Source organism: Bradysia coprophila, unplaced genomic scaffold (assembly GCF_014529535.1).
Source record: "Bradysia coprophila strain Holo2 unplaced genomic scaffold, BU_Bcop_v1 contig_232, whole genome shotgun sequence".
In the NCBI taxonomy this organism is placed as follows: Eukaryota; Metazoa; Arthropoda; class Insecta; order Diptera; family Sciaridae; genus Bradysia; species Bradysia coprophila.
In genome coordinates, this window is record NW_023503493.1 from 3,447,053 (window position 1) to 4,023,768 (window position 576,716).

At 36.8% G+C, this 576,716-nt stretch overlaps 21 protein-coding genes and 5 long non-coding RNA genes across 37 annotated transcripts; 14 read left to right on the forward strand and 12 right to left on the reverse strand.

Annotated features, from left to right (window-relative positions):
- Positions 1-5,270: 5,270 nt before the first annotated feature.
- Positions 5,271-6,081, forward strand: LOC119075972 (general odorant-binding protein 83a-like). The gene is made up of 3 exons (XM_037182558.1): positions 5,271-5,489; positions 5,556-5,821; positions 5,903-6,081. Exons 1-3 carry the CDS (start codon positions 5,339-5,341, stop codon positions 5,918-5,920), a joined length of 435 nt encoding a protein of 144 aa, XP_037038453.1. The 5' UTR covers positions 5,271-5,338; the 3' UTR covers positions 5,921-6,081.
- Positions 6,082-15,379: 9,298 nt separating this feature from the next.
- Positions 15,380-16,558, forward strand: LOC119077183 (serine beta-lactamase-like protein LACTB, mitochondrial). The gene has a single exon (XM_037184365.1). It carries the CDS (start codon positions 15,380-15,382, stop codon positions 16,556-16,558), a length of 1,179 nt encoding a protein of 392 aa, XP_037040260.1.
- Positions 16,559-17,575: 1,017 nt separating this feature from the next.
- LOC119077185 lies at positions 17,576-18,184 on the reverse strand. Its single transcript, XM_037184366.1, has one exon. The coding sequence runs from the start codon at positions 18,182-18,184 to the stop codon at positions 17,576-17,578; it is 609 nt and encodes a 202-aa protein (XP_037040261.1).
- Positions 18,185-31,263: 13,079 nt separating this feature from the next.
- Positions 31,264-62,351, reverse strand: LOC119075960 (acyl-CoA:lysophosphatidylglycerol acyltransferase 1-like). 4 transcript variants are annotated; one of them, XM_037182541.1, is made up of 6 exons: positions 61,777-62,351; positions 36,934-37,315; positions 36,666-36,874; positions 34,153-34,373; positions 33,768-34,086; positions 31,264-31,948 (listed from the first exon to the last, which is right to left on the reverse strand). In XM_037182541.1, exons 2-6 carry the CDS (start codon positions 36,951-36,953, stop codon positions 31,524-31,526), a joined length of 1,194 nt encoding a protein of 397 aa, XP_037038436.1. In that variant the 5' UTR covers positions 36,954-37,315; positions 61,777-62,351; the 3' UTR covers positions 31,264-31,523. The 4 variants fall into 4 exon arrangements, with proteins under 4 accessions (XP_037038436.1, XP_037038434.1, XP_037038435.1 ...); XM_037182539.1 differs by having other exon boundaries at positions 31,264-31,951; XM_037182540.1 differs by lacking the exon at positions 61,777-62,351 and having other exon boundaries at positions 36,934-37,352.
- Positions 62,352-65,367: 3,016 nt separating this feature from the next.
- LOC119075963 (LETM1 domain-containing protein 1) lies at positions 65,368-66,850 on the forward strand. The gene is made up of 3 exons (XM_037182545.1): positions 65,368-65,559; positions 65,652-66,324; positions 66,392-66,850. Exons 1-3 carry the CDS (start codon positions 65,474-65,476, stop codon positions 66,719-66,721), a joined length of 1,089 nt encoding a protein of 362 aa, XP_037038440.1. The 5' UTR covers positions 65,368-65,473; the 3' UTR covers positions 66,722-66,850.
- Positions 66,851-70,262: 3,412 nt separating this feature from the next.
- LOC119075986 lies at positions 70,263-78,206 on the forward strand. Its single transcript, XR_005087524.1, has 3 exons — positions 70,263-70,275; positions 70,631-70,638; positions 77,736-78,206. It is a non-coding gene; the product is annotated as an uncharacterized LOC119075986 (long non-coding RNA).
- Positions 70,661-76,556, forward strand: LOC119075957 (Golgi resident protein GCP60). Of its 2 annotated transcripts, XM_037182534.1 has the most exons (5): positions 70,661-70,880; positions 70,963-71,872; positions 71,934-71,971; positions 72,029-72,140; positions 76,060-76,447. In XM_037182534.1, the coding sequence occupies exons 1-5, from the start codon at positions 70,754-70,756 to the stop codon at positions 76,190-76,192; spliced, it is 1,320 nt and encodes a 439-aa protein (XP_037038429.1). In that variant the 5' UTR covers positions 70,661-70,753; the 3' UTR covers positions 76,193-76,447. The 2 variants fall into 2 exon arrangements, with proteins under 2 accessions (XP_037038429.1, XP_037038428.1); XM_037182533.1 differs by having other exon boundaries at positions 71,934-72,140; positions 76,060-76,556.
- Positions 78,207-81,639: 3,433 nt separating the features above from the next.
- Positions 81,640-83,812, reverse strand: LOC119075969 (upstream stimulatory factor 1). Of its 3 annotated transcripts, XR_005087515.1 has the most exons (6): positions 83,638-83,812; positions 83,311-83,357; positions 82,872-83,240; positions 82,678-82,786; positions 82,249-82,612; positions 81,640-82,218 (listed from the first exon to the last, which is right to left on the reverse strand). XR_005087515.1 is itself a non-coding variant. In XM_037182555.1 (5 exons), the coding sequence occupies exons 1-5, from the start codon at positions 83,643-83,645 to the stop codon at positions 82,480-82,482; spliced, it is 666 nt and encodes a 221-aa protein (XP_037038450.1). In that variant the 5' UTR covers positions 83,646-83,812; the 3' UTR covers positions 81,640-82,479. The 3 variants fall into 3 exon arrangements, 2 of the variants coding, with proteins under 2 accessions (XP_037038450.1, XP_037038451.1); XM_037182555.1 differs by having other exon boundaries at positions 81,640-82,612; XM_037182556.1 differs by lacking the exon at positions 83,638-83,812 and adding an exon at positions 83,410-83,554 and having other exon boundaries at positions 81,640-82,612.
- Positions 83,813-86,905: 3,093 nt separating this feature from the next.
- Positions 86,906-90,951, forward strand: LOC119075947 (hormone-sensitive lipase-like). Its single transcript, XM_037182512.1, has 5 exons — positions 86,906-88,198; positions 88,280-88,489; positions 88,581-89,818; positions 90,644-90,769; positions 90,858-90,951. The coding sequence occupies exons 1-5, from the start codon at positions 87,220-87,222 to the stop codon at positions 90,930-90,932; spliced, it is 2,628 nt and encodes an 875-aa protein (XP_037038407.1). The 5' UTR covers positions 86,906-87,219; the 3' UTR covers positions 90,933-90,951.
- Positions 90,952-100,371: 9,420 nt separating this feature from the next.
- On the reverse strand, positions 100,372-101,342 carry LOC119075971 (phospholipase A and acyltransferase 5-like). The gene is made up of 3 exons (XM_037182557.1): positions 101,302-101,342; positions 100,626-101,236; positions 100,372-100,555 (listed from the first exon to the last, which is right to left on the reverse strand). The coding sequence occupies exons 2-3, from the start codon at positions 101,145-101,147 to the stop codon at positions 100,418-100,420; spliced, it is 660 nt and encodes a 219-aa protein (XP_037038452.1). The 5' UTR covers positions 101,148-101,236; positions 101,302-101,342; the 3' UTR covers positions 100,372-100,417.
- Positions 101,343-105,560: 4,218 nt separating this feature from the next.
- LOC119075951 (solute carrier family 22 member 3-like) lies at positions 105,561-108,719 on the reverse strand. The gene is made up of 7 exons (XM_037182517.1): positions 108,227-108,719; positions 107,471-107,654; positions 107,142-107,400; positions 106,878-107,070; positions 106,218-106,654; positions 105,793-106,141; positions 105,561-105,722 (listed from the first exon to the last, which is right to left on the reverse strand). The coding sequence occupies exons 1-7, from the start codon at positions 108,541-108,543 to the stop codon at positions 105,569-105,571; spliced, it is 1,893 nt and encodes a 630-aa protein (XP_037038412.1). The 5' UTR covers positions 108,544-108,719; the 3' UTR covers positions 105,561-105,568.
- A 4,867-nt stretch (positions 108,720-113,586) lies between these two features.
- On the forward strand, positions 113,587-122,805 carry LOC119075958 (splicing factor U2AF 50 kDa subunit). Its single transcript, XM_037182535.1, has 7 exons — positions 113,587-113,784; positions 113,949-114,251; positions 114,317-114,503; positions 114,571-114,689; positions 114,757-114,860; positions 121,877-121,999; positions 122,080-122,805. The coding sequence occupies exons 1-7, from the start codon at positions 113,772-113,774 to the stop codon at positions 122,536-122,538; spliced, it is 1,308 nt and encodes a 435-aa protein (XP_037038430.1). The 5' UTR covers positions 113,587-113,771; the 3' UTR covers positions 122,539-122,805.
- Positions 122,806-128,920: 6,115 nt separating this feature from the next.
- LOC119075982 lies at positions 128,921-152,221 on the reverse strand. The gene is made up of 6 exons (XR_005087520.1): positions 152,210-152,221; positions 151,430-151,434; positions 145,983-145,991; positions 138,050-138,053; positions 130,347-130,358; positions 128,921-129,065 (listed from the first exon to the last, which is right to left on the reverse strand). It is a non-coding gene; the product is annotated as an uncharacterized LOC119075982 (long non-coding RNA).
- On the forward strand, positions 136,705-172,022 carry LOC119075968 (protein obstructor-E-like). Of its 3 annotated transcripts, none has more exons than XM_037182554.1 (6): positions 136,705-136,797; positions 137,434-137,670; positions 170,087-170,308; positions 170,387-170,575; positions 171,554-171,777; positions 171,845-172,022. In XM_037182554.1, exons 2-6 carry the CDS (start codon positions 137,631-137,633, stop codon positions 171,905-171,907), a joined length of 738 nt encoding a protein of 245 aa, XP_037038449.1. In that variant the 5' UTR covers positions 136,705-136,797; positions 137,434-137,630; the 3' UTR covers positions 171,908-172,022. The 3 variants fall into 3 exon arrangements, with proteins under 3 accessions (XP_037038449.1, XP_037038447.1, XP_037038448.1); XM_037182552.1 differs by having other exon boundaries at positions 136,722-137,286; XM_037182553.1 differs by having other exon boundaries at positions 136,722-137,277.
- Positions 172,023-190,692: 18,670 nt separating this feature from the next.
- Positions 190,693-233,510, forward strand: LOC119075961 (galactokinase-like). Of its 2 annotated transcripts, XM_037182542.1 has the most exons (8): positions 190,693-191,160; positions 202,976-203,165; positions 204,533-204,672; positions 221,890-222,072; positions 223,363-223,488; positions 229,452-229,633; positions 230,487-230,596; positions 232,694-233,510. In XM_037182542.1, the coding sequence occupies exons 2-8, from the start codon at positions 203,004-203,006 to the stop codon at positions 232,976-232,978; spliced, it is 1,188 nt and encodes a 395-aa protein (XP_037038437.1). In that variant the 5' UTR covers positions 190,693-191,160; positions 202,976-203,003; the 3' UTR covers positions 232,979-233,510. The 2 variants fall into 2 exon arrangements, with proteins under 2 accessions (XP_037038437.1, XP_037038438.1); XM_037182543.1 differs by lacking the exon at positions 223,363-223,488.
- LOC119077186 lies at positions 191,514-196,793 on the reverse strand. Its single transcript, XM_037184367.1, has 2 exons — positions 195,663-196,793; positions 191,514-195,572 (listed from the first exon to the last, which is right to left on the reverse strand). The coding sequence occupies exons 1-2, from the start codon at positions 196,791-196,793 to the stop codon at positions 191,514-191,516; spliced, it is 5,190 nt and encodes a 1,729-aa protein (XP_037040262.1).
- On the reverse strand, positions 226,076-228,171 carry LOC119075959 (odorant receptor 22c-like). The gene is made up of 5 exons (XM_037182536.1): positions 227,781-228,171; positions 227,526-227,709; positions 226,795-226,982; positions 226,282-226,730; positions 226,076-226,214 (listed from the first exon to the last, which is right to left on the reverse strand). The coding sequence occupies exons 1-5, from the start codon at positions 228,118-228,120 to the stop codon at positions 226,164-226,166; spliced, it is 1,212 nt and encodes a 403-aa protein (XP_037038431.1). The 5' UTR covers positions 228,121-228,171; the 3' UTR covers positions 226,076-226,163.
- Positions 233,511-244,088: 10,578 nt separating the features above from the next.
- On the reverse strand, positions 244,089-440,991 carry LOC119075946 (furin-like protease 2). 2 transcript variants are annotated; one of them, XM_037182510.1, is made up of 17 exons: positions 440,263-440,991; positions 379,137-379,241; positions 371,778-371,966; positions 357,064-357,133; positions 355,273-355,337; positions 340,001-340,160; positions 326,650-326,953; positions 325,786-326,427; positions 325,223-325,732; positions 323,076-323,263; positions 300,412-300,568; positions 268,753-269,027; positions 262,651-262,927; positions 260,324-260,523; positions 246,938-247,216; positions 244,963-245,174; positions 244,089-244,661 (listed from the first exon to the last, which is right to left on the reverse strand). In XM_037182510.1, exons 1-17 carry the CDS (start codon positions 440,695-440,697, stop codon positions 244,443-244,445), a joined length of 4,287 nt encoding a protein of 1,428 aa, XP_037038405.1. In that variant the 5' UTR covers positions 440,698-440,991; the 3' UTR covers positions 244,089-244,442. The 2 variants fall into 2 exon arrangements, with proteins under 2 accessions (XP_037038405.1, XP_037038404.1); XM_037182509.1 differs by having other exon boundaries at positions 371,769-371,966.
- Positions 255,230-278,375, forward strand: LOC119075984. Its single transcript, XR_005087522.1, has 4 exons — positions 255,230-255,240; positions 261,647-261,652; positions 267,520-267,526; positions 278,248-278,375. It is a non-coding gene; the product is annotated as an uncharacterized LOC119075984 (long non-coding RNA).
- On the forward strand, positions 296,799-311,934 carry LOC119075985. The gene is made up of 3 exons (XR_005087523.1): positions 296,799-296,810; positions 300,258-300,271; positions 311,884-311,934. It is a non-coding gene; the product is annotated as an uncharacterized LOC119075985 (long non-coding RNA).
- On the forward strand, positions 302,267-304,676 carry LOC119075953 (BTB/POZ domain-containing protein 9-like). The gene is made up of 5 exons (XM_037182520.1): positions 302,267-302,374; positions 302,470-303,255; positions 303,373-303,486; positions 303,746-304,231; positions 304,300-304,676. The coding sequence occupies exons 1-5, from the start codon at positions 302,341-302,343 to the stop codon at positions 304,593-304,595; spliced, it is 1,716 nt and encodes a 571-aa protein (XP_037038415.1). The 5' UTR covers positions 302,267-302,340; the 3' UTR covers positions 304,596-304,676.
- On the forward strand, positions 365,330-367,087 carry LOC119075954. Its single transcript, XM_037182521.1, has 2 exons — positions 365,330-365,364; positions 365,401-367,087. The coding sequence occupies exon 2, from the start codon at positions 365,401-365,403 to the stop codon at positions 367,045-367,047; it is 1,647 nt and encodes a 548-aa protein (XP_037038416.1). The 5' UTR covers positions 365,330-365,364; the 3' UTR covers positions 367,048-367,087.
- Positions 391,513-395,229, forward strand: LOC119075955 (methanethiol oxidase). Its single transcript, XM_037182522.1, has 8 exons — positions 391,513-391,674; positions 391,753-391,910; positions 392,044-392,137; positions 393,439-393,548; positions 393,612-393,880; positions 393,944-394,427; positions 394,626-394,751; positions 394,822-395,229. Exons 1-8 carry the CDS (start codon positions 391,662-391,664, stop codon positions 395,008-395,010), a joined length of 1,443 nt encoding a protein of 480 aa, XP_037038417.1. The 5' UTR covers positions 391,513-391,661; the 3' UTR covers positions 395,011-395,229.
- Positions 416,397-417,784, reverse strand: LOC119075962 (odorant receptor 43a-like). The gene is made up of 4 exons (XM_037182544.1): positions 417,039-417,784; positions 416,875-416,974; positions 416,553-416,816; positions 416,397-416,490 (listed from the first exon to the last, which is right to left on the reverse strand). Exons 1-4 carry the CDS (start codon positions 417,782-417,784, stop codon positions 416,440-416,442), a joined length of 1,161 nt encoding a protein of 386 aa, XP_037038439.1. The 3' UTR covers positions 416,397-416,439.
- Positions 440,992-447,131: 6,140 nt separating the features above from the next.
- On the reverse strand, positions 447,132-456,337 carry LOC119075983. Its single transcript, XR_005087521.1, has 3 exons — positions 456,328-456,337; positions 455,218-455,219; positions 447,132-447,165 (listed from the first exon to the last, which is right to left on the reverse strand). It is a non-coding gene; the product is annotated as an uncharacterized LOC119075983 (long non-coding RNA).
- Positions 456,338-569,947: 113,610 nt separating this feature from the next.
- On the reverse strand, positions 569,948-571,184 carry LOC119075966 (trypsin-3-like). Of its 2 annotated transcripts, none has more exons than XM_037182549.1 (4): positions 571,038-571,184; positions 570,871-570,977; positions 570,350-570,803; positions 569,948-570,268 (listed from the first exon to the last, which is right to left on the reverse strand). In XM_037182549.1, exons 1-4 carry the CDS (start codon positions 571,117-571,119, stop codon positions 570,099-570,101), a joined length of 813 nt encoding a protein of 270 aa, XP_037038444.1. In that variant the 5' UTR covers positions 571,120-571,184; the 3' UTR covers positions 569,948-570,098. The 2 variants fall into 2 exon arrangements, with proteins under 2 accessions (XP_037038444.1, XP_037038445.1); XM_037182550.1 differs by having other exon boundaries at positions 571,041-571,156.
- Between the last annotated feature and the right edge of the window lie 5,532 nt (positions 571,185-576,716).

Here is a 576,716-nt window from a genome sequence, read left to right on the forward strand (position 1 = left end):
TAACTTGAGCTTCAATCAAAAAATAAAAAAAACTGAAGATAACAAAAAATAAAAATAAAAATAAAAGACAATAAAGAAGAGTCATAGCGGACTGTACGCATCAACAACATAATCAAAAACCAATGACAACATATAAGTTCATAACGATAAATTTATACCAACAATGCCTGTGTGCTATTACTGAAACGGTAAAGGTCGTGAGGTATGGTATGGTATGGTATGGTATGGTATGGTATGGTACCAGTGGACGGTGTGAAACATTTGTTCCAATTACTCAAATAATCCGTTGTCGATTGATGAAATGTTCCAGACAACGCCTTTTGAAAGATGGTAGGGATCCTGTTTGTTTAACGACATTTGGTAACCTGTTGTATTCCGATACAGCATCAACAAAGAATGAATGATTGTATTGACTAGTAGTGTGACGAGGAATGATTAGTAAGCTGGAGCGCCTCGATAGTTGTAGATTATCAAAAAGATAACTCGGTGACTTGTCGATGAGTAGTTTGAAGACGAGGATTATTGACCGGTGCTTAAGAAATTCCATAATTGGGCAGCCCAAAATACGATTTACATATTCCCTCGTACTACCACGTCTCCGAATTCCAAACACAAACCGTACGCACGCAGCAAAAGCTCTCTCAACCACTTGTATAGATTTCGCATTCAGATTTGACGAGTAAACTGATCCGCAGTATAAGGGCAGAATGAGTGACTTGACCAACATGAGTCTGGTATGCCATGAAAGAACGTGGTGATTCGGCCATAAACTTCTCAGCCTCGAAAACACTTTGGCACTGAGATCAGTCGCGTGAGCACTAAACATAAGATTTGCATCCACGGTGATTCCAAGATTACGAACATTATCAGAATAGTTAACCGTGACCCCATCAATAACAATGTTAGGTATAATGGTCCTCAGTACACCACTAGTAAAGATGATGGCCTGGGTCTTTCTGGCATTAAGCAGCAATCCATTTTCATTAGCCCATAAACAAATAGCAGCAATGTCGTCATTAATCTTCGAAAATGCATCAGCGACATCAGCTTCAGCACACGAATAATGTAGTTGGACATCATCAGCAAACATATGGTGTAACATGTACTTTAGTGAGCTCGGAAGATTATTGATGTAAAGCGAGAATACGAGAGGCCCGAGTACAGAACCTTGCGGAATGCCTTGACGGATTGAAATCGGAGGTGAAGTGTGATCATCGATGGTGACGCATTGCATCCGATCCGTTAAATAGTTGGCCACAAATGATGTAGCGGACGAAGATAGCCTGAATTCCAGACGCAGCTTACGTAGCAGTTTGTCATGTCGGATAGTGTCGAATGCTTTGGTAAAGTCCAGAAGCAACAAAATCGTAATCTGTTTTTTTTTTCAAAAGCTCGTCTGATGTGATCCGTTAAGTGCAACAAAACAGTTTCCGTACTGTGCTTCTTCCTATAACTTGATTGGTAACGATCAATAAAATCATTTCGCTGCAAGTATTCGACCAATTGTTCCTTTGCCAAAATTTCAAGCACTTTCGAAAGACAGGGCAATATACTGAGTGGACGAAAATCACCTAATTCACGTGTTCTTGTTTTCTTATGATTAGGAATGATGTTAGCCAGTTTCCAGCATTTGGGTACGTTCGATGATGTGAAGCAATGATTTACGATGTGTGTCAGAACGGGAAGAATGAATGGAAGCGTAGACTTAACAAAAACGATCGAAATGTTATCTAGCCCAATTGCTTTGGACTTGATCGACTGAACCGCCTTTATTACTTCACCAGACGTGGCATTCCTGAACGAAAAATCTCCATCAGCATGATTTGAGGTCAATGGCTTATTATTCGAAACTATCCGCGCAAAGTTTTAAACTTCGAAATACATAGATGGAACTGGGAGCCACAAAACAAATGTTCGAATTTTTATTGTCATTAAGGATAACCCATAATATTATTAAGAATAATCACAAGCGTTTCATTCGAATGAAACGAGATGGCCACATAGTATTTGGTTTGTATCAAAACTGAAGACTCGGAACCTCTTAAAAAGTTACACCTAGAGTTAAAAAGCAGGAACCGATGTCATTTTAACATTTCTTCACATTTACAACTGAAACAAATGAAGAAAAAAAAGTCTCACAGTTGACTATTCGCACTCGTGTGTGAATAGCAACAGCCTTAAAAAAATCACGCTTTTTGATCACCAACTGTTAATAATAGTTTTTTTTTCGCAACATGTCGATACTAAGACCTGTTTTATTTAAATGATTTTTTATCATTTCCCCGTTTATCCATCAGAATGACTTTGATGAAGCAATTAAATATTGGGACGCAATGAGAAATTAGGTAGAAAATTTAACAATGTTATGGTAGTTAAACCATTAATATGTACCGACCACACATAAGTAGGAACATCCCTAAAAAAAACTTACCATTCACCCGAGCTTAAATGGTTATGCCCGACTGCTGCAATGAAACAGTGGTTACCATTCTAACCACTAGAATTTTAAACTAATTTATTATGTTGCCAGACGCGATGTATAAAACCAGGCAAAATATAGCTTACACGCCCATTCCGTCATAGCATTAAATAATTTAATGGTCGCTGCAATCGTTGCAATATGAGTTAATTTTACAAAATTGATTGGTTTAGCTTTTGAATTTTGCAACCTCTACGATTCACGAATAATGGTAAATACATACGATAAAACTTGGTGCGTCGAACATTTTTGGTTCGAAAAATTATGTGGGGGTTAGTTGACAAAGAAATTTTCCGAAACAGTTATCATCAATCCCAACAAAAATCTCTTCGAGAAAAGTGTGACGCAGTCTTTGAAGTACAATTTCTAAAATGAATGATATCGCTAGAGTTGACGCTTTCAGCTTCGTTACGCAAAAACTAAATTTTACACCCAATTTTTTTGCATATTTTTTTGGTAAAATTTTGGTTGTTTCCAGTCAATTTTTTTTTAGACCCATACGAAGTACTGGGGTCTTATAGGTTTACGCATACGTTTGTAACACGTCGAATTGGACTCCCTGAGTAAGGGGAAACCTATTGTGGTTGTCTAGAGATGCCAAATCCGCGAGAAAAAAAAATGTCCGTCTGTCTGTCCGTCTGCACGATAACTTGAGTAAAACGCATCCGATTTTGAAAATTCATTTTTTTCCCGTTTGGTAATGTCAAAAGACAGGCTAAGTTCGAAGATGAGTGATTTTGGATCGACCCCTCCCGAGCTGTGGCCCAATAAGTGCTTTACGGTTTTTCGAAGATATCTCCGGACATTTAAACCAAATTTTGAGCTACTCGAGCGTAGGATGAAAGGACTAATATTTTTTTGGGTTATGAGAGATAGAGAATTACTTTCTTCGGCAAAGTCTCAGAGTTTTACGAGTAGAACAGAGGGGATGTGAAAAATGTCGAAAGTTGGAAATGGGTGGGTCAATTATGTTTTTAGAGGTATTTCTTGAATGGTGGCAGATAGAGTTACTTTCTTCGGCAAAGTCTCAGAGTTTTACGAGTAGAACAGAAGGGCATTTGCGAAAAATGTCGAAAGTTGGAAATGGGTGGGTCAATTGGGGTTTTGGAGATATTTCGAACGAAAATCGAAAAGTTGACGAAATTTGAAAATTTGACGAAATTTGAAAATTTGACGAAATTTGACGAAATTCGAAAATTTGACGAAATTCGAAAATTTGACGAAATTCAAAAATTTGACGAAATTTGACGAAATTCGAAAATTTGACGAAATTTGACGAAATTCGAAAATTTGACAAAATTCGAAAATTTGACGAAATTTGACGAAATTCGAAAATTTGACGAAATTTGAAAATTTGACGAAAATCGAAAATTTGACGAAATTCCAAAATCTGACGAAATTCAGAAAATTTGACGAAAATCGAAAATTTGACGAAAGTAATTCTCTATCTGCCACCATTCAAGAAATATCTCCAAAACCCCAATTGACCCACCCATTTCCAACTTTCGACATTTTTCACAAATGCCCTTCTTTTCTACTCGTAAAACTCTGAGACTTTGGCGAAGAAAGTAGCTCTCTATCTGCCACCATTCAAGAAATACCTCTACATAATTGACCCACCCATTTCCAACTTTCGACATTTTTCACATATGCCCCTCTGTTCTACTCGTAAAACTCTGAGACTTTGCCGAAGAAAGTAATTCTCTATCTCTCATAACCCAAAAAAAATATTAGTCCTTTCATCCTACGCTCGAGTAGCTCAAAATTTGGTCACTCTAATCACTCTAGCTCAAACGAATCTGCCCCGATTTTTTTAATTTTTTTTTTGTTCGAATCGTGTTACGAATACCTTTCATTTGATGGGTCGCACGCCTCTGTAGGTTTCAATACAGCTAAGCTACAGCCGAAAACGCGTTCCCGACCCTCGAAAACCACACTCAGAAACCACTTCGAGGCCAATAAAACAAAATTCTGGTTTTTCCTGGGGTAATGGCGTATCACATTTTCATTTTTATGCCCACCCTGAGGTTCCTGCAAAATTTCATGGAGATTGGCTGACTAGTTTCAGAGATCGACCGTCGATATATAGACAGATAGACAGAAACATACAGAGTAAGTTGAAAGATTTTGATTGTTTGGAAAACGTTAATTTGGTGTATTTTCTATCAAAATGACCAACTTGAAAACGATGTATCTCCGGCAATTTTAAAGCTACATAGTCGAGTGATAGCTCGTTTTGCTCGTATTTGAAGCGCGAATAAGATAGAATAGGATTTGTGGTGATACAGGCCAAAGGAAAGAAACTTAAATTCTCGCCTATATATAGTTGCCGCGTCTCAAAAAATTTTCTTCGTTCTTTTTTTGGAAGTTAGACTGCGTCAAGTCCTCCGCTATCGCTCCGGACATGATCTTCCAAAAGAACGACCAAATCGTACATAAAATGATAATATTGTCCAGTAAATACTTTCATCCAGGATAATATCGTCTAGAAAAACGGGTACTATCGTCACATAACGACAAAAAAAGAAGATAAAATCGGAATTGAAATGACGTAATACCGCTGCATGAAAAGATCGGTTAAACGAAATGCTGCTACGTAGTGCAGCTGAACAACACAGAAGATTTATGGGAGTAACCAACCAGTAACCAAGCAGTTTGGGTATACTTAATGCATGATAAGCATTATTAAGCGATTACTGTCATATTATTATTAAATGTAATGAATGTGAAACTGGTAGCAATCTTTTTCATATAAATGGGTGAAAATCGATATTTCCGTTTAGTTTGAAATAACTAAACCGATTGGACAGAGGCCCGACTGAAAAATTTGAGAAATATCGGCGAAATAAAACAATCAAAATGAAGTTTTTATTTGCAATAAGTCTGGCGCTAGTCAGCACTTGTTTCGCTGCTGACCTTCGTCGAGATGAGAAATGGCCACCGAAGGCACTGCTCGAATTTCTAGAACCGATTCGATTATCCTGTATGGGAAAAACTGGCGTCACAGCTGGTAACACAGTCAACGAAAACGCTGATCCGCTTGTCTCATACAGTTTCTTGTTCCTTAAATTTTCAGAGGCAATCAAGGAATTTAGTGACGGTGAACTCCATGACGATCCGAAACTGAAGTGTTACATGAATTGTGTCTTCAATGAAGCGAAAGTTGTTGATGATAAAGGTGACGTTCATTTCGAGAAAATCGATACACACATTGCACAGCTCGACGACGAAATTCGTCACATTGCTGAGAACTTCCTGGCAAATTGTAGAAGTATCAAGGGGGACGATCCATGTGAAAGAGCTTTCTCGGTGCATAAATGCTGGAAGCTACATGATCCAAAAGTGAGTGTCGATGTCGATTGTCATTTCATTTCAGTAACGAACAGAAATATTCTAATTCTAAACTCCGTTTCCAAATTACAGCATTATTTCTTACCCTGAATTAGCTGTTGATTTGCTAAATAAATGCAGAAATCTATTAGACCACTATATTTGCGAACAACAGTCGAACGATTCCAGGTGCAGGTCTTACCATTTTATCGTACAATTTATTGTATTATCAAAATTTGCTTACTACAATTAAATAAAATCCGTTGAATCCATTGCAACGCGTTGGGACAAAGTAAATTGAATCCAAGTTGAATCCAAGCCTTTTTTACGTTACGGTTATTGCAACGGGCTGAAAACACATACATAAAGCTCGGGACGAGGACAACTACTAACTGTAATGCCTATCAAAAATTCCAAAAGCGAAAAAAAAAAATTATAAAAAATTTTCAACGAACAGAGCTTGGCTCTTCCCTTTCCCAGGGTGTGCGTAAAGCATATCTTAGACGAATATCTCTGTTTCGACCTCCGAAACCAGTGGCGGTCAGAGGTTAGCGTGGTCTAACCATCTTCAGTCGTTTCCGCTGGTCCGTTACACGAGACAGCAGTACACTTTCAGTTGAACGAGTTTCGAAAGTTTACAAGAGCAAGTTCATCTTCTGATGGAAAATCGGGAGATAAAATGGAAAACTGCTGTGAAAACACCCAAGCGCAGCAAAAAAAGAAAAAAATCATTCAAACAGATTCAACAAACAAACAAACAAACGCAACAAACGAAACTAATTAAACTAGACTCACTCCAAATTTCGGATCGCTCTTTCCACGCATTGAGACCAAGTCACATTTCATCCAATTTCCCAAACTTTCTAATTCTTTTCAGCATCTTTTCAGAAATCAGCATCGTTTGCCCTTGTATTCGTCTATTCTTAATGTAAACGGTACCATGTTTCATTTTTTACGTTGAATTAAAAAATGTTTCAACATTGGTCGGAACGAAGCAATACAACAGAAATCTAATTGGCAAGTACAGTTTGTTCAAAAATGAAATGCACAGTTTTTAAGTATAGTTTCCACTTAAAAAGAGCACTCCGTTTAGCCTCCGTCTACATGACAGTTGTAAAATAGAACAAAAGAACTGTCACGCAAACGGAGTGGAAATTGAATTTATTTCAATTTTTTACTCCGTTTACGTGACAGTTCCTTTGTTCTATCTTACAACTGTCATATAAACGGAGGCTAAACGGAGTGCTCTTTTTAAGTGGAAACTATACTTTAGTATTTCGAGACATTTCAAAATTGCAATCTGTCAGATAGTAAAGGATGCGTTTCATTACCCGGCGCATTAAAAGATTTGAAATTTGAATGATTTTTTCCACAGCTACATATTTTTGCATGTTAAGTTTCTTACATTTTTTGCAGATAGCATTTTAATAGTAGGAAACTTAGATTTCGTAGGAAGAATTCGCGGACGGAAAAATGTAAATTTATTTTTAGTCTGAGTATTGTTCTACATCTATAATTTCTTTTAGATCGTGTTTCTATGGTGTCGGGGAATCTCGCACACGCGATCATAGTATGCGTCCTTTTACGACATGTAACGAAAAGTCATGACTGTGCGAGATTCACCAGTTAGAGGTGAATCTCGCACACCATGAATTTGTGTGGTGTGCGAGATTACCCTACCCCGTTTCTATTCAAACAAATCGATGGTCTTTGAATACTCAAATCTGTAGAAAGACCGTCTGCTTCATACATTTAGCAAATTTTTTACAAGAAGTTTTATCGGCACTTGAAGTGACGATATTGGAAACACGACTTAGCATCAGGGAAAAAAAATTTGTCAACAATTATTTTCCACAAATATATAAATATTCGGCACAAATATGTAAATATTTGTAACAAATAAATTCACAATTTATTTGTGACAAATATATAAAAGTGTCGAGGAAGTTGGCGGACCCCGGGGAAAATAAACCTTTATGGCCTCCTGATAAAAATTGTTTATGGGGCCGATGCGATCCGAGTTGGTTTATGGGTAGCTCAAGGACGAAATGTGTGAAAAAACACCGAAATTTTCCACACATTTTTTCCATTACTTTGTATGAGAATTTTTTTTTTACGACAATATCAAACTTTTTTGGACCCGACAACTTAGATTAGTTGCAAAAGCAACAAAAATGCGTTGTTTTCATTTTTTGGAATTTTTATACCGTCTGGGCACACTTAACAATATTGATATAGACAAAAATCGACAGATAATTTCCAAGTAATACAAAGTCAGGCGAAGTCACTCTTTAAATTAAGTGTTAGGTGTCGTTGCAAAGGATCGCATCGGCCCCATATACATTTTTTATCAGTGAGTCAAATAGGTTCGTTTTCCCCGGGGTCCGCCAACTTTCTCGAAACTTTTATTTTCCCATACGATTCTGGACCCCCCTAATATAAAATATAAAATAATTTTAAATTATTTGTTATTAATATTTGTGACAAATAAATTCCAAATTTATTGTGACAAATATTTAAATTATTTGTGACACATATTTTATAAATTTGCAACAAATATTTAAATTATTTATTAGAAATAAATTCAAAATTATTTGTCATAAATATTTAAAAAAAATTGTGACAAATAATTTAAAATATTTGTCACAAATAATTTTGATTTTTTTCCCATAAATATTTGAAATATTTGTGACAAAAATTTAAATATTCGTACCAAATTTTCAACATTAAATTTGCTTCGAATAATTGAATTTTTTTCCTGTACAACACCATCGATTTCTTTGAATAAAGACACGATCTAAGAGAAATTATAGATGTAGAACAATACTCAGACTAAAAATAAATTTACATTTTTCCGTTCGCAAATTCTTCTGACGAAATCTAAGTTTCCTACTATTAAAATGCTATTTGCAAAAAATGTAAGAAACCTAACATGCAAAAATCTGTAGCTGTGGAAAAAACCATTCAAATTTCAAATCTGTTAATGCGCCGGTTAATTAAACGCATCCTTTACTATCTGACAGATTGAAATTTTGAAATGTCTCGAAATACTAAAAACTGTGCATTTCATTTTTGAACAAACTGTATTACTCTGTAGTGAAAAACTGATAATCTCGATATATCTGTTCTCGGCAGATGAACTAGCCTTTGCACCTCTGTCGAAAACTAGGCCCCACCTTTTGGGCGGGTCAGGTCCCTTGACTGACAATTTTATGATTATATTTTAAATAAATTTCATTTTATTTTTCGTTGTTAAATTTCCGAAGCATCACAAAAACCTTCACCTGAGTCCGAATTCTATGGAAAAGTACTTTTTGTATTCTCAATTTCAATCAACCATAAATCATAAATTAAATACAACGACTCGTGTGAATTCTGTTTCATCGTCTTATTGTAAACGTTAAACAGAAGTAAGTGATGCGAATGTAGGACGACTCTTTCACTTTGGTACAAAAAAAGGACGATAGCTACATATATGATGTTCTTCTCTTACACTTATGTCCCCCGATACTTACTACATTCACAAAACCTCCAATCATGAATAAAATATCACGACTCGTGCGAGTCTTAAAGTTTTCTGTTTGATTGTTCTTTAATGTCTTTCCGGATCGGATCGGAATTTTTTAAATTTTCAAATTTTTCACATTTTTAATTTTTTAAATTTTTTAAGGTAAAACCAAAATAAATTGATCATTTTATTATGCTTTCATTTTAAATTTTTTTAATTTTTAAAAATTTTAAAATTTTTTAAATTTTTTACATTTTTAAAATTTTCAAAATTTATCAATTTTTTTATGAAAACATTATAAGGGAAAATGAGATTTTTATGGATTAATTTTTTTAGGTATTCATGAGTACTTTTGTAATTAATAAAGTGTGCAACGGTTATTGCTTTTTGGGAAAAAGTGTGTTCGCGAAATTTCGCGGTTTTCGCGTTTTCGGATGATATAGAGGATATAAATTGCGACCAAATAACATAACAGAAAATCAAACCAAACTTCCAAAACAACTGATATCGCTGTAGGTGACGCACTCTGCACTTGTACGCAAAAATTGTCAAAGCCAAAATTAGGCCAAAAAAATTCTAGAAGAAAAATTTTACCAAAAAAAATTTGCGTCACAAGTGGCAGATGTTGAGGAAAGTACTATTAAGAAAATGTAGAGGTACTTTATCGTTGGCCAGTTCGTACAATTTGACGGAACAGTCTAAATGTAAGGCGTATTCACTGTCAAAGAGTAGAACTGACTTTCTAAATGAAACAATCCTCCACTTTACAATTCGATTATTTATTCGTGATCATGGCACTGGCTAAGTGTAAGGCGAGTGCACTGTGATACAAAACAGAATGAGAGTGAATAGGCAGCTTCTTATATAGGCAGAATTCCAATGTGGCCGATCTTCGTTGTTGTCATTAAGTTCCAGATGTTTCTGCCAAATGTCATGTGTAAGTTGCTCCATCTCTGTGTTGTGTTGTGAACTGTTCTTGTGTCGCGGATTATTTAAATGATGTCGTGCTACAAAAATTGTTAAAATAGGGAATAATACGTCCTGAAAGAATGTACAAATGAAAAGTAGCCGAATCACAGATGTGAAACAAATGTGAATCACATTTTTTCACATTTCCACATTTGATTGGTAATTTTGTTGTGGCAGTCAAAAATAGTATTTCTATATGTGACATGTGAAATGTGACAAATATGCCATATCTAGGCCGGTGACAGTCAAAAGTGGTCAAAAAATGACTGAAAAGTGTTTTTTTCTGTTTTTTATGCTAATTGAGCTGTAATTGTATTTCTTATTGTCTTCTTGCGATGGAATCAGCAACTAATTTATAGTTACTGGGTAAATAGTGTCCTAAGTGTTTTTTGCACATAAATCGAATAAATCTCATCCAATTTTGCTAGTTTTTGTTTCATTTGAGAGACAATTGTATGCCGAATAGAATTATGGCAAAAAAAAGTTTCAGATTTGGGCCCTTGGACTAAGGCCGCTACTCGGCCCTAAGTGCTTTTTGCACATAAATCGAGTAAATCTCAACCGATTTTGCTAATTTTTGTTTCATTTGAGAGGTAATTGAACACCCAATGGAAAATTGGCAAAAAATTTTTGGTTTCTAAAATAATGTCGTAAATTGTTGGTTTTATTTGAGAGGTACTTCGTACGGGCTTTCGTAATTGCGCTATGCGCAATTTTAAAAATGAACACTTTCAGTAAATTTGACCATGCCCAACTTGACTTGCATTTTGGTAACAGACGCATTGGAGGGTTGTGGACGTATTAGGGTTCCGGGCGAATTACGGCTACGGACGTATTATGGTTACGGACGAAATAGGATTACGGGTCGTACGGGGCTAAGTCGCAGCAAACGCTCCGACTGTTCTGATGCCTTGTTTTAAATGTAGGATTTAACCAATCGTAATGATGAGCGCCAGTACAAATAATTAACGATTCTCGCAGCTCCCAGATTTTTGTTTCCAATCGCAGAGTTCCCACGGCTTAGGAAGGCTCCTAAAATTAGGAATTTTAGGAAATTTTAAATGCAATTTTAGGAGTATTTTAGGAGATTTGGAAGGTAATTTTAGGAGAATTTTAGGAGGAATTTTTTAAAATGTGGGAAAGGTTGTATAAGTAATTTCCGGATGAATTTTTGCTCTGTTTCTCTGTTTCTCATACACTTCGTAAAATACTAAAAATGTTTAAGAAAATTGACAAAAAGTTATTTTTTTTGTCAAAACATATTTTTCCTTATGTTTTTCCTTTAATAATTGAAACTTTTTTAATTTCCTCTTTTCTGACGCCAGTCTCGACTAGCCAGCAACTGATCCTTTATCAGGTTTTTCTTGTCGACTGCGCCTTTCGAATTAACAAGATTCACCATAATTTTGTTTCCATCTTTATCAGCTCTTGTGCACTAAAAAGTTTTTTTCTACTGGATCCGGAGAGATTTCTCGATATCGGAAAGTTTTTCTGAACTCGATTTTTTTTTATGAAGATTATTACCGTTCCAGATGCTCTTCTGGCAGTTGGGCCCTCAGAAAGAAGGAAAAAATCTACATTTTGGCACCAACTTTTTTTTCAAGACTTCTGTAGGCTTGCAGCCCAAAAGTGCTGGGTTCATTTATATGTGCAACGATAGTGGGTGAGGCCAGCTACAACACCCCATACTCAGTTCCGTGGTACATCGAAGCTGCAGAGAAGGCGGACTCTCCGAACATTCACTATATTTCTAGTCATAACTCTAATGATAGTGGATCAACTACACCAAGCGGTGCGTATACTGTACCTGTAGGTCTTTTCAAAGGCCGACAATCGTACAACATTACAACCATTTAAAATAATTTTTTCTTGAGTTATTGCCGAAAAACTGTTTTCGGTACCCTCTGTTATGTCTTCACTTTTGAGCGCTTTTCACAGAAAACAAATTTTTTTAAGAAAAAGTGAAAGACACGTGTTTCCTAGAATTGAAAGACGAATCCAACGAGCTATCACTCATTAAAATCGGAGACCGCTTGTTTCCCAATCACCTGAAGATTTGGCGATATCGCTCTTAGACGTTCGAAGTGACACGATAGTCGCATCTTCTAACAAACTGCGATCCTCGATAATGTATTTATTTTCGCTAAATCCACGTTCAGGATCGCTATTTGCATGACTCAAAGAAAGGAGTGTTTTCGCAAGTTGAGTCAGGTTCATACAGAAGTTCAAATTCATTGCCGCATAATTTTGCTGTTTTTACCGTTTTTAGTTTTCCAGTATTATTAAAAAATTTCTTCGAGAGTGTGAGCTCATTTTAGGAATTTTAGGAGTTTTAGAAGATTTTAGTAGATTTTAGGAGGATTTGGTCCATTTTATGAATTTTAGGAGGAGTGGGAACTCTGCAATCGAATGGGACACAAGGAACTTGACTATTAACAGCAAATCCGCGAAATCCTCGACAAGTGAAAATTGAAGCCATCTACGATTTTAATGGTTGATGGCTTGACGGAATCCTAAGGCCAGCCTCAGAAATTTGTGGAACAACTTTTTCTTAGTGTGCTTTAATTCAGGCTGCAGGACTCTCGATGTATGTACATGACACCGCGGAGGCGTGCATTTGAAGAGAAGTTGTGTATAATTTCCAATACATTGTCAAAGGATTTCGCGAATTTACTCTTAAGTTTTTGCAGAAATGCGTTGGCATTGTTTTACATACACTAACTACGAAAAAATTAATAAACAGCTGAAATTGCGACAAAATCAATATTTTTTGATCAAATTTTTTTTGTGACCTGAATTTTTCGAGTTGCGGAACAAAACCTCAATCCACATTCATCGATACACCACCCATGCATGTTTGGTATCATTAGAAAGCTAAGACCAGTAGTAATTCGGGAAAACAGTTTTTTTATGTTTTTGTTGCATTTCGAATGCACAGTAACCGTCAGAAGTTCGCCGAAATAATCAAACTTTTAACCATCCTTTCAACTGCTCGTAACTCCTCAGGGTTGCATTTTACCCCCCATGATCGACTATTCGCCCCGAAAGTACATGCAATGTTTTTTTTTACAAAGAAATTATTCTAATTAGTTTTTAGATTTATAACAAATCAAATATGTTTGAAACGGTATTAGCATCGTCATTTTCAAAAGTTTTCAAAATTGAAGCACAATTTCCTCTCTGAATTTCTATTGAATATTGTTGTATCAAGAAATTTGTCGAGCGCTTTTCACCAGTTTTTCGTTCCAACAGTTTTCCGATTTTACTAATGAATTTCTTAGTGTCCTCTCCCATTGGCCCGAACGTTTCGAAAGCGATAGGAGTGAATATGTAGTCACGTTTTAATGCTATGTAGTGATTGTGTTTATGATTTTCAAATGTGTCAGCAGAACAAATGAAAAATTTGAATTAGAGGTGCTTTGAGAGATAAAAACAAAATTTTAACAAATCGAACATTTTCATTTGACCGGACCTCATCATTTAAAGTGATTCGTTTTTGTAAATCAACGCAAAGTATCGGGACTATTTGCATTCTACATCAGTTAGTTTTTAGCCCCGTACGAAGTACAAAGGGGCTTATAGGATTACGATGCCGTGTGTAATTGATGGAATTCGAAGCAGACGGTAAGGGCAAAGTGTTTGCCTATGTTCATAGATGACGAATCCTTAATAAAAATTTGGGCCGTCTGTCCGTCTGTCCGTCTGTCCGTCACGTCGATATCTTGAGTAAATCAAATCCGATTTCAAAAATTTTTTTTCCCCTGAAAGATAGTCAAAATAGTGAGGCTAAGTTCGAAGATGGGCATATTCGGGTCGGCCCTTCGTGAGTTAGGGCCACCTAAGTGATTTAAGGTCTTTTGGTGATATTTATGGCAAAATAAACGATGGAAATGTAAATGACACGGCAAATGATAGGTATTGTCAATACCAATCCAGGAAAAAAAAGTTTTTTAAAATCGGGTGAGTGGACCGTGAGTAAGGGCCTTAGAAGTGAAAAGCTACTAGGGCCCTATGTGTATTTTACATAGAACTCAAGTAAATTTAATCCGTTTTTCGTAATTTTTGTTTCATTTGGAAGGTAATCGAACGCCGAATAGAAAGTTGTTGAAAAAAAATTAAATTTGGGTCCTTGGACTAAGGCCACTACTAGGGCCCTATGTGTATTTTACATACAACTCGAGTAAATTTCATTCGTTTTTCGTAATTTTTGTGTCATTTGGAAGGTAATCAAAGGCCGAATAGAATGTTGTTGAAAAAAAAAAAAATTGGGTCCTCGGACTAAGGCCGCTACTAGGGCCCTATGTGTATTTTACATATAACTCGAGCAAATTTCATCCGTTTTTCGTAATTTTTGTTTCATTTGGAAGGTAATCAAAGGCCGAATAGAATGTTGTTGAAAAAAAAAAAAAAAAATTGGGTCCTCGGACTAAGGCCGCTACTAGGGCCCTATGTGTATTTTACATATAACTCGAGCAAATTTCATCCGTTTTTCGTAATTTTTGTTTGATTTGGAAGGTAATCAAAGGCCGAATAGAATGTTGTTGAAAAAAAAAAATTGGGTCCTTGGACTAAGCCGCTACTAGGGCCCTATGTGTATTTTACATACAACTCGAGCAAATTTCATTCGTTTTTCGTAATTTTTGTTTGATTTGGAAGGTAATCAAAGGCCGAATAGAATGTAGTTAAAAAAAATTAAATTTGGATCATCGGACTGAGGCCGATACTAGGCCCTATGTGTATTTATACTCAATAAATTAAAATTTTAGGGCTATTTGAAATTTTTGTTTTATTTGAAAGGAACGTCGTACGGGGCTTCGTAATTGCGCTATGCGCAATTTCTAAGATGTACACATTACATAATAATTTTACTTTAACTACTTTAACCGGCGCATAGGCTTACGGTCAAAGCAGGGTGACAGACGCACTAGGGTCACGTACGCAATAGATATACGGGTTTGTACGGGGCTCAGTCGCAGCAAACGCTCCGACTGTTCTGATGGCTCGTTTCGTACGCTTGTTGCTCATAGATTACCAAGCAAAAAATCAGAAAACATTTCTTTACGCGCCTTCGGTTAGAACAGAACGTTTTCGAAATGGTGTTAGCTTCCATCGTCGGTTTAACATTGTTATCAATATTCACACTGAGTGTATCTTGCGGTCGAACTAACAAAACTGTAATAGACAGTGATCCAACTGATAACGCCCGACGGCTGGTTTATAATTTTCTCAACGAAACGGAAAATAAAATTATTCCCGGTCTTGTGATCAGTGTATCCGTCAGAGGTGAACAGAAATGGTTGGAGGGTTTCGGCGTAGCTAATATCGAGCACAATATTCCTATGACGGGCGATGCAATGATGCAAATTGCTTCCATTACAAAATCATTTACCGTTGGCTTGGCGTCTCGTTTGATGCAGGAAGGAAAACTCGATTTCGACGTGCCTATCAAGGAGTATTTACCGTTTCATCAAGATGTTCCCGATAAGAAATGGAACCACAAAATTGCGAATGTCACTTTGCGGCAACTTCTCCAAATGACGGCTGGAATTCCGGAATCACCGGAAGACGATGAAATCGGAAAATGTCTTCGATGTGCAAACCAAACAGATCGCCTGATCCTGATGCGAGACAAACAGTTGGATTTCGAACCGGGAACGAATTTCACTTATTCTAATTATGGATATGAATTGGTTGGTGCGGTCATCGAATCCGTTCTTGACGCAAATAAGACTTTCGATGGAGCGATGACGGAGATGATTAGAAATATTTTTAATTTGAACAAAACGTCGATGATCTCTCCAGAAATGCTGATACCGAACATTGCATCGTACTATTATATCCAAAACGAGACCAACAGCATCGTCAACAGTGGAATGTGGGGAGAGCTATTCTTAAATGATTTGCATGCCGCTGGTGGAATCATGAGCACAATGACAGATGTGGTAACATATGGTCAGATCTGGTTGGATGCGTATTTTGGACGAAGTGAGCATTTCCTGCAACAGGCCTCAGTCAAGAGTGCTTGGACACCGACGACTGTCAGTTCTTTACCTTACGGTATGGGTTTTGTGATTCAAAATGCTACTGCAGACACACCGAACGATAAACACGTTATTTGGCATGATGGTGGAAGCTTCGGTTGTAGTTCAATGCTTGCCATCTATCCAGATACAGAAGTAATCGTTGCCGCTTCGGTAAATATGGGAGACCGTTCTGTGAGAAGCTTCATATTAGACAGCAATTTTGATGATCTATTTGCAAACATTGTTTAAATGAAATGTTGTTTTTGTCATAATCGCTCTTTTATTCATTGAAGAAATGCGAATAGACTCTTATGAGCACGAAAATTTAAACTGAAAAAAAAAAGAGAATATCGCCCAAAAACCACTTACAGTGGAAGTGTGACGCAAGTTCCTATATCCATTTAAGAACTGATGTCCAGTTAGCTTGATTAGCAAATCCAGCGGAAGTCAGAGCCCGGGATGTCCATTTACGGAGTTCAGCGACCAAAATTTTGATTTCACTGGTCCACCATTCAATTTGCGTATTGTTGTCGTTCTTGTTTTGTTGCTTCGATGGCTTTGTGCACTTGACTGATTTCTGTTGAATAGCCGAGAGAGTCATATTGAGACGAAACCACAGCACAAAGAAATCAGTCTGCAACAATTTCAGCAACTATCATGTGCACTCAATTGCGGCCGAGATAGTTATTTGCGTAACACGATGAAAAGTAGAGTTTTCGTGTGAGTTTTGTTGATCCGAGGCGAAGCCGATGGATTTTGCGTGTTGAGGGCGTGAAACATGAAAGGTACACGACTTGCAATGCGTGTAGTTATAACATTTCATTATCGGCTGCTCTCTCCGGCCGACATAGTTACTTTTTTGGCGGGAAATATACGTTTCTCTGGATAGTGTACCGAAAAATTGAATATTTCGATCGTAGCTGCAGGGGCTGGACTCGCTAAAAACGAATCTGAATGAGACACAAGAAATGGTTTTCCAAATTTTTATTCAAATGGCAAAATGACATAAATTAAATAAAAATTAATTAAATTGAATTGGCGGTGATTAACGCTCTGATTCAAAGTTAAGCTTTCCACCTTTCCGTATAAATAAGACACAACACCGTTCTGGCAAACTCACTTATCGCCCACTTTTACATTGAAAATCATCCTTTTTTACTTCACATTTTCCTTAATTTTACTCACTTTTCGTTCCTTTTTCTACTTCACACTTTCCATGAATGTCCACCTCACTTCAAAGTCCTCGTACATCGTTCACTAATTCGGTTAAAACTCAAATTCAGTGGCCGGCATCGCTTTCTTCTGCTTTTTCGCCTTCTTCCCTTTGTCCAGGTCCGGATTGATGGCATATTGAAATCGTTTCTGCTTGACTCGATCGCTGCCGGCTGTAACCTCACGTTGAACGAATTTTGCGCTTGAAGACAGCGCGTGACGGATGCTACTTTTCCATTTCTTGGACGCTGTTTTGTCCAAGTTCTTGCATGCCGGATTCATCTTGTAGTAGAAATCGTATATTTCTTCCACCTTCACCCATTGCTTTCCTGAGCTTCTTATTGCCTTCATGATGTTAGATGGGTACGTTGCCTGTTTGTGCACGGCTTGCTGACCCATTTCGACATTGCATTCACTCAGTTGGTTTTGTTCAACGGTTTGATGACTCGGTTGACTTTGTTCAACGGGTTCAACTGGTTGAATCGGCTGGATGACATCACTCGATTCTACAGATTGGACTGTATCAACTAACTCAGCCGGCTGCATAACATAGTCATGTTCGCTTATTTCAACCGGCTGCATGGCATAGTCATGTTCGCTTATAACAATCGGCTCCATGGCATGATCCGGTTCAATGGGCTCAATTGATTGTATCGGCTGCATGCTTGGATGACTGTCCCAGTCTGGCACCATTCGAACGTTGCATACGTGTGAAAATGGAACTGCTATGTATCTCGTGTTCAAGTACGCGTCGAAATCTCCGTAAAGTTCCTTTATTGACTTGCCATCGCTGTAATCAGGTTCTACGTAATTCTGAAAACGAAAAAAAAATCTTTGTTAAAGCACCGCTCTTTAAATCGCAAACTACGTGTGTCAAACTCTCTAAAATGCTTGCAATTCCGAATCTTATAAATTATCGAGAGAAAAATTTTGAAAATATGCGCTGGTTGGATCCCCGATCAGGATGCCCGAAACATCTTTTTCATGGTACTTCAAACTGCGTCATCTCACACTTGGATGCGTTGACACTCGACCGACTGTTTCCATCAAAAGTGGGATGAGTTTGAAATCACCTGGTGAAATTCAGAAAAAACTTCAGAAATTCTTCAGAAGCGTTGAATAGAATTACTAAACTCGGATCACGGTGTGGTTGAACAAAGTCTAATTAAAAGTGTAATGCAAAGTAATTTTTTTTTGCTTAATTACTATTGGTAATGATCTCCTGATCATTTAAGGCCTAAAGAAAGAAAAAAGTCGGCGGGCGGTTTTTGAGATAAATTGGAAGTGAAAGTTTATGCCATTTTAACAGATCTGGATCAAACATTCTTTTCTGTTTTTGTTTGTGTGTCGGGTAGCTGATGTCACTAGCTTTCCAACGATACCGCGCATGCCATGCTACTGACAATATAGGCATGTTTTTTTATCAACTTCACTTTACACATCATTAGGCCACAACAAGGAAAGGCGGTAAAGTATGTTTTAGTTGGACTGGCTCCCTGATTCTGAAATGCTATACCATTGGTCTTAAAGTTGTTGGAATCATAGATTATGAGTTATTTTTGTTTAATTGAAATTCATAGTAGTCGATTCAAGTAGTCCAAGCGATGTTAGTAAAAATTAATTTTCACTTCAAATAAACCGTTCAAACGAAACGGTCCATATTTCAATTATCCCGATAAGATCTTTATTCCGAGATACGCTGTTCCTCCAATAGGTTATGGGCCTTCCACACTACTCGTGAATATTGAATTTTATCGGATTCAGAATTTTAATCGAAAAAATGGAGAAATTACAATTCACGAAATTGAACGGAACGAATTACCAAATATGGAAATTCAAGATGCAAATGCTCCTCACCGACAAGGAAGTCTGGGAGACAATATCCGAGCCACGTCCAGCCGCACCAAACGCCGAATGGTTGAAAAAGGACGGAAAAGCTTTCGCGCGAATTGGTCTCATGGTCGATGATAATCAGTTATGCCACATTTGAAAAGAAGAAAGTGCTGCAGGAGCATGGAACGCATTAAAGAAGCATCACGAGAAGTCAACGTTAACGAACAAGATCTTTCTCCTGAAACGGCTGTGCAGGATGCAAATGTCGACAAATGGTAACGTGGAAGAACATATTTATTCTCTACTCGATTTGGTCAATCAGTTGGAGGCATTGGGAGAGAATTTAGGCGAACACTTGGTGGTCGCATTGATGCTATGCAGTTTACCGGACAACTACAATCCATTAATAACGGCACTTGAAAGCCGTGACGAAAAAGATCTGACACTCGAAATGGTGAAAGGAAAACTCATCAACGAATACAAACGAATCAATGGTTCAGAAGCAGAATCATTCTCGTCGAATGAAAGTGCATTGACGATTACGAATGGAAATGAATACAACAAATTCAATTGTCATTTCTGCAATAAACGAGGGCATTTTCAACGTGATTGTTACTTGTTCAAACAATCACTGGGATCTGAAGAGGATGAAATGGAACAGAAATCGAAATCGAAACAGAAATGGGAGACACATAAGGCAAAGAAAGTTGTCGAATGCTATTCCAGCGAATCTGAAAACGAAGAAATCCGAAAGTACAAATGTTTTATGGCGAAGACGGTACTACCGAAATCGCTGAAGGGAATGCGATGCACAAACGATTGGTACATCGACTCAGCAGTAACGATCCACATGATACACAATTTGAAATTCTTCAAGAAAATTAAAATGGGAACGAATCGTCCAGTCGAATTGGCCAATGGTAAAGTTATATTTGCTGCAGGTATCGGTGAAGGCTTTGTAAATTGTCCGAACGAAAAAGGCGAAATTCTACAAATCTTGATGAGAAATGTGCTGTATGTTCCAGGGCTAGATGCAAATTTGCTGTCAGTACGAAAGTTGACGGAACTCGGTTTCAAGGTCAATTTCGACGGCAACGAATGTTATATCCGTGAGGACGGTACAATTATTGCTGTGGGATCAGTCGATCAGAACAATCTTTATCGATTACATATCAAAGAAAAATTGTGGAAGAATAAACGCGGGAATTGTGGAACAATAAAGACAGCAATGCTAATGGAATGAAGAAGAAAGCGGTGATTAAAAAGTCAAGCGAATTGAAAGAAAATCATAAATTACAGACGTGCTTGGTAAATATGAAGTGTAAGAACCGAAACAGTAAAGAGATTGCAAACGGTCGTCAAGCTAAAACATCAGAACAACAAGCAACGAAAATTCAATTGGGAAATCACAATATCAAACTTCATGATTTCCAATACTTGAAACGGCCGATGAAAATAAAATTGAAAGGGAAGACGAATGTAACCAATTACAGTAATACTGGCCGAGCAAAATCTAACAATGGTCGTCCATTCACAAAATTTTTGGAATCACTAAAGTAACGTAAATTTACTCATCTTATTGGACTTGATGATTTTAGAGTGTCGTAATCTTTGAGGAGGGATGTTGGAATCATAGATTATGAGTTATTTTTGTTTAATTGAAATTCATAGTAGTCGATTCAAGTAGTCCAAGCGATGTTAGTAAAAATTAATTTTCACTTCAAACAAACCGTTCAAACGAAACGGTCCATATTTCAATTATCCCGATAAGATCTTTATTCCGAGATACGCTGTTCCTCCAATAAAAGTCACGTTCTGCGTCCAGAAGGAGGACTAAAAGTTAGATTTAGAGGAAAACTAAAGGTGTTGCAGTGGCGAATGTTGAGCATGCCGTGTCCAGATTTGAATGTAGGGCGGCAGAACAAGGATATAGATACCTAAAAATACTTGTTATGGCGCCCTACATTCGTACCTGGACATGCTACACAACCGACACTCCATAAAATTCAATTTATCTTAAAAACCGCTTGCCGACCTTTTTCTTTCTTTAGGCCGAAAATGATCAGGACATCATTACTAATAATAGTTCGGAGAAAAAATTACTTTGCATTACACTTTTAATTAGACTTTGTTCAACCACACCGTGGGATACGCCTCGAGTCTCTAAAATGTACAAAAAAAAACAGAACTTTAAGTCGATAGTCATGAAAATGAGTCGAATTGTTTAATCGAAACGGATTACTAATTATTTCGTTGTATTTCGACATAATGGAGGAACATTTATCGAAAATTTGAGCCATCTCCAGTTGTACTCATATTACAAGCTATGTAAACTGTGTCATGTTTAGATTTGCAAACCTAAAAAGACATATTCATGCAGATAGCAATTCCAAAAGCTAAGAGGAGACACACTTCTGTCGATGGCGAACATGACTGGGGATAAAAAGATGAAAAGCAGAGTTTTCGTGTGAATTTTGTTGATCCGAGGCGAAGCCGCGGTCAATAAACACACGAAAACGAGACTTTGCATCTTTTTATCCCGAGTTGGGTAATCGATTTTACATGCTGAGGGCGTCGAAAGACGTGCTTCCAACATGAAACGTAGGATTTTCGACGCATGAATCATGAAATGTCATTTTTGTACGGACTTTTTTTACAATTAATTTCCGTCCAGACTGCAAAATTTCATGGCCGTTCACCGACGTCTTCGAAAAATTAAAGGAAATAGACAGAAAAGAATTTCATTGTTGCGACGCCGTCATTTTGGAGGTTTCAGTATGGAAGTTGTTGATTTTGAAAATGGATTATCTCCGCTTCCTGTGCACCGATTTTGATGAGTCGCGTTTGTTTTAGATTTCAAGGGAGAAACTGGTGGAGATTTACAATCTGCGACGAAATTCATTCTGTGGAACTGTTGATGTATTGTCTTGGATCGAGCTCCGTTAGTAGAAATTTTTTTTTTTTTTTTTTTTGAAAAATTGGTTATTCCGCGCAAACCAAACGGAAATGTTTGACCACACAGTGTCGCGCCCCTTCTGTTTGTTTTTGTGGCCTTCATTTGCGCTCTGTCTTAAATTGAGTTTTCGATTTCGTTTTTTTCGAATCTTTCTCGAAAGAAAATGCATGGACGACAATCATGACTACAAAACAGCGGTGCGCAGCTCTTAAATAAGTCAGGTTGATATTGTCGAGAATCGGCTTGAATTTAATTAAAATTTTAAATCAACTTACCTCGTTGATGTACTCCATTTTGAGGACTGTCTTAACACTGGCTCGAAATAAATTACAGTTTAACTGGACACTGACACCTAGCAAAAAACGTCTGTACAGTTGGAAATCTGAACCAGAAATGAACTGCTAAGGATGAGCGTTTCAATAGACAAATTAACATCTGAACATAACGGGAAAGGGAAAAAGAAGAATGTAAAATAAATATGTGCCAAAAAGTGTCGAAAAAGAATGAATGGTTGCGATGCTAATGACTTTATAGGGGCGCAGCAGCAAGGAAAGAATTAAAAAAAAAGATTTAAAGGAAATTTAATGGACGAACCGAAAAATAGTTTCGTACAAGGTGCACTGTACATACACACACGGGGTTTCGAAAACCGCCACATTTTCTGTTTGTGTTTTACTTGAGTTTCTCATTGCTCCGCATAAAATTAACATAAAATTACACGCAAAATGCACGAAAAGACCACCAAACGACGAAATAGAAAATGGGTCGGTTTTCAAAATTCCGCGAGTGTACCTAACTATTGTCCACCGTACGAGGAAAATGATCGAAAATTTGTGCGACTTCTTCGCGTTGCAACGACAATATTACGGTTGCATTTCGGCTACACAGCCTCTATCACTTTCAAATTAACGAATGTAAAGAACGTAAACCGTTTGTCGGGGACCATAAAGTCATTAGAATGTGGAAAACCCCAAAATGAGTGATTTGTTTAGGGCGGATCCATTCTCACCGTAAACGTTTTAGTGTCAAAGCTTATTACCTAAGAAGAGAATAGAAATGTTTTTGTTCCATTTTTGGTATGAACGATGAATAAAGAAATGGAAATTTTGTTTAAATCAAGTCAAAATCAAGGGAAATATATTGGCGGAGGTAATGTCATGTGTTACCGAATCAGATATCTCAATGGCAAACCTTGGTCAAAGTAACACCAAATGCCAAATGTAACAGAAAGATTTGGCATTTGGTGTTGCTGTGGCGAATAATTTCGCATTCGTCGTTGTATGCAGGCACAGCTTTCGACATAATTTATGGTGAAGATGAGAGGTCGAATGTCGGCAAAGTATTTCTTGATTTTTCCCTTATTTTCCCAAAAATATTTGCAAAATTCGTGAAAATGTAGAAAAGTCTGGCAAAATGATTTCCGCAAAATGGTCTCTGATTGTAGCCGTGAGGGTCGTAATTGATGATAAACTTAGGCAGTCTAAACTTACGCTGCACTCGATTCACACCGGAACTTGGGTCCAGTGGATTTTTCTAGATTGGCATTACTTTCAGTGGTTTATCGACTTTGCATTGTCCCGTCTTCTCTTCTGCCTGTAATGTCTATAGACGGCTCATCCTCAACGAGAAAGAAAGGCAATTCCAACTGTTCCTTGTGAACTATGAAGTCTGAAGTTCTGAAAAGCCATCGTCGATACGGCAATGTCTCCAATCTTTGTTGCGCTTCCAGGAAAATAAAACAACTTTGTTGTGTGTGCAGCAAGGTTTTGTATTTCATAAAAACTATTGAATCAATCATCATCTTCATCATCATAAATAGAGGTACAATGCTAAAATGAAACCTTGCGACCAATAAATGAGTTTCGATTTAAAAATTAAAAAGTTGAATCGTTGAAATGTAACACTACAAAGCTTCATTGGTTCTGGGTTATACATTTGAAAGGTTTTAGATTTGCAATTGAAAAAGAATGAAATTGTTTTCCTTTTGTGTGAATTATAAAAATTTGCGGGGAAAAAGAATTCCTCGAAGTGGCGAACCAATTGTCTTTAATCCCCGTGAATTCATTAGTGGGACGAGGCCGTAAAGAGTCGTGCATCTAGGTCGGCTTCAGGGAATGTATGGTGAGTTTCATGATGAGATGCACAGTCCGTGCATGTATATAATTCTCGTAACATCTGATTGACAGTTTATGAATCTCATCACGAAATGTACAATACGTTGACATAAGCTGATGACGCTCGAATTGACGTCGATTGAATGTTCGGAGTCTCGGAGTTTGGCTTTCGTTTTTCCCGGCTGACCTACTCAACTTCGGCTAATTTTATCTCTCGACTCCTGGTGTATGTACGACTTATAGTAACGGAGAGGTGAAAAGCCATTCTGCCCCGGATCGATGAATTTGTAAATCCAATTCAGAATGTCCACCAATATTTGACAGAGATCATGTTGGAATGTTGATTCGATAACGATTACAGACAGTTTTGTCATTCACTGTTCATGTGGAAGTGTAGCTACAGACGAAGTCGAAACATTTTTTTAGAGCAACGTGAGACCAAAATGAAATTTTCTAAGGAAAACACGTAGTCTTTAATGGTCGAAATCTCAGATCCACCTCTCGCTTCGAGCATCCATAGTGCGAGTAACACAAGTAGCAACAGAATGGACAGGGTTATTCAGAGGATCCAGCTATATTTCGAACATCTGATGGAATCGACTCATTGTTTTGCGGCTGAGATAGCATCTACGAGCGACATCTCTCGTTCTCCTGTTGTACTAAGTGCTATATGTCTGATGCATCGTTTGTATTCCCGGTTAAGTGAAAAGCCCGTTGACGGTGTGCGTTGTCTTTTTCTTTTCCTTTTTACATTTGATGGCTGCTACGTAGTTCATTAAATCAGAAACAGCCTTATGCTACTCACAATACCACTCGTCTGTGATACTTCAAGACACTTCGGCCTTGTGATTTTGACTGTTGAAATATTTCCATACCGTCGTATGCCACATCAAACGGTGAGCACATGGCCTATTTTGAGGAAATAAACTTCTCAAAAATTCACTTTTGACAGATTATTTGGTAAGACTTAACAGAACTTCGGGTCTTTTTGAGAATTTTCGGGAATTTAGGGATTGTTTTGTTACGGCCATGAAACGAACATTTACAAAATGAATCTCATGGAATCAGCGGCCTACTTCTCATTAAACGTCATTTTTATCGCAACGTTATACTGACCTGGTTCGCCACTGTGCTGGAGGTGCGGGAAAAGAGAAAAAGTTGGAAAATATGTAGATTTGCTTGTTTACCAATAGCTGATCGACCATCTCGATTCTATAGAAATCTATCGCTAAAATAGCTCCTTTGAATTGTTATTTAGCATAATGGAGCCATGCGGTTTTTATGTTCAATTTGAAGTTTGGATTTTTTTGTTAAATAAAGAAGTGAAAAAAATTAAATATTTTATTTCGTCTCGTCAATGCATTTCATTTGATGCATCGCAAACGGTTTTTGAGCGAAAACATTCGCAGGTCTGCTTGAAAAACTAGTGAAAAACCGACAAAACCAAAAAAAACATAGCTAACGCCGACCCCTGACGAAACACCTATTCGTGTCAAAAGCCTTTAAAATCACTTACATTATCCACTCTTTGCCTTGTTATCATATACAAATAAATTGCCGGAGGCAATATAGACAGCCCCGTACGAAGACAAATTTCATAAATTCCTATTTAAACAGCTATATACCGCTATATTTAACTATATTTCACTGTAAATAAACATTTCACAGATGAATATGCTATTATATAGCTCTATATGCCTGTATATGGCTCAATATAGCTGTATATAGGTATATATAGATGTCCATATATGGAATCCCTGAAACCCCTCACACTTAACACATTATTTCCATGTTAACAGAAACTCTCTAAGCATCATTTTTCCCACTTTATATCACTTTTAATAAAATCCAATATGGCCGCCGGCAGCCATTTTGTTAGGAGACCGGAAATAGTACCGACGCTTTACATTCGTTAATACCTTTCAAACAAAAAAAATTCATGAAATTCTGTCAAAATTTACTCGAGATATTGTCAAAATACACCACGTTCACTGTACTTCCGAGTAGCCAGATAAGAGCTCACTCCAAGAGACCTAGCTCACGTTCCGGAGAACATAATTTCATGAACTTTTTTTTCCCTGATTGGTACGGTCAATACCTATCTAATAAAGCTAAAACAGACGAAATATGTTCAAATGTGGCCGACCTACAAGCAAAAACTGCTTGCCGCCCTGTGCCTGTTTCACACCAAGGGGTCTAACTCACGAGTCGGTCATCCGATTTCCATAATTTTTTTTTTGTCGATCGGTATTGTAAATACCTTTTATTTGACGTATCACTTACAAGTTTAACGTTTAAATGTCCGGAGATATCTTCGAAAAACCGTAAAGCACTTATTGGGCCACAGCTCGGGAGGGGTCGATCCAAAATCACTCATCTTCGAACTTAGCCTGTCTTTTGACATTACCAAACGGGAAAAAAAAAGAATTTTCAAAATCGGATGCGTTTTACTCAAGTTAGAGAACCCACAGACAGACGGACAGACGGACGGACTTTTTTTTTCGCGGATTTGGCATTTCTATACAACCACAATAGGTTTCCCCTTACTCAGGGAGTCCAATTCGACGTGTTACAAACGTATGCGTAAACCTATAAGACCCCAGTACTTCGTACGGGTCTAAAAACTGTTCCGGGAACTTGATCCCAAACTTCCGTCGTGACGGGAAACAGGCAACAGGCCATTTGTTTTGAGAGCAAAAACAATATTTTTTGCCTAGATGTAATGCTCTTGGTTTGATATACGCTGGGCAATGACAGAGCAAGTGTTCTGTTGTTTCAATATCGCCGCACATATCACAGTACGGGTCAGTCGATATACCTATCGTGTGAAGATGTTTTTTCAAAGTGTTGTGACCTGTTAGAACGCTGGTGAGTCTTTTTATATTTTTGTTGTTTATTTTGATTGAGTTTCTGGCTTGTCGCGCAGTGTTCCAAGAATTCCAATAGTTCTTGAATTTTTGAGCTTTCCAGTTCGACGTTATTCGGTGGAGAGTAGAAAGTGATACTGCGGTCGCTGGTTCGGTACCGGTGAAATGAGTGCTAGTAGCTAGTCTTGCTAGTTCATCTGCTTTTTCGTTACCGATAATTCTTGAGTGACCACAGACCCAAGTAAGCGAGACTTGAATGGATTCCGACAGTCTTTGAATGGTGTTGCGACATTCAAGTTCTATTGCAGACGAGAATTTATATCTTTTTATAGCTTTAATTTCCTTGACTATCTGTGCATATGATGATAGGTGGAGAGTTTGCGTCACAATGTTTTAACATGTATCTACAACACTCAAGTATTTCTGTTACGAAGACCGTAGCATTAATACCCAGAGGAATGGACAGTTCTATTCCTATATATTTGGGCAGAAAATTCCAGAGCTGGTCATGTTAGTGCAATGTGAACCGTCCGTGAACCTTATCACTTAAACTTAAGTCACATTTTGACCAGTAGTCACGCTCTGGGAGTTGGTGTAATTACATCACAGTGCATGCTGAATTCTGGAGATTGGATTATCACAGTTTTCCACAATCTTGAGTGAACGAAATTTGGCTCACTAATAAGAAGGGAGGATTGTTTGAGTCGTAGAAGGGACGCTCGGGCAACAGATTCTATGTGGATGTGTAATGGTTCAACGTTTAGTAACACTTCGAGAGCTGCTGGTGTAGTTGTTTCCATAGCAGAAGTAATACCTATGAGAGCTTTGCAGTTGGCTCAGTTGAGTTTGCAACGGCCGCATAGCAGAGTCTGGGTCTGACAATTGAAGTGTAGATCCAGTGAAGCACTTTAGGGCTGAGTCCCCAGTCATTACCGAAAAGTCTGCGACATTGCCAAAGCGAAGCAATGGCTCTTTGGATGACGTAATTCGTGTGGATAATCCAGTTGAGCTTTGAATCTAATAAGACTCTGAGGTATTCTGAGGAGGAGTAGAGCGGCTGTTCCTTTGAGTAAAGTGGATCGTTGCTATCATGAACCAATTGAGTTCAGCTTTATGATCCCTGGATGTGATGAAATGATGCCGGAGAAGGAGTCTGTCTTCTACGATTATTAAAACTCTGATTTCCTTGGTCTCAATGACTTTTTTACAAATGCTGACTGGTCACGAGTGTTTTCTGATGGATCGAATGTTAACGAGGCAGTTGATGCGTTTCAGTCGGTGCTACGTGAAGGCTGCGAGCGGTTTGTTCCGATTTTAGTCAAAAGGTCGACGAATGCTCCACCGTGGTACACGAATGCGATCGCCAATTTGAAGAACAGGATGAACAGAGCATTCAAGAAGCTTGCACGCTCGAGTGACCCGTCGGATAAGCTTTGGAAAGTTTTGGAAGTCTGTTGACTCGAAGAAGAAGACGAAAGGTCTGCCAGCTTCGATGTACTTAGGTGATGAAGTGGCCGATGATCCTGAAGGAATTTGTTCACTTTTCAGTAAGTTCTTCCAGTCGGTTTACGTTCCTGACGTTCACCCTCCGTCGGCCTTTCGTGTTGATAAGATGGCGGATGTTTTCAGTTACCGGCTGGATGAAGCCGAAGTGCTTAAAGCTCTGCAGAGCCTTGATGTTAATAAGGGTGATGGTCCAGATGACGTTTCGCCGCTTCTGATAGAAAGTTGTGCTGCCTCGCTGTTTTCGCCTCTGCATCGGATTTTCAACTTGTCTCTTAGTTCTCGTACGTTTCCTTCTCTGTGGAAATCTTCTTATTTGACGCCGGTTCATTAAAACGGTTCTAGGAGAGACGTTTCCAACTACAGAGGTATTGCGATACTGACTACTCTGGGAAAGCTGTTTGAGTCGTTGGTGTGTAGACGGATGGTTGATGACCTGAGTGATAAAATTTCTGTGAAACAACACGGCTTTCTGAAGGGGCGCTCCACTACCACCAATCTTTTAGAGTTTGTGACCAGTGCACTTCATGCCATTGAGTCTAAGTCCCAGGTTGATGTAGCTTACACTGATATTCAGAAGGCATTCGACCAGGTTCGTCACAGCTACCTTCTTCGGAAACTTAGTGAGTTGGGCGTACAGCCGTGTTTGTTGGACTGGATTGAGTCCTATCTCCGTCGCCGGGTCCAATTTGTCAAAGTCATGGGCCACTCATCTAAGTCGTTTGAAGTCACGTCAGGCCTTCCTCAGGGTAGCCATCTTGGGCCTCTTCTGTTCATTTTGTATTTTAATGATGTTACGAATGTTCTCGTAAGAGCTGACTGTGGACTGTTTGCCGACGATCTTAAGCTTTATCACGTCGTCAATGGTCTATCCGACGCTGTTGACCTTCAGAGTGACATTGATGCTTTTGCGAATTGGTGCCTTAGCAATCTTATGACTATTAATGTTTCCAAGTGTAAGGTTATGTCATTTTATCGGATTAAGAACCTTTGACTACTCAGTTGGTGATGTTGTTCTGACGAGGGTGTCCGAGATGACCGATCTTGGTGTGTTGCTGGATTCCCAGCTGACCTTTAAGCCTCACATTAGCGTGAAAGTTGCGAAGGCATATTCTATGCTGGGATTCTTAAAGAGAATATGTTCTGATTTCAAGGATGTGAAATGTTTGACGAGTCTATATAATGCGCATGTCAGGTCTCATCTTGAATACGCTTCCGTGGTCTGGTCTCCTTCTGGTGTTGAGCTCAGCGACACCATTGAGTCTGTACAGAAGAGGTTTGTTTTGTATGCTCTAAGGCACTCGGTAAGGAGAAATCGGAACTATGAGCTTCCCCCGTATGACGAGCGTCGGAGGGTTTTGTGTCTTGAGCGGCTGTCCACTAGGAGGAGGAACGCGCGTGTGTTTTTCTTGTATGATGTGCTGAAGGCCAGAGTGAACTCGCCGAAGTTGACTACGATATTTGATTCGTATCGTCATATGCCTGACCACCCATACGGTTTGCGTCACTTTAATGTTTTTCGTCCTCCACGCCAAAGAACGCTTTATGGCTATCATGAGCCGATTGCTGAGGCATGTAGAGAATTTGAAAGATTTATAGACGTTTTTAGAACCAGTGATTCTCGTGAGATTTTTCGTTCCAGGGTGAAGTCCTTCTCACGATGAAGGATCGTTACTGGCTATTCTCGTCGTTGCAGCAACTCATGACACACAATTCATTCGTACTACAAGCATATGGTGGATTGCAATTTTGACGGGTCGACTGGGTTGCTTCCACTTCCGGTTTGCTTCTTCGTGCTACATCACAGTTAATCGATGTTGGCACCGTAATGATTTTATCAGTCTGATTACTTGGTTTTGTAAATTCTGTAATCTTTTGATAAATAAAATGTTTTAAATCAAATCAAATCAAATCAAATGAAAGGTATTGACGAGACGAAACAAAATATTTAATTTTTAAGAGAATCGAGTAAGTCGATCAGTAGCTATTGGTAAGAAAGCAAAACTGCACATTTTCCTGTTTTTCCCGCACCTCCCTCTGTTAATTTTCAAATATTTTTCTGTTTGTTTCTTCGATTTACTTCGTCTTCATTTCCTGGTTCTGCTCGGTTTTGAAAGGTCAATTTATTAAATATACAAAAAGTCACTAACGTTAAAATGGTAACACCGAACAGTTTTTCTCTCTTATTAATTATTGTTTTCCATACTAAAATGCTAAAACGTTTTTTCGACCTTTTAGAAACGGCAAACGTGTGTGGCGCGATACAAACTCACTGTTCATCCATTCAAGGCTCAATGAAATCTATTACTTCGAGTGTTTCGTTATGCTCGCAAATCGACAGCAAATGACTAGCCGTTTCTAAAAGGTTCCCTAAATAGAAACGACTCTTACCACACTAGGAAAAATTGTTTTTTTCTTTTAAATGTTCTGTTGTCTCTACCATTTCTTAAATGGAAATTTGTTTCTTTCTTTCTTTTGTTTATTTTAATTCACATAAATTGAATGCAGTAGATACAATAATTCAAATCACACTCTGACGGGTTACATTTGTAAATTGTAAATTTATCTCACCCCCGCGAATTCTCTATTTTCAATTCTCGTAACAACAACAACAAAAATTCACCCGAAAAAATCGTGTCCGTGCGCTAATAGGTCAATTCCAGAAACAACCAACCAACCCACATTCCTCGCATTACACTGTCCAACACGTCCACATCCCGTTGTTCTTCTTACGCAAAACCGAGCACATAGAATCGATTACAATAATCGGCCAGCATGTAGAACATTTGCAGATGCACATACGTTGACGTGATGAAAAACAAATTGATAATCACCAACCGTAGCATATCCTGTTGCACGACAATCGGCGGCATGGCCACCGGTATGGAAAAGTTGCCGTTTTTGTAGAAATCGTCGAGGATTTTCTCCTTTTCGTGCCAGCGTTCGTACAGCCATTTGGTGAGGCCGTCTTCCGTTTTGGGCAGCTGTGATGTGTGATAGAGGCGATACAGGAAGTATGTGGGACACGGTAAACGAATGCCGTGGATGATGTTCAGGATGTCTAATGGTTTACCGTTTGGATAGGCGATGGTTATGTCCAAAATGTAGTCGAGATAGTGACGCGTTTCCGTGGCGGTGGGTGTTGCCGCGGGATCTGCTGGTGAAGATTTTTTTTTTTAATTTTTGTTAAATGGAGTAATTGAGAGAGGACCAATTTCACCAATACAAGAGGTGGGAACGCTTGTCTCTTCAGCTCAACGAAGCCGTAAACGTAAACTTCTTCGTCTGGGCTGCAGTGTCAGAAAAAGTCTTCTCGCTCGCTGGCGAGTTTTGACTGCAGTATATGACTAAGGGGTCAAAGTTTCCGAACTTAATTTTTCTTGGCCCTCACTAACCGGTTAACTCCGTAAAATCAAAAAATTTGATTCGTGATCTCAGCGGTTTCTGGAACTTTGATCCAATATTACCAAAAAAGTGTCCCAAAAAACCGCTAACTTTGACCTGGCCATTTCTTATTCAAGTGCTTTTTGGAAAGGCAATTACATAGCCTACCAACGGTAGCTGGCCGAGCTGGAGACATATCAAAGAATCGGGCGCCACAGCTCTAGGAAGCACCAGTTGTTTTCTCACAACTTTTTTTTTCCAGAAAATTGTGGAAATTAATAAGCGTTTCGAACGACTTGAACGATTTTCACTCAAGAAATTACAAGACTTATGATACCTTTGAATGATATGCAACCATTTGACTGGGTCTCAATCTTCCCAAATGCATCACCAAGCTAGAACTCTAGGAAAACTAGCATTTCCAGCAGTTTTTCTTTGGATTTTAGGAAAAATTGGCATGTTTGGATGTCAGTTCCTAGATTTCCATCACTTCGAAGAGTGACACTTCTTCCCAGTGCTAGAAATCTAGGATGGTGAGTACTTCCATCGGTTTTTTTTTGAAATTTCTTCTGGACTTGAGGCAAGTCTGAGATGTCTGGAGGCGTATCTCCTCCTACAAAGCTAGAACTCTAGGAAAAGTAGCATTTCCAGAAGTTTTTTGGTTGTCTTCTCTGGATTTGAGGAAAGATTGAGGTGTCTGGAGTTCAGTTCCTAGAATTCCATCACATCGAAGGGTCCATCTACTTCCCAATGCTAAAGCTCTAGAATGACCAGTACTTCAATCATTTTTTTAAAAACTTTTTTCTTGATTTAAGGAACGGTTGAGGTCTCTGGAGGTTAGTTCCCAGAATTCTATTGTTCTAGTCAGTGGACAGTGGACATTCGAAATATATGAGAACTAACCTCTAGAGACCTGAAGCCTTCCTCAAATCAAGAAAAAAGATTTTTTTTAAACTGATGGAAGTACTGGTCATTCTAGAGTTCTAGTATTGGGAAGTAGATGGACCCTTCGGTGTGATGGAACTACGAAAAATTACGGAAAAATTCGGATTTTTTTCCTGACTTTTCTTCCTAATTTTTGGAATTTTTAAGTCCTGGTCCTCGCCACTAGATCAACGAAGTCGACATGGTCGATGACATCCGGCAACTCAGTTTCTGGCTTAATACACAGCGATGAAACGGTTGTAAAGAACGAAATCACTTCAAGGTACTGTGACTCTGATACAAGGAAAAATATTCGATTCCGTTGGACACAGTTCCTGAAGCAAGTTGCCCGAAAACCAGACGAGTCAGTTTGCGAGTTTCACAAATGTATTCACGTGAAATGAACCGAAAATATTCGTCTTGTAATGGTCAACTTTCGCATGAGGCAAAATGCCTCGTAATGGTCGACTTTCCCGTGGGGTGGGCAATAAAACATCATTTTCTTGCCAGAGACTATAGGCGACTATAAAAATGACGGCAAGAATATTAGCAGAACAAGCTACAGTTCTACTACTTCTTTTGATGTATCAAATTTCGATATAGAGATTGAAGCGAAGCTTTTTCCCTTAATTTGATTCAACAACAACAATAACTGAGACAATTACCTTCACCATTATCCTGTGTAACTGTCCCGTTGTTTGTCGATTGCTTGCACGAATTGTTATTTCCCTGTTGCGACGTCGTCTGTGTTTCATGTGGCGGCAGAACCGAAAATATCGCCTTCAGTGCACCGACTCTGGGTAGCGATACATGATTCATCAGCGGCAGATTATTTTTCAGCGCATACTGCTGACTCACTTCCTTCCGTTTGCGCAGGAACCCACCTTCGGGAAACAGAACCATCCAATTTCGCATCCGCGGAATGAACGATTCCTCGATGTGTTCCATCAGCTTTTTTATGGACAGATCACGAACATTTTTCCCCTGAAACGATCAAAAAACGTTGAAATGGTTTGGCATTGAGCGAACGTTTTTGTTGCATTCACTAACCGAACTGATGAAAAAGTCTTGATGGATGAGACTGACGATTCCAAAGTTTGTGAACTTGAACAGCCGTTCCATAATCCACATTATATTCGGAAGAATATCTGGCTTTGTGGTAAAGCTGGCCATCATCAACGGTACGTCAGCTGTGGACTGATGATTGGCTATCACCATGGTGCGGACATCTTTTTTACGTGTCGGTGCTATGTCGTCTCCCAATTCAACAACTGAAATTATTGTAAGTTTTGCGTTAAGTTTTGCATTAACGCCAGGTGAAGTTGTTTACTATCGCAAAGTATGTGAACAACTTCACCTGGCCTTAAGTCTGGAAGCTATTCAACATAAAGATGGAAGTTTTTGATAAAGCTCCGAAGTACACTTTAGAGACTCACACAGTCAGTTGAGACCGAAGACTGACTGGTCCAGCAGATAATTTCTCTGTTATAATTTAGGTTCCCATTTTGTGTCTTATTCTGTTCTTTAGATCCTCGGCAATCAAACGTAAATTTCGCGGGTTTCATTTTGTTAAATTTTAACCTCTTGCAGACGTCAAAATCTAACGAAATTGGCGAGTCTGTTACTTCTTTAGATCTAAGTATTTTCAACAGCTTGAAGGTAAATCTTTTACTTCAACTGTTTCAACATAAATCTTTCTATTTAAGATCGCGCTAACCCAGTTTATCTATTTATGGCACCGCTGTTAATAACTCACGCTACCACATGCGAAAGTTGTCAATTATACGTCAGTTTTCATCCTGCGAAAACTATACATTACGTGCCAGGCAATAAACTATCTAAGTGTCAATAGTGGCATAAGTAAGTGTGTCGATCCAGAGCTAACTTTGAATAGGATTTCGTTATTTTTCATCGAGCTACAGTCGGCGCCTTTGAAATGAGTGACACATTTCGGTTCAGCTGTTTTACAGCCAGGTAATGGTAAAATCAGTTAAATACGTTAAAAGAATACTTGTTTGTATGAGTAGATCAGCTGAGAGACAGTTGAAACGAAATTTGGCACTCGTTTCAAAGTCGCCAACTGTATGTTTGTAGGTGTACCCTGTACGGCCTGTGTAACTGGAGAAACTTTTGTAAGAAAAGAGCAAGTTTTCGGTTCTTGATCACCTTTCACCCGACACACAAGCTTCGAAGAATGTTCAAAGTGGTTTCGGCTTTTTGAGTCGAACACCTTTCTAGGCGCATGTAAAAAAGTCCACTGGAAAATGCGTCCGATTTCGGTCGGATGTTTTTCAAAACGACTTTCGCTGATATTAAAAATGTAAGTCTGCAACTGCACATGCTCCAGAACAAATATTTTTGAATCACATTTTTGCCGTGTTCGCGGATCTTCGAGATTCGAAGTTCGAGTGAAGGAACCTATTCTCTTTGCACTTCAACGCATCATTCGTCGTGTCACTTCCCATGAATGTTTCATGTCGTTGGAAAGCAGAGGTTAGTCAGGGTTTTTGGTTTTTGTATTGCCTTTCGGTTACAGAAAAACCGCTACAAGTTAGCCGAAGTAGCCAAATTTTTCCACTATTTTGAACTGCTCATATCTCAGTGTATCTGTCCAAAAAAGAAAACTCACAATTACCTTTCCAACGACACCCCACACGACTGTGTAGCTTTCATGAATTTGAAAAGATCATCTCCCACTAGCCACAATCCCTGTCAGGGCTCTGAAAGTTCGCTGAAAAACGCGTCCGATTTCTGTAGGTTTTCAAAAGAATTTCTCATAGCCTTCAGATCCGATATACAAACGCTGGGCTTGTCTCTAAAGTCAGCTATCGGAACTTGTTGCTCAAAATGCACACTGGTGCGTTTCCATTTCTGACAAAATTGTTATCTGACCATATTTTCAGTTGAGAAAATTTCGTCTTTCTCACCCGTGGGCAGAAAATAGAAATTTCCTCACCTTTTTTAGATTTATCAGTTTGGAACGACCATTTAAGATCTCGAAACACAGATCTGTTGATCCTTTGTTTCCATTCCCGGTCATCATGTAAATCATGGTAGCCTTCCTGTTGCCGATAGGAACCTGTCTAAGATGTCAGGTCCTATTGCAGCAATTTCCGAAGGAACCACCTCGTATAGTCTCCGAGCATCCTGCGTCTTAGTTGAAGAAATTTGGGGCAGTCACATATCAAGTGTGCACCCGTTTCTTCTTCTAGATCGCAGGAACATCTCGGAGTGTCCGAAAGCCTCAACTTATTCATGTGCCGATTCAGCCCGCACTGTCCCGTAATCGCTCCTACTACTCTTCTAATGCGATTTCGGTCCATTTTGAGCAAATCTTTGGCCCATTTTTTGTTAGGCTTAGGGAAGAAGCATTTCGTGTGAAGAAACATTTCCCACCTTAATTGTCACTTCGTTTCTCTTATCTCGCTTCGCTCTGGTTGCAAACTTCTTGTCGGAATTTCTTATTCTCTCCCCTCGGTAAACAAGTAACTATTTCCGAATCTCTTTCATCTTAAGCTACACAAGCCCACATGGAAAGCGTAAACAAAGTAAAATCAACTCACTGTCATATCCAGCCGTCCACGACCACATGGCCACAACCGATAGCAGCCAGTGGAAAAATAGTCCCTCTATGCGATAGTACAGATCGGGCTTGTAACTTTTAACGGGCAGCAGTAGTGTCATCCATAGTACATATGTTGGTATACAGTAAATGTTGTTGATTATCACAATTGTGGTTCGAAATAGAGCTTTCGGGTATGTAATGAAATTGCTGTAACAAAAAGACCATATTAGGCTCTCGACCACAACTCCCAGGCGTGTCGCACTCACTTTCTGAACAAATCAGACATCTTTGGTTAGTGTTGCTTTTGCCTTAAATTAAACTCAGCGAAATTCGAATCGGTAGTATTGAGCTGCTTGATTGAGCCGGTATGAATAGTAATTTAGTGTCTTCTTAGTGTCGTTTAATCTTATCTAATTGTCTTCATTAAAATGTGTCATTTGCGGTTCCGTCTAAATAGTAAAATTACGTCTACGTTATGCGCTATGTTTCTCGTGTGCTATTGTTTCCCATGTACGTAATTATTGTGCTCCACATGAACATAAAACTTGATGTGTATGAAGTGGCCGGCGTTGTTTTGTTTTTGTTCCTACGTCATTTGATAATGAAGTAAATTTCAGTGACCTTGTGACCTGGTTGACCTGGTGGTATCTGAAATTCAAAAAGAGACGAAAAAAATTATTTCTCATTTTTCTCAGAGATATGGATGTCCAACGTTCAGGCTTAATGGAAGCAAGATTAATTACAACGACGAAAAAAGAAACAGAGTCACTGACTCGGTGACTTTACTTTCAAACGTTCACAACATTGGACGAAAACAAACGGGCAATATCTCGATCTTTAATAACTAAGACCACCCGCGAATCATCGTTTGATTGAATTAAACACTATCAGTAACCGTGCAATGTTTATATTTGAAGTCAAGGAAAATAACAGCGTTGAATTGCTCGAAAAAATGTCGAAAATTTGTTGCTGCATTTGCAGGAATTTTAATAATATTCCGCCTTTGCGAGGTTGGCTATGATTGCACACAAAATCGTCACTGCACTGTGCTGTGCTGTCCTTCAATTTCGCAAACCGAAGAGATCCATTTCGTCGATGTCAATGTAGAATATGCACGGTGGGGCTGAACGAACTTAAAATAAATATGTCGACTTCCATCTCGGTTCTTTTCATAGCTGAGTTAGGGGAGGCGTGTACTATCCAACGGCACATGTTGCAGGCGCAACCGCTGAGCCGTTTCTGAGAACTAGGAATATCGTCGCCTGGCTCCGCGGAAGTTGCTGGACCAGTGTTTGAAACTGGAATCGGTAGAGGGACAAATTCTAAGAACAACCATGTAAAAATTATTGCTCTCGGTCATTTGGTCGCAGAGCAATAGAAGCTGAAAGTCGAAAATTCCACCTCTTCAAGCGGTGATGCCTCCTCGACGAAGTTCTCGTCAGCAAAAAAGTGACTTTTCTGAAAATGTACCAAAAGAGACCACTTTCAAAAAAAAAATTATTGCCATTCGAAAGAGCACATTAACCTTGTCTAGAAACGCTATTAAAGTGCTGGATCGAGAACTTCGTCGAGGAGGCATCACCGCTTGAAGAGGTGAAATTTTCGACTTTCAGCTTCTATTGCTCTGCGACCAAATGACCGAGAGCAATAATTTTTACATGGTTGTTCTTAGAATTTGTCCCTCTACCGATTCCAGTTTCAAACACTGGTCCAGCAACTTCCGCGGAGCCAGGCGACGATATTCCTAGTTCTCAGAAACGGCTCAGCGGTTGCGCCTGCAACATGTGCCGTTGGATAGTACACGCCTCCCCTAACTCAGCTATGAAAAGAACCGAGATGGAAGTCGACATGTTTATTTAAAGTTCGTTCAGCCCCAACGTGTATATGATTAGCCAACACAATCACCGATCAATAAATTTAAGGATCAGAACACGGTAAATTCAAGTCATACTTTAAGTCGTGAAGGTTGTTTTCTATTGGATATTACAGGTCTGTAACATCTAAGAACCAGCCACTGACGATATTTTTCAAATAATCACATTCCACTGAACTACTGACAACTACCTCAATCAGTGGAATGTGTGTGGAATGTGATTATTTGAAAAAATCTCGTCATTGGCTGGTTTTTAGATGTTAAGGACTGTAACACAAGTAGCGGATAGTTGTCTCGTACCATAATTTATCAAGAGAAAATATATATTACACACGAAGAAGTCGAGGCTTGCCGAGACTGATAGTGACAAATGTGTACTCTATTTTATCACATAAACGAAAACAAGACAACAACATAGACCTGAAGTGTAAATTTTGAATTAAACTTCTTCAATTTCAATTTCATTTATTTCCAAGAAAAAACTTCTTACATTAAACACACAGCGTAGCTCCAGTATGCGTTACAATTCTAAGGAGCTACAACAGTTTAAGAGTCATATCGCCAAAACTTCAGGTGATTTTTTTAACTTTGGGAACAAGCTGTCTCCGATTTTAATGAGTGATAGCTCGTTGGATTCGTCTTTCAATTCTAGGAAACACGTATCTTCCACTTTTTCTAAAAAAAAAATTGTTTTCTGTGAAAAGTGTTTAAAAGTGATCACATGTCAGAGGGTACCGAAAACAGTTTTTCGACAATAACTCAAGAAAAAATTATTTTAAATTATTGTAATGTTGTACGAATGTCGGCCTTGGAAAGACCTACAGATAGAGTATACGCACTGCTTGGTGCGTGTTTATCCACGAGAGTTATGACTAAAAATATAGTGAATGTTCGGAGAGTACTCCTTCTCTGCAGCTTCGTTGTTCCGCGGAACTGAGTATGGGGTGTTGTAGTTGGCGTCACCCACTATCGTTCCACATATAAATGAGCCCAGTACTTTTGTGCTGCAAGCCCACAGAAGTGTTGGAAAAAAAGTTGGTGCCAAAATGCAGATTTTTTCCTTCTTTCCGGGGGCTCTAGAGCTGGAATAGCATCAGGAACGGCACTATGGCAGTCATTTTTTATCGTCTACTATGCTTTTACGTTATCAATACAAAAACGCGTCGCTAGTATCGTAGTATCGTAGTATCGTTCCAGATGCTGTTCCAGCTGTAGAGCACTCAGAAAGAAGGAAAAAATCTGCATTTTGGCACTAACTTTTTTTCCAACACTTCTGTAGGCTTGCAGCCCAAAGGTACTGGGTTCATTTATATGTGCAACGATAGTGGGTGAGGCCAACTACAACACCCCATACTCAGATCCGCGGAACAACGAAGCTGCAGAGAAGGAGTACTCTCCGAACATTCACTATATTTTTAGTCATAACTCTCGTGGATAAACACGCACCAAGCAGTGCGTATACTCTATCTGTAGGTCTTTCCAAGGCCGACATTCGTACAACATTACAATAATTTAAAATAATTTTTTCTTGAGTTATTGTCGAAAAACTGTTTTCGGTACCCTCTGGCATGTCTTCACTTTTGAGCGCTTTTCACAGAAAACAAATTTTTTTTAGAAAAAGTGAAAGATACGTGTTTCCTAGAATTGAAAGACGAATCCAACGAGCTATCACTCATTAAAATCGGAGACGGCTTGTTCCCCAATCACCTGAAGTCTTGGCGATATGACTCTTAACATAAAATCAAATTAATAAAGTTGATATAAATCTAGACAACAAGGACAGCTAGCAAGGCGAAAAGTACCATGAGGTGATGGTTGTATCTTAAATCTTCATATTAAATTCTTAAACAGATAGAAGTGATATTTGCTCTTTATTCGATCGTGATTTTCGTTTACAGCTGATTTAATTTAATTAGAATCGAGTCGCGTCAGTAAATACGCTTTCAATGAACGACAAAATTGATTGAGGGTAAGTGAATTTCTGATCGTTGACGGAAGGCCATTAAATAGCGTCGGACCAGAATCAAGCAGGCAACGTTTACCATAGTTCGACGAAATCTTAGGTTTCTTCAGCAAGTATGAATACCTTGTTTGGTAGCAATTAAGATTGTCCGAGAACTGCAGCGAGTGATGTTTCAGATCATTGATACAACAACAAATGAATTTGCAGACCGCGTATTCGTACATTCGCTGTACCGTTAATACATTCGGAAATTGCTCGCTAAAAAGACGCTCAGTTGGGTACCTCAATGGCAATCGGTGGGTGGCTTTTAGCGCTCTCTTGTGCAAACCGTGAAGCCTTTCAATCAATGACTTTTTGGCAGAACCCCACACGCCAACACAATACGTCAAATGGCAATGAACAGTAGAAAATTATATCAGGCGGAGGATCTTTTTAGGCAAGAAACGAAGACGCTTAAGTACTCCAATTCGCTTGGACACAATCGAACACAAATTGGAAATGTGATCGTCCCAACTCACAAACTGATCAAGAGTCAACCCGAGACATTTGACCGAGGAAAAAACATTAATCTCAACGCCGTTAAAGGTTAAAACTGGCTGACCGTCAACCTTCACATGAGGCTTGCGAAAGTGAACCAGCTTCGTCTTATTCAGGTTCAGAGTAAGCTTGTTCAAACGGAAATACTCAGCAACAACCCGCAAGTCTTCGGATAGATCGGAAACGTTTTGAGCGACGACTGCAGAAGAGACGAACATATTCGTATCGTCGGCAAATCCGAAGGGAGTGGAATGGATCGGCAGCTTGAAAAAATCGTTAATGAACACTACAAAAAGCAAAGGTGACAGGACGCCACCTTGCGGAACACCGATCGTCACATCAACCAACGGACTAGTGACTCCATTACACACCGTGCACCGCTTTCTATCGGTCAGATTGCTTCTGATCAAATCGTGTGCAACACCCCTCACCCCAGCACGCTCTAACTTGATGAGAAGCAGCTTGTGGACAACTGTGTCAAACGCTTTGGACAGGTCTATAAACAGTCCAGAGACCACCTTCTTATCATCAATGTCCTTATTAATCACATTGATCAGCTCAAACAAAGCAGTGTGCGTACCGCTCCCATCCCTAAATCCATACTGGCGTACATTGAAAAAGTTGCAACTCTTGAGGAAGCGAGTGAGAGCGCGTTGAATGACAATTTCTAAAATCTTATTAACCGCTGGTAGCAGCGAAATTGGTCGATAGTTTCCTACTTCATCTTCCAAACCCTTTTTATAAGCAGGCACGACCAAGGCAACCTTAAGCCCGTCAGGATACTTGCCATAGAATAAACAGAGATTGAATATATCGCACAAAAACGGAATTAAACTTCTAGTTAAGTAATTTTGACATCCGAACACCGCGAGTATGTGATAATAGTACATTACTGCTATAAGGCTGTATATAAGAGACGTGTACGTATACGAGCGCTTGCGCGAGTATTAGTACGAGTCTCTTATATAAAGCCTTATATCAGTTAGGTATTTTATCGCAGTAGGCAAACATCTCTTTTTCTAGTGATATAATTTTGCTTGCAGAACCTTTAGCTCTCTAGGGTAAATTTGTTTACTCTTATGTACGTCGTGTATATAGCGCACAATACACACACACCGTATGCGATAAAAGATTTAAAGATTTAATGACTAGAAATGCCAAGAAAAGATGTCTTTGCTTACTCGTTCTATCCTATCCTATCCGGCGAAGGCTCAATGCTGAAAAATAGAGTAATAGTCTATCAACTGTTTATAAGGGAGGAGTTTGGTGTGTTCCAAATAAGTAGCCTTTGTCGAAATGCGCCATATTTAGGCGCCCTTCTGAGACCTTGAGGAAATTCAATTTCCACAAAATGTCGGAAAGCGCCGAAAAATAAAATATTGATTATTTCTGCTTTGTCACAATTCAACGTAATTCACTGAAACTATTTTCTAACGAAATGAATTTTTTGTTTGAAAAACATGTTTTTTTGTTAGTTGAAACGAAGGAATAGTCAATGTATGAGCTATTTGCAGTCGAATGGTCTGTTAACAGTCAAGGGAATAAAAGTTGAGTTTCATTTTATTTTTGATTCGCTAGACTTTTACATGCAAAAAGGTATAACCTACTTCGTAGAGGTTGGTCATTTCTTTGCCACTGTCGGCCCGATGAGATGTGATATTTTTGAGCAGCACTATTAAATGCAAACCATCGACTCATATCATCACGCAGTGGTGCGAACCCTTCGCTATAGAAAATTTTCACTTTCTCGGATAGCTACACGTCTTAAATGAAATTTCTAACTTTTCTTCCCTATAAAAACAAACAACTATTACTCTATTTTTCAGCATTGAGCCTACTCCGGCGAAAGTTCAATGCTGAAAAATAGAGTAATAGTTGTTTGTTTTTATAGGGAAGAAAAGTTAGAAATTTCATTTAAGACGTGTAGCTATCCGAGAAAGTGAAAATTTTCTATAGCGAAGGGTTCGCACCACTGCGTGATGATATGAGTCGATGGTTTGCATTTAATAGTGCTGCTCAAAAATATCACATCTCATCGGGCCGACAGTGGCAAAGAAATGACCAACCTCTACGAAGTAGGTTATACCTTTTTGCATGTAAAAGTCTAGCGAATCAAAAATAAAATGAAACTCAACTTTTATATTATTTTCTCATCACCAGACTTACCATCCACGGTTGGCTGTGGTGCGGATGGCTGTTGTGAAGCAACCACAATAATGGTTTTACCCAAGCAAAAGAAACTAGTATCAGTGTTGTGCAAGAACAAAAGAAGAATAAAAACTTCAAATGCTCACACTGCTACATGTGAGGTGTCTGGTTCGAATATAGAAATACCGAGATATCTCTTCACCGAGGCGCTAAGCACCAAACCTTCCAACCACCGAATTTTCTACTCTTTTACTAAGGTCAACACAACGTTTTTCACGACAAAGCCTCCTCAAGTTTCAGCTGAGGTAAGAAAATGACTATTTTCGCAACAAGTGACGAAAAATAGCACTTTCCATTGCCTTTATTGCGAATAACGTTGTACGAAACTCGATGATAAATGCTTTTTTAGGCACATGATGTGTATTCTCACACTCGGTTTTCGAGTACGGTTTTCGAAGCATGTGAAAAGTGTTTAAACGTGCGATCTACCTGAGAAGTAAACAAATTGACGACCTTTTATCTGATTATTGTGACTGATGTTATGATGAACGCGTTTTAAGGGATCTCTTAACCGCTTTAACAGGTTCTGCATCAGCATGCCATTCACAATATTTACCTAACGTCTGCTCATTCATTTAGTCCATCACACAGTCGATAATTCATTGTCGAAAATGTAAGGTGGACTGTTTACTCTTAAGCTGAACCATACCTTAACTTTAACTGCTTAGCGAAAGAATTCGGAGAATTCGATTAGTATATTTTCGGACAGAGCTGTAGTAAAATGAGAAATTGTACACTGGTTGATCGTTCTCTGATGAACGTACTAGAATGCTGTAAACGTTTCGTAAGATCGTAATTCGTCGGAATGTAAATTTTGTTTTTTATTCTTCCAACTATCTAGCTGTATTTCTCATTCATTTTATTGTTTCTAAACATCAAAACAGTTATAAATAAAAAAGAACATTTCGTGAAGCATGTTACATCACAACAGAAGAAATAAAAATACAATTTTTGTCATTCCAATGTCACGTCTCTCTCGCATACACCGACTATTTAACGAAATAATTCTCCGGTGTGATATGATGATGTGTTGCCGTATAACAAACAATAATTAATTTCAGTAAAATTGTAAAAACTAGTACGGCAGACATTGAGACCGCGTTAGACACGGTGCGCTTGAGATGAATTTTATTACCAACAATGTCGGAACAGGTTTCGCTTTTTCAAATCAAACTTTCGTTTTGTTTGAACAGTTAGGAGGCATGCCGTGCGTGCTTTTCAAAATATTGATTTGATTTGTTCGTTTAGAGGCTCTACGTGATTTCCGAACCACGCCTACGAGTATGCAAATACTCTCTGAGGAAAGTTAGTCGCATCATTGATATCCCGCCTAAATGTAGTCTAGACGATGCACACAAATTAATAGTGTCTGGGCTAGGTCACACACTGCAACTACCCAAATTATGAAGCTTAAAGCTCAAGCAATGTTACCAATGCGATAAAATAGCTAGAAGAATTCCATGGAGTTTTGTCTGACACCGGAGTCGAACCCGGATCAATTTTGCATTGTATTTGTTTGGTACTACTAGATAGACGTTTTGGCATGGTGACACAGTTGTCAGATACGTGGTTATAGAAAAAAATGTCATCAAAGTTATTGTCATTCTCGTTGAAACCTTTGACGTCATTTTTTCCTTAAGCCAAAAGTTTAGTGGAAGGTGCGGGAAAACAGGAAAAGAAGAAATATATTTTTTCTCGCCAATAGTTACTGATCGACAAACCGAATTTCCCATAATTTTGATATTGGGATCCGTCAGAAAACGGCGGGAAACAGGCAAATACGCCGACTGTTTCGAGACTCAACAGAAAACACATTTACCCAACAAAATCTCTTCGAGAAAAGTGTGACGCAGTCTTTGTAGTACAATTTCTAAAATGAATGATACCGCTAGAGGTGACGCTTTCAGCTTCGTTACGCAAACATTAAATTGTAGACCCAATTAGTTCAAACAAACTGGCTTAGTTTTCCTCATCATCTGCCAAATAATTTTTACCAAAATAAAATTTGACTGGAAACAACCAAAATTTTACCAAAAAAATCTGCGTCGCAAAGTGGCAGATGTTCAGGAACAAGAAAATTTATCTGCCACATGCGACGCAGATTTTTTTGGTAAAATTTTTGTTGGTAAAAATTATTTGGCAGATGACGAGAAAAACTAAGCCAGCTTGTTTGAACTAATTGGGTGTAAATTTTAATTTTTGCGTAACGAAGCTGAAAGCGTCAACTCTAGCGATAGCATTCATTTTAGAAATTGCACTACAAAGACTGCGTCACACATTCCTCGTAGAGATTTTATTGGTATATCACTCGTTTTGGAAATTTTAGGTAAAAAATTTGACGAAAATTGAAAATTTGACGAAATTTCACAAAAATATGACGAATTTTTAGGAAATTTGAAAATTTGACGAAAATCGAAAATTTGACGAAAATTGAAAATTTGACGAAATTTCACAAAAACATGACGAATTTTTGGGAAATTTGAAAATTTGACGAAAATCGAAAATTTGACTAAGGTCGGAAATTTGACGAAAATTGAAAATTTGACGAAATTTCACAAAAACATGACGAATTTTTAGGAAATTTGAAAATTTGACGAAAATCGAAAATTTGACTAAAATCGGAAATTTGACGAAAATTGAAAATTTGACGAAATTTCACAAAAACATGACGAATTTTTGGGAAATTTGAAAATTTGACGAAAATCGAAAATTTGACTAAAATCGGAAATTTGGCGAAAATTGTTTGGAGAATGCCATTTTTCATGTGTTTGTACTGAAAATGACGACTTAGAAAACGGCTCCCGAGCAGTTTGGTTGGCGTGTGATAGCTCATTTTCTTAGTATTTCAAGTGAAAATAGTTTAAAAATAATTTGGTTACGATATTGGACGTTTTGGCTAAAGTAGAATTCTCGCCTGTACATAGTTGCCGCTTCACAAAAAATTTTCTTCGTTCTTTTTTCGGGGGTTAGACTGCGTCAAGTCCTCCACTATCGCTCCGGACATGATGAGTTTTACGTTGTTTACCTCTGTTTTTCGTGTCAACCGAACTTTCTAGCGTAAACATTTTGTCGCAACCCAACGGTGATCCAGAACAGCCACAGAAGTTTGAAGCCAAGTTCCCGGAAGAGTATTGTATATATATAATTGGTATATATAGTCTTAACGGGAGTGTTGTATTAAGTGAAACGCACTGCTTGACGATATAATATGGAATGATTCTTTATTCACTTAAGTAACATATTCATGGTTCTTATACTAAAGAGAGAGAACTTACTTCTCTCTTACTTAATATAGTAAGGGGCACTACACCATCCCTCTTCGGCTAGATTGGTGTATGCCAATCGTATTATTATTTATTTCGTACATTATTTATTTCCTTTTGAAAGTTAAACTTTTCTTAGTCTTAAAACTAACCATTGCTTATAATTTATTAATTTTTGGGATTTGATTTCACTTTGTGAGATTGCGACTCTCACCGTCCCTTTTTTTTTTTAAAGAAATTTATGATAACATAATTTCAAACTGAATTGCAGATTGAAATAAAAATTAAATTGTAAATTAACCCTTAATCTTTAACCTTAATTTAAAAATAAAACTTCACAATAAAATCATAAAAATATTAAAATCATTCTTTTATTTTTGTGACGATTCATTCATATTTTCGGACTCTATCTTTATGCACAGTTTTCAAAAACTTGTCGCCATCTGTGATCGTAACATTTGATCCTTGGATATCCTTAACTATGAATGGACCGTCGTAGCGTTCCGAATGTTTATCATATGGCTCCTTAAACAACTTTACTGTATTATTTAACTCTAATTCTATCGGTTTGGCAGAACGGTCATAATTCATTTTGTTCCTTAGTTTCATCTTGTCAATAAGATTTCTGGCGTCTACGTGTGCTCTTTGTAGTCTGCACTTCGCTTCCCTGCTAAAGTCATCGATATTATAGATTGGGTCAATTCGACCATCCATCCAATCGAATGGGAGCACTGGGCTCTTACAAAATATCAATTCATAGGGGGAGTATTTGAAATCATAAGACGCGTGATGGGAGATATTATAACAGAACGAGAAATATTTTGAATATTCTTCCCAGTTATCGAGCTGACCGGAAATGTAAGTTCTGACATACTCGTTAAACGTTCTGTGACTCCTCTCTGCTGTACCCACTGTCTGATGGTGATAAGCAGTGGATTTGCTGTGGGTCACATGGAAAAGGACCCATAGTCTTTCTAACACTGAATTCACATATTCCGTTCCCAGATCGGTGATGACCTGTTTCATCAGGCCGAAGATTAACACGAAATTATTGAAAATAGCTCTGGCTACCGTAAGAGCCTGTTTGTCCGGAATAGGAATGATTACCAAGTATTTGCTTAAATCGCAAATTAACGTAATCGCATAGCGATTTCCATTAAGGGAAGTAGGCAATGGGCCTATGGTATCTATCACTACTACATCAAAGGGGGCCTGGGGAGTATTTGTTAATACGAGGGCTTCTTTGTTCTTCACACTGACTTTCGTTAGTTTGCACTTCGTACAACTTTTGACAAAAGAGGCAACATCTCGCCTCATGCCTTTCCAGGCATAATAACTCCTTAAGTTTGCGTAGAGTTTCTTGTGACCTACATGTCCTCCAAAAATCGGATTGTCATGAAAGTACATTAAGAGTTCATTTTGTTTTGTCTTATCATTGATCAAAATCGGGCTTTTAATTAACACTATTCGTAGTTTATTCAATTTATTTTTGCAAATTTCTTTAAAAACGTTAATTGATACAAATTTGAACATAATATCGTTTAGCGACCACTGAATTTCGTTAAAATTTTTCTTTATCGCAATTTCTTGTAAACTATTAATTACTTTCTCGAGAATTGATAAATCATTGCGTATTTCTACCGGAACTTTCATACTGATCAGTTTCTTATAATTTTCGTATATATTGAGCTCTATTACCTCGTCTTTACTTCCTTCTGTACGCGTACACATTATTCGAGGTATCTTTTTATTTATATGCGCATTTAATTGTTCAATTACCGGTACGTAACTTATTTCTTGTGTTTTATTTAAATTTTCATTGGTCGTCATTTCAGTTTCCTTTTTCAAATTTCTTGTTTTGGATCTTGTCATAACATATACTGTCTTTGTTTTTCCATATAAATCTAGTAAATCTTTAATATTTAATCGCGATAGGGCGTCGGCCACTACATTCTTAGCTCCACTAATGTGTTCTATTGTGAAATCGTAGCCTTCGAGGTCCAGCCTAATACGAATAAGTTTAGGAGACAAAGTCTTGTGCGTAAATAGATAAATAAGTGATTTATGATCTGTACGGACTCGGAACGGTACTCCGTACACATAAGGTCTAAATTGGGTCAAGGCAAAGTGAATGGCCAAACATTCTTGAATTGGAGTCGACTTCACTGCGTCTGCTTTAGACCATGACTTTGATGCATAATAAATTGGTAGATCATTGTCGTCATGTAGCTGACTCAGTACAGCCCCACAACCTGTTATTGAGGCGTCGACTGTGACTATGAAAGTCTTAGAAAAGTCTGGGTAAGCTAAAACTGGTGGTTTTGTCAAAATTTCCTTTAATGTATCGAAACTTTCTTGGCATTGTTCAGTCCATTCAAAGGTCACGTCTTTTTTAGTCAAATTGTTCAATGGTTTTGCTATAGTCGCAAAATGTGGGATGAAACGTCGATAATAATTTGCGAATGATACAAATCTGTGTGCAGCGTTTTTGTCTGTGGGAACTGGATAATTTTTAACTTTCTCGTGTTTCCTAGGGTCTGGCAATATGCCATCAGGAGTACACAAATGTCCTAAAAAGGTTACTTCGGGCTCGAAAAACTTGCATTTATGAGGATGTATTTTCAAATTTCTGTCTCGCAACACTTGGAATACTGCTTTGAGATTTTGTAAATGATGCTTCTCGCTTTTCCCTATCACGACTACATCATCAATATAGAGAAATGCCTGTTCTGGGGGAATACCTGAAAAGGCAATTGTCATCATGCGAGTAAATGAATTCGGTGAAACGTTTAACCCGAAAGGCAAAACTTTCCATCTGTATGACCCAGTACTAGTACTAAAAGACGTTATGTCTCTGGAATTCTTTTCTAATGGCACCTGGTGGAATCCCTGGAACAAATCAATGACCGAAAAACATTTTGCGTTTCCCAAACTATCTAATATCTGATCCATTCTAGGCAGTGGAAACTTGTCTGCCACTAATTTTTTATTAACTTGGCGATAATCCAGACATAGTCTCCATCGTTCACGACCATTCAAAGGGGGTTTCGGGACTAAAATCAAAGGGCTATTATACTCGGATGCGCTTGGTTCTATTAAGTCATTTTTTAAAAATTCATTCACCTGAGCTTCTATTTCATTAATCTGGCTGTGCGGTGTACGGTAATTTTTTATATAAACCGGTGTGTCATCTTTTAACCTTAATTTTTGCTCATAAAAATTGTTTGTGGTCATCTTGTCAGTTTCTAATGCGAAAACGTCCGCATATTCTTCTATCAACGGGAAAAGCTGTTCTTTAGCGTAACTAGGAACTTTGTTTTCTAAAATTTTCAGTAAAGTTTCTGTCCTTTCTTTAGAAGAGATTTCCTTTTTCGTTGTGTAAACCTTATAATCTGACAACTTCTGAATTGGTAGACGGTCATTTTTCATTATTTGTACTTTATCCGTAGTATTGAGAATTCGGATCAACGGCTGAGCTGAGCTAATTATTGTGCGAGCTGTGAAGACTCCTGCACTAATTTCCCAAGAATCGACCCACTGGGGTTCTAACACTTCTTTTTTCAAATTGAATTGTCTAATTACCTCACTTCTCGCGGGTAAAACTATCGTATTTACTTCGGGACCTTCCCTTATTGGTACCGTAATCATTTGTTCGTTTAATGTAAATCTAAACGTCATATCTCCGTAATTTATATTGCATCTAAAATGTTTCATGAAGTCTTTACCTAGGATCCCATCTGACGGAATATTGAATTCATTTGGTACTACATGTACTGGAAAATTTACTCTAAAATCGTCATTACCCAACGTCGCATTCGTACAACCCAAAGTCGTTATGGGATCTTCCGTTATTCCTGTTATGTCAATCAAATTTTCTACATCTAATAGCGCTCTTGGGCGGACTGCGCAAATTTTTAAGAGAGTTATGTCCGCCTGCGTGTCAATTAGGAATGTGCATTGTTTATTTGAAATCGAACTACTCAAAACTATAAAATCTGAGTAGTTTGGGTTCATAGATAGAACCTTCCTTTGGACTATTGAGACTGATACGGCATCATTGCTGTTGTTTCCCCCAGCTGCTGGTATCGCTGAGGGGCTTCCTCGTTTCCCAAAGCCTCGACTATTCTAACTGAGTGATTCGGATAATTTTGATAATTCTGATAACTTCCGCGACCACGACCACGGCCACGATTCCAGGATCTTCCTCTACCATTATTACCTCGACCATTGCCGTTTTGATGGTAATTATTATTTCCACCATTCCATTTATTATAGTTTCCATAATTATTACCGTAATTACCGTAACCACCACGGCTTCTACCTTTTCCCCGTTTACCTCTAAACTGTGCCTTGTATGCTAACACTTGCTTTTCCTGCTTTTCGGTAGACGATTCTAAAATCAGTTTAGCAACTACTTCATCAGGATCATTGTATTGAGACGCTGATAATACGGCTTTAATCAGATCACTTCGAGCATTCGCCCGACACATGTCAATAGTTTCATCTACACACATTTCTCGTGCTTTGACCTTACCAACACCTTCCAACACTAAAGCTCTTTGGAGTGCTTCACTCAATTTCGTCGCTTCAAGGGCAAAGTCTTGAACCTTGAATCTGTCAAACTTCAAAGCCTGTAACCTACTCTTTACTACTTTAGACGTCTCAGGTTTAATGCCTACTTTAAGTCCATCAATTATTTCTTGAATAGTTTGTGGATCTTCAGGGACTGATTCCATAGCCTTATCTTCCAATTTAGTCATTAAATATGTTATCAAAAGGGTAACGTGCGTCGTACCTGCCATCTTCTCGAGAAGTTTGATAGAGTTTATGAAAGCTGTAAGGGCTAATGGGTCACCTGCATAATTCCTAGAGATAGTTTTTCCTGCCAAGGCAAGAAACTCTTCAGCTGATTGTACCATTTCTGAATCTGAGTCTGAATCACCTTTATCAAGTACTTTTGGGTCAATTTCTTTTACTCCGGGGGGTACTACAATGTGTACTTTCAAAGTTCCAAACAATTTGAGAAGACGATCTCTAATTTTTGTGTGAAATTCCGTACAATAAGTCAAATGGTCTTCTTGCAGATCGTGCGTTCTTATCAACTTTGTCGCAGCGTTATATACTTCAATAATGTCTTGTAAATGTTTATCGAAAGTTTCACGTTGAATTTTCCTTTTAATTGAAACACTCAGGCATTTATAAATTCTTTCAAATTCTATTCTGTGTTCGTCTAATTTAGTACTTAATTGTGTCCATGTAGTCATACTTTGCCAAATAAAAAATACTCATTCGTATCAACTTCACCAGATTTCCAACAATATAAACACATCAAATGAATCTATTCGTTCGGGCTTGACAATAAAACCAAATTAAAACCAATGACAAGACCATCAAGAAAAATAAAATTGAAAAATAAACAATTAAAAATTCCGTTAAATCAAATAAAGGCTTTGATTCAAACGTTTCCATTTCGTACCATTAAATACGCTTTGTTTGCTTTATCAATCACAATGTTGCAATTATTTTCAAAATTTATACATCCTGTCCCAAACTTAGTATCGTATTTCTTTCATAAAATAATACCAAATACCGATTGTAAGCGAAAAAAAAATAATTCCAAAACTGCGCGTGTAAAGAATTTCAAAACTGCGCGTGTTAAATTCGCTGACATCAGAAAAAAAAATATTTTTTTCTTTCTTTTTAATTAGAACAACATTTCGTCGTATTTAATATTTCAACATCCTGTCGCAAAATAAACAATCGTTCTCCTATAACATCGATTTTAAAACGTAAGCATAAAATATAATTTTCAATCGCGTGTCGTTACATATAAAAACTTCAAAATTTAAAACATTTTCTTATAAAAAAAAAATCAAATTTTAATTTCCATAACTCATACCTGTTGCTATGTGTATCTGTTTACCCAGGGCCAAATTTTGTACGACCTTACGCGCCTGTGCCATCTATGATTTTCTGTGCCTTCGCTGTTGACTTAGCAATGTTCTCCTGTTTTCCACGGACCCCACGGACCAAATTTGTACGAATTTTCGTGCCTGTGCTCTTGGATGTCCATCAATTCCAGTAATGTTATTTGTTCATTTATTTTTCAAATCCCGTCAAATATTGTTCGTGGTTTATTTTTCTGTTTTTATATTCAATATTCAAATTTGGCGTACTTGTCTCTCACGCTTTATGATACACTTTTTATGTAACGTGTAAAATTTATAGATAAAGTGAATTGCCAATAGTACCACTATTATTAATAAACAAATGCCAGTGCTGGTTTTGTGTTCGGAAAATTCTTGAATTATATTGACACTATTAACATCAGTATTACTGTTAGTACCATCCGTTGTGGCGGTTTGCGGCTTTGAGTCAGATGTGCCCATAATTTATTCATTTAATGATTCACTTTATTAATAATTATTTACTTTGCAGTACAACGGTTTCACTAACCCGACCACTTATCGTTTTTTTTTTTTTATATCACTGTCACTGTCGCCATGTATATATATAATTGGTATATATAGTCTTAACGGGAGTGTTGTATTAAGTGAAACGCACTGCTTGACGATATAATATGGAATGATTCTTTATTCACTTAAGTAACATATTCATGGTTCTTATACTAAAGAGAGAGAACTTACTTCTCTCTTACTTAATATAGTAAGGGGCACTACAGTATTTTTGTTTTGACTTGTTGTGCCTGCTTTGCCTGTTTTGCAAGCCTATCTCTGGATATGTTTTCGCTCAAAACTCGTTTGCGATATGAAAGGTATTGACGAGTCGAGCCCAAATTTCGAAATTCGATCGGTAGCTATTGGCGAGACAGTAAAAAAAACTGCATTTTTGCTACTTTTCCTGTTTTTCCGCACCGCCCAGCAAGTGTTTTCCTTCACAAACTTTTATTAGAGTCAAGCAAATCGTCATCTTCCGACCACATCCACAAAAAAACGTTATTTTCAAGATTTGGTGGCGCCATGTAAAAATGTATGAAAATTGCCTGAAAAACCGCCATCTTCTTCAATACTTCAAAAATGCCGTTGGCGCCTCCCTACAGTTCTACCAAAAAATTATTTCTTTTGATACAAAAGCCAAATCCGTTGTGAGATCCCACGTGTAAAGAATTTTCAATTAAATTCATTTCAAGCGCACCGTGAGCAGTTTGACAATGTCTCCGAAACGACCTAATTTAATTGAAACAATCAATTCTGTAGAAAAAAACGCATTCTATCTACAGAATCTACTTACTGTTGTACCTACTCAGTTAAACAGCTCATATATCGTAGCTCTCACATACACCAGCACCGCTGCCTTATCGTTATGTACAATTTCTTTCAATAATTCCACTTTATAATGTTGAATTAATGAGTTGAGTAATACACTTATGTGGATGAACGAACATTGTACGTTTATGCCGTTTACACATAAATGTTTGGCTAGCTGATAACTGAGCTATATGTACGAAAAAAAACACTCTCTGTATCTCTGCCAGTTATCAGTGGGACTGTTCAAAGGTAAATTTCTTATCAGCGCAATGCTGAAGCAATGAACAGAACTTTGCAATGTATTCAGATTTGCTTATCGTGGAAATATAGGTGATTAATAGCCATGGGCAAAAAATAAATAATTTAAATCGGTTTTACGCTCCTACCCATGTGATAAAAGTGGGGATGACGTCATTTTAACAGCAGAGTCGTGAATCGAACATTATACAGCATTGGTAGGTGAGGTAACGTGTATATAACTGAAAGCGAAGGGGGCAAAAATGAGTTGAATGACAGGGCAGGTAGCCAATTATGCAATTGGTTTGGTTCGGTAACAGTTTTATTTTCGGTTGTTCGACCAACGTAGCAGGTTGTTCCATTCCGTGCACAATATGCGGATGTTTTGGTGGTTTTCAATCGAACGCAAAATGTGTTTTCGTTTCAAGTGTGACTTGTTCTAAACTTTATCAACACCAATCTGTGTTTGAATGATAAGAGACGTAACGTTTTCGAGGAAAAATCCAATTCACAAATTGAATTGTCTACAGATACAGCACAGCATGTCGTCTAATCTCCGAAATAAATTAAAATTTGCCTCCGTTGTATGGTACGTGGAACATGTGTGTCTGTTAGTACCAGATGTTAAAAATTTACCTAAAATTTCAAACACGATTCGCCTAGTAGTATGATGAACAGACAATTTTACGACCACTTCAGGTCCAATTCAGTTATACAACCTGACAGGTCAACCCGGATTGGAGTTTGAACTTTGAATACATGCTGCGGGAACCTACTAACGCATATTGCACAGTAGCAAGTCATACTGATTTCAATCTATTGGCCTATGTCTCCTGACAAGCCTTACGTTAAATTTCCTTGGGTTATTATTCGTTCGGCTTGTGTATAATTCTAGGTTTGCATTTCGCTCTAGGGGTATCAATAATAGTCCTGAAAATTCGACGACACGAGTGTCGATGACTTTATGTATAAACGACGAGTTTCTGACAAAAAGACGAGTAGTCGACGCTTCTTCAGAAATTCACCGGTTCTTCAGAAACTCACTGCTTCTTCAGAAAATCATCGTTTTTCATCGCTGATTTCTTCATTTTTTGTAAAGGGAATATTCTTTTGCAAAATGGTAAGAAACGACAACTTCCTGAAGAAGCGATGAGTTCCTGAAGAAACTTCGACTACTCGCCTTATTGTCACGAACTCGGCGTTTCTGCAGAAAGTTATGGAATACCTTTAACCATGGTCTATCATTGACAAATTCATTTACCAAAGTTGACCAAATTAAAAAGAAATTTATTGAAAATTAACGGAATTTGATTTGTGTTAGATTCAGTAAATTTGACATTTCTACCGTATGATTATCATCCCTGACGAAAATATCGCCCAGTAGACGAAAATATGCAGTTTTGGGTAACAATATCGCTCAGAGATGATAGTAGTGATCGAAAAAGCGATAATTATCGTCCAGAACAGGATAATATTGCCCAGAAAGATATAATATCACCCTCTGGACGATGTTATTCCACAGAAATTATTACCCTGAACACTATGTATTCATACACAAATTTGTGGACGATATTATCATCCTCTTGACAAAATATCCATCCCAACAAAAATCTCTTCGAGAAAAGTGTGACGCAGTCTTTGAAATACAATTTCTAAAATGAATGATATCGCTAGGAGTTGACGCTTTCGTTACGCAAAAATTAAATTTTACACCCAATTAGTTCAAACAAGCTGGCTTAGTTTTTCTCATCATCTGCCAAACAATTTTTACCAAAATAAAATTTGACTGGAAACAACCAAAATTTTACCAAAAAAATCTGTGTCGCAAAGTGGCAGATGTTCAGGAACAGACCAGCAAGAAAATTTATCTGCCACATGCGACGCAGATTTTTTTGGTAAAATTTTGGTTGTTTCCAGTCTAATTTTTTTTGTAAAAATTATTTGGCAGATGATGAGAAAAACTAAGCCAGCTTGTTTGAACTAAAATTGGGTGTAAAATTTAATTTTTGCGTAACAAAGCTGAAAGCGTCAACTCTAGCGATATCATTCATTTTAGAAATTGTATTTCAAAGCCTGCGTCACACTTTTCTCAAAGAGATTTTTGTTGGGATATCAGTCGTTTTAGAAGTGTACTCAACACTGCTTTTTATAACAGTTTACAGTTTTAATTCAAAAATTTTACGAAAATCGAAAATTTGACGAAATTCGAAAATTTGACGAAATTCGAAAATTTGACGAAATTTGACGAAATTCGAAAATTTGACAAAATTTGACGAAAATCGAAAATTTGACGAAATTCCAAAATCTGACGAAATTCAGAAAATTTGATGAAATTCGAAAATTTTACGACATTTGACGAAGTTTGACGAAATTCGAAAATTTGACGAAATTCCAAAATCTGACGAAATTCAGAAAATTTGATGAAATTCGAAAATTTGATGAAATTCGAAAATTTGACGACATTTGACGAAATTTGACGAAATTCGAAAATTTGACGAAAATCGAAAATTTGACGAAATTCGAAAATTTGACGAAAATCGAAAATTTGACGAAAGTAATTCTCTATCTGCCACCATTCAAGAAATATCTCCACAACCCCAATTGACCCATCCATCTCTAACTTTCGACATTTTTCACATATGCCAGTCTGTTCTACTCGTAAAACTCTGAGACTTTGCCGAAGAAAGCAACTCTCTATCTGCCACCATTCAAGAAATATCTCCAAAACCCTAATTGACCCACCCATTTCCAACTTTCGACATTTTTCACATATGCCCCTCTGTTCTACTCGTAAAACTCTGAGACTTTGCCGAAGAAAGTAATTCTCTATCTCTCATAACCCAAAAAAATATTAGTCCTTTCATCCTACGCTCGAGTAGCTTAAAATTTGGTCACTCTAATCGCTCTAGCTCAAACGAATCTGCCCCGAATTATTTTTTTGTTCGAATCGTGTTACGAACACCTTTCATTTGATGGGTCGCACGCCTCTGTAGGTTTCAATACAGCTAAGCTACAGCCGAAAACGCGTCCCCGACCCTCGAAAACCACACTCAGAAACCACTTCGAGGCCAATAAAACAAAATTCTGGTTTTTCCTGGGGTAATGGCGTATCACATTTTTATTTTTATAGACATATAGACAGATATACAGATAGAAACATACAGAGTAAGTTGAAAGATTTTGATTGTTTGGAAAACGTTAATTTGGTGTATTTTCTATTTAAAGGAAAAATTAAATGTGAAAAGAAACTTCTTTTCAAAATCAATTTTGGTTCGATACATTCGCGCTCGAAGAAAAATAAATTTCTTCAACCGCTGCATCATCCACGGATTACTGCCCGAAACAGGCCTTCATCGTAAAATAAAACACAACATTCTCTAAAACAAATGAAAATTGAATTTAACTATTTCACTTCACTCTTTATCAGAACGTATTTCCATCACATAAACAAAAAAAAAAAAAAAAAAAAAAAAAAAAAAAAAAAAAAAAAACAAGCTGATTTCGTCGTTTACGACTCATCAGTGCACCTTTGTCATGACCATGTGCATATCAGCTCGTACACTTTTAGACTAAATCAAATCAAGTGTAAATGATTCCGAGTTGTGTGCTCTAAAACACGGAGGTATGGTTAGCCTTTCGATATGCAAAATAATTTCTAACGTAAATATCATCTTAGATGATCGTTTGAATGTATATTTGTTTGCGATTTTTCGGTCATAGTTCTGCTATGAAAATAACCAAAAACTCACAATTAGGTTCTCGAAGCATCGAGCGAATTGTATTTACAGTAACCCATTGTTCTATCAGTACGGTCAGCGTGTGATGTGTTTCGTACACTTGATTTGATTTAGTCTAAAAGTGTACGAGCTGATATGCACATGGTCATGACAAAGGTGCACTGATGAGTCGTAAACGACGAAATCAGCTTGTTTTTTGTTTATGTGATGGAAATACGTTCTGATAAAGAGTGAAGTGAAATAGTTAAATTCAATTTTCATTTGTTTTAGAGAATGTTGTGTTTTATTTTACGATGTATTTTCTATCGAAATGACCAACTTCAAAACGATGTATCTCCGGCAATTTTAAAGTTACATAGTCGAGTGATAGCTCGTTTTGCTCGTATTTGAAGCGATTAAGATAAAATAGGATTTGTGGTGATACAGGCCAAAGGAAAGAAACTTAAATGTTCGGCTATATATAGTTGCCGCGTCTCAAAAAAAATGCTTCGTTCTTTTTTTGGAAGTTAGACTGCGTCAAGTCCTCCGCTATCGCTCCGGACATGATCTTCTGGGCGATAACATTATCTTCCAGGTGCATTATTGTCATCTGGGTGATTGTGGTAGTATGGCCCTGGGCGATTGAAGTTATAAAATGCGTAATCTAGCGCTAGGTTATAAGATTGCCCTGGAAAATGTTATTGACCTGAATTTTTCGCTTTGTAATATCCAAATAGTAGGAAATCTTTACTTTTCATGTTTTGTAAGAGGAAAACTGTCTCTAGTTGGTGCGAAAGGTTTTTTTTTTATTATTTAATTGTTAGTCCATTGAATTGCAGCGTGTGCTATGGTTGATAAGAGAAGGTTGTTTGTGATCGATAATGGCATGTTACGAAGGTATAAAAGTCAAGAAGGATATATCGAATGAATGAAAAATCACTCTAAGCCATACATGAGAAAGAGGCGGTGCAGCAACATTGCCCAGAAGGTGATAATATCGTCCACAAGTTTGTGTATGATAATATCGCCCTGGGTGATATAATTTCTGGGTATTAATATCGCCCAGAGGATGATAAGTATTACATCTTTCCATAGCCTAATATTTGGGAATTATTTCTCTAAATTCCCAAAATTCCCAAAAATTCCCTAAAATTCCCAAAAATTCCCAAAAAACACAACAAATATTTCAGAACATATTGAACATAATATATTCAGTAAATTGAGCTTAAGCGACATATCGCCAAAACTGGAGGTGATGGTGATAGGGGAACAAGTGGTCTCCGATTTTAAGGAGTGATAGATTCGTCTTCAATTCTAGAGAATCGTATCTTTCATTTTTTTCGAACATTTTTTCAAATTTTCGGTTAAAGTGTTCAAAGGTGAAAGCATGTCAGAGGGTACCGAAAACCTTTTTGCGGCTATAACTCAAAAATAATTATTTTAAGAGCAGTCTACACTCCGACCTTCTAGGAAAAACATTTTCGATGATAACTTCTTATTAGAATATTTTTTGAAAAAAGTGGATGAAACGTTCTGGCACCAAACGATGAGGCCACTTTTTTCAAAAATATTTCGAACAAAAATTTATCATCAAAAATGTACTTCACAGGGGGTCGGAGTGTACATTGTTCTTAAATTATTGTAGTGTTGTACTAATGTCGGCTTTGGAGAGACCTACAAGTAGAGTATACGCCCTGGCTGGTGCGAGTACATCGACAAGAATTATATCATTCAGAGCATAATATTTGGGAACCAATTCCCAAAAGTTCACTAAAATTCCAAAAAAAATCCACATTTTTTTTGCTTGTTCATAATTTTTATCGGTCTTTGAACTTTTCCTGATCTTTTACGAGCATTTAATTATAAAATGCAAAGAAAAGAAATTTTTTGGGAATTTTCGGGAATTTTTGAGAATTAATTCCCAAAAATTCCCTAAATTCCCAAAAATTCCCAAAAATTCCCTAAAATTCCCTAAAATTCCCAAAAATTCCCTAAATTCCCAAAAATTCTCAAAAACGATTCCCAAATATTAGGCTCTGCATCTTTCTGATGAACATTATCCTGTTCTGGACTATCGACCAGGACGATAAGAACACGGTAGAAATGTCCCGTCACCGTAAATTTCGGTAACTACTTACTAATGGAACAAATGGCATTTCTTGTGTGAAATTCACCGATCAAGATGTAGCCGAGGTCGGTAAACACACAAGAAGTTCTATTTCCACCATTTGTTCGATTGTCAAGTAAGGTATTTTACTCAAAAACTTGAGGCAAAGTTTCGCCACATAACAGTGGAGTAAATTTAACTTTACCTCACGTGTTTGAGTAACATAAATAATTTGGGTGAATGCAATTGACAATAATAATTCTAAAAAATATGGAAAGTTCTTAGAATTAAAAATTCTTAAAAATTCCGATTAATAAGCAAATAGGCCTTTGACATTGATTGTCTGGTTTTATCTATCTCCTTCTAAACTCAACTCAATTGGTCATCTTCAAGATATGGTATGTTTTTTAACGTGGTTGGCATATTAATCGGCCATGAAGATGATCTATTAAAGATTGTAGTTTAAAGAGACTTTACAACAGAAAATCTGTCAAAAAGCACTTCCTACTCAATTCACATCCACCTTGAAGTTAGTCGAATATGGTTTAACGAAGAAAATCGGCGTGGGGTAATTTGGTACACGGTGCTAAAATAACGGACTTTTCAACAGTGATTTCGATGTGATTTAATTCGGATTTCGTGCCGAAACGTGCGTCTTGTGTTATTTTAACAGTTCACTAAGCGGTTGACCTAAAATATTCGTCAGAACAAATTTAAACTGGGCTCAACTCTCAATTTCTTTTTTCATTGATGAATATTTGACAGCTGACCCTGAGACCAATTAAATTTAACTGCGACTGCAGTGATAACGTGTTTTGGTCCTAGTTTTCATTGACAAATGCAGCAACCGCAATTTTCGATAGAGAAATTTCTAACTTTATTTGACAGTTGCGACAATCTCGTCATGAAAACAAGGACCAAAACACATTTTGAATGCCTCGTTTGTTTTCAGCCTTAGTTTTAATTGTTCCACATCGTTCCCCATGTTGACAACAAAAGAAGCGTAAAGAGCGTCGTTTCACTCACTAGTACGTGTGGAATGGAAGAAACGTAAAGCCAAACGCTACTTCTATGTGATGGAATACGTGTGGAACAAATAAAACGAAAGAAACAAACGAAACCCACCAAAATTACATTCTTATGATGAGATCAGTTTATGTCTGCGTACGTCTTTTACGGACAGCCCCCTAACAAGACATTATTTCCGTCAGTGTAACTATTTCTCAAAAGGATAATCCTGCACTGATAACGGAGTATACCGATCAAAAATACCAACTAAATACTGATTGGTAAACACGAACCATACTAGAGCATGTATTGTTTACACAGTCGAAAATTCAATAAAAACGTTTGCCAGATAAGTAATGTAGACATTACATTACCTTTCTACCTACGCAATGTATGTTTATTAGCGGACAAACAACGGAAAAATGTACAAGGAAAATAATCGATATCGAGAACACAATTGATGTATGTTACCGTTCAAATCCAAAATTCAGTCACAAAAACTGTGTGTGTGCACACAATAGAGACGAGAGAGAAAAAAAATATTGTCAAGGGCCCATCAAGACGACGTATCTCAATAATGCCGCAAGACACAATCATAATTCAATGTCACATCATTGATTGTGATGAAACATATAATTTTTCGGATGATTTCGGAACCTGAAAATGTTACCAAACAAACAAAAATTCTTTATTCATTCCACAACATCATCAGCATCATTGTGACGAACGACGATGATTTTTTTTTTGTTTGTTTCGGTACTAAGATATTGGCGGTGCAGACAGACGCACTTTTATTCGAAACTCAACCAAAAAACAGTGAGTCGTGAAATTCTAAAATAATTTCAAGGTAAATTGCGCGGAGAGTCGGAGAGATATGTCATGGGGTCATTCAATATATAATTTTTCGGATGACAAAAAAAAAGACTTACCGAAACTAACGAAGAACGAAATTGAAAAATAATTTATTTTCAGCAATTCATTTCAGTTCGAATCTGTTTGCCAATGATTTTTCCTTTTTCCGTCACACACACACAAACACTGATGATATCAATCAATATTCTCACTTCTGGTTTTAGTCCTTAAATTCTAGCGACACAAGGTAACTCGTAGTCGAATTGATAAATATTTTCTTCTGGTCGACCGGCTTCCGCGATTTTACAGCCAGTGTAAAATAAATGCTTTACACAGCAGATTGAACATCCGCGCACAAACAATAAAGGGAAAAATGAAGAAGAAAAAAAATATCACAAAATCACACTCGACGGTTAATAATCGTCATCATAAATCCACATTGCGTATAGACGATTTTGTCCTGTGATACAGCATTCAATTCAATTGGTCGCGAATTTCACACACCCGTTTTTTCAATCCACTTTTGTGCTTATTGCATCAAATATTCTCTTTTTAAAGTGAAAAAATTAAAAATTGAAAACAAACGAGTGGCTGGCTGTTTTATTATTAGCAAGAGTTTTGACAGACTACATCGAACCGAAATCATACACACCGCATACGTTCAAAAACTGACAGTGTTGACAGCTTTCCTTCAACGATACCTAATATTGTGGTGTGAGCAGCGTTCGCATTTTCTTCTTTTTTAAATTTGAATCCACTTTGGTTGAACCGTCGGTAGCTATTTTTTAGTCGTCACTTTTCAAAATACAGACTGGGTGACGATTCTCGTATTTTCGTAACGTGACAGTTGCGTGTATAAAATCCGATGAGAACTGTCAAGTTACGAATTCCTAAAGTTACGAACGGCTTGAGAATCTACACCGAACTCATTTTCTCTGGAATGGCACCATACACAATTAACAGCCGTTGTTAACCCAAGCGAGCTTTGGCAGACTCCACAACAGTATTTCGTCATTTCACCCAGACATGTTAAAAAGTGACAGCACTACCATGTCATCTCTCGAGGGCAACTCTATGGGTTTTTTGGTCGCCCTTTGAATCTTTGTACTGACAAATTCACGCCGTAAGTGCGGTCGAAATTCAAAATGAAAAGTGCGGAGGTCTTTCTAACGTAGCGTCATTTTCATACAATGAAGCGTTGAAATGTATTTTTCGGTTCACTTTTTCATCGAATCGTTCACTTAAAATTCAAATTTTAGGCACACTTACGGCGTGAATTGGCTCACGAAAACTTTATTTGTCACTCGGTCATCGTTCATGCGGATCATATGACCATTCCATCTTAAAGGCGATGCTCTGACAACGCTAACAAAGATTTCGGTACCGAAAATTTCCACTAGCGCTCTATTTGTCCTGATTCGTCACGTATCGGCGATACGCTATCGCCCACTTTGACTGGTCCACAGATTGGACGTTGAATTCATTTTCTGTTTTCTTGATTTACTGTTAAAGTCCTGACCACAGTTTTGTATAGCCCACATTTCATGGTGTACTGTTCAGAAGATTGGAGGTTACTTTAATAAAACAACTGCTTGTAAACGTTCGAGTTTTAAGTACTTCGTCCAGGTCGTCTTAGGCATGGAAAACGTTTCTGCCACTGTTTCGATCTGTGAGATAGTGTGATAAGCATCTTACGATGCTTTGCATTTAACAATGCTGTTCAAAAATAAACCACATCTCATCAGGCCATGGCGACAGTGGCAAAGAAATGACTAACCTCTATGAAGTAGATCATACCTTTTTGCATGTACAAGTCTAGTGAATCATAAATGAAATGAAAGTAAACTTTCATATCATTTCATCACCCGATCTGATAAAACATGCCCATGCGGGTCTTGTGGTGAAGCGACCACTACGCTGGTATATACCGACAAACACATTTCAGTGTTTTTTATGAACATTTGGAGTATATGAAGACTCAAATGTTCACACTGAATGTGCAAACGTCAGCCATCCGCCCAACCCACTTCACTTTACACAATTTCACATCCAGCCAATTATGGACAGACCTTCAGGTAGCACTATCAAGTTTACAGATTATGTATTGAATCAGGACCTGATGACTGGAATCCTTGAAAATCAAAGGAAGTCTTTTAGAAAATCATTTTGAACTCAAAATAGACTGTTATGATCAGAGCGAGCCAAAGACTAGTTAATTATAACTTGCCTTGGTGTTACTTACTTTGAGAGCGAGATGACCGAAGACCAGTATATTATAAGTTGTCTTGGGGTACTTATCAAAATATTTCTTTCTCTTTCATCATAACGCTCTATAGACACAATCCTCTTCCACTAAACATTAATGTCACCAACGCTTTTGTGAACATTTTGTTTGTTTGCTTATGTCTCTATGGATTATATTTTGACAGCAGAAATAACCTGTTTCGTTCAGGTTGCAGGACTGGTCTGTGAGTGGCCGCGCTTATAATTTCTATGGTTCCAAGGCCATACGAATTGTCAAATTACTGTCAAATTTCATCCATAACCTCATCAATATTGATACGAAAACCGATCTCTGTGGATGAAATCGTGTTCGTTCTGCCAGTTTCGGGCTTACAGTTTCTTGGAACAAACCTTAAATCAGGATATTAGGTTTGTGCCATTGTACGGTAAAAAGATTTTTGACAAGCCGAAAACGAAGGAGAGCATCCACAGAGCCATAACCTCAACGTTTTTGCAAAACATTTTTTCAACAATATTTTTTTTTTGGTTATGTCTCTCATAGAGCCTCTATGGATGACGTTTTGATAGCTAAAATAACCTTGGAACAGACCTGTAGAGTGTTAATAAGGAAATATAATTCAGACCAATTATTTTAACTTGCCTTGGGGGATCTGTCAAAATATTTATGTAAAAATTCAATGACAGGTACCCCAACACAAGTTATAATTATAGAGGTCTTCGGCTTTCTCACAGACCATTTAATTATAACTTGTCTTGGGGTACTTGTCAAAGTATTTCTTTCACTTTCAACATGTTATGATGTGAGTGAGGAGAAGACCGAAGACCAGTTTATTATACAGTGTTTAAGGAGAGCGATTTTTGACCACTTTGTTTAAACAGGTCTCGGGGTCACACGTCAAAATGAGAGAAATCATATAGACTGTTATGATCAGAGCGAGAAAACCGAAGACTAGTTATTATAACTTGCCTTGGGGTACTTGTCAACGTATTTGCTTCTCTTTCAACGTGGTACGTTGCGAGCGAGAGGACAGAAGACCAGTTTATTTTAACTTGCCTTGGGGTACTTGTCAAAATATCTTCTTCTCTTTCATCATAACACTCTATACAAATTTAAACTGGGCTCAACTCTCAATTTATTTTTTCATTGATGAATATTTGACAGCTGTCCCCGAGACCAATTAAATTTAACTGGTTTTCGCTATCCTTAAACACTGTATAACCAGCAGTATTTTGCAATAACCATGTTTAAAGACATTTTTTAAATGGTAGAAACTTGGTTATTACAAAATGGTGTCCCTTGCCTTGGGGTACTTGTCAAAATATTTCTTTAAATAAATAGAATTTTTTGCCTGGGTCTTAGACGTGTAGACGCTTTCCCAGCTGGGATAGAGAACGAAAAATATTTTGACATAATTGCAGTGCTGTCATATGTCATCCTCTCCAACCTCTCCAATCAAAAATGACAAATTTTTGTTGATCAAATTTTAAATTGAAATTTTTTTTCGATTTAATTAATGTAAGACGTGAACTATGGCACTGACAACAGCAATGGGTGTGATGAGACGAACATACCTCATCGAACACTCGTACATATCACGTAGATTATGTTCGTCCAAGTGAGTTATCCCAACTATCGTTTTAACGATTTAAACATAACCTCGGCCAGTCAGTGGCTCCAACATTCATAATTTCCATTTGTGTTGTTCAGGACTGATGATAAACGTTCGACAACGACCGGTCAGCAATCGTCACTGAGTCGCCAGAGTCAAAATATCAAACAGAATGTGCAGGGATACTTCCTCACCAAATACATCAACTACGTCGCGAATTATGAGAAAGTGCTGGAGAAGAGGTTCCCTGCCGCGATGAATGTTTACCGAACATTCGTCATCGGCATGCGGGATCTGTATCGTGATATGAAAGAGTTCGTCAAAGTCTACAAAATTGCCAACACGTCCGAACTTCACTTGCGCGCATTGACACGCAGAGAACTCGAAGTGTACCATCAGCTGCCTAAAGATATGAAAAAAGTCGCTCCGGTGTTTCTGATATCTGCACTACCGCTGGCAAATTATGTGATTTTCCCACTGGCGTACATGTATCCGCGCACGTTTCTCAGCACTCAGTTTTGGTCCATTCAGCAGAAGTCTCAATTCCAAACGGAGTTCTTGCGCGAACGACTACAACACAACATGCGAGTGCTGCGATTCATGCAAACGAAATTGGACGAGAGCAGAAGTGACACACAGTACAGGCAACTGAAATCGATACTGGGAATGCTGGGCAGCGGATTGCATCCCAGTGTGGAGCAATTGTTGGAAATAAACGACGTGTTCACGAGAAAGCCATTCAATTTGGAGTCATTGCCCTGTAGTCATTTGGTAATCCGTACCGCGATTGCTTTTTCCTTCGGCAGGAAACTAATTTTCCGATTTATTTTGTTGGTAGAAAAATCTGTGCGGCCTGCATGGCATTCATAAGGGATGGCGGAAACGTATGCGACTCGCCAAGCACGCGTTCGTAATACATCACATAGACTTGGCGATGCTGCGAGAGGGTGGCGTACACAATTTGCCGCAAGACGTTCTCATCCATGCTTGCCGAGCGCGTGGATTAAATCCGACAAATTTGAGCACAGACATGATGGTCGATTGGCTGAAGCAATGGGTTGATATATCGGTGAAAATTGACGGTACCAATATCAGCTTGCTGTTACATCTTCCCATTCTGATCGGATATAACTCGCCGAATAATTGGATTTTGTTGTACAATAAATGATAGATGTAGGAACGGCGTGACGACAACATTGGCCGGGGATATTGATTGAGTTTTCTATTTATATTTTTTCTGTTGTTATAACTTTGATCAAATCAAAGGCAAAATATAATTAAAATCTTATTTTTAAAATTGTCCGGCCTTTTTTTTGGTTCTTTTCGGATTGTGAGAATTTTGTAAGGGAGCTGCGGGAATGGGCTAAGTAAACCACCTTTCGACCATTATTTTTCGTAATTTCTTACAGTTACTTCAACTTCATCAAAAAGAATGTTTAGTATTCAGAGACTATTCTTGTGAGAGTGCGAGATATGCATGTCTTTTGTAGACTTTCAATTTATCAAGCAAGAACGAATTTTCAGATATTTTCGTAAAGTTTCACTTTGAGCTTTAACTTTGTAAAAAAAAAAAAAAAAAATTGCTTTTCGATCTAATCCATTTCCATATTTCTTGAGAAGATCTAGTCGGTTGGCCTGTAGAGGCGCCACATTTTTTATAGTACTTTATTCTTACTGGACTATTTTTTGTGAAACAACTTCACATTGATTCATTCCTATAAAATGTCACAGCAGTGAAGCTGGTTCACATGAAAATAAGCAGCGCAGTAACAGCAGTAATTCCCTTGACTGTAAGTCATGGGTTTTACGAAAACAAATACACCGTACATAACACGTTCACTATGATTAAAAATGTATGGAAATGTGATGAAAAAACGTTAAATGCAAAATGTTGTGCCCTTTGTTAACACGATAACTTGAGTAAATCTCAACCGATTTTCAAAAACTTTTTTTTAATCGACGAAGTATTGAAATCCTCAGGTCAAGTTCAAAAATGGGTGGTATTGGTTCAACCATCTGGTGGTAGTTCTTGAAAGAAGCCTTTTCTGCTCTTTGTTGACACGATAACTGGAGTAAAGTTCAACCGATTTTCAAAAACTTTTTTTTAATCGACGAAGTATTGAAATCCTCAGGTCAAGTTCGAAAATTGGTGGTATCAGTGCAACCATCTGGTGGTAGTTCTCGAAAGAAGCCCATTCTGCTCTTTGTTGACACGATAACTGGAGCAAAGTTCAACCGATTTTCAAAAACTTTTTTTTAATCGACGAAGTATTGAAATCCTCAGGTCAAGTTCAAAATTGGGTGGTATTGGTTCAACCATCTGGTGGTAGTTCTTGAAAGAAGCCTTTTCTGCTCTTTGTTGACACGATAACTGGAGCAAAGTTCAACCGATTTTCAAAAACTTTTTTTATTCGACGAAGTAGTGAAATCCTCAGGTCAAGTTCGAACATGGGTGGTATCGGTTCAACCATCTAATGGTAGTTCTTGAAATAAGCCTTTTCTGCTCTTTGTTAACACGACAACTGGAGTAATTCTCAACCGATTTAAAAACAAAATGTTTGGTGGAGAATGGAATCAATTCCTGAGGTTAGGTTCTAAGATAGATTATGTTGGTCTAACGAACAAGCTGATGTTGCTAACAGAATTTTTGTATCTATTTCAATAGTATTTTTCTTGTTATGTGACCTTGCCTTGTAAACAAAACCGAATAAATAGAACAAAAATTAACGAGTGTGAAGTTTGCGGCCAGAGCACGAGTTTAAATGTTATTGAAAACATACGTCATTTTTTACCGGGGCATTTTATATACATAGTTTCGAAGATTTTCAGTGAAACTAAACAGAATTAAATCATCAATGAGAGATTTATTAGACCGTTCTAGTAGTTCTTCTTCTAAATGCGTTTTTGTGGCAATCAACATACAAAATTACATTTCATTGAAATAAATCAATAAATCATTGTCAATAAAAATACTATTGAGAAGCTCAGACAAACAGTCAAGGGATCTGACCCACCCAACAGGTGGGACCTAGTTTTATGACAGAATGTAATAAAATATGGGAAAACTCTATTACATTTCTTCTTAGTTTCTAAACATCATTCTCCTGTAGCGAATCGCCCAAAACCACTTACAGTGGAAGTCTGACGCAAGTCCTGTTATCCACTTACAAAAGAACTAATATCGGCAGGGCCTATATTCGCGAAAATATTTTCCTGAATTTTCTCAAACTTTCATGAATTTTTGGGAAACGTTTTTCAAGAAAATTTGAGAAAATTCGGGAAAATATTTTCGCGAATATAGGCCCTGGAAATCGGTGTAGGTGACGCTTACAGATTCTATACACAAAAAGATATGCGTCACAGATGGCAGCTGATGAAGAAAGTACGCGAAAGTTTTATCAACAAAAATTTTACCCGAAAAATTTGAGGAAGGAAATTTTATCAAAAATAATTTGCGTCACAAATGGCAGATGTTGAGAAAGGAAAATTTTTAAAATTCTGAAATATATTGCTATAAAGAATGGAATTCAAACGGAAGAAAGCCGAATCATCTGGCACTTGGTTCCGCAAATTTTTTTTTTGAATTTTCTTCCTAAATTTTTTTGGGTAAGATTTTTGGTGAGAAAACTTTCGCGTACTTTCCTCATTAGCTGCCATTTGTGACGCATATCTTATCACCGATATCAGTTCTTTTGTAAGCCGATAACGGGACTTGCGTCACTCTTCCACTGTAAGTGGTTTTAGGCGATATCAGTTCATTTGTAAGTTGTGATTTTTCAGAATTTCGTCGCAGACAATAGACAATTATATTGTGCCGCTTGAATGAAATATTCTTCTTACAAAACTGTATAACTTTCTCTTTGATCTGAACCTTCATTTCATTTGAAGAAATTTGAAAATTTGTCGAAATACAAAAATTTGACGAAAATCGAAAATACGACGAAAATCGAAAACTTGTCGTAAATCGAAAATTTGACGAAAATCGAATATTTGACGAAAATCGAATATTTGACGAAAATCAAAAACTTGGCGAGAATCGAAAATTCGACGAAATTATATAAATTTCAGAGGAACTTTCTATCTATCAAATATCCCGAGATATGGGTCACACAGCTCAGCTCACACTGAAAACGCTCATAGCTCCCAAATAAACGACCTTTTAGGAGGACCATGAAACACGTGTCGACTAGAATGTGAAACTCTATAACTTTGTCTTCCTATCTGGCGCCAGATTCCTGCTTACCAAAGGATATCATCACATAGACAAATGATTCAATCTGTCACTTCATCCGCTTTACTATATCATAAAAGACAACAGCTATAGAGATCATCGTTGTTATTGACGTCGTTGTCAATAACAGATGATTTGCCGTTCGTTAAAGGTTAATCCAGTTATCGCATTGATAAACATTTTGATTGTTTCAACATAAACTTAATGGAACAACTTATAGATCATCTTCAAGATATGGTATTTTCACACTTAAGTTTCATTAAATGTTTCGTTCATTCATTTGTATGAGATTTTTTTTAACGTGGATGGCATTTCAAACGGCCTTGAAGATGATCTATAGACTTCACCGCAATATTCGTCGGAACATCCAAGACTATTAACTTTAGAGATATCCCGCAGATACGCGGAGGACACACCACAGTTGAAGGTTATATTGCGAATTTCATATAAAAATGCACCTCCCGTGATGGTTCTCGTCACCATGATGACGTGTTGAATTGTTTTGTGCGTATCTAATAAAATGGCGATCAGGTCCCAAAGTTTACAGCCTTGGAATCATTTACTATCAAAAAGTCTCATTTGAGAATCATTTTCCTTCGCCTTTCTATAGATCATCTTCAAGGCCGTTTGAAATGCCATCCACGTTCATTTTTGACATAAAAGTGTTGATCGGAGGTTATGGATTGATTGATTAACATTACGCCTCATACTTCTGTTGCCATACGAACTGTCAAATTACTGTTAAATTTCAACATAACCTCATCAGTATTTATATGAAAACCGATGGCTGTGGATGAAATCGTGTAAATTCGTCTTTACAGTTACTTTGAGCAAACCTAACGGCAGCACTTATTGTTATAGAAATTGACTGGCAACACTGCGTGATTTGTGCTTTGACGTTTGACATTCAGCTCATCTGGTATCCAAATCTACGTGTTTTTTTCGAAAATTTGTTGAAAAATATTCCAAATGGATAATCTGGACGACCGACTACAAAACATAGCGCTCAATGCGAATGAACCACAAAATAACGATGGAGACAAGTGGGGAATGCCGCTGAAGGAACTCTATCGGCTAGCAATGACTTTTTACAAAGGTAACGAAAAAAAAACAAATTTTTCCATCGTCCACGGCCCATTGCTCATCTGCGGAAATTTTTTAAATTTTACTTCCTGCAGACAAATCCGGCAAAGCAGTTCACTTCAGCTACGAAGACAATTTGAAATTGGTGGCCTTCACGCAACAGGCTTCGCATGGACCGTTAGACTTACAAAATGCATCACCACTGGGCGTACTCGATGTGATTGGTCGTGATCGACGAATGGCCTGGCAACAATTGGCAAAAATTAGCAAACCTCAGGCGATGGAAGGTTTCGTGGACCTGCTGGATCGGCTCTGTCCCCTATTCAAACCGTACGTCGAAGCGATAAAGAAAGATCGGGAGGAGAAACATCGGCTGGCCATCGAAAATGAACAAAAGGAACGAGAGCAGCAAAAAATCGAAGAACAGCGATCCGAAGAACAACGCAAAGCCGAAGAACAAAAGAATCGCGAAGAAGTGCAGAAGCGACAGTTGCAAGACGCCCTCAACCAGCAGACATTTCACCAGTTCAAAGCGTACGCCGAGAAGCAATTTCCCGGTAATCCCGAGCAGCAAGCGGTCCTCATTCGGCAATTGCAAACGGAACACTATCACCAGTACATGCAACAATTGCAACTGGTCGAAAGTGTGGACCGGCGAAGCATTGATGGTGAACCGTTGAGTCAGTCGATTGACGGTGCTAGTCAGACACAGATCGTTTCGGAGGAGCAACAGTGTGATAGTGATCAAGATGAATATCCGGTTGTATCGCCGGCCACGATGTGGACGCGACCGGATATTGAAGCATTCAAACAGGAAGTGTCGGCTGGCAAAGGTGATGGTGTCATTCGGGTTGGGCACGGTGACACCGTAACGGTTCGTGTTCCTACGCATGGCAATGGAAGTAGTTTATTCTGGGAATTCGCCACCGACAGCTACGATGTGGGATTCGGAGTGTTTTTCGAGTGGGGCAAACCCATGACCACCGAAGTTTCAGTTCATATTAGGTGATTGTTGGGTAGCTCGTTACAGTTTGCAGAAAATTTTAATTTTCCTTTTTTGATTTAGCGAAAGTGATGACGAAGATGGTCTGGACGATGAAGATGGTAGGCTTGCGTTTTTTGAGCTGAAAAATATTTTTAACTTTTCATTTTCTGTTAAAGAACTTCATTCATCCGATGATCTCGAATCGGGACCACATCAGCGAGACCATACGCCGCCATCAGTCGGTCGTAGTCGACCGTTAATCACCAGTATTATTCCGGTTTATCGAAGGTGAGATTGAACGACTAGATTTACCATGTCGATCGAAGACTTCCAATTCGATTGAGTATTTGAATGAATCAGATATTTGATTGATTGACTGTCCCATGAAGACGTCTGTAATGGGGGGATGTTATGTCATAGGTCGGATTAGCTGTTGTCGACTGTAATTACTGACGTAAATGTCCAGAGTAGACGAAACTTTGAGCGGAAGGATTTAATGACCTCCAAAGGAGGTGCGGGAAAACAGGAAAAGTGGGAAAATGTGCAGTTTTGCTGGCATTCTCGCCAAAAGATACTGATAGACCGACTCGATTTTCTTAAAAATTTAAAATTTTGTTCTGTCTCGTCAATACCCTCCATTTGACATATCGCACACCATTTTTGAGGGAAAACATCCCGAGAAAGGCTCGAGAAACTAGTGAAATACCGGAAAAACAAAAAAAACTGTTCCGGCAACTTGACTCCAAATTTCTGCCGCTGTTTTGGAGCTCTTCTCGTTGAGTCACGACAATGCCCATACGGTAGAAAGTTAGATGGTCACGCTAAACATAGCTAAACAACGTAAAACTCAAAAAAATATTTGTTTTGGGTATCAAAACAGTCGGCGAACTTCCCTCTTTCCCGCTGTTTTCCTACGGGAAACAGGCAAGTACGCCGACTATTTTGGGACCCAAAATTTCAAAAAATATTAATTTTTCGTTGTTTACATCGGTTTTGCGTGCCCACCTAACTTTCTAGCGTGAAAGCGTTGTCGCGACTCAACTGAAAGCGCTCCAAAGGAGCGACGAAAGTTTGGGGTCATGTTCTCGGAACAGTTTTTATTATAAGACACTTTATTACGCATCATTCTACATTAGAGGTGTCCAAAATTGTATGGAAAAATTAAAGTGCCAAAATGTTTGGGGCGTAGGGCAGAAAATCATTCTATATGGTCCCCTGATAAAAAGTGTCTATGGGACCGACTCGATCCGAATCGATTTAGGGGTCGCTCAGGGACGAAGTATATGAAAAACAGCCAAAATCGCTTGCAAACCAGGTTTTTAGAAAAATAATTATTTTGGACTGATGATGAAGAGTGATGTTAGGACATCTTAGTTTATATTAGTGTAAAATCATCACGAGAAAACACTTTTCAACTTTTCCCGTGTATCGACACCTACTGTGCCCAGGCAGTGCTGGTCAAAGATCAGATTCATAGCGTATATTCTGAGAGCGAGTCCTTATCTGTGACGACCAGAACCCAAAAAATTATTATGTGGAAATGTTCGGAGTAACAAGGGCTTCAAGATAATGCAAAAAAAAGTTTCGTTATTTCAGATTTGTTTGATACTTTTCAGATTAAACTTATTACTCGGCGTCCCCGGCGAACTTTGAAGAGTTGCACTGGACGTCCACGCAAAGGTTCCGATCTCTTTTTGTCATTTCTTGATAGCTTACCATGTAACCATTCAAAATAAACCAAATTTGTCAGAAGGTACAGACTAAGTCGACTTCGATGAGACCTAATGTGTGCCCATGTCGCATTTCTCGAAAATTTCAATATGAAAAAATTCGAAAGATGAAATTTATCATCTTACACACTTTTAAGGTGTATAATTTTGTTGTAATATTCTCATTTTGTGTCGTAAATAAGCTCTGCTCAGTCAAAGTTCTGAAAATCATGAAATTTGAAATTTTCGAATTTTTTCATATTGAAATTTTCGAGAAATGCGACATGGGCACACATTAGGTCTCATCGAAGTCGACTTAGTCTGTACCTTCTGACAAATTTGGTTTATTTTGAATGGTTACATGGTAAGCTATCAAGAAATGACAAAAAGAGATCGGAACCTTTGCGTGGACGTCCAGTGCAACTCTTCAAAGTTCGCCGGGGACGCCGAGTAATAAGTTTAATCTGAAAAGTATCAAACAAATCTGAAATAACGAAACTTTTTTTTGCATTATCTTGAAGCCCTTGTTACTCCGAACATTTCCACATAATAATTTTTTGGGTTCTGGTCGTCACAGATAAGGACTCGCTCTCAGAATATACGCTATGAATCTGATCTTTGACCAGCACTGCCTGGGCACAGTAGGTGTCGATACACGGGAAAAGTTGAAAAGTGTTTTCTCGTGATGATTTTACACTAATATAAACTAAGATGTCCTAACATCACTCTTCATCATCAGTCCAAAATAATTATTTTTCTAAAAACCTGGTTTGCAAGCGATTTTGGCTGTTTTTCATATACTTCGTCCCTGAGCGACCCCTAAATCGATTCGGATCGAGTCGGTCCCATAGACACTTTTTATCAGGGGACCATATAGAATGATTTTCTGCCCTACGCCTCAAACATTTTGGCACTTTAGTTTTTTGGACACCCCTATTCTACATAACCAATGAATCATACATGAGAAACGATAAAAAAAAGAAATTAAAAGGAAAAGCAACAACTACTGAAGTAAATGGAATTCGTCCAGCTTGGTAATCTTAGGGATGCTAGAAATGACACACATAGCATTACCGCTCTGAATGGACAAAGAAAATCTTTGAAACAGATAATGCCTAGTCCTAGGTTCTACCGTCTTTCGGATCAAGTTCGCATCAATTTTGTTCAGAAGATTCACAGCTTCTTCGGACCATGGGCCCAAGGACTCTACTGCCACCGCGACGAAGTGATAGCTGGTCTTTATTTTCGAGTATTTTGAATGTTTTCGAGCCGAAGCTTTTACCGACGCCATGCCCGAACGTTTTGTCCCAATCATGTTGGAAGGTGCCTGAGAATCTGCGCAGGTCACATCCCAAACAAGCGCTCTTCCTTTCTTTTTTTATTTGTTTTGTTTGGTTTTGTTTTGCCTGTTTTTCACCAGTAATTTAAGCAAATCTCTGAATGTTTTCGCTCAAAAATGGTTTGAGGGATTCTTTTGAAAAACAGCCGACCGAAGTCGGACGCATTTTCCAGTGGAATTTTTTCATGTTCCCAGAAAGCTAGTATAAGACCGTAGTATAAGGCCAAAGCCACTTTCAAAATACATGGTCGTTCGAGGTGTCATTAGACAGGTAATTTTATGTTGCTTCCGGGCAAACAGGGTCTTATGGGGGTTTGGATGCATCTACGATGAAATATGAGATGTTGAAGTGTTCAGGTACTCATATTTTAGAGTAGATACTACGAAACTTCCGTAAGACCCTATTTTCCCCGAAACAACACAAAATTACCTTTCTAATGACACCCCACACGACCCTGTACGGCTCGTGTAACTGGAGAAATTTCTGGAAGAAAAGTGTAAGTTTTCGGTCTTCTGATCACCTCCACTAGCCACACAAGCTTCGAAGATTTTTTTTGAAAGTGATTTTGGCTTCTAGGGTCGAATACCTAACCATTCCGGGCAGAATTATTAAAATTCCACTGGAAAATGTGTCCGATTTCAGAAGACGGAAGAACCCCTCTGTGCGATGTGTCAAATGATTGACGAAGCGAAACAAAATATTTAATTTTTAAGAAAATCAGATTTGTACAACAACAGCAGTTTTCCTGCACCTACTGTACCGTTTCCACTCAGATACAAAGTTGGTTCCAGAAATGAAACGAATTCTTCCGCTTTAGAGTTTGGTTCGATCAGCGAAATGATATCGTTTCTGCGAGCCGGAGTGTTTTCTGTCGTCATCATATCTCTGGATTCGACTAGAAAAAGTGAAACGTTAGGAGTTTCCAATCGGTCCGGAATTCGGAGTACAATTTCGTCATTCGGACAACTCTACAATGAGTCTCAGTCTCTGAGTCTTAACGACAAAATTTCCACCGAATTTCGTCGAATCAGTTCAGTTGCTGCTCAATGATTTGAAACGGTTGGGGTTCCGGATTTAACAGACGTCTTCAATCGACAGCTCGAGCCCAGTGAACTTCCATTCAATTCTCGTTGTTGTTTTTTCACCCTTGATAAATAGAAACTCAGAATCGGAGGTTTACGTTGGTTCCCACAATTATCCCGGCGAGGGCGTCTACCTTCTGAAATTCGACAATTCGTACAGTCTATGGCGATCTAAAACATTGTACTATCGCGTCTACTACACACGATAAACGCTGCGTCGCATTTGATATCGTCGAATCGAGTCATGAAGTGACTAAACGGATGGCGGATGCGTTGGTTTTTTTTCATATTTTTAATTTAAAATTTATTTTCTATGCACAAAATCACCCAATTCTATCATCAAGGAAAACAATTATTTATCAAAAATACAAAGAAACAAAATACAAAAAATGTTAGCAAAACTCTACCTGGCATCAAATCTATCTAGAAATTTACTGCAGACTATAAATGGTGAAAATCGATAATTGAGTGTTGTTGTCGTTTAGATTGTGCTGTACAATGGCGAAGTAAAAAAAAAAATGAAAATTGTGAGACCACAACTGGTGCAATAAATGACTGGAATTTTAATGTAAATTTGAGTTTTATCTTTCGTTTAATATGAAGAAAACTTAAGAATTGATGAATGAAAGTGGCGAAAATTCAATGTCATCGTACAATCGAAGCATGCTAATTCCCACGTTGAGCTTAGTTCCATGTGATATGCAAGAATTATGCAGTTCCAACACCTTCAACTCCACACACTTTTCACTTTGAATAATTTCGAAGAATCGATTGTCCGCAACAAAACCGACACCAAGTCTTATCCCAACAAAAATCTCTTCTAGAAAAGTGTGACGCAGTCTTTGAAGTACACTTTCTAAAATGAATGATATCGCTTGAGTTGACGCTTTCAGCTTCGTTACGCAAAAATTAAATTTTACATCCAATTTTAGTTCAAACAAGCTTAGTTTTTTTCATCATCTGCCAAATAATTTTTACCAAAAGAAATTTGACTGAAAATAGAAAATTTGACGAAAATAGAAAATTTGACGAAAATCGAAAATTTGACGAAAATCGAAAATTTGACGAAAATCGAAAATTTGACGAAAATCGAAAATTTGATGAAAATCGAAAATTTGACGAAAATCGAAAATCGAAAATTGTGACGAAAATCGAAAATTTGAAAAAATTCGGAAATTTGACAAAATTCAAAAATTTGACTAAATTCGAAAATTTGACAAAGTTCGAAAATTTGACAAAATTGGAAAATTTGATGAAGAAAGTAATTCTCTATCTGCCACCATTCAAGAAATATCCATTTCCAACTTTCGACATTTTTCACATATACCCCTCTGTTCTACTCGTAAAACTCTGAGACTTTGCCGAAGAAAGTAACTCTCTATCTCTCATAATCGCAAAAATATTAGTCCTTTTGAGCTCGAGTAGCTCAAAATTTGGTCACTCTAATCACTCTAGCTCAAACGAATCTGCCCCGATTTTTTAAATTATTTTTTTGTTCGAATCGTGTTACGAATACCTTTCATTTGATGGGTCGCACGCCTCTGTAGGTTTCAATACAGCTAAGCTACAGCCGAAAACGCGTTTCCGACCCTCGAAAACCACACTCAGAAACCACTTCGAGGCAAATAAAACAAAATTCTGGTTTTTCCTGGGGTAATGGCGTATCACATTTTCATTTTTATGCCCACCCTGAGGTTCCTGCAAAATTTCATGGAGATTGGCTGACTGGCTTCCGAGATCGACCGTCGATAGATACACGGAAAATTCGTGGATTTCGTTAAAGGCTGTGTAACTTATAATGTGGCTGCAGTTCTTATAATATAGCTGCAAGACTTATAAAAATATAGCTACTGAACGCATATCCTATTAATGTTGGTTATTTACCTGCAATGTGAGTTACACAACTATATTATAGATTACAGAGCTACATTATGCATCGACAACACATGTTATAGCTAGGATTTGCATATTGTGGCTGTGTACTCTATATCATAGCTGTGTAACGCATATTTGACGTATGAAAAATATAGCTGTGTGCTGCATATCAGAAAATGTATGGGACCATGCATTCAAGTTGTGATTCGTACTGACGCTTGGTCGGACTCAATGTTAACAGATAAAGAAAAATCGTAAAATAGCTTGGCTGATTTTAATAAAGCTTGATTGTCAGGTTATAGAAATACCTCTTCAATAGTCAAAATCCGTGGAAACACAGACGAATGAAAGTATATATCCGTATATATCAGAAATCTCATGCATTAGAAACGAATTAAGCCAAGTAACTGCTCCCAAATGTCAAACTAGGAATTTCACAGAAAACAATTGAATAGGCGATTCTTCACGCAGGCAGTCTCAATTCACTTTCTTTCAGAACCTGAAACAATGCTCCAATGACAACTCACTAAAGTAAAAATGCTAAATATGAATACTACAGACTTGAATTAGGCTGTGTGCCTTATAATATAGATGCAGAATTTATATTGCGGTAACAACGCTTCGAAATAATGACGTGTTAAAGCACAAGCAAAATTAGCACAACAGCATCATAGGTGACGGTCGGATTCTCAGGTTAAGCATCAATGGGCGCGGTTAGTACTTGGATGGGTGACCGCAAAATTCATGAAAGTTTAGGAAAAAATTTTATTTCTCGAGATAGATTTGAAACGCGTCTCACAGCTATAATATAAGTTACACAGCTATTTTAACTACAGTCTTCGCAATATGCATTACACAGCTATATGCCAAAAAATGGGGGTGCTAAGTCCACTTATAGATCTCACACGCATATTGGGATTTTCCGTGTAGATAGATAGAAACATACAGAGTAAGTTGAAAGATTTTGATTGTTTGGGAAAAGTCAATTTGGTGCATTTTGTATGAAAAGTGACCAATTTCAAAACGATGTATCTCCGGCAATTTTAAACCTACATAGTCGAGTGATAGCTCGTTTTGCTCGTATTTGAAGCGAGAATATGATAGAATATGTTTTGTGGTGATATAAACCAAAGGGTAGAAACTGAAATGTTCGGCTATATATAGTTGCCGCGTCTCAAAAAAAATTCTTCGTTCTTTTTTTGGAAGTTAGACTGCGTCAAGTCCTCCGCTATCGCTCCGGACATGATGCTCTGCAGGTCAACGTTGGTAGTAATTTGGTCGATGTCGTCGCTAGTGAGGAACGACTCATCGTCCATTGTCTCTACTGTCAATTTCGTCAACCGAAGATGAATCTTAGTGAACTCCTTCCAATTGATTTTGCCCACCATAAGATTTTGAATCCGTAGCGTTTTGAGATTGGGAAATTCGACAGTATTCAATGACTCAGTCATTGACACATTCATTGAGTCAATCGAAATGGAATCGATTTTGGTTAGATGTTGAGCCATTGGTGCCAGAACGTTCGCACCGAAGACCTGACACAAAATTACACGACGAATGTTTGGAAGTAGTTTCATAAAATTTACAATGAATTCTGTGTCCTCCGGCACGTAACCCATTAATCTCATCTCACAAACACTGCAATTCGCCTTCAATCGTTTGTAAATGTTGTTGTCGCGTGGTATTTGATCGACGTTCACACTCAATCTGTTCAAGTAACCACTTTCAAAAAAATTCTTCGAAGCTTGTGTGGCTGGTGAAAGGTGAGCAAAAAACGAAAAATTCCAATTTTCTTACAAAAATTTCTCCAGTTAAACGAGACGTACAGGGTCGTCTGGGGTGTCATTAGAAAGGTAATCACATGTACTATTGAGCCGAATAGGGACTTGATGGTTTTAAAATTCATCCACACTGAAATATGTGCAGTTGAAGTTTTCAGCCGAAGACTTCCACTCTTCTTACAGAAATTTCTCGAGGTACACAAAACGTACATGGTCGTGTGGGGTATCATTTGAAAGGTAATTCTATGTGTTCTTAGGCCAAATAGGGACTTATGGGGTTTAGATGCATATGCGATGAAATATAGGCACTTAAACATTTCAACTTCTATTTCATCGCATATGCATCCAAACCACATAAAACCCGATTTGGCCCAAAAGCACATACGTACAATTACCCTGTACGGCTCGTATAACTGGAGAAATTTTTGTAAGAAAATTGCAATTTTTCGGTCGGCTGTTTTCCAAAAGAATCCCTCTTCACAACACAGCTGATGCTATTCGACACCCAGCCACGCAACGTAGTGCATAGTGCATGCTATTTGACACCGGTGCCGAATAGCATCGGCCTTTTTATTATGACGAAAAGAATGAGAACACCAGTCTAGGTGTTGTCTAAGGTTGTCTAAACGAGGTTGTGGTAGTAGTTTACATCCTTGTTTTCATCCTTGCTAAACTGTTTTACTTGTTAAGTGTAAAGGTTGCAGCCGAGCCAATGGCATGCTAGGCAAAATATTACATTGTTCCAAACAGGGACATAGGTTATTTTACACCATAGAACCATCGATTTAATGAGTTTTTAACGCTCATGTCAGAGAAGTAATGACTCATTTTCCCAAGGCTTAGTGCTCAAAACCGGTTTTCCCAGAGAGATGCTAATATGACAACAGAGTCGTTTCGACGGATATTAGCATATATCTCGGTTTTTTGCATTTTCTGGTCAAACGACAACAAAGTACCGTACTGTCTTGCTGTGACATTTTTTGTTGAGGTGTGTGGGATGTATTCCACCCCATGGCAAAGTTGACTAAAGACTAATATTTTCGGTTCATTTTACATCTTGTGATAATCAACTTTCGCATGGCATTAGAACGGAATACATTCGATGCTGCTACGTAAATTTATTAATTCGGAAATAACCTCGTAAAGTCACTCGTGCTTTTCAGCAACTTGCTTCGGTAGCTGTATTTTCGACAAGCGATGTTGTACATCTCGCCTTCGTCTCTGATATACAAACTCTTAAAAAGACAGCTACTGAAGCGTATTGCTTGAAAAACAGTTTGCTTTTATCAACAAAATTCTTACCTCATGTAATGGATTACTTTCGCAGACTCCAATGTAATCTACCATTATATAATAAGGGGAAAAATGTGAAAAATAGTGACGTTTCGTGTGGATTTTGTTAATCCGAGGCGAAGCTCAAAGAACACATGAAAACGATACTTTTCATCTTCTTATCCCGAGTTAAGTGTTGGATTTTATCTGATTTAAACGATAATCTTGATGTTATCCCTCTAGGTCAAATTTGCTTATCTCGATATACCTGTTCTAGGCAGATAAAATAGCGTATGCACCGCTACCCTAAATGATTATTTTGACGATTTGAATTATGTGCCCCACCTTCCAAATCTTCAAAGTTAACATTTTAGACAGAGGTGCATAATTCATAATAATTTATTATTATTATTTCAAGCACAACTTTCGACGCCTTTAACATATAAAATCCATTACGTAACTCGGGATAAAAATGAAAAGTAACGTTTTCGTGTGTTTATCGACCTCTGCTACGACTTGGATTAACAAAATTCACATGAAACGCCTATTTTTCTATTTTTTTATCCCTTGTTATGTAAATGACTTGACTATTACATGCTTTTCCCTAAGTGTGTAATGGGCCACTTTCGACCCTAGGGAAATCAAAAGTCTTTGAGTCTTTGTATTTCCTTATGACACTTTCGGTTCCGGGATGAGGCGTCACATTCACAATTAACAAAAATCCGCTCATTAATAATCTTCAGCATTTATTCATGTCGTTCATGTACAATAACATCAAATGGGCTTTCCTTCCTTCCTAAAACATTTTTAAGATCCATTTCATATACATAAAAAACAAATTTATTTTCTATTCAACATTTCGCTTGTGTCACAAAATAATATTAATTTCAATTGTTTTTTTTTTGTCTGATTTGATTGAAGTGTTTTCTACAACAATAAGCAAGACCAAGAACACTTTCTGCCTCGGTCTGTTCCAATAGAACTTTTTTTAAACTAAAGGCGACAGAGATTTTACGTGGACAGTTTTGCTCAGGATGAGTCGATTAATTTTTTCATCAATAAAATGCCAGCATTCCATGGTTATTCGGATACCAGGAGCTCATTTGCACGAACATTATTACAGACGAATTTTAGGCCCACAGGAAAGTATGCAAATTCGAATCTTGGTGTGACGTAAAAACGTGTGGATGCTTGAAGATATGTTTCGCCACAAGGTGCCGCGTCACCACAAGGTGCCGAGTCATCACAAGGTGCCGAGTCATCACAAGGTGCCGAGTCACCACAAGATCCTGAGTCACCACAAGATCCTGAGTCGCCATAAAATCCTGAGTCAAAACACGATGCAGAGTCACCACAAGATCCCGAGTGACCACAAGAAATAGGCGTTTCAAAGAAAAAATATATTCAAAATTTCGATATCCATCCTACAGCGCGGTCTTTCCAAAAAATTATTAACAAACAGAAAATAATGATCAGAAGCTTTACGCACTTCATCATCCGTGGTACAACAACTTTTCCATATATTCCCTTTATGCTAAATCATCACATTTTAGTCTCTGACCTATAAATTAACTTAAAATCGTAATATCGCCGTCAACGTCATACGCAATGCCATGTTTATCGAGTAATTCCTTCAGGAATTGGTTTTCCGATTGCAGTTTATTGTTAACTTCTTCGCTGGCTTTAAGGCACTCGCTCACACTGACAGAATGGAAATGGAAATTTATTTTCCGCAAATGAACCGACAACGTTTCGTCCATACTTACTCTTCATAATTGCTTTTCATCGACGAAATATACTCGCAGGCCTTGCTAAGAATGACACCCTTCGATTCTACAGCTGAATTCACAACATTGACCCTATCACGTTCTCCGCCTAGTTCCGAGAGATGGAGAGAAAACAAGACTGTTACACTCTTCGAAAATGGAAAATGAAAATATTCGGAGTGAACAAACCGTACCTGGTAGACCGTCTGCCGGTATCAATGAACCCAATTTCAAGATCCAATGGTTTATTTTATCCCTACGCCGACGTTCCACTTCATTGTGTGTAGCTCGCCGTCGATCATCCCGCTTTTTTGCCGGTGGTGGGCCAATTTGAACTTGTTGTGTCTGATGTGCGTCTACGGTTTTCGGTGCAATCTTTCGCGGATTATTCACTCGATTATTGACGAATATAGCGTTTGCATCGTGAATCACGAAATATTGCTGATTCGGAGTGACCACGGTGGTTGGCACCTGCTTTTCTGTGGGCAAATGAACGACACGATATCCAACGACGTCCGAACTTTCCTGTTTGAATGTTAACGATGCATCACAAGTGGACGAAGCTGGAAAAAATAATTTGTTGGTGTGGTCATTGACACAGGTCGAGTTTTGTTGTTGTTGCTGGTGTACTACCTTCGGAATTTTCATCAATCATTCCCAAGAGGTCTCCGTCTTCGGAACTGAGTAAGTAAAGAAATTTGTATCGATTAATGAATCAGGTGGACTAGATACAAATCAGTTCAATTCATTCACAAAACACCGAACTCAACGCACGCACGAACAACTTTCCGAATTATCGTAGTTCGGTTACGATATCAAGGGAAATTCTGTCCATTCCGAAACATTCTATTTGATGTTTTGAAATGCACTTCTCTAATGTCAAATCGAAATTACATAACGTGCGTGTGTACGAAAGCAGGCGAGTTGTAAAAAGAAAAACACCTTCCGTGGTCTACTCACTCAGCCATTATTTATCCGCTATTTGTCTGTAATCAAGGTGAATCGGTCACAATGTTGTTTACGGAATTGTTGTTATTCGTTGTATTGTTCAATTTGTTTATTTGTTATTTTCGATCACGAGTGTGATCTTTTAGCAAAAACTTTCTTCGTGTAAAGTAAATAAACAAAGTGTCATGTGACTGAGCGGCCGTTTCAGCTTCCAGGGTTTCCAGTGCAATGTGGCAATTTTAATTTTGGTTTTCTTTTAGCGATACCTTGAAACCGTCAAATTTGTCTATTGTTTTACTGTCAAATTTGACAGTAGAACAATAGTAATTTACATGACTGTGGATAAAAAGATAAAAAGTTAAGTTTTCGTGTGAATTTTGTTGGCCGAGGCGCAACCGAGCTCAATAAACACAAGAAAACTAGACCATTCATCTTTTTACCCCGAGTTATGTAATGGATTTTATCACATACGCGCGGTGTTCGGATGTCAAAATTACTCTACTAGAAGAATAATTCAAAAACTACACTTATCGTGTATGTTGTTGTCTCGCTTTCGCTCATGTTGATAAAATAGAGTACACTCTTGTCACTATCAGTCTCGGCAAGCTTCGACTTCTTCGTGACAAGTGAGTAATATATATTACATGATGAGGACGTCGAAAGAAGTGTTTGAAACATGAAAACTACGGTTTTCCAATGAAAGTATACTCTTTAGGTATCATCTAATGTCAAAATTTTTATGGAGCGGAGGAAATAGCGATTTCATGTAAAGAAACCGACCTCTCAATGATTTTCATTAAAAGGTGAGTTTGTTTATATGAAATCGCTTTTTTCTCCGGCTTGTATGGACGGTTTTCGACGCATGTAGTATGTAAAAGAAAATTTAAATTAGGTCTCCTTGTTGGCGTCTCTCTGTATAGCTAGAGTGAGAAGCAAAAGTATTGCTTGTTGGCGTTTTTGTCAAGTTGCAGTCTTTAACATTTGAAATGTCACGCTGTCATTTCTTTTCAAAGAAAGCCTTTGTATTGTGAATTCGTAATGACACAAAAAAATCTCAGAACTTTGACAGTAAGACATTTTAACTGTAAGCTTCAGAGAAATGTTAAGTTGGTGCACATGCGGCGAGAGATAGAAGCAAGATTAAGTGTTCATTCCACTCAACAAAAAGTACTCCGTGAGAGAGCAAGCTGTCAAATAAACAAAGAAAAAATTTAAAAAATTCAACTTTGTCTCTCACACTGAGTACTTTTTTCGTAAGAGGAAACTAAGCATTAGAAGGAACATGTGAATGACAGCCAACACCTATGGAAGAGAATAGACCGATGCAAAGAGAGCTATTTTCATAAAGATGTATGCGTGTTTACCGACGTACGGTAAAAATAACATGTGTGTGTCTTATTCTTTGCCATTGTGTTAAATGGAAATTTAAACCCTCGACAATACCGTACAGCGACAAAAATGGAATATACAGCTGAATTGAGCGAATCCTCTCTTTGCATCGATCGTGAAATTCTCTCGCGTTCTCTCCCATACGTGCCAGCTGTCATTCACATGTTCCTTCTATCTCGCCGCATGTGTACCAACTTAACACATTGCAGAATACTGCGCACGCTGGAACTTTAGCCACCCTGGAAAGTAGTAAAGGAGTCGAGGGCAAGGTCGAGGGTTACCCCCAAATAAAATTTTAAAAATCTAAAATTTAATTTTTGATTTTTAGAAATTTATTTGGAGGTAACCCTCGACTCCTTTACTACTTTCCAGGGTGCCTAAAGTCGACCAGTCACAGTAACCGGCAAAGTATTTACATTTCTCTCGTAAGCTTTTTCAGCAAAGTTATTTTGGGGAATCGACATTTAAATGTTGTTTCTGTGTATTGGGTGCCAAAATAACCAAGGTTCTGAAAGAATTTTACACGCTTCGTAATACTAAAGATACAAAACAAAAATAAGTCAAAGAGGGAGATAGAGAGAGAGAGTTAATTGCGCATTCGCATCCATTCAACAGGAAAAGGTCGTACGCGAATAAATTTCCACAAGCACACCACTTACCATAACACTTACTCATATGATCCTCAGATGGTTCGTTGCCAAAGAGTAGCGTTAAAAATATCGATTGTCCAATATTTGGAATGTTCGTACAGTTACTATACTGCCCTACAAAACGCATTAAAAGACTTATAGTTAAAAGAGATGCAAGATTTTGAGAGAGTAAACGTATGTAATTCTCTCACAAAATCGTGCACCTCTTTTAACTAAGTCTGTTATAGTTATTTACGTATCGATTGAGGAGGCCGTTAGAGTTACGTATTAAGTTTTGTATGCTCGCTAAGAGGACCGAAAGTAAGCAAATTTCAATTTAAGGGGCGAAAGCGATAGCTTTCGCCCCGCGAATTGACAGCTTTACTTTCGGTGCTCTTAGCAAGCATACAAATGTGTTTTGTAGGGCAGTATGAGTATAGTATTTTTCCCTACAACAAAACAATAGTCTCGCATAACTTTCGGTGCTTGATTTCTTATCACAGGTGTAAATACATTTTTTATAGATCAAGGTCCAAGGTTATTCGAAATGTCAAAAATCATCCACATAAAATAGAAACAAATGTTTGAATGGTTTTCTTGTAAAATATTGAGCTTAAACATTTACGCTATACAAGAAACAACTATAATTTCACCTTTCATATATTGGAAATCTCTGACTTGATCTATTCTTAGACGTAAATCGAAAAAAAAACTTACCGCCAGCAGAGGTATTTTATGGCCGAAATGTACTAGAAATGTAATTCTTTTCATCAAAATCTAGTACTATTACGTTTAAGCTTAAGTTTTCCAACAACATTTCTCTATCGACTAATGAGTATCATGGCTATAGATCATTGTAAAATAGTGGCGAACGGTCCAATGAAAGTATAAACCAGGTATGGTCTATTCATACAAACCGGAGGACATATCGATTTCATATAAAGAAACTCATCTCTCATGAGGCTCCATACAAAGTTTGACATTCGACCATACCTTGTGTTGACGTTCATTGGAACGGTCATCGTTGCTATAGACTCTTATGACAGGAAAATCTTCTTTTGTTACAACTTGCGGGAAATGTCAAACGAAGGAAAAATTCTTTTGTGTAAACGTTTGACGTTTGTTCAAACACCATTTCCCCTCCAAAACACTCCCCCGTCATAACAGTCTATGACGTTATTTAAAAAATATTGCGCTTTTAATCTCTGGAAAATGTAAAGTCATTTGGCTCCCACTGCGATGCAAAACGTCACGAATGCCAACGAAAATGAAATATCAAAACATAAAGAATTCGTGAAGCACTCCTCAACACAGCACAATTAAAGAAAATCTGAAAAAAATCCTTTTTGATATTTTCTCATCCAGTTGAGATACGAAGTGAAAAGAATCTGGCACACAGTGGATCAATGTCACCGTGCACAAGACATTTATTCGAACGACTGTCCACATCACAAACTGGGTCAATGAGCAAAGGAATTTTGCGATAGAAAATACACCGAAAATTGACACGAGATGCAAATTGCAGCGCACTGAAGTGTTTTTTACAAAGAGAAAAATTCCAAATTGTCCTCGAAATATGTCAAATGGACAAAATATGCCACCGTCGGATAGTGTATCCGCCGAACAGCCCACAGACAACACAACCGACTCGATTAAATCGCCCAATTACTTTGCGTTGTACGAGGCATTCGAAGATTTATGCAAAAACAATGTCGACTACTTCAGCGCGGATGACACCGAAAACGGACTACGACTGCACGGTGCTTTCATTTCGTTAATTGATCATCTGGCAATGGCACGGAACTATGTCACCGAAATAAAGGACTTTGCACACGAGTACGATTTCGATGAAGCAACACCCGGCAATGGTTACCGTAGCTTCTTACTCGTTGTCCGGTCTTGCATTAAACATTCGCTGAAGCTGAGCTCGTACATTATGCAGAATCGGAGCTCGTTGCTGTTCCGAAAGTCGATGTACATGAAAGAAGTGGAGGCTTGCAGTCATCTCTTGGCTAGTCTGTGCACCGTGTTGCAACACTTGCTGACTCTGCGGCAATGGAGTGACGTTGGTTCCTTATTTCCGACCGGTGTGCATACGGCCGCTGAACTATTCGCAACCGCCGAGACAATCAATCAGTACTGCTTCTACGGCAGGTGCTTAGGCATCCAATACTGTGAATCAATGCAATCCGTCCTGAAGTTTCTGTCCATTTGCATGGCAGGCTTTTCCGAAGCATTCTACAACGAAGGTGGCTACTTCACCAAAACGACCAGTTCGGTGTGGACCAGCGGCCAGTACTACTTGAATCCGGAGCTGAGGGCTCGTCGTATCGTCAACATTTCCCAGTATGCGGACATTGACTTTTGCAAAAGTTTTTGGTCGCTGTCCGAAACGGAACTGATGCACTCGCTGCCCAATTTCATTGGAAATTCAATCAAAATCAACAAAGTGATTACGATACCGCCGGAACCGTTACAGTTGCCAAATGCATCCACTAACGCAATGATTGACATTCCAGTGCCGAACAGTCATTTGGGCCCTGGACCTGTGATTGGTAAGTTACATTCATATTGACTCTGTGCGCGGAGTTCGTCCTCCATCTGCGGAATTTCAATTCCATCTTCCAATTATCCAGTGCGATTGATCAGCGCTCAATGCAGAACGGGAATGATGGGTGAGAAAAACAACGGCCAATCTCAGCTTCCTCCAGCTACCAAACTTATATTCCATTGCCACGGCGGAGGATTTGTCGCCCAAAGTTCTAAGTCGCATGAACTCTACTTACGAGAATGGGCTGTAGCGTTAGACATTCCAATACTATCCGTTGACTACAGTCTAGCCCCAGGTGAGACTACCAATCCTAAGAATTTATTGCAATCACCGCTGACATCCCGACGAACAAAGTTAACTAAAATTATGATCGTCTCATCTTTCAGACGCTCCATTTCCGCGTGCTGTTGAAGAAGTATTTTACGCCTACTGCTGGGCCATCAAAAACTGTTCGTTGCTCGGAACTACTGCTGAAACGATCATCTTAGCCGGAGACTCGGCCGGCGCCAATTTGAATCTGTCGTGTGTAATGAAATGCATCGAACTGGATGTACGGCGACCGGATGGTGTTTTCTTGGCCTATTGTCCGGTTCAGATAAGTTTCGATCCGAGTCCAGCCCGATTGCTTTGCCTTATGGATCCCTTGTTGCCGTTCGGTTTTATGATGCGCTGCCTGAAGGCCTACTCATGTCCCAATTCGGAAATAATCGAGCAGAACCGACGCATTAGGGAGAGCAAAGACGCAATCAAATACGCCACATCACAGATGAACAACTCATCGCTGTCGGCTGCTTCAGTTATGGCGAATGGTCGATCGGAATCGGAATCAGATTTGCCCACGTTTGTCCACTTGAAACCGGAAGATCGAACCGAAAATTCCGTGTCGTTGGATGGTAGTTCCAAGTGGGAACACGTTAATGTGCCTGATTTTCAAGACGACCACAAAAGTCCGGGCAGCGATGGAACCAGTGACACCTTCGCCAGTGCATCACTTCAAAGTCAGACTGTTGGTAATACGGAAATGATGACACCGGACGAAAGCAATGGCATCTCATTCGAAGAAGACTCACAACCGATAACCATCCATCGTCCGATCAACGGAGAACCGGACTTTACCTATTCGGCAACAGAAGATGCACTCCATCAAATAACCAACGACGATGCTTATCGTTCACATTCAGCTGCCGAAGCTATCGAAATTGCCGACGATGCGGCACCACCACCAACAACCGAATCTCAAAACGAGTCATCCAAGTACATCAACGCTTTCTGTGAACGTTACGTGCTTGACACGCAAAACGATCGGCCGGTCTTAAGATCAGTACCGGGCACACGATCGGAAGAAAACATTTTGTTGGATGAGGGACGGAATGTGATTAGTGTGCAGAATATTCAGAATAAAATCTACGAAGTGGTCGACAACATGACCAGCAAACTGTCGGCAATGACCACATCGTCGCCGATTCGTGACCATAAAGAGTCGGCGGTTCGTTCGAAATTGGATTCGATCAGTGCACGGAGTCCAGCGGATGAATTTGTGTTCGAGATTCCAAAGGATCCGTTGCTGTCGCCGTTTTGGGCTACCGATGATATGCTGAAGAAGATGCCAAGGACTCATATTCTGGTGAGTGAAACTTTCGTGATTTTAAGGAGTTGAGCTTGGGATTTTGCTAGGGAGGTGCGGGAAAACGGAAAAAGTAGGAAAATATGCAGTTTTGATTGCTTTCTTGACAATAGCTACTGTTGTACAAACCCGGCTGTTTCTGTCTCGTCAGTCCTTTCATTTGACATATCGCACACCATTTTTCAGCGAAAACATCCAGAGATATTCTGGAAAAACTAGTGAAAAACAGGCAAAACGAATCAAAACCAAAAAATCTGTTCCGGGAACTTGACTCTACCTATACTTGTGTCGCCGTTGTGGAGCACTTCCTAATGAGTCACGACAACGTTTTTCCGGTAGAAAGTTTGGTGGGCACGCAAAACAGAGACAGACAACGTAAAAGTCATATATTTTGAAATTTTGGGTCTCAAAACTGCGGTCGACCTATTTGCTTGTTTCCCGTCGGAAAAATTTCTTTTGAGTTTTAGGTTGTTTAACTGTGCTTTGCGTCGCGACTCAACGGGAAGCGCTCCAAAACAGCGACGGAAGTTTGGGGTCAAGTTCCAGGAACAGTTTTTTGTTTTGTCGGTTTTCACAGTTTGGATGTTTTCGTTCAAAAATGGGGTGCGAAATGTCAAATCAAAGGTATTGACATGACGAATCAGAATATGAGAATCAATCCAGCCGGTACAATAGTAGCCTTTGGCGAGAAAACAAACAAAACTGCATATTTTCCCACTTTTCCTGTTTTCCCGCAGCTCCCGCTTTTTTATGCACTTTCCCTATCTCAGTCAACACCTCTGATTGATCTAAATTTTTATCACACTTCCTCCTCCAAAAATACAGAGTGTCGACATGGACCCATGCCTAGATGACTGTGTTATGTTTGCAAAACGCTTGAAAAGTTTAAACAACGAAATTGGTATGGACATTTTACAAGGACTGCCGCATGGATTCCTAAACTTTGTGAAGGTTAGCATTCAGCGGTTTCTTCTGTTGTCTGATGAAGAAACGGAAAATAAAATTTTTCTTTTCTTTCTCCCCCTTTTTTCAACTACAGCTTTCAAAGGAAGCGCACGAAGGCAACATGGTATGCATTAAGCGACTGAGGGAGTTGCTGAACGCATCCGAGTAGATTTCAATTAATTTTTAAAACAGAAAAGTGATACTTTTATGCCTAATATTATGACGACGCAATGTAATTTAAACAAACAGAACGTTCTATTTAATTTATGTGTCTATTTGAAGCTCATTTGAATGTAAACCAAAAAGGAAAAACCCCTAAGAGAAGCTCATAAGCAAACAAAAACAGAAAGAAATCAAATTTTGCAGCTTAAGTTTTTGGAATCGTTTTTTTAAAGAGAGAGAAAAATAATAAATTATTTAAAATTACCAGTCCATGTTGTTGATCAGACAAAAATCTCTTAGAATATGAAGGCTTACGCAAGTCTTTTACCTTGTGTGGGAATTTTTTATTGCCGAAAAACCGGATACCAGGAAATCTACTCAGCGGGAAGAAATAATGAAAGGAAGAAAAGAAGCGGGTAATGACTGGAAACGACCAGAAATTTGAAAATGGCAGGAATCGGGAAATGACTGGAAATGGAAAAATCACTCCAAACTGGGAAATGACCAGAATCAGATAACAGGTGCGTATACAAGAAGCGAATCGAGAACTTTTGTAGGAAAAGAGAAAAAACGACCCGTCAGAACAGTCGGAGCGTGTCGAAAATATTATTAGCAGTCAATGGCAAGTGTTTTCACTTTACTAAAATCACAAATCAAAGTGTCCTTTTCAATTGAATAAGATCAAGTAGACATCGAAAAGGCCTATAAATACGGCGAATTTATATGAAAAACATTCAGAATAAACACAACTACTGAACGGGCTGCATGCCCTAAGTAACGAGTTTCTCTCATAGTAGATGTACTGGCACATGCGTGTTGGGGAGAATATCCCTCCAGTACAAGTAGAACCATCGATGCAGCGGCCGACCGACGAATTAAGAAGAATTAAAATTCTTGACATGGCGCCCAACGTGTGTGGAAGGTTCGTTGCATTGGTGGTCCCGTTGCAGCAGCAAGAGTCAAGGCGTAACATTGGTCGTGGTGTTACACGCTGGTTGGTCGAGTCAATCGAATCAGATTGGTGGTCGTCGTAACGCCCAGCAACGAAGGTCAATTGGCAGGCGTCATTGACAACGAGACGGCAGTCGTAAGACGTAAGTCCAACAGTAACAAGCGTAACATTGGTCGTGGTGTTACATGCTGGTTGGTCGAGTCAATTTGGTGGAAGAATCGGATTGATGGTCGTCGTAATACCCAGCAAAGAACGTCAATTGGCAGCAGCACAAAGAAGAATTAGCAGTTTCGTAACATTGGTCGTGGTGTTACACGCTGGTTGGTCGAGTCATTCGGTGGTCAAAATCGAATTGAAGGTCGTCGTAACGCCCAGCAACGAGAAGAAGAAGAAAAAGGCTGGTTGGTCGAGTCAATTTGGTGGAAGAATCGAATTGATGGTCGTCGTAACGCCCAGCAAAAGAAGTCGTTAACAGCAGCAGCAAGTAGAGGATGGTCAGTACAAGAGGAAGGCTGGTTGATCGAGTCATTTGATGGTCAAAATCAAATTGATGGTCGTCGTAACGTCCAGCAAACTAGATAGAGTCATTGTCAGGCGTCATTAGCAGCAAGAAGAAGAAAGTTATAGAAGGGAGAAATGAGCAAGGCTGGTTGGTCGAATCAATTTGGAGATTGATGGTCGTCGTAACGCCCAGCAGAGCAGGTCAATTGGCACGCGTCATTGGCAGCGGAAAAAAGACCAGAGTCGGCAGAAGAATTAGCAAGGCTGGTTGGTCGAGTCAATTCGGAAATTGATGGTCGTCGTAACGCCCAGAGGAGAAGGTCAATTAGTAAGCGTCATCGGCAGCAGCAAAAAGAGTAAAGTCGGCAGGAGAATTGGAGCAAGCTGGTTGGTCGAACCAATTTGGTAGCGACACCGAATTGATGGGCGTCGTAACGTCCAGCAGAGATGGTCAATTGGCACGAAGAAAGATAGCACAGTCTGAAGAGAGAACTTCAATTTCAATTGGCAGAAATCTGTGGGCATAGCAGCACGAAGATAAATAGCAGCCTGGTTGGTCGAATCATTCGGTGGTCGAATGATGGTCGTAACAATCAAGAAACGTTAACAGCAAAGAAAGTGAAAAGCATGTTATGGTTTCCTCAACATTTCGGATACCATAGGTGGGAGAGTCAAAGCATTGGTAAAATTCGCATAACATCAGTCATTAGCAAGCATTGGTTCAAACGGAAGCATTGGTAAAATTCGCATTGGCAAAAGACAACAGTCGAATTAGCATATTTTCGTTTTGGAGTTTCCTCGAGACCTACGGAAACTGGTGGGAGTGTCGAAAATATTATTAGCAGTCAATGGCAAGTGTTTTCACTTTACTAAAATCACAAATCAAAGTGTCCTTTTCAATTGAATAAGATCAAGTAGACATCGAAAAGGTCTATAAATACGGCGAATTTATATGAAAACCATTCAGAATAAACACAACTACTGAACGGGCAACATGCCCTAAGTAACGAGTTTCTCTCATAGTAGATTTACTGGCACATGCGTGTTGGGGAGAATATCCCTCCAGTACAAGTAGAAACAGTGGAACCATCGATGCAGCGGCCGACCGACGAATTTAGAAGAATGTTAAAATTCTTAACAGAGCGTATTACGCCCGTAAATGTAGTTAAAGTAAAATTATTATGAAAAGTGTTCATCTTAGAAATTGCGCATAGCGCAATTACGAAACCCCGTACGACGTTCCCTTCAAATTTAACATAAATTTCAAATAGCCCAAAAATTTTAATTCATTGAGTATAGATACTACGCTTATCGGCTTCAGTCCGAGGACCTAGATTTAAAAAAAAAATTAACAACAATTCTATTCTGTGTTCGATTACCTTCCAAATGAAACAAAAATTACTAAAAACGGATGAAATTTACTCGAGTTATATGCAAAATACGCTTAGGGCTGAGTAACGGTCTCAGTCCAAGGGCCCAAATTTAAATTTTTTTCCAACAACATTCTATTCGGCCTTCGATTACCTTTCAAATGTAACAAAACTTACGAAAAACCGAAGAAATTTACTCGAGTTATTTGCAAAATACACTTAGGGCCCTAGTAGCGACCTTAGCCCAAGGACCCAAATTTTACACTTTTTTCAACAGCATTCTATTCGGTGTTCGATTACCTTCCAAATGAAACAAAAATTACTAAAAAAGGATGAAATTTGCTCGAGTTATATGTAAAATACACATAGGGCCGAGTAGCCTTTCACTTCTATGGCCCTAACCCATCGTTTATTTTGCCGTAGATATCCCCAAAAGACCTTAAAACACTTAGGCGGCCCTAACTCACGAATTTCGACTATTTTTCAGAGATTTTTTTTATCGAATTTGATTTACTCAAGATTTCGACGTGACGGACAGATGAACATATAAAATTTTTATTGCGGATTTGTCATCTATGAACATAGGCAAACACTTTGCCCTCACCGTCTGCTTCGAATTCCATCAATTACACACGGCATCGTAATCCTATTGAGCCCCTTTGTACTTCGTACGGGGCTAAAAAGTCTTGTCATTGAACTGTCATAGTGATCAAACGAATGTTTTCGATCGCTTCGGTCGCGATTTGAGGTTTTACAAAATCGTTCATCCATTTTCTTCACTTCGGAAACGTTGAAATAGTGTAGATTTACTGTACCTTTACTTACAGTCGGAGAAAAATAGATTTCGGGATTTTAAGAGACATCATCTTTTTCATCGTTTTTCTGTATTCTCTCATTTCGCATGTTATTTCAAATGACAATTGAGAGAATTAGAGAATTGATGATGTCTCTAAAAAACCCGAAATCTATATTTCTCCGACTGTAGTCATTTTTTTTCGCTCGTCCGTTCGAGCTATTTTTCAAAATAAGTACATTTTCATTCATCCTTAGGATGGCTCCATTGACAACATTTTTCGCTCGCTTCGCTCACTCCTTCGTATCTGATGGGATGAGAACGAAAGTCTTGAAAATCATCAAAAAATTATTTCTTTGATTTTCTCTATCTCTTACAAATCTCTGTGTTACAAATAGGCCTTGTTCTCTTGTACAAAATGTGAGATAAGGAGCTGAGGCTCTCTTTTACAAAATGAAACGCATAAAGAATGTGGCACAAGGAGCTTTCCTTTTACAAAGTGTGACGCAAGGAGCTTATGATAATATCCCTTTTACAAAATGTGACGAAGTAGCTCGTGCTCCCTTTTGCAATTATGTAACTTACGCAGAGAAGGATGCCTTTTAGAAATACAAAAATAATTAGAAATTGTAACGGAATAAGCTGAAAGTGTGAGTTTACAAAATATAAGAGGAACAGGAAAGAGACTTGGACTTTTAGAATAACAACAAATTTGATAATACTACGCTAAACTTGAACTTTAGAATCAAAATTTTCTCTAAGATGCTATTCTGGAACACGCGGCCGAATAGTCTATAAGATGCTATTTGTACGCGTGGCGAATAGTCTATAAGATGTTATTCGCACGCGAAGGCGATTAACAACGGCCATAATAGCAAAACTTTTCCTACTGCCTCACATTTTTTTGCGAATGCCACACCGTTCTACTCTCCATACTCTGAGACTTTGTCGAAGAAACCAATACTCTAGCTGCCGCAGTTCCAAGAATAACTTAAAACCATAAATACCTGTAATTATGTGGGACACGATTTTATTGAGTTGTTTACCCCTCAGCACTCTCTAATTAATGGTAAAGGTTATCGAATTAGTCCGAAAATATCTGAAGTGTCGATTATGAAAGACCAGTACATCTTCAGCTTTACACCAGTTATTCAAACTCAACCTTGCTCAAAGAGAAATGTATTTTTTGTGCAAAATTTTATGCTTGTTTTGCGTTGTGCTTTACGCAGCATTCTGTACTGTCGATGAATATTCTTACGATGAACAAAAAGCTTGTATGTTGAAACGTCTCACTCGTCCGAGCTGCCTAATATTGCAGTAAGATACAGCGACTGGTATGAATTACGACCCTCGCTTCGCTCGAGCCGCAAACGTCACTCGTCGGAGTTGTCTAATGTTAGATTTGATTGACTTTTTATACTTACTGTAGTGTATATGTAATTTTAGATATATGCTGCTTGTTAATTATCAAATATCAATTATCAAATCAATTATTTTGTTCATTTAATGCATTTGTATTTTCTGGCATAACTTTCGAATAGTTGATCACACATAGCTCATCTTGATCTTCCAAATGTCAAATGGATAATTTTGGGAACCTAAATTTTTCACGATTTTCTCCAGTCACGGGAAAAACACATTAAATTATCAATTATCAACAGAGTAAAATCCTGTTTTTCTGGAATAGTTTCCAGTACCTTATCCCGGCATGACCCATCTTCGAACTTAGCAAGCATGGAACCCAATTATCATGTCCGGAGCGATAGCGGAGGACTTGACGCAGTCTAACTTCCAAAAAAAGAACGAAGAAATTTTTTTGAGACGCGACAACTATATATGGGCGAGAATTTAAGTTTCTTTCCTTTGGCCTGTATCACCACAAATACTATTCTTTCTTATTTGCGCTTCAAATACGAGCAAAACGAGCTATCACTCGACTATGTAACTTTAAAATTGCCGGAGATACATCGTTTTGAAGTTGGTCATTTTGATAGAAAATGCACCAAATTAACGTTTTCCAAACAATCAACATCTTTCAACTTACTCTGTATGTTTCTGTATGTTTCTATCTGTCTATCTGTCTATCTGTCTATCTATCGACGGTCGATCTCGGAAACTAGTCAGCCAATCTCCATGAAATTTTGCAGGAACCTCAGGGTGGGAATAAAAATGAAAATGTGATGCGCCATTACCCCAGGAAAAACCAGAATTTTGTTTTATTGGCCTCGAAGTGGTTTCTGAGTGTGGTTTTCGAGGATCGGGAACGCGTTTTCGGCTGTGGCTTAGCTGTATTGAAACCTACAGCGGCGTGTGACCCATCAAATGAAAGGTATTCGTAACACGATTCAAACAAAAAAATAACTAAAAAAATCGGGTCAGATTCGTTTGAGCTAGAGTGATTAGAGTGACCAAATTTTGAGCTACTCGAGCGTAGGATGAAAGGACTAATATTTTTGCGATTATGAGAGATAGAGAGTTACTTTCTTCGGCAAAGTCTCAGAGTTTTACGAGTAGAACAGAGGGGCATATGTGAAAAATGTCGAAAGTTGGAAATGGGTGGGTCAATTATGTTTTTAGAGGTATTTCTTGAATGGTGGCAGATAGAGAGTTACTTTCTTCGGCAAAGTCTCAGAGTTTTACGAGTAGAAAAGAAGGGCATTTGCGAAAAATGTCGAAAGTTGGAAATGGGTGGGTCGATTTTCGATTTTCGTTAAATTTCGTCAAATTTTCGAATTTCGTCAAATTTTCGAATTTCGTCAAATTTTCGATTTTCGTCAAATTTTCGAATTTCGTCAAATTTTAGAATTTCGTCAAATTTTCGATTTTCGTCAAATTTTCGATTTTCGTCAAATTTTCGATTTTCGTCAAATTTTCGATTTTCGTCAAATTTTCGATTTTCGTCAAATTTTCGATTTTCGTCAAATTTTAGAATTTCGTCAAATTTTAGAATTTCGTCAAATTTTTGAATTTCGTCAAATTTTCGATTTTCGTCAAATTTTCAAATTTTGCCAAATTTCCGAATTTCTGTTATAAACTGTTATAAAAAGCTGTGTTCTAAAACTTCTAAAACGACTGATACCCCAACAAAAATCTCTTCGAGAAAAGTGTGACGCAGTCTTTGAAATACAATTTCTAAAATGAATGATATCGCTAGAGTTGACGCTTTCAGCTTCGTTACGCAAAAATTAAATTTTACACCCAATTAGTTCAAACAAGCTGGCTTAGGTTTTCTCATCATCTGCCAAATAATTTTTACAAAAAAAAATTTTGACTGGAAACAACCAAAATTTTACCAAAAAAATCTGCGTCGCAAAGTGGCAGATGTTCAGGAACAGACCAGCAAGAAAATTTATCTGCCACATGCGACGCAGATTTTTAGCCCCGTACGAAGTACGAAGGGGCTTATAGGATTACGATGCCGTGTGTAATTGATGGAATTCGAAGCAGACGGTAAGGGCAAAGTGTTTGCCTATGTTCATAGATGACGAATCCGCAATAAAAATTTGGGCCGTCTGTCCGTCTGTCCGTCTGTCCGTCTGTCCGTCACGTCGATATCTTGAGTAAATCAAATCCGATTTCAAAAAAAAAAATTTTCCCTGAAAGATAGTCAAAATAGTGAGGCTAAGTTCGAAGATGGGCATATTCGGGTCGGCCCTTCGTGAGTTAGGGCCGCCTAAGTGATTTAAGGTCTTTTGGTGATATTTATGGCAAAATAAACGATGGAAATGTAAATGACACGGCAAATGATAGGTATTGTCAATACCAATCCAGGAAAAAAAAGTTTTTTAAAATCGGGTGAGTGAACCGTGAGTTAGGGCCTTAGAAGTGAAAAGCTACTAGGGCCCTATGTGTATTTTACATACAACTCGAGTAAATTTCATCCGTTTTTCGTAATTTTTGTTTCATTTGAAAGATAATCGAACACCGAATAGAATGTTGTTGAAAAAAAAATTAAATTTGGGTCCTTGGACTAAGGCCGTTACTAGGGCCCTATGTGTATTTTACATATAACTCGAGCAAATTTCATCCGTTTTTCGTAATTTTTGTTTCATTTGGAAGGTAATCAAAGGCCGAATAGAATGTTGTTGAAAAAAAATTAAATTTGGGTCCTCGGACTAAGGCCGCTACTAGGGCCCTATGTGTATTTTACATACAACTCGAGTAAATTTCATCCGTTTTTCGTAATTTTTGTTTCATTTGAAAGATAATCGAACACCGAATAGAATGTTGTTGAAAAAAAAATTAAATTTGGGTCCTTGGACTAAGGCCGTTACTAGGGCCCTATGTGTATTTTACATATAACTCCAGCAAATTTCATCCGTTTTTCGTAATTTTTGTTTCATTTGGAAGGTAATCAAAGGCCGAATAGAATGTTGTTGAAAAAAAATTAAATTTGGGTCCTTGGACTAAGGCCGTTACTAGGGCCCTATGTGTATTTTACATATAACTCGAGCAAATTTCATACGTTTTTCGTATTTTTTGTTTCATTTGGAAGGTAATCAAAGGCCGAATAGAATTTAGTTGAAAAAAAAATAGATTTGGATCCTCGGACTGAGGCCGATACTAGGCCTATGTGTATTTATACTCAATAAATTAAAATTTTAGGGCTATTTGAAAGTTTTGTTTTATTTGAAAGGAACGTCGTACGGGGCTTCGTAATTGCGCTATGCGCAATTTCTAAGATGTACACATTACATAATAATTTTACTTTAACTACTTTAACCGGCGCATAGGCTTACGGTCAAAGTAGGGTGACAGACGCACTAGGGTCACGTACGCAATAGATATACGGGTTTGTACGGGGCTCAGTCGCAGCAAACGCTCCGACTGTTCTGATGGCTCGTTTTGGTAAAATTTTGGTTGTTTCCAGTCAAAAATTTTTTTTGTAAAAATTATTTGGCAGATGATGAGAAAACCTAAGCCAGCTTGTTTGAACTAATTGGGTGTAAAATTTAATTTTTGCGTAACGAAGCTGAAAGCGTCAACTCTAGCGATATCATTCATTTTAGAAATTGTATTTCAAAGACTGCGTCACACTTTTCTCGAAGACATTTTTGTTGGGATACCAATTTTAACAAGAAAGCTTTGAAACAAAATTTTCATTTATAGTTTTTTAGCAGTCGTTTGTCGAAAGCTTGGTTAATAAAAAAAACTTTAAACACTAAACCACTAATCCAATTATTCAAAAATCACAGAGTAAGTTGAAAGATTTTGATTGTTTGGAGAATGCCATTTTTCATGTTTTTGTACTGAAAATGACGACTTGGAAAACGCAATATCTCCGGTTCCCGAGCACTTTGGTAGGCGTGTGATAGCGTGTTCCTTGTATTTTAAGTGAAAACATTTTAAAAATAATTTGGTCAACGATATTGGACATTTCGGCGAAAGTAGAATTCTCGCCCATACATAAGTTGCCGCATCTCAAAAAAATGTTCTTCGTTCTTTTTTTTGGAAGTTAGACTGCGTCAAGTCATCCGCTATCGCTCCGGACATGATGAAAATGGAAAATTCCATAGAATTCGCGATTTTAGCCTTAATTTATTGTGTGAAAAGTGTTGGTCCATTGCTAAGCGGATGTCAGAAGTGGATTTCTCCTTTTTCAACCAATTAACTTTTCACGGACGGCAAACATACAATAACATCATTATCTAGTCAATCACTTCTTTTGATTGCAGTTTTTTCAACGAATTGTGGAAAAATCTTTTACTTCATTTGTTTCAACATACGATTTTCAAGATATGAACATATTGGCCTATGTTAACCGTTGTCTCATCGCTATCGATAACAGATGACACAACCATTCTGAAGAAATGATAAAACGTCCTGTTTTCCAATCTAAAATTTATTGTATTGGCAGCAGTGAGCAGATTTAAACATTAGCCAATGACTGATGACAATAATAGTTTGAGAGAACTCGACGTGGTGGCGGAATTCTGGCTCGCAGCAACTTCAAACATTTGTGCCACAGTTTCCTTCAAATCTTCTTTTTGTGTAATTTGCTTGACTGCTTCGATCTGTTAGCTCGAAATAACGATATGGACTTCAATTGGTCATTTTTTTCAAACCAATATTTTGCTAGCTCACCTGACTGCTGAACGGAACGCCAAATTTCATTTTTGTGGCAAAATGTTCGCAATTGTAGTTAACTAAATTGTAGAACGTGACGCGATGGTTAAGTTCCTCTTTCATTAGCTTCCTGGTGTCTGACTCCGATAGCACCAGCAGTTCTCTTCGTTTCGACTCACTGATCTTGTTATTGATACGACAGAAGTCATTTCCAGCCAGTCGCATCAAATTACGCAATTCCACATGCCCTGTGAAATTGTCGAACGCATTTTCGACCGTCAGCCTATCAAATTCCGGGTTGTTCAACTGAATCACTGTTTCACCGTGAACGAAAACGCACCAATGAAAGTAGCCGTGACGCTTTATCTCAATCATATCGGCAAACGTTGCTTGGCGTAGTAGATCTTCATTGCAAGGCTGAAAATCTGGTGCTGTTTCGTTGATTGAGTCGAGAATTAATCGCTGAACGTCATCGATTTCATCGGTCTTTGAGTGAACGCCGCTTGTAACACAAAGCACCAGCAAGATAAGATAGTTCATTTTCGATTTTAATCTTTTTGTTCCTTTTAAAGACTTTTGGAACAGTTTCACTTGTAGCTTGACGAAAAAAAATCAATCGAAACGAATATCTAATCGAATCCGATGCTGAATGTTGACTGCCAAATTGAATGCTTATTCTATCTGTAATGTTAACCTCTACTCAAAAACTGGTCAGACTGGTTGATTCATATTTTAATTAATTTCTTTTAATTAACATCAGAAATGATCTGATCTCCTGTTTGCAAATAACATTAATTTCATTTGATGTACGAGGAAATCGGTTGATGACCAAAGCTTTGAATAATGAATAGAGACAAAACGTGGGGAAAACCGCTCCAAAAAATGTGTACTACCATAACAACGGTAAGTTGTTTACTGCCTGCCCCATGCGAAAGTTGACCATTACGTAACAGTTTGCTCCTTCGAAAATGATCCATTAAACGAAGGAATAGTTTCGGTTTCTTAGTGATAATAGAGAACGTCAGATTTTTCGCCGGTAAGTGCAAAGACGATAACGTTAATGCTAAATGTATGAATGGTGTCACTGGTGGACTGTCATATATAAAAAAATCTTTAAATTTTGACTTACAGATTTTGACCAAACATAATGCCAGTGTGTAAGGCATTATCTCAGGACTACAGAAAAGTAGTTAGTTTTTCTATTGGATTTGTATCCTTCTGTCAGACTTTGAAAATTAATTTTTTTCTCATTGATTATGCCACGATTTTATAGTCTTATCGCTTATCGCTGAGCAGATATACATCCGATTGAAAAACAAACTACTACCGGAGGCCTGAGATCGTCCGCCACACACTGACATTATGTTTTGTCAGAATCCCGTCAAGTCTCTAATGGGGAAAGACGGTAGCACTATAGCTAAATGGAAGGTAGACTGTCACCTGAAAAATAATTACATTTTGACTTAATGTATGACCAAACATAACACGTTGAATACGTAATTGCTAAGTCTTATTCGATGCTCGGTTTTGTCATCAGAACTTGTAAGGAGTTTAAGAATGTCAAAACCTTGAAGAGTTTATATTTCGCACATGTGCGTTCGTATCTGGAATATGCTTCAGTCGTTTGGCACTCGTATCAAGAAACTTTCATTGATAGGATTGAATCGATTCAGAAGAAGTTTTTGATGTTTGCACTCAGACGATCAGGGAGACGTGACGAGAACTATAAACTTCCACCTTACATTGACAGATGTTGCTCCATCGACATTGAACCGCTTGCTAGACGCAGTGCATTTTTTACTTTTGACCTTTTAAGTGGTGGTCTTGATTCATTTGAAATAACGAGAAGAATTACTCTAAATCCTCGTCCCACTCGAGCTGACGATCTACTCATTGTCGATGAACACAGGACTAAGTATGGTTACCATGAACCAATAAATAACATGTGCTTGGAATTTAACCGTTTCTCACAGCTTTGGTTTCAGGGTATGCCGCGGAACTCATTCAAAACGACTGAATGTTGAATGTTAGAATGTTAGAATGTTGAAGATTCCAATCAAATTGAATGGTAAGATCAAAATGTCTTGACTGATTTCACTTGCAAATATGCTGGACCTATGGTTCTTTTTCTAATCGGTATCGATTAGGTTATTTAGGTCTCACGACTTTAAAAAGTGGTCTCACGACTTAACTCCGAGTCTTATCGACTTGTGCCGAATCGAGCCAGTCTAGTCGACTGGCTCCCGCTAACCACTAACCGTTCATTTCCAGGTGGCTCAGAAAACGACCCATTGACGACTTTCTGGTTATTGGTCAAACGAGACGTGACTCACTCCTATGTGACGTTAGTGAATGTTTTTATTTATGTTTTTGTTCTATTTTTTTCATTCAACTTGACATGTATAATCTTTTTCTGTTCTTTTATTGTAAAATTAAAAATGCAAGTAGTCAGGGGGCGAATGCCATTGACGAAATAAATAAATAAATAAATAAATAATGGGAGTATATACCTTATGATCTCAATAGTCCAGTAAAGTAATAGATTAGGGCTAGGGTAAGCCTTTTCAGTATATGTTACGTAGGCTTTCTCCGGTTTTCAGGTGGTATACTGTATCAATGCAGGCAGGTGTGATCATGACGTAATCAATGATTTTAAAAATGAATTTCAAAGACTATTGCACAGCAGAGATATAAGTCCGATCGAAAAACTAATTACTTTACCGGAGTCCTGAGATCATGCGCTACCCACTGTTATTATTTTGGTCGAAATCCATTAAGTCAAAATTTAATAATTTTTTAGATGACATTCCATCATCATTTACATTTAGCGTTAGTTACAATGAATTTCCCCTTATTGCTTGGCTCATGCGAAAAAGATTTGATTATCACAAGGGAATTCACTTAAAATGAACCGAAAATATTCCTCACGTAATGGATCATTGTCACAGGGGACAACATGTTATGTAATGGTCAACTTGGGCATGGGGTGGTCAATAAAAAAAGTTAATCTTATAAGGTACACTTGAGACTGATGATATACAGATAAGAGTTAAGACTTTCTCCAGAACTAACTTTGTCAAAACAACACTTCACGCACAAATTACTGTTATCTGAGCGAAACTTTACTCGATAATACTTTGTTGACGAATCGAAAGTTAATGTAAAATTAACTTCAATCACCGGTATCGCAAATCTAACTGAAACTAAATTTTATTTCGCGTTAATATATTAGGTACCTAAGTCTTTAGAATAAATGAAAAACATTTTACTTGCAGATACTTCAGCAAGCTTGCATTTTTTGTTCATATTTCGTACATAATACGCAACGCATGCAGTATTTTGATGTTATATTTAATACTAGTGTAATACCCGGCTTTGCTCAGGATTATTTTTATTCAAAGAAAATTTAAAGTAAAAAATATTTTCACCAAAAAATAATTTAACGCGTAAAAAAATGTTTCCACGTTTAAGAAACGCATCCACGACGTAAACATCCAAGAAAAACGTGAGTCAAACAACGCATGAAAGTGAAAACGCAGATTTTTATGGTAAAATTTTTGTTCTTTTCAAACAATTTTTTTGGTAAAAATTATTCGGCAGATGATGAGGAAAACTAAGCTAGCTTGTTTGAACTAATTGGGTCTACAATTTAATGTTTGCGTTACGAAGCTGAAAGCGTCAACTCTAGCGATATCATTCATTTTAGAAATTGTACTACAAAGACTGCGTCGCACTTTTATCGTAGAGATTTTGTTGGGATATCACTCGTTTCGGAAGTTTTAGGTCAACAATTTAACGAAATTCGAAAATTTGACGAAAATCGAAAATTTGACGAAAATCGAAAATTTGACGAAAATCGAAAATTTGACGAAAATCGAAAATTTGACGAAAATCGAAAATTTGACGAAAATCGAAAATTTGACGAAAATCGAAAATTTGACTAAAATCGAAAATTTGACGAAAATCGAAAATTTGACGAAAATCGAAAATTTGTCTAAATTTGAAAATTTGACGAAAATCCCACCGACACATACACCGAAAGTGACCAACTTTACTATTTAGTATGAAAAGTGACCAATTTCAAAGCGATGTATCTCCCGTAATTTTAGACGTACATAGTCGAGTGATAGCTCGTTTTGTTCGCATTTAAAGCGAGAATATGATGGAATAGGTTTTGTGGTGATAAATACCAAAGGGTAGGAACTGAAATGTTCGGCTATACATAGTTAACGCGTCTCAAAAAAATTTCTTCGTTCTTTTTTTGGGGATTAGACTGCGTCAAGTCCTCCGCTATCGCTCCGGACATGATTTGAAGCTCCGACCCTACTTTCTTGATCGAATAAAAATAACTGACAGTTTTTAAATTTAGCATCTCTCACAGGAATCAATAGAACGCAACCCGTACGTGATGCCTGTGATAAATCGTATAACACTGATAAAAAAATTTACGTCCAGTATGTATGAAATGGCTGGCAGACAGCTTCATTTCTACCTTACTTCGGATATTTATATTTCAACGTCTGACATGTATATCCAACGTCTGACATGTATATCGTACATGTCCGACGTATAGTCATACGTACTGCTCGTGACTATTTGTGTCACTCGTATGTTTGTACGTCGAACATGTACGATATACTTGCCAGACGTTGGAATATACATATTCGAAGTAAGGCAGAAATGAAGCTGTCTGCCAACCATTTCATACATACTGGATGTATGGTGACGAAATCTTTTTATCAGTGAAGGTTATCAGCAACACACTTCAAGCATTAGTGGTACTCTAAGTAGAGTAGTGAAACTGCTGGTCCAATTTTCAGACCTTTGTCAAAAAATGCACTATGCAATCGCTAAGAACCTCCACTAGTACTAGAAACAGAAGTCGTTGATAGGCCATCTTAGGAAGAAAGCGGAGAAAAAAACGGTTTTATCGATACATCCGATCTGATTTTATTGCAAATTCATTTCTGACCCTGTTTCTGCTTACTGGCAGCTAAACCATATATTTTACCACTCAATTCGGTTTTAATGTCCGTGGAATGTAATACAATGACATAATCGCTGAATCGCCGACTCGTGTAGTTCTTGTTCGTAATTTCTTTGTCGTATTGTGGACTGTAAATAATGCGTTTAAATGATAACAGCGGAACTCTTAACTTACGAACTCTTCCCGTTCTACACTTACATCGGGGTGCATGGATTATCCAAAAAATTATGATTCCGACCAAACGCTTCACCGTCTTCCAACGATTGCGGTAATTCCCTTCCCGTTGTTTCTGGTAGGAAAAGTATTGACGTACCTCCAATTACACCAACAACAACCAGTACCCAAAAAGGTAGCGATGGATCAATAACATGCAAATAGTTTACCAGCGGCGATAACATATTCGCCACGTAGCCCAAATTGTGGACTAATGTTACGCCTTGAGCTCGGATAACCGTTGGTAAAAATTCAGTGGCCACTTGTTGCCCAATATTGTAGGCAATGTTGATGAGAAATCGTCCGGCGATCATTAGAGTCACAGATAGCGCAACTGGAAACAAATCTCTTTTATGTTTGGACAATCTCACTCCTGGACGATCGAAACAAAAAGAAAAATTGATCCTAACCATTGCCCTTGATGCTATACGACAAGGCCAAGCTGCAAATGCTACAAGCGATCATTGTGCCAAACAGAAACCATCGTCTTCCCAATCGATCCAATAACAGTGTGATAACAGAAGACGCCGGGAACTCAGTGCCAGACGCCAAAGTGAATGCAATGAAAATGTCCAGTCCAATGGATGTGATGCTACGAATGTATCCGTCATAGATCAACGACACAGACATGTAGATGACGATCAGTAGGAGAATGGCTTTCCGAAGATTCGGTGTCCGGAACAGGTCGAGCAGATGATATTTCTGGTTTTTATTTGTTTCGTTCCTCCGGCGGCATGATTCGATAAAATTCTGGAACACCTTAGGATCGATGTGTCTTTTGTTGACACGTTCGATGTGTCGAATTATGCGCTTGGCTTTCGTCATACGATTTTGGGATATCAGCCATCTGAGGAAGGTGCGGGAAAATGCATGAAAATGGAAACCTTGTAAATGATTTTGGGAGGCAACACTTGCTCTCTTTGGGAGGCGATAGGATTCTTAATCAGTCCCTTAAAGTCCCTCAAATACACTTAAAATCAAAGTCATTGGCTAAGCTTAACACTCAGCTTAATCCACTAAACTGGACTTTACTCAACCCACTTCCCACAATTGTGGAAACCCTCCATTACCTAATCGATTCGGGTACAATCCATGGAGTAAATACTGCAACCATCAAAGGTGCTGATAGCACAATCGACAACGTTCTCCAGTTGCTAATCCACAAAGCAATCCAAGGCATTAACAATGCGCCCGCTGCGAAGTAAATCGCTGTGCACATATTTGCAACGAACGTACGCCATTTCGATCCGACATATTCGAGAGCTGTTACACGCGACATACAAGACAAAAATGATTGTACCTTAATGCAACGATCACATCGCATGTTATCATACCCAAGATGTACATAATCGTATAGCAGTTGTCGAAAGCGAATCCGGCAAAGTAACGGCACAACGCAAACGTCCAAAACGTATTAGTGTATGCCGTGAATATACCTGCAATACCACCAATCACATTGGTTCCAATCAGGGCCGGAACGCGTCCGAAATGATCAGCCATCCAGCCAAAAAGCAGGCCACCAGTTATTGCACCCATGAAAAATACAGATTGGGCAATCGTGGGCAGATAATCATTCTCACACACCCAGCCCAACTGTGGACGATGCAAAATTAATTGTGAATTAGACGAGGTCGATTGCACATTTTACGTTCAACGCTTGTACCTCAGTTGCGATGGTCGTGTACGGGATTTCGGAATGATCAAATTCGTAACCAAATTTGCAGGACTGTGTCGGCCAGGTTGGATCTGCTTCAGTAATGTTATTGTTTAACACTTCAGTGTAGTTTACCATGTACATCGTACATTTGCTCATTTGCCCGTCGATTAATGGTACAGCCAGTCTTAATCTACGTAATTAAAAGCAAGTTAGAACATAGCCCGTAATGTATAGGTTCCTAACCTCTCGGATTTCCATACACATTTACATGAGGAGGGAATTGTGGAAAGGGACGCTTTTCGTATGAGTTTTGTTGAACCGAGGTCAATAAACCAACTGAAACGTTGAATTTTAGCGTAAACTAGGTAAAGGACTTTATTGCATGCTTTATGCGAAAGTTGACCATTACATAACAGTTTCCCCCTGCGAAAATGATCCATTACACGACGAGTATTTTCGGTTAATTTCACGTGATGTGGATTCATTTGTGATTGATAATCAACTTTCGCATGAGGAAGACAATAATAATTCCATCTGCACCTGTCGCAAAGACAGTTACCGAAGGTTGTTGCTCAAAAAACCCGCTGGTGAGTTTGCGAATATCACTAATATGTCTTCTCATGTAATGAATCACTTTCGCATCCTCTAATGTAATCTACCATTGTATAGACAAGACAAAGTCAAAACAACAGGCGACTCTGAATGTTTGAGTCCAATGAACAAAAATCGACGTTCTGCAACACCAACGTAAATTCCACTTACCGATCACTAGGTTCCAAGTGACGCAGTTCCGGCACATTACACCAATAGTCGTTCGGGATCAATGTGATAAAAATTTGTGTGAAATAAACGAACACATAGAAAACGGTGAACGGTGCCATTAACAGGAAAATGTACACTTGATAGGTACCGAAATCACCGACGTACGACAACAGATCATCGAAATCCGTGTCGGTTTTCGATGGTTTTTCGGCAAGGGTCAATGACCTTTCACTATCACCATTAATTCTATCGTTCGATTTCAACGGCGCCTCGGCTTTATCGGTTACCGAACTTAAGTCGTTGTAGACGCTGACCATTTTTTACTTTCACAAAGTGAAATCGAAAACAAAAGAGGAAATTTTGTGTGCAAATTAATCGATTTTGAACTTCAAAAAATCAACAAGCGACGGTATGATCGAGCGTAATAGAATGTCGTTAATTTTCCTTAGTGTCGTGCTCATAGTAAGTGAAACTCAAGTGTACCAAGAAATACTGAATGAGCTACGATTTCATCGTCGACTTTTATACAGACAAAGTGACTCCTAATCTTAGCCATATCTGACATTAATTGACTAATTATATCCAATACTAACTATCTCATCCATTCAACCGATATCTTTACCGTAAATTCAACATCTTTATTTCACCTTGTTCTGATTGGGTTGATGATGAATTAGTTTCACGAACGATATCTTTGCTTTTCTTGATAAAATCTTTACATAATTTCAATGATTCAAACTGCTTTTGTCTGCTATAGTTACCAGACGCTACACACTTCAAAATAAATCGAACTGGATTTGCCGTTTTTTTTAAAATTAAATAATCGAGGCGTACTTAGGTTATCTCTCATACAATTACATGCAGAACATCTTCGCGTGGAGAGGTATAACGACAACGCCTTGCAAACCAAGGTTGGACACTGTTGAGAGGTTACGCAGATACAGATACGAGTTAACGGAAATGCATATACGCGTGTATGACACAGCAAACTTGACGATAAAATGAAGGAATTTTCCAAACAAATTCTTTGGTTTTAGTGAATTTGTGTGCAGCGTAAGTTCACTTCATTCACAGCGCTGACAATTTCAATAAAATTTTTGAAGTGGTGAAATTCACCACATTTCATCAATTCTATAGAAATCGTTAGCGCAACACCACACGACAACAAACTGTTGTTATGTATTGTTTTGAGATCGGCCATTTTCTTCTGCTCTATAATTGTGACGGCAGAGATGGGAAGGTTGCGTCTTTGAAAGCTCCAGCTCTGGCGTATTGTGTTATCGATGAGAGTGGTATCGCCGCCAAGACTTCAGGCGACTGAGGAACAAGCGCTCTCCGATTTTAATGAGTGATAGCTCGTTGGATTCGTCTTTCAATTCTAGAAAACACGTATCTTTCACTTTTTCTAAAAAAAGAAATTTTCTGTGAAAAGTGTTCAAAATTAAAGACATGTCAGAGGGTACTGAAATTAGTTTTTCGGCAATAACTCAAGAAAAAATTATTTTCAATTGTTGTAATGTTCTACGAATGTCGGCCTTGGACAGAACTACAGGTAGAGTATATGCACCGCTTGCTGGAACAGCGTCTGGAATGCTACTACGGCAATAATTTTTTTTTCGTTTCTATTCTTTTACCTTGTTCGTCCTTCGTGGGTGTCTTAACCTTTTCGTTCAGGACCTCAATAACTTCGTACTTATTGGTGATCAATGAAAGTATAAAATAGGTCTAATGTCGACTCGAAAGACATTAATTGGAAGAGCGTTAAGAGATGAATCGGCAAAAGCTGTTGTGTACTTTCATTGATCGACATAAACCACAGCACTATTCCTAGCATTGACACTGAATTAACTAAGGCTGAATATACACAACCTTGGAATGAACAGGCGTCTAATTTGGAGACTGTAGTGAAATGATGAATCGGAACCAATTACAGCGCCACCATGCCATGCCATCTCTCTAGCGTAAGACTCTATTGCTAAACAAATTGCAAAATATATTTATTTTGGCAAAACACATTTAACTGAAAAAAAGTGGATCGAAAATAGCCGCTAATTGACACTAATATCTAGGTCTGCGTTATCTCCATAAGGTGAATGAGATTGATGATCAGCAAAGTTCAGTCGATGTATTAAAATGTGATTTTCGATACGTATCTACGCAATGGAAACAATGTTATTGTTTTGACTGCAAACACAGGCCATATTTTGATTGTCTAATAATCAGTGAGAATTCTTCATCACACTCATTTCATGTGTATGAATGTAAGTTGAATTATCTTTCGGCCACCGTCGTTCATTGAACGGTATTTTTAACCATGTCATGTGCATTAAAATCACGCAATTATTTACTGAGATGTAACTATGAATACCGCAGAACAAAAGGAGTATTTAGGGTTATGTACTTCCTGACTTCTATCGGATTTTATTGATGGATTTGGGGTATTTTTGACATGCGCGAGGTGGTCCAAGATTGGTTTCCTGGTTTTGGGATTCAGAGTGATTTTTATAGAATTTTTGAAAGAAAATTTTACAAAAAGAAACTTGCGCCTCGAGTGGCAGATGTAGAGGAAACCAGTGTTAGGAAAATGGTTAGAGTAAATAAATTCAATGTATCCGGATTTTTGACGAGTATCGTACCCATCGAATCCTTGTTTCATTACGAGTTCAACTAGGTACATCTCGCCTCTGTATATGCTAATCAGTCAAAAAACCCTTTAAGGGTAAATGTGACGCAAGGCCTTTGTCTTACTTACAAAATAACTGATGTTGCTGAGGGTGACGCATTGTGCGTCGTACGAAAAAGTTTTATCACCAAAAAATTGATCTAAAAAATTTGTGAAAGAAAATTTTACAAGAAGAAATTTGCGTCACAAGTGGCAGATGATTCGGTTTTCTTCCGTTTAATTTCTCTCAGTTTTTCAACCATTTTCCAAACAATACGTTCCACAACATCTGCCACTTGCGAAGCAAATGTCTTTTTGTAAAATGTTCTTTCACAAATTTTTTGGGTAAATTTTTTGTAGATAAAACTTTTACGTACGATGCACAATGCGTCACCCTCAGCGATATCAGTTATTTTGTAAGTAAGATAAAGGACTTGCGTCACATTTACCATTTAAGGGTTTTTTGATATCACAACTTTATTTTTAAGTATGTCATGTCGACAACATCAAAAAACCCTATAAAAAATAAAAAAAAATTCTAGAGAAATCAGTCCCAAAATCCCAAAATCTAGAAACCAATCTTGGAACTCATGTCGAAAATAACCCAAATCCATCAAGAAAACCGATGGAAGTTGGGAAGTGCCAGAGGATTAATCTGTCACTCCAAAATTTAGGAACCAATCTTTAGAAAACTCACTCATGAATATAACTAAAATCCATCAAAAAATCCGATGGAAGTTAGGTGGTGCCACAGGAATCATCTGTCATCCCAAAATTTAGGAACCACCAACCTTGGAACTCCTCACTCATGTCGAAAATAACCCAAATCCATCAAGAAAACCGATGGAAGTTGGGAAGTGCCAGAGGATTAATCTGTCACTCCAAAATTTAGGAACCAATCTTTAGAAAACTCACTCATGAATATAACTAAAATCCATCAAAAAATCCGATGGAAGTTAGGTGGTGCCACAGGAATCATCTGTCATCCCAAAATTTAGGAACCACCAACCTTGGAACTCCTCACTCATGTCGAAAATAACCCAAATCCATCAAAAAAACCGATGGAAGTTAGGAAGTGCCAGAGGAATCGTCTGTCATCCCAAAATTTAGGAACCAACTTAGTAATATCTCACTCATGTCGAAAATTACCCAAATCCATCCAAAAATCCGATTAAAGTTAGGAAGTGCCAGAGGAATCAACTGTCATCCCAAAATTTAGGAACCAACCTTGAAACACCTCACTCATGTCGAAAATAACCCAAATCCATCAAAAAAACCGATGGAAGTTAGGAAGTGCCAGAGGAATCGTCTGTCATCCCAAAATTTAGGAACCAACTTAGTAATATCTCACTCATGTCGAAAATTACCCAAATCCATCCAAAAATCCGATTAAAGTTAGGAAGTGCCAGAGGAATCAACTGTCATCCCAAAATTTAGGAACCAACCTTGAAACACCTCACTCATGTCGAAAATAACCCAAATCCATCGAAAAGTCCGATGGAAGTTAGGAAGTGCAAGAGGAATCATCTGTCATCCCAAAATTTAGGAACCAACCTAGTGGAAGTTCCCACAATTTCCAACAAGAAACACATCCCAAAACAACACACACCTTTCACCGCATTATCATCCATATCATGCCACAAAATATACAACACACACACGCACACATACAAATTGGCTTTTATATGTCATTTGTATGGAAACTTTGGAGAGCTCCAGCCATTATTAGGCTGTAACAACGCACTTCAAGCAAAAGTGGTACTCAAAATAGGGTACTGAAACTTGACAGTGACAAAATTTTACACTGTAAAAAGAGTGGGGATAAAATTTCATACAAAAAGTACTCTATTTGACAGCTGTCATTAATAGCACTTTTGCTTGAAGTGCGTTGGCTCTAACCAAAGCTGGATCCAGTTTTCCATAGGAACTAACTAACTACCGCAGGCAATTTGCATTATCTGAAAATTCGAGATTTTGCTTATTTTCATACAAACATCAATATCTCGGCCATATTTTAAAGCTGCAGTAGCTCGTTGAACTCTTATGAATTCCTAGATTCCAGATATCCTAGTTTGGGGGTCGTTGAAGTTACGGAGGAGAAGTCAAAAAGTTGCTGTAAATATGCTCCGCCGTCCACAAAAAAATTTTAATTTTTTTTTAGTAACGTTCGGGCATGATTAAGGTCCATAATTTATAGATTTCCTGAATATATCTGTCGTTACACAAATAATTCGGAAAAACGGTTTCTGCACACAAAATTATACCGGAAAAATGAACTTTTGTTGCCTCTCACAGTCCTACTTCGGCAGTCCTTAATAAAACATATTTCTACCAGGTGGAAATGCTCCGTATTTTAATTTGAATAATTGAATTGAATTGAATTGAATATTTAAATTGTTTAAACAAAATTACAAATCACGTCACGACGAGAAAAACAACAACATGGAAAATTGACAACTATCAAAATAGTCAACCCCTACATGTATTGGTGTAAAGTCTTACGAAATATGAATATTATACAAACTGATGTAGGGGCCACTTTTCGCCGTACGTAATTTCTGTCTAGGTATGATTAGCTCTAAAGATCAAACAAACGCCTTCATTGCTGTCATAATATTTGAATAACGCGCTATAAATCAGAGGGGTTGGGCGACATCTATGTGCTAATCCTCTTATTTCAAAAAGTCCAACACACCATTGTAAACCCAGGATGGCATCTTCAGCCATTTTCCGTAAAATAAATTGACGTTTAGCTCTAACAGAGTAAAAGACACCGTGGTACGATTAAATTGGAGCAATTAAAAGTGCCCGAAAGGAATTAAAAGACGTCGAAAAGTTGACTAGAATTGTGTAGAGCAAATAGATCGGAAGCAAACATAATCCATGGGTGCCGAAGGTAAGTTGTGACTGGTGAATCGCGTGTATAAGAGCTTCCTTTTCGGTTGACTTTTTTTTTCGTTGGACGCCGTTAAAATGTCTCGATTGTAGACGTCATATGCCAAACACTAAAAACCACAGCGACCACACACAGAACGGTCTAAATCTAATCAATTATTACAGATCGTGAACCGCGTGGTGGAGTTGGTGAGCGCGGAAACACTAGACGCCACAGATCCAGAGATCGGTCTCGTACACCACGCCGTCGGAGTCGGTCTCGCGATCGTCGTCGTAGTCGGTCCCGATCACCGCGTGGCGGAAAGAATGGAAACCGTTCACGTAGACGTAAGCCTTCACTGTACTGGGATGTTCCGCCACCGGGCTTCGAGCACATCACACCACTGCAATACAAAGCGATGCAAGCAGCCGGTCAAATTCCAGCGAACATTGTTGCGGATACGCCACAAGCGGCCGTGCCAGTAGTGGGTATGTTTACAGAGATTTTGGGTGATTCTCGAACCATTTGTTTACGTTGATGTATAACTGTGTAGGAAGTACAATCACCAGACAGGCAAGGCGACTGTATGTCGGCAACATACCGTTCGGTGTAACCGAGGAAGAAATGATGGAATATTTCAATCAACAAATGCATTTGTCTGGCTTGGCACAGGCAGCCGGTAATCCGGTTCTGGCCTGCCAAATAAATTTAGACAAAAATTTTGCATTTTTGGAATTCAGGTAAGTCATGGCCGGTCGTTGTGTCGTTTTGGGCTCAATTCACGGTCTCTCTCTTCGTTATCCGCAGATCTATCGATGAAACGACCCAAGCAATGGCATTCGATGGCATCAATTTCAAGGGACAAAGTTTGAAAATACGTCGACCACACGATTATCAACCGATGCCAGGAATGACTGATGGTGGCGGTGAGTTCAAACTCCTCTTGTGGTGTTTCGTGTAACATTTTGAGTCTGACGAAACGATTTGTTTTAGGCGGAGCGGTAACTGTGCCCGGTGGAGTGATCAGTACGGTTGTGCCCGATTCACCACACAAGATTTTCATTGGCGGTTTGCCCAATTATTTGAACGAAGACCAGGTAAGTCGCCGCAAACAGAATTTTTTCCCCGTTCGCGTTTTGTTGAATAAATTTAGGGATTTTAGAGATCGTCGCCCGCCCCACATACAACTGTCTAATGGTTGGTGTTATTGCCAGAAGTTTTTTTCGTCTTTTTCTTTTTTGTTCTAGCCAACAAATTTGCATAAAATTTCAGCTGCGACGCTTTGTCGCGGAAAATTTTCGTTTCATTTTTCTAGCTCAATTTAGGTTTGACATATGGCCACAGTGAGAGTCTCTTTTTTGTCTTCAGCCTCGTCAACTTTCGAACCAATTTTTTGTTGGATTTAATTTTCAGCTTTCATTGTGATTGAGAAGGTAAAACTGACTTTCGGCAAACACGTTCGTTCAGTTTGACACAAATTTATTTCGAGTTCGAAAGAAAAAAATTGAAAAGATTTTGGACTTGGTGTGCGTACAGCAATTGTTTTTCGTTAAATGACAACTGTCACCGTCTCTCCACCTCTAACCATGTCTGGGATATGGGTAGCCTTGTCAAAACTGTCAAACATTCGCTAGTGAATGTTGACGAAAAACTACTGTACGTGCTCGAAGGTGTGTGTGGGACCAGTTAGTTATAGGCCAGTTATACAGCACTTACAGCACTTTCTCTCTTCACAATTTCGTTGACCCAAATTTCGGTTTACAATTTTATGAATTTGCTTTCGGATGTCCACACGGGTTTCACATACTTTCTGAAATTTTCCGGAAATTAAAGATTTAATTTAGGATTCTTTACTCTGAAGCTTCGTGCAGTCGTCACGCCCACCTTCTGGTGAATCAGAGTAAATATTTCCTTCCGTAGGCAAGACTAGAGGTGTGCACCGCCGATTTTACGCCGGCGCGCCGCCGATTTTTTGCTAAATTTTCGGCGCGCCGCCGCCGAAAAATTATAGCTCACGCCACCGCCGCCGCCGATTGTATTTTCGTCGCGCCGAAATTTTATACGTTTAGTGCTTTCAGCCATTTTAATGGGCGGCAATATAAACTTAAATTGAAAAATCTATACAAAAGTGTGCGCCTGAGTACAAGGTTTTAGCAAATGTTTATCTTTCTTAATTTATAAGTCAGGTTTCTATATGCTGCTATGTTTCTATATGCGTAGAAAGGAGTTTTTTGTTAAAACATACAACTGAGGATGGTCAGATCACGCTGGCCTGGGACCGCCATCGATACCCGAGGTCGAAACAACATTTGTCTTTTCTGTATCCTCACTTAACGTTAACCCTTGGGTACGTTACTCTATTTCCTGTGCAATGGAATGGAGCGCGGCAGACGGCAGACGACGTTTCTCTTATTGCCTGTTGATGCAGATAAGAGGAAGAAGAAAGAGAACAAAATTCAGTGCATCAGTCAAAACTGGGTGAATACTACTGTAATTGTAAAGTGGCAAACTCAAGACCTTATGTAGAATTTGGGTGGAAAATGGCGCAAATCACATGCTTCAGGAATTTATAAAGTGGAAAATCTTTCCGGTTTCAAGTTTTTTCGTCAAAAGACGAGACACGGATATCTTTATTTTCAATTTTTAGCTGCTTTATGTACAAAATTTGGGAAATAAAACCTTATTACCGTATGTTGATTCCACGGGGAAAAAAACTGTCGATTTTGTGTCTTGCTAATCGGGATGTAATCAGAGGAATTGAGTAAGCAATCGAGCGGTCATGATACGAAACGATTTATTGTAGTGATGTACTTGATGTAAAGCTACAAATTCTGAATTCCACGAAATTAGGTTATGTACACAGTACACAGCTAAACTATGAAAACTTACATATTGTGGTTGACTACACTTTGACAACTATGCGACACATAATCTACTTTACAGACGGAATTCTCCGGCTATGATTCGATACGAAAGAACTATTAAGTACGGCTCGCTGCGTGATCGACGATTTGTTCAATAGAAATTTCCGAATGAATCGCTTATGGGTCGTGAATTCAGCGTGACGTTGGTTTATATTTGACGTGTCATCTGTGATGAACAAGCTGGTGCCATCTGCACATTGTAGCTGGCAGTAACACCGTAGTCTATACACTTATTACTTATAAATTTAAGTTTATCTAATTCTCTTATTTGCGAAAACTTTCTACTACGATCTCACTCCTACATCGAAGATGGACTAAAGGCAACGGGAACGGTTATTGCATAAATCGAAAGTTAATAGTAGTGAGTTTGCGTAAATGACATAAATTATAAGTTAGAAATAAGAAACCTGCAAAACATCTAGTATGACGATGTGACTTAAAATTTCCAACTTATAAGTTGACTTATAGCTTATGTGTCATTTACGCAAACTCACTAATCATTCTTGGATTCATTAAATTAGATGTTTTTAAGATAATAGGTCAGTAATTGTACATTCAAAATATAAAAGGTGAGATACGTCTCAGTTGATTCCCCTTGTATAAGTAGTTGATACTTCAGATCGCAAGATAGTAAGAATTCAGTGTTCGGAAAAAGGATTGCGCACGCTTTTTCAAATGTTTTTGCATTATTTTCGAAAGTTTAGATTTTTTGTAAATTTATCGGCGCGCCGATCGGCGCACCGCCGCCGACTATAAATTTCTTTCGGTGCGCCGCCGCCGATCCCTTACCAGTCGGCGCACCGCCGCCGACTATTTTAAGATCGGCGCACACCTCTAGCAAGACCTATGATTTTGATAGAATTTCGTCGGTGATGCACTCTACTGCACTCTATTGAAACCGCGTAGATGTTACACGTCAATGTTTATAAGTTGTGGTTCACATTGCCATTTTACGCCATCTGATGTATGCTTGAGGAGTCCTCACTAGAATAAAATTACAATTTTGTTTTGAAAACTAAAAAAGGTTCCCCATTGCAAGGTTGTATATCATTACTACTCATTGATTAGGTTACGCTACTCGGCAAAAAATCCACTGAACTGTGCTGTAATTTTCATACAAAATTGTAGCGCAATTTCAGTTCAATGGCGCTCGTCGTAACCTACTCATATATGTACTACCTTGTCACATTGTTCATTACAAGTTTTCCTGAGGGTTAAGAGCAATGAACCCTTTGAGAATTTGTGGCCTACATTTGGGCGGAAAATGTTCGTTTTTCGATGATTTCTCTGAACCAAAATCTTTTTTTGATAAAGGAAAACCATTGGAGCACGCAGACATGTCTTACTTTCAATGGAAAAGGGGTCTCTAAGTGCGATACGTTGACAGTTTGGATCGTACGATCGTTACACAACTTTAATTTGACGTTTAAAACGTCACTTTGAAAGATGGAAAAGACAGAGTTTTGTTCCTAACTGTCACAGTTATCACCCAAAAACCAATTTTTCCTTTTCAAGTGACACATTTTGGAGTGTTTTAATGGTTTTACTTTAGGAAAAAAATTTTGGTTCAGAGAAATCGAAATCATCAAAAAAACAAATATTTTTCCGCCCAAATGTAGGCCACATATTTGCAAAGGGTCCATTGCTTATCGACGCGAAAGAGACCCAATCCAAATTTTTGGAAATTCACATTCAATCGTTTATATCTCCGTTGTTTTTGAAGGATAAGAGCCAGATTTTGCTTGGTTTGCATCTTTTATGGAGTTTTATCGATTGGCATACTCATTGTTAGAAACAAATTTTTACTCAACATTTCACACAAATGAGTATGCCAATCGTAAAAACTCAATAAACCTATTAAAATCTGGCCCTTATCCTTTAAAAACAACGGAGATATCAACATTTGAATGTCAATCCCCATACAAAAATTTGAAATGTCGGATTCGACTGCTTTTTTACAAAGCGCTTTCTACAATACCACTAAATGCGCGGATTCGAGTTTAGCGCAAACTCACTTCATTGCAGCACTTTTAATAGAATCTTTGTGTTGAAATACTTTTCGAACATTCGTGCTGTTATGTTCACCACATTCCATCGATTCTATAGAAATCGTTAGCGCTACACCGAACGAAATATAGCGCTGCACTTGAAGTCAAGGGAAACTTCGGCTCCGCATTTTTCTATGATCCGCTGAAGCCTTGCATCATCTTCAGTATTTTTATAAAACTTTGGCTGAACCGATATTCCTTTACCAAAATCTCGAAATAATTGAATTTCCTTGCGAAACAAAAAACTCGAAATAAATTCAATGCAAACGCCAGAACTATTTCAGACCACACGTTGCGATGTGATTCTTTTCAGCACAATTTTACAGAACAAAAAGCCGAAACTTTTCCTTTTATTGTTCCGTCGACAGTATACATGTGAAAACTGCGCGTTTTCAGGTTCAATTTTTACAGGCAATTTATTTGTTCAAAATGATTTTTCTTTCCTCTCAAACATAATATTTTTCTAGCAGCTGGGTTTTCTTTACAGCATATAACCGACAAACGTTGTTTTTAATCAAAAAAATTCTTATCCATTTCCAGCCAATTAAATTTTTTTTATTTTAATTTTTCAAAAAAATTCAAATTTTTTTATTAATTTCTTCACATGTTGTGTTATAGCTCAGGCTCAGATCGCGAGGGCTTTAGAAAAATTGAGAAAAATACTTAGAGCGACTGAGAGAGAGAGAGAGAGAACTCGAAAATTTAGATTTGTGGGTTTGAATTTGTCGGACCAAAAATTGGAAAAAGTTTTGAAGCAAAAAGGCAAGTTGATCCATAAACCACCAGGAAACAAAAACAGTAAAAATCTTCAAATTAGACCATTTTTTGAACGTAAAAAAACAATAATTCGCGGAAACGTTTTTCGTTTGATAATTATTTATTTATGAGGGAACCTATGTACGTACGCGTTGCATAACGTACACGATGGATTTGTTTTGTTTGTTTGTTTTTATGTTGATTTATTGGTCGATCGGTTGGTAAGTAGAACAACCGTTTAACAGTGTTTCAATGAATAATGAAATTGGTTGGTTGTACATATGAACTAGAGCCAAGCTCACAGAGAAAAATTGTAAATTTTCATCGTTCAAAATGTCTTCTCCCTACTCTGTTATCGAAAGCTCTCTAGAGTGTTATGATGATAGAGAAGAAGATATTTTGACAAGTACCCCAAGGCAAGTTAAAATAAACTGGTCTTCTGTCCTCTCGCTCTCAACGTACCACGTTGAAAGAGAAGCAAATACTTTGACAAGTACCCCAAGGCAAGTTATAATAACTAGTCTTCGGTTTTCTCGCTCTGATCATAACAGCCTCTTCAAGTCTTGTCTGTTATCGAAAGTTTTTTTCTGAAACGTCGAACTTCAATACCGTTTCGCAAAACACAACACACCTCAACATCTCAACCAGATATTGAATTTATCGACTTCGGTAAATTTTAGGTAAATAGAACCTGCGCAGGTCAGGATGACGACTCTCGTATTTTCGTACGCAACTTAACAATTTTACAACTTACCAACGGCATCAGAATCACCGCCCAGTGCCGCCAGTGTGATTACTTATTGTTAAGAGTGGTTCATACGACACGTAAGGTGACAACTGTCAAGTTACGAATTTTTAAATTCACAAGAATTGGGCGTTGATTCTGATGCTGTTCGTAAGTTCAAGTATACGTATCTTGACAGTTCTTATGGGCACGCAACTGTCAAGTTAGAAATATTCGGAGTTACGAACTCATGCGAATCGGGCTCAGGGCACCGATTCTCGTGAATTTAAGTTGTCGTAACTTGACAGTTGTTACTTTAATGCTAAGAGTACACCAGCCCATACAACTGTCAGGTTACGAATTTTTAAACTCGGGAGAATCGGCGCCCAGAGCCTGCAAATTAACGTATCTTCGTAATATTTTTCGGTGGAGTCATTGTCGTGAGGCATTATATCGGACTCGCCCGGAATGAAATGCGTTTTAGTGGCCAAAATTACTGCAAAATTTACCGATAATTAATCTCTTTATTTGAACCAATGCGAAAGGATATCTCACGACTTCACCGAAAGATATTACGAAGATGATGCCAATTGCATTAGCAATAGTGCCGTTAATTTGCATGCTCTGACCTACAGGATGTCATTTACCGAAAATTTACCGAAGTCGGTAAATGCAATCTCTCAGCTCTAGTTTTGGTAACACATTGGTACACATTGAATATGTGTCAGTGATCTCATAATCTGTCAATGTCCGTTAATCTTCCAGAAACACCAGTGCCGGGATGGCCCTATGGGCCTTTTGATTTTTGTATGGATAAATGGCAACGAAGGGCCTTTTGAAAAATTTCTTCATACAACACCCGAAGGGCTTTTTTCAACCAGTCCGGCACTGATGCATGACCAACAGTTTTACCATCTATTACTTCATTTGATCTCAGCGATTTCAAGAGATTGATTTGTAATCTTTTACCTCATTTTTACTAAATAAGACTTCATTAGTCACGGCTGGTACCATTACAGTACGTGTACCCAACCGACATCTTATACTGGATTTCGTTTTAATTGAATCCATTTCTTATTTTAATTGCCTGGAACTACTTATGACTCTTATGACTACTTATGAAAATGGAACAACTAATGGACTCGCATAAAGGTGCTAAGATCTATTAGTTTACGAGGAAGAATAAACTGCTTGCTCTGTTGACTGTAGTATGTGGAGAGGAAGACATTATTTCAAAGAAATTTTACTGGACCAGTCTCAATTTTGTTGTATAATCGAATCCAGATTGACTTCTTGGACCTCTGAGTCCAGTAAATGTTTAAATCATTAACCTTTAACAGGCGGCATGCATATCATTACAGTTGTCAGTAGCCAGTTGACAGTTGTAGAATCTATCCCTTGATTAGATCTTACTAGTTTTGTCAGTCTCTAATCTTTCACTTCATTTGTTTCAACATTTCGCATACATAAGACGATGACGCTGACTAGATCTCGTCATTCCTTTTTTTTGTCGTTGTTATGGCGATAGCCGTCCGTAAAAGGTTAACTATGTCATTTGTATAACCAACCACGGGGCAGGCAGCTACAATCGCACAAAAATTGTGGCTAACATTTGCGAACGAAACAGATTTGTCTCACCGGATTGTTTACGCCCTTTCCAGGTAAAAGAGTTACTCCTTTCATTCGGACAACTACGTGCATTCAATTTGGTCAAAGATGCCGCAACGGGGCTGAGCAAAGGTTACGCTTTCGCCGAATATGTAGACTTCAACATTACAGATCAGGTAAATTCTAAAAACATTTTTTCGCAAAATCCATACCGAAATCAACAACAACGAAAATTCCCTCCATCCTATTCACCCAGGCAATTGCCGGTCTAAATGGCATGCAACTTGGTGACAAAAAGTTGATCGTTCAACGGGCTAGTGTCGGAGCTAAAAATACCACTGTCGCCGGCCAAGTAGCACCGGTTCAAATCCAAGTTCCTGGCTTGTCATTGGTCGGCACATCGGGACCGCCAACGGAAGTGCTGTGTTTGCTGAACATGGTGACACCGGACGAATTACGTGACGAAGAGGAGTACGAAGATATTCTCGAGGACATCAAAGAGGAGTGCAACAAGTACGGTGTGGTGAGAAGTGTCGAAATTCCGCGGCCCATTGAGGGTGTCGACGTGCCCGGTTGCGGTAAAGTATTTGTTGAATTCAATTCGATTGTGGACTGTCAGAAGGCACAACAGGCTCTGACTGGAAGGAAGTTCAGTGATCGGGTCGTTGTAACATCGTACTTTGATCCGGACAAGTATCATCGTCGCGAATTTTAAAGAAAAAGTTTTTTTTTTCTAAATTTTCGAACTCATTGGGCGCGTTTTACTCGTTTTTTTAATTTAAAACATTTTCTTTGTATTTTTTGATGTGGCCATGGAATGCGTGGCTAATGATTTAAAAATTGTCAAAAACGTCAATAGATATGGACCGTGTGTTGGTTAAGAAAACATTTAAACAAAACAAAACAAAAACTGTAAACCTAACGAAAATCTAACAGAATTTAACATTTAGCACAGACACAAACCAATTAATAAAAACAAAAAGAAAAATTCGAAAGGAAATTTGGAACAGTTTTTTACTTGCGGAAAAATCGTCTTAGCGTGTGTGGGACTTAACTCACCGACTGCATTCAGAAAAAAAAACAAGTTTTCAAATCCCAAAAACAACGAAGTAGCGCAACTCCGATCCCCCTACGATGGAGAGTGTCCATGTGGTGAGTTTACAAATAATTTTCGTCGCCTCTATTAAGATGACCGTTGAGTAAATTCAAGTGCAGCGCATTCATTGTAGCACTTATGATTTCAGTAGAGTGTTTTAAGGCTGCGAGCGCACTTACACCGTTTAGCACTCCGTTTACGAGTGAACAATGGAAGCTCCTCCCACTTTCCATTGTTAAAACGTAAACGGAGAGCTTAACGGTGTAAGTGCGCTCGCAGCTTAAAGGTGCAAGCGCAGTTCACCGTTTTGGGTCTCCGTTTAGATATTGCGCATGCGCACAGAGAGAATTTTCTCTCTGCGCATGCGTATTGTCTAAACGGAGACCCAAAACGGTGAACTGCGCTTGCAGCTTAAAGTGCCCATTCCACTTAAAAAAAGTACTCCGTGAGAGAGCCGTTAGAGCGCCGTGAGAGAGCAAGCTGTCAAATAAACAAAGAAAAATTGAAAAAATTCAATTTTGTCTCTCACACGGAGTACTTCTTTTGGTAAGAGGAAACTAAGCATAAGTTTCCATTCCACTCAACAAAAAGTACTCCGTGAGAGAGTCGTGAGAGAGAAAGCTGTCAAATAAACAAAGCAAAAATTGAAAAAAAAAACAATTTTGTCTCTCACACGGAGTACTTTTTTTGGTGAGAGTACACTAAGCATTAGAGAGGCAAGTTTGTGAGAGAATTTCATATATTTTCTCTCACAAATTCGCCTCTCTTAGATTTTCATGTGTTGTACGGTAGTATTGTGTCCTACAGATCAATTGTACAAACTTCACACTAAAACAAAAGCATACCACAGCTAAATGTCCGAAATAAAGCTGGAATGACACTTGTGTTAGCGTTATTTTGGAATCTATCCAGAGTTTTCCAATACAAATGCTGTCGCATTTACCAGTGGAATTTTTTACATGTGCCCAGAAAGGTATTCGACCCTAGAAGCCAAAACAACTTTCAAAGAAATCTTCGAAGCTTGTGTGGCTAGTGGGAGGTGATCAAAAACCGAAAACATGCACTTTTCTTGCAGAAATTTCTTGAGGTACACGCAACGTACAAGGTCGTGTGGGGTGTCATTAGAGATGTAATTTTATGTTGTTTCGAGGCAAGTATGGTCTTGTGGGGGTTTGGAAGCATCTACGATGAAATATGAGATGTTGAAGTGTTTAAGTGCTCATAATTCATCTTTAGATGCTTCCAGACCGCTGTAACACCATAATTGCCCTGAAACAGCATAAAGAAAAGTGAAACTTTTCGGTTTTCGATCACCTCCCACCAGCCACACAAGCTTCGAAGGGTCTTTCTGAAAATGGTTTTTGCTTCAAGCGTCGAATACTTTTCTGGACACATGATTCCACTGGAAAAAGTGTTCGATTTCGGTCGGCTTTTTCTTAAAAGAATACCGCTAGGCGCTACACCGAACGAAGTATGACGCTGCACTTAAAGTCAATCGAAACTTGGGCTCGGCTGTGTTCCGCTGAATATTTGCATTACATTGAGCGTTTAGGTATTTCGTGCAAAACCATTAGTGGAATTGGTGTCATCGAGGTAGGGAGCTTTTGCAATTTAATTGCGGAATCATCTAAGTCAGTAGTAAGTCAATAAACGATTCTATTTCGACTAAAGCTTTACAAAATGACGGCTACACAGTTCGATGTAGGTAAGTCGATAACTTTCGCTGTACAATTGTCACACATAACTTCAAGTTCGGTTGAAATTCAGTACTAAAACGCAGTCAAATTACCAAGCATTTTTTGAGTTTTTGTTCTAAAAATCGAAATAGAACCGGTTGATGTAAGACGCTCATTTTTCATAGAATCGTTGCGAATCGGTGAGTAATTTCCGGTAATTTATCCCGCTCTTTATAAATGATTGTCCTTTTGTAGGTTTTTAATGGAAATGACGGCTGCTATCATCTGTTTTATCGACAACCATAACCTCAACAAAGCGATGAGCTCTAATGTCGTCTTATCATACCAAAATTCACCATGAGAAGTGAAACAATCGTCACATATACGATTAGGAGTGCACGGATACTTTGCTGGAATTGGAGTCTACATTTAGGCGTTTTGTGGTTTTGTATTGTATTTTCGCTGATTTGATGTTACAAAAATACTTTTTGGAAAATTTACGATCTTAATAACCACCTCAACTGTGTAAGCTTTCAACAAAGAAATGGCAGTTTGACCAGCCAGTTCTGAGAAAGTCAAAGTATTTTCTGTTGACAGCTAACACATTTGTGGTCGTTATTGTCGCGTTACATTTTTCAAAAAGTATTTTAGTGAAAAGATATCATCATATCACTTAAGAAACGCCCAAATGTAGACTTTTCAACCAAGTTTCTATTCCTCCTAACTGTGAGAGATTTTATACAAATTCTTGTGCTAAATAAATTGATTGCTTAGAACACAAATAATTTTTTAATTTCATTGAACAACTCAAGTTTTAATGCCAGATTCGTCTCATTGGTTTGTTCAATGGATGTGGTTTTTAGCTCGCATTCCATTCGCAAAATCTGTGAATGTAAAGTCGTTATGCGATCGATGCTTAAAGTAGCACGTTTCAAATTTGAACCGTGAGATTTTCGGCTCTGGTAGCACGTAATGACTTTGACTTTCATTAGAAAAAATTTTACGCGTCGCGAATTTGCATCGTTCAGAAATCGAACTGGAGCAAAGAATTTCGACCAAAGGCAAAACAGACTCTCCGAACTTTATATTTTTTGCAATTCCACAACTAATCGTAAAACTTTCTTTTTCCTTTTTTTGTTTCTTTTTTTCTCCATTTTAAGCAGACAATAAAATTCGCTTCATTTACGGCATACGAGGACGAAAGAAATTGCTCATCGACAACTACACATTTTTCAAATTCTCATCGGCCAAATCCAACCAAACGTGGTACTGCTCACAACGAAAACCGCTAAAATGTCGAGCCAGCGCCCGATTGTTTATGGATGGTCGACTGCAAGTCGTTGTGAAAGAGCACACTCACGGTCCACCGACGTTAACGGCTCCGGTCTACGAAGCAAATTCCCCATTGGACATTTACTTTGATTCGGATTTGTGTAATGAAGATCAGTGGATTCAGCCGGCTAACAATTGAATGAAATAAATTTCCAACTTTTTTCTACCCTAAAAATCTGGTTTTTGGCTTTTATTATTGTCTGCAAAACAGCAGCTTAGTGGACTAGCACCAACGATCCCTGCAGCAGACATGACTTCATTTTTGAGCGAATCTGAGATTTTCAGTATAGATTTCAATGAATTTCATCACGAGAAAGTTTCTTTGCTCACTAAGCCCAAGCATCAAAACTCATTTCCAGGTAACTTAGTGCGAAAAATACTTTCGCAATTATTTGGTACTTTGTATTCTCGCCTTCGGCTCGAGCTGCAAACGCCACACTTGGCAAAATAAAAAGTTCCAAACACCGACGTAATCTACTATTATTATCTTCACCATGCGAAAGTTGGTCATTACGTAGCAATTTGCTCTTTCAGACACTGATCCATTACATGACATATATTTCAGGTTTAATTTTTCGCTAGGAGGAAGGCTTATCTATTGCCGTACTATTTCCTTCTATTGGTCACCAAAGGAAGTAACACCTGTTCAACTGAGACAGTCCCAGTGTTTGCTCGCGTAGTTTTCCCCTCGACTTTACGTGAATTCCTTTGTGAGAATCACCTTTCGCATAATGCAGGCAATAAATCCAAATTCAAAACAACAAATCGGAATATGAAGCAGGATTGACTGACTCGTTGAAGTCTTGTACTTCATTAGATTCAAAATTGATAAAACCTAACTAATGTCGCCCAGATTCTTTTTAAAAGTCTGAATTCAAAACGATGTTGTCACTCAGGACGACGTTATCATTCAAATCGATATCAGTCAAAAACACTCAAAGAGTAAAAGTGACGCATGTCCCTGGGCATACTTCCAAAACAACTGATATCGCTGTAGGTGACGCATTCTGCGGTTAGGCGCAAAAATTGTAAAAGCAAAAATTTTACCAAAAAAAATCTAGAAAAAAATTAACAAAAAAATTTTGCGTCACAAAGTGGCAGATGATTCGGCTTTTTTCCGTTTTTCCTTTGCTTCAGGACGTATTTTTCCCTATTTTAACAATTTTATTAACAGTACTTTCCTCAACATCTGCTTTTGTTAATTTTTTGGTAAAATTTTTGCTTTTACAATTTTTGCGCCTAACCGCAGAATGCGTCACCTACAGCGATATCAGTTGTTTTGGAAGTATGCCCAGGGACTTGCGTCACTTTTACTCTTTGAGTGTTTTTGACTGATATCAGTTCTTTTGGAAGAATTAGTAGATTGAAAAATTTGAAAAATTTGATAAATTTAAAAATTTTGAAAATTTTGAAAATTTTTTAAAATTTTGAAAATTTTCAAAAATTGTCAAAACTTTTCAAAAATTTTCAAAATTTTCAGGTATGTGTTTCAGGGCTGTGAGGTATGCGGATATATTGAAAATTTTTTAAAATTTTGAATTTTTTTTTAAATTTTGAAAATTTTTTAAAATTTTGAAAAAATTTTAAAATTTTGAAATTCTTTTCAAATTTTCAAATTTTTTTAAAATTTTCAAAATTTTTTCAAATTTTGAAAATTTTTCAAAATTTAAAAAAATTAAAATTTTAGCTATATATTAACTATATATAGGCCAATGTAGGTATATACTAACTACATATAGGTCAATATAGCTATATATAGGTCAATATAGTCATATACTAACTATATATAGGTCAACATAGCTATATATATGTAAATATAGCTATATATAAGTCAATATAGCTATATATAGGTCAATATAGTCATATACTAACCATATATAGGTCAATATAGCTATATACTAACTATATATAGGTCAATATAGCTATATACTAACTATATATAGGTCAATATAGTCATATACTAACTATATAAAGGTCAACATAGCTATATAGGTAAATATAGCTATATATAGGTCAATATAGCTATATATTAACTATATATATAGGTCAATATAGCTATATATAGGTCAACATAGATATATATAGGTCAATATAGCTATATATAGGTAAATATAGCTGTATATAGGTCAATATAGCTATATAAAGGTCAATATAGGTATATATACGTCCCGTTGCCCAACATACACCAAAAGTGATCAAATTTTTCCCGCTGCCCAACATTCACCGAAAGTGACCAAATTTTTCCCGCTGCCCAACATACACCAAAAGTGACCAAATTTTTCCCGCTGCCCAACATACACCAAAAGTGATCAAATTTTTCCAGCTGCCCAACCATACACCGAAAGTGATCAAATTTTTCCAGCTGCCCAACCATACACCGAAAGTGATCAAATTTTTCCTATGCTAACGCGCGCCCATGATTATGGTTCCAAAATTATCGTAAAAAAACCATAAAATCGTACAGAAGAAAACCAAAAATCAATTTTTGAACGATAATATCGTTCCTGACACTATAGACTGCGTAGTCTACTTTCCAAAATCGGCAGATCGGCCATACCAGTTGTGTACTTTCATTAGCATCTATAACTTTATCAGTCAAAAAACCCTTTAATGGTAAATGTGACGCAAGTCCTTCATCTTACTTACAAAATAACTGATATCGCTGAGGGTGACGTATTGTGTGCCGTACGCAAAAGTTTTATCAACAAAAAATTGACCCAAAAAAATTGTGAAAGAAAATTTTACAAAAATTAATTTGCCGCACAAGTGGCAGATGATTCGGTTTTCTTTCGTTTAAATTCTTTCAGTACATTCCCTAACCATTTTCTAACACTAGTTTCCTCTACATCTGCTACTTGTGACGTAAGTTTCTTTTTGTAAAATTTTCTTTAAAAAATTCTAGAGAAATCAGAGTCCCAAAATTTAGGAACCAACCTTGGAACGCCTCACTTAGATCGAAAATAACCCAAATCCATCTAAAAATCCGATGGAAGTTAGGAAGTGCCAGAGGAATCAGCTGTCAATCGAAAATTTAGGAAGCAACCTTGGAACACCTTACTCATGTCGAAGATAACCCAAATCCATCGAAAAATCCGGTGGAAGTTAGGAAGTGCCAGAGGAGTCAGCTGTCATCCCAACCTAGAGCAAGTTTATACTTAATGATCCCCGGAATTTCCAACAAGAAACACATCTCAAAACAACACACACATTTCACCACATTACCATCCAAATCATGCGTTAAAATACACAACACACACACATACACAAAACATGCTGTTATATGGCATTTGTATGGAAACTTCCGGGAGCTCTAAACTGATCTCATCATAAGAATACAATTTTGGTGGGTTTCGTTTGATTCTTTCGTTTTATTTGTTCCACCACATAGAAGTAGCGTTTGTCTTTGCGTTTCTTCAATTCCACACGTACGTGTGAGTGAAACGACGCTTCTTTTGTTGAAAACATGTAGAATGATGTGGAACAATTAAAACTGTAAAATGCTAGCCAATTGCAAACTTAAATTGAGTTGAGTTTAGCTCCGAAAAACGCTTGCGTACCTCCATTTTTTAAAATCTTATTTTAATATAGGTCCCGAGATTGGCCTATAACAGAACCAACAAAAATCTCTTCGAGAAAAGTGTGACGCAGTCTTTGAAATACAATTTCTAAAATGAATGATATCGCTAGAGTTGACGCTTTCAGCTTCGTTACGCAAAAATTAAATTTTACACCCAATTAGTTCAAACAAGCTGGCTTAGCTTTTCTCATCATCTGCCAAATAATTTTTACAAAAAAAATTTAGACTGGAAACAACCAAAATTTTACCAAAAAAATCTGCGTCGCATGTGGCAGATAAATTTTCTTGCTGGTCTGTTTCTGAACGAAAATTTGACGAAAATCGAAAATTTGACGAAAATCGAAAATTTGACTAAATTTGAAAATTGGACGAAATTCGAAAATTGGACGAAAATCGAAAATTGGACGAAAATCGAAAATTTGACGAAATTCGAAAATTTGACGAAATTCGACGAAATTCGAAAATTTGACGAAATTTGAAAATTTGACGAAATTTGAAAATTTGACGAAAATCGAAAATTTGACGAAATTCCAAAATCTGACGAAATTCAGAAAATTTGACGAAAATCGAAAATTTGACGAAAGTAATTCTCTATCTGCCACCATTCAAGAAATATCTCCAAAACCCCAATTGACCCACCCATTTCCAACTTTCGACATTTTTCACATATGCCCCTCTGTTCTACTCGTAAAACTCTGAGACTTTGCCGAAGAAAGTAATTCTTTATCTCTCATAACCCAAAAAAATATTAGTCCTTTCATCCTACGCTCGAGTAGCTCAAAATTTGGTCACTCTAATCACTCTAGCTCAAACGAATCTGCCCCGATTTTTTAAATTACCACACTCAGAAACCACTTCGAGGCCAATAAAACAAAATGCTGGTTTTTCCTGGGGTAATGGCGTATCACATTTTCATTTTTATGCCCACCCTGAGGTTCCTGCAAAATTTCATGGAGATTGGCGGACTAGTTTCCGAGATCGACCGTCGATAGATAGACAGATAGACAGATAGACAGACAGATAGAAACATACAGAGTAAGTTGAAAGATTTTGATTGTTTGGAAAACGTTAATTTGGTGCATTTTCTGTCAAAATGACCAACTTCAAAACGATGTATCTCCGGCAATTTTATACCTACATAGTCGAGTGATAGCTCGTTTTGCTCGTGTTTGAAGCGCGAATAAGATAGAATAGGATTTGTGGTGATACAGGCCAAAGGAAAGAAACTTAAATTCTCGCCTATATATAGTTGCCGCGTCTCAAAAAAATTTCTTCGTTCTTTTTTTGGAAGTTAGACTGCGTCAAGTCCTCCGCTATCGCTCCGGACATGATTTCAGGAAAATCTGTAGAAACGTTTAGGAGTTGTTGGATTCACTTTTCCATAGGAACTAACTAACTAAGTAATAGGGGTGTGCGATGGATAAAGGATCGAGAATGGCGTAGTCCACAAAAAATTGTTATCGTCCCTAGATGTCAAAAATCGATTTTAAAAATTTTTAAAAATTGGTTTTGAAGTTATTTTATATTTCACATCCGAGGAACTTAGTTTAGAATTTTTTTTCTGTTTTCAACGTTTTCAATACTGTCTCTAGCAAACAAACTACTTCTTCATACCTAGGTGATACTTTTTCATATCTATTATTAAGGTGGTGAAAGAATCAAGTAGAATTCGGAATTTACTTGTAAATTACAGCGTAGTCAGTCAAAATGTAAAATAGTGTTTGTAGGATACAAATAAAGTGTGAATTTGACACAGAGAGCTGAGAGTTTGTTTGCTAGAGAGAGTATTGACGTTATACAATCCAATACAATCCATATGAAATCACATTGAAACATAGCTCGATTACACACAAATTTATGGGCGCGAGACAGCAGTGTCAGTATGAATGTGCGTAGCATGTCTTTTATGTGGTAAGTAAGTGAAGAGAACAAAAGTTTCTAAGCTAAAATTGTCGGTTGTAATGATTTCAACCAAAAATTTATTTTACAAAAATAACCATAAAAACCCTCAATACAAAACCATTGAGTGGCTTCGTTAACTGTTCTTTGTCCATTGTGTTTCGAGTATTAAGCTCTTCAAAAATCATATGTCGAATTCACTCTGAATATATTTGAAATGTATCCTATATATGGTTGATGAAAATATAGTTTCAAGATTAATTACCATGCTGCATCGGGGGACGTCCATGGATGATGCATATACAATACCAGCTTTTTGATACAAAAGTAGTCGTTGAAATTCTCAACTTGAGCGATACCACATTGTTTTCTTTTTACATTAATGACTCCGTGCATCGTATATATCGCTGTTAGACGGTAATTATTTTATTATGGTTGAATTAACCAGTCTCTGCAGTAGAAACCACACAAGGTTTAAAATTTAAAACTTTAAATTATGACAGTAAAGTAGTCAGGGACCATCTTATGGAATGGATCTTCCACTGTCTTGTTTGACCTGAAGGCCAGTTCACAACGAGAAGAAACAGAAATGATGAGCAAATTTTGGCTTGGCACTTGAAAAAATTTTGCAGTTCAATTGGAATTTATAAAAAAGGATCTATAAGGGAACGCTAGCCAGAGCTGTTAGTCAGCGTAATATCATTAGCGTTAGCATAGCGCCCGTGACGCAAGTCCTATTACTAGAAAAAATTAAAAAAAAAAATTTTGTAGACTGCAGAACCATATATACAGCAAATTATGAAGTTCTACAATTCAAAGACAAATGACTCCAAATTACCATTAAAAAAAACTAGGCGTCCGTACGAGTTCAACGAGCTATCACACGTTCTTGCAGCTTAAAATTTGGCCACGCAAAAATTTTTCCAAGAAGCCCCATTTCCATACATTTTGGTCAATTTCAGTACTTTAAACGAAATGAAAAAATCCTGCGTTACTTTGTTAGTCCGTCCGTCCGTCCGTCCGTCCGTGTTTCCTATCTTCTAAAGTCTTCTTTAGATTTTGTTGAAATTTTGGGAGTAGATTCTAGTCGTCATTCTAAGACATTCCAGAAAAAACAAATTGGGGGGAACCGGCCTCGTTTCGGAGCTAGGGCTCCTCGAAGTTCCCATATAGGCCCCATATAAGAACACCTTTAAGTGTATGTGTGTGGATGGGTATGGTAGAACAAATTTGTTCGCTTTTGGTATTTGGTAAGCTCTGCTCGCCTCAATTTGTTCTCCTAAATTTAGCATTTTTTAAATTTTTTAAATTTTTTAAATTTTTTAAATTTTTCAAATTTTTCAAATTTTTCAAATTTTTCAAATTTTTTACATTTTTCAAATTTTTTAAATTTTTCAAATTTTTTAAATTTTTCAAATTTTTTAAATTTTTCAAATTTTTCAAATTTTTCAAATTTTTCAAATTTTTTAAATTTTTTAAATTTTTTAAATTTTTCAAATTTTTCAAATTTTTCAAATTTTTTAAATTTTTTCTAATTTTTTTTTAATTTTTTCAAATTTTTTAAAATTTTTCAAATTTTTCAAATTTTTTCAAATTTTTTAAATTTTTCAAATTTTTCAAATTTTTCAAATTTTTTAAATTTTTTAAATTTTTTAAATTTTTCAAATTTTTCAAATTTTTCAAATTTTTCAAATTTTTTCTAATTTTTTTTTTAATTTTTTCAAATTTTTTTAATTTTTTCAAATTTTTTCAAATTTTTCAAATTTTTCAAATTTTTCAAATTTTTCAAATTTTTTAAATTTTTTCTAATTTTTTTTAATTTTTTCAAATTTTTCAAATTTTTTCAAATTTTTTCAAATTTTTCAAATTTTTTAAATTTTTTAAATTTTTCAATCTACTAATTCTTCCAAAAGAACTGATATCAGTCAAAAACACTCAAAAGAGTAAAAGTGACGCAAGTCCCTGTGCATACTTCCAAAACAACTGATATCGCTGGAGGTGACGCATTCTCCGCTTGTACGCAAAAACTGTAACAGCAAAAATTTAACCAAAGAAATTGTAGAAACAAAATTTTACCAAAAAAGTTTTGCGTCACAAGTGGCAGATGTTGAGGAAAGTACTTTTAAGAAATTTTTTTAAAATAGGCAAGAATATGTCCTAATACGTCCGAACCATCTGCCACTTTGTGACGCAAAATTTTTTTGGTAAAATTTTGTTTCTAGAATTTCTTTGGTCAAATTTTTGCTGTTACAGTTTTGGCGTACAAGCGCAGAATGCGTCACCTCCAGCGATATCAGTTGTTTTGGAAGTATATTTCATAATTTGATTCGTTGAGACCGTTTAACGTGACTTCCGAACCACGCCTCAAACCATGCAATACTCTCTGAGGAATGTTAAGCGCATAATTGATATCTCGCCTAAACGTAGGCTAGACACAAATCCATCTTATTAGGTTATGTCATTCGAGTCATTCAGTGCGCTACATCGTTGTAGTCACCAAAAACACTGCAACTACCCAAATTATGAAGCTTGAGTGAACTTTTGAACTTGACCAATGCGATTCCATGAGGAATTTTTTCTGATCAAATCCGGATCATTTTGGTGGAAGGCTAGTATCGCATCCCGCCCGTAATCAAGTGATCAAGTTCTTGTTTCCTTCATTCGAAAATCACTCATCCAATTAAAATGAAAATTTCAGCGCAAATATTCTACTGTTACAAATAGACTCAATGCTCCCCGACTACCACACACTAGTCCGAAGAGTTCATAACAGAAAAGAAAAAAAAATCGTTTTCGATCATAAGCCAAATGAAATTATAATCGCACCTCTTTAAACATGTTGTTTATGTTTTTATTATTAAAAATTTGCGCTTTACATTTTATACACACAACAAACACCACCATCCGTCGTTTAGAAAGTAAAACTCGTACAACATTTCGATATTTTATTTAGCGTAAAATGTGTATTGAGCTCTCGGTGTAACATGAATTTCGGAACGAGTTTAGCTGTTTTTAAGTGGTTCCAATTACCGACCGTATAATTACGATTAAACGCCAAATAGATGCAATTAGTTCAGTTGAGTGGTAAATTGTTTCGATTTTTATTGGGAGGCCAAGGAAATCTTCTTTAAGCACTTAGATCAAGACAATTTTGCTAGTTCTCCACACATGCACTGCTTGTTTTTACATACGTACAGGGGAGTCCAGATAATATCTTCAGTTATGATAAAATACCAGCAGTCACAATCTTTTGAGTAATTGAGCGGTCTATGCATTTTGGTATGAACATATCACAAGTCTGACACTCGAAAAAGGTTGCTTCTAAAATCAGGAATCTTAGCCCGTGCATAATTATTGAACAAGACAGATACAACCTCTCAAGCAAAAGGAACAAAATCCCGAGAAAAATTTCAAAATTCCCTCACTTTCGGCTCGAAGCATGAAAATGAATTTTACTGTCGGTCCCATGCGAAAACTGACCATAACATAGCAGTTTTCCCCCTGCGAAAACGATCCATTACATGAAGGATTATTTTCGATTCATTTTGGGATAATCATCTTTCGCAAGGGGCTGGTAATATAAAACAGAATACATTGCATGTTGTGATACTCACAAACTCACTCGCGTGTTTTTGAGCGACTTGCTTCGGTTACTGTTCGTTCGACAAGTGTAGTTGAATGTCTCGTCTTCGGCTCGTATACATACTTTGATGATTAGAGGGAGAAGTCTGAAGACGAGTTACTGACAAGGCAAGTTAAAATAACTGTCCCGAATTATACACCCGTCTCTCTCATCATAAAGGTCTGTAGGCAAAATCGTTGGGTGTTTTCAGTATTCTCGGAAGTGAAAATTTAAAGATATTCTCGCTGAGACTGAGCTGTCAACTGTAATAGCAACGTACGACTTTTTTTAGATTTGGTCAGTCTGGGTGGGTGGACATCTGATCGATGCACACAGATCTTGAGATCCTTTGTGCTACCCAGTCGATCTTGCTATTTAGCAAAAACAGTAGATTGCTGATATCGCGACTGCAAGACTACAATGTCCAGTAATAAAATCTCAAGTCAAGACTACAACCAGTCGATGAAATATACATTTTTCCACACGAGCTAAAAATTTTGACAGATGGCCCATACATTTTCTGTCAAAATTTTATTTCACCTAGAGGTCATATCGAAATGTCAAATTTCATCCACAGAAGGCAACTTAGCCTCAACTTGACGAACGTTTTAACGAAAAATTTACAAAAAAATTGGTTGACGTTCAGGCTCCATTCATCTTTGTGGATGAAATCGTTGTCATTCGTGTCGTCAAAGTTCGGGTTTAGAGACAGTTAATTGGAACAAAACCTATAGGTTTCTTCCAAGCAACAGTTAAGCCGAACAAAATGAACCGAACACGAACTAACGTCATCCATAGAACCACAACTTATTTTTCTTTGTTATTTTGACAATTTCGTTGTTAATATGGCTGACGGTCTGACATTTCATTTCACCTTGGAAGAAACGGAAGAAACCTATATAGAAACCTCTTCAGAGAAATGATAAGTTGGTACGCCTGTGGCGAGATAGAAGAAACATGTGAATGACAGTTGGCTCCTATGAGAGAGAATGTGAGAGAATTTGTATGTAGTTCTCTCACATTCTCTCCCATATGAGCTCTCGCCACAGGCGTACCAACTTATCATTTCTCTGCTACAGTTGAGAGAAAAATACAACAAAAAAGGTAGAGCTTTGGACGTTATTTTAAATTTGAAAGCATGTCGAAGTCCGTAAACCGAAACAGCTAAATCCTAACTTTCTCGACAGAAGACCCAAAATCCTTACCATTTTACCTATTAAGAGAATTTGAAGTCTTTTTGTATCTTAAAAATAACATTTTAAACTCATACAGTGTCCACTGTTCAGTGTTATATAACCTCCAACGAACCGTTCAAATTTTTTTACGACTGGATCTCGTTACTCGTATTACCAGTGCCCTGTGAGAGAGTTGAGTGTGCATATAAAACGTATAACATTAATCCGATTAAAAGTGTAACCAAAGATGGTACCACTCTACCATGCCGGAGAGCAGTAAACAGTAAAAATGTTGCTTATGGATCGTATAAAGAGCACTCACATTTATTTTGTGTGGTGGTAGGATTAAAATTAAGACTTAAAAATGAAGAAATGAGAAAAAAAAGCGAATAACCCATAAGCCGTGGCAAAATGGCTCGTTATATCGTTGGTTTTTTTATGGTGCCCCATTGCCACACACCACATCTCCACGAATAACCATTACACATTTTAAAAACTAAAAACGTGTATCTCTTTCACTTAAACCGGCAGTTTAGTTCCACTCTTCCCAAGGAAAACATCTTTTCTCGAGACCATAATAACCCATACAATCCAAAAGTATACAAAATAAACAACAAAAAATTGTTTTTTTTTTCTCACATTTTGTTTTGCGTTTAAACTTATAAAACATCGAAACGAAGAAAAGTTTTTTGGTTTTGTTGTTGTTGTTGTTTTTTGCGCTTTTTTCGTATTCCGTTCACGAGAAGAGATAGTGCGCTGCAATTTTTATTATTTTTGTTTTGGTTTTTATTTTCCCTTTTAAATTTTATTATTATAGACAACACAGTTGCATTCAAGTGTTATTTGGCGAGCGAAAAGAGAAACGGGAGCGAAACGATATGTGTGCATTTGGTTTAAGTTAGACGGGGTATTATACGTTTTGTGTGTGCAAAAAGAAATAAAAGAATCGAAAGAAAAGTGGTATTAGTAGAGCTTTGGAACAGGGAGACCAATAAAACCAAATAAAAAAACAAAACAAACAAAAACCAATTGTGATCGATAAATATTGGAAAATCGTATCAGAAAATCGTTTAAAGTGTGAGATTTGTTCGTGCTTCTTCTGATATTACACTTTGATTTTTATTTTTGTTTTCCTTTCATTTTCATCCGTTTTACACAAATTTTATTCGGGTTGCATGTGATTTTTTAGAGAAATTTTCTTTTTTTATTCTTCTATTTTTCCCGTCAATATAGCGAATATCGAACACTCACAGAGAACTCTATCCACCGAATTATATAAGAAAAACAAAAACAAGACCAAGAATTTTGTGTGTACCAAACGCTGAGAAAGGAAATTAGATAAACTCTATTGGATTCGAAGTACTACGGACATTTTGTCTGTGTTTGTGTTGTTGTTGTTTCTCGTTCTTCGAGCCAGCGAAACGATTATTATGAAGAAACAGATATTTGCCGTTGTACTGTTAGCTGTTGGTAAGTAAAGAGATTTTTTCTTTCGATTTCTTTTTTTCTACAAATAATCATGTTATTTTATACGTTCAGTTCCGACTGATTTGAAAATTTAATAAGACATTGGCTCTATTAGATGTGGCCATTGTATTTATAAGTATATTGGTTATGGGTATTATTACACTGTACACACAGTGTGGTTTCACGTTTTTCATGAACAAATCTGGTTTTTATATTATTTTGCCATTTATTTAATTTGATTCCATTTTTACACTCGGGTGGGTGCTGGAAAGATGATTTTGATGATTTGATCGACAGTTTTTCACTCTTGTATGAAAATTCGTTGTGTACTTATTATACACCGAGGTTTTAGAACTGGAGTTTTTCCACGTTTCGATAGTACACCTCTTTGGGAACGAACCACCTGTACGACTTTTAGACGTAGCCGTAAAGTTTAAAATGTTCTTTTAGGAACATTTTGTAATTGGTTTTGTCTTACGTAGTAGGGATAGGATCTAGTAAAGGCACCTTTAAAAAAATAGGGAAAATCATGTCCGGAGCGATAGCAGTCTAATCCACAAAAAATGAACGAAGAAATTTTTTTTAGATGCGGCAACTATGCATAGGCGAGAATTCTCTTTTCGCCAAAATGTCCAATATCGAACCCAAATTATTTTTAAAATATTCTCACTTAAAATACAAAGAAAACGAGCTTTTACACGCCTACCAAAGTGCTCGGAAGCCGGAGATATTGGTGGGCAATTAGAAAAATTTGGTCACTTTCGGGGTATGTTGGGTAGCTGGAAAATTTGGTCACTTTCGGTGTAGCTGATTTTCACTAAATTTTCGTCAAATTTGCGAATTTCGTCAAATTTTCTATTTTCGAATTTCGTCAAATTTTCTATTTTCGAATTACGTCAAATTTTCAAATTTCGTCAAATTTTCAAATTTCGTCAAATTTTCAAATTTTGTCAAATTTTCAAATTTTGTCAAATTTTCAAATTTCGTCAAATTTTCAAATTTCGTCAAATTTTCGAATTTCGTCAAATTTTTTAATTTCGTTATATTTTCGAATATCGTCAAATTTTCTATTTCGATAAAATTCGTGAAATTCTGCCAAGATTTGTGAAATTTCGTCTCTTCGATTTTTGTCAAATTGTTGACTTAAAACTTCCAAAACGAGTGATATACCAACAACTCTACGAGAAAAATCATTTTTCAAAAATGTGACGCAGTCTTTGTAGCACAATTGAATGATATCGCCAGAGTTGACGCTTTCAACTTTGTTACACAAAAATTAAATTTTACACCCAATTTTAGTTCAAACAAGCTGGCTTAGTTTTCCTCATCATCTGTCAAATAATTTTTACAAAAGAAAAATTGTCTGAAAACAACAAAAACTTTAACCAAAAAAATCTGCGTCGCATGTGGCAGATAAATTTTCTAGTAGGTCTGTTCCTGAACATCTGCCACTTTGCGACGCAGATTTTTTTGGTAAAATTTTTGTTGTTTCCAGTCAAATTTTTCTTTTGTCCCAAACCTGCAATAATGTTTTTTTGTTTTGAAGAAGTACAGTCTTAGGCAGTGAATTTTCAGCATGAATTTCCCTTAGCTGATCCACACAAACAGTATACGTCAACAGTGTAAGCAGTTTTGATTGTATATGTGGATCAGCTGAAAAATTGTTGAAGCAAATTCATGCTGAAATTTCAGTACTGACTGTAACCTCTACCATCTCAATAATTTTAAAAATCCAAAGGGAAATCCCAAAACAGTCAAAAGTTTGCAATATACTTAGATTAAATGAAGTAATAGATGAGCTTGTCTTTTGTCAATCAGGTCCTATTTTTGTTAATTTGAATTCTGTAAAGTTCTCAAAACTCCGAAAAATTCGGAGATTTTCTTCGGAATTTTTTAAGAAATTTTCGGAATGGTTCTTCCCTGAAATTCTCAAAAATGAGCCGTGTTACTTCATAAAGTGACTGCTAGTGATTGATAATACCGAGAGCCCGATAAACGTTATATCGTCATTGTCGATAGCCATTTCTATGTACGGTTTTGAAGCAGCGAGACTGTAAATTAGGATGATTACATTAATTTCTGAAGTTCTCAAATATTGTCTTTGTCTAGCTAAATGTAAGACTCAATACAATGCAGCACGTGCTATTAACAAGCTGTAAATCATAACGAAAACCGAATAAACTCATTAAAAATCTCTAAAGAAATTAAAATTAGAAAAAATAAAAATAATTCGACCAGGCAGACGAATAGACATAAAAAAGTTGTGGAAGGAAAGTGTGCAATAAATCGATCTCTGCATGATTTTAGCTCTCTTTTATACATCTTATACATGCTTATGTGTACACAAAGTCGTGTTAAAAATCTATCAACGGCCAGACACGTTCGGTGAAACTAGCATTCAAATTTATTGCTATTTCTAATTGACTTGATCGCAATGATTAAACCATCCATGAACCTGAATTTGTGTGTGAATGAGTCGGCATATTGGTGGATATGGATGATGGTGATGGGTGTGTTTTGCTTGGCATTAGCGAAGGCTAATGTTGATGCTGCAATGAATGAAACGTATCGACTGAATTAAATCGTTTTCAGTTTGTAGTATTTCATAGAACTTACATATAAACTACATCACTTGATGGCCGGTATACCTTATCTAGAATGCTCTTGGCAAAGATCAAGAATTATAATCGACTGACCTCTCCGTTGATTTGATTTTCATTTAACTTTTGTGTTACGGAAAATGCACAATTTTGGCATTGACGTTAGCCTCTCAAGAACACGTCAGTCCCTTATGGGAAGGTTTTTAAAATTATTTTTTCAAAGGAAAGGATAACAGCCATTTCACAGCATTGCTCATCTTCCATCAGGTTTTTCGATGAATTCGACTGATTTTCGACATAACCAGCCTGCTGCCATGATGGTTCCTATATTTTGGTATTCGAGGTGATTTCTCTAGCATTTTGCAGCTTCCAGCAAGATTTTCGATTAGGTTGGATTTTTTTTGACATACTCAACCTGCTGACATGGTTCCTACTTTTTGAAATTCGGAGTATAATTTCGCTAGCATTTTGCAGCTTCCACAAGGTTTTTCGATCAATTCGGGTTGTTCTTGACATAACCAATCTGCTCCTACGATGGTTCCTAGATTTTAGAATTCGAGGTGATTTCTCTAGCGGTTCTCAACTTCCATCAAGGATTTCGATGAACTTGGGTTGTTTCCGACATAACAAACCTGCTGACATGATGGTTCCTAGTTTTTGGGACTCAAGGTGATATCTCTAGCGTTTCTCAACTTCCATCAAGGATTTCGATGAACTTGGGTTGTTTCTGACATAACAAACCTGCTGACATGATGGTTCCTAGTTTTCGGGACTCGAGGTGATTTCTCTAGCATTTCTCAACTTCCATCAAGGATTTCAATGAACTTGGGTTGTTGTCGACATAACCAACCTTGCTGCCATGATGGTTCCTAGTTTTTGGGATTCGAGGTGATGTCGCTAGCATTTCTCAACTTCCAACAAGGTGTTCGATGAACTTGGGTTGCTTTCGACATAACCAACCTGTTCCAATGATGGTTCCTCCATTTTGGGATTCGAGGTGATTTCTGTAGCATTTCTCAACTTCCATCAAGTTTGTCGATGAACTCGGGTCGTTTTCGACATAACTTTCCCGCTCCTTCGATGGTTCCCAACGTCACCTTTACCTTTTAAGTGTTTTTTGACGGATACAGTTTGCCGCTTTTAACATGTTATCAATAGATTACCATTTTTTACTTAGAGGCGGTATCATCAGATTATTGTTGGCGTATCATGAAACACGGACCTGGTGATCCTTTATTTTTGGCATAAATCTGTCTGTCCGACGTAGATGGCCATTTCAAATATCTCCAGTCACGGTCACGAAGAATATCAAAGATATTTTAGTGATCTAATCAGGACGGCATTATGAGTTGAATGCTTATTTTTTATGGATTTCAATAACACTCATGCTTGCTTAACCATAATTGTGTGTTCACTTCGCTTCACCTACATACAGCCACTCACGCCAAAAAAGAACAATAAAAACTTTTAATTTTCAACATTTTCGTTATTGTCATGTCTGTGTAGCTGTTCAAATTAATTAAAGTCCGAAACAAATTATATTTTTGCAATTAAATTGTCGGTTGTTGGATGATTAAAAAATCTCCAGTAACACCAGCAACCAGTAATTAATGCTGCGCTCAAGTGACACACGGTGTGTAATTTTTAATATAAAAGGTTTTTATGATTGAAAGTGGAATGTCTGTCTTTTCAATTCTTTTAACGATTTTATCGAACAGTTTATCAGCCGCATTGTATGGACCATTGTGTGGTATGAGAACTGATTTTTATATTTCTATTTTATTGCGTTCCGGCGGTTCACATACACGATCATTAACTTTGTAATTTTCATCGGCTAGCAGTTCGGTTGGAACAAGTCCCGTTAATCGCAACATAGGGACAAAAATAGATAATTATCTCAAATTGAGAAGAATATTCTTTCGAAATCCCTTAAATCCAAGAAAATCGTTTCATCACAAAATTCTCAAAATCGAAGAAATTCCTTATAAATTGAAGAAATTCATCATAAAGTGTAAAAAATCCTCAGATGGTTAACATGCGGCTATTCATCTGTTATCGATAATGACGACAAAAATAATGACAAGCACTGGGTAATACGGACTTATATGTAGTAAAATTCATGTTAAAAAAATTGAAGTACAAGATTTGAGATCAAGAGATTAAAAATACTTTGATCTATGGAAGTAAAGATCCGATAATAATACTGGAAAGGGTCACGTCACGGTCGTCACGAATTATCGCAAATGTTTATGACATTGACGCGAGACATCACTGGAAATTTCCTTCGATCAATAACGGGAAAATAAAAGAATTTTTAGCTAGCAGAAGACTCTTCTGTCTCTCAAATCATAAGAGAAGACCGATGACCAGATAATTATAACTTGCCTGACAGGACTTGTCATTGAATGTTTTCATATCATGCCGGCGCGTTAGTAAGCGGGCGTGACGCAAGTCCACTACCAAAAAAAAGTTTACAAATTTTTTTGGGGACGGCGGAGCATATTTACAGCAACTTTTTGACTTCCACCCTTAACTCCAACGACCTTTAAACTGGTAATGTGGTAAAAAGTATGTAATGTTGTGGGATGTGTCTCCATACAAATGTCATATAAAAGCCTATTTGTATGTGTGTGTGTTATATATTTAGGTGTATGATATGGATGGTAATGTGGTAAAAAGTGTGTAATGTTGTGGGATGTGTTTCTTGTTGGAAATTGTGTGGATCACTAAGTATCAACTTCCCCTAGGTTAGTTCCTACATTTTGGGATGACAGATGATTCCTCTGGCAGTTCCTAACTTCCATCGGACTATTTGATGGATTTGGGTTATTTCCGACATGAGTGACATGTTCCAAGGTTGGTTCCTAAATTTTGGCATGACAGATGATTCCTCTGGCACTTCCTAACTTCCATCGGATTTTTAGATGGATTTGGGTTATATTCGACATCAGTGAGGTGTTCTAAGGTTGGTTCCTAAATTTTGGGATGAAAGATGATTCCTCTGACACTTCCTAACTTTCATCGGATTTTTTGTTGGATTTGAGCTGTTGTCGACAGGAGATGCTTACAAAACTAGTGACCCTTACCCCGAAACTTCCAAAAGAACTGATATCCGCCAAAAAACTCTAAAGGGTGAAAGTGTGACGCGAGCCTTTGTTTCTCCAAAATAACTGATATCGCTGAGGGTGACGCATTCAGCGCCTCAAAGCAAAAGTTTTATCAACACAAAATTGACGCAAAAAATTTGTGAAAGATAATTTTAGAAAAAAAATTTCGGCACCAGTGGCAGATGTTGAGGAAACGTCTGTTAGGAAAATAGTTAAAATAGCGAAAAAATATGTTCAAAACCGTCTGCCACATTTCTTTCTTAAATTTTCTGGGTCAATTTTTTGTTGATAAAACTTTTGTGTTGAGGCGCAGAACGCGTCACCCTCAGCGATATCGATTATTTTATAAGTCACAGGGACTCGCGTCACACTTTGACCTTTTAGGGATTTTTTGCGGATTAATTTAGACACAAGGCAAATAACTAATCCGAATTCTATACCCGTCTCCCCACCATAGCTGTCATAACAGACTGTTTAAGTTCAGGAAATATTTATACTCCAGATTACCCGGGTGGACTTTGCCAGCTGTTGCATACAAAAGTATTGCGAAAGTGAATGCATCACGCAATTTTGTATGCAACAATTCACCCGTTTAATCTAATATACTTACAGAACTTAGGTCTTTTATCCACTTAACACGGTCTTGAAGTACTAGATTCACTAGACTTTGACAGCTGTTACATACAATGTGATTTGTTCACTTTATTTAAACATTCTTTAGGTGATTTTGGCATTGCTGAGTAAATGTACAGCAACTGTAGATTCAAGAAGGAATATGCTGCTTGGAATCTGAAGTTCAACTGTAATAGATTTTTATATAATTCTAGTACATTATGTCATAAAATTAATAATGTCAGCGCTCTGTTTTCTTATAAACCAACTTTACTGCTATGACATTTCATGTGTGTTTACCAGAGTGAAGTACTAGATCACATAGAATGATGCACCGAAAAACGGAGGTTTCTAATTGCGACCTAATGCAAAGTTTGGTCCGAATAATTATGACGATTTTCAAACAAAAGACACACTGCAAGGACAGATTCAGTAATAATCGATTCCTCAGTCCACAAAATCCAACTCCCGGTCCGCTGAACCAATTTTCATAAACTTTTAACAGAGACTGGATTCATTTTAGATTGAATTGATTGATATTAGAATCTATAGGTCCGTTGGTTGGGTATGTGCAACAAAACGAGCCAATTAAGGTAAACGGCAATATGAAATGTTGCTTTCCCACAAAAAACAATGTTCGTTTTGTATGTTACCTTACTTTTATGTTGGACCTTCAATGAAAGAGAAGCAATGAGCTCAATATTTTTTTTTTGTTATTTTTATTATTTTCGCAAAAAAGAAACGTATTTTGGAATACGTCCAACATGTTTTCCAAGCCATTCGTTTTACAGTTGCTTAATGGATACTCCACTTCCCCACACAAACTTCCGGATATCCTGAAAATCTTGGCTTCCTATTCACTTGTTTGTGAACTTTTATTGATATAAAATGCATTTAAAAGAATTGAAAGCCATTCAATATTTTCTCATTTAATATGTCAGTGGGAAATGGAATAATGTGTTATTTTCATCCATCGCATGCATGAATGGCACCGTACACTACACAGCCATACATACACGGGGTTATTTTACGTCGACATTCATGGGAAAAATAATAATAATTTCTCCGGTTTTACTATGTCTTCCATTTATGCACACATTCCGAAAAGTATAATAGCAAATGAGTTTGGATCCATTTTTGTATGGATGTGGATACGACGTTGAAACGTCTAATGCATGCTAGTTGGTTGTACAACACACATAGGTGTGTATGTGATTTTTAGCTTAAATGAATTAGAATGGGAAAATCTCATTAAACCATTTTCAATTTTTGAATCCATTTATCGTTTTCGATCGACGAACAAATTAATAATTCGAGTGTTTGACCTGTTACAGTGTTACATACGGCTATATTCATCTGTTATCGATAACGACGACAAAAACAATGACTAGCGCTCGGTATTACGGTCCTTTCCAAAATTGTATTTTGTCGAGCATGGACGTTATGGCCGAAACCCGAATGGAAGGGCTGTATTATTACTCGTCAAAATAAAAATTTGGAACTTCGTACGTACAGTGCTTTACGTGCTTCTGGTCAGTAAATACGAAAAATGTTCTCAAAAAATTGCATTTCCTGATCAGAAGCACGTAAAAATACGTTTACGTGTTACGGCATGTTCCACTTTTATTTACATTGCCTAATCACGTAAAGCATTGTACTTACGAGGTTCAAACTTATGTATTTGACAAGTGGGAAATACAGTCCTCGCCTTCGGGTCGGGCTGTAACACCGCACTTATCAAATACACAACTTGAAACCTCGGAAGTAATATACTATTATCAATGGAAGTAATAGACCCGATAAAAATCCTGGTTATGCTTGCCGTCTGTAAGAGGTTACATAATCCCAATAATAGAGTGATCCAGTTCGAATTCGAACACAGACACTCACAAACATCGCTAGGTATGACTACTGTCAAAGTCCACAATCAGAATAGTAGAAAGCGTAGTGTAGTCATCCCAACGAGGTTTGTGTGTGTCTGTTTTCGAATTCGAACTGGAACACCCTATAGATCATCTTCAAGGCCGTTTGAAATGCCATCCACGTTAAAAAAAATCTCTTACAACTGAATGAATGAACGAAACATGTAACGAAACTTAAGTGAGGTTACGTCTGAAATTACCGTATCTTGAAGATGATCTATTGTAGAGATGGGTAGTGGTAAATTTGGCGAAGAAGTTAGAGTAATTGAATTTCGAACTTGATCACTTCTGACTGAATTGCAGCTGATAAACTATAAAATCCTCGTCAAGCAAAAATCAGCAGTGTGTTCATCTTCAGAAATCACAAAAAAAAATATCGATGTTAGCAGTGAATTGACTGCTTCACAGTCTAGGAATTTCACGCTAAGAATTTCATGCCCAAGGGGTAAATTGGAAACAAGTGCGAAGTCGACGTAGAGGGGTTTCTAAGAAACTAACACTTTATATAAAAGCAAAATTTTCAATTTTTTTTTGGTGGATTCCAATTTTCAATTTCTCTGGAAACACTTTACATCGAATTCCGAGCCATTTCCAATTTTTAGTTTCTTGGAAAACTCGGCTTAGACACTCTACACCAAATTCGCATCATTTTCTAAAATTACGAAGATTTGAAACAATGCATGGACGGGAAATTCACACATTAGCGTAGGAATCTGGCTCTGAGCGAGAATCAGCGATACCCCCTGGTCCACTCATTCAAACAAAACCGCGGTGAACGGAAAAAGTTGCATTTAACAGTTAAGACTTTGCGAACTGAATTTCCTTTTTTCAAATATGATTTCTCTATAATTCAAGCCGTAAGAATTTGAATTTTCGATTCATCCATGGATGAACCAATGAATTATCATGTTACAGACGGCTGTCATCTGTTATCGACAATGACAGCAATAATAAACAACAAGCTCTTATATAGCAAAAAGCGTGTTCAAAACAAATGAAGTAAAAGATTTCTGAAATCAATCTCTAAAAATCTTCCATCAAATGAAGTAATAGATCAGATAGTAAAACTGTTAATAAATATGCGTGCCGTCTGTGACAGGTTAAAAAATAAATTTCAATCTGAGTTGATTAAATACAACGCTGACTTTTGAGCACTCAACAGCTTGTAATCAATAACTTGATTAAATTGAATTTTAAAGAATGAAGTACATGACGACACAATTTTGTGATAAAAGCAAACAAAATGTGTCATTTCAGCAACAAGTAACTGTCCTTCGAAACGCACTCCTTCGGCTGAGATATGAAACAAGTCTTGCCGAAACAAAGTCAAGTCAAACTGCTCGAAAAATACACTAGTGAGTTTGCAAGTATCACAAAGTGTTTCCGAATTATCAGTTCAAAACAATCCTTCATGAAATGGATCATTTTCGCAGTGAGCAAACTATCATGTAATCGCCAACTTTCGCATAGGGCAACCAATAAAATAACTCACAACAATTTTTTGCAGCCTGTTACGATTAGAACGAGAAGACCAAATACCAGTCAGCTTCAGTATAGCTCGTTATGTGGGACTTGCCATTAACATTTTTGACCCCAGGCTACAAGACAAGTTCAAATCCGAATTATATTTCTTTCTCGTTCATCATAACAATCTATATAATGAGAATGAGGACGGCGTTCAAACACTTTTGATTTTTTTAGCAATTTTTTGTGCTGTTTAGATACAAAACTTCCAAAACAACTGATATCGCTGTAGGTGACGCATTCTGCGGTTAGGCGCAAAAATTGTAAAAGCAAAAATTTTACCAAAAAAAATCTAGAAAAAAAATAACAAAAAAATTTTGCGTCACAAGTGGCAGATGTTGAGGAAAGTACTGTTAATAAAAATTGTTAAAATAGGGAAAAATACGTCCTGAAGCAAAGGAAAAACGGAAAAAAGCCGAATCATCTGCCACTTTGTGACGCAAAATTTTTTTGTTAATTTTTTTCTAGATTTTTTTTGGTAAAATTTTTGTTTTTACAATTTTTGCGCCTAACCGCAGAATGCGTCACCTACAGCGATATCAGTTGTTTTGGAAGTATGCCCAGGGACTTGCGTCACTTTTACTCTTTGAGTGTTTTTGACTGATATCAGTTCTTTTGGAAGAATTAGTAGATTGAAAAATTTAAAAAATTTGATAAATTTGAAAATTTTGAAAAATTTTGAAATGTTTGAAAAGTTTTGACAATTTAAAAAAAAATTAAAATTTTAGCTATATACTAACTATATATATAGGTCAATGGAGGTATATACTAACCATATATAGGTCAATATAGCTATATACTAAATATATATAGGTCAATATAGTCATATACTAACTATATAAAGGTCAACATAGCTATATATAGGTAAATATAGCTATATATATGTCAATATAGCTATATATAGGTCAATATAGCTATATATAGGTCAATATAGCTATATATAGGTCAATATAGCTGTATATATGTCTATATAGCTATATACTAACTATATATAGGTAAATATAGCTATATATAGGTCAACATAGCTATATATAGGTAAATATAGCTATATAAAGGTCAATATAGTTATATATACGTCCCGTTGCCCAACATACACCAAAAGTGATCAAATTTTTCCCGCTGCCCAACATACACCAAAAGTGATCAAATTTTTCCCGCTGCCCAACCATACACCGAAAGTGATCAAATTTTTCCAGCTGCCCAACCATACACCGAAAGTGACAAAATTTTTCCCGCTGCCCAACCATACACCAAATTTAATTTTTCCTACTGCCCAACATTAAAATTTTTTTTTCAAATTTTCACACTCAAAAAGTCCACACACACACACTTAAAGGTGTTCTTATATGGGACTTATATGGGAACTTCGAGGAGCGCTAGCTCCCAAACGAGGCCCGTTCCCCCCAATTTTTTTTCTGGAATGTCTTAGAATGACGACTAGAATCTATTCCCAAAATTTCAAGAAATTCTAAAGAAGACTTTAGGAGATAGGCTATAACTGGAAACACGGACGGACGGACGGACAAACCACAAAGTAACGTAGGATTTTTTCATTTCGTTTAAAGTACTGTAATAGACCAAAATGTATGGGATAGTGGCTTCTTGGAAAATTTATTGCGTGGCCAAATTGTAAGCTACAAGAACGTGTGATAGCTCGTTGAACTCGTACGGACGCCTAGTTTTTTTTTGAAGCTAATTTGGAGTCATTTTGATTTGAATTGTAGAACTTCAATATTTGCTGTATATATGGTTCTGCAGTCTACGACAAAAAATTTTTTTTTAATTTTTTCTAGTAATAGGACTTGCGTCACGGGCGCTAGCTATGCTAACGCGCGCCCATGATTGCGTTTGATTTATAGCTAAAAAAAAGTTTTGTTGCATTCTAAATCGAGTAATTTGTTGGTGAAAAAGTTAGATTGTTCTGAACAACTCGACAGTCTTACCTCACGTTTTTACATTTTCTGCGGACACGAGAAAGGTGTTTACCGTAAACAATATGTTTGAATTCTCAGACACTAGTCAATCCATCATGAGATAAATGAAAAACGAAACCTAAGGTCTCCAACATGGTAGCAGTGTATTACGTAGGGTATTTGAAAAGACTGTTGTATGTTAAGCAACACATAAATTTCGTACACAGTCGAGATCGTTAAACTTTATAGGAGAGACGAAAATCGTCTTCCAGCCATCAATCAGAATTCATCAAAGTCATTTTAATGTCTACACCACAAAAATATGATTGGCACAAAAATCAATAGTCTCTGTCTGAAACGTTCGAAATGTGATTTATGATCCTATTTTGAGGAATTTTTGAATCTACCACAAGCACAGACACTAATAAGAAGTTACATTTCATTTGCAGTTCCATTTATTTCGTTTGTGTGACTAATGCACACTTCATATTACAATCGATGAACGACCTAACGATCCGAGGGGCAGGTATTTGCAAATTTTGTTAATCGTAAATTTCGTTGACAAAACATTTTCAAGAAGACAATTCTCAGTGAGGTGCGGGAAAACAGGAAATGTAGGAAAGTATGCAGTTTTGCCTGCTTTCTCGCCAACAGCTACTGTTGTACAAACCCGATTATAATAAAAGTAAAATATTTTGTTTCGTCTCGACAATGCCTTTCATTTGACATATTGTATCGCAAACCATTTTTGAGTGAAAACGTCAAAAACGAGCGAAAAATTAGTGGAAAACTGACAGAATTAAAACACTGTTCCGGGATATTGACATTGACTCCAAACTTGTATCGCTGTTTTGGAATACAGCTGGAAACAGGCAATGACAGTCGGCATGACTGTTTTGAGACCCAAACAAAACATTTTTTTGAGTTTTACATTTGTTTACCTGTGTTTTGCGTGCCCACCTAACTTCCTAGCGTAAAACGTTGTCGCGACTCAATGGGAAATGCTTCAAAACAGCGTCAAAAGGTTGGAGTCAAGTTAACTGAACAGTTTTCTGTTTTGTTTTGCCTGTTGTCCACTAGTTTGTCTTTGGCGGGAAAGCCAGCAAACTGCATATTTTCCTACTTTTCCCGCAGCTCCCTGAGGATTTTCTAGGATTTTTCCATCGTTTTGCAAGGATTTTCAGAGGATTTTATGCTGATTCCGAGGCTGATTCTGAATGGATTTTTTCTATTTTCAAGAATTTTCTTCGTTTTATTTGATTTTCTTGATTGTCTTTTCAATGATTTTCTATAATATTCCGGATTTTCCTGAGGATTATGTTTGAAAACCGAACCAACAATGTACTTATGCTTCGGTGTTTCTACATTAGAGTCAAACATTCACATGTTCGTGTAATTGTTGGCATTTACTAGCTTTGTGGTAGCTATTCTCAATGTCTCGCATGTGACTGCATGGCTAGTGATGAAGCAGAATGAAAGTATACTTTCATTTTACATATGATTCGCTAGATTTGTACATGCAACAGGGTATAACTAGCCACTTGTGGTTAGTTTTTTCATTGCCACTGTCGCCATGGCCTGATGAGATCTTGGCAAAAATAATTCTTTAAAACTGTTGAGGAATTATGAAATTGCATCGCACTGTCGCGTCTCAGATCGAAACAGTGGCAAAAACCATTTCGCTAATTAAATTGACCCGATGGTCTTGCCGATGGTACTCCTAAAGTCCTTTAACATGCGATTTTCTAAGGGAATAAGGGAGATACTAGCCGTAGACAGACGTGAGTCGGCATATCTAATTTCTTTGTCCAAAGTCCAAAGACCGAACTACAGAACTTTTGTGTCCATTATGACATTCGATGTCCACTATTACTACCAGAAAATTGGCTAGAAAAGCCCGAACCTAAAGCCTACTTTTCTTTCTCAATTGTTCTTCTTTTATTCATACTCCAAATTAAGCAGTAAACAAACCTCGTACATTCCCATCATCCCATTAAACTATATGTCTTTACACCCCCCAAAATGGGCTAACAAAATGTTTTAACTTACTTATTTAATCAAAACTATGCATACACCTCACTAACTCACTCTACCATTTACATAATCTGTGTACAGCACTGAAAAAACACAGCAATGGATAAGTTTCGTGTCTACATACACTTTTACACGTAATTTTGCCTGCCTAGCTCTCCACACAATCTGCATCATCATAAAAGTAAAAGTTGAGATATATTTACCGCATTAAGAGTCTTTCAACTTACGCTTAAATGTCTCTCACACCACACATACCGTACGTAGTAGTGTAACATTATCTGGCTGTACAAAATCTTGGATTTTATAAAATCATGCAACGGATCATGTTTATTATGAATTCAAGTCTACCAGCCCGTCAGCCCGTTAAGTATATGGTTCCATATTAAACTATGTGAAAGATTGACGCGAGAGGTTACATTCGTGCGCTCGAGGCGAACAGAAGAGCGATATTGTTTGTGCTTTTGTTTTCGTTGTAAGATTTTAAACCACAAATTTGTTGCATAGTTTTCTCAATTTTACATTGTGTACGTACATTGTCGGTATACTGGAATGATGAATCAGTTGTCGGCCCCTTGATCTGAACCTTTTGTTACGTACTGTTTCAGTCTTTCAAAATCTCCGAAGTGAAATTGATTTTTTTTGTGTGCGCTCATTTGGCTAAGTATAATAATGGTTGACCGATCAATCATTGTCCGTTGTCCAGGCTTGACCTATTCATTTTTTATCGTCATTTTTACTGTTTAAATACGCGTCGAACTCAGGCAGGTTTTGTCTTATAAAGCAAAACGTTGTGGCAAAACTAATGAAGTAATAGATTTTGTTGCCCTCACCATGCGAAAATTGACTATTACATAACAGTCTGCCATCAGCGAAAATGATCCATTACGTGAAGAATATTTTCGGTTCAATTTACGTGAATTTCCGTTTGCACAGTCTTCGTGATCAATTGAAGTCTTACCTTGTTCTTTCAGAACCTTGGTATACTTCGTCTTCGGCTCAAAAATGAAAAGTCTACACTATCTTACATTGTTGTTAAAAAGCACTCGAGTGAGTTTGCTAGTATGACAAAATTACCTCCTGTAATCAATGACTTTCGCACCATCCAATGAAATCTACTATTTCCCCGTATTTAAATCGGTAATCATAAATCTAACCTCACAAAAACATTGAACACGTAGCTGGGTTTAGAATCTTAGTTACTGTTGGTCGACTTACAGTATTAACAGAGGCAAAAGGCTCATTATCAATTGGCGAGCTTTTACGTATTGTTGACAAATAGTTACTTATGACAACGAGTACGTACAAAGTGCTTTATTGGGGACTAGATGTGTGACTAAAATAATACTAATCGCGTGCCTATTAAGGCGTTTTGCACCGAGATTCTTACAATGTTTTGTCCATTCGTTTCGATTAATAGAAGCAATACTCTCTCTAGCAAACAAACTACTTGTATTTAGGTGGTGAAAGAGTCAAGTAGCCTTTGGAATTTACATGCAAATTACAGCGTAGTCAGTCAAAATGTAAAAAAAAATTGTAGAGTACAAAGAAATAAGGTGTGAATTTGACACAGATAGCTGAGAGTTGGTTTGCTAGAGAAAGTATTGATAGAAGAGAAGAAATATTTTAACAAACGTCAAATTACAATGTTGAAGTTCGTCATCTAAACTAGACAGATGACCGAGTGTCATCTTTGAATAAAGTCCTGAATTCACAAAATTCAACAATAATCTTTAAGCAACAAAAGCGACCCTAAAGTGTCAAGGGAAAACCTATTAGGAAAAACATGAAAGGATTTACACAAACTTACGAATCCAATCGAGGTTAAAAATTAAATTGAGAGTTTTTTTTCGATAATATTGTAATTGGTAGCGTGAGATATAGCTGAGATTGCAATGTAGGATTACAGGGGACAAAATTTTATACGTTATCCACTACGGTTAACTATAGTTTTATGAAACTTGTCTGGGCTAGATGCACTTTCCTTCGCCTCTCCAACAATAAAATTGCACTTTTGAAGGTCAAATATGTCACCCATTACGTCTTCTCGAAGAATCTACTCTAGTGAAAAAAAATTCTGATTCAAGAATTGATCGCCCTCGATCCTCATGATAAGTAAAGTGGCACTAATGGAAATCTTCAGTGGATCGCAAAATATGGGGAATTTAAGTGTCGAGTGAATTTGCAGTGCAGCGTCGTATTGTGAATATGACAGCATGCGAATGTTGGAACATTGAACATAAGACATTCGACCACTGTTTCGATCTGAGAGAAAACTGTTCGTCTTTCGATTTATTGCATTAATATGCAGTTCAAATATATACCATTTCTCATCAGGCCAAGGAGACAGTAGTACTCGATGCAGTGCTCTAAGAACACTATACCGATTTCACACGAACAAGTCTAGCGAATCATATTCGAAATGAAAATTCAACTAATCACCAAATTGGCTAATTGGCTCGTGGCCAGTCCGTGGTATACCTTTGCTTGGAGCTTTGCGAAAATTCTACGAAGGAAATCGTTATGTGCTACAATGAAGTGAACTCACCCGAAAGTTGGGCTCCGTGTTCTGCTGAGGCTCTATTATTCGGAATTTCAATTCTTTAATTCTTAAAAATTTCTAAAAATTCTAAAAAATTCTTTGAAGATTTTCTGATAAATTCCGAATGATAATCCCTGGCTGCAGAGGATTCGCATTACCTTCGGTGGTTTAAATACTTTGTTGATGGCTGAAATTTAGGTGTGTGGAGACATGCTGTGTGCTTTAAAGTACCAATATTGAAACTTACGTGTTCAGTTCGTATTGTATTGACCAGGACCGCCACTTTTAAATAATGACTCATTTTGTGGGCTAAGGTGGTAAAGTAAAATGTCCAATCGAAATTGTCTAAAGCGATAATCTAAAACCAAAAATATTGCCAGATTTTATGAGCAGAATGTGGTTGAGCCAACACCATTAATAGACAGCACTGCAACAATCGAACGGATTCAATTGAAAATAATATAAAAAAAAAAAAAACAAAAAAAAAATTAATGGAAAATGGATGCATTTCAAAACGGATAAAAATATGGAAAAATTTCTATATTTTTCCGAAAAATTCTTTTTACCGAAAAATGAAATCCCCTTTCGCGTTACACATCAAAATACGGCTTTATCCATACAGAAATCGCAAAAATGAAATAAAATATTGAATGGCATTTTGTGCATACGGTTCATATTTACTTCGAAATTGAAACTGAAGGCAAACATTATACAAAAAAAAAAAAATTAACAAAAAATCTGCCATCTAATCTGCACATAATTCATATTACGATACGTATGATGATAGTTTCGATAACATTCAATTTTTTTTAAGTAAATATTTTCGCTGATTCATTGCATTTGACATATTTTTTGTTTAAATAAATTGTTTAAAAAAAAATGTATCTTCGTCTCGCAACATTATATGTCGTCGAATCAATCAATTATAACCTTGTCTGCATCAATTCTTTGCACAGACATGAACTTTATATCAAATGAAAAATGATTTTCTTTCAAATGCAGCTCGTGAAACATTTCAGGAAGAAACTGAACGGAGTAGATGCAATCGTATATCAGAGAATTAATTTTTATTATCAGCAGCTGTGACCTCCTCAGCGTTGATTGTTAGTCCTTCCCAGGATTTATTTAATGAACTAACGAGTCTAACGAACAAATTATTTTACTTGCAGCACCCTGCGAAAATTAAATTAAGGGGCACACCGTTGACATTTGCGATAATTTACATTTTCGCAGGGCTTCACAAGGAAAATACCACGGGGTATTATAGCTCTCGCCTTCGGTTCTGGCTACAAACCTCCCTATTGGCAAAATCAAAATGTCCAAATAAAGACGTAATGTACTGTTACTGCCTGCCCTATGCGAAGGTTGACCATTACTTAGCAATCTGACCTCTGCGAAAATGTTCCATTACAAGTGAACCATTTTCGGTTCTTTTTTTTTCATTTTCCGATGTGGAAATCAACTTTTGCATGGTAGTAAACCAGAACATATTGGATGCTACGTAATTCATTTCTTCGGAAACAACTTTGTCATACTCGCAAATGCACACATGCGTTTCTAAACAAGCTCCTTCGGTAACTGTTTTTCGACAAAGTGTAGTTCGTATACCTCGCTTTCGGCTCAGATATACAAATCTGCACTTGTCGAGAATACATTTTTAACGAAGTTTGTTTCTCAAAAAACACTTGAGTGTGTTTGTCTTTATCACAAAATTATGACCTCATGTAATCGATTACTTCCGCCGCATCCAAATATGTAATCTACTATTTTCGGAACACCAGACACTGGACCTATTAAAATGATAGATTACGATTACGTTCGCTGCTTCGAAAGTAATTCATCAGATGAGGTAAGAGTTTTGTGATAAGGACCAACTAACTCTTTTGTATTTTGAGCAACAGACCTCGGACAAAATCGCCTTTTCGATGAGTGTAAAGTTTGTATCGCCGAGACGAGGGCGAGGTCTACAACTACACTGGTCGAAAAGGAAGTTACCGAAGCAAGTTGCTCAAAAACACACGAGTGAGTTTGCGGGTATCACAAAGTTGTTTCCGAAGTAATGACGTACGTAGCAGCCATCCAATGTATTCCGATTTATTGTCTAGCCCATGCGAGGAATTCCTGCGAAAATATTCACCACGTAACGGGCAATTTACGCAGGGGACCTACTGCTTTGTAATGGTCAACTTTCTCTTGGGGCAGTCAATAAAATAATTGAAATGCTGAAATTTCTTAGATTTGATGATTTCAGAATGTCAACTGTTCGTCCAAGAAAACGGATGAGAGAATCGAAATCATTCTATCAACTGCCTGTAATTTTAATCTTCCAATTAATGCCGGAAATAGTAACAGACTAACATTTTAGCGAAATGTAGTTTGAGTTGTGGAAGTTCATGCAAATCCTGGTAGAATAAGTCCACTCAGATTCATCCGAACCAGAATTTAAATTTAGTAATTTATGTCATCCGCAGCAGCTTTACATTGCCCTATCTTCTCTATTGTTATAGTGATTGATTTTGGTGGTTCTCATACTTGGTGTCTAGGTATTACAAAGGCAACGCTTCTTTCGACATATTCAGTGAGAACATTACATTTGATGAACTCAATGCGGTAACAGTTTCCACGCAGAGATGTCAGCTCATATTGCAAAACTTGCTATGAGTAAGAAAACAATTTAAAGACGAAAAAATCCAATTATCTGTACAGGGCACATTACATGGGTATCCGATGTGTACAGCTTACCAATCATATATAATATGATGATACACGAACCGCAACTTCGACTAATATACCCCAAACACGCAAAGTTCAAACACTTTTTTTTTGTTCCATCGGCTAACCGATAGTGTAGTGACTGGGCGTTATATTGCCGAGCGCTCGTGTGTTGTGTGTGCGAGATTGTAAATTTTATTTTATTCGTGTAATGAAAGATGAAAGTGTTTTTTCCTTCGGCTGATCAAATAAACCGGTAATTCACATCAAATTGCGAAATTGTATACGTATGGAACGCTTCGCAATAGATTTAACAACCGTCAGTTATTATTCACATCAAACATGGGATATGGGTTCGAATTGACTGTTTTAGGATTAATCGAGAATGTTGGCTGATTGCTGACATGAAATCCATATTTTGTTAATTAACGAATTCAGTTGTTGGGATGTCGAACACACGATGACGGGAGACTGTCTAGACGGAAATTACAATAAGATCGACCGAAGAAATCATTTTTTTGTAGGCCTGCAGCAACTCCAAACAATCTGCAAAGTTCAGATGGTGTTGTTCAATATCAAAGTTCTTTCAACAGAACAAATCAAGTTTATTGTTGTCACATCGTCAGGTCTTATGCAAATTAACATTTTTTATTGATTTTAGTGGAATACCCTAATGATTAGCGTAGCGTTATTGTCATTTTACTTGTCTGTAGGTGTCGTTTGTCAGCCTCTCAGCTTTGTCATTTTTCGTCGTTACACTTTTCATCCATTCGGCGTGAATAATCCTATTTTCTCGAGATTTCAAGATGGCGTTTTGATTACACACTATCTGATGACAGTTAAGTTAAAAACTTCTTTTATTTCCTCAACTTGGTGAACAAGAATTTTTGACAACACAGGCGAGAAAAAAGTCGTTTTCTACCCTCCGCTGAAACTTGGAAAGCCTTTGTTCTAAAAAACGAAGTTTTTACGAAAAGTTGATAATGTTTTATCAGGTGACAGAGCGTAGCGAAATGCAATTTCCAACTTTTTCTTCCCTCGTTGAACAAAAAACAGTTTTTTCTTTGCAACTGTCACTTTGTTTTGGTTTTGAAAAATTATGAAACAAATTGCTTGACCTCAGGGAGAAATATTAAATTCAAACTTGTTGGAATTTCCTATTTTCTCCCCTTGGTAAACAAATAACCATTTTATCAGAGCTCTGCTAAACAATGAACATAAAAATATCTGGAAGCTTACGCAATCAGCCTTGCATTTTAAAAGTTGGGAATCGTGAGTTTTTGGGGTAGATAATAACACGTACACTCATACATGTGTGAAAATTTAGAGGCTTTTTGACGTTGGAAAAATGAGTGTTCGTGCTAGGAGCAGTGCTATGATTCTATGAAAATTTTTCCACTGATCGTCCAGCTTGAAATTCGTCAATGAATGCGAACGGACTGAAGTGAATCTTTTCGAAACGAAGTGACTATTCGCACTCGAGTGCGAATAGTCAATTGTGAGACTATTCGCACACAAATGCAAATTGGACACAAGGAACATAAGGAACTAGTAAGGAGCTTATGCTTCCTCTTACAAAATGGAAAAAGGAGGAGCTTATGTTTCCTTTTACATCATAGAACATTAAGAATCTATACTCGTCCATTTGCAACCTATCTCCATTTTACAAAATGGAAAATAGGGAACTTCTGCTTCCTTTTACAAAACGAAACATAAGAAACTTATGCTTCCATTTAAAAGTTCAAACATAAGCAGCTTATGATTCCTTTTACAACGTGGAACGTAAGGAACTTATGCTCACTTTTACAGCATCGAACATAAGAAACTTAATGAAGCCATTGTGAAACTAAACACCTGAAGTTAGAAAGCTGGAACTGATGTCATTTTAACTTTGTTCACATTACAACTGAAACAAATGAAGAAAAAAAAATCGTGTGCGAATAGTCCCACAATTGACTATTCTCACTCGTGTGTGAATAGCAACAGCCTATATGAAAGAACTAAGCTTCCTCAATAATCAAAACCAATTCTGATGAATTACCAATGGGCTCATACAAGTGAACGCTGATAAAGGCGTGCAAGGCGTGTAATTAAAAACTTTTGCCCTGGAGATTTCTCAATGAATTTGGTTTTATGGACTAAAAGAAATTACTTTTGTTCCATCAGTTGAGAGGCGCGACGGGCCCTTTTGAAAATATTGACCGAAGATAGCGGCTTTTTGGTAGATTTTCACCAAGTCTTCGAAATAAAAGTTGTTTCTCATGATCGAAAAATCCGAATGCGTTAAGCAAAATTTCTCAATTAAATCCATTTCAGACACAGCGTGTGTGTATAGAAAACAATCTATTACTGAGTCAAGGTTTTCCCGTTCCATTCCGAATTTCAGGACTCACCTTTTCAAGTGCCAGATCCGCATAATATCTTCAACAAATTTATTTACTTTTGTCCGAAAGATTATTTCATACAGTTTGGCCGAACAGTTATTTCATGGCTTTCGAAAATTAAACTATATTCAATTAAACAGTAAAATAAACGAGTTGTTCAGCAATCCACAAGTTTTAATTGAAAGCAACTCATTAATCGAAAAAAAACCGGTTGCAAAAGTTCCCGATTGTAAAACGAATTTTAGTTTCTGGTATGGATTTTGTTGGAGGTAACACAACATTATTCCGAAAATAGTTATTGGTTTACCGAGGGGAGAAAATGGGAACGTCCAACATGAGCGATTTTTGCCACTGCGAAGTGAGGGTCGCAATTTTGCTCGAGTTGGAATTTACTATTTTCTCCCAGAGGTGAATACAACGTTTCTCATGCGTGCACGTTGTGTTTTGCCGTTTTTCTCCACGAAACAAAAAACATCGATTCGCCACACCATTTTCGAAAACATAAACAAAGTGACAGTTCGAATGAGAAAAGTTCTATTTTCTCCACACGAGAATTTTCTCAGGGCCTATTGATGGGAGAAAATAGGGCAAAACACAACACGCGCATGAAAGTTAATTTTGATAAGGGAAACAAGGCAGACCAGCCGTACCTCGTTTTGTACACGTAGAACTTTGATGAAGTTTTCGTTTTAGCTCAATTGATTTTACAAACAGCGCCATTAATTCATTACGAATTTTTGATGGCATTTACCCATTACCACTTTTACCAGTCGCACTGACAGCATTAATGTAATACGTTTGTAATCCAATTATCGGATATATAATAGGGCAATGTTGTTTGGTAAAATACGCTACATGAAGATCGGTGAAACATGAGAAACAACTTACGCTACAAATTCTTCCGTATATTTTAACTCTATGCCTTTACATCAGTGTAACAGACTGTAATTATTCTATCAGAGAACAGAGAGATAGAAACAGAAATGGTAATGAAAGGGCGAAGAAATATAGGTGAATTTGGGGAATCACCCATCTTCCGGAATTTAGATATTTACTGAAGCAAACACACCAAATTTCTGAGTAAAGTGTAAACTCGTACACCGAGAGAACCATTTTGATATAAGTATGTAAATGGGTTTGTTCGAGCCGAAGGCGAGGCAACTAATCTATTCCGAAGTAAAAATAATTCTCAAAACATACGAAATCACACGAATACTTGGATGGAATGGTCCTTTCCGTGATATTTGCATGCTTTCGGTTCGTAAATAGGTCTTTTCATTGAATTTCATAATCTTTTGACGGCCGTAATATGTAGAATTCATTACAAAACTCTGGATAAAGGCATAGAGTCACATTATCGTGTGTTTATTAACCTCATCTTTGCCTCGGATCAACAAAATTTACACGAAAACGTGACTTCATTTTTATCCCGAGTTTTGTAATGAGAAATGATAACAGAGGGCGTTGCTGTCGCCTCACTGGAACGCCATCTGTTATCATTTCTCTGTAAGTAACTCTCGAGCATGTAACAAATTTTACATGCTTCTTTACCGATAACCGTTTATTCCAACCTCCTCAGCATGTCAAATATTGTACGTTTCTTGGACGAAAAATGAGAAGTCACGTTCTCGCATCGTTATTGCCCTCGGCATTTCTTCAGATCAACCGACTTCACGCGAAAACTTCACTTTTCAACTTTTCCGTCCTTCTTACAAAAATGTCTATTACACCCGTCATTATACGAAAGATACAAGACAGAGAGCGAGAGAGAAAGAGAGAGAATTCCCTCAACGTTGAAATATTTTTTTTTTCAAATATTCGAACAATCATTCTCACGAATAGAGATCATTGTCAAATAAAGGTTTCTTCTCTCAAAATAGTGTCAAATGAGTTGTCAATTTCACAAAGGTATCCTCAAACAATGACAGGTTCATTTAAATTTTTGTAGCATTGTGATTAGCTTTGTAAAAATGACAACTCATTTGACATCTCAAACGACATTGACAATGATCTATAGGTCTGTTCCAAGTGCAACATCGAAATGTCAAACGTCATCCACAGACAACATAACCAAACAAATATTGTTTACAAAATGTATGGAAAATCATTGAGGTTATGGCTCTGTGAATGACGTTTCACAGTAAACTGCACTTTGCACGTGCAGTTGGAACAAATCTATATACGTACTGCAGGCAATAGAGTAGACTGACATATTTCAAAATGAGGGTGAATGAAATTGGACACTGTGACGGTGTCATACTGTTAAATCTTGCTACAAAATTTTCTCTTACTTTTTGATGTTTCATCCTATTGTTTATTGGCCGTAGTACGTTGCAACTATGCAAGAATTCTATTTAAATCGTACAATGGCATACTGAAAGACAGTTTGCACTTCACTCAACATCACCGTTAGAATGGGTGCCATATAATATTTAATTGTGTACTTAACGTCAATGTTAGATTAAAATGTATTCTCTCCAATAAACGAGCGCACCTTCTCATTAATATTGAACGTGACCGGTATACATATTCCACCATAATAGAATCGTAATTTCTGCATAAAAATAGTATTACGAAACTGCGGCGCAGATAATTAATTCTGTCAGTCTGATACGGGGGCTAAACTGCAAACAATATTGATTTTTAATCGGAAACCATTTCAATTTAAAATTTAATTAATTTTTCCATTTCACTAAGCCTGAAATGATAATGACTGCATATCGTCTGGGTGGATGTGCATCGTTTATTTACAATTTAAAATCTCCCCCATTTACATTAGATGATGATAGTTGCGGGGAAAAAATTCAACAAAAGACACAACAACGGATTTTCCAAATTATAACACAAAATCCGTATCGCATCACCTTTTGACACGTCGTCGTGCCGTATAGAGATGTTTCGGTGAAAACCTAAAACACCCACAATCTAAAGCACATTATGAGCTTTTCTATTTTCTATCCGTACACTTCATTTTCGGCTCTTCACTCTTATAACGAGGGGGAAACTACTTCGAAAAAAGGCGGTCAGGAATTGGTCTTTCTGTGACTGTTTTTAAATAGATCTGGGATATCACAGAATTTTCATAACTTAAAGGCCTTTTCTTGACTCTCAGTAACGAGGGGCAAATATTCATACAAATTGATTTGTCAGTCAAAAGAAAACCCTGTGGAGGTGCGGGAAAACAAGAAAAGTATACCATTCAAAGACTTTTAAACACTCAAACTGTGACATTAAGAGCCTTTACATCGTTAACTATTCACAACAATTATTTCATCTGAAGGTAAGAAAATTGCACAGAACAGGAAATCCGCTGTTTCCTAACTCCTGGCCACTGATCCACTTACTCAATTTACAAAGACCATAGATTGATCCATCTAGTCAATATCTATCATTTGACACACAGCACATTAATGTTGAGCAGGTCCTTCTGCAGTTGTCCAAAGAAAACTGAGTAAAGCAAGCGAAAACACAGATGCTGTTTTACTCGCTGCGAGCACAATGGCTATTGATATACAAGCCTGATTTTCAACATCGAAAGATATGCTTGGACAACAAGTGAAAAAGACAAAAAAGGAACAAAAACACTGTTCCGGGAACTTGACACCAAACTTCTCTACCTGTTTTGAAGTGCTTCCCGAGGAATTTCGATAACTTTTTTACGGTATGAAGTTAGGTGGGCACCCAAAACAGAGGTAAACGGCGTAAAACTCATCAATTTTATTTATGATGGGTCTCAAAACAGTCTGTGTATTTCCCTGTTTCCCGCCGTTTTCCGACGGGTCAGTCATCGAATGAATAACTGCAGAAGAACCTGCTCAACTAAATAAACATTGAAGTGATGTGTGTCAAATGATGGATATTGGCTAGACCAATCATTAAATCAATAGTCTTTGAAAATGGGGCAGTAGCCAGGAGTTAGGAAAACAGCTGATTTTACTTTTTTTTCTTGCAATTTTCTTAGTTCAACCTTCAGAAGAAATAATTGTTGCAAATAGGTAACGATGTAAAAGCTGAAACGTCACAATTTGAGTGTTTTTGAAGGGTATACTTTCAGGCGCGGATCCACCTATGTGCGGTCGAGGCGGTCGCCGGGAGTCAGAAGAAGATTTTTATATGAAAAAAAATATTTCAAAACGAAAATCGCCCAGGCAATAATTTATTGTCTTCCAACCGCCCGAGTCAGAATAAAAGCTGGACCCGCCCCTGTATACTTTCCCTGTTTTCCCGCACCTCCGTTCACAATTTTACGAAAGAAAATCTTCAAATAAAATCCTCAAATTCATAGAAAATCAAGACATTTTGTTATTTTCCTTGACTTTCCGCGTTTTCCCGTGACTTTACATGACTTTCCATGACTTTTCTGACGCGAATTTGCGTGATTTTACTCGACTTTTTGACATTCTGGATGACATTGTGACTTTCCGGATAAATTTACGTCTTCTTTCAGGCCTTGGCTACGACTTTCCGGAGCTGTTTCCCCTCGTCTTATAAAACGGCTATGTGTTGTTATACACACGCTTTTAATTCATGAACGATTACGTTTAACGTTTTGCTCTGGTAACACAGAGAAAGACTATACGTCCCCCCGACCATCATTTAATATTATAGACCATGAATGTTATAATAGCCTGAAGCTACCATATCTACGTACATGTACAGCGTATAGGTATTCGAATTAAGGATAAAGTTAATCTTCATTATATTTTGCTTTTTATTTGAAAATAAAAATAGAATGAACAAAACGTGGTGTATATATATTCCGTAAGTCCATCGTCCGTCGTATACCCCCATTGGTCGGTCGTCGGTGGTGTGTATATATCTTTTATATTTGAATCAACCTAACGTTATTTAAGTAAATTAGAATTTGCGTTCGGAGGGGGAGAAGGGGCGAAATGTTTCAGTTTAATGTTTATAAATTCCTGTTAATTGTGCGGGTCTGTTGATTAAGTCGAACTAAATTGAATGGACATGATGAAAATTAACTTCGGCTGTGTATCTAATCCAATGAAAGAGATTAAAAATGGCTATACTCAGTGGTGCGTTTTATTTTAAACATAAAAGTTTGAAACAGAAATGGCATACGGTTTTTTTTTGTTGTTGGATGGATGGGTTGTCGGTAAATGGGTGTCTTTTATTCGACATGTGTGTGTTCTTTCCAGCGTATTTAACCCAAACATTTTAATTATTCGAATAATTTATTTTGCATTTAAATGGGGAAAATTCGATTGAAAGGCTCCTTTTACCTGGACAGTTTTAAATTGCTCCTGTTTTACTGTGGTGTGCACTAGGGATGAGCGGGTTGGGTTTTTTTCAAAACCCGCCCGAACCCGACCCGACCCGTTTTTTCATTTCTGAAACCCGACCAGAGTAAACCCGACAGACTCTTAACCCGCCCGAACCCGACCCGACCCGATTTTCATTTTTGAAACCCAATCCGAAGTCAACCCGAAAGTTTTATAACTCGTCAAAGTTTTTTAGCAAATTTAGTTCAAATTTATGTGAGAAATGCTTGAAACTAATTTAATATTTTCAGAATTACGTTAAAAACGTGAAGAAACAACTTATATTGATACTTTTTATAAAATTTTAAATACTTCTGGTAGGAAGTTATACGCCAGACATGTATGCGTGCTAACGTACGACACGTATTGTTATACATACGTCTTGTATAAAGTACGAGTTACATGTTTCTTACCTTCGTCATCGTATATTATACAATGACTATGAATGGAAATATGTGTCGTGTGTAAGTACGCATACGTGTCTGGTGTATAACTTCCTTACAACACTTTATACGTGTCAGACGTTATCTTTTTTCTCAGTGTGTATAGTCAGGGCACGAACAGACTTGGACTGCAGAGCCTTTGGATTTTTTTTAGGAAATAAAGGTTTTCTGCAATGTTCTTCATTTAATGTCAAGGGTTCTGACGAGCCTAACACTGTGTTCGAATTATTTAAAGATTTACACCCGAAATTTACCGAAAAAGTTTTTCGGTGAATTTTGGAAACTTTAGGTAAACTTCGGTAATATGCCATGGAACCCAGAGTTTCTCCAGGCAATTGCTTTAAATGATGCTGAACATTGTCGACTGATTACTAATTTTAAAAAAGTCATTTAAGAGTCATATCGCGAAGACTTCAGGCGATTGGGGAACAAGCGGTCTTCCATTTAAATTAGCATAGCTCGTTGGATTCGTCTTTCATTTCTAGCAAACAGGTATCTTTCACTTTTTCAAAAAAAAAATTCTGTGAAAAGTGTTCAAAAGTAAAGACATGTCGGAGGGTATCGAAAACAGTTTTTCGGCAATAACTCATGAAAAAATTATTTAAAATTGTTGAAATGTTGTGCGACTGTCGGCCTTGGAAAGACCAACAGGAAGAGGATATGCACTGGCTGGTGCGAGTAGATCCAAGAGAGTTATGACTATAAACATAGCAGATGTTCGGAGAGTCTGCCTTCCCGACAGCATCGGTGCTCAGCGGAAATGAGTATGGGGTGTTGTAGCTGGCCTCACCCACTATCGTTCCACATATGAATGAACCCAGTTCTTTTGTGCTGCAAGCCCACAGAAGTCTTAAAAAAAAGTTGGTGCCAAAATGCAGATTTTTTCCTTCTTTCTGGGGGCCCAACTGCTGGAACAGCGTCTGGAACGGTTATATGGCAATCATTTTGTATCATCCTCTTATTCTTTTACCTTATCAATAGAATAACACTTAGCTATATCGCAAATATCTGTCGTTAAAACAGATGCAATGTTTGTAATGTCAAGAGAAAAATTATGAAATTTTTCTCGGAGGATTTTAGTCAAATAAAGTGTTAGCATACAGCGCATGACATCAGGACCTCCGGAACAGTAATTAGTCTTTCAATTGGACCAACATTTGCTACGCGACAGGAGTTTAGAAAACTGTTGATCATATCGTTTTTCCAAACTCCTGTCGCGTAGCAAATATTGGTATTTATTTGATGATTTCTTTGTTCTTTGATGCTTAACGAAATTATTACAAAGAAAATTTTGATCGAAACACGTTTTCGATGACTAGTGTGTCTAGAGCTTCAACCATTCCAAGGCGACAGCAAGCATATTAATACCAGAAAACTGTTAAATCTACTACTTCCATTGATTTAGGAATTACTATTCCATCAAAACTGACTGTAATTTCCAAATAAATAGTCTGGAAATTGTTATCTAGACTCGTCATATACAAGGGGATTTTCTTACAGATTTCAGGAAGAAACGATATTCGTTTACTTCATTAGACGCGTCATACATTTTATTGTATAAAGACTACTTGAGGAAGAGAACATGGCGTGTTTTGCCGACGTTCTCGATAACACATGCCTTCGAAAACGTTGTATCGCAGATGCTTCGGTAGATAATTTTTGTCTTTTTTTTCTGGTCTCTAGTTCAAAAGGGTTTATATGTGGAGGTGTCGCAGTTCACTGGACACATATTCTATTTTATTCTGTTAGAAACATCAAGCGTATCACAATAATGACTGTTATTCCATTTGTTGTACGTATCGTGATGCGTTAGATGAAAAATCTTTTACTTCAATTGTTGAAACAGTCATTTTACCATATCGGAGCTAATCGCTTCTTTTCCTCTTCATCGTCGATGACTAGCTGTTTCTGACGGGATTTATTGTTCAGTTCAGATTAAGATTATTTTCCAAAGTTACACCATCAAAACAGAGGCGATCGGAACAGGCAGAAAATTGACCGGGTCAGAAAAAGAAGAAGATTTGCTTCAGATCATACAAAAAATTCTACTAAATGATAGTGCTGGAAAGGAAGCATAATCTGTCGCCTTTCGCACAGACTGCAGATTCAGAAAATCGTTTGATTGATTTCATCATTCAACTTAAATTTACTAATTCCAATTGGCGATAAATTCCTTGAAAGACACAGCACAAATAAGTTCATTAAAATTGCCATTCTGCGACCATTTGTGGAATAAATAAATTGATTGATTTAATTTAATTAAACGTTTGATTTAGTGTTTAATAAACACTGCTTGTACGCACGTAATGCACCCATACCTAGAGTGTCATTACCGAACCGTTTATCGAAGTGTTCTTCATAATAAACTTGTTACACTTTTCACTCGCCGAGCGATGATATAAGAGTGCATTTTACACCAACTTTTAAGCGTTCATAATCGGTCAATAAATATTTAAAAGCAAAATACTTGCCTTCCCCAACGCGTAGTTACTTCACGGCACAGAGGACAAAAGAGACACAAACGATGTTTCTGTGTTTTATTTTGATATTTTCATCAAGATTATTATGCACTGAAAGAGTCAGACGACTACACAGGACCCATACGAGTCTTTCCGGGGGAAAGTGCAATAACTAAAGATCGTAAATACAATTGGACAGTTGATTTTAGACAGTTTATATTGTTGTAGAGTGGCGAAGAGTGGAGTGAGGGGCTATATGAAAAAGTAGCTAAAGTTATCCGCCCGTGACGCAAGAATTCCAACGACATTAAAAAGTCTTATACGAATTAATGAACGAAACATTTAACGAAAGCAAAGTGAGGTTAAGTTGGAAAGCACCGCAACTTGTAGATTATCTATTGACATTTTATGTGCTAGCACTGCAAACGAATCCTCTCGATGAAAGGGTGTCGTGTGCTTTTGTGTATTACCTTTTTTACATTACATGGAAATGTGGTGCTATCCATGAATTCCCTTTGAATTTGCTTTGAACACACTGACCTAAGATATTTAAACCTTCACAGACTTTCCGTTTGCATAAAACATCAATTTTGATATCGAATCTATTACTTCATTTTATCTCAGTATTTCCAAGAGATTGATTTCAAATCTTTTACTTCATTTGTGCTGACCGTGATTTTTGCTATTATAAGAACGTTACTTGTCGTTTATTCCTAAAGTCATTATCGATAACAGATGATAACCATCCGTAAAAGACATAATGATTGCTGCGACGTCTACATTATATCCCTCAAATCTCATATCCTAACACTATCACAAACTGAACTTATGTCACGTTGCGTTTCGTTAAGTTCTGAATGTGGCCAAGGTGTTAGCCGTGTTTTCGTCAGACGCGTCTAAAGCGAAAAACGACACAAACTGAATGTTAATTGATAAAAGTATCACGTACTTCAGCTTCAGTTGCATTTAAAATTTATTTACGTTTATAACATCCAATCCGTATATAGCCATACCACATACCCAACGAAAGCATAACGAGAGATAGAGAGAACAAAAAAAAACTTAGCGCCCGATACATATAACCAACCATGGTATCATATTTTATGGAAGTCGTGTCGTTGGACTTATGAGTACATAAATTTCTTGCTAATTCGATTACTTCCAAGTTGATTCTCTCTTTTCCTAAAGTGGAAGTTAAGTTTTTTGTTGATGAAAGAAACGGAGAGTGTATGAAATCATGTTTTACATTAAATAATAAATTTGTTACTAAAAGTTTCTTGAACATGACACATTATACTGGGTGTGTGTTGTGTTGTGTATGTTGGCCTGACTGTATTATTATTACATTCATATAATGTATATGACGGCGAAGGGAAGAGTTTATGTTTTGAATTATTTTTAGTTTTGTTGTGGCAGATAAATTCTTCCAAAGATACAACATTACGTAGCTATATTGCCTGCAGGTAAATAATTTCGTAGAGAGCACAACACAGTTTCGAGTTGAATGAAAATTTGATAAATTTGGTTATTCGAAGTTTAAAGTCAGACGTGCAATGTGTAACGGAAAATTGTTCGACTCAAAAGACTTGATTTCGAACAATGTTTTAGTTGATGGTATTTTCAGTGCTCGAACACTAACTGTACCTTTGTACTTTGTAAAAAAAAAACACATTAAAATGATAACGGCAGCTCACGCGGAGCCCACACGTGAATTGCCATTATCATTTTACTGAAACGAGGTTACTTTCAGTTCCTACTCTTATCCGGTATCTATGTTTTGGTAACTGAAGACCGTACAAAGTTGAGTAAAAATAAGAGTGAGCGTTACAGTTGATCTTTGTATATAGACAGAAATCAAACATGGCCTGAAGTTTTGGGAAATTTAACGAAATTTTTTGGGAAATTTAACGGCTTTTTTTTGGAAAATTTAACGAAATTTTTAGTAAATTTAACGAAGTTTTGGGAAATTGAAGGAAGTTGTGTAAAATTTAACTACTTTTTGGGAAATTTTGGGAAACTGAACGAGATTGTAAGGAATTGAACGAAGCTTTGTAAAATTTAACAAAATTTTGGGAAACTGAACAAAATTGTAGTGAATTGAACGAAGTTTTGGGAAATTGAACGAAGTTTTCGGAAATTTAACGAAGTTTTCGGAAATTTAACGAAGTTTTGGGAAATTTAACGAAATTCTTGAGAAATTTAACGAAATTTTGGGAAAGTGAACGAAATTGTAGGAAATTGAATGAAGTTTTGGGAAATTAAACGATATTTTGTAAATATGAACAGAATTCTGTAAAATTTAAGAAATTTTGTGAAATTTAACGTAATTTTGTGAAATTTAACGTAATTTTGTGAAATTTAACAAAGTTTTGTGAAATTTAACGAAATCTGAAAATCTTGGGAAACTGAACGAGATTGCAGGGAATTGAACGAAGTTTCGGAGAATTTAACGAAATTCTTGAGAAATTTAACGAAATTTTGGGAAAGTGAACGAAATTGTAGGAAATTGAATGAAGTTTTGGGAAATTAAACGATATTTTGTAAATTTGAACAGAATTCTGTAAAATTTAAGAAATTTTGTGAAATTTAACGTAATTTTGTGAAATTTAACAAAGTTTTGTGAAATTTAACGAAATATTGGGAAACTGAACGAGATTGCAGGGAATTGAACGAAGTTTTGGAGAATTTAACAAAGTTTTGTGAAATTTAACGAAATTTTGGGAAACTGAACGAAATTGTAGGAAATTGAACGAAATTTTCATAGACCTTGGCGTCACCTGCTGTCAAAATTTTGACTTATCGAATTTTGCGCGCGAAATTTGATTAAATTTTAATGAAATACCAACTCCACCAGACGATACTTTAATGAAATTCTAACCTTTTTGCAGGCTGTTCAGCTCAAAAAGCCAACCAAGAAGACCCATGCAAAACAAAAGCACGTGTCGTCAGCGACGTCACCTATTGCGACCGATATTGGGAGTGCATAAACAGTCAACCCGAATTGTACGATTGTCCGAATGGCCTGGTATTCGCTGGTAAGCATCGTGGTGTGACAGAAGGTTGCGATTATCCGTGGCGGTCAAACTATTGCGAAAGTAAACAGTTAGCAAGTACGTAACAGTTATAGGTTCGATTACAGAGCAAAGGCGCAAAGACTAACCGAATCGTTTATTCTTTCTATCCGTTAGACGGTCCCATTTCGACGGAACATTGCGATTGGTTGTATGGTATATTCGGTCATGAAACGTCTTGCACCAGATATTGGACATGTTGGAATGGAACGGCCACAGAACAATTGTGTATCGGTGGTCTTCTGTACAATGAAAATGCTCACAGCTGCGACTGGCCGGAAAATGTTAACGGATGCCAGAAGCATCGTAAGTAATTTTCTCGCTGGCTTCTCCATTTCGTTCATTTTATTTGTCTCCCTTGATGGGAATATATAAAAGTGGCAATGAAGTGTTGCTTGCCATGTAATAAGAGTACACCATTCTGTTCAGTTATCTCACTGATATATAACGCCAGCAGCACTAACTATTTATTTATTTACACTTTAATCTATCGTCTTCATTTATTGAGACGTTTTTGATTTGATCGCACTGCAATATAATGCGGATATATCTTTTGGATGTGATGGTCGGGGAGCTTGTGTCCATTCGATTTGGTGCGACTATAACAAGCGATGAATGGTGCCTGTTGTAGCCGTTGCACGCTTTTACATAGGCTATGATAGCAACGCGTATGTTGAAGTAAAAGATTTTGCATCACACAGAAGACGAAACTTATAAAATGAAGTAATAGATTTAGATGAGACGTCGCTGCTGTAGCAAGGGAGAACACACTTTTCACCTCTTTTACGCCTACAGCTCTTCTTACGTGCAATTCTTCTTGCTTGAAACACTTCTTGCCTCTTTGAGCGAAGCCATATTTCCGTCAAAGACACAAAGCACCCGCACTATGATGAGGCTACATATTACGTTGTGTAGTGTTTGTACCTAACCTCTCAGTGGAGTTAATCTGAAATTGTTTTCCCGATGTAATAACAATTTCGATGAGGTATGAGGCATCACAAACCCCCATCCGTTGAGAGATAAAATAAGGAAACCCGGCTTGAAAATGAGTTGGAATGACTATCGATAAAGATGATATTGATTTGCGGTTGGTAATACATTCGAATCAACCAGCGTAAATATGAACTCAGATATCGACACTTCGACAAAAATGACAACAGAGTTTAATCAAATTGGTTCTCGTTGGTCTTTTATTCAAAATTGTTTTATCAATTCCGCCCTTCTTCTCCCACTCTCTTTGCTTTTAACCTTTTAATTGAATTGCAATCCATTTCCGACAACCAGCCATCTGCGACAAGGATCCGAACGGCAACGTACCATTGGGCAAATCGTGTAACCGATACTGGCAATGCCAAGGAGGATATCCACGCTTGCAGCGTTGTCCAGCGATGCTGGTTTTCGATCGACGATCGCTGAGATGTGTTGTGCCGCCAACGGAAGATTGTGACATTCCAACAACCGCAACGCCAGTCGACGGTGAAAATGGGGACGGTCAACAAGCGCCACTGGTTGGTCAAACTGAACATTTTGTCAAACAAATTTTCTAAATTGAATTTTTTGGTTGTTATTTTGTAGGACGATGAGCAAGTGCCTGCGGTGCATGCCAAGGGAACGTTTAGCAGAAACAGTAAAAATTAGAAAGGGGCCTGGGTTCAGGTTCCTTTTAGAGTTGTTTTCTATTGTAATTTCTTGGAAAGTATTATTTTTGTATCATTTTGTTTGAGCAAATAAATTGACTTTATTTACGTATTGATCGTTGAATTCCATTGATTCCGATAGTATCTACTCTTTCTGTGGTCTATAATGAAGATTCATACACTGGCGGAAAAGAGTTTAAAGTTTCGCCTGTAACGGGTACAAGTGGTTACTCTCATCAATGCTTTTTATTGCCTACCCTATGCGAAAGTCGACCATTACAAAGCAGTTCCCCACGTAATGAAGTACTTTCGCAAATTTCAATGTAAAGTAACACCAGTAAAACGTGTGAAAGCTCTACAAACAACATCAATCCACTTGAATGGAGTTTTGAACCCATGTACTGACAACTCAATCGTTCGCTTTTAGTCACAACGATTTACATGAAAGTGAACGATAAGACAGGAGTGTTCTGCGAAATTTTTGATAAGCGTCTCCATGTGAAATGTCTTTTTGATTGTGTTCACTTAAACGTCTCCATAGGCTCACCAGACGTACACACAGAACAGTTTGAACCAGATGCACACCGAACTGTTTGTGGATAAATTTTACTTTGATCTGGTATAAGAAACAGATGGACAAAACGGCAACGTTTCAGCTCATATTTTATGTATTTTATGTTCTATGTGCTGGAGATTCACTCTTGGCTTGACGACCTGGACTGGCTTCTATTACATTGCTGTCCAATGCATACATCTGCATAAACAACATCCACTGTAAATGACAGAGGATTAGGGAAAAATATCATTTATGTATGGACCTCATTCACCCCCAACTGCCATTGTCCGTGCAATTTGCATTTCCAATTACATATATATCTTGTGTGCCCTTTGTGCATACACTTGCACACAGATATGGCAGATGGATGGATAGGTTTAGATGGTGTACACAAAGGAAGAAAATTTACATTAATTAAGATTGAATAGTAAAACAAAAGATTGACGTCAATTATGTGTGCTTGCTTATGCATGCAGCTTATAAAGCGTGTATTATACGGTTGATGTTATTTTGATCGTAAGTTAATTGCATTTCAACTAAAAATCATATGCGTTATTGTCAGAGTGGTGAACAAGGAACAATCCTCCATGGATTTAGAATAATTAAAAATCTAAACTATCAAGACAATGAAGACTTTAAGTTAACCTGAAAAATTACTTGATCTTCGCGTGAACTCGCCATCTCACCATCTTCCCAGCTCTAGAACTTCAGGATTTTGAGGAATATTTCAGATTTTTTTTGGGTTCCCTTCTGGACTTTTGGGATTATTGTTGTGGTACCACCTGATCCACCATCTAAAGATCAAGAACTTTAGCATATTGAAGGTTTTCTTAGGTTTTTCTGAATTCCCTTCTGAAATTTTTATATTATTGAGGTAGTAGTGTGTTGCTTCCCAAAATTCCAGCACTCCACTTGATCCACCAAGATGGTTCTAGAACGTCAGCATTTTGAGGAATTTTTTTGTTTTTTTGGTTCCCTTCTGGATTTTTGCTATTATTGTTGTTGTACCACCTGATGCACCATTATGAGATCTAGAACTTTAGCATATCGAAGGTTTTCTTAGTTTTTTTTGGATTCCCTTCTGGAATTTGTATATTATTGAGGAAGTAACGTGTTGCTTCACAAAATTCCAGCACTCCACTTGATCCACCATCTTCCCAGTTCTAGAACGTCAGCATTTTAAGGAATTTTTCAGATTTTTTTGGGTTTCTTTCTGGACTTTTGCGATTATTGCTGTGGTAGCATATTGCTTCCCTAAATTCCAGCACCTGATCCACCATCTTCCCAGTTCTAGAACTTTAGGATATTGAAGATTTTCTTAAGTTTTTCTGGATTCCCTTTCTGGAATTTTTATATTATTGAGGAAGTAACATGTTACTTCCCGAAATTCCAGCACCTTACTTGATCCACCATCTTCCCAGTTCTGGAACTTCAGCATTTTGAAAGATTTTTCAAATTTTTTGGGTTCTCTCCTGGACTTTCGGTACTGGTAGTAGATTGGTTCCTAAGATTCCTTAATAGATTTGTGCTAATTTAATTTTGATTTGAACGGTAGGTACTTTGTAATTGATTGGTTTTTTTGGAAACTGGAAAGCCTGATTCATTGCACACATTCGATGGAAGATTTTTTTTTCTAGGGCTGGAAAATTGCCTCAAATATCTGGGCTTCACAATAAAAAGTGCCACATTTGACCCAAATTTCCCTGGCCAAATCGACATCCATCTCATTACCATGGGGCTCTTTGGAAAGCCGCAGACAAGCACTTTCAGATCTAGCCGACCCAAAAAAAACTATTTGTAGTAAACATAAAGATGACACTAGAAACCAGAACTAGATAGATTTTCCATGTTTTGTGTACTTTGTTAGACATTCATTGGACTTTTTACTTAAAATGTGCTAGAAGTGGAAATATAAGTTTTATTTGTTGAGTCTACCATCTTCTTTACTAGAAAGAGCCCAATGCCACTCCAAATAATTCAACTTAGAACTCGTTGATTTTTACGTTTTTTCGTCTTTATTTTGTTTTCTTCGGGATTTACAAGGTTCCTTAGTTGTGTAGACCCCCCAGAGCCAAAAATAACATACATCGTTGGGGGAAAAGTGCACCAGACGTCCCATGAGGTGCTCAAGTCTCACAGATATTGTAGAAAAAAATTGAAAAAAAAAATATTTTTCAACATTTTCCTACAAAGGGAACTGTTAACGACCTCTGTCGCACATGAGCAGAGTATCACCAGATCGGTCATTTCATGATGAATTTTTGTTAGATTTGTTAGCATTTTCAAGTTAGATAGAGTTAGGTTCCTCAAATTTTAGAGTTCCTGAGTACTCTATACTACAGTCCTGACCCTCTAACCGGAATACTTCTCCCCCAGACCGGAGGTATTGGATAATATGAACAGAATTTAGTAAACTAAATACCACACCGCCCATCGGCAAAGATTTTGCAGGTAAAATCGAAATTTTTCTGTTTTTTGCCTTCCCTTTTGCGGTAAGTAAATCATACCGTCAAAATAAAACAGCCATCATCAACATAGTATCACCTTCATCACCCACTTGAGTGAAAATAAATCACCCGAACATTTCGATTTAATCAATCATTCATTGAAAAATCACAAACCAAACAAAAGAACCGACGAAATCCGATATATTTTCGCCTCTTATCTGAATATAATTTTTCACCAAAAAAAGGAATGAACAAAAAAAAGAAGAGGCAAAAAAGTACAGAACACTGACTCATTCGCTTCTCTGACATGGTCAACAACAAACAAAAAAAAACAGCAACAACAACAACAACAAAAATAACATCTACGAAACGTGCCCTTTGTCTTCAATGAATAACAATTCAAAGACCACCCCTCACGGTTTTGCCAAAGACGAAGAACAAGAACACGAGGAAAGAGCCATCACCACTTCACCTACGCTTAAACACATTGTTGTGTTAAGCACAGAATATTACACTTTTTACATATGGTATAGTTTACCAGTGATACCATTGCGAACCGAAAAATATAACTTGGGAAGTTGCGGGAAATTGCAATAAGATGTAATGACTCCAAACAAATATTTTTATGATAAAATTATTCCTTTTCCTTTTCGTTCAATGATGTACTTTGAAATTATTAAAAATTCCAACATTTCCAGCTTTAACGTTTCCATCGTCGAATTTATAATCGTAACGTTCAAACTCTACTGGTTATGTGCACAGGCACCAGCTCTTGATATGCCACGGTCACGACAGTAAGTCTTCATTTTTTAAGGCCGTTAGATAAGATAAGTTATATAGCTGAGAGTAGTGTCATTCGGAAGCTTTAAAAAGTTCACCAAAATACACCTTTAAACCCGACAAAAAATTTCGTTCAAGTCGCTTAACCAACTTTTCAAAATTTGTGAAAAAACCGTCGTGCATACATTTGGCCCTACTTTTTGGTCAGGTTTGGTGGACTTTTTGGAGCTCTTTCAGGATATACAAGCCGCAAAATTTTAAGTTTTGAAATGGCTTCAGAAATCGAGCGTGCGTTTTTGTGATTTTTGTAACGGAAACGAAAAACGCGGATTCGATTTGTGAAGCCATTAGGAAAGTGACAACTTTTTAATTGGTGAACTTTGAAAGAGCATGAAAAAGTTTACCAAAGTTCACCGTTGAACCCAAAAAAAAGTTGGTCCGTCCAGGTGAACCCGGTCTCTGAACCTTGCAAAAAACGTAATAAAATGCTAAAATCGCAAGGTTCAGTGACCGAGTTCACCTAGATGGACCAACTTTTTTTTGGGTTCAGATGTGAACTTTGGTGAACTTTTTTATGCTCTTTCAAAGTTCACCAATTAAAAAGTTGTCAGTTTCCTAATGGCTTCACAAATCGAAGATGCATTTTTTAATCTTGTGACATTACACATGCAATCTTGTGACGTTTTTCGTTACAAAACTTACCACGCCATATGCTCTATTTGTGAAGCTATTTCGAAAGTGAAAATTTTGGAGTTGGTATATTCTGAAAGAGCATGAAAAAGTTCACCAAAGTTCACCATTCACTAGAAAAAAAATTGGTCCATGGCCTTAGGCTCACTCTGTGAATACTGAGGCTCTACAGGTACAGCGCGAATTTCGCAATTTTCAGGCAGTGATCCTAAGGTCATGGACCAACTTTTTTTTTCAAAATCACCGGTGTAACTAACCTTAGGGCCTCAGAATTGTAAGATTCGCTAACGATATACAAGCGCAGTCCAAATTGAGATTATGACATATTTTTGTAATTTCCCGCAACTTCCGGTCGGACATTGTTCCACGCCATACACGGTTTATATTGATAATAGTGCTGTGTAGCACGTATACACCGACAAAAATTCGGAGTTGAAATGTTACTCCAGCTACACATAGCGACGCGAAAGCGACCTAATTCAAATTTTTAGACCCGTACGAAGTACTGGGGTCTTATAGGTTTACGCATACGTTTGTAACACGTCGAATTGGACTCCCTGAGTAAGGGGAAACCTATTGTGGTTGTCTAGAGATGCCAAATCCGCGAAAAAAAAATGTCCGTCTGTCTGTCCGTCTGTCTGTCCGTCTGTCCGTCCGTCCGTCCGTCTGTCTGTCTGCACGATAACTTGAGTAAAACGCATCCGATTTTGAAAATTCTTTTTTTCCCGTTTGGTAATGTCAAAAGACAGGCTAAGTTCGAAGATGGGTGATTTTGGATCGACCCCTCCCGAGCTGGGGCCCAATAAGTGCTTTACGGTTTTTCGAAGATATCTCCGGACATTTAAACGTTAAACTTGTAAGTGATACGTCAAATAAAAGGTATTTACAATACCGATCGACAAAAAAAAAGTTTATGGAAATCGGATGACCGACTCGTGAGTTAGACCCCTTGGTGTGGAACAGGCACAGGGCGGCAAGCAGTTTTTGCTTGTAGGTCGGCCACATTTGAACATATTTCGTTCGTTTTAGCTTTATTAGATAGGTATTGACCGAACCAATCAGGGAAATTATGTTCTCCGGAGCGTGAGCTAGGTCTCTTGGAGTGAGCTCTTATCTGGCTACTCGGAAGTACAGTGAACGTCAATATCTCGAGTAAATTTTGACCGAATTTCATGAATTTTTTTTTGTTTGAAAGGTATTAACGAATGTAAAGCGTCGGTACTATTTCCGGTCTCCTAACAAAATGGCTGCCGGCGGCCATATTGGATTTTAGTAAAACGATATAAAGTGGGAAAATTTGTACTTAGAGAGTTTCTGTTAACATGGAAATAATGTGTTAAGTGTGTGGGGTTTCAGGGATTCCATATACGGACATCTATATATACCTATATACAGCTATATTGAGCTATATACAGGCATATAGAGCTATATAATAGCATATTCCTCTGTGAAATGTTTATTTACAGTGAAATATAGGTAAATATAGCGGTATATAGCTGTTTAAATAGGAATTTATGAAATTTGACTTCGTACGGGGCTGCCTATATTGCCTCCGGCAATTTAATTGTATATGATAACAAGGCAAAGAGTGGATAATGTAAGTGATTTTAAAGGAAGAATAGTTTTTCAGCAGAGAAGAAAATGAAGTAAGAGAAATGAAGAGTTTCACAGTAAAGGCTTTTGATACGAATAGGTGTTTCGTACGGGTCGGCGTTAGCTATGTTTCTTTTGTTAAACTGTCAAACTTGATAGTTGCTACAATTGAGTTACAAACAAATTTTTTTTTTTTTTTTATCGATGAAGAACCTAATTATAAGACACTTTGTCTCGTATCATATGCTAAAAAAAGTTAAAACTTTTTTTATAAATCATTTTGAAAGTCACTAAAAACACGAAAATTCGAATCGAAATACAAAAATTTTTGATGACATACTGTATTTCTATTCGAATTTTCGTGTTTTTAGTGACTTTCAAAATGATTTATAAAAAAAGTTTTAACTTTTTTTAGCATATGATACGAGACAAAGTGTCTTATAATTAGGTTCTTCATCGATAAAAAATAAAAAAAAAATTGTTTGTAACTCAATTAGGCTGACGTGAAAGTCTGCTGGAAAGATTGATTTCACAACAAAAAATTCAAATGATAAAGAACCTTTCACAGACGGTAAGCTTGAATCATTTGTGTGGTTTTCGAATCTGGTTCTTGCTTTGGTATGCGTATTTTCGGCACTTGGAAGTAAGAATCTTTTACTTCATTTATTTTAACCTTACATTTTCCTATATAAGACGACGTTAGCTAGAGTTCAACGTTTATTATTGTCGTCGTTGTCAATAACAGATGATGTTTCTGCCTTCTAACCATTAGTTCCATACTCTACCAATTCCACAAATTGAGCCAAAACGAATACAAAAATATTGTGGTTTCATTCCAGTCAACTCCGGCATTTTTCTCCGTGCAGACTTATACGAAAACCAAATCTGGCTAATATGGAAAGCGCGTCTGAACGGAGAACGAAGAGAAAAACCATTTATGCTTGAATTGATATTTTGTACATGATTTTGACTTTATTATAAATCCGTATAGAGGTCAAGACTCGCTTTCGGGGTGGGAATTCATGTATGGCAGACTAGAGTATGAGAAAGTTATTGAGTGACTGATGATAATATGATGATATGATGAATAATGGTCAGAGGAGCGTTGAGGGAATTTTTGATTAAATAGATCCTCCTCTATGCCATAGATGCGATGGCAACACAAAATGTTATTACAACCGTTCACCATATTATTGTATATTATACGATGAAACGCATCGACCGTAATACAAAATGTGTACGGCCGATGGATGTGTGTGGCATCACGACTATTGTGTGTATTACGGTACGGACGTTTAATTCTTCAATCGAAGGATATTGTGCGGATGAGTGTGTATGAGTTCAGGACATAACGCTGGCATATGTGTTTTGAATTATATGTATCGCACACACATTATATCCACATGTGTACGGTCATTTTCCGAAAAACCATTTCAAATTAATCCCAATGGGTTCATTTAATGTAACGGAGATCAATAGCTAAACACCGAAGAAGTGCTCTAAATAAATGGAGTATTACTCGTAAGTGGAGTTGTTTATATGCGATTTATTTTATGAGCATTTATTGTGTGTGGCATTATCATCCCCCACCAATTGAAAATGAATAGCACTGCAATGTGAGAAGTGTAATTTGATGGACTTGATTCGTGCAAAGAAGCCTTATTCTTGGAGAGCTGTTCATGAGGTGTCGAGATAAATCAGATAAGCTCTGTATTTCAAGGAATTATCACCATTGAACGCAATACTGTTGCTTCGATTGCTTTTTGTTTCGTTATAACACCCTTTGTTGTTATACATCATTTCATCGATGAAGACACCCAAGGATCTGAAAGAACAGATTAAGAAACACACGAGAGCGCCGGTGGTTGCATGAGAATTGTTAAACGCACTTATTGCAGATTGTGTCAAAAGTCCAAGGTTCTAAAAGAACAGATTTTGACAACTCTGAGTTGATCACAAATTGCGTCAACGGCTGCGAAGTTTAAATGAAAAAGGCAACTTAACCAAGGCGCTGAAAGAACAGTTTAAGACACTTACGAAGGCGGGTCAGACATGTATATTGTTTGAAAAGTCAACTTGAAACAATTTTTAGCCCCGTACGAAGTACAAAGGGGCTTATAGGATTACGATGCCGTGTGTAATTGATGGAATTCGAAGCAGACGCTAAGGGCAAAGTGTTTGCCTATTATATGTTCATAGATGACGAATCTGCAATAAAAATTTTGTCTGTCCGTCTGTCCGTCACGTCAATATCTTGAGTAAATCAAAACCGATTTCAAAAATTTTTTTTTCCCTGAAAGATAGTCGAAATAGTGAGGATAAGTTCGAAGATGGGCATATTCGGGTCGGCCCTTCGTGAGTTAGGGCCACCTAAGTGATTTAAGGTCTTTTGGTGATATTTATGGCAAAATAAACGATGGAAATGTAAATGACACGGCAAATGATAGGTATTGTCAATACCAATCCAGAAAAAAAAAGTTTTTTAAAATCGGGTGAGTGGACCGTGAGTTAGGGCCTTAGAAGTGAAATGCTACTAGTGCCCTATGTGTATTTTACATATAACTCGAGCAAATTTCATCCGTTTTTCGTAATTTTTGTTTCATTTGGAAGGTAATCAAAGGCCGAATAGAATGTTGTTAAAAAAAATTTTAAATTTGGGTCCTCGGACTGAAGCCGATACTAGGCCCTTCAAAAAAATAAAATTTTTAGGGCGATTTGAAATTTTTGTTTCATTTGAAAGGAACGTCGTACGGGGCTTCGTAATTGCGCTATGCGCAATTTCTAAGATGCACACATTACATAATAATTTTACTTTAACTACTTTAACCGGCACATAGGCTTACGGTCAAAGTAGGGTGACAGACGCACTAGGATCACGTACGCAATAGATATACGGGTTTGTACGGGGCTCAGTCGCAGCAAACGCTCCGACTGTTCTGATGGCTCGTTTTTTTTTGTTAAGTTGAAATCGTCATATAAAACCTAGTCCTTCGTGATCGACGCGAAAGTGTCTTAGCGTGTTTTTTCAGAACCTTGAACTTATCAATCAATTCTGAATTTTCGAGAAAAATATTTTCTTCAAGTTGATTTGTGTTTGTGACACTATCTGTAGTGAGTGCGTTTATAAAATTTTGTGTTAACCACCTCCGTGGAAATCAACTTGAAGTTTTTAGACCCGTACGAAGTACTGGGGTCTTATAGGTTTACGCATACGTTTGTAACACGTCGAATTGGACTCCCTGAGTAAGGGGAAACCTATTGTGGTTGTCTAGAGATGCCAAATCCGCGAAAAAAAAATGTCCGTCTGTCCGTCGGTCCGTCTGTCCGTCTGTCTGTCTGCACGATAACTTGAGTAAAACGCATCCGATTTTGAAAATTCTTTTTTTTCCCGTTTGGTAATGTCAAAAGACAGGCTAAGTTCGAAGATGAGTGATTTTGGATCGACCCCTCCCGAGCTGTGGCCCAATAAGTGCTTTACGGTTTTTCGAAGATATCTCCGGACATTTAAACGTTAAACTTGTAAGTGATACGTCAAATAAAAGGTATTTACAATACCGATCGACCAAAAAAAAGTTTATGGAAATCGGATGACCGACTCGTGAGTTAGACCCCTTGGTGTGGAACAGGCACAGGGCGGCAAGCAGTTTTTGCTTGTAGGTCGGCCACATTTGAACATATTTCGTCTGTTTTAGCTTTATTAGATAGGTACCAATCAGGGAAAATTTTTTTATGAAATTATGTTCTCCGGAGCGTGAGCTAGGTCTCTTGGAGTGAGCTCTTATCTGGCTACTCGGAAGTACAGTGAACGTGGAGTATTTTGTCAATATCTCGAGTAAATTTTGACCGAATTTCATGAATTTTTTTTTGTTTGAAAGGTATTAACGAATGTAAAGCGTCGGTACTATTTCCGGTCTCCTAACAAAATGGCTGCCGGCGGCCATATTGGATTTTAGTAAAATAGAAATATCTTGGGAAAAATGGTACTTAGAGAGTTTCTGTTAACATGGAAATAATTTGTTATGTGTGTGGGGTTTCAGGGATTCCATATATGGACATCTATATATACCTATATACAGCTATATTGAGCTATATACAGGCATATAGAGCTATATAATAGCATATTCCTCTGTGAAATGTTTATTTACAGTGAAATATAGGTAAATATAGCGGTATATAGCTGTTTAAATATGAATTTATGAAAGTTGACTTCGTACGGGGCTGTCTATATTGCCTCCGGCAATTTAGTTGTATATGATAACAAGGCAAAGAGTAGATAATGTAAGTGATTTTAAAGGGAGAATAGTTTTTCAGCAGAGAAGAAAATGAAGTAAGAGAAATGAAGAGTTTCACAGTAAAGGCTTTTGATACGAATAGGTGTTTCGTACGGGTCGGCGTTAGCTATGTTTTTTTCGAAAATTCAGAATTTTGTTTTTGTTAAGTTCCCTTTTTCTTATAAACTTCGCAGCCATTGACGCAATTTGTGTGTCACCACCTTAAACTGTTCAAGAACCTTGGACATTTCAAACAATCTGTAATGAGTGTGTTCAACAAAAATCATCTATTTGTCAAAATTTGTGTATCACAGCCTTGGTGATCAACTCAGAAATGTCATAACCTGTTCTTTTAGAACCTTTGGAATCGAATTCACTAGCTGCAACTTGACGCAACTGATCTCCATAGATGCGCAACGTGACACATTACGACACATTTCAAGTGACTGCAAGCATAGCACTGCTTCTAGCACGATCACTCATTTCTCCAACGTCAAAAAGCCTACAAATTTTGAAATGTGTATGCGTGTATTATGTGTTATTCCCTTGACTGAAAGTCAGGGTCTTATGAAAGAAAATACCCTTAAATGTCCGTAACGCTAAGTTCACTATGATATTTTGAAAATGTTCTACATTGGCAAAAAACGTTAAATACAGAAAACGTCCGTACACTTGTTCCCTCGATAACTCGAGTAATTCTTAACCGATTTGCAAAATTTTGGTTTTAATCGACGGAGAATGAAAATCATGAGGTCAAGTTCGTAGATGGGCAATATTGGGGTAATGAGATGGGAGTAATTCTAAAGAGAATTTTATTTCTTGTTACCGCGATAACTTCCCTAATTCTTATCAGATTTTCAAATTTTTTGTGTTATTCGACGAAGATTGAAATTCTTGAGGTTAAGTTTGCAGATGGATAATGTTAGAACAACGAGATGGGAGAAATTCTACACAGACGCTTTTCCTTGTGGACTCGATAGCTCGAGTAATTCTTTACCGATTTGCAAAATTTTGGTTTTAATCGACGGAGAATGAAAATCATGAGGTTAAGTTCGTAGATTGGCAATATTGGAGTAATGAGATGGGAGTAATTCTCAAGAGATTTTTTTACTTGTTACCGCGATAACTTCCATAATTCTTATCCGATTTTCAAAGATTTTGTCTTAATCGACGAAGATTGAAACTCTTGAGGCTGAGTTTGCAGATGGATAATGTTCGAACAACGAGATGGGAGAAATTCTACACAGACGCTTTCTCTTGTTACCGCGCGATAACTTGAGTAATTTTTACCCGATTTTCAAATTTTTTGTTTTAATTGACAGATAATGATATTGGAGTAGTGAGTTTGGAGTAATTGTAAACATAACTTGTTTACCACGACATTTTTGCAACGGATTTCCAGAAAATTTTCTTATTTGACGAGTAGTGAAATTCTGGATTTCTGGTCTAACAATTAAGAAGTACTTCCCAAAAGAGTTTTGGCTTGCTTGAGAAACCGATAGCTCGAGTAATTCTCAGAAGCTTCAAAAATCAATTTCGACCAGTAGCGTAATTCATGTGGTTAAACTCGAACATTGGAATTTAATTGGACTAGTAATCTGGGATATACGACAATTTTTGCGTGAAATCCGTATTCTTAAAAGAATTTTTTTCGTTCCTAAAATGTTTGAACGAGTGTGAACTTTGTGGCCAGAGCGAAGCGAGGGCCGTAATTCACACGAGTTATATTTTTTCAAGAGGTAGGCAGGAAATACGCCAAATTATACTCAGACGCTTTTCCTTGTTATCGTGATCACTTAAGTAATTTTTACCCGATTTTAAGTTCGTAGATGGATAATATTGGAGTAGTGAGGTTGGAGTATAATTGTAAACACAACTTGTTACCGCGACATTTTTGCAACGGATTTCCAGAAAAAAAAATTGTTCGACGAGTAAGTGAATCTGGATTTCTGGTCGAACAATCTAGAAGTCTAGAACAATCTTGCTTGCTTGATAACACGATAACTCGAGTAATTCTCAGAGGCTTCGAAAATCGCAGATTTGAAAATATTAAGTGTTTTCGACCAGTATCGTAATTCATGTGGTTAAATTCGAACATTGGACTTTATTGGACTATATACGACAATTTTTGCGTGAAATCGCGTTCTTAAAAGAAATTTTGTGTTTGCACGAGTGTGAATTTTGCCAGAGTGAAGCGAGGGCCGTAATTCACATGAGTTTTTTTTAAAGAGGTAGGCAAGAAATGCGCCACCTGTTCAGCGCTTTTAGTAGACTATATAGGAGACTCATATTAGGAGTAAGACATCGCTCGCTGGACCTTCAACTCATAGCTCTTTTTGTTTCTTCAGGAAATTAAATAAATATGAGTAAAATGAAGCATGTGATGACTGCTGTTTTCTGAATAAAAGAGACATCACCTTTTCATGTGACTTTAAATTTGTGATCTCAAAAACACCACTTCATTTAAAAATGGTTAGAAAACTAAGGCTGGAATTATAGGAAAAAAAAGCCAGTCAAGGGACCTGACCCACCCAAGAGGTGGGGCCTAGTTTTATTCACACAAAGAAAATGCGAGAAAATGGACGGCCTATTTTGATTGCACAAGCCTTCGAATATTTCTGCTGTGCTGCATGAAGCGATTGAGCGGACTCTCATTTTTTCAGACGAAGAATCAGTAAACTACGCCGAAGAAAGTTTATTTCTACGCGTAATAATTCAACGCGACACGAAGTGTGTGGATTGCTCTTAATACGAGAAAATTAAATTGAATGGAAATCTTGTGTACACAAAGTACTTATCGAAAGGAATCAGGAATCAAGTTTACACTTAATTCCACTCCACACACATCACAGATCGTAATGACTATGTCTTTTCTTGGCATTGCGTATACGGTTAATATGCTACCCATAAATGTACACAGACAAAAACCCCCAGAAAACCCATTCAAATAAACAGAATTGACTTTACACCCGAGAGAGAGAGATATGTATCTTAGCTTAAGCGCATGCATGACCGGACATCAGATGGAATTAGTAAAACGGATACCTCGGTTTTGCTAATACAACAACAAAACATTTATATTCATTCGCCAAAATAGGGAGATAAGCTACAATCACAAACACTTTGTTCGCTTTGATGGTGAGATCAGATAATGTGAGTGAGAGCATTTCATCATCCATTTGAATTTAGTCCTCTATGGTAGATAGTAAATTACAAATATATGGAGTCGTGAATGGTGTATCGTCATCCAGCACAACAATACACAACACATTAATTCTGGCTGTGCAGCTACATCACTCACACAAGAAAATGTTGGGTTAGCACGTCGATTGGGTGTTCCTCCCCAAAAAGTGAGAAAAGAAGTGAGAAATACTGAGGGAAAAAAAGATGGAATATTTTTTTTCGAGAGTGTTGTTTGTAGCCAGAGCGTAGCGAGCGCCACAATTCAACTGTGAAAATGAAGTTTCCAATTTTTTCCCCCGAGGTCTACCCAACGTTCTTCACAACAAATGCTACCGAAGTTTCGACTGAGGTGAAAAAATGACTATTTTTCTGTCCGATTTGTGAAAATGCATAAATCTGAAATACGGTGTTTAAGTAGAGCGAGATGGTAAATCAACTCGAGGTCTGCTGTCATCGATAATACAAAAGAATCTGACAGCAGACCCTGAGATGGAACAATAGGTTGTCGTTTCGCCATCTCTCTCACTTAAACACTCTATACCTTTCATACGCCACACATAAACTCTATCGATATGAAGTGAGTCACGAGTCCGTTTATGATGAAATGAAAATTTCATTTCGATTATGATTCGCTAGACTTGTTCGTGTGTAACATAGTATAGTCGTGTGGTCAGGGCATTGTGTCAGTAAACGTGTCGCCATGGCCTGATGAGAAATGGTATTTTTTAACTGTGTATCAATGCAAATCGTCGAACACGTCCTTAAGTCTCTCTCAGATCGACGGAGTGAGTATTGTTCTACACAAATTGTCCCCCGTCGTAAACTTTTACAGTGCCTTTTTCAAAACATCCATTAGCCACCGAATCTATTACTTCGTTTGATCTAAGTGTTTTTTCAATAAATTGAAATAAAATCTTCGAGTTCATTTGTTCCAGTTTCATAGGTTTCCCTAAATAAGACAACGTTCGATGGAGAATGTAACCATTGTCTTCCAACCCCTTCCATCTGAAAGTCAATAGCGTATGTGCCATGTGTACTAGACGCATATCTTCAAAAAATATTTTTTCGTAAGAGAAAATTACAACTGAAAGAGGTCCATGATCTTCTCTGCTCATGATCTTTTCGCTTTCCATCGTCTGAAACACCATCCAATTCGAGAAAATCATTCGATCTCTCAGTGAATACCGAATAGATTCCAATATCACAGTCCAGTTTTTCCTCTGTGACCGAACACCCAACATAATCCTCATACAAAGCAGAGGTCTACATGGCAAATGATTGATAATTCTATGCATTTACATAGAAAATGAATTTCACCAATTTGACTTTATGCACAAAGCCCAGCTATATAGTTGGTTGCCATCAAAAGGATTGCAGCATGCACCTTTGTGTATATTTTGGATGTATATATGGGTCAACATTGCGCTTACATGTCACAAATAGACATTTATATCTCTGGTTGTGGATATGCATGGTCAAGATAGAGCTATACACAATGACGGTATAATCTCTCTTCACATAATTTCTGATTGAAATTATTTTGGCCATTAAAACGTTATTCGAACCAACGGCATATTAAGCTGAAATTAATTATGAGCGCATTTAGATCTTATCCGATCAAAATATAATACTTAACGTGACTTCTGCTGTTTGTGGAAGACTATAACCGTCGGTGGCTCAATTTAAATAATTCGCTGCATTTTAATTAGATCTAACACAATGTTCTACAAATCGTTAGTTCGACTATTTTCGGAAGGTGAAACCAAATATAATCGACTTCTTGCAGTCCACAAGTTATAAACGAAATTAGCTGTTAGTGTTCCAAATTAAAAATTTTCAATGACGATAATTCACTTCAAAGATACCAAAAAAATTGAATTTTTAAGAATGTTTCTGTTTTTTTCAGGTTATGGGCGGAGGTAATGCCATTCAGACCCGCGACCTAGCACATAATTTCGATGCCACTGACATCTTTTTTTAAATGGTTGACTACGATTTGTGTTCTACAAAATGTTTTTGCCAACTCATAACAGATGGTTCGACTTTCTATTCCCTTTTTTCAGAGAAATGATAAGTTCGTACACCTGTTCCGAGAGAGAAGTAAAGTCATTTCTCTGACAAATTCCCTCCCATAGGAGCCAACTGTAATTCACATGTTCCTTCTCGCCACAGGCGTACCAACTTATCATTTTTCTGCCTTTTTTGCTTTTAACGAAGGGATGAGATGACGTTTCTATCGAACTTTCGTGCTACCGCACATCTGATTCGGATTCCGCACGTTAGTAAGCAGGCGTGACGCAAGTCCACTACCAAATTTAACAAATTTTTTTTGAGAACGGCGGAGCATATTTACTGCAAATTTTTGACTTCTCCTCCTTAACTCCAACGACCCCCAAACTAGGATATCTGGAATCTAGGAATCCATACGCCGCTTCAAAATTGGCCGAGATATTGATGTTTGTATGAAAACGAGTAAAATTTCGTTTTTTCAGATAACTGAAATCGCCTACGTCAGTTAGTTGGTTAGTTAGTTCCTATGGAAAAGTGGATCCAGCAACTTCTAAACGTTTCTATAGATTTTCCTGGAATTTTGGTTATAGGTTAATATTGGCCCAAAAATAAGAATGGAATTTTCAACAGTTGGAAGAAATTCATATCTTGGGAGCTGGAGCTCCCCAAAGTCTCCTAAATTTTTGGATGACAGATGATTTTTCTGGCACTTACTAACTTCCATCGGATTTTTTGATGGATTTGGGTTATTTTCGACATGAGTGAGGTGGTCCAAGGTTGGTTCCTAAATTGTGGGATGACAGGTGATTCCTCTGGCACTACCTAACTTCCATCGGATTTTTTGATGGATTCGGGTTATTTTCGACATGAGTGAGGTGGTCCAAGGTTGGTTCCTAAATTGTGGGATGACAGGTGATTCCTCTGGCACTACCTAACTTCCATCGGATTTCTCGATGGATTTGGGTTATTTTCGACATGAGTGAGGTGTTCCAAGGTTGGTTCCTTAATTTTGGGATGACAGGTGATTCCTCTGGCACTGCCTAACTTCCATCGGATTTTTTGATGGATTTGGGTTTTTTTCGACATGAGTGAGATGTTCCAAGGTTGGTTTGCTAACCACAAATCTTTTTTTTTTAACAATTAAGTTAGTGCATTTGTGCACAGGCTGTGCAATCAATTCGGTTCGGTTGAATTGAAATTTTTAAAACGATGCTAACGGTTCAGCCGATTATATTTACTTAGCTGCATATTAGTGATGAAAAGTAGTACTTTTCGTCACTTGTGATGAAAAATATAGCCACCAGTAAACCAGCGAAAAAAAGACCATGCAACGTCAACGTCACCCAAATCAGGCATGAGAAAGTTCACTTTTCGCAGCACTGTTGCAGAAAGTATCTTTTTTTCGTCGCTTTTAGCTCATTGCAGTTGTTGTTGTTAAGTTGGAAAATTGAATTTTTTTAAGGACTGGTGGTCTGGTATCTAAGACAATTTTTGCGTGAAATTATATTCCCAAATGAATTTTTCCATTTTTTTAAATAATTTTTTGCTAAAATGGCTTGTAAAAGAGAAAATTTGAATCTCTTTGTTGATTGAATCAACTTGATTCAGAAAATTAAATTAAATTTGTGTAAACTAAAGCATGAGGTGGCTGGTGTTTTCTAAAGGACCTAAAAGAAGTTCACAATTCATGATGACCATTTTTGCACCACTTTTTTCTGATCTTGAAAACGCCTCCCTCAACTCATTTAAAAATGGTAAGAAACTAAGACTGGAAATAATGAATCATTAAAATTAAAAAAAAAAAATCAATTAAAAAATTAACGCAGTCAAGGGACCTGATCCACCCAAGAGGTATGTCTAGTTTTAGGTGTTGGTATCCGTACTAATATTTACAACTGAGTAGTTAAATGCAGAAATGGCGATCTAGCGAAATATAAGAAAAATTAAATGTCATTCATTTGGCTCCGTTTCTAATACGCTTACGATGTATTCGGTTTTCAACAAATAACAAAAAATCTTTCATTGGCATCGTCAGCCTATTTGAAACGGAATTTCATTTTTATTATAATTCGCTAAAGTGACATGTCCCTTTTCTCAAGGCTGTATATTTTGGGGAGGTCACGCAGACCGCCATTTTATTAGATACGCGGGAACACACCACTTCTGATGACTTTACATATACAAAAAGCTCACCACATCATCAAGACGACGAGAATCATCAGAGTAGGTGAATTTTTGTATGAAATCGGCCATTTTATCATCAACTGTGGTATGTAACCCGCGTATCTGTATCTGCGTGACCTCCCCAAAGTATACAGCCTTGCCTTTTCTGCATTTAACTATTCAGATAATAAACTAGGATGCAATGACATCTGTTGATCGTAGGATATTGGATGATATTCGTAAGTAATACCGACCGTGACACGTCGCGGTTACGAATCAATGTGATCATTTAACAGATTGGACAATCTTGATCGATTTACGATCCACTACTACCACACCACTTTACTGCTAGGAATGTGTTCGCACCAAAGTTGATTAAATCTTTAAAAACATCGCGATATTGATGCTCGGGTCACTTACAATAACATATACCAACACATAACAACAATTTTGATAATTTTTAATGATTATATAATGGTTTCTCTCCAGTTGGAAACGTACTGATAACACAAACAGGGTGTCAATTTGCCAGTGAATCCAAAAAAAAAGCATCGAAAGCTCTTTCAGCTTCTTTGTGAACTAGGTAATTCTTAGGGAGGTCATTGCAATGCTGTGGCTCTAACGATTTGATAGGGACCTATGATTTTTTGCGATTTTTTTTTTTTCAATCTATGTCTGTGTTCATTTAAGTTCATTTTCATCCCGTGTATTAGGTCCTTTATTTGATGTTTCGAAAATGATCCGCTCCTGCCTGGTTTATTTTACTCTGCCGTGCTCTAACGAAACGAAGCTACTTTGTTTGTTATGAGACCTAACTAACACCTTTTTAAGGACAATAAAAAGTTCAGTCTGGTCCACTGGCTTCACGCGATTCCCGAGCCACGCTTCGAAGTATACAGACACTATCCGGAGAAATTTAGGCACATAACCGATATATCTCGCCTAAATGTAGGCTAGACGTGGATGTTATGGGTGTTTTGACTTATACTGAAGTCTCTAAGTTCTCTTGAAAAAAAATGTATCTTCTGAAGTACCATGTAGAGTAGAGTTTCGGTTACGTGTTATAATGTATTCAGTCGGTATAATATGATGATAACACCATCATCGGCTCAACGAAATGTTTATACAAAATTTAGTTTGTTGTCAGTCATTTGTTGTGCGGCTTAGTTACAGTTTCATTCAATTTTTTTTTAATTTTGTTTTTTTTAATCAGAAACAAGCCATAAAGTGTAAATTGTTCGTCGTGTTGGAAGCGTAATCACTATTCAGCTGTTGTGTGTGAACGAAAGTGCTGTTTATCATAAAATTCAGCCGCATGAATACTGTGTGTACTGTTGAAAATTTTAAGTTTTATTAAAAGAGAGAGAGAGAAAAAATCCAACCAAACAAAACCCATTCACTTTTCGCGCTTTTTGTCATAGGTGTTTTGAGTGTGTGTTATTTGGTTCATTGTTGACAAAATATAATAAATCCGAGAATTTAAATTCAATTCGCTAAAAAAACCATATTTTACAATTAGTTTTGTTTGATATATTGTTCGTGCATTCGTCATATTAACCCGGTAAGTACCTAACTTATACCTCTATCGCATATTTTCAACAATAAAGCTATGAGCATATCGCAAAATTCATTCAGATACGCCGGTATGATGTTGTACAGCAATGTTAGTGTTAAGTTTTGTCCGGCTAGCTACCAGCTAGACTTCTAATTGTGCGATTTTGGGCGTTAAAACTGGTGAATAAAAGGCTTACACGTCTGTTCGCTTTGAATTGCTTTTTATTACAAAGATATTTTTCATAGACTTCTCGATTAGGTTTTATACAAAAGGCAAACTTGGATCATATTGAAATGAATTAAGCTTGGAGTTACAACATCCTCCCACCTTTTTTATCTACATAAAAAACCCCAACAAATTTAAGTAAATCGAATCGGAGCTTTTACTTTTCGACCAAACCGCGTGACCTTGTCCGATTTCTTATCCAAGTTTTCTTCCATGACCTCCTGATCGACAGCAACACATTTCTTCTTTACTCTCATCCGATTTTTAACAGTTGGTTCCGGTATCTCTGGTGTCTTCACTTCTTTGGCTCGTGTTCTGACTTCGCTATCCACTTGAATAGTGGAATCGTTACCAACTTCCATTGGAATCAGTCGTTGCAAAGCTCTTGTCAGTTCTCCATTCATAGTTTTGACCTTCGCCACCCGGATTTTGCCATCTGTGCCTTCAATCAATTCGGTAATGCGTGCCATTGGCCATTCAAGCCGCTTTTTGTCTTCGCTAGCGATGAGGACGACTTCACCCAATTGGAACGCATAATTGTCTTGTGGATTCGTTCGTTGTACCAATTGTCCTAAGTACTCGCTTCGAAAACGATCTCGGAGTTCTTTCTTCAACTGCCCTAAATGTCTTAGCTTTTCACGTAGGCGGCTTCCAGTTATTACCTCAATCTCCGGAAACTCTGATTGTTCGATATCACACAAAAATGCTGCTGGAGTCAACGGAACCAAATCATCTGGATCATCTGAGACGTAAGTCAACGGTCGACCATTCATTAACGACTCCACATAACAAATTGACGTGTCTAATTCGGTTTTTGTTAATTTGTTGTGTCCCAACAGTTTTCGTAGAAACTCTTTCATCGTCCGAATCAACCGTTCCCAAAAACCGCCCCACCATGGTGATGCCGGCGGATTGAAAATCCACGTAATTCGTTGTAATCTCGAATCTGCCATAACTTTCTTCCAATCAATGTTTCCGAATAGATTCGCCGTTCCTATGAAATTTGTTCCACAGTCCGCATACGTAATAGAAGGTCTTCCCCGACGATAGATAAACCGACTCAACGCCAAAATAAATTCTTCCGTGTCGATCTTCGCCACCAACTCAAAATGTACAGCCCTTATCACCGCACATGTAAAGATGACAACCCATTGCTTCTCGTTACTTTTCAAATAGAGCGGTCCCGCTAGATCTACTCCAGTGATTTCAAATACTTTCGCATTCTTTACACGGTTTTCTGGAAGTGGTGCTGTTGGAACCGTTACTGGTGACCTCGAAAAACGGATGCACGTCGTACATTTCTTTATCACTCTTTTGACTGCTTTCTTTGCATGTACAATCCAAAACCGTTCGCGTAGTTTGTTGACCAAGAAATGCGTTCCTGCATGTCCACATCGAAGGTGTTCTTCCACAATCAATTTCTCCACATCTGGATGGATACATGGCAAAAGCAATGGTTTCTTGAAGCGTCCACTATCTTGACGATACAACAATTTTGTCACCACGTAGTAAATGTCGTCTTGATTCTTTTCCACTTTCAAGCCAGCAATGAAATCAGTGGCTGTTGGAAACACTTGCTTTTGGATCATCTTAACCATTGTAATTTCGGCCTCGTCAATCTCGTTCCAAGTCAAATGACCCACTCGACGGTCAATATTTTGTTTCTTTGCCATACAGTTATAAGCAAACCTCTTCAGAAATGCGATGCTTCTCAGATTCAACAAATACGAGCTGCTCTTCGAATACCATGGACTTTCAACGACCGCCAATACCTTAAGATTCTCGCTAGTGACTACTGACTTCTTTCTTTCAGCGGCCACTTCTTTCTCGTCGACTTGAAATTGTTCGTTAGGCCATTCAATCTGTGGACGTTTTAACCATTCAGGACCCTCCCACCAAATTGATTGTAACAGTTGTTTTGGTGACCCACCTCGGGAGGGAAAATCAGCTGGATTCACTTTGCCAGGAACGTGTCGCCATTCGTTTACTGTACCTGATTTAACAATTTCTCGCACTCGGTTACCAACAAACGTACCCCACTCATCGTTACGACCAATCCATGCTAATGCGGTTGTGGAATCAGTCCAATAGACACAAGGGATGTTTCTTTCGAAAATTCTTTGAACTGACGTACCAAGTCTCGTTCCAATCGTGCAAGCCATCAACTCGATCCTGGTACTTGTCATCTTTTGCAATGGAGCCACTCTTGCCTTAGCTTGTATCAATTGCACCGATACATTATTTCCACTCTCGACTCGTAAGAACGTCACAGCTGCATATGCCACTTGACTCCCATCACAAAATACGTGGAGCTGTTCTGTAGAACCTTCATTAAGATAAAAATTACCTCTCATGTTTCGTGGAATTTCAATCTTTTGCAAATACGTCAAGTCATTGGCCCATTTTTGAAAGTCTTCTCTCATTTCGTACGGGATCTCGTCGTCCCATCCAATCTTCTTTTTCCAGGTAGTTTGTATCATCAATTTCGGATAGATCATTGCTGGAGCCAAAATTCCCATCGGATCAAATACTTTGTTGATAGTTGCCAGCAGCGACCTTTTCGATAATTTTTCTGGAATCTCTGGAACTGATGCACAGGACAACGTATCTTTCTTCTTGTTCCATCGCATTCCCAACACCGCCGAAAAATGATCTTGATTTTCTGTTTCTTCTTCCGTGCTGCCCGGCTCAGTATGCTCCCACTGTCGAAGCTCCATATTCGCCTTTGCCAATATCTCGATCGAATTTCGTTTAAAATGTTCATATTCTTCCATAGAATGCACCGACGTGACACTGTTATCTACGTACAACGATTTCTTTAACTTTTCTGCAATTTCTTTGTCTCGGGGCCAAACTTTATTCAAATGATGCTCGATGACTGCTCCCAAAATGAAAGGACTGCATGTCAAACCAAAAACGACTCGCTTATGTTTGAAAACTTTCAATTTCGTACAGGACTCGTCCTCCCACCATAAAAACAACAGAAATGTTTGATCTTCATCTTGTACGCATATCATTTGAAAAGCTTTTCTGATGTCCGAAATGACGCCAATGAGTCCGTCTCGAAATTGCAACATAACGTCAGGAATCAACTCAATTAAATTTGGCCCTTTTTCCAAGCATTCATTTAGTGACGGATGCCTTCCAACTTTGCACGAAGCATCGAACACCGGACGCACCGGCGTCGTCTTACTTTCTGGCTTATAGACAGGATGGTGAGGTATATAGTGACATTGTGCATCATTTGCGTCTTTTACTTCTTCGATAAAGCCCTCCACCTCCCATTGTTTGAATAAATCATCATACGTGTGGTACATACCCTTCTCTTTCAGTCTCTTCGTCGCATTGATTAAACGTTTTTCGGCAACCTTGAAATTGTCTGGAATTTCTTGAACACCATTGACCCAGGGCAGACTGACTTCGTATTTCCCATCGGTGGTGTATGAAATGTTCTTCTCGAAATCTTCCTTCACTTGACGATTTCTTTCTTCCTTGGATTTTGTTTCGACTGGATCACGAATCCCAATCGTCTCCATTTCCCACAACTGAGTAATGTCTGATTCGTTTACTAAAGAAACGGCCATTTGCATAGATGTGTTCAATTGCACTTCTTTCGGAATCGGACCCATGATCGTCCAACCAAAAATTGTTTCCACTACTCTCAGTCCACATTCTAGCAACATACTCCGGTCCGTCATCACCTTTGGTAATAGATCAGCACCCAGCAGGATATCAATATCCTCTATCGATGACTCTGAATCACTAATGCGAATGCCCATTGATTTCAATTCGTCCATCCATGGACCTGGTGGAAGTTTCTCAACACTGCCAGTGATTTTATCTTTGTTCGCAAGTTCCAACTTATACATTGATCCGTTTATTCCGTACAGCTGGACCTCATAAATCGAGCGCTCTTCAATACCGGTGATGACTCCTCCAAACAGAATATTCCTCTCGAAGTATTTTCCCAACATTGTTCCATCAATTCTTTTTGCCAGTTGCGTTGAAATGTAGCTACGTTGACTGCCATCGTCTAATAAACCACGAACGTTGACAACACCCTTCACAGTTTTGACTGGTAATAAGATTGTCGTCAGGAGTACGACACTACTCAAAATGTTGTTAGAGCCGGATTTCACTAACGATACTTCTTGTGGTTTCTCGTTGTTATTCGCCGACTGCCGACATATTATCTTGTGGTGTGGAAAAGAACAATTCGGACATGATAACTTTGCTTTACATTTGCCTGCCCAATGTCCTGGCAACAAACACCTCCCACATACTCTCTTGACTTTTACTAGATTCCATTTTTCATCGCCGGTCATCTTAAGAGCCGTGTTGCAATCATGAGACGGATGCTGCTTATTACAGAAGATGCATTCCAATTTTGCATTACTGGTATACAATGCGGCTGCAGTTGGAACGGACGAATCGATTTTCTTCGAAGTAACCTTAGTGTTCAAGCTTGATTTCACCAATGTTCGTTGCTCTTCACGCTCCACTTCTTGTTGCAAGAACTCCAGCAAATAGTCCAGCTCACTTTTGGGTGGAACCTCAATCGACCCGTCTTTGTCGTACTTTGCAGATCTCTGCCATGCTACCAATACATCTTCAGGTAGGCTAGCTTCTACCATCGGATATAAGAACAATGATGCCTGCTCGACGGTGATGTCCAACGACTCCAAAGCACGAATATGGCAAACCAGTTTATCGTACGTGGTAACGATGTTGGCTTTCTTGTTGATATTTTCCAAACTCATTTTGAAAAGTTCTCGAATGTAAACTTGTATCAGCATTTTTTTCTTTCCAAATCTTTCTTTCAGCACCAAAATGACCTTCGGGTAGTTCGCTTCTGTCGCTGGAAAACTCTTAACAATTTCCTCACCCTTAGAATTCGGTTCCATGGCCTGAATCAAATACTGAAACTTGTCTGTTGCATGTAGCTCCTCATCCTCATCTATTTTGCTGAATTGCGCCCACCAGCCCAACCAATCCAAAAGCTTACCACTGAATTTCTTCAATTCGATCTTTGGTAATTTGAACTGTCGTTTTCGAGCTGATGTTGTGCTTACTGACGATGCTACATCATCATCCACTGCCCTCGTTGTTACCTCGATCTTCTGAATTTCACTGTCGATCCTCCACTTGGTCGCAACGATACGTGTTCCTATGTCTTCGCAAGCTATCGCTTCATTCAACTGTGCCTCTTCTGATACGTTCGGGTCTGATAACATCTCGTTGAATATTGATTGGTCCAACTCAGCAACTTTTTCCTGTAGTCCATTTAACCGCTCAAATCTCGTTCTCAAACTGATGATATCACGCACAGGATTTTGTAATTCAGCCTCTAATTCATTGATGGATTTTGTAATGAGTCCACGAATGGTTCCACGGGCTTTCTTCAATTTGTCCATTTTCAAAATTCAACGAAAAAATGAACTTTTCTTTCTACGCTTCAAAATCGTCGTCCAATCCGGGGGCGCCAAATGTTAAGTTTTGTCCGGCTAGCTACCAGCTAGACTTCTAATTGTGCGATTTTGGGCGTTAAAACTGGTGAATAAAAGGCTTACACGTCTGTTCGCTTTGAATTGCTTTTTATTACAAAGATATTTTTCATAGACTTCTCGATTAGGTTTTATACAAAAGGCAAACTTGGATCATATTGAAATGAATTAAGCTTGGAGTTACAACAGTTAGAGTGGGATACCATGTAGCGAAAAGTGATGAATAGAACCATTAGGGGTAAACCTTTTTGTTCGTAAATAGTGGTTACGTAGAGTTATGCTTGATTTCCACCGTTTACTATCCGTTTACTCTTTCAAAACAAAAGGAAATAGACGTGGTTTCGCTCAACAGAGCCAGAACGGCGTAAGTGGAATTCAAGCATTAGTCTAGTGTCTTGACATAAAAGTCTGTAAAAATTCTCAAAAAATGTCTATATGAAGGGTAACATCGGAGATTTTTTACAGATTTTTTGGACCCCTATTTAAGGGTGAAAAAATTCAAAGAAAAATTCAATGATTTTTTTTCCATCTGTTAGACAAAAAGTGCTACCACCATTTTTGGTTCGTTCATGGGATGTAATTTTTTGAGATTTTTCAAAATGGTGGAACACACCTTAATTTATCGAAGAATTTTTTAATGAATTTTTTCACAACCAAAAATTCAAATGAATGAATGAATGAATGAATGGGTAATTTTATTTAGAATATTTTCCATCAATACAACTTTTACAATAATCACATTAAACATTTAGGAACTAATCCTGTCGTTAATTATACTTTCTTTTAACAATTTTTCAAATTTACAAAATGAGACCTCCTCAGTAATAAATTTGGGCAGCGAATTGTACATCTTTATTCCCTTATAAAATAATGCGTTTTGACTAGTCGACTTCATAGCCGTTGTTAACTTTATATCACAAGAGTTTCTTAAAGTTCTAGTTTGGTTTTCATAATTATATCTAATTTTCTCCGTCAAATACCGTGGTGCTTTACCTTTTACAATTCTATGAATGCACAACATCGTATTATAAACTATTGACTCATGCACACTCATCAATTTCAAACTCTCAAGCAATTCGATTCTCTTTGTCTTACGCTTGGCTCTTAAGATATTTTTCATACACTTGTCCTGCATCTTTTGTAACCGTAAAATGTCAGTCTTATTGCACAGAAACAGAATACTACTACAATACTCAAAATGAGGACGTATTATCGACTTATAAAGATTTAACTTTTGATATGAGCTTAGTTCGTTCCTAAGTCTAGCGAGCACAGACACTTTCATCCCAACTTTCTTACAAACGTAGTTAACATGTTTATCAAAAACAAGTCTTTCATCTATTATAACACCTAAGTACTTCATATGGTCAACTACTGATAGTTCACTGTCATTCACAAAAATGTGCACTTCGTCTTTCTTAATCGACTTGTTCGTTATTATCATCACTCTTGTTTTGTCCACATTTAATTTCAGTTTATTTTGGCAGATTTTGCTGAATAAAGTGTTGAGATCGTCGTTCGTTCGAGATACCGCATCGTCTATATTGTCAGTAATCACATACAGTAAAGTGTCATCGGCAAACAGTTTGATTTTGCTGTGTTGAAGCTCGTTCCCAAGGTCGTTGATATAGAGGATGAAAAGGGTTGGTCCAAGGATTGATCCCTGTGGTACGCCAAATCGATTGTTTAACTCTTCCGAGATTACTTCACAGATTTTTACGACTTGTGTTCTGTCTGTGAGATAGCTTTCAAACCATTTTAATGCTGTTCCACGTATGCCCAATTTGTACAATTTCCGTAGAAGCAACTCCGGTGTGATTGTTTCAAATGCTCTTTGAAAGTCCAAGAACACTGCAATTATGATCTTTGAAACGTTGAGGGCTTCTTTCCATTCATAAAGAATTTCATTGAGTGCAGTCTCACAAGAGTGTTGACCGCGAAAGCCCGACTGGTAATCCTTCAATAACTGGTCAACCTGAATGAATTCCGCAAGTTGTTTGTGGGCTAGCTTTTCAATTAACTTTTCCAGACACGGAAGCATATGGATTGGGCGATGCTCGTTGATTTTCGTTGTTCCTGGCTTTTTCTGCACTGGAGTCAGTGTTGATCGTTTTAATGATTTTGCAAAAACGCCAGATTGGAATGATTCATTAATGATGTCTACAAGTTGTGGTCCAATGACGAATGCTGCATCAAGAAGTACATCTGGTTTTATGAAGAACTCATCAGTGTTATTTTTCAGATCTTTAATTGCAGCTTTCATTTCTGAAATCGAGACACCACGAAAATTGAACGATCTTGGATTTTCTGATAGATTATCTTCATATTCGATTTCAGGAATGCTTGCGTTTAATTCGACAATACTGTTGACGTAGAATCTATTGAACTCTCTGGCAATCACAGATGTTACTCTCCATTCAGACATTTTTTGTGAATTTTTTCAGAATTTTCAGGTACAGTCATCGAGAGATATAAATTAGAGATAAAACTCCTTTTGAAAATTCCACTCTTATTTTTGGGTCATTATTAGCCCAAAACTTCAGGAAAATCTTAAAAAAACATTTAGGAGTTGTTGGATCCACTTTTCCATAGGAACTAACTACCGTAGGCGATTTGCATTATCTGAAAATTCGAGATTTTGCTTATTTTCATACAAACATCAATAATTCGAAGTTCAATATCTCGGCCAATTTTGAAGCTGCAGTAACGCTCGTTGAACTCGTATGGATTCCTAGATTCCAGATATTCTAGTTTGGGGGTCATTGGAGCCAAGGTGGAGACGTGCGGGCATGATAAGAACGACATAGTAGCCTTAGTTAAGTCTCTAAAGCATATTAGATTTGTCTGAATAAAATTAGTCTATTTCGAGACGACAGGCTGGTCGTTTCATTGTAGATTCCGGACTGGAATAGAACCGTAATTCTAACAATACCTTCATACGATTCTTGTTACATAAATAGCTATTTTCCTAACGAATGCTAAAATGCTTTTTTTAAGTGAATAAGGGGTTTCCAGCACGAGCCAAAGCCGAGTTCTGGAATCGAATTCGCTAAAAAAGCATTTTAGCATAAGTTAGGAACAACATTTTTCCTAAACGACGTCGGGAATACGCTACGATGTCGCGATATTTCAACACTAGTTAGGAAAAACAGCTTTGTATGCTTGCTAAGAGGACCGAAAGTAAAGCTGTCAATTCGCGGGGCGAAAGCTTTCGCTTTCGCCCCTTGAATTGACATTTCTTTACTTTCGATCCTCTTAGCAAGCATACAAAACTTAATACGTAACTCTTTCGGCCTACTCAATCGATACGTAAATAACTATTACTGCACTGAGTGTCTAAAACAATTCCATCACCACAATTCTATAATGCCAATACTTTCATTTATTTTATTTGTCACATAGGAAAAGTCTGCGTAGCTCCAATATGCAAGTTACAATTCGAAAGAGTTACTTTCTCTTAATAATTCTGTTGCTTGGAATCGACAATATTAAACCTTTTGGAGAATTTCCCAATAAATATCATTTTGAAAAGTGCAGATTACCGCCAATATAGAGGACCATAAATTTGTTATATTACTTTGATGTGCGCGATAATATCAAAACTATAAAAATGTCAAGCACTAAAATTCATTCATCCATAAAATCTTCAAAGTTACAAAAACTAATAGACTTTTCATTTACTTGCCACGACAAGCAACGGGAGTTCACGTCACGGTTTAATGGCTTTTCATATTTGACAAATAAAATGGAAAATGCGCGAAAATTGCGACAGAATAAATTTTATTGAACGGGAGTCGCAGTCGTTTTCTTTTTCTCTTCGTTGTGTTCATAAGAACATTTCAAATGACAGAGAGAAACGAAAGATAATTTCCCAGTCATCGTCGTCGTTCATTTCAACTGATTTATTAATTGCAACCCAGTAAATGCAAATCTGATAATCCAATGTCAAAAAGGTCAAAAAGAAGCGCCGATTGCATGAATAGCAAGTTTTCAAAACGTTATCTGATTTAGCAACAGGATTTCTTTCTTTTATGGAAAATTTATTGAATGAAGAGATAAGCCGACGACAAAAGTATAATTTTATGCATTATGGGAAGGTGATAAATAGGCGAACTCTCTCATTATACATACACACTTCAACTCCAACTCAATCACATAATCTCTCAATAAAGAATCATCAAAATCATTCGCTGTATAATTAACACGGCTCTGTTATCAATATAAGTTCGTAATGTTTACTCCGAAACGTTGTAATTGATTTTACTGATGAGAGTATAAATAGCATATTTGTGTCATACAATCTACGAACTATAAATTGTGCTAACAAAAATGAATTTTCTCTCAAATTTTAAGTAACTTTCATCTGCTTTCATCTATCTACGCCCGGTGTGTATTTTCATTACAATATTTACTTTAGCAGAGGAGTTAGGTATACGAATAGGAATAAGTTCCAAAATAAATAACTCCGAGGAAAACTTTATTAGTAAATGCACACACGTACTCGCATGGTGGAAATTTACACGATATTTACGCTAACAAGAGCCCGTCAGCATTATGCGGTAATTTTTGCGCGTCTGAGAGGGATTATTAAGTCTGTCTCTGATTTGAATCGTGGCCGGGACTATTTTTCAAAAACTTTTTCAAAAACGATAGGTTCGCCCAAGGTTGTATAAGTTTATGAGAAGGTTACACCGATCGCATGGGCAGTTATCGCAAAAATCCAGTGAACTTTGCTGTAATTTTCATACAAAATTGAAATTTCCAAGGTTGTATGTGAGAAGGCTACGCCAATCACCATTATACTTCACCGTGTCGCAAAAGTGAACATGTCGGCTACCGGTAACTCTAACTGCATTACAGTATGAAATTTCAACTGAAATTAGAGCAAAGTTCAGTGGATTTTTACGAGTCAATGATCGGCGTAACCTCATCATACACAACCTTGGTAATTTTAGACCAGTTGAAAATTTCAGTTTGAGTTATCGATTGGCTCCATGGTTGTTTTTTGCGATAGGACACAGTGAAACAATGTCGAAATATTAACAGAACTGGTTGGACAAGGCGATTATTACTTTATTAAGTTCGCCAGTACCTGGCAGTACTGTCACTATGGACATCCGGTCGATTGCCGAACGGCTTTTTGATTTTGGTGTGAATAAAGAACCCATTACAAAATATCTTCGTAAAACGTCCCAAGCCATTTTTCGAGTGTCTCCGTCCCTTGGTTATGACACCCACGAACGCAGCTATGGTACCCAAATTTAAATGGTTCCGTGGTTCATATTTAACATATAAATTCTCTTCTAATGAAGTGGGGGCGCCACTAGAAAATTTGGGTGCCATGGCCTGTTATTTCAGAACTCATTTGCCTCTCGTTGGCATCGAAGTACTAGATTTAGGTGAATGTGGTGTGCTAGGTGTGCGTTGTTCCAAGCAAAATAATTGCATAAATAACTCAAGGTCAGCAAATCAGCAAAAAGATACGAAACCCAAGCAACCCAAGATTTGGGTGAATTCGACTGCAGAGCAAGTTCACTTCATTGTAGCTCGTAAAGATTTCAATAGAATCTTTGGCGGTGTTGAAATACTTTAAAAACATTCGTGTAATCATATTCCAAGAAGTCTAGTACTTCAATACGGAACCATCACAAACGGAAGAGCATTAAGTAATAAAGTGGGTGGAATTTGCAGAATTTAATTTTAATAAAAAAAACCTACAAAAAATCCAACCCAGTTGCGTCGGATGCTGTAATACTCTACTAAGCGGAAAATGAATTCATAGTTTCAGAATGTTAAATATGTAAACAAACGACACGTCTTCCAAGAAAGTTCTCACGTAATATTTACACAGCTAAAATCATGTAAAAGAAACGTGTTTGAATGCGAAAGTGGCGAATGAAATGCAATATTATCTAACTTCCACAACCTTTAAGGTGACAGTGAAATTATTAAGTTTCGTTCTGTGATGATAAGATTTATGTAAATAAAATGAAATGCACAAACAACTTGTGTGCCACTTAATACTTCCGCTGTGCGTGTAGCTCTTCCACTGTAAAAGCGAAAATGATTTTTATTTTCCTTCTTCTCTACAGTTTCACCACTTACACCAATCTTGACAAAATGACAACAACTTTGCCGACATTCAATCAAACGCTCGAAACGGCTGTAATCACATTCAAGAAAGTATTCAATGCAAATCCGGATGTAGCAAGTTGTGCCCCAGGTCGTGTAAATCTAATTGGCGAACATATAGATTACAACGATGGGTATGTTTTGCCGATGGTAAGTTAGAATTGTCCTGGGGACATTTATTGGTAGAAATGTATATATGCGATCGATGTTTAGTTTAATGCATGCATGAGACTGGGATGATTGGAGAAGTGAATTGATTTTGTTGGCAAGTTCTTACCGAACGAAAGTTTAAAATTGAGTTAAGAATGTAGCTGACGATGAGAAGAAATAGTTGGGAATTGAGATTAAATTTGTCCTACCATCTTACTTCGGAACTCTATTAGAGGTCCTCTGAGTTGCTATTTTTGGAGCCAACGTTTTCAAATCATTGACAGTATCAGTGCGTTTTCGAATTCGTCGAAAATTTACTTTGTCTAACTAGTGCGAAAATGTCCTTTGCGACACATCATATAGAACATTTTGTTCCCAACGCATCCGCATGCTTTTTTATATATTTCGCTTAGACTCGTGCCAAAAATTTGCCAAAAATAGTTATTTGTTCACCGAGAGAAACAAAAAAGTTTCAAAGCTTCCGAAGTTTCTGTTGATGTGAGAAAATGACTATTTTCTCGCCTGCTGTGTTGTGAAAAGCAAACATGCCCCATTGTTCATCATATAGGCCAGATTTTCATTTTTACTAGCTTTTAGGGTATTAGCAAACAAATAGGGCAGCTCCGCTCTACTTTCCATTGTTCTAATGTAAACGGTGAGAGAACGGAGTGAACTACGATCCTAACAGCCGGACTGTATCTGAGAGAATCAGCCCAGTTTGTCAGAATTCTCTCAAACGCATCCCAGTCTTTCATATGGGCGCTCTACGTTCTACCACGCAGAAAAACGCTATCATTTCTCTGACACACACATGAATGAGAACAGAGTCGGAGCGTGAGGTGCCGTTAGCATTTATCTATATTGACATTGTGTCCATATTTCAAATCAGTAACCATTGATCTTGGAAAAAGTTTTATTGCTTGGCCAGTGTGAAAGTTGACCATTACATAGCCGCTTGACCCATGCGGAAATGATCCATTTCTGGAAGGAACATTCACGGTTCATTTTATGTGAATTCCTTTGGATGCTGCTACGTAATTCATTAATTCGGAAACAATATTGTGATACCAGCAAACTCACTCGTATGTGTGAAAAACAAGCTTCGGTAACTGTTTTTCAACCAATGTAGTTGTCTACGTCTACCTCGCCTTCGGCTCGGATATACAAATTCTACACTTGCCGAAAAGACAGTTACCGAAGCTGTTACCTCATGTAATGAACTACTCTCTCAGCATTCAATGCATAATCTACCCTTACTGATAATCGACAGCCGATTGTATAAAATCGACGTCTTTAAAACTTTCGAATGCACGAAAGTTTAACCCAACAATTTGCATCAATCGTTCAAACAAAATCATTTCGAACAGGCACTGCCCATGGTAACGATTATTGTCGGAAAGGTGGTGCCAAACTCCAACATTGCCGACATATTAACATGTTGCGATGGAGCTGACGATCCGAGACGAATTCAATTTCAATTAGACAATGTGACACCGGGACTTCCAAGGTGAGTCAATTGTCTTGCCAAACATTTACTTTGCTGAAGAGTTCAAATAAACAGAAAGCGATATATGCGAAGAGAACAGCTTAACAGCTAAAGTTCCCTCCGTTTTACAATTATGATATTGAATATGACGGCAAAAGATTTGGAATTTTCGTTTTAAGTGGAAGTGAGAAAGAGATTTCAGAAAATTGGAAAAGTTCTAATGTATAGCATTTACGTCATTTCTATCATACATAATAATAAAAGTACCGCGTTCGTTCGTTCGGTATATTATTTTTACGTTAACCCCCCATTCCCCGGCCAGCTATGAACGGGAGAAAAACATTTTACTTTCTGCACAAAATAATAAATTTGTTTTTCTGTTTTTTCAATAAGTGAAGAACTTACTCACGTTCTTCGGGAAATGATTTTCTTTGAAATTATTATCTCCTTTAGTTGAACGTAATTCCGCGAAAGACGGGAAACTTATTGTCTTACATCTTCCAGTGGATTAGAGCCATGAATACGGAGACCATTTGAACAAAACGCTTTTCGGAGGATCAACAATATGTGCAGTTAACGAGTTGTATTGTCTTAAGTTTGTCTAACAGAATCGAATGAATAAAATTTCCTTCGGTGTTTTTACGTTGATAATATAAAGACTAAAGGGAGTTCACCAAGATCGCCGATACGCGGGAACACTCCTTTTCCATATGAACAAATTCACCAAAATCGAATTTGTTTCTGGTGGTGAATTTGTAGGATGAAACTTTTGGGACTTTCCCCAAAGTTTGCAGCCTTGGATTATAATTGGCTTTTGATATAGTGAAACGGCAACAAAATCAATCGATTTCTAGCGAACGTCAGTGAAATTTAGATAGAAATTCGCTTCAACTGTTTTTCAGCTGGTCTGTTCAAAGAAACAAAACTGGTTGCACGTCTCCATACGGTTTTAACACTACTACGCACATGTGCGAGACCTTCCTATAAAGACCTTGAATTTGACAACAGTGCGTATGGCCATGTTTAAAAAAAATCAAAACCCCCTCAAAGCCAATGGCGATTCACTTGTCAAACGGGCACTACATGAACAAATTCCTTAATCCGTTCAAATCCACAAAAACTCACGCAAGTCAAATTCAATTTATTCGGTTCCAAAACTATATACAAACGATAAAAGTACGCAGTTCCAACAACATTATTACGCGAAACCCGAAACGTCACGGATGCAACATAACAAATCTTATATTCACCTGAAACTTGGGTTTTGTAAAGTTTGTGATCCGCTGAACGTTTGCGTCATCTTTGACGTGTGTTTATATACTTTGAGTCGATGCGTCAAAAATCGTCCACACTTGTTAAACATTTCATTCACAAAATTTTGGTCCAAAATAGTTAAGGCTAGGGTCTCTGTGGATGACGTCGGACATTTTTGGAGCGGCATTGTTGGGTTGTAGCGTGACTTCGAATAAATCAATGAAGACGTTTAAGCACTTTTGTTTGTTTGAGTGCAAAACAGCTGTAAAATTCATCTTCGGAAGCCCTTACGTCAAACCTCGCGTCAAAAATCGTCTTTTCATAGAGACAAAAACTCAATATAAACGACCATTTCCTGCCTCTCCTGTCATGATAGCTCGAAGTCCTTTACCTCTCTCTTCTCTTCGCACTACATTGAAACAGTGTTTTAACCATATAATCTTGTGATTAAGCAAGTGAACTTTTCAGAGAAATGATAAGTTGGTACGCCTGTGGCGAGATAGAAGGAGCATGTCGAAAAAATTGGCACCTCTCTTGAGAGAATTCGTATGTAATTGTCTCCCATACCGTACACAATTTTTAACCTCAGATTCCTTCTATCTCGCCACAGCCATACCAACTTATCATTTCTCTGGAATTTTTGTTGGTGGATGTGTCACTCTCTATGACTCTCATTCCTGTATATGTGGTGGTTTCTGGTTTGATAGCACCACATATCGTTAAATGTTACGTCAAATTTCACTTTACTCTCCCTGTAGTAAAGCATTTTAAAAAGAGGTGTCACTAGCATCGACCTAGCGATCCAGGTAATTCAATCAGTAGAGTGATGGACTCACGACCTATATGTTACGGGTTCGACTCCCGTGTCAGACATATTTCATAGGGTTTATCCTAATCGTAAATGATCAGTCTCTGCTGTTAGTTATCACTAGCCAGCTCTATCGGCCGTAATAGGTCTCTAAAAAAAACACCAAAAAATGCTGAACTCAGTTGTTGTAATCCATGCGCAAGTCACAATCGTGATTCTAAAATGTCACCTACTGGCGACACCTATATTCTAATAGATGAATCATACGATTTTTAATTCAAAATTCACAAAAAATTCTCGAAAATATGGCTAATATGGGTGTTTGGAAAGGATCGGCTTTCCTGCCCATCTTATCCTATCCTATCCTAGCATCGACCTAATTTGCTAGGCTATGCGTCTGAATGGTATTAGAACGACATACAGCGAAAGGTGGAACTTCTAGCGGAAATAAACTGAACTAACAAGTGACGCAATTTGTATTGCAGCATGCAAAACGCCAATAAACAAAGACACTCGTAGCACAGGTAACTTCTTCCTTACACTCTTGGTATGAAAAGCAATCTGAAATCGCTTGAACGTCTCTACCCTTTTCCCACGTCAAATTGTGAATGGAACTCATATCCCAACTCGCACACAACTGTGCGTTCCATTATCTAATCCGCATTGAAGAATTTACAACTTCCACACATATCGATGATAACACATATATCCATCCAATCCATCCAAAAAAAAACGTACAGGCAACCGTAATAATAGATAACAACACAAATAATAATAATAAAATTTAATATATCGGTTAAGAGGCACTGAAAGCGATGAGATAAAACAATATTATTAGCTTATTTAACAAACATATCAAACTTTTCCCCCGTCTCAATCAACAACAAATCGAAAAAGTTAAATAAACATCCACAGATATAAGGAACAAGACGGAAAGAAAAAGAAAACTATTCAACAGACGCCTTGGCTTCTGCGGAACTCTTTTCCTTTTACTTCACCATCAGCACCCATAACATTATACCCGAGTTTATTTATGTCTCTCGTTTTATTCGGAAGTATAAAAACGCGTATATGGATACGAGTATACCATACATACATGTATGTATAACACTCACACACATATATAGTATACATATGCAAACAATAAACATGAACTGATGGCAATTTTATGAGAAAACTTAGTCCATTTCCGTTCAGCTCATGAGGCCAAACTAAACACAAAAGTCTACAATGTGGCATACAGAAATGTGTGTGTGTGTGTTTCACCTCTTTTCGGTGTGTGCCTCAGCCGGAGCATAATAAACAATTGTTCCAGCAAACAACCATCAACCGTCGGACGTCTCCTCTTCTCTGACAATGCAAATATATTCCTTTTAAAACGAAAAGATTCATCAACATCATTTATAGTATGCATATCCTTCTCGATGTGTGGTTCATTTTCTGCATGTTGCGGCACTGTGAGAAAGGATCAGCTCACGGACGAGCAACGACCCATCCACTAAAATGTGTCTGGTTCGATTCCTGTGTCAGACAAAATTCTTTTAAGTGAGTGAATCACATTTGTGACGGTGGTTGGAACGATGTACACACTGCTTAGTTCGTAGGATATGTAGAATATCACCCGAATACGATGAATCTGTGTGCAGCCTACTTTTAGGCGACATATCAATTGTGCGCGTCATGATCCTCAGAGTGTATTTGCATACTTTGACTGAACTTATTGTCGTGAAGGCATAGGTAGGTATAGTAGCAAACAACAAATACTGTGGCTCTGCGCGATAAACCAGAATAAAGTGATGTGATCCTCTGAAAATTCGAGCGTGCAAAAGAAGGCATTAGAATTCATAACACAGAGAGTTTTGAAAAGAACCAAAGTAGTCTTTGACGAGCTGTTACAATGTACGACTATCTATGTCGTTCAATCTGTCAGCAAGCACATCGTCATAACTATATCGTTAGATTTAATCTCTTATTTGTTTTGTTTAAATTATTCTTTGTTTGATATTAGATTACGCGCCTGACCTCTGCGAAAGTTGACCTTTACATATAGACCTGAAGCCTGTGGTATTTTGAGGTGCCCATGAATACGAGCGACAAAAAATGTGATTTCCTGGAAAATGCATATTGTGGCATGCCAGACGAAAGGAAAATCGGAAAATCTTTGTCGTGGTAAGCCCTTGATCTGAAAGTGAACAGAAAAACCATCGCCAGACAAAATTGAGTGTGAACTGTCAGCCGCCAGACAAAATGAAAAGTCCAAAAATGGTCAGTTTTGGTCGTCATATGTATTTTGTCTGGCGAGTGTTTTTCTGCTCATTGGGGTCCGTGGGCGTTGAACGACACCAATTTTAGGTTATGGACTTATGGCAACAAATTGCGATCAATTTTGAGTTTTCTTTTTGTCTGGCGCCTCACAGTTCTCAAAAAAAAATTTTGTCTGGCGATTGGGGTCCGTGGGCATCGAATGACACCAATTTCAGATCAAGGGCTTACCACGACAAAAAGTGGTTTTTTCCGATTTCCTTTTGTCTGACATGCCACAATATGAATTTTCCAGGAAATTCACAGAACAGTTTTTGTCGCTCGTATTCGTGGGCACCTTTAGGATCCAAGAGAATTCGAGGACCATATGAGGGACTCAAAATACCACAGCCTTCAGGTCTAATACGAGGTTGCCCCTGCTAAAATGATCCATTATAGAAGAACATTTTCGGTTCATTTCGACTTTGCAACGTACTATACGTTCACATGTGCCGAAATTTTCCTCAGTGTCGACCATAAGTTCGATGGAGTGAGGACAGTATAACATTTAAATTCGCAATCATTCGACAATGCCGTCTGCAATTTTATTCATTTATATGCACGGAAAGGCAGATTTTCTTCCAAGTTCATGAATGGCATGCACAGAGACCAATGTATGTCTCTCTGTGTGTGTACATTTGCGGTCGAAGTGCGGTCCAGGCAAAATCAAACAATTTCCATACAAAACATCAACAATGGGAAAGGAAATTGACGACGAGAAAAAACCGGAAAATTTATTTTATGTTGACTTGAATTGTATAAAGAAGACGAAGAACTTTAAGTTATTTCTCTTCTTTGCTATTTGCACTGGTGCATCCATTTTTGCATACAAATGAGTAAAGTTTATATTTGCCTTCATCCCGTTCCGCATGCAGAATGAAAATTGGTGGAGCCGAGTGGATTGTGTGTATTTCGGGGGTAAGGGGGCAAATTATTTTAATTTTATTGAAGTTATGCTTGGCATTCAAGAAAATATTGAATTTTGCAATCGAATGGCATTATTAGTTTTCTTTGGATGATATTAGCCCGTCCATACACATAGAGATTGTAAATTAAGCTTTAACCGCACGGTCGGATCACTGCGAATTCCGTTTCAACGGGAACTTTAAACGAATTTCGCATTCATTAACATTTGTGCAACGAAAAGTGTTCGAATTCTGAAAATATTTATGCTTCAAATGAACTATGAACGGAATGTTTTCGTGGTGAAGAAATTCAGTCGCTTCAAGAATTCATCTATTTTGCTCATTATCCAATAGGACTAGAGTTCCATCGAAAGTTGTAGCCACAGCTGAACTACAAGTTTTCAGAAATTCTATATTAGTCGGCAATGTGGACGTTTTGTGTCAGATTGGCTATTTAAGCGGTGATCAAGAGACATAAATATAAGCGAATGAATGGAGAATATGAATGAATGGCATTCGAATGCGAATGGTGGGACAGGATTTTCCGTTGTTGTTTCCCCCTCGGTAACGGGAGAAACATTTGGTCAATTATTATATTAGTTATGGGATCAAAGTGACGTTTCAAACGTCAAAACCGAACCTGATGATGAAACCAAGGTAAATATACATATTGAAGGTAACGCAGACTCTCAGGGAATAGCAAGAAATACGGATCCAAAGTTTCGGGTGAATATAAGATTTGTTATGTTGCATCCGTGACATTTTGCATGATCATGTTGTTGGAGCTGCGTTGTTTAGTATTGAGTGTTGGCATGTGTTGCAACCTAACAAAATGAATTGGACTTGTGTTCATTTACCTTGGATGAAACAGTCCAAACTATCCGTATTTCCATATTATTACTCTAAACTTAGTACACAAACCGTAAAAAATGTCTGAAAAACTTATCCATGTGAAAATTGCGGAGAAAACATCTTTGTTTCATACGTTCTGTAAACCCTAATTTTGCAAGGGTTTTTCTCTGTACTCGCCTTTACAGCTGTTCAGTTAGACCATGCAATGTAACTGAAAAAATAACTCAAAAGTGAGTGGTTTACACGAGGGGCAAACCACACGATTTGCAACTCTGCAACTCGTTTGCAACTTTTTGTGAAGGCCAGGTTCAAGCGGTTTAGTATTGCAATGTTTACATGCGATGTAAGGCGCTTTAACCTGTTAAGGCCAGGTCCAACATGAACGTTGTTTTCGTAATTGTTTTTGTCAAATTTGACCGATCAAAGTCTATGAGGAAAATAAAACAAGCATTTGATCAACGCACTCCAAGCATGAGTAGCACTCTAAATAGAGTACTTAAACTGGATCATACAAATTTTGACACTGTAAACAATATAGATTTATTTGACAGCTGTCACTCGAAGTACTGTAAACCTGATGTAAACTCTCATTTTTCATGCATTTTGCATAGTCTCACCAACTGATTAATACTTTTAATCGCTTTGTCACCACTTACAATATTTGATTTTTGGACGTTTAAAACGTCACTTTTGACAGATGAAATAGGTCAACTTTCCCTCCAATACTGGTCTTCCTCATTTGTGCAGTAGGACGTGCAATCAGATTGAGAAAATATAAATTCCAGGAATCGACAATGCAGAAATCAAGGGAAACCAATAGACCAATTGACCTCCACTTAGCTTTCCTTCGATCCTTTCAAATTTCCCACAACCATCCTCGCAACCATTGACACGACGAAAATTTATCTGCTCTGCAGATTTTCATTAGATTTGATTTTCTCACCCAAATGACAACCCATCTCCACGATCTACAACAATTTCGCTTTAACCAGAACCAATTGTTCTGGCGGTCTTATATCTGAATTGTTTCGTATGAATATTTATAAAACATCCGGGGTGTGTGTTTGTGTGTCACACGGTAACGGTAAAACGATATCTGATAAAGAAAGAAGTATAAATTGTCTCTTCTGTCGAAATGATGTCGATGTTGCTACGCATTTTCGAATAACTTTACAACTAAATTACTCCCCGATATCATGAAAAGGTCGTATCGTAACATTTTACAACATCTCCATATGCTTATATCAAACGAAACGCACACATTCCGTATACGTAACACATATCTATTCGATACCTTTTTCGGGATGATGTTCTCTCATATCAAATTCATTACATAAAACCTGAAACAACCAAATTACCTGATAATGTTTCATAAATGTATCCCTCCATATTACATAACAAAACATACACATGATCCAGTTAACATAAACATTCATTTCATTTTCCCCCCTACCACCCTAATATCGTATTGTGTATACCTCTCTGCCGTCGTCGTCGTCGTCGTCGATATAACAATCAAAACGATTGCCAAGAATAATACCTTCACCAACGAAACGGGAGGGAAAAAAATGTTTCGATAACGATACACTGGGTCTTGTTTTTGCCGGAGCCAGGCAAAAAATACCAAATACCGCCGGTAGTAAGGTTGATTAGTGTCGACAAAAAATGGGTTCGTTCGCCTGGAGGTTTTTAGTTGATTTCTCGTTCTCATCAGAGTTACAAAATTTACTTTTTGATTTTATACATTTCCGGATCATAAATGCTTGTCCTTCCACTAAATGTTTGATTTTGATTTGAAAAAGTTCAGTAAAAAACCGGAAGAAGATAATCAATTGAACCAATCATTAAATGGGCAATTGCTTGGACCTTTAATGATCATTTAGTGTTCATGGTATCTTTTTAGATACCTAACCAACAGTCCTTTACGGCCAATAACGAGTGCACTCACTTGACTTGAGCCAATTTAATCGGGTTTTTGTTTAGAAATCTGACAATCGGTTCAAATCCGTCTACGGTTGAGATTTGAACTCTCACACATAGTAACATGGGAAAGTTAGGCGAATACCCGATATCTCGCCTAAATGTAGGCTAGACATTTGCACACAAATCGATCGTATTTGGGTTACGTACGAGTCATGTTTAACCGCTTTAAAGTCGTATTATGTTGTTGAGGTATTGTAGCACTAAAATTTAACTCAAAACTCAATCCAAATTACGTTCGTCGTTAAATTTTACTTCCTCGAGTCTACTTGTAAACCGGAAGTATAAAACTGTTCATGAGCATGTCGTTTCATCTTAAATTGTGGTTTAGTGCCATTTACCATTTAGTGCCAGCTAAGGAATCAAGTCTGCTGTTTGTAGTCTGTGCTGAGATACCCAGCTACCCAGTCTTAGAATGAGAATGAAACCCTTTTAATAGTGAAATATTTTACCGTGTACCAGGAGGGAAAGTAGTTGGAGTTAAATACTGACTGTCCCAATAATGATTTTGTCGGTTAGCCGTGCAATAAATGCACTCAACTTCACATGACTTGAACCGATTCAATCGGGTGTTTGTTTAGAAATCTGACAATCGGTTTAAATCTCTCTGCGGTTGAGATCTGACCTCTCTTACTAAATGGCACAGGACGAATCAAATACAAAAAACCGTGTTTTATGGATGAATCCTACCACCGAACATGCTTTTATCATAGAAATGATAATCAAAGCTTAAGCTCCGACTGTGCGATAGAACGCGTCTTATAAAAAATGACAGCTATGTGAGAGAATGATCTCAGTTTGTATTGATTTGTGAGAGAATGATACCATGCATTTTTTGGGTTCCATTTGCCAGCACTACTGAACGGCCACTAGAAGACTATTGGGTCATCCATACATGACGTCCACTGTTTTCAGTGCTGCCAGCATTACTAAATCAATGACATGTGTGTTCTAAACGCCAAGCTAGGGTGAAGAAAACACATTTGACTCATGAAAATGTACTTTTATCGGGCTATTAATGATTAAATGATGATGGCAGCACTGAAAAAGTGGACATCATTTATGGATGACGACCCCGACAGACGAGGACATGGTCAGGATGAAAAAAGTACAAGAACTCAGAGTTTACTACAGGTTTACACCAGATATGAGTAATATTTGACATATGGCTCACACATGTCAAAATTTTGAAAACATTTTTCGCCGACATGTGACGAGTTCATTCGGAGAACATTGTTTGAAAACTGATGACCACAACACTGTTCCCATATCAATTCACGCCGTGGGTGCGCTAAAAAAATTAAAAATGGAAAGTGCGTTGGAACGTTAAATCGGTAATATTCAAATTCTAAGCCTGAAGCGATGCCAGCAACCGCAAGCAACCCGACTAACATTATTATACGAATGATGCCATTTTCTTCTATGAAATCTGTATTACATTTTTGCAATAAAACGAAATTTGATGTCATTGTAATATTTTTCCATATAATAATCTGATCGATAAACAGATTATGAAAAAAGATAAAAAAAAGAAAAAAAAAGTTTTCATTTCTTTGGTTCGTTTTGTTAGCTTTTTTGTTTCTTCACAACGAGACGAAGCAATACAAAATCGAATGGGAAAAAAGTGGAAATCAGATTATCGAATTGGAAAGATTTTTTTTTGTTTTGAATTCATTTTGCCATTTCGAAGATTTGAAAACGATGCTACCTGCTGGCGTTGTTCATATTTGATTTCAAAGTAAAGAGTGTCGCATTATGAGCTCGTGATTAAAAATGTCGTTTCCGACATGGTTAAGTCAAGTCAAATAGACAAAGAAATTAAATCTGATCAAAACTTTCAACGTTTCCCACTCCACAAGAATTTCAGCTCAACCTGAGATCACAGATTTAGATAAAACAATAATCTGATCGGATCTGACCAGTATTTTTCAGGTCTACCTGACCCAGCCTTAATCAAAAATTGCACACGTCATAGGTTTGTTCCGATTAACTGTAAACCCGAACTTTGACAACACGAACGACAACGATTTTATCGACAGAGATGAACATAACCTAAACGTCAACGAATTTCTTCGTAAATTTTTCATTAAAATTTCGTCAACCTGAAAGTTGAGGTCGTCGTCTGTGCATGAAAGACATTTCGAAATGACCTTGGAACAAATCTATATTTTGATGTCATCTACCAAAATGTAATGATGACAGAGTCAGGCACAAGAACAGATTTTTTTAACTGTCAAAACGCCTTTTATTTTGGTCCCCGCAGTGGTATTATACTAACATACAAAACTAAAACTCTGACTACAGATCATCTTCAAGATAAGGTACTTTCAGACTTAGTTTCGTTAAATATTTCGTTCATTCATTCATTTGTATAAGATTTCTTAAACGGGAATGGCATTAATTCTTACCGTAGATGACATTTCAGACGACCTTTTGAAGATGATCTACTGCGTCGAGTAGGCCCCTTATTTCGAATCTGTTCTTGTGCTCGTTTTGGAGTGCGTTGGTTAATCTGTTAGGTTTTTTCTCACTCACTGCCAACTTACTGAAAACTTACATTCCACAAATTAGCTGTGAAACACTGTGCCCAATCATAAAGCTGAGCAAAGAGCTTCGCACTAGCAAAGTCATTGGGAATTTTCCGTGTACCCGTCGAGGCCTTTTATCTGCGAAATGCATGAAATTAGGTTTTTACACATTTTCGTCAGACTTCGCAAAGTTTCGTTAAATTTCTCGAGGGTTTATTCCTGGTACCCGAAAAAATTGCATTCAAAGTTTCTTGAAATTTCAGATTTTTTTACGCAAAACAATGTTCTGCAGCAGATCGATAAATATTTTGATTAATTTGTCGTTTCATTCAATTTTTAGTTTCGCATGCGTTCGTTGTGGGTTTTAAGTTTTCGCAGTGATTATTTTTGGGGAAATTCTCAAATTTTCTGGAGTTTTCCCACATTTTCCATAATTTTTCGGAATTTTTAAAAATGAATTTTGGAGCAGCTAATTCGGGAAAATGTAAAGAAAATGGAAAAATATTGGAAAACTTTCTCCCAAAAAACGTACCTGAGTTTTCACCGTCGTGCACGGGTTGCTACTAGGCTTTAATCTCAAAGACCGTTATCAAATCTAACTTTATCAAACAGTGTATCGCATTCGCTTATCTATGGACAAATGAAAAATAAAACGAAACTTAAATTACCCCAATAAGATCGCAATTAAATCTATGAATTACTCTCTCTGTAATTTGTTATATAAACTACTAAGAATTTCCCTCCAAACGATTACTCACAGCTAAACGGGTTTAAGTGCAGCTGTAGCTATAACTCTATTAATCATATGCAACAAATAAAAGAACTGGGTCGCTCATTCGGGACACAAAAAAGAAACCACAGAAAAATGCAATAATTGTTCCACGCATCCACATCCACACAACGAACTATTCAGGTCACACATAAAAGCGTCTTTCATTCCGCTACATTCCATTTTGTTTCTCAACTACTGGAATTTCGAAAGACAATGGCAGAGAGAGAGAGAGAGAGAAAAATAATTATTTCCATTGGAAAACTGTTTTTGCAAAAACTCCATTCGAAAAATTTTCCAATCTCTTCACCGGTTGGCTGATGATGGTCTTATAATTTTTTATTCGAAAACAAATTTGATTTCATTGTTCGTCTTCGTTCCCGGTGAACTACCGACATGTACGGTTAAATGAATTTTTCCATAATCGGAGTAAAAGTAAATGTTTTCCCATTCAAAAAGACCATAATGAACCAACTCAACGACTTTTCTTCAACAATTACAAACAGAAACCGTTTCGGGTGCAGAAATGTTTTTTTAAATGTTGTTTTACCGTGGATTTACATAGCAACGTAAAAGTGACAGATGCAATGTTTTTTAAATACTGCAACCCGAAATTTCATTCATAAAATTAAAATTATGAATGAAATTTCGAGTTGCCGTATGAGAAAATTTTTGCATCTGTCACTTTTACGTTGCTATGTAAATCCACAGTTAGAATGATATCTGCGGATAAATGGCGTTATAGAAATCCCCGGCCTTTCCAATTAACTGATGACTTCAACTGTGAAAAAACAGAACCAACAGCAACAGCAGTAGAAGCACATAAATAGAAACAAAAGCAGAACTAAATTGCTGTACAGATCTAATTATTTGAATTATATGGGTCGCATGGGTGAAAAGGTCATTCCATGACTTAAGTTTTTCGTTTTTGTGTATTCGGAAAATCCCTCTCCTTCCCTCCTTGTTTTGCATTATGGCATTTCGATGCTAATACCAGGCAATAAATTTTTGTGTTGACTTTAAATAAATTCCGATGTGAAGAAGGTGTACGACATTTAACTTATGAAAAGCTCATTAGGAAAAAGGGTTAGATTTATAGGCTACAAAGGGAAAATTGTCCCTAAGTCAATTTATTGCAAACACATCGAGTAAAGGGTCCATACAATGGAATTGTTTGAGACTTGTGTATCTACTTAAGCCGCAACTACAGACATAATTACAGTAGTTGTGTCCGTAAATCATTGTTTTGTAATTATTACCTATGTCATCACAGATTTTTGAGATGATAAATGACAAATAAAGTTAACCAAGCACAGCAAATTCGTCTTACAATAATATTTTCCTGTCCTTTTGTCCTTACAAATATAATTGATTTCCCGCTGGAATTGTTCAAGAAAAGCTGGATTTCCCAACTCATTTGTAATTTGTCGGTGTGACAGCATCGGCACATTACTGACGTGTCCACGTTTAGGATTGTAAGGTTGGTGTGAATTATTTTGATGTGAATCAGTTCAACTTACAACGGCAAGTCCCAAGATGGTAGCAATTTCCAAGGTTGCAGGAAGTTCCAAGATTGTATGAAGTTCCAAAGTTGTTTCAAGTCCCAAGGTTGTATCGAGTTTCAATGTTATATCAAGTCTCAAGGTTGCAAAAAGTCCCAAGGTTGCAAGAAGTAACCAGGTTGCATCAAGTCCCATGGTTGTATTAAGTTCCAAGGTTGTATTAAGTCCTAAGGTTGAATCAAGTCTCAAGGTTGCATGAAGCCCCAAGGTTGTATCAAGTCCTAAGGTTGCACGAAGTTCCAAAGTTGTATCAAGTCCGAAGGTTGTATCGAGTCCCAATGTTATATCAAGTCTAAAGGTGGTAAAAAGTACCGAGGTTGTATTAAGTTCCGAGGTTGTATCAAGTCCTAAGGTTGTATCAAGTCCTAAGGTTGAATCCAGTCCCAAGGTGGTATAAAGACTCAAGGTTGCAAGAAGTCCCAACGTTGTATGAAGTACCCAAGTTATATCAAGTCCCAATGTTATATCAAGTCTAAAGGTTGCAAAAAGTCCTAAGGTTGAAAGAAGTTCAAAGGTTAGAAAGGTTGAATGAAGTCCCTAGGTTGTATCAAGTCCTCAGGATGAATCAAGTCTTAAGGTTGTATCAAGTCCAAAGGTTGAATCAAGTTCCAAGGCTGTATCAAGACTCAAGGTTGCAAGAAGTTCCAATGCTGTGTTAAGCACCAAGGTGTTATCAAGTCCCAATGTAGTGGTATTTGTTCAACGAGGTACAAAAGTTAGAATCTGTATATGCAATTTCTATCCTTTTTCCTGAAATAAACACAACGTTTTTCACAACAAATGCTTCCAAAGTTTCAACCGAAGAAGGGAAAAAATTGTGTTTCTGTCTACAACCAGAGAAGATTATCTTTCCATTAAAGTTTCACATTCGTGCGATGTCGGGACACAATGAAATGACAAAGGAAATCTTCCTGCGTTTCCTTTCACTTTAATATAACAAAAATTCTTCTCATTGTCATCATCATGTTGAGTAATATATTACAGGCCTAGTGAAAGCACCGAAAAAACACTGTCATTCTTCGGGCGGACGGCGGTTAAGATACGCACAAAAATTGTTAATGGAATATCTTACCGATGTAAAAACAAAACTCAGATCCATATCTCTTCATTCTCTCCACCCGCCTCCCATGACATGCATACACATTTGTCATGAATTTGTGTGGAGAACCGTTTAAGATCGCTAAATCTGTTCGCTTTCGGAGCGAACACAGCTTTGAGGTAAATGTAATGTTGAGTGACACCAAATTTAACAAATGAAATTTTTCCACCGCAAAAAGTCTCCGACTCTTTTCTATGGCATAAATTATTCATTTTGGGGAAATGAAAAATGGTGATGATGGAGTGTCGAGTTGCTTTGAATTGATTGTTTGTTTAAACACTCAAAACTTTTCGTTTTGTATTGCTTGACTACCACTACATCCATTATTATTAGTGTAGACAGATGAGCACATAAAGTTGTTCAGTTCCGGAGAGAATTTTAGTAATCGTAGTAATAGAAAGTTACCTGTGCGACATTAGCGAATTATAAAAAAATGAAACTTTTTTGATATAAAGCGAAATTTTCGGCAATTTTGGTTGCGCATCACTTTCTTTCAGCCTATTAACTGTCTGTCATTGTACACATCGGTTTCAATTTTGCCATGAAAGAAAATCTGCAAACCATTTTGCCTCAAATATTACAATCCGATTAAGTCCCGTATTGAACCCTCCTCATCGGCTTTTGCTGCCTCTTTCATTTTAGGATTTTGCCAACGTTTACTGTAAAATGTATGTTCAACCACACATGTTACACACGAATGATGACCGCCATTTACGTATTACCAGCCATCATCCACTAAAGCCGCACACCCAGAAAAAACGACTGTTAATACAAAGACAGAAAAGAGTTGAAAAAGAGGAAAAAAATCGGACAGGAAATCATGAGCGTTTTTTGTTTCCACTTTTCATTGCATTTTCAAGTCACGTTCTGGAATTTCCTCGTTTTTATGCCTCTCAAAGCCAGAAGACGAACCAAAAAAAAATCAGAATGCTAAATGCGGATATGGAAGTGTCCAGTGGCCGTAAAATACGAACATTTAATAATAACTTCGATTTTTATCGAAAAGTTTTAAGTGGAAATCGGGTTTTTATGCGTTTCAATGTTTCAGCAAAATAATTATGACTTTAGATGTATGTACGGTCTGAACAAGACAATATTTAGAGTTTGATGTAACCATCACGAATATCAACCACGTTGCTTACACATTTCTTTTCGTTCATTGCTTTGTTCGTGATGCGAAATCTTTTACTTCATTAGTTTCACCAAACATGCATTTCACCGAATCAGCCAGAATTCGTTTTTTGTCAGTGAACAATCTTAATCGAATTAATCCTTTTCGATCACAATTTATTTCAAATGGATTTCTTGATGGAAAATGAACTTGTGATTTGGATGGGCAGTGACAATTGAGAAATCTTGGGGTTCCGATCTTATATACAAAATTGATTTATTTGATGATACAAATTTGACTATACTTTACGATGACTGCACAAGAAGTGATTCTAATGGTTCCGTGGCACCAATGGCACTAGTGGACTCAGTTACCATATGTTTGAGACAAATTATATTAGACGGCGCTGAAGGCCGTAGTGCAGGGCCTATTTTTAGGAAATTCTTTCAAATTATTGAAAATTCCAAAATTTAAAATTCAAAAAGTTGGTAGTTTTAGGGATTTTCTAAGAATTTGTGTGAATTTGATAGAATCAAATTTATAGAAACAGGCAATGCCTAGGTCGTCACGCATCGTAGAAAATCCCAGTAGGTGTCAAAATCGGCATCGGTAAAGACAAATGAAAAGAAACTTTGATTGCCCACTCCATGAGAAAATTGATTATTACAGACCCGTTCGCCCCCTGCTAAAATGATCTATTACGCATGAAGAAATTTACGTAAATTTCAATGTGGAAACTCGGACGATCACTCGTGTGTCTTTCGACAAATTGCTTCGGAAACTGTTTTTCGACAAATTTAACACAGTTACAAAATGTTTACCTCATGGAATGTACCGATGGGGTTTGTTAAAAAGAATTTTCTAAAATAAAATCCTCAGAGGATTTTCTGAGTATTTCCTAGGAATCAAAAGATTTATTCTTGTCGAAGCATTTGTGGACGGTTTTTAGGGTTTTCTTCAAATTCATAGAACTTTTCTTCGAATTTGAGGATTTTTTTGACAAATAATTTTCTTTTGAGTTCAAAAAAAATTTTCTACGGTTACGGGCCCTTCGTGAATTACATTCACAGCATCCAATTTAATCTAATATTTGTTGAAAGGTCCTCCCCAGATGACAGTCAACTCAAGTTTTTCGATATTCAGCTGGTCTAGGTCGACAGGCTTTTCATTAAAAATTTTATTTTTCATTTTAATTCTCTATTTGGCTTCAGTTTACCTTCAATTTGCAACTAATTTGAATTTTCCACGATGTGGGACCAACATAAATTACGACAAGTAACTTAGCGGTGCGTCTCTAATTTATCATTTTTTTCCAAGCTCAAACGAAGTAGTAGATGAAGTCCTAACATTTAGCATGAGCACTTCTCCATACTTCTACGAACAGTGCGTCGCGTCGCCTCGGCATCGACAGTTCGATTTGAACGGATTTCAATATTTTTGTGGTATTTTTTCCATTGATAGTCACAATACACGAAAATGTGATCAAACCATTAAATTCGGTAAACAGTTTGTAACTCTTCATCAACGTTGGCATTATAATCCAAAAGTTTTCATATTCACACTTACCCTCTGGGGTGCATACATCACTCTGTTGTATTAGCAAACAAGAACGGAAAACTACGAAACGTAAATAAATTCCCTTCAACAAAAACCCATATACAACAAGTTATCATTCGAGCACATTATATAACTTTGCGTATACCAATACCATGCATGACCAAACCGAAGAGTCGGTACTTTATATCATACACATACGGATGTACTGTGCACCAGTTCGGATGGGTATAATGTTTAAACTAGAATCTGTATTTTTATATGAAACTACATTGCATCCATCATCCAGCACAAACTTTCTTCGCTCCGAAAAAAGAACTGACGGAATATAATATCGGAAATATTCCTCGAAACTAGATAGAGAGAAGAAGGAAAAAAAAAAGAACGAAGATAAATTTAGCCAGTACCACCACCACCGCCATCCACGTCCAAATCGTATAAAGTATTTTATAACAACACCGATCCATCTCCCACTCCGTGTGTAATGTGAAAATATTTTATTTATATGATTATAGATGGGCGAACTACATCAAGGGCGTGATTCATGGTAGCGCTGGAATGGTGGCCAAAGTTCCAGGCTTTAATGCGGTTATTATGACTAATGTTCCCGTTGGTGGCGGTTTGTCATCCAGCGCTGCACTGGAAATGTCCACATTAACATTCCTGGAGGCATTGAGTCCGGGTAAATCGACATTGACGTGAGTAGATCCGAAATGAAATTATCGTGGAAGTAGTCTGGTCGCTTGGTGGAAGTTTTGAAAGGGAAAAACGTTGATTCGCGAGGATTCGTTCATTAATTATGTAACAGAGGGTGAATGTGTCACGCGTGACAGTTCATCCATTTTTTCGAAGGGAAATGTAGTTCGCATTAATCGCTGTTTATAATAATTTATGAACCCACAGTGGAAGGGAATGGAAATTCCATTCGAGACAATCACTTGACATTTAATCCCAATAGTGGGTTGTCCCTTGTGGAAATTGTGGAACCTAAGTTTTCGAAAATCAGAATTTTCTTCGTATTTACTCGTAAGAGCCGCGGTAACGGTTGTAAGCCCTAAGTGAACATTTACTGGCCTTACAAATGTCATATTCGAAATAGAACAAAAGAAATTCAATACGTACGCCTCGAAGCTACGGTTACAAATTAAGAACGCAAAAAAGTACGAACTTCAGAACTTCCTGCGTATACAAAAAGGACGGGAGAAAATATAGAAGAAAAGGGCGGGTAATTTGAATTGATTTTTTAACAAATAAGTGAAACCGAAAACACACGAGATATTTTGCGTAGCTGAGACAATTGCACTTTCCGCTGTAAAGTGATTTGTATCATATGTCAAACAATGGAGAAATCCAGTCCAATCGGATCTTCAGACTACGGGTAATATCTGGAAGGTTCCAGTTGTAAGTTTCGCTTGAAAAAAACGTTCAGGTTCCACAATCCACAATTTTCGCATCCTCCTTAACGAAATGTATATAAACACTGAAGGCAATGAAAATATCCGGCGGATCACAAAAGCCACCAGCTTTAGGTGAATTTGCTATATATTTCACATATTTCGTTTGGTGCAGCGCTTTCTACGATTTCTGTAGAATTGATGGAATGTGGTGAATACGACAGCATGCGAATGTTGAAAAATTATTTCAACACTGCGAAAATTCTCTTGGATTCGTAGGTGCTACAATGAAGGAAATGAAGAGCTAGTTTGTTTTTGCGGATCTGCATTACCTTCAGTGTCTTATACACTTCACCGTAACGCCATACTTTCGACACAAAGCCGCCAGACTACGAGGATGGTAAAAAGAAATAATTTTGCTAATTCGTTGTGCGGTTATGGGCTATGAGTGTGCATGCATATTATATACGTATATTTGTGGGCTTCGCAACGAGAATGAATGCATGCATACTCTTACTCATACAACCCACCCAGTCCACTGCAAATGGTAATTTTCAAATGTATAAACTTTATAATTCGGTTGATATCATACAGATTAACCGACAAAGCACTGATATGCCAAAAGGCTGAACATGAATTCGCTGGTATGCCTTGTGGCATTATGGATCAATTAATTTCGGTAATGGGGAAACAGAAACATGCACTTCTTATTGATTGTCAGTAAGTATTATAATGTACCGTGCACATCTATACATAGCACAGGTTAATAATCTATATAAAATAAGCGGCAGCTACGGCAGCTCAGCACACATAATATTATGTTGTAGTTTAAAACCAATTCATCGAGATATTTTGCATCAGGTAATTGTAATTTTCTGTTCACTCCGGCAAAATAATATTTTCCATTGCATTCGGTCGAACGAATTTATTAGAAACAATTTTGTATCGGGGGAGCGAGATAATCAACCGCAGAATATCTAATTAAAATTCACTTCGTAGTGCAACCAAAACACCGTTTGTGGATGGGGGAAAATTTGAATTTCACATTTTCTTCCCTATCGTTTCTGTGTGTGCCCAAGCGTTGTACGGTTGTACCATTTTTGTACATCTAGCTTCTAGCTATAGGGATCATTCATAAATGACGTTCACTTTTTGCAGTGCTGTCAGCAGATTTCAATCATTAACAAATCGCTAGATATGCGTTCTGGAGAGTCTGATGTTTGTTCTACCCTCCAGTTAGGGCATATGGGGTAGATCAACAGCTCTGCTACTAGCATGAACACAAGAAATATTTGGAGGCTAATGCTATCTTAATAAGCGTTGCGCCGTTGCATTTCTTTCGGAAAGACAGTAGTCATGATTTGTTAGTGTGAATGGTGTGAATTAGAACGCACAACACATGCAATCGTATACGCATACATTTTTGAAATTTGGAGGCTATTTTGACGTTGATAGAATGAGTGTTCGAGCTAGTGGCAATATGGTAAAACACATATTTGACTCACGAAAATGCATATTTGCCGAGTTATTAATAGATTTGAGTCTGCTGGCAACACTGAAAAAGCGGACGTCATTTATGAATGCAATGGTGTTATCAATTTCCGTTTAGAAATAATGAAATTTTGAGAAAATGATTTTAAGGAATTAGCAGAGGATTTTCAGCATTTCTGGCATTAGAGACGGTAAATTCAATTTTTTTACGAACGCATTAAGCGCACATAATTGCTACAGTTTCCCCCACAATTTTTCTTCAAATAAGCTCGAATTCGCAAGAATTTCAAAGAAAAATAACAAAAACCATTTTCATTGTAACTGTGCTTTGCAGCATTTTATATATTCAGTGTACTGGAGGCTATTAGGTTTAATGTGCCGTTTCTAACACCTACGTTGAATAAGGGAATAACATTTGCATAGATCTGATACCGAAACCACCGAAATAGGAATGAATGTAAAGGTATGGTCAATTCTTCAAAATCGGTCGACTTGAACGCATTCATTATTTGTGTCAAAACAATATGAAAATGAATGCGTTTGAGGCGGTTTTACAAATCGTTGTGTCCACCGCAGTGACATTAGTCCATAGCTGGTACTTTACATTCATTTCAGAAAAGTAGATTTTAACAGAAACCAATGCACACACGGTGTGTACTGAGTGTGTATTGGTCTCCTTTGAACGTAGTTTTACAAAGTTTTACGAGACTTGAGGAATGGAACCCGAGCCTTGTACTTTGCACATCGTTGTCTTAACCTGTTATAGACGGCAAGCATATGACCAGTATTATTACCGGGTCTGTTACTTCCATCGATCAAAGTATTTTTAATTTGTTAATTTCAAATCTTGTACTTCAATTTTTCTAACATTCACTTAACTATATGAAAGACCCTATTACCCAGAGCTTGTCATTATTTTTGTCGTCGTCATCGATAACAGATGAACAGCCGTATGTGACAAGTTAACCCCTAGACCAACAAAGGTACTCTTTCATTTCAATTTTAATTTAATTTTGAAATGTTGTCACTTAACGTTCATGTCTGTTGACATTCCATTTTCCTGTTAAGAATGTGCATTTACAGTAAAAGATGAAGTTTGTTGGTGCTTTTGTAAGGGAATAGCAGATTACATTGGATGCTGCGAAAGTAATGCATTACGTGAGGTAACAACTTTGCTATACTCGCAAATTCACTCGTGTGTTGTTTGAGCAACTTGCGTCGGTGATTGCCTTTCCGACAATTGTAGAGTTTCTAAATGCGAGCCGAAGCCGGGTTTATTCAAGTAAGCGTGTTAAAAAGACAGTTGTCGAAGCATGTTGTCAAAAAAACACGAGTGAGTTTACGTAGCAGCCATCCAAGGGATTCTGGTTTCTTGCCTACCCCATACGAAAGTTGATCTAACCACAATTGAGTTCCCGTCACATTTTATCTTCACGTAATGGATCATTTTTGCAGGGGGCAAACTGTCATGTAATGGTCAACTTTCGCATAGGGCACGCAATAAAAGTAATTCCTTTCTAAGGGGCTGTTCACATATTACGTCACGCTATTTTATGGAATTTTTTACATTCCCCTCCGTCGCGTAAAAAGGGTCAATTTTGACCCAAATTTGTTAGAACCGTCGCATTTCGTTGTACCCCTTATTATGGCATGACGTAATATGTGAACAACCCCTTAATCGGTTCATTTCCTTCACAACCGATTCACTACTTAACATGAATGCATTCTCATCTAAAACAGAAATTTTGTGAGCAACAGCTCCCCCAAGAACTTGTCCAGCATGAGTCGAGATGTCCTCTAAAGCTAACAATAAAACTTCTACTATGAAAAAACGAATCTATTAGAATTCCCTTAAATGCAAAGCATCGACTAGTCTATGACATCCGAATCCAAGTCCAATGAGCTTATAGAAACGTGTTAAGTAGGGCAATGTATGAACCTGCTGTTCTGATAATCTAGAGAGAACAGATTGGCCAAAAAAATTATTTTTTTTCCATCGACTAAACTCATTCACAATCTCACCGCACTAAACGTCTCCAACGAAGCCTCGAAGAACGGCACATCAATGGCAGTTTTCCTCTGGCTCCGAATCATTATCATCTGGATCGTTCGACGAATACGTTCGTCGCATTTGTACCACGGAAAATCGTACGCCGTGAAATATATCCCGGTGCTGGCGTCTTCAAGCATATTACCACTGATCGAATACACGAACACCTGGGTCGTCGATGCGATTATGTAGTTCACGAAGATTATTTTCGCTGCTCCTTCAGCCAGGAGTATCATCAGACAGCAGATGCATGTGATGACGGCTGATGTGAAATAATGAATCAACACATTGGGCGACAGACATCGGGACATTTTCTGGCACACATCGATAACTGTACTGTGATCGTCGATGATTGCCGTCAGCTTCTTATACAGACGGTCATTTTGCTCTTTCGAGAATTTTTCGATTGATTGATGGGATCCTGTGTGGCACGAAATGTACGGCAACGTTAATTGTAACCGGGAGGTAAAGCTACTCTCAAATACCAATTTCGTCCTCAATCAGTGTGCTGACTCGTGATCCAATGATTTTGAATTCGCTGGAAATGTGTGCACAAATCCCCAGAAACAAGCCATCTGTGCTGTAAATTGAGGTGGCGGTCATAATGCCACTGTAGACCGAAGTCACAAATATGAATTCGAACAGTGGTGACCAGAAAATGTTGAACGGGAAACTGAGAAAATTTTTTAGAGTTTTGGGGTTCGTTCATAAATTACGAAACGCACGTGACAGAGGGAGGGGGTCATAAGCGAGCATCTTAATTTTCACGTCACGTAATTTATGAACGAACCCTTATGTTAACAATTTTGAAGCGTGTCTAGGCTACAAGTCTGTCTTGAGAGATTCCTCCTCAGTCTCTCGTGAAACCACTTACTCATCTTTAGACCTGCACTAACTTTTCCAGATCGATCTCAGAAAATTCATTTCGGCTCAAGGCTGTCGAAGTCGTTAATTCCGTAGCCAAAGCATAAAAACATTGGAGACAAATCCACAGATCCAAGTTTCGGGTGAATTTGAGTGCAGCGCCATTTTTCACATGACGAATCGCTAACGATTTCTATACCGTAAGTGCTACAACAAAGTGAACTTGCACTGCACTCGAATTCACCGGAAACTTGAGTTCAGTGTCTCTTTGTGGATCTGCATTATCCTCAACAGTTTGATCATAGCATTGCTCGGATCTGAAAATAAAATTTGCGGCGGCTCATAGACTTACACAGCTTTGAATGGCAAATCGTAGCTCCGTTCGATCCCCATCAGCAATCGGTACGAGTCCTTGACCATCGGTAAAAGGCAAAAGAACAAATTCGTTAGATTCGCGAAAACAGCCAGAGTCAGTCCAAATGTAAACGAGATGATTGATGCTCTGCCGTGAATCTTGACGCTTTCCCTGGATTTATCTGAATGGACAGAGCGAAATGCCATACCGTTAGACGAATCATGTGAATAGAAAACTGTACAACGGCTGTACCATAGTAAAATGATTGCTTTAGGTAATCCAAAACAAATTTCAGATCCTCACGCCTCGCAACGATAATCAGCACCTTCATAGCAGTCGTAATTTGTGTCAGAACCGGTGTTAATGCATCAAGCACAAAAACTAAATTGTGGGAGCTCTCATAGCAATACATGAGCTGGAACACGCTGTATATCAACACTTCGATGCTATTCCCAATCGCCAGACCTATCCGTAGCGATGGAATATTGTCCATGCCCGGCCAGAATCCGACCACTTTCCAACCCCATTTTTGGACTCTGAAGAAATATTTTTGGGCTATGAAGCGCTCGGTTTGCAAAATTTGCGTTGCCATGACGTACACAACTCTGGCTCAGAGCACAGGACGACTCTCACTCCGGCTATGACACACACACTCAATTTGAATGAACTTTATTCGTTGAATTCCTTTATATATGAAAATTTTCGCTGCTCAAAGCGGAGAGGATTGAAATTTTCGTTTCCAAACAGAACATTCTCAACGTTAAATTTTCTGCCTTGACCACTGTAATTAAGGAAAATTATACGTCCGTTGGGAGACAAATTGGTATGTTCGACTGGAAAACTAATCATATCTTCACATTGAACATTTGTGGTCAAGTCATTCGTGGAATTAAAGGGGGTAATTCGTTGTGTTCATGCAATCAACTTCTCCGTATAATTATCTCGAGTTAATTTATTCTGCCATGTGACTCTCCAAAATGAACGAATGGCATTTTTATCCGGTTGCGTCGTTACATAAATTGGATTTAGTTGGGCGGCTGCAACATTGAGATGAAATTGGAGTACTTTTTAATTATGACATGGGATGCTAGGTCTGCGTGTGCTGTTTGTGAAGAATAACGTAGATAATGAAGATTTGGTTTTGGTTGAAAACTCAATGGAAAATTACATTTCGCTTACGATTCGCTAGACTATTTCATAAGCAAAGGTGTGACAAGACTCTTGAGTATCTTTACCACTGTCACCATGGTCTTTAAGGGTGGCATTTTAGACACTAGTTTGAAGCAATAATTATTTGTATAGCAAGGGGGGAAATTGGGAAATTCCAACAAGAGCGAAAGTTTCGAAGAACTCGAGTTTAAATTTCCCATTTTCTACCGAAGGCAAACATATAATTTTTCATGCGCGCGTTTTGTTTTCCCTCAATTAGCCATGTGAAAATTATGTTTTCTTGACGACTCGTCGATAGACATTTCTAGTGAGAGAAATGCAGCAATATCTCTCTCTTGGGGGCAAAGTAGAACTTTTCTCTTTCGAACTGTCACTTTTTATGTTTTCGAAAATCGATGTTTTTGTTAATAAAATAGGAAATTCCTAAAAGAGCGAAATTGCGAGGAGATGGCGTTTTGTTGCGCTCTCTCTTTTTCTGATGACAGTTCAGGCGAGAAAATAGTCATAGGCTGAAATTTCGGAGGAAAGTTGGAAATTGTGACCGTAACACAAACGCTGACCCGAAACAAAAACCTTGTTATTTCCATTTTTTCCCCCCGAACAATTCTTCTATCGAAATCACTTAAAGTGACATGCATTGTCAATTGCCTTGTCATTACCCTACACCCTAGCCAAACATCTCGATGGTTTTATCAACAAAAATCCAGGATTTCATTGTTCATACTAAACACACATCAAACACAATTTTCACAGGTCTCTTGCCACGCAACAGATACCATTTTCCAGCGACGATTTAGCAATTTTAATTTGCAATTCAAATGTTCGACACGAACTATCCGACAGTGAATATCCAACTAGACGCAAGCAGTGCGCTGAAGCTTTAAGTTTGATGAATTTGACGAGCTTTCGGGACGCGAAATTGGACAATTTGTCAGGTAACAATGAGAAGTAATTGTTTGACTGAAATTAGTGCGGTTTACAGTCATACCGTAATGGTAGATTACATTGCATGTGGCGAAAATAATGCATTACCAACAAGTTTCGGTAGCTGCATTTTCGACAAGTGTAGAGTTTATACATTCGAGGCGAGGATATCCAACCACACTTCTCAAAATAGTTTCCGAAGCTTGTTGCTCGAAAAACACACGAGTGAGTCTACGAATACGCTGACAAAAAAGAGTATGTTGCAGGTAACCTTGTCGCCAGGTAATCTATGTTATGTACCACAGCTGAATTTTTAATATGGAGAGACACAGCTGTGGCAGCTATTGTATTGGTGACATGGAGACACAGTTACCTGGAACTGATGAAATTTTGAACTCCTTTTTTCAGCTGTTTCCAAATTGAACTTATCAGCATCCAATGGATTCTGGTTTATTGCTTGCCTTTAATGCGAAAGTTTATCACCGACGAATTTACGTAAAATTAACCGAAAATATTCCTTCTTGTAATGGATCATTTTCGCAAGGGAAAAGTGGTACGTAACGGTCAATTTTCGCAAGGGGCACGCTATAAACAATGTTTCGAGACTAGTTTCAACTTAAAACTTGACTATTGTGAGGCATCCATTCACCTTACAATCCACATTCTATCATCACATCCACATTCCGATAATTACTAATTTATGAACGGGACACTTCACCCCGGTTAGGGTTATTCGGTTAGGTTTTTCACTACTAGAAAAAACTGTTAAACAATGAAATGTAAAAAAAGAAAAATAATTTGACTCTTTTTTTGCCTTTTCTACTTCCATATGTACATCCATAAACGTTCTACATTCCGATGCAGCACTAAAAAATTCTGACGAAGTTTTAATTAAAAGAGCACGGCATGTCATAACTGAAATACAGAGGACATACGAAGCCGCTGAAGCGTTAAAGGGACACAATTTTGAACAGGTAAACTCCGAAACAGAAATATAATTTCCATGAAACTCACCATTTGCGTGTGTATGGGTGTGTATGTGTTGTTGTTCTCCACTCTGCTGGCATACTTTGCTACACATTCACCGTCCGTATAACTTTATTTTATTTAATTTAAATTTCAGAGTCATAAAATTTTTGTTTGAGTTGAAAGTGTTCGCATTATGAGTTGGATAGGTGAATGGGTGAATGTTGAAAATGGCAGTTGTATGTTACACAGCATCTCTCCTTTTTTTGTTGTTCATTTATTCATACATCCTAAGAGTTAGATTGTTATATGTATATGCATGTGTGTGGTGTACACCATATACATAATGGTCCCATAAAGCACAAAAAGTGTGAAAAGCTGAAAAAGTCTCTCATTAATTATTTTTCAACGGTTTTTCTACCCTCTTTGACTTTAATATGGAGATTATGTATGATTAACCGGAAATAGAAGGATGGTTTTGTTTGTCAACACAGTGTGTCAGAAAGGATTTTTTTGAGGACAGGTGGCAACGGACATATAAATTCTGATGACATATGCAGCTTACGGATGGGATGGTTCAGTGGTTAGTCGCTGGTCTTCCACCGACATAATCCGGGTTCGATTCCTCTGTCAGACGAAGTTCCACATGGAATTTTTCTACCGGTTAACGTCCTATCGTTGCGGTTAGTATGGTGGCTGCAACTGAATGGCTCGTTTATGTACATTTGGCCTACATTTAGGCGAGATAACTCAGTTATGCGCCTAACGTTACTTAGAGAGTATTTGAATACTTTGAGGCGTTTTGGTTGTTCGGATGCCAGTAGTCCAGGCTGAACTTGTGATTGGGCCATAAAAAGCTGTTAGTGAGGTCCCTGAACAAACAAGAAGCTACGGTTGGTACAGATTCCGTATCATCATTTTACCTGTTACAGACGGCTGTCATCTGTTATCGACAACGACGCAAAAATTACGATCAAAACAAATGAAGTAAAAGATTTCTGAAATCAATTTCTGAAAATATTCGATCAAATGAAGTAATAGATTGAATAGTGAAACTGTTGATATGCTTGCCGTCTGCGACTTGCCAAAATTGATCACGAGGAAATATTGTCAAAACATGAGCTTATAGTGCAGAACTCCTATTACCCCACCCCAAGTGTAGTTTTTCTAACGGTTAAAAGCTTTATTAGCTAATAAGAGTACGAGCTGGATGAATGCTTATTCCAGAGAATCAAATTCTCTCAAAGGGCCTTTTAGCCAAAGTTACGAACAATATTTTTCAGAAAATTCTGGCAGGAATCTCAAACAAAGTAGTTATAATTCAGTGCTACCTAGGAATACACTGAGAAAAAAGATTACGTCTGACACGTATAAAGTGTGGTAAGGTAGTTATACACCAGTCATGTATGCGTACTTACACACGACACGTATTTCCATACATAGTCACTGTATAATATAAGATGACTAAGGTAAGAAACATGCCAATTACCGCCATTGTCTAAGCAGGTGAATTCCATTTATTTATTTAAACAAGCGAAAAAAAAGACTGCTCACAAAGGCGCAGTCAGTAAAAAAACGATCTTTTCATCAACAAATAAATATTACAATAAATAAAAATCATCTACTCTACTTCTCCCTAATGTTCCTAGAATGCATGCCGCATTTCCTCTTTGAATAGCGATTGAAATTTTCTGTAATAAGTAATCGGTGGAGCGCGGTTCTCCTGAAGCTGCTTTCATTAATGACCCCAATTTGTAGACAAATTTTTTCGTTTCTGGGCCCATGCAACCTAGCGATTCGAAAGCAATAGGAGTGAATAAATAATTTTCTTTTAAATACGTGTCGTACGTTAGCACGCATACGTGTCTGACGTATAACTTCCTTACCACACTTTGTACGTGTCAGACGCAATAGACATCCGAACATTTGTATAGTATATCTCTCTCTTTCTCTCTGACCCATCACTTTCTACATTCCTTCTATTTCCCATTTAACTGATTACCCTCTCACAAATTCCCTGCTAACTTTACAAATCGTTACAACTGTTCTGCCATGTGTGCACGAAAACCTAACAAATTTTTTTTTTTCGTTTCCTCCGTCCACAGATGGGAAAATTAATGACCGAATCTCATTTGTCGCTACGTGACGACTTTCAAGTGTCCTGCAAAGAGCTCGACATACTCGTTGAAGCAGCTAATAAGTGTTCCGGTGTGCTAGGCTCACGAATGACCGGCGGTGGTTTCGGTGGATGTACGGTGACCTTGGTGCGAAAAATTGCTGTCGCCGATGTTATTCATGCCATGCAAACGGAATATGGCAAATACAATTGCACGGCAAGCTTTTATGTTTGTGAGCCGGCCGATGGGGCAAGATTGATTAATTTGAAGTAGGAAGGCAGCCAGTGTTGACAATCTCGAAATATATTTTTGGTGCCAACGAGGGTGGTGGATGTATATATATGTTAACGATGGGACGGCATGTGTATAAATAATGAACGGGAAACGTTAGACTTTAATACGAAAATTATTTTTTTTTTACTTTTTTCCATCATCGTAACATCTTGACAAGACGAACGAAAATATTTACTCGGAAATCGGTAAGGAAATTGAAGAGGGGCTGTGGGGATGTGGTTTCATAAATTATGTTTATAGGTCCCTGAAGTAATTTGTTGATAAATTATATTCGTCTTGTGTGTGTATGGGTGTCTCTCTCTCTGTTTGTGTATACAATGTAAACGTGATAAATAAGCTGGAACATTATATAATCCGCCACTGTCGTTGCTCTTTGTTGTTGTTAAAATATGGAGTTTTCAGATTATAAACGCTCCGCGTAGTTTAGTTTGGGATGTGGGACGAAGTTTTGTTTATTTTTGATACAAAATTTTATTTCGAAATAAAAACAAATTTATTTGGTGACACTCAAGGGAAGCTTTTTTATGTTTGTAGAGTCCCATATATCCACTCTCACTCTCCACTCTAATCTGCTAAATAGTCCAGGTTCTTATGGCGAAAGAAAAAACGCTCAGTGCGCTGAGACACTAAACAAAACATTTTTTCTTGAGTGCTGAACCGGTTTTTACCGTTAAAACACTGGTTTAAAACGAAGAACTGGAATGAATCTCTCCGTTAAAATACAGCATTTGTTGATAGGGTTTGTTTTCTCCGAAAGTCTTATTCATTGTCGACACTGGAACTGGAAAGAAACCCTACATTTCCCCGGAATACCTCAATAGCGGCAATGTGTAAGTCACGAGACGTCACAATGAATTATTGAATTGCCAGTTGTGGGTTCGAAACTCAACCGCAACACAAATAATTCGCTCCATCAGGTTGTTGTCCACAATAATGACATCTGATTGCCGATAAGGTCTCTTTGTTCTACGTTTAATTATTCGTTAGTAATGTCATTCAGTCAAAAAAAAAATCCGTTGACGGTGTGTGATGTCTTAAAAAAAAGTGACACCAAATAATTGATGGCAATGACTCCAATTCCTCTTTCTTTCGGTTTATTTGTTCCTCACGTATTCCACCACATAGAAGTACCGTTCGTATCTACGTTTCTTCAATTCCACACGTGTGAGTGAAACGACACTCTTTACGCTTCTATTGTTGACAACATGTAGAACGATGTGGAACAGTTAAAACTGTAGAATGCTAACCAATTGCAAACTTAAATTGAGTTGAGTTTACATTAGACGTAAGCATTGTACGTGTGAAACAAACATTTTACTTCCGATACGAACTTGGTATACGTATAAAACGTAGAATTTTACCTGTGTACAATTTGCGGATAAGTGAACCGTTAGTCTTATCATCGTCGTTGATGAAGTGAAGATCAGACCAATGGTTCACTCATCCGAAAAATCTACATGTAAAATTCTACGTTTTAGACGTACAAGGTACGTATGAGAAGTAAAATCAGTCAAAAACACTCAAAAGAGTAAAAGTGACGCAAGTCCCTGTGCATACTTCCAAAACAACTGATATCGCTGGAGGTGACGCATTCTGCGCTTGTACGCAAAAACTGTAACATCAAAAATTTGACCAAAGAAATTCTAGAAACAAAATTTTACCAAAAAAATTTTGCGTCACAAAGTGGCAGATGATTCGGACGTATTAGGACGGGAGAGGCGACATAACTACACGGTCAATATCGTCAGGAACGATATTATCGTTTTCTAGACGATAGTATCGTCTAAAAAATGAGAATATCGTTTTTTAGACGATACTATCGTCCAAAAAAACGATATTATCGTCCCAAAAATTTTCATCCAGGACGATAACATCGTCTAAAATTATAAATTCTAAAATATTTTCAGGACGATATTATCGTTTTCTGGACGATATTATCGTTTAAAAAAACGATACTATTGTTTTTAAAATATCCGCTGGACGATATTATCGTTATTTTCTATTTCTGAACAATTTTATCGTTATTGTGGACGATATTATCGTCCTGGGCGACAATTTTTGGGACGATAATATCGTTCTGGACGATAGTATCGTCCAGAACGATAATATCGTTTTTAATTATTTTTTTTTTAATTTGAGACGATAATATCGTCCAGGATGATAATATCGTTTTTAATTTATTTAAAATAAAAATTCTAGACGATAATATCGTCCTGGGCGATATTATCGTTCTGGATGGTTTTTGAAGACGAAACACAAAATTGAACAAAAATGTGTGGGTAAAATGTGGAATATCTTAGCTCAACTCAAGAATTTTCTTGAGATTGAGTTGAATTGAGAATTCAATCTCAACTCAACTTGTGATTGTGGTAATTTTGAGTATACCAACCATAGGGAAGTAATCCCGCCGAGCGATCCGGCCCATTGCCCCAGAACGGAGCGGAGGGCAGCAATGCGAGCCGGGCGCCGGAACAGTGTCGGTAACTTAGGAGTTAATTTTTTTTATCGCATCGTCTCATAATTAGTCTGTGAAGTTTTTTTATATAAAATTTAAATTTACAGAACCAAATTATAGACGGCAAATATATATTAAAAATTGGTTCATTTGGTTCTGTAAATTTAAATTTTATATAGAAAAATTACAGAGACTAATTATGAGACGACGCGAGAAAAAAAAATTAACTCCTAAGTTCCGACACCGTTCCGGCGCCCGGCTCGCATTGCGGCCCTCCGCTTCGCCCCGGTGCAATGGGCCGGATCGCTCGGCGTGTTAAAACGCTTTTTATGTACAATCTAAGTTGGTATTCATTTCATAAAAAGATGAATTATTTAGGGACGAACTAAACGCCTTTACGTTTCATTTCGTAAACGTGTGAATTTCCTAGGAAGGAACGAACAAAACGTCTTTACGTTACATTTTGTAAAAGGATGAATTCCCTATGATCAAAGAGTTCGACTCGTTCGACTGTAACATGTAACACTGCAGTTTTTAAATACTGATGTGTATGGACCAATGTATGTAGTGAGCACAACCGATTTTACGATTATTTTCTTTCTATCAATAAATACTTTGTAAACTCTTCCTTTCACTTAATGTATCGAAACTATGCTTTCCCTGAAGGTTCTGCTAATTTTGAGGTAATCTTGAGAGCTTAATCTCAATTCAACTAGAGATTGTGGTAATCTTGGGTTGAGATTAAGATCTCAAGAAAATCTTGAGTTGAGTTGAGATTCAACTCAACTCAACTTAATCTCAAGGTTGTCTTGAGTTGAGCTAAGATATTCCACATTGAGGAAAGACGTTGACTTGATAAATAGCTGCAATAAAAAATATGATTTTTAATGGAGGAAGTTACCGACTTTGTGTGAGTAAATTGTCCTTCTTTTATTTTTTGGTAGGTGATTTCCTCTGACAATTGTTTTTCGATATTTTGGAAGAGAACTCGGTTCTTGCTGCACCTCTGAGTAAAATTGAGTCCTGGACAATATTACCACCCAAAACTAAACGATAATATCGTCCTGGGCGATATTATCGTTTTTTTAAACGATAGTATCATGCTGGACGATATTATCATTTAAGAAAACGATAATATCGCCCAGGACGATATTATCATTTTGGACGATATTATCGTACAGAAAACGAAAATATCCATTAGATTTTCTAGAAAGGTAATATCGTTCAGAAAACGATACTATCGTTTTTTGAACGATAATATCGTCCAGAAAACGATACTATCGTCCAGACAATATTTTAGAATTTTCCAATTTAGACGATATTATCGTCCTGGATGAAAATTTTTTAGACGATAATATCGTTTTTTAGACGATACTATCGTCCAAAAAACAATAATATCGTTTTTGGACGATACTATCGTCTAAAAACGATATTATCGTTTTTTAGACGAGAGTATCGTCCAAAAAACGATAATATCGTTCCTGACGATATTGACGGTGTGGAAATGTCCCGCCACCATTATGACGTATTCTTGCCTATTTTAAAAAATTTCTTAAAAGTACTTTCCTCAACATCTGCCACTTGTGACGCAAAATTTTTTTGGTAAAATTTTGTGTTAGAATTTCTTTGGTCAAATTTTTGCTGTTACAGTTTTTGCGTACAAGCGCAGAATGCGTCACCTCCAGCGATATCAGTTGTTTTGGAAGTATGCACAGGGACTTGCGTCACTTTTACTCTTTTGAGTGTTTTTGACTGATATCAGTTCTTTTGGAAGAATTAGTAGATTGAAAATTTTTTTTAATTTAAAAAATTTTAAAAAAATTTTAATTTGAAAATTTTGAAAAATTTTGAAATTGTTTGAAAATTTGAAAAATTTGAAAAATTTGAAAAATTTGAAAAATTTTGAAAAATTTGAAAAATTTTAAAAATATAAAAAATTTTGAAAAATATAAAAAAAATTTAAAAATTAAAAAAATACTAAATTTAGGAAAAAAATTGAGGCGAGCAGAGCTTATCAAAAGCGAACAAATTTGTTCTACCATACCCACACACAAACACACTTAAAGGTGTTCTTATATGGGGCCTATATGGGAACTTCGAGGAGCCCTAGCTCCGAAACGAGGAAGGTTCCCCCCAATTTTTTTCTGGAATGTCTTAGAATGACTACTAGAATCTACTCCCAAAATTTCAACAAAATCTAAAGAAGACTTTAGAAGATAGGAAACACGGACGGACGGACTAACAAAGTAACGTAGGATTTTTCATTTCGTTTGAAGTACTGAAATTGACCAAATGACAAAAAAAAAATTTGAAATTTTTTCTAGTAATAGGACTTGCGTCACGGGCGCTATGCTAACGCGCGCCCATGATGTTTGTTTCAAAACCTACAATCAATGGTCTACAATGTACATCCAATAATTCACGTTTTTGCGTGTATCAGTACCGTATAACCAGTTTTGGCCATAGCCAAGAAAGTTTAGTTCCACGACTTTGACCCCTCTACCATATCCCATAGTCAAACTTTCCTTTAACTTCCTCGCGCGTTCCTGCGCGAGGGATTACATAACAACACGAACTGAAAGTCTGTTGCGAAAAAATGTATTATTATGCTAGCGAACTGTAGGTGCTTTTATCCAGTCACAAAGACTTAGTTTACAGTTCTTGGACGATGGAATTCACTTCCACTCTTTTATGCGAAAGGAAAATTACTTTTCCTCGAACTTTTCAATTAAATTGTCAAATATTTTCTTTTAAATAATACTTACCGTCACACACACACACATGCCCAACCGAAATGCAATTTGATTCGAAATAATTTTAATTACTTTCAGTTTAATGCGAATCAGCAAAAAAAAACCCTATTAATATTCCGGCATCCACTTTCCGTATGATTGGAATCCGTATGCAATTAAAAAGTAATACGAAAAAAAAAATTAAAAAAAAAGTCGTTTTTAATTCAGTCACTGAAATTATGTGTACCTCGTTATGGGTGCAGTACTAACTCCGAAAATGAATTGAGATTGACGGACCGGGAATGCAAATAATATGTCACCGTGATATGCTCTTGATTACATCAATGGACCGGGTGATTCCGTTGATTCGAAAGTACCGTTTTCAACTGCAGATATATGAAACTTTCCGTAATCCCAAGCCAATAGATGGTGCGAACGACATTTCGCAATATACCAGCGTAGTCGTCGTTGAGATAGACCTGCATCTGTCATCAAATTGGATGATGAAATGATAATGTAAGTTTACTTTCATTTCATTTATGATTTACTACACTTGCCCATGCAAAACGATATGACCATGTTCATAGACGTTGGTCATCTCTTTGCCACTGTCGCCATGGCCTGATAAGATGTGGTGGATTTTATTAAATACAAAGCATCGTATTATAAGATGCTCAGCTCATCACCCACCTATCTCACAGTTCGAAACACAGCGACCGACAGAAACAATTTTCATTTGATGTCTTTGTTTCAATTTTGTATCGAAATTTTGATTTCTGCACACGATACACCCAGTTTCCACCAAAATGATCAGTGATCGATTCCAGTGACATACAATTCAACACAGAGCTTTTCCACCGAGTAATTTCCTTGTCAGACATTTCCACATGCAACTTTTCTGTCGAGCAAATCGAATTTGTAACGTCCTAAAATTCACTCAAACTTCAAAATTTGTGTAGTTGCAGTGTGATTGGTTGCTGCAACGATATACACAATAACTGGCCATTTAGAAAGTGACGTGTGGGCGACATATAGTGTCAAAATTGACATAATTCTTTTGTTCTAATGTCAATTTTGACACTATATGTCGCTCTTTAAATGGCCAGTAAGTGACTCATACTATTAGTTTGTGTATGAGGCTACATTTAGGCGAGATATATCAGTTATGCGCATAAATTTCTTCAGAGAGTATTTGCATACTTCACATCGTCTTATTGAGCGTAAAAGACTGTGAGGTATCTAAACATAACAAACAAACATTCGAGTTTTCTTCCATTTTCCAGTGATTCCACGGAAATGGTAAGTATAATCCTGCAAAAAGGATTGTGCAAATATAAAATACACGACGTTCCGTGAAGCACAACTGGTGCAACTTCTCTCTAAGGAAGTACCATTACTTTCACTTATTATTTGCATAATATCTAGCTCACCTACAAGTTGTAGGCACTACGGCGATATAGTTGTGATATGCAAATTATCATTTTCATATGTGTGTCCAGTATAGTGCTAAATGTGTTCACAGTCAAAGTGCAACGATACAAACGTTTCACCCTGTACCATAAATGGACACGAAATTATTTTTTGTTTTATTTTTTTCGGACAACAATTTTAATTGCGTTCCGTCAATTTATGCCCCTTTCCTGGCGGATTTGAATTTTTTTTGGGTAAGCTTCTCATGATTTACTTTTAACCTTTTAAATACGGCATGCCAATCGCAGCAAAATCGTTTGATAATTCACTTGTTTATTCTTGTCGTCGTTGTCTGACACTAGGTTGTTTATAACACTAAGTTCCATCCTATGGGGGGGTCAGGTCACTTGACTGATTAAGTTATTAATTTATTCTCAAACAGTCGAAGAAAGAGATTGGGAGCCCAAACGCGTTGGATTCTTCCATGATGGAAAAAAATGAAATTGGTTCAGAAGCACTTAAGTTGTCGTCCCGTCAAAAAAGGCAAAAAGTCTTTTGGGAATAACTTCCAGATCATTATCATTAGGTTGATATTGCCTATCTACGAACCTAGCCCCAGAAATTTTGTCCTTGTCCAAAATTTCCAAAACCGCTTAGGATTGCTCAAGTTTTCGTGTCATCAGAAAACCAGTTAAAAGCCCTTTTAGGAATAACTTAGATCATTTGACCGATATTGTTCGTCTACGAACTTGAGCTCTTGGGAATTTTATTTTTCGTCGATGGATACCAAATTTTAGGAAATCGGCTCAGGATTGATTAAGTTAACGCGCCATCAAGGGTTATATAGACATTTCAGATTTTTCCTTTTTTTGCCAACATTTCATATTTCACCAACGCACTTCAAGCATGAGTGATACTCTAAATAGGGTACTGAAACTTGAGTGTGTTACACAACTGTAAAAACATTTTTATGTAAAATAGAGTACTTGATCATAGTGGACTTCGTATAGGTAAGACCAACGTAAGACCAAAGTCACAGTAGGCACTGCGTTTCTTTCGTAAAGATAGATGACTTGTTTTCGTTGTATGAGTTAAAACACACAATACAATCAAGCCTAAGTGGTAGCTCTCATCACAAACAATGAAAGTATAGAACAGGTATGGTCGATCGGCGAATTCTTCTTAAACACACTCATATTTTATGTCAAAATAATATGAAAATGAGTGCGTTTAAGTACGAAAATCAAATTTTTATGTCCTCCGGACGGACAATAGACCATACCTGGTTTACACTTTCATTGATCACAAAAGCCTCCAAATTGGACATTTGTCAAAGGAGTGTTCATGCTAGGAGCAGTGCGTTGGTGAGCATCTAACGTTTGAGCTTCAAATGAAGTAAAAGATTTACATTTCGGTCCGTTGACAGTACTAATATCAAATCAAGCAACAGATTCGATCTCCTAATGGTATGATTGATGTCTGTGAAAGGTGAATGTCATGTCAAACCCAATTTCTTGCTTCAGCCTTTTACAATTCGGGTACGGTGACTCTAATAGAGCTGAGCTCTAAGTTTACTGTTTGTTCTAATGACGATCGTTTATTTTCTCTCCATTCTATTCCTCCAATTGAATTGAGGAAAAATAACTGATTGTGTGACTATTTACTTCAAATATATTTTTCGTTTGACGTTTAAAACGTCATTCTGACAGATGAATAAAAGATGAATAAAAAAACGGACTATTTTGATTTCAACTGTCACATTTATATTATCACAAACCCGGCCAATAACAAAACTCATTCCTCGACTAATACAATTTCGTATAATACAATATCACCAAACATCACAGACGGAACATAAATTATATCTCGGCAGCGTTTCAAAATTTTCCCGAACAGCAGCCACTCAGCGCACACACACACACACAAGACAAACATAATTAATTTCGTATAACAATTAAAAACTAATCAGGCGCAATTAAACGTTCTTATGCCGGGTGTGTGACTTGGGCTGTGTGTATATGTATACATTCCGAGTATGGAATGTCGATTGTGTATTGTATATCTGCACAATATGCTACGCGTAAAATAAAAATGAACAACTGAGTAAAAAAAGGAAAACAAAAAAAAATTATAATTAGAAAACAAAGTGGAAAATAAACCCTCTGAATAGCCGGGGAATGTATGTATATTCTCAACGAACACTGCTGTTGAGAGTTATCGTGTGCTTTTTAATAATTTCAGGGAAAAATACCATCACAATAACAACAACAGCAGCAGCAAGTACCACACACTTTTATACACACAATCCACTCATGGAAAATGGTTGTCAGACATTTTTCGGTTGAACCATAACATTATGTTGGATTCCATTGTTATGTTTTGCGGGAAAATAAATGAAAATACCGGATCAACGGAAGTAATTATCTTAATACAACTGGAATGTTGTGTAGATGTCGTTCGTCGAGGAGCCAAGTTAATTTTCTCGTATCGAAACAAAACGAAGAAATTGTTTCCCGCAATTCATTGCAATTATTAGAGCACTTTCCTGCAGCAGATAAACTTTTAAATGTTACGTACAATAAAGGACATGTGGTTAGGTATACGTACACTAAAACGACCAAGGTTCCAGAAAAAGTTAGAATTTTTTTTTGATAAATTGATAAAACTCACTAAAAGATGGAAACCTAGCAATATCTGGCTCCTATTCTATAAAAACAATCGAGATATCAACTTTCTACCATACCACTAAACGCGTGCACAGGTTTGTTCCAAGTAAAGGTCATTTCGAAATGTCAAATCATCCACAGAAGGCAACTTAACCTCAACTTTCAGGTTAATGAAAATTGTAACAAAAAATTTACAAAGAAATTTGTTGACGTTTAGGTTATGTTCATATCTGTGGATGAAATCGCCGTCGTTCGTGTTGTCAAAGATGGGGTTTACAGTTATTTTATTTTTGTCGCTGTACGGCAAAGACAATCTAAATTTCGAAATCTGTTTTCGAAGTTTTCCTCTAATCGATCTATTGGTGAATTGCGGTAAAACTGACACCTTTAGCTTAATGATCTGATCAAGGATCACGATCACGACTCTCGTGAATTTCGATTCGTATCTTTAGACCCGTACGAAGTACTGGGGTCTTATAGGTTTACCCATACGTTTGTAACACGTCGAATTGGACTCCCTGAGTAAGGGGAAACCTATTGTGGTTGTCTAGAGATGCCAAATCCGCGAAAAAAAATGTCCGTCTGTCTGTCCGTCTGTCTGTCCGTCTGTCCGTCTGTCCGTCTGTCTGTCTGCACGATAACTTGAGTAAAACGCATCCGATTTTGAAAATTCTTTTTTTTTCCGTTTGGTAATGTCAAAAGACAGGCTAAGTTCGAAGATGAGTGATTTTGGATCGACCCCTCCCGAGCTGTGGCCCAATAAGTGCTGTACGGTTTTTCGAAGATATCTCCGGACATTTAAACGTTAAACTTGTAAGTGATACGTCAAATAAAAGGTATTTACAATAATTTATAGATAATTACTCTAGATAGCTCTAGATTTACGAGTAGAGCGACCTTGATACAAAACTTTTTCATCAATAATTCTTGTAGAGCAGAAAGTATGGCATATTTGGTATCGTTGTAAAGCTTAGACTCTAAGCTACCATATAAGCAACCACGTTGACAGAAATACTCTTACCAGTAAGGTATTGAAGCGTCCAAAGTTCACCGAGGGTAGCCTAAAAGAGCAATTTCTGAAAATGTAACAGAAAACCTCGATTCAAAAATATTTTTTTTGCTGTTCAAAAGGGTTTGCAAAACTAGTCTATGATCACCATTCAAAGGCTTCCCCGGTTGCTTTGTAAAGGAGATATCAATCTTTTAAAATGGTGAAATTTTTACTTTTAGCTACTATTGCTCGATGAAGAAATTATCGAGAGCCATAATTTTTACACTGTAAATCTTAGAATTTGTCCCTCTATCAATTCCAATGTAAATCTTAAGTCCTCACTGTTTCACAAGCCCTGGCTGACGCTGGTGCTGGTTCTCAGGAACAGCTAAGGGGATTTTGCTAAAACTTGTTTACTTGAACAGCACTTCTCTTCCCCAACTCATTTATGAAAAAAACCTGGATGTTAACTTACACGTTTATTTAAAAATTTTAAGCCTCACCGTGTAGCGATATTTCATTTTATAAATTGTTCTACAAAGACTACGTCACACATTTCTGGTAGAGATTTTGTTGGGATTTCCATATACTTCAAAACTCCTGATACGTTGGTTTTATCCTCCATACAAATTGGTCGAAGAATTCGCGATTTCACTCTTAAAATAAAAGAATGTCTTTTGATAAGTTCATCAGTCAAGGGACCTAGAAAAGGTGGGACCTAGTGAGGAAGTTATCGAAAAATACTCACCATATGCCGACGTAAATTTTTCCGGTGGAGAATGTCTTTTGGGGTAGGTGGTGTCAATTGCGACTCAAAAGAGAAACTCTTGCAAACTCGAAATAGAAATAATTTTTTTTTTATTTCAAAACAGTCAATAATTTCCAAATAATAAAAAACGTTCATAAACCTTTATGCACACATCCCCAAAAAATTTTGTTTTTTTTTTGTTTTGTTTTTAAATTCTCATCGGTTTCGTTTAATTCGTTTAATATAAAACTACTTTTTCTTCTCGTATATAACATTTTGTTTTATCTTCTCCTCAGTTGTTTTTTCTTCTGCTTTTTTTTGAAATTTATTTTATTTTCAATTTTTTTTTGTTTAAGTTTTTTTGTTCCATTTTTTTTCTTTATTTTTAAATTTTATTTCATTGCCCCTAAACTATTACATTTCCGTCTCTCACACTCCCTCTCACGTATTAGCATAAAACGTAATTTCATTCCCGTTATGTTCATCGTCTTCTTCATCGTCGTCGTCACTAAAGTTTAATGTTGATGCCATCATTGGTGCCGAATCGCCGTCATCATCACCACATGGTATGGCCACGGTGTTCGTTCCCGATCCAGATGACCTTTTCCCTTTCGATAGCTTATTGTATTTAACGTTGGTGTGCGATTTGTAGCTATTTCTCTGCGGAATGGACAGAAAGAAAAAAATTGATTTTCATATTTTGGCTCAACAGAATTCGATTGGTTCATTCGAAAATGAAATCGGTTTTTTTTTTCGTTGGATCAGTTTCACTTTTTGTATCTGTTCCAAGGTATCAGCTGTCAAAACGTCATCCATAGAGACATAACCAAAAAATTATTGTTGACAAAATGGTCACAACAGGTTATGGCCCTGTGTATGCTCTCGTTCGTTTTCGTCTTGTCAAATATCGTTTTTACCGAAACAATGGAACATTACGTTAAATGTCATTGCTAACACACACCTGTAGCGTTGCGAATATGATGACAAAAACGGTCACAATCAGCAAACAGGCAGCGACGGTAATCGCTGTTATCGTTGTGTAAATCGAGCCGACATTGGATAGGGCACCGTTTGACTCGTCACCGTTACCGAACAGACCATCGTCGCCGAATTGCTGTTCAGCTCCGATTGCAATGCGACGCTTTCCCGCTGGTGATGAATTTATGCAGCCACCTGTGAGTTCAACAGAAAGATTTTGGTTCAGTGAGAATTCTTTGTTTGTTTTCACGTTACAGTTTGCAGAAGAATGAACGTTTGGAAACTTAAAAGAAAATTTTTATTTTTGATTTTATGCATGAAGATTGCAAGTTACTTGACAATGAAATTGAAATTTGGAAATAAAATTTTTGTTTTACGCGCCCTGACGAGATTTGAACCCCAGACCTCTTGCGTATGAAGCAAGCGTTCTACGTATCAAACCACAGGACTGTGGTTTGATACGTAGAACGCTTGCTTCATACGCAAGAGGTCTGGGGTTCAAATCTCGTCAGGGCGCGTAAAACAAAAATTTTATTTCCAAATTTCAATTTCATTGTCAAGTAACTTGCAATCTTCATGCATAAAATATTATTTCAATGTTCGGAACACCACCGAAGCAATACAACATTCAAAATAAAAATTTATTTTTGATTTTTTCAAATTTTCCTTTAGGCCAGGACACCGATTCTCGGAACATTCATATCTTGACAGTACGAATGTTACGAGGATCTTTGTCCAGAATCAATTGGAAAATATGAAGAAAGCCTTCACCTGGTCCTAATTTTTCCAATTTTCGGGAACTTTCTCGAAATCAAGAAAATTCAAATTTCGAAGTGACTATTTGCAGGCGAAGGTGCCTGCGAATTGCATCTAAGTCCAAATTTTATGGATTTCCCCCAATTTTCCAAAATTTTCTTATAAGATTTTCTTAAGTTTTCTTTGTTTTACTCTTCGAACTATCTAGCTATCTGTTGACACCGAACGATTTTCAATTTACTTTATGTTTCGTCTCATTACTGCCTGTTAGCACTACCAATTTGCTAAATAAAATACCAAATTTTTAGCCGGACAACTCTGATAACAATCGATTCATCTTCAGAAATTACCGTAGCATTACCGATAACGCTAAAGCTAGCTGTGTTGATGTCAAAGAATATAAACACAAAAAATATGGATGCCAAGTTTAGCGCGTATTTAAGTGCAGCGCCACAATTCGTTCACTGTAGCGCTAATGATTTCTATGGAATTCGGTGAAAATGACAGCATGAATGTTGGAAAAGTATTCCAACACTGCAAAAACTCCATTGAAATCCTAGATGCTACAATGAAGTGATCTTGCGCTTGGAACTCGAAACTTCGGTTTATTTTCCGTGAATTCCTTTGCGAAAGTGATTCATTCGGAAACAACCTGGTGACACTCGCAAAATCACTCGTCTGTTTTTGAGAAACTGGCTGCGGTAACTGACATTTTGACAAGTATAATTATATACCTCGGCCTCGGCTCGAATAAACTTGACGAAAAAACAGCTACCTAAAATTGCTGCTCAAAAACACACTTCTGAGTGTGCTTTCATCCAAAACTGTTACCTCATGAAATGAATTACTTTCACAGCATCTATAATGTAATGTCAATTCAACCGCTGCGAACATTTAAACGTTGTCGTTTGGGTGGTGTGCCATTGCAATACTTTACATCAAAAAATCAACATGCGGAATGTGTTACGTCCCTTAAATTTTCCGCCATTTCCAATACATTTCCATGGCTGCAAATGCCTATCGCACATATGTACCTCGTGTGGAACTATACCAATAGGTCACCCCAGTCCATTTACACTCGAATAAACTAACCGAAAACTACCATTTCCATTCAACATGTCCATTAGTTTCTTCTCATATTTCCTCTCTGCATGACTCGGTGTGTTCATTTGATATGAAATCCAAAAACCCCACAAACTCACCTGTATCTTTATCACAATGGCAACACGACTGATCCTCTGGTAATGCATCTGTCGGACAGCAAGGCACACATTGATTATTTAATCGGTCGAGATGTAGTGGAAAGGCGCATGTAACACATGAATACTGTCCGGGGCCACTGCACGACCTACACGATTCATGGCATGTTTTGCATTGTTGCGTCGGCGGGTCGTAGAATTGCGATCCAAGACATTCGATGCACAAGCCATTGTCCAACATGAAATGGGACGGACATGATGTGCAAGCCAGTGGACCGGCATCTAAATGAGAAGAAGAGAAAGGAAAATGAATTGTAAAACGTGGAAATTGTAAGAGGTTTTGGTTTTGTGTTTTCATTATATTTGTTTTCGGCTGGTAGAGATTGTACATTCAAACCAACCATTGTTGGTAAATCAAAGGACTTGTCTGAAGGATAAGAAAAACATTTTCCAATTTTAACAATAAAATCCCGGTTCATGTTTGTTTGTCCTACGTGCACCAATGTAAATACAAAAACCCCCAACAACCAGCCCACACACATGACCCGAAGGCATCGGAATATATTTTCATTTTCAGAAGTTTTGGATGTAAATAAACAGCCGCCGATATATTGGGGGAAGACGTTGAAACTGATGAATGATTCTGTGAATGCTCAGAGGTGAATGTTGAGGTAAAATGTTTTTTAGTCTAGATGCACGATCACAACTTGGAGAACCGTAAGAATTCTGTCATTTCTCATCTCCTTGACATGTTGATGTTCCTTATGCTTCTCGGTTCGATAACGTTAGGCGCAAAATTTTCATTTTCTTTCATATTTGAGTCGAGTAGGTCCGTAAGTAACGACTAGTCATTTTAAAAAGACCTGACTGGCAGCACTGAGGGATATTTAAGTTAATTTATTTCAGTGATGCCAGCCAGGTCCCTTTCACATTTGCAACGAAATACTGTCGTATTTAAACGAGACAATGAGCTTTTGAACGATTTTTTGAGCTTAAAACTCTGATTTGTCTCTGTATTCATTTCATTTGTGTGACAGCTGTCAAGTAAACAAAGAAAAAATTGAAGACGTTTAGTTGAGAGCAAAGTATATAAACATACTGAAGGTAATGCAAATCCACAAAAACTCACGGAACCCTACTTTCGGGTGAATATAATTTTTACAATGTTGGCCACTAGTTAAATTCACTTTGTTAGGTTGCATCTTTATACTCAACACAAAAAATTGTATGCAGAACAACACATTTCTACCAACATTAAAACGCCAATCGTCACGCAAGCAACATAACAAGTCTTATATTCACCCGAAACTTGGGTTCCGTAAAATTTGTGATCCGCTCAGCATTTGCATTACCTTCAGTATGTTTATATACTTTGGTTGAGAGTTCTCTCTCAAAAATTCATTTTGATTCATCGGCTGCTGTTTAACTGTCATGCAAACGGATGAACCATTTTCGAAACGGATTAAGCTTAAAGCTCAGTTGAAGTCGCTCGATCGATCGGTATCATTGTTAACTTCACGAAGCTTTCAGAAATTCTTTCACTTTCCCACAGTAGAGCTTAAAGCTCTCGGTATTTCAATCCGGTTAACATATTCGATCCCGCTCTCTATTAACCCCAATCAGATTTCCATCGAACCATACATTCACCTCTGTGCATGATCCCCCAAAAAAGGATATTGCAAATTATCGGCAACAAAAAAATTTGACCCCAATAAGGCAAATATGTAACTTGTACCAAATTACATGCTTTCGAATGGGGAAAATGTATTTAATCATACAGCGCTCATAGAGGATGGGATATATGTTATTCCGTCGTGTATGTATATGAAATGTTTGTTTCAGTTTTTCATCTCCCTTATGTTCTCGTAGCGAATATATTCGCTTATTTCATTGATGCAGTTACGGGGGCGCGCGATACAAAGTCGAAACTTCAACGTTGTAAATCTCTTCCAACTATTGCGGAAATTTTTCGTAACAAACTTTTTGACTTCGAAATTTATCTCTCCGTTTGTATCGCGCTGTTATGGGTGTGGGAGTGAGAATTGTCTGAGGTTTTCTGCAACTGTGGGAAGTTTGTTATTTATTGTTTTATTGTGTGGAATCTAAAATTCAGCGTAGTATCAAACATAATATGAGACACTCAAACCAATACTGAAATGGGTCACTTTTCGGCACTCGGTGCGAAAATGGTTATTTTCTCAACTCAGTGACGAAAAATTGGGCTTTCATTGACTGGGTTGAGAAAAACGTTTTGGTGATGAAAATGCTTTTTTAGCCACACGATGTGTATTGTCACACTCGGCCACAGTGCCGGACTGACTCTATCGAAAGGCGCATAGGAAGCTACACAGAAAGATTTAATCAAGATTAAGGCTCGGAACGGGTCGGGTTCGGTCAGACCGGAACCCGAACTTGATTTAACCCGAACCTGAAAAATTATTTCGGGTTCAACCCGAACTTGACCCGAACTTGAATTTTCGATTTCGGGTTTAACCCGAACCTGACCTGAACCCGAAATTGTTCAACCCGAATTTGACCTGAACCTGAATTTTCAATTTCGGGTTCGACCCGAACCTGAACTGAACCCGAAATTTTAAATTTAATCGGGTTCGAAATTTTGAGCGTTTATTACACTAAAAAAAGTCAAAAATTTCGGGTTACCCGAACCCGACCTGATTAAATTTAAAATTTCGGGTTCAGTTCAGGTTCGGGTCGAACCCGAAATTGAAAATTCAGGTCCAGGTCAAATTCAGGTTGAACAATTTCGGGTTCAGGTCAGGTTCGGGTTAAACCCGAAATCGAAAATTCAAGTTCGGGTCAAGTTCGGGTTGAACCCGAAATAATTTTTCAGGTTCAGGTCATGAATCCGGTTCAGGTCAACCTGAACTAAAACAGGTCAACCCGAACCCGTTCCGAGCCTTAATCAAGATAGGCTCGAAATTTAACTAAAAGGCTCGAGGTTTGCCCGATTTCACCATAGAATCAGTCTGGCCCTGCTCGACCTGCGGTCTTAATCACTCGGTAGCATAAATAACTATTTGCAACTTGTAATGAAAGTTTCACTTTTCATCACTAAGTTGCGAAAAGATATCTACGGAGAGAAGTCCGAAAAGTCGAATTTTCGTGTGAGATTCGTTCATTCGAGACGTAGTCGTGGAAATAACTTAATGCCAGACTAATGGAATCGTTGTTCTTATAGTTAAGCTATTCATCGAATCATGACCGCACGTTAGTAAGCGGGCGTGACGCAAGTCCACTACCAAAAAAGTCTTAATTTTTTCTTGCGGTGACGTTCACTAATATGGCTACAATAGGTGTAAATCGTGGTTCGTAAAGTTCGTGAGTATGGCGATTTCGTAGACTTTTGACATAAAATATATGGAAGAAATGTCAAAAGCTCACGAAATTGCCATACTTACGAACTGTACGAACCATAATGGTTTACCCCTAATGATCCATTACACTGACGATTTCTATTTTACCCATATCATACTTCAACGGGAAGGTCATTCATTCACCGCTCATTCACATCAGTTAATTCGATTTCGAAAAATGCTTTCACTTCAAAGCGAAAAATTTGGAGCGATTCCACCCACAAGGAAAAGTGCAAAGAGCAAACGTTTCGATTTTATACGAAACCATATCACTTAACGCAATTTTGCATACGAAAATATCTCTCTAAATTGAACCTCGAATGTTTAATTTAACGTGCGGCAAAACCGTCGACTTAGTTAAACTGGGTGTGAGTTTGGTTTTTAGTTTGAGAGCGAATATTGTGTATAGTTATGCATATGAACCAACCAACCATCAAGTATGTACACATTAATTCGGTTGAAGCGAGAGTTAATGCTAAAACTAAATGTTTCATGATTCTCAACAGTTTTCCGGGACTGATATTTTATAATTAAATTTCCCATTTTGCACATAGAAAATGTTGCGAATTGGGAAACTTTTGCACACGTTTATTGAAATTGTTCCGACGGGTAGAATATCAACCGTTTTTAATGGCAACATTTACAATTATTTGAAGTGGAAATTTTCGTAGAAATTATTCCTCTTTTCAGCAGCTTATGATCGATGCGAAAACGATTCTTTTTTCTACGACAATTTGCTTCGTCAAAGTTTTTTTTTCTTCTTTTCTTTTCTCTAAATTAATTGAGCGTGTCGATTGTTTAATAGCACGACAGTGCCGGTAAAAGTAGCAACAAAAAGGGAACTTTGTTACCACTTTAGAACTATCTAGCAACCCGCACTCAATTTGCACCAAAGGATCTGTTTTATGCAACCAGGCGAAAAGACTGAGTGTCAGATTTCATTTGAGCGTTCTTAGAATATCGCAAGAACAATTCGCTATCTTGATTGCTAAATTGACTGGTGCAAATTCGAAGTTCGCCGATGAAGTATTTCTGGCGAAATTAAAATGTTTGTTCGAGATGCCGATGGCCAGGTTTATTAATCAAAAATAAATTGCTACCGTACAACCAACGCATAAGAACCTTAGAGAGGCAAATTTGTGAGAGGAAATATATGAAATTCTCTCACGAATTCGTCTCTCTTAAGTTTTCAGGCGTGGCACGGTAGATCGGTTCAAATCAAGTGAAATTTTAGAGCTTTCGCACGGTTTACCGGCAAAAGGTTTATTCAACATCTCCTAGTACATTGAGGGCACTATGTCACTATTGATTACTGACAAAAGATTCTTTCTTCTTCTGTAGACTTTATTGAATAGTTAGACTCAGATATTTGTACGCTGGATTCATTGGGTCGCATCATTGTTCTGGGTGCAGTTTGTTAAGGGCAGCAAACACCCTAACTACCCAGATTATGATACTTGTTCCGGGAAACATAGTATCGAGTGCTACGGTTTGAATAAAAATCCTGGATATGGAAACCGGGTTTTCGCAGTGTCGCAGATAAATTTTCTTGCTGGTCTGTTCCTGAACATTTGCCACTTTGCGACGCAGATTTTTTTGGTAAAATTTTGGTTGTTTCCAGTCAAATTTTTTTTGGTAAAAATTATTTGGCAGATGATGAGAAAAACTAAGCCAGCTTGTTTGAACTGGGTGTAAAATTTAATTTTTGCGTAACGAAGCTGAAAGCGTCAACTCTAGCGATATCATTCATTTTAGAAATTGTACTTCAAAGACTACGTCACACTTTTCTCGAAGAGATTTTTGTTGGGATATCAGTCGTTTTAGAAGTTTTAGAACACTGCTTTTTATAACAGAAATTCGGAAATTTGGCGAAATTTGAGAATTTGACGAAATTCGAAAATTTGACGAAAATCGAAAATTTGACGAAAATCAAAAATTTGACGAAAATCAAAAGTTTGACGAAATTCGAAAATTTGACGAAAATAGAAAATTTGACGAAATTCGAAAATTTGACGAAATTCGAAAAGTTGACGAAAATAGAAAATTTGACGAAATTCGAAAATTTGACGAAAATCGAAAAGTTGACGAAAATCGAAAATTTGACGAAAATCGAAAATTTGACGAAAATCGAAAATAGAAAATTTGACGAAATTCGAAAATTTGACGAAAATCGAAAATTTGACGAAAATCGAAAAGTTGACGAAAATCGAAAATTTGACGAAAATCGAAAATTTGACGAAAATCAAAAATTTGACAAAATTCGAAAATTTGACGATATTCGAAAATTTGACGAAATTTGACGAAAATCGAAAATTTGACAAAATTCGAAAATTTGACAAAATTCGAAAATTTGACGAAGAAAGTAATTCTCTATCTGCCACCATTCAAGAAATATCTCTAAAACCCCAATTGACCCACCCATTTCCAACTTTCGACATTTTTCACAAATGCCCTTCCTTTCTACTCGTAAAACTCTGAGACTTTGCGGAAGAAAGTAACTCTCTATCTGCCACCATTCAAGAAATACCTCTAAAAACATAATTGACCCACCCATTTCCAACTTTCGACATTTTTCACATATGCCCCTCTGTTCTACTTGTAAAACTCTGAGACTTTGCCGAAGAAAGTAATTCTCTACCTCTCATAACCCAAAAAAATATTAGTCGAGTAGCTCAAAATTTGGTTTTTTAAATTATTTTTTTGTTCAAATCGTGTTACGAATACCTTTCATTTGATGGGTCGCACGCCTCTGTGGGTTTCAATACAGCTAAGCTACAGCCGAAAACGCGTTCCCGACCCTCGAAAACCACACTCAGAAACCACTTCGAGAGGCCAATAAAACAAAATTCTGGTTTTTCCTGGGGTAATGGCGTATCACATTTTCATTTTTATGCTCACCCTGAGGTTCCTGCAAAATTTCATGGAGATTGGCTGACTAGTTTCCGACATCGACCGTCGATAGATAGACAGATAGACAGATAGACAGAAACATACAGAGTAAGTTGAAAGATTTTGATTGTTTGGAAAACGTTAATTTGGTGCATTTTCTATCAAAATGACCAACTTCAAAACGATGTATCTCCGGCAATTTTAAAGTTGCATAGTCGAGTGATAGCACGTTTTGCTCGTATTTGAAGCGCGAATAAGATAGAATAGGATTTGTCTTGATACAGGCCAAAGGAAAGAAACTTAAATTCTCGCCTATATATAGTTGCCGCGTCTCAAAAAATTTTCTTCGTTCTTTTTTTGGAAGTTAGACTGCGTCAAGTCCTCCGCTAACGCTCCGGACATGATGAATGTGTGGAACAAAGTGGACTAATAAAAATCGGAGACTGTTACCACGGCCAGCACGTTAAGGTGTTTATGACTGTAGAGGCTCACGATTCAAATTAATGTGAAAATTCTAAATTAAATTAGAATCTTCTCGCAGAGACCTTAGCTCCTTATTTTTAGACGTTCTGTTGGAAAGGACTCCGTACTTGTTCGAATAGCATTTCAACTGTACAATCGTCATGAAGAGCGAGAACATAATGATGCCTGTGATATCCATACCGTACCTGACATATAGGCGGCGTAATGAGATTTTTGCAATTACAAATGGTTTAAAGACGTACTCGAAATACGTTTGAGCCGGTATACTTCTGACTCTGCGAGGCATGTACTTCGATAATGAAAAAGTAACTTGAACAAGCTACGTGTACACTCACGTATACACGTGCAATTTGTAGTTTTGTGTGTACTTCAGCGATAAATAAATTTTTGATGGACTTTTATTCGCAACACAAAGCTGAAGAACTCTCGCTAAGTTTTGCGATTTCGTTTTTTTAAAATATATTTTCTATGTTAAGTATATCCTCATGAAATAAAGTCAAAGTGAAAACTTGTCGTCAGAGTGAATATACATAAAATTGAACAACTCTCACACTGAAAAGAAAATAAATAAAATGTTTAGTTCTGTGAAACTTGACGAGCAATGGGTATACACAACAAGTGCAAGTGGTTCGTTTTCTTTCTTTCTTTTTTTTACTTTTTCATGCTTAAGCTTTTTCGTTTGTCGTTTGCTCAGTTAAAAGTATAAATAATAATGCAAAAGCATGACAAAATTCTTGCGAATTCGATTTGGTCTGAAGCTAGTCTTTGAAATGTTTTTCACTCCCATTCTCTTCCTTTCCCCGTCGTCGTCTACTCAATTTCTGTCTCGTCGTTGCATAAAATCAAAGTAGGTAACAAGGAGGTGCGTGAAAACAGGCAAAATAAGCAAAGCAAGCTGATGTGCTTGCTCTCTCACCAATAGCTACCAATCGACAGATCCAATCTTTCAAAAATTTATATTTTCGAATTCGTCTCGTCAATACCCATTTGACATATCGCACATCATTTTTTGATGGATTTTTGATAGTCTCAAAGCAATCGGTGTATTTGCCTGTTTCCCGCGGTTTTTCGATGGGAAACAGTTAAATACGCCGATTGACGTGCCCACCTAACTTTCTAGCGTATAAACGTTGTTGTGACTCAACAGGAAGTGCTCCAAAAAAGCGAAGAAAATTTGGAGTCAACAGTTTTTTTTGTTTGGTTTTGCCTGTTTTTCACTGGTTTTTCAAGCATATCCTGAATGTTTTCGCTCAAAAATCGTGTGTCAAATGATGCGACGAAACAAAATATTTAATTTTTAAGAAAATCAGTTCCGTACAACAGTAGCTATTGGCAAGACAGCAGTCAAAGCTCCATATTTTCCCACTTTTCCCGTTTTCCCGCACCTCCCAAATACATTCAATTTCAAAATACAAAATTTGTTTGAATGTTTTTTGCCTTGCTTTTGCCAGCTAGGAAAAATTGTTTTCTTTTATCGCTTTGTGTCTCTATCAATTGTTACTTCATGTCAAAGATATCCACTAGCATTTTATTTGCATTCTGCATTCGAATGCAAAGAGAGTTTCACATTACGAGATGTTTCTTTTTCTATTATATTAAGAGAGAAAAAAAGATTTTTGTTTCGATTTCGAATTTCGTATTCTTTCGAAGAAAATGTAATGGAAAAGGCAAGACTTTGTGCTCATGGCTATCACAAACGGCATAGTGTTGCGTAGTGGATAGAAGTTTCCACGAAAGTTATTTTTAATCGACGTAACAGCAGATTACACTCGACGCTGCGAAAATGATTCATTACATGAGGACACAATTTTTTGATAGAAAAAGGTGACAGCCCTAACAAATTTGAAAATTGAAAATTCCATAATAATAGTCACGCTACGTCATTTGTGATAGGCAGCTTGAAGAGTTTTTTTTAAAGAACAACTACACCTGGCGGCAAACAGTTACTGGATCAAGTCATTTAGCGAACACATGATTGAGTTTCCGAGTATGACGTCATGACAAGATTGTTTCCGAATCAATGGAATACGTAGCAGCATCCACTGGATTCTGATTTATTGCCTGTCCCATCCGGAAGTTGATTATCTCGTAAAATTTTCTTCGTGTAATGGCTCACTTTCGCAAGGGGCACACTGCCACGTAATGGTCAACTTTCGCACGATACAGGTAATAAAACATTATTCTAAGCAATATTATGAATCTGCGTTAGGTTGAAGTCTTTTGAAAAGGTTGATGCATTGAGATTAAACGCAAACATTATGCAGGTGGAATTACGTGTACGGTTGTTCCACTTACGACGATTTTATTTTTTGCGGAATTGCAGCTGTTCCACTTCGAAGCTAAGCAGTTTGTTTTCGTTGGACAAAACATTTTTCTTAGGAAATTGTCTTTGATGACAATCAAACGAACAGACTAGGGAGCAAATAATCCAACCAATTTATACGAGACTGCTCTCGACAAAGAATCATTCTTTTTGGAAAGTGCATGCTTTCGGTCTTCGATCGACTCCCCCAAAGCTTCAAAGAATTTTGAAAGTAGTTTCGGTGGTTTCCACTGGTAGGCTGTTTTTCAAAAGAATCCCTCCAATCCCCTATGTCTTCCATCTGTGTAAAACTCTATCGCCGAGTCAAAATGTGTTCAGTGCAGAAGCTTAAAATTTAATGCTTCGTGTGAACATCATATGTCGCCACAATGCGGATAATTATTATGATGCACCGAGTCAGCGAAGATTTCGCTAAGTCTCTGAAATATTAGTACGCTTAATAGGTTGCGTTGTTGAAAATGTTTACGTGAACTTTAATTCCATGTACAGAAAGCCATGTTAGTTACACACTGTTATGATAATCCCGAATAATCATAAACTTTGATGAGCTCATGCAAATCGAATTAGGGAATGTAGCGACTGTTTATGCCGGAAATACAAGCGTATATAGAGCTTCAATATTGCTCATTAACGTCGTTTTAAATTTTATGTTTATGTTCATGTATAAGCGAATATAGTTGCAACAACAGAAAGTTTGAATTTGTGTCTGTTTCGGTACACATCAGAAAGCACAAACTGAAACACTTAAGCAGTAACTGCATTTCTGGTTGCGTTCAACATGAAGACCATAGTTTTAAATAAATTAAATAATTTAGCCCGTTTGATTGTCAGGCAGTTATTGTTTCGACAATCTCTTCCAAGATCTAAAATTTTCAAAAAAAAAAAATTGAAAGAAAAGCTAGGGAGTTTTCATCAATGCACTGTTTCGACATGAATGCGATTTTAATTTCTCTGAAAATGCCTCCCATCAGGCCATGTCGGCAAAGAGGCTAGTTAAACTTTTTGACATGGAAAAGTCTAGCGAATTGTAAGCGAAATGAAAGTAGATTATCATAGCGGCCAGCTTCCATTATGCTGGACTGTACAAGATACCAAGAAACTGAGTCTGAACCAATTATGTATGCGCGTGTTGTACATACGAATCATTAAAAGTTCGTACGCTCGCTTATTGCCAGATCTATTCAACAAACGTTTTTGAAATGATGAAATTTCGTCGATTCCAGGAACACTAAATCTGATGAGTGCATCGTTACATCAGTTCCTAGAATACATTAGATACACAAGAACGGAAAAGCCAATAATACCTGGCGCAAAGCCAAATTGCAAAGACGAAAGAACAATAAAAGTTTATTAATGAAGCAACGGCTTACAATATGCACGCAGACTGTGCAAAAGTTTGATGATTCAATCGAATAAGATGTGTCACATTTTATGCAGCACTAAGAGTCGTTTCCATTGCATAACTATACCGCGTGAAACGTGTAATACCTTCAGGTGGAATATAAGTCGTATAATTACGTCTAATTGTATTTGAGACGTTTCCTTGCACACATTTACATCTTATTGACACGGTTCGTCGTCTAAGACTGGCAATATAGGTATGAGCACAGAGAGAAATGCTCGATTAAAGTTGAGTCGTTCTAAAGTTCAGAATTCTGTTTTTAAAATTTGAAGTTCTGTGCCAAACGAGGGGAAACTACGCGAGCCAACTCTGTCCCACCTACTTCCGATGGTGTCTATAGGTGCATCTGTCGGCGTACTATTTCCTTCTATTGGTCACTAATAGCACCTGTACCAGTATTTCCTCGCTTAGTTTCCCCCTACGCTCTAGTTGCCGAAGATATCGCTGATGCAATTTTTTTTGGTTGTGTGTTCGTTCAGTGTCAAATCCCATAACGGACACTTTAAAATGAGAAATCAAAAATAAACGAACCGTGGACCGTTGACAACCGTAAGTTTCCATGTGGCTGAAGAATCTGTTGAAGACTAATCTAAAAAAAGGTCAGTGACCTGTAATCCATCATTGTTCATGGACGGGTTCGGGTTCGATTCCCGTGTCAGACAATTCTACGTGGGATTTTTCTAGCGAGATTGTATCGCATTGGCAACGTCCTAAAGTTCACTCAAGCTTCATAACTTTGGGTAGTTGCAGTGTGTTTGGTGGCTTACCAACTCAAATACGATAAATTGGCGTACATATGTCTCTGGCCTATCTTTAGGGGTGATATCAATTATAAGAACCTGACTTTCTTCATACAATATTTGCATACTTCGAGGCGTGGTTTGAAGGTCATGTGAAGCCGATGATCCAGACTGCACTTCTTGTTGGCCATAAAAGGTCGTTAGTGAGACCTTTAAACGAACAAATTCACAGAAGCCAGGCGCGCCGAATTCTAGGTGGCGTTGGGTGCTAGAGCACCCAACAACCAAAATTGTTTGTTCCACAGCACCCAACGCTCGAAACAAAAGTTCATAGAAATCTGAACTTGAGCATCCAACACTCAATACGAAAGTCGGCGCGCCTGACAGAAGCGATTCGTTCCCAGTTCTCACACTAAAAAAGTGGAACCAAAATTTTTTCTCTTGGTGTACCATACACACTAAACGAAATCTTCATGCCGTTGAACATAATTAAAATGTTCGCAAAAATTTATCGCTCATTCCGGTAGGGATTGAATGCAGAAAATTTGCTGGCAATCTTAAAATATTGCAGGTTAAATAAGAGATCCATTTTCCCTTCACACAACTCAAATACATTGTCTCACACTCTGACTGCATTATAATATCTAGATATTGTTATTACACATTTGGGGGCGGGATGGGGTTCTTTTTTTGTTCGGCAGAAGAGGTGTCAAGATGAATCGTACAATCTTTAAAACACATATCCAGCAGACATACAGTGAACTGAACGATGATGATGGCTTTTTTTTGTGTGTGTGCCTCGGATGAGAATGAGGTCGCCCTCTCACCCTATGTCGCCCATATCAACCCCGTTTTCCGTATGACGTGAAAATGAACAAAAACTAGAACTAATATAACAAAAGCCCCCAGAGCTTTTAAATATTTAATCTGCTTTGCTGGGTGTGAAACACTATTGGGAAATGAAAATAGAGAGATGTATGTTTCAGCAGCACAAAGACTCGTTATTTTATTCGATAGGTATTATACAACTAGGAGGAAATGCATTGAATTGAATAAATAGTAATCCGTTCTACAACATGTATGAAGAGGTGGTGGTGGTGGTGGTACTGGTGGTGGTGGTGGTACTGGTGATGATGTGACACAGTTTAAATTTGAATTCCCCCATTACATTGAATGTATGTGACGATTGGATGTGATGTGGGTCTTCAAGTAACACACAAGGAGTGTGATGAGAAAGAAAAAAGAGTTGAACTAAGAAGTAAAGTACACTTCAATTCGCCGCAAAAACACGTATCGCATATATGGGTGGCTTGCAATTTTTCGCACAGCAAAATTTCTCGCTTCTGATCAGTAAGTTTTTAATGTTTAGGAGCCGGAGTAATCTTCATATAGCTTTCTCACCAAATCCAATAGCAAAATGTCAATAGCAAAATGTCAATAGCAAAACTTACTTACCGACTTACGATAAGGTAGTTTTTCGATCGTGGAAAAGATGAAAAATCGCTAGCAAAAAACAGAAACATTATCGGTCCCCTGGCCTAAATAGTGTATGACATTAGATGCAGCGAAAGTGATTCATTACGTGACAGCTTTGTAATAAAAGCAAACAGGTGCGTTCTTCAAGCAATAAGCTTCAATGACTGACTCAGCGACGAGTTTCTAAAACCGAGCTGAAGGCAACTGCACTCGTCGAAAAACAACTACTGACGCAAATTGCTCAAAAACACACGAGTGTGTTTGCGAGTATCACAAAGTTGTAGTCGAATTCATGAATTAAGTAGCAGCATCCAATGGACTCTGGTTTTTGAGCGCCATATGTAACTGACTATCAGAAAGTAATTCACATAAAATGACCCGAAAATATTCTTTCACGTAATGGATTTTCGCAGAGGGTAAACTATTACGTAATGGACAACTTTCGCATGAGTCACGCAATAAAATAATTTCAATTCAATTTCCTGCCTTGAACAAAATTTTTACTGTCCCATCGTACGCAACCTAATTTCATTCAGTCTCTGGCACAAAAGCCATTCCCGAATTTCCACATGGAATATTTTCGAAAGTTTCACACCATTCGAACAATGTGTTCGGGCAACTGTATGCATATGGCTGATTCATTTCAGTTTAACATCAAGTCGAGTTCATTAAAATGATTATTGTAAAATAAAGATGTCTTACCGGAGCATGTTTTGCAGTAGTGATGGCACTTTTGACAACCGAATGGCGTTTTGAAGAATCCTTCAGGACATTCGGGATGGCATTCACCACCAGCCAATTGCCAATCGTTTGGACACTTAACACATTGATCACGTCTCGGGCCACTGCATGTATGGCAACTTAAATAACACTTAGCACAAGTGCCCCGGTCGCTGTAATACCTGTAAATGCAGTATGAGGTATGAGATAGATGCAAAGCGATGGGTTATGATATTCGATGGAGATGTGGTACGTAAAATATCGACTAAATCTTTGGTTAACTGTGGGTGCTCATTTATGCATTGTTCGATAAGTCAGAAGTGCAAATTTACTGTTAAATGGAGTAGACATTCAAAACAAACTCTGCAGCAGTAGATTGTAGATTATTGTTACAAGATATTGAATATTCTCAGTAAAGTTGAATAGACTTCAAACTAGTTCGTTGAATTACTGTTAAATGGGTTTCGAATGAATTACGAATAAATATGTTGGACTACATTGAACGCACACAGTTTTAGAATTTGTAAAATAAAACTGGAGCTGCTATGAGACCTAGTTGCTTTTCAGCTGTGCTGAGTCGAACCTATGTCGCGTCTTAAATTTCACAATGTATGGGAGTTCGCTTTTCTCCTAGTCCTTTAATATATAGTCAACATTGATATGTGTAAGACGGAAACAATGGACGGTTTTTGCCATCTGCCAAAGTGACGTTTTAAACGTCAAAAGCTGAATTTCTATTTTAACTTTAGGCCTGGTTTGTACAAAGGATTTTTTTTCCGAAATCGGACGCATTTTCCAATGGAGTTTTTTATCTGTGCCCAGAAAGGTATTCGACCCTAGAAGTCAAAACCACTTTCAAAGTGTTAGGTGATCAAAAACCGAAAACATGCACTTTTCTTACAGAAATTTCTCCAATTACATGAGCCGCACAGGGTCGTGTTGGAGTCATTAGGTAATTACATGTACTACCGGGGCAAGTAGGGTCTTATTTGGTTTAAAATTCATCCACACTGAAATATGTGCAGTTGAAGTTTTTTACCGAAAAATGACTGAAAACTTACACTTTTCTAGAGAAATTTCCATCTGTCAAAAGTGACGTTTAAATGTCAAAAATACAAATATTCTGGGTGGTCACAAAATCATTGAATTTTAATTGATTGTGTTACTATTATTAGCTATGGGACTGGTTTATACATCAAGGCAACGAAATTTTCTTATTGGAATTTTTACATGCTCCCCGAAAGGTATTCAACCTTAGAAGTCAGAACCACTTTCAAAAAAATTCTTCGAAGCTTGTGTGGTTAGTGTGAGGTGATCAAACATGCACTTTTCTTACAGAAATTTCTCGAGGTACATGAAACATACATGGTCGTGTGAGGTGTCATTAGAAAGGTAATTTTATGTTGTTTCAGGGCAGTTAGGGTCTTATGACGGTTTGGATGCATCTACGATGAAATATTCGAAGTTGAAAACTTTAAGTGCTCATATTTCATCGCAGATGCTACCAAACTTCCTTTAGACTCTACTTGCCCTGAAACAATATAAAATTACCTTTCTAATGATACCCCACACGACCATGTACGTGTCGTGTGCCTCGAGCAATTTCTGTTAGAAAAGAGTAAGTTTTCAGTCATTTTTCGGTTAAAAACTTCAACTGCACATATTTCAGTGTGGATGAATTTTAGACCCAATACGACTCTATTTACCCCGGAAGTAGATCAGCAGAAATTTGTATACATGCTCGGGAGGTTTTCACAAAAAATGTCCACTGATCTGTTACGTTGAAGCTGAAAAGCGACAGAAAGCCAATTTTTTCTGAAAAAATATTTCGTTCCCTTGATGTATAAACCAGTCCTATAGCTAATAATATTAACAGAATCAATGAAAATTCAATGATTTTGTGACCACCCACAATATTTGTACTTTTGACGTTTAAAACGTCACTTTTGACAGATGGAAAAGGCCACATTTCATTCCAAGATAGACAATAATCTGTTTCACAGCTGATGTGAGCAAAAGATCAAATCTTGCTCGACCTGTTAGCATAGCGAAAATTGCTGCATGGTAGTCATAATGACCCAAGAGCATCTAAGAGAATATGTCGGCGAAATAAATATAATTGTAGGTACAGTCGGTCTCAGTTGCATAATATAAGAATTTCATGACAAAGGTAAACTTAGATCGTACACAGGCTGTCAGATAAATAAGTGGCCTTTAACATCGCCTGCGGTGTGCTCTGCATGGATTGCTTCTTCAACCAAATGTAAGAAGAAATGAATGTTGACCAAAATACAAACGTGTACACATACCCTTCAGCGCAAGTTGTTCTGCATTCACCGCTTTGTAATTGCAATCCCTTGGCACACGATGTACAATTCATTCTTGACACACACTGGTTACATGTGTGCAAACATTTAGCACAAACGCCCGCTTCCATATAGTATCCATCATCACAGGTATTTACACACTTATTATTTTGTAATAACAGAGACGACGAGCATGTTAAACAGTCCGCTTCGGTTGGACCTTTGCAGGTTTCGCATGTCGAGTGGCACGTATGACAGTGACCGTTGTCATAGTATTCAGCTGGAAAATTAATGGGAGAAAATGGAAAATTATTATTTTGCTGTTGGAAAATATGTATATTTTTTAGCACCACCACCAGCAGCAGCCGTACAACGGCATCAGAAGCTGGGGCAGAAAAAACAAATAATAAAAAAGAATTGGAAAATTGGAAAAAATTGTGGGAATTTATTGCTTTTCGGTTTTCAATTCTAATGTTCCATTCCATACACAAATTGTGTACAAATAACTGAAACATATTCTCTGACGCAACAGCAACTATACAAGAAGAGACGGAAAAAAAACTCCATTTTGTGTAGCCGTACGAAAGTAAAATTGGTTGAAAAAAAGCTTATTATTGGAAAACTGTTTATTTACGGTTTCTCGCATTTTCATTTTGTAAATGGAAAACTAAGGGAAAAATCAAATAATTTTCTTTTCGTCTGAAAAAAAAATTGTTATTCTTCGCTGGGCTATTTTTTTTCGGTGCCGGCACAAACGTTCGTTTCATTTTCTAAATGCCATTACCGGCACACATTAGTCGACCATTGGAATCTGTAAAACTGTTACTTGTTTAACGTTGAATTCGTTTGTATACACGCAGAACACTACTGGTGCAATAGTTCTCCGTAGTTCGTAAAACTACTGACTTAGATTACAGTTTAAAGTTAACGAAAAATTTCTTTTGTTGTCAGGCAACGCACTTCAAGCGAAAGTGCTGCAAATGACAACTGTCAAATAGAGTTCTTTTTGTATTAACAATTTTCCCACATTTTTTACAGTGTAAAAATTTGTTTGATACACTGTCCCGTTTCATTACTCTATTTAGAGTATCATTCATGCATGAAGTGCGTTGTGTCAGGCAATTTCGCATTGTCATAAAATGTCAAACTTGCTTTTGCTGCTAACATTTTCTCTATTAAAATCAAAGAAAATTTGTGGCGAACCTATGCACCTTGACTCCGGCACCATTAAAATTTCTATGCAAAAATCCAATTTTTTGACTGTTAGAAGAAATGAAGAATCTCTGAAGTCCATTTCGGAATCTAGAATCCAAGGCCTATCTATTGTCATGGAACGACAATCTAGTGCGATAAAATGTCTTCATACAATTCATGTTGCATGAATTACTACTGCGTACTACAAGTCCTACGAGACACTAAAATTGATGTTGAAAACGAAACCGTCAAACATTCTTTACCGCTAATAAAGATTGGAAATGAAATCTTCCGAAAAAGCATAGAATTCTTAGAAACACGTTTATGACGATAGAAGGACATGCCTCGATAGGTCGTCATATCTTTTTGCACGTACATATCTAGCGACTAATAGATAAAATGAGTTTACAATTTTGATACAACTTCTTCATTCATAAAAATGGTCTCCCTTCAGCAGAGCACTTTGTTCCGTTCAAACTACATGAGACATTCTCTCCGTGTATGCATCCGATGACGAACCTTGTATACAAAATCATCAGTAACGTTCAAAATGAAACATTGAACCAAAGAAGCAGAAAAAATAATAATAAAAAACGGAAAAAAGAAAAAACTAAACCGAAGAAGACGAAGCAAAAATAATATGAAAATATTGAGAAAGCAAATCCATTTTTAGGTCATCTTTACCCATAAATACCCATCGATAATACATATGCGATGAAACTTAAATGGTTGAGTGAATGCGAGTTGAATATTGATTTCCCGAGGAAAGTTTATGGGATTTTGTAAGAATAATTTCATGTCAAATCATAATACCTTGGGAGTTTTCTTGAGTGGATTATAAAAGCTTTTCGGTTTGTATTTTTAAGTTTATGAAAGCCACATGCACACACACACATTCTGTATTCGAAACGGTTAGATCGAAATAAACTTTTCTACCGTCGAGAGCTGAGAGTTTAGCGCCGATATTGGAAAGTTATTATTGATGAGAAGAAAGTTAAGAAAAGAGTTTCGGATTGGAATGTTTGGGACCGAGAAAATGTAACAAACTTTATTTCATTGTCAATTAACTGCAGACGAAACGAAGGGAATGAACAGCACGGGATACGGGATCCCCTAAATCCCGAATCTCGAGATAATTTTTTTATCGTATTACGAATTATAATTGGATTGGTATGGAACGGATAGTCAATTAACATTCAATAAAGAAAAGGTGCCCACACAGACGTATCGAAGAATTGTAATTGTTCGTTTTCGACATTCCAAGTAGTAGTTCGTGTAGGCTACAAATATTGTAAAGCATATTATCGAGTGGAGAGGGCAGGCCTGTAGCTTGACGTCGTTTCTTAGATGTTTCAGGTATCTAAATATCCGGATTTCATCATTCGCATGCTAGATTCAAGTTACATTTTTACCAAGAAAATCGTCCTTAGTCATCATGAAACGCTCATGAAAACAGATAATCGAAAAAAATATTTTTCGTCTAAAGAGCAATGGACCCTTTGCAAATTTGTTGCCTATAATTAGGCGGAAAAATGTCAATTTTTTGTTGATTTCTCTGAACCAAAATCTGTTTTCGAAAAAGAAAAACCATTGAAGCACGCAAAAATGTGTTATTTTTAAAGGAAAAATTGGTTTGTGAGTCAGAACTTAACCCACTTGGGCAGATTATGTAAATTGAAGTAATCTGCACTGGTATTTCCAACCAAGTGGGATAACTCATCACCCAAAAACCAAATTTTCCTTGAAAATTAACACATTTTTGCTTTGGTTTTACTTTCTCAAAAAAAGATTTTGGTTCCGAGAAATCATCAAAAAACCAATTATTCTTCCGCCTAAATGTAGGCTACAAATTTGCAACGAGTCCAATGCTCTTCAAACTCTTTAGTAGATTGGAGAATTCCTTAATATTCCCCGGTATACATTCCTCCTAAAATCAAAATCGTATCGGATTATAAAATAAAAAGAAAATGGGCAACGCATTTGGCAGCAAAAAAAAAATCCGGGAAATATTAAAAACATTTTCCACACCATCATGATCATTACATAAGAAAATCCCTTTCAAAAAACGGCTCATTTCCATTACGCCCCACAGTGCAAAGCATCACTATACACAGTCCTCTCAACGGCATTTCTATGGAGAAAATGATGGATAAAAAAAAGACAAATCCACCAGCTCATTCATCCAATTATTTTGTTTTTACTAATTTTCCACTTCGTTAAACAATATGTTGTTCCCTTCATTTTCGCTTTTCGTGCTAAAAAATCATTTTATTTATATACAAAACTTCAGCGAAAATTAAAGCCATAAAATAAAAATGTCTGAGAACTTAGAATCAGGAGCAAAAAAAAACGCGCGAATGCAGTAAAAAGGAATGGGATAGCCAACGGGAGACCCGTGCGCGAATTTGATTATTTATTAAAAATCGCCACTACATAGGAGCAAATTTGTAGCCTACATTTAGGCGGAAAAATAATCGTTTTTTATGATTTCTCTAAACCAAAATATTTTTTTTTGAAAAAGTAAAGCGCAAAAATGTGTTACTTTTTAATGAAAACTTGGTTTTGAGTCATAACTTGACCCACTTACATATTACATAAATTTACACAATCTGCGAAGGTTTCTCTAAGTCCGATAATGCATCACCTACAAACCAATTTTTCCTTTAAAATTAACACATTTTTGCTTTGGTTTAATTTTTTCAAAAAAAAAGATTTTAGTTCAGAGAAATCATAAAAAAACGGTTATTTTTCCGCCTAAATATAGGCTACAAATTTGCAAAAGGTAGATGATGTCAAAGAAACGGCAACTCATCTGCTATCAGTAACAACGATATGAATAGACGATGAGCACTGGCTAGCGTACTTATAGCGAAATGTATGATACAAATATTGAAGTAATAGATTCTACATCATACTATCATACTTTATTTCATTTGTAGTAGCAGATTTTGTTGCAGGCCGTTTGTAAAAGGTTGAATTCCCCAAGATTCACTATTCCATTAGTGACTCTTCGATCTATCGTTTTGCATAAAGAACTCAGTGATATTCATCTTTACTTCTCGAAGTATATCAAGCGGACTTCCTTCAAAATTAATTTATTTCAGAGTGAGAGTATTTGGGACTAACTGAATACACTGAGTCAAAATGTAGCGTTGGATATTCTGATATGACATGTGTGTCAAATTGACCGTCAATTAACCTGTGTCAAATTGTCCGTCAATCAACCTGTTACAGACTGCTTTCATCTGTTATCGACAACGACAGCAATAATTAACGACAAGCTCTGGCCGATGAGGTCTTATATAGCAAAACACATGTTCGAAACAATTGAAGTAAAAGATTTCTGAATAAATCTATGAAAATCTTCGATCAAATGAAGTAATAGATCAGATAGTAAAACTGTTAATATGCTTGCCGTCTGTGGCAGGTCAAAGTTGTTGTTCACATTTTTGTATATAGATTCGACGTCTCATGTATTCTAATGTTACATATGATAAGCATCTACAAAGTTGCTAAAATAATTTTGATAATTCAAGCAACAGAAGGTCGACATTTTGCCCAGATGAAAAGTAGTAGAGACTTGAAACTTCCGCATGCCAGATAAAAGAGATAGGAAGACGGCATTGAAAATGTTTCACCTTCATGCGTTATTTGACGTGGATGCGCGTGGATAACGAGAGAAAATGTTTGATGCGTGAAAATATTTTTGGAACACAAATTTGTTTTGACGCGTGAAAATTTGACACTTTGCAGAAAATTTGCAGTCGGTGCCTTTTGAAGTAAGTGATGCATGTTGTTCCACTCATACAAACAAAAGACGTGAACGCGTGAAAATATTTTTTCTGGAAAGTGCGTTGTCGCGTGAAAGTGTGTTGACGCGTGAAATTGTGTTGCCGCATGAATATATTTTTTAAGGGCACGTTGTGTTTTGACCCCTTTTCTCCCCTCAATAGGCCAAATTCAAAATTGTGCTTTCTTGACAACTGGTGGAATGACATTTCTAGTGAGAAAAGTGCAGCACTTTCTCCCCCGTGGGGATAAAATAGAACTTTTCTCATTGGAACTGTCACTCTGTTTATGTTTTCGAAAATAGTATGGCGAATCAATGGTGACGTTTCGTGGAGAAAAACGGCAGAAGATAACATACACGCATGAATGACGTTGTGTTAACCTCTGGGAGAAATTTCTTGGAATTTACTATTTTCTACCCTCTGTAAACAAGTAACTATTGAACTGACAGTAGTCCAGAGCGACAGACTCTAGTGTAAATAAAACCGGCAATTCTCGCGGAAAGCAATGAGACTCGTGCGTCGTACGGGCATCCAAAACGAATAACACAAAATAAAAATAATATAAAAACAGACTATACGATTCATATAGCAATAGGAAGAGCGGAGATAAAGGAAAATCCAATTTTCCTCCGAATATAAAACGCTGAAAATATCCTCACGTCTTCCTTGTATAATAATACGTTTATGTATCTATAAATGTAATATCATACTAAATGGGCGACCAGGAGGAAGAGCACACACACGAGACAAAAAATGAAGAGAAAACACCAACGATAACAACAAGAAGTTCACATTTTCTGCGCTTTATATTGCAATTTTGCTATTGTCGTAACAATCATCGGTGTAGCGTAAAATAAAGAGCCAAATGTAATACGTAATTTGTAACATTACTGACACCCCGGATATTGTACGCAGATAGACGAAGACACACGTATACGTTACGTATGACAACGTTGGATTATATTATTATATAATGTGAATACTAAAAACGAGACTGGAGTTTTAATGGCCACCCAGTAAAACGTAAAGGCAAAAAAAAACCTCCCTGCATCCCGCAACGAAACACTGAAATAAAAATAAATATTTCGCTCGTCTCCTCCGAACATGCTTATCCACTTACATTCATCACAATTTTCACTTCCGCTAGCGATGCATCGGTTTTTCTTATTTTTCGTCCAATGTTCCTTGCATGTTAGACAAAATCCATTATTCGAACATGTTGCACATCCTGTTGGACATGCCATACACTCTTGTCGCTTTTTATCGCCATAATAGCCGTCCGGGCAACTATTGAGACATTTCCCATCGTGTGAAAAACGTCCGGAACGGCATGTTATGCATTGCGACTCTGATGAACCGTTACAGGTTAAACAGGATGAATGACAAGATGCACAGCTGTAAGTAGAGTAAAAAAGGAAATTACATTTTTGTGTTGAAGAAACGAAAAAAAAGGGAATTTGAGCTTTTCTCACAAATTGAGAGATAAAATGTTTTTCTTATTTGCCAATCACGACGTTGTATGTGTGTGGTCGTTGAACGGAAAAACTTTATTAAATTGCAGTGATCGTTTGCATCTTTTTCGACGACATTTAAATAGTTCTCGTTGGACAATTTTATAAGAGACAAGTTCCTGTGTTTAACGTGTAAGCATAACAAAGCTAAAGCAAAATACTTTTAGGCGTAACGTTAGTCATTTTCCTCCCTACACACCGCACGGAAAGTTGCATATTTTATACCGCTGTCAGCACACGCACTGTTATACCAAAAACATTCTCTATTTGCATCCTGTAGCATTCAGAAAGAAGCAAAAATAGTTTCATTTTTCTAACAGTTCGCTAATGCGACGTGTCCAATTACTGCATTTAACATGTTCCATATGCGACCTACAAACTGCGTCGAAATAAAACTTAAAAACTTTTAATCAGCCTGTCAATTGTAAGCCTTGAGAGACATGGTATAACCAATCCTAGGCCAAAAAATGTTGTTGTTTGTTTGTCTATCAACAACAAGCATAATCTACTCAGACGGCTTACCTCGTGACATAAAAAGGCTTGACCTTTCAGAACGAAATTGATTTCTTTCTCTCACGGATTTAATACCTTGATATAGCACTAAGCCTCCTAATTCGTTTGTTTTATATGTTTAGAGAATTTTTCTATGTTCAGTCTGGATAACAGTCATAACGTCACTCCAGAACCACGCCTCAAAGTATGCATATACTCTTAGTGTAAAGTCAGGCGCGTAACTGAAATATTTCGCCTGAATGTAGGCTAGACGTACGGACACAAATTAATCGTATTCGGGTTATGTCATACGAGTCATTCAGTGTGTACATTACTGCAGTCACCAAACCCTCTCTACAATTGCTTAAAGTATGAAGCTTGACGCTTGAGTGAACTTTAGGATGTAATAAACTGGACCAAAGTAAAGGACAAAATAATCTCCAAATGAGATTTGTCTTCATGGTAGAATGAGAAGTAGTTTCTTTTGCCACAAGAAACGTCTGCACCAACTCAGGGTGCATATCCGTTATACTCTACACACTGTTAAGGCCATGTTATGGCGTTTACTATCGCACAATGTTTACATTGCGATGTAAAACGCCTTAACTTGGCCTTAAGTTGAACAATGTGGACATGTTGGATCCCTGCCATTTTAAGATGGAATTGCATTTGAACAATTTTAACTTACATTAAAACTGAAAACTTCAACTGTACATTGTGCTACAATGAAATTTGCACTTAATTAGCTCCATTAGACAGCACAATTTATCGTTAAATATTGTGAATTTTGATGATGCTAAACCGTCGCAAGAAAGTCGTTGTCGGGGGACGAGGTAATCAGAATTTATTTCATCATTACTTGCAATTTCCGAGTCAATCTACTTTTTCCTCAATTTGGCGGAAGTAGATACAGAGCACAAAATCTAACGATAAAAAGAGCAAACTTTTCCACAACGTAAAAGCATACGAAGTAATTCAATCTCTTCAACTTTATCATACACTTTCCATAGAGTCGCCTCTGTTCCCCTCCTCTCCTCACCTTCGCCCACCGAACCAAATTATAATGTTCCACTAAACTCATGTGGTGCCGTCAGTCATTGAATTGTTATTGATGATGTATAAACTATCGTCGAAGATGGGTACGTGTCGACATCATAATTTCCCATTCACTCGTCTTCTTCGCAAAAATTATTGTGAAACGTTTCTCAACAATGCAAGACATGAACAATGCATAAAATATCCGCCGATATCTACGTCGAACATTCTATCTCGTTTTATAATGTGTGTTAGACTTGATGATACATTGAAATGTCTGTGTGGGATGTGTAAAACTTGGTTTCATGGAATAATGGAGAAGTTGGGCTGATATGTGTAGTTAACTACTATGAATGTGATAATGGGTGCGATGAGAAACTTTGCTGCAAATGGACTTTGCATACAGTAAATACGTTTTACGATTTTCTCGCAACACGAACAGTGTTTAGACGAGGGCATGGTAACGAACAAAACTTTTCATTTACTCAAAATGGGAATTTTATTGAAAAGTTTCAATCTCATCGGAATAGATTCGATATGTGGAAGCAGCGCTGGGTGGGTGCTGGGTATAAAACACTTTTTCACATATTGTGGCCCGTCTTCACTCCCATCAGATAAGTATTGGCATTGGAAAACTTTAGCACCTCAAACCATACATTTTTCCCTCCGGCAGTCGAACGTTCCCTCGCCACCCGGATTTGTATTATTTTTTTTTTGTTCCTCAATTGGCAAACTTGCCAGTTTTATGCATATCATAAGCAAAAATTTAAATGAGGTTGATTCGGACGAATCGCTGGAAGTGAAAGACTTCATTGAAACGGTGAACACAATACATTAAAATGTAGAGCAGAGACGTTGGATGGTGATTTGGGAATTCGATTGAAAGTTCGATTCACGTATTTGAGTTAAAAATTGCTTTTCAACGTTAATTAATGATGGAATTGATGAGCAAGCATGTTATTGTTGAGGCGGATATTATCCCGTTGTAAAAGAGGTAATTAAGGTCGAACTTCGAATTGAGGTTTGAGGGCGGAAATCATTCTTCATTAATTATCAATCATGAAGATTTGAGTGTGTGTGTGTGTGTGTGGGCATGATATCATTTGCGTTGGAATGCTTTTGAAATGGAGAAGATTGTCGAGACTTTGGTGATTCAGACCGTACTAGGGACGTGAATCTAAAGACAAGTCGTAGATGTGCTAAGTGAGAAGAAATAATGGCGTTTGACAGACTGTCAGTAACAGCTGATCCTATGGTAGACACTTGAGGTCATCAATATATGGACGTCCACTTTTTTCAGTTCTCTCAGAAATTTTAAATCTTCGATAACTTGAAATAAAATAGACCGCCTAAATGGGGGGCAGAACACATTGACTTCATAAAATTCATATTGATTAGGGGTGTGCGATGGTTCGGGGATCAGGATGGAAGGGGTCCACAAAAAATTCTTACCATCCCTAGATGTCAAAAAGTGATTTTAAAATTTTTTTAAATTCATTAACAACTTGCGCAAATTCGCTGAAGCTGAATTTGCGACTACTGGTAAAATCTCATATTTCGACCTCTACCAACAATATGCTGCGAGATATTTTTTGCCCCAATTAGTGTTGTTCTACTAATTAGAGTCCAATAAAACAGAAAATGTTTAAATTGGAAACATTTGGCCGAAGCATTATGTTTGGTGTGTCGTCAAAGTTCGCCAACTATGGAAAATTGAGTAAATTTTAAACTTGAAAATTCTATAATCGACATAGAAAATTATTCGATTATTGCTCAAATGGGCTCAAATTGTTGGGAATGTTGCCGGCTATCCAAAAAAGAAGAGTTTTTGAAAATCGTCTGTGAAATGCGTGTGGTGTGACTGTTTGTTTTGCCCAAAATTGAGGAAAAAATCCTCAACGGAAAAAATCGATTTTTTTGAAAACGTTCAAAAAATCACGGATTTTAATTTTTTCGACTCTAAAGTGCCCACAAACTTTAAATTAAATTATTTAATGCAAAAACAATGCTTTTCACAAGTTTTCAAATGTTAAAACGCTTCGAGGACACTATACCATTTGCACACGAAAACGTCTAGTGAATCATAACTGAAATGAAATTTTATAAGCGTGGCAACAGTGTCATCAATGATTGTATCTGTCATTTTCACTTTCAATTGGTAGCATTTTCAAAGAAATTTAATTTTCGAGTTTCATTGTCCATTTTACGCATAAACTCGTAGACGCCTATAAGCATACACGCTGTGAGTTTAAAACATTTATTCAAAACAAAACACGCCTAATAACAGTCGTCCTTTTAACACCATATTTTCGTTGATATTCCCTTTTTATCATTGTTGTTTTTATGGCTGAATGGTTGCAAGTACAGCCGAATATATGCCGACCAAAAAAAAAACGATGGGAAATTCGAAATTTGTATGTAGACATTACGAATGATAAAAATCGTATGTTCAATATTAACCCCAACACACACACAAAAAAAGGGATATCAAACCGCAAACGTTTCGTTTTGTTTACAAATTACCCATAAAACATTTTTCGTTTTAAGGAAACGCTCGTTCATTCAGCTGGTCCTCGCCGATATTACCCCCCACATTCAAGTTTTCTCTCGCATTCTGTCTGTCTCTCCCAATTTAACAGAACATAAACCGAGCTTTTCAACACTATGCAAAACCATAAATCTGATGTATGCCCTGCCTAAACATATACGTATACATCATACCCATTCACCAGCCACGACGAGAAATATCATTTTCCTCGTCATTTTTCTCGTCCTAATCAGATTACACTCATTTGTATATATTACACAAAACATAAATCCCACATTTTCCATACCAGAAGAAGCGGAGGAAAAAAAAGCGAAACGAATTCTATTTCAAATAAAATTTGCAGATAAAAATTTCCGAAATTGGTTTAACTTCTTCCACTGTACAGTTCTTTTTTTTAGATTCATTTTATACATGTTTCCCCATTTGGCTAGCCGAACACATGGTTCAGTGCCTGTGCGATAGTAGTGGAGGACTCGCAAGCGCTAAACAACAAATTTGATTTAGAAAACAATTGGAAATATTGAAAAGAAAATTGTAATCCTCAACCAAGAACGAACAAAAAAAAAACGATTTGACCTGTACAATTATTAAAAATTACGAAGTCCCACAGATTCTGACAGCTGTTATATTTAATGCAATTTTTGAATTATTTCCCACTCGAAATTTTTGTCGCACATATATAACGACCAGTTTACTGGAAGAAAAACCATAAAACCATACAATATCAAGACTGTCAAATTTGTTGTCGAATCGATTCGTTTTCAACAAAATGTGATAATTCGTTAATTTTGTTAAGTGTAGATCTTCACTGGACAGTAGCAATGAAACAGAATTTTCATTTCTGAACCTCTGTTTTTTGCGTTATAGCAACACACTTCAAGATCAGCCAAAGGAACGGGCTTTATTAACTGTCATTTGGCACCTGATTTTGTAAGGAACGTCCATAACAAAGTGGCATTATACCAACCTTAAAAAACTGAAAATATATGATAATTTTGGACCACTGCGTCGAGGAAGCCTCTAGTTCAAATCTGTTGTTTTGCCTGTTCTTGGAGTGCATATATTACAGACTACGTCACATTTTTCAGTGCAATTAGGGGTCGTACACAAATGGCGTAACGTTTTTTCAGTGTTGCCATCATCAGATTGAAATCACTTATAACTCGACAAGTATACAATTTTTAAATCAATAGTATGTCCTATCATCCGTTTAGGGGTTGTATTTACAGGGGAAAACATACTTTTCATTTAAAGAAGTGCTTACTTGTCGAGCTATAAGTGATTTCAATGTGATGACAACACTGAAAAAACAACGTTACGTAATATGTGTACGACCCATAACTGCAATTAATTATTATGCTGCAGTCGATGTCGCTACTATCGAATTGAATTTTTCGGCATTGTGTTTGTCTCTGAAATTCTACTACTTCACATGATTAAGATACTCCTACACTCGTATCGTGCGAGTCAAACAACCAAAACGTTCAACACTGCGATTTTGTGTGCTAGAACTCAGCAGACACGAATTGGAATGGAGAGAAGTCCGGCAAAATGAAAATGGCTAAGAATGCAAAAAAATGGTAAAAAGACAAAAAAAAAACCGAAAACATCGTCGAAATAGAAAGACCAAAACAGAAATGAAATAAAAAAAAATTCGCAAAAATGGTTACATCAAAGTAATATTTTCCCGTTTTTATTACTCATTTTCTTCGTCCTAAAAATATGAAACTTTTCGGTAAACATTATCAAGTTATGCAACTTTAATGCTATTAAAATAAAACTTTTGGTTTACTTTAGAAAATTGCTGGATGCTCTGGTCTGGTCTGCATATCTCGCTCCTCTATCTGGCTATATGGCCATAAAATTTAGCTGTGAAAGAATACGTTCTATCCATATAGCTGGATATATTCTGTCGTCATCATCCGTTTTATGTATATTTATATGGGTGGATGACAAAAGAGCTCTTTAGGTGGTTATTGAGATCGGTGGGTTTGGAGAATAAATAAGGACGTTGTATGGATTCCCTTTTTTTCTCGCTTTTTTTGCGATTGTGTCTGTATGTAACTCTTTGTTTGAATTCTAAATAAATTTTATGGTGCTATGTGTTTGCCTTCGTTTTGTGTATGCTAAGGCAATCACGTTGATTTGACTAGCAAGTAGATTTTGCATTTCCTCTTTCTTTTTTTCTGCTGAATGGCAACTATAAAATAAAAGCTCATCGTAACAATAATCGGGCCAAAGGAATACATTTAAATATTCATAGCTCGTAATGGATGGTGTGGGGCATGTTTGCAGTGTTTTATCCAGAAATAATTGCGTATACCGAAGATGTTAAGGGTCTGACTCTCTGAATAATACATGAGAGGTTAGAGTTTCTGGGAAAAACACTTAACTATTGGGTGGATTGAACACTTTTTCGGTTGCAATTCAAAGACACTAAGTTTGTCGCTCAGAAATGCGCTATGAATTTGAATTATAAGTGAGGGAATGGGTGGAAAAAAAGATAAACGGCGCCTATCGGCTGTGTAGAATCATATCAATTTTACATGAATTTTTGTCACGTTGGTTCCGACCTAGCATGTACTCCACCCATACTAATATACCATTTTAAAGACGCGTTTTACCCCAGTTCCTAGGACCCGTGCCGTTTCTGATGGAAATGAACACAAGAATCTAAATCAATAGATGTTTGAACTCTGCGAAAAATTTGAATTTCGCGCCGAAAAAAATGAAATTCGTGAACTTTAACAGTTAGTCTAAATTCACAGTCATTCCGCTTTTTGTGCGTTTTCATTCCGTTTTACCTCCGTGTACATGACAGTTGGTATTTCATACAATAGAGCACATTGTTTGATATGACAACTGTCACGTACACGGAGGCAAAACGGACGACACTGGGGCCACCTTTACACTAGCTACACAGAACGACGCGAAAGAGACCAAATTTTTCTTTTGTTCTTCTGTCACGTTTGACAGTCCAACAAAAGAAGAATTAGGTCTCTTTCGTGTCGTTCTGCGTAGCTAGAGTAAGTGTGTGTCTACTCTAATCCCGAGGACCCGTTCTCATTTTTCTTGTGAATGGACTCAAAAATTTATGTCGGAAATGTCTGCAGAAAATTTCAATTTGGCGCCAAAAAAATCGATTTAAATCATTACCGTTCGTGTGCTTTCACTCTGCGTACGATTTGAATTTTTGGCGGGAAATTATAATATTAAAAAATTGAGTGGAGCCAAACTCTCAAATGATCCTTTTAGTCTGTCATTTCAATCAAGTCGTACTAAGTGTGAGGAGTACGGACCCTTTTTCGCTTGATAACCAACTCTAAGTCATTCTAGTTAGTCTCTTCTTCTTGGTGGAGGGTGAAATTTAACGATTTTTTGGTTGAAAACGTTCCTACGAAAATTGTCCGTCCTCCCGACACTAACTGAGTAAAATTCTGTGCGTTCATCTCAATTCTCGAGTACATCATAAACGACAGGGTGAAATTTCAAAACTTTCGAAGAATGCATCTACACTCTACAACCAAATTACATCCAGCACTATTAGTCAATGTTCTCGCACTTTTTCTACCCACCCAAACCCAACTAAAGTGCCCATTCTTTCCAAGCAACAAACGTTGAATCTACCTCCATTCATATTTTCGTCCAAAATGACAAGGACATTGATATGACGTCCGTAACCGAGACCAGAGGAATAGAAAGAAGTGTCGGTTTATCCATTGCAGCAATTTATAAATGTAAGGAAATGAGCAGCCGTAGGGGTTCAGTGTTGTATATGCAAATATGCCAAGATAAGACGATGAAAATAAATTGTAAATGGTTGTGCTCTTTCTGCTGCTTACACAAATTCACATATCAAAAAGTGGATACACGTAAAATGCTAAAACACAATCCACACAGCTGGATGTGTACATATAAGGTGCACGACCATTTCATACAATACACAACATAGTCGTGAGTATAATTCAGAAATTATCTGATTGAACACCGTGTACACTCCATATGTACATGCACATAGTTTTAGAAGTTGGAAGGTACACACTACGTTGAGAAGTAATGCAAGCAAAAATGTTGTTCATTTCTCAGGATGCACAGCAATCATTCGAATAAAACGTTTCAGGGGAGTTGACGTGACATTGCAATTTAAAAAGTAACGGTAACAGGACGTATATTTGAATGTTAAGTTGATAAACACAATGATAGCATTGGATTTTACGTGACTCTACTCTCTCCCTCTGTGTGTGTGTAATGTCTCGTTTCGGTCGTATCCACATTTGGTATCACACATGTTGTTGCAGCAACATTTACAGTTTTAAAATGTTCCGGTAAATGATATATGACTTCGAGAAGAGCGAAAATGTGGCATCGAACTTTAATTTGTATAGCACATCCCAAAACCTGCTGGGAAAGGAATTGTGTATAAAGTGGAGAGTGGGTGGAGAGGTGTGCACTGTTTACTAAAGTCTTTCGAAATACGAGCTATAGAACCGATCAACTCTGAAAAGTCATACCATTTTCCACTTCTCAAATTCAGCAGCTAAAAGCAATGCATGCACATACCAAGTAGGGTCGATTCTTTAAAACCTTTAAGGTATAGACTGTTATGATGAGAGAGAAGGATATAATGTATAATTTGGATCAGTTATTTTAGCTTGCCTTGAGGGATATGTCAAAAATTTATATATTATAGTTAACTGGTCTTTGGAACTCTAGCTCTGATCGTACAAGTCTATTCATTATTCATGTCAAAATCATGTTATTCATGCCAGTTACAAAAATGCACTGGGTTGTGCAAAGTGGGATTCGCGGTAACGGCAGAATCAGTTACAAAAGTAGATTCAAATGGTGTTAATGGTCAAACTGAAAGTCGGTAGGCAATCATTTCATTGGTCAAGTCGATAGTCGATAGACAATAGTTTCCATGCATCGGTCCATGGCAATTTATTGATCGAGTGGGAGCGTTGCAGATGTTGTGGAGTTACGTCGTTTGAGTGGGAGTATATGTAGAATTATATCAATTGAGTGGAAGAGTTGGAATATGCACTTGATATAATTCTATCTAGTGATAGACAAGCAGTCCAAATGGATCACAAGGTCTAAGTGGACTTAAGAGCAAAAAGTTGTGAGTCACTTTTCAATAAACAGTCGAAAGGCAAAGTCGCGTTTTATTGGAAGTCCGGATAAAGGTCCTATCCGAAATATCCTGCACAAATTGCACCTTTTTCATCGGAGTAGCATATATTCTGGCTGACCAAATGTCACATTCAGAACAAAAGTTGACAGAACTGGGACGAAAAAGTGGGAAAATGTTTTCGTTTGGATCTGGTGAGTAGAGGTGTGCGCCGCCGAGTTTTCAGCCGGCGGCGCGGCTGAGCCGAGTAAATGAAGATGCCGCCGCTGATACAAAAACTTCAGCCAGCCGCCGACCGCCGCCGATGCTTTTCGTCGGCTTGAAAAATTTGAATTTTAAATTTCATTAAATGTTAGAATTATCAGCTGCACAATCGATTAACAGATTTTAATTATTTAAAAGGCTATCACTCCCAAGACATTTCTGATTTTCTTAATAAGAGACTCTTTTTTACGTATACCTATCGGAGGTTTTATACTATGAAATTCATAGAGTATGTTTTGTTCTGAAAGGGCTCTCACTTTAGTAGAGCTACTGCGCGATGGTCTTCCTAAAAACAATTTTTGACTACGGAAGGCAGAAGGATTCTTTTGAAAAACAGGCTACCGAAATCGGACGCATTTTCTAGTGGAATTTTGTAGATGTACCTAGAAAGGACTCCGACCCTAGAAACCAAACCCTAGAGAAACTTCTGTAAGAACAGTGTCACTTCTCAGTCTTTTTCGGTTGAAAACTTCAACTGCACATATTTCAGTGTGGATGCATTTTAAACCCAATTCAGCTCAATAGTACATGTGATTACCTATCTAATGACTCCCCACACGACACTGTACGCTCGTGTAACCAAGGCTGTATACTTTGAGGAGGTCACGCAGATCGCCATTTAATTAGATACGCGGGAACACACCTTTTCCATACAAACAAATTCACCAAAATTGAGTTCGTATGGTGTCGTGAAGTTTTTGTATGAAATGTGGTGTGTAACCCGCGAATCTGCATCTGCGTGACCTCCCCAAAGTATACAGCCTTGCGTGTAACTGGAGAAATGTTTGTAAGAAAAGTGCTTCTAGGGAACAAGATATGTCGATCCATATAACCGCGATTAAAATACTTTCGATTTCGGCACACGGACTTTCAGAAAAATCACTCTCAATGCGTTTTTGCGAATGCGAATATGAGTCTTTATAGGTAACTGATAGCAGGATATTCTGGTTCGATAAGAAAACAGAAAATGCAAAATTACTTAATTCACTCGTAGTCAGTAATCACTAAAAAAAAGACAATTTAAATTTCCTATAAAATGGATCGGCGCGCTGCGGCTGAGCCGAGCCGCCGATAAAAACCTGTTATGGCTGGCCGCCGCCGGAACCACTACACTCGACTAGCCGCCGCCGAGAATTTTCGCTCGGCGCACACCTCTACTGGTGAGAGAATGTGGACTCGGGTGTCAACTTCTTAGACTCAAGAATTAAATGTCTGTTGGACCAACATTGACGAAAAGGCCAATTGCCCATTTGGCAAAACACACACTCTGCCCTGCAACGCATAAAAACCTTACAAACCGGTTTTTCCTATGGTGAAAAGCGGTTTGTAAGGTTTTCATGCGTTGTCGGGTAGGACCTTTAACGGGCTTTTCGCCTAACTGACTGAACGAAAATACAAACTATGCACCGGACACAGAACACTTAGTGCAACGGAAGAAGGAGAAATGTCGCTCGTAGATACTATCACAGCCGCAAACCAGTGTTCCGATTCAACCAGATGTTCAGTTATTGTGGACAACAGGCATGAGCGCCGCCGAAAATAAGCCGCCGGTCAAGCCGCCGCCGCCCATTTTTGAGCAAGCCGCGCCGCAGCCGTGCCGGTGCCAAAAACACGGCTCAAGCCGGCTTAAAACGGCTGGAAAATGAAATAAAGATTTCGAAAGGTGAATGGGTGAAATAATTTTGAAAACCGAGATTCCTGTTGATCCTAAGCAGCTCAAGTACTTTTTGATTTTTTTTTTCAAAATTAAGAAAATTTTGAAAATTTTCTTGAATTTTCATGAATTTTCCAGAATGGTATATTATGTCCTCGCTTCTAAGTTTTTTGTTTTGGCAAGTATGACCTTTGCGGAACGAGCCGAAGGCGCACAATCAGTTAATTCACAAATTTGAGAATACTTTATCGATCTTTGCGAATTTTCTCGATTTTTTTTCTTTTCAATTTTTACTTGATTTTCGTGAGCTTTCGATTTCTTCTCGAAAACCATTTTGTTAATGAGTTAAATGAGTGTACCGGAGCATGATTTTCCATTTAGTTCAAGTTTTGAGGCATTAAAACTTGACGTGTTAGTGAACCTTAGACTCAGAGACTTGCTTGTAACAAGACCAGTTCCACTTGCACATTGAACAACCTAATCTACCTACATTTTCGCTTTCCGTACAATTTCATTTTCATGCTTACTAGTTCATTTTCCATGAATTTATCTAAACGTTTCTATTTTGAAAAAAAGTTAAAAGGAACCTCCAGCCGAGCCGTTTTAAGCCGGCACAAGCCGATTTTTTCGCCGCCGCCGAGAAATTTTTTTCGGCTAGCCGCCGCCGAGGTTTCTCCGTCGGCGCTCATGCCTGGTGGACAAATCTGATGAACAGAATCATAGTGTTGCGGTTGAAATTCGAACCCACGAACTGGCAACTCAAAATAGTTCAATGCGAATCCTCGGTCAAGACACTGTGATATTAGGCTTTGACAAGGCAGCTCTCTAGCTGCCTTGCTTTTGACCATATGGAAGAGGAGGAATTGGTTCGAATTTTCAAAGTCGATTTTCGAAACAATCCTGTTACGAAACAGCGTTACGGTCCAAAGCCGTTTGTCTTCCTACCATAATGTAGCTCAATTTCCACATGCAAAATGTTTAGGAATGACCGCACCGGCATTGGGCCGAAAATTGATTGGTTTCCAATAAAATGTTAACGAAATTTATCGAATTATTCGACAGTAAACCGATACCGGCAAAATAAAACGCATAACCCAAAATGTTCGAAAATCTTTACAGTGGCTGAACCTCCCTCCCATCCATATTAATAAGGCTGATGCTATTCGCACGCGCGTGCGAATAGCCATTCCTTATTGTAATTGACTATTCGCACGCGCGTGCGAATAGCCATTCTACACTGTAGAAGACTATTCGAACGCGCGTGCGAATAGCCATTTCACATTGGATTTAACTATTCGCACGCGCGTGCGAATAGCTAAGCCTACGAGTACTGGCTATTCGCACGCGAAATCGAGCGCCCATGAAAAATACGAATATGATTTTCGCGCGAAAATCATATTCGTATTTTTCATGGGCGCTCGATTTTGCGTGCGAATAGCCAGTACTCGTAAAACTGATAGATCAACAAACGGCAATGTGAGAGTGTCTTCATTTATACACAGACACGTGTCGAAATAGTATTTCATGCAACAAGTTGCGAAAAGAGGTTTCGCAACGTGTTACATACAAGGTTGTTTTAAAACACAGAACTACATTCGCCATACATTTAACCCTAGGTACGGAAAATTACGTGATGGTTAGAGTTGTTGCTTCATGAGCAATTGGTTTTAGTGTCATGGGTTCAAAATTTGTTCAGAACAGAATTATTATTTACCATTAATGGCTCAAAAGGAGTGATAAAAAGTGAGTAGAGTGATTAAAATTAAAGTTGAGCATTAAAAAGATTCTTCAGTCAACACCCAAAACAATCTTGAATTTCGCAGCGCTCGTCCAGATAATCATATTGATCATGGCAAGCCAATGCACCATGAACTACATAGAAAAAATAGAAACTAATGAAAAAATTTCGGAAAAAATCATTTTTTATGTTCAACATTTCGATATTGTCAGCATTAAAATGTTCCAATAAAAATAATTGTAAATTCAAATGTTCCAAAACGTTTTTCGCTTTATTCCAGCAAAAAATGGTTTGTTCCAAAGTGGAACAATGAATGTGCCAATATGAAAAAGAATGTATACTATACATACCATCTTGCGTTAAATTTCGTAGGAGGCTAAGATCGAACGAAACGCTTTGTCGTTACATTAAGTCGTTAAAAGGAAAAATTAAATTGTGACCCTTTCGATATTTTTGCTTTTACTTATTTTGAATTAATTTAAAAAAAAATCCGTCATTTAATGTAACGTAAGTTTTGGATATTTCGATTTAATTCTGATCTCAAAATATTTGTATATGTTTTTTGAATGAATTTACGCTAAAGACATGTTAAATTGAAGTTTTCAGCCAATAAATAACGCTATAACGACAAAATGGAATCGTTTTGATTTGAGATAAAATGTGAATGCGTGCGAATAGTCAAACCCAATGTAAAATGGCTATTCGCACGCGCGTGCGAATAGTCAGGTTCAATGTGAAATGGCTATTCGCACGCGCGTGCGAATAGTCTACTACAGTGTGGAATGGCTATTCGCACGCGAGTGCGAATAGTCAAATCCCAAGTGTCATGGCTATTCGCACGCGCGTGCGAATAGCCACAGTGTATTAATAATTCATTTTGCATAAACTCTACACACATTAAATTATATTCGCCAAAGTTATTTCACCCTGACCCGATATCAATTACACATTATGCGCTCAAACTTCAGCATCGTATCCAACAAAGGTCGATAATTTTCATTTTGCATGGCATAACACAGAACGCATTACTATACACAGCACAGGGCATTGTTGAATATTGTTTTGAGTGTTGTGTGTACGTATTTTCCTCGTTGTTTGCCACTAAGCTAAAATCATTTCTCCTCCACTACGTTAAGTGTATGGGTGTGTGTTTGTACTGTATTTATACACAAAATGACTTAAAAACCAAGTCAAGCGAAGAGCTTTCGGATGTAGATATGCTGTGTATAAACCACCACCTTCACCTATATTTACATTACGGGCAAACTACTAAATTTGTACATGTAAACCAAAACTCATGAAACTTTAACAAGCACCTATAACAATGTCGTTACGAATTTGTTGAGGTAAATGGAACCCCATTTGCTCTCGTGTTTCGCAATAGCTAGAAGTGTTTAATTAAACAAGGCGAAATTCAATGCGCTATTGTGATTACTTTCCGAAAATGATCTCTTTATTCCACGAACCATCCTCCTCTTTCTCTCTGTGTGCATATATGGCTACCCATTCTTCCCGTCCGCCCGGTTAATGGTTAGCTTAGACAATCCAGAAACGCCTCGCACCACTCAACCATCATCGATTGTTTCACCTAAACATGAAACTGGAAACATGAAACATAATGCCCGGAGTTTAGAGTTTTATGTGAAGCTTTTTTGCGCTTCGTTGATTACGGGGACGGTAAAGATGAACAAGGCTATGGAAACTCTTAGGTGTAACACCATTCAACAGAACGTCGGGCTATACGTATTTAGTAAACCACACCGAATGGCAAAAGAGCTTGCATCACAAAAGGCTGTGTGCTCGAAAGTTCTGTATTTTAGGAATTTTTATAACGGTGAATGACGTGGAGAATCAGCTACACACAGAAACATACTCTTAAATTAACAAAATTCCTTTCAATATAAACGCCTGGGAAAGGAAATTTTTATTTGCTTTTTTTCCCTACCCCGAATTGTGTTTAGTTTTAGATTTTAATTTGCACTACTCTTCAATACGGGATACCAACTCGTACACAGACATAATTGTATGGCTATGGTGTACGGTCTAACCCAAATGAGTGGTTTTGTGGCAGTTTTTTCCTCGTCTATTTTTACTATAAAGAATATGGAAGTTAAATGATTAAAATGGGATAACGGGCATAACGAATGTATGTTTTATGTGTGTGTTTTTGGATGCTGTTTGACTGTTTGCCTGGTCGAAGGAATTTTTTTTTATCTCTCTCGTATTTGATCCCGAAAATTTAGTTTGTGTAATTCATTCCGGACGTTGATTAATTATGGGCGAAAAGTTAACACAGCTTCCGGTCATTTTCATTGGTTTTAGGTGAAAGCTAGCGAATGTTTCATTTCGAGGAAAAAAATGTAATTTTCGTGAAAAGTAAATGAATGATTTTGTGGAAAACAAACTGAAGCGTAATTACAGTCAAAGTGTATCAACGGAGAGACCGGCAACATGAAGTGGAAATATACTTAATTGTCCAACGGCTGGGTATGTTTCGGACGTATAAGAAGAAAAAGGAGTGGAGTATTTGGCCACTGTTTCGATCTGAGTGATGAAAGACGACGAGACGATTTGTCTGAAATTTATTAAAATGCCATCTCATCAGGCCATGTCGACAGTGACAACCAAAACAAAACCTAAACATGACAGAAAACTTTCATACCTCACAAGACACGTCAGTTTCCATGATAGCAAGTCCACGAAACATTTAGCTTAGTAACAGGCTAGTCATACCTTTACACATGCAAAAGACTAGCGAATTGTAAGAGAAATGAAGTTAAACTTTCATAAACTTGCTGGTGTAGGAGCTTCGAACCAATACATAGGACCAGAGCCCGTCCTAGGAATATCAGCAGTCACCGGAAAAGGTACGGTAAGGAAATACCAACTACTAATGGGATAGCGTGAATATGATGGGACTGGGACACGGCATACAAAACTTTTCTTCTTTGTTCAAAGACTGCTTAGCCTAAGTCGACCGAAATGCACGCACCGCTCAAGAAGAAACAGGATTCCATGCAAATTCCATGCAACGGTGGCCAGATTTCTTAGAAATTGTGTTACACTAATGCTAAACCTTAACCGCCTCACCATGACTAATGATTTATTGGATAACGAATTTGACTTACTACCTTGTATCATGTAACTTTAATGCTTTTTATGTTTGATAAACGACGATAACCGGAGGTTGAGAACGAAAGATCGTAGATCCAGGTTCTTGTCCAACACCGTAGTCGGACCCTCTAAAACGTCTTATTATCTACCTATCTAATTACATTTAAAGTATACCAACGGAGAGAACGGCAACATGAAGTGGATATGAACGTAATTGTGAGACCAATGGTTGGGTGCATGTTTCGGACGTATAAGAAGAAAATGTTTTGTTTTTAGACCCGTACGAAGTACTGGGGTCTTATAGGTTTACGCATACGTTTGTAACACGTCGAATTGGACTCCCTGAGTAAGGGGAAACCTATTGTGGTTGTCTAGAGATGCCAAATCCGCGAAAAAAAAAATGTCCGTCTGTCTGTCTGCACGATAACTTGAGTAAAACGCATCCGATTTTGAAAATTCTTTTTTTTTCCCGTTCGGTAATGTCAAAAGACAGGCTAAGTTCGAAGATGAGTGATTTTGGATCGACCCCTCCCGAGCTGTGGCCCAATAAGTGCTTTACGGTTTTTCGAAGATATCTCCGGACATTTAAACGCTATACTCGTAAATGATACATCGAATGAAAGATATTTACAATACCGATCGACAAAAAAAAAGTTTATGGAAATCGGATGACCGACTTGTGAGTTAGACCCCTTGGTGTGGAACAGGCACAGGGCGGCAAGCAGTTTTTGCTTGTAGGTCGGCCACATTTGAACATATTTCGTCTGTTTTAGCTTTATTAGATAGGTATTGACCGTACCAATTAGGGAAAACAAATTTTATGAAATTATGTTCTCCGGAGCGTGAGCTAGGTCTCTTGGAGTGAGCTCTTATCTGGCTACTCGGAAGTACAGTGAACGTGGTGTATTTTGACAATATCTCGAGTAAATTTTGACCGAATTTCATGAATTTTTTTTTGTTTGAAAGGTATTAACGAATGTAAAGCGTCGGTACTATTTCCTAACAAAATGGCTGCCGGCGGCCATATTGGATTTTAGTAAAATAGAAATATCTTGGGAAAAATGATACTTAGAGAGTTTCTGTTAACATGGAAATAATTTGTTATGTGTGTGGGGTTTCAGGGATTCCATATACGGACATCTATATATACCTATATACAGCTATATTGAGCTATATACAGGCATATAGAGCTATATAATAGCATATTCCTCTGTGAAATGTTTATTTATAGTGAAATATAGTTAAATATAGCGGTACATAGCTGTTTAAATAGGAATTTATGAAATTTGTCTTCGTACGGGGCTGTCTATATTGCCTCCGGCAATTTAATTGTATATGATAACAAGGCAAAGAGTGGATAATGTAAGTGATTTTAAAGGAAGAATAGTTTTTCAGCAGAGAAGAAAATGAAGTAAGAGAAATGAAGAGTTTCACATTAAAGGCTTTTGATACGAATAGGTGTTTCGTACGAGTCGGCGTTAGCTATGTTTTTTACAGTGGTTTCGTGCGATAAAAAATGCAATTTTAATTTGTATGAACCTTATTAAAATGCCATCCCATCAGGAAACAGTACCAAAGGGGCAAGCAACTTTAAAAGTCATATCTCTACGCATGAAAAAGTCTAGCGAATTGTAATCAAAATGAAGGTAAATTTGTATACACTTCATCTGACCCGCCAGTTTCCATTATGATGGACAAGTTACCACGACACTGCTAGCTTAATAAGAAGTTAGTCATACCTTCATGCATGAAAAAGTCTAGCGAATTGTAAGCGAAATGAAAGTAAATTTTCATACACCTCATCACCAGAACTGTGCTGAACTGTGGCAAGATATCTCGAAACTGGCTTTTACTGGTATTACAAGAAATTTTGTTTATTGTTTTCAAAGTGAATTCCACAATAGTGGAATCAACAGTAGTGGCAGGTAGACAGAGAGTAAATTATGACGTTGAGTTTGATTTCGATCAACATCAGCCTGACACCTTTTGTTGCCCCTCTCTTTCATTTCAGTTAATCAGATTTTTCGGTTAATCGGAACATTACAATGGTTCTCATTAAAATGGAAGTGTACAACCGTAGGTGACAATTCCGGTCTACGTATTATAGCATACGGTAGTGACAAAAGATATTTCCCTATCAAAATCAAACCAAAACTACTGACTAACTTACGATCCGATTTACAACTTAAAGCAGAATTCGAAACTTCAATCTCGATAGCACAAAAACTTTTCAAATTACCTGGAACATACTAACAGACATATTCGTATGATATAGTTCGGGGTGAAACCATCTTTACCAAACCGATATCAAATCGAAAATAAACTTTTCGTTCACAAGATTTGGCTCTCTCTCTCTCTCTTTGTCTCTGCTATAACCGTATTTGTATTCAAAGACTTCCGTTATATCTGGCACTTGCTTATATATATGTGCTTCCACATTGCCGAAAGCATGTTTCCCCACACCATGCCACATATACACGTCGAACATATAAAATATCCATTTAGCAAAAGACAAAAGACAATCGAATTGCTACAAATCATTAAAATATCGACGACACTCTGAAACGTTTATGGATTCCCGATTCTTTTACCCGACTGAATGTGTAGCAATCCGATTTTCCCATTTTGTTTCACCCACTTCCACATCCAATACTTTTCATCATCTGAACCAAAAAAGAAAGAAAAAATTGTTGAAAATTCACCGATTCTGATTCCTTCAAATAATTTTCGCCATCAATTTCGTTTAATAAACCTCTTTGATGCTATATATGGGTGAGTGTGTGCAGCTCGGTATATTCGCATCGTTACGAAGTGTGGGAGAAAAAACTATCATTTGACAACGTATTGGAACAGCTAAGAAACAGAAAACGCTCAATTTCTGTACGCTTCAGGTTTCATAAAGGAAATACGTCAGCACACACATAATTTTGTGAAAGACGGTTCAATGGCAGGGAACAAGCAAAAATGCGAATAAAAAGGAACTCACTGGCACAAAGGATTACATTTTTACAAGATTTATTCACACAACTCCGGCATTCACACAGTGTACCGGATGTGACGTCGCTCCCAACTTCTTCTTTTTCTAATCAGATTTTATTTGTGAAAAAATCATTTTAATTTTAATCCCTATTCGATAATGGACTGTTGATGACTGTTCCCCTACTGTTCATTGATATGAACCTTCCTGCATTCTACGTGCCCTCTCCAAATTTTCACGACATAAAGAATTGGCTAATCATCTGCAATCGACGACGACGATAATTATTAACGATGAGCACTGGCTAATTGTTCGCTTAAGTAGTGGAATGTATGATGAACATATTGAAGTAATAGATTTTGTATCAAACATACTGCGATACTTTGCATAAATGAAGTAGTAGATGTTTAAATGAAGATGTGGAATCTGACAGACAAGCCCGATGTGGCCATATAGGCATTCTGGCGATACCAATAGGTATTTTAGATTTGTTGTATGAACAAAAGTCCTTTTACAAATTCTCATTGCTCGAAGTACTTTTGGGTAGTCAGTCAAGCCCTGACGACAGTGGAATTGGAACGGATTTAACTTGAAATAACGGTCAAATTGTGGTTCTATCCCTTTGCGCACCATTGTAGTTGGTTACATTTTAGAGTGTGAACAGAACCAACAAAATATGAGATACTTGAACCAGACAGTGCCCAGATTTTAGTTTGTCCTAAAAGTGTTTTGAATACCACCTCTTCTTCTCGATGGATTCATTTCCACCCCTCCACTTATTCGTTTTGAAATGCCATTCATATCGTAAAAATGTTCGTTCCAGATTCTCAGATCAGTTGGTTCTTTGTACCCGTCTCTTATTGCTTTGACAAAAAATCACGTGAGAAGCACATTGTCCAAAGGATGTGAAATAGAAATTATGAGAATGTTATGAGCATGTAGTGCACCGTTCCGAAACGAATGGAAATATTCTTTTTGAATAAAACAATTTGGTGATACAACGCTCGATATTTGAAATGGTTTTTTTTTTGCAATCAGCTGTGTTTGTTTGAAATTCGATGAAGTTGAAATTGGCTGTCTGGTGGAGCGCACAGGATGGGTATGCATTATAAAAAGCTGATAGCAGGCATACACAAAACGTTTTTTTTGTCAGGCGAGGGGTAACCTACACAAGTGCATAAGTGCAGTGTAAATTCAGTTCAATGACCTCATCATCAGTGCGGGTAAATGTCCAGAAAATGTCGATGAAGTCTCGACTATTACAGTTTTGCTTGGAGTTGTTAAAGTTAGTTGGACTCCGTTTCAGTTTTCTAAAATGCCCACAAGACTTGAATGTCTTAGTAATAGGACCTAGCGACTAATTCTTCGGTCAGACGCTCTGCGATGTAGGTTATGAACGTTCTTCTTGCAAGATTGCGTGCAGAGCCAAGCAAGGCTATACACACAGGCTGGCAAGTATTAAATTCAAATGGCTGTAATCGTAAATAATAGTTAATTAAACCGGTGACCTCACAGTCGCTGGGTATCATGCAATGTTTCGTTTCCTATTAAAACGGTGAAAATGTTATCGCAATTTCGATTTGTAGGGTAAGTGTACCAATCCACGGACAAGACTGAGTCTTCCGACATCTATTGGTCGTCCATTCTTTCAAACTTTTTTTTAACAAACAAATGAAAGAACAATAGCTTTCCGACTCGTCAGAAAATTGGTATGCTTACCCTATATTACTCAGGCGCTGTTGGTATTTTCCTTTTACTTATGATACAAAATTTTTATCGATTGAAATGCAATTATTTTAATTCACTGTTCAGGCGAGCAAGCGTGACTGTGTGTATCTAATTCCTAAAAGGAAAAACTTCAACCATATTTCGTTGCCGTAAATTGCAAATCTAGAGGGAAATTCGCCGATGTCATTAAATCGGTATTATGTGACGAATGTTAAATTAATCTATAATGAAACACTCACAGCACTTGAAATTCGATCAGATGCATAGGGAAAAGAACGACAAGTCGACTCGATGAGTAGTATACTCACAGAACACCAAGCCATAAAATTGTAATTTCAAATGAGATGAACAGACTGCATAAAGTTAAAAATAATTAGTAAAATAAAAGAATTTGACTCATTTTGTGATTTGAGAATTGATTTACAGGTCTGGTATCTGAACCTGAATTTAGGGTCGATCTGAATTCAGTTGGATACTAATAAACGACCGATAAATTAATTCAAAACTACCGATAAAAAATAATAAATGACCGATAAACACGGTACCGATAAAAAATAATAAAGTACCGATAGCGAAATTCCCGAGTACCGATAAAAATATTTCAAACTACCGATAAGTTTTCACCGATAAAAAGTGCTGAAATACCGATAGATTGTTCATTTTATCGATCATTTTTAATTTTTTGTCGGTAACTTATTATTTTCTATCATTATCTATTCATTAATATTAATCGGTAGTTCATTATTTTCTATCGGTAGTTTATTATTATTTATCGGTAATTTATTATATTTTATCGGTATTTCGGTATTTTTAATCGGTAAATTATTATTTTCTATCGGTGCTTTCTATTTTTGATCTCTCGTATGTGTGTTATAATTTTGCTATTTTTCATTGAATTAATGTAAACGTTGAAATAAAAAATTTAAAAAGGCAGATAAAAAAGTAGGTAAAAAATTCAAAAAGGCATTGCTGTTGGTCTTCGTCTAGGTTGTCAATTATCCGAAGAACATAAATGTCTTTGTGGTAAAAACGTGCAGAAAACTTTAAAACGTTAAAAACGTTACATGGTTTATCTTGCAGGGTTTCCGAATTTAGTACAGCCTCCAGGAATTTCTAGAGATGACGGATTCACACCTATTGCTTTTGAATCACTAGGTAGCATGGGTCCTGAGACAAGGACATTTATAAAGAAATTGGGATCATTAATGCAAAAGGCTTCTGGGGAACCACGCTCTATGGCAGATGTGGGATGATGTGGGAGTTACATCGGGAACTGGATTGTCAGTGGTGTTGGGAGTGGTGTAAAGGCCATAGTCCAGCTTATATCCTTTCGAAGAACGATGGGAGGAATTGATCGCAAGGAATCTCATCATGCTGAAATTCCACCTGAAATCTGACCTGATTTGCCTTGATTATATTTCAGGTATATTCAGGTCAGGTAAAAATATTAAGTCAGGTTCCCTTCTAATCAGATTCAGACCAGGGCCTATTTTTGGAAATTTTTTCCAAAATTGCCAAAAATTTCGAAAAAAAACTGTGAACGTTCAAGAACTGAACTTTTCCATCATTTCGAACGGTTTTGGCAACTACTGAGCTCAGCCATGTGTTTTAGCCGGCTCTCAATGATTTTGTTTGGTAATTGACGCTCTCATCTTACTTCATCGACTTCATTTGAAAACAAAATCATTGAGAGCCGGCTAAAACACAAGGCTGAGCTCAGTAGTTGCCAAAACCGTTCGAAATGATGGAAAAGTTCAGTTTTCGGATGTTCGCAGTTTTTGGAAATTTTTGGCAATTTACCTGAAATTCGACCATGGGTAAAAACTCAGGTAGATTAGTATTTCATTCTTTTCATTCTTGTTGCGAGTTTGCCTCATAAAAATCTAGATTTTCATTTGTTCAACGAAATTCTTTTGGAATCAGTTACAAACCACCAGAAAACATGAAGAATTCTATAGCTGTCAGGTAAAAATTTTCAGACACGTTGAGTTCTAATCAGATTCAGATAATCTGAGCTTCAGGTTTCAGGTCGACCTGGCCTTTAGAGGCACCGATTTTTCCACAAACTTAATTGGAAAAATTGAATTTACCCAAAATGTCAGGAAGCCTCCAAAATCAAGATATCAAAACAGGCGCTGTCAGTAAAAGACAACACACAACGGGCCTTTCGCCTAACTGACTGAATGACATTACCAACGAACGAAGTACATGTAACACAAAGAGACGTTGTCGGTACTAAATCCAAGGCGCAACTTAATAACCGATTCAATCAGATGTCATTATTGTGTAAAACAACCGGATGAAACGAATTATTTGTGTTGCGGTTGAGTTTCGAACCCACAACAGGCAATTCAATAATTCAATGCGAAGTCTCAACTTATACACTGCGCTATTGAGACAGTATTCGATCACAGCAGTAAATTTAGTTACTCTACCAAGTGAATGTTTCTAAAATATTTGGCGACTGTCTGTTTCAGGTAAATTCCATTTTTCCGATTCTCAAAAAATTAGTGCATTTTAGAAGTGTACCGAAGAACCATTTCTTGCTTAGAATAATGTTTGACGTCGATTACGAACTAATGTGCTAAAACTTCTATCCCCCAAGTAAGACAAATAATATTTCACTCATTCCTCAACATTTATGAAGGAACTGTTGTCTTACCGCCAGTCTTATTATTGTTCTCGACTTTCACATGGATGACCACTTTTCCGCCGTGTTAAACATTTTCATTTTTTCTGTTATATTGTTACCGAAGTGGTCGCAAAGACTTTCGAAACAATTCTCTGCTGCTAATTGTGTATTCCCCGAAACATGGAAACCTTTAGCTAGAGTTAAGAGTGATGAGAATAGGATTTATTTGTGAGTGCATTAGCTGGTAATGAACTGTCATTTCCCTCCTTCCGAACAAAATATCGGTAACAGTCACACAATTACATTTAACCTGGAAGTTTTACCTTTCCATCAAAACTGAATTTGCTCTTCACTCTGACGGGGGACACTTAAAAACTTGTCAAACTCTCAACATTTTGTAAATTCCATATCAAACACTCATCTGTGTCACAATGTTTAGCTGCACAACTGCAAATAATAATAATTATGCTGTGCACATTACCTCTTTAGAGATATTGCTCTCAAGACGGGGCCTCATAGAAAGCATAACTATAAAATACTTCCTGTCATGCATTTTACACTTTTTTGTGTTCTCCGCTTTTTTTGTGTGTGTATGAGCATGGAGCAGTGCTTTTATTGTGTAACACCATTAAGTTTATAGTCTCTGGCAGCAGCAGAAAAATGTCATAGAGATGAAAATGGCAAAATGAGGTACACATGAATGTTGGAGCAGTTGTTATTACCGTAAAATGGAATTCAAATTTATGGCAATTTGCCGGAGAAGAAAGTATAATGTGACGACTGACATTTGGCTTGGTTAAGTAAAAAAAATGTGTCGAGGTGGATAGGTAGCGCAGGATTGAATACTGCTGAAATCAATCTATTAAAATCGTTTTTTTTGGCACAAGTGATATTAACATTGGGGATCATTCAAAAATACGTTTTTTTCAGTGCTGCCAGCATACGTAAATCACCCACTTATTGGGAGGTAGAAGAAAGAATAGAATCCACAAAAAGCATGCGAGTTAGGATAGGAGTATAGGATACGATGGACAGGAAAGCTAATGCTTATCAAGCACCTAAGCCGCCAATGGGCCTGTTGTCCATTACCCATATTTTCGATAGATTTTACAATTGTGAATCGTATGATTTATCTATTAGAACATAGGTGTCGCTAGTAGTTGACATTTTTAGAATCACGATTGAGACTTATGCGTATGACGTACAAGAACTGTGTTCAGCATTTTTTGGTGTTTTCGTAGAAACCTATTACGGTCGACAGAGCTGACTAGTAACTAACAGCAGAGACTAATCATTTACGATTAGGAAAAACCCTATGAACTATGACTGACACGGGAGTCGAACCCGTGACATATAGGGCGTGAGTCCATTGTTCTATCGATTGAGCTACCTGGACGGTCCCACCCGAGTTACTAATGATTTAAATATGTTGACAGCACCGAAAAAATCGATTTTCATTTATGAATGATCCCTTGGAGATGAATATAGATATTTACACTACTATGACTGACTGGTGATATGAAAGATACATAACCAAAATAAGCAGACAGAGACCTTTGTATGTGTGCAGTCGCTTTTGAGGAAAAGATCTGTTTGGCTACTCGGAATGTTTGTAACATCTTATATTTACCCTTATAAAAACCATTGTTTCGAAGAACGTTCTACTCGGAATTTCCCGTGTTTTCGTATCACGATGCGTGTAAACATTTTTTCAAATAATTTGTGGATAATGCCACGTCCACATTTTCAGTGCTGCCAGCATAACTAAATTATCATTAATAACTCAAAAAATGTACGTTTTCATGAGTAAAATGCGTTCTGCCTTAGTATGTATCCTAATTGGAGGGAAGACACATATTTGACTCACGAAAACGCATATTTGTCGAGTTTTTAATGATATAATGACGATGTCACTGTAAAAAGTGGACGTGATTTATTGATACCGCCTTTGCACAATTCAAACGCTGACAGCGTTTGATGAAAGCGAAATGGGTGCAAAATTATCGAAATAGTGTTATACCAATTGATGGAATCAATTCAAAACAAGATTAAACCATCATCGCCATTTTAACCATATTATCCTAAAGCCATCCAATAATTGACGTGATTTTATTTCGATTGATCATCAGTTGTAATTGATTATTTGATTTGATTTGATTATTTACAGTTCTAGGAATTAATAGGACGTGCTGCTGGCGAGTTTTCCAATTATTTTTTACTTTAATTGAGTTTGGTTTTACTTTTTGATTTTATTAAATGGTTAGCGAGGATATAGCCTATCCGAAACGCATTGATGAGATGAGATTATATTGAGAACAAAGAATTTTCGTTCATTTAAGAGGCATCGATGCTTTGCTGAAAAGTATACATTTAGGCGATTTTTAAATACTGGATTTTAGTTTACTTTTGATGATATCATTCCACCAGAAGGCCGTTTCAAAAATATAGGACCGCAATAACGACCCCGCATGTGATAGCTTTCAACAGAAAATAGATTTGGTTGCAGTAGTTTATAAAAATTTCGTTAAACTGCTGGTGAAACGCCTACCACCAAGCTAACACATTACATTCGCGGTCGTAAATTTTTCGAAAAGAATTCTGATGAAATAAATCAAAACTGAAATACGAGACACGCAAATCGCAAATGTAGGCTACAATATTAGCTAAGCATCGATGCCTCTTAAATACACTCAGAGCTAAATCGACGACTTTTGTGCGCTGACATAGATCATTTTCATGACCTTGTAAACGTCAGACACGATCCCAACTGTCAGACATGTCGAAAAATATCGAATGAATTGAATGAACGATTTTCATATAAAAATCAGTAAATTGAACGTAGTTAACGTCAATTGATTGAGGTTAAGGACTACTTGACGAAAAATTAAGTGGGGTTACGTTGACAAGTACCGTATAATGAAAATGATCTATTATACTCAGAAATTCTCGGTTTTTGACAAAAATGACAATTAAAATCTATCATTGCAGGCTATGAATTATTAACGATTCAAGTAAATGCTTTTATTGTCTACCCTGTGCGAAAGCTAACCATTACATAACAGTTTGCCCCCTTGCGAAAATAATTCATTATAAAAATGTAAGGTTAGGTGGCGAAAAGATCAGATACTTTGTGTACAATGTCCTGCAGTTAACTGTTACTCCATTTGTCATACAAATTATAAATTAGTCTAAAGGAATCCGATGAATGATTGCTGGGTATTGTCGTCGACGTACGACCATTTTAATACGCTTATTGGAATTCTTGTACCCTTTCCTCTAGCAACCTATCCATAATGACCAAATCAATTATCTGTGATTCGAATTTAATTACTTTCTTACGGTCGTCACTTTCACTAATTGTATTGTTGTGTGTTCGACGATTACGTGTGTCACATCCATTAAAATCATTTATGTGTCATAGCTGTCATCCAATTCAATTAGCGAGCGAGTATACCGCATTAAGCATTCTAAATTCGACCATAATATTTTCATGTGCCTGGATTTAATCACAAATCACAATTTCCAACGATAAAAAGTCTGTAATTATACAGTCAACGACAGCCCAGCTTTCACACAATAAAAACAATTGGAATTGTAGGCGGTTCCCGCCAGCAAAACGGTGGCTTTTGAACAGAAAATTTTGATTTTCAATCGGTTTTGATGGTTTTATTAGCAAATCTAGTAGCAATGGTTCTGCCATGTACAGTGCGTGCTGTCACTGATCTTCGATTGTGCCAGGTAAAATTGAACATGGATGAATTTGTGTATAATACGTCTAGCCTACATTTAGGCGAGATATCGCGCCTAGCCTTTCTCAGAGAGTATTTGCATACTTCGAAGCGTGGTTCAGAAGTCCCACGAAACCAATGCAGTGGTGAAAGGCTGTTAGTGGTGTCTCTAAACGAAGAAATAAATAACGAAGTGAAGGCCGATGTAAGACTGATTATTTTGCTGTCGAAAAAAGTGGTTGCCCCATATATTCATTATGTAGCACACACATGTCTCACATGTAAAGGCCCATGTGACTGATTAATTTTAATTATTTCTTTTGTTTCATTACAATTTAATGTTACATTGAATTCATAACAGCCATTGACATAGGAGGGTATAGAAAGGGAGAGTTCTTTTTTTTCTCACCGTCGTCGCCGCCGTTTACATCGGTCGTAAAATTAAATCTTATCAATGCGATGAATCACCTTTACATTAAATGTTTATGGCCGGGGTGGTGCTAGAGAGTTTATTGTTTACGTAAATGATTATTATGAAACTCTCAGCCTTTTTGAGTGCTGTGTAATAATCGTGCCGGGACGCTCCCAAAATAATTTTAATCTGAATGGCTCGTATTCTATTGTTCGTTCGTTAATAATGGCGATAAAATCTACATGACACCACATCACCCGTAAAGGCTAATTTGCGCATAATGTGCAGAGAATTAAAACAATTTTAACTTTAGCTTAAATTTTGCAATAAAAGTTTGTCCGCTGTGTTCAGATGGTGTACAATATGTCATGTATGGCGAGATGAAAAAATTGGATTTTCATTTTTTTTTAAATAAAGTGAGGGAAAAAGTTCACACAGAGACACTGCTGCATTTTAATAACTTTTATTGTAGTTTTGTGCGAGCTAGTGCAATTTATTCTCGTTCGTTTTTCGTTATTTTAGAGAAAAAAATAAGACATTTTTGCATGGATTGCCTGAAATCGCAGAGCTCCTCCCTCTTAATAGCAGACAATATTTATTCCCTTTTAACAGAACCAGTCTAAGAGTTCAGGTTATACGTGACCTGGAGCGTAGCACGAAATTCTCAGTAACAAAAAAGTTTTTGTCAGACGAAATAATTCGAAATCTGTTGAAGCCGTCGCGTCGCACGTCCATCTAAAACACGTCGAAGAAAAAAGTTGTCCTGCATCTCACTTATGCAATATCAATTTCGATTTTTAAATTCATTTTATTGAATTTTTGGTCGTTATGTTGAGTGTCAATACGAGACCGAACGCAGTAAAATGAACTTCTAGATTATTGTTTTATCCGCATTGGACATAAGTATCAAGTAAGTTTGCTCAGCATCTTAACTAGACTTTCTTTCAAGAACCCAAGGAGTATCTTGCTTCAACTAAAAATGGAAAGTCTCGTCATGTCGTGAAAACGCCATGTTCACTCACTAACTCGTACGAACATGAACCTCAATCAACACCGAATATTCAAGGTATTAAGAATGAAATGAACATCCTACAGCTAGGTATTTAGACGTCCCAACGAGTTTTGTTTTGTGAACTGTGAGGGTTAAACCCAGGGACAATTTCCGGAAAAAGATTTTCCAGAATTTTCCCAAGAACATTTTTTGGGAAATCTAGGAAATTATTTTCCCAAAAATAGTCCCTGCATAAACCACGCCCCGGAGTGTTTCAAAAATCGGAAGAAAACGGCGTGAGTAAAATATCAGGGAAAAAGCAACCGTTTTTCGTGATTTTTTATTGTTGTGTAAGGAATCGATGTGAGCATGAGATAGAGTACAAAGAATTTCGATACCCATCACGTAACGGTGCCGGCACTGGTCCAAAATCAAAAGATATTTCTAAAATACGAAAACCATCTCCATTTGTTAGACCGTCCACGAATATTATCGTGTTTAGTATCAACCAAAAGGTAATATCAGTAGCTTTCAAACCCCATCTGGAGCCCCATCTTGCTATGCTTCGATTTCCCACTGGGCCTTTTATGACCGTTCAAAGGCAGTGATTTCACATCCGAAAATTCAGCTTTAAGTCCAGTTGCAGTGACAAACATCGGCAAATTTTGATGTCATTCGAAAGCTACTAAAAATATCTCTCTAAAAAGCCTAAATGTTCTAATAAAAAACTTTTTATTATCAAAGCTGTGGTCCTCGCTTCGAAGCTGTCTGACTGCTTAAACTAAAACGGTTTTAAGTCACTTATCCTTCGTGTTGATAAAAAAACATCGCACAAATGGAATGATTCAGAATGACGAGACGGTTCATCTCACTACTTCGTTATGTATGCATTTGTAGCGCCCTGTGTAGTGATCCATACAGCCAGAGGTTCACAGAAATTTTTAGACCCGTACGAAGTACTGGGGTCTTATAGGTTTACGCATACGTTTGTAACACGTCGAATTGGACTCCCTGAGTAAGGGGAAACCTATTGTGGTTGTCTAGAGATGCCAAATCCGCGAAAAAAAATGTCCGTCTGTCCGTCTGTCTGTCTGCACGATAACTTGAGTAAAACGCATCCGATTTTGAAAATTCTTTTTTTTCCCGTTTGGTAATGTCAAAAGACAGGCTAAGTTCGAAGATGGGTGATTTCGGATCGACCCCTCCCGAGCTGTGGCCCAATAAGTGCTTTACGGTTTTTCGAAGATATCTCCGGACATTTAAACGTTAAACTTGTAAGTGATACGTCAAATAAAAGGTATTTACAATACCGATCGACAAAAAAAAAGTTTATGGAAATCGGATGACCGACTCGTGAGTTAGACCCCTTGGAGTGAACTAGGTACAGGGTGGCAAGCCGTTTTTGCTTGTAGGTCGGCCACATTTCAACATATTTCGTCTGTTTTAGCTTTATTAGATAGGTATTGACCGTACCAATCAGGAAAAAAAAAGGTTATGAAATTATGTTCTCCGGAGCGTGAGCTAGGTCTCTTGGAGTGAGCTCTTATCTGGCTACTCGGCCGTACAGTGAACGTGGAGTATTTTGTCAATATCTCGAGTAAATTTTGACCGAATTTCATGAATTTTTTTTTGTTTGAAAGGTATTAACAAATGTAAAGCGTCGGTACTATTTTCGGTTTCCTAACAAAATGGCTGCCGGCGGCCATATTGGATTTTATTAAAAGTGATACAAAGTGGGAAAAATGATGCTTAGAGAGTTTCTGTTTACATGGAAATAATGTGTTAAGTGTGAGGGGTTTCAGGGATTCCATATATGGACATCTGTATATACCTATATACAGCTATATTGAGCTATATACAGGCATATAGAGCTATATAATAGCATATTCCTCTGTGAAATGTTTATTTACAGTGAAATATAGGTAAATATAGCGGTATATAGCTGTATATAGCTGTTTAAATAGGAATTTATGAAATCTGACTTCGTACGGGGCTGTCTATATTGCCTCCGGCAATTTAGTTGTATATGATAACAAGGCAAAGAGTGGATAATGTAAGTGATTTAAAAGGAAGAATAGTTTTTCAGCAGAGAAGAAAATGAAGTAAGAGAAATGAAGAGTTTCACATAAAAGGCTTTTGATACGAATAGGTGTTTCGTACGGGTCGGCGTTAGCTATGTTTTAAAGAGATTATTACGGTCTAATTTCACAAACTTTCAAATGTTCTCAGTGTTCCTCACTTCATGAGCTTACCCGGCCCTGGCAATATCCTTTTGACATCAAACACATTGATGGCTTGACCTTGTCATCATCAACAACCCAACAAAAAAAAACTCAATAAGTCGCTCACCCCGCACTCATATTTTAATTAGTTCTGAAGACGGGTCAGCATCATAATCTATATCCGGTTAATATTCCATTTGTTCAGATATAGGTTCAATTTACTGGTTAAATGGAAAGACCCTTTTTTCGCCATACACACACATACATTCAAACTCATCTTTTCTATTAGAAAATCCAATTAAACGACACAATACATTCTGTCAAACATATAATATAATATAATATAATATTCAAAAACAACGATTTCCCGATATTTATTCACACCGTACCAAAAATGTGTACCATCATGATATATAGATATATACCATGTGTGTATAACTGCATGTAGTATAAAATGAATAGGTCGGATCGGAGTGTACTGTACATATGATTGAACCGAACATATATACACTACACACACACATACACAAATGTAATTGGAATATAGGGTTCAACTACACAACAAAAAGCTTGTTATACTCTGAAATTAATTAATAACTTACTTGTAATCCTCTGTTTCATAGGTGTGTGCCGGACAGGCAGAATAACACTGGTTTTCGTGCATGACTAAGTGGTGGTCACAGCTAGTACAATGGTCGGGTCTCTCCTGGCATGAAGCACAATTAGCCTCACATGGTACACATGTTTTATTATCGTAATCTGTAATAGATCGAACAGAAAATTTTTTTCATAGAAATAAAAAATTGTTTACAAAATACGAGGGAAATGTTTTGGGTTAATGGATGGAGGTGGGGAGAGTTTAGTTTCATTTTGAAAATAATTTTTCATTTTTTTTTATTAATAGCCAGTTAAGGTTTGCGTGACAATAACTTTCATTGTCTTCCATTCTAGTCTCGTAGGAAAGCTGTGCCAAAAAATTTAATTTTATTTTACAATAGGAGCTTGATGAACATGTGTTTTGAGCACACGACATATAGTGATTGGACTGCAAAGACTCTTATTTAATTCCCCATACGGAAGTTGACCATTAGTTCACAGTTTGCCACTGGTGAAAATGATCCATTACACAATCATCGGTTAATTTTATGTGAATTCCTTTGTGGTTATAAACTTTGGCATTGGGCAGACAATAAACTGGAATGCATTGTATACCGAGTTGTATACTGAGAAAGTAATTTATTAATTCAAAAACAACTTTATGATACTCGCAAACTCACTTGTGTCTTTTTGAGTAACTTGCTTCAGTAGCTGTCTTTTTGACAAGTGTAGTTGTAAAACTCACCACCGGCTCTGATATACAAACTCCCCACTTGTCGAAAAGACACACGTTTAATCCGCAGTAATCTTCTATTTCATTAATGTTCTGCATCTTTGACAGACAAAAAAAAAATTTAAACGACAACCTGTCATGAATGAGTTTTTTTTTTTGATCCTCGGAGTCGGAAGTATGAGTTAGCCTTTCACTTTAAGTAGACATACAGATTCTATAAAAAGTTGGTCTTTTACATCTGTCAAAGTGACGTGTCAAACGAATTGTTTTTTTCGAAGTAGTCAGAAAATCTAATGTATGGTCGATTCTTCAAAATCGATCAATTTATTTTGAACGTATTCATTATTGATGTCAAAATAATATGAAAATGAGTGGGTTTGAATCCGCTTGTAAAGTCGTTTTGTCCTCTGCGGTGTAGTTAGACCATACCTGTTAGTTTGTTTTCATTGAGAAAATTGTTTATTTTTACTCAATTCCGTTTTTCTATTAGTCCTTCTGTTTTTTATACGTTTGAAGTTTAAAACGTCACTTTGACGGACTTTTGATCCAAACTGACACATAAACCGACAAAATTTGCATGAGTTTGTAACTCAGCGGCTATTTAATGTCTAACGAGAATTTCGATTTTACCGAACATGCTTTCCCTCTTTGTCACCTAAATTACCTTCACAATAAATTTCGAAACGTTACATACCTGCACAACCCCCAGTCACATGATAAGTAAGAGATATCACGGAGGTCAGATACGCGTCATGATATGAAAACACACAAAATCCCTTTGAATTCACGGCATAAGTGCGCCAAAAATTTGAATATTTTCAACTGATAGTTGATCAAAATAACGCTGACGTCAAACACTAAGCGTTAAAATGACCCGCTATGCGGTATGATTTGAAACAGAAGGCGCACTCACGGCAATCACTAACATACTCGTTGCAATTCTTCGTTGGACTTAGCTGGACTTGAATTTACTTGAATTTTTCATTATTTTGCAACCAAATTGATTACAATGTTATCAGTCGCCCACTGCATTCGACCGCAATTACAATCGATTGTGGTTTGATATCAAATTAAGGAAGTGACGCGCTACAGTGATTTCTATATAAAGTTGCTTGAAGTTAGTGAACGTGCACAGTGTACATAGGAGCTACTGAGTGATTGAACATTTCTTTCCATATTTTGAATTTGAAACCAAAGGAAAATGTTGACTAAAAATGATAAATTGGACTGCTCATGTAAGTTACAAAGAACTTTTAGGCTTGACTTAAATGTTAACTAATGCTGTCATCAGTGCAGTAAAGCTTCCACTTTCCTTTTATTCGTCTTTCAGTGAAACTTCTGCAACAACTGGCAGAAATGTGTGAAAGTTCAGACTATTCTGATGTTACATTGATTGTCGGTCAAACTAAGATACCGGCCCACAAATGTATTCTTGCTGCACGCAGTCCATATTTTCGAGCAATCCTTTATACTATAGGCGATGTGCCAACGACTATTGAGCGAAATTTCGACGGTATGATGGCTTTGAATTCGTCTACCGTTGAACTGTATGTGTCCATCGAAGCATTTAAGCTTGTGCTGAAGTTCATCTACACTGGACGTCTCGCCCTCAGTGAAATTCAATATTCCAATGTTTTGGATCTTCTCAAATTGGCACACGACTTTGGCATCGATGATTTGGAATCCGGAATCTCAGCGTATCTCTTAGACAATTTAACGCTGGACAACTGTTGTGCAGCACTCAATGCAGCGTGTTTGTATAATTTAACCGATCTCGAAGAAGCTGCGCTCCTATACATGGACCGACATTCGACCGAAGTGTTGAAATCGACAAACTTCAACACACTAGCTCCAAAGTCACTGGCTTCCGTGTTAAAACGAGACACATTTTGCGCTCCAGAAATGGACATTTTCAAAGCCGTACTCGAATGGCGCAAACACGAGCACTCAGACGGTGAATTTCAGGCAATTATTCCGATGGTTCGGTTCAAGCTGATCGATCTGGAAGAGCTGTTGACCATCGTTAAAGAGACTTCAACTTTAGATTCCGAGCGTTTGCTTGAAATTGTACGCGAAAAAACTATCAACCACGACATGAACTATCGTTTCAATTTAGGTAGGTGTGCAGTGTGTGTACCACTTCGTACCATTCTAACATCGCCGCAAGAAAGGCGATATCCGCTTTTAACTTCGAATAAATTTGTTCAGCCTCTTGACTAGACTTTGTTTTTAGAACCAAACGAGAATGTTGCTTCAGCTAAAAATTTCAATGCCAAAACTATCAGGAGTGGTATTAACCCTTTGGAAATACTTGATGGTAATGTGACAACCTATGATGGATCTACCGGTAATCAGATTTCTTTATTAAGTTACAGTGGACGTCACTGAAATTTAAACGTAAATTTACTTCAGCCGTTTCACAATCGGTTCACTCATACAAACAAAACTGCTTACATAAGTGAAGTAGATACACGTACGCATGTGGTAATGGTAAGACCGTGTGAAGAGGGGTTTGTATTAGCTGAAAAACACCTGAAGCAAAATTCATGTCCAAATTTCACTGACGTCCCCTGTCACACCTTTGTTTGAATTTAAAACCTTTCCAGGCTATACTTATCACCATATCACCGACACGGTCAACAATTGCATCATTGTCGAACTGAAATCAATCTATTTGATCAATCACATAAAGATCCTTCTGTGGGATCGTGATGCTCGTTCGTATTCGTACTGTGTGGACGTTTCGGTAGATCTGAAAAGCTGGAACCGAGTCTACGATGGTTCGGCATTTTTCTGCCGATCGTGGCAAAATTTACACTTCAAATCGTGTCCGGTTCGATACATCAAACTGGTGGGCACACATAACACAGCCAATACGGACTTTCATGTCGTTGAACTTGAAGCATTTTACACGGAAAATGAACCGAGTCTGGTTAACGGATTGATTTCGCCAACAGTTAATGTTGCGACGATAGAAAAAGGTGCCAAGGTGATCGATGGACTTGTCAATTCTGGTGATACTGTTGATGTAGTTCTGAATGGTGCTTTTAAAAACTATACCGGTGGATCTGGCTACACATACCATACCATAGGTAAGACTAAAATCTCCCAAAGATTTCAAAGAAAGTCGTACACGAATAACACCACGTCTTGGAATTAGGACAAGGTTCTATCATCATTCAATTAGCCCAGCCATATCATATTGGTTCATGCCGTCTATTGCTATGGGATCAAGACGACAGGACGTACGGTTACTATGTGGAAACTTCAGTAGATAAAAAAGACTGGAAAATGGCTGTGGATAAACAAAATGATCGACTTAAATCGTGGCAAGAACTAACGTTTGAACCGAGGCCAGTCGTTTTCTTCAAAATTGTCGGCACGCACAACAGTTCCAATGCGGGCTTTCATGTAGTTCATTTTGAAACGCCATCATCGTTAGCCTTACTCAATTGAAAATTTAGTATATAAATGAGGAGCACTGTCAGTCAAAACATTTTCAATAAAGTATAATTGCAAAGAACGAGCTCCACTCAACGACATATGAAATAGCAAAATGTATGGTTGAACAAATGAAGTAAAAGATTTGATTTTAGTCTTTCGGAAATAGTTAAATCAAATCAAGTAGTAGATTCGATAGCCGTACTCTGTCATCTATGAAATGTTCAACTAAGGAATCGATCACCCTATCGAAAGTAAATCAAAACGTGCACCATCTTCTGTATTAGTTGTTCGTTTCGACGCTTTCAAATGCATGAAACATTTATATTGGATAAATGTTGCCAGCGCTTCTCTCCGGTCGGGGCTTTGCGGTATATGGAAATTCGGAATTGTAACAAGCTATAAACTGTGCTTTAACAGAACAAACAAATATTTCGGAACCGCACATGCACTGCACACAGATTCCATATTATAATAAATCGAAGCCGGTTATTGCGGTAGATATTTTATCGAGAATAAAGTTTATTCTACCAACACAATTGGAACACATCACTGTCGACGTTTAGAGGAAATCGTATCTAAATTGACTGTAAGTAATTTCCAAATGGATACTGCACTTATGCCATGCCATACACAACACACCGAGGAAAATTTAGAGAAACGAGCCGTCAGAACAGCGACTGAGCCCCGTACAAACCCGTACATCTATTGCGTACGTGACCCTAGTTCGTCCGTCGCCCTACTCTTACCGTAAACCTACTGCGCCCGTAAACGTCGGTAAAGTAAAATTCTTATGAAATGTGTACGTCTTAAAAATTGCGCATAGCGCAATTACGAAGCCCCGTACGACGTTCCTTTTAAATTTAACACAAATTTCGAATTGACCTAAAATTTTAATTTATTGAGTATAAATACACATAGGGCCTAGTATCGGCCTCAGTCCGAGGATCCAAATTTAATTTTTTTTTCAACTACATTCTATTCGGTGTTCGATTACCTTCCAAATGAAACAAAAAATACGAAAAACGGATGAAATTTGCTCGAGTTATATGTAAAATACACATAAGGCCCTAGTAGCGACCTTAGTCCAAGGACCCAAATTTAATTTTTTTTCAACAACATTCTATTCGGCCTTTGATTACCTTCCAAATGAAACAAAAATTACGAAAAACGGATGAAATTTGCTCGAGTTATATGTAAAATACACATAGGGCCCTAGTAGCGGCCTTAGTCCAAGGACCCAAATTTATTTTTTTTTTCAACAACATTCTATTCGGCCTTTGATTACCTTCCAAATGACACAAAAATTACGAAAAACGAATGAAATTTACTCGAGTTCAGTGTAAAATACACATAGGGCCCTAGTAACAGCCTTAGTCCAAGGACCCAAATTTAATTTTTTTTTCAACAACATTCTATTCGGTGTTCGATTATCTTTCAAATGAAACAAAAATTACGAAAAACGGATGAAATTTACTCGAGTTGTATGTAAAATACGCATAGGGCCCTAGTAACAGCCTTAGTCCAAGGACCCAAATTTAATTTTTTTTTCAACAACATTCTATTCGGTGTTCGATTATCTTTCAAATGAAACAAAAATTACGAAAAACGGATGAAATTTACTCGAGTTGTATGTAAAATACGCATAGGGCCCTAGTAGCGGCCTTAGTCCGAGGACCCAAATTTAATTTTTTTTTCAACAACATTCTATTCGGCCTTTGATTACCTTCCAAATGATACAAAAATTACGAAAAACGAATGAAATTTACTCGAGTTCAATGTAAAATACACATAGGGCCCTAGTAGTGGCCTTAGTCCAAGGACCCAAATTTAATTTTTTTTCAACAACTTTCTATTCGGCGTTCGATTACCTTCCAAATGAACCAAAAATTACGAAAAACGGATTAAATTTACTTGAGTTCTATGTAAAATACACATAGGGCCCTAGTAGCTTTTCACTTCTAAGGCCCTAACTCACGGTCCACTCACCCGATTTTAAAAAACTTTTTTTTCCTGGATTGGTATTGACAATACCCATCATTTGCCGTGTCATTTACTTTTCCATCGTTTATTTTGCCATAAATATCACCAAAAGACCTTAAATCACTTAGGTGGCCCTAACTCACGAAGGGCCGACCCGAATATGCCCATCTTCGAACTTAGCCTCACTATTTTGACTATCTTTCAGGAAAAAAAAATTTTTTGAAATCGGATTTGATTTACTCAAGATATCGACGTGACGGACAGACGGACAGACGGACAGACGGACAGACGGCCCAAATTTTTATTGCGGATTCGTCATCTATGAACATAGGCAAACACTTTGCCCTTACCGTCTGCTTCGAGTTCCATCAATTACACACGGCATCGTAATCCTATAAGCCCCTTCGTACTTCGTACGGGGCTAAAAATTTGAGATCTTCGAGGGATTCATTTGACTTGTGAACTGAATTTGAATACTCGGATCAGCTACTGGGAAGAAAACTTATTTCCACGCCCGCTTCCGACTTTTATTTCTCAAGGGTAATACGATTCACTGGCAGAATATCAGATTACATCGGATGATGCGAAAGTAATTCATTACATGATAGAACAATCTTTCGATTAACTGTCTTCTCGACAAGAGTTTGTATAGCCAAGGAACTCAATTACATTTGTCGGAAAGAAGCACGTTGCCCAAAAATCACACGCGTGAGATTGCGAGTATCACAAAATTGTTTCCTAATTCCTATACGCAGCAGCTTCCGATGTAATTCTAGTTTGTTGCCTACCACCTAGAGATGTGCGGGCCGCCCGAAAATGTCGGACCGCCCGGGTTTTTATCCGGCCCGACCGGGCCTGGGCCGGGCGGGCTTCAAATCTGTCGGGCCGAGCTTGGACCGGACCTAAAAAATCAAATTTTTGGCCCGATTTTCAAAGTTTCGTGCACTTTTTTATATGAAATTTGCTTTCGGGCCGCCCGAAAATGTCGGCCCGTCCGAGTTTTTATCCGGCCCGATCGGGCTTGGACCGGACGGGCTATAAATACGTCGGGCCAGTTCGGGCCGGGCTTTAAAAACGAATTTTGGACCGGGCTTCGGGCCGGACGGGCTTCAAAAAAACATCGGCCCGCACACCTCTACTACCACCTGAGAAAGTTGATTTTCACAAAGGATTTTACATGCAAGGGCAATCAAATTTCAGCCGAATGTTACTTCAGCTGATTTACAGCTGATTCACCTATCCATAACAACACTGGCTATGAATGTTTAAATGGTTCTACTGCGAGCATACGTATTCTGTTACATTAGTATAAACACTCATAACCAGTTTGATTTGTACTAGTAAACCAGCTGATAATCAGCTGAACCAAACTTAGACGGAAATTTGATTGCCCTTTCCTGTACTCAAAACGAACAGAAAATATTTGTCGTGTAATGGATCATTTTCGCACAGGACAAAGTGCCATGTAATGGTCAACTTTCGCATGGAGCAGACAATAAAAGGTATTAAAATGTTAACTGCGCCAGATACCTTGTTTCCAGTTACCCATTTTTATTTGGAAAGTAATATTATCTGTCCCAGGTAAAATGTGCAGAATTCCCTGTCACAGGAGGAAATATTCTGAAATCTTTGTTGTGACTTTTCAAAGACAAATAGTGAACTAAAAGCCACCGATCGAAATTTACATCTTTTCCACAAAAATTCACCAAAATCGATCGACTTGGAAGGGCGTGGTGAATTTTTATAGAAAGTGGTGTGTCACCGACGTAACGTGACCAAAGTATTATAAACACTTAAGGTAATGCAGATGCGCAGTTACGCACGGATCTCTACTTTCTGTTGAATTTAGTATCGGTATGTTGCACATATATATTGAATTCGTTTGCGTCTCGTTGCAGCTAGTAATGAGGTGAATTCGCTTCCATTCACACTTAGCAGGTGCAACAACATTAGGCACAAGAAAATACGATAATGGCAACATAAGGAAAATAAATTCACCTGAAAGTCGGGATCCGCTATATCTTTGCTCCGCTGGGGGAGACCCAATCGAGATCCAATCTAACCTAAAACAATTTCCATCGAACGCAAGACTTTCCTCTGTGCATTCTCCTTCAATTTCCTAATCAATGTCAACATGAAACGAAAACCAGAGAAAAAGAGTTGAGCCAACGACATTTATATCCAAATGGAAACGAACGATAAATTTACAACTAATTTCCCATATGACCGTAGAATCATAATAAAAATCATTTATAAATAAATTAACCGTTGATTGATTGAACCACATAAACCAACACAGGCAGGGGTTGGAGAACATTCGGTGGAATAAATGAAAATGCGAACTGTATTTTAAGTACGTTAAAAACATTTAATCGTCAAATCGTTTTCATTTTGAAATAATTTTTTATTTTTATGTTCAACGAAATGGCATTTAGTCACGTATCGTACATAATTCACCTCAAGTAAAGTGAAACCATATCAATTTTATGTAACATAACCTAGCTACCTCTAGCTACCCACCTAATACCTTTCAACCTTTTGATATACATTTCGGAGTTTTTTTTTCTCTCTTCCCTTTGCCATTTTTATATTTTTAATGTACGTACGTACAGTCATGTTGTGCTCATAAATATATCAAGAAATTTATTAGCTCCTTGGATACGTAATTACTTAACGAAACAAAGTACAAAATTACTTACAAAGTACTACCTAACACAGCCAATAATTAATTGATTCAACAAATGAACGAAAATGTGGCTCAGAATGCAACACAGAAGCCGCACAAGCACACAATGTGCCAAAGGAAATTTCATTCACGAACTATTTTGATATGTAAGAAGATGTTTTACTGAGAGATCGTTGGCTTTGTTTCACAGACTCATAGTGCCAATCCTCTACACGGAGTTACATCTGTACACCTGTACATCATGTTAAATGGTTAGAGTTTAAACGGATTTTATGCAAAGCGTTCAATGAATTTTCTATTTAACCTTTTTGGCGGTACGGTATCAATTCAAAGAGAATAGACAATTAACAGGAACTCTTTCGAGTATATCTAACGGAAGCTGTAGAGGAAAAGATACAAAAAAATCTGTTGCAACCGTGAATTCATCTGTTACCGATAAACCAGGATAAAAATAAATGATGAGCTCCAGCTAATGTGTTCTTATACAAATTAAAATCAATGAAGTACAAGATTTTGCACTTGGCAATAGATTAAACAGCATGAGTAACAGATTTAACCGATTGAACGATCATGCCGTGATACGCTTGTCATTCATTAATAGTTATTTGAGCAACAAGATTCCGACGAAAGTAATTTAATGCATTAGATGACAGACTGCGATTCCGGCCAAGCCGGAACTGAGATTGACATAACATCGTGCGCGACAAAACATTACTGAATGTTGGTTTTAATTGAACAGTTATTTACGTATCTGTAGTGAGGGCGAAACGCCAAAGTGCGTAAGATCCACCGTCCACAACAGATGCGAATACAACTTTTCACGCTGAGGGAAAAATTCTGAAATTTATACCCAAGACATGAAAAGAGAATGTTATTGCTTGCCCCATGCGACAGTTCACCATTTCACAACAGTTTGCCCTCGTGCGAAAATGTTCCATTGAATGACTCTTCACTTTACGTCAATTCTTTTGTGATATTCACATGCTGCTCGGGACAGACAATAAACCAGAATACATTGGATGGATGCCTCGTCTTCGGCTCGGATATATAAACTTTACACTTGCCAGAAAAGACAGTTACTGAAGCTTGTGGCTCTTTCTTTTATCACAAAATGGTTACCTCATGTCATGATTTACTTTCGCAGCATTTAATCTATTACTTCATGCAGTCACTTCTTTCATGAATGACTCAAGTTAAAAAATTCGGGACAGGCAACGCAGAGCTCGTTTCCGTCACAGCCTTCGATAAGGTTTAATTATATTTCGAGACGACACTGGTAAGTAAATGATATACATGTAACTATTGGTCGTGTGAGCATATCGTTCACGCGAAGAGTGACGTACTCATTGGGACAAGTAACAAGTTACGAGTAACAGAGTCTTTGGTAGATAAGTAAATGTTTTACTTAAACACTCAAACCGAATTGTTCCGCACTAGAGCCGAAACAATTTGAACTGATGATGCAGTGACATCAGTATGTTCATTGTCATCGTCAGTGAGAAGTGCTATTAATTAGGTTACTTATTCCGAGAGCGAACTCTTCTGAAGACTATTGCACCCGTTAACTTGCATTCTGAATTAACTTAAAACTGAAAATAACATTGGTGATGCGACGAGTGTGTGAATGGCATGGCATACAGTCATTTGTTGAGCGAAGTGAAATTATAAATTTTTATTATCTTAGAAACTTATCGTTTTGTGTGGCGCGCTTCACAAAAATAATTCACTTCGTTCCTTCAACTTTAATTAACTTAACAAACGGAAAACCTTTATCTCTTCAAAAAAATGTTCTGACAAAAAAAAAATATCACAAATTCGTACAGCAAATGAGTGTGTGTCTGCCTCTCTAATTAAAACACTCATACATCTCGTTAAAAACCCGAGACCATTTCATCCAGTTATCTCTTAATGAGAAAAAAAATTAACTTTGAAGATTTTCATCTTCTACAAAAGCTCGTCTTACATAGGGTACAGCGGGTACACGGGGAAATGAAAATGGAACACACAGGAAAAAAAAAACTGAATGAGTGATATATGATCCATGTCGTACAAATACACATTGAAAAGGTGTGTATAGAAAGTGACATCATAGCTTAAGTGAACGCGCTACATGTGGGTCGGGAAGGTAGAAAAGAAAATCTATCACGGTTCCGTTCACATCACTGTGTACAGCTGGTAATAAACACAAAAATGATCGTATTGAGCTTGCGAAACCGTATCGCATAAAACGCGTAATTGCTTTCCATTAAAAAGTCAAGAGAATAATGAAATTAGTATTACGTACCATCAATATATAACTAGTGCTTTTGACTGGTCTGCTCCTACTTTATCGTTTAAATTAAAATGTATATACCCTCGGCGCGGCGGCTGCTAATTGATGTATGTTGTTTGAATACGTATGTATAGCTTGGCATCGCAAATTGTATTTTTACGTCCCTCTCGCCATCGTTAATTTCTTCCCATAACTTTGTTCCGTTTTCTTTGATTTTCGAAAAGTAGAACTTAGTGACTTGACCGAAATGTAGAATATTCCCACTTCCCTTGCAGTTACATAGAGACTAGGGTGAACCGATTGTTATTGTCCACATGATACGCTTGAGTTCGTATCGCTGCGATTTATGTGACAAACAAGAGTTAAATGCAGAATCTGGACGTGTCACATTAGCGACTTATAAGAAAAATGAAATTTGATGTTTTTGGTTTGAATTTATAAAAAAAACCTTCTGTTGACATCGTCCACCAATTTGAAACGGAGCCTATGTGATAGTTGAATGAAACATTCAATGAATTCAATGAATTGAATTTTATGGTAGGAGTTGGGAGCATTTGGGGGTGGTGTAGGAAGTAACTCTCTAAGTATGCAGACATTACTAATGAAGAACTTTCACACCAAAAACATTAGATAGTCTCACCGAAACTTAGGTCGGATAAAGATGTTTTGCTCCTACATTTTAGCCAAGAATTAAAACTTTACGAAGGTCACGCAGCCTCCATTTTAACAGAATAGGTGGGTGGGAACACACCTTTTCCATACTACGAAATTCACCAAAATCGAAAGTGTATGGCGTAGTGAAATTTTAATGTGGAAAGTGAAGTATCAACTATAAAGTAAAGAAACACTGAAGGCAGATCCAAATCTTCAACGGATCATAAAACCCACGGAACCCAAGTTTCTTGTGAATTTAAGTGCAGGATCATACAATTATCAAACGTAAAGCTTGTGCAGAGTCAGCAACAGCTGAACATCTCCAGCTGGTCAACAAAGACAATACCTTTGTATCGAAAACAATTCAAAGGCAGGCTACATACGTTAAGGTCATCTATGTTTAGAATGTGTTTTGATTGTATATTATACAAGTAGAGCGTGTCTGGTAAAGTTCAGCTGTTGCTGATTCTGCACAAGCTTTACGTTTAATAATTGTATTTCGTTCGGGGTAGCACTTTCTGTAGAATTGATGGAATGTGGTGAATATGATGTCGGGAATGTTGGAAAAGTATTTCAACTCTGCGTGAATTGTATTTCAATTGAAAGTGCTACAATGAAATGGTCGTCTGCTCAGTGGTTAATATACTTTCGTATCAACCGCGTCAATCTGATAAATTACCTTTCTTATGGAGGACTAGATTACTGGACTAGTCTGAGATGATAAATTCCCATCTTAATTATACAGCTGAGTACTCAGCCGAAAAACCAATTCACCCTAATCTCTAGCGCTCTTGATGCGGACGAAACTAATTATTTATAAGAAATAAGGAAGGCAACAAGAGGAGAAAAAAAAATTATTAAGAAAAACAAATGAACCGACAGCAGAAGTGCTTATTAAAAGTTCACCAAAAATTCAAATTGTGTTGGAAAATATTTTTCCTTCGAAGAATGGCCTAGAAAACCATAAAAAACTTAATTAATTATCAGATTCTCTCTTGTGTTTCGAGAGGAGAGGGAAAAAAATTTAACGTTTTTTTTTTCGTCGTAGGTTTAATTTGCACAGAATCATACTCCAGATCCGGGAGCACTTGAAAAACTCTTCATAAATACTTTGTACATATAATCCATCTTCCCCAGCAGCATACATTTTTACTTATATGGGAGTGTATAGTAGCACTAGGATATACATTCATATAGAACGACATATATACCAAAATATCGCGTCTACCATAATATGAAAAGTCGTCGGGAAAAAAAAGTTCTTTCTAAAGTTTATTAAAAGCTTCTCTGAAATTACTTTTTTAATTGAAAATATTCATTTATATTCATTAATGGATACATTGTAGAGAGTAAATAAAATTTCAATTTTGATGCAAAGTTATGTCAAAATTTACACAGAGCGAACAGAATAATAATAAAAAAAAAAACGAAAACATTTACGTAATACCTAAAAAGAAACCGGAGTCTTTGTCGTCGTCGTCTCATTTCATTTACTTTGTTACAAAAAATAAATGTTATGGGTTTAGGTCATAGGGATCATTAGGATATTGTATGCTTTTAACGAAGGATTTTGTCAATTTTCGTATAAACCATTTCTCTTTCACTTTACTGTTTCAATTTTTTGAAGAGGGTCAGACATTTTCAAACAGCATCGAACTAATTGACGACAAATGCATTATGACAATAAATTTATGATTATCAATCTTGTTATCGATTTATTAAAAAACGACGATGATGATGGCAGGTATACATAGCAAGGGAATGAACACAGGCTGATTATGACAGCAAGAAATTCAGCTTAGATAATGGGGATTGTCGTAATGCAGTGATGTGATGTCATTATTGTAGTAACATTATAGACTGTCCACGTGAGAATCAGACCGTAAAATTGAGGAAAATATGGGAAAACCTATGACAATTCAAGAAAATGTTTTCCCAAAAATAGTCCCTGCATAGTATAATATGGCGGCCGTCATAGTGCAACAGTCTGTGTCATGTTTTTTATACTAAGTACCTAACACGAGTGTTTGTTCTGGAACTTACGTCTCTAAGTATAAGGTGAGCGGGCCCAAATAAGAATAGATCAACTGTGTACTATCCAGGGAATATTTTGGGAAAACATTTCCTTGAATTTTCATAGATTTTCTCATATTTTCCTCAATTTTCCTTTGCAATCTTTGTGTTAAATTTCGGGAAAATGTTGGAAAATTCAAGAAAATGTTTTCCTTAAAATAGTCCCAGATATATCAGTGGCATAGATTTCATACTGCCGCTTTATGTCGGTGTGATGAACAATGCTGATATGATTATCCAATTATATACCACTTTGACCACGCTGGCAGCATATACACCAGCACAGACTTGGACAATAAATCTGCCTGAAGTGAACGAGACATTTAACTAAATGACAAAACTCTCAGAGATGACAGCGTTCCAAAATGATTGGTAATACCGCTTCGTCGGTCTCAGACATCAAAGCGATTGTCAGTGGCTGGCTTGGAAAGGCCATTTGGGGGCTACATACAACTCATTTGTAAAAGTCCCAAAAAGTAAAAATTTTCATGTAAAAATCCAAAAAGATACTCGGAAATCGTATGAATTCACACTATGACCAGACCTGGCCAGGTCATGTGTCGCAAGAAAGGTTCAACCAACTATATGCACTATCTGTTGCGGAGATCAACTACATTCATGTTAGAACAAAAATGTATTGGCGCTTTAGGTGTAAGCTGGCAACGCTATTAGCAAAAATCATACGTCAAAAACATGTGGAAAAATGGAATGATAACTCGTGATCTTTGCTCTTTCATAGAAACGTTACGCCCTCTGCAGCTCAAGTGCCAATACACACTGAAGATAAGATCGAAAACACACAATCAACTTTACGTTGATCGACTATTACGCTACGCTTTCCATTGTTTTGCCGGTGGTGAATATCGGATTAAAATGAATAGCGCAACATAATTGTCGATCCTATCAGCGCAGAATTGATTAGGCCTAATTCAAATGTTCAGCGAATCAGAAAACCCACGGAATCCAAATTTCGGGTGTTTGTAAGTGCTGCGCTAACTATTTCTGTAGAATTGATGGTATGTGGTGCAAATGGCAGCATGAATGTTGGAAAAGTACTTCATCACAGTGAAAATCTATTGAAATTGAAATTGTGTTACAATAGAATCAAACGTGCAAACCATCCGAAACTTGGGTGCCGCTTGATCTTTTTGCGTATTTACAGTAGTTTTAGTGATCGGTTGTTACGGCAATACAATTTTACTCATGCACTGCAATTGTTACTGTCGTCGAAAAGGTCGTAAAGACGATTACAATGGGAGAAAAGTGAAATTCTTCATCTAATTTGGTAATTTCGTTGAACAAATAAAGATCTAGATTTTTATTTTCTGAAGTTTGGTTACGCATGCGCTGCGTAAAGAAATCTAGATGTCCATTTGTTGAACAAATTTTATGTGGACTCATTTACAAACCTCAATAAATGCCAAGTCCGAAATCACCGCGAAGTTCACTTCTCACTCTCTGTAGAGAATAAGTGATAGAGATGCACTCGAAGCATCCGGTGAATGAGAACTGAAGTGATATGGAAATTGGATTTTTTTCATATATCGTTAGCGAAGCGACCGCGACATCTCTTTGAGTCAAAATCATTCTAATTTCGAAACGCTTTGCAAATGGATTTTTTCCCCATTTGTTGCACATTTCGCGAAGCGCAAAGTGGAAATTTTAGGTGTCAACAGAAAATGCTTTGCCACAAAATGTATGCCCACCACAAAGGGAAAATTGTGCAAATTAGGAACACAAGCGAATAAAATGCATAGAAATTCATAAACATTGCTTGCATTTCTTCGTCTATTACAAAAATATTTCGAAGAATAACCATCATCTCCTTCTCGTGATTATTATGTTCAAAAAGAACTTTTCCCAGCCATTTTCTCTGTATACTTTAATTTTACCAAACAACTACGTCCCACACCCATCCATCCCGCCCAGTGTGGTGTCATATAATAATGTTGCATGCATTCTTCGAAAAGTATTTTGATGCAACGGAGGGGGGTACTTTAACTGCATAAGAATATGGATCGTGTTATCACATTACCCTTCACTGATTGTACATTCTGAATTGCAAATGAGAATAAAAAGGGAAAATTAGCTATTCGAGATATTTCCATCATCGTTCGGGTGGGGGGCTTCATTTTCATATATTGCACTTTCGAGCAATTTGCATAGGGAACACGCCAGCACCATAAAAACACGTTGTATGTGGGAAGAAGACTTCCACTACTGGAACTATACACAGCACACAATTACCGCAAAAATTTCTTCGTTTCTGTTTCGATGAAAGAAGAAAACTATTTTCCATTGTTTTAAAAGATGGGATAGCATAATGGCTATGCATTATATCCGCTTGTAATGGGGGAAGTGGGTGATCATCTACAGATGTATACTATATCTGGCTCGTGTACAGCACACTGTACCGTATTACCAAACCAATGTTTCTTTTTCATGCATTCCGAAAATTCAAAATTAAAATTAAGATTTCCACGTAACTCCGCTCCTGCTAAAATTGTTATGGTGATGTGGCTATAATAATAAAATAATTGCAAGAATTTTCACCGAATTTTGTGGCTCGGTATTAGCTTTCCGAAGCCGGTCGTTGGTGCAAGAACAGGTCATGTGCTCATTGCTATACATACCGTAAAATAATAATTGTAGGATTCGCGATAATTAGTTTCGCAAACACTAAGAATAAAGTTGTGTAGTGAGAGCTTGACACAATTCTAGCGAATTTGCTTCGGCTGTGTAGTTTCAATTTACAGATATGAGACACGGAGATGCGGGAATGGGCAACGAGTTTAATTTTTGGTTTTGAGTTATAGTTTTGACTGATTTTTCGAAGGAAGAGAACGATTTTTTGTTATATGGCGACCCTGCTGTTTCTGTTGTTTATGTCATTGGTACTGGATTCTGCTGAATATAATTCGAAAAACTCCAATAGGTAATTATGACAGGTAAATTTTTATTGTATAGAACCTGCGGGAAGTGTCAATCGAAGAGGACAAGTCTTTTGCACTTCGCGCAAGTTCATTGTTCAGATCAAATTTCCCATTCAAAGCGTTTGCTCGGCAATTTCATCTTAAAATTTGTTTTCGCAATTTCCCGCCACTCCTACGCATCAAATCACAAAAACCATCATTTCATACCCGGTGCAGCAGAATAGAAAATATTTTAGTCGAACAAAAACCGAATTTCGCATACACCAAAAACTTTTTATCAAAAGCATTTTGAATAAATAAACAAAATTATAAATTGCCATTGAAACTATGAAAGTTTTCGCATAGCTACACCGTGGTGTTAAAAGTAATTTCTTGTTTATGGTTTCTGCGAACGAGCTGCCGTCTCTCGTAGAGTTAAATGTTTTGCTAAGTGATAAGTGATTTTGCTGGTTATAACTGGTAGTGGTTAAATGGGATGTCCGGAACGAGATATACGTAATACGTACGATGAGTACATCGGGAAGAAGGTATCTGATGCGTCCTGATTGATGTTAATTGAAAAGTAATGTTTTAATTGTCTGGTTACTGTGCGGTCTATTTAAAACGATTGATTGAAGTTAACGATTGCAAGCTAACTGACATACATAGAATTCCATTTACTCTTTAGACTGCTATGTTACGGGCGAGCAATGACTTATGCAGACTCGATGATTGTATTGAGGAAATTCTTGGATTCTGAGAGAGGTTGAAAGGAGTGAAAGTGATTTTATTTTTAAATTATTAACAGCACGAATAGATAGGTGCTGAACAGCTAAAAGAACAATTTGAATTGGATCTCTTTCGCGTCGCTATGTATAGCTGCAGTTACAGATAATCTTAAAGTATGTCATTCTTGGTTAACAAATACCATCCACGTTCAAAAGACCTCATATAAATGAATAAATGAACGAAAAATTTAACGAAGCTAAAGTGAGGTTATGTTTGAAAGTATCGTAGCTTGTAGATGATCTATCAAATATTGAATGAGGCATTTAGGTTTCAATCTGTAAACAAGAGCCGACCGTACAACATTTAATTATGAATAAAACTGGATTGGTTAAGCTGGTTATTAGACAGCAAACTATTGTGTACAGTCGACTGTTGTATAGACATTAAAAACTACATTCCTCTACGGAGAGTGGTGAGTGCAAATGTTAATCAGTCGTTAAGTTAAAGTCGGAATAAATTTAATTCAATCCTGAAGATCAATGGACCCTTTGCAAATTTGTAGCCTACATTTAGGCGGAAAATTATTTGTTTTTTGATGATTTCTCTGAACCAAAATCCTATTTTGAAAAAGTTGAACCATTAAAGGACGCAAAAATGTGTTACTTTTAAAGGAAAAATTGGCTTGTGAGTCAAAACTAACCCCCTTGGAGTCACCAACCAATTTATTTAAAATTAACACATTTTCGAATGCTTTAATGGTTCTACTTAAGAAAAAAAAGATTTTGGTTCAAAGAAATCATCAAAAAACGAATATTTTTCCGCCTAAATGTAGGCTACAAATTTGGAGAGGGTCCATTGCTCTTAACACCTTCAGTTAGATGAACAGACTAAATTTCATATTTCGTATAGTTCGCTAAAGTTGCATGAGATCCTTTCGCATTTAACTACACGACTAACATGGACTGGCATTTTATTTGGCGAAAATCCGCCGGATAAATTTTTTTATTATTTTTCGTGTTGCAACGACATCTATAAGGGAATTAACGAAACGGATGTCTATTCCTTAGAGTCGTTATGGAAATGGAGCACACTGAATGAAGTAATACTGAACGACATCACTTATGTGATCCATCCAAAATTTAAGATGTTTATTTCGACAAATAAACAATTTAAGCAAATGACATCGCATTCAAAGTAAAATCCTACGTTCTTTCTTCTTGTTACGCAATAAAATGTTTATTAAAATTTTGGGTAAATGGGATCATCTGTGGTGGTAGTACATACAACATCAAGTATGATATTATGCATCATATGTCTCGCTGAAGTGAATTTATTAAATTGATTTCAGTTTATGCGATTTTTCTTTCTCCTCTTCCATATTTAAATTGCGCAATATTTTTGATATTTGAATTTGTTTTGCATGATAAATATATATGTAATGCTACTGAGTATATAGACACGCATACATCACGATAAACACAGTGCAAACACTTTGTATTTATGTGATATAGTACACAGCCCGATGACATAAAAACAGGCAAAACACACAGCATTAAATATCAAACATCAATTTTTTTTCCGGAATTTTCCATGGCAAAAATGTGTACAAATGAAAAACGATTAAAAATATTCTTCAATTTCATGGAATTTGATGTTCAATTTAAATTATTATTTATATTTTTGTGTTCGCTTGGGTGTATGATATATATTTTATATAAAAAAATAAAATAAAATGTAACGCGAGTCGCACACACATTTTGCATGGATCCATATGTAAAGTGGGATTGGATATTTTTTGAGTATTTTGTTGCAAATAAAATTTTTACAAAAAAAATTGTAATAATAAAAATGGATGGAAATTGGTCGGGCATGACATTGTCAGACATCAAGCATGTATAATGCTTATTAGTCCACACAAATTTTTCAGTTTAGTTCAGTAAGTTTATCCCTGACATCCTGAGTTTATACAAAATCGGTTTATTCGCGGAAAGACGTTTATCCGATTGAATACTATTACCCGCAGGCTAGTCTATTTTTCTACCGTTTTTTATTTTATTTTTTTCATTGGCGGAGAAACAGAGTATTCCTTTGTGTTGTGTTTCTGGTTGAAAATACTTTTGTTTTATCTAGGGTCGAAAGTGGTCCATTACAACCCTAGTGCTAAAAAGATGAAAGGTAGAGTTTTTATGTGAATTTTGTTGATCCGAGTCATAGCCGAGGTCAATAAACACACGAAAACGAGATTTTTCATTTATATCTCGAGTTATGTAATGGATAAGGGCGTCGAAAGCAGCGCTTGAAACGTGAAAAGTACGGGTTTCGACGCATGTAGCATCCATTACATAACTGGCGATAAAACTGCAAAAGACTCGCTTGTGTGTGTTATTGACCTCGGCTTCGCCTCGGATCAGCAATGCGCACGAAATGTGGACTTTTCAACTTTTTATCTCTTGTTATGTAAAACACTATTTCGGAAAAATCGACCGAATGAGACCGATAAATTCTGGAGGTTACAACGTAAGCTAAGAAGCAGATAAATTGGAAAATACGCTCGCGGTCATCAGAAATAGTTTTTTTTTTTAATCTTTTCATCAAACAACCTCAAAATCGAAGAAAATCATTTAAAAAAATTGTCAGAAATTTACGAAAATCTACAAAATTCCTTAAAAACTGATGAAAATTCTCGGAAATCCAGCGAAATCTCAGTCTCATAGAAAATCCTATGCCAACGAAATTTTCAAATTTCTGCAACTCAACGTAACCCCAATTTTAGTAGGGAAACAAGATTTGATAATGCACTGACAAAAAAGAATTGAAAATCTTACCTGCAGCAGGTAGTTTTGTCTTCAGGTAATGTACATTATTTGCCACAGTTGTCTTTTTTGTATGAGGCACTACAGCTGCGGCAGCTATTGTAGATTACCTGGAGATAAAGCTACCTGCTTCTTACCTGTAGCAACTCTTTCAACTCCTTTTTGTCAGTGTACAGAGGGTTACGTTTCATCTACACTTCACTGTACATAAATTCGACTACATAAATAAGAAATGAACTATGGTCGACTCTAGCCGTTTTATGTAGCAAAACGATTGTTAAAACAACTGAAGTAAAAGATTTGAAATCAATCTGTTGGAAATACTTGGATGAACCAAATGAAGGAATAGATTCAATTTTGTATTGAATGTATGAATCGATTCTGTGAAAGGATGTGTCGAGTCTGTGAAAGCTTACATCGATTGCGAATTGGGATTATATTTCCATAGGTTCAAAGACTATGTATGAAACGTCTGTCAACAGCTTCATCTAACATTACTTTCTGTTGTATTTGAAAGGTTTTTTTTAGGATATTAGGATATTGCTCGTATGTGGACTGATCAGAATAAATTGAATTTTAATTGCTAGAAGTTGTAATTTCATGACTGTGCGAAGGCAAATCACAAAAGATTAGTAAAACAAATTCGCAGCCGCACTTAAAAGTCCCGACATTTATTCACCTGAAGGGTGCTTGGATATGCAAATACACGTAAATAAAAGTTCGCTATTACTATGGATGTATGTCACTGATTAAACCAAACAAAATTTAATTTTTTTCCCTCTTTTTTTTTCATTTTAATTACAAATGACATCCTCTGTAATTACAAATTTACGCAAATAAATAGTGCGGCAAATTGGATTGCTAAACGGCAAAATTATTTGCTCTGTTTTAATCACGGTAACGTACAGTGTTTCAGTTTCATTTTCCTATCAAATTTGTAACAAAAATGTACCCACTCTCAAAGAACTGGGAAGGGCCAAAGGGATATTGTAGGACTACCGACGGTGGAGTAGTTGTTCAACTTGAAAAGCCTTTTTGGATATTTTCCAACAACCTCTGATACTATTCGACTCACTTTATCTACCAGAACATCTGAGCATCACTCTACAAAAAAAAAGTCTCAGTCAAACTCATCGTCATCTCCAACTTGAATGTAAAAAAAAAATCAATCAAAAACTCAACCAAATAACTTCCCAATTTTCAATTTTTCCTCACTCAAGACGGAAACTTTTCAAATGTTTTTATGACACTCTTCGCATTTCAAGCCTGTAGACATATGTACGACCGTACAATGTTACGTACATCTCGATGAAGTAAAAGTTTTTATTGCAAAACTGAATTGGATACTGCCGTCAAGATAAATTACTTTTAGGAGTCCCACAAATTTGGGTTAATTTCTATTTAAGAAAAAAAAAACTGCCAACCCGAATTCGACCGTTGATCTATTAGAGACTGGTCATCTGTTTTCGATGACGACCACAAAAATAAGTCATGACCTCTGGCTGGTGTCCTATTATATGGCAGAATGCATGTTTAAACGGATGAAGTAACAGATTTTGTTTCAGAAACGTAACGATACTTTAAACAATAGATGTTACTGATCAGTCTGGACCACTGGCACTAACTTGGAATGGGCTGAATCCTGACATTTTCTAAATGTCACCCCTAACGCGACTTCCGCGACCACGACTCGAACAAGACCACTAATTCCTGAGAGAACGTTAGCCGACCTAGTATCTGACATATCTCACCTAAATGCAGACTAGATCTATGAACACAAATTCATCCTCATACGTCATACGTCATTCAGTGTCTAAATCTTTGCAGCCACCAACTACCCAATTACCCCAACTACCCCAACTACCCCAACTACCCCAATTATGAAACCTGGTCTTGAGTGAACTTTACGACATTATCAATGCGATATAACCGTTCAGGATCATTTTGGTGGAAGGCTAACCACTGAGCCATGACTCAAGTGCAGAAACTAGTTTTGAGTGTGGGAGGTCTGAATATTACCACCAAATTAGATTGCGAATGAATGGCACATTGGGTGGCACATTGATGAAATGTCTGCATCATCAACCACATTTATAATTCTAATATTCGCTCGGTTCTTTCAGTTTCTATTTAATTATTTGAAAATGTTTTGCGAAACATTGAATCAACATCCATTTCCCCAGTCTGTAAGTGTCTCTAGTGGAATCGCGTTCCTTTTTTCAGTAAAATTTTTAATTACTTCAACAAGTAATTGATAGAGTGACATTCTACCTGATGAGACAGGGGTACAATAACGTTATCCATAATTCAGATCAAAGAGACAGGAAAACAATTTGTTATAAAAAGTGGGAATGAAATTGTTCAATTACTTACTTTCGTAGTATCCCTCCGGACACACTTGCATGCAAACGGCCAAATCGATAACATGCAGATGCGCTGGTGCACACGTCAAACAACTGTCTTGTCCAGCTCCAGCACAAGTTTCGCATGATTCATGGCATGGCCAACAGACGCCACCCTGATTGGGAAAACTTCTTGGCGGACAGCGACTGACGCAGGTGCTGGATGGTGTTATTTATTTTTATAATGGAAAAATAAAATTATTGGTTTATCTCATTTTTATGGTTTTTAATAAATAAAATTTCGAGTGGAGAACAGAGAGACGGGCGAGAGAGAAGAAGAAAGAAAGAATAAAAAAAAAACCGATGAATTATGTACACGCTGGATGGTGATGTATTACACCAGCCAGCGCTTGAATGTAAAAGGGAAAAATGGGTTTCCTTTTTTTTGTTTTTAGAGTATATGTTGGTTGGTAAATTATGGTTTTGAATGGAGTGAAATTAATTTCAATAGAAATGATTTATCGCCGTGTTACGATACAGCGAACGCTTATAACATCCATAACCTAACCACCCCACACCCACACCCGACATCTACTTATGAATGTATACGTTTTTTGTAATCGCGGTTATTTAAGTTAAAAAATATGTTCCAGTCGTGATGGACACGCACCCCCGTCCACCGTTGATACAAAGGAAATTACATGGATATATGTACTCTTTATAGACGGTGGTGTACTGCAATTATTATTAGACTTGTACGATACGAGAGATATGTTTGAAATGAATTAAAATGCAAGAACACATTTGAGATCAGACGTGTGCCATGAAGTGAATTATTGGTCAGACCAAAAAAATCTAAACGATGAAGGTAATTGCCTCGAGTAAGTGAACCAGCAGGACAATATAAATGGAATTTCAATGTGCTATGTAAGTGTCATCTGTTATTGTCATGCAAAGCAATGATAAAAACAAGCGATGAGCTCTGGCTATTGCAGTCTTTTATAGGAAAATGTGAAACAAAACTATTGAAATAGCAGATTTTCCAACTGTTAAATCAAACGAAGTAATAGATTCGATAAGAAAATGGCAGTTATCATTGTCATTCGTCAATGGCGACGGCAATTTTCCGATAAGCTGTACCTTTGAGTGGATGAGGTGCGAGAAAACAGTAAAAGTAGGAAAATAAGTATTTTTTCTTATTTTGCCGCCAATAGTTGCTGTTGTATGTCGCACACCATTTTTGATTCAAAATTACCAGAGCTTGAAAAAGTACTGCAAAACAGGCAAAACACGCTATTTTGAATCGCTGGATTTTGTGTTTGAATAATTATGATGTTGTGCGAATCGTTTGCATGCATCCCCGTTCAAGACAGAAATTATTTTTGGGAATTTTAACGCGAAAAAATTCGGAAAACTCCGAAAAGTTACGAACAAATTCGGAATCTTTTTCGGATTTGTTAGAAAAAAGATTCCGAATTGGTCCAAAATTTTTCGGAGTTTTCCCGAATTTTTCCTGAACGAATTTTTCGGAGTTTTCAGAATAAAAATGGCCAAAATTAGCCGTGATCCACGAACCTCACATTCAACAAAACATTGTGACGAATATTGTGAAACATTGTCTTGATATGGAGTTGTCACTGACGGATCTGGCGGTCTCTATCACTGAGATTTATGAAAATAAAAGAAATAACAAAAGACGAACGGCTATCATCTGTTATCGATAACCACTTCAGGAATAAATAACAAGCTCTGACTAATGTGATCTTACATTTAACAAAAATCCTGTTTTAAACAAATGAAGTAAAAGATTTGAGATCAATCTCTTGAAAATACTTAGATCAATTGAAGTAGTAGACCCAATTATAAAACAGTTGGTCATCAGTCTATTAAAGGTTAAAGTCAAAATCACACTTGCGAGTCTGTTAATACTACATGGTCAATGTACACTCTTCGTGGTTCTTTATATTGCGTTCTAGTTTCCCTTCATTTATGGAAACAATTACCTATGCTGTTAAAGCAGGCGAGACTGCACGGACACGAATTAATAAAAAGAAAATGAAAAATTGCCGTAAATTATGCACTGTGACCGAGGAATCGTATTATGTTTTCAAGGTAAGGGTGACCGTTGCGTCCAATTAATCAATATAGTAATTTGATGTAGAAAAACGTGATACTCACTTGTCAAGACGATAATGTTTACATGCCACACACTGTGTGGGACCACGACCATAACATCCCTGCTGATCACATTCCGGATCACAATCGTGCAAAACAATTTTATTGTTCGAATCTGCCATGACGATTTCCCGTTGCGGTGTCGGTATATTATGGCCGTCCAATGTCGACACGGATTGTTCGTTGTTACTGGCCGCACCGTTAAACAAATTCTGGTAGTTTACATAGCCGGAATACAGATCGGTGTTGTAATTGTAGCCGAGTGGCTGTTGGCTGAGATCCGAATCGGTTGGAAAGACAAATGGAGCGCGTTGGGTCGATTCACGGAGATTCGGATCGTTCTTCAAGCGAATGGGATTGGATTGCGTTCCGTAGAATATCAGTTGCCATTTCGATAGAATTCCAGCTTGATTGACGCGTCGTCGTCCGCCGTTAATAATTTGCAGTGTCCATCGGCCTTCGGCTTTCTCTCCCCAGAAGTGTACGCTCAAGAAAGGCCAATCGTCGAAATTGCTGCAAGGATTTTACGTTAGCTTTGTCGAGTAAGTGCATGCATTGAAAGTTACCTCTTGACAACATCCCTCGGCCGTTCGAATAGCAACGTACTCGTCGTTCCCATCGGTGACGTCAACAAAATACGCAAATTGCCTCTCGGGAAGAATCTCAAAGTGATTTTGCATTGAACGTGCTCCAGGAACCGGACTTCATTTATTGTCCCGGCGCAGCCATTGACATCCATATGCGTTTGTAGCGTGTATCCAACGGAACCGTCAATCGGTCGATCTTCGTTTATTTCACGAGACTTGCAAATATGTTGTGGCGGCACAATAGTCCATTGTTCGGCCAAACTGACCATTCCACCGGCATCCATTAGTCCATAACCGAATTTGTGGCTCACCTTTCGTTTCACTCCGTTCAGTATCCATCCAGTCTCTTTGTCTAATGGATCCGGTCGGGACGTTAGAATGACTAAATACTGCATGTCTCTCCACGTTAAAGTCGGACTGGCTTCCAAAGCTAACGCACATATACCAGCAGCAAGTGGTGCTGATGCAGACGTGCCTGTATGTTCGACGGTACATATTCTGTCTGGCCGTAATCGGCCGTCCATATCAACTGTAGCCACACTCTTATCGTGTCCTGGCGTACCACTGCTGTATGTTGTTGCCAATGTTGATGAACACTCTTCGAGATACCATGGCTTGTAGCTGGAATAAGCGAATGCGATAAATTAACCCAATATCCATATCCGAAACCTATCCCAAAATCCCATCAAAATTAATCACATCGTCATTATACATCAACCTCCCCCCACTGTCGCATTCAGATTTAAACATAATCGCAATTTAAACAGTCAAGCTATTAGTTAGCCTCAAAACATAACTTTCGTAATCAACAAACAGAATCTTAACATGACAAATTGTACTCACCCTCCCTGCGAAGCACTTGATATAGAAAGGGTGAAAATTGAGTTCGTATATCCATCACAATTACACGAATCTGTATAGCGACCACCATTGCCAGACGCCCATACAAATATCGATCCTTTACCCTGTCTGCCACTGGTCACACCGTAAATGAATGCACGACGTGCCAACGGACCTGGACCGTCAACTGTCGAACCGTCGTCTTCTGGTCCCCAGGAAGCGCTATAGATATCGATGTGATTCGGATTTAAGCCGAGTGCCTTTGCTTCGACTGCATCGTTAACACTGCCATCCAACATGCGAACGCCTGGAAGAAATCATTTGGAAGTTAGTTTACGGACAATGATGTTATTGTGCTAGAGAGTCCACAAAAATTGCATTTAAAATGATCGACGAGGTAGAATCGTAGTAATTAAGCGTGACGCAAGTGCTCTACTACAAAAAGCAAAAAAAAATATGAACAACGAAAGATAATTACAGTAAGACTTCCATATAGACTGTATACGCTTTGTACAAGACTTTTTGTTCTTTTTCATATTCAGACATGTGCTTCAGTGATTTTAATGCTCGTTGATATCGATGCCTTAAAAATTTCACTGCTGTTTCTGTCACTTTCATCAATAAATAGATGAAGTAATGTGTTGACAAAAACATACTCAGGCAGAGCCTGAGGAAATAGATCTATGCAATCGGAGGACATTCCGAGCTACACCGTTAGTTTGGGATAGTCCCATACAACAGCGAATGTCTAACCCAACCCCAAAGCCAGTACAATGGGCCCAAACGGAGGCCCCCGTGCGTGCTCTACGCTAGTAGAGCGGCTTACTTTAATTAAAAAAAAAAAAGACTTCCATCCCTTGGCCCCAATGACCCTCGATCATCTGTCAATTGTGACATTCCAGGCGAAATCATTTTTTAAACCCTTTTAGCCGTTTTTTATGCTGAAATTATCTGAAGACGGAAAAATTGCTAATGTGATGAGATCATGGTATGAAGAGACTTTTTTAATTACAAAGTCACGCTCGTACGTTGACGATCAATAAGGGATCATCCATGAATTACGTCCATTTCTTTCAGTGCTACCAGCAGATTTAATTCATTATTATCTCGATAAAAATGCGCTTTCATGAGTCTATTCCCTAATTGACACACAATTGACTGAATAAAACTCATATTTCAGTAAGATTTCATCTGCTGGCAGCACTGAAAATAAGTGAACGTCATCTTTGGATGATCCCAGAGAATGTTACACGACAGTAGTAGCATCGTCTCACAAAGGCATAAAAAACGTAACGCAAAAAAGATACAACATTTTGAGAGAGTAAACGTATGAAATTCTCTCACAAAACCAAACAGTGTGCACTAAGTTTTTTATGCGTTGGATGGCAGAGCGATAAAGCTTCAATCTAAGTTGAAAACTGTTTCTGCCGCACTGACAGTGATAAAGAGACGACCACCCTCTTGAAAGTAGGTCATACCTTTTTGCATGTACAAGTCTAGTGAATCATAAATGAAATGAAAGTAAACTTGCACATCATTTCATCGCTCTATTTGATGACACATGCGGATCTAGTGGTGAAGAAGTCAATCTATGTGCTCAAATGTTAGTATCTTACGCTACATCTTTTCTACCACAGACAAAATAAGAGATGATTTGACTGCATTTTTGTCAAAACTTCGGTTTTCAATCATGTGAGACATCGTTTCAACATGAAAATGATTATCGAGACAGTCACTCAAACATCCCGAAAAGAAATCTCTTCAATCATTCATGAGGCATATCTGCCGAAATTATTGATTTCCGTTCTCATTTGATATTCGTTTAGAAGCACCACACTCACACAGACACACGGTATATGTATATAATTCGACATTTGGTATCAAGGTTGAATCATTCGAATACTAAAAATATTTCGAAATGATGTACTTGTTGCTGTATTTTGATATTCCCGTGAGCTTTCCAATATTACAAGAAAAACACAGCGAAAAACCGTGCTGCATATTTTATTATACAAATGCCAGAAACCGAAATAATAAAAAAAAACGTAAGACACAAGGATAAAGGGCGAATGGGTACATACATCTCGTCGAATGTATTTTTCATATTAGTAGCGAATCCAGTGTTGTCGGCATAAAATGCCTACATATCCACCGTTCCAACCAGAAAAAAATATGCCAAGGAAATAATTTTTGTTGTAAAAGTGAAAGACATAAAAATTCCAATATTCGTGGCATTTCCCTGAAAAATCCAAACATTTTCACAATTTTGTGCCGCTCGGCTCAGTCGGCTCTATACGTATCACGTGTGTATTTATGTAAAATACATATTCATGCGAGCCGGAAGAGAAGAAGCGAACACAAAATATTGTACATGTAAAACTATGTCATTTAATATACTCAACAGGGTAGAGCAGTTAGGGAAAAAAAGACAGTTCCAGAAACACAACCAATTTATTTTCGTTTCTGGGAGGATTGGCGCCTTTTGCAACTTTTATTCAAAGTGGTCTACAGAGACTACTTTTGCCGTTTCTTCCGCTGGTATACGTATAAAGTAATATTTAAAGGAATAAGCTTCTCGTCTTATTGTTTTGTTGATATGAATTGTTTCAATAGAATGCTATGTATAGCTTGCAACACTCACAAAAAAAATCCATTTTTAATCCTAATAATGGTACCTGGGATAAGCAATTGCGATTGTGTTCTTTCGGATAAATGGTTTACAAGTGACGTCAAACTGAGACTGTGACACTGGTGTTGTTTACAAAATATAGAATACAGTGTACAAGTAGCCTTAAAGCTTTTGTTTTCTATATAAGTTTCGTTACCAACGCGAGATAGAACACACATAACGAATGGAAGTTGTGTTGAATCAGCCAAGTTTGTAAATAGCGAAGTATGTAATGAGCCCAGTTTTTAATCAGTTCAGTTTGTAACCAGCCCAGTTTGTAACCTGCCCAGTTTGAAATCTGCCCAGTTTATAATCAGTTCAGTTTGTAATTAGCTCAGTTTTTAATCAGCCCAGTTTGTAATCAGCCTAGTTTTTAATCAGTTTTGTTTGCAAAATCAGCCCAGTTTAAAATCAGTTTTGTTTGTAAAATCAGCCCAGTTTGTAATCAGCCAATTTAAAATCAGTTCAGTCTTTAATCAGCCAAGTTTGTAATTAGCCAAGTATGTAATCAGCCCAGTTTGCAATCAGTTCAGTTTGTAACCAGCCCAGTTTGTAACCTGCCCAGTTTAAATCTGCCCAGTTTATAATCAGTTCAGTTTGTAATTAGCTCAGTTTTTAATCAGCCCAGTTTGTAATCAGCCCAGTTTTTAATCAGTTTTGTTTGTAAAATCAGCCCAGTTTGTAATAAGCCCAGTTTAAAATCAGTTTTGTTTGTAAAATCAGCCAAGTTTGTAATCAGCCAAGTTTGTAAATAGCCAAGTATGTAATCAGCCCAGTTTTTAATCAGTTCAGTTTGTAACCAGCCCAGTTTGTAACCTGCCCAGTTTGAAATCTGCCCAGTTTATAATCAGTTCAGTTTGTAATAAGCTCAGTTTTTAATCAGCCCAGTTTGTAATCAGCCTAGTTTTTAATCAGTTTTGTTTGCAAAATCAGCCCAGTTTAAAATCAGTTTTGTTTGTAAAATCAGCCCAGTTTGTAATCAGCCAATTTAAAATCAGTTCAGTCTTTAATCAGCCAAGTTTGTAATTAGCCAAGTATGTAATCAGCCCAGTTTGCAATCAGTTCAGTTTGTAACCAGCCCAGTTTGTAACCTGCCCAGTTTAAATCTGCCCAGTTTATAATCAGTTCAGTTTGTAATTAGCTCAGTTTTTAATCAGCCCAGTTTGTAATCAGCCCAGTTTTTAATCAGTTTTGTTTGTAAAATCAGCCCAGTTTGTAATAAGCCCAGTTTAAAATCAGTTTTGTTTGTAAAATCAGCCCAGTTTGTAATCAGCCCAGTTTGTAATAAGCTCAGTTTGTAATCAGCTCAGTTTAAAATCAGCACAGTTTGTAATAATCACAGTTTGTAACCAGCCCAGTTTGTAATCAGTTCAAATTATCTCAGTTTTTAATCAGTCCAGTTTGTAATCAGTCCAGTTTGGCTCAGCGCAGCCAAATTTGTAATCAGCCAAGTCTTTAATTAGCCCAGTTTGCAATCACTCCAGTTTGCAATCAGCCCAGTTTGAAATCGACCCAGCTTGAAATCGACCCAGTTTGTAATCAGTCCCATTTGAAATCGGCCCAATTTGTAATTAGCCCAGATTGTAAGTATTGTAGAGAGAATTCTCTATAATTCAGCCTAGCCCAGTTATCATTCACATTCGCATTCTGCATCGCAGAAACGATAATATTTCTATGAGTAAAAGCCAGAGCGATAAGTAGTTTGAAATTGCGATAGTAGCGGAAATTAGATTTGAAAACCATCGAAGTTTTGAAATTGTGTGCTACTGGGAATTTCTGTTGTGAAACTGAAGTAATAGATTTTTGTCTTAAAATTAGCAATGTCAGCGCTCCATTTATTTGTCAACTAACTTCACTGCTATGACATTTTATGTATATTTACCAGAGTGAAGTTATTCCACCAAAAATAGAGACCACTTCTGTCTAAATTTTAAACGTAAATTATAGCTGTGGTACTGACAACCCTTCCGTCGTAAAATATGTCTGAAGAATTTCACCACTGTCGATTCCAAAGCCTCAATAACGGAACAAATTGTAGCCGAAAAGAAAACAAACTTGCCGACGAATAAAATGGAGTTGTAGTATCTGTAACTATTCCCATAAAAAATGGCCCTAACATCCCTTTAGAGCGTGACGTCATTATTTCTGTGAACAGTGCCCCAGAGCAAACTTAATAAAAATCGCGGATTTTATGTTCTCTAAATTATTATGTTCTGATTTAATATCGCAAAATGATTTTAAATATTTTACGATTTTACGTACATACCACCACCATATACAATAAACCAGCGAAACATTCTACTACAAATACCCATATATATTCAATTCTTGTGTGTTTTTAGATGTTTCGCACTCGTGAAACACAACTGATTTATCATCAAAAAATGTTCAAAAGAAACTTTACTTCAAAAATTTATGATCAATTTATGCTTGCAAAGTCTTAATATTTTCATTACATAACATAAAGCATACTGACTGTTGTATGAGTTATTGTGCAATCATATTGTTATATATATAACGAAAGACAGTCAAATAAAAATGAAGCAAAGTGGAAGAAAGAAAAATTCTTTTTTTTTCGCTTTTTTCATTCTTCTCATTTTCATATTTCCATCATTTTTCATATATTCCTAGCCGTCATCATGGCAATGTGAATAGTGTTTTTTGTGCGGTATTTGTATCGTTCACAGAACGATTCTATCATTTTTTGCCTTTGAATCGTTCAACAGACGGGATGGATGCACACGGCCAAACAGTGTGTAAATATCGGTTCGATAAAGTTTTTTCACATGTGTGCGGTGTGATTAGCCGTATTTTCTTCACTCAAAAGACGGTAAGAAAGTGACGTTTTGATGACTATTGTTCGAATCACATTTATAGTGAGAGAATTTCAGCGCTTTCTCGCTAGTCGGAAGAAATTAGAAGTTTTCGAGCGAATGAACTAAACTTCGACCTGGCCTTTAACGTCGCTCTGGCCTTAAACTTCGCTCTGGCCTTAAACTATGCTCGACCTTAAACGTCTCTCTTGCCTTAAACTTCGCTATAGGCCTAATTTCCCTCTGACCTACAAGTAAAACGTCGCTCTGTACCTAAACTTCCTAAACTCTGGCTTTAAATGTCGATCTTGCCTTAAATATGGCTCTGGCCTTAAACTTTTTCGCAGGCCCTAAACTTCGCTCAGGCCTTAAAGTTAGATTTGGCCTTAAACTTCCCTCTGGCCTAAATTGTCACTCTGTCCCTGAACTTCGCTCTGGCCTTAAACGTCGCTCTGACTTTACCTTCCCTCTGGGCTAAACGTCGCTCTGGCCTTAAACTTCGCTCGACCTTAAACGTCTCTCTGGTATTAAACGTCGCTATTGCCTTAAACTTCGCTTTGGCCCTAATTTCCCTCTGACCTACAAGCAAAACGTCTCATGTCCCTAAACTTCCCTCTAGCCTTGAATGTCGATCTTGCCTTAAATGTCGCTCTGGCCTTAAACTTTTTCGCAGGCCCTTAACTTCGCAGAGGCCTTAAAGTTATATTTGGCCCTAAACTTCCCTCTGGCCTAAAACTTCACTCCGTCCCTAAACTTCGCTCTGTCAATAAACTTCTCTCTGGCCTTAAACTTCGCACTGGCTTTACCGGGCTAAACGTTGCTCTGGTTTAAGCTTAGCTATTGTTGAAATTTCCTATTTTCTCTACTTGCTAAACAAATAACTAATTTTTCCTCCGGATTCAAAGTTTTCCAATTTTTTTTTAAGTAACGGAATTGGCTCATCACTTCTTTATACACAGTTTTATTTCCAATTAAGAACATAAATCCATTACTTTAACGTAAAACGTCTGTCTAATAAATCTCACTTTACTCGAAATTGTTGTTTCCGATTTATCATTGAAAGCTTTCTCACTTCTGTTGAGCTCGATAGCTGTATGTTTCGTGTAGGTCTCGTAACTTTTTTTTTATTTATTTATTTTTGTTGCCTTACTTGTTCTGCCCTGAGATATGCCAGAGGCAATTTGTGAGACGTTTCGTGGAACACGGAAAATTATTAAATTCCAAACTGAGAAAAAGCGCTCGAGAAAGTGGTGCAGAGATAGAAGGTAGGTTAATATGAATTTAACGGATATATTATGGGAAAGTTTTGAAACGACGTCAAACTATAACAAGTTAATGAAACAGAATTTAAACAAAATTTGGAAACATATTGTTGCACGTAGGATGCGATAATACCGTTTTCCATTCCACTTTGTAGCGATGAGAAAATGTTGGTTTCATTAACTAACTTTCAGTCTGCCGATATTTATCTTAAACTCATAGCAGTGGATCTTCATCTCTTATTCAAAACCAATGTGACAACAAATTTCGTATTAAATACCAAAAATTAGTTTGAGCAACTGAAGTAGTAGATTCCATGAATATAAAGTGACACGCCTGCCGTTTATGAGCAGTTTAAAGTCATCCTTTTCTCAACTCTAGCACCACGGAACTTCGAGTGGGTAAGTTTCCAATTTCGAAAAAAATTATCAATTTTAATTGGAGTTACGTGCTAACGTTAACCCACGTCACAACTATGACCTTATGCCATTTTCATTTAAATAAAAAGAGTGAAAATGTGGAAAGAGCGTACCATTTACATAGAAGAAAACCCTCAACTGTATCCTCCGAATAAATCCAATTACGTTACGCAGTAACGCTGAATAACGAGAAACCGAGGAAAATTCAACACTGAAATATGGAAATTTTCCATTATTGATATTTGATACATAAAAATAAAATTGGATCCGGTTTAATACCATGCATCCAATTCAATTCGATCGTTTCGTTACAACACAACAGGCGATGATGTCAACTGAACCGTGGAGTGAATTTTTTTTTTAACAGCCTCTTTTTCAAATAAACTATGTAACAGCACCAGGCCGTTATCAGTCAAGACACAACAAAAACATACGTGTTTAGAAACGCCTCAGACATCTGTTATCGACAACGATTCCGATGAAATCAGAACGCGGAAAGGCTATTGAAGTAGAGGATCTTGCCTAGCGTTGAAAATAATTTAAACAACAGAAGTAAAACAGATTCAATCATTATCAGTTGATAAGCTTGCCATTTGTAATTGTGTCTTCACACAGCGATGCGGAAGTGAATAATTTCAAAGAACAAAAGAAAAATTTCGCATCTGTCACTTTCGCGTCGTTGTGTGTAGACACAGTAAGAAGTCAACAAGAGTAAAGAGGAATCATAACGGCAGCTCAAACTCCGCCACACACCTCGCCGCTTATCTACACGTGACAGTTCGTTCGATATTTTTAACGTTGCGAATGAGCAACGTTACATAGAAACGAATGAAGGAAAAAGAATTGAACACGGGACCTCTCGGTTATGAGTCGAGAGCTCTAGCGCCAAAGTCACTGGTTCAGACAAAATGATATAAGGTAAATGATGGAGAGTTGACCTAGTGGAAAAGTGATCCGTGTAAATTTGTATGAAGAAAAAATGATCGGTCAACTCACCATCCAATAAACCGCGAGTTGTCCTATGACGTTTGTATATGGGACAATTCACGATTTGTTGAACTTATATGAAATCGGACAACTCACGGTTCATGTAGGTTAACTCTGCATTTTTATTAATTAATTAACTTTGTTAAGGCCCGTCATTGGGAAATGACAGGACAGTTTCCCGAAAATGTATGTAAAATTTTATCACAAAAATTCACCGAAAAATTTCAAAGAAACTCAACTCTTATGCTTTCCATTGTATTCGGGCATAGTCTCTTTAGGTCGCCAAGGCATATTTAAACACTAAAACACTTTTTACTCGATGCAAAAACAAAAAGTTTTTTTTGTTTTGTCGCGACAAAAACACAGAAAATATTTCGACACAACTGTGACACTCCGCTACTATAAGTACTAGAATGAATGTTTGCTGTGTTCACTTCGGCGATAAAATATTTTCATTCAAAAAAGTGTCGGACATATTATAAAAATCATGAAACAGTTGACAAAGTGTAGCGTATACAGTTAATAATGCTCACCGACCATTTTTAAAAGCTTTACGTTACGAGAGCTCAGCGGACATTCTTTCAACGATGGGAGAGCATTTATTAAAAATTTAGCCTCTCGTAAGGCTGCGCTGAGCGTAAATAAATGTTCGTTCCTCTTTAGTAAGCTAAGAAGACTTCGCGAAGTCTAATTATGTCACCTCTTTGTATAAAAATATCAGCTGAGTTCTAATAATTCTTCGCTGAGCTTTAACAAACCTCCGCTGAGCTCTAATAATTCTCCGCTAGGCTTCAGAAAGTGTCCGTTAGGCCTAAGCAAGTTGCAGGAAGGCTTAATGGAGCGAATTGGACACTCAGCGGAGATCTGCCAAAGCTAAGTGGAGTCTTATTAAATCATAGCAACAATTATTAGGTATCCGCTGATGCTTATTGAGTGTTCGCTTAGCTTCATTGCCTTACTACAACGTGCTATGGTCTGACGGACTCTTACTGAAGCCTAGCGGAGAATTATTAGAACTCATTAGAGGTTTGTCAAAGCTCAGCGGAGAATTATTAGAGCTCAGCGGAGGTTTGTTAAAGCTCAGCGGAGAATTATTCGACCTCATCCGATATTTTTGTTCAAAGAGATGACATAATTAGACTCAGCGAAGTCTTGTTAGCTTACTAAAGAAGTGGGAGAGGTTACAATTTTAATAAATGTCTACCATCGTTGAAGTGTCGGACACTTTTTTGAATGAAAATATTTTACCGCCGAAGTGAACACAGCAAACATTCATTCTAGTACTTATAATAGCGGAGTGTCACAGTTGTGTCGAAATATTTACTGTGTTTTTGTCGTGACAAAACAAAAAAAACTTTTTGTTTTTGCATCGAGTAAAAAGTGTTTAGTGTTCAAATATGCCTTGGCGACCTAAAGAGACCATGACCGAATACAATGGAAAGCATAAGAGGTGAGTTTCTTTGAAATTTTTCGGTGAATTTTTGTGATAAAATTTTCCATACATTTTCGGGAAACTGTCCTGTCATTTCCCAATGACGTTCCTTAAACGCAATCTTCAATAATTAATAAAATTTATGTTAATTTTGTAAACAAAAGATAAATCTTTCGAATAAAAGTGGTTCCATGTAACATAGTTCCAAAATCGATGAGAAATTCAAGTTCAAAGTTTGGCTTTGTCAATTTAGGTCAACTCTCCATCATTTACCTTATACGTTTTTATGTTGAATAGCATGCTAGCTATATTTAATGTATAGTGTGGTATATGTGTGTAAGAGGAGTTTTGCTTGTGTGGTGAACTGTCATGTAAGCTCGTTTACAGCAGTTTATCCCCAATTTTTTTTATACCGGTCTTAGTTTCTTGGTATGACCTTTCGTAATTGCTAGGGGGAAGCCACTAAGAAAAATTTTCACAAAAATTTGGACCACCCTATAATGTGAATTATTGAGGAAAATCCGATGATTTTTTTGGAACGGAAAATTTTCTTTTAAATGTTTTAACAGTGACACCGATGGGACAAGTGCCAAAGTGCATAATAAAACATAAATTAATAATACCGGAAAGAGTGGAACATGATTTTCAACATGATTTTCGTTTTAATTGAATCCGCTACCGCTATAATGTACACGTTCAACGATCAGTTGAAATTCATTTAAATATTAATGGAAACATTAAACTAACCCGTTTTGTTCACATTTTAAAAATGTTGCTGGTTTGCACCTGCATTGAGAAAAAAAAATATTTTTATTAAATTTACCCTCGGATTCGTTTCAATTTGGAATTTGGCATATTTGACAGCTGCAAAGTTTTAATTTTTCATGTTTTTAGCGAGGTTTTTAATTTATTAAAAGGCGATTTAACATATGAAAATGATGGTAAAACATCGGACACCAACGCCGAAAATTCTTTATGCAAGAGTAAAAGATGGAAAATCCTTTAATGACATAGAGTAATACAAAAAACAAACAAAAGTGTTCCATTACAAAGCACCCGTAGACGGATTAAATTATTGCATTGAATGGTCTGGTTGTGTGGAGAATACATTCTATCTATTCACCGTTTCCATCAAGTCTCCATTTCATAAGTTGATAAATTTACGAACATCGAATTTCGAGCAGATTTGATGGATACAACACCCACACACACATATCACGTCCATCACTCACAAAATCAGAATAATCCTTTATCAGATCTGAAGAATTGATATATCCATTCGCAAATATAATGTGTGACGGCTTTATAACAATGGGAAATCCATCTCTACAATCACATCCTTTTGTACAATCCGCACAACAAACACACAGAGAATATGTTCGCCGAAATAATACATTTTCGCTCACACACATTTCCCGGGAACATTTGTCATTTTCACTAATCTCGACAAAGGAACACACAAATTCACAATAATAAAATGTGGAGAGAAGCAAAAAACAAACAAACAAAAAAACTATGCCAACCCCCTTTGATCCGCATACGATGCATGGCAGACAATACACGTTTTACCAACGAAATGAGCAAGAAAGATGTTGAGGTAAAGATTAAATAAAATAAAGAATGGAAAATAAAAACGTCATACTCTCGTACGGAGAAAACTGGAAAAGCAAACAATACCATTAGAGGAACAATAGTATCCGCACAAACAAAAGGACCAATGGGTTTTTTTGAACACACATTACATAACACACAGTGGAGATTCGTCTGCGACCATCGAAAAACCTCTGTTTAGCTTACGTTCCATGTACAGCGCTACATCTGTGTACTGACATCACAAAGTCGCTGTTTTACACTGAGAAAAAGAATAACTGTGATAAGACGGTTCTGTTCAACATTCGTTACAACAGCAGAATTTGCGTCACAAAAGGACATCCACAATTCAGTGCTGCCATAAATGTTCACTATCGATGAAAACTCCATAAGTATTCATTTCAGAGGTGTCAAATGTATGACCGAACCTTAAATACCACTTTAATTGAGCAGGAGAGATCATAAAATTAACTTCCTCAAATACTTTTTGAGTAACCTTGTCTGGCAACACTGAATTGTTCGGTAAAAATTTAAGGATCTTCAAACAAAAATCGGAAATCCAGCAATTTGACCTCGAAATAACATTTCCCTCGACTTTTAACTGTTAACTGGTACTGGGGGATAACGTGTACTTCGGACCAGCCAATAAAATGTTCATTGGTTCATATCACTAGCCTTACATTACGCATTTCAATACTCCAGTAGCAATACGTATCCAATCAGATCAATGTCAGTTAACCATACCAGTCGGATTGAGCCTGAAGTTGACTTGCTTAGAGATTTATGTTTGAATATAAAGGACTCCGACAAATACAAAGGGAAACCAATAACGTCGACTACAAACGACCTCTGATTTTTTGTCGATTGTTTTTAACGAGGTGGTTGAAAAACGCAATCCGAATTTTGCTAACATAACCCAGTGTCGTTACTGAGAAATAATATTGGAACGCAACAAGATTAGTAGCATGTATGCAGTCACATGAAGCTAGCGATGGAATCAAAGTTTACTTTCATTTCGCTTATAATTCGCTAGACTCGTACATGCAACAAACTATGACCAGTTATTTGTTTCCTTACCAGCACCACTGTCTTCATGGCCTGATGATATGTGGGCCAAAATAATTGTTTAAAGCTTTTGAGGAGTTATGAAATTGCATTGTATCACGGGCTGGACACCCTGTGAATAGCAGCATTTAAAAAAAATGAAGAATAGGGTGAATACGATTCCTTGCCAAGATGGGAATTGAGTCAAAAAATCTACAATTTATTCATAGCAAACAACAGGTGCTAAATCTAGATATAAGGATTTGTTGCGCGGCTCATATTCGCATCTCGTTCAATGTAACTACCGTTTTAGGTGTCGAAGGCCTATATACAACTGCAGCCTAAGTGCCTGACATTTTTCGGAGTCAGACTTACTCTAGGAGTGAAAATTTCAACGAAAAAGACTTTATTGCCTACTCCATGCGAATGTTGACCATATCATTGCATAATAAGCCCAGCACGTACTGCATTTTATTTCGGTGCGCATTTCATCGTAAGGTAAACTATTGTACGTTCATATAAGCGCTGAGCTGACAAACGATAAAACGACGTCTCTGACATTTTCATTTTAAAATTTGAAAGCACCACACACACACGAAAAAAGCTGTTTTATTACGAAATTGAATAAAAGAAGAAAAAATCTGCTACCACCATTTCGGGTGAAATTAAATTTTTTTTCTCTCGTCTCTGTTAGTCGGAGCGATGAGTGGACACAAATATATATAATAAACGAAACCACACCGCTTGTTAGCTGTGATCACAATGGGGAAAATAGTGGTAAAAAATGTACTGAAAACGAGATTAAATTAAAATTCCCTACGAACCATTATGAATGGCACATAAATTCATTGTTCATTATATTCCAGTTATTGTGTCTATAGTTCTATAAAATGAATTTTTCTCTTATCACCACCCACCACATCACATATATACACTTTATCCATCTCAATATACTTTGCACATACAAAAGTCCGTTTTATGTATAAATGTCGGGCTGGTTACTTTACTTATGTACCTCCAATGCATTCCAATGGATACATACGTATTATATCAATTTTGCCATTTTAAATGCAATTTTGCGGTTGTGAAAGCTCTAAACCGTATCCCGTTACTCAATATAATACAATAGTTTTCCACTCACCCCCGATGCTTGCATTGTAAGCTACACCAACGCCACAGTAGTTATTAAATGCGACAGCAGCCACCTCTCCGGCACACCTTGTACCGTGTTTGTTGTCGCCGTTGTCCTGAGGCATGGGATCAGAGTCGTTGCCATTAATGTCATACGATGCGCCCGGATCCTGAATGATAGAAATAAAATCGATTATTTTTTGTTATTATTTTAAGCTCAAACTTTGTCGGCAACTGGAAAACGTTTCAAAGAGAACAGGGAATTATTCACACGGATTGGATGATGAAATGTGAGGTTAGATCCAACATATTCTTTTGAGGACTTAAAATTGAAATTGAAAGATAGTGTTCGTTTAACCAAAAACTGTTAAAAAAGGGGAGCCAACCAACACCTGGGAAAACTACGTTAGAAAAGTTCCTCATTTTAACTTAGTTCCACAAGTTCGAAACATACAAAAGCGAGTCGTGTCACTTTAGGGAATTATAAGAAAAATGAAATTTAATTCTTTTAGCTACGTTTCGACTAGGCTTACGATGACGATGGTTTTTTTTCATTGTTTAAAACTGTCAAAAAAACTGTTAATTACATCATCAGTCTATTTGAAACGGAACCAAAATAATGAAATTTCATTTTTCTTATAATTCCCTAATATCACACGTCCCGTTTCTGCATTTAATTACTCAATTTACATTTGTTTCATAGACTTTGAAGTACTTGATTCAACATTTACTAAGAAAACGTGCACATTGTGCTCGTCATTTACAAAATCTAGTACTTAACCCATACATTTTTTGTGGATGATATGCAGTGTCAGCACACTTTACTGTAATGGTAAATGTACATTGGATGAGATAACAATTTTGTGATAACCACAAACGCACAAGTGGGGGGGGGCAAACTCTAGGTGCGAATAACCAAAGTATCATTATAGAGACGAAACGCATGTCAGAATATCCAAATAGTCTTTTCGAATTTTTCATTCCCTCTTTTATCTTACTAAACATTTAACGGACATTTTACTCTGCGTGGAGGACATTCCATTATCCTTTTCTACATTACCATGATTCACCCAACAAACGGCCACAAAGTGTTACGGTCTGTTAAGTCTAATGGACATTCACCCAATCCATTAGAATTAAAACGAAACGAAACCGGCATGGAAATCTACAATCAACAAAACTCCAACCAATCCGTTTCTCTTCACCACCAGCTCACCTGCTTAATTGAATCTGACTCTATCGAGTTCTATGTTATGCGAGAATTCCGTTCATGCATGTAAGTCCACTTCATAAATAAATCAGCCGAATTATAAGGGAAAGTGTGTGTGTACTAAACACCGAAAGAAGAGGATTGTTCCGCTTGTCCGGGAAGTGTGAAGAAAGCGAAGATTGGTCTCCGCGAATTCAATGTGGTGGATGAATATTCTCGGGACTGTTTCGATTTATTGTATTCGTTGTAGCAACACAGGGAAGAGAAATACAACACAAAATTGGCACGCAAGGTAAAGTGAACATATAATTCGATTCTCATTCGATGTTTTCGTACATACATTACCGTTATGGTGCTATAGACTTCCCGTTGCCGTATATAGATACTTTAACATCGAGAGTATAACGAACAATTCGTGGCACACATAACGAAACATTGGTACACGTATAATGTTATATCTCATTAGTTATTCTTCGTTCCACCCTTATACTGTCACTCGAAGGAAGGATAGCAGATAAAAGGGAAGATGGTTTTTTTTCGCTGCTGCTCTTTACTCGTCTTCAACCAAGCCATCTTTCGCATCCAACTTGAATAATAGCTTATAAAGCTTTTTCTGTTTAAAAAAAAAACTGCTTTATCATTATTTTTTCGGTAATATCACGAGAGCGGAGTCTTTTTTTCCTCTACCTCTCGTTGCTCCTCCACTCCGCCATAGGTATATTACATTTTTTTGGTGTACTAACGTATATACGTATATATAATCAGCTGTGTACGAACACATCGTATAAATTATGGGAGATGTGAGATGGTACTTTCCTGATGTGTATATTCGGTATATATAAATGTACGAGGGTACAAAGGTCGTGATTTACTTGTCGGCTGTGTTTTGGTTGAAATAGTAGATGAAGGGCAACACGAGAATTTTTTTTTTCTTGTTATAATGGCAAAACGAGAGAACATTTTCAACAGGTACTCACTACTTTTCGGTATAATATTTTTGCCCTTTTTTATGGTGTGCTTGGGAAGTTGGAACCATATTTTTTTGATGGAAGCAAAGATTTTATATATTTCGTAATCAGTGTTTTGCATGTAGTACATTGAGCAACGGCTCGGTGTTTTTTTTTTTTTTGATGGTACGATGATATATATGACGGAGGGTTGGAGTTATAAGTTAATCATATTAATATTATGTAATGATGATGATGAAATCGTGATGTTGGGCATGTGTAACGACATGTATAATAATGGAGAGAGACAAAGAAGGAGCGAAGGTTATTATGTTTATGTATTCTACGTACATTATTAGAACACGTAACAGCGTTAAGAACATAAAAATGCAAATCAAATTGTGTGTATGTGTGTTTATCATCTTGTGGCTGTGGTATGACTGTATACCTTCTCATTGAGAGATTATGATTAGGAAATTATTCAGATTTTTATTATTATGTCAACGAGAGTCATAAAATTGATATTTGTCTTCTCGTCTGATAAATAGAAAGAAAAACAAAGGCAAACGATAAGCTACTTCGTCTTTTCTGAGTTCAATTTTTAAAAATGAATGTCGCATAAAGATCGTTGTGGATTCATGATTTGATGGTCTGGCAAGAACCTATTCAGGTTATGGGCGCAGAATAACAGACCCAATTAAAGAACTGGGAAGTATTTTAAGCCAAACTAATGTAGGAGATTTCTATTGTTCTAAGTTCTAGACGTCAATTATTCCCTACCTACACTTTCACAAATCCTCTTTCACAGTGAGCCTGAAATGAATTTAATTGGAGTCTTTCTCCATCTCACATGTAGAATGTCAATCCCAGCGGATTTGGCTTTTTTGACAAAACTTTTGTTTGAACAGTAGGAGGCCCCTTTGAAAATATTGACGAAGATGGCGGTTTTTTGTGTAGTTTTCGTACATTTTGCAGGGTCGCCCAAATCTTGAAAATAAAGTGTTTTGTGCATGTGGTTTGGAGATGCAGAATTGTTTGGCATTTCAAAACAGAGTCATAAAATTGATATTCGTCTTTTTCTCCTCGTCTGATAAATGGAAAGAAAAACAAAGGCAAACAATAAGCTACTTCGAAAGTTATCTCTCCGTCTTTTCCACGGGTGTGACACTATTCACATATGGGGTTCTTTTCTGAGTTCAATTTTTTTTAAAGTTAATGTCGCATAAGGAGCGTTGTGAATTCATGATTTTGTTTGTCTAGTAAGAATTTATTCAGGTTATGGGCGCAAACTAACAGACACGAATGAAGAGCTGGGAAGTATTTCAAGCCAAACTAATGCAGGATATTTGTACTGTTCTTCACGACCTCTGTCAATTATTGCCTACCTTTAGGCCCTTTCTCAAATCTACTTTAACAGTGCGTTTGAAATGAATTTAATTGGAATATATCTTGCACATGAGACTTCCCAGCAGGCTTTTTTTAACAAGAAAAAAACATTTGTTCAAATATTAAGGAGGCGCAACGAGGCCTTTTTGAAAATATTGACGCAGATGGCGGTTTTTGGGTTATGAAAATTTTGCTGGCTGCCACCAAGTCAAAGTAAGTAAAAGAATTGTCATTCTCGTCAAAACTGGCAAAAATGTCAACTTGATGTAATGTTCATCCAAAACCCGGCAATAGTGCTGCCACGTAAAAAAAAAATTATTTTCAAGATTTAGTGGCACCAAGGCAAAATGTAGGAAAATCCACTAAAATCCGCCATCTTTTTCAATATCTACCGTCGCGCCTCCCTCGAACAAAAGTTGTTTCTTATGACACATAAAGCCAGAGAAATTTTTTCCAATAAAATTCATTTCAGGCACACCGTGCCTTCTCAGATTTGGTTAATTTTCTTTGGATCGCAAAAATTAGGCTTGGAAAACATTGAACATATTTCCAGACTTTACTGTCAATGTAAAATGTCAATCTTGTAGTAACAACCCATCCAACCCCATTTGCCAGAGAACATTTGGAATTTGGAAACAAAGCGATTTCGTTAGACGAATTAAACTTCTTTCCGCTAATTTCTAAAAAATGTAAATGAGACAAAGTGCTGCGTAATGTCAGTCACATAGACGTCACAGTGTCACATGGGTTCAAGGATCGTGTTAAAAGGAAGACAACACAAAATGCATTGATGAGCACAGTAAAGTTTTACAACTTAACTTAATAAAATACGAAACCATGAAATGAAGCTTATAAGACAGCTTTTGTGTCCCATATAATATATACTGACTGTGCGATTTTACTGTCGTTAATTAAGTCCCCCCATACCCGCCGTGGAGTTAATAGCTTTCTGTCACAATTTTGAAAGGTTTTTTTTTTGTTGTTGTTGTGCACCACTCGCTCTCTCTTCTTTCTCCTCTGCAATGAATAAACCCATCAAAAATGTTAAAGCAAAAAGTAAAAACCAAGAAGACGACGGAGGAGGACATGGAACAACAACAACAACAAAAAGAGCAACAACACAAGCAGCAGCACCAACAGCTTTATTTCATTTCATATACACAATAAATTTCGCAATATTTCTGCTCCAAACATTTCTATAGACAACAAAAGCTCCGTTTTTCCCATTACATCCCATCTCTAAAAAGTTCTCCAGATATTTATTGATTGTGTTTGCTGTCATTATAATGGATCTCTAAAGTGTGGAGTAATGCAATATCTTTGAGCGCCATATATTTACTAAATACACACAAACACACACATCCCATACACAACAGGCATAACGATGGTTTATGCTTATAAAGCTTTGGCATAAGATATATGAGGAGCGTATAGAAGAGCTGCAATAAATTCTTCAGCGTACATCCAATTTATTTATATACTTTAAGCTTGACATCGTTAAAGGCGTAAATTTGATATACACAATGCCGACATATGAACAGAGGAAAAAAAAAATAATAAAAAAATTGGATACCGGGGGTAGCAATGGTTTTATATTTATCCTGAAAAATATTATCGAAAAACAAACAGCTTTTCCTTTGTTGACAGAATAATTTTTGTTATTTCAATGTACATGATATGGTGTGTGCAGAAAACTGCATCCCATCCTGTACTCCTATACACAAATGTATATGCATCTGGTTTGCATTTTGTGGCGATATGGCAGCACATATACTTATGTTTGCTGCCTTTTACTGTGGATTAAATTTCAAAGGAATGGAATGCAAACGTACCAGAAATAATGTGTATTCTGTATCCAGTTTATTATGCGAAAGATATATTTGTGTGTTTGGTTTGTGTGTGTACTTTGGATGCAATCTCTTTTTGCCGTTTTGAAAAGGAAATATTTTTCAAAGGCGGCAGAGGTCAAATGAACAACTGTGTTTGTGTGTTCGTTTGTCACACACTTGGTCGTCGGGAATTATCAAAAGCTACGTTTTAGTATATTGAATGTATTTGATGTCAGGTATTGGTGGAATAACATGCCAAACGAATTAAAACTGCATTCGGTGTACAATAATTCGACGAACGAATGTATCGACGAACGAATGGTAATATTGATATCACATCAACAGTTCCGAAACAACTCCGAATTATTCTGAAAAAACTCTGATTTATTACGAAACATTTAAGATTTATTCGGAAATACTTTAGATTTATTCGGAAACAATTCCGAATTATTCGGAAATAATTCGGACATATTAGGAATCACTTCCGGTTTATTCGGAAACACTTCCGGTTTATTCGGAAACACTTCTGGTTTATTCGGAAACACTTCCGAATTATTCGGAAACACTTCCGAATTATTCGGAAACACTTCCAAATTATTCGGAAACACTTCCGAATTATTCGGAAACACTTCCGAATTATTCGGAAACACTTCCGAATTATTCGGAAACACTTCCGAATTATTCGGAAACACTTCCGAATTATTCGGAAACACTTCCGAATTATTCGGAAACACTTCCGAATTATTCAGAAACACTTCCGAATTATTCGGAAACAGTTCCGATTTGGAAACAATTTCGATTTATTCGGAAACAGCTCCGATTTATTCGGAAACAGCTCCGATTTATTTGGAAACAGTTCCGCTTTATTCGGAAATAGCTCCGATTTATTCAGTATCACTTCCAAATTATTCGGAAACACTTCCAAGTTATTCTAAAACATTTCCGAATTATTCTGAAACAATTCCGAAATATTCTATATTCGGACACAATTCCGAAATATTCGCAATTTTTATGAATTTTTAAAATATTTTAAGAAATATAATTCTCTAAAATAGACCCTGCATGTGAAGTGAATCTATAAATTGGAAGGTATGATAGGTTCCATCACACTAAAACAAATGAGATACTTTTCGTAACGGGCAGACATCTGTTACGAGTTTACTGTCTTATACAGCAAAGTGAATGTTAACACTAATGAAATAAAAGATTTTTCATTCGACCAATCTGTGATGCTTAATGAAGTAGAAGATTTAATCCCCCCTACACGACCTGTGTCTGAAACGAATCTAATTTTTGCACATTTTCAACTAATTCTACTTTTTTGGGTCATAAGGTACAACTTTTGTGCGAACCTTGAAACCTTGTTGCATGTGCAACAAGACAAACATAATATTATGGCGACACAGCTGCTTGACCTTTGGTTTCTTTAAGTACGTCGGTTCAAACAACAATTTTGTCCTCTGACCCAGGAAAGTTAAATCTGTTGAGTAACCGATGCGAATTCATTTCAGGCACGTCACCACATGAATATATCTTTAAGTAACCGACGAGTGATTTTTTTTTGCCTAGTTTGAAGCGTTGTCGTCCGAAAGGGAGGTGACGGTTGCAAACTCATCAGAAGAAGCTTTCCCCAGCTGTCTAATAAATTTTCTAAGCCAAGCTCTGAGAAAGTTTGTTTTTCCTTCGGTGAGAGACTAAGAAGTTCAAATGAGAGCCGAAATTAACTGATTTCGCTCCTAGGTGTGCAAATGACACTCACACAGTTCTTAAGGTCATAAGTTCATAATTCTATTTGGAAAGCTCGCCCCACTCCAATGGTTCATGTTAATGTGAATGTAAAAGATACGACCCCCCTGAAACAATTGAATTTATAATCGGCATCATTTCACATTTTCAATTCATTGAATCACAACCAATTTAACTTTTTTTTTGTTTTATTGTATTGTCTTCTGTTTCGATATTCCCTTTTTTCTGAATAGAATTTGCAGCAAATAAAAAAAAAACTGAGAAAAAAGAGAAGGGAAACTTTCTTCCAAGAAAAAACCGTTCTAATTTGTGCTAAATTTTCATCATCGACACTAAAGAAGGCGAAATAAAAGGCCCCATAAATGCAATAAAATTAATGATCCACTAAAAAAATATTTCCCCATGAAATTTAATGATATAAAACGCGGCAATATTACGCTCACCAAATGAGAATTATTAAGAGTGAAAATATTGAAAAAATTTGCTGGTTTTTTTTCTATATTTTAAAATTGGGTTGCTGGTTTATTAATTTGCAGCTGCTGTGGGGTTGAGAACAATAACAACCAATAATTGCTGTAACATTTATTCGAATAGTGGAAACAGTTCATTTAGGAGCTTTTCCACAGATTATATTTTCAAATTAGCAAATTGTTGCAGTTGAAAATAAAATCACTGAATACAATCGGACCAGAACAATTGATGTATAATTACGATTCTCGTTGTTTCTAATTATTATACAAATTAATTATTGTAAGTACCAGCAAAGCTTATCGAAAAATGTGGAATTATGAAAAGTATTTTTTATTAAATTCATTTGAGGCAATTGAAATATCATTTTTTTTCTGTAAAATTGTAATTTTACCAATGGGAGAGAAAATTGAATAACAGTTTGATGCTGCAAATGATTTTACGAAATTTAATTAGGTCGGGTCAGTTACAGGGTTGCATGTTACTTTTTCAAACATGTCGGAAAATTTTTTTATTTCAATTAAAATTCACTAAACTTGTTCGTGAGCAAAATGGTATAGTGTTCTCAGAGCATTCTGTATCAGTACCACTGTCGAGATGGCCTCATGAAAAATGGAATTTCTGAACTGCATATTGAGGCTTGATTTTTACTTAAAAATTTTCGTCGTAAGAAAGCTTCGTGCTCTCTCACAGAGAACATTTTAAAGGGGACACCAGACTTAATGCAAAACGTCGAAAGGCCAGCTCCAGTCTCTCTCAGATCGAAAAGGTGGTCAAATGTTCTTCTATTTGGACGTAAGTTCGAATCTTCTAGCTATCCTAGTTTCTTGTAACTCTATTGAGGCTAGGATTATGTTTAGACCCGTACGAAGTACTGGGGTCTTATAGGTTTACGCATACGTTTGTAACACGTCGAATTGGACTCCCTGAGTAAGGGGAAACCTATTGTGGTTGTCTAGAGATGTCAAATCCGCGAAAAAAAAAAATGTCCGTCTGTCCGTCTGTCTGTCTGCACGATAACTTGAGTAAAACGCATCCGATTTTGAAAATTCTTTTTTTTCCCGTTTGGTAATGTCAAAAGACAGGCTAAGTTCGAAGATGAGTGATTTTGGATCGACCCCTCCCTAGCTGTGGCCCAATAAGTGCTTTACGGTTTTTCGAAGATATCTCCGGACATTTAAACGTTAAACTTGTAAGTGATACGTCAAATAAAAGGTATTTACAATACCGATCGACAAAAAAAAAGTTAATGGAAATCGGATGTCCGACTCGTGAGTTAGACCCCTTGGTGTGAAACAGGCACAGGGCGGGAAGCAGTTTTTGCTTGTAGGTCGGCCAAATTTGAACATATTTCGTCTGTTTTAGCTTTATTAGATAGGTATTGACCGTACCAATCAGGGAAAACAATTTTTATGAAATTATGTTCTCCGGAGCGTGAGCTACGTCTCTTGGAGTGAGCTCTTATCTGGCTACTCGGAAGTACAGTGAACGTGGTGTATTTTGAGAATATCTCGAGTAAATTTTGACCGAATTTCATGAATTTTTTTTTGTTTGAAAGGTATTAACGAATGTAAAGCGTCGGTACTATTTCCGGTCTCCTAACAAAATGGCTGCCGGCGGCCATATTGGATTTTAGTAAAATAGAAATATCTTGGGAAAAATGATACTTAGAGAGTTTCTGTTAACATGGAAATAATTTGTTATGTGTGTGGGGTTTCAGGGATTCCATATATGGACATCTATATATACCTATATACAGCTATATTGAGCTATATACAGGCATATAGAGCTATATAATAGCATATTCATCTGTGAAATGTTTATTTATAGTGAAATATAGTTAAATATAGCGGTATATAGCTGTTTAAATAGGAATTTTTGAAATTTGACTTCGTACGCGGCTGTCTATATTGCCTCCGGCAATTTAGTTGTATATGATAACAAGGCAAAGAGTGGATAATGTAACTGATTTTAAAGGAAGAATAGTTTTTCAGCAGAGAAGAAAATGAAGTAAGAGAAATGAAGAGTTTCACATTAAAGGCTTTTGATACGAATAGGTGTTTCGTATGGGTCGGCGTTAGCTATGTTGTAATTAAGGTCTTAAGAAACTTCTGAGATTGAAGTTTTCCTGACTCCACTTTTTCGTAACTGGAATTAAGAACTTGGAGAGTTTCCGGTGCCTTTTTTTAGAAGATTTTTTTTTTTTGAATTTTTCCAAAAAATGTTGTTGGAATTTAGGAAAACGTTTTCCCGAAAAAAGTCCCCGAGGGTTTCTGTTCACTGTCACGGTGACATGCTACAACCTGAATGTTTACCCTACCACCAATTACGTATAAGTGGAACATCGTCTACATAACAGAGGGGATAAGCCATAACGTACTAGATTTCAGTTACAGTGTCACAGAGGCGTGGTTTAGAAGACATGTTAGGCCGGTGGTCCGGACTGAACTTGCCATTGGACAGTAAAAGACACTAGGGAAACAGCGCCGGAATGTCGTGGCTTGCCGAAAAAAGTCCAGAAAATCATGAAAAGTCCTTGAAACTCACAGAAAGTCGCGAAAAGTCACTAAACTAAAGTCACGAAAAATCTTGAAGTCATGTGAATTGGGCGATATCCGGAAAATCCCGAATCTATCCGAAAAGTCAGTGGACTCAAAAAAAGGCAGGGAACGTCTTGGAAAGTCAGAGACCTGGCTGCCGTTTTTCGATTTTTTTCTCTCTGTAACAGACTGTTAGTGAGACCTCTAAACAAACAAACCAACCAACAAATAAGTAGAAACACTGAGTCTGAGTCAACATATCTCTCCATATAAATCCGGACTATGAATGCCACCAACAAAAGTTCTCGTTTTGATATAGAATCGAAGGCCAAACGTAGTGAGTGTTGTTCACAAGGCAATACATTAGACTTCCATACATAAAGAAACGAAACGAAAAAGAGCGGCGAAAGTGTATCGCTCTTTATAATTGGATTTGAGTCATTAATCCTGCTATTGATTCGTATTTATATGGGCCAATATGTATTGATAAAAGCCATCATCAACACATAAAGAGGCTAAGAAATATTCCATTTTCTATACAATCCCGTTCGTCAATGACGTTCAGACGGTTTTAAAAAGGGCGGCTCTCTTTCTCTCTATACACTCCATGAACTTGAATTCAAATTATATTTACAATAATGTTACATCAAGCATAACAGACAGACCGAGGGAAGAAGAAAAAAATCTTGTGAATATTCAATAGAAACACGTTCGCAATGTTAGATCTAAGAGAATTTCCACGAAGATTTTTTTTCTCCCATAGAAATTTTCATCCACAAAATTTATATTTCAATTTAATTTTCCTTTGATCTTGTTGGAGATAGAAGAGCGAAGAAGAAGACGAAGATAAAAAAAAACCCGAAATTATTAGGTACACATAACCGACGAAACCCCACAACGATTTCATGTTAAGATTATGCCAGAGAGAACACACAACACCAAAACGAAAAACGTCTATACCATTACCTTTCAACGCCCCAGCTAAACTAATTAAGCAATGAAAATTGAATAATATCTTGTTTTCCATTCATAAAAAATAATTTGCTTATCTGTCGGTGTTTGCGCTTTATATAGGAATGTGTACATCTAACTTCCTTTTAAGATTTTGTTGTATAATTTATCACCCCTTACGCCATTAAAACTTTCTTCTTCTTCTTCTTCTGCGTCTTTTTTTTTCTTTGTTTTTCCCTTCTCTTCGACTGTTTGTTTACGAAAAAAAAAAAAATTTTTGCCACATTTCCAAGCAGTGAAAATTATTATCCACAAAGGAGAAACGAAGGCACGAGATAAAAAAAAATGAAATAAAATAAAAATAAAGAAAAAAAAAATGAAGAAAAATATGTCACCCTCCTGTAGTACTTGATTTCGAAAATTTGTTTGTTTTGTGGTTGGATGAACGAGAAAAATCATCTAAGGGATGTGTAATAAATGTTTTTAAAATAAATTGACTTTTTATGTGGTGAAAAATGGTGATGAAGATATTTGTCGGGAGAAAATTAATCTGTAATATGTGCGACAGACAGTGATAGATAATGAAAAAAAAAATAATTCCATTTTCGGGACAGGCATGTAGCGTTTATGATCTTTTCGTTCGTTTTTTACTATCAACGAAAAAAACGAAGCCAAAAATGCCTTTTTGCCATTACATGCGGTTACACCCGCTATAAAAAGTTCTTTTCATGTAAAATTTGCGAGTATTTCAACGTACGAAAATCGACGGCAAACAAATTTTCATATTTACTGCCACTCCCCGCATAACATCTTACAATACAGCCATTACAACAATGATATGTCAAGCAAACGCAATGTAAATACTAATGGAGCGACAGTAAATCGAGCAGAAATATGAGAAATTTCAAACCCTTTTTGCTTGATACTAAAATATTCTCTTGTCACTTGAGTGTAACGTAAAGAATTATTATTGATTCACACGGCACGTAAACTCTTCAACAAATACAGAAACCACAATAACTGATATTATTGCTTACCCCATGCGAAAGTTGACCATTACATAAAGGAATATTTTATAACATTTTACGTGGATTCTTTGTGATTATCAACTTTCGCATTGGATCTGCAATAAACACGAATTCATTTGATGCTTCTACGTATTTCAAACCCAATCGGGTCCTTTTTGAGTTTTTTTTTTTTTTAATGGTTAGCCGTTTCTACCTTAGTAGGAAACACGCACGGGGGCCTCCGGTGGGCCCATTGTGCTAGCTTGAAACGCTTTATCTTATTTTATTGGAATCTACCTGTACTAGAGATATAGTTCAGGATGTCCCTAGGATGCAAATTTCTTATCAGGTCATACCTGACAGTGTATCCGCCCAAGTGTGTTCGCCTGCTGTTGATAAAAGCTGGGCAGGTGCAGAGGTAATATTCAGCTGTGTCAATGTCAGATCCACAAAAGTCACAGCCTGGATCCGTTCTTTTTCCGATGGTAGTTAAGTGTTTATTAAAGCCGTAGTGTCCTGTAGTAACACCAGTGAAAATCTTCAGTCTTGTGCGGCTGATGTTTAGTAGGAATTTTGAATTTTTCTTGCTGATACTAATGCAGCACTTTGCTTGACGACAACTAGGTAGTTTGTGCCAATAGTTCTTGAAAGCATAGTCTCTCAGTTTATATACTATCTGTTTAGTAGCCGAGTGAGGACTCCCCATGATTGGCTCCGGCCCAATCGGTCTGCTACTAGCGCCGATCCTGGCTAGTTTGTCCGCTCTTTCGTTACCGCTAATCCCACTGTGACCTGGGACCCAGATTAAGTTAGCCTGTCTGTTATATGCTACTTTGTTTAGCTCTTCCCAGCATTCCAAAGTAAGTTTCGAGCTGATTTTGAATGACGATAGGGCCTTTAAAGCTGCTTGGCTGTCAGTGCATATTGATAAAGTATAATCCATAGCGATTCCCTCCCAATCAAGGCGGCAGCCCTCCATGATAGCTCTAATCTCTGCTAGGAAAATCGAAGAGCACTCCCCTAGGGAGAGGGATACTTCAATCTCTGTGTTGGAACAATAAACACCCGCACCAGCCAGATTTTCTATCAGTGATCCGTCCGTGTAGACTACCTGACCCGTTGGTGGAAGTTTGCCGGTCACCCAGTCTTCTCTCGGTGGTATATGAACATTGAATTTCCTGTCAAATTTGTACTTGGGTAAAATCTTGTCTGAAGGCATTCCTAAGGCCGGTATATCTTTGATTGTCTTGAACCAAACTTTGGAGTGGTCTGTTTCTCTGAGATTGTGATCCGCTTGACCCGTTATTCTATGTAATGCGTTAATAGCTTCAGTTTTAATAAAGATGTGAAGTGGTGGGAGATTTAGTAGAGCTTCCATAGCGGCTGTTGGTGTCGATTTCCACGAACCTGTTATCGCTTTACATGCCATTCTCTGAAATTTCTCCAGTTTTTTTATTACCTGTGGACTGTCACATTTGTGGTTCCAAAGGAAGCAAGCATATGTTAGCATGGGTCTTATGACTGTGGTATAAATCCAGAATAAAATTTTAGGAGAGAAGCCCCATGATTTGCCATAGGCATTCCTACATTGCCATAGCGCTACAGTCGTTTTTGAGCTACTTGCTTACTTTCGTTTGTTTCGTTTATTTCGTTCATTCATTTCATTTGCATAATCAAGTAACACTGCGAAGCTACTGTAAGCTAAATAACAATTTAGAGGATCTACTTGCATCGGTAACTGTTTCGTGTCGCCATCGGCTCGGATATGCAAACTGTACAATTGTCGAAACGTCAATTACCGAAGAAAAGTCACCGTTACGACTGTCGACGTCACATTTTCAATGAATCCGTGTGTAATATGTGATTTATTTCCGAATTAGAAAACGCCCACCGGTTGAATTTTCTGGCTTATTACGTTGCTGGGAAAGAATTCCGTTTGATTCTGAAGTGTTTTGTTTTCAAAAACACCAGCTAATGCCATTCCAAAACAAGTCAAAATATTTTGAAGCATCCACATCCCACAGTCCGTCATTTTAGAAACAAGTTGACGGCTTTTTACGATGGAAAATTTCTAATTTCGTTTATTGTGTCGCTTGTATGCCCATTATCCTATTCACGTTCAGTTTACACACCTGTCTGGTCGAACGAATAATGGAAGCAAATTAGGATCACAAACACAACCGACCCAAAGGATTGCTGGCCTAGGAGGAAACATCATCTCTGTGTCGAATAGAATTAACAAAGTCACGTTGAAGTGATGATAGATGACAGGTATAAACCATGCATATTTACACACATGTAATCGTTATGTGAAAAGTAAAATGTTTGTGTCCCCTCGCCATTTTTTTTATATCACATTGACTGTGGTACATGCAATCTGGTGCCATTAATTGTGTTATTAGTTTTAAAACATGAATGGTGCCACTAGAGATAAGGTACTAGTTCTATGTGGCCACGTAAATTCAGCTTTAAAACTACATTTTGGCGACATCTACCAAGTCAAACATAAGTTTTTACAGCAAACACAATCTATTCGTCATCTGGTAGTGACAGTGGCGACAAAAAAATACGATAAGGTCCGGCTAGTGTGGTTTTATATGGAAACGGGAAGAGTTAAAATCAATGAAGTAATAGATTTTCTGTTCGATCTGTTGAAAATACTATGATCAATAGAAGTAACAGATTACATATTCAGCCTAGTACTGTGTGTCCATGTGTGAGAGAATACATTCCACACATACAGCCAAAATTCAATCCGAAAACTGAAGAGACCGGACGTCTCATACTTCATTAGATGTTGACTGCATCATAATAGAATGTCGATGACTGTACAACTTTCGATCTGAACATCTCGAACAGTTAAAGCTATCGAAGCGAAGTAAACAAACAATAAACCACTTTAAAGGCAAAACAAATTCCCATATGCGTCCGCCAATAAGCAATAACTGTAAGCTATCCAGAATATTGATAAATCGAAATCGATAAAAAACATCCACACGACCCAATTATTATAAATTTTCTTTTCGCTTTTTTTTTTTGCTATGCGCGCTCTCCAATCCATTTAAACTACAGAGAACAAAAAAATTTATATCCCGAAAAAAGTACCATCCACCAGCTCCGATATGAGATCAAGAAGCGGAGACGAAGTAGCCGAAAGAAGGGAACGGGGGAAAAAAATGTAATTTCTTTTATACTCACATAATTTTGGGCCAGATCCGGATGATTTGTTTGGATGCCGTCATCAAGAATGGATACAACAATTCCTGTAATAGAGCAAATGGCAAAACGAAATATACATACAATTTTTAGCCTAGTTTATGTTTCTCGGCTGAGAGTTGCGGGAAAAATCGCTACTTTTGAAGTCAAACGTGAAAAAAATTCATTTGACATAACCTCAATGAGTCTGTTCGCTTATTGACAATTGTATGGTTTTACACTGTAAAATTTATACTTCGATGTAAATGCTTAATATTTTGTTGTGCCATTGCTTCACCATAATCAGCTTAAATATAAAAAAAATATTTTGCATTTAGTAGCTCTGTCATTTCCTAAATACAAAAGATTTTTGCGATATTTGAGTCGTTCATGGTGAAGCAATGGGAGACCGCTCAGCTTGTAAATTTTAACAACAAAATATTCAGTATTTACAGCGAAATACATCATTTTAATTTTTGGTTTGAAACTGTAAATTTTACAGTGTAACAACTGAAAACACTTGTCAACAGTTGTTCTGTTCAAACATCTCTATACAGTTGTTCAATCTTTTGAAGGTCTTTTTTTGTAACTGGGTCAAAATGACATTAACAATGGTCACTGCCTTTTTAAGCTTTTGGGCGCAATCGGGCAATTGGAAAAATAGGCGTCAATTTAATAAAGCTAAACTTTTTTTAAGGACCTCGGGCGCCATTTTCTTCTGCTCCACTTCGGGCGCCACGGGCATTTGCCCATTTGGCCCATATGGAAAAGGCGGCACTGATGGTCTAGAGTTTAGAAAGTTTTCAAGAAATTTCGAGAAAGCCAAGAAAATTCAAGAAAAAATTTTCTCAAGAAGAGACTCTGCAATGATCTGTTGGTCAAAAATGAATTTCTGCAACAATGTATCGAATACGAGTTGTACTAAACGTCAGATTTTTCACGGAAAAGTGAAATGCTTTCGGTCTACAGTGGGTTTTTAGTTCTAAACATGTTTGACATTTTTTAGAGTTTTTAAAGTCATCGAAGTCATCGATGTTCCCAGTCAATAAAAAGTTTACAGGTTTTATGATATTTTGTGACAAAATCAGAAAATCACTTAGCGAATTCAAATTTACCGCCAAAATATCAAAGACTGGGAAGCATTTAATTGACTTGAGATCGAGGACTCTCAAAACTCTGATAAGTCGAAAAATGTCTTTCTTAAAGATGATCATACTGTAAATTGAATTTCATGTATTCTTTTGGCTTTGCTGCATTTGATTGATGCAGAGAAATGATAAGTTGGTACGCCTGTGGCGAGAGGAACATTGGAATGACAGTTGGCTTCTATAGTAGAGAATGTCAAAGAATCAGTATGTAACTCTCTCATCTTCCCTATGAGGCTTCTATGGCCAACCGTCATCCTTCAATCTCGCTACAGGTGTACTTATCATTTCTCTGGATTTACGATGTTAGACTAAAAATAATTTGAACAATTTTCAAATGTTGGTGAGAATGATTCTTTCACTTATTTTGAAGTTGGTCGATTTCTTTACATTCTTGCAGTGTGCAAAATTGATTTTTGTAACATACGTTATAATTTTCCATGCTCGCTTCGCTCCTATGAAAGAATGAGGACTAATGCTTCAAAATTTGACTTTTGACAACACTTTTGCCATGCACAGAATTTAGAAATTTGATAGGTTTTTTGAGGTTATGTCAATCGGTTTTTTTTACGTTTTCCTTTAAAAGTAGTGATTTCCCGCAACTCCCGCAATGATTTTTTTTTCTCTTTAGCATTTTAGTGTGGTGTACCTTTTCCTGTGTATCCTTTCTGCCAAGCCGGGGCCACATTCATATCGAGACCATCCTTGGCGCCACCATTCTATCGGAGGAAGAAAAAGAAGAAGAAAAAAAATGAGAAAAGAAGCAACGAAAAAAATAATAATAGGAAATCATGAGTGGAGGTGGATCGAAATCAATTTTTCATTTTTTATGTTACAGTTTATTGATGATATTGTGTATTCTTTTCGGTTATTTATTTATTTTTTCCTTTTGTTGTAAGTACCGTATACATAAACATGGTATAAAGGCGAATCTATGATATTTCTCTGTTGATAGAAATTTATTTGCTATCTACGTGCGTATTATTTCGGGTGAAACATTTTCGGTATATCCATCCACCATGCTCTAATAATATATAGAGCTACAATTCAACAACTCCCCCCGCTCCCCGTTGTTGATGTTCAACGATAGATAGATATATTTATTTAATGTCTGTAGTCCCATACAGATTATTATACTTAAAATAATTTATTCTTTACAGAAAAAAACGGAGAGAGAGAGAGAGAAGAAAGAACGAACGAACGATAAAGAAGACGAGCAAAAAAAAAGACCACCCAAAACCCGAAACAGAAATTTTGCAAGAAAATACTTACGTCGTTTTTCATGGATAGTTTATTTTTGGAGGATCATTATTGTGATTAATTATATTTATTATAATTCATTTATTAGATTTATAATATATTTTTCGGGACTCTGCACCAGTGGCAACATTGTAAAATTATAAATTGCACGAAAACATGAACTTGTTCCGGTGGAACGTAAATTATAGTATCTGTGACAAGTTAAATATTGCAGCAGATTTAAACCGGATGATGTGTGGGCGAAAATAATGTTGCGAGCAAGAGGATTCCAATTCAATAAATTTTCTTTTCGGTTTTTTTGGTATAATTGAGCCCATTTATTGGGAAGACGTAATGGGATACAGTTTGTTTTGAACGAAATTAAGAGTTTCTCATTGAAAAAAGAACAGCCCAGCCCGTCTAGCCTTTAAAATTTCACAAGTAAATTATTGATCATTTGACAAGTGTCAGCTGAATTTTAAAAATCTTTTAGGAGATAGTTCAGCTAGATCAGCTTTTTATGAGCGAGCATGTTAAAAATTAGATTTGAAAACATAAAATTAAAACTATTCTGTTCGGGAATCGAACTCAGGGCCTTCTGTTCAGTACACTAGATACAGTCGTCCTAATATCTTGACCAACAATTCTCTTCAACTGTCATTTTCAAAATCCGTATTCATAATAGGGAACCTGCGTTAGCCTGTAGGAGGTGCAAGAATTACTTTTTCAGCACTCCATTCTTTGCTAATAAACTCTGGTAAACACAAATGAAATGGCACAGCTACGCAAAGTTGGTAAAGAAATGGAGCGCGACATTTGTAATTTTACGGCGAAATGTACTAGAAACGCAACAAAATTGTACAACAAATTTATTCCAATTTTGTGCATGAAGGTTAGCGCTCAGTTCAAGAAGACATTTTTTGAAGATGAGTACACAGTTCATGAAAAATGGCTGAAATGTCTTGGCTCAGCCTTCCACCACGAAAAGTTGGGTTCAATATCCCGGTGAGGCCAAATTCGGTATAGGTTTTTCTTCAATGTGCTAGTTGGGGTATTTGCTGCCCTCGACGAACCGTATACTGAAGAATGAGATGAATGACGCCATCCATTCACAGTGAATTCTGTGTACAAATATCTAAGCCTAACTTTAGGCGGAGACATAACTAGCACCAGACCTAACCCTAAAGGTGAGGTTCGGAATTCACAATAGCCGGCTAAATGGTCGTGACTATGACTATGGAAATCTTCGATTTATTTTTAGAATTTTTTGAGACCAACGTTCCAACATTTCCAACATTTCACATTTTTCCAGTACTAAAACGAACGACTTTCCATTAACTTTTCGCATACCAAGGAACAATCGACATTTTATTTCAATAACAACGAACTTTCTGAAGGGGTGTTAATTTGCAAAGAAGTTCCTTATCCGCTTCGGTACACATTATATTAAATGGAACACACAAATCGAATCGATTATACACGTTTATTGTAACTGCTTGTTTGATGGAAGGAAATAATTGCGCATTAAGTAGTCATCACGTTCGTCTTGAGTCTATCAGGTGAGACACGAAAGAACGATAGAGCGTAGACGCGAGAAAGCAATGTGAACGATATTGTTCTGTTACAGAACTTCTGTGTAGAGTGAAGACACTTTCTAATATGAACACCCGGTACTGTAAATGCGGCCATATTTGCTTGGAAATTTTTGCTTTGACAAGTGAATTATAGCTCTTGCCCTTGTCTCGAGCTACAAACTTCCCACTAGCCAAAACATCAAATTTCCAAGCAAATATACGTAACCTACCATTAGTGAAGTCATCCGTAGTCTTCTTCATCAGTAATCGTAAATTGTTACATATCAAATCGTTTGATTCAAATATTAGTTAGATTAGTTTACATTTCAATCTGTCCTTTCCGTACATTCGTCGGTTTACGTCTTGGGTACGTCAAACGTGCAATCTAATATAATGTAATCATAGACTCAATGACATAATGGTTGGCATGTCTGCTTACCACTACCAATCTGAACTGCTAATGCGAGAGTTCGAAACCAGACCGGAGACAGATCTGTACCGATTGATAGATTTTTAGACCAAAAACTGATTGAATCGGTTAATATCAAATTGATTCAAAAGCAAGTTGAGAGCAGAGCTATTGTAGAGACAGAGCCGGAATATTACTCTCCTACTAGTTTCGCTATTAGAACATAGATGGCGTTAGTTTTGTCGTACAGCGTACGCCTGACGAAGTAAAAATTTTTGGTATTGAAAGGATATAGTCAGAACCGTAAGCAGCGCGACTAGTTAATTAATGATCTAGTCGCTACGGTAGATTGTTATTGTAATTGACCAATTGACCCATTTTACTCTGACATTCTATTGATGTGAAGTTGTGCATATGACGCTGACAGAAAACAATACCACCATGGATTCAGCTACCTGCTGCCAATAAGCAATATAACATTTCCGCTACTGATTGCCCAATTCCATTTCATTTATTTTAGTTGAAAAAAGGTAATTACAAAGAAAAGGCATCTCTGTAGCTCTAGTGTGACGAAATCAATTCAAAAGAGCTGCAAGTTAAACCAATCGTTTCTCAGAAAGTTATATGCTCAAGTCATCAATTCGCAATCAATATTGTGGAAAGTATGTCCCATTTATAAACGTGTACAATCACACCAAAAACTTCTTTCGATCCGTTAAATTTCCATTTATATTAACCCAATTTCCATACTCTCTATATGATCCAATCGACAAGTGAATTATATTCAAAGTAAATTAACTTTGTCTTCGTCTACATCGCAGATTGTTTGATGTTGGCAAAGTTTATTACCAGCTATGAAATATACACTCGTCTCACGTAATTTCGATCCCGTACCCGAACGCTGGGAGAAAAAAAATCGTAATTTATTTTATTAACGTCATATATTATTATCTTATAACCCTACACACTGTATATAGCATAAACACATCCATTATGTGTAAGTGATATTGTTGGAGAAAAGCCATACATCAAGTTCATAAAAATTAGAGCCATAACACACAAGGGAAAAATACAAACAAAAACCCTAACCAACGAAAAAACAAGACGAAGACAACGAGCAACAACAACAACAACAACAAAAAATGGTTTCGCATAAAAACACGATCACGGACTAAAGTGCGAAATGCTGGGCAACATTATGAAATATAGATTAAAACGGAGTTATAGTGGCAACATATTACATTTCAGACGATGACTACACCATGTCAGATATTGTAAGACCTGCGAACATGGGTTTTTAGTGGGAGATTTTTCTCACCGAAACAATACAATACATGGCCACTGGCCGCCGTTCAAAATTAATGTAATTGATACAGCCAGTCATTTGTTATCGAAAAAATAAGCGATTTGGCCGGGCCAGTGCTCCGATATTGGGCGTATTGTTTATAACAACTAATGAAGTAGAAGATTCCAAGATTAGTTGTCAAACACTGAGCCAAACAAAAGAAGTAATAGATTGGATATGTTATAATCGGTGAAAGGGTACGAGTTAGGAGTCTCGAAAGTTGTGCAACTTCTCACTACTTCTTTTAACCAAATTTGAAATCAATTCGATCAATCGATTCAGATTTCAATCTCGTAAAATCGCACAAAAGAGTTTAACATGACAGGGGCCGATGTGCGAGTCAAATTTTAAACTTCAGACGTTTCAATAAAATTGGTTTGTGGTCTGAGCGTAGCGAGTTCACCAAATCGCCAGAGAAAAGGAAATTTTCTACTTTTTCCAACACAACTTTTTCACAACAAAGGCTACCGTTTTAGCTGAGGAGAGAAAACTATTACTGTCACTACTACTACACATCGTGAAAATTAATTATTGATATCAGCGATGCGATTTGTTGAAGGGTCAGGAGAAAATGCTGTTTTGTTGACACTTCGCATGACAGTTCAGTGGAGAAAATAGATATTTTCTACCCTCTTGTCTTGACAGGGCGAAAATAGAGATTTCCTCTCTCGAACTGTGAAAAAGTGTATCAAAATGATGTTTGTGTTTCGTAGAAAAAGCGGTTAAATCACACCACGAAGACATGAAAAACGTTGTGTTCACACTTTGGAAGGAAATAGGACAACTAGAGCGATTCGCTGCCCTTGTTCCGGTACACAAACAACTATTTTGTTTCTTCGAGTGGCACCACCTCAACCTCTACTTTCACATCTATTTGTTACTCTACATTGCTTGCTGGTTGTGATATAAACCTACACTCATCAGACCCTAGGGTCGAGGGAAAAATGTCATCCTGGTTACTGTAAAATAAATAAATATTCGCTCGCTCAACGCCACAGCCTAATAAAAATGGAAAAACTGAGAGTTCCTTTGATATTCGTCTACCATCCCGAGTTTATTTTAAAAAAAATTGTTTTGTGATGCTCATGGTGCCTCTAAATTAGAATTTGATTACAAAAAGCAAGTTTTACCTAAACAGCATGGATTTCTGTATGCTGTTGAGAAATAAATCATTCCCGATATAAAACCGTATGCATTTGATTCACATAAACATGTACCTTTTACATATCATTGTATTGCCAACCCCATGCGAAAGTTGACCATTACATAGCAGTTTCTCCCTTGAGAAAGTTATCTAGTTCATGAGTTCATTTTGCGTGAATTGATTTCTAATTGGTCAATCAATAAACCAGTATCCATTGGATGCTATTATGTCATTCATTAACTCGGCAACAACAGTGTGACACTTGCAAATTTCGACAATTTTAGTTGCATACCTCGTCTCTGGCTCTGATATACATAAACTACACTTATCAAAAAGACATATCCCTTCTTAATCGAACATTTTGATGAGTTCGACGCTATCGAGAAGACAGCTACCGACGCGTGTTGAGCAAATGGTTAACTCATGTAATGAATTACTTTCGCACCGTCCAATGTAATGTAATGTATCTACCACTATCACCCACACGGTACATGTCGAGAGGAAAAGCACTCAGTCAAAAATCTGTGACTTTGGAAGCTACCACTAAGTCCCAATATTGCCAATTTATTTCAATTCCAAAAATTTAATTTTAGTTTAACTAAATTGATTCCAAAACAAACTGAAATTTGATTTCGGCGGAAATAATCAAAACCTGACAAACAACGCAGTTCGAAAAATTAAACAAAATTCCAATGAATTCAAAACTACCGAGGCTCACCCCTCACTCTGCCATAATACCATCAAAAATATGTATCGTTATGGATTATGATATTTTCATAACAGAGCTTGCCATCCACATACGTATGGGATATACGTACACCGAAAGTACACACATAATTTCGGCGAAACATTTCGAATAGACAATTTCTTTCCATCCACCTCGAGCACAAATAAATTTTCATATGTTGTGTGGATGGAAAAATAAAATATTTCACGAAAAAAGCTAGTTCTTTAGCTTCTCCTTCGGTTGGGGGTTGGAGGTTGTTTTCATTTTTTTTTCTTCGTTGTGTGTCAATTTTCCATATATACACAGGACCCATCATTCTGGCACATTCTCATAAATAGACATAAACATTTATGTATTTCATTTGTATGTATTGAGATGCTGGGTTGCATCGCCCAGCCATTCAATGTGTGAATGGCAGTAAGTATATAGCACAGAGATATATGTGTAATGATCCAGCCAAGAAAAGGTATCCCGCAAAACTTTTACAGTTTGTAGAAAATATAAAAATAAATATTCTGCTTAAAATGTGATGTATTTCATATGCTAAAACTTATATGGAAGCATCTTACATTCCCTTATGCTATCCCCGTAATGCGTGTCGTGTATACCTATATTTCCATACATCTCCATATACACAGTCCCAATCACCAGACCAGAGACCATACATTTCCAACATTGAGTTAAGATTAAAGGAGATCGGGGAATTCGGTATATTCACTTAAGGTGATATAATAAAATGTTGATTCCCGTTTATAAGGAAAAATATTTCCCCACAGAAAACGTTTTATGTGTGGAAAATGTATGTTTAGACGGATAAAAGTGTGAGTTGAACGTATGGCAGAGGAACGAAAAGAACCAAGAACGAAAAAAAAATTATTCAAACTTTTTATATGAAGACAAATGTGAATTCAATAAATGTAATTCCTACGAAATTTGTCATGTTTGATTTATGACTATGGAAATATGAAACGAATTTAATGTTTTTTTTTTGTTCATAAAATGATAAACTGATTTGTTACTTGAGTAGTTACATGCAAAAAAGAGATGCGATGCATTAGAGAATTATAAGAAAATTGAAATTTCGATTATTTAGATACATTTAAAATAAGCTGACGATGTCAATAAAAGTTTTTTGTCACATTGTAACACTAAAACATCCTCAGCCTATTTGTAACGGAGCTAAATCTTTGAAATTTCAATTTTCTTATAATTCACTAATTTGACATATCTTCTTTCTGCGTTTAACTATTCAAATAATTAGAAACAGTAAATTGACTACTGTTCACATAGATGACCACCAAAATACCACATCACCATGAACTCCTGGAGAACTATAATGCGCAGGTATATTTCTAAAAACTGTCTAAATGGGATGCTAAGTGCAAAAAACCAGAACATTGTGACCTCATAAGTACATATCGAGCAACTGTCGAGACGGTGACGAAGGTTCTGTTGCTGTTACCTCTATATATAGTCCGGGTTCTTGTATCGAAAATTTTTTATTTTTCCATATTGTATGTCAAGAAAAGTCCTAGGATATGAAAGACAGTGGACCATGAAGATGTCACTTATTTTTAGGAACTGACCTCTGGTGACTTCAAACTTGTAAGTCCAAAAGTTACCCGAAAAAATGGCCAAAAATGTAAGAAATTTTTCGTGTCTGGAGCAAAGACTAGTGCTAGTGCTAGAAACGTCAGGATTCCACATCATTTTGGATAAGTCACTCCCGAAACAGTCACAAAAGTAACTTCATCGAGGAACTGAACCAATAAAATGGTTATGTCACCCGAAAAAGCTTTCGTAAATTGCAATTTTCATAGGGAAAATCGTTAATAAGATCCCAAAAATGGAACTTTCCATAATCCTTGAACAGAAATTAAGGAGATGTAAAGTAGTGCCGAAATGTCTGTGCAAGAAACACCAGAACTAGTATCCCAAATTATAGTCTGCGTAGCTTTTTTGATCTAGAAAAAACGTTTAAAAAATCCTTGTTGGGACATCCACGACTTTCCCAGGTCGTATCTCAGGCTACTGAACATGGATCATGGCTGGCCGACTAAAATCAGAAGTACTTGAATGTGGCATTCGAATGACACCTCATTTATGAAAAATGGATTGGAAATGGCCAGGAAAATGGTTTTAAATTTGATGAATTTTCCGAGACACTTTTTGGGGGAACCGACTCCATTCCGACTCCTAAAAAAATTCTTCCATTAAATATCGGTAATGAGCCATAATTTCCAAGACAGAAAAAAAATCGAAAAGATCTTGTAGTATCGGAGATACTTGACTTTAAAGGTTTTCAAATGAATGGCTTTTCCAACGTGGTGTGCAATGAATGCAAACTATGTATCAAATAAGGACAGCCTAAACTCGAGTTATTATCGTGATGTCTCTTGACCATGAACTAAACATTTTTAATCGAAGTAATCATAGTAGATTGTTCGATTAGTCACATAAAAGTTTTAGGACTCTTCGGCCTCAAAAACAGTTTTCCAAATTCTTCGTAAAAATTTTCAATTGATTTCAAAGCACAAAATAGACGAAAATGTCAGTCATTCTACTGGAAACGATTCCTGAATCAGCATCAGCGCAAAATCAGTTGTTCGAAGCCGCACCAGCGAAAAATGCGTTGACAGCGAAAGCTCCACGGAAAATGGCTGAATCTCTTCCGCTCGCTAGAATTGGACGTGCTTATGGTAACGATATTTCAAAGCTGAACTTAATGAAACCACTCGCTCGACGTTCATCTGAATATGAGGTCAGAGAACCTTGGCATTCGTCATCGAAAACGGATACTCGAGAATACGGTGATTACTACAGTTGGCAGGCGCGTTTAACCTACTTGGAAGTGAATCGATTTAGTATCATCGCCTCCAAGGGAGTGAAACATTTCGTCGACGAATACATGAAAAAGTTGCTGAAATGTGAGATATTTGAGCGAGGACATAATGTTGAGCTGTTTGCATCGGTTCGACAAGAAATTTTGGATAGAGGCAACAACTCTAGCAGCTTGAAAAATGATGTGGTCCAAGACAGCAGAGACAGTTTTGGCATCAACAGATATCGTAAGAACGCGAAAAGTGCAAAAATTCCCGCTTCTGCTTTGAAAACAATCGAATTGATCCGTAAGTACAGAAGCGGTCAGTCGATAGATGCATTACTAAGGGTCAATAAGGAAGTGAATATTGCGAGTGTGCACGACGTTGATAATTCTGGAACTATTACTCTGAAAAATCCTAGTCGATCGGTGCAAAGCCAGAAAATTATCAGCACGAGCAACATAATGACAAAGGGAAAAAATTTGAACACCACAACGAACCGCAGCTCCTTGACAAAAAACCAGAAAAGTCCATCGAAACAAAGCAGAAATTCAAATCTAGAGGCTGTTGCTGGTCCCAGTAAGCTTGGCTCGTCAACTATGCTCACCACTTCCCTACAAAAGCAACAGCAAATTCAGAAACGAAAGAGTTTGGATAAGAAGAACGTCCGTGCTGATAAAGAAAATCGTGAGCATGAAGACAGTAAATCCAGCTTTACATCGAACCGCAATTTGTCGCGGCAAAATCAGAAAAAGTCCAGCTCTACCGTATTGAAAAGCAGTAAAACTGGCTCGATAATAAGTCACAGTGCAACAGTGAATAATAAGGAAATTCCACCGAACTATGAAGAAAACACTGATCCAAGTACCATCACTGGAGACATTACAACTAAATTGAACACGACTGGAGATCGAAGAAGCAAAAGTGGAAGTAGATTTAACATCTTTGGCCGACACCGAAATTCAGATAAGAACGGACAAAATCCCACCGATTCTACAGTAAGTCACAGTTCGACGACGAAAAATGATCCGGAACACAATGAAAATGCGCAACCCACGATAACAAATTCGGAACAAGAAACCACTGATGTGCCAGTAGTTGACGATGCTGTACAAAATCTTCTGCAAAATATCGAAAAAGAAGAAGAGCGAGGAAACGTACCACAGAAATCACATTTCTCTACCAATCGGGCTACTCTTTATCGAAAATATGATGCAGAACAGGCCGAGAAAGCGACCGATGACAACATATCGGTGGAGGAGAAGAGTATGCAAAGTGTGGGCTCATTCGATAGAGATAAATTCGTCGAGTCGGAGAAAGCGTTGTATCCGAGAATGGGAAGTATTTTAAGTGAATACAAATCAAATGAGTGAATGAATCTGACAAATTAAAAGCGAATAAAAAGTCTTGGGTCCTGAAGTTGCGTGTTTTTCGTTATTTGCATTAAGTTTCAACGGCTGACAGTAGAGTAGCATGCAAGGTGAAAATGGAACGAAACCTCTGCTATAACACTGCATGACTGCATCCTGGGAACAGGGTCATTTCTATCAGTAAACACATGGTACATTGAGAAGGGAGAGGGGAAAACAACAAGAGCGAATGATGGGACAGGCTGCATTTGCAATTGGAACGAATGCAGGAAACATGATGGAATGAACAGTAAATATGAGCGACAGTCGACAGAAGAATTTACCCAAGTTAGATATAGTGTGGAGGTAACGCCATCCTTTTCCTTTGTTAAAAACAAGAAAATGAATAGAAAACTAGAGCCATCTGTTGTGAGATAGCGAATATATTTTCGATTTTAGCGGATTTGAGTCTTGAAGATTTCCAACGATTTTTTCTGGTTTCTGAGGATTTTCTTCGATTTTGAGAATTTGCTGATGAACGGATTTTCTTGCATTCAAATATTTCTAAAGGATCTTCTAAAGATTTTTCTTTTCGCTTGACAGGGGATTTTCTAGCCTTTTCGCTACTCGACACAGATATTCTTACATTTCTTTGATACAGAATTTTCCAGAAGAAAATCCTCTGAGTCTTCTTCTTCTTCTTCTGAGTATTTTAGAGTAGTTTTCATTATCATTTTTGCAGGATTTTCTAGGATTTCCATCGATTTTCTTAGATTTACAAGGAATTTCTTCAGTTTGCTGAGGATTTTCTTAGGATCTTTTGGTGAAAGGATTTTCTACTGTTTGGCACATGTAAAAATTCACATCTGTTCCCCTTCACTTCTATTGTTTCCCTTATTTGCCATTAGAAATGAGAGAGAGAGAGAGAAGCGAAGAGGTACAACAGCTTAGATACAAAAGTTGGATTTTTTAAGTCGGCAAAGCAGTATGATTTTAAGCCGTTTCTGCTAGATTTTCAAGAATTTATATCAATTTTTAGAGGATTTTTAACTTTCTCCACCACTAATGACATGCACCGCAAGCAGCAAGTACATTTCGTGCAACTTCTGAACCCTTATCTTCATATCCAATTTTTAATATTCCAAAAGTTAAACGAATTTCCAACAATTCAGCGAGAGTCTGTAACAATCCCATTTCGCTTCGCATCTTTCCCAGCTAATAACAATTTTCCTCTTCTTCACATTCGGATGAACAGCACATCATTCGCGGAAAATGTCTTCGATAAAGAGGATGATAGAGAGACAAGAGCGAACAGTGTATCACAACTCACAACAAAATAAACACTTTCCACCATGCTGTGTGTGTGCATAATACGAAAATATATAATCACTAAAAATGGATGATATACACCATTATACACGTCACATCCTTCATATATGATAATACACAGATGTATTACACCGTGCACATGTACTCTACATTTTGAGTGCACACTTCAAGATGTTGCACAATAAGTTATGATCTTCAAGTGCGTTATAAAATTTTTAATATCGTTACGAACTTTTCTCACGTTTTCTGAACGATTAAGCTTTATTTATGCGATATATGTATATAAATGTATGATATACTGATATGCACGGGTGTTGTACACTACACAGTACACACTCACACATGGATACTCTATTTTATATTCCGTTAATGACTCTAAATATATTCATTCTCTGCGGTATACCTCTTATTTTCGATATTTTGTTTTTTAGTTGGGAAAAGTTAAATATTTAAAGTTTTCGTTTCGGTTGAAGGAAATTGTTTATTTCCAACCGAAAAGTATACTGGCGTGTGGAGCGTTAAGTTTAAAGAAACCCAATTGAAAATTCCTCCGTCATATGTACACACGCCCGCACCCCGTTCCATATAATATGACTTCATGTTTAAATGCTACACAAATAGATAGAGAGAGGAACGGTACACATCTATAATATAAAGTTTAATGTTTGCTTGTTTGTCTCTCTTTAGGAGGCCAGACGGAAAGCCCTAGTCCTAGAGACGTTAAACTTGGCATACCGACTTTTCACTTTCATGCGTTATTTGACGCGCGATTTTTTTACTGTTTGCGTCGTCGATGCGTTTCGTAAACGCAGAAACAGTTTAGTAACGTGTGAAAATTCTTCACGCGTGGAAAATTTATTTTTGGCGCGTGCAACTGATTTGAGAGCAATGTACCCTTTGCAAATTTGTAGCCTACATTTAGGCGGGAAAATATTCGTTTTTTTAATGGTTTCTCTGAGCCCAAAACTTTTTTTGAAAAAGTATAACTATTACAGCACGCAAAAATGTGTTAATTTTAAAGGAAAAATTGGTTTGTGAGTCATAACTTAACCCACTTGGAGGAACCTTTGCAGATTGTGTAAATTTATGTAATGTCCACGTGAATTAAGGTGTGACTCGTAAAACAATGTTTCCTCTAAAAGTAACTCATTTTTGCGTGCTTTAATGGTATTACTTAAAAAAAAAGATTTTAGTTCAGTGAAATCATCAAAGAAACCAATATTTTTTCGCCTAAATGTAGGCTACATACCTGCAAAATGACAATTGCTCTATTAGTTTGTTTGTCTCTATATAGTAGCCCAAACGGAAACTCTTAGAGACCTGAAACTTGGCATATCGAATAATGAGTAAACTCTCATGCGTTATTTGACGCGCGATTTTTTTTTGCCTGTTTGCGTAGTAGATGCGTTTTTAAACGTAGAAACATTTTTGGAAATTTTTGACGCGTGAAAATATTTTTGACACATTTTTGAAAGAAAAATTTTCTCTGATGAGTGAAAAACAGTTTTGAGGAAAATTTATTTTTGACGCGCAAAAATATTTAAATATTTTGTCGTTCACATAATCCCGATCAAAGGCGGGTACTACCCCAGTATGTATATAGATGAAGAAGAGTCGAATGGAAAATTATTTAGTATTAAAGTTGGTAACACAAGTTTTTATTGAACTTATAAAAAGTTTACAAAATTTGTTGTAAATGATTTGATTTTCTGTTGTAATGTAGGGCGGTCGGACTGTATACATATAATGGAAAACTATTTAAGATAAAAGTTTCCACCCGAAGAATGTCTACATTTTACATGCAAGTTTATAGTGTGGCTGTGTGGTAAAGTAAAGTGTGTATACACACAACAGAACAGCTATAACGAAAATGGATCGACTGGAAGATAGTGTGTCTGACCATGGATGGTGGTAGAAAATGTTGTACATCGAATTAAGGTACATAATTGAAACTTAGAACGTCATTGTTTACGGTTATGTCGGGAGAAACTTGATCGAATTTCGAGAAGAATTTGTAAATGGGCTACACATGTCTTTGATAGACTAAGAGCCGGTGTGCACATCACTTCCTACTGATATTTTTACAACATCCGATACGAAAAATATTACTTCTACGGCTAGGTCGACCTTAATGAGGGCTGTAATCTAGAGTTATATCTCATCAGTCACACATCCTACGAAATTGAAAATTGGACACAAAGTTTAGCTACTGGTCCTGAATGACGATTAGAATTTCAATAGTCTTTTACAAAACATGGGATAAAAGGGTGAAAAGTAGAGTTATTTTTGTGTGTTTTGTTGATCCGAGGCGAAGCCGAGGTCAATAAACACGCTAAAACGAGACTTTTGATTTTTACCCAGAGTTAAGTAATGGATTTTACATACTTTTGTGCTGAAAATCAATTTTATCCCTGTAATGAGCCACTTTCAACCCTAGGTAGAACATTTGATTCTTCGAAAGTGATTCATTACTTAGGGTAGCAATTTTGTGATAAGAGGAAAACTCTCAAGTAGTTTTTTTTTAGCAACACAAGCTTCGGTAATTGTCTTTTTGACAAATGTAGAGATTATAAATCCGAGACGAAAGCGATGTTCACAAGTAGACTTGTTGAAAAGACAGTTATCAGAGCAAGTTGATCAAAAACAGCAGCGTGTGGTTGATACGATGTTGTTTCCGAATTAATGAATTACTTTCTCAGTATTCAATATATTACGGTTCATTGCCTGTCCTACGCCTCGTGCGAAAGGTTTGATTATCAGAAAGGAATTCACGTAAAAAATGAACCGAAAATATTCCTTTGCATAATGGCTCGTTTTCGCAGAGGGCAAACTGCTTTGTAGTGGGCAACTTTCGCATGAGATCGGCAATAAAACAAAATTGTCTTTCAAAGTACTCAAAGGTACCTTTCATTAAAAATTACGGGATGTTGACCTTTTTTGAAGCCGTTTTGTGATTTGTTATCGACAGGAAAGCGGTAACAAAAATAAACGAAGATCTCTGTTTACGTGTTCTTAAACAACAAAACGAATGTCTAAACATATGAAGTAAAAAATTTGGTTCTAAACAGAGGAAACTTTGTTAAGCAAATGAAGTAGAAGACTTGATAATAGTAACCCGGTACGTTTGGTGTTATTTTCATTTTCGGTTGTGCTGGAATACGCACACTTTCTACCACAAAGGTTCATCGAAATAGCAAGACACTCACAATAAGACATAGCAATTAAAATCGACGTTTTAGCGGCACTATTGACAGAGGATATTTTCGGAAAATTCTCCTTTCTTCTAAATTCTTTAAATTAGCATTTTGTTTCACCGAAGAGAATACACAATTACCTTCGGGTAACTCAAAATAATAAGGACACCAAAACGAACGAAAAAACAAAAAAAAAACAAAAACAGATTACTCAACACATACTCTACTCACCAGGTACCATTGCTCCTTAAAAAGTGGATCAGGAAATATATTATGAACGCCGGTGTCTCGATATTGTACACGCGTTTGCGGTGCAACATTTCGTAAAGTCCCGTAATTTCTCAGCGTGGGATAATTTAGATCGGTTGCGTAATCTCGTTTCCGGCGAATTTTCTCATGTTGCTGTTGTACCCATCGAATCTGGAAAGAATGATGAATTGGTTAAGTTTCAACAATGTTTTAGTTCAGTGAATATAGATAGTCTATAGTCTCGGACACAACAAGCACCGAGTAGAAAGTCTGGATTAATATATTTCGTCTTTTTCGATTGAATCAAAGAAAAATACGAACCGATACTACCACGGATCATATAACTTTTCGAGGGCAACGATGACGTCAGCCATGCCTCCGATTTTTTTTTTTAAATTTCATTCCCCATCACAGCAAATTTCTATTGATTTCCCTCAATGCTCAACGGCGTAAAAAAAGCGAAAAATGTTTTACACCCAGAGTAGGGAGCAACACTAATGCCTTTCGAATTAATTTTAAGATAATTCCCAACGCAGGTGTGTTTCTTGTCGATATTACGTGTACAAAACCAGAAAATAATAAATCCATCTTGTGTACCGTACCTATAGATAATTTGTCACACACAAAAAAAAACGGGATATAAAAAATGCCATCGGAGCAATAATAATTCATAATAATTTTCACAGTTACAGTATACACACAGTTTGAATGCCAGGCGCGAACGTAAGTACGCATAAAAACGAACCCACAAAAGTCTATAGAATGTTAGTAGCGAGGTTGTCCCTGGCGTCAAAATTTTAGTAATTTTTCACTTACGATGAAAATTAGAAATGGCGGCGCATCGGAAAATTACCTTTGGAATGCATCTGTTCTTTCTGTTGTATTTATATCCGGAGTTCTGTAGCACATGTAGCTTTACACATGAACTACACAACAAGAAGTTCGTTGCAACCTATGGTTGTAATAGTTACTTGTTAACCTAGGGAAGAAAGATTGGAAATTTCGTTTCGGGGCTGTTTCCCTTTTTCCCGAGGTCAACATAATACTATTACTTGCTTTTCAAACCTAAGCCAACTTTCTTATTTTTCCTAGGTATGTAATAGGTCACTTTCGCTACGGTCAAACAAAAACATGTGAAATCCATTACATAAATCGAGATACAATGAAGTCTTGTTTTTGTGTGTTCAATGACCTCGGCTACGCCTCGGTACAACGAAATTCACACGAAAATTAGTTTTTATCCATAGTTATGTAAAATACTATTTCTCACCTCAGCTGAAACTTCGGTACCCTTTGTTATGAAAAACGTTCCTCGGTAATGGATTTTACATGCTGAGGGCGTCTAAAGTAGTGATTAAAACATGAAAAGTAAGGTTTTCGACGCATGTAGCATGTAAAATCCATTTTATATTTCGGGATAAAATTGAAAAGTCTCCTTTTAGTGTATTTATTAACCTCGGCTTCGCCTCGGATCATCAAAATTCACACGAAAATTCTACTTTTAATTTTTTTATCCCTAGTTATGTATAATGCTTGAAGCATGAAAAGTACGGTTTTCGACGCATGTAAATGACTATTTCCTGGCCTGCGTTGTAAAATAGTTATTTAAAAAGTGTAAAACGGTATCTCGGTGCAAAATGGAGTAAACGATTGGAGACGAAGTCGGGAACCTTGTTTACCACATCGAGAACCAATATACCGTTTTACAGTTCTTGTAGTAGCTTGTAGTTTACATATATAGCTTGCTCTACCGTAAAGTGGACTTTACAGTAGAGAGATATACAAAATAATGAAAATCTATTACACCATGGTAGATATGTAAATTGAGAGGTTGGTTTGGAAAACAGAAGGTTATTGTTTTGGCTTGGCTGGCTAGCCAAGCCGGTCAAGTTTTGGTCTAACGAAGTTTGACATGAGCGTTTGAACTCATTACTCTGACACGTAGTTGTCTAGAACAAGGTACAATCGTATTCCCTATAGAAGGGCAAGTGTGCGTGATATACAGGCAATGGCGGAACACCACGAGCGTCGAACAAATTTTTCATTTCCTGTCTTTTCCATGAACCTAGGACCAAATGTAAAAGTTTAACTGAAGGCAAGCGAATCTAACCTCATCATCGTCACTTTCAATGACATTTCAATGAACGTAAGTAGGATTTCGAAAAAACAACCAAAAAAGAACAATAAACATCTTAAGTGGGAATCGAACATACTCCCGTCTACTTTTTCCTTTACCTTACAGCAATGCAACGTCGAAGAAGTTTTCATTGTTTATCCGACCTTACTACAGCAATGGAAAGTCCTCCGACTGTCCATTGTTTATTTAAAAACAAGAACATAAACGAAGTGACTGCTTCTCATACTTTAAACTAGGTGGCGTACGCGATTGAAATAGCTATTTTCGTCACATGTACAATAAAGAATATATTTTGCACAAAAGATGTGAACATTGTCAGCCCGAGGCGACGTCGAGTCAGTGGGATCCTAATACTTCGTTAGTAACGAACTAGTGGTTTCGCTTTATTGTAAGTGGAAATCAAGCCGCTAGGCTGTTTTCCCGCACTAGTGGTTTCAGCATCTGTCATTAACGTATCGAATGTGAAAAAAGTTTCGAACACTGACGTTTCGAAACTGACGTCCAATGAACCAAAACCGTCAGAATGACGCATGTAACTGGACTATAAACGAGAGACGAAAAAAATAACTGCTCGTTGCCGCTTTTATTTGATGATGGAAATACATTTAAGCCAACGAAAATGTTCATGTGGTTAATAGAAATTGAAATGGAAAATCTTTTAAATTTCTCGGGGGATGTTGTTAAATGTATTACTGATTTGATGTGAATGTAACATTGATGACAAAAATTCGTTTCTTTTTTTTTTACTTTATCTACTTTACCAATCGTGTGTATTTGCATAGCAAAAGCGTATTAATGTGTTTACATTACATATAACGGCAAAAGAGAATAAATTTTTTTTGTGATAAAATTTATGGTAATTTTAGCTGATTCGGAAAGTTTAACATATCGACATGACATTTATTTGAACGATTTTCGGAGATGGCAAAATGAATCGACGATGGATGAGATATGGTTCTAATTCGCAAGTTGTTATACATATATTGGAGTGTTGACTTAAACATCCCGAGGGACCCAAACACCAGTGAATCGTTACTTCAAATTTCAATTTTACCGAAGAGGTAAACAGAAACCAGCAACTGTTGCAGAAAGAAATTTGAAGTCGACACTTGTCTTCTTCTTGGTTTTTTTCCCTTCCCCATTCCACTATTGTTAACCGAGTGTGGATAAAATGTAAAACTCACTCACTGGTTACGACATGTTGTCATCGTGTAAGTACATATTTTATAGCAAGACGTTTTTCTGCATGAACAATGTAGTACCAAGTTATGGTTAAGTAATCGAACACCAGAAAATAAATTTTGAACTGAAGAGTGCTTCTGATTCTATTCGAAGTAAAGTTTTTGGTACACATACACACCCACTCAAGAAGATGATTTAACGTTGCAATATTCGGATTCGGATCGAACAGTGGGTGAATGACATATTTTCAGTATAATTTCATGAATGATAAAGTCAGAACGTCCCTGTATCTGGCGAACTCGAAATTATGATTTAAGAGTGTGCTTCGTTGGATTTTGTTATTTCGATTAAAGTACCTTCCTGATGTCATTCTGGGTCATGCATCGTTTGAGACACTAGCGCCCTTACCGTTTCAGAACATGAATTACTTGAGATTCCTTTAAGACTATGAAACGATTTCGAATTCTATTCTGTTCGAAATTGATTCGAATTCAACCATCTGTTATCGACAGTAATAAGGCTTTGTGTAAGTTATTATCTTATTATAGCAACAGATACGTTTTACATAATGAAGGAAAATAAAGTAGACAAAACTGAAGTAATAGATTCGTTGATTGACCAACTTCAGCACGGATTTTGTGTTAGGAGAAATAATTTTTGTTCGGACAGTCGGGAGGTGAGACGGGTGCTTTTGAAAATGTCAGGGGCGCCGACTTCTAAGGACAAGCGAGGCTCGGGCACCACTACTCGAATGATGAGCACCACTACATCTTTCCAGTTTTACTTGAAAGAGCACCACTACTCCCAGATTCGCTTGCTGTATGAGCACCACTACTCACAAACACAAGTCGGCGTCCCTGGAAAATGTTGACAGTCATCACAGTTCCAGCAACTGTGCCGCCATGGCATACAAAATACAAAAAATATATTTGTCTTATAACACCAAATGATTCTGCATCTGCAAATCCCTCGCACAAAACACTTTATTTTCAAGATTTGGTGGCACCCTGCAAAATGTACTCAAGAGCCACCATATTTGACCGTATTTTAACAATAAGCCGTTTCTTTTGACGCAAAAAAGGCCAAAAACGTTGCGAAATCAGTGCGGTGCGATGTGATTAACTTTATTTTAAATGCATTTGAATTCCCTGGGGTCGAAAATGGCTTATTTCCTTATTAGGGAAAACCAGAGCATTTGATTGGGAAATCACAGCATGTAACATCCACTGCATCCACTCCAGAACTAGCGATAAAAATGAAAGAAGAAATGTTTGAAGAAGACGTTTTGTCTGATGACAATAGATCATTGTCAATGTCGTTTGAGATGTCAAATGAGCTGTCATTTTCACAAAGCTAACCAAAATGTTACAAAAATTTATATGGAGCTGTCATTGTTTCAGGTTAGCTTTGTGAAATTGACAACTCATTTGACACTATTTTGAGAGAAGAACAGTTATTTGACACTGATCTATTCTGGAGAGAAAATTTTGCTTTCTCGTCTCTTTTTCTCCCGTGGAACTGTCATTTAGTTTTTGTTTTCAAAAAAGTCATGACGAATTGATGTGTTCGTTTGGTGCATAAAAACGGCTATTGACAGTAATTAAAAACGTTGTGCTCGAAACCGGTAAAAAATTAGGAAATCACTTCGCTTTTATCGGAATTGTCAATTTTCTGTCATCGGTAAACAATAATATTGATAAGGGATCATTCACAAATGACGTCAGATTTTTTCAGTGCTGTCAGCAGATTGAAATCATCGATAACTATGTGTTCTGGAGAGTGTAATGTGTGTAGTTCTACCCCCTCAATGAGAATAAATGCATTAATTAATGATTTAAATCTACTGGTAGCACTGTAAAAATCGGATGCCGATTATACATGCCCCTAAGTCAAAATGTAAAGGAACGCATAGGGAGGATACTAAAGACATTAGCGAAGTGTAAAAAAGGAAAAGTGCCATAAAAACCGAAAATCCTTTCGTAAAACACCACCTAAACTCTTAGTAAGTATTTTAAAACATCAACAGAAGAATTTCAGATAACTTTGTCTATATTCAAATTGCCAGACCAATTATCTATTAGAAATTAATTAAAGCTCCAACTTAAATTGGTTAAATGCATTTTTAATTTTTCAATTAAAACTTTCTGATAAACAGCTCGCTTCAATTAAGTTTCCTTAAGCTTTCCCGAAAGCAAAGTATTACGAAGAAAAAAAAACTTTCTCTGCATTTTTTTTCAAAGAAAGCACAACAAATTCGAGGGAAAAAATTGATTTTTTTTTTCATTGATGTGCATGTGTCGCAAAAAATTCCACATTAAACGTAGCTCCAATGAGGTAAAAACTTCTTACACTTTAATAATCGTGATTAATCGTTCAAAAATGGAAAAGAAACGAAAAATTTGTTCGTTAATCACTTTGATTGTTATTGCTCAGTAAGAAATAATTTTGCTCACTAGGTTCGGAATGTGAGCATTTCATTGTACTTTCTCATGAGTTGCAAAGGAATTTTGCAGCACTGAGCGCAATAAATTTACTTCAAAACATCAAAACAAAGCGATAGTGTTCAACAATAGTGTTCGGAACAACCTCACCTAACGATGCTGTTACAAACATCACTGTCTGTCACGCTGTAGGTAGCAATTGAAGTATTGATAAAATGATTTTATTGAATGTTTTCAGTGAATACTGACTTTGTAACTAAATCCGAAGGCAAGACATGAAAAATATTGTCATCGAAAATCACTTTATTACCTGCCTGATAGGAAAGCAGACCATTACAATGCAGTTTGCCCCCTGCGAAAATGATTCATTACAAGAAGTGATATTTTAAATTACAGTTTGTTCGTGTCATTTTTACACAGTTTTAGATATGTCAGAGTTTTAAATGTACTCAGTCAATTAAGTTCTTCCCAAATTATGAATTTTTGGCGCAAAATTTAAAATTTCTATCGCGAATTCAAATATTGCGCAATTTGGGAAGAACTTAATTGACTGGGTACATTAAAAACTCTGACATATCGACAATCTTTAGAAACTGTGTAAAAATGAAATGAACAAACTGTAATTTTACGCGAAATTCCTTTATGGTAGTATTTGCAATGGAGCGAGCAATAAACCAGAATACCTTGGATGTTGCTAAGTAATTTATTGTGATACTGGCAGACTCTCTCTCGCGATTTTGAGCAACTGTTTTCGACAAGTACAGCTTTCTACTTCGCCTACGGCTCGGATATACGTCTCTACACTTAGCGAAAAGGCACCTATTGGAGCTTGTTTCCCAAAAAGCACCAAATCGAGTGACTCATGTAATGAATTACTTTCGCACCATCAAGGTTATCTAATTATTTAGAGATAAGGTGATAATAAGGTAAGACGTTTTGGGGTTCCGAAAACGGTTATGTGATCACATCACCATGTTGCATGGAAATTATTTTTATAGCACGCTTTCAGATCGTAGGAGACCGAAGGCTGCAAAAGGAGGGAACAATATTTTATGCACAGGAGTGGGACTCTCATTTTTAAAAGCGTCACTTTTACACACTAGTGCGTAAGACTTTATGTAACAATAACAATATTGAGCCAGTCGTTGATGCTTTGAACTTATGTAGGAACCGACCAAAAAAGTTAAAAATGACGGCTGGCTTCGTACGAGCTGTCAATAGACGGCTGTGGAAAATCTTTTGTCTGAAAATGTTGTTACGCTACTTTACTTTGTAGCGTAACTGTAGCGTGAATTTATCGTTTCTGGTCAACACGTAGCAGTGCCTGAATTCGTATTCGTGAAAACGTAGATTTTTTCGAATTTTCATTTTTTCGAATTTTCATGAAGTTTTCGGTTTTTTTTTAATGAAAATTTTCTCGAACGTAGGCTCTGCTTAACATTGATGTATATGTATTGGTATGATGAAACACGATGCATGTGTGGAAATGGTGTCTTAGTCACCACATTTAGTGCGTGAAACAACACCCTTTCGATACTTGCATCCAAAACAAGCTAAAATTCAGTTATAAAAAGCACTTACCTCTGGTTCCGAATTGAGGGCGTCGTGATGAATTTCACTAATACTAACAGATCTCTTTGAAATATGTCTATGATGAAAAAGGTAATATCCTTTTAGGCTTCCGATCTGAAATGGAGACAGAGAAAAAAAACGCAAATTAATTCAACTGTTACACAACAAAATATGGCGAGATAATATACGTATTTGCTTCAGGTATATATACGTTACGTATTTATACATACACCGCCAGTACACATTGTTTTATTGTTTTTATATGTTCATGTCGGATCGAAAATTGGAACGAGAATCTATTCTATATTATGGAGTACAATACCAAGTCATTTTGCGTTATATAAGGCAAGTTGAAAAATTGATTTTATCGTTGATTGTGGTGTGTACACAGAAATAACAATAGGTAAGCAAACGTGCTTAAAATACACTTTTTTTCCTTCTATTCAATACCCTTGTCACGAATTTTCAAGACGAAAAAATAAAATAAAAGTAAAAAGTTTCGTTGGCATATTCGTTGTGTTGTTCCTGAATGGTATTATTGTTAGTTGTTGACTGGTGTTGTTATTATAAAATAATTATTTTAACGTTTCCTTCTACACAGAAATGTCTTGGGCAATCAATGAATAATATTCAACCACCTGAAATACCTCACCATTATTTAACAACAAAAGATGATAATTACACCGGCGATGTTAATCGTACATAATGTTAGACTCGTTATTTAAGGGACTTGTAAATATGATCTACGTGATACCAAACTTGTGTCGATTATATTCCATTTAAGTCGTTCGAAAATATAAAAAGAGAAAGGAAAAGAAGGGATAGAATACCTCCAATTTCATAATTAAACTGGAGCGACATGTACAACTTTCTTCATTCTAAACGATTTTTGTTTATATCTCTTGAAGTACTAGATTTGCATTTCGCCTTTGCACAAATGGAGGACGTAGGATTCAACTATATGAAGTGTTCAGAAGCACACGTACTAATTGCACCTTTTTTGTTTTATTTTCAAGAGTGTTGCTCAATTGCCAACTAAAATCTGGATATATTAACTACTGTTTGTTGAGATTTAAGAATGACCAGTGTACAAATGTTCAGTTTTTAAAAGACCATTGTTTGGTGTACAAATGGTCAATGTACAAATTAGCCAACATACAAATAACCAGTATAGAAATGACCAGTGTACAAATGACCAGTGTACAAATGACCACTGTACAAATGACCACTGTACAAATGACAAGTGTTCAAATGACCAGTGTTCAAGCGACCAGTGTTCACATGATCAGTGTACAAATGATCAGTAGACAAATGACAAGGTTAGAAATGAACAGTTTAGAAATGACCGGTGTTCAAATGACCAGTGCACAAATGTCCAGTGCACAAATGTCCAGTGCACAAATGTCCAGTGTACAAATGTCCAGTGTACAAATGTCCAGTGTACAAATGACCAGTCTATAAATGACCAGTGTTCAAGCGACCAGTATTCAAATGACCAGTATACGAATGTCCACTGTATAAATGACCTGTGTTTAAATGACCCGTTTACAGTGTATAATAGTCTAGCTACCAATGACTGATCTCATTTCGTATTGACATTTGCTATTACAGCCTATCAAGCAATGCTGACTGAAAAATCTTGTACTTCATTCGTTTAAAAATTAGATTCTGCTATAAAAGACGACGTTAGCTATAGCTTATCTCGATAACAAATGATTCTTACATCAGCGCCTCGACTTTGTTTCAATGAGATTCGAGAGTTATATGTCGACGTTGACTGAGTTTCATTCGGCCGCATCGTGCAATTTATATTTATGATAATAATCCAACCCGATTTTTTTACTGTCACAATTCTAAATGCAAACATCATATGCATAATAAACACATATTTGTCATTTGGCGATGTATACCCGAATATATATATCGCACACCATGGGCACACGTCTGCATCTATACAACTGTGCAAACACACACCGAGACGTAATATATTACATTAAACGAAAAATTAAAATAAATTGCTCTCATTTCGAATGTGGCGGTTGTCGGTGTTACGGTTTATATGGTAAGACATTCTGCAAATGGCTTTGTGGCGGTCCTGTGTAAATATTGTGATATGAGTAGCCAATAAATATAAATTATGGTCAAATGGTCCGGCGGGATTGATGTTGATTTGTGTGTCTGTGTGCAGACTTTCGAATCTATATCCAGCAGAGCCTTAATTGAGAAGTTACTTGTTCAATGGACATAGCCTTCCATTTCCATGTCGAATTTGTTTTCATTTCGCAGATCGAAAATATTTACATTTCCGGGAATTCAATGTTGACAGAAGTTTCTGTTCACTTGCACACGATATGTTGGGTGAAGTGAAGGTTTTAATGAAAATTGATGAATTCAATAAAATGGAAATAAAAAGGCCACTCGAAGTAGTAATGCAATCAAAGTTGTAGATACGAACAGTGCGAATAAATGGCTCCTACTAATCCATATATTTGAAGTGGTTTTGACGAACAGTTCTTCGCTTATTCAGGGAAATGTGGAGGTAGAAGCAAATGCACTCCGTGAATGTTTGGCTTATGCAGCAGCTAGCGGAAAAAAGTATGAAGGACCAGAGTTTACACCAGGTTTACACAACTCATAGAAAATATTTGACAGATGGATCAGACACTTTCTGTCACAATTTTGCAGCAATGCGTTTTTCACCGACCATCTGTCAAACATTTTTCATGCTTGATGTGTCAGTACTGTATACTGGCCGTAAGCATTAAATAATAAGAATTTGAGCATCACGTGGCAAGCGTCAAATAAGCTGCATTATATACCTACATTCATCACCGGTAAACAATAGACTGTTATGATCAGAGCGAGAGAACCGAAGACTAGTTAATTATAACTTTCCTTCGGGTACTTGTCAAAATGTTGCTTTGTCTTTCAACCATGTTACGTTGAGAGCAAGAAGAGCGAAGACCAGTCTGTTATAAGTTGTCTTGGGGTACTTGTCAACGAGGGGTAATCACTGATTTACTAGCTCAGTAAATCACGGTAAATCACGGTAAATCACAGTAAATCACAGTAAATCAAGTAAATCAAAAATGAAGTTTCTACTAAATTTGAATCTATTTACTTCAATTTGTATTAGTTCATGAAATTTATTCTATATGTTTACGGCCACGATACTTCGAAATGTAATCCAGTGACAATTAAAAATTTTTCAAAAATTTTTCACAATTTTTTGTGATTTACCGTGATTTACTTGATTTACTGATTTACTAGTGATTACCCCCTTGCTTGTCAAAATATTTTAGAAAAGCTGCATAATTGTCAATTTCAGCAATGTCATATTGACAGTTCAGGTTAAGGCTATTTCTCTGAAGCTTATTTGCATCTGCATCACTTTTGTCATTACAGAGTAAACGTCATAATAGTGAAGTTGGTTCACATGAAAAAAGCTCCATGACAGTCATAGCAAAATGTGCTAAAGGACGTTATGGCGTAGAAGAACGATCGATTACACTTTACCCTTAATTTCTAAACATCATTGTCCTACAGTGTCATTTATCGTTTTTGAACTTTCCGAAACGTAAATTAAACTCTCTTCTTTCCGAATTCAGAATTGGACTACACGTCGTGCTCAAATTTCTATTAATAATGCGGCGTAAAAAAAACTCTTCAAGTGGTTGTGTTCCAGATAGTGAATAAACAGCTGTTGACAATTCAGCACAAGAAAAACATTTACGAAGTGTACCTATGTGGAAACGACTTTTTTCGTATGGAAAAATGTTGAACTGGGAAATGTCATAGAATTTTCTTCGTAAAACTTACGGTCCGAGTTGTAAAGAGTTTCTGTGGAGAACTTTTTTCGAAGAATTTGATTATCGAAAAGTTTTTCGAAAACTAACAAATAAATGGAAATGATACGGTCAGCTCTGTTTTGGTCTCAGTTAATTTGCAGTGGACTGTATTATACTTTAAATGAAAATCCAAGGCGGATTATGTTTAACAAAAAATAGTTTTTATTCGATTGTAATCTTAGAGTAATTATAACTAGAGAGGAAATTTCGAACAAAATTACGTAAAATATGTGGTCCCAACATCAAATACGAAATGTTTGGTAGTATGTGTTTGCCCTCTTAATTAAGAGGGCAAATTTCGGCGCATAAAATTTGAATTAAGTTACCAATCATTTTTTTTTTACTTTTTTCTTGTGAAAATTTTGATACAAAAATAAGTGATATAGCTGTACTGTCATTTTCTGTGATTAAGAACAATGGCGTTTAATTTAAATTACGATCCCCCAATATCTCAAATTCGCTTGGAAATTTGGTATACAAGACAAGTTAACAGATTCTGTCGGAATTTTTTTGTATTATTTTTTAACAAAAGTCATTTTTGCACTGTCCCTCGAATAAACAATTGACTGATAGTTGAATTAATTTATTTATTCTGAAGATCCGATCTATTGCTAGTAATGACAAAACATTGAGACAAAACGCAACCACATCCAACACGTGGATCTGTGATTATTTCTATTGATGTCACTTTCCATGAAGTGATTTTCACATACTCTGGTGTGTTTGTACACATAACATTGCTGATTGTTTGATTGAAGAATTATTTATTTCCATTTCTTGCAATCGGTTTGATCAGACGGAAAACTATGTCAAAAAAAGCTGGGGAGACAACATGCAAGAATGTGGTTATGTGCACATCAATTACTAAGAAAAACTATGTTTTCTACTTCGCATTACTTCGGGACATACACCCTTTAATAGAACAGGAATGGACCATCGCAATTTTATTTATTTTTTGTAAGTTTCACTGATGAAATTTAAAAATATATAATATTCAACGCATAAGACTGTTTCGATGAACAACGTCAATAAATATTTTGACAGAAATCTCAAATGTGAGTGTATTGGTAGAAGCTCTACGTAAATCATTACGTAAATGTATCTCATACACATTGATGTCGGGACCGCTTTTCGTAGTGCGAATTTCCTCTCTAGATATAATTACTCTAAGATTGTAATGATACAAAATCTTTGTCTCTGATTGCACATCTTATCAGTGCGATTGATAATGATTTTAAAAAATGAAATAAAATTAGAGTACGTAACTCTCTCAAAATATAAAACAAAAAGAGCGCGAACAAAATATGTTAACTTATGACGTCACCAATTAGTCCAGTGATTCGCGTTCTAAACAAGCTCCGACTATTCTTCCATTGTTTTGAAAGAGGTAAGTTTTGCGGATATTTTCTTGAATGTTTCCGAATAATTCTGAAATGAAGCGGATACAACTAGCGAATTTTATTAATTCGAAAACAAGGACGAAAAAACCAATCCGTCTTTTGTCCAGGAAAGATCCATTACACACACCCAAACAAGAAATCGATTGCTTACCACTTAAGCCTCGTAATGACGAATTCAAAAGAAATAAAAACCATCAACCTGACACAACCACATTGTGATGGATGAAAACATTTAAAAATTATACCTTCCCTGTGTACATTCCGCACAGAAATCAGTTGTTTCTTTATCTCGTCAATCACGTGATTGATTTTCCTTATTTTATGTTTTTTTTTTGTTCGTTCTTTCAGGAGAGCAGACGAAGAAAGAAAGAAAATCTGGTTTTTATAAATTGTGCCATTTAAGTTACTCAATGAACAATAAAGGAAAACAATATGAAAAGTTTTCATTGTTATAATGGAATACACAATGTATGGATGGATGGCAGTATAAGAATAAAAGTTGTGGCTGTTTTTTTTCGGACTGAGTGTGGGTTAATCGTGGTGGCATCAATAAAATGTGTGTATATATGCCAGTGAGAGGGTTTCCATATGTTTTGTGTTGTGTGGACGGATTCCGATTTTTTTTTAAACTTCGTTTCTTTCATTTATTCATTTTGTGTTGGATAAGCTTTCTGGAATGTATACATAACGTTACGAGGGATTCAGATAAGAAAATAAAAAAAATTGTTTCGCGTCCATTGTTTGCAGTTGAAATTTGAAAATGAGCTGAAAGGTATCACACAGTTTGTATATGTATGGAATTTCAACTCAGAACTGCTCGTTGAAAATTTTACTTTATTTTTCGGTTTATATTAGGTCGGAAAGCTGGTATCGATTGTTCGAAAATTGACCCAAAAATTTATCGATGTCGACCCGAGAGAATTTCACCTTTTTTCCCGTCGAACTTTGTTTTTTCTTCTTCTTTTTCATTTTGATCTTGAATTATATTTTGGCAAACGATTTATACGCTTTTTTGGATTGATTTATGTTGAACGGAAATGAGTTGGTTTTGTTAGGCATTTAACGAGTGAAGGCTGAATTCTACCGGTTGGTTTTTTCTGCTTCCTCCCATATCATTTCTGCTAAAAAAAACTCTTTCCACGTTCGTCTGTCTTTCGTTTTATTGTTATTATTGTTACGTATTATTTATGTGAGCAGAAGAACATCCGTTCCGGCTGTTCAAATCATCAGAACATACGAATCACTGAACGGTAAATGTTCACATTATTATGTCGGACATAGATACATTCGCTTTTTAACATACGAAAAACATTACACCGGAGAAGCAATTCGATAAATGGAACGAGTAAACTGTTTGATGAGATTCGATTGAGTGAAGAAAATGTGAAAAATGTTCGGTCTTTGATGGTGCAATTTCTTCAAGGAGATAGAAATGCCAAAGAAAGGGTTCATCAGATTCACTAATTGAAATGTAACAATAATTAAGTTTACTTTCTGCTCACTGCAGACCGCAATGTGAACAATTCATTTGTTGCTTGAAATTCCTTTGATGAAATATTTAGCTTCAATGGCGCAGTGCTTACAACACGTCTGCTTGCTGCAGGACGATTGATATGTTAATGCCGGGTTTCGTAACTCAAGTGCCGACGAAAATTGTTCTGATTGTCAGCTTTGGCAACCAATAAAAATTTTGATTGAAGAGTTTTATGAAAGTCGATTGTAGAGCCTATGCATGGCCTACCGGCAAAAAACATTTTTTGGAGACGTCGGAATTCTCATTTCTCATCCTACTTGTTTCGCTCCAAGTCCGTCATAAATGGCAGTGGATTTGTCACGTAGGCGACTGAAAGGATTTCTCGGTAAATTTTTGGTAAATTCAGTAAAATTGGTAAATTTCATTCATATACCGAATTTGCTGAAATTTACCAAACTTTACCAAAATTTACCGAAACATAAATTCGGTAAATGAATTTACCGAAAATAGAATCTGCAATGACGAGCAAAATCAACAGGCGGTAAGATATATTTGGTAACCACGATGATTACATTTATAACAATTGAGACTTCACATTGAATCATTGAATTGCCAGTTGTGTGTTCGAAACTCAACCGCAACACAAATAATTCCGTTTCATCAGGTTCTTGTCTTTGATATTACCGATACCGATATTATCTCTTTGTGTTGCATGTAATTGTTCGTCTGTAATGCCATTCAGCCAGTTGAAAAGCCCGCTGATGGTGTGTGTCGTCCTTTGAATAATAACAAAAAAAATCGACAAATCGATAAATCAATCGACCAAATGTCAATCAGCCGGTTTGTAGACCGGCCCTAACAAACTAAATGTATCCATAATACAAAAGAAAATTCACCAAACCACTTCACTCTCTCTCTCTCTCTCTCTCTCCAAAATGCAAGAATCTTTGCAATTTAATTTCAAAAACTATTTCCCTATGTACAACGTTTTTAACGCTACAACGAGCAATAAAAAGCGATGAAAGACACAAGAATAATTTTAATGTTGATGGTAACACGATACAGTCTATACCATCCCACCCCCCATATACATCGAATAAAAAGTTTATAAAAACCTTAAAAATCTAATTAAACTTTTAGTCCGGTTTTTTTCGCTCTCTGCTGTTGCGGCTTTTGTTTCTAACATAATTTTCTCAACACGTATAGAAAAGTGCATATTGCACTTTTCCTTCTTCGTTTGCTCACTTCTCATTCCGAACTTCGCCCAGTCCACCACACACAGACACCCATATGGACGCAACAGCTATAATAATAATAAACCTAATATGTGTATTACACTTTTCCCTCATTGTTGGATGATAACCTACAAGAACAATATGCATATAGAAAATCTATTTAATACGAGGAGACGAGGTAAAATAAATGGATAGTGAAAATGCTTGTAATGGCAAAAGTTTCAGGTACACTTTTTTTATCGCAACAGAACAGAAAAAAGCGATATGATGATGTGACGGAAGGTGTATGTAATGGTTTTTTGTTGTAGTTTTTCACACTGCACACATAATGCAACCTGGTGCTGCAAATTGTGTAATGATTGCTTTTGATGATGCACGAAGCGAAAAAAAGACGAGAAAAGCAGAAAGTTTTCGTGCACACATAGAAGTGAGATTCTGTTTTTCAATAACAAGACAAAAAGATGAGAAAATTTCTTTTGAAAATTAAATTATGAATCATTTGCATCGCAAAGTTTCCGGGGGAAGAAAAATAAGTTTTCTCATCGAAATCAAATGAAGTTGGTAGTGGCCTCGATGGCACGGTATATCATTGCATAACCGTTTGATGGAAGTAAAATTTGCCCTTTGAGACGAAACTATTTCGTAAACGTTGAACAAAAGCCCATTCACAAATTAATTTTCATGCGGAGAGCCACAAACGTTTTGGAAGATATTTTAACTGTAAAGGGGTTAAGTTATGCAGCAATTTATATCTTAAGTAATTACAAACACCTAAAGATTTGTATTTCATCAATTCATCACCTGTTGAATTCTATGAATGTAGTCAAGCACGATGTGTTGCGGGAAAAATTGAAAAATTTAATTTTCAAATGGAAAATTACGGCCGCTCACATTTGATTATAAATTGCAGCAAGGCCTATTATTGGTAACTTTGTTTATCGGAACTTATTGCACTTCACCAAAGGTTACCGAAAACTTTCCTATTTTCAGTAAATTTTCGGTAAATTTCGGTAATTTTCAGTAAAGTCGGTAAATGAATATACCGATAATATGCCCCGAATTACACTAAAAGCACAGCTGTTAAAACCTTATTTCGACAATATCTATGCGTTCGTCGATTTCTGCGGACATTCGGAAATTATTAATTTTTCAATTAGGTTGAGCCAAGTGCTTACGTTCGCTTACTGAACCCTGCGAAATTCGATAAAAACACATAAGATTACGAGGCTCGGTAGGCTAACCTAGGCAACTGAGGCAACCTTTTGTTTAGGTTGGTGAACCTCCACTTACTCTTTGACCGAATTGTCGAATGTACGCAGAGATTGAAGGTGCACAAGTTACAAATGATTTCAACAGATTGTGAATGCAATTTGTAATAAAATATGAGCGGCCGGTATTTTCTGTTTAAAAATGATTTTTCTCACACTTTCCCGCAACTTCCATCATTGGCAGTACTAGATTCATGATGATTGCATTGAACATTCGTAGTGGAACAAGTGAAATAGTCCTTCATTTTAAGCTAATATTTCGCCGTTTATACACTGTCACTCCATACCCGCAACGTACAGCCGATTCAGTACCCTTCTGGGTACAGTAAGATTTAATAATCTCCATCGATCAATTACACAGCAAAATTATTCCAATTAATCACTTCAAACGACCAAATTGATATTGATATTGACTTCAGCGAACTCTTTTAAAACAAATAATCCGTTCATTTAAAATCAAATAAATTACACCGGTCACCGCCGGTGGATACAACAACACCTCATGTTCAACCCACAGTTTTTATTGCATTAATTGACTGACTGGTATAAAATTTGCGCAGATTTTCGGTGGTTCGGATTTTATTTAAAATTAAAATTAGTTTTTTTTGTGGTCTTCCATTGCACCCATTCAACATTGGGCCCGTATTGGTAGAAAAAATTGGATATTTAACGATCCCACAGAACAAAAGTCTGTGGACGAAGAGAAAAAATTTCGGGTAATTAGAATACTTTCTTTTGTCAGTTTCTTCTTGAATATCCCGTATAAACCGGTCCATTATTATACCATCATATACACGTGTTCCCCGGAAAAGAGCAGTAAGAACTTTTTCATACTTTAAGCATTTTATTCACCGTTCAAAGTGAAGCTTTTGTTCTGCGAGACCATAAAATTACAAAGGAATATGCAAAGGAGGGGAAGAAAGTTTTTATTTCAAGGTGGATTCGACGGAGCCAAATGTACGGAACGCAAAGACTTTGTACTTAAGACGGTTGGAAAGAAGAAGAAAACATTTTTTTTTGAGATTGTTGCTCGGAAAGTTGGTTGTTATAATTATAAACGGTTTGAATTATAAGTTTTTCACTCTACCTCTCTCCAAAACATTTCCGAATACCTTTCGATGAATATGAAAGTTTATTTGCAAATTTTTGCTTATTCTTTTAACATTCAAAAACACAACTGGAAGACTTTGTCTGGCTCGATAGGTAAATACAGTAAATTAACTTTGTTGTGGAGTTCATTAAATCTCTTGTGAATAAAGCAAATTTAAGAAATTTTAAAGTTAAAATTGAAAAATAGCAACAACTTATTGAAAGTCTTGTCTTGAGGGTTGAGTTCGTATTTGCAGGCTGTTTATGTTTAAATTAAAAAATTCTTCATCGCATTAACGGTTGCCATGCCGTATTTTTAGCCTACGTGCAAGTGGTGAAAATAAAATAAAAGTGGAACTGCCTGGAGAACTGAATTCAACGCTAAGCAGCTGTTAGTAAATATATTGATCCTAACGACCCCGTCGAAACGCATAAACTTGAGTGATTCATCAGGAATGGAGAGAATGTAAAAATATCAAGTTTTGGAGTTAATCAATGAATGTAAGGTTAATCGTTCATCTGAATATTTAAATGCGAAAAGGAGACGTGTCACATTAGCGAATTATAAGAGAAATGAAATTTCATTCATTTAGATCTGTTTCAAATAGACTGACGATGTCAATAAACGTTTAAAGCGGAAGATATCGTAAGCCTATTCGGAACGGAGATGAATTTTCATTTTTCTTATAATTCATTAATACGACACGTCCCGCTCCTGCTCTTCACTATTCATAAATTCATGTGTAGTGACGCGGCTCAGCAAATTAAACTTTGTTGTTCATTATGAAGTTCATAAGATCTTATACACAATGGGTGAATTAGGTACTAACTTCGGGGACATAATAGCACGTTCAGTGCTTTATATTTTAACATATTTTGTTCATGTCAGGGTAAACGAAACCGAGAGAATCATGTCAGTCCCTGCGTGAAATCACAAGAGAATCAAAACTATGGTTAATAGAGACGCAACCTCTTCTTAGATGTCTTCGAGAATGGAAGATCGAAATTTGGACAAGTCTTTTAACCGACGTCGTAAAACATTATTCTAAACAAAGTACTGTTCTACGGTATGCTCCTGAAATGTCACGATTTTTGACAAATTTAATTGAAGAAATTCAACTTCTATGGCAAGGGATCAGCCGAATGCAAGGTATCTAATTTTACGTGCCAGTACGAGCCGGAGTCGGGCTGACACATTCGGGTAGTCGGCCCGAATAGTTAATGTATTAGAGTACGTGGTTCCAGGAGAAATTAACCAAAACAGTGCGGGAATAAGAAACCAGGACGGAAATCTTACATCTCCACCCTCAAGAGAATTACAAAAGAGTGTTGTATTGTGACACTGGTTTGCAGAAATTATTTTTGACAACTCAGACGAGAAAACCGTAATTTTCACACCTCAGCTGAAAAACAGTGTGTTGACCTCGGGGAAAAAGTAGAAAAGTTCATTTTCTCGGGTGAAATTTCCAATTTTTCTCCTCTCGGTGAACAAATGACTATGGCATGCAGGAAGGATTTACAGTGACATTCGACTTTGTCGTTTCGGCTCCATCTGGTGGTTTATACTCTACATCTGTGTCCGAGTGTTCTCATCGTTCTCATTCAATCGCACGTGTAGTTGTAAGTGTTTACGTAGAGCCATGTGTGAAAACAACGAAGCGACCAGCTGATGTAAAGCATAAAAGTGTAATGTTTAACATCACAGTAAGGCTTGATTTCCACTTAACAAAAACTCACTCCGTGCGAAAGAGAAAATTGATTTTTTTTCAATTTTTGTTTTGCTGACTTGACAGCTCGCTCTCTGACTGCTCTCACACGGAGTACTTTTTGATGAGTGGAAACCATGCTTAAACATTTCACGTAAAATAGTCGAACCCGACAATCTTTAACACAACAATCGGTTCAAAACTCATTTCATTATCAACAAAAACAGAAACTAACGAAGATTAGAAAAGAACAGAAGTAAAAAAAAACCATTCACAACACACCCACAAAATGTGTTGTGAGCATAAAAAGTAGTAAATGCTGTGTGTTGATAACCTTGAAGTTAAACGAAGACGAATGTGTGAGAACAATATTTATCTAACCCAGACAAACAAACGCCAGTTCCAGTTTCGTTTTACTTTCTTTAACTTCAATCGTTCATCAACGTATCGTCATTTCGCATTCCGTTTTCTACTTCAGCGTTGTGCGTGTGTTATAAAAAGTTCGAAACAAATTATGAACCGAAAGTGTTAGTACAGTTCAATCTCGTTCATTTCAACGGCAATTGTTGTTAATTGAGAATTTTGTGTTTTTTGAAATGAATTAGGTTGTGGTCCCGGCTATGCAACGCCATTGGATGCATACAAGAATGGACCAAGAGAGAAACTATTGTACGTTGTTACCGTTCAGCCGAATTTATCGGAATCCCACGGTGATTACTTATCAACGGTAGACGTTGATCCCGATAGTGCCACTTATTGTCAGGTAAATCGAGTGAGAGGTGTGTGAAAGAGAGAGAGAGAGAGAGAGAGAAACAATTTCGAGTGGGTCATTAGATTATCCCGTAAACACTTGCCGGTAACTCAATCACCGTGGAATATTTTTACTCAATCTCTAGATAATTCATCGCACATTCACCAATCGTACGGGCGATGAGCTACATCACAGCGGTTGGAATGCATGTTCAAGCTGTTTTAATATCACCGGTGATGGTATGTTATATTCGATAATGCACATTAAATGCTGGCAGCAGAGAGAAGCATGATATTGCTGCGATGTGTGTAATTTCATGACGATTGTACATTCCGATTGCGAAAATCGCAAATAATGTCTCAAGTTTAGAGCTTAGTGCTTAATGCTCATTGCTCAAATATCAACATTTCAGAAACGATGGGATATCGAGTCTGATGGTTTTTGAATGTAGACATGTTTTGTGCAAGTGCCTTCCATTCAATGAATCGGTGTTGAAGAGGAGCAACGCTGTAAGCGCCTTGAAAACTACTCCAATTGGGATTTCCCGAGTGAATTCTTTTATTGCATGCCCCGTGCGAAAGTTGACCATTACATAACAATTTGCCCCCTGCGGAAATGATCCATTACGTGAAGGAGGGTTTTCGGTTCATTTTACACGAGTTACTTTGTGATAATCAAATCTTTCGCGTGGAGCAGGCAATAAACCAGAATGAGATGATGGGACGTTCGTGACACATTAGTTCGGAAACAACGTTAAGATACTTGCAAACTGACTCGTGTGTTTCTGAGCAACTTGCTTCGGTAACTGTTTTTCGATAAGTGCCGTTGGATACCTCGTCTTCGGCTCGGATAAACAATCTCTACACTTGTTTCACTTGACAAGAGAGGTACTGAAGCTTGTTGCTGAAAAAGCTCACTTGTAAATTTGATTCTATCACAAAACGCTCTCATTCATGTAATGAATCACTTTCGCAGCATCCGGTGTGTTATCTACTAGAGATGTGCGGGCCGCCCGAAAATGTCGGGCCGCCCGGGTTTTTATCCGGCCCGACCGGGCCTGGGCCGGGTGGGCTTCAAATCTGTCGGGCCAAGCTTGGACCGGACCTAAAAAATCAATTCAAAGTTTCGCGCACTTTTTTATATGAAATTTGCTTTCGGGCCGCCCGAAAATGTCGGCCCGTCCGAGTTTTTATCCGGCCCGATCGGGCTTGGGCCGGACGGGCTATAAATACGTCGGGCCAGTTCGGGCCGGGCTTTAAAAATGAATTTCGGACCGGGCTTCGGGCCGGACGGGCTTCAAAAAAACATCGGCCCGCACACCTCTAGTTATCTACTATTTCGTTTAAAAACCACCAGGTTGGAAAAGAATAAGAGGAAAGTGCTATTAATTGGGAGAATAATTATTTTCCAACCAGTTCCCCACCTGCGATCAAATCCTTTTATTTAGAAAGAAACAAAATTGTCGAAAGATCTTGCTTCACTTCGAACAGCTTTGACCATAATCACTCGTCACTCATTTCCACAATTATTCACCACAAAGACGCTACAAAAATACCGAAACGGGACAAGCTGATTCTTCCTAGCCTGAATTCGAACAACATCTACGTATTCGATGTCGGCACAAACGAACGAAAGCCTGAAATTTGGAAGGTATATTAGCAGTTTGTGCTGAATCTACCCCCTACCCACTACCAACTTCATTCACCATTTTAGGTAATCGACGGAAAGATTCTGCTGGACAACAACGTTTCATCGCCACATTCAACCCACTGTTTGGCCAACGGTAACGTAATGATTTCGACAATGGGCGATCGCAACGACAATGCTAAAGGTGATTTCATACTGTTCGACTCGCAGTTTGAATGCGTCGGAACATGGACGAAGGGTGCGGAGAAAGCGAAATGTGGCTACGATTTCTGGTATCAACCGAAGTTCAATGTTATGGTTGCATCGGAATGGGGAGCTCCGAAGAACTTTAAGCAGTAAGTTTTCCACGAAATTGAATATTCCGTTACGACGAGCCAACGTCCACTGTCTTTGTGCAGAGGTTTCCATCCCGATCACCTAGCGAATCCCGACGAAATCGGTCGCCGGCTGAACTTTTACAAATGGAACGAGCAAACGCTGTTCCAAACGATCGATCTGGGAGATGAGGGAATGACACCGTTGGAAGTTCGCTTCTTGCACGATCCAACGGAGTGTCACGGTTACGTTGGCTGTGCACTGTACTCCAATTTGTACCATTTCTGGAGGAAAGAGGGCAGCGATCGTTTTGAAGTGGAGAAGGTTGTGGACGTACCAGCGAAAAAGGTGGACGGATGGGCATTGCCGGAAGTTACTGGTTTGATGGGCGACATAATCATTTCGTTGGATGACAAATATTTGTACTTTACGAGTTGGTTGCAGGGTGATGTCAGGCAATACGATATCACCGACAGAAGTAAACCGAAATTGACTGGACAGGTGTTTTTGGGTGGTGTGGTCCTATCCGATTCTAATGTTGTTGTTACTGAGGATAAGGAATTGAAGGTTCGTATTGCATTTGTTCTGGATTTTGAAGAGGTCACCAACATATTTGAGCAATGCAACAAACAATTTCTGAAAAATTGTTGGGCTGGAAGTTGCTGAAAAATGTTGGGCGAGAAGTTGCTCAGTAGTTTTACTACCTTCTTGCTGGACAAGTCGCTCAAATGTGAAAGAAATTAATTCAGAAAAAATCCATTCCAGAAACAACCCGATCCAGTCTTTGTTAAAGGCAAACGCTTACAAGGCGGACCGCAAATGATGCAATTGTCTCTGGACGGAAAGCGCCTGTACATCACGTCCAGCCTGTATTCTCCCTGGGACAAACAAGTAAACAAAAAATTCCATCAATTTCCCCACGACCACTTTCTCCAACCGTTCCCCAATGTTTTTCCCTTAGTTCTACCCGGATATGATCAAGTCCGGTGGACACATGGTCTGCCTGGACGTGGACACCGAAAACGGAGGAATGACATTGAATGCTGATTTCTTCGTCGACTTCAGTAACGAACCGTATGGACCAACCGTGCCGCATGAAATGCGTTATCCCGGTGGCGATTGTACATCGGATATCTGGTTGGATGAATGAGATTGAAATTACACTCGGTTGGATGGATTGCATGGGAACGGAATGAATAAACAAGCGAAAAAATCTCCATTTTATCATAATTTCTATTCACTCCGCACCGACCACACGGAATGGAAATTGAATTTTCTGCGAGAAAAAAATGAGAGAGAGCAACGGAACAACTGAAACAATTTATGTTCGGGCGTTTTTCTCAGAATTAAAATAACATTTCAATTGCTGGGTGAAGCGTTTTTTTCTATTTGTTATTGTTGTACTGCTGCGTTCGCTACAGCTTGGCGTACATTTGACAATTGAAAACTAACAGAACGAAAAACAAACCGGAGGAGAATTATATCTGACTCTGATTGCATTTTCCTTGCTTGTTGACTCTACGTGATTTCGTATGATAATTTTTCGTACGTGAGAATTTTTGTATTAAAACACTGGAGCATGTTAAACGTTTCGCCCTTTCAGCGGAGCGACTTGACAATTTTTTTTTTGCTTTTTTTCCTTTTTTTTTATTATTATTTTCTCGAAGTTCTCTTGTTAGGATGAGAGCGCAGAAATATGAAATAAAAGTCATGTCCAGAATCGTAAAAATATCTGGAAATTATTATTGTTTGTGCATCGTTTGCAATGTGTCTGTGCCGCATTTCTGTTCCACGTTTTATTTTCTGTTCTCTGGAAATTTATTCGTTGCCATTTGAAAGCTTTTTATCATTCACAAATGTGAGATAATTTCATAAATGAAAAGGAAGGAATTTGCTTTGTTGCACAATTTTGAATTCTGGTGGTATCGCTTCCTGAGGGAGGTGCGGGAAAACAGGAAAAGTAGAAAAATTTGCTTGATTGATTTCTCGCTAATAGCTCCTGATCGACCAACCAGATTTTCCTACAATTGAAATATTCTGAAACAGTCGGCGTATTTGCCTCTTTCCCGATGTTTTCGACAGCTCAAAACTAGTGTGCGAGATGAAACAAAATATTTAATTTTTAATAAAATCGGGGTTGTCCATACAACAGGATCTACTGGCGAGGAAGCAAGCAAAACTGCATATGTTCCTACTTTTCCAGTTTTCCCGCACCTCAACCATCGAACAAAATCTCCTCAACCGAATTTCTATCGTCAATTTTAGGATGGAATTAAAAGCGGATTCGCAACACATTAGGTTACATCGTTCAATTTGCGCACTCATTGTTTCATGATATAGTAATGGCAACAAGCGGTATATAATACAGATAACCGGCCAAGCCTGGCAACAGGCTATCGTTTCGTAAACAAGTTTTAAATAAAAATCGGTCGAAATGCTGTTTCATTGAGATAAGCGGCATCAATACAAACAGTGTTTGATTTTCGTCTATAGCTATTAGCGCGGTTACTGTTGAGCCTTTCAGGAACGACTAGTCATCTGTTATCGACAATGTTGACAAAAATGAACGATGAGCTCTGGCTTGTGCTGTTGTCATACAGTAAAATTAATGTTGAAACAATTGAAGTAACAGATTTAGCGATAGTTTAAACAAAAGAAGTAATAGATTTGGTAAAGATATGTCGTTCAGTTTGTCGTTTTTAAAAGGCTAGGACTTTCATTCGAGATAAAGAAGTAGAGCACACCTAGTTGCAGTTTCATTCACTGGTTTATTTTTGCCTAAATGTTTGGTCAATGTTAGGATTCATCAAGCTAACGTGTAAGAAGATTCGTAATGTATATGCACTGAAATCGAGCTCCTGTGTCCTGGTATCACTTAGCGATTTTTACAATTAATCGAAAAGAGTAAATTGATTGAACCTGTCAGCGTCGAAGGGAAGAAGAAAAATGCAAGCGGCCAGTTCGTTTTTGATGTCCTAACCGGAAGGATTGATGTGTTAGCGAAAATGAACTTGCATTGTCCAAAAAGTAATCTCCGGTTGCGAGATTTGATTGTCCAAGAAAAACGCTGTACGGTGCTTAGGAGGATATGAGCCCATCATGAGTGTGTGGAGACTGATTACCAAAGTGCAAACTGTAGTTTCGATTTTACCAACTTAATCGGTTGCTTTAAGAATGTGTACAATGGACTGACAGGCGGTTGGTGTAGACATTTTTGTAATTTATGTTTGTCTTATCTTAATATACACCAGAAGGGTTAGGGTAGGTTGCTCCCATTGGCCAATAAATGAATGTTGGGCTAGCTCAAGAGATCACTTTTAAGAAGCAATATTTTCAGGAGACAGCAACGTAACGCTGTTCAGGTTCACGCCTGAACAGCGTTACGTAGCCATGTCCTGCTAAAATAGCTCTTGATTGTTCTGGTCTCCTTCAAGGTAAGTTCTAGGATGGTTCCTCTCAGAGGAATCCTCTGCCCTTCTTCAGACTAGAAAAAAATCAATTGGTCAGTAGATTAGAGCGGATAAAAATGCGACACAGGGATCGTTCACACAGAGATCACACAGTGATCGTGTGCGAAAGAGAAACAAGATATGATTGAATATGTGATAGAAGGAGATGCAAATAGTCGTCACGTGTCATATTCTTCATGAATGATGCCCTAATCCGAGAAATTTAGCAACAAGTTTCAGAACAGGAGCACACACACACACCAAATGGAATAATTAAATACAGAAACGGGACAGGTCTCACTAGCGAATTCTAAGAAAAATGAAATTTCATTCATTTAACTGTGCGTTCGAATGGGCTTACGATGTTTTGTGTGTTAAACTATCACAAGAACGTAAAACGGAACTAATTCAATGAAATTTCATTTTTCTTATAATTCACTAATTGAAAACATGTCTCGTTTCTCTTTCTGCATTTTCCATACCGAATTAGTTTGACGCATTGTTGAATGGATTGAAGATGAATGGATTGAGTGGCTATTGAATTTCGATCTATGGAATTTCCCCGCAAAAATTTCTGGATAATTAAACTTCAATCCACACTGCAAACAACACAGTTCTGTTTAACAACAAATAGCATCGATTAACAAATAAACAGAAAATAGAAAACAAATGTTTGATTATTGACTGAATACACAGACGGACGTACACTACACACACTCAATATATGTATAATCCCGCAGACATTGTTCGAACGCACGTATGTGTGTCGAATCAACCAAATCAACCCCGGAATTCACAACCTACGATCTTTCCATCCATAAACAGATAATATGTATCACTATAAAACGCTCGAATATCTATCGATAAACGCCCTGGTTCGGTTCGAACTATATATTGAAAGAGAGAGAATTTGTTCCGGAACATGGCGAACATCCCACCCGCATTGTTTATTCATCAGATATATGCCCTATATAATATCCACAACTTATATGGTTAAATAAATGATTCGAATCCATTCTTTGTCCATTCAGTTAACCCATAAACTCAATATGTAATTGGGTTCCATTCATAAAAATTATCGATCATCAACATCATACACAACTTTTTTTTTGTTGCTTCTTGTGTATGGCTGGCCCAAACCATATAGAATTGGTCTGCCTCTTATAATATGGGCATTATGAAACGGAAGAAAAACATGCTCTCAGAAGAAATTTCGTTTTTACTTTTAAAAAGAAATGGGGAAAAAAAATCAACCCGCAAGCTATGTAAGCCCCGTGCGATTTTCGTAATGGGATAATGTTATTGTGTATTTATGAAGGCTTGGACGAGGAGAGAAAATTGTCTTCTTTCTTCTCAAAATTCAAAAACGGAAAACACTTTCACGAAATCAGAATCTCTGACAATGTCCTTCCACGTCAGTTGGGGCAAGAACTGTTTTCGAATTTGTGTTTATCATGCAGCAAGAAGATGAACAAGACGTTTGTCACATGGATGGTACCTATCCCTCAATTTATGTAAAGAAAATGCTTTTCAATTAACCCTAACCAAAGTGACGTAATTTGTATCAGCTGTTTTTCACCTGGTCTTCTCATACTGTCTTATACGTGTTTATACGAGTTTGGTAGTTAATACTTGCGCGTGATTGTGGTAAAACCGTATCGAGTATAAGACAGTGAAATTGTGTATCAACTGAAAAACAGCTGAAGCAAATTTCGACACAAATTTGGTTGGAGTTACCTGTACCAAATTTTCCCTGAAAGAGATGCACATGAGACATCGCCAGTCTTCCATCAGGTAATATTTATCATTTTCATCATTTCTAAAGTGGCGACTGGCGACATCTGTTCATTTCACCGTAAAAAACGGTTCAACATAGTACTAGCCCTCATTTGTCATGTAGCGCCATCCTCGCTTTCCCAGCTGAATACGGACTAACATAACACTAATGGCACGCTGTAATCACCTCAACGGATTTGGCGTTTCTGGGACAAAAGAAATTAACTTTGGGTCGAACAGTAGTGAGGTGCCACGGTCGCTTCTGAAAATATTGTTGAAGATGGCGGGTTGTTTTATTCAGTCAAATATCATGCATGTTTGCAGATGGTGCCACTAAATCTTGAAATACATGTGACTAGAAAATCCCCCATCATCTTCAATATTTTCAAAAACGCTCGTCGCGCCTCACTGTTTAAAATAAAACCTAATTTCTTCCAACCTAAAAAAACCAAATCCGTAGAGAAAGAAGTCTTACTATAGCTACACATAGCGACGCGAACAAGACCTAATTCAAATTTTCCTTTTGTTGTAATGTCAAACTTGACAGAAGAAGAAAAGAAAAAAATGTAATTAGTCTCCTTCGCGTTGAGATGTTTGTATAGTGTGTTGTTTCGTGCAAAAAATGTTTCAATTAAATTCTTTGTGAGAGAGTGATATGTATGTCACCCCTCGAACAATCAAGGCGATCCACAAAAAATCCCTTCTGTTATGACACCTTAACAATTCTGGATATAATCAGAAAAGCATACTCCCTTTCTCCCCTTACTCTAGCATGCGATTACGAAATGTTACTAAACTAAAACTATCCGTTGTGTACGTCGTGCCAGCCCAAAAATAAATTTCTCGCAGCGGCCGATAAAGCTCGCAAGGATTTCCTTCTTCGTCTCCCCCCTCTCATATATGTTATTCCATCTATAATTCATATTCTCGTTATATTGATGTGTGTAAGCCACAGAAATACATTGTATATAAATTGAGCATAGCCAATGTCGTCACCCCGCACATCATATCGTGTAATAGTAAATTTTATTCAAGTCTTGTCTATTTTGGCTTTGATTTTTCTTAGCATTTTTTTTTCTTTCTTCTTCTTTCTTTCGTTCTTCTTCTTCCGTGGCTTCCTGTGCTCCGAGCCCAGCTCTCCGTTGTATATATTTATTTTGTGTGATCGGAATATTTATTCAAAATTCATTGGATTTGTTATTGTCTAAATATTTTAGATGCATAAGTTGGATAAGCAAGAAGCACACACACATCCTATTCCACTTTTCTCGCTTTTTATATATTTTAAGCAGAAACAAAACAAAACAAAAAAAATTGCGACGGGAGATGTATAACAAACGGAAATCGTTTCTTTTTTTTGCGTATTTTGTGTTGCGGCCCTTTGTTCATTGCTTGAATTTTTGTGTATTTTATTGTCATCAAAAAAAAATTGTATTTGAATGTCATACACTTACAAAGTAATGGGCGCCCCCTTTTCACGCAAGTGTTTTACAAGAATCAGGATCAATTTGAGCGTGTAGAGGATACACACACAGAACGTAAGCAATTTACGAGACGTAACGTTTTCGGCGGTTTTTTCTTCAACGCTTTTCCTTACACCGATTTTCCACAAATTTATGCAAATTTGTCGGCTTATTTTTTATTTTTCTTTCTCGGTAAATGGTAGATGGTGTGCAAAATTGTATCTATTGAGAAGTAAATAAAGAATAAATAAAATTTCGATTTATTTGCATAAAATATACACCGAACGCCATACCGGTGTATGGAGATGTTCTATTTTATGCAGAACGGGAATCCAATTTATCGAAATTTAAATTATAATCTCGTCGCCTGCATAAAAATGTTGTAATGACTCTGTATATAAGTACTGTCAAATGTTAGAGCGCTATACAGGGATTTGGCTGAGCTTTTTGTATGGTTAGTTTTATCGATATCCATAGACCGATATCAGTTAGGCCGAAAACACACGAGCAATTTTATAATGTGAAATATAGATAGAAACAAATTTTTACTCAACATTTCACACAAATGAGTAAAGCCAATCGATAAAACTACATAAAAGACGCAAACCTAGGAAAATCTGGCTCCTATTCGTCAAAAACAACGGAGATATCAACGTTTGAATGTGAATTCCCATACAAAAATTCAAAATATAGGATTCGACCGCTTTTTTTTGCAGCGCTTTCTACCACACCACTAAACGCGTGGATTGACAGCATGAGCGTGATTTCGCTTCGAGTCAAATTATTTTTTTACATTGCCACAAACTTTTAAATTTTTACTGAAAGCTAACACATTTCAACACCGAACGATGGTTGTACTTTTCCGAAAAATGACGCGAGTCCAAAATTGTCATCAAAATAATAATAATTTTACCCCGAAATGTAGGCAACAAATTAGCCATGTGTAGATTTCTCTTAAGAGGTGGATAAAATCGTGCATAGCCCCATGTTTTAATAGAAATTCGATAGAAGAGATTACGCAATATTCGGATCCCAAGTTTCGTCAATGTTTTCCTCGATCAGAATACCCGCTCAGGGTCCCGCTCAGAATACCCTATTATTGTCGATCGATTCGTTTTTACTTTTGTATAAATTTCAAAAATAAAGAGCAATAAACGCTTTGCAAATTTTTAGTCTACACTTAGGCGAAAAAATATTTGTTTTTTTTTTGATGATTTTTCTGAACGAAAATCGATTTTTTTTTAGTTAGACCATTAAAACACGTAACAATGTGTTACTTGTAAAGGAACCAATGCTTGTGTTCCACACGCGATACGCACAGGAATGATAAAAAAGTGACTTATTTAAAAAAATTAGAAATAATTAAAAAAACGAATTTTTTGTGCCTAAATGTAGGCTACAAATTTGTAAATTAAATGGTACATTGCTCTTTATTGAAGATAGCTTCACATTAAATTCAGGATTTTAAATTCAGAGCAAAAACAATTACTCGCATGGAATGTATAATCAAAATTAGCAGAAATAACATCATTTAATGACTGGCATTTGAAAATTCTTCAATTAATTACTAATTTTTGGTTGGATAGTTTTAATAATTTCCGTCAAAAATGTGCATCCCAGTTGTTAACTGGACGATTGAGTAAGCTACAGTTAAATTAATTCCCTTCGCCGGTAAATTTTCGAACAAAGGTTGATGTATAATTCACTAATATGCATCGTCCACATACCGTGCAAACATTTGCCATATTTATATTAAAAACGTTTTACATTTTTCAATTTTGTTTTTATATAAAAATGTTCCACGGAATAACAACACACAAAAAATTGCTAGAAAATATTACATCATGTTCCAAACTAAATTCTATTTTACGTGCAAAAAAAAGAGAGGGAAAATCAGAAGACGAAAAAATGTTGTAAACTATGCCAGGAAAATGTGGAGTTCTTTTATTATATTTTACTGGCGAAAGAATGACTCGGTAAATATTTTCGTGAGTAACGGCAGAAAAACTTTTTGCACAAGAAAAACGTTTTCCATCGATTAAATTTTGTATTTTGTTAGTTCAACAATGTCTTATTTTTGCAGAGATGTTGAAGTATACGAAGAGCGAGAAATAGTACATTACTATGCAAGGCAAGTAAAGTGATATCTCGTATCCAGATGAGAAAAAGTATCCGAGGGCGGCAGCCCGAGGTACTTTTACTCATCGTGATACGAGATATAACTTTATTTTCCGTGTGTAGTACGACGTTTTACTATGCGAGTGATGTAAAGGTTATTGCCTATACATGTAACAGCCTTATTACATGCACCAGCATAGTAAAAATATGATTCGAAAAAGATGCTCTCTCACGGTGTGGTTGAACAGACTTTAATTAAGCACGGGAAAGCAAATTTAAGATTTTTGGACAGTATTAGTCCGCCTGCTACCACGAAAAAGATTCATCTAAAAATTCTGAATTCCGTCCCCACCATCGGCTGCAGCGGAATCCTCGGCACTCAAGGTTGTAATAGGTGAATTTTTTTAATTTTTAATAGGTAGATGTTGGGATTCTTCATGCAATCATACAAACATTTGGTTCCATGGATGCAAGGGAAGCTAGATGAACGTGTAACCAATTTTTTTTTTGCATGTAGAATTTCATCCTCTACCAATATCAACTATGATAACATCTCCACCTTGGCTACCGTGGATTCCGTGGCACCTAATGTTACGGTTGAAAATCAAAAGTTAAGGACTACAACTTGGCCAATTCTTTCCAAAGATATCAAATCTGCTCCCCATACTTAATTAAAGTCCGTTCAAAGTTTGAACTCCAAACTCACCGTCCAGTTCTCTCTCCTAGACAAAATCAAATTTAATGCACATAAATAGAAATAAACGGAAATATCCAACAACAGATATCATAAAAAGGGACATCCACAGCTTAATTAAAATAGTGTTGCGCATTTGTAGGGGACACACTGATTTAATCATCCATCGAGCAATATATGCATACACCGAATACCACCGCAATTTAGAATATCTACAAGGTTCATGTTGGTCTGACCATCACGAAAATAAAAATTTCGAACAAAAATTCAACCGACTGTTCCGGTAGCATGTTGATAATCCAATGTACAACATCCCCTTCTATTATACAGCAAATCCGTGCTGATATTCATTTTGTTTCCTTTTTATTACTAGTCCTGCAAACTTATGCAGGTTATGGGCTTAGAACGCAGATACGTTTGCGGAAGTTGTTTTGCGCTGCGAATAGAGTTTTACAATAGAAACGGTGGATGATATCAATTGAAGGTGACTAGTGACTAATATTAGTAAGCGAGGCATAGTGTCCAAAATGATGTGAATGTGGAATATGGAGGCAGTTTTCGTATAATGACAAACATTCCTCCTATTGAGATACGTGATCTTTCTTGATCAATAGATGAATTGCATTTACTCAATTAATGTTAGGCGATCAAAGTCGATTTCATCCGTTGATCAATTACAACTCTCTCTCCTTTCTATGCAATATAAACGACGACTCAATTCTCAACCTCAAACACAGCAAACTCTGTCGGTTTACAACCAACAGAGTAGAAACAAAATTAAATAAATCTCGGAGTCGCTTATACAGAAGATGTGGAGTGGAGTTCATCTAATTCATCTGTCTGTTTTTTTAACTTTATTCTACCCCCGAGGTTTATTCCTACCTTCAGATTACCACAAACGTATTTGATATGGGAATCGTTCAGCGTAATTCGATTCAATTAAACTAAAATTTTCCGACATCTAAGTTTTGAAAAGTTTTAGCACACCGACACGTAATACCGAGAAAATAAAATCATTTCCACTATGGGTTTTGTGCCCCGGAATGGCTGTCACGGTCTAGTGCTTTTCTTAATTAACGTGTAAATTCATAATCTAACTGGCTGCTCATTTATTTACGAAAAATACAATTAATGAATGACCGAACACATCTCGAGGGTATTACATGATTTGCTGACCGACCGAAATGAAATAAATAAACAGAGAAAAACGAGCTGCTCGTAAATCATTTAATTTTACTGCCGTACGGTGTAAACACACCGCCGCATGTTGTGGAGTCATGGGTATTGGGAAAAAAACAAATTAAACGCAGCAGCAGCAAGTAATTAATAAATAAAATGCATAATGTGAAGGTCATATGAATATCTGAATAGGTTTCAGAACGGTTACAATGTTAAAACCATTTGCTATGCATAACATACTGTGAAATCTTAACAGCAGCGCACTTATTCAATTTTCGTTTTTAAGTGGCAAAAGTATGTTCGAATATATTCTGGTATGCAGTGGCTGTTATACACACAAAAAAACGGAGACAATCCTCTGTACTAGTTCATCGCTGTGAATTCGTGTCAGTTTTAGGCTTGATTTCCACTTACCGAATTAGTACTCCGTGTGAGAGACAAAATTTTTTTAATTTTTGATTTGTTTACTTGACAGCTTGCTGTTTCACGGATCTCTCACGGAGTACTTTTTGTTGAGTGGAAACCTTTAGGTGAAACTGTTCTCCCTTTCCATTTTGTAGCGTAAAAGGTAGGTAAGTAAACTAAGGAAAGCTGGAATCACAGTCACCTTCGTCAAAAAATAGTATTCCATTTTGTGATCGTTTACGTGACAGCTGTCAAGTAAGAAAAGGAAAAATTGAAGACGATTAAATTTTGACTCATTGGCCTTTGTTTGTACGTCAGCGGGTCAACTGTGCATTAAGCTAGCATCGTATTCATTTTGGAGAGGAAAGTGATCTCCAGTTTTCTCTCATTTCTTCAATTTTAGTGAATTTTCTCGGAGAAAAGTCTTAGGAAAGTTTCTGTACTTTCTCGATTTTCCAAAAGTTTCCAAAGATCCGATAAAATCAAGAAAATCAAGAGCTGTCATGTATCTCATTTTTCCATATATTTCTATCGTGATTATCATTATGTTTGCTTGGCACTTGCGGTTCATGCTAGCAACGCCATATAGCGAAAATTCACAAAAATTTGAGAAAATTCGTGAAAATATTTTCGCAAATATAGGCACTGCTACTGCTACATGGCAAAGATTACAATACGTCAAAAATACATATAGACATGAGAGGACATGACAGCTCGTGATCCTTGTTTTTTTTTCGTAGAAAATTGACGCCATCTGAAGTGTCAACAGATCGCTGCTACGCCTGATCTTTACATTAGTTTTGTTCAATAAAATCGCTTACTTCTCTCAGTGCAGCAGTGTTAACAATCGAATCACGCTGCTCACATTTTTCGGCGATATCAGCGAACAAACAATAATTTCAAATTAAAACAACGGGCAGCTAATTTTCTTTTCTTTTTTTTTACAAGTTCCGCATAAATGTTATGTTGCGTTGTCACAACACAGCATAAGCAATATTACCATAACAATGACGATTACGTAAAACCGGCTGATTAAGCAGAAAAGACGCATAATAATTACACTTATAACCGTACCAGTGTCAACAATGCCAAATGGCCTTTGGTTTTCAGATAATTTTTTTTTCTCTCTCGCTTTGTTTCAACAGTTTTTAACGCCTTTGATTGTTTGAAAATCTTTTCTTATTTCAAACATTTACTCTTTTTTACAGCTTGAACGAAACTTTTTTTTTGTGTTGCCTCTGAATTCAACCGATTTTTTTTTTGTGTAGATAATATAATTGCAAATTCGTGCCGAGGAAATATTTACATTTGGTTGGGTGAAAGGGATTTTCCTCTGCCTAGCTGTTCTTTTTTGTTCGGTTTAAAAGTTGATTTTATTATTTTATGTAAATGGGACGTTTTAAAGGTTTTCGGCTCTAGGTGGTATGGATGGGATACATATATTTATTCGATAATATTGTAATGTCGGTGGAAACATCTGTTTTTAAAGCTTTTAAAGGCGAAAACAAGAAATTTCAATCTCTCAAATTTTAACTTTACAGATTGTGAATATTTTACCAACGATTTTAATGTCGTCATCATCTTAAATGGATCTGGGGCACAGCGGTAACTGTGCCAATGTTAAAGTTTTCTGAATGACGTGGATGAGAAAGGAAACATTAATGTCAAGGTCTGATTATGTGTTATCGCGTCAGCCAGCATTTCCTACTACTAAACACACTTTTCAAGTAACCGACAGAAATACACTCGTACAACTAACTGGCCACTTAGAGAGCGACGTACAGTGTCAAAATTGACAGAATTATTTTGTTCTAATGTCACTTTTGACACTATGCGTCGTTTATACGTCTCTCTCTAAATGGCCAGTAACACTCAACTAAAAAAAGTGCGTGAACACATCACCTTCATCACAAAATCGCCATCCCACAACTTTCGTCGCACGGTAGTTGCCTGTTGCTCACTACCGTGTTACGCCAAAAAAACGTATCGCATTTGTGTCTGTGCTTTCACAGAGCTTTCGAGAGTTTAAAGCTTCTTTTATATTCCACTTTTCCAAATGAATCCAAAAGACGTTCAAAACTTTCGAAAGCCCTTCACATAAATCGAGACATAGATATGATTTTTGGCTTACCAGGGCAGCACAAGATCAGACACGAAATCGATGATTTCCCATCTGGACAAAAGCGATAAAAATTCTTTCAAGAAAAGCCACAAGCAAAAGTCAAACCAACTTGATGATTTCGTGCGTATAACAACCATTCCCTTGACCACACTGCAAACATAGAATCTATGGCATAGATCAATGGAATGCTCCTTTTAGGAAACGCGCATTAGCCATGGATCTACCTTTCTTAAGGAACAATGCCAACGCTACACAAAGGTCATGATCCTTTTAAGAAACGCTCAGAGCAGAACTGTCTGTCGCAACTGAACTAAGTTAAAGCTCAATCACAGGAAAGAATCTCACACACGAAACTCTTAATACCAAATTCTTCTTTCTCAAGTGCAGAAGCGAGTACAATAATGAAAGAGCAACAGCTTTAAGTCCAAAATTTACTAAAAAAAACCTAAAATTCACCGGCATTTCAATGGTCATCAAACGTTGATTTTTTATTGTTCTCTCTCTCTACTCTGTTACAGGCTGTGGATCGTGCTCTTAACGTAATTCGCGACGTGAGAAATACAAAATTTTAAAAACGAACAAATGTCAAAGAAGAAACTTTAAATAAATCGACAATCCGACAGCTGTTTGTTTCCATGTTTGAAATTTCCTCTTCCTTCGCTTGTTGTCGAGAATCGAGATAGTAAGCTGGGTGGTGTAAAACGTGACGGTTGCCTTTTTTTCTCTGGCGTCTGGCCGTTTTAATTTCGTTTTTATTTGCATTTTTAATTAGTTTTGGGCTTTAGATCGACATTGCGGAATAAGCGTTAAGAAGTGATCGGGATCTGTGTGATTATTGAAGTTCGTGTGTGAAATTCCTTTTCTGTTCCAGAACAAAATGTTCGGTGTGTAGCGTAATATATCAGGGATCAGGCCACTCTGTTGCAATTGGGTACTATGTCTAGCCAGGATAGTAGTTGGATGCAATTCGGAAAGAGGACGGGTTTTATGTGGTCAAAAATGGTCGAATTTGCTAACTGCAAATTTCGGCAAATCTTAGCAAATTATGGAAAATCAATATCCCAAGTACGTACTGAATATCACTGAACAATATAACTCAACTAAAGTTCTATATATACCAGCGTTAGTGGTCGCGTCGTCACCACTAGACCCACATGTCACGTGCATGTACACATGTGTTATCAAATCGGTTGATGAAAAGATATGAAAGTTCACTTTTATTTCACTTATGATTCACTAGACTTGTACATGCAAAAAGGTATGACCTCCACTGTCGCCATGGCCTGATAAGAAGTGTTGATGTGTTATATTTTTGAACAGCATTATTAAATGCAAAGAGGCTTATCACACTGTCTCACGGTTCGAAACAGTGGCAGAAACCCCTTTCATTTCAATCAAGACTTTTAAACGAAAAGACCATATGAAAGGAATATTTTCATACATGATTTTTCGTAGAACGACTGGTGATAGTGCACACGACATTGACTATCATTTTTCCAATCTAAACAGACATTTGGACTCTATATGAATGGATGGATGCAGGATGCTTGACATTTATACCTACATAACATCCACTCTCTCTCTCTCTCTCTCTCTCTCTCTCGATATTATATTCAAACACATCTCGGGGCAACCATAATAAAGACAAGACGAATAAATAAATGTACAAACAAACAAACCAAAGCAAATACTCAATGTTCGTCAATGCCAATTTTCCAGTTTTCTAACTTCGAATGCCACATGTCATACAATGTTTCGTTTGCGATGGAAGTGAATAATAAAGAAAGAAAAAAACACACCAACAGGCAAACAAGCATGTATTTCAAACATAAATTTTTTTAGTGCGCCGGACAACTGAAATACGACATTTTTTGCCATGATTTTTTGTTATGAAATGTCAGGTTTTCCCGAACGATATATCGTGTGAAAACGGTTTTGAATGAACCATGACTATATGATTGAACCAATTTAATATGGTGAATGTGAAGTTTGTGCACAAAACGTTGTTCGTACCCGGACAGGAAATGGATTTTTTCAGCACACGTCCTAATTTTCCTTATTCGCTTCGCTCAGTACTTAGGACTGGTGCTGAAAAAAACATCATTTCCTGGCTTGGTACGAAAAATACTATTTCGTCTTTCCCACCTCTCACACCGAATAATATTTGCACAGTAAAAAAGCAATTCTGTTTGGATGGATAATCACTTTTCCTTTCTACTTTTTTTTCCCATTTTTGTAGAGATATGTATCCGAACAACGAACGGTGTGTGTTCATTTTCTTGTCACTCATTCTCAGTTTGACATTTCGGTTTTATTTTATAAACACGAAAAAAAAATGTTTTGAATGGTTTGCGACGTGGAGAGAGGCGAAAAACAACACACGAAACCGAAAAGCATACACACACACTCCAAACAACGACACCCGTGTTCAAACAGAGAGCACAAAAAAAAAACGTTTGAAATGAAAAAAACAAAATCTTGTTATTTGCGGGATGTTGTCTATCCATCCATCCATCCATCCATTCATTCATCCATAGAACGAATATTTGCTGGCTGTGTTAGGGGTGTGTATAAACATTCTGAAGTTTGGAATGTATAAGCGAAATGGCTCAGAATTTACACACCTCAAGGAAGTGTAGGCATGCATATAAGTTGAGTACTACAGAAAGAGGAAGAAAAATGAAGTTTTACAATTGTTTCACCAAGCACATTTTCCGCTTTGCTGATTCACGCCGAGTGAATTGATTCATTTTTTTGTTGTTTTTGTTTGTTTCTCTACCGAGGGGAAAAACTTACAACTTTTCTTAGTAATGCGGAAGTGTTTTGTATTAGCCATGATCATTGGATTGGATAAGGTGTTTTACGTTGATTTTTTTCGTGTGAAAGTCATTTGGATTTTATTGCAGGAAAATTGTTGGTTTCTTCATTGGGCTGTTGCTTTAGGAAATTTTCATGCCTTCTCACTGCGATGAACGATTTCATCGTTTAGCTGTGATCTAAACAGTCTCTATACAGACAAACACCTCTCTCATCGGGGAGAGAGGTGTTCGTTTGTATAGAGGCTGTTTACTGTGATCTATGTAACTGTAGTCGGCAGTTGGATATGGTGAGTTTAGAAAAGTTGGTAAGTTTACATTGGATGCTGCGAAAGTAATTCATTAATTCGGAACCAACTATGTGACACCCGAAAACTCACAAGTGTGCCTCTAGATGTGAGCCGAAAGCCAGTTACACAACCACAGTAGTCACAGAAACAGTTACCAAATCAAAATTAATCAAAATGAATTTTTGAGTGGCACAATGCTGTTTACGAATTAATGAATTACGTAGCAGCGTCCAACGTACTCTGGTTTATTGCTTACCAGGGCCTATTTTTTAGAATATTTTAAAGAATTTCTAGAATTTTTAGAAAATTGTAGAAAATTTTAGAATTTTTAGAAAATTCTAGAAAATTTTAGAAAATTTTAGAAAGTTCTAGAAAATTTTAGAAAATTCTAGAATTTTTAGAAAAATGTAGATAATTCTAGAAATTTTAGAAAAGATGTAGAAAATTAAAGAAAATTTCGAGAAAACGTCTGAAAACAAATGGTTGATAACGTGGGTTATATTTTGCATTTTATTTTTATTGTAATTTGGCCGACTTGTTCTTAAATATTGATAAGAAATATTCTTAAGAATCACTTTTATATTCTTGAACAGAATAGATAGAAAGGATGCTACGCAATGGTACGACGGCCACGGTCTTTAATTTTACTTTCATGTCGCTTCTAGCTAGTGAAATGCCTACAAACTAAAATAACTAAAATTGGAGCAGGCAAAAACTTCGAATCTGACAGAGCTTGTATGCTTTTCCCTTACCCAACAAGGCTCACGTTTAGTGATTTGACTTGAAGCGAAGTTGCTGTTTCGAATTACGAGTGTGATGGTGGTCACAGGACAGTATAGGTCTGCCTATTTTCAGTTTCTTCACCCGACAGCACTAAACTTAAATTGAAATTGAGTGACGGAAATCGTTGAAAAACATTTTACTAAATGAAATAAATTTTACTGAAAATGTTTCTTATCCTTCTGTGCAGTGTGCAACAACAACATGAAATATAAATAATGGAGAATACCTACCCAAAAATGAATATTGAGTTGACCGTATGTATGAAGAAAAAATCAACAGTCAACTCACGATACCATAAACCGTGATAGTCCTATGATATTTTTAAACATGGGATAAATCTCGATTCATTGAATTTACATGAAATTTGGACCACTTACGATTGACATGGGACACCTCTGTATTTTTAATAACTAATTAACTTTGTTAGACGAAATCGTTAATTAAGTAAACAAAAGATAAATCTTTAAAATAAAAGTGGTTTCTTATAATAAGATAGTTCCAAAATCGCAGAGAAATTGAAGTTCAAAGTGGAGATTTGTTAAATTAGGTCAAATCTCCAATATTTACCTTAATAAAATCAGTGGAAGAAAAAATCGTAGTGAGTGAATAACGGTCATTACTCGATGTTGAGAATTTGAATTGGGAAAAGGAGAGATGTCCCCATTCAGGCAGCCAAGTCGAAAAGCAGGAGTGGTACAATGAAGTTTTTCCGATGCCAAACAGCGAAAAAGAAAATTATTAATAATACAGTCAAAGACAGAGAAATTTCAGCATGAATTTGCTTCAGCTTTTTTTCAGCTGATTTACACATACAATCGAAACTGTTAATACTTGTTTACACGATTGAAGCTACGCACACGCGTGATAGTGATAAAGCCGTATACAGACTGTTTCTGACTGTATAATTAAATTTTTAACGTGAAAACAAAAAATAGTTATTTACAAAACAAGGGATAACTTTTATCCCGGGTTATGTAATGGATTTTACATGCTTTTGAAGGCACTTACCAAATTTCTTGTTTTAATAAGCCACTTACTTTCGACCCTAGAGAAAACAAAAGCATATAATAGTATTTTACTTTACTAGTGAGGTAATATGGCCATTCCCTCACTAGTGAAGACCCTTTTCCTCGCTCGTAAAGTAAAACGTCATACTTTACACGTGAAATAATTTGATATCTCGTATCACGATGAGTAAACGTACCTCGGGCTGAAGCACTCGGATACTTTTACTCATCTGGATACGAGATATCAAATTACTTCACTGGTATAGTAATGTACTATTATCGTGTACGCGCTTTGTTTTCCCTCAAAATTATTCAACTAGGATGTGTAAACGAAAATTATTCTTCTGTGATGTGTCAAACATGTCATTCCCCTATTTTTTTTGTCTCGTTTTCGCTTACACGATAAAACATCTTACTGACATTTAAGGGGAAATCTCAGTAAGCCTCGATGTTCCCCTCAAATGGCAGTAATATATATTACATAACTAGGGATAAAAAGTAGAGTTTTCGTGTGAATTTTTTTCATCCGAGGCGAAGCCGAGGTCAATAAACACACGAAAACGAGACTTTTCATTTTTATACCGAGTTATGTAATGGATTTTACATGCTGAGGGCTTCGAAAGAAGTGTTTGCAACATGAGTTAGTACTAATTTGCTGTCAATGAAAATTTTAGAAAAATTTAGAAATTTATAGAATTTTTAGAAATCTTTAGAAAATTCTAGAAATTTCTAGAATTTTTAGAAAATTTTAGAAAATTTTAGAAAATTTTAGAAAATTCTAGAATTTTTAGAAAATTTTAGAAATCGTTTTCTAAAAAATAGGCCCTGTTGCTTACCCCTATTCAAAATGTGATTATCATAAAGAAATTCACGTAAAATGAACCGAAAACATTTTTCCTCTTCATGCAACGGATCATTTTCTCTAGTGGCAGACTGTTATGTAATGGTCAACTTTCGCATGGGTCAAGCAATAAAGGTTACGAGACGGTTCTATTTGCAGAACTATCTTGTCTACGGCTAGTTAGCTCTAACAGACTCATCTTGTTTTCCCGCCTTTCCAAAACCTTGAACAAAAAAACATTTAATTCAATTCAATGAAAGCTGTACTCCCATTTAGCGTTAATTAAAAATCTGGAAAAAGAAAAACTGCCAAAGGAATGCAAATCCGTTAAAATCCTCATTTGAATAATCTTTTTATTCGTTTTGGAATTGTGATTGGATTACATTTTGTAACGATGGTAAAATAAAGCGAAAACAAGAGAGTAGATGAAACACTCAGTTTATAGCATGGAAAAGTCAAAGTTTTTGCTTGTAATTCCGGTTGTAAAGGATGGTAAATTACGACCGAAAAACTCCTAAGAAGACTATAATCCTACTGACAAAAAGGAGTTTGAAATATTTCCTGTAGCAGGTAACTTTGTCTCCAGGTAATCGTAAATAGTCACCTCATCTGTAGCGCCCAAAATTAAAAAATTAGAGTTGCTGCAGATAATGTAGGTCACTCGTGACAGGTGAGATATTCAACTCCTTTTTACCAGTTCTCAGAACCAGACTGACTATAAAAATTCCTTATACCGACGTATATGCCTTCGATTTTGTTTTTTTACGGAACAATGATCGTGTTTTTGTATACCAGGTGTCGGGGCCGATTTTCAGGAATTTTTCTGCCAAGAATTTTTACGAATTGTAATTCTTGAAAATTCTCGAAAATTTTTTAAGAGCCTACCTGGTGAACAGCCAATCAATTTGTTTTGTTCTACCTAACTGCCGCATTTTTAATTCAAAACGTATTTTGAAAGAGAAGATATCGAAACGATTGCATTCAACGCTGCACAAAAGAAAATTCAGATGAAAGTAAATAAGACGCAGATGGAATGAAATACCAAAATGCACAAGTTAGTTCATTCACGATTTCCAGACTAGTGGACACTATAATCCTTTTTCAATGGCTATCCCAAAGTAGCATTCACAGATGAAGTAGGAATTAGACCAATGTCCTCGGATGAATGAATATCACCATTTCTGCTCTGCGTATTATACTCGTTTAAAGCTCACACAACGGGCGATATATATACGTATGAAGTTTGAAGCGATGTATGAGTTGAAATCCCTTCATGCGGTTTTAATTTACTACATCCCATTATTCCATTAACTATGGAAATTCAACTATGCAAATTAAACAATTTTTTTCTTCCTCTCTCCTCTCCTTTCTCTCTCTTGTTCTATTTTATGGAAATTATTTAAAGAAAATTGATTAAAATTTGCGTTGAGGAGTTCCCATCGCATTTATAATACACAAATGGCATACATTCAGCCGTACAATATTCTGGAAACAGGAAAAGTATAAGAATCAACGATGTGGTAAATTAAAATCGTGTGGGCAAAAACCCAGAGTGTGTAAGCACACAAACACATAAACTGGTGTGTAAGTGCTTTGCATATTTTTTTTAAAAACAAAATTTATGTACGGAAAACTGGTTGAAAGTTATTAATAATTTTCAATTTCAATTGGTTTTGTGTGTTTTCAATACAAAACGAACTTTTAGGGGCGCTCTCACAAGCGTATTTATAGGGACCCGTACATTATTGTAGGAACTGTACACCACGGTATAAATATAGAGCAAATGTGTGCGAATTCGTCGAAATTAATTTGTTTCGTTGCATGTTACACACACATGTCGGAATACTTATTTCCGAATTCTAAATTGTGGGCGGAATTATCGTACAAAGTTGAAAAGCGTAATCAAAAGTTGATGAAAGAAAGCAATTAATTTTCATTTTGCGTTTTGAACTTTCATCAAAATTGCTAACTGAAATGCGAATACCAAAGAATTCGCTCTCCGCTTTGTTAGCGCAAAAATATTTTTGTTTCCGATTTATGAATCCATAATAGTTCACATATGAAAACGGGCGCTTTCAAATTACACATATTTCACATATCTCACAGAGCGACATCGAGCTTTCGACAAATTCGAATGAATTGCACGAATTAGTACACACAAACGAAGAGCAAAACTGTATTTTTGTTAATCTAGGGATGGGAGAGTGGGATGGGTTGCTGTCGGGGACATACTCGAAAATTAAATACTTCGTTGCTACCATTTTCTATTAGCCAGCGAAGGTAATTATTCAGTCGACTGTAAGTCATGGGTCTTACAAAAGAAATACACCGCACGTAACACTATGATTAAAAATTGAAATAAATCAATGAACCATTGCCAATAAAAATACTATTGAGAAGTTCAGACAGTGAAAAGATCTGACCCAACAAGTGGGACGTAGTCCCGAAAATGTCTGGAAAATTTTATTACAAAAATTCACCGAAAAAGTGTCGGTCATTTCAACGATGGTAGACATTTATTAAAATTGTAACCTCTCCCACTACTTTAGTAAGCTAACAAGACTTCGCTGAGTCTAATTATGCCAACTTTTTGAATAAAAATATCGGCTGAGGTCGAATAATTCTCCGCTGAGCTTTAACAAACATCTAATGAGCTCTGATAATTCTCCGCTTCAGTAAGCTTCAGTAAGAGTCCGTCAGGTCTTAGCACGTTGTAGTAAGGCAATGAAGGTGGCATAATTAGACTCAGCGAAGTCTTGTTAGCTTAAAGAAGTGTGAAATCTGAACGAACATTTATTTACGCTCAGTGCAGTCTTACGAGAGCTTACAATTGTAAAAAATGCTATGCCATTGATGAAATAATGTTCGCTGAGCTCTTGTAAAGCTTTGAAAAATGGTCTGTGAGCATTATTAAATCTATACGCTACCTTTTGTCAACTGTTTGACGATTTTTATAAAATGTCCGACACTTTTTTGAAGGAAAATATTTTACCGCCGAACACAGTATTCTAGTGTCACAGTTGTGTCGAACTGTCATAGTTGTGTCGAAATATTTTCTGTGTTTTTGTCGCGACCAAACAAAAGAAAATTTTTTGTTTTTGCATCGAGTAAAAAGTGTTTACAGTAGGAGAAATATAGATTTCGGGTTTTTTTAGAGATAATAGCATCATTTCTCTAATTCTCTCAATTGCCATTTGAAATAACATGTGAAATGAGAGAATACAGAAAAAACGATGAAAAGGATGTCTCTTAAAATCCTGAAATCTATTTTTCTCCGACTATAGTGTTCAAATATGCCTTGGCGATCTAAAGAGACTATGCCCGAGCACAATGGAAAGCATAAGAGGTGAGTTTCTTTGAATTTTTTCGATGAATTTTTGTGACAAAATTTTCCATACATTTTCGGGAAACTGTCCTGTCATTTCCCAATGACGGGCCTTAAGGCCATGAATTGCTCCGACGTCCGGTTCCAGTAAAATCGTGACAGCTTCAAAAATTCAACAATTACTTTAATAGTGAATTTTAATTTAATATTCTAAATCCGCATGGGTTTACAAAGTGTTTCGTAGCAATTACTGGTTATTAGCATACAGGCCATAGTGTTAGTGATTCTTAGCACGTAATCAATAATTTCATTTAGTGAAAACTTTTTAAAATATTGAACATGCTGTAGGCTGAATTCAAAATCTGAAACAAAGTGTTCGTGTAAAATTAAACGGACCACTCTAATCTAACCGAAACCAACAAACCCTTGTAAATGTCTCCAACGTAAGTGGATACAGTTTTCCAATCACCACCGTTTGTGGTTGCTTTAAATATTCACCAAATATGATGATGCACTTTTTGGTTGATTGCGGCTGGTTGTACCAGTCCGATTCAAATAAGCGGTAAGAGAGGCGATTGCTCGATAACATAATTTCATTGCCAAAGTACGTGATCATAAATAATTGGGAAATGAAGTAAAAAACCACAAAAAGATGTATAAGATATTCCAGCAGATTGTCACCAACAACCTAGTAATGAAAGAAAAACAAGTCAAAGCGAACGCGGAAGCTTCAGTTCAATACACACAAATGCCAGACAAAAAATCGATACGCAAATACATAGACCGCTGGTTCCAAACTGAATGAAAAATAGATCTGAGAAAAAGCAGTCCAATTTGTTCACCAATCTGGAAAATTAAATTTGAAATTCGTGTAGTTCGCAACGAATAACAATACAACACAGTCACACACTCCCTTAAATGTATGTGATCGTTGATTGCCCGCTTAAGATCTTCAAAAAAGTTGATCTGCTTTTGCTTCTCAGTCATCTTTTCATCATTTCCATTTTCTCTAATTCGGCCTAAATTCTTCAGCCCACTTCCCAGCACTTCATATCTCAAAGCACACATCAACAGTAAATACCAAATGATTACCGAGAAAGAGATAAGGATTATAGTGAAGAAATATTCGGTAGCAAGGAAAACGGTTGCAATCCATAAAGCAATTTCACTGTTTCTGTAATCCAAGGGAAACGCAATTTTGAGAAATAAAGATTTCTCACTTCCAAAAAACGTCAAAACCACAGACGCTAAAGTACCAGTAACGATTGAAGCAATCACGAACACTAATACAAACTTCATGAGTCTTCCAACTTTGACGGTGACATTGTTGAAATCATCATCATTTCGAATCGAGACGACACAAACTTGATTCAACAAACTAAGAATCTCGTTCTGCTTCCAGATTAAAAGCCAAAAGTTTACACAAACTATTGCAACTCCCATCGCTACTTCCGTAAGGAATATAGCCTCGTCTTTTTTATAATTTTTAATTGCTCCGACCACCAATGATAGTAGGAAAAGAGGAAAATAGATGCAGAAAAATCGTTTCCTTCGTATCTCTTTCACAGTAGGTTTATCTCCGCGATGCCAAACACCAATTAGATAAAATGAAGAAATTATCAGCATTATAACTTTATGAATTCGAATCGAATGCATTTTTAGGCCGCAAACGTTTCAAATTAAAAGCAAAACTGAACTGACGTGGCTACAATTCAGTGCATGATGCCACACCGTCCATTTGTCCTTTACATATACCAAAGGACAGTGTGACATCATGCACTGAATTGTAAATAAAAATATAAAATTCAAATTACAAGCCTCGTGTGTCAACTGTCAAATCATTTTCTGGAAATCCTTTGATCAATACCTCTGCATTGGGAAACCGTGTGATGTTCAGATATTCTTTCAATTTTATGTCAATGTCATTCAGCTCACTATACTCAATTCAATTGACTAAGAGTCAGGGTCTTATGATAGAAAATAACCTTAAACGTCATTGAACACAGCAAACATTCATTATAGTACTTATAATAGCGGAGTGTCACAGTTGTGTCGAAATATTTTCTGTGTTTTTGTCGCGACAAAAAAAAATTGTTTTTGCATCGAGTCAAAAGTGTTTCAGTGTTCAAATATGCCTTGGCTACCTAAAGAGACTATGCACGAATACAATGGAAAGCGTAAGAGGTGAGTTTCATTGAATCTTTTCGTTGAATTTTTGTGATAAAATTTTCCATACATTTTCGGGAAATTGTCCTGACATATTCCTACGACGGGCCTTTTCAGTCAATAAAACTGCAGTGTGTATCGACAAAAATACCGAGTCGATTGGATGCTGCGAAAGTGAATCGGAAACAACCTCGCTATAAAAGCTCGTGTGTTTTTTGAGCTTGGAAAAAAGTAAAGTTTGTATATCCGTGCCGAAGGAATTTAATACTTTTAATCGATCTATAGAGTGTTAAAAGAGAATACAAATTTTGACATATCCCCCATCAGGCTCAGTTAAATCAACTATTTTTCCCCCTGTTTTGTCGGTCTTTTAACACTCTATTGCCTGTTATGATGAGAAACATAATTCGGACCAGTTATTTATGTGTCAAAATTTCACTGACAATTTCGGAATTGTAACTTGCCTAACAGGAATTCCTGCAAGGCCAGTTATAATTTTAACTGGTCTTCGATTTTTCATTTATTGAAGTTATGTAACAGAGCGCAGTAGTGGAAAACCATCAATGCAACAAAGGTCTGCTCCGTTTTGCATTTCATTTAAGATATTTTGAAACGTATTCATCAGCAGATCTATTTTCTAAATGCGTAAACAACATACTCTCCATACGCGCAACGAATCATACAATTTCCACAGCAGAAATGAAACACAAAACCTTGCTCCAATTATTACTTTTCCGCCATAAAAGCCATTGTTAGATCTGAGTACATTATTGGTAAGTAAAAATTGTATTTTTAGTATAGAACAGAGAGAGGTAAATCAAAACAAGTTCGTAGCAAACGACTGTTGTTTGTGTGCGCTGTTTTTTTTTTGTATCAAAGTACACACACAAAAAAACTGTGCACTTTTATGCAATTTTCTGATGTGGCGCAATATTGTTAAACTTAGTTGCATGCGAAAACTCTTTGAAAAAAACTATAAATCTTTCGTCATATATGTCTAACGAGCTAACTCAATTTATGTTTCATTTTATTGTGTCTTATGGAAACACATGCAGTTCGTTTTTCCCAACAATGTACATAAAATGACTGCTGTACTTTTCTTTGTGCACGAGTGGTACATGTATTGGCACATTTTCTACATATATGTAACATTGTAAAATGAACGAATTGATGGAGTATTGAGGAACACGATTTTTTTTCCTTTCTTCGTTGCGCTTGCATTAAATGTTCAATCAAATGATTACATAAAAACGAGAAGAGCGTTGGAGCAGGTGCAGTATTTTAAGTGTGAAGAAAGTCTTAATCGACTTTACATTCATTCGAAACATGGAACACTTCTGCAAATTGATTAAACGTTCTAGTCGGAAGTACAGAAATAGAAATTCGTTTCTAATGAAGCGACGTCGATGTTGTCATAGTGAGGTACTATTTCCCAGAGTCTGCAAACAGGGAAAGTAATGAAAACGTTCGGCGAATTACTTAAATTACGGTACCCCTATTACGGTGGATTCGAGTGCAGCGCCATATTTACATCGGTGCAGCGCTTTAGATGTCAAAAAGGCAAGTAGCAAATAACGGGAAATTTATCTCTTGTAATGCCTCTTACCCAAAAAGTACTCCGTGTGAGAGACAAAATTGATTTTCTTCAATTTTTCTTTGTTTATTTGACAGCTCGCTCTCTCACGGCTCTCTCACGGAGTACTTTTTGTTGAGTCGAATCTTAACTCATCTGATTGGCTGAAACTCTCTACTGTAAGGAAAATGTAGTTGTTTGATTGGAATGCCTATTTTGCTTTGCTCTCTGCACTTAGCTAATAAAGTTTGTTCGAAGGCCATTTTAGATGTCATACCAAAGCATATAAACACCGGACACTGACAAAAAAAGTTTCGAAAAACTCACCTGTCGCAGGTAACTTTGTCTCCAGGTAATCTACATTATCTGCCGCAGTTGTATTTTCTGTATGGGGCGCTACAGCTGTGGCAGCTATTGTAGATAACCTGGAGCAATAGCTGAGTTTTTCGAAACTTTTTTGTCAGTAAAAATTCTCCTAAACACACGGACCCCATTTTTCGGGTGAATTTAAGGGCAGCATCGCATTTTGTCTGGAGGTGTAGTGCTATCGAATTGATGGAATGTGTTGAATATGATGAGATAAATGTTGGAAAAGTATTTGATATCTGCCAAAATTGTATTGAAATCGTAATTGTGCTGCAATGAAGTGAACTTGCGCTGCACTAGAATTCAATCGATTGACAATTATGCTGCGCTTTACATTGTAATCAGATATTAACCACAGACTACGCTACACAATGGAAAACGCAGCACGAGCATTGCTCGTCTTCTTCGCTTCATACTTTGAATGATCACCTTCTGCGGATTGCATACATTCGGTACCTTACTTTCAAGTGAACTCAATCGTAAGGCCGAAGCCCCTTCGGTGCAGCGCTTCAGATTTCAATGGTAAAGTGGTGAATATTACAACTGGAATGTTTGATTTAGACTTTTCATGTCTTTGTACTAACCAATTCTGTGTTTACCTTGTTCATCAGGACGCATTTCCCTGTGCAAATCATGCCCGCACGTTAGTTAGCGGGCGTGACGCAAGTCCACTACCAAAAATGTTTTAACAAAATTTTTTTGAGGACGGCGGAGCATATTTACAGCAACTTTTTGACTTCTCCCCCTTAACTCCAACGACCCCCAAACTAGGATATCTGGAATCTTGGAATCCATACGAGTTCAACGAGCTATCACACGTTACTGCAGCTTCAAAATTGGCCGAGATATTGAACTTCGAAATATTGATGTTTGTTTGAAAATAAGCAAAATTTCGAATTTTCAGATAACACAAATTGCCTACGTTAGTTAGTTAGTTAGTTAGTTAGTTCCTATGAAAAAGGACGATTTCGTAACTCCTAAACGTTTCTTACGATTTTCCTGAAATTTTGGTTATAGGTCAATCTTGGGCCCTAGATCAAAATAAGATTTTAAAAAATGGTGGTATGCAAGCGTTTTTGGGAGCTAGGACTCCCGGAAGTTTCCATACAATGCCATATAACAGCGTGTGTTGTGTGTGTGTGTGTGTGTGTGAAAAAAAAAATTTTATCTCCTGTAATGTCATAATATTCACAATTTGAGTGTCACTTTTAGAATCAAAATGGGCCAGATTTAAACACGTCATTCACAGGACGTTACGTTTATTAGCTGAAAATTTCGACAATTGGTCATTTGCGCACCGCTATCTTCGATATTTTCTCATTTATTCACGGCGAACTTCGATAATTTCACATTTATTCACTGAAAATTGACAAATTCTTGACAGTGTACTAGATGTGTGTTTTATTTGTGGGGAATATGAATGAGTGACGGTGTCATGGCGTGTTGATGTTTCAGTTTGATTTTTTTAAATTGGTTTTTATGGTGATTATGACATTACAGGAGATAAAACCTTGTTCCTAACACGGTAGTAAATGGGGGTTTTGCGCACACGATGTGTTGCCGAACTCGCTTCGCTCGTATCGGCAATCTCACATCGAGTGCGCAAAACAATCCCATTTACTACCTTATTATGAAAATAGCTATTTTTTTCACCTAGTAATTATGAATTATGATTGGTAAATGTTGCAAAAAGTGTTTTGATAGATTTGGGCTATTTTCGTCATGATTGATGTGTTCCGAGGTTGGTTCCTAAATTTTAGGATGACAGATGATTCCTCTGGCACTTCCTAACTTCCTTCGGATTTTTCGATGGATTTGGGTTATTTTCGATATAATTGAGGTGTTCCAAGGTTGGCTCCTAAATTTTGGGATGACAGATGATTCCTCTGGCACTTCCTAACTTCCATCGGATTTCTCGATGGATTTGGTTTTTTTTTGATATAATTGAGGTGTTCCGAGGTTGGTTCCTCAATTTTGGGATGACAGATGATTCCTCTGGCACTTCCTAACTTCCTTCGGATTTTTCGATGGATTTGTGTTATTTTCGATATAAGTGAGGCGTTCCGAGGTTGGTTCCTAAATTTTGGGATGACAGATGATTCCTCTGGCACTTCCTAACTTCCATCGGATTTTTCGATGGATTTGGGTTATTTTCGATATAAGTGAGGTGTTCCGAGGTTGGTTTCTAAATTTTGGGATGACCGATGATTCCTCTGGCACTTCTTAACTTCCATCGAATTTTTCGATGGATTTGGGTTATTTTCGATATAAGTGAGGTGTTCCGAGGTTGGTTCCTAAATTTTAGGATGACAGATGATTCCTCTGGCACTTCCTAACTTCCTTCGGATTTTTCGATGGATTTGGGTTATTTTCGATATAAGTGAAATGTTCCAAGGTTGGTTCCTAAATTTTGGGATGACAGATGATTCCTCTGGCACTTCCTAACTTCCATCGGATTTTTCGATAGATTTTGGTTATTTTCGATATAAGTGAGGTGTTACAAGTTTGGTTCCTAAATTTTGGGATGACAGATGATTCCTCTGGCACTTCCTGACTTCCATCGGATTTTTCGATGGATTTGAGTTATTTTCGATATAGGTTGGTTCCGAAATTTTGGGATGACAGACGATTCCTCTGGCACTACCTAACTTCCATCGGTTTTTTTGATGGATTTGGGTTATTTTCGATATGGGTTAGGTGTTCCGAGGTTGGTTCCTAAATTTTGGGATGACAGATGATTCCTCTGGCACTTCCTAACTTTTCGATATAAGTGAGGTGTTTCAAGATTGGTTTCTAGATTTTGGGATTCAGATTGATTTCTCTAAAAAAAAAAAAAATTCCATAAGGTTTTTTGATGTTGTCGAAATGACATACTTACAAAAGTGGTGATATCAGTCAAAAAACCCTTAAAGGGTAAATGTGACGCAAGTCCTTTATCTTACTTACAAAATAACTGATATCGCTGAGGGTGACGCATTGTGTGCCGTACGCAAAGGTTTCATCAACAAAAAATTGAGTCAAAAAATTTGTGAAAGAAAATTTTACAAAAATAAATTTGCGTCACAAGTGGCAGATGTTGAGGAAAATGGTTAAAAAATGTACTGAAAGAATTTAAACGGAAAAAACCGACTCATCTGCCACTTGTGACGCAAATTTATTTTTGTAAAATTTTCCTTCACAAATTTTTTGGGTAAATTTTTTGTTGATGAAACCTTCGCGTACGGCGCACAATGCGTCACCCTCAGCGATATCAGTTATTTTGTAAGTAAGATAAAGGACTTGCGTCACATTTACCCTTTAAGGGTTTTTTGACTGATTCCACAGTTATTGACAAAGCGAGAGCAATACAAAACGTAACATTCCATTGCAATCAAAGCTTCGATTATACTGCGATTACCACACGCAATCCGTTTGAATCCGAGAATGTTGAAAGAATGTAATGTACAATTGAAGCTGCATGCCACAAAATGCAATGAATATTTCCTCAGTACTATTAACAACACATTTGACGGATCAAACATACATTTCCCCGTCATCACATCATTTTTTTTAATGTTCAAAGTTCACATATTCAAAATTCTCTGGGTCTTAAAAGCTTAGCTTTGTGTTCCGTAAGGTTCACAAAAACAGAAGGAAAATCCCGAACGCATTTTATTATAAACCGTTCCAGCTCGCTATTTCAGCGCAGTATAATTGTCTATATTGGGGAACTGGGGTGGGCCCATGTGTACGTGACATTTTTTCCCCATTCAATCCATTCGAAATCTCTCAACACCAAATATCCGAAAACATTAAAGATAAATTGTCGCGCATCCGTAGCATATTAAACAACGATTTCGTTCGGAATTGGATTAATTTGTATGTTTGATCAGATTATATTTAAAATCCTACATCGTATCCTATGGTCGTATTAATTGTTCGCAGAGAGAGGGTTTTCTCCCCGCAACCAGTAAATGTATGTGACGACTGGAATTCCTGATCATTGTGTATTGTATGGCATGGTACACAGAACGAATCCTATTAACATTTGTATTAATATCAGAATAATTGAAATACATGTTTTGTATTTATACGCAATTTGTATGGATAATAATGCTTGATACGCGCGTGCTACATCCATTTAAATTCTCATTCTTTCGGCTGGATTTTTTTCCCCATCTATCTATACATTTGACACCCACACTCCTCCCCACATATACTACACAGTGGATTGTGTCTCATTCCATTCAAAATGCAAAATGTTGCGAAAAAAAAAATTGCCATAACCGGAGTCTATATGGAACATGCTGAAATCGACCAGCCCAGACACATGAGATGAATTTTAGAGAATGTGGCAACTGATTTTCGGGTATTCCGATTTTTTTTTGTTGTTTCTTCGGTTGGTTATCTGTATATGTCTTGATGTCTATGCACGGTTCGTAGGGGGCGCCCGACTTATTTATATACATAGAGAAGAAGAAAATATAATTTTAGATAAATGGGCGGTAGTAATGGCACACACAACGTCTATGGGTGCGATTTCGGCGGGGGTGAATGTTTTCTTGTCTATACTTTGGGATATAATTTTATGTGTGCCTCATTGTGTGTATGATCGGTATGTACGTACATGTTATATAATGTGTATCACGACGACGTTTTACCAGTACATTTTTATGGCACTGGTAATACGAATTTCGTTTATATTCTACCCAAAATATGCAAAGAATTCATAGAACAAAAGCCAGATATTTTGGAATTAACTTGACAATGTGTTTTGTGGATGTTTTTGGATATAGAATGAACGTGCTGGTTTGGATTTTTGTTTGGGCTCGTACAATGTTTGCGATGTGTCGTCATATGGCTTTACTAATCATCTGTTATTGACAGCAGCGACGAAAAATGAGCGATGACCTTTGGTTAGTGTGCTCTTTTACAGTAAAATAAATGGTTAAACAAATGAAGTAAAAGATTTTGCATCGAACACTATTTTGCACTTTAAGCAGTAGAAGTATCAGATTTAATACCACGATTAGATTCTTAAGAAATTTCTTGCAAAAAATGGATAAAAATCACAGGGAAATCCAAGTCTTAAAATTCGTGTGTAGCCTTGGGACGCAAAACATTTATTGTACCATCAGAAACAATAGAGACGATGGGTTTTGAAATGTTCTGTGAACAAGTTTCACAAGTTCAGTCTCCACCACCGGCTTCACGTGAATTACGAACAACGCCTCCATGCAATTACTCTCTGATATCTCGCCTAAATCTAGGCCAGCTTAACATCTGTGCGTCAATTCATCATAATTGTGTTACGTCGTTCGAGTCATTTAGTGTGTACATAGCCACCAAACCCACCACCGCTATCCAACATTTTGAAGGTTAGGAATCGCTAGAAAAATTCCATGTGGAATTGTCCGACACGAGAATCGAACCCGAATCATTTTGGTGTCAAATAGACTTTAATTTGTGCTAGGTGACAGCTCTGCATAGCCTTCCCATAAAAAAGCTTGACTTTGCCGCAACAAGTTGAGAAATGAGCTTGTTTTTTGTCCCTAAATGCTTTGCTCGTTTGATGACCACATCGTGTGACAAAAACACTCAATTTCTCAACGTGTTACACATATTCACTGCCGTTATACGTCTCAACAGCCGAACGGTTAGAGGTGTTGCTCGATAAGCATTGGGCTTTGTGTCGGGGGTTCAAAATTTGGTCGGTAAATCTTGGACTCTTGCGGGTCTTGCATAGCCAAATTGTTATCTTTTTCATATTTTACTGTATATTGTATCAAGTTTGAAAAGAAGCTACGGGCGGGCGTCGAGTTAAAGAATTTTGATTTCAATTTTAACTTTGGTTATATTATATTCCGACCCCGCAAAATGATTTTTACTGTACAGTAAACTCACACACACACTGGCGCTCAAAGAGAATGGCAACAGAAGAAACCGAAGGAACTTGACGTATTTTCTTCTTCTTCTTTTTTCTAGAAATTTTCCTAACATGTTCCAAAGACGGAGAAAATAAAAATATGGCAAAACGGGAGGCATTTTTTGTTGTTGTTGTTGTATTTTTCTGGAAAATGTTTGTCTGAAAGGCGAACTGAGAATTCATCGTCGTTTTTTTTGCTATTCGGATATAAAATATCAGACATTCTTATAATGTATGCTTGCTTAACGATGTACAGAAAAGCTTTTGTTGAATCGTATGAAGTTTCTGAATATTGTAACATTTATCTTAGGCAGAAGTTGGGATAGCTACATCGCTACATACCCAGGTATTATATTATTTCGACGTTCCGTATACATTATATTGTGTGTGCGGTATTTGATTCTTCGCCATTGTTAAGAAAATACATCAGCGATGGGGTAATGCTATGGGTAAATGAGATATCTTTTCAAACATTAGACACAGGTGACAAGTAACATCAGATTAAATGACATGTGAAATGGCAGAACATTACGTTACTAACCATTATATAAAACATGACTATCGTTCTAAAGAAAACTCGCATTATAATACATGCCATGTGGGGTTGGCACACACTCTGTGACGTCAAACGCATATTCACTCTTTTCGTTGAGTTAAGATAGGGGGACGAATTAGATCGAATCGAACAGCAGACGTATTTTACGGAATTAGTTTGGAATTTATTAGATTTATCAGTTCGATTAGGCTTGACGACCTTGGAAAAAATCATGAGAAATTTGTCGAGTGTAGAAGACGCAATGATCCAGAAAATGGTAAACTAACCGTACAACGATTTGTCAGTGACTATTTTGACATAAATCGAAATTTACTTCACAGCTGAGAAAATTTCTCTCGCGTTTTTGAGTCATAGATTGATTACAAGTCAAATCCATTGACTAGTGGATTTTCAAGCAAGTGCGTAATGTACTATTCCCAGCAGGTATGTAATATATAATACACGTTTGGCTGCTTCATCTCAGTCCTAGGACGGTAAGTGACACTTTCCGTTGAAGAACTGTCAATAGGCCATGAGAAAATTGTGTTTTTTTGATGAACGACCAGCACCTTCTCTCCCTTGGGAAGAAAATAGAATTTTTCTCATTCAAACTGTCACTTTGTTTATGTTTTCGAAAATTGTATGGCGAATGGATGTTTTTCGCGGAGAAAAACAGTAACACACAACGTGCACTAATGAAATTACGGCTCCTCCGTAATCAAATAACTATTTCACAACGCAGGCGAGAAAATAGTCGTTTCTCCATCCGTTGAAACTTAGGAAGCCTTTGTTGTGAAAAACTTTGTACTTACTAGGGGAAAAAGTTGACAACACTTTCTCGGGGCAACAACACCCTCGAAATGAAATGTCCAACTTCTTTTTCCCTCGTTAAATAAATGACTATTCTGACTAACAAATGCAAACTAGGACAAACTCGCCTTCGTCTATGAATGCAAACGTGTCCACGTAAGAAATAGAAGATTACATTGAATGCTGTGGAAGTGATTCATTACGTGAGGCAACATTTTTGTGATAAAAGCAAACTCACAAGTGGGTTTTTCGAGCAACAATCTTGGGTAACTAAATTTGCGACAAGTGAGTAGTTTCTATATCCAAGCTGAAAGCAACTGCACTCATCGAAAAATAATCACCGAAGTAAGCTACTCAAAAACACACCTGTCAGCTGTCGAGCATCACATAATTATTTCCAAATAAATGGATAACGTAGCAGCCATCCATAATCTGTGTCCTGGTTCACAAAGGAAATTACGTAAAATTTACCGAAAATTTGCTGCGTGTAATGGATCATTTTCGCAGGGCGCCAACTGCTATGTAATGGTCAACTTTCGCATTGGGCAAACAATAAAAAAAAATCCTGTGAAGTTGTGCTACAATCAAAATCAATAAATTTACACCTCAGGTGGCATAAACTGCCTACATTTCAAATGATTTGTTCTATTTTGCGTCGACAAAATGTTTAAGTGTTAGCCGGGCTCAACGAATCATTGCTCTTGAGAAACCAATAATTTAGTTGCCATCAAAAAGTTTATTTGGGCTAGCCGGCGTTCAGACGTATTTTTTACAGTTCTTACTCTCACTCCTCACATGTGTGTGGTGGATGAAATGTTAACATCTATCGATAGTACAATGTTGTAATGTCATACGGATGGGTAGTATGGAAGCTACTTTTTTTTCAGTTTGGCGATGATTTATTAACAGCAGTGCTTTGGACATTTTTTTAATAGTTTTTTTTCGAGTTGTAATTGAAATTGCAAACATTGAAAAAACAAAGAATTACAAATGAAAAACTGCAATTTAATATCTGACTACACCGACCGTACTTTCGTATTTTATTAGCCAAACAATGACAACTCATAAAAATAAAACATTTTTTTGCCATTCCTTTCAGTCCATTTTTAAATTGACAATAAGCTCGAAATGCAAAAAAAGAATCAACGAACAGCAGCAGCAGCAGCAGCAGCAGCAGCAGCAGCAGCAGCAGCAGCAGCAGCAGCAGCAGCAGCAGCAGCAGCAGCAGCAGCAGCAGCAGCAGCAGCAGCAGCAGCAGCAAAACAGCAACAACAATCAACCGGATATAAACAGAGTCATAATTTATTAACAGTATTCCGTCTGCTGTTTTGTGTAATATGCGACACACAGACCAAATATTCATCCCTTGACCTCGACAAATTCACTCAAAATTAAACCATCTCGTACATTTTCAGTCCCATTACCCATTATTCGTTATGAAAAGCGCACCGAATTCACGCCAGTCTGACACACTAATTCTGTTCGCACCCACACTTACACCCACCCACAGCGTGAAAACCCCTGGAAAAATAAATTAAATAAATAAACTTGGTCCAAACGATATGAATATTAAGTAAGGTTATGCCCATATTGTTTTAATGACCGCGCGTTCGCCCAACCGTCGTTAAAAAGATCCTCTCATTAAAAAACATTTTAATGTTTGTTGAAATTACTTTTTTATATGGGCGATGTTTCGGGCTTGTACACTCTTTTTTTTCGCTTCGTCTTTCGTTCTCATGTATCAGCTCTTTTTGCGCCCAACCCAAGCGCAAATAACTGTGCTGCAAGAAGATGTGTATAATGCGAACGTCGTAAACTTCCGGGGTGATGTTTTTTTTGTTGTTGTTGTTTCTTCTGTACCCACTTCTCTGGGAAGTCGGAATATACGAAAAGTTTTCCCTCAACTTTGACTTTTTCGCGTGAGGATAATATTGTAAAATGGTTATCGTTGTTATACAGTTACTTCATTTGCAACAGTCGTGATCTTAGAGCTTACTGAACAAAGTGTTTTCAACACCACTCAGCGGATGATGAACGAAAATTTTAACCAGAGAATTAGTGTTTTACACGTGCAAATGTACGTTTTGTTTTCGGGACAATTGTCCGTAGGGGACTTTGAACGGCATATTTTAGTGAGAAAGTGAATGTCTTAATTAATGACGATAAGCAAGTGTAATGTAAATGCCGACATGATGGTGATGATGATAATTTACGAAAGAAGAAAAAAATTCAAAAATTATTTCGTGACGAAGTTTGTACCAGAATGGAAGTAAGATCAATACGAAGCCATCATTCGAAACTTTTTTTTTGTTCATAATAAAGCTCATTAGGTACTAGCCTCCGTATAGCTTAGCAAGAGTCATAACTTAAGGCTGATAAACCAGAAGAACAAAGTCAGACAATTACGTTAATACTCATACCATGTATGATGTTTCAAACTCTAATTTATAGTTGTGTGGGAGTGGTGTCATACGAGTTTACTTGTAATATTGTAACCCAACACAATAACTATGCCAAATTGGCATTGCCAATCGAAATTCTATACAGATAACGACGTCATCTCAAAGTTTTACGATCACAATTGCTTACAAATTCCTTTGTCTTCGCATCGGATTAAATTGACCATTACAGGCTACAGCCATTAAGGATATAATTACACAGATATTTTGGATCATTTAATCAATTTCATTGAATGCAAAATATATCATAACATGCGTCCAGAAATGGGGTTCAGTTCAAAGAAACGACGAACTTGGGTTTTCTGTTGCAAAAGCCGAATCTTGTGGGTAAATTTGACTGAGGTACTTTTTTGACAGATTAATGACCTGCACTGACAAAAAAGAGTTGAAAATCTTACCTGTTGGAGGTAACTTTGTCTCCAGGTATAGCTGAATTCTCCATTAAAAAAATACAGCTGAAACAGACCTGGAGACAAAGTTACCTGCAGCAGGTAATATTTTTAACTTATTTTTGTCAGTGGGGACCTTGTCGAGCATGTGACGTACAAAATTGTATACGAAAGACACAAACCAAAAAATAACAAAGGCAGAGAGAGAGAGAGATGGAGAGAGAGTTAGTTATTTCAAATGCATTCAAAAAGGAAAAGATCGTTTTAGTGCCTTGGAATGTTTGCACCTACTATGCAAAACATTGTACATTTCCAGCTCTAGAAAACATTGGAGCGTGTTCACGTGTGCTTTCGTATCATCAGTGTAAAACTATATTATAACGACAAAAATTACATTTACTGACTGCTCTATGCGAAAGTTAATCATTACGTAGCAGTTTGCCTCCAGCGAAAATGATCCATTACATGTAGCAAATTTTCGGTTCATTTTACGTGAATTCCTCTCGCAAGGGACAGGCAATACACATTGGACGTAATAAATTAAATAGAAAACAGCCTAGTGACACTCGGAAATTCATTCGTGTGTTTTTGACAGGGCAATTAAGTTCCCGAAATTCCCGAATTCTTTCGTCACGGTTTATCTGTTTCTTTAAAACAACATCAGATCTAAGCGCCTCTGGTTCTCGCTGGTTTTTGAGAAGATTGCTTCGGCAATTGTTGATCTGACGCGAAGCCGAGGGCAATAAACACACAAAAACGAGACTTTTCATTGTTATCCCGAGTTATGTATTTTCAATGCTTTCGAGACTGAACCCTAGGGAAAACCAAAACAAAACCATGTAAAATAAATCTAAATAAATTATAAAACAGCTAATCATCTGTTGTCTGTTATCTGTTATTAACAACGACGTCAACAATTAATGATGATCTCTAGCTACAGTTCACTTAAATAGCAAAGCGTATTAGTAAAACTAAAGAAGTACAAGATTTGGTGTCAAACATTAGGCGAAGCTTGCAGCGAAAGAAGTAACAGATTGAATCGTTATAGGACGAAACGCTTTCCGTTTGTTATTTTATTAATTGTAATTTTTCGTTTCACGTCAAGAAACATGATACCGTTAGGGTATTCCAGTTCGACTACATCAACCAACCAAACGGTGCATTACAATCATACTTACGTAAAGCTATTAAATTCCCTAATTTATAGATTTACTTTTAGTTAGACTTTTGTATAATGCCACACACCGAAAGTATTTCGCCCAAAAAGTTTTCGAAATGTGTATGCCGTACGATTAATAAACATTTCTATTTTTCCGGCAAAAGTATACACTCTCGGGCTGTGTACTGTGTGTACATTTTATTTGCATATTCATTCGTAAAATATGGAACAGAGCCGGAGAGAGAGACAGAGCTTGGGGTACGATTAAAATATGTAAACTTTAAATTCAACTTTTCCTCCTGAACGAGGCGGTTTCCGAAACAATATCATCGTCTGCGGTAATTTATTGTGAAAGCTTTAAAACAAATTCTGTGTTTTAAAATGAATGTTCGAACGGAAACTTGTAATTCTCTGTTTTCTTTACGTTCATAATTGCAATGGAGCTTAATAATTAGGTTGTGCTATTATTTACACAATCGCTACGAGTCAGGGGTGTACCACTTTACCATAAAAATTGTCGTAAAATTCCATCGATTTTAGGCAATTGCCGACGACAATTAAAAGTTACTATAACAGAAAATCGTTGTTGCCGAAAACTATAACATTCAGAAAATTAAAAAACGAGTCGATGTTTTTGAACGACATTCAACAGGGCTGGTACAAAAATCAAAAATGTTCTAAGCAAGCGACAATAAAAATTGTTCTAAGTTACACCCCTGCGGTCGCCCACTATCTCTCTTTCTCTCAACCCTTCCAATTGGAAACGATCAAAACCAAAAATAGTTACGTAGAAAAGGGAAAAAAGGGACATAATTCTGACAGTTTTGTGTATACGATAGCATATATATCACCGACGACGGCGGTGCGGCATCTTAAGATATACAAAATGATGTCATTTGAAAGTGAATATTTTCCGAAACGAAAATGACATGGCTACACACACACACAGACGCCGAAATTTAGTTTTCCCGCTCATTTATTTTTGATTTATTCGGATAGAGGATGGAAAGGGTATTGGTTTAGGTACATTTAATTTGGAAAGGTTCATTATTTGTCAGTGTGACTTATATTTGCAAAGAATTTTACGTACGGCTGGCAAGAAGAAGACGTCGACGACGGAGAGAAAAAAGAAACCAGCCAGCAACATCGAGAAGCTGATGCCTTTGAAATATTTATCATTTGACCCCGACCGTAATCCCTTAGTTGAGTGAATTTCGTAAACAAATTTTATTTTTGTTGTTGAAATGATTCCGTTTTAATGGATTAATTAATAATAGAAATAGCTCGAGTTGGAAAGTATATTGTCTAATGTCTATGCAATTAACGGGGAGGCTCGCGTGAGTCCTTAAAAGTTTCTGAAACAAAACAAAAAACGAATTTCGGAGAGGTTTTCGGGTACGAAAATTGAAAACATGAGATGTTCTCTGTCCGCTAATTGTTTGAATTTTTTTGTTGTTGTTAAAGTTCAGTTGATGTGAGTAAACATTCGGTAAATACGTGAATGGGGTAGAGGGGACGTTCATTATAATGACGTCATCCACTTTTGTCAGTGTTGCCGTCAGATTTCAATCATCAAACCATTGATAAGTATGCATTTTTGAGTTGTATGGCCGGCATAACCTCAATAATGCTCTCTAAGTGGTGAGTCGGCCGGTCGGCCATACACTCACAAAAAAGAGTTGAAATTCTTAAGGTGCAAGCGCAATTCACCGTTTTGGGTCTCCGTTTAGATATTGCGCATGCTCACAGAGAGAATTTTCTCTCTGCGCATGCGTGTTGTGTAAACAGAGACCCAAAACGGTGAACTGTGATTGCAGCTTTAACTGTAGCAGGTAACTTTGTCTCCAGGTAACCTACAATAGCTGTTACAGCTGTATTTTTTGTATGAGGCGCTACGCTGTGACAGCTATTATAGATTACCTGGAGACAAAGGTATCTGCTACTGGTAAGAATTTCCACTCTTTTTGGTAAATTTTGATAAGTTTCGTTAAGTTTCGGTAAATTTTGGTGAATTTTCGGTTAATTTCGGTAAATTTTGGTGAATAGGCTTTGATATCAGTCTGATTCTCCTCAATTGTCTCTGTATGCATTTACCAGTCGCTATGTAATAGAGCTGTTTGTTCGATTTTAGTTTCAATATTGCCTCAATGTTCAAATAATGTTCATCATTATCATCAAGAATAAGAAATAAATTATGTAAAGCACTCAGCAGCGCATGCTGTACCTCTTTTTTTTTTGAATGTTCATTTTCTTAATGGCGCATTCGAATTTTAATCTCAAAATTACATTCACCAATCTTCTCTTCAGATTCTAATTTATTTAATTAATTCCGTTTTCAAAGTCATGCAAACGAAAAACGTCTTAAATTGTTACGCATACAATATCAGGGATTTTTTTCTTCTACCTTACACGGGGCTCTATGGAAACGAGTTGGCAAGAAGACGAGAATGCTTGTTCACGGTAAATATGTACACCGTTTCAACAAGATACCAAAGCAAAAGTAATGGGAGTAGAATCTATTATGTTCTGCCTGCATCTATCCATCTACTATAATTTTGCTGTAAGTAACCAGTCAATTTATTGCTAAATAAATCTTTTTTTTAAGCATCCTTTTCCGTTCACTCACTCCTCTATCTCTGGGTGTATGAAGTGGGTTGAGTTTGCTCCTCGTTTTCCACCCAAATCGGTTCCCATTATCTATCGAAAATGGTTTATTGCAGCATCAATCGCTATCGAAAGACATTTTCAAAAAGTTTCGTGTAAAATAACTACATTTTTTTCGTCCGCCTCGAACCCACCACCAATTCATATCAATACGTATTAAAAGTGCCGCGCCGCCCCTCTCGATTTACACTAACCATAGAGCCATAGATGTCTAATAGATGTATGTGAAAATAGGGGGAGTGGTTGGTTGAGGAGACTGTGTTTTGTAGCAGCAGCAGCAGCAGCCCAAGTGAATTATGAGTATGAAATAAATTATGACGGAACGCGTAGTGGTTTTATGGTTTTATGGAAAAATTGGTAAAGATTTTTTTCCGAGCCCACCGAGTTTGTTTAGAGTATGCGAGAGGGTTATATAAATCACATTTATGGCATTTTCATGGAAAATCCATTGCAATGTGACCCCGTATGGTAAGTGCAATAATATAGTACAAAACAACATATTGTTATCGGGTTTAGTTTTCATTTTGAAATGGGATTTGAAACGTTTCGGTGGGTGATGGAGAGAGCGTTCATCAATATTCCGAATGCTATAAAAATGGGGATTTTGTCGTTGCGTGGCGAATGGGATAACGAACCATATGGGGAGGATGATAGTATTTGCTGTATGTTCGCGTCTTGAACTTTCGCACTGCTTGATTGAGGCTTGAGCCGATTATCAGTTTTTTAAACAGAAACGAAACCAATTGAATCGATTCAAGTCAAGTCGTTGATGTCATGGAAAGAATTGCGTCTCTAAAGTGGAGTTGGGCAGGACATATTGCAAGAAGGACAGATGACCGTTGGACCAAAGCCATCATGGACTGGAGACCCCCCACAACAAGACCTGTCGGAAGACCACCAGAGAGATGGACAAACGGAATAAAGAAATATATCAAAGGTACATATGGACACACGAACTGGCAACAAGTGGCAATGGATCGTACAACATGGAAAAATTTAGGGGAGGCCTACATCCAGCAGTGGATACAAACTGGCTAAAGAAGAAGAAGAAGAAGAAGTCAAGTGAAGTTGAGTGAGCCTTCTTTCCAGGAACGGCTAGGCATCTGGTACAAATATCACGAAACTCTTGCCGTGTCTATAATCGCGTAACAGATCAGGAGATAATTAAGCTCGACTTTCGATGTCCAATAATAGCCATTTCTCAACATGTCGACTGGTGGCACTGATACAATACTCTGAGCACACTATACCATTCTGCACACGTACAAGTCTAGCGAATCATAATTGAAATGAAACTTCAATTCATCATTAACCCTGCCGCCTAGTGGTGGTTTTATGGGGAGCTACTACAAAAGCTAAACAGAGTTTGGGTTTTTATTTGTCTCACATTTGGCAGTTTTGATTCTTCGAATAACTTTTCCTAGGTTCACATACGTATGACATTAAATGACGATAACAAACAGTTTCATCGCATTACGTCAGGCTCGCTGATCTCTTTATTCATTCAATATTTTAAAAGAAATAGAGAGAGAGAGAGAGAGAGGGAAGAAAGTGCGCGAGATTACAAACTTTTTACGAAAGGAAACAATAAAATTCAAAAGCTTAATTTGTGTAAATCATTTTCAATTAAAACACTGCCCGAACCATAAACGTAATAAACCATTTTGGCATAAAAGCGCATTAAAATCAACGCTCTCTCGAATGTCATTTCATTGTCATCTTTGCTTAACATCAAAACCATTAAAGATCGTAGTTTATGTTCTCCTCACATTTCGAGTCACCAAACAACGTCTATATGATGCTGTGTACAACCCCAAACCCAGCGAAAAATTTATTACGCAAACGTGCCACCCGCCAGTTACCCGAAACATACATGGAAAAACCCTCTAAAAATTTTATATTTTATTTACCCACACCGCCCGCGACAACTCGGAAATGTATACACATTTAACCACATTTTATATGAATGACAACGATTTCGTGTTTTCTTTTTCGGTGTATAATCCCCACAATTACAGTAAAATTTTAATTAAACTTAATTATGTACATAAGATAATTTGCAATGAACTGTGTGTCTTTAATGTATTATGACGCTGTTTGAATAGATCTTATGTCTTATGGCGGAGTGCTGTGCGTTGGAGGAATCCGAGAAATTCGCTCTTATCTAATGTTGTAAATGCGAACGTATTTTGTTGTATTGTTGTTACGTTATTTTACTAAATAAACCTTTACTTTCTCGACGACATTTCGTTTGGCCCCCACAAAATTGTATTACCCATTCAACATTATACGAATTTAACCTGGTGCGTTTTGGAATTAACGAAAAAAAGTACTTTACAAATAATGAGATAAATGCACGGAGAGAAAAGTCGTGTTGTGGATTTTGTAATTCAATAATTATCGCTATTTTGTATGGTTACAGGTTAGACATGTTACGTGAAATATCATCAATTGATGATAAAATTTCCAAATAATCGATACAATATCAATCGAATGTTTTATCGATAACTATCGATAGTAATCAATTATCGATATTAATCGACTATCGATTGTCGATATTAATCGTTTATCGATTGTCGATATTAATCAATTATCGATTGTCGATATTAATCGCTTATCGATTGTCGATATTAATCGCTTATCGATTGTCGATATTAATCAATTATCGATCGTCGATATTAATCGATCGTCGATATTAATCGATCGTCGATATTAATCGATCGTCGATATTAATCGATCGTCGATATTAATCGATCGTCGATATTAATCGATCGTCGATATTAATCGATTGTCGATATTAATCGATTGTCGATATTAATCGATTGTCGATATTAATCAATTGTCGATATTAATCGATTGTCGATATTAATCGATTGTCGATATTAATCAATTGTCGATATTAATCGATTGTCGATATTAATCGATTGTCGATATTAATCGATTGTCGATATTAATCGATTGTCGATATTAATCGATTGTCGATATTAATCGATTGTCGATATTAATCGATTGTTGATATTAATCGATTGTCGATATTAATCGATTGTCGATATTAATCAATTGTCGATATTAATCGATTGTCGATATTAATCAATTGTCGATATTAATCAATTGTCGATATTAATCGATTGTCGATATTAATCGATTGTCGATATTAATCGATTGTCGATATTAATCAATTGTCGATATTAATCAATTGTCGATATTAATCGATTGTCGATATTAATCGATTGTCGATATTAATCGATTGTCAATATTAATCAATTACCGATTAGACATTCGATTGATATTGATTTTTTGATTCTATGGAAATAATCGATATTTTATCAATCGAATGGATTATCGAACATACCTATGAGGTCTTGTAAACTTCTATGGACTATTACACAACCCTCGAAATTGAACAATCCCCTTACGAATGAAAGGATATTTGATTGGCTTTCGACAGATTTTATCATTTGAAAAGAATTTCGGTATAACTCTCACAGCATAATCTACTGTGAGAAGATCAATGTTTAGAGACGGATTGACATATATTACCGACCACAACAATAAGTCATAAGCTTGGATAGCTTCTGGTTTTATAGCAAAAGTATGTTAAACCTAGTGAAGTAAAAGAGTTTTCGTCATAATGTACAAGCTAGAAGAGAAGTAATAAATTTAGGCAATTGTTAAAGTTTAGATAAGACTCGGGTGACGGTCTGATTTTTTCGTAAAGAGCGACGCGACAAAAACTTAAATTACCAATCGGATTATGTGCGATTCCCCTTCTCAGATTGTGTTACTTGAACAAGAATCAAGAGATTTGCCATTAGATGATCGATTATAATCACGAGACTTTCCCAATTACTAGGCGATTTAAATTGTTTAAGGATCAAAGAAATCTCTTTCAGGGTTTTTTTTGGATGAAAATTTCGGAAGTTTAAGAATTTAATTTTTTGAAAGTTCTTTAAAATCTTGAAGTTTTTGGAAATTCTTTAAAATTCCTGAATTTTCTAATTTAGCCAATTTTCAAGAATCAATTCCACGAAAATGAACACTGCAGATGGGTGTCATTGTTATTGTCAAAGAATATTACGAAATTGTGAGAATTGCATTCAGTTCATCGCAAAACTACATGTCATCCAATACACTTTTCCTCGTGTAGCCAGTAACGCAGAATTCAGAAAAGTGAAACTTGGCGTTGCCTCGTTTCCGAAACCTTACATTATATCACACCACATCACATCGATACACACCGAACAAACTTATAAAATGTTTTTACGAACAAACACACTCACTTTTCGCATTCATAATGCCGAGCCATAAGTACATTGTGTACGTACGTACGTATACATAATGTACTACACGATCAAGATACATTTAGTACTAGCATTAGGATGATAACTACATGTATTATACATCCATAAAGACTAAAGACGTGAATAAATAATGTGCAAATATGAAGAAATTACAAACAGAATTTGTATTCAAGTAACATAATTTATTATTTTATATTTTGCCAGGTATACACTCTCTGTATATACGTATATACGTATGGTGGTGTATATATATATACGTTCATTGCATGTAATTAAATGTTAAAATGGATCGTTTTGTTAAACAATTTATTTATTTGCGCGCGTATTTGTCATTTTCCTTTATCGCGTCGGTTGTAAATAATAATAAGTTTAGTGCTGTTGTGTATAGTTGGATATAATGGGGATATATATGCAATGACTACGACTATACACACCACGGTAAAGTTTATAAAACAGTCGAGAGTGCTCCGTTCTGTACGAGTTGAGAGAGAATTATGATTTCCCGTGAAACATTTGAATGTTTGATTAAGTGAAAGGAAAATGATGGAAGACGAACTTTTTGTTACTTATCGAAATTAATTAAAATTTCTGTAAAATTACTTCATTTCTCATGGTGCTACTGCTGATGATGATCAATGGTATTGTCGAGTGTCATTCGATGAAACATTGAATTCAATGTGACATAATATATTAGCAGGCGAAAGCATCATTTGATTGTTTTTATGAAGGGGGCAGAAGCAGAAGAGTCAATAAAATTTTACAGCTCTGTGTAACTGTGTGCTTTTGACAATCCTATTTGCAATCTATGTTTGTTTATATCTCATGGGAACTGCTGTCATCAATGTTTATAATTTAAGGAAACGTCAAATTAGTAAATTCTAAGAAAAAGTGAGATTTCGCTCATTTAGCTCCGTTTCAAATTGGCTGACGCTTCTGCGTCAATAGAAGTTCTATTTTGGTAGCTGTAAACAAAAAAAAAACGACTTAAGCCTATTCGAAATGGAGCTAATTGAATGAAATTTCATTTTTCTCATAATTCACTAATGTGACACGTCCCTTTTCTGCATTTAAAGAAAGTGGTAAAATGAAAATTTTGTGAAAACAATATTACAAAATGGGAACTGTCATGGCTGCCATATTCCTGGTACCTGCTTTAGGTGGAAGTGTAGGTATGGTAGAACGCAATCTCTAAGAAAATTTTTAATTAAAAAAAGAAAGGAAAACGACAGAAGATATGGTGAGTCGGAAAGTGCCCTTCAGTCCCTCATGGTCATAATGTTTAGCGTTTTAAATCAATTTTTCATAGGTTTTCAGCCTAGGCTTTACTAGAGATATTCACCTGATCTCTTCAAATACAAAAACTGTACCACAAAAGCCTGAAACGACTAGTTATCTTGTCAGTTACCGAGGTACGGTTTGATCTTTTAAATGGTTAAATGCATGTTAAAGCAAATGAAGTAACAGATTAAGCAGAAAACGTTAGGTGATACCAATTAATAAAAATAAAAGATTTCATGATGTGGTACTCTGGAGACCCAGGGTCCATTATGAATTAAAAATCTTTCTAGTAACGAGTATGTTGACAAATATCTCGTTCACACTCTTATTTCTTGGATTACTTGTGGAGTTCCTCAATCCATAAGCATCGCTTACTTCTACAGACGTACAGACTGTACATGTTAAAAACAAATAGAACAGAGAAGAAATTAAATTCCGGCTTGTCTCGACTAAAGAAACGGAATCGTGATGGAGCTCACAACAATTCAAATTACAAATACAAATAAAAATCAAAATCAAAGCGACTCACCTGTCCCAAATTACTAAATCCATATTTATCTGCTAAACTATCGGCTACATCAGTTCCACTTGGTATATATACAGCGAATTCATTTTGAAATATAGGCGAACGTCTTAATCTACTGGTACTTGGGCTGAAATAGCTCCCGCTAATATCCTCATTAGCAATAACATTAAAAACACTACTATTATCACTGTATAATTCACTGCTAGCTACTTGACTGTGCTGCAACAATATTGTGATGAAAAACACTGCCACCACACAAACCATGGACGATAATGGCATCCCGGACCGTATTCGATGGTGATGGTGATACGAATAACGGTGTTGTCGTTGTAGGGGTTGATGGAAATGGCGATAGCATTTTCCTATTTGATTATTATTGACACTATCGCGAACACTTTGTTGTTGTTGTAGATGGTGATTTTTTGTGGTTGAGAACATGATACAATCCACGTGGATACGTTATGATTGGAAGGGGTTTAGATCGAATAATTCCGGTTGCAGGAATTTTTTTATGCAATGCTGGATGTTCTGTTGACCACGTCATTCACATCAGTATTTAAGTGGATTAAGTTGTTCGGTATGACAGCAAATAAATACATTTATGTTAGTTTAGGAAATAAAGAAACGAAATTTTCGACTTTTGTATTCGGAGAAAATAAAAATTTAATTCATTTTGTTGCTCATAGTTCGGTGTTTTTCAATTGTTCATTCATTTAATAAGTTTTAGGAATTTTTTTATAATTTTAATTTTAATTTTAATTTTACTTATTCTCTACAATTTATTTATTTAATTTATTTTTTGTTTTAATTTATTTACTTTGTTTAAGTTAGTTATATAAATATCACAAATAATTTTCTCTTTTTTTCCTTTAAATTTTTTCTTCCTTTTAAATATTATTTTAAAATATATTACACATCAGGGATATTTTTATGCCAGCTCCGCGACGACATTATCTGAAACGGAATGGAAAAAAAAGGAAAATGAGATAAATTTTGCATTTTTATTATTTATATGCTGTTTCGCATTTTGGACGTTATATGCGCATAATATAAACGTAAACGAGGGGGAAACTACTCCGTAAAAAAACGGTTGTCACATTTCCCATTTCACGTTAGTTCTGTTACAACGAGAGTCCACATTCCCAATTATCTTACTAGACACAAATTTCAATAGATCTACCTCTGTGAAAATAAAGTCTCGCGCTCTGAAGGAGAAGATAGCTTTTTGAATTCTCTGTCGACTTCTGGACAGAGCCGGATTAATCAATGGGCTAAATGGGCGAAGCCCAGGCACCACCTAGACACTTCGACATAAAATATATGTGAATAGCGTGAATAGTGTCCCACCCGTGATCACAGGGCTCTGGAGAAATAGGATTTCCCCTTCGTTTCTATTCGAAGGACATTATATATTTAGATGCCTGGAAGACAAAAGTCAGAGCTTTACTGTCCAATCAATCAGGGGTGTAGCGGAGAGCGCGTCCGTATCTTTGATACACGTGCACCCTGGGTAACGCCAAATGCTCTCCAACCGCAAAATGGGAACTACTGGTGTCAGTATTACTGACGGAAAAGTCGGTTCTGCTTCTAAACCGAGCAGTCCCGGCCCATTCCACGAAGTTCCCTCGGGGCGTTGCAACCCCGCGGAATTTGATGCAAGTCGATCGGAGCTGGGAGTTCATGATTCCATCCGAAGTGGTCATACCAACCACGTACCCTACCCGAGGGTTTGTATCGGTACCACGGGAGCTGGAAGCCCCCCGAGAACCAGAGAAACTCTCGGTATCGGGCCCAGCGATGGTTGAGGAGCCTATCCTTGGCTGAAACGTGGTGGCTGTCGGTTCAATTGCGCGATATGCGCTGGGGTACTGCTCCCGGGGAAAGTGCAGTAAGGGTTGAGATGGGCTCTGGCCTCACCTTTGGTAATGTTGGTGCATGAACACCGGCATAAAAAGGTAGTTCTACCCGCTGATTGAGCGGTAATCTCGATCAAATCCTTTTTGGAAAGGAAGAGCTGTTAAGCTTATGGCAGGTAAGCTCTCTAATCTAAAGATATGTTTTCTGTCCAATCAATCAAGTAAGACAATTTAAGGTTCTGCGGTTTAATTTGGAGGATCTGATGCTGTACCTGTGAATTTTGTCATTTTCTCTTGTTGTAGAGTAATAATAGTTACGCTTCTAACCAGGGCCTACTTTTTAGAAACTTTTAGAGAAAATCGAGAAAATCAAGAAACTTTTGGAAACTCAAGAAACTTCGAGAAATTCAAGAAACTTTGAGAAATATTTTTTATGAATTTCTCAAAGTTTCTTGATTTTCTCGAATTAGAGAAATTTCAAGAAATTCCAGAAAATTCAAGAAATTCGAGAAACTTCGAGAAATTTAAGAAATTTCAAGAAACTAATTTCTCGAGTTTCTTGAAGTTTCTCGAATTTCTCGAATTAGAGAAATTTTAAGAAATTCGAGAAAATTCGAGAAATTCGAGAAATTCAAGAAATTAGTTTCCAAAAAGTAGGCCCTGCTTCTAACTACACCTCATGCGATTTGCAACATTACCCAAGTAATGGTCAAAATTCGTAGGAGCCAGAGTTCTTGTGCATATCAGTCTCTCAGACAACGGTTTGAAATCTACATTTAATTGTAATTGTTACATTACCAGACACGGAAGACATTTTATTGTTTGCCTCATTCGAAAGTTGACCATTACATAGCAGTTTGGCCCCGGTGAAAATGATCCATTACATGAATGAGTATTTTCGGTCCATTGTCAGTACTAGCAGAAAATTCAAATCATTGTCACAATAACGGTATTGAAGTCAAATAAAGAATGTAATTGTCGGTATGGCGTGGATTTGAGAGACATGCCAGAAGTGTCAACGAAGTTTTATATTTTTGAAATACATTCGTCATTTTGACACCAATTTGGATTTTCTACAATGTGTCACGGCTGAGATATGCACTGGACCTAGCAATCAAAAATAAAAGGCCGGTGAAACTTCGGAAGCCTTGTTAAGAAAAGCATTGTGTTTACCTCGGGAAAAGTTGAAAATTGCATTTTGGGTGACTTGCTTCGCCACTGGCCACAAACGACACCTTCGAAATGCAATTTTTAACGTTTTTTTCTTGTAGAACAGATAACTATCTTATTCTCAATAACCTTCTTAATTTTCATTCATTTATTGATCTGAGACCACAGGATCAATCAACTATCATAAAAATTATCGTACCTACACTAGTACCGTTTACCAGGACCTATTTTAAGGAATTAAATTATTAAAATTCTCAAAAATTTCAGCATTAATTCAGATTTTTGTGGATTTAATTCCTTAAAGTTGACCCTGATGTACAGAAAATCCAGTAAATCTCGGAATGTTTCCGAAATCATAAGATAAGTGATTATTGTGATTCTCACAATTCTCGAATGAATCCTTGATTTTCTGGATGACTCTGCGATTCTTCCTGTCTTTTCACATGATTTATCGGAGTAGTTTCCCCTTCACTAAACACAACTTTTTTGTTCAGCAAAATTTCATTTTTTTTTTCATGTACAACACGTATGTGTTTCATAGCAGCCCATAAATTAAATTCAAACGTAAAAAATTACAATTTAAGTTTAGTTTATTGCTTTAATAGGATCACTGACTTTGTTGCACATTCGGTCAGCTAGTGTCGTTATACTTATTGTAAATGTTGGTGATACGAATTAGCGAATCGTAAGATAAAAACGAAATATTTTTTTAAACAATTTTTTTAATTATTCGAAAGCCGTTATTGGTGAGTAATTACGGTGACTTTAATTGTGTTCGAAAAAGGAATATGGAAACTCATTGCACATACCAGCAAATATAGTCAAAGTCAAGTACCTGTTGAACTGTAATTTAATTACCTAATACTGACAAAGACAAGCATTGAGAGCTCGGGCTAGTGTAAGCTTGTGTAGCAAAATGTTAGGATAAATCTAAAAAAGTTAAAGATTTTCATATCAAACATAAACCCATACTTTGAACAAATGAAGTAACAGATTTAAGGATAATAACGCGGTTCCCTTACCATTTGTTAAAAGGTTTAGTGCTTAGGTAATAATTCTATCAAAACGTCCACAATACCGTTTCAAGTCAATTAAACCAACAAAAATCTCTTCGAGAAAAGTGTGACGCAGTCTTTGAAATACAATTTCTAAAATGAATGATATTGCTAGAGTTGACGCTTTCAGCTTCGTTACGCAAAAATTAAATTTTACACCCAATTAGTTCAAACAAGCTGGCTTAGGTTTTCTCATCATCTGCCAAATAATTAAAAAAAAAAAAATTTTGACTGGAAACAACCAAAATTTTACCAAAAAAATCTGCGTCGCAAAGTGGCAGATGTTCAGGAACAGACCAGCAAGAAAATTTATCTGCCACATGCGACGCAGATTTTTTTGGTAAAATTTTGGTTGTTTCCAGTCAAAATTTTTTTTCGTAAAAATTATTTGGCAGATGATGAGAAAACCTAAGCCAGCTTGTTTGAACTAAAATTGGGTGTAAAATTTAATTTTTGCGTAACGAAGCTGAAAGCGTCAACTCTAGCGATATCATTCATTTTATAAATTGTATTTCAAAGACTGCGTCACACTTTTCTCGAAGAGATTTTTGTTGGGATATCAGTCGTTTTAGAAGTTTTAGAACACTGCTTTTTATAACAGTTTATAACAGAAATTCAAAAATTTGACGAAATTCGAAAATTTGACGAAATTCGAAAGTTTGACGAAATTCGAAAATTTGACGAAAATCGAAAATTTGACGAAATTCGAAAATTTGACGAAATTCGAAAATTTGACGAAATTTAAAAATTTGACGAAATTTAAAAATTTGACGAAATTCGAAAATTTGACGAAGAAAGTAATTCTCTATCTGCCACCATTCAAGAAATATCTCCAAAACCCCAATTGACCCACCCATTTCCAACTTTCGACATTTTTCGCAAATGCCCTTCTTTTCTACTCGTAAAACTCTGAGACTTTGCCGAAGAAAGTAACTCTCTATCTGCCACCATTCAAGAAATACCTCTAAAAACATAATTGACCCACCCATTTCCAACTTTCGACATTTTTCACATATGCCCCTCTGTTCTACTCGTAAAACTCTGAGACTTTGCCGAAGAAAGTAACTCTCTATCTCTCATAATCGCAAAAATATTAGTCCTTTCATCCTACGCTCGAGTAGCTCAAAATTTGGTCACTCTAATCACTCTAGCTCAAACGAATCTGACCCGAATTTTTTAATTATTTTTTTGTTTGAATCGTGTTACGAATACCTTTCATTTGATGGGTCACACGCCTCTGTAGGTTTCAATACAGCTAAGCTACAGCCGAAAACGCGTTCCCGACCCTCGAAAACCACACTCAGAAACCACTTCGAGGCCAATAAAACAAAATTCTGGTTTTTCCTGGGGTAATGGCGTATCACATTTTCATTTTTATGCCCACCCTGAGGTTCCTGCAAAATTTCATGGAGATTGCCTGACTAGTTTCCGAGATCGACCGTCGATAGATAGACAGATAGACAGATAGACAGATAGAAACATACAGAGTAAGTTGAAAGATTTTGATTGTTTGGAAAACGTTAATTTGGTGCATTTTCTATCAAAATGACCAACTTCAAAACGATGTATCTCCGGCAATTTTAAAGTTACATAGTCGAGTGATAGCTCGTTTTGCTCGTATTTGAAGCGCGAATAAGATAGAATAGGATTTGTGGTGATACAGGCCAAAGGAAAGAAACTTAAATTCTCGCCTATATATAGTTGCCGCGTCTCAAAAAATGTTCTTCGTTCTTTTTTTGGAAGTTAGACTGCGTCAAGTCCTCCGCTATCGCTCCGGACATGATTACAAATAATTGTCGTCTGAAGGTCTGATTCACAGCAATATGTGTATAGACATAATACAGATTTGCGGCGATATAATTTCCCAGTTCCCAAACATATTATAATTACAGCACAAAATCCCCGAAAACTTGAGACGAACACAAAAATTGTTACATCTTCACCGAGAATTTATGCGTTTAATCTATGAATTGAAAACCATAAAACACACACTCGCCGGTTGTGCTTGCACATGTTATATATATATACAATACGGATATGTGAGGACGACCGACAAAAAAAAAGAGTGTGTCTTGCACACTGAACGTACGAAAATTGGGTCAATTTAATCTAATACATTATAATGGATGATGTTGACCATTTATTATGTGAAAATGTTGCCAAGGATGACTTTAAATGGTCTCCCCCCAAATAAACCATTTTCGTACTGGCTGGGTATCATTTCTACACTGCAAGCTTCCATGGCTTCCATGGGTTCTATGGCTGTATGATCTATACACAGCGAAGAAGAAGAAGAAGAATATATATATTTTGTATTACCGAGAATATTTCGAGATAAATTCGCTTTTCTATAACAATTCTCAACTGTCGACGATGTATAAAATGCTCTGGTTTCGCAACTATATAGTTTATTGTCTTGTCCCTATATCCAATGGGGAATATTATATGTTTCGAATGTGACGTTATATCGCTTTGTCTGTATATCTATGATGGTTTTTGCGTTGTATAATTGGATTTGGTACGGCATAAGTCAACCTAAATTTAGTTTTATCTTTATCAACACCATTTAGAAATAACACACAGCAAGGGAAGAGGCATTAATTTGACCCCTATTTTGATTGGGATACATGGCTATATAATAATACATATAACCGAAAGTCTTAAGATATTGAAAGACACATAATTTAGATTTTCAACAGAGAATGCTGTTTTGCGAGACAAGGAATTGCTGTACACGGGAGACAGACACATATATAGCCAAATTGGGAATAAATCTTTTAAGCGGATTCAGTTATGTCAAAACTTAACACAATCGTTCGTCGGTGCTAATTAGTCCAGGTGAATTGTGTATGCCAGTAAGCTGTAAATTTTACCGAATTATAATTTGCCATTCGTTTGCCAATGGCATAATAAACCTTAAAGGAAATGTGTTTGCATTGGAGTGAGAGCATTGTCGACTTTCCACTGAAACTAACGTAATTACCGCTCGAGATGTGTTGTCAACGAACATTTTTGTTTACAGTAGATATCTGTGTGTGCACTTGCACACTTGAACGATTTCATTTTAATGATCAACATTGGATTTAATGGGCATCGGAGTGTATGAATGAAATTCGGGACGTAGACAACGTCCAGTCATTTCAGAACGTTGGTAGTATTTTCACCACACTCACAATTCAATTTCCTAGGATCAGTGTCGTTAAAGGGTGCGGAAAATCGGGGGCATAAATTTGATTTCATGAAGACATTTAGACTAAATTACTATGGAGCAACGGTCATTAAACCAGCTGTCTTAGCTGTCTACTTGAGTGAAACCTTGAAAGTGGTAAGTGAACACGAGTCTTGCGACCTCGCGGGACTCACTTCCTCTTCTACATTCCTATCCACGTATTTCAACTTCAACTTTGATGAGCTGTCTCTGAGAGGATGTTATTGCTTCCAGATTATAGTATATTACTGTTAGAAGAGAAGTGTACGTATACGAGAGCTCGTGCAAGTATTAGTACGATTCTCTTATTCTCCCTCATACTGTTTACTCAACGTTTCGCTGGGGAAGTAAATAGGACTAGAACATGCTGTCAAAAAAAAACTTAGTCAGGCGAATGTGTCCCTTGCCTTGCTTCATTTCTCTCATAGCTAAGCAATCTACTAATATTGCCATTTGGTAAACGTTAGAATACCTGTGCAAACGGTCATTTTGCGGAATAGATGGGAAAATTGCGAGGTTTAGGTCCTCAACACATCATTTGAGGAAAATTTCAATTTAGACAGAAGCTAGGAACAACGTTTTTTGTACAGCAATGTGAACATCATTTTATACGAACCTCACTTTTACGCACTAGAGCGTAAATATATGAATCAAGATCACAATTTTCAAGTTTTAGAGGCCTCTGTTGCATAATTTTTTGCTTAAATATCGGCGCAAAGTACTTTATTAGACGCACGATGTGTAATTTTACATCTAGAGCCTAATAAAGTACTTTGCATCCGATGTCATAAATAACCATTACGAAACTAGGTCAATAATGAAACATTTCATGTAGTGGAACCTTTTGAATCGGAGTCGAAGCTGACAACATTTTATGTAAAGAAGCAGTTTTATCATTACATTTATCGCACTAGTGCGGAAAAAAAAACAATATGGAAATACTTTATCGCACTGGTGCGTTTGCTCTGAGTTAAAGAAATGTTTTTATTTATTCGTTCATCGATTTAGAATTCAAAGCCGGCACTTATGAAGTGGTAAAAAATCGATTTCCTTTGAAAATGTCCGAGACAAAACTGAATCCATCGATGTTGTGCAATCAACAGTTATCTATCTATCTGTGTGTGTGTGTTAGATAATTACATCGAAAATTCAATTCTGAAAATAATCAACAAAATATGGCCTGATGAATTCAATCAACACATAAATTATATCAAAAAAATTGATCGAAATAAAGTTTATGAATTGAATTTCAGCTATTAGCTTAAATGCACAAGGGGACACCACATACATACATCTGTGTGTACAGACGACATTTATTAGCCTGGAAAACGTTATCCACAAATTGTCGGCTATTGTTTGATTTTTGATATCAATATTTTGTGTATACGAAAAGTAACTGTAATATGGATGGAATTGTTGTATAAATACATGTACCGGTCATTCAGAATATGTAAATGCTATTAATTATACGGCCAATTCAATCGTATGAAAATCCATTGATAAATTCATTTTATAATTTTTTTTTTTTTTTTTCCGCCGAAAAACAATGTAATTCAATAATTCATTATTAATAAACGGACACATGCACACACAAATAGCTGGAACTTTTAATTTTGGCAATTTTTTTTACGGACGTTAAATTTCTGCAATTTTGTATTTGAACAAAAACTGAAATTTGATTAAAAGAAAAAATAAATAAATTTCAATCGTGATTTTTGTCACTGGGAAACCGTTAAAAAAATGTTGAATGGCCACTCATTTTCGTTAATATTTGCGAATATAATCACGATAATTTATTGCTATTGTTTTGACGAACGGAGGATGGGAACTGCGAATCAGGACCCATTATTGGGAAATTTATTTACTGAATTTCACTGAGATTTTACCTAAATTATCCAAATTTACCGAAGAAAATGTAATAATTAATGATAATAGGCCCTGCTGGGAACTGCATCGAATTCACGTTGCAGCCAAGAAATTTATCTCCAGAAATGGTTTTCTCATTCCATTCGGTTTCCTGTTAATCCTCAAACTTAATATGGACTGCCTCGAAGTACTAGATTTAGCTGAATTTCGTACGTTCGTCTTACCATGCCTTATAAGGTAGTCAATGAATTTTAGTTTATCATTCCATAGTCTACTGTGTGTGAAATTTAAACATGAATCTACTTCAGCTTTGGGATATGATAGGATAAGATGGACTGGAAAGTTTATGCTTTCCAAGCACCTAAGCCGCAAGTGGACTGATATGACTTCTCATATTTTAGGAAGATTTTACAATCGTAATTGACATAGGTGTCGCTAGCAGTTGATATTTTTAGAATCACGATTGTGACTGGCCATTTATGGGCGACGTATAGTGTCAAAATTAGACAGAATTCTTTTGTTCTAATGTCAATTTTGAAACTTTGTTTTACTTAGATACTCATTACGATAGATAGATCTGACTAGCGGTAACTAAAAGTAGAGACTCATCATTAACGGAAAAACCCTATGAACTATGTCTGTCCTGGGTGTTAGCTACCTGGATCTACTTCAAAGTAAAGCCTTTGTTGCTTTACAATAAATTGCTATTTCGAAAGTAGAAGACGGTTTTTTTCGTTCTCCAGTTTTTTGGTTAACGCTTTCTATTAATGTACAGATTGGTATACGACTAAAGTCGCCATTCCCATCCATATTAGTCAAATGGGCCAAATGTCCATAGAAAAAGTCCTGAAGTCAAATTGATGAGAATATCAAGAAATCATCTGAGAGAAATTGTTACTGCATATCTGCGTAGAGATGTTGTCCTCTCTGACCTGAACAGGGTCTACTTTTAAGAATTTTTTTCTGTTTTGTGAGTTGTTGTGGTATGTCAAAATATGCCACACAAAATATGTTTAACAAATGAAAATCTAGATTTTTCATTTTGGTATTTCATTCTTGTTGCGAGCACGTTGCCTACGTGAAATTCAGAAAATAAAAATCTAGATCTTCATTTGTTCAACGAATTTCTAGTGAAATCAATTACAAATAACAACAACTCTTAAATTAGAGAACAGATCGAATTTCACTTTTCTCTCCATGCGAAAATTCTTGAATTTCTTAAATTTTCAACAAATTCAAAAATTTGCTTTTTACATAGATAACAGCAGAAGCAAACGTTCTTTAAATCAGTTCTTCCAGTTTTGTGATTTGTGCTAAGAGCGATGGATTCTTTGCAATTTTGTAGCCTACATTGAGGCAGAAAAATATTCGTTTTTTGATTATTTCTCTTTTTTTGAAAGAGTAAAACAATCAAAGCACGCAAAAATGTGCTTTTAAAGGACAAATTTGGTTCATCCCACTTGAACCTGTGCAGATTACATAAATTTACACAATATGCCAAGGTTTCTCCAAATGGGATAAGTTATCATCCACAAACCAATTTTTCTTTTAAAAGTAACACATTTTTGTTTGCTACAATGATTTCACATTTTCAAAAAAAAAAAGATTTTGGTTCAGAGAAATCATCAAAAAACAAATATTTTCCACCTAAATGTAGGCCACAAATTTGCAAAGGGTACATCGCTCTTAATTGCACGATGATTTATAGGATGATTTTCGATTTTCCACGTACATACATTTTCGTTCATAACATTCTCGTTGATGATCACACAAAAAAGCGTCGAGTATCTATCATCGCACTAATATATATATACGTCGTTCAGTAAACTTCATTACGCATCTGACAATATTACCGAAGACACATACCGGAAATACAAAAGTCATCAATCATATTGACAATATTTCATAAAATACATTTTCCAGAATTCGCGTCATTCTGATTTTGAAAAGGCCAAATGTAATATCATTCCGACTACATTGTCATATATTTGCGAGAAAGATTTTATTTGTAATTCACCCCGTGGGAGGGGTTTGGATTGTATGTTAGCATAACAGCGAAAGATGTACACATTGTACGCTTATACTTTATACAAGCGCATTAACTATGTCAATTACACATTCACAAAAAAACTTTATTATTAAGTCAAAGTTCCTGCTAGCGAGAATATGTTTTTAAATCACATAAAGTGCGCGCCCCCCATTAATTATGCAAAGATTTTACGTCATTCCGTCTATAGAAGATTTAAAATATTATTTTCATAAAACAATAAATAATTTAAATGCTCTTTCGCTTTACACCGTGAATTGCTGCCTTTTCGTTCACAAAAGACAATTCCTAATTTCTTCGACATAAGTTTTCCATAATCGCTCCAGAGATTTATGTCAGATTTTAACATAATTTTTGAATTAGAATCTATGTGGAAGCTCACTAAAACATATTACCATAATGTTAACCATACCCAAATGTATGCAAGTAACATTACGCTTTGCTGCAACACACAGACAAATTGCGGTGGTAAATGTGTGTTCCGTCGACAAATTCTCACATCTTGTTAATGTGAAAGGATGAAATCAATGTAATCTTCCACAATGAAAGTATAAACCAGGTATGGTCTATTGTCCGCCCGGAGGACATAAAAATTTGATTTTCGTACTTAAACGCACTCATTTTCATATTATTTTGACATAAAATGTGAGTGTGTTTAAGACGAATTCGCCAATCGACCATACCTGTTCTCTACTTTCATTGATATTCCACGGCAGGACAAATAATGGTAACAGATCAAACCGATAAGAACGAGAGAGAAATACAGACTAACAGTTATGATATAGGCTGATCATCTGTTATTGACAACAACGAACGGAATAAGCGATGCTATTTGGCTAGTCTTTTCTTGTATAGCAAAACGAATGTGAAACCTAATGAAGTAAAAGATTTTCTGTTGAGCTTCAGGCGAAACTTTGAACAAATTGAGTAGTAGATTTTGTGGCGATATTGTTAATGCAATATCAGCCGTTCAATTCAAAATGTCATTGTCAGTACATTGTCGTTAGGGCAATGTGTTGTACAAAGTCCGTGCGTTCTAACTTTTATGGAAAATATACTTAAAGAGGACATAATATACGCAGAGGACTTAACAATTTTAAAAAGCGGGATTTAAACGCACTCATTTTCATGTTATTTTGACAGGAACAATGAATGCGTTCAAGATTTTTTGTAACTAACTGTTTTTGAAGAATATGTTATGCCTGGTACGGTACGTACATTCATTGATTAATAATGCTCTAGAAATAGTTATTTGTTTAACGAGGGGAGAAATAGGAATTTCTAACAAGAGCGATGTTTGCGGTCAGAGCTAAGCGAGGGCTGTAATTTCGCTCCAGTTGGAATTCCACATTTTTCAAAGAGGTGAACACAACATTTTTGATGGGTGCATGTTTCCACGAAACGAAAATATCAATTCGTCATACTATTTTCGAAAACATAAACAAAATGACTTGAGAGAAATTACTGCACTTTTCATACAAGATATGTGATTCGACCAGTCGGCAAGAAAACGAAATTTCGGCCTTTAAGAATTGATTTCCGACAAAAGGCTATGGCTTCTGTTGTACGTTGAATTCACCCTGAGTAATATTGAACTGATTCCTCTTAATGACTCGTTGATGTTAACATCTACCCATTAATCATTTCGTTTGGAAATTCATTTACTAAATACTCAACGGGTTGAAATCAGGTCCAGAAGGGTTCAAGTCTCTGTATGCTGGAGGAAAAATATCCAGGTACATCGTACAGTCTTTCTTGGGGTTTGAGCTTAATATTACCTAAAACTACGGTCTTACAGGACTTTTTGTTAAGAATTCTTAAGAACTTTATGAAAACGAAGGACTTTGTAAAACAAATTAAATTTTTCAAATTCTTGAAAATTCTTAAATTTAAGAATTATTGAGAATTTGTATGAATTCTAAGAAATTTTAAGAAGTAAAATTCCGAAGAATTAGCAGTGCAGAAAAAAGGAAACTTCATCAGATAACAGGTTACACCGACCTGTGAGACCTGATAAGAATGTTCATTTCGAAATGCCATGTGAATGTCAAACCGAAGCGGAACTAAGTATGAAAATAGTGTGACCTGTCTGTGGTGTGTATATCTTTGGACTGAACCTGAAACCAATGCCTGACTGGCCATATGGTAAAATTTCGCCTTTGTCTTTTTCGTCTAAACTCTGCCTCTTGCCCTATCCGCATTTAGATAGTCCGACCCTTCTGGAAGCGTCTACGATCCTAAAACCCCATTTTCCGATCCTCACCCTTTACGATTCCAAAAATCTCCGATCGCAATCTGAGCCCGAACATTTTCCTCGGTGTTCATAGCAAGTATAATATGGAGGAGACTGAAGTATTTATACATTTTAGAATATTATATAGAGGTTACCATGTAATTAGTGCAAATTACGTATTCGCATAAATCTGCATAACATGAAATATGCTAAATTTTAATATAAATAATTGTGGTGTGATAACATAGATGGTTACCATTATTATTATTATTATTATTATATTTCTCCAGCATCAGACGGATAATATTTTATCGGAATAACGATTCCTCCACCTACTCAGCCATACCTCCATCCACACGCAACATATTTGTTTCAACTTGAATGGTTTATCGGAAAAGTATTCATTATCGAGGATCTGTTCAACTTTGCATCATAATTTTCGGAGAATTCATGCGGAGGAGGAAGTATAGTTTTTCGGTTGTGCCTTCTCGTCAATCCATCCACCTGAACCGATGAAATACTCGAAATAGTTTTTCAGTTCCAATTATTTTGATTTCGGTATTTCAATGGAAAATTAATTTCAGCAAAACACAACGTGAATGTATATAGTTCGGTGGTTAATTTGTCAGACTTCTGACTCCATCGTTCGCCTCCACCAAGCTTTATCTCAAAGTTTTCAAATTCCAATTCGTATGTTTGCGTTATGAGCGAAAGATTTGTCGTGAAACTTTTTAAACAAGCAATTCGCTCATTGAAAGAAACAAATTTTTACGTTAAATGAAAACCGGTAACTGCTTTTGCTGTAACAATAATTCGTTTTTCAAAATTTAATTTTAATTTCTTCATATAAATTCGTAACCGTTCCGTATCCCATTCATATTTTAGTTGAAATTGTTGCCAGTTCTGAATGCACTTTGGTTAAACAACTTTAACTACAAATTGTGTTCGTTTCAATTTGCGGTGTTTTGACCTTACAACAAACTAATTTAAATTGAAAGCAATGTAACGAAAGGGCTTCTGTCGCACTGCAGGTAGCACTGAGTGAGGAAACGCTTTCTAAATACGACGACAGAAAATGCAATGCGTTCTGGGAAAACGGACGGGATGGGGAGTGGTTACGTACTAGCCTGTCACCAAAAACGTTCCAGGTTCGATTCCCGTGTCAGACAATTCCACGTGGAATTTTTCTATCGATATTATCGCACTGGTAATGTCCTGAGCTTCACTCAAGCTTCATAATTTGGGAAGTTGCAGTCGGTTTTAGTAGTAAACAATCAATGATTCGAATGACGTAGCCCAAGTACGATGAATTTGTGTACATCTAGCCTACATTTAGGCGAGATATGCATAGTTGCCTAACTTTCGTCAAAGAGCATTCAAATACTTCGAGGCGTGGAAGTCACGTTAGACCGGTGACACAGACTGAACTACTTATTGACCGCAAAGAGCTGTTGGCTATGTCTCTAAACAAACAAACAAAACTAATAGATTTTGACCCTCTTGCAAATGTCCAAACGTCGAACCACTTTCTCGACTTCTAGGATGAAAGACCCAGGAAACGAGCCGTCAGAACAGTCGGAGCGTTTGCTGCGACTGAGCCCCGTACGAACCCGTACATCTATTGCGCACGTGACCCTAGTGCGTCTGTCACCCTAGTTGAAGTCAAATTATTATGAAATGTGTACATCTTACAAATTGCGCATAGCGCAATTACGAAGCCCCGTACGACGTTCCTTTCAAATGTAACACAAATTTCAAGTCGACCTAAAATTTTAATTTATTGAGAGGCCTAAGGCCTAGTTACGGCCTTAGTCCAACGACCCAAATTTAATTTTTTTTTCAACATCATTATATTCGGCCTTCGATTACCTTCCAAATGAAACAAAAATTAGGAAAATCGGACGAAATTTACTCGAGATATATGCAAAATACACTTAGGGCCGAGTAGCGGGCTTAGTCCAAGGACCCAAATTTAATTTTTTTTCCAACAACATTCTATTTGGTGTTCGATTACCTTTCAAATGAAACAAAATTTAGGAAAATCGGATCAAATTTACTCGAGTTATATGCAAAACACACTTAGGGCCGTGGAGAGGCCTTAGTCCAAGGACCCAAATTTTAAGTTTTTTTTCAACAACATTCTATTCGATGTTCAATTACCTTTTAAATGAAACAAAAATTAGGAAAAACGGATGAAATTTACTCGAGTTATATGCAAAATACACTTAGGGCCGAGTAGCGGCCTTAGTCCAAGGACCCAAATTTAATTTTTTTCAACAACATTCTATTCCTCGTTCGACTACTTTTCAAATGAAACAAAAATTAGGAAAATCGGATCAAATTTACTCGAGTTATATGCAAAATACACTTAGGGCCGAGTAGCGGCCTTAGTCCAAGGACCCAAATTTAATTTTTTTCAACAACATTCTATTCCTCGTTCGACTACTTTTCAAATGAAACAAAAATTAGGAAAATCGGATCAAATTTACTCGATTTTTATGCAAAATATACTTAGGGCCGAGGAGCGGCCTTAGTCCAAGGACCCAAATTTAAAACGTTCTTCGCCACATTATATTCGGGCTTCGATTACCTTTCAAATGAAACAAAAATCACGAAAAAAGGATGAAATTTACTCGATTTATATGCAAAATACACTTAGGGCCGAGTAGCCTTTCACTTCTAGGGCTCTAACTCACGGGCCATTCACGCGATTTTAATAAACTTTTTTTTCCTGGATCGGTATCGACATTACCTATCTTTTGCCGTTTCATTTACATTTCCAACGTTTTTTTTGCTGTAAATATCCCCAAAAGACCTTAAAGCACTTAGGCGGCCCTAACTCACGAAGGGCCGACCCAAATATGCCCATCTTCGAACTTAGCCTCACTATTTTGACTATCTTTCAGGGAAAAAAAATTTGAAATCGGATTTGATTTACTCAAGATATCGACGTGACGGACAGACGGACAGAAAATTTTTTTATTGCGGATTCGTCATCTATGAACATATGCAAACACTTTGCCCTTACCGTCTGCTTCGAATTCCATCAATTACACACGGCCTCGTAATCCTATAAGCCCCTTTGTACTTCGTACGAGGCTAAAAACCCTAATTCGCACTGGCAATCTTGTATACGCTGTCGAGTTTATAGAAAATTCATTTACTTCTCTGACTGTCCGATCCGTTTATCACTAGGCAGCAAGTTTTGGTTTTGTTGTCTCATATCTACTGAAGAATCAAAATCGTTACGTGAATGTGTGGCTCATGAAAGTTTGAAAATAAAAAACTTTCGTAATTTCACATCGTATGAGACAAAAAAGCCAAAATTTAAGTTTTTGTGGTGGCTTAACCAGAGACCGTCACAAGTCTGCAAGATTAATGACAAGTTGAAATTTCATTTCGACTATGACTCGCTAGACTTGTTAGTGTACAAATTGATATAGTGTTCCTAGAGAATTGTATCAAGTACCACTGTTGCCATGGTCTTATGAAAAATGGTATTTTTAACTGCATTAAATGCAAAACGTTGAAAGTCGTATTTAATAGGTTGAAACAAACGTCCTACTATAGGCAACAATTTAATTTTTTTTAGAACTTTGGGTTAGTAGGTCTAACAATAGGCGTAGGAAACTTCCACCATCTTTTCAATTTTTTTATGAAGAGGCTGCATCAGAATCCAGAGGTGATTGGGACCAACGGAGTAGTGATTCATATTACTGCTACCCATAACTAATGGTTGATTAGTGAAAAAAAGAGTGTGTTGCCTTCATGAACGTTCTGTGCATGGTTAATATCCAATAAGACATCCTTCTCAAATGAATTTTTGTAAAAGTTACATACTACGTCATCCTACTTCACTTTGCAATGAAGGGTGCCATACATACTGTTGTGATACTGCCAAAGCTAGACTTAAGAATTTTTTCTTTAATTTTTCATTCATTCAATCCGTTCCATTCATGAATGACTTTACAAGAACTCCCATTCATTTCAGTCAATTCATTACACATCTTATAAAAATGCTTATCAAAACAAAATTTGAAAAAAGAAAAGAAAAGAATTTCATCAAATATATCACACACAGTGCGCTGCACGTTGCGATATCATCGGAAAAAATAAAAACCCCGGCACATAACATCAAACATTCAACGGTGCAAACAAAACACGGAAACCCCCCATCCGTACCAGGAGCATTATTTTATAAAATTTTCGGATGTTTTCATGAAAGGCACGTTGAATTCATGCCAAATGAATCCATTCACGTACCCGAGTACTTACTCTTCAACAGAGAAAATGTCTTTATTTTCAGTTTAATTTAATTACAATGGCGCTACCTCGCTCTCTGTTTAAATACAGTGTGGTACTATACAGCCATATAGACACACATGCAGATGTACCTATATGGAACTATATTATATTGTAACTACCGGTGTTCATATTTTACCAAGGGGTGTTGTTTACGTTGCAGTTAACACACAACTCTCAAGAATTTTAAATGAATTAATTGAAACTGGTAAATGTGAAAAATGTTTTGTTTTCATTGAAGGAATATCAGGCGAACACACAATTTTTTATACATAGCCGGACTGGCCTACAAAAGGGCGCATCGGGCGTTACTATCAAAGACGCGGTGAAGAGGTGATACTTAGTTAGAAAAACGACTTAAATTATGTAGCTGAGTCAGAGCTATAACATCAACGAGCGAAACTATACATTCGTTCGAGATGGAGCCCAAAATTGTAGCCACTTCCATCACCCTCCCAACACTTTAAAGTTTGCAGAAGTAGATTTGATGAATTATTGTGAAGTCGTCATGACTCATACCATAGCTGTATAGAGCTGAAATGAAAGAGGAAAGTCCAAAGTTTTTAGCCCCGTACGAAGTACGAAGGGGCTTATAGGATTACGATGCCGTGTGTAATTGATGGAATTCGAAGCAGACGGTGAGGGCAAAGTGTTTGCCTATGTTCATAGATGACGAATCCGCAATAAAACTTTTGTCTGTCCGTCTGTCCTTCTGTCCGTCTGTTCGTCACGTCGATATCTTGAGTAAATCAAATCCGATTTAAAAAATTTCCCCCTGAAAGATAGTAGAAATAGTGAGGCTAAGTTCGAAGATGGGCATATTCGGGTTGGCCCTTCGTGAGTTAGGGCCACCTAAGTGATTTAAGGTCTTTTGGTGATATTTATGGCAAAATAAACGATGGAAATGCAAATGAAACGGCAAAAGATAGGTATTGTCAATACCAATCCAGGAAAAAAAAGTTTTTTTAAATCGGGTGTGTGGACCGTGAGTTAGGGCCTTAGAAGTGAAATGCTACTAGGGCCCTATGTGTATTTTACATACAACTCGAGTAAATTTCATTTGTTTTTCGTAATTTTTGTGTCATTTGGAAGGTAATCAAAGGCCGAATAGAATGTTGTTGAAAAAAAAATTAAATTTGGGTCCTCGGACTAAGGCCACTACAAGGGCCCTATGTGTATTTTACATATAACTCGAGTAAATTTCATCCGTTTTTCGTAATTTTTGCTTCATTTGAAAGATAATCGAACACCGAATAGAATGTTGTTGAAAAAAAATATTAAATTTGGATCCTCGGACTGAGGCTGATACTAGGCCCTATGTGTATTTATACTCAATAAATTAAAATTTTAGGGCTATTTGAAATTTTTGTTTTATTTGAAAGGAACGTCGTACGGGGCTTCGTAATTGCGCTATGCGCAATTTCTAAGATGTACACATTACATAATAATTTTACTTTAACTACTTTAACCGGCGCATAGGCTTACGGTCAAAGTAGGGTGACAGACGCACTAGGGTCACGTACGCAATAGATATACGGGTTTGTACGGGGCTCAGTCGCAGCAAACGCTCCGACTGTTCTGATGGCTCGTTTTTGATACACTCTGGTTTTCCGAATATTTCCATTTTCATGGAACTTTTCCGAGCTTTTCCGCAATGTCAGAAAAAAAGTTGAGTTTCGAAATGAGATAACTCGTGAAATATAATTTTTACAGGGAAACTAAATTCAGAAAATTTGTTCGTCATGAAATTCTCTACAGAAATAAGGTATGGAAGTCTTCCCTATCTTTAACGGTTGCGGATCTGGAACCGATTTTCGGAATTCCTACCAAATAATGCTATCAATGAAAAAATAATAATTTTCAAGATTTTCACCAAAAATAAATTTTTATTCTGTTAGGAAACTTGCAGTTATGATGTAGGAAGGTGTTTCTGTTGTAAATGATGTTCCCAATTCCTCATCCAGAGGTTCGACTCGTGACAACTCTGGAATTTTACTTTTTTTCTATGTAAATTTTGAATTTGTTTTGGATTTGGGACTTTTAAAAGTTCTCCAGCTTAAATTATCCAAAATTTTATGATTCCTAAATAGCCTCTGACATCCTAACTTATCATCCGAATGGGATATAGTCAGGAACAGGATTGGAAGTGACTCTAGTTCTTAGTTTTCAGGGATTTTTCGAAAGAACTACATTTGTCAAGGTAAATAAGAAAGAATAACAGACCAGTATAGTCCTGGCCTCTTATTTCCGCTCCCAATTCTAGAACTGGAAGTTTCAACGGACTTCCTAGCATTTTCATTTGGATTTTCTTCACTACTTTTAGGATTATTGACCTGGTAGTGTACTAGTTCCTAGAATTCAATCACTCCACATGGTCCAACATTTTCCCAATTCTAGAACTCTGGGATTTTAAGGGAAAGCTCAGATTTTTTGGACTCTCTTCTGGACTTAAAGGATGACTATGATGGTAGTTGATTGGTTCCTGAAATTCTATTATCCTCAATGCTGGAAATGCTGAACTTGATTTGGGAGTATACTGAGCCATTGGGAATAATGGAATTTCAGGAACCAACCAACATCCTTTTGGTTCACCCGTATAAACAAGCATTAACACATTTGATTGTATGAGTGGATCAGCTGAAACAAAATGTATCACTTATTTGAAAGTCACCGACTGTAGTGAACAAAAACTAATATTACTTTTGTGTTAAGAAAGGCGTTAAGATCCAAAGAGGCGTTGGAACTAAAAGGCTAATCGGGCTCAATATGACCAGTTCGGGCCTGGTGTTATACAGGAGGGTAGATGCAAAACGTTAAAATTTAAATCAGAAAAGTAAATAACCGGATGTGTATCTTAATCACCATAGTCATCCAGTAAATCCCAGCGAACCCACATACATAATTTATTTTTCAGAATTTTTTTTCGCACAACAGCCATACAGATAAGATATTATCGTTAAATAATAAATTATTAAATGCTTTACGCTCCCTTCCTTCAACGGTGTATTGTATGAGAAAATTCCCGGTCTTTAATTATAACGCCGTTTTTTTTCCGTCGTTCCCCATTTCAACAAACAAGATTCCCATAGCAGAGGTACTTCACTAACACGCCACGCTTCCGATTCTTTTCTTCGTTATCCATGGGAAAAAATTAGATTTTCTTTCGCTTCTTTCAAATAAAGAAAGGAGAAGAAAATATTTTCGTTATTAAATTGAAAAGCAGATACTCGTTATTATGACCGTTTCGGAAGCAATTTTGGCATTTATTTTTCAAAGTTCCATTAAAAAATAACTTCGAATTGAAGAAAAGAAGAGAAGAGTGCTCATGTTCTCAAGTCGGAAATTCGATTTTTTTTTCTTTCGATTCAATTCATTCGCGCTGGGACATTTATTATGAAAGATTTTATGTAAAAAGTTTATTGATATGACGTCCTCACTATACCATTGACCTCGTACTAAGGAAATATTAGGACCGATGCTCTGTCGATATGAATGCATTTTATTTCAACTGATTCATCTTTCTATTAAAATAAAAATCATGGGTCGTGTATGTACTTGATTGGAATGCACCGGTTGATGTTCCGGTTGTGTTGTTGCTTACAACCTTCAAAATTGTTCATAGAATCTGGGTCATCGATCGGAATTGGAACAATTTTAAGAATTTTACGAATTTAATTCTTAAAAATTGCCTAAAAATGCATTAAAATTAATAAAAATTCCTAGAAAGTCTTAAAAATTTTATAAAAATTCTTAAAATTTCTTAAAAACTCCTAAAAATGTCTAAATTTTTTTATAAAAATTCATAAAATTCCTAAGAACTGAAGAAAATTCCCCCTGCTTTCGTGTCCATAACTGAGAGTTTCGTTACCATAATGTCGTGAAAGACCTTTTTACAAAATACTTATTTCAACAGACAAGAGATATTATAGCAATATTCTTGAACGATCTGTACAGTTTTGTCCGACAAAATGTCAGGACATCCAATGCTACAGACAAAGCAAAGTATATCCACCGAAGGTAATGCAAACCCTCAGCAGATCACAAAAGTTTCGGCACCCAACTTTCGGGTGAATTTCCTATGTTGTCAATACATAGTATTTATAACGTGTTGTGCGTATGTGTATCGATATGCAACTCACCATAAATTCACCTCAACGTAGGACCTACGTCGTTGGTGCTCGTATGTTTTTTGTTGATTTGTATTCGATAGGACTAATCCAAAGGACAACTCCAGAAAACCTACTAAAAACATAGCTAACGCCGACCCGTACGAAACACCTATTCGTGTCAAAAGCCTTTAAAATCACTTACATTATCCACTCTTTGCCTTGTTATCATATACAACTAAATTGCCGGAGGCAATATAGACAGCCCCGTACGAAGACAAATTTCATAAATTCCTATTTAAACAGCTATATACCGCTATATTTAACTATATTTCACTATAAATAAACATTTCACAGAGGAATATATGCTATTATATAGCTCTATATGCCTGTATATAGCTAAATATAGGTGAATATAGGTATATATAGATGTCCATATATGGAATCCCTGAAACCCCACACACTTAACACATTATTTCCATGTTAACAGAAACTCTCTAAGTATCATTTTTCCCACTTTATATCGCTTTTACTAAAATACAATATGGCCGCCGGCAGCCATTTTGTTAGGAGACCAGAAATAGTACCGATGCTTTACATTCGTTAATACCTTTCAAACAAAAAAAAATTCATGAAATTCGGTCAAAATTTACTCGAGATATTGACAAAATACTCCACGTTCACTGTACGGCCGAGTAGCCAGATAAGAGCTCACTCCAAGAGACCTAGCTCACGCTCCGGAGAACATAATTTCAAAAACTTTTTTTTCCCTGATTGGTACGGTCAATACCTATCTAATAAAGCTAAAACAGACGAAATATGTTCAAATGTGGCCGACCTACAAGCAAAAACTGCTTGCCGCCCTGTGCCTGTTTCACACCAAGGGGTCTAACTCACGAGTCGGTCATCCGATTTCCATAAACTTTTTTTTTTGTCGATCGGTATTGTAAATACCTTTTATTTGACGTATCACTTACAAGTTTAACGTTTAAATGTCCGGAGATATCTTCGAAAAACCGTAAAGCACTTATTGGGCCACAGCTCGGGAGGGGTCGATCCAAAATCACTCATCTTCGAACTTAGCCTGTCTTTTGACATTACCAAACGGGGAAAAAAAGAATTTTCAAAATCGGATGCGTTTTACTCAAGTTATCGTGCAGACAGACAGACGGACAGACAGACGGACAGACAGACGGACATTTTTTTTTCGCGGATTTGGCATCTCTAGACAACCACAATAGGTTTCCCCTTACTCAGGGAGTCCAATTCGACGTGTTAATAACGTATGCGTAAACCTATAAGACCCCAGTACTTCGTACGGGTCTAAACAGCTGTTAGCGATAATGACATAAAATATAAACGTTGCGCCTGCAGGTAGTGCTCTCTTACTCTAAGATTAAAGATTAAAAACGTTCCTAAACAGTTCTGCCTTCAAATTTTCTAATTCATAACGTTTCCCAGACGGTAAGTACATCAGTATAGTTTCACTAATCGGATCTATTACTTCATTTGATCTAAATATTTTCATTAAATTAATTTCAAATCTTTTACTTCATTTGTCTTTAATAAGCGTTTTGTGCCATACATAGGACCGTATGAGTCAGAGCTTCTCTTAAATTACCAGTTTGTTTGTTGAATATACCAACTAGCTCACATTTAAATTTCTTTCAATTCGTTTTTAAACAACTACAATAACTGGATGACATCTCGAAATATACCGCAATGGTCTGCTATAACAGGCATTCCAGAAACAAACGAGTTCATAAAGACCATTCACATTGAATTCACCAGAAGAATCGTTTTTTTTGTGTGTGTGAAAAGGTTGTGGCTTACCCTGTCGCACTGTCTTAAGATTCCTTAACTTACATCGGTTTTTCTGTAGCGATAAGCAATCTACGACAAAAAAAAGGGAGTCAAAGGTATGCAGTATAAATGGTGCAATGGCTCAATTAAAAATTTATCATCACAAAAGGATACGATTGTGTTTAACGGATTAAATGGAAAAGTTTTTCTCATTATGGCAATATCGGTGTACGTACATCTTCATGTTCAAATGACTCTATTGAATTGAGAAATGCATTTCTTTTCGTAAAAAAGACGAAGAGGACAACTTGCCAGTTATATAACATTCCGTGTTATATTACCATCGGTTCTTATGTTGCCCATAGCGAGACACATAATGGACGAGCGAACGGAGAAGAAAAAAATCTTTGGCTTTTTTCAGCTGGAATAAATTATTCACTCCATCCATTCCATACACACAGTCAAACTAAGACGAAGTGAAAAGTGAAAAGATGTTTTTTTTTCCCCGTTCACATTCCATTTCTTCGAAAGATGTACTGCTACCCAGTTTCTTTTGCTCGATGTTATTCTCGTGTGGTGTGTACGCGAGAATGATTTATTGTGCGAAGAAAAATTATTCATTTTTTAATATTTTTTTTCCGTCTTGAGCTGTAAAAGATATATTCGTAAATAGGAAAATTGTATAATAAAGTTGGGAAGTGCTTTTGTTGATGATTCTCTGTGTGCACTACGTATACGTGTATGTCTGCATAGAAAATATTGGATGGAAATACAACCGTAAACACCGACGAACATATATAAAAAAGCTCGCTCTCTCTAGGACGAGAAAATAGTGAATATGCGATGCTGCGGGGGGATAAGTGATTGATATCATTATTTCGTATTGGATGTGCATATAATAAAAGATTATTTCCGAGGGTAACTATGGAAATTGTAGGTTTATGGCTTGGCGAAGTAAACGGTAAATACTGAATTTTCGAAGATAAATGTTTATGGTTTGCCAGAGAAATGGTGACGTTAATGTGTTCCTTCTCGATAAATTGTGTGTTTACCTATACAATTCCTGACAGAATCTTCTTGCGTGGTCTTTTCTTCCGTCTTCTTTTCTTCCTCAGTGCCGCATTGTATTCTTTGTCAGAGGGTGTAGTTCTGTTATTATTACTTTTTTGTGGTACACTAATATTGCCGCTGATACAGGTAACAGCCGGGATTTATCCACGGTGATATATTGCAATTAGTTCCGATAAATTTCGATTAAATTCGAATAGGATTTTCTCAAAATGGCCAATAATGAGTTGGAGAACGTTTTTATCCGGTTTCAATCTAACTGTTTCAATGGGTTTGTGAGACACTTAGAAAACCTCGGGACTTTTGTCCATCGAGAGGCCGAGAGGTTGAAGACTTTTTGTCACTTAAATGCCCAGAATTTTCTTCCTTCCAAAAGTGTTCAGAAAGTCACGAAAAGTCATTTCAGGAAAAGTCAAGAAGTCATGAAGATGAGGCGACATAACCACACGGTCAATATCGTCAGGAACGATATTATCGTACAAAAAAATTTCATCCAGGACGATAATATCGTCTAAAATTATAGATTTTAAAATATTTTCAGGACGATATTATCGTTTTCTTGACGATATTATCGTTTAAAGAAACGATAATATCGTTTTTAAACGATAATATCGTTTTTTTGGACGATACTATCGTTTTTTTTGATGATACTATCGACTAAAAAACGATATTATCGTTCAAAAAACGATAATATATTTTTTTGACGATAATATCGTCCTGGATGAAAATATCCACTGGACGATATTATCGTTATTTTCTTTTTCTGAACAAATTTATCGTTATTTTGGACGATATTATCGTCCTGGGCGATAATTTTTGGGACGATAATATCGTTTTTAATTTATTAATTTTTTTAAATTTGAAACGATAATATCGTCCAGGACGATAATATCGTTTTTAATTTATTTAAAATAAAAATTCTAGACGATAATATCGTCCTGGGCGATATTATCGTTCTGGATGGTTGTTGAAGATGAAACACAAAATCTTGTAGATAAACACCTTTTTATAGACGGCAAATATATATTAAAAATTGGTTCATTTGGTTCTGTAAATTTAAATTTTATATAGAAAAATTACACAGACTAATTATGAGACGATGCGAGAAAAAAAATTAACTCCTAAGTTCCGACACCGTTCCGGCGCCCGGCTCGCATTGCGGCCCTCCGCTTCGCTCCGGGGCAATGGGCCGGATCGCTCGGCGTGTTAAAACGCTTTTTATGTACAATCAAAGTTGGTATTCATTTCGTAAAAAGATGAATTATTTAGGGACGAACTAAACGCCTTTTTTAAACACTGATGTGTAGGTGATTTCCTCTGACAATTGTTTTTCGATATTTTGGAAGAGAATTCGGTTCTTGCTGCACCTCTGAGTAAAATTGAGTCCTGGACAATATTATCACCCAAAACTAAACGATAATATCGTCCTGGGCGATATTATCGTTTTTTTAAACGATAGTATCGTCCTGGACGATATTATCGTTTAAGAAAACGACAATATCGCCCAGGACGATATTATCGTTTTGGACGATATTATCGTACAGAAAACGAAAATATCCATTAGATTTTCTAGAACGGTAATATCGTCCAGAAAACGATAATATCGTTTTTTGAACGATAATATCGACAAGAAAACGATACTATCGTCCAGACAATATTTTAGAATTTTTCAATTTAGACGATATTATCGTCCTGGATGAAAATTTTTTGGGCGATAATATCGTTTTTTTGGACGATAGTATCGTCTAAAAAACGATAATATCGATTTTGAGACGATACTATCGTCCAAAAAACGATATTATCGTTTTTTTGGACGATACTATCGTCTAAAAACGATATTATCGTTTTTTAGACGATAGTATCGTTTTTTAGACGATAGTATCGTCCAAAAAAACGATAATATCGTTCCTGACGATATTGACGGTGTGGAAATGTCCCGCCACCGTCATGAAAATTCGGCGATATCCGAAAAATCACGCCGAAAATGGCGTTTTATTGACGATTGGTCGGATAACATTTCCAGCGAGAAAATAGAATTTCTTTCACGTTAACTTTCGAACATGTCTAATTGAATTGATGTTATCGTCAAGAAGAATGATTAATTACACTACGAACTCAAAACAAACGTGATGTTCACCTCGCTTCGCTCTGACCGTAAAATTTGCTTTTGTTGGAATTTTCTATTTTCTCCCAGCGGTACACAAATACCTATCCGAATGTCACTCGTTATAGTCATTTCTTTTGTATTATCTAAACAACGGACGGGATGGCTCAGTGGTAATTCATACAAGCCTTCCACCAAAATGATTCGAGTTCGATTCCAGTGTCAAAAATACGAAACCGATGAAATCGCATTATTAATGTCGTACAGTTCACTCCAGCTTCATAATATGGGTAGTTGCAGTGCGTTTGGTTGCTGCAACAATGTACACACTGAATGACTCGACTGACGTAACCCAATTACGATGAAATTGTGTGTAGCCTAAATTTAGCCTACATTTAGGCGATATATCAGATTTATACCCCTTACCCTCAGAAAGTATTTGCAAACTTCGAGCTGTGGTTCGAACTACAAAAAAGTTCAAAATCTCTTGTGTTTCTCTAATTCCACCGTTATAAGATGGAAGATGAGACGAATAAAGGAACATCATCCCAAAGTTCACTGCCTTTTCGTCGTCGTTTCACAGATAAACTACATCCGTTTCTGCAGACCCGATCTTGGTCTTCAATCTCGACATATCTATAACAAGTTTGGCTATCTATTGAAAATGGTCGGTAATTGATTGCCTACCAAATGCACACCAAACCACTTACTATGATTTATCTAATGTCATCGCTGCGTCAATATACATGACGAAAAACTCTAACCCAAAATCCGGAAATTTAAAAAAAAAGAACGAGAAACCTTCAGCCAAAGGAAAATTGGTGTCAATCCCATTTTGAACAACAGCAGCAAGAAAAAAATCTTTTTTTTTTAACTTTTTTCTCTCTTATTTGTTTGTCTTTGATTTATTATTTTTCAGTGTTTCTGACACATTGTCGCTATATATACCCCCGCCGTCGTGTTCGTTACCTGTGTGTAGTTTACCTGCGAAAATATAGGCCGTCTGTATACACACACTCTCCTTCACCATGTGTATTACTACAATCATGGGATGTTATATATTGTGATTCCATATGAAATCAAACGAACCATGTAATGATGTTAGGCAATCAAAATGTTATCACAAGAAGTAATATCTATAGAATAGGAAGCCGTCCTTTTCCCAAATAAAATGAAAAAAAAAAAAAAAAACTTTGGTGTCGGTAAGTGCGATACGAATGGTACACAATGTATGTGTGTTCAAAATGAGACTTAGTGAACACACTAAACTTTAGTTCGGTGATTCGAATGTGTGTTATCAATAAAAATGAGAAAACGACAAAAAAAAGAGGAAGAAATTTCTACGGAGGTTTTTTTTCTTGCTCCGGCTCGGTTATTTATTTAGGGGATGGTAAAGTTTTCGAATATTTTTTTTCTTCATTCAGTCATCGCGTTATTTCCGAACGGAGAAATAAAATATGGTCGTTTTATATAGCTTTGTTATACACTGGCAATGTCAATATAAAAGTGTTTGAAATGGGATGGAGAGTCGTGGCGGGCGGGTAGTGTGAGGGGTTGTTAAACAATAATCAGGGGAGAGATAAAGAAATGAAATAAGGAAAGCAACTCTATTTTCGAAAGGACGCAATATCACTGTGCACAGTGTGTGTGTGTATATAGAGATACGTATAGAGCTATATATTATACCGGGTTGTAGAAGAAATTCGATTTGTAGTTTTAGCACATCATAAATTTTACTTTGATGAAATTTCGATTATGTTGATAGTTTTTCCGATTTCGTTTTTTCTTTACGATTGTAATGGTGGTATGAAGAGGACTCGTACTTACAATTGTAGCTATCATAAGGGGACTTTTCCATTTTATGGCACATGAATATCTTTTTAATGATTACAGACCCAAGTGTACACAGATAAAAATGTGGGAATTAAATTTTTAGGTCCGATGGCATTGTTTTCAGAAAGTAATTCTTTAGGGATTACATTTTTAATCTCATTTGCATTCAGTGGCAAACCTGACAAAACACAAAAGTCTAACACTTTCCTAATATCTTCCATCACCACAGAAAGAACATCACCAACTGAACCATTATCTAAATACCAACCATTAAGTCTTGACAAAAGAGAATGTGTCATTCTCATAAAGCCAATACAAAAACCAGGCGGACCCAATGGATCACCCTGTTGAAACTCCCTCTTCGACAAAAAAAGTCTCATCAAGATTTAAAGATTTAAAAAAGCATTTATCACTCGGTTGTATAAATATAACTATTAACGGTCAACTAATCGACATTACTATGGAAAAACAAACATTTTTGAATTTAAATCATTAAATTTGAATTTAATCCCACCAGGAATTAGTTTCGTCGTAATAGCGGTTCAAAATAAGCCACGCTAGGATTGAGATCAAATCGTAGTAGGCAGTGCGGTAAGATCGTCGACTAGAATTTTTCCCGGTTCAACTCGCGTCGGGTTTTCATTTCAGCGCATGGTAAATAACAAAACGTCAAAAGTCAGGGCTAAAAGATTAAAATTTAATCTTCTATGGATTACACATTTGGGGATACGTTCAAGTAATCCCAGAGCGATTCAAATTTAAATCCAAAAAAGATTCAGTCGCGTACTGTTAATACCAGAAGTAGTTAGATCTAGGTCCATATTTTTATCTGTGTGGTCGGAATTTGTTGGAAATTTATTTTTTGTTGTTGTACAACTCTACTCAGTACTCAGAATCTCATTAAGCGAAATGCTGTTTTTATTCTCCGAATTGTCAAATAAAACTGTAAATTTTCCCGAAAACTTTTCTGCACCGACAAAATTATTTATGTTTGTTCGTTCGCAGCGTTTACATTTTTCGATGTACATCGCTCGCACTCTCTCATCCTCTCGCTGGGTATTTTATTTTTGGAAAATGTTTTCTTTGTACGAAAATATTTCTATACACAAACAATAACACTTAACTTATCCCAATTGTGCAGACATACATTCTGTGTGCTACATGGAAAATTTCCATGGCAAAAAGATTGTTGAACTTTTTCGCCATTTGAAAGCGCTAAAATGTTTGCATTCTCAAACCTAACATTGTTGACTTTTCGTTCTACATATATCCGAAATGCTTACAGTATGTTGTAAAGACGGTGAAAGAAAGAACGAACGAAAAAAAAACTCAAATAATAACTTTCCCTTCCATCGGAGATGTTGTTGCTTCTGAAATATAAAATTTTAAATTACTGAGAAAATCAAACGCCTAGAGACATTTGAAAGAGACTCGCACGTCTCTTGTTATAACTTTCGACAAAAATCGGAAATCCGGCAACATGCATTTTTAAAATTTAGCTCACTGAGAGTGTTAAAGCTTACTCATACTCTACAGTAGTGCAATAAAATGATATTTATCTGTCTAGTGAAGATAAGGGATTAAAGAAAACGTTGATCCCAACGATTAGCCTAATGATTAGCGGCTTCTTTTTAACGTATTCAATTCCATTTCATATTACGTATTTCGTATTACGTATTACGTATTTCGTATTACGTATTTCGTATTACGTATTACGTATTTCGTATTACGTATGTCGTATTACGTATGTCGTATTACGTATGTCGTATTACGTATGTCGTATTACGTATGTCGTATTACGTATGTCGTATTACGTATGTCGTATTACGTATGTCGTATTAATGCGACAAAATGCCGGTAAAATGTACAATATTGGAGAATGAATTGATGTTTCTTGAGCACAATCGACCTAATACCCAAATCCGAAAGTACCGTCCAGTCGCGTGTATCACAAAATTACGTAAATACAAAATGTCAACTTTTTTACGAAATTTAACATCTGTCATTCACATAAATGCTCTTAGCTTGTGTTAGGCCGAAAACACACGAGAAATTTTGCATTGGTAAGATCGACAATTATGCTCCGTCTGCGTTTTCCATTATAATCAAATATTCACCAAATAGAAAACACAGCATAATTGTCGATTTCATCAATGAAAAATTGCTCGTGTGTTTCCGGCCTGAGTAATATCACTGTTTAACAACAAAGGCACCCGAAGTTTCAGCTGATGTCGGAAACAAAAGTAAATACATCAATTCGTTTGAACATTTTTGAAAACACCAACAAAATGACAGTTCAAGTGAAAAGAGAATCCATTTTCTCTTCGCGGGAGAGAAACGAGCGAAATTTTCTCACTAGAAATATCATTCGACCAATCACCACCAAACCTTCATTTTTTCATGGCATTTTATGGAGATTTGCTAGGAAAATAACTATTACGTAACTAGACTAGGCATAAAAAGATGAAATGTGGAGTTTCGTGTGAATTTTGTTGATCAAAGGCATAGCAGGAAAAGTGCGGTTTTCGACGCATGTAGCATGTAGTTAGCAATAACTACGTATGTGTTGTGCTTTTAATTTCGTTCTCTTCGTTTCTGTGTTCTTGGATTCGCGTTATACTGTACCAGCGAAGACCTGAAAGCTTTCGCTTGCAAGCCTTTCCTACGTTCCCTAAACATACCACTTTCCCGGTTCAAGACCCCGACCAGCAGGAAGACGTCCAGCAGGAAGACGTCTTCCTTCAATCTGTTCAGCACTGTTCATATCGTACGAGTCTAATGACAAACGTCTCTCAAACGGTCGGAAGTCTAAAAGTTATGAATTAATTATTTGGTAACTGTGTCGTTTGCGCCTTACGAAAATAATTTTTGTATAATGTGTTGAAAATCAAATATTTTCTCAACATTTTTATATTGTTAAAATAAACGCCGACGAAGTTTTAATCCGTTGTCAAATGATGTATACGTAATCTCTTAAGATGTTTTTCTTCGGCGTTTATGTGTACAATATACAACGACGAGAGATACTGGTATATGGGGTAAAAGTTACATGTCGCTTGTTTATACATTATGAAGTGTTTCGGGTATGTGTTTCTTGTAAATTGAGGAAAAATAAAGAGTTAAGGGAGTGTTTTCAAGTATTTCAAGGATTAAAGATGTTTTTTTCGAGTGTATACAAGTTTTTCTTTTGTTTCGCACAATGTGTCTTTTCTACGTAATTCTATAGCGCTTTCAGTGTCACGATGTTTGTACCTACAGTAAAGTCAATGTGGCTTAAAAAGATAATTTTTTTTGCCTCTTTCTTGGTAACGAATTATTTTACTGTCGGATGTGTATGTATGTTCTAACGTAAGGTTTTTTCTTCTTCAAATTTTCCCCACTTTCCTCAATATCCTTTCTGCAGATGATGTCTGAAACATTGTATTTCCTTTGCGATATTATGAACTTGGTGGTAAGGAGCAATTGCGGTACAAGCAAGAAATCCGTGAATACGTTGACGTTGAAAATATCGCCAGGTGTGTGGAAAAACAACAAAAATCTTTTACTTCATTTGTTAAACCAATATTTTTGCCACATCAGAAGCGAGTCATTATTTATTTTTGTCTTTTACAACACCAAACCCATAGCATGTTAGACAATTCTTTCGTCTTTAGTGGAAGGATCTTTCTGCTTTCAAAATGCGTTGGAAAATGTCCGAATAATTTCTTGACATCCACAAAATGAAGGACTAGTAATGTTTTGTCGTGTGTTCCATACATTTTCAGTGAACCATGAGAAAAATGAAGTTCTCTTTGCTTAGTTCATAAAACACTCTCAACTCTCACTGCCAAAAAAAATGCAGATCTCACCTGTTACAGGTAGCTTTGTCTCCAGGTAATCTATGTTGTCTGATTCAGCCCTTCAGCTGTATTTTTTGTATGGGGAGCTATAGATGTAGCAGTTTATTGTAGGTTACCTGGAGACAAAGCTGCAACTGCAACAGTGAGATGTTCAACACTTTTTGTTCAGTGTGTTGATTACTAACCGTGTAGGTATTAGTATTGAGCAGAGGAAGCCCAGAAATGTATGAGTATCTAAATGCAAAAGAGGACAATGTCCAATTAGCAAATTATAAGAAAAATGAAATTTCAATGATTTAACTTCATGTCGAATAGTGTAACGAAAGTTTTTGAAACTTCAGAGTAAATACCATCGCCAGCCTTTGGAAACAGATTTAAAAAAATTAAATTTCATTTTTCTAACAATTCGCTAATTTAACACGTTCCCGTTCAGCATTTAGATATTCATATCAAATCGGAACGATTCGTTGCGCTAAACGATTTCTATCGAAATGTTGTACACCGTTAGTATTCCAATTTATTAACAAAGTATTTGCAAGATTCAAAGAACAAGCTGGAACTAAAATTACCGATACTGGTCGAAACTTTACTGTAAAGTATTTGATGTCTTACGTTCTATCATGTTATTAATTCTAAATTTCAAGTTTGTTCAAAATTTATGTTACGGCTTATTGCTAATCACTTACAAAATTGAAACCACACGAAAACTATGACGAAAGTTTACACATTTTTGCTAATACGATGCACTCAATTTACTTGCCATGAAAACGACATTCAACTTGCTCTGTAATAGTTAGAGCGACTTTTGAAGTAAGTACATCGCTTTGAGATTCTCGGAGTTGAGAATATTAAAAGGGACTACCTGTAAGCAATACACCCGCATCAGGAACAGAATTCGATTGAAAATATTTTGCGTTCGACAAAGTAAAATCGAAAATAATGAAGATGGACAATGAACCAAATAGAAAGCCAATATGTGGTGAAGCACAATTTACAAAATTATTCCTTTAGCTTCCTCCCACACAATCTACTTGGTGCAGTATGACGTGAACATAAAGTGAATACACACACAAAAATACGAACAGACAGCTAAGCTACTCTATATCAGATGGAATTTTTCGGATTTTAATCGACAGCAAGAGTCCTTTGAATTACGAACGAGCTCAGGGTTGTTGTTTTTGTATGTACTTATCGCCCACCCACATTACTGCTATTGCGTCAGAATTCCATTTCACGTCTTACATATTTCCCAACTGATATGTTTGCGTTCAGCCATCCGACTAATTGCAGACGAAGGTTCTTGCTTATTACACAACTTCTGCTTATGATTACGTTCACTACATTCACATTATTATATAATTGTTGAAATAAGGGCGCACTGAGTCTATTATTGGGGTGTAAACGTAAACGGTAGCTTTAGACCTGACAATGGTGTAGTAGATCTCAGACTTACATGGATTAATTTGGTCTTCGTAGGAGGTGTTATCGTAGACCTATGTATGCTGTATAGGTTTAAAGTACATTTGCTGAGTGATAATCCGTTTCCAGATCATAAAACACGGATCAAGTGATCCTCTGTTTCTTCAAGGTTCTATTTTCTAGCTAAGTGGGTTCTCTCTTCTAGCTGAGTGCATACTATCTTCTAGCTAAGTGGGTTCTCTCTTCTAGCTGAGTGAAGGCTTTCTTCCAACTGAGTGAAGGCTCTCTTCCAGCTGAGTGAAGGCTCTCTTCCAGCTGAGTGAAGGCTCTCTTCCAGCTGAGTGAAGGCTCTCTTCCAGCTGAGTGAAGGCTTTCTTTCAGCTGAGTGAAGGATCTCTTTCAGCTGAGTGAAGGCTCTCTTCTAGCTGAGTCAAGGCTATCTTCTAGCTAAATTAAGGCTCTCTTCTAGCTGAGTGAAGGCTCTCTTCTTGCTAAATTAAGGCTCTCTTCTAGCTGAGTGAAGGCTCTCTTCTAGCTCAGTGAAGGCTTTCTTCCAGCTGAGTGAAGGCTCTCTTCCAGCTGAGTGAAGGCTATCTTCCAGCTGAGTGAAGGCTCTCTTTCAGCTGAGTGAAGGCTCTCTTTCAGCTGAGTGAAGGCTCTCTTCCAGCTGAGTGAACGCTTTCTTTCAGCTGAGTGAAGGCTCTCTTCTAGCTGAGTCAAGGCTATCTTCTAGCTAAATTAAGGCTCTCTTCCAGCTGAGTGAAGGCTCTCTTCCAGCTGAGTGAAGGCTATCTTTCAGCTGAGTGAAGGCTCTCTTTTAGCTGAGTGAAGGCTCTTTTTCAGCTGAGTGAAGGCTCTCTTCCAGCTGAGTCAAGGCTATCTTCTAGCTAAATTAAGGCTCTTTTGTAGCTGAGTGAAGCCTCTCTTCTAGCTGAGTGGATACTCTCTTCTAGCTGAGTGAAGGCTATCTTCTAGCTGAGTGAAGTCTCTCTTCTAGCTGAGTGAAGGCTCTCTTCTAGCTGAGTGGATCCTATCTTCTTGCCAAGTGGGTTAAAGTTACTCCACTAAACGTTCTCTCAGTGCGATATTTTCTTCTTCAAATTGTTAATGCGCGGAACGCATGAACGTTGTTGAATAAAAAATTCAACGTCTTGTAATATGGATCATGTCAAACCAGCCACTTTGTTCACGACATTTATGAAATAATTGTTATGTTCATGTCACGATGATGACATTGTCGTCTAATGTTTATTTTAAAACCATCCAAAACACACAAAACTTTCTGGAAAAGTCGCTGAACGACGCAGTTTCCTGTGGTGACATAATTTTCTGTTCGTAAACGTTTTCTCGAAACGAAATGCTACGGTAAAATTTAGCGAGAAAAGAAGCAAATTCGCATTAAATGCTTAAAAATAAATGCCGGAAGAAAATTAAGTTCAAGATGTTGTGCATAAGTCTGTGTGTGTGTGTGTATGTGTATGTTGGGAACATTTATGTTTGAAAATACAAAGCGAGAACTTAGAACTTTGTATTATAATGTACGCTGAAGACAAAACCACTCTCTTTGACTGTACAATCTGGTTTAAGAAACTCAAGCGCGAACACATTGTACCAAAAATAAACTGAATGCTCAACTCACACACAAAGCACAAAGCTAATCTTTTTCCCATAATAATTTCGAAAACATTTTTCATTTGGTATGTATACCATCGAATCGATTAATTCCGTTTAAAGATTCGCATAGCAAATAAAAAGCAATAAGTTTCATCATTACACACAACTCTCAATATACATACACACAGAAAATTCATAAAGGAAATGAAAAAGGAAAGAAAAATCTGTTACAAGGATAAATGCAAAATAAAAGCAAGTCGATTGGAAAATGTATCGTTTGTCTTCTCGTCTCAATTTATCTCAATGAAACCGAGTTACCATGCTGTAGCAATAAAGTAAGTCACCTACTAAACATTCATGGCTATAAAACAAAGTGGGGAAACAAGTCGATGAATCGATTGTCGGTAGAGAAAAAAATTTTAACGAATCATTCAGTCGATTTTCCTTTTAAACGGATGGTAAATTTAACGTTATCGACGACTAGAATAAGCAATGAATTTGAAAATGTTATGTTAAAATGAAGTAAAAGATTTGTCACCAGTTCAGGCAAGAAAATAGTCAGCTGGATCTTTGGGAGCCATTGCTGTGAAAAACGTTGCGAAACTTCCAACTTTTCTGTCCTCGGTGAACAAGTAACTGTTGCATCAATAAAAGACTGAAGTAGTAGATGGCACATTTTGAAGGCAATGAACTTGCGTAAGTTTTTTACCTAGCAAGATGCAGAGGAAATAATCATTACCGCAAATGTCCTCAGGTAATGTTCCTGGTAAGTTGCAAGTAACAATCCATTAAAACTAAGGCTCGGAACAGGTCAGGTTTCCCTGAACCTGACCTGGATTTAACTGAAACAGATATCTGAAATCTGAACATAGTGATCAAGTCAGGCCTAACCTACAACCTGACAGGTATACCTAAAAATTCGTAAGACCTGACAGATTTCCGAAATTCTGGTTCAGGTCAGGTCAGGTTTCTTCAAAAATAAAAATCTGACCTGACCTGAAGTTTCAGGTAAAAACATTTTTTGACCGCGGTCGACCGATCCCGAGCCCTAATTCAAACAATCTAGTGTCACCACTCAGTAGAAAACAATTTTAAAAACGGATTCAAACGCACTCATTTTCATATTATTTTGACATGAATAATGAATGCGTTTAAGATAAATGGACATCTACATCTACACCTTTGATGACTATTTTGGATGATTTCCCAAGACATTCTCACGACTTTCTAAAAAAAACTTTTTTTTAAGAATTTCAGATTCCATCTACTCCTAGTTTACATAACTAGAGAAGTTTAGCACACTCTGCAATTTCCTTGAGACGATAAAACTAACGAAAGTTTTCCTTTGAATTTTTCGTGAATATTGTTAAAACAGATTCACTGGCCAGAACGCTGATCCGAACACAGCTGGGTAAATGGAAAACCAGTTACAGATATACGTAACATTCGAACAGATAAAAAAGAATCAAATCAAACAAAAAGTTAGTATTAAATCAAAGACACATATCAAGCAGCAAAAAGCTGAACGCTACGATAATGTATTATATGGCAGGAATCGACTTTCAGGGAAGATAGATATGTACAACACACAATATCAGCACGACATTTTATACATATGCAATGCATATACGTAGTGAAAGGAGACGATAAACATAACACTTACGATATCAACGAAACTTTGAACGATCTGCAATTATGTATGAAAATAAAATGTAAATGAAGACTGGAGGAAAACTCGAATGAAACGGTTTGTTGGTGGATTTGATGGCATAATATTATGGTCGGTGACTGTTGTATGTTTGTTCTTTTTAGTATATTTTGTTGTTGTTGTCGTTGATGGTTTTTTGCTGCTGTTACACAATAACACACGACAATTGACGATAAAAGCACAAAAAAAAGAAGGAACAATCTTTCCATCCAAAGGTGAAGCACACAAGAGACACAAGAGTATTTGTAATGTTGTTATGATATTCCGCCTAATGGAAAAACGTTTATTTGCTCAATTTGAGCAAATAAATTGTTTAAATAATTCGAATATTGTGCGGAGTGTGGTTTTATATTACAATTTTATAAAAAAATACAAAACAACTCTCAATAGAACTTATTCTTGTTGATTTAACGAATAAACGACATGCTAATTTCGGTAGGTAATTTTTTCTGCATATTTACAGCTTTTAAAAACGCATTTACGTGGAACTGAGTGTTCTTTTTATAGAGTTTTAGGCTTGAACAAAATTTTATTTTAGAAAAACAACAACAAGCAGTAATATCACCTTTACAGTTGGTGATTAAGCCAAGGGAATAGTTGCTATGCCATAACGTTTTACATCGTCTTTTGTGTTCTGAACATGAGTAACGAACGCTTTCAACGTTGGTCGTTAAATATTGCAGATGACAAAAGGCTTGCTAAGCTGAAATCCAATGTATTCTACAGAAATGTCTGTACTTCACAGAAATGTCTCTGTAGTTCACAGAAGTCTCTGAAGTTCACAGAAATGTCTGAAGCTCACAGAAATGTCTGTAATTTACAGACATCTTAGTAGTTCACAGAAGCCTTCACAGTTCACAAGAGCCTTCACAGTTCACAGAAATTTCTGTAGCACTCAGAAGTCTCTATAGTTCACGAAAATGTCTGTAGCTTACAGAAATGTCTGTAATTCACATAAGTACTTGTAGTTCACAGAAGCCTCTGCAGTTTGCAGAAATCTCTGTAGGTCACAGTGATCTACAGTTCACAGAAATGTCTGTAGCTCACAGAAATCTCTGTAGTTTACAAAAACCTCTGTCGCTCACAGCAATGTCTGCTATTTACAGAAATCTGTGAAGTTCACAGAGGACTCTGTAATTTACAGAAATTGTTGAAGTTCACAGAAGCCATGTCTCTGTAGTTCACAGAAGCTTCTGTAATTCAGATAAGTATCTGTAGCTCACAAAAATATCTCTTATTTACAGAAATTTTAGTAGTTCACAGAAGCCTCTACAGTTCACGGAAATCACTGTAATTCACAGAAGTCTATACAATTCACAAAAATGTCTGTAGCTCACAGAAATGTCGGTTATTTACAGAAATGACTCCGTAATTTACAGATATTTTTGAATTGCATAGAAATGTCTTTCTAGTTATCAGAAACGTCTTCGTAATTCGCAGAAGTCTCTTTAGTTCACAAAAATCTCTGTAGTTTCCAGTAGTCTCTACAGTTCACAGAAATGTCTGTAGTTCACAGAAACCTATGTCGCTCACAGCAATGTCTGTTATTTACAAAAATCTTTGAAGTTCACAGATGACTCTGTAGTTTACACAACATTTTTGAATTTCACAGAAATCTCAGTTTAGTTCACAGAAGTCTCTGCAGTTCACAGAAATCTTTGAAGTTCACAGAAACCTCTGTAACTCACAGAAATGTCTGTAATCGTTCATAGAAGCCTCAGCAGTTCACAGAAATCTGTGTAGTTCACAGCAGTCTTTGCAGTTCAAAGAAACCTCTGCAGTTCACAGAAACCTATGTAGCTCACAGAAATCTCTGTACTTCGAAGAAATTTCTGTACGGCCAACTTAAACCATGGGACGGAACAGGTAATAAATGCAATTTGCAATTATCGCTGAGAGCTTAATTTGGGGTAGGGTAATCTCGCACACCACACAAATTCATGTTGTGCGAGATTCACCTCTAAGTGGTGAATCTCGCACAGTCGTGACTTTTCGTTACTTGTCGTAAAAGGACGCATACTATGATCGCGTGTGCGAGATTCCCCGACACCCTTAATTTCATCAATTTAAACTTTCAACTAATGTTATCACACAATTTTGTACGTTGATTTCCGCGTTTTTTCGAGTGATTTTAATGTCGAAATTACCAACATCAAAAATGTAACTAAAACTGGTCGATTTGAATACATCTCTTCGCTGCACTCCTCCAACCGTTTCTGATGTAATTAAAGTCGCTTCTCTTCAATACGGAAATTCGCTTTCCAGTTGCATAACAAGTCGACTGAGCGAAAACTTCCCATCTCATTACAGAACCCAACAAAAATCCACTCACATTAAATTGGTAGACGAGAAACACATAAAAGAAAAGCAATTTCTTACTCGGTCAATGGTTTTCAAATGAATTGTACGTTCGAAAAAGCATTAACCCAAAAAAAATATACAAAATACATTCAATGGAATTGCATTCTTCGAACGTAAAACGAAAATGGGGGGGCTGGAATTGTTTGCTCGGGGAAAACATAGAATTTTTACAGACTGCGATACAGTTTGGGAACCGCTTGAATTTTTTGTTTGCCATTTCGTGTCCTCAATTCATAAATAATCAATGCAAATTAGCTCCACCACACTAATTGAGTTTTTCTCATGTGTTTTGTGCATATAATGCAAGTATGTAAATGGCTCTAACATTTAATAGAAAGTGGAACGTTTTCTGAGTTGGCCTAAATGTTTTTTTGCTTTTTTTGTTTTTCATTAAAAATTGCGAGTCCCTGCCCTGCATCCAATCAATATACAGAACCATGGAAATGAAACAATGGCTGGGTTCGGAGTTTCCGAATTTTGAACGGATATTAATCAGTTATCGACAATGACGATTATAATAAGCAATGAGCCTTAGCTGCACTCTTTTTATGCAAAATGTATGTTTTAACAAATGAAGTAAAAGATTTTATAAATCACCGCCGCGAACTACTGGATATTGTGAGTGAAGATGAAAGGATGTGAAAACCATGTTTTTTCGAAAATACAATATTTATGTCGATTGATGTGTCCACAGAACATCATCCCAGGAATAATAGGTAGGGCGTATCGAATTTTTAGAATTTTAAGGGCCGCGATAGCCTGTGTGCGGAAAACGTAGATCATTGAAAACTAATTCCAGGCATATGGTTGATGGATCCGAAGGTGCCCGGGAAGAAGTCCCCCCGGACGACTTTAACTTTCAAATGGTCAAAACTCGGAAAGTTGAGAGTATTTCTGAAAACAATGTTCTAGCAGGATGTAGAGCGTTAAAAACTCTACAAAACTGCCAAAGAAACCGATGGTCCAAAAGGTGTGTCTGTCGAGGTTTTCTAACATCGAAAGTTCGACATTTTCGTTTTTGACTTTTATTTCCTGAGAGACAAATTATTAAGTTTAGCTTTTGGCATGAGGTTGCAGAGGAGGTCGAGTACTACCAGTACACTAGGCATTGTCCCGGTCGGCGATCCATCCGAAACCACTTTTTCAACATTAATGAATGAACTTTTTAAGTGTACCCACGTCGCCCACGAAGCCAGTGCAGACACTGTAACCGGTGTTGCTGAGTCGAGGTAACCTTGGCCAGTAAGTGCACATAATATTCCATAACAGTAGCTGAACTCCCTCGCCTATTTCTTGTACAGACCAAGTATTATACTTCTTCACTTCTTTGTTCTAGTCAAGAAAGATTTCTTGTTTTTCTACCTAATTTTTCGGCTAACTTTTGAACTTTTAACAAGTTTGAGGTCAGTCCCTAAAAATGAGTCACGCCATCATGGTCCTCTGCTTCCCTTTCCTAGAATTATGGAACTACGAAGAATTCAGACGATTTTTTCTGAAAGCTAGTGATAATTAAGATAGAGAAAAATTTAATAGCTCTGCAAGACGCCGTGGAATCAGTTGCTGATTTTTTATTTTATTTTAAAAATGAGTCAAAGATCTACCAAGAAAGATACCGTTTCTATAGCGGACACTATCGTTCTAACAGAATTCCGGACGTTAGAAATGTATCGGAATGAGGAGCGAAACCATTGATATCGTTGATTAATCCCATCCCATTTCATTGACACATAAGAGGGCATCTTGCACAAATACCGAAATTAAATATTTCCCGACAGCTACATTATTCCCACCATTCACACGGCTAAATTAATCAACGAAATTTTCGAGAACAATCGAACCATCCGAAAACCATTTCAATTATCGATTTCCTTGTTGTACCGAAAACAAAATTGAGTAAACAACAAAAACACGTAACACAATATTAACCCTTTAACCCTATAAATTCATTTCTTTTTAAAATTTTTTTTTGGGATGCAAAATCTTGTGAAAGATGCCTACAGGATGCAGCAAAGATGCAAAGGGATGCAAGCTGGGACAACAGGTATCCCAGTCGGTCTCATCGGGTTAATAATCACAAAACACCCTATAATTGGTTTTAATTTTCATCTCTCCATGAATCTATTTACCTTTTCTCTACATAATTCCCAAGCACCGTACATTTTATATGGTATCGGGTATGTGTGTTGTGTATATATATATATATATATGTGTGTGCATAACATACCGAAATTGGGAATCTATGTAATGTTTATTTTAGCGCGCGTCATCAAAACCACCATCAATACAAAACCCATTCAGTATAAACGCGCGAGATAAACGAAATTCGAAACCCACCACCATGAAAATATACAGGGAACACACCCAGAATCGCTTCTGTTAACAGCATTATATCTATTCGCCAGCGCACCATGTCATTCCTAACTGTCTGCACCCGGTATACGATTTTTCGGATACACGAGATTGTGGAAAATATTTATCAGACATTTTCGACACGGGCAAATTTCCATACAAAAAGTGTAAGAGGCGATGCCATGCCGGGACGATTTTTTTCTTTAGGGACGGGGGGATTGTATTCGTTGAAAGAAAACAACATTTGTACACTCCGATCCGTCACTGCTGTTTGAATAAAAGCACTTTAATTGGTGTCCCCGGTGTCCCCGTTTTTATCACTCAATCAGTGTCATATTATAATGTAGTGTGTGAGTGTAGGTATGGGGAACGCATAATATCCTTGACGAGTCTTTGATGTTGGCAATTAATTGTCTATATAATTTGATGGGTGTTGGAAAGGACACGAACCGTGTGTGTGTCAGGGTGTGTGTGGAAGAAGAGTAGAAGTTTTAAATTGGAAAATTTTCCGTCGAAAAAGCTCTTCTATACAGCGAACGAATAATTGAATGAATGAGACGATAAGTGAATCAATGAAAATTTCGCTCTTTTGTATAGATGTGTCTTTGGGATCCGAACTGCAAGGCGTGTCGACATCGGCACAATAGCTTCCAATTCTATATCTTGTTTTTTGTGACACGAATTTCGGAGTTTTCATTTTTATTATTCCAAAGGCTGATTGAAATACTGGTTTATGGATTGACACATATCCAAGTGAAGCTGCGTCAAACAAAAAATACTCTGAAGGTCGATGGAACGGGGAAATTATTTTATCAGCCTCAGTGCGAGCTTAAACTTAAACTTTAAACAAACTATTAAATAAACAGAAAGATAAATGACGTAAGTCAGCAGAGTCCTTGAAGCTTTTCTACACTTGACTAAAAAAACAAAGAATGAAAACCGCTCTCTCTTTCTTTCTAGTACCGTAAACGGGGACTAAAAAGTAGTGGAGAGTGAATTGAGCTTAAAGCTTTACTGAAACAGTCTTCAACTGAAGCTTTATGTCGTTCACATAATAGAGAGAGGTAGAGAGATATTTAGTCTTGTGGAATGTAGAGAAATAAGATCTGTGAGCCAATCAGGCGACAAAAATGTAACAATTTAGTAAAGTGCCCATTCCACTTAAAAAAAAGTACTCCGTGAGAGAGCCGTGAGAGAGCAAACTGTCAAATAAACAAAGAAAAATTGAAAAAATTCAATTTTGTCTCTCACACGGAGTACTTTTTTTGGTAAGAGGAAAATAGCATAAAAGATGCAAAAAACAGATTTTTCATTTGAACCGAGTGCCCTCAGTACCCAGTGCACAAATGTTTACATAAAACCTTAGCACTTTGCGTATAATTATATGGGTTCAACATGAATAATATACCTTCGTACAGTACTCATGGGACCATCCGAATGGTAGAATCCACCTGTCAATAATACAGAAACCGAACATCGAATGTCATAAATTGTTAGAAATATTCCGAATTACAATTGGTTTTTGGAGACATTTTCGCCTCGTCTGTGACACAAAATTTATTTTTTTCCTTTCTCCGAAATACCGAAATTATTATTTGTTCGATGGAATTTGAACAAATTCATTTTATTATTGTCGATGTGATTTTCGTATTATAAATTGAAAAGTTGTCACGTTATATGACAGATATTTATTACTAATGAGCATCACATCTCGGGTAACGCATGAGGTACGTTTTAATGTGATTGCTTCGTTGGCATTGTTGTTGTTGTTGTTGTTATACATGTATATGGTTATGTCATCCCACTTACGTAGAGGTTCTTAAAAATTTAGTATTCAAAAGCAGGTGACTACCTTAAAGTTAAGCTTTCAAAGCAGTCTCTTATCGTAATCTTCTTCAATGTTCAACGTCTTTTATGGGCTGGCTGATGATGTAAAAAAACTGCAAGGAAATTATGTGCCCTCTCGGGAGATGTATTTTTTTAGACCCTAATAACAATTTTGCGGCTGATAGCAAGTTCAGTCAGGCCTACCGTAACTTCCGAACCACGCCTTGAAGTATGCAAATACTTTCTGAGTAAACTTAGGCGCATAGATAATATCTCGCCTAAATGTAGGCTAGACACATGTACATAGTACACCAATTCATCGAATAAGGGTTACGTCATACGAGTAATTCAGTAAGTCACAAACTGCCCAAATTATGAAGCTTGAGTAAACCTTACTGGACGTGTCGAATGAGTTATAATGTCTGCCACTGGAATTGAACCCGGGTCATTTTGGTGAAAGAATAGTATGTTCACACCGAGCCATGCCGTGCTTAATGTCATATAAGTGATTTTCTGCTTGTTGTGTGCAATTGTAAGAGTAGTAATAACAGTAGCAGGACTTTGTCTGAAGGGCTTTTTATTTTTTATGTGTATGAAAGGCAGGATGAAAGGTAATGAAACACTTTTTACAAATTTTCGTCATACGATGGCTTTTTCGAGCCAGTCCGGCACAGATACATCGGCAGTCCCTGGTCCCCCGGAATTGTCAAAAACTTCGAAAGAAAATCTGTTCGCATCATGATTTTCGCCATCGTTCTCCCTCTCCACTTACACCTCCATCGAATTGCAATGTTCTTAAATAGACTTGAAATCAACAAAAATATTAATTTTTAAATTTTATCCTCTATCGACATCGAAAACCAGTCGGCAGTATACAGTTGATTTACAGCACCGTATGTAACAAAATATGAGAATTGAATAAGTAAACGGAAGTAGACCTGAGATTGTTATAAAACAGATCTCAAACACGAACATCTCTTTTTGCAGTTGACAAAAACTTTTATTTTTTTAAATAAAATCCTACGTTCGTGGGACGGAAATGTTCGGTTTGTTAGTTTATTTAATATTTTCCTGTTTTTAAATTATAACTATATGAACGCCAAAGAATGCATAGTTATTAAATGCAAACTCCAGACTGTTTCGAGTTTACCGAAGTATTTCATTTGGTTCACAAATTAAATGAATTATTTTTTTATAATTTCAAATTAATTTTTTTTCCATCGGATTATGACATAAACAGGAGAATATCATGCAAAGCGCATTTTAGTTTCATAATTATATTTTTTTTCTGTCCCTATTTGTGCATCCACATTTATATGGATACAACTTATATACATACTAACAGAGGAGACTTGTATAGTTGTAGCATTGCCGGCATTAATGAAAAGTTTGCCAATGAAAGTTTAAAAACTTCTTAAATAGTTGCCAATGGAACTTCTTTCATTCCACTTTTATACCATTAGTTTTCCAGTATTTGTTTTATAAGTGGGCTAAGAAGTACAGTGAACTCTCAAAAAAGAAAAAACTTTTTTTTTAAATGTCATGTCAGGCCAATAACAAATTTAGGAAAAAATCGAAGAAACAGAAATTAACCTTATATACTGACGACCAGAAAACCACAATTGAATGTTACTCATTTCAATTGAAGATTTGGTGACAGATTGAAACAATAGCGGATTACATTGGAAGTAATTCATTACATGGGGGAACAATTTAGTGGCGAAGGTAAACTCAAAAGTGTGTTTTTGTGCAACACGCATCGGTAACTGTCTTTTCGACAACAGTGAAGATTGTATATCTGAGCCGAAAGTGACTACACTTGCCGAACAACAGTGATTTTTCAAGTATCACAAAGATGTTTCCAAGTTAATGAGTTATGCTGCAGCCACCTAATCTATTCTGGTTTATTACCTGTCCCATGCAAACGTTGAATATCTCAAAGAAATTCGCGTCAAATGAAACCGAAAATATTGTTCATGCAATGGCCTATTTTCGAAGGGGGCAAACTGCTACGTAATGATCAACTTTCACATGGGGCATGAAATAAATTACTTTTGACATACAATTTAACCGTCTGTATAAAGTTGAAGGGAACTACTTACGTGCAGCCAATTAATAAAGTAGACTCACCTGTAAATAAAGAGAAACTGGATTAGTTTACAGTTCAAATACAATATTGGTTACAGTTTAAAGAAGTGATTGAAGCAAGACTGTGACACTGTGTATACTGTTGGGGAGGTACTGTTAGCTTAGCTGCCATTTTGTTAGATATTCTCTGATGATTTTAAATACAAAAACATTCAACACATCATCACATCAGCGATAATCATCACGATAGGTGAATTATTTCTATGAAAAATTATCACATTATCATCAAAAGTTAGGTGTCTCCCGTTCATCAATATTGACACTACCTCTCCAACAATATAAAACCTTGCAACTTAGAATGTAAGGTAAATAGATCGAAATTTGAAGTCATTGTCCAAGGTGGGAAAGCATGGTAGGGGAATCTGTCGATACGTGACTCTTTATGTCATACGAAAATATAGACAGTTGGAGTGGCACTAAGGAATCATTGGACATCATTTCTGAACAGTCACTGAGTTTCAGTGATAGACGTTTCCTTTTTAAGTCCTATTCAATGGTCAACATTCTCACGACAATTCAACTTTTCAATTTTCCACCGAGTCACAACAACATCAAAGCATACAACCGTGCAAGGGTGTGTTTCCTTATATGCACAATTCATTCGAAATACCGTTCGAGAAAAATGCCAATCCGAACAAATGAAACGTCAATTCATCAAAAACGTAAAACGTCGAATGTCATATGCATTTTAAGCCAATTCCAACGACTTGTGCACTTTATCACGAAAATTTGTCATAAGATTAATGGCAATCCTTCGCGTATGGTAGAAGTTAATATATCGACGGAAAATGTGGATTCAAAGTATTCTTCGCAACTGTATATAACGTACAACAGCTTTGACATTCAATCTATACTTTCCGGAAAGAAAGTCTCATGCAACCCAGAAAACACAATATGGGAGCAACTTCATCCACATATGAACGTATTAAATTGTATATATACCGAAGCATGAAGGAAGGGTAAATAATTGTGTCAGATAAAGTAAAGTGACATACATCAAAGGATAAATATATACGCCCGGTTATATGTACCGAAGTTTTGCGAAATAATATTATAAATTCAATGTTTATAATGACATTGTTATGGGTGTGCGCTATATTGTCGAAGACGTGAATTTGATGGCATAATGTGTGTGCATGAATGTGTGTATGTACTGTACCGACGTACATACATTCTGTACATTATATCGTAATAGGTGGATAAACTCATCCACTTAGTGGATACATTATTTTCCAGAGAACATTGACTTTGACAGGCATTGGATGATGTGTGTTGCAGTAACTGTTAATCAAATTTAACAATGGGATAACAGATATGTTGTCACTGTGTTATTTGTCTAAACATGCATGCTGGATACTGGGTAGTGTGACATACCGCTTGAAATGTTGTACGCATAGTACGCATATTTTACCAGCATTTGTCAATTTGTCGCTGTATCACTGTCACACCTTTTGACTGAATTATAACGGGATTTGGGTGAATGCTACACATTCGCTTGACGTGCATTATATCCGTATTGATGACAGCATAAATTTGGTTAAACACCTTTTTGCTAGACAGGTGTCAAAGTCAACTCAACGACATCACAATCAGGGCCATAGCTACTGGTGGGGATGGTCGAGCTGGCCGTACCCTTTAAAAAAAACCGTTTTTCTTAAATTTTTTCCATAAAATTTTCTCTGGCTTTGTTCACCAATCTTAGCTGACGGGACGGGATCTATGGATTACGCTGAGCTACGCAGGGTTCTTTTCGCTCTGGCCGCAAACTTTGCTCTTGTTAGAATTTCCCATTTTCTTCCCTTGTTAAGTAAATAGCCAAAATTTTCACCATTTCTCGATATTTCACTAAATTTCCCTAAATATCCCTAAATTTCCTTAAAATTTCCCTGAATTTCACCAAATTTCACTAATTTCATTAAATTAGATTGCCTATGCAACAATTATACTTAAAAAAAGGACAAAAAGAGGACGCCTTCACATTCAAAAAAGAGGACGAAAAGTGAATTTCTGACGCGGAATTACAGCGACTGTACATGCACTTTGTGCAACTATTGTGCAACACCACAGTTCATGCTGAAAACAAAAATAATCAAAAATGCACTGAAATCTTCCTGATATTCTATTGGATTCCTTCTCAGTGATCCACTTCATATTACCTGAATACAGACTTCGTTTTACCTTATCCTTGCGAGATCTTTGGTATCTCACATAATGCTACACTGTTCTTGTAAAATTACCTTGACCTTGCGTGATCTTTGGTACCTCACACAATGCTACACTGTTCTTGTAAAATGACTAACTTTTATGAAAGAATGAGTTGGTAAAGAATGCGAGCGGAGCGAGCTAAAATTTTTTTGTGATGAAGAGTTCGTTGTATTACCTTTCAGAGATTATCTGACAAAAAAGATTATTAGTTAATGCCGCGCAGCGAAATTTTTTTGTTCTTTAGGTATGAGCTGCATCAAATTTTATTAAAAAAGAAGAAGATCTGAAAAAAAGAGGACAAAGAGGACTTTTTCTTCAAAAAAGTGATGTTCTTAGAATTTTTGTAAAAAAGAAGAACGAGACGAAAAAAGAGGACAGTCCTCTAACAAGAGGACGAATGGGAACCCTATTATACTACAGTCTTTCAACAGCATGGCTTCCAGTGGCATAAGTGGTGTATAAATGAATGTTTACAAAATGTTAAATTAGTGCTAGTTCAATGGAACAAAACTCAACATCATCTGTTATCGACAACAATGAAAATGTGAAGTTCTTGTTAATCAGGCATTATATAGAAAAATATCTGTCAAAACTGATGAAGTAGAAGATTTCGTCTCAAGAACACGAAAATATTTTAAACAAGCGAAGTAATAGATTTAGCTATTTTATTGTGATACGCTTGACATTTCTAGTCTAACGCGTCTAACGTAAATAATGAAATGAAAAATGTATATTCCAACAACCGCATCGCCCCAAAAATTTAATTAGTAAAACCGCATACAAACCGCAAGCAACGCACTTCGTATTCCATCACATCATATTACATCAATTTACAAAATAAAAATACATTTTGCATTCACTCAATGTCTAATTTGTCCATGTATACCGGGGGTAAAATGGTTATACACAAATTAATGGTCACTAAGCCAAAAATATACACATCCACCATCCACTACTGTATTATTAATATAATGTATGCCCGATACAATGTCTATGCCGATTTTCAAACTCAAACCACATAATTTCCATGCAATCCAGTTCCATTTTGCGAGTGGAAGGAAGTCATTCTCATATATTGGGTCGGTGCAATTCCTATGTATTATAATATCTCTCTGCATGTGCGGTCTAATTTGACTATGATGTTGCATAATCGGAATTGCAATGTCATGGTTACTGTGTGGCGTATACATTCACAGGAAAGTCTACAGGTTTTGTTTTCACCTAAATTGGTTTACATGATCATAATAACCTCTGTCATTTATCCCAAAGGCATATTTACCATCCATGTCAAATTATACTATAAATAAACAGAAATTGATGAGCACGAGATGGTATACTCTCAGCTGCAGCGGTAAGTTTACATGCTACCCGAGCTGTAAAAGTACTTTCGGATACAAAATTTACTAAACAAGAAAGCGATTATTTGTGTTTTTACGAGAAACGCCTGAATTTGACCTAAACCAGAATTTGACCTAAATCTGAATCTGACCTAAAACCTAAATCGGAATCTGACCTAAGCTTAAATCTGACCTCAGCTGGAATCTAACCTAAGCATGAATCTGACCGAAGATTGAATCTGACCTAAACTGGAATCTGACCTAAAAACTTGAATCTGACCTAAACGTGAATCTGACCTAAACCTGAATCTGACCTAAACCTGAATCTGACCTAAACCTGAATCTGACCTAAACCTGAATCTGACCTAAACCTGAATCTGACCTAAACCTGAATCTGACCTAAACCTGAATCTGACCTAAACCTGAATCTGGCTTAAACCTCATTTAGACCTAAAGTAAGCTGAGTTGAAGACGTCAGGTCATATCATGTGAGCTTCAGAATCAGATACGGGTAAACCTGACGAAAAACCGATCCAACCTTACCTTTCCCCGGAATTACAAACCAAAGTACGATTGGAGTTCTTAGAAGGTTTTAAAATCATGTCCATTCATCAAAATCATTTGACATTATTCAACCATTTCGATATTAACTTGTCGTTCACAGTTGATGTATTTGCAGCATTTACTTACATTTCATCGGTACTTTTCTATTCACCTTCGTGATAGATCTTACCCGATTCAGACAAATATTTTACCATGCTTTGAACTGATATGTATTTAGAGCAACCCATACAAAATAACTTGATGGAAGAATTTTTTTTTTTTTTGCAATTATTTCGAAAAGCCAGTCATTAAAATATCTCACACCATTTCACTGTTGATATGGTAAACTGCGAGAAACGTAGCAACTATTTATACGAATAAATTGAAAATTTGTTTCGATTTCAACCAGGTAAAATTCAAACGACAATTTAACATATTCATGAACCAAACAACCAACGGTTACACTTGATGAGTGTACCGTGTACACGTATACTATACTATCCAAACAGAATATTACGCAATTAAAAAAAAAGTATTTTTAACCTTACATCACCTATAACAACGAGTCTTACCGATCGAATCTAAAACAATTTTTCTTTCGAATGTTTGGTATGGGTAAATAATTGTACACGATGTGAAACAATTCCATCAATTAATTTTTATTGAGAGAAGAAATGTTTGATCTTTTTGTACATATCGGTTTCATTGTTACAGTGAAAGTGAAATGGATGGAAGTTTTATTAGTTTGAAGTCGGTTTTGTTTTCCATCTATACTATTTCTACAGTGTACATACCTACCACGAATTACAACAGCAAATAAATAAATAATTCAACATGATCTCCGAATCGTTTTGCAATGAATACGAACAAAATCTACTCGACATTCCGACATATCTATAGCGTTTTGACTGAGGAATGAGATGGTGATGAATCGGTGATTCACTCGCCCACGTTTGCATTTCGACAAGGTCAATGAATTAGAATATTCTGGCAACAACGTGTCAATTGTTTTTGGTACCGTCCTTACGTCAGCTTCTCAAAGTTTTAATTCTTTTTTCGATGCTAGAAAATTTCGCTGGTAAGTCCCGCATTCCAAATCTATTGAGTAACAACTCGAAAAATCTTACGTCAGCTTCTAACATAACCTATTAGCTTGTTTATGATGCAATAAGTTGAATAAACTACGTTGAAGACTGGGTTAAAGACCAAATAAGACTAAAAATGTTTGCGTTTTGATGCGAACGAATGCGTTATTTTAAGCGAATGTAAAATCTAGTACTTCCACATTGACAGTATTCGACTAGATTAGTATCGAGTCTAATATACGTATCTGTTTGTGGATCTCAAAATTCCATAAAAAACGAGAGCCCATTTTCTGGTATTTTATTTTTAAAACAGTAAAAGGTCTTTAACAAGTCTCGGACAGCAGAGAAACCGAATTTTATGTGGTTGCCAAATGAAAAATACATTTTTTTAAATGTCTGGTCCACTTCGTGGACCAAATGTGATAACAGCACTGAATGTAAACAACCAGGTGTGGTGTAATGTCACCGAGAAGGACATACAAATTTTAAAAAGGGATTCAAACGCACTCATTTTCATATTATTTTGACATTAATAATGAATACGTTCAAGATAAATCGATCGATTTTGAAGAATCAGCCACATCTGGTAAAGAAAAAAAAATGGTGTGCCGACCTAGCACTAATCAATGAAAGTTTAGAACAGGTATGGTCGATCGGCGAATTCGTCTTAAACGCACTCACATTTTATGTCAAAATAATATGAAAATGAGTGCGTTTAAGTACGAAAATCAAATTTTTATGTCCTCCGGGCGGACAATAGACCATACCTGTTTTACACTTTCATTGAAAAAACGGCGATTTCCTGACGAAAAGGTGAGTTCTTGAAGAATCGGCTACTTCTCATCTGTTCTTCAGGAACTCGCCGTTTCTTCAGAATGTCGTCGTCGTTTCTCGTGTCGTCGATTTTTCGGTGCAATTCATTAAATTAACTAAATACGTTGGTAGTATATGCCAATGACTGTACATATCATTGAACGCATTCATTATTCCCATCAAAATAATATGAAAATGAGTGCGTTTTTAATCTTTGTGTCCTTCGCTGTGACTAGACCATACCTGTAATATTTATATTCATTGGCATATGTTTGGTATATGATTTATGTCTGAAACAACGAACCGAAAAAGATTGAGAAACAAAAAACCAATTCGTTTATCGATTTTTACATTAAAATTTCAGGAGAATGCCAATTCGAATACAGCAAATATATAAATAGATTTATCATACGACAATCAATCAATCAAAATTCTATGTTCGATAATTGAGTCATTGCAGCATCCAATAAAAAATAGCTCACAAATTTCGCAAACATTTCACCCCTATGAAAATCATTGAAATAAAAAAAAATTTATTGGTATAAAATACTTATATTTAATAAGATCGGTTTATATGTTGTGATAAAATGTAAAAAAAATAATAAAAAAAATTGGAAAAATTGAAAAGGAAGAAAATGTTTTTTTTTTCTGTGCACATATGACGAATAGGAACAACATGACGATGTCTTTTACCTTTCTCTCAAATGATGTATATGTATATCTGACGACCTATAACAACGATATAGATTGTATGTTTATTTATTACCCTGAGGGTTACATTGTGCTCATATTTTTCTTCATCACATAATTTTATTACAAAAGGCACGAGAAGAAGAAGAAAAAAATGTATCGTAAATTCGTAAGGGAATGTTATATACACACAACGTAAATCTAATTTGATACTGTCGTCAAATGATGTTTGTTGTTATGAAAGAATGACGAAGAGGAAAAAAAATTTGTTTCGAATATGAAGAAACGGTTACTACGAGAAATGAAATACGGACGAGTAAGTATACAACACACTTACCTTTTCCCTTTTTTTTCTACTCTGGGCTTTCGACTAATAAATCCAGTTAATGCCGTACAAAGGAGTACATTATTTGCGTCAAATTTCATTGCTACGACTGTGAAGTATACAACGTTTTATGTTTCAGACAAAAAAAGAGAAAGATTAAATTAACAATGTAGCACAAAATCGAAAATGTTCACACTTTTCTTCAAAGAAACGATATGCCAAACGAATATTCATTTCACTGAATAAACACATCAGACCTATAATCTCCTCCATAACTAAAGGCAAATCATTTTATTGTAGTTCTTACACTGTTGCTATTTTCTCCTCTCTCTTCTATTTGAAAATAAAATATAAAATTTCATTTGCCAGTTTTTCATTAATTCAGCATGCAGTCAAGGCATATTTTCATCAACCCTCCCTTTGAAGTGTATGCTTATCATTTCCTTTTAAGTTCTTCGGATAAATCTTGGAAGATGACAAGTTAGTTGGAATCAATTGCACATGTGAGGGACTCGCACGCGAGCATAACGCTTTTATATCGTCGCGAGTAGAAAATACGCAACATATTCCACATTAGATTGGTCGCAGGTAACTTTGTCTCCAGGCAATCTATACAATATCTGCCGCAGCTGTATTTTTTGTAGGGGGCGCTGCAGCTGTGGCAGCTATTGTACCTGGAGACAGAGTTGCCTACAACAGCTGAGTTTTTCGCAACTTTTTTGTCAGTGCAAAGATTAATTCTCATATTTTACAACGGGCGGAAAAACGAGAAAGTCCTCTACAACACGAAATAGTTACCGAGGAAATAGGAAATTGTTGGAATCACATTTGGAATTTTCTATTTCTTCCAGAGGTGAACACAACGTTGAACGTTTTTCATGCGTGCATGTTGTGTTTTGCCGTTTTTCTCCACGAAATAAAAACATCGATTTTCGAAAGCATAATTAAAGTGACATTTCGAATGAGAAAAGTTCTATTTTGTCCCAACGGGAGAGAAAGTCCCACACTTTTCTCACTAGATTCGACCAGTCGTCGAGAAATCACATTTTTCTCAAGGCCCCTTCATGTAAGAAAATTTGTGAAAATTGAGGAAAATATCTCGGAAAATATGGAAAATTGACTTCACTAGATGATCCTTAAATGGAACAACAAGAATAGTACCGGCTAACGCCTAGTGAGTCTTTTATCTTTTTCTTTTTGAACCTCACCATCGTTTTTGAATCTCACCATCGTTTTTGAATCTAACCATCATTCCCAACCACCTATCCCTAATCGAAACTTTCCTAAAGACTAAATGTCACTACTTTCGAGCAATAAATTATGAAAATAGGTCGGGTCTCGCATTAAGTATAGATTAAGAGCATTAAGTATGATTTCTGTTTATTGCCAGCTTGGTATTTAGTCAAGTACCACTTCGGTATTCAACTAGCAAATTTTCGATTTATAAATAAGCAAGCGAGCCGATTAATATCATCAGTCGGTGTGCAGCTTTCAAACATTAAACATCTCTACAACCTCCGTATGAGTTTGGTAGTCAACTACCACTTTGGTAGTCAACTACCACTTTGGTAGTCAACTACCACTTTGGTAGTCAACTACCACTTTGGTAGTCAACTACCACTTTGGTAGTCAACTACCACTTTGGTAGTCAACTACCACTTTGGTAGTCAACTACCACTTTGGTAGTCAACTACCAAATACTCGATTTACAAATAGACCAGCAGGCAGAATAATTTCATCAGTCGGTGTGCATCTTTCGAGGAAGAAACATCTTTGCTACTAAATATTTTGGGGGTCCAACTACCAAACTTTCAAATTGCGATGTCTGCTATGAGCGATCGGTTACCAGATAACAAATAATAATTGATTTGCCTGGTGTTGGTTTGCTCATAGTAGCATTGCAATTTACCAACGTGGTAGTCAACTACCAAATATTTGAGTTATAAAAAGGCAAGCAGGCAGAATAATTTCGTCATTCGGTGCGTAGCTCTCAAACGGTAAACATCTTTGCTGCAAAATATTTTGGGGGTCCAACTACCAACAACTACCAAACTTTCAAATTGCTATATCTGCTATGAGCGATTGGTTACCAGATAACAAATAATAATTGATTTGCCTGGTGTTGGTTTGTTCATAGTAGCATTGCAATTTTAACTTTTATCAATCACATTTTATTTGTGACACAGACGGACGGACGGACGGACGGACAGATGAAGTGCCCACAATAGGTCTTTTTTTCCTATGGAAAAAAGACCTAAAAATCTTTGGAAAATCAGCAGAGGACTTACATTTTGAAAATCCTTTGTCAACGAAATAAAAAAATATCCTCCAAGAAAGCACAACTGCAAGTACTGTGCAAGACCTTCATATGTTCAGTGTTCACTCTCATTCTAAAATGGAGACATCGAATATGTTCGGTTAATCAAAAGTTTAGACTAAGCCAGACAATATTTTTACAGAGGTGGATAAGCATCAAACCTGCAACAACCACAAATATGCGCCATAAACGAGGTCTAAACTTCCTAGAGGAATAAACGACAAAGCTCTAACTAATGCGGTCTGATGCTTATAGTAAAAATTATGTTCAAAACAAATGAAGTAAAAGATTTGAAATCAATCTACTGTAAATAGTTAGCTCAAATGTAGTAATAGATCCGATAAATAAAACTGATGATATTCTTGCCGTCTATGAAAGATTTCAAATACTGACGCTGTCACACCTACTAATTACTAATAAATCACGAGAGTATCTAGAACTTGCGATACCAAACTTTTTGCTAGTCTCATGATGACGAAAGGACAAACTACTGAATTCTGTTGGGATTGGGAAAGACTTGGAAAGAACTCGCCAAAGGTTAATATAATTTTGGTCTGGACCCTTCTCTGGGCCCAATTCGTTCGCTTCTAGTAGAAGCCTTCTACACCTCTTATCATAATCCGAATCGTTCGAGTCTAATCCAGTCGTTAACGGCATATAATTACACAAAGATATCACGTGTCAGCTGCTATCTGAAGAATCTATTTCAACCCCTTTACACATTTTATTGAATTTCTTCTACTTTCTATAAGCAGGTTGCCTATCGCACATTGTTATAATTTCGTTAATAAAGACTTCAAGTTCAAGTACACCCACTTCAAACTCCCACATCTGACAGCTCCTTTCGTCTTGTGGAAAGATTATACGTATGGAGACGTCACATGAAATGTTTCCGTTGAAGTGCTTCTGCCAGATTGTTCGAAACCCAATTAAGTCTGCTCATTCATGGTGCCAGAGTAGACAACCAACAACAACAACAAAAAAACCTCTAATGTCATTTGGGATTATCCATACATTGCCGCATAAACAATAAATCCGGCAACTTTATTTCGAAACGAAAACCATATTTTTCTGTTATACGAAATTGTTTATGATGTGCTCATCATCATCATCTTCCTGCACATATATATCTATCTATATAACAAAGAGGCAAAGTTTATCTTTCCAAGTTTAGTGGGAGTATGCTGTGTAACTGTCAGCAAATATCCAAACCGACAAAACATACGAAACAATCAATATTAACAACCGTATACACCACACACACCGTCACCACCACCGAACGCCTAGCTCTCTCTTTCTCCTAGCTCTCTCTTGGCACCACAAAACACAATATCTTTGTTGTTACAGTTCGTCGAATTGGGTTTTGGCTGAGATACATTATTTATAATACGACAGCACATTATACCCGAAATGCCAAACTTTCTCCATTCATCTTTGAACTTATCACCTCAACGATACTTTTGTCAGTTTGTTTTCCATTGCATAACCCCCCCGACTTCTATATATACGACAAGTGTATAAAAATCCATAATCATATAGAAGAGGAAGATAGATAACCGAAAAGCTTTAATACACATAAAATAATATCATGGAACATACACACAGTTTATCTCTCATAAAGCTTTTAGCTTTTTCCAGCAATATCAACCGAAAAAACACGGATAAATATTATTTTATGGATCACAATTTTTAGTAGTCGATGTTATGAATGAGTGAAGTTCAAAGTAATTAAATTTAACTACCCGATCAATGGGGACTGTAAAAATTCATCTTTGCAATAAAAATATTTTTCATTTAAATGTTACCACGGAAAGTACGTTAGGTATACATTGTGTGTATTTGGACGAAAGGAAATGGAAAGAAGGAAGTGCATACACGGAGAGGAATATGTGGGTCGGAAATGTAAAAGGCCAGGACATCGTAATTAAATATAGCCGGTAAATGCATTATGATCAAATAAATTCTTTGATGGAAGAGCTTACTCCGAAGGGTCGAAAAATATTACAGTTTTAATATAAAATGGAATGACGAACGTAATCGCCTTAACAGCACTGTGAACAAGCCATTACAGTCGTAGTACCGCATTTTATTGTGACTGTTACACATTACTCAATCCAAGTTAATCAAGCCAAATTGTAATCTTAGGAAATAGGAAATTCCAACATGAGCGCAGCGAGTCCCTAGTTCTTAGCAATTCGGTAGTGTTGGAATTTACTACTAAATCAATTATCAATTAGTTTCATCATTTTTCAAAACCAAAACGAAGTGACAGTTGCAAATAGAAATAGTATATTACTATACAAGGGAACGTACGCCCTCGGTCACTTTTACTCATCTGGATACGAAATATCAAATTCCTTCCCGAGTGTAGTATGACGTTTTCAAAGACTTTTCCCTAGTCCATTTTCCCTCCCTAGTAAAGGAAATACTATTTTTCACTCCATGGGATAAACAAGAGTTGAGAAAATAAAAAATTTCTCACCTGAACTGTCATCAGAAAGAGCGTCAACAAATCCACATTTTATCACCGCATTTGAGTGGAGAAAATAAAGTTATTCACACCGTCCGGATGAAATAGTTATTTGTTCTCTTGAAAAAAGTGTATTATTTCATTTCAAGAGGGTTCTTTGTGCCACAAGTCAGCGGAGAAACGAAATTTCGTACTTTCGTAACTGTAGTGAGAAAATTACTATTTTCTCGCCTAAGTTGTAAAAAATATAATTTTGAAAAGATCACTAAGGCCTTAAGAAACAACGGTCGTTTTACTCGTAAAGACCGATTTTCACAGCTACTGACGGAAAACTAGCTTCGGGGGATTCAGTGAGTAAAATATTCTACTGATACTGTTCAAAGCCGAGTGTATGATACAAAATCTTGTACCTCGTTTGTTTTAACATGCATAGGGCTATATTAGACCACATTTATAATAGGTCATCGCCTAGTTCTTTCGTTGCTGTCGATAACAAATGATTAACTATTTTAGAGACAGGAAATTGCGTAAATCTGCAATAAAAAAGTTAGAAACGTTTCTCCTTTTTAACAAATTCCACAAGTTTAATCCACATTTAGTTGTTTGTTCAACTTTAAAGTACTTGATTTATTACATAAATAACGCAGGGTTTTTTTACGAAATCTAGTACTTCGAGGCCAATCTTATTTGTGGGTTGAACAAAACAGAAAAATGATTCGTATCGATGTAGCTGTTGTGTTCTTTATAATTTTTGATAAATCTGTGAACAACCACGGCAGTGTAATCAAAATTTTGTTGAACACTTGATTGCCAATATTTTCTCTCGATAAAAACTCTGTCACATTACTTCTCTCCGTGTGTATGCTTGAAATGGAACTGAAGTAAAAATACATAGTTGCAGCAATAAAAAAGAAGTTAAAGTTGACGTCGATTGAACGATTTTTAATTTTTATTATTTTACGAAAACGAAGCTAATAAACAGTTTTGTCGACAAAATGTTGAACAACTGCCAAAGTCGATATTTAACAGACTTTGGAATTGGGTTGTGATTTGACCCGATTTGTCGTCCTGTTGGGAAGTACTTTGCAAATTCGTGCAGATTGTGATGTTTTTCTGTTCGGCTAGTTATGATGTTGCACATTTTAGGTAAAATTTATCATCGTTTGACATAGGTGGAGGGGAGATATGAACGCGAAGAGTGTAGGTACCATAAATTATAATTTAATTCTTTACGGATTTGGAATTGATTACATCGTAATTAAATTGAGCACATTCCAATTTTTCATACATTTTTATGTATTTATAGCATCACCCATACCATGTTTATACATGATTATGATCTATTTGGTAGAAATTCATGAAAATTATTCACATGAAAACATCGCACGCGATGAAAATTAACTACAAGCGAGATGGAAGAAAAAAAAATTGATCGAAACAAACGATGTGAATTTAATCGCGGGAACGATGTTAGGTGCAACATGTAAATAAACTAAAGTCGAAAACGAATCAAGTCCTGTTCATTTATTCAAAACAATCTAATAATTGTATTAAACTACAGGGGTTCTGCGTACCCCGGAGAGAAAATTAGAAATTTTTTACGAAGGGCACTCTATAAGGAAAATCAAACTCAAATATATCCAAGTAATGGCATGGTCAGGTGTTTTTATGACATCCTACGTTAAAATGAATAAATTTGAAACCGCCCTGTCCAGATTATTCACCCGATACAGACCATTAGGGTAATTCGCGGTGATCTATAGTTTGTTTTGAGAAACCCACAAACAGTTTTTCTCTCCCAGTAACAGGTTCAATCTGGACCACTAGTTTAACATAGGGATAAGATGTACAGGAAAACTGTATTGATCTATTAGAACATAGATGTCGCTAATAGTGTTCAGAGATTTTTCTTAGAAATCTTTTACGCTCGATAGATCACTAAAATGACCGGTTGCTTCTAAGGGAATTCCCCGTATTTAGTTCATTTACATTCATTTCAAAGAATTGGACGCACTCACTTATTCATTACTATGTGAAATTGTGAAGTTTGTTTCAATTAGTTTGCACACTTTCCCCCGACATTCCTCACGTTTCCGTCATCAGTTTCACCAAACGAAGAGATCTACAGGGCTGACTAGTCTTAACTAACAGCAGAGACTAATTACTTACGATTAGGAAAAGTCCCATGAACTATGCCAGACACGGGAGTCGTACCCGTGCCATATAGTGCGTGAGTCTTTCGCTCTACCTGGACACTCAGTTTAACGTAACTTCCGAAGCACCCGTGGAAGCACTCTTTGCGGAAAATTATGCGAGTGAGTCTGACATTTCGCCTAAATGTAGACTAAATATATGTGCACAAATTCATCATACGTTATGCGAGTCATTCGGTGTGTACATCGTTGCAGCCGCCAAGCACACCGCAACTTCCAAAATTATGAAGCTTGAGTTGACTTTAGGACGCTAATAATGCAATTTACTCACTTTCCACATGGAATTTCGTCTTACACGAGAATCGAATCCTGGTCATTTTGGTGGAAGTGGAAGATCAGTACAGCTTTGGGACATGTCTGGTCAAGAGGACTGTTAAAACTGTTTAAAATAGTTTAGCGAGGGGAAAAAAGTTGTAAATTTAAATTCGAGTGTTTTGTTTGTGTCCAGAGCGTAGCGAGGGTTACAATTCAAGACAACGCTTTTCACAACAAATGCTCTCGACGTTTCAGCTGAGGTGAGAAAATGACTATAGAAAAATATTTGTAATCTCAGCCTTACACATTCACCCGGGAGATGTATCACAAATTTCATACAAATGACCACTTCTCCTCCATATGAGCCCTGTCGTTAAGCAGCCTAACGACATTTTATTTCAACCCGATTCAAAATAGAGCATATAATGCAACGTTCACATTCAATTCCATCTAATTACATTTCACATCAACTTATCATATACAATGAGGCAACGCCAACTCATCCATTTTTATAGCTGTTCATCCCATCACATAAAACCAGACAAGTCAACAAAAATCTTAAAAATGTCATTCTTCAACATTTAACATTAAGCCCGACGTTGTGCTACACACAAAAGCATATTTTTAATTTATTTAATTCCACCCGGTGACAAGTAAACCGCACATAAAACACAAAGGCAAACATCATAATTTGAACCAGAGTAAATTCTCTAAACCACCCTCCCCGAAAATAATAAAAAAAAGTTTAATTTCTCACATCAACAACCCAGAGCATATACAGAGCACACCTTAACAGTTTATGCATCAGAGTCCTTCTCTCTATAATATAGGAAGCAAATTCTATGCCTTTTGAAACGAGAACGGGCGGGTGAATATGTGTATAGTTCTATCAAAAATATTGTGTTCCATACACGTCTCACTGCTGTGTGTAAAAGTTACTATCCACAGATGTGTGTGCAAAACCTCAAATAATTTATAAACAGCCCAGACAAAAAGCTTTTGTTTTCGCTGAATTTTAATTACTTAGTCAGAATAATTAAGCCGGTTGCATTTGGCCTATATATAATATTGGATGCTCCAAGAAATCCTATGTACACATTATACATCTACATAGACGTCCGTAGCATATAATATACAGCCCAACAGATGATATTCCGTTCTGTGTTTAGAAAAGTATAAGACATGTTCCCCAAACTCCCTCATACAATTGTTACAATTGTAGATTGTGGGGTGATGGTGATGGGTACTATGGCTCTTCATATCTCCATATCTTATACGAATGGGGTGTATTGTTAGAGTTTTTCCATTCGAAACAAGTGAATAGTTTTGTGTATTTGTTATTTTGTGTGATATGTGTGTCTTGAATTCCCCATTTCGTACGGAGTATTTGCACAGTGAATGGTATAGACGAGAGAACATACTTTGTCATATAAACTGAAAGAAAAAGCAAATATATTTCAGTGAATGGAGTATATGAGGTATGTGATTCGTTAGGTTAGGAATATTATGACGGTTGAGAATGGAAGAGGAGGTGTTGTGTGTATACCGTCACCGTATTGTAGTTTTGCTCGACAAAAGTGTATATCCATTATGGAAGTGACATTAAATCTTGCATTAAATATTATTCATCATCAGAAACAATGAATAAAATATTGTTGATTGCTCCGACAACAGATTGTCATTGTGTTGCACAACGATCGATGCTTTTTGCAAAAGAAAACGGTTTTTCAAGTCAACATTTGAAAATGTTTTCCCGTTAATGCACACAGCTAGTCTCTTGTTTCTGCTGTTGTCACCATGTAATTAAATGTGCAGATGAACGTTTGACGATGAACTGGTGGTTTTCATCATGAAAAGATTTTTTTCAGGCTTTCAGGTTACACGCGAAAATTTGTTCAGCCACATGTCCTCATAAGGTTTTCCTGATATAATTGCAAAGTATGAAAAACGCCTTTGAATATCAACATTTCGTACAATTAATTGAAAAGCATCTGCGGTCGGAAAGTGACAGAGTTGGTACTATTTGAATACAATGTAGAATCAGCTCGTTTTTTTTTGCAGAAGCACTCGACATTTAATCTTTTAGAAACGCAAACGTATGGCGACAAATTCATTAAATCTGTTAGTTCATGAATATGGATAAAAAGGTGAATAGTAGAGTTCACGTGGGAGTTTTGTTGATCCGAGACGTAGCCGAGGTCACTAGACACACGAAAACGAGACTTTTTCATTTTTATACCGAGTTGTGTAATGGATTTTACATGCTGAGAGCGTCAAAAGAAGCATGTAGCGTGTAAAAATACTTAAACACAAATACGAGATCTTTTACTTCATTTGTTAGAAGCTACATTTTTCAAAAAAGAAGAATTTTTTATTCATCTTCCCATCATTGTCTGAATTTTCGGAGTGGATAACCACTGTCAAAAAATGTGTCCCAACAATTCCAATTTCATTCCACAAATTCCATTTTCTTATTTCCAAAAATTCCACAGCTGTTGCCTACTCGAAATTTTCATATTCTTTACGTTGATATAGGGGAATTCCCTAAGGGGATGTCACCAAAATTTAACCGCGAATTTGCTTCAGCTACCCGTACGTCTTTATACGGTTTTACAACTATCACTCTAGCAACGCTGACAAAAAAGAAAGAAAATCTCACCTGTAGCAGGTAAGTTTGTAGCAGGTAATAGGCTTGGTAATAGGTACAAAAGCAGTAGCTACAGCTGTGGCAGATAATATAGATTACCTATTGCTATTACCTTGACAATGGTTACTTGTGACAGGTGAGATTTTCAACTCTTCTTTGTCAGTGAAATTCATGTCTAAATTTCACTTACAGTTAGAGGCAGTGAATTTTGAGCATAAATTTCCTTCAGCTGGTTTTCAGCTGATCTACACAAACCATCACAACTGTTTATAAGTCTTTATAGGGTTTTGCCACTACCACGCGTGTAGCAGCTTCAACCGTATAAACAAATATAAACAGTTTTGATTGTATATGTGGATCAGCTGAAAAACAGCTGAAGCAAATTCATGCTGAAAATTCACTGCCTCTAACTGTACATTCACTGTAGAAAATTTTTGAACGCTACTTTAAATGGAGAAATTGAACCTGGAAACGTATTTTCAACGTTTTGCTAGTTTTATGGATTCATGCACGTCCTCTCCTCTACGTCCATTAATGAATTTCAAACAAATTTAAACCTTTCACTGCCTTCACATTTTGAAATTCTTGAGAATTGACTTTGTTAATAGTTAACAAAACTTTGAATACTTAATTTCTATAAATATAAGATGAATGAACTCTTGGCCAACAAAAATATTCTGTTCTTACTTAGGAGTGCAACATTCAGATGAACTTATTCAATAAAAAAAAACGAATTTGAAACACGATGTACTTACTCTTCATTTCACCACATTATTGGCTTATTATTATAGTTTGGGCTGGCTTACCTGTAAAGAAAGAAAAACGAAATTAGTTAATGGTTCAACTAGTAAATTTCAGAATTATACGTGAAGAATCTGAGAAATTTTCATCCCAAAGTCAGTTTAAATTCGAAATTGAATTTGGAGTCATTTTCACCGACACAATATTTTACGAAAAAAGAGTGGGCTTAGTTCTCGAAGTGCTAGATTTAGTTAAATGATGCGTGTACTGTACCTATTCTATTTTATTAGTGCCAAATATGGACTCCATAGTATGGAGCTACAAAGTCTAGGAACGTACTAAGGGGCAGATTCTGCCAATGATCCTTCTTCTATTGCCTGAAAGTGTTAAAAATTTGATCTGAGGTAACTGGTCATACAAAACTATTGCAATTGGCGGAGGTTTGCATTTTCATACACATATTCTACGGCTATCTCCGCAATCAAAATGTTTTCTCCGCCAATAACGGATTCGTTCCACAGTTTCTCACGCTCTATCGTCTCCAGCAAGTTTTATGCGTTCACCATAGGCGTAGACGATTTTACAGATTCTGAAAATCTACCATCAGCAAAACTTTCGGGGATGGAAAGAGCCGGAAAAGCTGTGGAACAAATCCGTTATTGGCGGAGAAAAAATTTTGATAGTGGAGACAGGCTCTAAAGTTCCAATTCAAAAAAATATGACCTTAAGCGATTGTGGATTTTGTGGAACTTGTGGATCATTTAAATAGGAAGTCAACTTCTTATTTGAAAAAGTCATTGAAATGTTGGTTGTTTTTTAAATAAATTATCAGCTACGGCCCATTGTGGAATTAAGAAGAAATTTGGAATCTGCCTTAGTTTTTAGCTGCCTGAATTCTAATAAAAATGCCAACAACCCGATATAGCCTACCATTACTTTGCAATTTTACAAAAATGATTATAAAATTTTTGCAAAATTCACAACATCAACCGGCGCTAATTATCGTTGATTAAATATTAAAATTTCGTTCTCTACATGAAGTGAAATGTGTAATTTTAGCGCTGCGTTTACGCGATAATATAATAACCGAATAAAACCGATAAATAACCATCGACAACAGTTAATCGTTTAAAGTATTATGCGTATCGCATAACTCGCAGATTATTTGCCTATTTGGATAATAAATTGTGCGATGGTAGATTTTCAATTAATGAGCAATAAATATTAATCATTCACATGCATTATTGACGGAGTTGATGTTCTGTTCGTACACATTAAAATGTTGCCAAGCTCGCGATGAATGGCTGATGGCTTTTAAAAATTCATCGTAAAGCTTTTTCGTGATCACAATAAATGGGGAAACCAATTGTCAGTGTATGATGTTGAAATTACGACCGGAACATCATTAGTATGTTCGCATCTATTCCCAACTTGTGGTGGAAATCTAATGCGAAAACTGGAGTTGTAAAAAAGATTTTGCGAAAATACTGAGTCGAATCGGAATAACGTTTAAATGAAAGAAGGAGAGAAACACCTTATGAAGACTGTGGTCATGGTGGTACTAGTCCATCCACCAGACGGGATGGCTCAGTACTACCATTCCACCAAAATGATCTTATTCGATTTAGAATTTTTCTAACGATTTTATCGCATTAGTAACGACCGAAAGTCAATTCTAGCTTCATTCCAGTGTAATTGGTGTCTCGTATTACGTAACCAAAATACAATGAATTGGTGCGAATAATGTCTAGCCTACATTTAGGCGAGATATCGTCGCGTCGCGTAATTAAAGTCGTATACAAGGAAACTGCAGAGAAGTATTGCTGAAGCATTGAATTCGAACGGAAAAACTCCAGATTCGGAGCTATCGAAATAAGATTCGACTTCAAACTCTTCAGTAAGACTCTGTGCCATTTTCCATTTGGGCTGTTGAAAATTAGACATTTAGGGGTTGCATCCGGATGTCCTTGAAAAAGTGTACTTTTCGCAACCGAATTGCAGCGATTTTCTCTTTGTTGAAAAGCGATTGCTTGTTTGAACATTCATTTGTCGAACAATCCCGTGCAGCAGCAGTTACAGCTGGGAGCCATACTACACACAGCTTTTTATCATCTAATTTCAAAATACATCATTTTTGATCTGCATTCGCAATCAAACGAAGCACTGCAAAACATTATAATAATTCCGTCGAATATAAATTCCCGTTAAAATTTTCATAATTTACGCAACATATTCGGAAATATTGTTTGAACATTAAATCCGAAGGCTACAATTATGAAATAATATTCAAATACAGCAATCAGCAACGCAACATACATTCGCTCTTCTGACGATGAAATGCATTTTAACGAATTCATTAATTCCGTTGAGTTCGTTTTTTTAATGCTCAAAGTAGAACGACATTATAATATGGTGAACAGGATTAACATTATCCGGATTTATCAATGATATTTCAATAAAATATAAAAATAATAATCACTACGGCCCGCACCACCACCTTGCCTCTATATGATTTTATCGATCTTTCTCCTATCTCTGTATATCGATATGCATGCCAATGACGACGTACGGTGTACGTAAAGCTCTAATAACATAATTATCCAACAACCATGTCATGCGTTCATGTTATATCCATCCATTATTATTACGAAGTAATGAGTTGAGGGATATATTGACAATAAACAATTTTGTCACTTTTGATTTGTTTGATCAAAACCATTCTCCTCTGCACGCTTGAGGAATTATCGAATAAAATTATCTCGCTATCGCCATCGGTGTGACTGGGCAAATATAGTTGAACGGAGAGTTTGCTTAGAGATTAGAGACAAAATTTTCCGTTTACGATTAAAAATAAGTTTCGAGAGTGTTTGGGTGCCGGAAATTATAATCGAATCATTCGGTTGGTAATTTTCAGTTGATTGTACGGAAATAAACAAGATACGGACCACAGTTGTTTTTTAAGCCATTCGATTATGCTTAGACACACGAAAGAATGGAGACATTACAACAAAAAAACGGTTGTGTCTGTTTTCCGAACCATCAAACTCACATCAGTTCAACCGAAGAAATTCATGGGGGCGAAAGGTTTCGGGATGGTTTACAAACATCATTTAACTGTGGTTTCGGAATCACTTCAACGATTTTTATTGGTCTGTGCTTACTGTCCTGCAATAAGTTTGCAAAGATTCCGCAAAAAGATGTATTAACGTCAGAGGAAGTGGGAACGCCAAAAGTGTCCATAAATTCAAAAGAGTGCCGTGTCCAATTAGCGAATTATAAGAAAATTGAAGTTTTATTTAACCTTTTATAGTAATCAACAAAGCTATTACTTCTTTTGTTTAAAATAATTTCTGATCTTTTGCTACAGAATCTGTTACTTCATTTGTTAAAACATAGATTTTGCAATATAAGATAGCACCAACAATGTTCATCGCTTATTTTTGTCGTTATTGTCGATAACAGATGACCAATTGTTTCTGAAAGGCTCGTGCAGATTCAATACCGTTGGAATAATAAAATTTTCCTTAAAATGTGCTAATTGGACAAGTCACCTCTCCGCATTTAGATATTCATTATAACACCACCACTTTCTTTGAACACTCTTTAATGACCTGACGTCAATTGTGAACGACCCCCACAATGGCACTGAGGGAACATCGTAAAAGTGAAGTCGTTAAACATTAATCATGATCCAACACCATGGAAACTATAGAGACCGCTATAAAATCGTAGAGACCATTAAAGAAGTCCGACACAAAAGAAAATAAAATCTGTTCGAATGACTGCCATGATTGCTGGATGTTCAAACTTTTAGTTTTACTAACAAAGAAATATTGTTTCGACTTGTTTATCCGAAAATTGATGGCGGTGTCATTCGAGGAGAAGAAGAAAAAAAAACGCGATTGTTATACCGTCTGAGGTGTGAGATCTGTTGTTTTTCCAGAAAAGTAATTGATATATTCAACTCCCACCGGGGGCTGCGCTCATTTCTAATCGAATCACTGAGATAACATTCATTCAACGTTCAACTGCTTCTGCAGTACCTTTTTCACTCTGCTACTTAAAATCGTTTTGTAATTTCTGCTGATTTAATCAGAAAATTTGTAATTCCCAGCGATTCAACTAGATGCTCTGTAAACCAAAGTTTTAATCAACTTACAATGGGTATACGATTTCCAACTAACGAAAATTCTAATTTATTGTTGATGTTTGCTTTAATGTATACGTTTCGTAAACATTACATGTAAGTTACATTGTGTATGGGTATTCATAGCCGAAATTGAAGTTATCAACATTCATAATTCTGTCATTATATTCGAAAGGCTGTTTTGGAACCCACTACCCATTCTCCGGCTAGATTGGTAACACATATCTATAGAGATGTGTTTTTGTGCCACACACTATTGTTCGGATATAGCTGCCAGAGCGATAGTATCAAGGGATTACATTTTACTAAAATATTATGTGATATATTCAAAATCATGGCCCTGTTCCATATACATAAAATCTACATTTACGCAAACATAACACAAAATTCTTGTGTCGAAATCTATAATATCGCATTCATAGTAACCCAACACATAAAATGTTTGCAACATTTAACATCGTACAATTCCTTACCAGATCCTAGTCTATTTTTCGTTTTTCCTTCTTCTTTTTTGTTGCCGTATGATAGACGTATGTTTAGTGTGGATCGGTGGAGAATTTTTGATTTGAAATTTGAAATGGTTTACTGCCAAAGAACTTCAATACACTGATTCTGTCAGTACGTTTTGGTTCATTGTTCAGCTCACTGCAATATTTTGTTTGTTTAAAGGTCTGACTAGGCTCTAACAAGTTCGGCCAGGATCACCGGCTTAGATTTTAGATTTATCAGGGTGGGACGATCACCTAGGTAATCTTGAAACACAGATCTTGTGATCCTTTGTTTCCTTCCCGGTCATCATTTAAAAAAAGACAAGTCCAAAGTGGCAGGTCCCAGGGCGACAACTTCGGAGGGATGTAGGACGTAATCTCCAAGGAGCCTGCGTCTTAGTTGAAGAAATTTAGAACATTCACAAATGACGTGTATGCCCCTTTCTTCTTCTAATCCGCAGGAGCACCAAGGAGTCGCTGAGAGCCTTAGCTTATTGAGGTGCCGATTCAGCCCACAGTGTCCAGTAATTGCACCAACCACTCTCCTTATGCATTTCCGGTCCATACTGAGCAAATCTTTGGCCCATCTAGCGTTCGGCCTCGGGAAGAATCGCTTCGTGTGAGCGCCTCCCTCGTACGCATTCCAGCGCTCCAAGTGTTTACCCTCCAACCATTTCGATCTCGCTTTTGCACATATCGAATCGGGTATAGGTAGGTACGGTTCAAGCCCGTCTACGAGAGCAGCAGAGCCTGCTTTGGCAAGCTCATCCGCCGATCACCGGCTTAAAACTACTTCCGAACCACGACTCCAAGTATGCAAATACTCTATGAGGAAAGTCAGGCGCATAACTTAAATCTCGCCTAAATTTAGGCTGGACATACGAACGATAAGTAGATATTTGTAAAGTTCGTTGACAAAAACTGACAAAAAAAGAGTTGAAAATCTTATCTCTTGCAGCTGTAACTTTGTCTCCATCTAACCTACAATAGCTGCCATAACGAAAAATACAGCTGCAGCAGACAACATGGATTACCTGGAGACAAAATTACCTGTAGCAGGTAAGATTTTCCACTCTTTTTTGTGAGTAAATGATTTTCAAGAAGAATTTTGAGAGGTTTTTTCTTGGATTTGTAAGAATTTTGATTGAGGATTTTCACGGATTTTTATGGATTTTGCAAAGTTGTCTGAAGATTTTTTTAAAGATTTTCTTCGATTTACAACATTTTTTGATGAAAGAATGTTCAACGGATTTTTTAAGGACTTTTATTTTGGTTGACAGAGGATTTTTTAGTTTATCCGCCCCTCGTTGCAAATCACGTTTCGAAGTTTTCAAATAATCTCCGAGGAACGTTAGGCGCATGATTGATATCTCGCCTAAATGTATGCTAGATATACGTACGACTGGTAGATATTTGTATATTGCGTTGACAAAGGAAGCCGTTTCCATCGACTATTAAGTATTTTCAATGACTTCCTTTAGTTATCTAAGATTTTCTTCGATTTTCCGCACCTCATCCTGAGCTCCTGCAAAACAATCTCTGAGGAAAGTTAAAACGATACCGCGCCTAAATGTAGGCTAGACCAAATGTTTAATCAATATGCCCAATGTCATACGAGTCATTCAATGTGTGTATCAGTGTAGTCACCAAACACACATCGCACACCTTACCTCTCAAATTACGAAGCTTGTGAGAACCTTTGAATTTACCAATGCCAAAAAGTCCAAAATGGAATTTTGTTTGACATTGGAATCGAGCCATTCACTGAGCCATTCCGTCCGTGATAATGTCACCACTGTAAAACACTGATCTCCAACAATATTCATAGCAGTTCTGTATCATTGTGACTTGGATCAGTGACCACTCAAATCGATTTTCTTTCGAATTTGTTAGACAATTTAATCCGCCTAAAGATCGTACGAAGGTGGCCTTGATGCGAATCCGCTTTTTTGCTGGTTTGACAGTATACGAGTCTATCAAAATTTGACGTTGCGAAGAACCCGAAAAATAGACGGACCCATCCACCCTATCCGTAAACATTCGGTACAGCTATTTGTTTATTTACATTGCATTGATATGTATACAAAGAAAAGGATAATGGCATTTTGTTATGTACTGTTTGGCAAATTTAAATGAAGTTTATGTTTTTGGGATTTCTCAAAAACATTGTGTGTCTTTATGGTCAAACAAATGTGTGCACATCTGAACGATATTAGAGATGGTGTTTTCGGCACATATATACAATTCTATATATGTGCCACACAAAGCGAAAAATTCTTTCATGTTATGTTATGCCGAAAGCTTTCCCCACACAATACACACAGTCTCTCTCTGACTTCCGTATTGAGTCAAATTTCTGTGTCTTATTTTTCCTCGTCCATCTATTATCTTAATGCCTCACCCTTTCCGTCTCCGTTTTATTTGCCCATGTGTATAACGAAAATTGTGTTACCAGTGTTGTGAACGGCTAAGAGATATGTTGCTATTTTGTGTGGACAAATATAATTGCAAATGTGTGGCTTTAGTTTTCATAATGTCAAGTAGTCCATGTACTCTGGGTACTTATTATAAATGCCGGCGAAATGGCAAACCATTATGTGGAGCATTTGCTCCCCTCAAACATCCAGCAATGAGACGGCATTTCGTTTTATCACATTGCGAAAAGTGTGTTCGTTCGTTTTGTGAATTTTTTTTTTTATTTTTATTTCGTTTAGCATTAAAACGGCAAAAAGCATTTTGCATGTCTTCCAAGTTACAATTAAAATGTGAATTCATGCGATAATATGGGCAAAAGGTTAATCAATTTTGATTTATATTTATACGCGATACGGCAAAAATAAAATGTGTTGGCTGGTTGGATGGTTTGATGCTATTTATTTGGATTAATATGCATTTGGGGCAATGGCTTTTGAATATTGAATTAACCGAAAAATAAATAAATTCAGATTCCGATTACATTTCGATTTTTTTTGTGTGTTGTTTAAATTTCATTCGGCGTAAAACAGACAATTGAACCTTGGTCGCTGATTGATATAAAAGTGTCATAACATTGATGAAGTCGAATCAAAACTGTTGAACATTTCATTAGAATTTATAATTTTGGGTTGTCGGTGTCGATGAATGGTTTAAAAATTTGGTAATGTTGCACCAACAGTATTAATTACTGAAACGAATGTAAGTCTTTGACATTCAACAATGAAGATGCTACCGGGGTTTGGTAAGATTTGTAAGATTTAGTAATAGTAGATTATACATTGGATGCTGCGAAAGTGATTCATTGCATGAAGTAACAACCTTGTGATCGAGTGGGAAAAATCTTCGAAAAATGACGACCAAGACTTTCACTTTCCATGACTTTTTTTTTAATCTCATGACTTGTTGAATAGATAAGTGATTTTTTGAAGATCGCCGAATTTTTATGGCTTCGTCGCTTTTTCTAGACTTTTTGTGACGTCCCTTTCCGTGACATTTCGTCGCTTTTTGTTTCTTTAGTGACTATTTCCTGACTTTCGAGACGTGACTTTTTAACTTTAATGGGACGGTTTGGTCTAGTGGTGAACGCACTAGACTTCCACGGAGAAGGCCCGGGTTCGATTCCCGGTGCTTGACATTACGAGGATTTTTTCTCTAAGCAATTTGTACGTCCCTAGGTTCACCCAAGCTTCAAAAATTAAGTAGTCCCGATATTCGATGCCCGGGACACAAAATAACGTACACAAAAATATGTGACGTCACTCACATATGTAAAGAAGTGTGTGTGTGTTGTGACGCCACCTGTTTGACAATAGGCAAATCATCGGCGTGGACCGAAACGATTCAATAAACAGATGACGCATCAGATTGTTCGATTCGATCTCTCCAGCAATGGAACCTGTCATTACAACGTCTCGCCTTCGGCTCGGATATGCAGACTCTACACTTGTCAAAATAACCGTTTCCAAAGCTTGTTGCTTAAAACCACACTTGTGACTTTGCCTCGTATCACAAAATTGATCCCTCATGTAATGAACTACCTCCGCAGCATCCAAAGTAATCTACTATAACTTTCTGATAAATTTGTGACGTTTTTCGGCTCTGGGCCACGAATTTCCGGAGATATGTCCTCCTCGCTTGTGATACTCGCAAATTCACAAGTGAGTCTTTGGAGACTTCGGTTGCTGTCTTAAGTATTGCCTTTGTATGTATGTATATCCAAACAAATGACAACGTATGCAACTACTCTTGTCGAAAATAAAGTTATCGAAGTAGATAGCTCAAGAAACACACAAATGACTTTGTCACAAGGCTGTTACGTAACTAATGTATCCAATGTAGATTTTTTCTCACGCGAAAGTTGATTGTCACAAATAAATTCACGTAAAATGAACCGAAAATTTGCTTCATGTAATGGATCATTTTCACAGTGGGCTGCCTGCTACGTAATGGTCAACTTTCGCATGGGGTAGAAGATAAAATGTTTTCTAAAAAATTCGCTTGAAAATCTTGGTTGTAAAGTACCGTGCATAATCAATATGCGTCGCGCGAATAAATCTATTACATCGACTTTAACCGTCTGACATAACGTAGGGAATTTCGCAAGTAAACAAGTAACCTAAGTTTTGCTTTGACATGGTTTTTACTGAAATTTTTTCTTTTAAAAAATATTCCTGTTTCTTCGAAGGTTTATTAGAGGACCTTCTTGACAAAAACTTAAAATGAATCTCACATTAATGTCCAAAAGTTAAGAGCAAATTTGCAAATTTGTAGCCTATCAAAGCACGAAAAATTGTGTTACTTTTAGAGGAAAAATTGGTTTGTGGGTGATATCTTTGCAAACTGTGTAAATTTATGCAATCTGCCCAGGTTTCTCCAAGTGCAATTATGACTTCTTTGAAAGTAACAGATTTTCAAGTGCTTTAATGGTTTGTCCAAAAAAAAGATTTTGGTTCAAATAAATCATAAAAAAACGAATTCTTTCCCGCCTAAATGTAGGCTACAAATTTGCAAAGGGTCCATTGCTCTTAAATAGAGACTGGTTGAGCTTTTCTCCGAATTTATTTTCAAATTACAAAAGAAGATCGCGATTGAAATAGACAGTTCTATCGTAAGATCTGTTTATATATTTGGTCCGGTTCTGTCTAGCAGAAAGAATCTAATCATATATGGAAGCCTCGCAACCAGTAAAATAAAGTACAGAACAGTTCTTCTTGACAAAACATCTGGACCCTTAAATTTTAGGAAAATATTTCCCTTTGTGGTCGAGTCTGTTTTCTAAATGCTGTTGTTCCATGGATGAATTTCTCAATGTTTCACTTATGTTGGGAAATTTACTAGATGATGAAATAACAACAATATTGACCGTTACATCTACCAGCTCAGCTACAAACCCAAAGCAAACAATTGCTGACGATTTCTAGGAATAAAATAATTTGATTTTCGCAGAAATGTTACATGGAATTGTCTAAGTAAATTGAATTAGCATTAAGTCGCTTTCAGGCATGGATTCGTAACATAATTAGTTCACCAAATTGTGAATGGATCTTCTCTAAATCATCTATCAATTAGATTAATGCAAGCATATTTGCAATTATTTACAACGATAAATGCATCACCATATTCATGCTACAATGGTTTTCGAAGCCAGTGAACAAACCTTACCATCCAAACGCATCCAGAACAAAATCGAATCCTCTAAATAATAGATTTACGGAATAATGTTAACATACATTATCCACAAAACATAATCGAAAATAATTTTTATGCTTTGGTTTTCGGGCAAAAGTCAAAAAGGACTTTAAGTGGCACATGTGTGAGCTTATCTTAATACACAAAATTCGACTATAAAGCACAGCATAAGTTATTCTATACCTTTTTCCCTCCCTTTTTTTCCGTAAATATATTTATTTCAATGATGTGCTTCCATCGCATTACCCAGGAGTTAGATGGGTCCTTTTGGACAATATGTATACATAAAAATATGTGCGTACAGCATTCCAAGCCGGGGTAGAAAAAAATCATTGAAGAACTCGGTTTATACTCTTATTTATTACACCGACAAAAATGTCGAGTTAAAAAGTCCACAAGGACGAGTTACTAAGGGGTCAATTATGTTGAAGGATTATCTGAATCTAAAGGAAAATGAAGTCATTAGTGCAACACTTCTGATACCCGACTAATTGTTCGAGAAAACTATAAAGTTCTATTTGGGGGTTTAAATCTTTCAATGCAAGCATTATCGTCCGTATAACTGTCAAATATGTTACTTCTTCAAAGCGTGCGTCTATGCAAAATCTTTTACTTCAATTGTTTTAACATAAATTATTCTGCTGTTGGGCATAAGGCAGAACCCACGGCACATTTTTATAGTCGTTGTATATAACAGGGTAACTCTACCATAAATACTGCTCCAATCGGGAAATTCCATTATAGCAATTTCTTGGATACACATGACCAACAATACCAAGAGAGATATTGAGTCATTGTGGGTTGAACAACAGACATATTAAATACCAAATTGCTGGCATTTTTAAACGGATTTGTATGACCGGAAATTACCAACAATATGGCAATGCAGCTGACGATTTGTGTTTCACCTACACTATGCAGTAGCACTACTCACGTTAAAAAAAATCAGTTCCAGAATGTCGGTTTCGTTTCGCTATCTGATACTAAACAATACTCTAGAACATCATAATTGAGAAAAATGGTTTCTAAGTCTAGCAACACATTCGGAGTTTATAATGAAAACTTTGTAACGCATAGAAACGCATGGTAACGAAAACACATGGTAACGCATAGAAACGCATGGCAACGAATAGAAACGCATGATAGCGCAAAGAAACATATTCATCTTCTAGAGTAGTGTTTAGTGTCATAAAACGAAGCCGGCATTCCTCCGGAAGTTCTGTAACAGATTGTTTTTACGTGAGAGTGGGGCTACTATCCAGGGCTTCAGGACCTGAACGTTTTGACTATTCTAATTCCAGATCTAGCAAGCGAAGAGGCTGTATGACTATTCTGAGTTGATGACGTCGGCATGGGCAACACAATTTTCTAATGGTCCAGCGACTTACAAGGGAGCTTTTTGTGTACGAACATTGTATGGTAAGCATTCTCAGATGCCTTATGTAATTTGTTCTTTCAGATCCTAGGTACCCTCCAAGCATGAGCGAATCGATTGATTTTCAGATGGTTGCAATTTCTCAATTATTAGGGATTCCGAAGCAATTGTTTCTATTTGATCTCCATATGTGAAAATTCGGAGAAAAGACATTTCTAGGCGTAGCTCCACATCCTTAGTTATACCCAAACCACTGCCAGAAGTGAACATTTCGTTTAGAATCTTACCTATTTTAATGGGACTGGTTCATAATACCAATGGCCTACAATTGATATCGAACAGTGGCTGACAATCACAGAGGGTGTTCTTCTCAATTGTTTAAAGGATACCATTGAAATCACTAAATTGTTTGTGCTACATTCCCACACAGTTATGCACATCAAATTGATAATATTTCATCATTTGCCAATATTTATTGAACATTATATCGGTTCAATCATATGGAAATTCAAATGTGATGTGTATACGCTACTCATATATTGTGTGGCATCCAACATGTAGACCCACTGTAGTGGAACTGATAAGGTAGCTAGATAAGGGGTAAAATTCTAAAAATAATTCTGGAAGGTCTTTAATGAAAACCAAGATTTTATTCAGTGTACAGTAAAATAGAAAGGAAAAAGAAAATTTCGAATAGTCTGTACACAACACATTGCGTACCTTGAGAGAAAGATTTATGGATTATTATTTCGTCTACATGTTTTCCCAGATATTTACCATCTTTTCGCAAAGATTTTTTCCGCATAAGATCCATAGTAAATCCAACTTTTAACGCATAGAATTACTTTGGAATATTCCGAGATTTTTTATTATTATTATTATATATCCTAGAGAGAGCGAAAAAAAGGTATATCCAAAGATCAAACACTTAATATATTCCGTTTCGATTTTATGGTTTGTTGTTAATATGTTCGGAAATCGAACGAAGTTAATTTGTAAACAATAATTTATGGACACGATTCCAATTGACTGATGCTAAAAATTCGATGGAACATAAAAAGCTGGTCCCTTTTGCTGAAAGGCATCTCTCATCATAATCGTGTTACGGTGGTGCTGAAATGAATTTTATCGACAATTTTTCGCATGGCTTTTCTCGGGATTTATTGTGTCCGAAGAAAGAAGTTTTCTTCGAACAGTAGAGAGGGCACGACGGGTCCTTTGGAAAATATTGACAAAGATGGCGGTTTTTTTTAAATTCACTAAACCAGAAGCTTGTGCCGAATCAGCAAGAACCTCATCAGCTGATCCTCAAACACACTCTACTTGTATAATATACAATCAAAATGTTGTAAACTATACAACAAGTTTACTTCAGTCATACGTGTTATGTGCACACATAGATGACCTCAACATAAGTATTCACTGTTTGTAGCTTGTCTTTGAATTGTTTACAATATAAACGTATTGTCTTAGTCGACCAGCTGGAGATGTTCAGCTGTTGCTGATTCGGCACAAGCTTCTGGTTTATCGAGTGTAGTCAATTTTCATACAATTTTACCAAATCTGGTAAAAAAATGCTTTGTAGACGTCTTGGCCTGTACAGACAAAACGTTTTTTCAAATTATCTCGACGCCGATCTCTTATTTGGTTCTCATTAAGATCCGAACTGCCTCCAAGCTGCCAGTTTCATTGCCTTATAATTCGCCAAAAAATCTTCACTTTTAGCGAATTATTACCCGGAGAGTGCGTCGTCTTCTACAAGATTTTGCGAACCAAATAAAAGGTCTTCGTCGATATAAGTAAAAAGAAAAATTGACTGTAAGCACTTGGAGATGTCGAACTCGTCAGTAGCGAATGGTTTTTGCCACTGTTTCGATCTGTGAGAATATTAAATACTTCTTTCGACGTTTTGCATTAAAATGCTGTTCAAAAATACCACTTCTCATCAGGCCATGGCGACAGTGGCAAGAAAATGACAAACCTCCAGGAAGTAGGTCATACTTTTGTACATGCACATCTCCAGCGAATCATAAACGGAAATGTTAGTTGATTTTCGTATCAAAATAAATTTCCAAACCAGTTCATCACCAAACATGCTATCATATGCGGGAATGTGGTGGGCTCCCACTAAAGCTGAGTTTTAACCAAAATAATACAAGTACAAGTGTTGTGCAAGAATAAATGAGGTCAGACTTCATATGCTCACACCTGTAAATGTGACAGTTTGATTCTACACAGAAAACATCTAAATGTTTTTGTGTAATTGATTCGATTTTGTGCTAGCTTCGAGGAGAATGACGAGAATGAAAGTTCTTTTCCTTTGGCGTAAAACTATGGGTCCAGCAACTTAGTCGCCATACAAAAAAGTGTTTGTTTTGTTATACTAAACAATTCAGTCACCGGCCATCTTACTTCAACATTTCCAAAAGATCTTGTCACGCCTCTTTATTGTTCGAACAAAAGCTGTGTCTTATGGACCCAAAATAGCTAGATCCGTTGGGAAATCACATCTGCAAAAATTTTGCGATTAAATTCAATTCAGGCACACCGTGGTATACTATATAGTGATATATACTGATGTGTATAAGTATTTTGAGCGATGATTTTTATGTTTAACTTTTATTTCTATTTTATGCTATGCAAACAAACCCCAAATATATCTATCGCAATATAACATTATGGTCGAGAATATTGTATATCTATAATTTCGGCATATTATTTATTGCCAAGTATATTATGCAAATATATTAGATGTTGTGATTGCAAACATCCTCTCTGTGTGTGTATGTTGGTTGTCGGTTTGGTTGGTGTATCGAAAAAAAAATTTTTTTTTTGTGCGTGTGTCTGTTTGTGTGTGATGGCTATTAAAATATTGTTTTATTGGCTATCCGCTCGTAAAACAAAGGCTGTTGAGTTGATATTAATAAAAACATAAATAAAACCACAGCCCAATGCAAGGCCCGCAAGATTCTCGTATAACAACAGAATAGATGCATTGAGTAAGGAATGAGGAAATCAGTTTTTATCTTCGCTTTTCTCGTGCTCAGTGATAAGCTTTGAAACGTCATCATTAGTTAAAGCACCTTGGCATACCATATTCTTTGAAAAATCGCCCGGCCTAATATTCCAGTGATTCGAGATCAAGAAAATCATTTTGGTGATCAGCCCATAACCTGCGTTTTTGTCAGAACAACCGTTTCAAGCGAGACAACGGTGCGAATTTGAGTCTTATAAGCCTCTCAGGAGTCCAAATTTTATGTAATACAAACAACACACTAAGACTAATAGCCCGTAGAACTTCGTACAGGACTGAAAAATTAATTTATCGGAAGAGAAAAAAAAACTGTTTCGCCTGAAATGATTTGCATATATTTGGATAATTCGCAACGAGAGAGCGAAAAAAAACTCGATTTGTCAGTTTTTTACGAATGAATGTCAAATGTGTTCGTCGCATTTTCAATGTTAAATAAAATTACCTAATGAGTTAACGTATTAACGCAAAGCGAAACAAGTACTATAAAATGGAAAGAACAAAAAAAAACCGGACAATAAATATTTGCAAGCCATTAGGTATGAGAGATTCAAAAGAAATGACCTTGGTCCGAAAGTTCATTCGTACCGGTCATACGCCGACACCCAGAACAATTGAAAATTCCATGAAAGTGTAAAGTGTTCATCAAACGATGAGCATTCTAAAATGTGCTACACATTTCAACCATTTTCGGAAACAAAAACATGCAACAGGTGCCGAACAGGTCCACTGAATTTGTTCGAGATTGAAAACCTTACGATTAGCAGGAACTAAAGATAAATACTTGATGAATGAGTTCCAGGGCAGAGGGTGGACATAATTTAGATTTAATTGTAGTCGCAAGACTAGATGTTTCTGGAGGACTTTGCGTTTCGAGGAGAAAAACGATGCAGTCAATGCAGTCTACGTTAATGTCAATCAAATTTGTGACTAATTTTGCTTCAGTCATACTATCACATTGCTCATACGGTTTTACTACTGTCACGAGAGTGCATGTAACTATTAAACGCATTAAACGACCTCCTCTACCATCTCATACCACAGGTAAAAACAAAATCATTTGTCTCTCAGGAAATATAAGTCAAAAACCAAAAGGTCACATTTTCGATGTTAGGCAATCTTGGCAGTGACACCTTTTGGACCATCGGTTTCTTCGGTAGTTTTGTAGAGTTTTCAAAGCATTGTTTTCAAAAATACTATCAACTTTCCGAATTATGACCTTCGGAAACTTAAAGTCGCCCGGGGGGACTTCTTCCATGGCTCCATTGGATCCATCAACCACATGCCCGGACACAGTTTTCGATGATATACGTTTTCCGCACACAGGCTATTCGATACGCCCTATTGTATAGTCAGGCAGGCGCAAGCAGTGTGTTTGCCTGAGTGGACCAACTGGTGAAACCCTGAAGCTAAATTACCACTATATTGTGCTTTGTTTACTTGTCTACAAACTCATCCGTTATCAACAACGGCGACGATAATAAACGACGAGCTCTGATAAGTGTGCTTTAAATTCGAGCAATGTTTGTTAAATCACTGAAGTACAAGATTTCGTATCAAAATGACTATTAAATGAAAATAATTTAAGCAAAAGAAGTAGTAGATTTAGCAGGTTAATCAACATCGAAAATGAATTGTGTTGCGTCTTCGATCGACTTTTTCCTGCACATGCACAGCAACATATTTATCAAATGTCTCTGTTACTTCATCGAATACAATTTTTCTGAATTGCAAAGAACTGAAAATCGATTTTGTATCTATCACACAGCGTGAATTGCACCGATAAAATGAAATTGTTTCCATTAATATTTAGCTGCAAGTCATGCATGGAAATGAACTTTGATAACGCATCTAGACTGACTGTAACTACACCTTTCGATTTCATTACAAAAGCGAAACATACACATCTTGCCGCAGCAACTATAAACTGTAGCCGAATGGTATAAAACGACATCATAAAGAACATTGTAATTAAAACAGCTTTTCGGATTTTTTTTTACTTTTATTGCAAGTGAACACACAACAATCGACCGCAACCACTTGAATATGACCAGTTTTGCCGATATAACTGGATTAGCCGTTAAGCGCATATATTTATGTATTCACAATCAAAACTTGATTCCAATTTTATTCATGATAAAAATATTGAACGAAAATGTTCGTAGTGCTGGCCAAATACAATTTAACATGGTAGAAAAATGGTTAACTGGTCGCTTGTGTCACTTGCAACCACTTTCTCCGACTCTTTTTTTTTTTGATAGTTCGTTTTAATGATTCATAGCACAATCGTATAATATTTATAGCCCATACAAAATCTCACATACGTTTTACAGAAATAATAAAAAAAAATTTGCGGTATAAATGGTACAAAGTAACCTTACCGCATATTATTCATTCCGTAGAATCGACGTTCACCGTTTTTTTGTTGTTTTTGTTAGTGAACCATTGCACATCTATAACATAAAGTTTGATGTTTGTTGAAGAAAAGTTAGGGAGAACTCGCTAGAATTCTTTTCATTTTCATGCGTTATTTGACGCGTGATTTTTGTTTTGTCCGTTTGCGTCCTCTTTAAACGGGGACACAATTTCGAAACGCGTGCAAATGTTTGACGCGAGAAATCAAAAAAGTTTGATTTTGACGCGTGAACATATTTGTGACGCATGAGAATATTTTTGAAAGAAAACTTTGAATTTGACGCTTGAAAACTTGAAACTTAGCATACCTAGGCCTGCTGAGGAAAAATTAGGAAGAAATGTTTGACGTGAGAAACCAAAAAGGTTTGATTTTGACGCGTGAAGATATTTTTGCGGAAGATTTGTTTTTGACGCGTGAAAATATTTGCGACTCATGAGAATATTTTTGAAAGAAAACTTTGAATTTGACGCTTGAAAACTTGAAACTTAGCACACCTAGGCCCGCTGAGGAAAAATTAGGAAGAAATGTTTGACGTGAGAAACCAAAAAGGTTTGATTTTGACGCGTGAAGATATTTTTGCGGAAGATTTGTTTTTGACGAGTGAAAATATTTGCGACGCATGAGAATATTTTTGAAAGAAAACTTTGAATTTGACGCGTGCAAATTTGAAACTTAGCATACCTAGGCCTGCTGAGGAAAAATTAGGAAGAAATGTTTGACGTGAGAAACCAAAAAGGTTTGATTTTGACGCGTGAAGATATTTTTGCGGAAGATTTGTTTTTGACGAGTGAAAATATTTGCGACGCATGAGAATATTTTTGAAAGAAAACTTTGATTTTGACGCTTGAAAACTTGAAACTTAGCATACCTAGGCCTGCTGAGGAAAAATTAGGAAGAAATGTTTGACGTGAGAAACCAAAAAGGTTTGATTTTGACGCGTGAAGATATTTTTGCGGAAGATTTGTTTTTGACGCGTGAAAATATTTGCGACTCATGAGAATATTTTTGAAAGAAAACTTTGAATTTGACGCTTGAAAACTTGAAACTTAGCACACCTAGGCCCGCTGAGGAAAAATTAGGAAGAAATGTTTGACGTGAGAAACCAAAAAGGTTTGATTTTGACGCGTGAAGATATTTTTGCGGAAGATTTGTTTTTGACGAGTGAAAATATTTGCGACGCATGAGAATATTTTTGAAAGAAAACTTTGAATTTGACGCGTGCAAATTTGAAACTTAGCATACCTAGGCCTGCTGAGGAAAAATTAGGAAGAAATGTTTGACGTGAGAAACCAAAAAGGTTTGATTTTGACGCGTGAAGATATTTTTGCGGAAGATTTGTTTTTGACGAGTGAAAATATTTGCGACGCATGAGAATATTTTTGAAAGAAAACTTTGATTTTGACGCTTGAAAACTTGAAACTTAGCATACCTAGGCCTGCTGAGGAAAAATTAGGAAGAAATGTTTGACGTGAGAAACCAAAAAGGTTTGATTTTGACGCGTGAAGATATTTTTGCGGAAGATTTGTTTTTGACGCGTGAAGATATTTGCGACGCATGAGAATATTTTTGAAAGAAAACTTTGATTTTGACGCTTGAAAACTTGAAACTTAGCATACCTAGGCCTGCTGAGGAAAAATTAGGAAGAAATGTTTGACGCGAGAAACCAAAAAGGTTTGATTTTGACGCGTGAAGATATTTTTGCGGAAGATTTGTTTTTAACGCGTGAAAATATTTGCGACGCATGAGAATATTTTTGAAAGAAAACTTTGAATTTGACGCGTGCAAATTTGAAACTTGGCACACCGAGGCCTGCTGAGGAAAAATTAGGAAGAACTCGTGAGAATTTTTCATTTTCTTGCGGTATTTGACGAGAAATTTCTTTTATGCGTTTACGTTTTGTGTGTATTATTTAGCCGGTGAAACCTTTTTCTAACGCGTGGGAACCTTTGATGCGTGAAACCAAAAAGTTTGATTTTGACGCTTGAAAATATGTTTTTTTTGGAGAAAATGTATTTTTGTCGCTTGAAAATACTATCGCGAGGAAAACATTTAAACCTTTTGGAAATTATCCTAATCCCGAGCGAAGCCGGGACTACTCCTCCAGTTCAACAATAAAATGAGCCAATAAATTGGCGACTTTAATATATTTTGTGGTTAAAACGTGCAATGATTTTCTAAAAAAAAAGGTTAAAAGTTTTATGAGAATTTCGATTAGGGGTGATTTAATGGCTTTAATGTAAAAGTGTTAGCTATATATCGAACGGATACACATTCTTATGGGTTATGGTGTACGTAACGTATCCTATTATACATAAAACTGTGTATTTAATGTAAGTTGTTGGTTTGTGTAAATGTATTACCGGTCTCAGTGAGATCAGCTTGTCATTCCCTTTCGGGAAATTTATAAGACAATTATATAAACCGGAGTTTGTTTACGAGTTTTCGGTGGTGGAAGTGGTGGAGTGGGACAAAAAACCCGGTGGGGGATTGTGCTTTGAGAAATGAGTAATTTGTTACAAAGTTGTTTTCGGGGGCGCTAGGAGTCGTACGGTACGTACAAACACAAAGCATCATCAAATGGACAGAAAATGAGGACAACGAAAACTGTTGAATTAATTGGATTTTATTGTAGCATACATTAAGTAATGAATGCTTTTGTTGCTGACTAAGCAATTATTTGGTAGTTCATTTGAGTTGGAGAAATAAATTTCTTGTTGAATGAATAATGATTTTATGAACGCAGTGAATGGAGTTTCGTGTTGGAACATCTTAACTAAACGACGGAATGGTTGCTATGTATGTTGTGCTATATATATATCAAATGAATATTTCGACTCTAATTGATGTACCGTGAATGATATATTTATTTTTACATTACTAGTACTGGTGGTAGTAGTTCAACGAATGACTAAGTAAGAGCTTTCCTCAAGGTACAGTAATTCCCAGCGACGCTATATATATGTAGCAGCAGTGCTGTGCTTTTTAATCAGTCATACAATTCTTAATAGTCAATTCAACCGACTGTGTTCAACGTAGTTCTTGTTTAATTGCTATGAGAATTGCTATTAGTTAGAATTGTGTGTAAAGGGACGATTCAATGCAACGATATTTTACTGTGAGACGGATGGTAACATTATGTAAATTCGAAGAAAAATATGATCGTTTCTAAGGAAGACATTCAAAGTTTTATCTGTTGTCGACAACTACAATCAAAATAAGAGTTGATTTCTCAATAATGTCTCATTTTAAACGCTTGTGTTCAAACCAACATATTAAGCACACGAGTGAGCTTGCAAGTATTACAAGGATGTTTCAATTAAGGTACGTTTGACTACTGTTTCGATCTGTGAGAAACTTAAATATGTCTTTCGACATGTTGCATTAATATGCAACTCAAAAATACCATTTCTTATCACGCCATGGTGACAATGGTACTTGATGCAATGTTCTATGCACACTATATCAATTTGCACACGAACAAGTGTAGCGAATTATAAACAAAATGAAGTTTCAATACTTGCAGCCACCACAAAAGCTAAACAAAGTTTTGGTTTGTTGTGTCTCATACGATGTGAACTTAGGAAAGTTTTTCCCGACTAAGGATGTTTCCGAATTAATGAGCTATGTCACATCATCCAATTTTTTCCTTTCCCCATTCGAAACTTGACTATCACAAAAGAGTTCACGTAAAATGAACCACAAAATATTCTTCATGTAATCGACCATTTTTGCATGAGGCAAACTACTACGTCATGGTCAACTTTCGCAAAGGGCAAGCAATAAAAGATTTTTCCGTACTTCCGTCCTACACTCATAACGAAAAATCAATGTTGTTCATTGGTTTATAGTATAAAAAGGTGTATAATGCAAATGCTGCTGCTGTTGTAATTCATTATACCATTCAATGTACTTAAACGTCAATTTGAATCATTTTCCATCTAATCGGATTGCTTACATCACATTTATACCTAAACTGAAATTGTGCTGCGCTCACATTTCAGTAAGAAATTATTGCATGACCTTCGCGTATAAATGAAGCGCTAACTAGGTGTCTTGTGAGAGATGTTAATAAAGTTACAAAACTAATTAGCAATCAAGAGAGACGCTTTTTTCTCCAAATTTATTTATCGAACGGAAAACGATTATGTGACCTTTAATTCAACATTATTGATTGCGCAAAATGTGTGTTTTTTTTGAAAGCGATTCATTTATGCTTTTGTTAATGACTTTCCACAAACTCTCTGCGACACTATAGGTTTGTGGGGCGTATAAATTATACGGCAATAATATGCACACAAACACTCACATACACCTAGAGCACGTATAATGGTGTCGTTAATTAGTTTATCAATTGAATTATACTTCGTTAATGCATTATTGATATTGACAACAGCTTGTTTGTTGAGTCACTTAGCACGTAGGTGTATTATACGTATGGAGATTCTTCTCTTCCCAGAGATTCTTTAGTTAATAAAAGTCGCTTAAGCGACAAAGAGGTGAATGTAAAACAAAGGTTCATAGGCACAGAACGAATTGATAATTTCATTAAATTCTATCTTTCACTCGGAAAATCATTAGACAACCAAGCGACGGTAACATTTTTGGCGAAAAGATTCAAGAACGCATCACCCCAAAGAGTTATAAGTCAGAGAATTTCGTTCCGTGTGGTATGTTTGCCATGGAGACGAAGGTATACACACACAGTCTTCTTACTGTTCTTTACCACTCAATAAGTAATTTAATTAGGCGTTTCGATGTTCCAAAGAAATAAGAAAATCGAGAAGCAACCAAAATAATGATTTACAATTAGGAGATACCAGATAATACAAAGCACGTGTCTGCTCGGTAGACCAAGAGCACACATTCATTACAGTCCCTCCCTCATAGGGCCTGGTTTGAAATATAGCAGCAAATTGTTACATTAGGCAATATGAAAACGACATAAGTTCCATGATTTTCATTTTTGATCCCTAGAAGCCATTTGAGCCCTTGTCTCGTCGGACACACATCGTATAAAATCCATATTGGTGTCAAAATGAAGGTATTAGACCCAAATGACTAATGGAATTCAAAAATATTTTCTTTGTGGAAAGAATTCGAAAGTCTGGGATTGCCAGACACGACAGGCCTATCAACAAAAATTTTATTTTTAAATTCAATTCATCATTCGGGACCAATACCTTCATTTTAATACTATAACTTGGATTTCAATGTGTGTACACTGAGCTATGCCTATTCCCACTTCTAGGGCTCAAAAATAAAAGTCGCAGAACAAAATGTCGTTTTCGTATTGTCTAATGTAACAATTTGGCATTACGTTTCAAACTGTGGCATTATGAGCGACTGATGTGTATGTAGGCTCTCGGTCTAATAGAATAAAATCCACTTAAATTTCTCCGGGCTGATTGTCTGGGATAAAAATTAACTCAGAATATCATTGTGGAGCCATACCAGCAGACATCATTAAAATTGAAATGTTTAGTCTAAGCTGAATATATAACCAAACAAATAGACAAAGTCAAAACGTGACCGCCGTATTTACAAATGAAACCAATTTCTGGATGTGACAAACAATAATTCCGAATGTTATCACGTGTGTCCGCACAATCGTTTATTTTTTGTTGTCGGTGTCCACGATCAATTGTGTGTCAGCACAGTTTTCGAACAGTTAGCACAGTTTTCGAACAGTTAGCACAGTTTTCGAACAGTTAGCATAGTCTTCGAACAGTTAGCACAGTTTTCGAACAGTTAGAATAGTTTCCTAACAGTTAGCATAGTCTTTGAACAGTTAGCACAGTTTTCGAACAGTTAGCATAGTCTTCGAACAGTTAGCATAGTCTTCGAACAGTTAGCATAGTCTTCGAACAGTTAGCACAGTTTTCGAACAGTTAGAATAGTTTTCGAACAGTTAGCACAGTTTTCGAACAGTTAGCACAGTTTTCGAACAGTTAGCATAGTCTTCGAACAGTTAGCATAGTCTTCGAACAGTTAGCATAGTTTCCGAACAGTTAGCACAGTTTTCGAACAGTTAGCATAGTCTTCGAACAGTTAGCATAGTCTTCGAACAGTTAGCATAGTCTTCGAACAGTTAGCACAGTTTTCGAACAGTTAGAATAGTTTTCGAACAGTTAGCACAGTTTTCGAACAGTTAGCACAGTTTTCGAACAGTTAGCATAGTCTTCGAACAGTTAGCATAGTCTTCGAACAGTTAGCATAGTTTCCGAACAGTTAGCACAGTTTTCGAACAGTTAGCACAGTTTCCGAACAGTTAGCACAGTTTTCGAACAGTTAGCATAGTCTTCGAACAGTTAGCACAGTTTTCGAACAGTTAGAATAGTTTCCTAACAGTTAGCATAGTCTTTGAACAGTTAGCACAGTTTTCGAACAGTTAGCATAGTCTTCGAACAGTTAGCATAGTCTTCGAACAGTTAGCACAGTTTTCGAACAGTTAGCATAGTTTTCGAACAGTTGAGTCTTCGGACCACAATTGTGTTGAGGGATTTTTTTCAAAAACAGTCTACCAAATCGGTAGTATTATCCAGTATAATTTTTCGTTAGAACGGTAATTACATGTACTCTCGGGGCAAAGAGGGTCTTTTGGGATTCTGGATGCATCTAAGATATCGCTACACGTAACATCCATAGCATTGAATACCAAGACTCAATTTCGACAAAAAATGTGTCATTAAACTTCGAACAAAATTAAATATCAAACGATTTGGACTAGTGCTATTGTTCCAAAATTGGATGACTTGTTAGTTTACATTTAGCATTTACATAATGTAAACAATAAAGCGCTTGTCCGTTGAATGCTTTTTATGTTCATTTCAATTGTTAGATTAGGAAACAATTTTCTGCCAGCGTTACAACAAACAAGCAACAAAAAGTGTATGCTAATCGGACTAAAAATAAAATACGAGACAATCAAGTTCTTTTTTTTCTGTCTGCATTTACTAATAAAAATGGTTTTACCTTAAATCAGTCTCCCCCCCTGCTGACACACCTGAAAGTGTAAATCGTATCCTACAATTGCTATTGAATAATGATGTGACAATGTTCACACACCGATCACATAAATTATTCTAATTTATGGTAGTAGAGAGAGCAAAAAAAGTATCGAAAAACATTTTTTATTTTCTGACCTTGCACATTTTTCTACCAGACCAAGCAGTACGTACACGAAATCGACAGAAAAAATAATAATATTATTATGAAACATACAGCACACCAGCCAGCATACAGTTTCGTGTTTATTATTTCGTTTTTCCGTAGTTTTTTTTTGTTTTTTTTTTTTTTATTTAAATTTTTTTATTTTAAAGAGAAACATTTTGCTGAATATTGAAAAAATGTGCTAAAATTCGACGTATCACATATGAATAATCCGAATTATTTATTGGGAATGTTCAAAAACATTCCGTTCGCCAACAGCAATTTGAAGGAAATTTTCCCTATTAAATATAGATTGAACAACACCCTATTGACACTGACGGCAATAATAATCAGTTTAGCGTGTGAGACTAGGTGTTAATCATTCTCAATCGATGTCCAGCACAGTAATATTATTGTTGGTGTTATCGGTGTTGGTCTCTCTGAAGTTTTAAATAATCCGATTCGGGAAATTCACAACGAATCGTCGACGATCGTAAAAATGCAAAATTGCTGCATCGGCATGATTTGTACGGTTATCATAGGAATAGAGTCTTAAGTGAGATCTGAGGTATAGATTAGAACTGATGAAAAGGCATTTGAATGTTACTGTTGTTAGAGAAACATCGGGATTTGATTCGGTTGGCACAAAGGTCAGTCGGTCGTAATTTGTGAATTGGTCATCGTTACATCATTACACAAATATGGTTTTAATTACCATAATGGAGCATGCCGTTAGTTTTATGTTGGTCCGTATTCAGATTAGAAAGCATGGGTGGCGCCACTAGAGAAAAGGGGCTAGTTCTATGTTGAATCATAAATGAAAATGTCGCATGAAGAGAAAATGGTAAAAAAATCTCACCAAACCTGCCCTATTGAACAAAATTTCCTCAACAGCCTTAAAGAGGACGCAGATAGTAGATCGAAGATGATATGAGTTGCATAGTCTTCTTTTATAGCCAAGATTTGAACATATAAGGCGATTCACGTTGACCTTTAATTTGATTTCTAACGATACGTCTTTATTGAATATGAAGAGTTATATGCAGACACGGGATGTGTCACATTAGCGACTCATAAGAAAAATGAAGTTTCATTCATTTTCATCCGATTCGAATAGGCTGTCGATGTTTTTCATTGTAAAATATTAAAAAACTTCTATTGACATTGACATCAACAGTCAATTTGAAACAGTGCTGAATGAATGAAATTCCTTTTTTTTTTGGTCCGTCTTTGATAAATTGTTGACAAAAAAAAACTTAAAATGTCTCTAGATTCATACTGGGTGAATCACATAGCGACTGTGACGTAAAGCAAACGTAAAGATGAAAATTACCTAAAAAAAATAAGAATTTTGCGTCGATGTGTGAATCTAATTGAAAATGGTTGACGGTGACGTGTTTCAATTGCGATTAGTTCTTTCTACGTCAAGCAAATCTTTTCTTAATGGAAGACTTGAACAATAGGAATGTTAGTGGAGCAAATGCATTGTAGTCGACCTATAAGTTGGAAATTATAAGCCTCAGCACATCTTGTTGAAAGAGATGTTTGCTAACTCACAATTTACGAGTCAACAAAACTTTTCACTCTCGATTATGTAATTCGTTTTAAATGCTGTTCTCCTAACACGTTACATCACACGACCTTATTGAACAGACATGTGCTTTTGTTCGATGAATTGTGTCTGCGTCTCTATCAGTTTTAACAGTTTGACGACAACGTCAAACTTCATCAAAAAAAAAGAGCCGCCTGACTCAAATTTCATCCATTCATTCATTCTATTGATTGATTGTATAACACAACGGCTGAATGTTGATTTTTTTTTCTGACTCTTTAATTCATTCAAACTGGAACAACAAAAGAAAATTTTGAACAATAAAAAAGCTTGCCAATTTGAACTCCACACCACACAGCAAATAAATCGATGAGTTATTGAATGATATAACTTAAATGTACCGCCTTTGTGGTGGCAATGAACTAAACGGAATATAAACCCGATTTTAAAATTCGTTTTTCAATTCGAAAATGTGTGTCGCTTTTAATTGGATACCATCGGCAAACACACATCGCATTTTCATATAAATAAATCCATGTCGATGGGACCAGTATAATATAGAGACACCTTTTCGCTGCATAATTTTATAAAATCAACCTTTGATCAAAACTTGTTTTGCATTTTATACCCAAATTCAATTAGATAAAATATTTCGTTTGAAATCGCTTTACAGAATTTAAAAAAATAAATAAATAAAAAATGCGCAGACAAGCCTGAAATCGGAATGGCATTATCATAAATGATTACATTTGAGTTTCAATTAATTTGTAAAATTGTACAATGTTAACATCAATGACCCATAATCGGGGGAAAACCGCCGTGCAACTAAGAGTTTTTTCCTCTTCATTAAATATGAATTTTTTGAAAACAAAATTTATCGCACCACGTGACGACTACACGCAGTTCATTTAATAGAGAGTGATTCATGGCCATCAAAACAATTTTAACTTGTTTTGCTGTGCTCTCGTCTATGACAGAGTTATATCACTCAATTCTGCATGACGATTTGTGGAGAGCTAGTCTGGTACTAAACAGTGCATCACAATTGACAAAAAATTGATTCTGAGTCGTTGTAAGCGTATATGCATATATGCTTTACCATGCATTTCTATGCGTTACCATACGTTTCTATGCGTTACCATACGTTTCTATGCGTTACCATACGTTTCTATGCGTTACCATACGTTTCTATGCGTTACCATACGTTTCTATGCGTTACCATACGTTTCTATGCGTTTTCATGCAAACTTTGAGCTCAGAAATTTTTTTTTTGGCAATTATGATGTTCTGAAGATGAAGAAATGAAATCGACATTCCTCCAGGAGTTCTACAACAAATTTCTTTAATATGAGTAGGACTAACACTAACGTCGGTTGTGTTCGATTTTGTTGGATCTGACTTTAATTTGTAATAGAATAGGTACTACGAGCCCGTTCTGCTATACCCGGCGAGCTATGTCCAGACCACCAAGTGGTTCAAGAGAAAAACGAAACGACCCTCACTACTAAAAGAACGAAACTAAAGGAGTGTCTTCCAACAAGCTGATCGGCAGCCGCTGCCCTTAGTTGCCAAGCCATTCGTAATCTTATATAGCATTCCTCTAAGTTATAAGTTATTTATCCTCGTCCGGAATAGAAAATCGAAGTCTCATCAAATATTTAAACTCCAAATAAAACCATAAACTCAAACAAATCAGAAAAGTTAATCGGAATACGTAAACAATTAAATGTATAAAAGATATCGCAGCTATTGCCACTGTCTTCACTTACAAAATTTAATTTCAAATTCGTCTTTTCACGTTAAAAACCGAAATGGAAAGGTAGACACTGACAAAATTGTGTGCACATCACATCTGAATCTGGCGATTAGGTTAGGTATACACTTCCATTCTCGATTCGTTATTTATTTACAAGGCGGTTTTTAATACTTTCGTTTAACCTCAGCGAGCACTTAAACTGATTCAGTCATTTATCATTATATTTAACTTCTGAGGTAATTTCCGTGAAGGTAAGGTAGAATTTATTGAGATAATTTGCGAATTAGATTTCAAAAATTCATGGTTAGTCTAACAGAATTAAGCATGAGATGTGCATTAGAGGAAGTAATTTTAAAAATTCAGACGTCTTAAACAACAGTCAGCAAATTTGTTCTGGTAATGGAACTATGGATATAGATGACTGCTGGTGATAAATTTCATGTGTCAACCACGACGAATCCGAAAAGGTGTGAATACATTTTCGGTCTTTATTCTAAGTCACTCAAGCCAATGTAATTCTCTCATTTACTTTAAAACGCAAATATCTCCGGATCCTGACGTCCTAACCAACGGGAATCATTTGTCGAAGCGACGACAGTACAATAATATAATTCATCTCTATTCAAAGATGCAAGCGCACGACATGCAAACAATGCACGAAGTGCAAGCGATGCAAACGATGTAAGCGGTGCACAAGATGCAGAGGATGCAAGCGATGTAGAAGATGCAAGCGATGTAGAAGGTGCAAGCGATGAAGAAGATGCAAGCGATGAAGAAGATGCAAGCGATGCAGAAGATGCAAGCGATGTAGGAGATGCAAGCGATGCAGAAGATGCAAGCGATGTACAAGATTCAACGGATGTACAAGATGCGACGGATGCACAAGATGCAATAGATTCACAAGACATATAACACTTGGTATAAATGGAGAACGAGGGAGGACTATCGCCACCGCAAATCTGTTAAATTGAATCATATGTTACAGTTAAAATTCGAATCCACGACCTGTCAACACAAGGTCTAGACAACATTCTACCGGTTCCTTCTATCGTTCAAGTTAGGTCAGCAAACATATAATTCTACTATGTCACTTGCTGATACATGCTCTAACGTTACGTAGAGTTACTATTCCAGAGCTATCTTCTCACACAAAAGTATCATCTACTCCACTTCCTCCTCCAAAACGTTTAGCATTGAATAATGTCAATGTGACATGTGACATACCCCACATCTACTTATTTATCCACCCGAAATCTATATTAATCGATCTGAAACCTCTGGCCACTGGTCAATGTTGATTACATTGCCTGTGTGCATTAGCTTCACACTCCGAGAAATATTTTTCCATCTCTAATTCCATCCCAAAGACACATAATTAGTCGGTTACACACATATATACATATCGCCTGGGATGTTGTCATAACAAAAATACCCGACAACAATAATACGGGTACGTCAAATCATCTAACAATCAAAACCAAACTAATTATCTTCAAATTACTCCGACACAATACACATGTGCCCATCAGGGAAATTATAAACCTCCAACCGATGGTTTTTCTTTCTATCGAACAAAACAACTTCCCTCCAGCTGGCTGGCTGGCTTGAGGTACGGTATGGCATTAGTATATACTGTGTATTGTACACACAAAACGGTTTTTCTTATTAGAATTGCTTTACCCGAACCAACAAAACAGTTAGATTTTTCCCGAAGTTATATCCCAATAATAAAGTGAGCTATAGATTAAGGTGAACGTATAATATGCCTGTGAAGCACAGAGCATTGAGATACACGCCGTGTAAGACACATATAAAATAACAACAAGGAAATGTTATTCGATCGTTGGGAATTTACTATATGGCATTATATACATAATAACAGCAATCCAGGAAACAAGAGTCTCGGTAAAAGAAAGTTTGATATAATTCAATAAAGATTTTCGAAAGCAATCTGAATCGGAGCAAAATGAAAACTCTCGTTTCGGGTGGAAGACGAAAAAAGTTTGTTAAAAATCAATATAAGATTTTTCTTCTGTTGAGACATCATCCTATACTATACCGGAATGGTAATGCATACTCCTATCTCCTGGTATTTCATTTTTTTCTTCTTCTTCCCTTTTCCATGCGCTTCATAATAAAGTAGTGGTAGGAGCGAAAATATGAATTTAGTTTGACGATATTCTGTTTTCGGGTACGCTATACATAATATTGGATCTCCTGGATCATGTCGCGTGTGTAATGAATAACATTTCGTTTTTTTTTTCTTCGTGCTGTGTCAGTGTGTGTGATAGAAGAAGAATGATACGTAGGTCGATGTAGGTAGTATGATGGTCTTACGTTGGAGAAAATGGAGTGTGTTCTTTTTATAGCACAGCACACAGCACAAGATATTGTTGGAGTAAATGTTCAGACGAATATAATAATGGAAATAGCGTAATTGCTGTTGGGCACGAGAATAACTTGTTTCCTATGGATCTGAATGTAAGTAAATTAATAATATCCAATTTTGTAGTAGACACACGGCTTTGATTGATGTAAAGCAATTGTGTGTTTTATATCGTTGGTTGTTGTTTCGGTTACTATTTTGATGGAAATAAGTTGTCAGCGAAGAAATATAATTATGATTTCGTAGACAAAGAATTGTCGAACATTGTGTAGACATTACAGCGAAGGTCGTAGATAGATAGAGAGAGTTCAGGCAGCACTTTTATTGCATGCCCCATGCGAAAGTTGATCATTACATAGCAGTTGTTCTTCTGCGAAAATGACCCATTACATGACGAATCTTTTTGGTTCATTTTAAGTGAATAATCAACTTTCTCATGGGACAGGCTACGCGTGTTTCATTAAATCGGAAACAACTTTGTGATAATCACAAACTATCTCGTGGCTTTTTGAGCTACTTTCTTCTGTAACTACCATTTCGGCCTGTCTATGCTCACTTTCTGCTCAGCTGTACAAATTCTACACTCATCAAAAGCTTAAAAGTCCACAAAACTTTACTTTTATCACGAAATTGATACCTAATGTAATGAACTACTTTCGCAGCATCCAATGTAATCAAATATTGTCATGACCGTATTAGATCCTGAATGGCAATACCAAGTGGACTTAGACAGTCAAATGGCTTGTGAAAAGGCCATGAACCCAACAAAAGTTTTTCGGCGTTCATTGGAGCTGAAGAGGAGCCCAACTATTTCAGAAGTATATAATTCCTTCAGACCCGGACTGGCCATATGTGACGACTTGGCAAATCACAATTTGTTTTCGGAAGTGCTTCTAGCCTTTTTGCCTACATTTCACAAGAACGCTTTTCGGTGACCGGTATGCCTTTACTGCCGTCAAAGAATACCGGACGATATTTGTTATGGAGATATAGGAGCGAATAACGAGACTAACAGAAGCAACTGCTTCTGAGAAATACCCTAATAGTCGTTGTTATTGGCTAAATGAATTAGCTTTTAGTTGAGAGACGCAAACATAGCGAAAGAGGATCCACATAGTTGCAGAACGTTTTAGACATTGTTGATTCATCCATCTCATTATACCTAAAAACGTGTAATTAAAAGTGCTCTCACTTAGACAGCGCCAACTTTCTACGTAATGATTAAACGAAAATTTAAAAAGCAGCAAACAACAGTAGCAGGGTATGACCATTTATTCCAGGAAATAGTAAATTTATGAAAATTGGTCCTGTGAATGAGAGATTATTTTAAAAATTCAATTATGAATAACTGTTGATGCGATTCATAGTAAATGGAAAATAGCGACGCGAAATTAGTCCACATTACAGTCGAATACAAATCTAATCGCCTCCCATTCGATTCCGTACGTGTGATTATTACCAATTTACGATAATCGAATCAATTTCATACGGCAACGATTAGCATGTTAATTAATGTGCGTAAATTTGGTAGTATTCGAACAAAGTGTGGGACTTACAGAACGGGGTGAAGGTAACGTACTAAGTCAGAATTTCACAAAACAATGAATCACTACGATTGAGTGCTCTTCCTTTCGTCGAATTCATAAGTTTCTTCCAAGATTAATCTCGTTTTACAATTTACAAATTCAAGAAGAAATCATAGCCAGAGAAACTATACAACTTACGGGGACAGCATAAGCGACAGCCTTCATTCATGCGTAAAAACTTGAAAACTTCAGAGAACTTTGAATTCATAATGAACTCAGTCATCTGAATGGAGTTAGAAGTTTTCGGTGTAAAGCGATTTCCCGACACTTTAGGTTCGATGAACCACATTTTTAATTAAAGGGAAAATGTCAGCGAAAAACGATAAAATTCATAAATTAGTTTAGCTGCTCGTACACTAGGAAAATGAATCATTATATCAATGTACGATTTGTGAGTAATTGCATTGCATTGCGCGATTACAATCTTATCAGAAAAACACATTTGCAATCGAATGGGTAATTCCCATTACTCGAGTTTGTACTAGTTAGGGACCCGTTTGAAGTCGATTCCGTCAAATCTTAGTTGGAACTAATTTGCTTGATCAACGAAAGAATCCACTTCCTTAAATATCAATTAGACGTAGGCCACAATTTCTGTTTGGTATGATTTGATTTGTGTAGCCTGTGTCACGCCTCAAAGTATGCAAATACTCTCCGAGGACAGTCAGGCGTTTAATTGATACCTCGCCTAAATGTAGGCTGAACATTTGCACACAAATTCATCGTATTTTGATTACGTCATACGAGTCATTTAGTGTGTCCATACATCGGTACAGCCACCAAACACACTGCAACTACCCAAATTATGAAATTTGAGTGAACTTGCAAATAGAAGAAAAAGAAAAATTCGATAGTCTGACACGGGAATCGAACCCAGGTCATCTTGGTGGAAGGCTAGTCACTGAGCTATCTGCTCTGTTCGGCTGATATTAAGTTTTAAACATTTTAATGGGGTCAAATACACAACTTGCATAAACGAATGTCATCGGCTGTCTATCTATCTCGAAACACGAATCTCTTAAAACAAAATTTCATTTTTTTTTATGATTGACCTTATGCCCATTTCATATAAATCTTAAATCACGATATCGATTTTTTTCGTCTTTATTTTTTGTACTTCCAATGTAACAACACAATGTAACATTGCAATATATGTGAACAGAGGCTACAGTATACACATACCCGTGACTTCAAACAATTAAAATTGCATAACAGCTCGTTAAGATAAGTTAGGAAAAACAAAACTCAAAAAAAAAATTTGAAACAAAACGCTTTTGTTGAAGTCAATTTTAGTGAGGTACACAAAGTCACAATCAACTTTCGGGGGGACACTTATACAATTGTTTCTAACAATTACAATCAGCAATCAGCTTGAATCTCTAAACGGTGTCACAGGAAACCGGATTCTCGTTTACGTCTCAGACATTATTTTAACAAAATTAACTGAATGTAGAAGATCATCAATCGAGAGTAATAGTAGTCAGTGGTCGCCGTGAACAAAGCGTTTTTCATCTTCATTTTGTGAGAGTCAAAATATCATGAATCGTTTGACACTGGGGAGGCTGTTTTTATGCTTCCGTAATGCTACGAATTCATTCGCAATTCACGGCATTTTGAAAAATAACTAAAATTTTCAAAATATTTAGAGTACAAGCCCTTTTTGTCGTTTGGAACAACAAGACAATACTTTCATCATTTTGACGCCGAGTTTCTACGATATGTGCCGGATGGCATTGATACTAGGCCTATCCATAGTTTCCGTAGTAGTTTAATCATATGGATCAGGCTTATACCTTGAACCCGAATTTCTCAAACTTGTCAGGTCAGGATTCAGGTTCACACCTGAAATTTTAAGAAATTTTCACCTAGCACCTGATCTGACAGGTCGGATTTGAAATCCGAAATTCGGCTTCAGATCAAAATTCATTTAATCAGACTTCAGGCTAATCAGATTTCATGTAAATCCAGATGTCTTGTGCCGAACCTTTTCGAAGATAGACTTAAAATGGGACACTGATCCAGTAAGATAATGAAATCAAACATTTTTCTATCTTTTTTGACTGCAGATAATCCCTACTTTTGTAAAAAGACTTTCTACAAATCGAAAACAATATCTGAAAGAATCCCATAGCTACACCCCCTCATTCACAATCCATGAAATTTAAATTCTAATTTTTAAATTGAGGATTGAGGATAACAAACCTTTCCTCAACCTTTGACCCTATCATTTACTGTTTCGTCCTCTGTACCCAACCGAAATCAATCAACTATAAACTCACGATTTCTGTTGACTCCGAACTCTGACAGTGCATCGCGGTGTTCTTAAGTTTTATATTTTAACTCAAAAATTTGTGGAGAAGAAATTGCAACCACAGTAAACGATAGAACAATTTTTATAATGCCATGACATTACACTCTTTAAAATGACTAGACCATTTGAAAGGGTGTCTGATATCATTGAAATGCTGCACAAAGTTTACTCAAGAAATTATCGACTTATTTACCGGGTCGGTTGAGAGTTTAAACTCTTTTTGTTTTGATCAAGTCAGCAAAATTAAGAAGAAGAAGAAGAAGAAGAAGAAGAAGAAGAAGAAGAAAAACATCTTCAGCAGAGACGTAATTGTAGAGAAATTTAATTTCGAAAAATTTCTTTAATTCCGAAACAATTGGAAAAATTCGGAGAAAATTCGGAGTAAAATTCGGAGTAAAATTCGGACAAAAGTCCGAAAAAATCGGAGAAAATTCTGTAAAATTCTGGATTTTTTTTTTAAATTATTTAAATTAAGCCCCCGACAGAGAGCAAGCATTTTTAACGACAAAGAAACGTGACACAATTTCATTGTAAAAGGGAACGGTTGTACCTTCAATTTAATAATAAAAATGACATCGACTCTGTCGTGTGTTAACAGAGATCAACTGGCAAAAGTTCTGAAATTTTTCAATGTAATACGAAAGAAACACAAAAATAATTTGGAATGACAAAACGTACCTTTTATGCATTACACTCGCAGCGAAGGAGGTTTCTCTTCTTTTATATAATATTATTTAGAATTGCACGAAATTTTACACATTAAATTTGATGCAGCCAATTTATTTATATTTGTAAATACCGTATACAAGATGCAATCGAATTGAACACTTTCGATTTGAATTTTATTTTATTTTTTTAAATTTTATTATCGCTTAGCGCACAGTTATATGAAAAAGAAACACCAGAGAATTGAAAACAAACGAAAAAAAAAGAATCGAAATGGACAGAAGAAACGAAAACAACAAATCGAAGAAAAAATTCCAATTAAAAATTTTTAAAAAACCAGATCAACCACACAAACTCTCACAGAGTGATTACTATTCAAGTTCTTCACCAAAAATTTGAATGCGGTTTTGAATTTCTTTCTTTAAATATTTTTTTTTTTACTTTTGCTTATTTTTCGTACTTTTTAATTTAATTAATAAATCTCCGTATGATTCCTTCACCACGACGACGACGACGAGAAAGAAAAGAGTGTTTAACTTTTTTATGTAATTAAATTCAATCAATTTGAGCATATGTTACGTATATACACACGTCAGGCAAACAATTTACGAAACAAAAAAAATAATAATTTACGAAATCGAAATCTGTTTAGTTGTTACATGTAAATTAATGATGGGATACATTGTGTACGGTCATAAATATAATTAAACTAACGATTTTTTTCAGCCAATATTTTCGTAGAATATAAAAATATAAACAAACAAACCGAGAGAGTGAAAACGAACCAACAAAAAAAAATTATTGAATTCATCATCAACGTTCCATCGGACAACGACAAAATATTGTAAAACACACGAGGAAAAAAAAAACAAAAAATTTTTACTTTCACAAAAATTTCGGTTTGCAACGAGAGATATATAATAATTCCTCAATTAATTCGGTACCGCTTGAAATGATATCAATTACATGGACGCGGCGACACGGACAAAATAATTTGTGAACCAGCAAAAAAAAAACGATCAGACGAGAGATTGATGATAAATTAATGGAAAATTTAATCTACGAAAATATTGATGAAAAACCGGAAATCCAGTGTCCAGTAAATTTAATTATAGCCCAACAATAACAACAGACAAAACCACCGCGCGTTTTTCCTATACTAAAATGTTGTTGTTTATGAATACCAACCAGTTCAATTCGAGCTCTTTAATTCAACACTTTAATAAAATGTAACACGAACAACCGATTCAAAATTCCTTCAATTCAACGGCAATTCAATAGCAATAACTCAAGAAATTGTTCTACCGATTAATTGTCTTTCAATCTATATGTTTCGTCGAAACTCCGATACCAATAAAAAAAACACCGTTTGATCGGTTGTAACAAAAAAAGGAGTTGTGCTAAACAACCACACAACTTAATTCAAGTTTTTTTTTCTTTTCTTTTTTTTTACTAATAATTCTTCTGAAACTTTTCTAGTAAACACCACCGAATTGTCACGCAAGGAATTAGACGTCTGTACAGTACCGAGTTCCAATAATGACTAAATTTTTGCCAATCACTCGCATGCTCATACACCAGTTTGAAATTCATTCCATACAGTTTCGGTGTGCTGTTTTCCTTTTTTTTTCCCATTTCATTTTGTGACCGTCGTTGAGTGTGTTGAGTGCTGTTACGTTTTCCCATGATTTCAGAGAAAATCTCGTGCGATACAATGGGAAATTGAACGAGAAAACTGAACGAATCAAGTTAAATGAGAGTGAGAGAGTGGATAAGGTTGGGCGGAATGAGCGAACCGAAAGTGAATTTTCTCTTTTCGAGTTTGATAATCTCACGCAATATGAAACTGTTTGGCTTTGCTGGTGTTGCATGGCATTTAAAACATGTTGATTGTAACTTAGTGGTATACATTCCTCATGTGACGCTGAAGACATACTTTTGCAGTTACGTTAAAGTTATGTGTGAAACCTTACAGAAACGGTAAGCGGATCTTCGTATAGAGAGTAAATCTGTTACTTCTTGTGATTAAAGTACCTTTTCGAGTTCGATCAGCGCACCTACCATAGTAATCGAATGTTTAGTGTGTCAAAATACCGCTAAATTAGTACCGTTAAGTAATACCATCATTAATCAGAGCCTGTTATTGGTAATTTGAATTTGAATTACCGAATTTACCGATGAGATTATCAAATTTACTTTTAGGTAATTTTGTCCATCGATTAGGAAATTTCGGTAACTTTTTCGGTAAATTCGGTGATTTAAATTACCAATAGTAGGTCCTGTCATTCATTGTAATAATGGTATTAATAAGAGTGATACTTTGACTCACTAACGGCAAAATTGCAGTTTAGTGGAACAACCCCGATTTGGACGAAAGTGGGTGAGATCGACAGGGGAAGGTCCCCTGATGACGAAACAACAAGATTTGGGGCGCGGAAGCCCCTTCCATGGCCGCCAGGGCAATACAAAGTTTTCACACTTTTTCGAATTTTCGCGTGTTTTTTTGATGGAATCGACAGTAGAAGGTCCAATGATGACAAAACAACAAGAATTAGGAAGCAATAGCCTCTCCCTGGCCGCCAGGGAGAATTTTTGCGTTTTTTTAGGGAAGCGCCATTTTTTGTGTTTTTTATGTACTGATGCCTTTGTTGCAATGAAATTACGTATGTATTTAATTGCAGTCATTATATTCTTCTTCCGTCTCTGAGTCGGTGGCAGTAGAGGGTTCTTCGTCTTTCGTTGTTGTCTTTTTGCGTCGTAAACTTTAGTCTTCGGTATTTCGTACAAGGAAAATGAAGTTATTTTGTAGGGCACAATGAAGTCCTCGGCATTTCGTACAAGGATAATTTCTTCTGAGAGGCGAGGCACCTTTGAAAGGAGCTCTTGCGCGTCAATTCTTGTTGTTTTGTAATCAGTGGACCTTATACTGTCGATTCCTTAAAAAAAACGCAAAAATTCGAAAAAGTGTGAAAACTTTGGAGTACCCTGGCGGCCAGGAAAGAGGCTATTGATCCCTAATTCTTGTTGTTTTGTTATCAGTGAATCTTCTACTGTCGATTCCGTCAAAAAAACACGCGAAAATTCGAAAAAGTGTGAAAACTTTGTATTGCCCTGGCGGCCATGGAAGGGGCTTCCGCGCCCCAAATCTTGTTGTTTCGTCATCAGGAGACCTCCTACTGTCGATACCATCCACTTTCATCCAAATCGGGGTTGTTCCACTAAACTGCAATTTAGCCTCACTAACTACTCTTTTACTGTGCTAGGTGCTTCGGTTTGATACACAAAATGTTTTACTTAGATTGTGTATTCAGTCATTTTGCTGTAACAGAAAGCGTCAGCCTGAGTTGAATGCTCCCTTTGTCGTCGTTGTCGCCAGGAGATGACTACATTCGTTACTAAAAGGCTAGACAGGGAGATCAGATTCATTTTCACTTAAAATAGTTGAGAATTGAGAGCAATTTCTCACATTTATAAATGGTTGTTGCATCCATTGTTGGTGTGATTATACCTTGTCAGAAATGTTGCGAGAGAATATTCTTTCAGAATAAACAAATAATTTGTGTACTTAATATATAGAGCGACTCTTCCGGTCGCTCGTTATGTTGCCTGACCCACATTTGGCATGAATTTGCCATTCAAAGTGTATTCAAAGATTATTTTTTAGAGATTATCCCCAAAACAAAGGTAAGCTCTTATTCTCATTAGTCAATCACAACTGAACTTTTGTAAGTGGCTTAAATGTAAAGTTCTGCAAATCCCTTCGTCTTTAGCCTTGTCTTACTGTCGGACTTAAATATTAGTTTGGCAGAGGAACAAAATTCGTTCAGTAAGCTCACAACAATGTTACCCAAATCTCCAATATTATTTCCAATGAATGCAACATGGAATTGTGTTGCAATTTACAATCAGATTCAGGCATGAGCGCCGCTTAAAATAAACCGCCGATCAAGCCGCCGCCGGCCATTTTTGAGCAAGCCGCGCCGCAGCCGAGCCGATGCCAAAAACACGGCTCAAGCCGGCTTGAAACGGCTGGAAAATGAAATAAAGATTTCGAAAGGTGAATGGGTGAAATAATTTTGAAAACCGAGATTCCTGTTGATCCTAAGCAGCTCAAGTACATTTTGAATTTTTTTTTTTCAAAATTAAGAAAATTTTGGAAATTTTCATGAATTTTCAAGAATGGTATATTACGTCCTCGCTTCTAAGTTTGTTGTTTTGGCAAGTATGACCTTTGCGGAACGAGCCGAAGGCGCACAATCAGTTAATTCACAAATTTGAGAAAACTTTATCGATCTTTGCGAATTTTCTCGATTTTTTTTCTTTTCAATTTTTACTTGATTTTCGTGAGCTTTCGATTTCTTCTCGAAAACCATTTTCTTAATGAGTTAAATGAGTGTACCGGAGCATGATTTTCCATTTAGTTTCAAGTTCAAGTTTCAAGTTTTGAGGCAATAAAACTTGCCGTGTTAGTGAACCTTAGACATAGAGACTTGCTTGTAACAAGACCAGTTCCACTTGCACTTTGAACAACCTAATCTACCTACATTTTCGCTTTCCGTACAATTTCATTTTCATGCCTACTAGTTCATTTTCCATGAATTTATCTAAACGTTTTTATTTTGAAAAAAAGTTAAAAGGAACCTCCAGCCAAACCGTTTTAAACTGGCTCAAGCCGACTTTTCCGCCGCCGCCGAGAATTTTTTTTTCGGCTAGCCGCCGCCGAGGTTTCTCCGTCGGCGCTCATGCCTGATCGGATTGATTTTGTTTGATTTTTGGTTCAAAATGTATATTTTCCAGCATAAAAGCTTACTGACAAGAACTTCTTATTCAGAAGGGATGGTCTTTCTAGAAAAATACTATTTGTTTATTCAAGAAACTGGCAGTTTCACAACAACATTTCTCTGAAAGTATGGATGCGCACGATACGCCTGAAATGAATTTAATTGAAATTTTTTGCCAATTTGTCAACGGATTTGGCATTTTTTGGTCATAATAAACAACTTTTGTTCAAACGGTAGGGAAGCACGACGAGCACTTTTAAAAATATTGACGGAATTACGTCAATTTTCTCGATTCTTGCCACCAAATCTTTAAAATGAAGGACTCGTTTGTGTGGTTTGGAGATGCAGAATTGTTTAGTATTACAAGACCAACGTTTTTTATTGTATGGCGGCACAGTTCATACTTGGTTGTATGATTGTATAGAAACAATGACGTCACAGTCAGTAAAGTGAAAGCACGTCGAAACCGTCAACTTCTAATCTGTCACATACGGCTGTTCATCTGTTATCGATAACGACGACAAAAAATAATGACAAGCTCTGGGTAATATGGTCCTTTATATGGTAAAATATATGTTTAAACATTTGAAGTACAAGATTTGAAATCACCTGACTGTACTTTGATCGATGGAAGTAATAGACCCGATAATAATACTGGTCATATGCTTGCCGTCTGTAACAGGTTCAGTCATTTTCTTTGGTAACCAAACAGGGCCTATTTTTTACAAACATCGTTTCTAAAGTTTCTTGAGTTTCTCAAAGTTTCTTAAAGTTTCCTAAAGTTTCTTGAGTTTCTCAAATTTTAGAAACTTGAGAAACTTGAGAATCAGGAAATTTCAATTATTGTTTGTTATGAAGAATTCAGCCAAATAAACATCAGACTTTATCATAGTTGAATGATTTCAGTATATTGTCGAAAATGCATCATACCACTCATTCTGCTTCGAATTTTAGCTTCTACTGTTCTTCGTTTATGCACAGGCTTTTGTAGATATACCTTTAGTTTAATTCATTCATTCATTCAGCTTAATTTTCACTGAAAATGTCGAAGTGTACGTCTAGAAGTGTTACGATGGTTTTCGACTGTAACTTACATTATGCTTCTCATTCGTCAAAGCTAAGTTCAAGTAGTACATTTTTGCGTGTAACTCGTGCAATATATAAGTTGGCCAATGGTCTTATACTGGCTTAGCTCACACATTGTCTGAACGACACAGAAAATTGTGCACTAGGAACTCACATTTCACGGATGAATGGAACTTGGAACAGTATGTAAGTTGTCTTAGCTTTGGTCTTTATAAATAGAACTATTTTTGATTTCTTATACTTTTTAGATCGTATTTATACTCTGAACTAAAAATCTTATTTTCCCATTTAATGCCGTCACTTGCTATTTTTTTTATTTATATTTTTTATATCTCAATGTTTATCTTTGTTATGTTTAATTATCGATAGAGAGAGTTGAATAGTGTTTGTTAAATCGAAAGGATATTTGTACAAGGTTTTTCCTTTTTGTCCTGCTGAATAAAATTGAATTGAATTGAATTGTATTTGTCTTACACTATTAATTTTAGGCGATTTCGCGAAAACCGTGAGATGTAAAGTATTTTGAACTATCGAATTTTAGGCTTTAGAAGAATTTTCAAACGCCATTTATTGAAATGGTGAAGAAATTAGGTCTTTACTATTTCTTTCCAAAAACTCAATTTTTCTTTGCTAAAAAATAGTGGGGAAGTGTGACAAATCCAGTTCTTGGATAACGAGTCAGAAATGAAATTGGTTCCTTGATTGATGTTTTACGCAAAAAATTATGTAATAAAAATCGAAAAAAATTAATTCTGCTAGCTCGGTGGACATTTTCCATTCAAAAATTTTATTTTATACACAAACAATTCTGTGCTAAATTGATGAAAGCGCCACTGACTTCGTGATTAAGTTGAAGGTTTTCAAAGACGTGCTAAATAGAAAGGTGTTCTAGGGAGACGCGATTTTGACTAACCTGCCCAGAAGGAGTAGCGAGTAGCGTATCAGGATTGAATACAGTGAATCTCAATTATCTCAAATTATATTAATTTCACATTAAATAAATTGTATCAATCTTTAATTCATTGCAAATCTTTCACACGAAACGACAAGTACTTATTTTAGCTACATCGCTTATCATTTATCAGCTTGTTCATCGTGGAATCACCACAACAATATGCATTTAAGATGTACATTTTAAGAAAAAAATGAATTTGTATTGAACTTGTGCTTTCCAAAGTAACAATGCCTAGATTAGTGGTGCACTCGACTTTTTTCTTAAATATCACAGAATTCTATGTAAATAAAAAATATTTCTTTGAGATTTCCAGGGGTGGAATTACGGCTGCATTTTTCTAAGCTCTACTCTACCTAGTAGAGATATATTGTACACATTCTGTGAACAGAAAATGTACAAAATGTGTATGTAATGTAATTTATGTTCACCCCAGTGCAATGATTCAAGAATACGAAGTTGTTTTTCGATATTGTCCACAAAAGTTAAATCTTACTTACACGAAAAACAATTAGGAAGAGATCTCCTAACTAGATATTTTTAATTTAAAATGAAAAGTTTCCTAAATTTCTCAAATGTTTCTGAAGTTTCCCAAATGTTTCTCAAGTTTCCCAAATGTTTCTCAAGTTTCTAAAAGATTCTTAAGTTTCCAAAAGTTTCTTAAATGTTTCTTGAAAGTTTCTAAAAAATAGGCCCTGTAACCAAATGTACTTGTGGCAACTGAAACATAACGTTTGTCTTGTATTACCAAACAATTCTACTTCTCCCGACATGCACAAAACACTTTATTTTGAAGATTTGGTGACATCTTGCAATAATAATGTAAGAGTGATATCGCCAAATCTTCAGGTGATTGGGAAACAAGCGGTCTCCGATTTTAATGAGTGATAGCTCGTTGGATTCGTCTTTCAATTCTAGGAAGCACGTGTCTTTCACTTTTTCATAAAAAAATTTGTTTTCTGTGAAAAGCGCTCAAAAGTGAAGACATGCCAGAGGGTACCGAAAACAGTTTTTCGGCAATAACTCAAGAAAAAATTATTTTAAATGGTTGTAATGTTGTACGATTGTCGGCCTTGGAAAGACCTACAGGTGGAGTATACGCACCCCACTTGATCGTATCGTTTTTCCAAACTCCTGTCACGTAACAAATATTGGTCCAATTGAAAAACTAATTACTGTTCCGTAGTCCTGAGGTCATTAACACTTTATTTGACTAAAATCCTCGGAGAAAACTTTAATGATTTTTCTCTTGATATTACTAATAGTGGATCTGATATATTCGCGACATAGCGAAGCGTTTTTCTATTGATAAGGTGAAAGAATAGTAGACAATAAAAAATGATTGCCGTAGTACCGTTCCAGATGCTCTTCTGGCAGTTGGGCCCTCAGAAAGAAGGAAAAAATCTACATTTTGGCACCAACTTTTTTTTCAAGACTTCTGTAGGCTTGCAGCCCAAAAGTACTGGGTTCATTTATATGTGCAACGATAGTGGGTGAGGCCAGCTACAACACCCCATACTCAGCTCCGTGGTACATCGAAGCTGCAGAAAAGGCGGACTCTCCGAACATTCACTACATTTCTAGTCATAACTCTAGTGGATCAACTAGCACCAAGCGGTGCGTATACTCTACCTGTAGGTCTTTTCAAGGCCGACAATCGTACAACATTACAACAATTTAAAATAATTTTTTCTTGAGTTATTGCCGAAAAACTGTTTTCGGTACCCTCTGGCATGTCTTCACTTTTGAGCGCTTTTCACAGAAAACAAATTTTTTTAAGAAAAAGTGAAAGACACGTGTTTCCTAGAATTGAAAGACGAATCCAACGAGCTATCACTCATTAAAATCGGAGACCGCTTGTTTCCAAAGTTAAAAAAATCACCTGAAGATTTGGCGATGTCACTCGTAAGAACTAAAAACCCGTCATCTTCGTCAATATGTTCAAAGGCGCCCGTCGCGCCTCCTTACTGTTAAAAAAAAGCCAAATCTGATTTCCAAAAATTTTCGATTAAATTCATTTCAGGCACACCGTGTACGTTAAAGACGATCAGATAGACCATAAACAGAAAATGGTTGAATGGTGTTTCGTGGATGATAGGCCGAGAATTATCTACTTTCGAGAAACGGCTAATCATCTGTGGTCGTCAATGGTAACGAATCAAGTGATGTTGAACAATTTGTATGATTGGAAATGAATGGCCTCTGGCCAGTAGGCTCTATTTTCGTGAATTTCTTTAAAAGATTTTGAAAATGGACCATTGGCCAGTTTGCAAGGGAATCCCTTCACAAGGGACCATCAGCAGCACAAACAAAAATAAAGAACCAGAAAGACATCAGATTGTTGGTTTCAGTCGACTGTATGCCGTATTTAAGTTACCCATTGCAATGATATCAAAGATTAAAAACCACCGTGACGAAGAAGGAAGGCCACTAATGCAACAGCGAATGGTCCAATGATTCCACGAACTCCACCCTAGATATAATCTCTAAACATGAGTGATCGGAGATGAAGAAATATTGGTTTGCAACGCAACAAACAAGCTGACTATCTGACATGACATGGATGTTGGAATAAAAGTGACTTACTCTACATAATCGTTCTGTAACGTTCTGTGAACATTTTCTCTTTAACATGCCGCAAAATTTCCATCGACTCTTGCAACATCCGATGTGTGGACATATATATAGGGAGGCTCACACCAAAACGTTGCTCATGACCTACACAAGGTTTATTCTTATGAGAAAAGAATGGATATTCGGCACAGATAAAACGCAAACCAATAACCCATTTAACTCAACCCTCGGCGCTTTATTCAATCGTCACCCTACTTAAAAAATATTTCCATTCGATATTGTGTGTGTGTGTGCGTTCGTATAGGCTTGCCTTCTGCTTACATAAATAGGCAAACATATTAAGCAGAATATCATCTTTTTGGTATCCGAACTGAAAGCATGGAGAGATGTGGAAAGGAATTCTTTTTCTTTAGACGCACAACCGCACGCGTCTGCTACACATGATATATCCAGAAATTTCGTGCACAGAGGTATATTTCACAGTTTACATTTTGATAATCATGGGGGCACGGTGGTACAGTACATATTATGATGATGAATTATAATTTCTATCGCAACCGAGTACACACAGCACTCGTATTGAGATCAAAGAAAACGGTTTTCGGTTCGTCTATACCAAATTGCCATGTTAGATTTTAATCAGATAAATTCTTATTATTTTAGCATTTAGCAAAAGACTCGGCAATTGAATGTTTGTTTGTTCGTGTTGTATAATACTCATGATAAATAAGCTTTGATTTCTGCCATATTTAGATCCATTATGCGGTTAATTGAATTGGATGGGAAAGCAAATTTAGACGAAAATGCTTTGCTATCCGACAAACGGTCGATGGTGATGGGAAAGACTTTCATTAGCGACCTAGGAGGCGACAAAATTCTGAAAAAACGATGCCGAACGACAGGTTTGTAGCGATTGCCATCGAGTCAAGAGGGAAACGAAACAAACTCCTGGATGGTAGAGGGGAAAGCCAATAGTTACCGAGTTCACCGAGGGAAAAGGAAGTCGGAAATTTCATTTTGAGGGCATTTGGGCAGAGCGTAGCGAGAGCTACAACTCATACGATAAAAAGAAATTTTCTTCTTTTTCCCGATGTCAACCGTTCGTCAAAATGCAGACGAGAAAATGGTCATTTTCTCACCTCAGCTGAAACGTCGGAAGTCTTTTTGTGAAAACGGAAAAAAAGTTAAAAATTGCACTTCTCCGGTGACTTGTGGCACTTGCTGCGCTCGGTACATCACCCTCGAAATGCAATTTCCAACTTTTTTCTTTTTAAAGTATAAGCTTAGGTACGGATACTTGACATCGTCGTATCAACCCTTTGTGAAGATGTCTCGGATTAGATTTGGTCTTTGGGAAAACCGTTCGGGTTTGCAGTCGAAACAGTAATTCGAAAACCTCTCCACAGACTTATTGAACATCGCCAAAGAAAGAGGTCCAAAAGCCGATTAAAAATTATATTTAAACCAAGCAAATTTGTACTTCGCGGGGCAGACTTGAGCCTGCTGAGAAAGTAATTTTCGCAAAATTACAATTTTACATTAAACCCAATTTTAAGAGATCGAGAAATCTATGTCAGGATTAGCGCCCGATTCATTCGTAAGAAGAAAACTCTCGACAAACATTGATTGTTTGATGTTTCGTTTAAAGATTGTAGAAGAATCTATGCCGGTACACAAACGTATTTTCAAGATCACTGCCCGGCATTCCGAACAGCTTAGTGTGAAAATCTAAAGTTCAAAGACAACGTTTAACGTTTCTGGTTTTCTTGAAGATAGGAGAATTTCCCTTACATAACCATAGCCTAAGAACAAAGGCTCTCTACCATGGTACATTTGGGACTAAACCTATCTTGGTTTAGTCCCAAATATAAAAGGGTAGAGAGCCTTTGCTAAGAAGTATAAGTTGAGTCATTTCCATCACAACAAAATTTACTCAAAATTATACCACTCAAAAATTTGTGAAGAGAGTTTGTCTCAAACAACCAAAACAGTGACGTCATATCATTCCATAAAAATCACATCATCTGAGATGATATTTCACTCTCTCATACTTTGTCGACTCTCGTTTTTTTTTCACGCATGTGAGTTTTATGCAACACACACACATCCATGCATTCACACACAATACAAATGTAAACAAAACCTTCACAGCATTTGGACATTATTTGATTTAACATTTTATCGGAAATGTCACTAAACGGCATTGGATGCCTGTTGTTGTTGCAATTGCATGTATGCTATTTTGTAAATCAACGACTTACCTGATTTCTATTGCGGTTTGGAAAGCGATTTTGATTCAGTTAAGCAACAATGTTTTCAGGTTCTGTACAAAATATAAACACAAGGAACACAACAGCATGGAATTTTGGAATAACACCCATCAATTATAATTACACCAAAAGCACACGTTTTACACGTCAATTCAATGCACCGATACTTTACTAACGTCGCTATCCGCGGAAATTTTACGTTCATTCAAAGTGCTGACACTTAATCACTAAATTAAAATGCTTAATGTACACAAAAGAAACAATAATTTCCCACTACAAAATATGAATTACAAAAACCGTATTGAACGAAACCGTGTTTTTATGCTGACTACACTTTATTTGTCGAACTGTCAAATCATATGGTCGTTTTTGAATCTCTCATCTCGCATGTAACTCTCTCTCCAAAAAGGTCTCTTTACGATTGAGCGATTTTTGTGTTGAACATGTTAAACAACAAGTGACTCGCAAAGCTCTTTAGTTTGAATGTTTTCTTTTGCGTAGACGAAATAGTCTGGGGCACTGTGCAATACTTTTGTGTTTCTTTCAGTCTGAGATGAATTTTCAGATTTTTTTATGACTGTTTATGACATTAGGGTGTGTCTTAAACACGACCGTTTAAATTTGTAAGGTCTTAACTTCTCAGACCTAACTTCTTAGTCGATTTTTTTTATTCTATTGAAAAACTTTTGGAGTCGATTTAGGGTGGCTGGAAGCGTAGCTCAAAGTAAATTAAATGGTAAAATAAAACTTTAAGTGCCCACTTATTAAGGATCCATGGGATAGGACATGAGGTAGGACATCTTCAGGTGGCAAAAATCAAAAACTGAGACGAGGAGCAGTACGTTGGACCATTCTAATTTTCTAATATTAACCAAAAAAAGCTTTAAGAAAGTTTCATCCATGCGGCGTGAATAACCTTATTTTCACCACTCAAATGCAGTGAGAAGGTGGCGTTTTGTTGACTCTTACGTCGTGAAGGACACATTATTCAAATTTCTCTTTTGTCAAGTTTGACAATATAACAAAAGTAAATTTTGAATTATGTCTCTTTCGCGTCGATATGTGTAGCTACAGTAAGCAGTGAGCTCCGGTTTGTGGACTTTTCCATCGCGGAATGTATGACAAAACGCAAAGTTTACTATCGTTGAAATTGTATACTTTATAGGTCTGTCTCAGTAATTATCAGCTGAAAACCTATGCCATTTGTCTAGTTACTTATGAATAAAGCATGCTACTTCCATGTATCACGACACTCGCTTCGCTCTGGCCATAATCATTAAAGAATGACTGAATGACATTACCAACGAACTGTTACATGTAACACAAAGAGACTTTATCGGTACGAAATCCAAGACAACCTAATAAGGTTGTTGCGGTTGAGTTTCAAACCCACATTCACACATTGCGCTATTGAGTGTGGTATTCACACTCGTTGAATTTATGCAAACAACTACCACTTGAGAATGTCAGCCATGTCATGTCAGTATAGCATAACTAAACAATTTCATTTGATCACGGCAGAGTAAAACCAGGCAGTAGACATTAATTTTCGGAATGTCAAATAACGGATCGAATGCACTGAATGAAAATGAAGTCAAACGAATACTGACATAAATTGAAATAATTTTATTCGCAAAAAATAGGGCTCCTTCAGGTTTCTAGTCTAATCAAGTGCTCCTGATTTTACTCTGTCGTGATTTAATTGTTAAGACTAAGACATATGTACTGGGTCTTGCATTTCACAAAATATTGTGTCTATTTGACAACAGACGGCCCAATTTCTAAGCAATATTTCGTGTTCTTAATGAAATAAAGAGGTAGAGACCAAGGTAGATATAGGTAGATATAATAAAGACCAAGGTAGATATAGTGTGGAGGTAATCATGTCCGGAGCGTTGGCGGAGGACTTGACGCAGTCTAACTTCCAAAAAAAGAACGAAGAAAATTTTTTGAGACGCGGCAACTATATATAGGCGAGAATTTAAGTTTCTTTCCTTTGGCCTGTATCACCACAAATCCTATTCCATCTTATTCTCGCTTCAAATACGAGCAAAACGAGCTATCACTCGACTATGTAACTTTAAAATTACCGGAGATACATCGTTTTGAAATTGGCACTTTTCATAGAAAATACACCAAATTGACTTTTCCCAAACAATCAAAATCTTTCAACTTACTCTGTATGTTTCTATCTGTCTATCTATCTATCGACGGTCGATCTCGGAAACTAGTCAGCCAATCTCCATGAAATTTTGCAGGAACCTCAGGGTGGACATAAAAATGAACATGTGATACGCCATTGCCCCAGGAAAAACCAGAATTTTGTTTTATTGGCCCGAAGTGGTTTCTGAGTGTGGTTTTCGAGGGTCGGGAACGCGTTTTCGGCTGTAGCTTAGCTGTATTGAAACCTACAGAGGCGTGCGACCCATCAAATGAAAGGTATTCGTAACATGATTCGAACAAAAAAATAATTAAAAAAATCGGGGCAGATCCGTTTGAGCTAGAGTGATTAGAGTGACCAAATTTTGAGCTACTCGAGCGTAGGATGAAAGGACTAATATTTTTTTTGGGTTATGAGAGATAGAGAATTACTTTCTTCGGCAAAGTCTCAGAGTTTTACGAGTAGAACAGAAGGGCATATGTGAAAAATGTCGAAAGTTGGAAATGGGTGGGTCAATTGGGGTTTTGAAGATATTTCTTGAATGGTGGCAGATAGAGAATTACTTTAGTTAAATTTTCGAATTTCGTCAAATTTCGTCAAATTTTCGCATTTCGTCAAATTTTCGAATTTCGTCAAATTTTCGAATTTCGTCAAATTTTAGAATTTCATCAAATTTTCGAATTTCGTCAAATTTTCGATTTTTGTCAAATTTTCGAATTTCGTCTTTTCGAATTTCGTCAAATTTTCGAATTTCGTCAAATTTTCGATTTTCGTCAAATTTTTTAATTAAAACTGTAAACTGTTATAAAAAGCATCAACACTTCTAAAACGACTGATATACCAACAAAAATCTCTTCGAGAAAAGTGTGACGCAGTCTTTGAAATACAATTTCTAAAATGAATGATATCGCTAGAGTTGACGCTTTCAGCTTCGTTACGCAAAAATTGAATTTTACACCCAATTAGTTCAAACAAGCTGGCTTAGGTTTTCTCATCATCTGCCAAATAATTTTTACGAAAAAAAAAATTTAACTGGAAACAACCAAAATTTTACCAAAAAAAATCTGCGTCGAAAAGTGGCAGATGTTCAGGAACAGACCAGCAAGAAAATTTATCTGTCACATGCGACGCAGATTTTTTTGGTAAAATTTTGGTTGTTTCCATTCAAATTTTCTTTTGGTAAAAATTATTTGGCAGATGATGAGAAAAACTAAGCCAGCTTGTTTGAACTAAAATTGGGTGTAAAATTTAATTTTTGCGTAACGAAGCTGAAAGCGTCAACTCTAGCGATATTATTCATTTTAGAAATTGTATTTTAAAGACTGCGTCATACTTTTCTCGAAGAGATTTTTGTTGGTATGTCACATATAGCCGAATCAGATGTGCTGTGTAACGAAATTTCGATACAAACGACATCTCTTCACTTCGTTGAAAACAAAAAAATGGAATAGAAACTCTAGATGGTTTTGAGATAGCTAAAATATTTAGTGAAACACAAGTAAATCAGAGTCAACCATCTTAAAAAGAGGTGGCGTCTGAATGGCCTCACCTACACACAATATCTACCTTGATAAAGACTATCCAAATATCAAACAGTCTGGAGTAGGTCTACATAAACATGCCCAACAGGACATTCTTTTCCAGTTTTGTTTATTGTGTTTCGTGTCATATCAGCTCTCTTCGTGTCCATTATTTTTGTGTGAACGAACGAAATTATTTTCATTTATTTATTTGTCCAACGTAGATATCCGACGTTTTATATCTATAAATTTGGCACAAGCAAAATATACTTTTGCCCATAAAATTATACAAAACTGTTCGGACAACCCAATATAAGTGACCTTAATTGGTTTCGGCTTTGACTGCCAAGTTTTGATTCATGGTACCGTTCTCGGTTATGATTATTACACACAGCCATACTAAACATGTAGAGAACGAGAACGTATAAGTCGAGTTCCATTTCTATTTTGATAAAATAAGCTTTTGTTATAAATTATTGTATAGATTGTACATGAACTGAACGTATACGTACATTACGAAGCGTTTCATTTTATTTGTAATGCAGTTGTCCATAACTTATTTTTACATAAAATACTGTGGTTAGTGCCGAATGTATGGCAATCTTTATGACTTATTTTCTTCGCGAGAGACAGTTGAAAATAATAATATTTATTGACCTAACTCTACCAACGAACGATAGCAGGAGTTGCAGTATGAGAACATTGTTTTACGAGGATTGAAAAAAAACGAACGAGAACGGTGGTTGCAGTTCGTTGAGGCATATAATCCATCCCTCTAATCAAAAGTCATCTATGTGTTAGAGCAACGCACTGCAAGCATGAGGGCTCGCAGTGACAGCTGTCAAATAATGTACCACAGTACAGTTTTAGTACTCTATTTTGAATTCCAGTCATGCTTGAGATGTGTTACACGTAATTTTAAACCAAAACTTTAGACTTGTTGGCTTGAAGCAGATTTGCCCAAATCCCAAATACGTCACAATCATCTTTCAATCCGTCACAATCATCTTTCAATCCGTCACAATCAGTTAAAAACGACAGTAAAAGAAGACAACTGAAGGCATAGATTAAGAGTTAATACCACAGGAATTGGACGGAACATTCGAAGGTAATTGGCATTTTTACCCACTCTGTGAAACAGAAATTTTCAATTGAGGGCATAGATTAGGAGAATATTTCTGTCAAAACAAATCACTAAGCCATCATTATACGCGGTTAACTCGAATGCTAAGCATTAATCAACGACAAGTCTTGGCAAAAGCAAAATGAATAATAGTCTAAAACGTAAAGTTTTCGATAGGTGTGTCCTTCCAGTGTTGACATATGGAGCAGAAACGTTAACATTAACCAAAGCATCTGAAAATAAGTTGAGAGTGGCACAAAGAGCCATGGAACGAAGTATGCTTGGAATTACACTCAGAGACAAAATGACAAACCAATGGATTCGCCAACAAACAAAAGTCGTTGATGTCATGGAAAGAATTGCGTCTCTAAAGTGGAGTTGGGCAGGACATATTGCAAGAAGGACAGATGACCGTTGGACCAAAGCCATCATGGACTGGAGACCCCCCACAACAAGACCTGTCGGAAGACCACCAGAGAGATGGACAAACGGAATAAAGAAATACATCAAAGGTACATATGGACACACGAACTGGCAACAAGTGGCAATGGATCGTACAACATGGAAAAATTTAGGGGAGGCCTACATCCAGCAGTGGATACAAACAGGCTAAAGAAGAAGAAGAAGAAGAAGAAGTCTTGGCAGTTAGAGAAACACCATGTCAAACAAACATTCGTCCACTGACTGTCTCGATCTAACGGACAGGAAATTAAACACCATTTATCACCAGGTCATGGCGACATTGGTACTTGATACAATGCTCTACCAACACTATACCAATTTGCTCACAAACGAATCTAGCGATCATAATTGAAATGAAAGTAAATGAAAGTTAAACGATCAAAACTCCAGTAGCATGTTTGTACTTGTGAAGGTTTCAATATCTTTCTAGTGTCCACATGTACGTATGTGCAAACCCTTACTTTGTTCGCTTGGTTGGCCACTAGTTAGCAACTTTCTTGAGGAGTTGAAATTTCATTTCGACTATGATTCGCTACACTTGTTTGTGAGCAAATTGGTGAAGTGTTCTTAGAGCATAGTAGCAAGTGCCACTGTCTCATGGCTTGATATATTGAATGGTATTTTGGAACTGTTTGCCATAATAACTAATAAAGTGAAAAACGCCTCACCAGTCGGAAGACACAACAAAAAAGGTGAGGTCTGGTATATACGACAGTTTAAGAGCAATGGACCCTTTGAAAATTTGAAGCCTACATTTAGGCGGAAAAATATTCATTTTTTGATGATTTCTCGGAACCACAATCTTTTTTTTTTGAAAAAGTGAAATCATTAAGGCCCATCATAGGAAAATGACAGGACAGTTTCCCGAAAATGTATGAAAAATTGTATCACAAAAATTCACCGAAAAGATTCAAAGAAACTCACCTCCTATATTTGAACACTAAGCACTTTTTACTCGATGCAAAAACAAAATTTTGTTTTTTGTTTTGTCGTGACAAAACACAGAAAATATTTCGACACAACTGTGACACTCCGCTATTAGAAGTACTAGAATGAATGTTTGCTGTGTTCACTTCGGCGATAAAATAATTTTATTCAAAAAAGTGTTGGACATTTCAACGATGGTAGACATCTATTAAAATTGTAACCTCTCCCACTTCTTAAGTAAGCTAACAAGACTTCGCTGAGTCTAATTATGCCAACTCTTTGAATAAAAATATCGGCTGATGTCGAATAATTCTCCGCTGACCTTTGACAAACCTCCGCTGAGCTCTAATAATTCCCCGCTGAGCTTCGACAAATCTCTAATGAGCTCTAATAATTCTCCGCTAGGCTTCAGTAAGAGTCCGTTAGGCCTTAGCACGTTGTAGTAAGGCAATGAAGCTAAGCAAACACTCAATCAGCATCAGCGGATACCTAATAATTGTTCGCTATGATTTAATAAAACTCCATTGAGTGTCCGATTAGCTACATTACGCCTTACTACAACTTCCCAAAGCCAAGCGAAGAATTATTAGAACTCAGGTGACAAAGAGGTGACAGTCTTACAAGAGGTTACAATTGTAATGCTCTCCTGTCGTTGAAAGAATGTCCGCTGAGCTCTCGTAAAGCTTTGAAAAACGGTCGGTGAGCATTATTGTTCCGCTACCTTTTGTCAACTGTTTGACGATTTTTATAAAGTGTCTGACACTTATTTGAAAAAAAATATTTTACCACGCAGCAAACATTCATTCTAGTTATGATAGAGGAGTGTCACCGTTGTGTCGAAATATTTTCTGCGTTCTAAGAAAATCTATTCGGACTACCATCAATTGTGAAAATGATTTGCTCGTTTCGCTTTCTTCCCCTCAGCGACCTCCTTTTCATGTCAAATGTCCTCTTTTCAAAATTCTCAATCTGGGAACCCTAACCATAATATGACAGGCATATTATTAGGATGTCTAGATTTAAAAAAAAAAACGGTCGGTAATAGACGTTTCTGGCATTCTCACAGACATCATACGATTTTGGATAAATGTGTACGGAATTTGTTATAATGAATAACTTGCACTCATACTCCGGCTTCAAGAGTGATTTAAACAAAAATAGAAAAGGGAAATGTAAAGTAAGGAAAATTCTTTTCTTGAACCAGAAAAAACCCACGGTAAAAATAAAATATTTGAATAATTTTGTGTTTGCTAAACTTCACCCAGAGAGAGAGAAAGTAATAAAAACCATTTTCTTCGCATTTCATAAAATATCACTTTATAAAAAATATCTCCATGTCATGGTACATATCCATTTAAATTTTTTTTTTATTATTATTATTATCATCATTGTACGAGGAAAAACCCCGGAAAAATTTATGTTATCATCATTTAAAGACTTTGGAGTAGTGACATATTTGTATAATCCTGATTTTTCGCTCCATCAATTTAATTTTTCGTATGGCATAATGGGATGTGAAAACAGTCTGGAACGTGAACGCTTTTCTTGCACTATTTGTCAGGCGGTTGAGTGATGTGATGATATGATATTTTCCACAAAAATGGTACAAGAAATTCTTTCACATTATTATGGGTTGTGGAAACAGAACACTCGTCTTTTTTTTTGCTTGCTTGTCGGCTGGCTCTTGACAGCATCGTAAGAATAATGATTCCAGAGATATGGCATCGATTTTATCGTAGATTTAGTATAGGTCTGATTTCGTTTAAAATCTATTTTCAAAAATTATGCCACGCCTCAAAGTATGCAAATATTTTATGAAGACAGTTAGACGCTAACTGATATCCTAAATGTAGGCTAGAAAGTAGGCAAATTTTAGTAACAATTGTGATGTTCATTATGTTCACCCATCGTTGCAGCCACCAAAAACACCTTACTTCTTATGAAATTTGAGTGAATTTTAGGACGTTACCAATGCGGTACAGGAAAGGACAAGCAAATCCCAGCGGAAATTTGCTTCAGCTTCAATTGGCTCTGCTTGTTCTTGCTGTTAAATCCACATTAACACTCAAAACCAGTTTTGTTGGAATGCGTGAACCAGCTGAAGCAAACTTCAGCTGAAACTTAATTATCCCTTCAGCTAGAAATTGATTGTCCTTCTATACACATAGTATACGGCTAGAAAAATTCCATTCGAAATTTTGTCTGACATGGGAATCGAACCCGGATCACTTTAGTTAAAGGTCACCACTTAAACACTGAACAACAGTTAAATGTCTTTTGATTGAGCGATAGTGTCGTAAGTCGTAAGGCATTCGGCCTCAGTTTGGTAAGAGCTCTTGTTACTCTCATTAAGCTTATTGTTAAACATAAATGCATCTCTATTTTATGGGTGCGTCTTCTAAAGGGGGATGAAAGTTTGCAGTGCAATACTATAAAATAGCGCTTTCTTCAGTGCGGCGTGAATATCCTTATTTTCTCCACTCAAATGCGTTAAGAAGATGGCGTTTTGTTGACGCTCTCTATCTATATCTCTCTCTCTCTCTCTATCTGATGACAGTTCAGGTGACAATTTTCTCCACAATATTTGTAACTGTCACTTTGTTTTGACTTTGAAAAAGTGTGAAACAAATTGGTCTCTTGTTTCTTTGATAAAAACAGTTTATTCACGCCACGTTTCGCTCTTGTTGAAATTGTTTCCCCTTGGTAAACAAATAACCATTTCTCTTCTCTGACGACAAATCGACGATTTGTTTTCTCCACTGATACGTTCAAGTGATGCTAACAGCGCGACATTAGGGGTAAACCATTATGATTCGTGAGTATCGTGATTTCGTAGACTTTTGACATAAAATATGTCAAACGTTCACGAAAATACTGTACTTACGAAGCTTTCGAAGCTTACGAAGAATAATGGTTTACCCCTAATGTCTAACTGTCAGCGTCGCTTGAACGTATCAGTGGAGAAAAGAGACATTTTGACTTGACTTTATCGGCACTGAGAAAACGTTGTCAGTTCTGTCTTTGGGTAATGTCATTTTTCATATAAAAATCACATTATCTGTGACAGGTGATGCTGTTTTTGTATGAGAAATTACATTACCAAGAAAGATTATCTGTCACAGGTAATAATCTGAAACCTTTTTTGTCAGTGGGGAAAATGATAAAATTGCCGGTCCAATATATAAATCGGCGATTTGTCGTGATTGAAGAGAAATTGTTATTTGTTTACCAAGTGGAGTCAATTCCAACAAGAGCGAAGCGTGGCGTAAATAATCTGTTTTTATCAAAGAAACAAAACACCAATTTGTTTCACCATTCTTCAAAATCAAAACAATGTGACAATTGCAAAAAAAAATTGAGAAAATTCTCGCCTGAACTGTCATCAGATAGAAAGCGTCAACAAAACGAGTGGAGGATTGCATGCACTTCGTTTCGGTCTCTCTCTCTCTCTCTCTCTCTCTCTCTCTCTGTACGCTGATTTTTTTAACGGCGACCAAAACGGATCGTATGCGTACTGACCTTCAGCGAGGGAAGAAAATAGGAAATACCAACAATAGCGAAGTTTGCCGGAGAAAATTGAGTCGTTGAGTGACGTATTTCCTATTTTCTTCCAGAGGTGAACACGAAACAAATACTTCAATTTGTTACACGTTTTTTTCGATGAGGACGATTTCCATTTTCTCTCCTGTCAAGACGAGAGGGCAGAAAATAGACATTTTCTCTATCGAATTGTCATTAAACGAACCGCTAACAAAATGTGATTTCATCATAGTGAAAATTAGGTTGGTCACACAGGACCTAACGAAAACGAATTTTCGGAACAACAACTAACGAGACGCTGTGCATAACAGCTGTGCCTCAAGCATTATTACTTTGTCCCATTGATGAAAAAATTTTAATTTTTTAAATCGCAACAAAGGAGAGCCCAAGCTTTTCATGATTTTTTGTATAATTACTTCAATTTTTTGTACTGCCATTTCATTTCTATGAATTCAATATTAGTTTTTGCAAAAGTTTTTCTTGGTAGCGTGCTAATACAAAATTCTTTTAAAATTAGTTCTGCGAAAGTATACCCCCAGAACGAATCAATTACATTATTTGATCTGGCAAAAGCATATACCAGGAAAAAAAACGAGCACACACACCAAATTTTCCATAAAAAGAAGAAAAAAAAGCGCGCGATTCATAAAATGAATAAAGAAAAGCAAACGAAAAACGCAACAAAAAACGAAGCAAAATTAAATGAGATTACAAATTCATTTTATATGAAAACAAATTAACTTCAATTTAGAATTTAACAACATTCATCCCGAACAAACCCGACAAGATACACACAGAACATTCTTCTTAATCAGCTTTTGTATTTTCATATAATTTTATTACGTACCTTGCTTCCCCGTTTTAATCGTCCTTATCCGAGTAATTAATCTTACGGATAGCATCCCAAAAACGCTCTCCGTCGTATAATCATTTGGTTTGCGCCGTCAACCTACGACTACTACACCCAGCCAGCATCGAAGAGTATTATTTTAAAACAAATTGCACGAATACAAATCGCTTAATTCACTTTAATGACCTCAGAGAGAAAGAGTCATTATTTGAATGCCATGTTTAGGGAGTGCATTAAATTAATATGTTTGATATTGTGAGCGATATAAAAGGCAGCTGACATTTTAACTACTTACTGTTAGAAGCTTCATTTCGCCTCCAAAATTTTTGGAGAACATTTTCCCGAATTTTCACCAATTTTTCCAAAAATATTTTTTTGCGAAAATATTGAAAATTGAGGAAAATCTAGTAAAATATTATAAATTCCACCATTCGCTTCACTTCAGATTTTGATGTCTAGTATGGTTTTACACCAGACAGGAACGCATAATTCTCGTGATTAATTAGTGAATTTTCAGGAATTAAATTCCCCTAAGATAGGCCATCACAACCCTATTTCTAGTGAGTTGAGCGATGATCACTTTTAAGACTTTTGCTTGCGATAGGGACTTAATATACGTACCAACGGTTTCATATACGTACGGATAGTATGGCTCAAGTGACTACATACAGGCCTTCAACCAAAATGATCCGAGTTCGATTCCAGTGAAGATATGCGCCCTTTGTGTCTTGGTTTAGTTGGCGCTCTAAACTGTCTCTCCCCGTACCACCTTTGTCAAAAATTACTTTCCACTGTCGATGGTCCTCAATAACGCGATCATATTCTTTAATAGAACACTTTGCGGTTGTTCGTATAACTTACATACAGACAGCTTTGGCCTCGGAGGATCAGTGGGTAAGCGCGCTGACTCATCATCCCAGGGGTCGTGGGTTCGATTCCCACCTCGGCATGGTCCTGCGCTTTCCGGTTTTTCCCTACCTCTGTTAGCCTGTCTAACATGTTGGGACACTCCAAATCCCTTCATAATCAATAATATTCCTTCCCAAAAACAGTCGAAATATTCATCTGAATGCAATAAGGATGCCATATTGGATGACAGAGGAATAGTACCCGTATCACTCCAGAGATGGCGCCAAAGACACCAAAAGATTCGACAAAATAGACGCGAAAGTGACAGCCCGTTCAATATCACACATGGGGTTCGTGTCGAAAGTACGATCAACGTATAACAGATGTCACCACTCGGTTGCCGAATCTGTTGACTAGTTCAACCTCCCGGCGGAATCTTGTTACAATATAGAATTAATATGTGAAATAAACTAAGTTAAGACCTTGTACGATTAAATAATACCCGAACCTGTCGAAAGACCTCTCGGTGGTAATTGTAGATAGTCATAAGATACAAATGTAAATAACATAGATTGTACAAAACCATACGCTAAATAAATAAATAACAGACAGCTTCACTCGAATTCGCTATGACGAATATTAGAGAGAATTGAGTGTGAAGTTGGCTGTCATTTCTGGTACCAACACTTGACACCGCGAAGTGACCTATTTCAACTGGATGAATTTTTCAGCTTTAATTTGATTCAACAAAAATTAAATTTCCTTTTCCATTAAATTCCAGTTCAAAGATCACATTTTTATTCGAATTAATTTCAAAAAGTAAAGTTAACATCACAGAGCGGCGACAGGCACCACTCAACAAAGACATCTTCCATCTAATGCCACACACATTATGGCAAAGCTTTTCCATTCCATAACGTATGATAAGAGTGTATATATCTTCACATCCAACGAACTTAGTAAACGAACAAGTTGCCCGCCGAAAACCACAAAAACCTTGCCTCTCTCCGAACAATAAATTAATGTCTGACGGAAAAGTCACATAAAAGTTTTCACCAATTAACGGGAATTGTTCATTCATTGTCAAACTTTTTAATGTGGACAAATTCACTTTATGCTTTTCGGTTTCTGTTGGCTTGGGTAAATAAAGCAAACAAGAATTTATCTCGTGTTGTGTCTTTGTATCTCTGTATTCTTTCCGAAGTGAACCTAACGAAAAATTTCGTTTTTTTTTTGTTCTTCGATTCAATTTTTCTTTTTGCCTTGCAGAGTTTCTGCAAATTTTCGAAATTCTTAAATGGTTTTTCTGTTTGTTGTTCACTTTCAAGTTAAAAGAAGAAGAAGAAGAAAAATTGAATGATGATATGACGTTGGAATGGTGTGTATACCGTCATGTTATAGTACTTAACGGTGTTCGAAGTTATCTTTAAGTTTTCCCAGTCATTATGGAAAATCAAAATGGTCGTGGCAATGGAATGTACATCCCCTTAAAGAGTAAAGTGCGGTTATGTAGAACAAACAAAACTGAATAAAGTAAATACATTAGGACAACAAAAAGGAATTAAATTGATGATTCACTGCGAGTAAAGGCAGAGATATTGAAGATGAAAGGTTGTTGACAAATTTCATTTTGTAATGAGGTTTATTGGAAAGTTTCGGTCGTGTCTGGTACTTTATTTTATCTTCAAATTCTCTTTTTTTTTGTGTGACAATAAGTCAGAGTATTTAGGGGAATAATAAAATGTTGAACGGAATGAAGTCACGCAATTTCATTTTATGTAAATTGGTAAATTGAATTACATTTTGTGCTTGAGTGCAATGGGCAATTCGGAGAAACACTCCAAGTTAACTTAGCACTGACGATGAATTCATTTGTTTGATTTGTGGTTCGATTAAAACGATTTGTGATACAGCACGGCAGAGTAAAATAAACCAGGCAGGAGCGGTTCATTTTCGAAACGTCAAATAAGTGACCTAATACACTGGATGAAAATGAACTCAAATGAACACTGATATAAATTGAAAAATTTTGTTCGCAAAGAATATAGGGCTACTAGATTATTCAGGTCCCTTGTCAAATCAGCGCTCCTGCCTGGTTAACTTTACTCTGTCGTGGATACAGACAAAAGGAAAGGCTACCGCAACCAATGCCACATGACAAAGCTTATTGTTTGCATTATTTATTCTTAAATTTTTTTAAGAAATTCTTTTAAAAAAATGTTAAAAGTTCTTTAACAAATAATCCCTGTTTCAAGCCCTTTTGTTCTTCATTTTCGCGTGCAATGGGCAGGACATGAACATTTTCATTAAACTTCTTCGCAAGGTAACCTGTTCCAGACGGCTGTCATCTGTTATCGACAACGACATCAATAATTAACGACAAGGTCTGACTAATAAGGCCTTATATAGCAAATACCATGTTCAAAATAAATGAAGTAAAAGATTTCTGAAATCAATTTCTGAAAATCTTCTATCAGATGGAGTATAATATAGTTTGAATCGTTAAACTCTTAATATGCTTGCCGTCTGTGACAGGTTAAATTTGGAGATGTGACATCAATCAATATCATCAGGAACGATAATATCGTTCAAAAAGCGAATATATCTTCTAAAATGTAATGTTTAAAAATATTGTCCGAACGAGATTAGAAATGTCCGACCACCGTTAATCGTGAAATCTACAAAGGACACGGTTTTAGTGATTCATTCGAAAGTATATAAACCCTGAAGGTAATGCAAGCCTTCAGCGGATCAGAGATAGTTTGGATCCCGACTTTCTGATACTTTCATTTTTATTATGTTGCCTTCGTCATATTTTCTTGGGACTAATGTTGTTGCACCTGCTACAAGTGTGTATCGAATCGAATTCTCAATGTAAATATAGGTTTGTTCCAAGGTCATTTCGAAATGTCAAATTTTATCCACAGAAGGCAACTTAACCTCAACTTTCAGGCTGACGACAATTTTAACGAAAAATGTACAAAAAAATTTGTTGGCGTTTAGGTGACATCTGTCAGAAAGGCAGTAAACTTCCAAGGTCGTTGAAGCTGTTAATCGTCATCCAACACAAACAAGCTTTTAGGGGCCGTCCATAAAGGACGTCCGCAATTTTTCTGGAATTTTAGACCTTCCCCTCCCCCCTTGTCCGCACTTTTCCACTACACAAATGTATGGCGGTCACACTTTGGCGAACCCCCCCTCACCCCCATAGTGCGGACATCCTTTATGGATGGCCACTTAGGAAATTCTGTCCGGAATCTAAGGCCCAAATGTATCAGATTTTTGTATGTTTGGATTACATTTCTAGTATATTCGTCCTAAAATTGCTAATGTCAGCGATCCATTGTTTTGTTAACAAACTTCAGTGAAAAATTGTGACGGAGGTTCCCTGTCAGGCTTGGAAAGATTTTGATAAAAGTCAGGTACCTCCAATACGTCATTCTCATTCATTTTGCGATAAGAGAACATAAGCTAGACGAAATCGTTTATTTTAGTTAACTTTGACTTGCCGTTATTTGTTCGATTAGACTGAACCTTTTCTGGAAATGTAGTAGAACGATTTTAGCTTAGAGCTAGAGCTATATGGAAATGATGTTTGGAAACTAAAGCTCAAATGTAATAGATTTTCGTAAATTTCTATTATATTTCTAGTACATTTTGTCATAAATTTACTAATGTCACTGTGCCTACACACAACGATGCGAAAGTGACAGATGCGAAATTTTTCTTTTGTTCTTTGACATTAGGACAAAAGAAAAATGTCATTTCTGTCACTTTCGCATCGCTGTGTGAAGGCACAGTCAGAGATCTATTTTTTGTGAACTAGCTTCACTGCAACAAGAAAATTCGGTTGGTCTGTCGAGGCGTATTTCAGTACTTCATTATTTGCGCTATATTTTCAGGTGACGTAACTTCACTCTGGTAAATATCTTATCAAATGTCATAGCCGTCAAGTTGCTGCACAAAAAAAAAAGATCGCTGACATTGACGAAATGTACTAGAAATGCAATAAAAATGTAAGAAAATCTATTACATTTGAGCTCTAGTTTCCAAACATAATTTCCCTTTGATGCTTGATGGAAATTTACCAGAGTGACTTTGCATCAAATGTGTTAAAAGGGCAATATTGACATCTACTATATCACATGCTTTCGTACCCCATTCTAAGTATACAAATTATTGTGGCTGCCTTTTCCTTAAATGACAGATCTCATATGATGCTAACGGAAATGCACAAATATTTCTGCGAAGTGTTAAATCGAGAGAGTCAACATTCATAGCCCAGCTCGTTGAAATAATTTTAAACATAATCAACATCGTAACAATATTTACATATTTGTTCGTTATTATTATATTTATATGCATCCCCCATCTCCATCCACACACATACACACACACACACAACGAATGCTGAACATTGCACATTTCTATCTATCTATCTATCTATCTACTGGTCGTGGGGTTATAAATAAAATGAAAACTCTTTACATATTCCATAAATGGTTCAGTGCATTCCATTCTGGGCAGCAAAGATAATTAAAAACAACATCCATCTGTTGAAATAATAATCCCAGTTTGCTCGTTTCATATGGAACTTAATTCCTTATTTAAATATTTTATTGAATGAATAGGAACATGATGTGCATAATGTACAATGCTGTTGAGGGATATTAGTAAAATGTTCATGAGACCAGGCGGTTGGCGGAAAATCGTGTATCGCTTTAATTGTTTTAGACTCGATGAAATTTTCACAGCCAAATGGGTAAGTGAAATTATTTATATTTTGGTTTTATTTCCAGTTTTGGTGGTAAATAAAGTTTGATTTGTTGCGATTTAATAGAAATGTAAGTGATGATATTTAAGATTAAGTTCTTTACGCCTCAGTCTCATAGTCCGCTCGACTTCTTCCTACTTTATGTCGGCTCTGGCCAATATCCCTTAAATGGCTGCAAATGGTCATACACTTTCCACTCCACTTAACTTAACGAATCGAAAGTTATAGATAAAATTGAAGCAGAACCATTGCCTACTAGTTCATTTTTGTATGTACACTTCTAGCGAATCATAAGCAAAATGATTTTTTTTTTTCAAAACCATTCTTGTCTTTAAAATGAAACGACAAAGTTAATTTACAAAGTTCGTGCAAAGGAGCTGCGGGAATCGACTAAGAAAACAAACGTTGAGACCATTATTTTCGTAATTTATTATAATTCATTTACCTTGAAGTGTACTGGTAAATCTCCAGTGGAGCTGAACGTGAAATATATTTCTTTTTGTATGTGGTGCTCCTCTTTCATCAAAGTATTTAAAGACTCTTCGTATAACGGAACTATATTCGAATGTATTCTGAAAAATTTCACTGACTTAACAGTTAAACACACCCCTGTTCGTCTTAAATGCATCACTTTAGAACGAAAATTTTTCCGCTTCAAGCTCCATTTCCACATTTCGTGTCGAGGTGTTTCTAACGAGCCTTCATTCACAAAAATCTGAAAAGTTTTAGATGAAATTTTAGTATATTTCGACGTATTTGCAATTTTTAGCGCTTTTTTACAAATATTTTCCTTCACTGATTTCAAATTTAGTCAAATTTCTCGTCGAGACCTTTCTAAGGAAACCCCATTTGTTAAAAGTAGACTTTTTGCAGCGCTTTTTGCAGCGCTGCAGCGCAAGTGATATGGTCAAGTTTCCCCACGAACTGTCCAGCATTGCGAGACCATCACGCAACCTACCTATGTCAAATTTCACTCTATTTCCTAGTTTTAATTGAGTACTAAGAAGAAGAACGAAATTTTGTGCTATTTTTAGCCCCGTACGAAGTACAAAGAAGCTTATAGGATTACGATGCCGTGTGTAATTGATTGAATTCGAAGCAGACGGTAAGGGCAAAGTGTTTGCCTATGTTCAACGAATCCGCAATAAAAATTTTGTCTGTCCGTCTGTCCGTCCGTCTGTCCGTCTGTCACGTCGATATCTTGAGTAAATCAAATCTGATTTCAAAAATTTTTTTCCCCTGAAAGATAGTCAAAATAGTGAGGCTAAGTTCGAAGATGGGCATATTTGGGTCGGCCCTTCGTGAGTTAGGGCCGCCTAAGTGCTTTAAGGTCTTTTGGGGATATTTACGGCAAAAAAAACGATGGAAATGCAAATGAAACGGCAAAAGATAGGTATTGTCAATACCGATCCAGGAAAAAATCGGGTGAATGGACCGTGAGTTAGGGCCCTAGAAGTTAAAGGCTACTCGGCCCTAAGTGTATTTTGCATATAACTCGAGTAAATTTCATCCTTTTTTTCGTAATTTTTGTTTCATTTGAAAGGTAATCGAAGCCCGAATATAATGTGGCGAAAAACGTTTTAAATTTGGGTCCTTGGACTGAGGCCGCTCCTCGGCCCTAAGTATATTTTGCGTATAGATCGAGTAAATATCATCCAATTTTGCTAGTTTTTGTCTTATATGAAAGGTAATTGAATACCGAATAGAATGTGGTGAGAAAAACGTTTTAAATTTTGGTCCTTGGACTGAGGCCGCTCCTCGGCCTTAAGTGTATTTTGCATATAAATCGATTAAATCTCATCCAATTTTGCTAGTTTTTGTCTTATATGAAAGGTAATTGAATACCGAATAGAATGTGGTGAGAAAAACGTTTTAAATTTTGGTCCTTGGACTGAGGCCGCTCCTCGGCCCTAAGTGTATTTTGCATATAAATCGATTAAATCTCATCCAATTTTGCTAGTTTTTGTCTTATATGAAAGGTAATTGAACACCGAATAGAATGTGGTGAGAAAAATGTTTGAAATTTGGGTTCTTGGACTGAGGCCGCTCCTCGGCCCTAAGTGTATTTTGCATATAACTCGAGTAAATTTGATCCGATTTTCCTAAATTTTCTTTCATTTGAAAGGTAATCGAACACCGAATAGAATGTTGTTGAAAAAAAAATTAAATTTGGGTCCTTGGATTAAGGCCGCTACTCGGCCCTAAGTGTATTTTGCATATAACTCAAGTAAATTTCATCCGTTTTTCCTAATTTTTGTTTCATTTAAAAGGTAATTGAACACCGAATAGAATGTTGTTGAAAAAATAAATAAATTTGGGTCCTGGGACTAAGGCCGCTACTCGGCCCTAAGTGTATTTTGCATATAACTCGAGTAAATTTCATCCGATTTTCCTAATTTTTGTTTCATTTGGAAGGTAATCGAAGGCCGAATAGAATACTGTTGGAAAAAAAATAAATTTGGGTCGTTGGACTAAGGCCGTAACTTGGCCTTAGGCCCCTCAATAAATTAAAATTTTAGGTCAACTTGAAATTTGTGTAACATTTGAAAGGAACGTCGTACGGGGCTTCGTAATTGCGCTATGCGCAATTTCTAAGATGTACACATTTCATAATAATTTGACTTCAACTACGTTTACGGGTGCAATAGGTCTACGGTCAAAGTAGGGTGACAGACTAGGGTTCCCATTCGTCCTCTTTTAAGAGGACATGTCCTCTTTTTTCATCTCGTTCTTCTTTTTTTACAAAAATTCTAAGAACATCACTTTTTTGAAGAAGACGTCGTCTTTGTCCTCTTTTTTCCAGCTCTTCTTCTTATTTAAGTAAATTTGATGCAGCTCATACCTAAAGAACGAAAAATTTTCGCTGCGTGGATTTAACTAATAATCTTCTCTGTGGGAGAATCTCTGAACGGTATTACAACGAAATCTTCATCACAAAAAAAAAATTCGCTCGCTCCGCTCGCATTCTTTACCACCTCATTTTTTCATACATTAAAATAAAAGTTAGACATTTTACAAAAACAGCGTAGCGTTGTGTGAGATACCAAAGGTCACGTAAGGATAAGGTAAAACGAAGTCTGTATTCAGATAATATGGAGTGGACGAGGGAGTGGATGTTATCACTGAAAAGGAATCCAAAAGAATATCAGGAAGATTTCAATGCATATTGTAGACAGAATTTTTTGTTTTTAGCATGAACTGGTGTAAATTAGACAATAGTTGTACAAAGAGCATGTACACTGTACAGTTGCTGTAATTCAGAAATTCACTTTTCGTCCTCTTTTTTGAATGTCAAGGCGTCCTCTTTTTGTCCTCTTTTTTGATGCCGAAATGTCCTCTTTTTCAAAATTGAAAAATGGGAACCCTATGACAGACGCACTAGGGTCACGTACGCAATAGATATACGGGTTCGTACGGGGCTCAGTCGCAGCAAACGCTCCGACTGTTCTGATGGCTCGTTTGTAGATCTTGTTTCGGAAATATGAGTAAATGAATTTAGGTGAAAGTAGTTGGGAAGGGAAATTTCCTATAGACGTTTTTACCGATTTTAACATGGAAATGTCTCGATGAGTTCTAGGACGTAAACAAACCACCTTATCACGATGTTTGTGTGCTTTAAAGAGCTTTCAAAAGCTTTAAGCTTTTGCTGAATTCCATTAGAAAAGTCGAATATTTCAGTGGGACACCAAAGAAGCACTCGAAAGTTCTTTAAAGGTAAATACGCAAATGCAATACGGTTTTGTGGCTTAACACGGCAGTTGAAGGAAGAAACTGATGAGCTCAGCAGTTTACAACAGAGGAAGAACCTCTTTCCAAAAAATCATTTTTTTCTGTTAAAGATTTCCTTTATTTCATAGTTTGATTTAAATAATTTTAACTTATTTAACTAATGATGATAACTGTGCTCGTCTATCCAATGTCTGTAATATGCGACCCGAGTATAAACGGTAGGCGCATTCGGTCTACCACATCCTTCTACACGCGAAACAATGCCAATTACTTGATTTCCAAAAGTCAACGGACTACCATTATCGCCATTGCATGCTCCTGCTCCTCCTACATAAAGTTTTTGATTCATTATTTGGGAACTTATTGTCCACGACAAGCCCATTTCACTAAACTGAAACGATGAATTACCTTCGACAAATCCAGCACATATCATTCCATCCACAATTCCACCGCCAAACAACTGATTGCACACTCCGTTAGTAATGACTGGAACGTTTGCCGATTGCAACGTTGGTGAAAACGCACCACCTTCCGAAATTGAACCCCATCCACTTACTGCTGCAATTGCACCTGCTGGTGTTCCGGCACCTTGAGCTGGCATGGCAATTGGTTGAATGGCAGCACCGAAATGTATATGACCGATTACATGTATAACCGCTAGATCGTTGGCGTTGGTAATTGGATTAAAATTAGGATGATTGTCCACGTAATCGACTTGGAACAATTGGCCGCCTGATTGGCTTGCTGCTGAACCGACACGAACACTGAGCACTGCATCCGGTATATTTACTGTACATTGTGCGGCTGTTAAAATGCAATCGTCATTTAATATGGTTCCACCACAACGATGAACGCCCTGGTGCTGTGATGAATAAAGAGTCAAAATTGAAAAACAATTTCGGGAATTGGATAGTAAGTTTAGCTATTACTTGAACACTGGCAGCAAAAGGACGACTTTCAATCGTCACCGGACCGCCTCCCACAACACGACCAGAATTCATTGACTGAAGGCGTTCAGATTCTCGATGGGCGATGCCTATAACATATGGAAGTGATTAATTTTCAGTCGGTTGTTCTTAATGCCGCCCTCACTCACCACCGAAAACGTTTCCAACTAATACAAGAATAACTGCCAACGATTTCATGGTTGAAACTGATATTAACGTCTCACCGCGCATCGAGAGTTTATATACCACGTCCGTTGCTCACAATCTGAAATGTGGGCCTTTGTTTCGATTTCAAATTTTCACTGAGCGCCTAATCAATAACAAAATGTTATCGAGAAACTGAAGATTAAATGGTTCCACACCATACAATATAATCAAAGATTTTATGTCTTAAGCCACTTCAGCTGACAACATTGTCGGTTATCTCGATTTTGGGCCCAGCATTTCTACAGTGCTTCAGTGCTTTCAAACCATATAATTAACGAAACTTTTAACACTTCAAGAGTATTTATGATTTAATTTTTTCTTCTGCAAGTGGGGCCCATTGGATGAGCGCGTGTTTTCGAATTTTCATTTATCTGCGCTCATTTCAATTTGTTGCCATCCAACGCACATTTTTTCGCTCGGTTATTGCTTGACTTATTTTTGTCACAATGTGACTTGGTTTTTAATAAATTGATGAACTGCATCAATCGGGAACTGCAAGGCATTCTGGATTTTTTTCCGGTTCACCTTAGGTTTTTTTCTTATGACCTGACTACTATTACCTATTCTATCACCAATTTCCAGAAAAATCATCTGAAGTTCTCGCAGTTCGATAGTTCTCGGAAAGCGAAGACCAGGGCCTATGTTAAGGGAATTGTATTCTTAACAAATTTTCTACATTTTATCGTTTTATCGTGACGAGACATTTCTACCGTGTGATAATAGTCCAGACAATAATATCGCCAGATCGTCTGGACAATAATATCGCCAGAAGACAATAATATCGCCCAGAACGCGGTAATATCATCATCTGGGCCTGAAGATAATAATATTGTCCACAAAAATCCCAGAGTAATATTACTGTCCAGGGTAATAATTTCGGGACAATATCTTTCTGGGCTACAATCGTGTTATGGGCGATGATAATTATCGCTTTATCGTTCAATAATATCATCACTAAGCGATAGTATTGTCCAGAACTCAAGCCAGACATGCTTATTTTCGTCTTCTGGGCGATATTATCGTCAGGGCCGATAATAACCCGGTGGAAATGTCCCGTCTGCATTTTTGGGAATTTGTGAGAATTTTATCAATTTAATTCCTTAAATTAGGCCCTGGTGGAACACAGTGCCCATGATGACATTACATATTTTTTTATGGCGCCTTAAAATTGTTAAAAATCCAACCGAAAAGTTTCAATGAAAGTCTAGAACAGGTATGGTCGATCGGCGAATTCGTCTTAAACGCACTCACATTTTATGTCAAAATAATATGAAAATGAGTGCGTTTAAGTACGAAAATCAAATTTTCATGTCCTCCGGGAGGACAATAGACCATACCTGTTTTACACTTTCATTGAAAAGTTTGTCAGTACGAACGTAATTATTAGACTAAAATGAGAAGTACTTGACAGTAGCTCTCACATTATTTACAAAATAGGCATCATGAGTCTTGCACGAAACTTTTTTTTAATATCTTGCCTACAGCTCCCCTTCCAATGGAAGTTTTTCATTCCTTAAACAAACTTTTTATATAAAATATCAGCATCAGTCTTCGATTCGCTTCATAATTATCTCATGAAAATGACTTTTCCAAGCGGAAAATTCATTTTCCATTTTCCAGAATTTTTTGTTGTTAGGAAAACTTGTATCTCAAGCAAAATGACATAAATATTGATAAATTGATCAAGTTTTCTCTTTGAACTTAAGCGAAATTAAGCATAGACCGCTTTACTACTTTCAAGTACAGTAATCTACCTTCAGGCGATGACCAAATTATAAAAAAACTGTTAGCGAAGTAGTTCATACACATTTTCATAGACATCACTATTTAACTGACATCATAATGTTCAATGTGATAACGACACTTCAACAATCGCCTGAACATTATTTTCTGAAGTAAGTTACAGTATAACCACAGTTTATACAGAAATGAGCGAAGATAAAGTAATCTTACCAAGATCACGCACTCATGACTTAATGGGGCCCGAATAGTATATTAACCACAGACGGCTTGCATAACTGAAATTAAAACCATAAATAAGCTTGAAGTGTTTTGAACATTTTGGTTGTTTAAGTGGTTCGAAATCATTCAATTCCGTGAAAATGGGCCTAATTCGAGATTAGAATGGACGACATTCAGATTTTGCGATTTAAAGTACAAAAATCAGCAAGAAAATTCATGGAACGAATTCAATTTAATCTTCATATTTTGTTGATATTTTGCTGTTCATATAGATTAGAAGCAGCGGAACAAAGGCCCACATTCCACATTTCGATTAAGTATCGAACAAAGTGATGCACTAGACATGAACATCAGTTCGATTGTAAATTAAAATTGTCAACGCCCAACCGAACGCAATTTCAAATTTTTAAATTCATTCGTTGGTCCATTGATTAACCGCCCAAAGGAAGTTTTCTATCCGACGCTGTTGACCTTCAGAGTGACATTGATGCTTTTGCGAATTGGTGCCTTAGCAATCTTATGACTATTAATGTTTCCAAGTGTAAGGTTATGTCATTTTATCGGATTAAGAACCCAGTGGCTTTTGACTACTCAGTTGGTGATGTTGTTCTGACGAGGGTGTCCGAGATGACCGATCTTGGTGTGTTGCTGGATTCCCAGCTGACCTTTAAACCTCACATTAGCGTGAAAGTTGCGAAGGCATATTCTATGCTGGGATTCTTAAAGAGAATATGTTCTGATTTCAAGGATGTGAAATGTTTGACGAGTCTCTATAATGCGCATGTCTCATCTTGAATACGCTTCCGTGGTCTGGTCTCCTTCTGGTGTTGAGCTCAGCGACACCATTGAGTCTGTACAGAAGAGGTTTGTTTTGTATGCTCTAAGGCACTCGGTAAGGAGAAATCGGAACTATGAGCTTCCCCCGTATGACGAGCGTCGGAGGGTTTTGTGTCTTGAGCGGCTGTCCACTAGGAGGAGGAACGCGCGTGTGTTTTTCTTGTATGATGTGCTGAAGGCCAGAGTGAACTCGCCGAAGTTGACTACGAGAACTCTTTAGAACTCTTTATGGCTATCATGAGCCGATTGCTGAGGCATGTAGAGAATTTGAAAGATTTATAGACGTTTTTAGAACCAGTGATTCTCGTGAGATTTTTCGTTCAAGGGTGAAGTCCTCCTCACGATGAAGGATCGTTACTGGCTATTCTCGTCGTTGCAGCAACTCATGACACACAATCCATTCGTACTACAAGCATAAGGTGGATTGCAATTTTGACGGGTCGACTGGGTTGCTTCCACTTCCGGTTTGCTTCTTCGTGCTACATCACAGTTAATCGATGTTGGCACCGTAATGATTTTATCAGTAGTTAATGCAATCCCGGTACCAATCCCGGTACCAGTACCGGAAAATCCCAGTCCCGAATCCCGGTATTGATCAAAAAATCCCGAGATTAGTACCGAAATTTAAAATCCAGTTTTCACTGACAAAAAAGTTTCGAAAAACTCACCTGTTGGAGGTAACTTTGTCTACAGGTAATCTACATTATCTGCCGCAGCTGTATTTTTTGCATGGGGCGCTACAGTTGTGGCAGCTATTGTATATTACCTGGAGACAAAGTTACCTGCAACAGGTGAGTTCGAATCTTTTTTGTCAGTGTTTTTTTTAATAAAATTTTGAAATCGATCAACTTGTATGATTCAAACTACTATGGCAATATAAGATAAACATTGAAACATAGGATTAATTAACGTTTTTCTCTTATGTCGTATTATTTGCAAACACAGAAAAAGACGTTTTTAAAACTACGATGGCTAGCAACGCACTTCACGCATGCATGATCATAGTGGTTGGCTGCACAAAGTACTCTATTTTACATGGAAATATTTTTATAGTGTTCTACGTTTGTATAATACACTGTCCAGTTTCAGTACTCTATTTAGAGTATCATCCATGCTTGAAGTGTTTAAAATCTTTCTGGTGAGTGTCTGCTGCTCATCAAACCAACTACCGTTGAATCTGAACGTGCATTTCCGGCTTGCCGTTACTTGCGTAGTAAAATATATTGTGGATTTAGGCGATATTTCACAAAACTGCCACTAATTGACGCTGTCGGAAAGTCGGTCTTCTGTCACTTCACACGATTTATATTTTAAAAGGCAGCGTGCTTGAAAATTTACATTACCTAACAAATCAATTAATTTTTAAATCACAAAGCACAAAAATTTGCGATTGTGACGACAAAAAGTCCCACAACTTATACGTTCAAGATTGAACGATGATACGTTAAGTGCATTGTGAGCATTTTTCCAAAGAGAAAATTGAATTTACAATGTGACATCTACGCTGTTGCAAACATAAGTTAAAGTTACCCGGCCTTCACACAGCGACGTAAGTATCGAATTTCTTTTGTCGTAGTGTCAAATTTGATATTTAGAACAAAATAAATTCGATACGTGTTTCACTGTGAGTAAGCACACTTAACTGTACCATTAAAAAACTTAAAAAAATGAGAATAAAATGAAAATAATTTCTTTTACTGATAATTAATCCATATCTTTTCAGTACCGGAAATCCCGGTACTGGTACCGGTACTGAGTTTCTCAATCCCGAATCCCGGGATTCAAAAATCGGTACGGGATTGCATTCCCTATTTATCAGTCTGATTACTTGGTTTTGTAAATTCTGTAATCTTTTGATAAATAAAATGTTTCAAATCAAAATTTTAGAAAAAAGGCATTTCCGGGCGAATAGTCGATAAGATGCTATTGGCACGCGCAGGCGAATAGTCACTTCGTTGGAAATTTTGATTTGAATTGACAAGGGACAGAATTTCTGATGTTAAGTTTAAAGTTCCTAGATGGACAATATCGACCAAATGATCTGGGATCTGGGAATTTTTGCCTGTTTTTTGGATGACCAGGGTTGTTGCTGCTTCACATACGAATTCATGAGTTCTGGTAGTTATTCATGAAAGATTTTTCGCCTGATTATTTCATGGCCCATAACTAGAGGAATTCTCAATCGATCTTGAATTATTTTTAGCCCCGTACGAAGTACGAAGGGGCTTATAGGATTACGATGCCGTGTGTAATTGATGGAATTCGAAGCAGACGGTAAGGGCAAAGTGTTTGCCTATGTTTATAGATGACGAATCTGCAATAAAAATTTGGGCCGTCTGTCCGTCTGTCCGTCTGTCCGTCTGTCCGTCTGTCCGTCTGTCCGTCTGTCCGTCTGTCCGTCACGTCGATATCTTGAGTAAATCAAATCCGATTTCAAAAATTTTTTTTTCCCTGAAAGATAGTCAAAATAGTGAGGCTAAGTTCGAAGATGGGCATATTCGGGTCGGCCCTTCGTGAGTTAGGGCCACCTAAGTGATTTAAGGTCTTTTGGTGATATTTATGGCAAAATAAACGATGGAAATGTACGGAAATGGATGTACGGAAATGACACGGCAAATGATAGGTATTGTCAATACCAATCCAGGAAAAAAAAGTTTTTTAAAATCGGGTGAGTGGACCGTGAGTTAGGGCCTTAGAAGTGAAAAGCTACTAGGGCCCTATGTGTATTTTACATAGAACTCAAGTAAATTTCATCCGTTTTTCGTAATTTTTGTTTCATTTGAAAGATAATCGAACACCGAATAGAATGTTGTTGAAAAAAA

Bases quoted from the DNA above. Each gene is read 5' to 3' on its own strand.
- LOC119075962 (XM_037182544.1), bottom strand. From the start codon at position 417,784: ATGCATTCGATTCGAATTCATAAAGTTATAATGCTGATAATTTCTTCA. The intron at 416,817-416,874 runs GTGTGTATTGAA...TTTCATTACTAG, and splicing joins CGATTTTTTGTCTGGCATTT to GTTGTTGGTGACAATCTGCT. The intron at 416,491-416,552 runs GTTTGTTGGTTT...ACTTTGTTTCAG, and splicing joins CGTTGGAGACATTTACAAGG to ATTTTGAATTCAGCCTACAG.
- LOC119077185 (XM_037184366.1), bottom strand. From the start codon at position 18,184: ATGCAGCCGATACAATCAATTGAGCCCATTGAACCGGATCATGCCATG.
- LOC119075971 (XM_037182557.1), bottom strand. From the start codon at position 101,147: ATGAACTATCTTATCTTGCTGGTGCTTTGTGTTACAAGCGGCGTTCAC. The intron at 100,556-100,625 runs GTGAGCTAGCAA...TCGAGCTAACAG, and splicing joins GCGTTCCGTTCAGCAGTCAG to ATCGAAGCAGTCAAGCAAAT.
- LOC119075947 (XM_037182512.1), top strand. From the start codon at position 87,220: ATGTCAAATGGACAAAATATGCCACCGTCGGATAGTGTATCCGCCGAA. The intron at 88,199-88,279 runs GTAAGTTACATT...CCAATTATCCAG, and splicing joins GGGCCCTGGACCTGTGATTG to TGCGATTGATCAGCGCTCAA. The intron at 88,490-88,580 runs GTGAGACTACCA...CTCATCTTTCAG, and splicing joins TGACTACAGTCTAGCCCCAG to ACGCTCCATTTCCGCGTGCT.
- LOC119075957 (XM_037182533.1), top strand. From the start codon at position 70,754: ATGGATAATCTGGACGACCGACTACAAAACATAGCGCTCAATGCGAAT. The intron at 70,881-70,962 runs GTAACGAAAAAA...TACTTCCTGCAG, and splicing joins AGCAATGACTTTTTACAAAG to ACAAATCCGGCAAAGCAGTT. The intron at 72,141-76,059 runs GTGAGATTGAAC...CTTGATAAATAG, and splicing joins ATTATTCCGGTTTATCGAAG to AAACTCAGAATCGGAGGTTT.
- LOC119077186 (XM_037184367.1), bottom strand. From the start codon at position 196,793: ATGGACAAATTGAAGAAAGCCCGTGGAACCATTCGTGGACTCATTACA. The intron at 195,573-195,662 runs GTATGTGGGAGG...CCACACCACAAG, and splicing joins ATCTAGTAAAAGTCAAGAGA to ATAATATGTCGGCAGTCGGC.
- LOC119075960 (XM_037182539.1), bottom strand. From the start codon at position 36,953: ATGTCTGATTTGTTCAGAAA. The intron at 34,374-36,665 runs GTGAGTTGATTT...CAATAATTTCAG, and splicing joins GTGGACGGCTGGATATGACA to TTGTTGAATTGGGAGACGAC. The intron at 34,087-34,152 runs GTTAGTGAATGC...TGATCGTTTCAG, and splicing joins AAGACTTTTTCATCAGTTCG to GGGAAAAATGTTCGTGATCT.
- LOC119077183 (XM_037184365.1), top strand. From the start codon at position 15,380: ATGGTGTTAGCTTCCATCGTCGGTTTAACATTGTTATCAATATTCACA.
- LOC119075959 (XM_037182536.1), bottom strand. From the start codon at position 228,120: ATGGCAACGCAAATTTTGCAAACCGAGCGCTTCATAGCCCAAAAATAT. The intron at 227,710-227,780 runs GTACAGCCGTTG...CTGTCCATTCAG, and splicing joins AAAGCAATCATTTTACTATG to ATAAATCCAGGGAAAGCGTC. The intron at 226,215-226,281 runs GTGAGATTGTGA...TGTTCTCTCTAG, and splicing joins CGTTGGAGACGTTTAGTGCG to ATTATCAGAACAGCAGGTTC.
- LOC119075969 (XM_037182555.1), bottom strand. The intron at 83,241-83,310 runs GTAGTACACCAG...TATTTTTTCCAG, and splicing joins GATTGATGAAAATTCCGAAG to CTTCGTCCACTTGTGATGCA. The intron at 82,787-82,871 runs GTACGGTTTGTT...TCTCGGAACTAG, and splicing joins ACCGGCAGACGGTCTACCAG to GCGGAGAACGTGATAGGGTC.
- LOC119075958 (XM_037182535.1), top strand. The intron at 114,504-114,570 runs GTAAGTCATGGC...CGTTATCCGCAG, and splicing joins TTTGCATTTTTGGAATTCAG to ATCTATCGATGAAACGACCC. The intron at 114,690-114,756 runs GTGAGTTCAAAC...GATTTGTTTTAG, and splicing joins AGGAATGACTGATGGTGGCG to GCGGAGCGGTAACTGTGCCC.
- LOC119075954 (XM_037182521.1), top strand. From the start codon at position 365,401: ATGTCAGTCATTCTACTGGAAACGATTCCTGAATCAGCATCAGCGCAA.
- LOC119075961 (XM_037182542.1), top strand. From the start codon at position 203,004: ATGACAACAACTTTGCCGACATTCAATCAAACGCTCGAAACGGCTGTA. The intron at 203,166-204,532 runs GTAAGTTAGAAT...CATTTCGAACAG, and splicing joins ATGGGTATGTTTTGCCGATG to GCACTGCCCATGGTAACGAT. The intron at 229,634-230,486 runs GTAACAATGAGA...ATTCCGATGCAG, and splicing joins GAAATTGGACAATTTGTCAG to CACTAAAAAATTCTGACGAA.
- LOC119075972 (XM_037182558.1), top strand. From the start codon at position 5,339: ATGAAGTTTTTATTTGCAATAAGTCTGGCGCTAGTCAGCACTTGTTTC. The intron at 5,490-5,555 runs GTAACACAGTCA...TTAAATTTTCAG, and splicing joins AAAAACTGGCGTCACAGCTG to AGGCAATCAAGGAATTTAGT.
- LOC119075951 (XM_037182517.1), bottom strand. From the start codon at position 108,543: ATGGTCAGCGTCTACAACGACTTAAGTTCGGTAACCGATAAAGCCGAG. The intron at 107,655-108,226 runs GTAAGTGGAATT...TTAATTACGTAG, and splicing joins CACTTGGAACCTAGTGATCG to ATTAAGACTGGCTGTACCAT. The intron at 106,655-106,877 runs GTAATGGAGGGT...CACCTTCCTCAG, and splicing joins ATTGTACCCGAATCGATTAG to ATGGCTGATATCCCAAAATC.
- LOC119075955 (XM_037182522.1), top strand. The intron at 391,911-392,043 runs GTAAATCGAGTG...CTCAATCTCTAG, and splicing joins ATAGTGCCACTTATTGTCAG to ATAATTCATCGCACATTCAC. The intron at 394,428-394,625 runs GTTCGTATTGCA...AATCCATTCCAG, and splicing joins CTGAGGATAAGGAATTGAAG to AAACAACCCGATCCAGTCTT.
- LOC119075953 (XM_037182520.1), top strand. From the start codon at position 302,341: ATGTTGACTAAAAATGATAAATTGGACTGCTCAT. The intron at 303,487-303,745 runs GTAATCAGATTT...AAACCTTTCCAG, and splicing joins AACCTATGATGGATCTACCG to GCTATACTTATCACCATATC. The intron at 304,232-304,299 runs GTAAGACTAAAA...TCTTGGAATTAG, and splicing joins CTACACATACCATACCATAG to GACAAGGTTCTATCATCATT.
- LOC119075966 (XM_037182549.1), bottom strand. From the start codon at position 571,119: ATGCGCGGTGAGACGTTAATATCAGTTTCAACCATGAAATCGTTGGCA. The intron at 570,804-570,870 runs GTAATAGCTAAA...TATTCATCACAG, and splicing joins CTTTTGCTGCCAGTGTTCAA to CACCAGGGCGTTCATCGTTG. The intron at 570,269-570,349 runs GTAATTCATCGT...AACTTTATGTAG, and splicing joins ATGTGCTGGATTTGTCGAAG to GAGGAGCAGGAGCATGCAAT.
- LOC119075963 (XM_037182545.1), top strand. From the start codon at position 65,474: ATGGCACTGACAACAGCAATGGGTGTGATGAGACGAACATACCTCATC. The intron at 65,560-65,651 runs GTGAGTTATCCC...TGTGTTGTTCAG, and splicing joins CGTAGATTATGTTCGTCCAA to GACTGATGATAAACGTTCGA. The intron at 66,325-66,391 runs GTAATCCGTACC...TTTTGTTGGTAG, and splicing joins CATTGCCCTGTAGTCATTTG to AAAAATCTGTGCGGCCTGCA.
- LOC119075946 (XM_037182509.1), bottom strand. From the start codon at position 440,697: ATGTTCTCAACCACAAAAAATCACCATCTACAACAACAACAAAGTGTT. The intron at 326,954-340,000 runs GTGAGTGGAAAA...GATTTCTTCCAG, and splicing joins TTACAATGCAAGCATCGGGG to GCGTTCGCATGTTGGATGGC. The intron at 269,028-300,411 runs GTAAGTTATTAA...CTCTACTTACAG, and splicing joins TATGAAACAGAGGATTACAA to CTGTGCATCTTGTCATTCAT.
- LOC119075968 (XM_037182554.1), top strand. From the start codon at position 137,631: ATGAAGAAACAGATATTTGCCGTTGTACTGTTAGCTGTTG. The intron at 137,671-170,086 runs GTAAGTAAAGAG...ACCTTTTTGCAG, and splicing joins CGTTGTACTGTTAGCTGTTG to GCTGTTCAGCTCAAAAAGCC. The intron at 170,576-171,553 runs GTAAGTAATTTT...TCCGACAACCAG, and splicing joins TAACGGATGCCAGAAGCATC to CCATCTGCGACAAGGATCCG.